The following is a 576,716-nucleotide window of genomic DNA, read 5'->3' as shown; positions in this document are numbered from 1 at the left end:
GACTGTCCTAATTAAAATGTGAAGGGCACTAGAAAAGCAACTTGATATCACAGCCATATTTGCTTTTGCGAGAGCCAACCTCCCTTAGTAACATTTTCCTTAAGTCTTACTTCTGGCATCAGTAACCAGGACAAGAGCTCCTCAGAGCCTCATCCTACTCTGATATTACACTTATTGAGAAACTTTAGCCAGATGGCCTGGCTCTTGAGTTGTGTTTACTGTAGTGTGTAGAGAGATGTGGAGATGATTTGGTCTCACATATCTGTCTTGCTGAGACAAAGGCCCACAATGTCCATGAGGTCAAATGAAGGACCTAGATGGATATGAAAAATTTTGACAAGTTTCCAGCTTACCGGAAAGAAGCCTGAGATTCTAATTCTAAGCCACAGTAGTTGTTCAGAAGCATTCTCTGGTTATAGTCACGCTGTAACTAAGCCACATTGTCATGGAATTGCAAGGGAGCTGGTAAGTCACTGAGGATCACCTCTCCTGTGTGTGCCAGCATTTCCAGTGTAACTCATTCAGCCTCTTGGCTGAATAGGAAGATTCTACTAAAAGCAGACCCAGAAATGGAGTAGTCAAAAATGAACAACAACACCAACAGCAGTAGCAGGAGCAACAACAACAAAAATAGTGTTCAAATAGAAAATTTGAATTTGTAATCATTATGCCAAATGTGACTCCCTTTCACACGTACTTACTCTTTGTGTTGCAAAATCTAACTAGTGAAAGAGTAAACTATTCCATACTCCCCTTCCAGAGTATTTATCATTGAGCAGTTCCATAGAGCCCTCACTGTCTACACTGATACTTCTGGTCCCCGTTCAGGAGGATGTTGGAACTGTTTACAGTACTGTCAGTCATGCACAAAACTAACTCTGGTAATGCATAGTGGAAAGTCTCTTTTCTTGTTTTGTAAACTGATTTTCTGTTATCATCAGCTAAGATGGTTCTCCATGGTTCAGGTTACAGGGTTAACTCATGTTCTAAGTTCATATATTTAAAAAAAAAAGCCTCAGCTTTGAAGACCAGTAGCACTTATTAGATACATATGTACAAGGGTCTCCTTCAAGCCAAACTGGTCTCATCTTTAGAAGTTTGACTGGGCCTTGTAAATAATCATCACAGCTCAGCTTATTGACAATTGCGTTCCGTCAGGAAGGGAGAAGGCAGGGAGGGTTATGAATCCTTCACTAGAGTATCCGACTACCTGTTTAAAGCAGCTAGACTGTCTCAATGCAGTTCTGTCCGGATTCCATGTGGGCTTTGGGTCTCCAGGAGGGGCTAGAGTATATAGTCTAGAAAGCACTTGTGCAGGGGACTCCATCTACCCATCCATAGGAAAGTCACCATCCATGCTGTGTGCAGACCTTCTAATGCCACCCACATTAAAATGTATTGGTTTTCTAGGGTGAACCTTGGTGGACTCGTACTTTGGTTTGTTTTGAGCACCTTAGGAGGAGGAGGAGAAGTTTATGTCTCCCCCACAGAAGTTTTAGCAACAGATACCAAGCATGTTTTGGAAGCAGAAGATACAAAGATGTACAAAGCCTGCTGCCTGATTAAAGGAGCTCAGAATTTTGCATGGGAAGATAAAACCGCATAAGTTATCACAGTCAAAGCACTCTAGGAGTGCATCGAGGAGAGCCTCATTATTTTTGCTTAATTTGCAAGTTAATTTGAAAGAATCTTTGCTACTTAAGTTGAACTGGGAGGTAGAAAGAACAGGTTCACAGTCTGAGAAAAAGAAAGATGAATTCCTGAGAGGAGGCAACTGAATATGTAAACTAACATAGGCAAATATGTATTACAGGCAACCAAGTCTAGAGGCGGAATTAATAAGTCGATTTTCTAGAGAGCGGCCATGTGTATTAGCTAATCATATCTAAGTTCCTTGGGGGGATTTGTGAATGTTCTGTGCAAGGTGCTCTGGTTCCTGAAATAGGCTGCCTCTTGTTAGAATAAATTTCAAATGGACACTTTGAACATCTGCGTAGACATCTTGGCATTCCAAGACAATGATGTATTCACAAAAGGTACTATTTACCTGCAGCAATGGGATTTTATTGCATACAACATTTCAAATAACAGAGGGACGTTGAGAGAGATCTTAGTTCCTTTGACACATTTTGTTTACCCTTCCTCCAGCAACTCAACTGGTCCAACACTTTTGTTCAGGTCTTCCATTGGAAGTAGTTGGAGGGCTGAGAGTGTTATCTTCTGGTCTCCTGAGTTTGTGGAGTAATAGAAGGAATAACCTTTGTGACATTCTCTTTCCTCTGATCATGTGCCATGACAAGGACAAGGACAAGGGCCTCAAGTGAGTCTTTTAAACACAATTTCAAGGAAGGGAGTCCCAAGAACTTCTGGGTAAGCTTCCTTCAGTTGGGAGAGGTAATGGGAACATGGGAGTGAAAACTCCAGCTGCTGGTGGAGAAGGAAGGTCTTCTCACATTTGGGGTTCTCAGTGTGCATGAGAAATGGGTAATCAGAAAAGTTACACTGTGAAGTTTACTCCCATAAGACAGAAGGGAAAGTAAATGATAAAAGCACTGGGGCTGAATGAGTAAACCTAGAGGCAGAATGCTACTTAAGTACCGGAGACAATCTCTCTCTACCCAGATCCCACTGTTAATTTGTCAAGAATTAAGCACAACCACTGTTATCAAATAACAAAGAAACAGTCAAGGAAATGGTGCTGAAATAAAGGCAGTGCAATTTTAAATTATATTGCTGTGTCTTACTCTTTATTGTTCTTATCAAGTTTTTATGTCACCTGTATCCTATCAAGGTGGCAGAAATGTGGCCTTACTGGGTATCTTTGCTCAGCACCTCATTCAGCGATGTGTCATCTGACAGTGGACAAGATAATATTCCCACCATGGAAGTGGAAAACTCTGTATGACAACACATGTTCATTAAATATCTACCATCTTTCTTTAGCGTCTGTCAGGTCTTAGGATAAAAATACTAATATTGGGAAATTAAATGGTTAAATAATTATTGGAGATAAAATGGCTACTATAAGAAATTTCAAACTTGTTTTCAGAGTTTTATTAAGCTGTTTGAGAATTTCATATATATGCACCTATATAATGCTTTTGTTTAAATTGATTACCTGTTCCTTCCCTCCCAATACTTCCCTATCCGCCCACCCCCCACAATCTTTCTTTCCCAACTTCATGGGTTCTTTCATAAAACTTTCAAGATTATCATTTTTAATTTTATGTGTGTGGGTGTTTTGTTTGTGTGCATGTATGTGTACTGCATGTGTCTTCAGTGACTATGGGTACCAGAAAAGGATGCTGGATCCCCTAGCACCGGAATAGCACATAGTTGTGAGCTGCCATCTGAGTGCTGGGAATTGAACTCAGGTCCTTTGGAAGAGCAGCTATTCTTTCCTACCACTGATAAAAAAAAAATAAAATAAATAAATAAATAAAAAATAAAAAAACCTCACTGAGTTGAGTTAGTGCTGCTTGTATGTACATGAGTGTAGGACCTTCTACTGAATCATGGGTAACCTGCGAAGAACCAGGATCTTGAAGAAAGCTGACTGAATGTCCCCAAGTAGTCATCAGTTGCCCGTAGCTTCTGGGCGAGAGGTGGAATCTCATGAATTCCTCCCTGATCCATGCAGGGAATTTGCTGACTTGGTCTTGACCTGGAGTGTGTAAGCAGTCAGGGCTGCCATGAGTTCACATGTGTGATGGAGCTGATGGGACAGGAAAGCCTTGTTCTCATCACAGGTGTCCTCTGGCTCCTGCCTCCTTCCTGATGATGCAGAGACTTGAGAGATAGAGTGTATGATATAGATGTCCCATGCAGAGCCAGGCTTTCCACAGTGTCTTAGTTTCCGCACGTGACCAGCTGTGGGTCTCTGTCATGACTGCCATCTAATTTAAAAAGAAGCTCCTCTGGTAAGGGCAGACTAGTGAATTTTTAAAACTTTCACACAAAGACATTTTTCACATTTCCCAGCTGCTAAAATCCCATTTATGTCATCTACATTACTGCTGGCCATGAAGGGCCCATTCCTGAGCTTGAATGGTTAGTTTAGCTTGCGTTTTTCTTTCATTAAAAGTATCCACACCCTCATGCTGTGCTCTCCGATCGTCTCAGGTGAAAATACGTTTACTTTTGCTTTCCCATTGGGACTTACATGTGTGACAATAGGCTCTTGTATGAATCATTTAGCACTTCAGTTATTCTAGAACACTGAGGTAAGAAGGCTAGAAAGCCTGAGCATGAAGCGAATCTGAGATAGGAAAGCATCTCACAACCTTGAAATCTTGTCTGTATTTAAATGAGTGCTGACCATGTGTGATAACCTTGCTCATCTACCATCCTGAGAAAGCTCTCATTGTAAGCTACTTCTGTGAAGTGGAATAGAATGTCCAGCTGTGGCTGATGAACTTATGAACTGATGCATAGCCATTGCTCTCATTTCTTTTGAAAGGGGTGTTATAGCAAAGAACTGGAAACCCACCATGCAAATAACCTTGAACATGAGCCAAATAAAAATATTCACTTCAAGTAGTAACGCTCTGCATAAACCTTTGATGTGTTTACAGATACGATTGCAATAAATAAAACATTGACCTTTGAAAGTGACTGTGGCACTTTAATGGCTTCCTTAAAATTATCTGTGTGGTGTTTTTATTCATGAGTTAACTAGAATGAAATGATTTTATTTAAAAAAATAAAGGAAATACAAGTAACATTAAATCTATAGTTGCCTTCTACTAACAGGGGTCCCTTTCAAGTGATGGCAACTAACCACACAATCCCACACAATCACTGATAGGAAGGGCTATTGGAACTGACAATGTAGGACTAAGAACCAGACACAAGTATGATAACTACATACTGGGGCTTGTAGGAAGGAAAGCAAAGCCACCCCAGATCCTGGAGATTCCAACTTTAGTTAAGTCTACGATTCTTCCAGGCAGAAGAAGAAATCCCAAGGCTGAGGAGATGAGAAAGAAGAGTCAAATTCTCCTGTCAGTTCTGCCCTCTCTTGCACTAATTTGTTTTCCTCTTTGCCAGTCGCCTGACCCATTAGTGTCAGAAACATGACTTCACTGTAGCGCCAGAATCAGGACCTTCATCCCCGGCTTTCACACTACTCTAAGCAAAAGCTCCTTAGTAAGATAAATGGGGACCCACACATCTCCTCCTGGAGTCTAGGGAAACTTGTGAAATTCAGATCTCTGTTCCTTTGCTGCTCAACCGCACCCGCTGAGCAGTGTTTCACATCTGAGGGATGATTAGTGGATCTGCATTTCGCCGAGTCACTACTCTGAATGCAAACTACAAGTTACTCTGAATGCAAACTGAGTGGACAGCATGTGCAAATTGGTTTATAATGTTTGAGAAGATATGTAAGAGCAAAGTATTATTAATAGAATCATTCTTACCATCATCTTTTTGTTATATTATGAATAATTCACAGAATGGTAAGCAAAATTTAATTTCATCTAAAGTGTATCAATTCATTCAATAGCCACTGCCCCAGAGTCATTGCTCTGAGATGTAATCAAAGGAGATGCAATGTTTTGGGGCAGAAACTGAAACCAGGAACCTAAAGAGAGTCTGATTTGGGTGAAAGGTGTTGCAAGAAGAAGCACACTTCCAGAGAGCCAGAGAAGAAAGGGCCTTCTTAAGAACTCATTCTGGGGTGGCAAAAGAAGAGTCAGTGCCTTGCTAAGTTGATTCTCCTGAGTTGCACTCAGTGTACTGTCTCAGAGTGGCCTACCCTGCTGGATTTTAAGCAAATATTATTTTTCTTTTTTTTTTAGTTTTCAAAGTAAAATATAGTTGCATGATTTCCCACTTCTCTTTCTCCCAGTCAATTCCTCAAGTAGACTTTTTTTTTAAAATTTTGATATTTTCAACAAATAGTGTTGGTATCTAAAGAATATGCTCTTGCTTAAAATTTATAGTCCTAAAACTGGGGGTATGGTTTGGTAAATTAAGATATATTTATAGAAAGTTTTTGTTGGAATGAGTTAAATTAAGGTTATTATAGAAAATCTTAGATTAAGTTAAAATAAACCAATACCATTTTTCTCTCAGTCATTGTTTCTTGGTAACCAAATTATTTTTAAATTTCATGCAATAATTGAGGCAAGGAAGGAAAATGGAGCTGAAATTTCAGTCTATCTCATTGAAAAAACAACATAGTAAGAGGTCAGAGAATGGTTAAGGCTATGACAGATGGGAAGGAAGTAAAACACAGGGCGGAAAAAGGTAGAAACAGACCATGAATGAATGAAAAAGATGATTTTATCCTACATCAGCAGATCAAAGCTCAGCCTCGGCACCATAGTCAAAGTCATCAATGTCTCCAAGAGGAAAAATAATCAAGAGGAGGTACATTCAAGTGTGTATGGTGTTGTCTATGACCGTTGTGAGAATCTTTCCCATGATACTGTGAAAAAAGTGTGTAGAGAAGGATGAAGAAGTTGCTGTTGGCCAAAGCATGAGAAACCCAAGAGGAGAGGACAGACTCAGAGACATGGTTCTTACTTACCAGGATTTAAGTACTGGATCTCTGCACAGAAGGAAAATAAGAGACAATGCCAGAGGCAAAGAATTGTTAATCATGAAAGACGGAATTAGCAGAACACAGACAGGGAACAGGAAGAGCAATGTGAGGAGACAAAAACTGATTAACAATGGGATAGATAAAAGAGAGGCTTTGATGAGGAAAGATATTAGAGCAGCTGGCATCAACACTTAGGAAGAAAAAAAAGTGACAATAAAAGAAGCAGAAGGAATCAAGGAAGCATAATACAGAGGAGGGAGAACCAGAAAGAAAGAGAGAAGCTATGGAAAGCAGGAGAGTTATGGAAGTCCCAGAAGCCTTCATTGTAGGAGAGTGTTGTGAGTCTGTGCTATAACCCAAACACTGTGATGAAGACCCCTTCAAAAAATCTATCCTGCAAGGACCCTCATGTGCTCACATTCACTTGTTGGTTATCTTGAACACAGAGGAAAATGAGTGCTTGGGTCAATGAATTAGGTTGCTTTTAACTTGTGATTCCAGCACAGATTGAGGTCAGGAGATACTCTTGTGAATCCAGGTGGCTGTTCTGTCCAAGACTGCTGGTCTTCAGGAGTCTACCCAGGAGTCCTTTCAGGGTTGAGGAGTCTGCCCTATGATTTCCATCTCATCTTCCTCTCCTCCAGCGGTGCAGGACACAAACTGTGGAGTCACACTACCTGTGCGGTGATTCTGGCTCCAATCCTTGCTACCTACAGACCACAAATCTGCTCTTTTCTTTCTGTCTTGGTCTTTGTTCATCTCTAAGTTGAAGATGGTGTTAGTACTCAGCTTTGATAGCTATTTTAGATGGAATAGACTCAACATCATGGCTCACACAGCTGTACTAAGAATTAAAAACATAACTGTTACCACTTGTCCCTTGTTATGATGATCATGTCAGCCAGGCTTCCATGTCCTTTACCTCTCACCCTCCCATACTTCCAGAGTACCAACGTGTTTGTGTGTGTGTGTGTGTGTGTGTGTGTGTGTGTTCAAAGCCTGGTAAACACCTTAGGATAACAATTCACGAAAAGAATATTATAAAATACTTAGTGTAGTGGGAGCAGCGGGGCTGCGTTCCTGCCACCAGGCTCCTGGTTTCCTGGCTAGCATATTCCCCGAAATAACAACACACAAACTGTATTCATATAAACACTGCCTGGCCCATTATATCTAGCCTCTTCTTGGCTAACTCTCATATCTTGCTTAACCCATTTCTAGTAATCTGTGTAACACCACGAAGTGATGTCTTACCAAGAAAGATTCAGCAGGTCTGACCTGGCGGCTGGCTCCATCGCATCTGCCCTGGAGAGGAGGGGCATGGCATCTGGCTCACTTCCCTTATTCCCAGCATTCAGTTCTGTCTACTCCACCCACCTATGTTCTGACCTATCAGACCAAGCAGTTTCTTTATTAATTAACCAATGTAAGCAACAGATAGACTTATGACCTTCCCACATCAACTTAGTACACAGAAGAACAACATTATTACAATATCAGCTACCAGGAGTGGAAAGCACAAAGACTTTGGCTTTCATTGTCTTTGCATAGACAATCTTGACTTTCTTTGGTCCCATAAAGACTCCTCCTGAGGCAGTGACCTGGTAAGTTGGCAATGGCAGTGGGATTTAGAGACATCACTCCCTTGTACAACTGGTCAACCTGAGTAGTAATTTACATTACATGCTTTTCATTGACTAAAATCAATTTAGTTCTCATGTGTGTGCTACACAAGACTCTGAGAAGTATACAAACATGAGCCACTTCTCTTAGCCTCTAAGTCATATTTCCTTGTACTGCTATCATTTAAGCATTAATTCCTGGAAGATCCTCGTGGGTGGTTGCTTGTCTGAATTCTCCCCGGCATTAGGCATTATCTGGAGATGCTTGAACATGAAAAAAAGGTTAAAAGGAAATATTGACCCTACTAATAGATTCTATCTATCATCTATCTATCTATCTATCTATCTATCTATCTATCTATCTATCTATCTATCTATCTATCTATCTTCTATCATCTATTATATATTATATATATTAAATATTATATTATATATTGAATATATATATATATATATATTGAGCTCTAAATTTTTTTCTGCTCCCCTCCCTGCCTTTCTGCTCCCCTTCAACCCTCTCCCAAGGTTCCCATGCTCCCAATTTTCTTAGGAGATCTTGTCTTTTTCTACTTTGCATGTAGATTAGATCCATGTATGTCTCTCTTAGAGTCCTCATTGTTGTCTAGGTTCTCTGGGATTGTGATTTGTAGGCTAGTTTTCTTTGCTTTATATTTAAAAATCATCTATGAGTGCGTAATAAGATAATTGTCTTTCTGGATCTGGGTCACCTCACTCAGGTCACATAGAAGGCTTTGTCTTGAATTCCTATGAGAAGATGCTCACTTGAAGAAGAAAGGCAGAACATCAGGGACCATTCCAGGGTTAAAGGCCCCAGAAACTTTTGAGTCACAACTTTTCAGCTCAGAGATATTCATACCTCTGGATAGTACCCAGCTCAACTCCATTAATAGAAAAAATAGCACAAGGACCTCAAACAAAAAGTTTGCAATGAAGATAGTACAAGTTGGCCTCAAATGTAAGCACAGCCAGAGGTGGGAAGAGTTGATCAGAAATCAATAGCATCTGAATCTAGAATTAGGTGTTTAGGACTGAACCATAAATAGTAAAAAATAATTTACATCATGAAGAATGGTGAAGCTATATGGCTCCCAGCCATTAAGGAAACGTTGAAGAAGAGGATGTAGAAAGAATCCAAGAGCCAGAGGTTGGGGAGGCCTGCTGTAGAATGCCATCTTCTGACCATGACAAGGCCAATACACTCATGAACTCATGGGAACTGTGCTTGCTGGAACAACAACTGCACAAGGTCAAGCCAGTTAAAATACCAGCTTGGGTAGGGGAGATTCACAAGGCCCCACTCCTAATTCAGAGGCCCTGGTAGTTGATGGCTGTTAGAAGAGGAAGAGTCAGTTTTCTTTGGGCCTCTCTCAGGTTACACCGTTCCATGGATAACCCTCCACTCATCCACATGGAGGCAGTACTAAACAGACTCAGGGAATTATAAGGAAAAATAAAGAGTGCCTGTAGGTAGTTGGGAGATTTTGAAAAGTGTTTGAGGGGTCAGATAGAATCAAGATACAATGTATCCATGCATGTAGTTCTGAAGTAAAGTAATAGAAACAAGAAAATGAAGAACGGAATATATTGCTTCTAGGAAGCTCAGGCAGGTGGATATGAGTGTTGGAGACAAGATGCCTTCAGGAGAACTGAAGAATACACAGAATAGAGTTATGGGACCTTCAGGATTGTGTGCATTTTTTTATTTTTTAGAAGAACGTGCCACCACATCTCTGATGAATAAAACAATACAATTTGCTATTTGATAAACTCTATAACTTAGAAGCTTGATATAGGCCTCCATGGGCTCATATCATTATGTCCTTGTAGGCTCCCGTGCCTTTTCTCCTTCCAAATGTGCATATTCCTTGGTACATGGCTCTGTTCCTTGATAATCAAAGCCGTTGACTTTGTTTACATCTCCAGAGCCCTACTTATTGTTACAACAGTTATATCTCTGAATTCTTCTAATAGGTTTCAGCCATATTCACCCTCTATCCTACAAATCTCCCCAGATCCATCACCTCCTCCATTACTACCTGACTTTGTGTAATTTCCCCCCCTCACACTAATAGCTATTTGTGTTGGTCAAATATTCTTGCAAACGTGGCCTTCCACTGAAGTGTGGCCTGCTTATCAAGAACTATATGATTATAGAAGATTGAGCCTTCTTCCAGCAGCTAAGAAATGTCAATAGCACTGTGCTAACGATGGTGCTTCATGTCTAATTTCCACATCTATGATGGGATTTTGTCTAACTTTGGCTTGTATAGGTCTTATTAATGGTTTCACAACCACTGTGAGTGTATATGTGTAGCTGTCCTATTACATCAGGAGACACTGATTTCTTATATTCCTCCACCACCATACCTGGCTCTTACACTCTTTTCACCTCCTCTTCCTTACTGGTTTCTCAGTCTTCGGATTATGTGTGTGAGTGGAGTATATATGATATTTTAAGGCTGAAGATTCTGCAGTCTCTTGCTCTCTGCATCTTATTCAGTTAGTTTTAAGTCACTGTGTTGATTATCAACATCTACGAACAGAAGCTTCTGTGATAAGAGTTGAGAGATGCCTTAATCTGTGGATGCAATAACAGATGATTAGGTATGTTTTAATACTATGTTCATTTAGCAGAATGATAGTAGTAGGTGCTCTCCTAAGGTATTTGATCTGCCTGGACATAGGCTCTTGGCTTGATAATGGTGCCAGGTGTGGCTTTCATTCTATGGAGCAGGTCTTAAATCAATTATAAAGTATTTGGTTACTCCTTCAGCAATTGTGCCACTATGGCACCAGTGGGCATATCTTGCCAGGCTAGCTGTTATTGTAGCTAACAGAATCCACACCTTGGTAATAGTGATGATTACTTCTCTTCTCTGGTAGTGTTCATATTTCCATGACATTTTTAACTTGTACTAGCAAATTCTATCTCACTACACTGTGCCAGACTATTTAGTCAAATAGTTCTCTGGTGTCCTCTTTTCTTGGATACACAACATTGAATTTTGGGCCCAATATCATTGCAGCTCATCTATGATTTTCTCTAAATGACTCCATTAAACAAACTTGGAGTGATGTGAGCATGATGTGGTAGAGAAGGGGTAGATGAAAATGATGATCCTGTTTGGTAGTTGGAACAAAAGCATTTACTTAATTTCATTCCTTTTGTTGATGAAAAGAGGAAAAGTCTCTGAGTAGTATTTTCTGTCAATAATTTTACATTTATTTAGTCTGTGTATTTGTGTTCACAGGGATATGTGCACATGACACAGTGCACACATAGATCTCAGAGAACAGCTTGCCAGTTCTCTTCTTCCACCACGAGAATCCCAGGTACAAAGCTCAGGTAGTAAGACTTAGCAGAATGGACCTTCAGCTGCCAAGCTACCACTCCTTCCTCTCTCTTCTTTATGTGCTTCAGGAATACTATGCTCATTACATTTGCTAGCTCCCAGAGATCCATGCTCTGACTCATAGTGTTTCTGTGTCTCTGCCTCATCTCCAGTAGTTTCTCAGCACATTGTTGCAGATCTATTCTGGATAGAGGTAGGAGGAGGTTGTCATCCTTCAACTCTGGCACATTAACAGACTAACAAAAGCTAAATAATTCTTGTAAGGCAGAATGGTAGGCAAAGCCCTACAAAGTTAAGGAAGAAGTAGTGGTTTCTAGTTATATGTTGACTATTTCTAACCCTCAATTTCTAGTAGCTCAAAACATCAATGATTATTTTATGTCTCAAAAATGTTTGCATAAAAGGCTCATCAAGAGGAGTCTTCTATACCAAGCACCAAGATGGAAAGTCTTCAGTGTTGGGTGAATACTCTGGGGGATTTGAGATGCTTTCTTTCCATTGTGTGATTCTTCAAGGAGAGGTATGCAAACAAAGTCTAGTGGGGCTGAGACTTCATGACCTCACTTGCCTGGTGAACTCAGGGTCATTGAATGCTTTATATGGTGGCAAATGGTCACCAAATGAAACATTTCATAAAAGGAGGCTAACACTGAGTAACCTTTTTTTGTTCTTTTTGTTGTGTTTTTAAAATAAGTTTTTTCTTTTCTTTTTTAAAAAAGAAAATAAACTATATATTTTTTTCATTATACACACCAATCCCAGTTCCTACTCTCTCCCTTCCTTCCATATTTTCCACCTACCCTCCAATTCCACCCTCAACCCCAATCCACTCCTCAGAGAGGGTAAGGCACATTGCATTGGGGAAGGTTCCAAGGCCCTTCCTACTATATCTAGACTGAGCAAGGTATCCATCCAAAGAGAATAGGTTCCCAAAAAGCCATTACAAGCAGTAGGGATAAATCCTGGTGCCACTGCCTGTGGTCCCTCAGTCTGTCCCAGCCATGCAACTGTCACCCACATTCAGAGGGACTAGTTTGGATCTATGTTGTTTTTTTCCTCATTGAGTAACTTTTAAAAAAAAGCATTTCTGTGTATAAGTGCTTTCATCTGTATATATGCATGTGTATCACATGTATGCTGGTACCCATGTGTGCCAAAAAAGTATCAGATTCTGCAGATTTGAAGTTACAGGTGTTTGTCAGTCACTGTGTGGATTCTGGGAAGTGAGCCCTGGTCCTCTGTAAAAACAAACAAGTGTTCTCAATCACAAACTCACTTCTCCAGACCCACCAACATTGAATAACATATATATATATATATATATATATATATATATATATATATATATATATACTGCCCTAAGATATCAAGGTGTCACTTTTGCCACACCTTACTTGTCAAAACAGTTCAAATCATAGAAGAAAAATACGATCCATTTGCTGTGGTCGAGGATAATGTCAAAACACACATGGCATTTTAAAAAGCAGTTACAATAAGCTAACAACATTTTTTTTTTTGTCTTAATGTACAGGCTACTTTGCTTTCTGATCATGAAGAGAAGAGGCATCACTAAACCATCCCCTTCTTTTTCATTCCCTTTTCTGAGAGGAAGAAGTTATAGCATTCAAAATTCGGGTTATTCTTATCACAGTGCCACCCCCTTCTTAGTCCATGTCCAATGTAGGCAGACATATTGATTGCTTCCTGTGACAATCTATCACCTGAGTCATAGATGTGACTAAAAGCATAGAACAAATAAAATCACTGCTACAATATTTATAAGAGCAAGGAAGTGTAACCAGCTTAGATATCCATCAACTGAAGAATAGATAATGATAATGAGGCAAATACACCCAATAGACTTTTATTTAGTTACCAAAGAAAGTGAAGCTATAATAATTTTAAGAAAATGAATTAGAACTGAAACGTTTATATTAAGCAAAGTAACCACGTCTCAGAAACACAGACATTATATGCTCTCTCTCTTATATGGATCCCAAGAGCCGTAAGACTGGTGATAAAGATGAAACTCGGCAGAAGACCAGCAGATGGCGACACGTGCTGTTGCAGACCTGAAGTAGGGAGAGGAAGGAGCCACTCAGAGTGGGAGTGAATAGTGATGGAAGGGGGTTCAAAGAAGCCAGGAGAAACAACAACAAAATTGTTTTAAAAATGCTCTTTTAGGTTCCATGCAGGTGGTCACATCTGTTGTGTTCATGATTGCAGTAACCATGTCATAACCAGAAAGAAGCACCTAAATGCACCTTTATGCATCTTTAGAGCCTGAGGTTCTCCGAGGTCTTCTTCTGAGATGCTCCCAAGGTCTTGGAGGGGGTGACATTTGTGGTGGCACCCTCGGCCTTCATTTGTCATTGTGAGTTCCTAGTTTGACCATCACCCATTGCCAAAGGAGGCTTCCCTGACTAGGGATGACAGCTGTACTGCTCGACAGTTATAAACATAAATATTCAGAAGGCAGTTTTACTACGTGTCCTCTCAGTAAAATGTCAGTGGTTGATTTCCCACAGGGCCCATGGCTACCTTAGTCATAGGCTTTTGAGCAGATTCACAGTGCCGAGAATATATTCCCTCCCAGGCAGGTAATGTGGCTCAAAACCAATGAAGAAGTGGTTGATTATCAGCTTAATATCCATTCCACTATTGCACTAGTGGGCCTCGTGTCTCATACAGTTCAGTTTATAGCATGCGGGATCTACAGCTGGGTGTTATCATCGGTGAGTTTTTCCTTCCAATTCTTTGCATACCACCTTCTGGTGGGGTGAGAGCTAGCCAGCAGAGAAAACGGTCCAAATCCATTTCAGGTTGATTTCGTTGCATCCCTTTTCAAGAATGTGTGTTCCCTTCAGAAGTGAAGTCTTAATGTCTTTTTGGTGGATAATCAAGAACAATGGCACTTTATGGAATGCTGTGGGAACTCTAGGACTTCAGGCCAATAATTTTTCTTTTCAAAATCAATAACAGTTTTAGACTTTATTAGATATATACCCTTCTTTTTAAAAACAATTTTATTTTACATACCAATCCCAGTTCCCTCTCCTTCCCATCCTCCTGCTCCCCCTACTCCTTTCACCCACCCCATCCCCATCCACTGCTCAGAAAGGGTGAGACCTTCCATGCAAAATCAACAAAGTCTGTCAAATCACTTGAGGTAGGACCACGCCCTCCCCCCACTGTATTTAGGCTGATCAAGGTATCCCTCCACATGGAATGGGCTCTCAAAAGAGCCAGTTCATGCACTAGGGATATTACTGTTTCCACTGCTAGTGATCCCACAAACTGCCCAAGTTGGGCCAATAATTTAAAGACAGTCAAATTATGCCTAGTACTTGGAATTTGATTTGCAAATCTATGACTTCTGGGATCACCTTTAACCATCCATGAAGAGCACTTCCTTTTTTAAACCCTATTTTTAATCTTTAGGATGCCATAACAGTTTTAATAATCATCATGTAAAAGAAAGATGTCATTATAAAACCTAACTATTTTCAGGCTAATAAAAATAAAATTTATAATAATAAAATCCTCATCTCCCCATCTCATATACACACTACAAAGCCTCAGAACCATCTTGCTTTGCCAAGTTTAACCCTTTGTGACTGATCCCAGACTGTTTGCTGAGACATATAAAATGGACATTAATTATGGACTGTTTTTTATGTCCTTGTCACATATATTTCAAAACCACTTAGCCCACCTGGATTTTTTACATGTATTGCAATACATCATTTAAAACGTGAGATGAATTTTTGTTTGTGTATCATCTGATGATGTCTACGCTTTAGAGTCGTTCATTTTCATCTGAAATAGTTCGCCATTTCTATAAGCATCCTCTCATCTGTGAGGATTTTCTAAGCTAACACAAGAGTCATCCCATTTGTATTTGTTTTCTTTCTACAGATATCTTCCACCCTCGTGTGCAGAGCAGCGAGAAAAAATGTTATATTTTCATTAGCGTTCTAATTTGTCAGAATAAGAAAGTGGCAAGAATAAGAGCAAGGCAAATTTATCACGAATGCACTGGACCCCAGTGTTAGCCATGATAAATGTCAACATTCCTTATACCTGACAAGAATCACTTTTAATTGTCAATGCTATTAATAATTAATTGGTTACCATGGTTTATTGTGAATAAAGTTTGCTCCTAAAGACTCAACCTTAACCTTCTCTGTTGCTTTGCCTTACCTCCTTAATGTAAATACCACTTGCACATAACCAGTCAATTGCCCTTCATTTACTCTCCACTATATAAAAGAAGATATTGTGCTAATTATTTGGGAAGATTGTAAAAAACATAGAAAAGGAATTCACATTCTTAGACTTATAGTAATCAAGGAATTGATGTGTGTGTGTGTGTGAGAGAGAGAGACATAGAGACAGAGGGAGAGACAGAGAGAGAGAGACAGAGAGAGAGAGAGAGAGTTGAGATAGGATAACAAGTAGCTCCAGTTGGCAGTGAACTTACAAAGTAACCATAAGTGACTGTGAATTTCTTGTCTTCCTGCTTCCATTTCCCAGATGTTAGGAACTTCCCAACCACACCTGGCTTGAAAATCTCTATATTAGTTTCTTATTGCAGAATATAGTCTCCATAGAGCACAAAAGCTCTATGTTCTAGGTCATCATATATCGAGGACTGAAATCCAAGCTACAATTTTACCAACCCGATAAAACTGCATTTCTTCTATCTCACACTAAGCAATGACCCTAATAGTAGACAGTTTCACTGAAATTACGCAGACTACTTGAAAATTAAACCCAGCATTTCTGGGTTCACTCATATTGTTGGCCTTCCTGAGGGTAATTTCTCAATAGGAATACCACATAAATTTGCTTCATTTAAGCTCAGGGATAGTCAAGTGATTTGCTTGGGTGAGATTGATGTGGCTGGGCACAGTGTAGGCCATTCCTAAGCCGAAGCCTTAGGAGTCAGGATTTGATCCACCATTCTTTTTGTGGATAGAAGAATGTATTAAAATAAAGCTTCTGTTGGTCTGATTTCCCGAGGATAATTGTGAGCAGAGCCTGCTTCCTGGACAATGACACACATGTGGCTTTCATGAGAAATAAACCCAGTTGTTGTAAGCATTATAACCCTTGAGTTGCTTATTTGTTCAGCGTGAGTGCACAGCAGCAAATGCTGTGGTTATTCCACCCAGATCGCCCTGTTCTGCTTTCCCTGTTACGGGTGTTATAGTTTTGCTCTTTGTGTTCAAAGATAAAGACCGCAGAGGTTCAGAGAACAGATGACAGATAAAGTAAAATGAGGATGTGGGGATTGTGACCCCCCAGAGACAGAGTTATAAGAGCAGCAAGTAGATAAGAGAAAAACAAAAGGAAACAATAAACACAGAACGGCTGATAGAAAGCTGGAGCGGTGTCCTAAGCAGACCAGGACAACCAGCTAGGAAGCAGGGGGCAAAAGGAACGGAGAACCCCGAGGCACTAAAGGTTACTGCAGAAAGAAAGGAGGTCAGAACTAATAGAAGTCATCGAGAAATCCTCAAATGGAGTTGATGTTATTAGTGACTGGGGCATGGCCAGAGACAGGACAGAACACTGGCCAAACTACCCGCGAAACTCGGAAAGACTCTCTGGATGCCCCGCTGCTGAGAACCCTGACAGAGGCTCATCTCCAGTTGTCCCTCAGTAGCAAAGCTATTCTGTGTGTGGACCAAGGAGAGCAGTGATATACTGAGATCCAGTGGGGGTGGCCATCTGCTGCATGCTTACAGTGCCTGCCGGTAGGAATGTATGAAGACATCTAGATACAAGCTCCGGGAGCCAGGAAAGACGGGTGGGGTGCTGCTGTTCTACCAATGCTCAGCAGATGTAAAGAGATACGCACAGAAGGCTGGGCAGTTCTCAGTGCGCCAGCGCCCCTCTGCACCTCTTCCCTGACCCTGCTTCCTCTGCTGTGAGAGGGAGCTGACACTACGGATCCCAGACTCCCCGGGTTTCAATCTTGGCACTACTAATTGCTACTTGGCTGATATCACTGCTTTTGGAACCCAAATTTCCTCCGTTGTAAAATAGAAACAATGGCGATATTATGCACTTCAAGCTGGATAACGGCTGCCACAGAGGACGAGTTCACTAATAGGGGTCGTTACTGCTGACAGAGAACATTATCCTTCCCATTCCTTCTAATCTCACTATGCTTTAATGTGAAAGTTATGTGGGTGTCTGTGTGCGATGGTGTTTATGTCCCTATCTGTGCACAGTACCATATTTCTTGCAGGCTGCACGTTTTAATCTAGTTAACTTAATGAGTCTGTAAACAATATACTCGACAATGGAGCACCAAGGAGACACACTTTAGCTATTCCTTTATGACCACGAGGATCTTCCCACAGCTCTGTGTTTTGGAACTGGGTTTGATCTTTGAGCAGTAAAAGCATGAGACTTTTTATTAAACAGCAGGTCTAACTTCAGTGTTCAGCTTTGACTGGATTTAAATTCAATCCTAACACATTCGGCCCTCAAACTGGTCAGTGCAACTTAGGAAACACAGAAAGATGTTTATTGAGGAGTTGGCCCAGGGTTACCCCTGGAGCCTCCTGCTCTGCTACTCGGGTTCTGCCATAAAGACATGGCTGTAAGTGTGGAGCAAAAGGCCCTGGCACTGGGGTGTCAGAAGTGACTTCACAAACTAAAAGTTAGAATGAGTCTCTAATGAGGAAAGAGCACTTCTCTCTGCATCCTGGGGCAGCAGTCTCTATGATGGTATGTAGTTGGAAGACTGGAGTCTGCAGGGAAATCAGAGAACATTCGTCCTGCTGAACTTTGCTTCCTAGAGTGTTCCTGATGTTGCTCATCTTTCTTGTCTCTGTCTTCTGTCCCTGTCTGTTTCTGCCCTGATCCCCAAAATAAACAAACAAAAAATTTTAGTCTTGTTGACTTTTAGAATTTTTAACCTGGTGATAAGATCTAAGTACTCCAGTTTGGTTCTTATTGTGGAAAGTGAGAACCCTTTCTATTTGTGTGATGCTGACGTTATGCTTAACAATGTCATGTACCTCTTCTTTCAGACGGCACCCAGAGGCCAAACATGTCCATCCCATGACTTTAAAAGCACAGTGTCTGTGTGTGTGCACACCTTCATGTGTGCTGTGCATGTGTGTGTGCGTGTGTTTTGACTTTTGACTTGGCTTTGAAATATGCATTTTCACAGTAGATATTCCCTAAGGCTTCATTGACTAGATGCATTCCATATAAAGACTGGGAATTTTATCCCATAAAATATCTCTGATATTATGGGAATTGTAATACTTCCTTTACATTTTAAAAATTAAATGGGAAGTTGTGTGTAAGGTATATGAAATCACATGTCTTCTGGAATATGAAGAACTTAAAAACTGTTAAGGAACTGGGAGGAGCAAGTTAATATTTGTTTAGTAGATGCTTTTTCTAGCCCTTTCCTGCCTTCGCTGGACCTTCGGACCAGACTCAGTGTTATAGACTAAGCAAGAGCATGCAGCTTCAGGACACTCAGCTGTGTGGACACAGGGACTCAGACCCCTTGGCACCACGTCCCATCAAGTCTCCTAAGTGCTAAGATTGTAACAAGCCACGCTAGCTCATAATATTGCAAACTTTGGTTATTTATAAAGGCAATCCATTTTCATTGCTTTGGTGTTTATTGAGTATCTAGTATATGGTAAATGTGATTTATTTAATTTTGTTTAAAATAATTATTTTTAAATATATTAAAAATTTTCTTTGATATTTTTTGCATCTAAACAATGTATTTTGATCATTTCCACTCCCACTGTTCTCTTCCAACTGCCCTCACCCATCCCTTTAACAATATCCAATATTTTAAGAAACATTTTTACAATCTACTGAATACAGTTAGTACTGCCTGTATGTGCATGGGTGTGTAGGCTTTCGCAAGAGCATAACCAACCTTCCAGTGGCAGCAGTCCCAAAAGAAAAGGACTCTTCCCTTTCTCAACAACCATCATCTGTCAATAGTTCCTCAACTATGGGTGGTGTCTCCTGAACCCCTCCTTAACTATGCAGGAATTTTAACCTGATCTTATATGGGTCTTCTATAGGTAACCATGGGTAGCTGTGAGTGCATGAATGCTATGTTCATTATACAACATTCTTTCTCATCTTATACCCCTTATATTCTTTCTGCCCCTTCTTCCATAATATTCCTCAAGCCTTGATGGCAAGGGAGTTATTATAGATGTCACATTGAAGGCTGAGCTCTCAGCCCAGTTATGAATCTCAATATTAACAACTAGCCACCACCAAAAGAAGCTTCTGTGACAAATGTTGACAGCAGCACAGACATATAGGCATAAATATAATATTAAAAAGGCAGTTTGATAACTTGACTATTTAGCAAAAGAACAATAGTATGTTCCTCCTTTAGGTGTATGAACTCCCCAATCATGGGTTTTTGGCCATGTTTATAGTACTGGGCATGAATTTTCTCCTATGAAGCAGGTCATTTATCCAATAGAAATTGGGTGGTTACCCCAGAAATAGCCATGCCACTATTGTACCAGTGGGTACATTTTGCGTTCCAGGATCCAGGACTGAATGGAAATACCTGGTTTACATTATCAGACCAATGCATAAAGAATTTTTCTTCTAAGAAATTTTCTAGGAGGTTTAGCCTTTGGAAGTTAGTTCAGTTGATGCTCTCACAGTGTGGGGCATGAGTCCCTGCTGATAGCATCTCTTTCCAACCTATAGTCAAGAATGTCTGCTTTCACATTAAAATTTGGCTAGTAAATCGTCATAAAACCTAACAAGTTACCAAGTTTATCTTGACTGTCAGATTCACCACGTGAAAGATAACTGTTGAAAGACAACTTTTCCCATTGCTGACATTTTTGGATCTTCATTATTACTATAAGCCATTCCAATCTCTGTAGATCTCTGTAGATAGAGGAGTATTTTTTTTGTTTGTTTTGTTTTTCATCATGGCAACTTTCTAAACAAGGTCTCTCTCTTGCCTTCTCACTCTCTCTCCTTTCCTTCTCTCTGTCCCTGACTTCCTTCCTCCATTATCTTGTCCTAAAAATACGCATAGTACTGTCAGAACATGTAATAAAAAACCACCCAGGATCTATAGCTCATGCTTACAAAAAAAAAATAAATTCCAGATGGTTCAAACAGATTTGGATGTAAAAAGTAGCAAATGAGATATTTTTTAAATTACTTTGGAACATGAATGTAGGCTTTTTCTAATGAAAACACAGCTCCCGGGAGCCTTAAAGACTGTTAAATGAAACCCCATAATGCTGAAATATTTATGCATATGCATAATAACAGAAAAATAAAAGCATCATAAATAAAGGTTTATTTGAAGTTCTTTTGCAAACCAACCCATTCATTAAGGAGTAATATAACTATTTTTAAACATAAGAAATAAATCCTACTCAAAATTGATATTAAAGAAAATTTAACAAGAACATTTTGTTTCTGCTTGGCCTTTTTGAGATGAGGTCTTGCTTTCTCTGTAGCCCAAGAGATATTAGACCATACTCTGTATTTTGAGCCAAACTTTAACCTGGGCTGATTATTTCTGCACCAGACTTCCAAGTGTTAGAACTATGTGTTGAAGGAATAGTTTTTGAATAACAACTGTTTTTTTTTTCATTGTAAGGATGTATCAGTGAACAGAGTAAATATAATACCTTCTTTGATGAAAGATATTTGATAAAGACTGAAGTTATCTAACAAGCATTTTATTACTTGGTAGGTTGAGGCAGAAGAATCACACATTTTAGTTTCATGCTAGAGTGGTCAACATAGTGAGACATTTGCTGAAAAAGAAAAAGAGAAGTAGCAAAAAAGAAAAGAAAAGAAAAGATATATGCATCTGTGCATGCATACATGTGCGTGCACATACGTAGTAATGACGAGTGAGAAGGAAACTACACGGTTGTCTAAGATTTGGAAGTGAGGGAGATTTGTGGGCAAGGTAACGAGGTTGTCTCTAAGGTTTCAATCCACGGGAAGTTCAGAGCTAGAACTTTTCACAGTTCCCCTGAATTGTTATTCATAGCTGAAAGTTAGGATCTGGCTATTTCTTTGTTTGAATCAATGGGGCTATGGGTGCAGGCAGTCTTAGATGAAATACATACTCTTGAGGAGTCTTCTCTCTTTTACATGTTAATTATGAGGAGATTTTTTTTCAGTTGTGGGCTGAAGAAAAGAATATCTTTGTCCTGTGAAGAGTCATAGCAAAGCACTATAGCATTTATCTTAAGAACACTGGAAAACCCGTGCCATGGGCCTCAGGCATGTTTGCAGAGATTATAAGGAACATTTGCGTAAGTGAAGGTTACTCGATACCTGGTGTTACGATGTAAATCTTGGAGGGTGGTCAAAGGAACAAGATGGGCTAAAGCCCTTGAAGGAAGTGGGATCATGTCAGGGATTACAGATGACATTGGGTAGAGCAGGAGAGATGCTGGATTGTGTTGGAGAAAAGCATTTCTGCATATCACACAGGGCTTTATAGAAACTGGGCTTTAACCTGGTGTCAGTGAGAAAGATTTTGTTCAAGAGAACTGATGTCGCCTGTGTTGCAGAGGCTCACTAGAGTGCTGGAAAAATACTCAGTGGGTAAGGCGCTTGCTGCCAAAACGTGAGGAACTGAGATCAGATCTCCAGCCCTCGTATAAAAACTGGCCATGGTGACACAAAATGAGATCCCAGGACAGAGGGGCAGAGACAGGAGGAATCCAAGTCCTTGCTGGCCGGCCATTGTAGCAGAAACTAAATGGTAAGCTCTAGGTGAAAGATCTTGTCTTAAAATAATTAGGCTGAGAGCAACAGAGAAAAGGCATCTTGATGTCAACCTCTGACATGCATAGGTGTGCACACACATAGAATGCACACACACATAGACTCACACACATGCACACACATGACACATACAAAAAGAAGGAAGGAATGAAGGGAGGAAGGAAGGAAGAAATAAGGGAAGAAGGGAAGGAAGGAGAAATGGAGAGGAAGGAAAGAAGGAAGGAGGGAAGAAGGAAGAAAGACAGGGAGGGAGGGAGGGAGGGAGGGAGGGAGGGAGGGAGGGAGGGAGGGAGGGAGGGAGGGAGGGAGGGAGGGAGAGAAGGAAATCCCCCCAACAGCTTTTTTATTCTCACCCCGATTCTCATCAATATTGTCTTCATTTCTCCCCACCTTTACCTCATGTCTCCCCCCATTATTCCACAAAGATAAGATAAATCCTTTGTTATGTTTTTATTTATTTTTTAAATGTTTTCAACTTAGTGTGGGATAAATTATATACACTAAATAATGCTGCTTTCAGTTCAAATGCAATGATTTTTTAATGTATTTCTGCACATGCTTTGTCCACACCACAATCAAGTGGTAGAACACATTGAGCATGCAAAAGCTTCCCTGGTGCCCCTTCTAAGTCTCTTTCCATGCCTGGCTAATCGTTTGCTTTTTGCTACATTAGATTTTATTTTCATTTTTGAGATTGTTGATACTTTCAGTCTTTGGTCTAATATAGCGTTTCAGATACTTGTCATGACTCGTGATAACTCTTCTGTCAATACCCCATTACTCTTAGTTGTCGGATGGCATCCCACTACATGAATACAACACAGCTTATTTGTCTATATACTTATTATTTGAGTCACTGGAGTTACTTATGGATTGAGCTGCTGTCACCATTCCTAAATGTGTTTTTCATGGGACACGTGTTGTCATTTACCTTGGGAAAATATCTAAGAGTAACATAGCAGGTGTGTATTAGGTTTTAAATATGACTATTTTTATCATTGCACATCCCAATAAAGAATATATAAGAATTCTACCTGCCCCTTCCATGTACCAATATTTAGTCTGTGTACAGTCAATTGAAGTGTTTGACTCTGTGTCTCATTTATCAATATATTCTTGCACCTGCATAATTTTGTACCAAAGTAATTTTGCTTTGATTACTGTAGCATTATGTTATTAAACTTATATATCATACACCTCCAGTTTTGTTCTTGATTATTCTAGCTATTATAGGTTTTTCACATATCATATAGTTTTGAAGACAGCTTTTAAATATGATGAAAGCTTTCTAAGGTTCTAACTGAACCTTGCATTTACTTGACATACAACTTTGAAAAGAATAGATATTCTAAAATAATTGAGTCTTCTAATGTATGAAAGTAGAATATTTGACCATCTATTTAGGTCTCATTTGTCTCAGCAGGATTTCATAATGTTAGATATATGTTTTATATGTAGTGTGGTAAGTATATCCCTCAGGTTTCTTCATGCTTTCATATTTAAAATTTTTCATTTATAATAAATTGATAATGTGCTGAGGTATTATACGTTTTTGTACAGCTATATTTTATTCTGTGACTTTGATAATTATTATTTAGTGGCTTTATGGATCTCAAATTGTAAGAATATCTCATTTCTCATTTATAAATTATAATCTCATTTTTATTTTCTAACTGACGGTTTTTATTTAATTTTCTTATGTTACTGAATTGGCTAAAACTTCAAATACATTGTTCAACAGTAGTGTTCAGAATAGATATCTTCAACTCAATTCCCAAATTATAGGGACAGTATTAAGTCTTTCATTAATAAACTTGGAGGTATTTAGTATTAGTGCTTTTTTTATTGGCTTTACTTAACAGTTTAGGGAAGATTTATTCTGTTTATAGTTTGCTCAGAACTCTGGATCTGTGGATGAGCATTTGCTTCTTGTGTTCTTCCTGACCCACAAGAAATGGTCAATAGTTTCCCTCCTTTGATTCTGTTAACACGCTGAATTACGTGATTTATCACTTAGTGTTAAATCAGCTTTGAATATTTAGGATAAGTCACAACACTAACTATGGGTTCTCCTTGCTTTCTGCTGGATTCGGAACTTTTCATGCTCATCTGTGCTCATTACAGTATTGCTAAGGAGACTGATTTCCTGTGATGCCCTTGGTGTAGAGATCGTTCTGACCTAATGAGACTAATTTCAAAGTGTTCCCTTCTCAACTTGCTAGAAGACTAGAAGTGTAGGTTCGCATGATTTTTTTAACTTAAATATTTGATAGGATATATCAGTCAAGCCATATGGATCTGCAGTTCTCTGTGTAGGAAGGTTTTAGCAATGAATTTCATTTGTTTAACATACATAAGGATACTCAGTTCTATTTATTTTTGAATTAGTTTAGGTACTTCTTATTGTTCAAAAGATTTTTCATCTTATCAGTTTCACCAAATGGTTTCTTTACGAGGGTACATTAATTTGTTTTCTAAAATTCATAATTAAAACAAAATTTAATTGTACCTCCACTTTCTAGTGGGTCAGGTACAAAAGGGAATGGATCCAAACTTGTTGGAATGTAATTCTGCACCAGATGAAAGCAATAGTTTTAATTCCTCTACATTTTGACCTAGAAATTCCAATGGTAGAAATTTATTTCTGAAAAATAATTGTGTATGTATTTATAAGTATCCAAGAGCACTAAAAGTATCATTTAAAAACAAAAACAATGGAAAACCACAGAAACTGATAAACAATATGCTTGCCAGTGAAGAATCAAACATGAGTATAACTGAATATTATGTTAACGGAAAGGGTGCAATAATCCATGTTTTTAGGGAACTATGTCTCTTATATGCTGTTAAGGAGAGAGGAAAGGTTGTTCAACAGATTTTCACAGCACTTGTTTTAAAAGAATATGGAGATCCATAGTTAGAAATGCTCTCTAAAATTACATAGTAAGCTGGTTGGGCTTTAGCAATTTAAAAAAAAATCAGGAAAGAAAATTATTCCCAATTTATCCCCTTAGGTGCCAATTGACATTTCAGAATGAATAGGCATACTTAAAATGAGAACCTAAACTCAGACAAATGTTTTATAACGCACACACTTTCTGCTCTCTCCAGCACCAAACAGATTTCTGATTTGCATTTTGTCAGCTCCTCCAGGTTGTGAGCATAGCTGTCTGCAGAGGCTTCCTTCTGCTCTCCCCACTTGGAAGTGGTCCAGCTGGGACTCAGCAACACACCGCAGGAAAAGTGATGGCAAGAATTTTGCTGGAGCACATGCTGACGTACATATATTTAGAAGAGGGAAAATCCAAGACATTCTATAGAGTGTAAGTAGACTTGCTGGTAGAGCTTTTCCACAATATTCTGTAAGGTCACAGTACTGTGCGATCCACTGGAAAAATACATGTGCCAGGGGCTAGCCTGGGCTTGGGTACAGGTTCTCAGGCAGGGAGAGGGTGTTGGCCCCCTTTCTGACCACCAGGTGGATTGCACTCAAGCGGCCCCAAATAGCTTGAGACATCTTCATAATTCAACAGAGTTTTTCTTACCAGGGTTACATTAACAGTTTTATTATTGGCTACTATTTTTGATTTTAAGAAACACATCATATTTAAGGAATACATTGTGATCATTATGAAAAACCCCCATCGCTCCCCTTTATGCTTCCTCAAATACATTTTCCCACGCCCTACATAATCTTAGCTAGACAAAGAGTTCGGCATTTTTGTAGGCGTAACTAAATATCAAGCCAGACACATCCTGTTCTCTCAACACTCATGTCAGCTGGCAGCTACTTGTGGTTTCAAAGTTAAAAAGTAATAGACATGGGTACAGTGCTTGAAGGACAACAATATTCAAACCCAAACTATTCTTTCATCTCTGCAAGATATGCTTTTACACAGTTCCCTTTTCTACAAGAGGGTCCCATGTCTCAATCTCTGGGAAAGGCAGACTTTGATAAGTCACTCTTTCCCCTTCTCACTATACTTTACTTCTTCCACCAAAATAAGCTCATGTGTGTGGTAAAAGATGCATCCATCAGGCCATATTTTACATTACATTTCCCCCATTGGCTCATACTATATCCTATCATTGATTCTGTATGCTCGGTGTCCAAGGAAGTTGATACTATGTGTATTCCCGAGGTCTTTTCCTTATTCTGTGGATGCAGGCCGCACTCCCCTTTCCAGAACTGTGAGACATGGTTAGTGTTCCAAGTGTCGTTTTCTCATATGTACCTAACTGTCTCTATCAAGTCAGAAAAGTTTCCAGGATTAGGAATTGTAATCAGTAATTCCACATAAGAGATTTGAGAAACATTAGGTTGTGTTGAATCTTGGGGGAACATAATTCAAGAAAGAACAGAATTTTTAGAGAAAATTACAGCTGTTGCATGCGGGACTGACAAAGAAAAACTAATTAAACTGCCCAGAGAATCGCCAGTATAATGAGAGAGAAAAGAGCCTACAAGTTGCATGAGTTTTGCAAATTTCGATGCTGTCCTTGCCAAGTGAGATAACTTTCCACAGGTGCCTTGTCCCAAGGAAACCCACTGGACAGGTGATCTGAGACTAGGCTGCACAGTTCCCAGCACAGATGGAGGATTTGAGGCTTTCACTGAGCTTGGGAAATATTAGCATTTATTTTCCAGAAAAACTGCAGTGTGTTTTCAAGGATGGAGCTGATTAGGGCTCTGAAAATTTAGGATCATAGGAGGAGCCTGAGATAATGAACTGAGAAGATGAACTGCTTGAGGCTGAGACACATTCTAGACAACAGATATGGGGTCCTGGTGGGAAGGCAACCTTAGATTAAGAAGTGCCTCATCAACAAGATTTCAGGGTTTGTTCCTAAAAGACTTAGAAAAGTTCTGAAACCTAATTGGCTAAAAACAAGGAAAACTAAAACTTTTTTCCTGTCTCCCCAGATGGATTGTTGAGGGAACTCACTGAGCTTGGGTTAATTAAGAAGATAAATCTCAGTGACTAAGATTCCTTGGGAAGGAGGGAAGTGGGGGGAGGGAAGAGAACAGAAGAACAAATTCTCAAGTCTATCCAGGACTTGTATTGCTAGACTTCTTCCTAAGCTCTTATAGATCACACTGCTCTCCTCACCATGAGTGTAGGTTCCAGCCAGGCAGGAATTTGTTTCTGTTGAGTCCATAGAACATCAGAAGCAACATGAAGCCCCTCTGAAGAGGTCAGTGATTTCTTCAAGTTCTGCCTCTGTGAAGGAGAAGCTAGAGGGATTGGGGTGGGCCATCTGGGACTTGGATATCTTGTAAAAGCAAAAGACAATGGAGGTGTGGATGGGGGAAGGAAGCTGCAGAGTGGACTGGCTCAGCCCAAGTCCTCTACACAGCATGCTCTTTTAGCCCTGTGCAGCTCTAAGACTAATCAGAGAGCTTCTCCTTGCTTTGACTGTTTTCTTCATTTTCTGCTAGTATCCAAAGGCTATGAAAGCACGGCAGATATCGATCCCTTCCAACCATTCTAGCCTTGAAGTCTGAGCCTGTCCATTAGTAAAACAGACACAGAGAAATCGAAAGGGAAATTAAAGGAAGGGCAGGGAGACAGGAGGCAAAGCTAAGGTGTGTAGGACTGAGGGGATATGGTTGTATGAGTCTTGTCCCAGACAAGTATGACTTATATCACCCACCCTTTCACTCATCAGCTGAAAAATCCCACATTGCTTATGGGGGTCAAAAATGCATTATATATATATATATATATATATATATATATACAATTTACAATATATAATTTATATATATATATATTGTATATTTCAGTCTCAGAACACTGGTTTGAAGATGTTGCTTTCATAGAGTTAATATTCTAATGTAATAATTGAAAAATAAATAAAATTAAATCTCCTAGTCATCTTTTCTATATGGTACTATTAGTGACCATATACATAATTATTTATTATGTATTCTACTTTTTGTGCATTTTTAAACATATATATTCTCCTTGAATATAAATTCCACATGGTATGGATTTTCTACTTGTCTGCTTCTTTGTTATGTTGTTTAATATTAAAGGAGAAGAATAAATAGTTACACTCATGATATCACGTAATAAGTACTATGAGGAAAAGTAGAGTTCACTGATGAGCATGCTGTTTTGTTTGGGGAAGGGTTTTTGAAAGGTTTTGAGGGGGTGACAGTTAAGAAGATAAAAGAAATAAGAAACAGAGCTTCTGATATTTTGGCATCTTAACTGTACCAGCTATCATCTTTCATTATTTTTAGGGCTTTTGAGGGAAAACAAGATTAGAAAAAAATGACTCTGCCTTGAGAAAGCATCAACATCCCAGAGTTTTCATGTAGAGATATTGATGTTTTGAAATGTTTTAAAATCTGAGGACAGCAAGAACACTGGCCCTAGATGCCGACCTTTGTCCTGTTGGCCTCTGGATTGCTCTGTTTGATATTGTGGAGAACTGGTATCCAAAGTTCTATGCTTTAACATTTGGAAAGCTGTTGTCTTCTAGTACAGTTAATCCATGAGGAAGAAGGACAATCCCATGACCAGAGGATCTGTTTGGTACATATTTCAAACTTGGAAACAAAAGTTAAAATCTAGTGATGGACAATCTCTCTAGTGCTACTGAACTCTGCCTGCCAGGCTTCCCTGGATCCCAGGAACTATGCCATTTTTTTAAACCATATTCTTCTGCTTCTATTCAGTGACACTGTTGGGAAACATGATCATCATCATGATTGTCTGTGTTGATAAGCATCTACAGTCCCCCATGTATTTCTTTCTTGCCCACCTCTCTCTCCTGGAGATCCTGGTAACAACAACAATTGTTCCCATGATGATTTGGGGACTGCTGCTTTCTGGAACCCAGACAATCTCTCTGACTGAATGTGTTGTCCAACTCTTCCTTTATCTCTCTTTAGGGACTACTGAGTTTGCAATACTAGGAGCGATGGCTGTGGACCGTTATGTGGACACGGGTTTGAGGGAAGTAGTTGTGGAATTTTGCATCATGTTAGAGGAAGGAGTTTATTTACTTGGTGGCACTCAGTAGCTCTTACCATCTCTGAAGTGTGTGTGTGTGTGTGTGTGTGTGTGTGTGTGTGTGTGTGTGCGTGCATGCATGTGTGTGTGTGTATGCTGGGACAGAAACCCAGGCACTCATTTGCTAGGCAAGCGCTAGATCACTGAACCTCATCTCCAGATTGAAGAACTTTAACACTTCCCATGAATTTGGTCTGTCAGCAACCAGTCCTCTTATTTGTCTGGGATTGCCTCTCTTTGCCCTACATTTTGATAAATTATTCTGATGAATAGAGGGTTAATTTTAGTTTTAGCTTTTATTGTGTAATCGGGGTACTAATGGTCATATGAAGGTTCATTATGCTCATTACTGGGCACAAAGACTTGAGCACTGGGAAAGACAGAAGATCAAGCCACAGAAGAAGCAAGTGTAGTAGCTTTATCCAGCTGGCATGAGAGATGCCTACGGCTGGAAGTTTATTAAACAGATGCTTACTTGGATAATTACAGAGCCCCTGGCTCCTCCTCATTTCCCCATTGGTCCCGCTGCTCTCCCTCTAGTTCTCGCACTGCCTTCTGGGAACGAGGAGTCACCTTATCTGGAAGCCTACTTCGCTTTCCTCATCATCTCGGCTCCCCAGGTGGACCTTGTATTTAGCACTTGATCCACTTCCTGCTGGTTGTTTCTAACTAGAAGTTAGTTGTTGATCTTACTGGGCATCCATTACATATGAATTTGGTTGACCAGAATATTGTTTTTTGTCTTTTTTTTTTTTTACCAGGAATTGATGTAATTGTCTTTGTAATTATTTTTCTAAAAATGTATGGACTTCTGTGGATGTGTGAAGTTTTTCTTTTTCTTTTTTTCTCACTTTCTTTTTACTTCTCTCTCTCTTTACTGAGTTTAGTAAATGTTCAATAATCTTCTGTTTCTGTATCCTCCTGTTTTACTGGTACTCTCATTATGTGTATGTTGATATACTGAAGGATGTGTGATAATGTGTGGAAGTTGCTCATTTAATTCAGGTTTTAGTCTTTGTTCTTTGGATGGCATAATTCCTTTTGTGACATCTTCAAATTTATTTTTTTTCTTCCGTCAGTTGAAATATACTGTTGATTTCTTCTAGTAAATATTTCAATTCATATATGGTACTGTTAAATGATGCAATTTCCATTTTGATCTGCATTCCTCAATGCAGAGAAACAGGGTCATCACACTTGAATTTCATAAACACTGTTTCCTTCAGTTCTTTGACTATGCTTAGGTTGAGGTTTAATGTGACATACAGTCTCTCACACATGCATTTCTATAATCTATTTCCTCTTATTCATGGGCCATTTCTTTACTGCTTCTTTACATGTGCTTATTCTTGTTTGAAAGGTAGACATTTTAGATATTAAATTGTTTATTGCAGGTACCTGATCAAGTATTAACAGCTTGGTTGACATTTTCTTGCCAGTTTGCTTAATGTTCTAGACAAACTATTTTGGTGAGGTATGTTTCCCCGATCATATGTCCTCTATAGAATGACTCCCCACAGGATATAGGCTTATCCTATACATACATGCAGTCATCCGGAGGTGGTGGTGACTTTATTGGATCTTTTTAAAATGTCATTCTGATCATTTCCAGTTGCTAGGTTCTGCTAATTGTCAGCGGGTTGTTCATTTGGAATCCTCAGCCTGGTTATTCAGTACAACTCAATTTTAAAGTAGACTTTTTTTGAATTAGATATCAAAGACATCTCTTCTCCCTCAGGTGGGATTTTTGAAAAACTGAAATTTAAGAGCACTAACTGCATCCTTTCCACATCCCCTAAATAAGCAATAATAATCAGGCTTTTCACAGCCTCACTTTTTTTTTCAGTTTGCATTTGACTTTGTTATTTGATGTTTTATAAACTTGATTTTTTGTTTTTATTTTATACTTTATTGTTTTTAATTGAGCTATACATTTTCCCCCACTCGGCTTCCTTCCTCCCCTCTCCCCTTCCACTCTCCCTCTTGCCTCTTCACACTTCCAACTTACTGAGGAGATCTTGTCTTTTTCTCCTTCCTAGGTGGATCCATGCATGTCTCTCTTAGGGTTCTCTATGTTGTCCAGGTTCTCTAGGATTGTGAATGTAGGCTCGCTATTTTTGCTTTATGTCTAAAAGCCACTTATGAGTGAGTACTTATGATATTTGTCTTTCTGGGTCTGGGTTACTTCACTCAATATGTTTTTTCCCCATCCATTTGCTTGCAAATTTCAAGATGTCATTATTTTTTAATGCTGAGTAGGACTCCATTGTATAAATGTACCACATTTTCCTCATCTTTTCTCCAGTTGAGGGCCATTTAGGTTGTTTCCAGATTCTGTTTATAATGGGTAATGTTGCTATGAACATAGTTGAGTAAATGTCTTTCTGGTATGATTGAGCATTCTTTGGGTATATGCCTAAGAGTGGTATTGCTGGGTCCTGAGGTAGATTGATTCCTAATTTTCTGAGAAATTGCCATACTGATTTCCAAAGTGACAGCCTCACATTCTTTGAAGAATTTTCCTTCACTGGGAAGGAGCCATCTCATGATGGAAGCTTATATTTTACTCCCACCCAGTCCAGAACAAGTGACTGACATAAAGACACAGAGTCATTTGATTTATTTCAACAGAAGACCACATCTTTGAAATAATAATTTTCTTTTCTCAGTGTCTCTGTATGATTAATCCCCCTTTTCTCAGTCACTATTTTGAATATTCTAAGGTAGTGTGGTCTTGAACTGGAAGAGTAGCCTTGGTTAGTTTCCTTCCTCTGTCCTGTCCTGCTTCTTACTTTCTTTTCTTTCATATCAAATCACTTTTGTAGGCATCGGTTTGAATTCCTAGGAAATTCTGTCCAAGTTTATTAGCAATGGATCCCAACAGGACAGGGAATCTGGAGGTGGTCCCACAGTCTCTGGTCAGATGTCAATGAACAAGCCTCTTTGGAGGTATTGACAGACCTTATTAGCCCATGAAGTACATAAAGTTAAGATTTTTTTTTCTCTTGGTTGGCCAGCATTTCAGAAATTCAAGGACATGAGAACTGTAAGAACTATGTACCTTGGCAGATATTGCTAAGTGACACTATTGGGGAGAGAAAACAATAGATTCAGTCTATTTCCAGCAATATAGCAGATTTGAGAGTTTATTGGTTCATTTTCTGTCACTTTAGCAAATTACCCAAAGCCAGGTTCTTATAAAGATGAGAAATTCCATTCTCCCTGTCTTGGAGTTCTGAGAGCATGACACAAGCATCTTCTTGGTCCCTGCTGTGGGGATGCTATGGTTGGTGTCATCCAAATGAAAAAAGTGCAAGCAGGAGAGGTCACGTGACTAAACAGGAAGCAGTATGAAAACTGAAGCAACCTAGATAATTTGATTTCTCAAACTCTTATTATTATTATTATTATTATTTAGAGTTAGGTTTTCAAGCATACTGTAATTTAGGATTGCTTGGGACTCACCATGTGGCCCAAAGATAATCTAAAACTCAGCAATCCTCCTGTTTCAGCTTTATCGATTACCTGATTACAAACACTGCATTCTAATGTGAACATTCAAGGTGATGATCCATCCATTTGAGAGTGGAGTGGGTGCATGACCATCCACTAGCCTTTGTATGAAGTTTTCTGTGATGATGCAAATGAGAACTATGAACATCAGTATTCCATTGTGTGTTACTTACCTTTCTGTTGCTGTGATGAGACACTATGACTCAGGCAACTTACAGAAGAAAGATTTTATTTAGGGATTCTGGCCTCAGGGTGTGAACCCTTGACCCTTATGGTGGGGATCATGACAGCCATTAGGCAGGCATGGCATTTGAGCAGTAGCTGAGAGCTTATATCTCAATCCACAAGCATGAGGTGGGGGGGGGGAGCAAGTTAAATGGGAATTATGTGTGTTTTTGAAACCTCAAAGCCCACCTCCAGTGATACACACCCTCCCACAAGGCCACACATCCTGACCTTCAAAAACACTTCATCCAGCTGCAAACCAAGCATTTACATATGTGAGCCTATGTGGGCCCTTGTCATTCAAAACCTTGTACGTGGTCTAAACCAATGACCTGGTCTCCTGTTGGAAGATGCACTCCCTTCTCTCACCTGAGGAATATACAGAACTCATGTGACCTCTTCCCAAGTGATTGCAGGCAATCTGAAGTTGACAATTACAGCTCTCAGAAATGGAATAATTGGGTGTTTATTGGGCTGTAGGACAAAAGCACTATCAGTGAATTCCTTGCTAAGCAAGACACGGGTATCAAGCTGTTAGCAGGGGCTCATCTATACCCATCTCACACATTGCCTTAGAAGTTAGTGCTTGTCTTCCTCATAATCTGATTCTATCTTCTCTTCTTCTAAAAGAATGATAATAGATTTGTCTCTCAACATAAACTTGAGAGTTGAAGCTACCAGTGAATTGGAGACGCTGCAGAAAGTCTGGCCGGGCATGCACCTGAAAAAGTACGACTGGAGGGGAATCAGAGAGTTCGTTTGTCATTAGGGGAGTGCTTGGAATATGAAGCAGGACAAGGGGAAAGTGCAGATTTGGAGGTTTTCCTCCATCAAGGATAATTTAGCCCCTTAACCAATGGTCTATAAATATGAGGCTAATAGAAGCCATTTGTTGACTCGTAAAACTTTTCAAAAATAGTAACCTTCATTAAAGTAATAGCTTTGCCAAATATAGTTGTGGTAAGCTATGGAAGAAGGAACAACATGGCTTAGAGAGTGGCAACGCTGTAATTGATCCACTACGTTAGACAAAGTCCTACCAGCTGATCCTGCTCCTCAGGGACCTGCAGGATACTCTACTAAGCAAGTCATTTTCAAAAGTGCTATTATAGAGGGTATTGCTTGGGATGGCTAGTGAGGAGTCACTGTTTCGGAGCTGGAGTCTCTAGTAGCAGGGCACACAGCTTGCTACAATAGCAAAGGGCAGAGGAATTAGCTGTGAGATGGAAAACATGCTCACCTGTCTGACTAGGCAGAATGGCTGAAACGTCAGAAAGAAGCAATGTGAATGATGTTCTCAAAAGACAGGTACTAGAAATGATGTTCACAGGTAAGACACTCAAAGAGTACTGCTTAGAACATCTAATCGAAAGGCACTGGGTAAATGAGAAGGCTAAATGCAATCACTGTAATGGAAAGTCATGATCCTTCCCACAGGTTCCAGATTTGAGCCAGGTATCAGATCCACTCTCTATCAAATGGGGAGAGGGGGAGGCTGAGATGTCAAATGGAAAGGATTCGGTGACATGAGGAGAAAAGATCTAGTGAAAGTTTCTTCATCTTGCCCCAGGTGGCCACCAGCCATCTCTGGAGGTAGTCACAATTGAAAAAAAGAGTGCTCTAGTTTTACTTTTGATGCTCTAATAAATTATCCTGACCCCCCCCCCAAACAAAACAAATTAGAGGTTAAAGAAGCTTATTTCATCTTACGGCAGATTAGACACCATCCTTGTTGGAAAGTCAAGGCAAGGATTTCACATAGACCGCACATCACACCCACACTCAAATGTAAAGAGCAATGGACACTTGCTTGTTTTTGCTCAACTAGACTTTTCTACTCTTATACAGTCCAGATCCTCCTTTCTAGGTAGTGGTGTGACCCACAGTAATCTGAGTGTTCTTGACTCAATTGACTCCATGAAAACAACATCCCACCCACAAACCAACCCAATGTAGACAGTTTCTCATTGAGGTTCTCTTCCCAGGTGATTTTAGATTTTTTTTCAAGTTGACAGTTAAAGCTAGCTATCACAAAAGGGATGATCTGGTATGTATAGAGCTGTGTCGTAAAAGCCATCAATGGAATCTTTAGAGAAGACACAGACTGTTGGTGGAATATTCCTCCAGAGCTATCTCACACTGGTTCACTGGATCCTCTCCCTTTTCATGTCTTTACCATCTTCTTCTTTTATTCTCTTTTCCTCTTGACTAATACCTCTCTAGTTCCTCTCTCTGTCTCCTTCTTGGGTTTCTCTGTCTCTTTCTCTTACATACATGTGCATGCACACACATGCGCACATACCTGGGGCATGGGGAAACTATCAGGTCTTATGCTAGGTTCTGAGAGTTCAGAGGTAGAATCCAGGTTTCCTTGCTCATTAAAGAGGTTATCCGGGGGAGAGAAAGGAAGTGGTCAGTGAACAGAACATTGTTTTGAGTTCCCAAAGGGTTGTGCATGGAGGAGAACAGAGTGAGTGAACAGGGCAGTCAGTGCAGCTGAGAGCCGGGAGACAAAAGACAGCTTCTGGGATCAGTGACATTTGACCTCATATTTGAAAGGAAAACAAGCTTCATCAGGCGGAAAATGTGGGCACCTGTGCTTCTGCGCTCATTTTCAACTAGGACTTGTTTTCTTCAAGGTTAATCTAGCATGCATTTCTAGTCATGTTAAGCAAACATTTTACGGAAGATTCGACTGGTATTAAACAACCACGAGAACCCTTGGAAAGATATAAACAGGATCTTCCCTCTGAGGAGCCTGTATTCCAAAAGTTAGGAGGCGTCTTCCATATTGTTTTATTGTTCTCTCATTTATGGATAAGTTACCTGCCTGTCGCCCGTTGAACACTCTAATATTTCAGTGGGAAAAACTGTGCTAGGGGAACTGTACATATGGAAAAACGGCTTTCCCAGTGGCCTAATTTTTTTCTCCAAACCTCATTTTGTCTATGGTTAGTGGAAAGCAGGGAATTTACAGCCAGCTTAGGCTCCGACTCTATTCTGCCAGTGAGTCACACACAATGTCTATGAGTCTTTTTCTTCAGAGTTTGAGGAAATGAAAAAATGCAGCACTTAAAGAAGCAGGTACGTGTCATGTCTTTGGTAAATTTCAGATATGGAATCTGAAATCCTACATATAATCTTGTTACATAAATCATCGTCCAAATCCACATAGTTCAACAGGATCCATTTTGGGCCCAATGTATAGGACTTCACTACGGTTCAACCCCCCCAAACAAAAGCAAAACCCAAACAAACAACTTACACCCTCAAACAAAACAAAATAAAAACAAGCAAAACAGTAGACTAGGAAAAGAAACAGTGCATAATAGCAGACAAGTGTATGATGATACAGGAAGTTGGTTAGGATGCTGGGAGGCCCGTCGGAACCCAGATCAGAGCGGGACCTGTTGGATCGTTCCTGGTAGCCCCAGTCACTCGCAATGTTCTGCTTAGAAGCCAGAGGTTTGAGGACCAAGCCACATTAAAAGAGCAGACACTGCTGGCTTCACGTGTGTCGTCAGAATTCCTGTGTTGAAAGTCCATTGATGGGATGTGAAACTCAGGTTCTGAAGAGTCTTGGTGGTCTGTTTCAGGTACCTTGCCCCAGTTAAGAATCACTGGTCAAGACTGTCTCCATGAACAGATCAGATTGGCTATGTGCATGCCTGTGAGGGGTTTCCTTAACTGTGTTAGCTGAGGTGGAAGACTTACCCTGAATGTGTGTTGGACCACGTTGTAAGCTGGGTCCTGGATGCATCATAAGGTTGAAAACCTTTCAGCTTTGGAATTTCGTTCTCTTCCAGACTTCCAGCGTGTGTCCGATGCTCTTTTACACTGCTGGGCAGTGAATAGCTGATACTCTAGCTGTTTCTGCCACCCAGCGTTTTGTTGTTATTGTTTGTTTTGTTTTGTTTTTAATGCTGTAGTTTGTGTTTCTGCATTTCATCATGTCTACCAAACACCCAACTGTTAAGAAAGGGAGTGTGTATAGGACAGTCATCAGTTTACTATAAAGTAAGCCTTGTGTTTCAGATGATATTTCTTACCCAAATGTGTGTGAGTATAGAGTGTGTTCTGAGTACCTTGAAATTTGTCTTAGCTAAGGAGGATGTTCAGTAGATTGATATGTTTGCTGTGCCCACAGAATGTTATGGATGTTGTGTGTGAGTGTGCGTGTGTGAGTGTGCGTGTGTGTGTGTGTGTGTGTTGGGGAATAGTGTCTCAGGAACCATGACCATTGAGACAGAGAAACCTTCACTGAAGGACTTTGATAGGGGTCACATTCTGTCATTCATCACCAACCATGCTCTCTGTCCCACAGTAGCCAAACTGTCCTCCACTTTCCAAGAGCCCTCACAGTGTACATAAATATTGCGGATGTTATGCCCATGTTAATATGCAGGGCACATATGGGCATGGTACAGAATGGTGGAGAGACAAGAGACTCAAGACTGGACTGTTAAGCTAGAATATGCCTGGAGCAAGCCTTCTGTTTCTTTGAATGATACCAAGTACAGTTGCCAGAGGTGGTATGCAAACAAGTTTGCTGGGGGTAATTTCTGATATTACTATACTTACCTTATGTTTACAAGTTAGTTAAATGTAATAAATAATTATTGTTAGTGCCCATCTTCTAACGAGCCAGAATCTCAAGGGCATATTGCCCAACTGAGACCCGTGTCTTCCCAGAGGTGTGTCTCCACCTCCACCTAGTGGCCGCTGTTAGTAATGCAATAGGGATACCTGAATCCCAAGGCCAAGCGCCTGGAAGCTTTTACAGAGACTGTCAGATGGGGGGGGGGGAGGGAGGGCGGGGGATAAAAAAGAGCAGGAAATAAAATGCTAGGGGAGCGAAGGGAAAAAACTAAGAACATTTTGGGCACAAATTTTCAAAATTAAAAATTAGGAGGAATTTCTGAAACAGTTTCAAAATCAAAAACTCACTTCAGAAAGACCCATGAACACAGGTATCTTCCTCTTTTTCTCCTTTAACATATAATTAATTGATTATATGAGATTAACTGATTAATTACTTACAATTAATTGACTGATTACAATTACAATGAATTGGTGTGTGAACATACCACTGCACATGTAGGGAGATCAGAGGTTGGTTTTCTTCTACCATGGGAGTTCCAGGCACCAAGCTCAGGTCTTCAGGCTTGGTGGAGTACACCTTCACCCACTGAACCATCTTTATAGCTACATCTGCCACTTCTTGGGTATAACAACAATTATTTATTTGGACCAGAAAACACGACTAATTTAAAAATGCTGTAGTGGTCTAAAGAAAGACGAGTAGCTGAAGGGGGACATAAGTATTCTCTCTGTAGCGAAGAGCCTGCAGGGCCTTCATCTGATATTCACCAGGACCACCTGAGTTAGCCACCATCGATGCTCCAAAGCCATGCTTTCCAAAGTCACAGGTTCTGCAAGTGTGAATTCCACTGATGCAAAGATCCCTCCCCGACATCGTAGCTGTTCTGAATTTATGAAGACTTTTTTATCACTATGCCATAAGAACTATAGTATAAAAGAAATTTATGTAGCATCTTCTTCATAATATATAAGTTACTTAGAGGTGATATGAAGTACACAGGGAAATAAAGGTGTACGTAGGAAGACATACAGACACAATATGCAAGTACCATGTCATTTATATCAGAGACCATGTTTTTGTGTCTAAGGGGGGATTGAACCAATCTGCCACAGCTCAGCTACATTCTGTCATGTGTCAAGAATAAGGAAAATGGGTTGGACTCAGAGAGGTAAAATTCCACACTGGAGCTCCTATGAATGACAGGGCCAAGATGGAGTTCAAACTCGGGTAGATGGATCCTGATGCCATTCTCTTTGTGATATTTGATTGCTTTTCTTTGAGTCACATGTGTTTGACAATTCATTTCAAAGATGATTTCAAAATGTTTTTGTTAAATTACTAATAAATTCAAACTGTTTCCAAAAGGTTCAAGAGAAAACAGTCATCTACTGTTTCGCATCTCCACGAAGTGCTCCTTCCTTGGGGCTGTATTGGTTGATTCATGAGCCGCATACTTTCCCACAGTATCCCCTTATGGTTATCAACAGGAAATGTCAGCACAGTGTCTCACACTTGCAATTCTAGCCCTTGGGAGGTTGAGGCAGGAGGATGATGCGGGCTGTATCTGGGGGCTCTGGGTAACAAGAATGATTGCATCTCCAATGTTTTAAGAATTATAACATTTTTGGATTTTTTGAAATAAGGTTTCTCTGTGCAACAGCTGTGACTGTGCTGGAAGTTGTTTTGTATGCCAGGCTGGCCTTGAACACACAGAGATCCACCTGTCTCTGCTGCCTGAGTGCTGGGATTAAAGGTGTGCACCACCATTAATGGCTAGGAATTATAATTTTAATTTATGAGAAAGTTACAGTGTGAGGTGAATTAAATTAAGCATCAGAATAAAAACTACTATGCTCACCCTGAAAAAAAAAACTTTAAATTCAATCAAAATGTTCCTTTTTTAAATAGACCATATTAATTCACCATTCCGTCCCTTGAAAGCTTTGGAGTCACCGCTAATGTAAGGCTCTGAAAGGATTGCTTCAATTTTCTCCCCAGCTCATTACATCCCCTCAGCACCATTGCAAAGCTCCAAAATATTCCAAGCCCATCTCCCTTACCTTTCCTTTTTATTAAAGTTGCTTTTCTTATTCCCAGATCTGTTCCTTGGTCATTAGGTTGACTTGTAGCCAATCAAGTTAATTCAGCTAGGGACAACTCATCCCTATGCCATATGCCATTTTGGATGTAATTTCTGGAGAGATTACAGGCAAGATAGATGCCTATATCTTCAGTAAAATGCACTTAAGTTTTAAAAGTATGCCTAAACTCTTTCCCCACATGTCTTGTGTGTCCAGTTTTCACATGCAAACTGAATCAGCTCCATCGAACTCAGTTTTAAGTACATTTTGCAAGAGGTCCCATTTTTAGCCAAGTCACAGCTGAGCTTTCCTGTCAGCTAATTGGTACTTGTTCTTAAATTGGGCAGCTCCAATTCAAGCTAGATGAGATGCAATTTATTTCCTCTCCTCTCTTAAAACCAGCTAAGCTGTAAAATCCATGTTGCTGTTTTTCCCTTTGTCTACCAGAGAGTTGGTTTAGTTCCATCCTGAACAAGTCAGTAGAACTCAATAAATTCTGGTGTTTGGATCTGAACGGTAATAGAGTATTTTCTTTTAAAATATTATCTCTTTAGTTGCCAAGCAACCATGAAGTTATAGTTAATTAATTTTTTAAAAATTCTGATAGCTAACTGTAACTCTTGAATGTCCACAATACTGACCGGTTTAGAATGAACACTGTGGCAATGTGAAATCCCTCCTGAGACTGAAAGTGAAGAGGGAATCTTAAGTCCCTAACTCACTGGATAAAGGGATCCATGGAAGCTATATGATTTGATGCTCACCAAGCTGGAGAAACACCAAGCACTGGGAGACACTTGTCTCTACAGAAGATCAATGCACCCAGCAGTTAGGAGCACTTGTTGCTTATATGGACAACTGAGGTTTTGTTCCCAGCACTCACTTGGTGGTTTACAACCGTACACAACTGCAGTTCCAGGGAATCTGATACCCTTCTCTGTCCTCTGTAAACACTAGGCACACATGTGATGCACAGACATACATACAGGCAAAGAAAACAAAAACAAAAAAAAAACCCTGCACATATTTTTCCAAGCTACAAAATTAAAGATTGACTTGAATAAAGAATGATACATCAGATTTCTTAAAGGACCCATAAATTTCATTAGATAGGTCCATCTTCATTTACATTTTCTTACAGGAACATTTAAAATAAACTAATATAATGATTTTTAGCTAATTCATTTAAGTGAGCTGAACATTAAATAGAGTTGAAAATAGAAGAGTTTCATTTTTTTCTTCAGCCATTGCCCTCAACATACTTCTTCAAATATCACTTCTTTCCCTTTGTATGGTATTTAAGGCAGATTCTGTCAGTCCCGCATCTAATTAAAGAATATAGTCTCCATAGGCCACTAGTGGCCATCAGTGTGGAGGCTGCAGGGACACAGCAGGAACAGTAGAACAGCCTGTTCTTTTATCCCTCCTTTATCGTCCATCTGTGACACCATGTCAGAGAAACGGAGATGATGAGAAAAGAACCTAAGACTTTTCACTTACCTGGAGCTGTTGTAGTCTTAGCTCATGATGTCTTTGTATACTTCATCATAGCACATCTACATTTTACCCTGCTAACTTGTGACCACCATTAACTCCTGCACTATTTGTCCATTTAAAGCTTTTCAACACTGGAATCTCCTTATATTAGTAGGGTAGCCTGCTTTGTGTGTACGTGTGAAGCATCTGTCTTCTGAGTGTTGGGATTAAAAGCATGTGCTACCACATCCAACTTTTTATGTGAGTTTTCAGGGAGGGGATCAAAGTCTGGTCCCCATGTTTTCAAGGCAAGCATTTTTGCTGACTGGTTAAGCATCCCAGTTTCAGTGAGTTGAGTGGCCCTTTTGGATGAAGATTCTTTAAGATGAGTCATGCTTTCCATGGTGATTTCATAATCCCTCTATCTGTATCAGTGGAAAGTTCCCTGCCATCCTCTCTAGGAAGAGAAAGAGAGCCTTTTCCTTTCTCAAGTAGAGGATAGGTGTCCAATATTTCCTGGGACTATCTTCACGCTGCTCTTCTGGGACCACCAGGGTGTGTCTGTAGGTAGGAGAGATTAGAGCTTGTCTGTATAGGAGAGCCACACATCGGAGCCTTGTGGAAGTGCCTTTTCATGCATGAAGGCGTGGAGGCAAAGGAGAGCTGAACCATGCTGGTCAGCCCTTTGGCCTGGATGGGTGGAGAAATGAAGGGCAATGGTCGTCATGTTATCTTGCTTTGTCTCTGGAACTTTTTCTTCAGCATTTATTAGTCCAAACATCTGTTTCCTGAGCTTTTACCTTCGTGCTGTTAGAACATGAAAAAATATTCATTTTCATATCCTACTGTGGTGACCACAAAATTATCGGTATTTCAGCAGCAGAGACCAGTCTGGGAGCAAACCTCAGTGGCCTTTGATGGGCTTAGGTTGAAAGCTCAATGTGAAGTTAAAAGTTCAGAGAAAGCCGAAAGTCCTATTAGGAGAAGAAGGGGAAAGAAGGAGTAACCAGCAGCCTACTGGGGCTGGCCAGCAGAACACCAGAGAATTTGTATGGGACCACAACCAAAGAAGTAAAGCCCTCTGTGCCCACCTTCATTTGTATCCTGAAAATTCACTAAGGCAATTCCACCCCTAGCCAGGAGAGGTTCTCAAAGAAGCAGGCACTAAATAAACTCAAAGTCTAGATTTCCTAGGTAGGAGAAGTGGGAGGGAGCCTAGAGGGAGGAAGGCAGGGAGGGCCCTCAGATCCTGATTCAAGTGTGGGTGTTGTGAAGAGGAAGGGGGAACTTCCGTTCCACGAAAGAGTGTGAGGCTGTAGGGAGATCCTAACGGAATTCGTCAAAGCCATTGAGTTGTTCTTGAGCCTATGTCACCTCTTTCAGCTGCCTCTGTCAGCCACAGTGGACATGGCTTGAGGGACGCAAGGCTCAATGGAAGGAGGTGAAAGAGTTCAGAGCAGGCAGCTGGCCCTGATAGTCATTTTCACTTCTTATCGGTAGGAGTAGGACCGGATATGACAGGTCATTCGAGTCTACGCAGCGAGTGGGTGAATAATTATCCCCCTTTTTTCCTTGCGGAGCTGCTGCCTCATCGTCCAATCTTATCTCTCCTTCCCTGCCAAGTTTCCGGAACTCCAAACGCAGCTACTGTTCTTCATTCGGCACTCTGCCCATTTCCTCACCCAGCAAGAGATTTTCCCCCCTTTTCTCTTTTTTTTTCCCTTTCACACTGCTGCAGCCCCAAAAGGAGGTTACTTCCCAGTGGCCCTATTTCCAAGTACTATGTGTGTTTGGAATTTAGATACAAAGTCAACTGGGGGATCATATTTGTAGATACAGATGTAGAGCCAAAAATCACAGATGGAAGGAAAAGAAGGCTTTGTGTGTTTTATAAAAGAGGGATAAAAAGAGTGAGAGGTAAAAAAAAATCAGTGTGGACATTAAACATAGTTTCTAGGATATCAAAAGATTTTTTTTGTTTTCTGAACCATTTGTTTACTGATTAAAGTCCCTTTATTTTCATATAAAATATGTCCTGATTATGCTCACATTCCACTCTCTGCTGTTCCCTCCTGTCCTGACACCCCACACATCTTCCTACACACCCCTTCCTTATACTCTAGTCTCTTTGTTTTGTTTGCAGTCCACCAACTTTAACCAGGGTCGTCTATGCAGTCATGAGTTTGGAGTCATCCCTTGGAACCAAGTGGACTCATATCTAATACATATTGAAGACAATATCTATCACCCCAGAATCCATCAGTACCCAACAGTTTGTCAGAGAGGTGTGGATATGCAATCCAGGAAGACTCAGGGCTTCTTGGTGTTACGTAAATTCAAAGGATAAAACAGAAAATTTCCAGCTGTTACTTGGCTTCAGATTTGTTTCTAAGAGGTCAACAAAGGCTTTGAAATCAACCTTTACTCTCTCATGAACAGGCAGTGGGTTCAGAAGGGACTTCCGTCTCTTGGAGTTCATGCAAGGCTCTGATGACCCAGACTCCAACACGTTTCTCAGGTTTTCTCCCCAGGGCTCAGCAATTGCTTGTGGTCCCAGAGAGAGGATAGATCAATCTCTAACAAATCATCTCAGGTTATGTGTCTCCTAAAATGAGAGCTCCTCCGTATAAATCTATACACCTTTCCCTTAAGGAAATTATTTTAAATGATGGCATGCGAGACGCGAGAGGACATGATGCAAATGTAAGACACTGGTAAGCAGGAACTAGCACTGTTCTTGGTTTCAAATGCTATGTGTGTCTGGAAAACTCAAGAGAAGAAAGAAAGAAAGAAAGAAAGAAAGAAAGAAAGAAAGAAAGAAAGAAAGAAAGAAAGAAAGAAAGAAAGACCCAGTCAAATAATTTAGTAAAGTAACTGAGCAGCAAATTTACATCTGGGATTAAAAGCTTTTATATACAAATACAGTTAGAAAATAGAACAGCAGAAAAGGATTGTATTTACAAAAGCTTTCATTATTTGTATTATTACAAAGGAATTACAGTAGGGATAGATCGATCAAGGAACACCTCCCAGAAGGATGCTTCAAGGTGTTCTTTAGGTACTCAGAAGACTGAGCCAACGGAAAAGTGAACTACAGAACACAGAGGGACTTCTCTAAAACCTACCCACGAAAGCCATACAATAAATTCAAAATGCCAACAGAGTTTTTTTTGAGACACAAACTGATTAAATTGTAATTTAGAAAAATAAATGAACAGTATACTCCCACCCCCACCCAAAGACGGGGCAGAATGAGGCTTGGTTAGGGAGTACTTGACTCACTTGTACAAATCCCTGGCTTCAGGAGAGCAAAGCAAAGGAAAACAAAGCTCCCAAGCCCAAAGAGACAAATAAAAGTAAAGCAGACCCATGCAATGTTACAATGTGTAGTATGAATAGAAAGGACTCTAACTATATCTGCAAAGCAGATTATATAGCTATAATAAAAAGCACTTGAGTATTATCAGTAGGGAAAATGAATTATTCAATAAATGGTCCAAATAGGTAATCATCTAGAAGGAATATCTTAAAACATCTACTTCATATATTCCACCAGAATGAATTTGAAGCGTGTGAAGCTTTTAAATGTAAAAGTTCATAAATTTAACATGAGATTTAGAAGATCCTACTCAGGGGACGCTGTGGTGGCACTCTGGTGACAGGCTGAGCTCTGCATCTGATTTCCCCAGATTGGTGAGGAAGCATTGAGACGGCACAGGAGACAGCACTCGGAGCAAACGCTGTGATTTCTGGCAGCCGAGTAAAAGCTGTGAAAGAGAAAAAACGGGGGGTGGGTAGGAATAATCGGCCTTAGCTCCAGCCTGAAGTCACATTTGCAAGGTGAGGATGTGTAGGTGCCTGTTATGGCAAATCAAGTCAGTCTCACTTCACAAGAAAAACAGTAGCAGGCTTTTTCATAAATCAGCGCTGCCTGGGAGTTAAAAATATGGCTCAGTCTTTAAAGCAAGTAAAATAATTCGTGGATGAATGGTTAAGCTGTTCCAAAGATAAAATAAAACACAAAAGCAAAGGTTGAAAAATTTAACCTAAGAATGTTTTAAATTATTATGGTTTATACCACCTCAAATGAAACAATATACAAAGGAGCTGGGAAACACAGTTGCAACCTACTGCATCAATTGGTGGACCCACAGTTTAAAGAAGCTCAGCAGGTCAACAAGAAAAAGTACAAACAACCAAATGAAAAGATGGACAAAAGGTTAAAATATAAAAGAAAATCATCTTCATTATAGGCAAAGAGAACAGAGAATTAAAACTGCGCTGAAATGCCTCTTTCAACTTACTCTGTTGCCAATGCCAACAAGTTCCATAATTCTCTGAAGGAAAAATAGTGCAAAGTTCAAGAGACTGCGTGCAGGGTTATTTTACTGTATCTATTAAAGGTGCAAATAGTCATCCTTTGGTAGAGTGATCCTTCTAAGGATTGTAATTCAGACACTCGGGCAATGGAAAATAATTATGTGTTTGATTACTAATTACATTCTGAGCATAGAAGCAACAGACCCAAAGCAAATATTTATCGGTAAGAAGCGGTCACATCAATAAGAGCACACTCTTATGGATTTCTCCATAAGACTATTTCTAGTCTGGAACTATTAAAATATGCAGGGTGTCAGCGTGATGGTGCATGCATGTGATCCTAGCACTCAGGGGTCTGAAGCAGAAGGACTGGAGGCTGGAGGACAGTCTGGGCTGTGAAAGACATGTTTGCACAAGGACAATCTGGGCTATGAAGGACATATTGGCACCACACTATCATTTGTTCAAAAAGGGGAAAAGCCGCATGAAGAGGATTATATATACATAAACTTACCTTTAAAAGTAAGTGTGTTTGACAAAATTTGTAATAGTAGGAAAGAAGTGACCCTTAGCACTAGGCAAAGAAAGGTGATCTATAATTTTCCTTCTCTTTTGGTTTATATTATGTAATGCTTTGATTCTTTAATATTCAAGCTTGGTAATGTCTTCCTTAGATATTCGGGTAGTTTAAACCATTTGTGCTGAAGATAGTATGGTCTTCAATCTATTTCTATCTTAACAGGTACATATATAGACTATCTTTATAGCTGTCATAGATAAGTTATATATATATATATATATATGCATAAATAAAATTCAAGCATAATATTTTTCAAGAACAAAGAGACCAATCATAAAATAACAAAATAAAACTTCAGGAAGAGACAGTAGAAATCCCAAGACCTATGAACCAATTGCAGTCACGTGGCATCGCTGGACTTCCTTTAATCTGTTTGCTTGTATTTTGCAAATTATTATGCTCAATTTTGAGAAAAGAATTCGCTCATAGATATTGACAAGAAAGGCCAGGGCCTTCTTTGTACCCCAAGTGCTATAGCTGGTCACAATTGAGAAGCGAGTTTTGGGGAAAGAAACTCTGCAGGATCTCCCCAGATCTTTAGCCATTTTGTTCCCTTAGAGCAAAGACTGCCACTTCTTTTAGTCATTGCTTTATGCAGGTGACACCTAATGTTGCTCTGGGGGACCAAGAGGACATCCAGGTATGTCCAGTAGCATGTTGAGACTGAAAAGAAAGGAAAAAAAGATGGAAGAAAAAAAAGGGAAGAGGAAGAGAAAGATTGTCTAAAGTCTAAACTCAGGCATTCTGAAAAATGATACATTTCAGATTGTTAGTGATTTAAGTGTCTATTTTATAAATGCTTAACTGAACACCTCACCCAAAATGCCAGGATTTATTTATTTTTTTACATAGGATGAAATATCAATAGAAAGTTTCAACAAATTAAAACACCGAAAATTAGCAGGAGATATTGTTAAAAAAAAACGAACCCCCCCCCCAACCAAATCAAACCTATTTTCTCACAAGAAAGCAATTTCACAATACACAGAGGCTCAGATAGAACTTATAACTTTGCAATGGAATGGTCCTAGAAATCACAATCAGAATGTAAAGAAGGGATAATATCTGCTAGGAAAGAAATGGGAGTAATTCCAGCAGTCATTAATCCTAAATACGTTAGAATCAAAGAGATAGTAGCATAATGATTAACTGCAGTAATGTAATTAAGAACATTGCTGATGTACTCTTTGACCCAGCTATCCATTTGTACGAATTGTTTCCCCAGATACAGTCACACAGGGCAGAGTTATATATACCAAGATATGTCTATACTTGTTGGAAACACACATATCCTTTGCTTTGAAAAATTGAAACTAGAAGCAACTTACATGTATAATAGAATAGAACTAATTAAATAAATTCCATTATAGTCATATATGGAGTACTACCTGAGTTATGTAAGATGGGAAAATATTATGTACATACTGAAATATAAAATTGACTATAACAAAGAAAAGATCAAGTTATAGAACATCATACAAGTAATCATGCATGTTTAAAATTCTCTTTGTGTATTATGATATGGCTAAAAAGAATTAGAAAGCTACAAGCCAAGCAGTCGACTGAGGATTTGAACAAACAGACACTAGATCATACTCTTTTATATTATTTTATACTATACAAAAACATTTGATTTTTGAAATTTATATTTTAATGTTGGAGAATGATATTGTTCACTTTAATTCTCAGTGGCTACTCTTCCACTCAGATGTCATGTGTGTTCTTTCATGTGCCCCCCACTGTCTTCATCACCTTCATTTTCTCCACTGTCATGGTTCCCTTTCTGCTTTCATGACCTGTACTAACACTTTACATATCCATACATATAAATATTTAAAACTAGGGTCCAAATATGAGAGAGCACTGATATTTAACATTCGGAGTCTGAGTAGCCACATTTCATATAATAATTTCTAGGTTCATAGTCTTTCCTAAAATTTCATTTTGGATGCCAATGAACATATATGTGTTATAAGACAGAGTAAGTTTCAAGGAAGTTCTTAAATATAATAAAATATAATTAAGGTACAAAAAAGAATAGTGTTAATCATGAGAAGTTCATCAGTAGGGCAAACCAAAAATTCAAAACTGAGCTATAATTGTTTTAAAATTAAGCATTAAAAATGACAGAACTTGAGATCTTCATATAATATTGTGTCTCAGAGTTAAGAGGAATTCTCGAATAAATGTTGTCAATTGAAACATGCATGTTTAAAAATTCTCTGACTGAGGATTGTTCTGGCCAGGCCATTTCCTCTTGAGAAATACTTCCTTTTTTTGTTAAATATGTCTTCCCTTCTATAAGTATTTGTCTCAGAATACACGCCTAACTATCTTTTAAAGACTGTACTGCTACCTGACCTGACAATAGGCTTACTAGTCCCTAACCTTTTGTTGGCATTTTTAAAACTGGACTTGGAGGAGGGTCTTTTTTTTTCTTTTTATGGTAGGACTCACAGGTGCATCCTTTGAATTTCTACACATATGTAGAGGAAGCAAGATGGGTCATGGTAGCAAGCCAATGTTAGAGGCTGTAATGTGAACAGCGTTTCTACCCCACTGTTCCCTCACTATAGTTATATGAGAAAATGAGTCTCTTTTTTGACTACAGTGGGGCTGGCTGAGTATCTGTCACAACCAGAAACATACTCACATGCGTGCTAGCAGAGAGAGCAAAAAGTATACAGTGTATCTGTTTTTTCTCCCTTCCTTTTAATGGCAATGTAATAAAATCTCAGTCGAACTATAAGCTGATTGTTCATATGATACGATCTGAACTCAATAATGGCAGATTAGAGTGACTACAAATTTTAGATCCCTAACCCAAAATCCTGAAATGAAAAAAATAAATAAAATGAAATTCTGGTATCAATCATTCTTAAAGAAAACCTTTAATCCTAGTACTGAAGAGATCAAGGCAGGGAGATCAGGACAGCGGAGATACACAGTGAGGTACTGCTTCCAAAGCCTGAACAAACTAATAAAACACCCTTTTCTTTTTCGTGCTGACAGAACATTCATTTGGAAAGAAAAGGGGAGAAAGTTTTTCATAAGTCCCTGTGCTAACTTGCTGGCCTCATATCTGATTTCTAAGTAACACTTAAAGGAAATGTGTTAGCAGCTTAGAGTGCTGGAAAACCATCTTGAAAAGATGATGTTGAGAACTCTGGCAGCCAATGGATTGATGACATAATCAACATAATGATGAATTCAGCCCCATATAAGAGACTAGCAAAAAAATGGTAGTTGGTGGATAAGTGCAAAAAATATATTCAATACTGAAAGTATAACATTTAATATGAAGCTCCGTAGCTTCAGTTCTAAATGCCTATTCAAACCATGTAAAACTTCAAGAGTTGTTAAGATTTATTTGCAAATAGTATTAATAATAAAGTTTCTAACATTGAAAAAAAGGAAGAAAACATTAAAGAGAGACACATTCAGACATAAATCAATTAGTATAAGATGTCAGAAGGGAAAATGGAAAATTTATGTTTCCTGTTTAATTATAAACGTAACTAAAACATTTTCATGATTTGCATAGTAGAATTGAATAAAATTATCTTCATCCATTTTTGGAGAACATGTAATGCAATTAAAGAGAACCCCTGTCTTGAAAAAGACAACAAATATATAAATGAATGAATGATAAACAAATGTTTCCATAAGTTGATTTTTGTCTTTGTTTTTGGGACACAGTCTTTAAGCATCCTTGGCTGGACTGGGTGTCACTGTATAGAACCTAACTGGCCTCAAGCTTGTGATCTTCTTATCTCTGCCTCCCAAGTACTGGGTCATAATACTGAGAAAAGTCATTAATATAGAAAATTGGTGCTAGGGTAAGGTATTGCTGTGATAAATCTAACTGTGTAGTTCTTTGGCTTTTGGAACTGAATTGTGGGAGAAATACGGAAGGATGTGGAGCTGCAGACCACAGAAGTTCCAGAAGACTATTGTCTACAACTTTGATCCCTTTCCCCCACAATCTGTTTTTTTCCCTAAACCTTTCTACTCCTCTTTTTGATTGAGCCTTCAAGAGAACATAGGAACTTTGTATCTAGGGAAAATTCTATCCATGGAGAGCTCAAGGGTGTTAAGGTGCAAACTCACCGGAAACTTTCATTTGAAAAAACAGTTCTCACACAGAAAGTGTTCGCCAATGCAGGACAACTTAGGAAAGCATCTTCTAAGGTTCAACCAGGAAGATGCCCAAAAAGCAAGGGCAGATCTTGAGGTGATGGCAGACCTGGGATCACCCATGCAGTTCTGATTTTGTAGGTATCTAAACCCCAAGAGTTACAGAATCATGGAGGCGTATAGCAAGGTTCCAGACAGCCAATGATCTTAGGAAATGCGAAGGGAGGCCCTGACCCTGGAAGGCCATTGTGGGAACCTGTGAAAGTGAAACCTAGATTGAAATAGAGACTCCAGGAGAGTGGAGATGCCAGAAACATGGAACATCATCAACAAAGAAAAACTTTGGACAGGAAGTAGAGCTATGTCAAGTGAGATCATCTATGTTGCGGGTGGCAAAGACGTAGGGTCAGGAATACCCAAGCTTGTTTTAGCCCAAATGATGCTGCCATCATCACCAAATGTCATAGGTTCAAATTTTGGTTGTTTTTTTTTAAAACTCTTAGCCATTCTGCCTACTTCCCATTTCTCCCTTTTAGAATGGGAACATTTAGTCTATGACATTGCATGATAGCAGTCTGTAAATTCATTTTTTTTAAAACAGAGTTCACAGTTAAGAGATTACTAGAGTATCCAATAGACTCTGTGCTTTGGACTTTGTCCAGCAGTGTTGGAACTGTAAGACTAAGGGAATTTTTGCAGTAGAACTGAATGGACTGTGCACTGTGAGAATGTCTTGGGCCTGTGAAGAGTAGAAATGAATACTATACTTTGAATGTGAGATATCACCTGTGAAATCACATGTTTTGGGTCATTGTTGTCAGCTAAAGAACTATTTGGTGGAGGTTATGGAATCTTTAGGATTAACTATATAATTGAAGGATATGGGTCACAGGGCGGTGGGCTTTGGGGACTATAACTAAACTCCACATCTGGCCCTAAGCTGTCTCTGCTTCCAGATTGATTCCACAATGTAACATGATGTGGTGACATGCCCAGCTGCCATGGAGTTGCCTGCTTCCACGCTTTTGCCACATGGTGGATTATATTCCCTCTATCCATGAGCCCCAAATTAACAATTCTTCCCTTAAATTACTTGTTTTTGTCAGGTATTAGGGCAAGCAAGGAGAAAGGTAACTAATACAGCACACACATCAGAATGTCAGTATTTCTCACTTCCTGTATCAGAAGAGAGTCAGAACTAGGCTTAACAACATTATGACTCCATTCCCTAGTGCCAAACTTATATTTCTTTCCTTTTATTTTGGTAGAATTCAACGTTTTGAGGAAATCTCAATCCATGGCAGATGATGAGTGCAGAAAACATGAACACCAGGCAGAACTAGAGAGGAATAGCTGCAGGTGATCCATCTTTTCATCCAGCTGAGTGTCAAGGGATCAGGAAGGAGAATTAGGCTCCCCAGGAAGCAGTGATGGGATAGTGGAGGTGGGGTTTTTCCTTAGGGAAGTGACAGGCAGAAACAGAGGCAGAACCCTGTGGCATTAGACATCATAGCATTTAGGAAGGCTTGGAGACTTTCCCACCCAGTACACACATTAGAAACAACAGATTTTACCACCAACTCCTTCCACCAAAAAGATAAGGTCCTTGCTATCATTCTTCTTGATTTCAATTACCCCTAGAGAATGGCAATTCTAAAGAGTAAGACAGTCAAGGATGAAAAATATTAAGATGATGGAAACTAATCACAAAAATTGCAAAAAATGTAGTCAATTCAACTACTCAAACAAATCTGACAAATTTAAAATTAGCCACAAAAATCTAAATATATCTGTATATAACTGTCACGCAAAGCCTGTCCTAAATAGGTCATAAAATTATTTTTGAAGTATCAGCTACCAACTCCTAGGAGCAGAAATTCTGCCCAACACATGATTTAACCACAGCACATTTAAGGAAGAATAATGAAAATATGAGCAAATTGCTTAATTTCCTGAGATATTAAAATACTTTTTATAAGTAAAAATTGGCTTAGGAAAGAAATTAGGAATGCAATAAAAATCTATTTTAAAGTAATAATAAACACAGCACTGATTATCAAAATGTGATGGGATGTGGCCAAAACAGTGTTTAGAAGAAAATGTACTCTCTTAAAGGTCTTTAATAAGAAGGAAAAAAGAACCTTTAATGAGAAAAGCTAATATACTATAAATTCAGGAACAGAACAAATACTAATCCAAGGAAAAGCTAAATACTGTATGCAAGTGTAAAATGATAACCTGGAAAATAAATGGCATAATCATATAAAAAAAGCTGAGCATATGACAAAAGAAGGAAAATTTATAGATCTGTGATAACAATCTAGTTTATAAAGCTATCTATTAAATGCCCATACCAATTTTTGTCTCCAATTAAAAACCACCAGTATACACTTGTGTATATACACACAAATGCACACACACTTGCATAAACAGGATTCAAATCCTAACACTCTCAAATATATCTCTTTTGCTTCTTTCTCCGTTCTCACTGTCTCTCCATTGTGTTAATGAAGCCCATGTTCTGTCCTTATCTCTAATCCTTTGATTTTAAAGATATTGTATATAAATTAAGGCTTCCAAGTTGTTTGTATCCAGCCTTGATCTTTATTGAGCTCGATAATCTACAGATACTTTATTTAAACACACACACACACACACACACACACACACACACACACACACACACACACGTGTACACCTGTACACACAGACACAATTTATCATAGGTGTTTTTGTATATATTGTCTCATTTATATGGAAATGACAAATGATCTCTTTAAGTATTTAGTGTATAAAATAATGGAATTCCCCTAAGTAGTCATCCCTACACATATACATATGAGCACCACTAAATGGACTCAGTAGTGTGTGTTTGTGTACTAATGTGTGTTTGTGTACTAGTATGTGTTTCTGTCCTGGAGGATCTGGAGGGAGTCAAGGTAGCATTGAAAATGATGGAAATACAGTATTCATGTATGATATTCTCAAATATTTTAACATAAAGGAAAATGGGATTCACTACTATATTTTCACACTTGAATATCATGATACTTTGCTCATATTCTTCATTTTGTAATTTTTTTAGATTCTTACTGGATATTTCTACTTCACTTTATAGTAGTCTCCAATTTATACATCTAAAAACCAAACTCTTCAGAAAAGAATCACTCACAATTCATTCTTCTTTTCTCCAGAAAATGATATGATTATCATTCCAGGCACCAAACCCTGGCAGTGTGCTATCTAGCCGTCCCCCAGTTTCATTTCATCTTGCATGGGACCCATCAACTAGCCTTAATGTCATACTTTGAGTAACATATATATAAAATCATTACATCGATCTATCTCTCTAGCTAGTTACCATCTATCTATTTATCTTTCCATCCACCCATGTTCTGTTTTCTTATATCTCTTTAACTCAGGTCTTTTTTATTTCATATATGAACCCTGTGTTTCTAACAGTCTATAACTTATTTCTTTTTTATTATTATTGGTAGGAATTTATTGCCTTTGAATAATTTTTTTCTTATTTGCATTTAAATATAGAAATTTTGTTATAAAAATTTCCCACAAGAAGTGCTTTTTGTTAAAGCAGTAGAAATATCTTGGCCACTATACTGTTCCAGTGGTTATATCTGTGCAGTGGAAGCATGGGTCATTAATTCTCTAAATATATATTTTAACTTGTCTGCATCCCTGACATCAGATTCTATTGCAGAGCTACAGTAATGGAAACAGCTTGGTATTGGCATAAAAACAGAGACATTGAAACTTATGAACACCTGATTTTTGACAAAGAAGTTAAAATTATACAATGGAAGAAAGAAAGCATCTTTAACAAATGGTGCTGGCATAACTGGATGTCAACCTGTAGAAGAATGAAAATAGATCCATACCTATCACCATGCACAAAGCTCAAGTCCAAATAAATTAAAGACCTCAATATAAATCTGACCACACTGAACCTGATAGAAGAAAAAGAGGAAAGTAGCCTGCAACACATGGCCATAGGAGATCATTTCCTATGTATAACCCCAGTAGCAAAGACAATAAGAGCAACAATGAATAAATGGGACTTGTAAAACTGAGACATTTCAGTAAAACAAAGGACACCATCATTAAGACAAAAAGGCAACCTATTGAATGGGAGAAGATCTTCACCAACCCCACATCAGACAAAGGACTGATTTCCAAAATATATAAAGAACTGAAGAAACTAGACATTATAACTTATTTCTAACCAATTCTAACAGTCTCCCAAGTAGCCTTTCTGCTTCCATATTTGTAGGAGTCCCAACAATCCTTTATAAACTATCCAATGACTTCTCGCCATATGAGGAAGTCTATGAAGTCTTCCCACAAACCATCTCCTGCTGGTTTCTACAACCCTTTTCAAATGCCACACCATCCCATTAAAGAGGGCATCTCACTACCGCACCCTTCCACCCCATTATCTCCCCTGTTTCCTGCCTTATTTTTCATCACAGCAGATAGCATTCCCTGGAATGAGTTATTGATACAGTCATTTGTTGCTTGCCCACCTCTCTCCTAGCCATGCTAGAAAACTATATGTGCTCTTTTCTCTTCTCTATCCTACCAGAGCTTTCTATGTAATCAAAATCATCTAAGCGAGCAGATAGAGAGGAGGCCCCAGAGAAGGCCATTCATTGTCTGAAACTGAGGAAGAACCTCACATATTTAGGTCAGAGAAAAAGACCCCGTATATCTACAGTGAGACCAAAGGTAAGTACAATAAACAAAAAGCATTTAGTGGATGCTGGAGATTATTGTTTTGCATAGAATTGATAATAATTAATAACTCAGACTCTGGCGCTATAGAATGTCTCCTAAATGAGGTTAGGCCCAGAGATGGTACCTGCCATCTATCAACAAATATAAGAATGGACATGGTGAACCTAAAATGCATTCTTTATTTCTCAGGGTGAATCAGAAGATATGAATAAAACTCTTTATTTTGAATTCACCTCTATTCACAGAAAGTGAATCAAAGGATTGGAGTCCTTATATGACTTTTCCATGTTCAGGTGCTCTGTATGAGGAAGTGTTGGGAGAGTGTTGGAAGTTCACTGTGACAGTGTGTGGGTCTTTAGGTTTTATCAGGGGAAGATAGCATTTCTCAGTGAGATTTAGTAGGATTGACCTTAATTGCCTGACCTGGATGACTGTCCTACAGCTTCAGAGAGCCACAGCTGGACAGCATCTAGGTCATGGTATTTTTTGGGGGGTGGGGGCTAATAGAAAATGGTTTAAACCCTCATCGAAAAAAAGGTTAGATATTCTAAGTTCAAGTGACCCAAAATCTTTTAAATATAGTCAACACTTTTAACAACACTTTTACATTTCAGCATAGCCTTGGCATCAAAACTCAGGCTGCTGCACTAAAATCAAGCTACATCCGCCAGTTCTATATTTATGGACCTCAGGCTTTAGAAAATTGAGAGGACAATCTGGAAAGCAAAGTAAGAACATTTCACTTAAAAATAGGATTTGCCAGGGGGGGAAATTTCAAGTCCCCAAAAGACAATTATCTGCAACTAAGTCAGCTACACAAATGTATCTGGAGTAGATTTGTAGGCAATCTAAACATTTGCATATTGTCTAGCTATAAATATGGGCAAACGTTATCTTGCTTAGTAAGTAAAAGTGAAAAAAAAAGCGAAGTCATCTGATACTGCACCTCCGGGAATCTGGTAGAAGGGACATTGAAGTTGGGATCAAGACAGTTTTTCTATTTTAATTGTTCCTGAGAACCCATTCTGGTTTTTGGTTAGATTGCCGGTCGCTCTGGGACCAAAACTGCTTTCTTACTACGCCTGAAGAGTGCTGGTGGAAGAAAGCTATTCTTTTCAACAAAGAGAAATGTTGAACTACTTGAAAACTGAATTTTACACCTGAGCCCTTGATGATGAAAAGGTGGGTGCTGGCCAATGATGGGCTTAGATATAAGTATTATTTTCCGGTTACCATGGCAAAATCAGGTGATCAAGGCAACTTAAAGAAGAAAGAGTTTAATGGGGTTAAGAGCTGGTCCACAGGGACAGCAGCAAGGCTGGTGTGAAAGCAAAAACAGGGTGCTGAAAGTTTATATCCTTTACCACAAGCACAAAGCAAACAGGAAGTACAGCAAGTCTGCAAATACTCAAAGCCTGCACCCAGTAATATCCTCCATCAATGCGTCACAACCTTCCTAAACAATGCCTCCAACTGGGAACCAAATGTCCAATTATGTGAGCCTTGGGGGGGGCATTTTTCATTCATTTGCCACCATATGACTTACTCTTGAGCTAATCATATTGTCTATAGAAATGAAATAACAATGGCTAGCTTAGGTTAAACAGGCCCAACCCAGTAAAGGGTGTAGAATTGACCACATATAAATTGCATGTGTACTTTCCAATGAGGTATGGCTGGAATAGATGACGACATTCGAGACAGTTATTGTTGGGTCCTGTAGCTCAGTTGATTTCTCCTGGCGTGTGTTTGAGATTTTTAAGTTTACTGTAAAAACTTGTTTTATAATAGATAGTACATATAAAAATAGAAATAAAGAGGGTATACATAAATGGAAAAGAAAACTAATTAAGAAATGCTAGGTGCAATTATATATTATTACAATTGGAATGATAAAGTGAAAATGCACGACTTTCTAAGAAAAGTACAGCAGGCATTCGCTGTATAATGAAGAAATAGAGTACCAAGAACTGCAGGAGAAAAATAGGTGAGTTATCAAAGACTCGAACTACTTTCCTCTAACTGCCCTACTCACCAGAATTTGACATTTTTATTTTTTATAGCTTGCATTGCATTTCTTTACTTTCATTTAGTATGTGTTTGTGTGGGGGGTGGGGAGGTGCCATGGTGTGAATGTGGTCAGAGAGTGACTTCCTGGAGTCATTTCTCTCCTTCCATTGATCACCGGGCTCACAGCAAGCCCCTTAACCTGCTGAGCCCTCTCATTGGCTTGACTTGTTCAGTTTAGATTTTCAAGAGCAGTCTTCTTGTTGCAAAGCATGACCTTCAGTCTGTAGCTGACTTTGCTGTGTTTGTGACCATCAAAGACCTTCTCAGTGTCTCCCTGGGTCTGCAGAACTTCTTGTACCTTTTATACCAGTTGTCTAAGAGAGAAAAAAGAGCCTCTTCTCCCAACCCCCCTCAGAGTGTGACAGCCTCTCACCCAGGCTTTTCTCTCGGGTGGACCTAAACCAATCTTCAGTTGCACAGTGAAAATAGAGGAGAAATATTTAGTACGGACCAACTTTCATCAGAAGTATTTCTGCAAGCTGTTCTCCAGCCACTCAGAAGAGAGCTATGGTGTCTGTCCAATGTGTTGCCTAGAACACAGGGAGATCCTAGCCTGTTTTCTGCATAGATTATATCTTCTATACCTGACATTCCCAGATATCATGAACTTCCAAACACTCCTAAATCAGTTTTCTTCCTGACAAAGCTTTCTGAATTATTTTCTGTTTTGTTTTTCTTCAGTAAAGCTCAAGTCAATATGTTATCTAGTTCATTACATAAAAAATTATAATGATCTTGCAACTTGAAAATCATTTTTTCATTAAATTCTAAGTTTTGAAGATTCTCAGGCAGATGTAAGGAATAATACAAAGAGATAAATACTCCCTTCTTTGTTCCCCCAAATGGTATCATCTTGCAGACTAGAGTACAATTTCATAGCCAGGATATTAGCATGGGTCCTATCTAACTAGAGTAACTAAACAGCTCCACCACTACAAGCATTTCCCAATTTGTTCTATTCTAGACAAGCTTACTGTTCTACAACCTGAAACATTTATTCGACTCCTGAGTACCACTAGTTTGTTATCCAATTCTATAGTTGTGCATATAAAGCATGTTATATAAGTTATATGGTATAGCACATCACTTTTGAGACTGGATTTTATCACACTTACATAATCTCCTCATACTAACCCAAACTATAGGTACTCATTGAGTCAACTGCTTTTTGTTGCTGAATAATCCATCATTATGTGGATCCCCATAATATGCTTAACTGTCACTCACTGAAGGAATATGAGCTGGCATGCTTTTTTGAGATTTTTAAGTTTGATGTAAAAACTTGTTTTATAATAATAAATAATAGATGTAAAATTATAAATGAAGAAAGGATACGTAAGTGGAATAAAAAATGATTTTTTTCCTGATTGTGTCTTATGGATAAGTCTGGTACAAATATTTATGAGAAGGGTTTACAAGAATATAAATTTTGTATTTCTGTAAACTGTATCATTGTCACTCCTAATAACAATGTATGAATGACCAATTTTCTTTATTTTTCCTAGCCTTTATTTGTCACCATTTTAAAACATTTGGGTAGGGGATGATGGGGAAACTTATAGGTAATGAAGTCAAAGTAGATTTGATCAAAATACATAATAATCACATATGAAATTCTGAAACAATAAATTGAAAAGGCAAAACCAAAAAGGTAAACCCAATAAAATGAATTTTAGGGATCTTTTGAGAAAAACAGTGTGTGTGTGTTCATGTGTGCATGCTCATGCATATACATTCTCTATGATTATGTATGATACAATTTTCTTAGATACAGATAAGGATGCCATAAAATTCATATGCATAGAAAAATATAGGTAAGATACTTAAAAATCCAAAGCCAGTGGGGAAATCAGTGCTAGCAGATGTTATACAGGTATGAAAAGTTAGGATGCAAAGATCAACAAGATAAGACAAAACACAGAAACAAGGACAGCTGAATTTTGATTAAGTACAAAAGCAATTCAATGGAAGAAAAAAAGGCCATTTAAAATGATAAAAGAACAGCCTGACATTCATAGAGAAATGAATCTTGACCTAAATCCTATATCTTCAGCACTCAAATAGATAATTAACTTAAAACTTAAATATAGAGAAAGCTTACAAAAATAAAGGAAAATCTTTGTTACATACAGCTAACAAACACAGCAAAAGAATTGTTACCAAAAGCAACATCCATGATAAGAAGATTTGATAAATTGGAGTTCATCAAAATTAACATTTTTGTTTTGCAATCAACCATGTTAAGAAGATTAAAAGACAGATGGAAAATTGGGAGGAAATATTTGCAAACTCCATACTGGAGAAAGCACTGTGTCAAGAATATATAAAAGTTAGCATTAGAAGAACAATCTAATTAGTTAAATAGGCAATAGACACAAAGAACAATTTTATCAAAGATATAAAGATGGCAATTAAGCATATTGGAAAGGTATGCTGTTATGTGTTAGGGGAATTAAAATGAAAACCCCAGGGAAGCCTAATGTGGTGGCGCAGGCCTACAACTCCAGCATTTGTGAGACTGAAAAGGGAGCATCTGGGGTTCGAGACCTTCCTAAGCTACACAGTGAGACGCTATCTCAATAAAAAAACAACCAACTGAACTGACAACCAGGGAGCCTGCATGGGACTAACCTAGGCCCTCTGCATATACGTTATAGTTGTGTAGCTTGGCCTTCTTGTGGGACTCCAACAGTGGGAGCAGAGGGTTGTCTCTGACTCTTTCGCTGGATTTTGGGACCTATTCCTCATACTGGGTTGCCTTGTACAGCCTTAAAATGAAGGGAGGTGCCTACTCTTACTGCAACTTGATATTTCGTGTTTGATTGATATCCATGGGAGGTCTGCCATGGGAGGAGGAGGAGCAGAAGGTGGAGAGAGTGGAAGAGAAAAGGAACTAGGAGGAGAGAAGGGAGGGGAAACTGAAGCCAGGATATTAATAATAATAATAAATCATTTTTAAAAAGCTAACAATTAAGTACAATGAGATATCCAGGACAGGCTCCAAAGCTTTATAGAGAAACCCTGTCTCAAAAAACCAAAAAAAAGAGAAATTATTAGCACATTAAAATATAATATTTATTTTTGGTTGTATGTTTGTCTTCTTAATTTTCATGACTTTCTGTGAGTTATGTGAACATTTTTCAAATCCTGTTATCTGTTTTTATTCATTTAAAATTATATTTTTATTATTTGAAATTTTTATACATGTATTTTTAGTGTAGATCCTATTGTTCTTTGATGATTCATCTATTTTTATATCATATTATGACTAATCATAACAATACTGTTACCTTCTTTATCATTTTATCTATTTGTTTATAGTGTATGTGTACAAATATTACATGCACACATGTGTGCACTTACTATGGTACATGTTTGCACACAGAGGATAACTAGTTGGAGTTGATGCTCTCCTTCCATCATTTAGGTCTTAGGGATCAAGGTCATGTCATCAGGCTAGGCAGCAAGTACCACTCCCTGCTGAGTCATCTCTCACTGGCCATAACTTCCTTGTTTTTAATATATTGATCTTTAAAAATTCTCTGTATGTGGAGTCTGAATCAACAGTCAGGGAGCCTACACAGGACCAGCCTAGGCCCTCTGTATATATGTGATAGTTGTGTAGCTTGGTCTGTACCGGCACAAAATAAAGGCAATGCAGATATCAAAGAATATTTACCAGTTTATTGTTAAACTTACTGAACCAAAGTTCCAGCGTAGCACAGGTAGCGAGGAACAAAAGGGACGAGCCGCCTCTCCTCGCACCCTTTTATTGGCATGGATTCGCCTGAGGCAAACCCCGCCCTCTAAAGGGAGCTGATTTAACCCCTTTATTGGTCAATTGTGGGACTCCTGGTATAGGAGCAGGGGCTATCCCTGATGCTTTGGCTGTCTCTTGTGAGTATATTCCTCATGTTGGATTGCCTTGCCCAGCCTGAACACAGGGGGAGGTGCTTGGTCTTACGACAGCTTGACAGGCCATGTTTTGCTAATGTCCAGGGGAGGCCTGCCCCTTTCTGAGTGAATATGGAAGGGGACAGAGGGAAGGGAAGGGTGGTGGGAAAAGTGGGAGGAGAGGAGGAAGGATGGCTACAGTCAGTATGCTTATAGACTCTAATTAGACTTGTATTTTTTGCCATCAAATACCATACTAAAACTCACAATTATCCATGTTGTATGTACTGATATTTTTGCATACTGCATTCTGTCATTTTGTTTTTCCAAGACTTTGTATTTCCTTTCTGTTGAAAGAATTTTCTTTACCAATGTTTTAGGGTTACTCTATTGACAATACATTCTTCTAGTCCTGCTCCATCTGAGATGTCCTGGAGTTTCCTTTATTCCCAACATTTTTTTACAGTATATAGAATTATTGGTTTCAGCACTTGAGAACTATTGTTCGAATTCTTCCTGCCTTGCAGTATTTCTTCTTAGAAATCTATTAAAGTTTGATTTTTCAGTTTTTCTTCCACATGAGGGTTCTCTCTTATTGATTTGAAATTTTTCATTGTTTTAGAATATTTTTGTTTTCATAAGTTAAATATCGGTATTTAAATTCTGTATTTATTTGCATTATGTGAAGGCGTGCTTTGCCTGTGTGTATTCTGTGCACCATGTGTATACCTGGTGCCCATGAAAGTCAGAGGAGGATGTCAGATTCCCTAGTACTGGAGTTACGAGGTTGTGAGCCTCCTGTGGTTGCTGGGACTTGAACCTTTGTCCTCTGGAAGAGGAATCAGTGTTCTTAACCATTGAGCCATCTCTCTAGACTCCTGTGAAATGCTTTATTGTAGATCTTTTTTCAATTTGTCTCTGTGGAATTTTCTAAGCTTCTTAAATGTGTAGGTATACAACTCTTGCAAAATTTGGGGAATTTTCAATTATCATTCATTTTTGGCTCTGTTCCTCTCTGCCTAGTCGATTTTCTCTCTGTTCAGATTGTCTTCTTTGTACTAGCAGTTGTAGGTAGAAGTTCGGATTTCAGAACTCCATTTTGAGGTTCTCCACTGTGGTTGAAAGCTAGTAGGGCGCTACTGATACTTTCTCTTGTGGGAGAGTTAGGAGTGACTCTAAGTGCTTCCTATCTGGCCTCCAATGGCACTATTTCTGGAGAGGAAGTTTACCCCTCCTATCAGTTCCTGACAGTGAATGTCCTTTCTACAGGTCCACTGTGGCAGGAGGGCGTCTCTTAGCCACATAGCAGTGGCAATCCCTATTTGAATTCTCCAATTCCATGTCTATGTATGCATGTCAAGTGGCAGTTTGAGTGCTTATTATATCCTTTCTTCACTTACCTTGGCTGGGATGGTTGGCTGTGCTTTCCAGGATGTGTAGCCATTACTGTAACTTTTAATATCTTATTAGGCTTTACCTTTCCTGGCTTCTTCACGAAAAGAGTAGGGGGTTTTTTGAGGGCTTTTCTTGGCTGTATCTATTGCAGTTATGGGTGTCTGAACTGTTGGAAGACTTACCTGAGTTATAGAACAGCAGAAGTAATAACCAGGGAAGTCACCACATTGCATTCCTAGAGTCCGTTGCCACTGGCTTCTTCTCTCTACCTTTGAGCGTCTTCTGTTTATTTCACACACAGTTCCCAGGGATTTTAGCGGCATGTGTGATTGTATAAAAATGAAAATCACAGGTCTCTTTTTCTTTTTAATAGAAAGTTTCATGAAGCTCAAATGTTGCCCTGTCTCATTGCTGCCTGTGAATAACTGTGCAAAAACTGAACGTTAACTGAGCAAAACCTCGAATTTCCTGTCCTTGCCCTCACCCTGCTTTTCTTTTCTCCATAAGAAGATTCTTGTTACCGACAGAGGTATTTGCAAGAATCTTATCATTGTCACAGCTGCTGTAGGATATCTTGGGAATTTAGCACTGTCTACTCCAATTATGCTGTGTCTCGATGAAAACATGATTGTTAAGAATCTGGGAGCCAGGCGGTGGTGGCGCACGCCTGTAATCCCAGCACTTGGGAGGCAGAGGCAGGCGGATCTCTGTGAGTTCGAGGCCAGCCTAGTCTACAAGACTAGTTCCAGGACAGGCTTCAAAGCCACAAACTCCTTTTTTGAAAAACCAAAGGAAAAAAAAAGAATCTGAGGGGTTATGGACCAGGTAAAGAAGAGCTTTAAAGCTTAGCTTTAAATAACGACTCCTAATGGTCTGGGCTATGAAGCAGTCCTGTGCACATTCAAAGACTTATAGATGAGCTATATACTTTCATTCATAGTATTTCATAATATTCCCTGTGCCTGTCACTTGCCTATCTGTATGTTGATTTCTAACCTTTTTTGTAACAGTCTGTATTATAAAGCACTGTGTTTCATTTGTTAGTCAGACTTCTGTTACTTTAACAAAATACCTGGCACAAGCAACTTAAAAAGAGAAAATGATTATTTGGACTCAATTTCCATTTACTCAGGCAGTTGGTCCCATCGCCTCCAGGATAAGAGCGAGGAATTACATCATTGCAGTAGCACATGACAGAGGAAACTATTCGTGTCATGGCAGCTGAGAAGTGAAGACAGAAGGTTGGGTCAGGGTCCAGATACACCCTCAAGGATACATCTCTATTTAACCTGAAGACATCTAATCAGGCCTTTCCTTATAAAGGTTCCATCACCTCCCAGAAGTTGACATTGTATGACTCCCAAGCCTAGGTCTGCATAGTCTTGCAGTATCTGCTGTTGTTCCCTTAGAATCTATTTGTCCTGGATACTAGTTCAGTTAGCCTGTTGAATGTGATAGGATGTGTTTCAGTAGAAAGTCTTACCGGTCACACACAAGCAAGACTGTCCTGGAATGGCCAGCTCTGGGTCAGCCTGTTCAACCTGTCATATGAAAACATAAACTTCAATGAACAGAACTAATATACTAACTACAGTCAATATAACAATCTGTAGAACAGAAAACCTATATAAGGCAGGTTAGTATCAAAGTCGTAGACTGTTACTGAGGCTGTAGAGATGGTTCAGTAGTTAAGAAACTCTGACTGCTCCTCCAGAAGATGTGGGCCTAAATCTCAGCACCCTCATGAGGACTAACAATTGTCCATTTAACTCCAGTTCCAAGATATCGAAGACCCTCTTCTGATCCCTACAGGTAGGCAAAATACCCAAACACAAAAATATTGATGATTACTTATTATGACCAATAAATAACTAGTGTACTCTCTCCAAGTTTGGTCAGTAGTTCCTGTGGTTTTCCTGTGGTTTTTTTTAAATTTTTTTTTTATTGAAAGAAAAAAAAAAGAAATTCCTGCCTCCTCCCAGCCTCCGATTTCCCTCCCCCTCCTCCCACTCTTCTCCTCCTCCCCCCACTCCCTCCCCCTCCCTCTCCAGTCCAAAGACCAGTCAGGGTTCCCTGCCCTGTGGAAAGTCCAAGGTCCTCCCCCCTCCGTCCATGTCTAAGAAGGTGAACATCCATACAGGCTAGGCTCCCACAAAGCCAGAAAATGAAGTAGGATCAAAACCCAGTGCCATTGTCTTTGGCTTCTCATCAGCCTTCATTGTCCGCCATGTTCAAAGAGTCTGGTTTTATCCCATGCTTTTTCAGTCACAGTCCAGCTGGCCTTGGTGAGCTCCCAATAGATCAGCCCCACTGTCTCAGTGGGTGGGTGCACCCCTTGTGGTCCTGACTTCTTTGCTCATGTTCTCTCTCCTTCTGCTCTTCATTGGGACCTTGGGAGCTCAGTCTGATACTCCAGTGTGGGTCTCTGTCTCTATCTCCATCAATCGCCAGATGAAGGTTCTATGGTGATATGGAAGATATTTATCAGTATGGCTATAGGATAGGGTCATTTCAGGTTCCCTATCCTCAGCTGCCCAAGGAGCTAACTGGGGACATCGCCCTGGGCACCTGGGAGCCCCTCTAGGTTCAAGTCTCTTGCCAACCCTAAGATGGCTCCCTTAATTAAGTTATGTGATTCCCTGCTCCTCTATCCAACCTTCCTTTCTCCCAATCATCACGTTTCCCCAAGTTCCCCCCATCCTCCCCTTCTCACTTTTCTCTCCCCATCTCCCCTTACCCCCATCCCACCCCACCCCAAAGATCCCAATTTTTTGCCCGACAATCTTGTCTACTTCCCATATCCAGGAGGATACTATATGCTTTTCTTTGGGTTCACCTTCTTATTTAGCTTCTTTAGGATCACAGATTATAGACTCAATGACCATTATTTGTGGCTAGAAACCAATTATGAGTGAGTACATCCCATGTTCCTCTTTTTGGGTCTGGGATACCTCACTCAGGATAGTGTTTTCTATTTCCATCCATTTGTATGCAAAATTTGAGAAGTCATTGTTTTTTACCGCTGAGTAGTACTCTAATGTGTATATATTCCACACTTTCTTCAGCCATCCTTCTATTGAAGGACATCTAGGTTGTTTCCAGGTTCTGGCTATTACAAACAATGCTGCTATGAACATAGTTGAACAAATGCTTTTGTCATATGATAGGGTATCTCTTGTGTATATTCCCAAGAGTGGTATTGCTGGGTCCAGGGGTAGGTTGATCCCGAATTTCCTGAGAAACCGCCACACTGATTTCCAAAGTGGTTGCACAAGTTTGCATTCCCACCAGCAATGGATGAGTGTACCCCTTCCTCCACAACCTCTCCAGCAAAGGCTATCATTGGTGTTTTTGATTTTAGCCATTCTGACAGGTGTAAGATGATATTTCAAAGTTGTTTTGATTTACATTTCCCTGATTGCTAAGGAGGTAGAGCATGACCTTAAGTGTCTTTTGGCCATTTGAACTTCTTCTGTTGAGAATTCTCTGTTCAGCTCAGTGCTCCATTTTTTAATTGGGTTAATCAGCATTTTAAAGTCTAGTTTCTTGAGTTCTTTATATATTTTGGAGATCAGACCTTTGTCTGTTGCAGGGTTGGTGAAGATCTTCTCCCAGTCAGTAGGTTGCCTTTTTGTCTTAGTGACAGTGTCCTTTGCTTTACAGAAGCTTCTCAGTTTTAGGAGGTCCCATTTATTCAATGCTTCCCTTAATGTCTGTGCTGCTGGGGTTATATGTAGGAAGCGATCTCCTGATGACTATTAAATTTACCCCTTTGTTTTGTTTTCTAAGTAGAAAATTTATTGTCTTTACTACTGTAAACAACACAGAACATGTACTGAAAATTAAGTAGACCAAGCAGTATTAAATATTTGATACTTGTGCTAATAAGAAAGTTAATTTTTAAATGTTTAAGCAGAGTTCTCTTATTTTCTCTCATGATGAAATAAAGCTAATAAATTCCTCGTCCCTGGTCATGTGGTTAATGAGACTGGTTTGGTAATGGGGCTAGATCCAACAGGGTGCTGGCAGAATTGATTTTATTCTTTCATGCAACTGTTCCTGCAGAACCTGCTCTGTCAGCTTGTCCAGCACTCTGGGTGAAATCTCAAGCAAGTTCAGTAGCTTTTGCAGGTACTTTAAAAGGCAATAGGCTGTCCTCCAGCCATTCACAAGTAATAAAAGGCATTTAAATCTACTACCCAAACACTTGATTGCTAGCACCTTCATACTCACCTCAGGCATGGAGACCATAGTGAGAAAATACAAGTCACACTCAACATCCCTTCCTATATTTATCAGCCTGTTTTCTACCTGGGAGAAGCTGCTTTGGTTCCTTCTAAGTTAGTCCCTGAGAAGGGAGAAGTAAAAGATAGAACAAATTTTATATTTGGTCTCATGTAAGAGCTCTCTGAAAGAGACCAAATATCCACAAGCTGTCTCTGTTTATTGGGATGCTCTTGTGAATTCTTTGGAGTTACTTTCCCCAGGAATCTACAGCTAAAGTGTTCAGAATTGGATCACGTTTTCCCGGCTTGCTGGTAATAATCCTGCCTTGAATTTTTATTTAAGGGTGTATGCCAAGACTATTCCTGCCTCATCTTTCTTTTGTCAGAAAGTTCTCAGCATATATATTTGAATATTGTGCAAATCAACTCGTTCCTAAAGGACATACAGAACACAAAACGTACAAAAATGTGTATCTATGAAAGTGTATCTTATATCTAATTTGGTGCTTGTAAAGTCACATTATGGGGCGGGTATCCAGCACCATCTAAGTGTTTATGGTTTTCAAGTATGAGTCTTGTGATCCTTGCCATTTCAAGCTTTCTGAACCTTCTCATTTGACTTGAAGTGAGATGTAAGGGTAGTTTATTAAGATGAGGAAAAGAAAAGCCATAATATCCTCCAATTCTTTACATGGAAGTACACATTCACTGATCTCTAACGTTAACCGATTCTTATTTAACATCCTACTGAGAAATGAGGCAAATCTAGACTGGACGGGCCAGGTTCTCAAGCTCTCATCCTCTGATACTTTTTTACTTCTCTTGGAGATTCCGATATAACGTGAGCAAGCACATTTGGGGGAACATGTCCATCATTTGTTGTTTGCCTATAAATATGCCAAGCAGTGAACAAAGCACACATTACTCCAATCCTTGTGTCAATCATAGTGAAGAAGGCATGATTATTATTTAACAGATGAGGAAATTAAAAGTGGAAAAAAATGAAGAGAATTTTCCAGAATTTTATGAGCAATAGCACAGGCTGCCTTCATTCAAAATCCCCACTCACAACATTAGATCCACTGAATATGTTTACTGAGACTAAATGTATACCTCCACTCCATATACATTATATGTGCACATTAGTGAAGAATGGGAGAACCAAAACTGATGTAGAAGTCTTGATCGTGGGAAATAGATGGCCAGTAGAGTTTGATCTTCCATAGAGAAAGAAAGGGACAAAGAAAGAATGTCAAGACAGTCTCAAAATAATTCCAGGAAAAAGGGGTTAAAAATTAGACAGTGAGTTAGAAAGTCATAAATCAGGAGGCTCATGCTCTCTCTCTCTCTCTCTCTCTCTCTCTGTCTGTCTGTCTGCCACCCCCAGTGTGTGTGTGTGTGTGTGTGTGTGTGCGTGCGTGTGTGCGTGTGTGTGCGTGTGTATGATCTCAGCACCAGGAAGCTGAAGCAGGAGAATAATGAGCTTAAGGCTAGACTGCCTACATATTTGAGGCCTTTTCTCAAAAATAAAACACCTCTGCCTACCACTCCTCACCTCCCTCCCAAGTGTGGAGAGATCAAAGAAAAGGGAGAGTAAAGGTCATAGCTTCTAAAGTTGGAAATACAATTGTGGTTTTCAGTTTCTTTCAAAACGTCCTTTAAAATTTTTAGCCATAGCTAAATAAACATAACATATGACAAATACATCCACATTTTTTGGGCAACTTACCCCACCTATTTGCAGAAGTTATTCATTTGTTCAAGTCTCAACTTGCCTCTCCTTGGATACTAAATCTCATGCCACTGGAAACCACTGTCTGCTTTTTGTTTGTGTGAATTTGTCTGTTTCAAGTGTGTTGTTTAAATGGAATCATACAGTATTTATACGTCTGTGACTGGATTCAATTACTTATAATAATAAGTAATTAATTAATTTAGTATGTTTTGCTTGGAAATGTTAGAATTTATCAGTTTATTTAACCATTCCTTTGCTACTGGATATTTAAGGACTTACATTTTTAAAAATAATAACCAACACTGGCTCTTCTGACCTTATTCTGAAGTCTAAGAGGCATTCATTGTCACTTCCTTGCCATCAGAAAAACATCTCCTGTTCTATGCCAACACTCTAATAAATACTGCTGGGAAAATAGTCTAACCTCAGAAATAAGACCAGGCACAAGTGTGATTTTTGATTCCCGACAGACCAAACCCAGCTTATAGTCTTCTATACAAGCTCATCACTGTATTAATATTAGATGTCTTTTCTTTAGACTAATTTCTCTATCACCCACATCAATGTTATTGCATTTCTATTTTATTTATTTAGAAGCTTTTTTTTTTAAACAGAGTCTTGTTGTGTGGGCCAGGATGGTCTAGAATTTACCATTTAGTGCAGGCTAACCTCAAACATACAATCCTCCTGCTTCAGCCTCCTAATTGCCGGGGCTTGCTGACATGTACAACCACAATTTGCTTTTTATTCTATTTATTAAAATCAGTATTTCTCACTAATCATTAAATAGCTAATCATAGCTTATATTTTTCAGTTAGTTCAGCCATTTCCCCTAAAGTATCTCCATCCCTTGCAATCTTTATTCTGGGTCCACTTGGAGTGTTACCCACCACCCTCTGGATTAACAAATCCTGTGTATTCACGATCATGTATTAAAGTCAAAACAAAGCCAACAAAAGCAAACATAAGGATAAGTGATGATGGAGCATGCCTTTGATTGCAACACTGGGGAGGCAGAGGCATGAGGTTCTGAGCTCAAGGCCAGCCTGGTCTATAGAGCAAGTTCCAGGACAATTAGGGCTGGACAAATTCCAGGACAAATAGAACCATGCTTCAAAAATCCCCCCCAAAAGCAAAAATAAGCAAATGTTATAATATCACATGAAAACGCTTCTGTCCAGTCAAGAAAATAATCAATAAAGAAATAAACTATAGATAAAGCTAATACATCTGATGCACAATTAAAACACAAAATACATAAGGAACTCTCTTAAGAAGGAAACAGTAACAAACCACATAACCCAATAAAAAAATAGGCAAATAATTAGTAAAGACATTTCTGAAAGTACGGCATATAAATGGCTATAAATTTTCAACTTTCCTAATTGTCAGAAAAATGCAAACTAAAATGAATGACATACTCCCCCTAGCCTACTGGAATGACTGCTATCTGAATGATCGAGGAAGACAGAGTTAGGAATGTTCCTGCTCGGCAAGTAAGCACGAGAAACCAGAGTTGCATTCCCAGAATCCTCAGAAAAACAAACACATAAACAGAAGCAGCAGCAGCAGCAACAACAACAACAAAGCAGCAGATGTGGTGACACATTCTGATCATACCAGCATTGGAGAGGCAGAGACAGGCACATTTCTGTGGCTTCTGAACAGCTGGTCTACATTGTAAAGTGAGATTGGGCCAGTAAGAGATGTTATCTAAAGAGATGTGGAGAGTGGTTACACAAAATCTGGGATAGATGAGGAAGCCACATCAAAATCTACTGCTTTATAAGCTAATTAAAAGTCACAATTAAGAAAGAGTTTGAACAGAAGTATCATACATGAGTGGGTAATGTTAATTCCAAATGTTGTGGGTTATTAAAAATTCCAAGGCCAGATAAAGGATGTGTTCTTAGGAATTGTAGGCCAAGACAGTCCCAGAGGTTCCCTGAACTATGTAAGTTATAAGCATTGTTCTTGTTTTCCCACCAGGAATGGACGATCAAACCTTTTTGTTGATTGGAGAATGCAGATAGCCATGCTGGAGCTGACCAGGCATGTTCTTACCTGCGCCTAGTTTTCCATAGCAATAAAAGTCACTGTGCAAACAGCTTGGGAAGAAAAGCCTGTAGTGGTATTTCCAAGCTTTGAGCATTGCATACTTTGCCCACAAAATCAATAATGGCATGATAGAGTTCTGATTGGACCTGAGTCCTGCTCCACAGGAGGAAGCTCTTGTCCATTACTGGGTCCTGGTCAAGTGGCCATTGCTGCGGAAACCACAAGCACTAAAGGTGAACCTATTGCTTCTGTTTTGCTAAGAGGATATCTTCTCGAATGGCCTCCTAAATATCTTTTTTATCCATAAACTCTTGCTGCCCTCAGCCTAGAACAAAGAAACTTCTCTTTGTAGTGTAAACCAGTTAACATATAGCGTCATGACTAGTTAAGATACTGAGAACCAGTTGAGCATTGAGCCTTAAACAAAGCATCTGTATCACTGCCTCCAAAGCTCAGAAAACATCCTGAAAGAATGCAAGATGCTGACGATAGGAAGGGTTTTTAAAAAACTCTCTTATGGCTATGACAACATTGTGACACTTAGGAACTCACAGAAATTGAAATTGGCTGGCTGTCTTCACAAGGTCTATAATCCTATAAACATTCAGTATTGATGGAGATCAGTTCTTGGGAATTATTGACTCTCTATAGTTGCTTTGGGGAAAATGCACTGACCTCAATGATGCAATGACTGTGAGTCCCTTAGGCTCCAGTTGCTAGTTCCACACCCATGGCCATAGGGATGGCCCTGGTGAAACCCAATCAATCATAAAACAAAAATAAGGCAAAACGACACAAAAATGGGATAGGGACTTTGTTGGAGGAGCAGGAGTTGGTGGAGGTGGGAGAGAGAGTCAAGAGGATGGGCAGCTAACCATGTATATAGAATGTGGTACACACCAGAATAAGATTGACAATGGATACATCGATTTAAAGAAAGGGAGGAACAGAGCCAAATCTTGAAAGATTCCCTAATGAAAAATCTAAGGTATTGGATTTTGAGTAATGACACCTGACATACTTTGGCTTTTGGCATCCATATGCTCCTATAGATGTGAACACACATATTGATTGGTACACACACATGCTTAAACATAGATGCACGAAGCGATGAAAAATGGCAACTGTCAACAAGAACATGCAGAAAGACTTGTGCAATGTTGTTGAAAATGTAAATCAGCACAACCATTATGGAAAATATCTTGCAGTGCTTCTCAACCTTCCTAACGATGTTTCCCTTTAATACAGTTCCTCATGTTGTGGTGACCCCAAACCATAAAAATTATTTTGTTGCTACTTCATTACTGTAATTTTGCTATTTTTATGATCTGATAAGCAGGATATCTCATATGTAACTCCCAAGGGGATTGTTACTCACAGGTTCAAAACCTCTGCTTTAGAGGATCCTCAAAACACCAGAAAACAGAACTTTTTTTATACAACCTTTTGATTGTTTTATTTTTAATTAACATAAAAAATATGGAAAATAATACCCAGCAGAAATACCTTCTTTAGATTTTTTTTGTCTAAAATCTTCATTTACTTAGCATATCTACCACATAGCGTCCACACATAAAAATGATGACTTCACCTTACATTCATTGCAAAATGATTCCTCTTATCTTAGGGATTATAATTTGAATAAATACATCTTCATAATACTAGTTTGAAATTTAATTATAACCTTCAAGTTTTGATAGAAATTGCTAGGATTTAATCAATCACATATTTGGATAGCTTATGATGATGTGCCAAATTATGTGTAATGATTTGGGAGCTGTAAGATAACTCATGAGAAAAAGTAAGTTAGAATAAATTCTGCTTAAGTCCCTTTTCTACATGACATAGAGACTGTTCAGTATAAAGAATATGAATATCTCAATTTATATACCAATTTCTAGCCCTCCAACCATCTCTTCCTGGATTCACACCATTTGCTGGGGGTAATGCCACTCTAGTAGTAAAGAGAGGTCACCTCTAGCATGCTCCAGCCAGTTCTTCTAGAACAAGTTTTGGCCATCTTATGTTTGGCCCTTTGTATATATCCTTACTTGCTATTGATCTGTAAAAAAAAAACAAAATCAAAAACAAAAAACATAAGGACCTATTAAGCAAAAGAACATACTTGGTGAAATAAAGCAACATTCTTAAGTAATATTATGCTGTATTCATAATAAATGAAAAAGATGTATTCATTGAATTCCTTTTATATATAAATTAAAGAAATATTAATCACTAGTTATACACTTTTACCATTAGTACTATTATTTCTTATGATTATAAATTTTGATTTTGTATATAATGGGTATTGATAAAAAGTCAGTTGAGAGTATTATAACATAGAAATTTATACGGAAATATAATTAGAAAACAGAACTTTTAAATGATACAGCAATTTCACAATTGAGTATGCTCACAGGACCTAAACCAGTATGTCAAACAGGTGTCTGCACCTGCATGTTCATTGCAGTACCAATCTCGATAGTCAAGATATCAAATAAATCCCGTACTGTATATGGAAAATGTTATGTTTCTTTCCAAAGAGATACTATCATCCTTAAAAAAAAGGAAGAAGTCCTGTTCTGTGGGAAAATATGGATGAACTTGGAGACTATTGTGCTAAGTAAAATAACTAAGACAGACAATGAGAAAGTGCCTTTTATTGGGAGTCACTAAAGTCACAAAAAGAAGAGAATTCAATGATGACTGCCGGAGAAAAGAATAGGAAATAGGGAACTTGAGAGATAGTTTTCCAAGGCTATAAAATTTTAGTTAGATCAAGGAATAAGTTTGAGAGTGTGTTCTAGTATGTAACATAGTGACTATAGTTCATAACAATGAACTGCAACCTTGAGAATTGCCAGGAGGATAGATTTCAGACATGATGAATGCATGAGGTACTATATATGTTAATTTGCCTCACTTAATTATTTCACAATGTACATATATTTCTAAAAATTTTATTCTCAATAAATTATTACTAATTTTATTAGTTGCCAACTTTCAAACTTCACCAGAGAAGCTCCCCCCCCCCCAGTGGATGGTGATTAACATAGAGACCCAAAACTAGTTAATGTGTAGAGAATGAGAGACTGCAGAGTTATTGCCCTAAACGGAGCATTCTGTATCACATCCCATCCCGCCAGGACACAGGGATCATTGCTGAAGAGGAGGTGAAACACGGTAAGAGTCAGAGGCAGTGGATGAGGACAGGGAAGCAACATTTTCCAGGCAAAATAGAGAAGCTGCACGTAAGAATTCATAGTGGTTGTGACAGCATAGATAAGACCTGTGAATACTCAAGTCAGATAAAATCCCAGCATGGTATGGGGAAGTGAGCGCAAAATCCTCTCCTTAACTGAGGAGCTACGGGCAAATAATTGCTGTTGGAAGAGGAAAATCGATTTTCTTTAAGACTGTGACTCTTGTTAAGACATACAAGTTCCACGGATGTACATATACCTAAATGCATATAGGAAACACTAAAGAAACTCAATGGGCTTAAAAAATGATAACAATGCATTTTTAAACGAGGACACAAAGTTGGGGTGGGCATGGAATTGGGGTGTAGATCTGGAAGGAGAAAGTGGAGGGAGTTTAAAATGTATAAAACTCTCCAAGGGCTAAAATATAAATAAATAAATAAATAAATAAATAAATAAATAAATAAATAAAATTAAGCTGGGAATAATATTCTATCTCTGTAATCTTAGCATTTAAAGGCTCAGGCAGCAAGATTGAGAGCTAAAGACTAGGCTGGGCTTCATAGCAAGATCCTGCGTCAGAAATTAATTAACTAGTTAATTAATTAAGTCTATAAAGAAAAATGAAAGACTTGTGATAATGAAGCTGAGTATAGAATTTTTTCTTAGTCCTCCAAAAGTGAAGGATCTAAGACACAGTGTACAGCAAGGCTCCTGTCTGAAATACGGTGAAGGGTGAAGACCAACACACAAGAATGTCCTGTGATCTCTGCACACGTGCTAAGGCACACACATGCTCACACATGCACAAACACACCGACATGTACATATACATGCATTACTGACACATCATACACAAAAATACAAGCTTAAATTTTTAAAATTAAAAATCTAGAAGAGTCTTAGAACAATTATTTTGCATAAGAGTTAACAGCATTTTTGACCGTGAGTAGGTGAAATATTTTAAAGGTTTAGAGGTGAGGGCTTGTTACTCTTCCACGCATTCCGAGATGTGCTACAGGACTAGACCACATGAAACAGGCTCACCATTCATCAGATAGTGTGTTTTTTCAACATTTCCCTCATAAAAGGACAATCCTGTCTGATTCTTGATATTTTATTTCTTTGTAGATTTGATGGTTTCATATAAGGATCAATTATTATGATGTCAGACATGATTATTAAATTCCCCTATTCTTGCTAGAGAGTTTTTGAGACCTTCAATAAAGTATACGAATGATGGTACAGATTTATTAATTAGATTAATTAATTACCTTGCCCTCTTACTATGAACAAAGTACAATTCTGATCTATTGACTTTGCATTTGGCCAGTGGAGTCTTGGTGAAACCCTAGCTGTAAAAGTTTTACATGCTTTATCTTCAGTCTTTACTATGGTGAGTCTTTACGGGAAGTCATGACTGCTAAATCTCAGCTCTGTATCTCAGAAGCTTAGCCTAGAAAAACACATGCGAGATAAGGCAGTATGAGCTGCCATCCTGAATTTAAACCCCTTTGAATACAAACAGTCGCACGGACGAACACAGCAGGGCTCAGCAGAGTATGAGTTAGCACACAGAACTTTGAACATATAAATGAATGCTGCTTTGTGCCATTGAGCTGGCGTAGTTATTTCAAATCATTATCATGGCGAGGGCTGACTAAGAGAGTGTATGTAGCTAAGTCTTATCCAAACTTTTGTTGAGGAATCGTAAGTTGAATTGACATGTTATTAGAGCTTCCTGTATCCAGAGTACATTCTTAGTTATTGGATTGGAAAAGAATGGTGGCATAGATAACAAATAAAATAGAGCAGGGATCGTCCCTCTTAGATGTGTCTTTGTACATCGGATTTTCCACTTTTGAGCATTACCTTTAATAACATTTGCCATACCAAAGAATAAACTCTCCCCTCACCCACTGTGTGTGTGTGTGTGTGTGTGTGTGTGTGTGCACATAATCTTCAGAAAGTAAAACTGAAAGTTTAGGAATATGCTATGCACTATATATTGATGCATATACATATATCTAAACATATATATGCATATATAAACACATGCTTATAGACATGTATATATATATATATATATATATATATATATATATATATATATATATATCAACATGCACACATATATGTGTATGTGGGGACAGAGACTCATTAGAGTAAATTGGCCATAATCTCAAAATTTTCCTGTCTTCATCACTTGCATGCTGGGATTAAAGGCATGCTAGCAAACCTGGCTTACTGTATTTTAAATTTACTTACTCATTTAATTAAATAGGGATGCTTAAATGTAGTATTTCTCTAATAATACAGCTAGAAAAGAAAAATGCTCATGAAAATTAAAATATTTTTTAAAATATCTATTGATTTAATAGTGAAGTGATTTTTACAAAACAGTTTCTGCTGTTCAGGCATGATAGTTAGAGGACACACACATTAAGATACTCAAGCTATCTTACTGAGTATTCAGCTTTACCTTCTGTAGGCAGTGCCTTTGTTGTTGACTCGTAATTAGCTGTAGTCTATAGTACTTAGGGTTTCAAAATGAAGGACATTTATGTACATGCCATGGCCCTCAGATGTGCACACCAGTGGCGACTCTGAGATCAGCTGATTACACTGACAACAGAGAAGCTGTTCATGAAGGTGCATTAGACCCAATTCTGAATGGACCAGTGTAATTAGTCCTGATGCCTCAAGCAGCGCTGAAGACTTTGGCAAGAAGACAAGGAGACCCAGGTCCCTGTGTACAGGCTTAGGACTTTATAATAACTCCTCCAATGGAGGACATACTTGGGTGTTGAAGGAGCTGCGGGCTGCTTTCCTGCCACCCAGCTCCTGGTCACCTGGCTAGCTTATGCTCCGAAACAACAACACACAAATTGTATTCATTTAAACACTGCCTGGCCCATTTCTATTAATGTGTGTAGCACCGAGGTGAGCTTACTGAGAAGATTCTAGCCTATGTCCATCCTGGGTCGGAGCTTCATTGCATCTGCCCCAGAGAGGAGAGGAAATGGCGTCTACCTGAGATGTCTTACCTCACTTCCTCTTCCTCCCAGCATTCTGTTCTGTTTACTCCGCCTACCTAATTTTCTGTCCTATCAGGGCCAAAGCAGTTTCTTTATTTAACCAATGTCCTTCCTTTATCACTTGAGAAATAGGGATCACACTTGAGATTAAAAAACAAAAGATGAAAAAAACCAAAAGATAAATTTTTGCACTAATATAAAGACCTGAGTTCCAGTCCCTAATACACATTTGAAAAGAAAACAGAGTATGGTGTCAAGGGTTTATAAACTTAGCTCTGGAGAAGCAAAGACAAGAGGCTCTATAGAACTCCATAGCCAGATAGTACTGTAAATTGGTAAGCTCCAGACTGAGTCTCAAAGCTACGGGGGAGGCCAAGACACAAGATATCAGCCTATGTTTGCACACATGGACATATGCACATGTATGAGTATGTACATATACTATACATAAAAATAAATATAAAAACAGAAGAATTTGAAGAATATTGCTGGAAATGTAGACTAGTGTTGGAGAACTTGCCTAACCTACCATATGCCCTGGGTTAGACCATGAGCATGGACAATAAAGTTTTGGAGAATAACAGATCACCATTCCCACTGTGATCAATAAATAACACAAGGATATGAAGGACAGTTTAAAAATGAAAAACAACTAAATTTTGACTTTAAAAGTTCACTAAAAATTGTTTAATGCCAGAGAGGCTGACTTGTTAATGCTTTGGTTCAATTCCCAGCCATGATTAATTGTTGATTTCATAACAATGCATAAGCTTATCACATGTCTATGTACTTCCACTTTCTTCCGAAAAATTGAGTCATCACTAACTCTTATCTCTCCCAAAAAAGTGCTGTGAAGACTGATAGAAAAAAAAGTATAACTGAATTAGTCTACACATCCTTTACCAACAGGATGTGGTCTGTAGATGATAGACGCCACTGCCATCATAATTGCTACTCTCTGCTGATACAACCGCAGGAAAAAGATCTTGCAATTAGAATCAACGGTGGAGAGGAATTAGAGTAGGCGGTCAGCAATGTCTGCAGAGAGAAATATGGCTGCTGCACGAAGCTCTCCCTGTCCTGGTTGCCCAGCTCCATGAGTTGGCCGCTCTGCACATGTGTTGGGCATGGTTGTGGTGCTGATGAGTCATGCAGAGCAGGACACAGCAGATAACGGGGCCTCACTCCTGAGGCAGCTCCAGGAACAGTGGTTATTTTACCACCAGCAGCATCCTGGTAGGGAGGGGTGAAGCCACTTTCTTCCCATCGTCATAGTTACTGTACCATCGCGGTTACTGGCTCAGTTTCCCCAACAAGGAGAGAACCTAAGGACAGAACCACAGGGCTGCTGTCACACGGCACACTCTTCCTCGACTTGCTCTCATGTGTCTGCACCATGCTGCAGCTGAGGGCACGGGCCACAAGCTGACACTCCTCTAATCTGAACTGTCCTTGGGATCATTTTCCTAGAGAATTGCCAACTAAAGAGACGGGCTGGTAGCAAATGAGGGAGGAGTCGAATATAGTGGAAGTATGAGAGCCCATTCCTGAGAAAGGAATACACTTTTGGTGTGTAGTGGAACAGAATAGACCCTTTAGCGTGTGGTGTGTGTGTGTGTGTGTGTAGGTACTCTTGTGTCATAATGCACATGTGGACATCAGAGGACAATTTTTTCAGATTTCTTTACTAACCGTGTGAGTGTGTATGTGTGTGTGCATATGTGCATGTGAGTGCAGGCACCTATGGAGGCTACAAGGGAGTGCCAGATTCCCTAGTGCTGGAGTTACGGGAGTGGTGAGCCATGGGGGTGCTGGAAACTGAAGTCAGGTCCTCTGAAAGTATGTCCTCTTAACCAGTGAGCCACTTCTCCAGCCTGCGGAGGACAGCCTTCGGGAGTCACTGTTCCCTTTCTGTCATGAGTTCTGGGGACTGAGTTCAGTTATCACGCTTGCACACAAGTGATTTTACTCACTGAGCCATCTAGCTGGGACCCGGACTCTGGTCTTTTGATATTCTCAAGTATTTTCCCTTAGTCTGATCCTCATCCCCATCCCTAACCAAAACTCCACTTTAATTTCTGGCATCACCATTCTCCTGGCCATCCAAAGACCACACTGAAGCCTATTTGTTATCTTGTTATAACCCCCTTTCCCTAAAATCAGATTCCATGACATATTCCTGTGCAATCATTCCTGTGCTCCTGTCATTTGCCACCAGCCTGGGCCAGATCTTACTTCATCGTAGCACAATGCCAGCACAGCCACCGTCTTCTGTGGGTTTTCTTCAATCCATCCAAACCTGAAGTACCACGCTGTTCTTTCTCAAATATTACTTCATCTTGTCACACCTCTCCGTGGGCTCATTGTGCCCAATAGCTTGCTTTCTTTTGCTTGAAGTCTGGACCTCTCCTCATGACTTCCTTCGTACTATACTATGGCCCAAGTGACACTCGAGTTTTACTTTTCAAATTGCACAGCCACTCCACTGCCTCCATGTCCCTCCCAGTGAAGTGAAACTGAAAATACAATTAGAAACTTTTGCTCTCGTGCCATTAGGTTGACCATCCTAATTCATCACATTTTGACTATGAAGAGTAAACAGGCAACAGACACATGCTTGCACTGCTAAGACTCCTTATGAGGCCCAGGGTGATGTGGGAAAGTGGCCTTGGGCTTGACATGCCATCCATTCCTACTACACTTTATGAAGCATCTTGAGAAATTATGAAGGGAAAGGAATACCATACCTGCCACAAAATACTTTCAGCCAGTAAGGAGATAAACAAATCGTCATGACAAGAGAGTGCAGAGTAAAGAAGGATGCTCAAAAGGGCCTTGTTCTTTTATGGCAAGCATGCGACCCTGGGGGGCAGGCATTGGAAACTATTACCTTCATTTTCCAGATGACAAAACTTGCTTGCCTTCCTAAGAGTGTAAGAGGCTTGTTTATTGTTACAAAGCTAATAATTAGCAGATTAGGGTCTGCTAGTTGGGTGATCTTTTTAATGTGTGGCTCTGACTACAACCAGCAGGGCCTTGGCTCAATGAAGCATGCTTGGGAACACTGTTGAATGGGCTTGGGGCTGTGAGGCTTCCCTGGCAAGTGGCATTTAACTCAGGAAGGAAAGAATCTGAGAGATTTCAATCACAAAAGAAAGTGGAGAAGGGAAGGATATTCTAGAAATAAAGAGACAGTGTGAGCAAAGTTACAAAGCCAAACAGGAGGAGCAGACCAAGTGCAAGATTGCTTGCTGAGTGAGGATACCTCCCTCCTCCCCGCTGAAAGACTGAGATAAAGGAGGAGGTGAGGCCTGAGTGTTCCCTCTCTGATAAGCAGGCTCCACCCAGAGGCCAACAGAACACATTTGGGGACAGAGGGATAGAGTGGAAGGGGTGCCCCTTCTCCAGGGCCACAAGGACTGGAGTGGGGGCAAAAGAGAGGTCATTTTCAGTGGCTTTAGATACAGCACCTGGAGGAGAACCAGGGAGGATTCTGGGAGCCAGAAAGAAGCCACAGACAGATGGCAAGAGTCCTGAAGAAACCTCCAGCTTCTGGAGCCAGAGCCTAGGGTGAGGGTTAAGGTGGCTAGGTACAAATATCCTATCCCCACAACACACACTGCAAAGCGGGGAATATGGAGCTTCCAGAATAGAAAGGAAAGGAAAGGCAGGTGATGGTGGGAGGTCGGGAAGGTTGAACAACCAGGGAAGAAGGTTTGTTCTATGGCGACTTCCTTGAGATGAAAATGTGGGTAGGGTGAGTGTCACTGTGGCTTGACAAACCTATCTTTTCCTCTCTGAACCAGCTTCTCTCTCCTCTTGCCTCCTCCACTGGCTGCAGGAGGAGAAGGACAAAAGTGGGAAGAGCTCATGGGACAGAGTCAGACCAATAGAATGGGACCTCCGTGGAGCCAGGAGGTAAGTGGCCTCTCCTATGACACTGGAGTCATCTCTCTCCAAAGTCCTACACATCCTGTTTGATCCTTTTTCACAGAATTGCTCTCTCATGGACTAGAGGTCTAAAGAGAGCTGGATCTTAGAACAAATAAGCAGAATTACTCCTTTAGAAAGGGTTGCTGGGAGGGGGGCAGAGAAAAATGTAGAGCTAAATAAAAATCAATAATAAAAAAGGAAAGCCAAGCGGTGGTGGCGCACGCCTTTAATCCCAGCACTCGGGAGGCAGAGACAGGCGGATCTCTGTGAGTTCGAGGCCAGCCTGGTCTACAGAGCTAGTTCCAGGGCAGGCTCCAAAGCTACAGAGAAACCCTGTCTCAAAAAACCAAAACCAAAATAAAAATAGTAATAATAATAATAATAAAGGATGTTAACACTATCTTCTCCCTCTGCTCCCCTTCCCCTCATCTTGCAATCTCTGTCTCTCCCAAATTTGTCTCATTTGTTTTCCTCTTGGTTCTCCCATCACCCACTAGAGTTCTCCAGGTGAGGGCCTTCCCACTGAATGGAGCAGACAGTGGACAAGATCCAGACGAGTGCTGCTAGCTGTCCTGATCTGTGGCCTGCTCCTTGGGTCTTCTGTGCTTTGGGTGTACATCTTCCGGAACTGTGGTCCTCGTAAGGAGATCCTGGAACACCCCTGACCTAGGCGTCCCTCCCTCACATGCCCTGGTTCTGACCCCTGAGGCTCCTGCCACATGACTTCCTTGCCCCTACCCTCGTGGTCCCTGGGGGTCTAGACAGCTTTTTCCCTGAATCTCACCACAGGACACTGTTCAGGCCATTTCCTTCTTAACTCGTCCCTCTTCAGTTCCTCGCTAGACATCCTTTGCCAGCTCCTTGGGAAGGCCCTTATTCGGTTTGCTCTTTTCTAGCTCTGAACTTTTGTTTCACAGGTCCTTGTAAGACGCGTGTGTGTTTGGATCTCCTGGCCCATTACCTGGCCTCTGGAAACAGAAGTGTAGACCCCTGCACTGACTTTTTCAGCTTTGTCTGTGCAAAAGCCAATGGGACCAGTAACTCTGTTCAGACTCTTACAGACAAGAACAAGAGCCAGCTGTGGAAACTACTGGGTGAGGACACAGGTTGGCAGACTCTCTGGGCAAGCAGATAGCTGAGTCTCAAGTGATCTTGATAGCATTAAATTCTGCAGAACTTCCTTCTTGTTCCTCTACTCTGCCCAACATTCTCCTTTATTCCCATCCCATTTATTCTTAGTTTTTTTTGTTTTCTTCTCTTTCTTTTCTTTCTTGTTTCCCTTTCTGCATCTTCTCTATTGTTCTCATCATCTTTTTTGTCTGCACTCTCTCCGTTCTTATCCTGTGGTCAAGCTGAACCACTAAAAACTGGGAGCTCCCCTCATGTATCTACACTTTATCCTCTTCTATATCATTGTGGAGAAGTTTCCTGAATATTCCTATATGTTTCCATCCCCTGTTTGCCCTTATTCCATTATCCACCCATTCAATTTTTTCATGTTTCGTTCCTAGAGACCCCCAGGTCCTGGCACCTAAGATCTGGGGAGGAAAAAGCCTTCCAATTTTATAACTCCTGTATGGACACAGACACCATTGAATCTGCAGGGGCAGGTCCCCTCCAACAAGTTATTGAGGAGGTGAGAAAAACTGGAGTGTCAACATTTCTGAGTAATTCATATGACCAATGCTTGCTTGAGGACTGCCCTAATTTTCTAGAATGCTGGTCTCTTTCTCAGGGACTCCAAGTTCTAGGAGGGAGACAGAAATGAAAATACTCTCTGAAGAATCAAGACTCAGAGTGAGACTAGAGAGAGAAGCAGAGGCTTAGAGGGAGCAATGGGATCAGAAACTTGGAGCCAGTGGCTGTGAGAAGGAGAGATTTACACATCTGGGGCCTGCTCTCATGGGTCCCTATATTCAGTTCTGTCTCTCCTCTTCCTAGCTTGGTGGCTGGAACATCTCTGGCAACTGGACTTCCTTAGACTTTAACCGAACTCTGAGGCTTCTGATGAGTCAGTATGGCCACTTCCCGTTCTTCAGAGCCTACTTGCGACCTCATCTAGCCCCTCCGCACACACCAGTCATCCAGGTGAGGGATAAACTGGCAAAACCACAGCTGCACCTGAGTCTGTCTTGAGGCTATCATTGCTCAGAAAAGAGATTTCAGGCTGGGAGATAAGACATTTGTGAAAAGTAGGGAACAGTCCTATCTTAAGGGAAAATTAGTACTACAAGGATCAGAGCTACTAGGTGTGACTGGGAAAAGGTGTATCAGGGCCAGCTCTGAAGAGCAGAGCACTTTTAACCTTCCTTATTGAAAATATGGATTTCTCCTGGGCCTCTTTAGTAGTCTTGTCATTCTATCTCCAGAATTGCCCTTTTCTTATTTACTCTTTATTTTCCCAAGGCACCTTTCTAAATTTAAGAGCTAAGAGCCTGTCATTTTAATAGATCACCCAGTCATCAAGATACAGGCCCTAAACTTTAGCAAAGCGTTCCAAGTTTGTGATCTAACCCCTACGCTTATCTCCTGTTACATTCCATCTCCCCTTTACACTCTACGCTCTGCTGACTCACACGTAATGCCAAAAATATTCTTCTTCTCTTTGCATATGCCGCTTCCTTGCCTGTAACAATCCTAGAAGACTCCTACATGTTTCAGATGTTAGCTTTGAGAGTCTCTTTCACTATGTCTTTCCTGACACACTAGTTATGATTTGGGTGAGGTCACTCTGTCATCTGTTAAATGCTCTCAGCATCTAATATCTGAAAGACTGTGGACTCAACAAACTAGAGTTCTTCTCAGCAACCGGTGGCCACTACTAGGTGTTTGTAAATAAATAAATAATGGAGCTATCACTGATGTAGTAGTGGAGTGAGGACTGGAGTTGTCTATATTTGTCTCTGAATCTCACAACTTCATAAAGGATGATTATTCAAGAAGACATAATAACCATTATAGGAATTCTAAGATTCTAATTTAACACACAGATTCATGTGCTTAGCTGTTATGGCTTGGTTGGATTAACTAAGACCAGAAATGCTTAAAGGCAGATTTGGAGAGGAGGACATCAATGGAGACTTGTAGCATACCTAGCATGAAGCTATAAGACACCATAAAAGGGTTACAGTGAAATTCTGAGCTAACGGAAGTATTTGGAATGATGGGACTTCTGCTTTCTGCACAAGGTCAGTGAGAAACTAGCCTGGAGGTTGTGAAAGACTGAAAATATGAAACCAGGCCAGAAATTATTGTTGGCCCAGTCAAGAAGAATTGATAACTATTAACTTATGGTAAAAAAGAGGACCTACTGAGTTCTTTCAGAGGCCCCTATGTTATCTGTGTAGAGATCAAGAATAATCAGTTTTGGAGGCAACCTGAAACAGCTGAGGAGTCTAATTTAACAAACCTGAGTTTGCTTCATTAGAGAAAAAAATGGAAACTAAGAACTAAGCTTTAGAACATGGTCAGTTTCAACACATTGTTGATGATCCCAGAGACTTTCCAAGGTTAAAAATTAAAAGAGGAGATGCAGGAAGCAATGAGTCACATTATCAGCTCCAGTCTAAATAGTCTCTTGAGTAAGCTTAGGTAGAGAGAAAAGACTACAGCGGAGCCCATGGGAAACTTAAGCAAGAGGAACAGAAGAGTGCAAGGGATCCTGGAGATAGAAGACGGGCCACCATGGGTGGGATCACAAGGGGAAGGGGAGAAGGTGCAGAAGGAAAGTACAGATTCCAGGCATTCCCTCACATGCAGAGCAGAGAACTGGAAGACACCATTGAAAACCTGCAGCCAGTCACAATGTTTTTCTAAGAATGGACAGAGATTGTAATTGGACTTCAAGGGGACAGTAAAGAAATTGAAACAATGGGCAAAGATGCTTTTTTCTCTCTAAACTTTGGACATAAAATGCAATAAAAGGTCAGTTAAAAGATTATTTCCAAGATGAAATAAAAGTATAGAGGTCAGAGTGGGAGAGGGGATTGAAATTAGGAGAGAAAGGAGAGCATGAACACAAAGATTCTCCAAATCAAAGTCCATTGGGACCTGGGCACTTGACTGGAGTGCCGAGTTCAACACATCCCCTACATACAGTATCAATGTAAATGGTACTTCAACCTGAATACTTTTTAAAAACATATGTTAATACAGCATCTATATGAACAAACTATCAAGTTTTCATTTATTTGTAATTCTAACAATACTTTTTTTCAAAATTGGTCAAAACTATTATGGTTCTTTGAAAAAAATTATAATTTTAAAACAGAATAAAATACACTGTGGAATTTGGTGCTAGGGATTGAATCCAAGGCATCATCTGTGAGGAGCAAGTACTCTGCTGGAGAATCATGCTGCAATCTCCTAACGTAGAACTTATTTTGAAAAATTCATGACAAGCAAAGTTTTGATGTTTTATTCATGATGGATCTTTCTGCATTAATTTTGTTTTAGAAGTATGTATTAAAATGTGCATCTTGTTACTGAGTTTGAGTACTTCTTAATTAGTGCACCTGACATGGGTGTCTCTCATCCTTGTCTCTAGATCTACACTGGCACAAAGAGTAGCTTCCTCTAAACAAATCTGTGTGTTCCTCTGTTGCTGAGAAGGTCAGCGTTTACATGCATAGACTTTCCCCATAGTCCCTGTCTTTCTTTGTAGACTCTTTTCTCTCTCTCATTTCCTTCTTCTCAATTCCCCATCTCGCATGGGCCCTCCCCTACCTTCCCATGCCTACACTCTCCATCCCCTATGCTCCTACTTCTCTCCAGTCTCTCTTGTGTCCAGATAGACCAGCCGGAGTTTGACATTCTTCTCCAGAAAGAGCAGGAACAGAAGATCTATGCCCAGGTAAGATTCCACACAACATGCCCCCTCCACTCCCAGGCGAAAGGCTTTTAGCTTCGGTGACTAAAGTTCCCCTCTCCAGATCCTGCGGGAACAGTTGACTTACCTGAATCGGCTGGGAACTTTACTGGGAGGCAACCCCCAGAAAGTGCAGCAACATGCCGCTTGGTTCATCTACTTTACCTCACGGCTGTTCCAGTTTCTGAGACCACCAGAGCAGCAGGAGGCACAAGACAAGCTCTTCCACGTGGTTACGATTAATGAACTGCAGGTGCCTAGAACTGAGCTCTTGAGGACTTGATGCTTGATGGCCTCTCAAAAACATTCTGTTTTATTTTCATCCTCCTTACACCCTTAATTTCTTTACTTTAAAAAAATGCATGCATTTATTATGTGGGCTGCTGGTGTGTATATGGAAGCCAGAGAACAATTCTCAGGAGTTGAATTTTTGCCTTCCATCATATGGGCTGGGAGTTTGAACTAAGGTGGTCAGGCTTTGTGACAAGTACCTTTAACCACTGAACCATCTTATTGGGCCCTTACTTTTTTTCATTTCTGTTTTGCTGTAACTCTAGTCTTCAATCCTTCCCCTAGCAAGCCCCTCCCTCTTCTTTCCCTCTCTGTCCTGTTCCTTTTGTTGTGCTTCCCTTCTCTCAACTTTGTGTCTTTTCTCAAGGAAATGGCTCCTGCCATCGACTGGCTGTCCTGCTTACAAGCAACCTTCACACCGATGTCCTTGAATCCCAACCAGACCCTCGTGGTCCGTGACCTAGACTACTTGAGAAACATGTCACAGCTGGTAGAAGAAGAGCTGCTGACAAACAGGTTCGCCCAGGTTGAATTGAACAGATATTGGGCATGGCAAGAGAGTGAGGACACAAAGATTTCAAGGACATCTTGAGTGAGAGGTGTCTGCTACATGGGGGGGGCAGAGAAGGGAAGAGTGGGCAGCACAAAAGAAAACATAAAAACCACGAACTATGTAAGGCTTTGGAATGTGAGGACCAAGTGATGCATGAAATGCAGGACACGGGTGAGACAAGATGAAGCGTCTGCCAGGAATGCAACATCAACCTTTAAGGAGCTCCCATTACCTATAGGTAATGCCTGAACGTCCAATTCTGAAAGGCATGAACCCAGCTCTTCTGTATAGTATCTCAGGGGTGACATTGTCTAGACATCCTTTAGAGGGGAGGCAAAGCAGCAAACATGGACCTCTGCCATTTTGTAAGTGTACCTGGAAAGACAGATGCCAGCAGGACCAAGGCAATCCACAACCCAGCTTGGTCGTATGTAGCAATCTGTCTTTAGGTGAGCTGAGGTTTCCCGGTTGTGGAAGTAATGAATCCAGTCCTTCCTCTCCCTGTAACTTCACAAGGCGACATCTTAACTTGATTCCTCTGTCACCCCAAAGTCAAATCAAGAAAGACTGGTCTTGATGTTTGTGCTTATATGGCTGCTGTTCTTTGCAAATATAGAGGACAGGGCTGCTTACAGATAGACTAAGGTGATTTGCTGATTCGGATCTTCATTTGGGCATGTTTAGGTTGACAATTGTGTCTCCACAGGGACATGATACAGAGCTACATGATCTTGGGGCTGGTGGATACCCTCTCTCCAGCCCTGGACAGTAAATTCAGGGAAGCACGCAGAGAACTGAGACAGAAACTAAGAGAACTGAAGGAACGACCACCCCTGGTAAGGAGAGAAGGTGACATCTTTTCTATATTGGGGCATATATTGATTTATTTCCAGAGGGAAAAAAAGGTATAGGAAGAGAACTCCCACCTTGTAGAATTAGGCAGGTTTAGAAGGCAGATTCTATTTAGAACCAAGACACCACCTGGCTACTTCAGTGGCATTTGACTGAACTTTAGCGTTTCAATATTAAAGTGAAATTAAGAAGATCCTTCCCCTGCCATAACTCTTGAACAAGGGCTGTTTTCCTGAACTCTTTGGTTTGAAGACCTGGACCTGAAGCTTAAGATTTATCCTCATGAACGATATTTGCCACACAGTGGCCATCTGGAAGAGTCCATGTTTGGTCTTTAAATGTGCATCACAGAATTCATCTCTGACCCAGTGAGATTTGGGGGCGGGGCTACAAATAGACTTGGTTAGTTAGATCTTCATATATCTGAGGAGAAGGGTGGATATGAAATGTGTAGAACCAACCAACCAGTCAGAGGCATTATCTGAGATACACAGATCTGCCTCAGAGAATTCCCTGACATCCTCTGTCAGATCAATTCAAATGTCAGTGGAGAAGTCTAGAGCACTGGGAACCTGCTCACCTTAGTGAAGACCTCAGTTTATGATCTTGAGGAAAAATACTTTTTTTTTCTTGTAAATTTGTGGGCAATTTCTACACCTTAAGAAAATCTTTAAGAATATTTATTCAGTGCTGGGGAAATGGCTCAGTAGCTAAAATGCTTGCCTCCCAAGGGTAAGGACTTGAGTTTGAAAACCCAGTTTGATGCAAATTGCAGTAGTGGTGCCTCTAACCCCAGAGTATCTGTAGTAAGATGGGATGGAGATAGGAGAACTCCCTGGACATTCAGGACTCGGTAGCTTGGTGTATACAATGGCAAAACAAAACAAAACAAAACAAAAAACCCGGTCTCAAACAAAATGGAAATGGGGGATTAACACCTAACATTGTCTTCTGAACTCTACACATGCAAACATGACAACTAATACACATTCTCCCTTCCTCCCACACCCCCAAATTTATAAAGGGAAAATGTCCTCATAGAGACTGAAGTGTAGCCGTTGTTTATTTATGGTCTATAGAAGCCTAGATAATTTCCTTTATTGGCTTAATCCTCAGTTTTTTTATGAGGTAACACAAATATCGTTATATGTTTTTTTTGCTCACCTTTTGTTTTTTTAAAGACAGAGTCTCACTGTTCAGTTCTGGCTGTCCCGGAACTCACTATGTAGATGATGCTGGCTCAGCTTCACAGAGATCCGCCTGCCTCTGCCTCCTGAGGGCTGGGATTAAAGGAGTGTGGCACTACACCCAGAACTTTTTATGTTTATTTTAGAGATGGAGCAATGAATATATTAATCTGAAGGAAGCTGGCTATGGTATAAATTAGAACAGGGATCTTCTCTGGCTGTCTGGCTTCAAGGTCAGTTTGTTTCTTCATTGTGCCTTAGACCATTCTCCTTTAGGATGATCCCTCAAGTGTGGGACAGATTCACAAGAAGCTACTTAGGCAGCCTATCTCTTGATCAGATGAAGTAGAGCATAACACCGACTGCCAACTTCCTGGCAAAAACAGATTCCTGTAAATGCCAGCACTGTGGCATGAGGTCATGTCTTGGAAGACATAAACATGTCAACACAGAGATTCATGCTTAAAGAATGTGGAAGGCTTACAAATCCTGTAATTACCATCCTTTTCATTGGGGATATATAATTGCAAAATGTGTATCATGTTCTGCCAGCAAATAGTCACATGATGACCTTGGAGAAGCTGCTTTGACATTCAGAACGGTTCAAAAAGTGACAGCATCTGGCTGCAAAGTCATTGCCGGGCAGCAGTGAACACTACTCACTAAATGCTCCGGGGCCTTTAGTTTCCATTTCCAAGATTCGCAAACAGGTGTGAGAATGAGAAATGACTTCCCCAAGACCTCAATACTCTTAAATGAAGAAACTGGTTCCAAAATAAATCTGGTTGGCTCAAGAATCTGTATTTTTAACACACCGGGCAGAATTGAGAAATATATGGGTGCTACAACATTGGGTTAGCAAACTCTTCTTTAAATGGTAAGATAGCTAAGTATATTTGGTTTTACATTCCATATGGTTTATGATGCTAACACTTGACTATTGTAGTGGCCCAAAAGACAGAGCTCGGCTCATAAAGAACACAGTTTAGACAATAGATACCCTTGGTGACTCCTAGAGCAGGGTGATTGGAGAGGGTCTGAGTATCAGGAGGAACCCATAGGAGCAGGAAAAACTGAAGCATTGTTTAGAGAAAAGACATTGCCTGGCCTTATGTCACAAGAGCAAAGCATGAATCAGACTGGCTAAAAACTGCCCTAGTATGTAGGGTCCTCCTCATGACTCTGGTTGAAAAGAAACAGTGGGACTTTGCATGCAAGATTGGACCTACTGCTACTGCTGATGTTTCTCGTGGGTGCTTGAGAACGGAATCAGCAAATGGGAGAAAACTAAGGTGGAAATCAGAGAACAGAGGGTCTGGCAGGTTACTGTAAAGATGCTTGCTTTTCTTTTCATGAAATGGGACGTTTATAAAATTTATATTTATATTTTAAAAGAGCATGTTTCGAAATAAGCAATGGAATTTGCTGGTTTGTGATTTAAGAGGCAACATCGAGTCAGAGGCAATACCAGATTCTGGGATTGATTTTTAGTTCCAGACAATGGTTATTAAATGAAGACCTCTGACCCCTCTGAGAAGTTCTAATGTATGCTCTTAGTTTGAAGTACCAGTAAGTGTCATATCTGACCCTTTTTGTTTGTTGGTTTTGAGTACATGGTCAATGGAGATGTCTATTAAACCAGGTATTTCTTTTATGAAACTTGCGAAGCTGGATTTGAAGCAATGAAAACAAGAGTTCACATTTGTGCCTATGCAATGAGAGCTATTTATATTCAGCCCATCATGCCAATTTATTTAGACATTTTAAAATTGGTTTAACAAGTCACTTCAGTTGTCTTTTTTCTTGGCTCTTGGGTCATCTGCAATTTTTCTCAATGTTTCTTAATCCAGACTACTATTAATATCTTTTTAGGAAAGCATTAAGTCATGCTTTATTTAGCTATAGATTCATCTATTCCACTTATGTGATATTTTTGTTGTTTTTGACTTTCTTGTCTTAGAACTTCTAGTCTTCCTGCCTCAGCCTCTCAACTGTAGGATTACAGATATTTGCCACTAACTATGGCATGGGGGATATGTGACAATATTTGTTGAGTACCAACTATAAAAAGTGTTTCTTTGGATGCCCATTATGTAGCAGTAAATGAAATAGACAAGTATTGCTGCCTTGGGATATTTTTAGTTCAGTAAAAAGAGATAATAAACTATATTGCTGGGTGATATTAGGAAGAAAAGCAAAACATTAAAAAAAGAGAAAGAATGCAAGAGAAAGAGCAGTTATGATTGTCAGTAGGCAGGCCAGAAAAGGCCAAATTATCTGTGAGTCATTCTCATGACATTTAGTTATGGTACAATCAGACAAGAGTCCTCTCACATTGCCCCATCATTCCACAACAATTTCTTCATCTCATTTAGTATGGTGTGATTTGTGATTTGACCAGACTTTTTCCTAATATTAAGATAATGCCACCAAGTGGCAATAGAATTTACAGAGTAGTGCCAGTGTAATTTAGAATAAACAGGGTGCTTTTAAGGAACTATGTCATCCGATCTTCAAATCTGAAAGGAAGGTAGAGCAGACATTGCTCTTGTTTGTACAGTTGGTCTACCTGAAGCACCTAGATTTAAGTTAGTAGTTCACATTAGTAAATTCTGGATACTGTGTTTAAGTACTGTATGGTAGATGTCTTTAAGGACAAATTTAGTTTACCGACAGATTTCATAGATACTTGAAGTAATTTACACTTAAAAATTAGGAGGTGGTGTTCTAATAGATACACATGTGTGCATTTGTGTAAGCAAGCAGTCCTGGACCAACCCTCATTTCTGCTTGGTTCACTCTCCAGTTTAGTGCATCCCCTCTGTGTCCTGTGCTTCTGATATGTGACTCTGTTAATTATTGCAAAGCCCTTATCTGTGTTTTTAGGGAACTCTAATCTGTATGTGTAGCTCCTAGTCTATCTTTCACCACAGTTTAATGAATCCTTTAAATAGATACATTTTTATTATTTTGACATTTTTGGTCCTCGGGGACCCTACCCTGACCTTTGATAGTCACACATTATTTTCCATGCCTTCAAAAAATATTCCTTTAACAATTCATTAGAGAATTTTATCTAGAAGTTCTTGCATACTTTTGGGCTCTTTCTTGTTTTCTATCATTTCTGCATATTGTCATTTATGGTTGGTAGGAGATGTATGCACCCATTTTCACTGCCCTAAAATGAATCCACTGAGGTTGATTATCTTGGGTTTGGAGTATTTCTCTCATCCTTTATATTCCAGAGATCTTTCCCTCCTCTATTCCCACATTCTCTGTAATGCTGAGGTACTTCCCACCCTTCCCTGTCTGGAGAGATGGGTAGGATTCTAGTCTGACCAATGTGCTTGGTACTTAGTATTTTGCTTTCACCTCTTCTAGAAGCAAACAATCGCTTAAAGCCCACATTTACTGCTTTGTAGAATTTTACACGAACACACACACACACACACACACACTTTGAGATTGGGCATAGATTGGGTAGAGAAAGAGAGTTTCTCTTTCAGTTTATAGTTTAAGAAAGGGGTCTTAGAGGAAGGAGGGTGTGGACCATTTTGGTGGTGGGCTCGGGCTCAGGTGGGATACTCCTCCTCACCTTCTCAAGAGTCTTTTGTTTCTCAGAGGAATTCCTCACAGAGGTCTTGCTTTCCTACCAATAGGCAACAAGTATGGGTCCTGAAGGAGAAAGGAAAGCCTTTTCTTTCTGCTGAACAACAGTGGGCATTGCCAGAGAAAAATGACAAATGAAAATGTGTGTTTGTGATTGTTGTTGTCTACATGTATAGTGTATGCATGTATGTATTGGAAATGCTCATATGTGCACAGATAGAGCCTGAGGTTGACACTGGGCATCTTTTATCCATCTCCACCTTTAGTTTTTGAGGCAGTGTGTCTCACGGGACCTAAAACTCATTGATTCAGATATAATGAATGGAAGTCTATTAGTTTCAGGAGTCTGTTTTTTTCTACCCCACCCAAGGGATGAACCTCCATGCCTGACTTTTTATGTGGGTTAATCAAGTCCTTACATTTGTGTGGCAGGCACTCTAATGCCCGAGTCATCTCCCCATTCCTGGGACACAAAAATTTAAAAAAATATCAAAGAGAACATCCTTTGAGATGAAGGTCTATGCAAGATTGGTGTTGGGATGTGATTGAAGCAGACGTCTGGCCAGGTCTCACTCACTCCAGTGTGTTTTTGCAGCCAGCCTACCCACGATGGATGAAGTGTGTGGAAGACACAGGAACCTTCTTTGAGCCTACCTTGGCAGCACTGTTTGTTCGGGAAGCCTTTGGCCCCAGCATCCAAAGTGCTGTATGTGAGAGCCTTTCCCTGTCTACAACCCTCCACCCTTCCCACCCAACACACCTTGCCCTGCTTCTATAGAGTGTGCCCTTGTTTGTGGTGCACAAGGAAGGAACCAGGCAGAAAAGAAATTCAACTAAGAGGGAACCCAGAGACTTACTTACTCAGTCTCTTGGGAAAGTCCACTTTAGCCACAGGACACAAGTAACCACAGTATGAATTAACTCGAACACCTTCCTGGACTTTCCTCGTATTGTGTTTCTTCAACCATAAAAAAAAAATCTAACTCCTTGGCCTTTAAGGTTCCTTCCTGTTTGTATAAGAGTTTTGAACAACACTTGATATACCATGAGATCAGGATTATGTGATTTCACAGAGGGCAAATGAGTAACTTCCGAATAAGTGGCGGACTTGGTGAGAAGGGGACTCGTGAGCATTTTACGTGTAATATTTTTAAACTGACATTATTTTCCTGGTTTAATAGGAGAGGGGAATGAGCCAAGAGTAACTGAACAAGTTACTTAGTGTCATGGAGACACCAAATACCAGTCAGCATTTGAACTCAGTCTGAAGCCAGAGTCATTTCTGATATTGTCACCCAAGTCCTTCCACCAACAAAGAATGTATATAAGACAGTGAGCATTTGAGAAATGAGGCATATTGCTCACACTCTGTGGCTCGGAAGACTCCAATCTGCTGAGAAGCCAAGGAATGTAGGAAAAAGGAAATATGTCTTAAGTGGGAGGGCATGAACACAAAGGCCTTGAAAGCCAAGATGGAAACAGTAGCTTCCCATGCCCTCTGCTGAAGAGTTGTCTGTCCCTCAGGAAAAGTACCCATCAATCTCAGATATCCAGATGACCCCTTCTTGAGGCAGCCAACTCATAACCCTCTCTGTGCTTGGCACTGCCTTTGTAGCCCTGCAGATCTTCATGCCCTGGGCATTTGTGGTACTCTGAGAAATACTCTTTTGTGAGCTCTTTCCCTTTCTCTGGCAGCTTCTGGAGCCTAGTAGGCTCTTTACACACTGCAGCAGGACCAGGGCTCAGACTGATCCTGATACCACTTTCCTTTTCCTGACCTCATCTTCACAGGCCATGGAATTGTTTGCTGAGATCAAGGATGCTGTAATTATACGCCTCAAAAAACTTTCCTGGATAAGTGAGGAGACCCTGAAAGAGGCCCTGAACAAGGTAAGTCCAGGAGAACAAGCCGGTATGGGACTATTTAAGAGACAGTTGATCATTGGATTAAAAGATGGGGATGGAGGAGAGAGAAAGGGGCACATAGTACAAACGTGGGTGACAGAGTTCATGGTTCTTGAGGGTTTCTGAGGGGATTCTGGTTGCTTACAAACTTTTGTTTCTCTTTCCAGCTCACCAAGCTGCAGGTGGAGATGGGGGCCCCCAAACAGGACTTGAAGCCTGAGCTAGCCAAAGAGGAATACAGTGATGTGGGTCTTCGTTCCTTTCAGTGCCTCTTATGTCCTTGACTGCTGACTTCTCTGACCCAACTGCAAAGGAATCCATTTTCTATGGGCAATTTTGAGCCAGCCTCCTCTTTGCCCTGGTGCTGAAGGGATCTTACAGACAAAACAAAATGGAATTTTCTAGGGCTCTTATGTATATATGCATGCATGTACACACATGCATTCTGTGATGTGTCTATGTTTATCTCCATGATGATGCATGTCAACTTTGTCCCAACATAAGGTGATATCACAGGGTGGTTTTTGCTAAATGTGATTGCATGTTTATCAGGGCTTTCATGTTTAGGCTTAAATGTGCCCAGTTCCCTCCTTTTGTATTCATCGTGGTGCATCTAAATGACCTGCTGCCTCTTTCCCAGATACAACTTGGTCCTAACTTCCTTCAGTCTTTCCTGAGCTGTGCACGGTCCCTGCAGGGCAGAAATGTGCGGCACTTCTTGCAGCCTTTTCCCTCCCACAGGTATGAGAATAGACACCCCATCCCAGAGATGGGCTAGGAACAGTGACAACAGTCACGGAGTTCATGACCATGGTTGGGAGAGACTGCATGTGGCCTTGCAAAGACAGTAGATGATGGAGCTGTGCTTGCATTTACTTTCCACACAGATGGACGGGATCTCCTTGGGGAGTCAAGGCCTACTATTCAGTATCTGACCACGTGGTGGTCTTCCCAGCTGGCCTTCTTCAACCTCCGTTCTTCCACCCTGGCTACCCCAGGTATGGACCATTCTCGGAAGGTGAGTCTTTTGGTAGGGGATCTCAAGGGGGATTATTAGGTTGTTAGGATGGGTAAGATGTAAGACTTGGAGATGGAAAATAGCAATAAATATTTTTGAAGGTTTCTCAAAGTAAAAGAAGACTTTATCTCCCTTAGAGCAGTGAACTTTGGCGCTGCTGGCAGCATCATGGCCCATGAGCTCTTGCGTATCTTCTACCAGCTTTGTGAGTAATGATTCATTGGGAGGCAGGACCACAGCAATCACTAGGGAGGATATCAAAGGAAGCCTGAGGGAAGAGGAAGGTTATACAAAGGCTCCACAGGGACCAGTCTGAGGAATGATCCATGTTCCTGGGAGCCAGGTCCATCTGTGGTAGCCCTCATGTTCCACTGATTTTTATAGTTTTTTTTCTCTTGTTCCATTTTCAACAGTACTCCCTGGGGGCTGCCCAGCCTGTGACACCCATGTCCTACAGGAAGCGCTTCTGTGCCTGGAGCGCCAATTTGCTGCCTTCTCCTTACCCAAAATGGCCCCCTTCAATGGTTCTCACACCCTCCTGGAAAATGCTGGAGATGTAGGAGGCCTGGCCATTGCATTCCAGGTGTGCCAAGGTCCCCGTCCTTCTGTCCTCCTTCCACCATCCCTCAGGAAAACATGGTTGCATAGCTTTCTGCCCTTCACATTCCCCCCTCCTACTCTGTAGACCCCCCACCTTCTAGAACAGCTGTAGGTCTTCTGGTAAGTACTCTTTCTTCTTGCCTCAGACCAGTAGAGTAGTATACAGTTAGATAAGGCAGCTTAGGAACGTACTAGGCTATGTAACTGGCATCAGACTTCTAAGTGCCTACAGATCTGAAGCCTGACAGAAATTTCTATCCCATGCCCATATCTAGGCATACAGCAAGAGGATAGCAGAGCACAGCGGGGAGATGACCTTGCCCACCCTGGACCTCAGCCCCTATCAGCTCTTCTTCCAAAGCTATGCCCAGGTGAACAGCTACCATTTCCCTCTACGCTGAATTCATATCAGTTCAGGACCCTGTCACTGATGCAAAAAGGATGCTTGTCCCTTGCTGCACTGCTCCATACTCACAAGCAGGCTGTCGTGGATCCCCACTTGTCCTTGTCTCTCTTTAACATAAACCTGTTGTTCCTTCCTTTCTCATGCTTCAGAAATACAGACCACTTTGAAGGAGCCAATGACAGCCTAGACATATGACCACACTGTTCAGAGACCTCAGTCCTGGGACTAGTTTCCAAACTGGTATCACTCCTTTTAGGACTTTGTGCTCTGCCATCAGCATGGCCCACACTTCTTCAACACACCGATGACTCCCTTACAAAACTCCACTACTAACCCCCACCCACTTCAGTCCCTTATAAATGGTAACATTATACAGCCAAGCTTCTTCTACATGGCTAGTGCCATACTAATGGATTTACAAATAGTAAGTCCTCCATGTAGCTCCTGAGTACCCTTGCCCTTCTTCTTCTTGTTCTGTATACTGATCTCCTAGCCCTTGTATCCAGTCTCTTCCTATAATCCTATGAGACTTTCTTTCCTTACCATTCTTTGACCCTCTTCCTCTTCAGGTGATGTGTGGAGAGTCGAGCTCACAAGACCCTCAGGACATTTACAGCCCTCCCAGTCTTCGAGTCCATGGACCCCTCAGCAACACCCCAGCCTTTGCCAAACATTTCCGTTGCCCACATGGTACCCTTCTGAACCCCTTTGCCCGCTGTAAACTCTGGTAACTTGGCTACCAAAGAAATTGATGCAGATGCACCAGCACCTGACCCCACCTTTGAAGTAAAAAAAAAAAAAACCCAAATGTCTTTTTTTGTTGTTCCAAAATTAAAAGCGTGTATTTAGCTTTAGATCTCTCTGTGTGTGTTTTTCAGTGTTTACGTGTGCACTATGGGAACATGTGAGTTACAGCTCATGTACGGAGGTCAGAGGACAGCACTGCCTATCAGTCCTTGCCTTCTACCTTGTTTTGAGACAGGTGTATACGTCAGTGTTAATACCAGGATGATTGCTCCTCCAGCTTATGGGTACTCCCCTGTCCCTACCTCCCATCTGTGTGTGTCTCACTGTTAACATTACTCATGTGGATGACTGTATCTGGCTTTAAGTGGGTTCTGGGGATCCAAAGCCAGCTCCCTGCACTTCTGCTGCCATCATGTTACCCCCAGAGCCATCTCCCCAGTCCACTCTGTCATCTCTCGATGCCTCTTTCCTGCTCTGCTCCATTCCTAGAAGTCAGGAAGGAGAAGAGGGAAAAGTGCCAAGAAAGGCTTCATGGACACTGCAAAAGCAGCCACAGTTGGTGAGATGCTGGGTCTGAAGGTCAGTACGTGGGCAAAGGCCAGGCAGTTCAACAGACCAGGGAGAGAATCAGAAGTCCGTTTGCAATTGTTTTCAGGATTTTATTGCTATTGCTATTTTATTGTCGCTATCTCCTCCCTCTAATCTGCTGCTTAAGACAAAGCTTAAGCGTTAGAAGGGTGTGGGTCTGGTGTCTTTGGTCCTGGGGTATGAAATTCTGGGTTGGGGTGGCAATCAGGGAGTGGCAATGAGAGAGCTGGGAAAACTCTATGACTGCACCCTAAAGTCAGGTGCTTCTCAGACACGGGGAGTGCTATATGCGTTTTGAGGAGGCATCTTGGAAAAGAGGTCAATAGGCAATCACGAAGCGGAGGTAGGTATCCAAGTCCTCGTGAAGGAGCCAGACTACTGCCTCCACCTCAAAGTCTCTCATAAAAAAATCACAATGCTGGCCAAGTTGAAGCAGAAGGCTAGGTTAAAGAGGTGGTCCTGGATAGTTGCTCCCTGGGCGATCGTGTCTTCTTCCTGCTGGGCCATATCCATCACCTGCCACAGCTCACCCACTGAGGAAGCCACAAAGTGTTCTTCGAACTGCTCTTGGCCCTGGTCTGGAATATGAAAAAGGGGCAGCCCCAGTCTCAGTCCTGGTCTCTACCAGGATGAGGAGTGGGTCGAGGCTGGAGCGACAAGGGAGTGCCAATTTGCCAGCTATAGCGTTGACCTTGACTTGAAAGCGAATGCTCTAACTAGAAAGCTTTTCAGACCTCACTTCAACCACAGCCCCATCCCAAACACATGTGACCTCCAGTCCTCTTACAAGTTCCTCTCTTTACAGTGTTTCACTCTTTGGGGAGTGAGGTACATCCTCAGGCATGAAGGCAAAGCCCCTCTCTCTAAGTAAATGCTTTACTTCCTCAAGAGCTTTGGATAATTGCAGCTAGCCTATGCTGTGGCCTGACTAAGGCTTCCCAATGCTAGACAGTTTGCCTGTCGTTTAATATTTATGGTGATAGAGAACATGAGTTAGCTCCTGAAAACCAAGCCCTTCCCAGCTGAGCCTGACTTAATCAGCTGCTGGAGCCTGAATTCAACACAAGCCTATGTTACCTGGCACCCTCCTCCTCACTCCTCTACCTACCTGCAGAGGACATTTTCTCTTTCTGACTGCCGTCATCATCCAGGCTTGCACTGCCCTTCAGAGTCCTCACCCCCTTCACTTGTAGCAGCAGCAGGACGGCTGTCAGGAAGGTTGCCCTGTGGAGCTGAGAGCATAGGGAAGGGATGGGCCTCCTCTCCCATGCTTTCGCCCTAATCCACAGGTCCCAGAACCACTCTGTGTCTGTCTCAGTCCTTACCCCATGCCAGCATCGCTTTTCCTCCTTCTCTTCCATAGGACCTCTGACTCTATGTGTTCTATGACATCACTGCCATGGGTCTTACTCACATTCTAGAACATTATGCCATTCCATTTCCAGACAGAAGGGTGGGAAATGACAGATGTTTCTAAAATAACCATATGAGTCACCTTGTAGATCACAACCCATGGGGACTCCAGAATTTGACAAGTACCATCGCATCTATTATACCATTGGATCTCCACAGCCTCCTGTCCTCCAAAGCAACAACATTCTCATAGTCAATGACTTAGATGAAAAGAAAGTTTCACTGGGAAAATACATCTCCCATGCAGGGTCACAACCATCAGTGGGCAGAGCAGGATTTCCCATTAGCGTTTCTGAGTCTGCACATGACACCTACTTATAATTCCTCTGTGCAAAGTGGTTGGCACAGATAAGGCCAACGACTTTCTACACATCAGTATCCTTAAGTCCACACATTTGGCTGGTGCGCTGCATGGAATTTGAAGTCTGTTGAAACTATGGCATAGGCGCTGGTGGAGAAAGTACACACAGCCTGTAAGACAGACAGAGAGGCAGAGAGATAGAGATGGAACTCCATGCACAGTGCACAGGGATGCATAGTGATAGAGGCCGAGAGCTAGGCTTGTGGAACAGTCATGCACTTCCAGTTACCCTAGAGGAAAGGAAACAGCAGGAAATCACTAGTTCAAGGCCTCCCTGTTTTACAGAGTGCCTTCGGTCAAGGTTGAGAAATTTAGGGAGGCCCTGACCCATAAAAGTTCACTTTTAAAGGAGCTGAAGATGTAGCTCAGTGGCAAAATGCCCAGCATGGGCAAGCACCTGGGTTCAGTCTCCTGTACTACAAACAAATGAAAACACAACTCAAAACAAAAACAAATATATGCAGAGATCATTATCTTGTCTCTGAGTAGAGGGTATTTTTTTAACTCTTTTCCTTATTTTTCTTAGACTTTATCCTGTTGTTTACATCTAGGCTGAAGTATCTTCTTTTATCTTGTTTCTTCTTGGACTCTGAGTCACAGAGAAGCTGTTTCAAAGGTGTCTGACAGCTCCTTGCTTGGTAGAGGGGTAAGAGTCTATAGAGAGAAGGCAGTGCGGCAAGAGGTCAAAGATCCCAAATAAAGGAATTGAAGAGACCCTGCCCCCATGCCTGTCCTCTCCACTGGTAAGACCTGTTGGCTAGCTGGCAGAGAGGACTCGAGTATGGTAGGTGGGGAATACAGTAGAAGGACCTTGTTAGGAAACATGAAACAGACATGGGCTGTGAGCAGCCAACTGGGCACAGGGACAGGGAAGGTTCATCCATAACACTCTTTCTTGCATCTACACATTTCCTGGAAAACTGCAAGCAAACACAGACGCCAGGGTATGTACACGAAGATACACTTTTCTGCAAGAAAGAACTGGAGAAATGAGACCATAGGAGAGACGAAATTCCTTCCCAGGGAGGTATGCTAGCAGGCACACTCGAGTGGAGCCTGCCAGACTCACTCCAGCTGTTACTTCCTTGAGCTCCAAACCAGGTGACAGGAGACTGGGAAATGATGCAGAAGGGCACTTTATGGCGGTGGCATAAAGGTGTAAAAATGCAGTGACCTCACTCACCTCAGCCTTGTGCCCATTGACCTGCAGATCCAGCGAATGATGAATGAATGGAAAAAATGAAATCACTAATCTCCTCCTGGCTCCTTTGGAGGAGGAGCTTCTTAGGTCTCTGGTATGCAGAGAAACACAGGGCTCTGTAGACATGAATGGGGATGGCAGTAGTGGGACGGCCAGGGTGGAGTGGAAAGAACCCACTGGGCTTGTGGTCAATAACTTCTCCCTCTTTACTAACTCACCTGCCTGACTCCCGGCCACAGAAGTGAGTCAGGCAGAAATCACGATTTCCTTAATTTTTCTGTTCTTGCAAAGTATAAAACACATACAGGTGTAAAGGAACAAAAAGCCCTAACAGTCCCACCATCTAATGACAACTGCTGTTCATGTGCCATCCCGATATAGTGCTTAGATCCTTCTCCTAGATGAGCAGGTGGGAAAATTGCCCTGGATTCCAAAGACGAAGGTCGTAGGCCTGCTGGGGGCACTATAACTGGGGAAGCCGCTCTCTGGAACGGGCTACAGTGGCGCTTGATGCAGAGAGTTGCAGGGGTGCAGAGGAGAAAAAGAAGACAAAAGGACAACAGGACGGTATAGACTATTATCAGAAGGAAGAGAAAAGCCAAAGGAGGAAAGACTCAAAACTCTGTTTCACCTACTAAAAGGGAAGGAGACGAGACAAGGAACAACTTGGTCTCCACCCAAGTCACTTATTCATATGCATCCAACTGAAGAAATTAGTTCAGACAAGAGGGGCAAGAAGAGATTGAAGACCTATGGGTGGTTACTCCCTCTTTTCCTTCAGGGACCTTGGCCCAACGTCCTTGCACCTGCTCTGTATGTCACTGACTGAGCCAGCCTCCTCCACTGCAACTCCTCCCCCTCACCCCCTCAAGGATCAGCTTTATGGGCTTAGGGTTTCCTTGGCAAAGGCACCCTTCATGACCTATTCCCCCTCCACTTATCAGCGCTTCTGCATCTATAACTTTCACCTCAATCTTATCGCTCCCTCCATCTCCTTAGACTAGAAGTCCACAGGCCCCAGAGGCCATTAGCACCCGTACTGCCCCACCCCCCACTGAGGCATAAAAATGTCCCACAAGGTGACCCTCCCCTCTGCCTGGGTAAGAACAGTTTCTCCAGGTCCCAGGCACCTCTTTCCTTTCCATTCTTGCCCTGCTCTAGGGGCTATTTTGCTCTTTGGATCAGAGCTTTCTTGCTTATGTCAAAAGAAGGGGCCAATCCCAATGGTCCAAGGCTCTCTAAGGAAGGGTCTCAGTAGATCCGACTTGAGTCTCTTCTAGCTTTCCCAGGTCTCTCAAAAGTTTACCAAGAAGTAGAACGGCCCAGAGAGCAATGAACTGGCAGCTGAGACCCCCATTTCCAAGAGTGTTCTAGTTTTGTCTCCAGCCCAGGAGCTGAGAGAGCACACTCCTTCTTGGTACAGTGTCATCTCATTCGAAAGCAGCTCTGGCCGTGTTTCTGCTGCTCACAGGTCCATAGAAAGAGTACATTCAATACCACTGGCACGTCTCTTGAAAAGCCATAAGAAGGCCAATGCAAGATGCTGTTTCGTAAAGTGACACCGGCTTATCATCATCCATTCCTTCTCCTATCTCACCCCTAGAAAGTGTCCCAGGATATCTCTACCCTCTAGTCATTCTCGGTACCTGCTCTCCGACGTCAGGAGTCAAGAAAGAGCCTCTAGCGGTTGTCTAAGAGCTGCGCCCCAGGGTACCAGTTTCCCCTTCATGATTATCTAACCTGTTCTCCCTCCAAATTCCTTGTCCCAACCCCTCAGCCTCTCCCAGTCTCAGCTGCCCAGTCCACTGCCAGGAACCAAGAATGCCCCTCCCCTTTCCCCCTCCCTGCTCCAGACTGCTTTGTGCCCCCAGGCACATCTCTGGGAGGGTCTCCTCCCCTTCTCCCAGCAAGGTGGCTAACTAGTTCTTGGGCACACAGGCCACACACTCACACCCCGCAGCCACCCACCACAGGCACAGGAGATATATTTACCTGAGTCTCCACTCAGCAGACTGAGCTGTCATCCCAGACTGACTCCTTCCATCAGCTTTGCACGAGTTGCGAGCACTTGCAAGAAGACATGGGGGCCACAGGGCCGTGGGTCCTACTCCAGAAACTTCTCAGATGGTGGCTCGGCGAACAAGACTGGCGCCAGCACTTGGATCAGCTTCACATGCTGCAGCAGAAGAGGTAGGTTCCGGAGGGTACCCAGCCAGCGCACGGGGTCTCAAGTCCTTGTGTACACAACCGTTCCCCTGAGGCAGCACTCAAACTCTGTGTCAGGCTCTTGCCTATTATTTACCCCTTCCAGTCTCGCTGGTATAAAACTCCAGCTGGCCCATGGTAGCGGCAATAGAAAGTATGGTGTTGTCTATATGGAGACCTTGAATACAGACGCAAAAGTAGAAGACAGGTAAATTGGTGGAGAGGCCAAGGCAGAAAAGGTTGCAGGGGGAGTAGGTTTTGTGGGGAAGAGATCAAATCTTCAAGGTTTTGAAGTAGTCTTTGTTTAGAGGACTTGAGGAAAGCTTGATCAAGGAGTTGTCATCAGAAGAATGAAAGCTGATGACCTGGGAAAGGGGGAGGAGAGGTTTAATTGCATGATGCCTGGAGGTGACCAGCTGAGCAAGGCAGCTCAGGTGAGAACGGAGGGCTGAGTTCAGTTCTCCTTTTTAATGTGTCAGGCTTGCCGGAGATCAGGGAGATAACCAAAGGCCTTTAGTCTCGGGTTGCTGACCCATCTCCAGAAAGATCATTGCAGGGATGAGCTCTGAGGTCCAGAAGTCGGAAAAACTGTCCAGGCAAGGGGCCAGAGAGCCTCCCTCAGGTGAGCTCCGGCTCCAGAATGTTTGTGCGACTGGCTTCCCCTTGAGAGTGGGCTGGCAAACAGAATGAACTGAGAGCCGAATGCCTGCTGCAGAAGATTCTTGTGTTTGGCTCAGTTTCCGGTTTGCCGCATCTTGAACGTATTAATGATTGTGAACACGGAGCCTTGCGTTATTTTCCCTACTGAGTTCTGCGAGCACTCCGTTCTTTCGCTGAGCTCCTCCCCAGGTTACGCAATGGGAACTTCGGTTTCTCCGCATTTTGCGCTAGAGTGCACCTAGGATAGTCTTTGAGTTCATTTGGCTTCAGAAATTTTCCTAAGTAAAGGTGCAGGGGGGGGGGGTCAAGGGTTAGGATGGACAGAGTTTTATATCGTAGCCTCGAGACAGAAGGGTTAAACTCTGGAATCCAGCCCTAGCCACTCTGGGCTGGTCAGGGCCACAAGGCTCAACTAGGACCAAGAACTTAGGTGAGTTAGGGCAGGTTCTGACCTCTGACTCTAAGCTCCTCCTGGGAGCATTATGCTTGATAAAACAGTTCTTTAACTACAAAGTTCCTTCTCCCTGGAGACAATGGAAAAAGAGAATCAGGGACTGAGAGACATGAAGAAAAAGTAGCCATCTGTTTGTCTCCTATGCTTTCCCTATGGCCCCCAAATCCCTAGATCCACATTTGCCTTTGGAGCCTAGACTGTGTTGTTTAGAAAGACTGGCTTCGGCTTCATTTCCTACTCCACATATATCCAGGCAAAGTCAAATTCAAAGATTAACCCAGGGGCATTTGTAAGACCATCTCAAGCATCTGAGAGTCCCAGTGCTCATTTCTCTTTGGTTGAAAACAAAGTATCTGGAGTCTTACATCTAAGGTCTAAGTATGGGAGGAAGGTGTGGCCTATGGGCTCCCTGCACACTCTGTTCATAGCTGAAATATGCATTTGAACAACCGTACAAAGGAGTGGTAAGAACTTGGGAGGGGACAAATGCAAGAATCCATGGCACAGCTTCACAGAATCTGTAAAGTCTAAGGCTAGCCCAAGTCCTTTAGTGGCTGGTCACCAACTCCCCTTGGCTACAGAGAGCAAGTCTAACTGACCTGGAAGCGTGGGGAGGTTACAGAAATGCCTCCTCCTTCTCATCTCCTTTCAGGGTTCTGACTTACTTTTGTGGTTTTGAAGAAGTCCATCAGGCCTAAGGTCCTTTTTTTCCCCCCACAAGGATACCCTGAAACTCACTGCACACCCCAGACTCTTGTTCCTCAGGAATAACCCCTTATATTTCATTATCAATTAAGTTATTCATCATTTTTTATTTAGTATGTTTTCATTAAAATATGATTATATCACTTTTTTCTTTCCTTTCCTCCCTCCCTTCTTTCCCATACCCCCCAAATTGATGGATCTTTTTCTTTAATTATTATTGTTTTACACACACACACACAAGCACACACATAACTTGCTGAGTCCACGTTCATTCATTGTGTGTAAGTGATTTCAGGTTAACCAGGTTGTCTTAGACAAGCATTTATGCAGCTCCTCTCTGAGCAATTGGTAATTGCCTGTAGTTCTTTGTCTAGTGGCCGGACTCTGACATTTTCTCTATTCCAAGTTAACATGTCTATCGATACTGCCACTTATCAGGTCTTGTTTATGCAACCGTTTATCGGGGATGCAATTTCACAGCAGACTTTGTGGCCCTCTCTGGTTCCTAGCAATCTTTTCGCCTTTTCTTCTTCTGTGTTTTCGAGTAGGAGTTGTATTGAAGATGTATTCATTGTGGCTTGTATCCCCATGTTCCATTGATCTGTGCACAGTGTCCAGTTGGGCTTTTCTGTGATGGTCTCTATTTGCTGTAAGGAAAATCTTCTTTAATGAGAGTTGAGAGCTGTACTTACATGTGAGTGTAAGGATAATTATTAGAATATTGTTAAGAATCCCACTGACCTAGCACAGTGGTGGTAGTGGACTCTCTTCTAAGATCTATGACCTCACTGGCCCCATGAAGTTGGTTGGCTATTTCTAGCACCAGACATGATTTCTGTCCTGGTAATTGAACCTTAAGTCCAATTAGACAGCTGTGGGTTAATGCAAAGATAGGCGTGTCACGATGGCACCTTTAGGGATACCTTGCTGTGCTGGTCAGTGTTGTGGTTCATAGACGTCACTGCTGGACAGGACTCTTGATTGCTTTTGTCTGTTGGCAACTTGCACAGTCATTTCTGGTAGACCAGGAGGCTTCCAGGTTAAATCCTGCTTGAATAATCTGAGGCCTGTGTCCTAAGTGCAACGTTTTCAACCATATGAAGAACTGTCCTGTCTCTCTAACCACTTACAGCTAACACTCAGGCCACACACGAGCCTTCACTTTCTGGGAGGAATTACAGTGAGAGGAACCACAAAGGAAGTCAGAGTAGCCTTAAAATGAGATCTTGCCTTAGTGTCTTCTCATCCTTTGAAACCAATGAATAACTCAAGAGCAACAAATTGATTTGTTACTGTGTACTGTGAGAGCCGTGACCACCCTAGAGAATGGCTCTGCTTCCTCTGACCATGGCCTCTCTGTGATGATCCCTAATGAACTTCTACTCATCTTCTGCCAGTATTTGGGAGTCTCCACTGCTCCGAGCAGCCAAGGAAAATGATCTGTGCACACTTAAGAAACTTCAGCATGACCAGAACTGTGACTTCCGACAAAGAGGTGAGATCTGAGATAGATGGATGGAGGTGGCTTTGGAAAGGGCTGCTTGGAGAGGCTCCTGATGTGTTTCTGGAGTCAGGAGCCTCTTCCCTGAGAGACTGGCAAATGTTTGGTATTCTTGCCTTGTTTCATTCCAGCTGCCCTGGGGGAGACAGCGCTGCATGTAGCAGCTCTCTATGACAATCTGGAGGCCGCTACGATGTTGATGGAGGCAGCTCCATACCTGGTCACAGAGCCTACACTGTGTGAGCCATTTGTAGGTGAGGCAGCCTTACAGTAGTTCAAACCTGAACCTGATGTGGGTGGGTAGGCTGGGCTAAAATGCATCTGTGTTGGGTGGGCTCAGGGAAAGGGTGGAAGTGCCTCATGAGTTGAGATAAAGACAAGACTCTAGATCGTGGGTTTTAACTTCCATGGTTCCATTTTAGTTGTTCCATATTTCCATATTTCTCTTTAGGTTTCTCAGGGCCCCTCAGACCATAACTCCATAAGTCTCTCTCTCTGTGTGTGTCTCTCTCTCTGTCTCTCCTTTCCCCCTTTCCTTCCCTCTCTCCCTCTCTTTCTCTCTCTCTCTCATTTTCTCTGCAACCTTAGACTGTTCATATGTATAGCATTCCCTCAATAGATGAAGAATAGAGGCACTGACCCAGGAGCCCTAGGTCCCTGGCTACTCTGCAGTCTACAGCAGAAGTTTGTGTGGGGAACCCTCAGGGAACTTCTGTAAATGGCTACGGGGTGTTGTGCCCCAGACAGAACCGTGACACACAGCTCTCTCTCTGGGTCAGGTCAGACTGCACTACACATCGCAATCATGAACCAGAATGTGAACCTGGTCCGAGCCCTGCTTGCCAGAGGGGCCAGTGTCTCTGCCAGAGTTACAGGCTCCGCCTTCCAACGCAGTCCCCACAACCTCATCTACTATGGTGAGATCCAGGGCCAGGCTCAGAGAAAGGGGAGATGGAGAGCTGGGTTGGACAAAAAGAGGTTACGGAGGATCTTTTCCTTCATTCCCTTTTTGGAGAATCTGGGAGGGTATAGTTCTTCTAGGACTTAGAACCAGAGGCCAATTCCCTCTACAACATTCTGTGCTATATTTCCCTGAGGATCTGCCTGGCAAGTGATCCCAAGCCACAAATTGACTTATGGGAGGAGGAGGCAGTTGTTGGGCTGGAGGGCAAAAGTCCTCTTCTGATCCTGCTGTCTCCTGTCTCCTATCTTTTTGTGTCCACAGGAGAGCACCCTTTGTCCTTTGCTGCCTGTGTGGGCAGCGAGGAGATTGTCAGGCTGCTCATTGAGCATGGAGCTGACATCCGGGCTCAGGACTCCCTGGGTAAGAGCTGGGATGAAGAGAAAGTGCTGGATGCTGGGTGTGAGAGGATGGGGGACAGGGAGTGAGTCATCAGGGGACCTGATGCCAACCTCTGTCTTCCCCAGGAAATACTGTGCTGCACATACTAATCTTGCAGCCCAACAAAACCTTTGCCTGCCAGATGTACAACCTGCTGTTGTCCTATGACGGGGGAGACCGCCTGAAGTCCCTGGAACTTGTGCCCAACAACCAGGGACTCACCCCCTTCAAGCTGGCTGGAGTGGAGGGCAACACTGTGGTAAGACCCATGCCCTAAGTTGTCCTTAATGACTTTTCCCTGTCTACCCCATCACTGGTGTAGGTAATTGACTTGGTCCATAGGTAGTCTCTAGACCATCTTCTAACACACTCACCATTCAAATCTTTGCTTTCTCCGCCAGATGTTTCAACACCTGATGCAGAAACGGAAGCACATCCAGTGGTCATGTGGGTCACTAACATCTTCCCTCTATGACATCACAGAGATTGACTCCTGGGGAGAGGAGTTGTCCTTTCTGGAACTTGTGGTTTCCTCCAAGAAGAAAGAGGTATGGATGTCATAATGGTTCCAGAAACTTCATGTGAGAAACACATCTTGAGATATTGCTTGCTTTTTCATCTACTGAGACACTTTGATCCCAAGATACCTTACAGCCTTACATAGATAGAGACCCTGTCTATAGGAGAAAATAGTTTCCATAGGTACAAATATTATCCAACACTCATCTTCTGAGATCACTTTTCCCCTCTGGGCTCTACTCTCTCTGTTTATTTATCTCTTTTTAACCTTTCAGATTAAGAATCTAACTTGGAATCACTTCCCTCTCTCCCTTCATCCCTCCTTCCCTCCTTCTTTACCTTCCTTCCTTTCATCATTTAGCATGTCAAGTACCTGCTGCATCGTCCCGGACAATACACAAGAAACCAAGGGGACAGATGAGGAAAAAACATATATCTTTCTAGCCAACTTCTTTAAATTTGGGTTGTTCTCATAAACTGCAGTTGAATTTGATCTGTTCCATGATGGGGGTGCACACTGTTCACGGGAGCAGCGAAACAGGTGGGAACAATTCGGGCTGGATGTGATGAAACACATCCACAGCCAGATGCAGAGGAGGGAAGATTATAGATGAGGTGAGGAGGCCCCCAAAAACCTAGGAAGAGGCAGATTCAAAACAAAGCCATAGGCAGAAGTATTTTTTTAACCTTTGAGGGTAGAGGGAGGAAGAGTTTCAAGATGTGTCTGACAACCCAGACAGGAAGTTGAAGGAGTCCTCAGAGAAGAAGTGTATCCTTCCCCTCGGCACTCTAGGGGGAGCTGTGTGTCACTAGGAAGAAGGGAAACAAACAAAAAGCCCCAAACAAACAACAAAACCCTGAGTTTTGCATCAAACTTTCCAGGGATGGAACAGCACAAAGACAGTCAGATATAATAGAGTAAATGGACAGAAAGGAAGAGTCTAGAGTGAAGAAAAGGCCTCCATCTTCAGGAACCTATTGATATGGTTCAAACTGAGTTTCTGTTTCTGCTCTATGACAATTTCCTAAGAACCCTTCTAGAACCACAAATCTTGAAAGATTATTCTAACTAATGAGCAGAAGAAAAATTGAAATCTACTTTGTATGGATCTGGAAAATCCTGGAAGCACCTAAAGTTTGAGCACGTTTTCTTAGACGCCTATGGATAATGTAGGTTCTGCAACCACACCCCATACTCTTTGATGTCAATTATTAGCCACCTGCATTCTCCTCTGGATTTTATGTGTCCTGCAGCAGCTACTTTTCTCTAACACCACCTGTCTGGCTCCCACTTTTATTGCTTGCAGTCGTCCATCTGAAGATCAAGATTTTTCTATTTTCTGGCAAAAATAGATTCTGTGGTTGGGGGCTCCTTCAGCTTCCTGCCTGGATTGTTGAGGGTATCTGGAAACAGTCTTTCTTCCTCCCTCCACTCTCAAGGGAAATTTTTTTATTTCCCCAATCTTTTATGTTTTACTTTGAATTTGCCTCTTCCTGGCTTTTCTGATGTCCTATCCCATCCATGTTGTTCTTTCTCTCCGTTGCATCCTGCTGTTTACCTCTCTCAGAGCCGCCATCCCATCTGGCTTATACTATTACCACATCCTGCCCTCTCCTGTACTGCTCTTTGTCAGTCTAACCGTACCTAGTGCAAACTGAACTATTTTCCTGCTTAGAATTCCCAACTTCTTTCTGTTACATTAGGAAAAAAATCAAACCCCCTCTTGTGATGTCTACAGGGTGTCTGCACAGCGACCGTTGTTATTGCTTATTTCTCTCAGGCCATTTCCATCCATGAGTCTCAACAGATGCTCTCCTAGTCCCAAGCATGTCTTACCTGCAAAGGGGCAGTGGCTTCTCAGATCTTCCTTTCGGAGTGACTGCTGCTATTTGTGGAATAACCTTGCCTAAATGTCCCTTCAGTCACACGGCTACTATGCATCTATTGGAGCCTCAGTGCTGCTGTGTGTGCTGTGTTTAGTACAGTGAGCAAGTACTTCTTCAAAGCACTAGTGCAAAACCTAGCACAGAATGGAAATTCCTAGCCGCCTGTGAAAGAAATGAATGACTGGGCAATGTCCTGTCATCTGGATCGCAACTCTACACTCAACTCTGCATCACCATGTCCTCTTTCTGACAGGCTCGCCAGATTCTAGAACAGACCCCAGTGAAGGAGCTGGTGAGCCTGAAGTGGAGGAAGTACGGACAGCCTTACTTCTGCCTCCTGGGTGCTCTCTACATCCTCTACATGATCTGCTTCAGCACATGCTGTGTCTACCGGCCCCTCAAGTTCCGTGACACCAACCGCACATATTCTCGCGATAATACCATCATGGAACAGAAAACATTACAGGTACATCTTCTGCAAAGGGGTGAAAGGGAATGATGGTGTGGTGTAATGGTGTTGGAGACCATGTTGATGCTCTCCAAAAAAGACACTGGCCACAGGACCAGGAAGTTGCCAGCACCTTGTTACTAATGTAGGAGTTAGACAGGAGCTAGGAGGGCACAGATGGAGCCTCAGCAGGAAAAGTGTCCAAGAAGCTACAAAATTCCCCTCTTCTCTCTCTTACACACACACACACACACACACACACACACACACACACTTTTTTAAAAAGTGTTTGGTGTTTCTAACCTTGCATATTTGAGAAATTCCATTTAATTTACCAAGCAGTTCCTCTCTGTAGTGGGTTGTCTAGATCTCTGTTGGAGACTCTATAGAAAGATCTCAGAAGGGGGCAGCAGTTGAGTATGAATCACCTCGACAGGACCTGCCATTTCATGGTGTCCTGAGGAGTTCTGGGAGCTAAAGATGGAAAAATAAAGGTGCAGAATAGATTAAAAATCATGCCAAATAAAGCAAATTCTTCTCTTCCAACAAAATGCATAGATTCTGAAAAGAAGATTTGGAATATGTGGTCAACCAGTAAGAACACCATCTGAGGGGTTTGTCTATGAAACCCTAAAGTTTTTGTGCTGGTGCCCTAAAATAGTCCCCCCCAAAAATAAGGACAGAAGAGAAAGAAAAGAAAGAGCTGTGTAAGCTAAGGAAGCACTGAATGCTGAGGTCACAGTTACACCAGCGGCTCTCAGTCACATGACCCTTTCACAGGGGTCCTGTGTGTCAGATATTTATACTATGATTCATAATAGTAGCAAAATTATAGTTATCAAGTAGCAATGAAATAATGTTATGGTTGGGGTCACCACAACGTGAGGAACTGTATTAAAGGAGCACAGCATTGGATAGGCTGAGGGCCACTGGTCTGTGCAATGACTAGCCATAGGAAGAGTTCAGCACAGATAAGAAAGGGGGTGATTTTGTCTCAAAGAGAAGATAAATTTCATGTAATCAAAAAGCAAAACCTTAAATTTTGGGCTTAGATAAAAGTAGTACACAAACAGGGAGGAGAACCCCAAACTAGGTGAAGATATTCTACCTTTCTTATTTCTAATTTTTTATATTTTCTCTCCTTTTCTATATCTACTTATCTACATATATACACACATATATGTGTGTATACAGAATATATGTATATAAAATAAATGAGTTGCATTTATGTTTTTACTATGTATATTACATCTCAGATATGAAATAAGATATATGTATAATTAACTTGACTTTAATATGCTATATTATGCAACTGTAAAAGTTATTCTGAGAAAGAAGAGAAGAGAGAAGGAAAGACAGACAGACAGAAAGGAGAGAGAGGGAGAGGAAAAGGGAGATTATTTTATCTCAAAACACAAAGTAAATGATGATACTGCCAGAATATCAGAGCTAGATATAGGTGCTCAGAGGAAAATTTCTCCCCATGGCTCCATTTGCGCATGGAAGCTCTTGCCAAATACAAGCAAAGAGATGTTTAAGAAAAAGAGAGCAACACTAATGATAATTAGGAGGTTCAAGCAAGTGACTAGCAATGGGGAAGAAAACATAGCCATGAGCAAACAGAGAAGATAGTATTTCCCATTATCTCTGCCCCTGTGTCCTCCCATATGTTCCCCCAACCTTTGTCTCACACCAATACAGAGATTACACATTGGCAATAACATATGAGGTTCCACCCTACCTGCACTTTGGTGATGCTGAGTAATTAAGTACAACTAAGTCTTACGTGTCTTTCTCATTGGGGCAGTGTGAATTAAGCATAAACATGTTTCTTTGACCTAGGTAGACTAAATTGTGTTTGAAAGATCTTTTCCCTTTACCTCCAGACTAAAAATAGCATTATTATAGCTAAGTGCCCCAGCCGTCCTTCTTTCATTTCTTTTATTCCTTCTTTCTTCCTCCTTAACATCTTTACTCCTTTCTTTTTTGCTTAAGTCAGTCATTCTGAACAAAATAGAAGATCCTTATTAAATATTATTTCCTTGGAAATAGGTTAAGGAGTAAGAAGGTCAAAGATACAGCAATAAGGGATTTAGATAACAATATAAATAAATGAATGGTCCCTGTTCTTTGGTGTTAAATCTTTAAGCCTTGGATCTGAGTTTCTAGAACATTCTGGTTCTAAGTCAGTTTAGATAGGATGAGAATTTATCACCATAATTTGGAATATTTTACTTTCACATCGCATTACTCCTTGAATAATATGAAATTCTCTCTTTTTTCTATTTGTATATTACTTGAAAGCCTCAGAAATACAAAGGTTTAAAAACATGCTCTCTAGACTTGAATTCAATTGTTGACCAATTAGTTACTTTGGGGAACTTTTGCTTAAATAAATGAATACTTAATAGCCAATGACACAAGTCATGCTGGAGACACGGGGCTCTCAGTAACTCTGGGACTCCCTTTGTAGATCTTTTAGGGTCTGTGGAAAACACTGGGCATGAGGACCTTAAAGAACTATTCTAGTTTCATGTGTGGGAATTTATGTGAACAATCAAGTAGCTGCACGCTGGAAATTTGGAATAAAGGGGGAAAATCCTCTGTTTCTGTGAGACAGCATAAAGTGCATAAAAACTGAGCCATGTAAAGGAGGAGCTAATTTAGCTCCACTCAAATGTTGGTGTGTCAGAGTGACCACAGAGTTTTCAAGTAATTGAGAAGTTCAAGGTTTGAGAGCTAGGCTTCTTGGATTTTAATGTGAACTCTGAAATTAAACAGTAGGGTGACTGCTAGTTAATTGTATCACTTTCTAGATGTGTGTCTTGTAAGTAAGACTACACATTACAGGCTTGGGAAGCTAGGAAAAATACAAGTCCTTGTGCTACAAACCAGACCTAAAATTTTAGAACTTAAGAAGTAGAGACCTGGCTTTGGTCTTTTAAAGAAATTCAAGCAACTGATATTCAGGTAGGATTGAGAGCTACCAGACGCCATCCTGGAGGTTTGTTTCTAGCTTTCCAGTCACAGGGTTACTTTGACTTTTGGTGTACTATTTGTCACGAGAACATTGACTAATGCCCACCATTATCACCGAGCACGGTTATGGTTAGGCATGCCCTTTTTCCAGCATTCAAGTGGTTTGCTTGATTTTATACACAAAGCACCTAATCTAGAGTATAGTCTAACTAGAGCTATACAGTAAGATTATATCTATCTATCTATCTATCTATCTATCTATCTATCTATCTATCCCTTTCATCTCCTAGAAAAATTTCTGTCGAGTTCTCTTTTGTTGTTTTTTTTTCTTTTCTTAGGAATATTTCAATACTTCATGAAATAAATAATGCTAAACACTAGTGTGGATACTAGAAACTCAACAACCATCATCTGAGCAAAATACAATGTAGACAGAATTCTTGTTTAAGAATTTGTAGATTGATGTACATTAACAAAATTAGCATATAAATATGTTTTGTTACAAGTTGCTTAGCACTAAAATTTTACCCAGAGTAAGAAAAAGGACACAGTGTTAAGATGGCATATAGCAGCAGCCTGGTTCCTTTGAGGGACAAACAAAGATTATAAAGAATCTTCTGCCCTGAGCTGAGGCCAAAATGAAAAGAGACTTTTAGGCAAGGAGAATGCATATACACCGAGCCTAAGGCAGGGAAATTCTCTTCAGGGTCTAGGAAAAAAAGACTGATCAAAACACAGAGAACTGAGCAAGTTGCCACCGATGAGGCTGTGAAGGCAGATCTTTCCCAGTTTGTGCGGTGTGTTCCTGTACGTATTTGGCGTTAATCTTCACTGTCAAATTTACAGGATGCTTGGAATTTTAAATATGAAAATAACTCAGTCAAAGTAGCCTGCTACTCTCTACACAGGTTATGTAAGCCTCAAACTCTTGGCCATCCTCCTGTCTCTGCCTTCTGAGTGCTATGATTAGAGTCTTGCCCAACCCAGCTGGATAGAATGATGGGCATTAATAAAAATCCTCGTGCCAAATTGTGTACCAGGATAGGAAACAGACTAGAAATGACTAAGACAGACATTATGGGGATACCAATCAGGTGCCTATTATAGTTTACCATGCAAGAGAGAATGGTCAATTTGCATAATGATCTCAGAGGGAGGTGATGAGGAAGAGTTCACATCAGGAGATTTAATGATGGTAAAATCATCATTTCTTTGTGACGAATGTGAACAGTGAGGGGGAGAACAATTTTAGGAGTTATAAATGGTTTTCTATCTATTTTAAATCATTGATTTGACATAGTCAATATGATTATTCCATATGCCCTTCTCTCTGGAACGTTCCAGACAACCCCGGGCACCATAGCCCTATAAAAACCCACCTGATCTCCAATTCTGTACAATTCCTTGTTCAAGGCTCCCAATCAGCTCCCCGTGGAAGAAGCATCCCAATTAAAGCCGAGGGAAGAAAAGAGAAACAGGGAGCCCGGGAGATAAAAATATCCTCTCCCAAGTACTTACTATATGTACCCTGAACACACTCGTCACGCTTTAGAGACCCTGTTAAGCTCACCTGACGTTTCTGGCAGTAAAGCTGGGGTAGGATCATAATGTTTCATTTTTAATAAGCTACAGGTAAAGATGATGTGGCTTTGTAGATTGCCTTTTATACGTCAAAGCATTTTATCATTTGAAGTTCCTCTTACTCATAAAGAAGATGAGCACCATTGAAACAGTGCTGGCTACAAATCTTTGACAAAGACATTTGGTTGGCAAAGGTGGTGTAGGCACTAGTAGACTTCAAGTGCCTATCATCTTAGAACCATGAATTATAACTACAGAAACGGGCAATTTCCTGCTCCCGAGTCATATTCTATCTCCTAGGGTTTTTTTTTTCTTTGTAGATGCATTGCATGTTCCAGACAACCTCTAGGCTTTGAACTAGCTCAGGTCCACCACCCTCACTTTTTATATAGAAATATTGTAAAAGTGAGCATACCCTAAGTGAGGAAAGAAGATCAGATACGGAATACCTCCCACTCCTAGCTTCTGAGCTACTCTCTGATCTCCAGTTTTCATAATCACCACTATTATTTTTATGTAATTAGCCTATGAGATAGAGAGTAAATCATACTTCTTTGGAAATGGGTAATTGGTCTTAGACCAACTTAGAAATCAGTTTTATTCAGTGTTGGAAAATGAGAGAGGCGTTGATCTCAAAACCTTCTCTGCAGTTGCTCAGGTACAAGATTTTACGAAAATGTGTAGTGTGCGGGGCAAGAAGACTATGTGTTGGGTGACGTCTTTCGTGCTACGTGGAGTCTGCATCATCCGGAGCACCCCTCCTTTACTTATTTTCTGATCAAAGTATTGGAATGGATCTTAACCTTCTGGGGCTAATTTCAGTAGTTCTTTAGACACATAGACAGACTGCTTGTTTACAATTTAAAGTTCTCAGGCAATTCCGCAGTTCCACACACTTGAAATGCAGAGCTAAGGACAAATGAAGATGACTGGGTAATGGGCAAAGGGCGAAGGGAAAGGATGTTGGACAGCACTTGCCAGGGTGAGCCAAGATTGTGAGTTCTGGGTCAGACTGGGTTATATAGTGAGATTCTGTGTCAAATGAAAAAGCTAAGTATATCAGAACAAAGTGAAACAAAACGGTGAAGGTGGGGGCCAAACCTTAGGAGGTAAACTAACAAAGGAGTGGGCGCTGTTACGTAATGACTTCCTAGAAGAGAAAAAATTTCCCAATCAACCTTCCTTAGGCAGGGTCATAAACTGAGAGGATGACATTTCCTGGGGAACAGGGTCATGCTCTCCTGAGGCCAGCAGTCCTTACCACTAGATATGGAATACAGAATACAAACAATGAAAACCTGTAGGTCTTCTTAAAGAAAAACAATGAGGGGACCTAAACTCTCCTGAGATCCTGCTTTGCCTTTGGGTTTTGGTAAACACTTGCCTATAAACATTGATTGTCCTGTTCAGGAAGCTTTCTGTTCAATTCAGAAAATCATAGCAATCCTCCACCAACGGTCAGTGGGGCCCTTTGCAGGTCTGATCTGGGGGGAGGTGGGGAGGAATCCAAAGCTTGAGGTAGGATTTTTTTGTACTCTGGGACAGGCAGTACTGCTCACCTTTCCCCACACAGTGCTCTCACAATGCTTTTACTTCACTGCTGCTTCATGCTCTGCTGTACCCTTGCCTGAGTGTTTTACCCGGGACAGTCACTCATTAGGACAAGCTGGTCAATGAGATGCGAGTGACCAGGGATCTGGTTATGGATAACAATTAAATTCCAGGTTATGACAACTCCTAAAATTCCGGTCTGTTAAGAATTCTTAAAATTCGAAGCCATGTGGCTATGACGAAAATTCTGGTTATTTGTAGGAAATACTTACTTTCAGAGGAGTAGAGTGGAGTGTCTTTTAGGTTTCAGATGACCTTGACCAAGGATGCTGGTAGTCTCAGAAGAACTCAGTCAGGTGCCATCTTTTCAATTGGTTTACTTCCAAATAGATTTCTCCGTCCCCACTTACTGATTTATTTCTCTCTTCAGTCTGCAGCTTTCAGGGAAAGCTGTCTCTCTGATGTTTCTGCAGGCCCCCTTCCTTCTTGGCTTTCTTGCTGAATGAATACTTTACCATACTGCTGTAAACCCTGGATAAAAAAATAAGAGTGAAATGCTAATATCCTCAGGGCGCTCAAAGAGATCTGAGCACACAACACTTCAGTGCTCAAGAAGCAGCCTATGAATCAGGGCGACACCAGCTGCCCACAGGGGGCACATGGGAGCTAGCTGCAGAAGGGCTTTAAAGGAGAACCCAGACAAATGTTGCCCTGACCTGAATCCTGAAGCACGAGGAACGGTGTACTAGACAGATGTGGTGTCAGAGGTTTCTTAAGAAAAAAGTACATCGTGCTTTAAGACCTGGTTATCAGGATCCCATTGGTCTATCATCTTCAGTCCACACTCAGCATAAGAACACAAGACCGAGGATAGAACAGTGAGTTTGTAAACCACGTTAGTTAATCTAGGTTTTATATTTGATTCTTCCCTCACAATGAATTTTGATTAAAAGCACAAATACACACAATTTCAAAAATCAAAGGACAGTGCTGTATGTGATGACACACACCTGAAATTTTAGTGTTCAGTGGGTAGAGGCAGAAGGACCACCGTGAACTTGAGGCTAACCTGGTCTACACAATGTGTTCCAGACCAGCCAAGGGTTACCATAATAAGACCTTGTCTCAGGAAAAACAAAAACCAAAACAAACAAAAAGAATCAAATCAAACAAAACATCAGTTGCCTCTTGGCCTATAGCTCTTGGTCTTTCCCCTTCATGTCTCATCTCAGGGTATCAACCAGGTTTTACCCTTTCTCGGAGGAGCACCTTCTTTTAACTCAGTATGTTAATCCTGTCCAGACACTATGTAGCAACTTTCTACTGGGATAAGTATTTAGGGAACACTCTCTTAGTCCATCTGTGCTTTTATCCTAAAGGCACTGGACAGCTAGGAAAGGCATGAAACAGAAGTCACGTGATAATGTTCACATTTCCAAAAGGTGAATCTTGAAACTTGAAGGGGAGTGGACTAGAGAGATGCAGGGTAAAGAAGATGATAGACAGCGGTGTGTTTGCCTGAAGGCATTAGGTCCCAAAAAATGAAAGAGAAGGAAGCACTGTAAGAATGCAGTGGTGCAATGAACAGGGTTGAGACTGAGTGGCTGTGCTAACTTAAACACGGTTTACTATACACGACCTTGATCCCCGAGCCTTTCCTTGAAGAACAACACATCTAAAGAACTGTGAATTAACTGTTCTATTGAAGCACAATGTCTTGAGAACAATTCCTAAAGAATAAAATTCTAAAGCTTAAAAAGGTAAATTCATTATTTGTTTAGGCTTAGTTCTAGGGAAGCTTAGGATAGTTGATTAAGAGAGGCAGTATCTTCCTGAGACAGCAAGGATGTGTCAATGAAATCCAAGGTCTCTGCATCTTTAAAAAAAAAAATGACCCATTTTCTTAACGCTGTAACAATAACTATTCTAAACAAAAAGAAATTTGTCAGTATGAGACACTACAATCAAGGGCCTGAAACCGTTATTACTATGACATATTTCACACGCACACACACACACACGCACGCACACACACACACACACACACACACACAGAAAATAGGGGTTTTTTTTAAAGACAAAAAACCCCACTTTTTTGTTTACTGGTATTGAAGAACAGAAAGAAGTAAGCTCACAGAAGACCCCATACTCCACAGCCTGATTTAAGGGAGGGGTCATATATAATACCTGCATCAAAATACTCGAGCAAAAGCGTACAGTTTCTGAATGCCTGTCTGACTGGTGGATCTGTGCGGGGTAACGCCTACATGTAAAGGAATCCGCAGAACAGGAAGAGAAGGGCTGATGGAGTTGGGTGGGGAGCCTAGCAAGAGAGATTGGTTATGGTTTGCCTACAAGTTCCCTATTTTTTATCTAAAGCATAGGTGCTGTCCTTGCTTCCCTGGCCTCTAGGGGCACTCTGATTGTCACAGAGTCATAAGTGCTGTCATTGCTTCCCTGGCCTCTAGGGGCACTCTGATCGTCACAGAGTTTTCTAGGCCATCTTCTATCTTCTGCTCCCCTCCTTTCCAAACAAGGTCTACCTTTGTCCAGGTCGGACTCAAATATGTCAGTTACATGTTCAAACAATGGGCTTGAACTCCCGACTCTCTTGAATCCACCTCTCAGTTGCTGGGATTTGGCCTTTAACTCACAATCTTTCTACCTCAAGATCTGGGCTGCTGGGATTACAAACTTTTACTACCAGACTTTGCTCAGTTTCTCTTCTTAACTGAAACAAACAAGAAAAGGTTGATGGCATTGTCTGGAACAGTGGTTCTGAAACTGTGGGTCACAACCCCTTTGAGGGGATCAAATGACCCTTTCTCAGGGATCACATAAGACCTTGGTACATCCTGCAGATCAGATATTTACATTTCAATTCATAGTAGTAGCAAAGTTACAGTTATGAAGTAGCAAAGAAAATAATTTTATGGTTGGGGGTCCTCACAACGTGAGGCACTATATTAAAGGTCATAGCTTTAAAAAGAATGAGAACCTCTGATCTTGAGTCATTCACCAAGATATAAAGTTTTAAAAAGACATTTGACAATTTTGTTCAAAATCAGATTCACTTGTCTAATTTCTGCATTTAAAGTTATTTCTAAAGTTAATGTGTTTACTATTTATTTTTCCACTTACCTACACGGTCTAAAAATGATTTGGCATGCTTTACAGAAAGATAGCTATGATCGAGGAGATCAATAATAAAAGGACACAGTCTGTGAACTGAATTTCAGTGGAGAAGGAAGAGAGCTCATAGAACTGCAAGGACTGAGGATAAAATAAACAAAGAAAACAAATAACCAGCAAGCAATGAACTCTGGAGCAGCCCCAGAGGTGCTCTAATTTGCTGGACTTAGATATATAATTCTATGTTAGATTATATATATAATATATATTACATATATACTATATGTATATATACAATATATACTTTATATATATGAAAGGGCATATATTCTTGTCTATATATGACTTTTTTCCCCAAAAAGCAGTCCAAAAAATTCCTTGTATTCTTGAGTGAGGTCATGACTTCTCAGTAGGTAAGGGTCATGGATGAAGCATTTCATCATCAAATCTGCAGGTCGTTGAAATAGGTTTGCCTTCATCCCACCTTGACCCCAGAAACACCTTGACTTCTCAGGATAATCAGGGCCTTTCCAGAAAACTAAAATCCATATGTAGCCCTATTTCTATTCTATTCTGTATTACCAAATCAGTGAAACTACAATAAATATTTCTAGGGCTTTTTATGGTTTAAAGTGTACTCCAAAGGCACTCCACCTATGTGACCTTCACATTATCTGCAGTAGGTAAAGCAGTAGAGTTTCCATCTTCCGGATGAGAAGCCATGAGTTCAAACATCTTCACTGTTGCAAGGCCTCATTAGATTTACCAAGTTTGGGACCCATAATGGCCCCTGAATTCAGAAATAAGCTTATGATGTCTTAAAAGTGGGTGTGAGCCACAGTGAAGTTGGAGCAATTGGATTCTTTCCACGGCAGAAGCCATCATCCCTATCTTCTATGCTCACTTACTCACTTGGCATGCATTGTTGTTTTGTCTGTTTTAATTTTGTCATTAGACAAGGTTTCTAATGCAGCCCAAGCTGGCCTTGCCTTCGTGTTCTGTTGTTCTATCTCAGTCTCTTGAATGCTGGAACTGCAGGTATTTACTACCATGGCCAGTATTCCACTTGGTCATTTTGGTGATTTGAAAGGTTCTCTTAGCTGCTAGATGCATTATGATTTCCAAATCATAACTCACAACACATATAAAGGAGGAAGCATTGCCATGGAATAAACCTAGTCATTAGCATATAACATTATAAGAAAATCTTGGACATGTAATCTCATGTCCTGGTCACAAAATTAGAGTGGAAGTTACAATAGGGTGGAGGTGATAGTGATAGAAAGAGCTCTTCCTTTTCTTGGTCACATCTTGATAGCTTTAGATAGTAGGCCAAAGGTTACAACTCTTTACATTAGGAAATGTTTCTTGTCCTGATTACCTTCCATAGGAAGCATATGTGACTTACCAAGATAATATACGGCTGGTCGGGGAGCTGGTGACAGTCACTGGGGCTGTGGTTATTCTGCTTCTAGAGGTGAGTATCTGGGGAGTCTGGAATAAAAGCAATCCACCTTGGTCCCATGTTGAATTGCATTCTGTATTTTCTTTTTGCTTTATCATCTTTCCCTAGATCCCAGACATCGTCAGAGTCGGCGCCTCTCGCTACTTTGGACAGACAATTCTCGGGGGGCCATTCCATGTCATCATGTGAGTGTCTTCTTTTTTCAGACCCTGTCTCCACTTACTAGAATTTTCCAGGTCTCCAGTTCACTTGCTGAGGTCTATATATAAGAGATTTCTGCCCAGTGAATTTGCATCTTTGGATTTATGTTTTAGCTGTTAAGACTTAGCTTAATGAATGTGTAGGTGCTAGCTAAGTCACCATCATGTTGCAGTAGATTCAAAATATTCCCAGCTCATACCTCACTTTTTGATTTCTGTTCTTACTGCAGCATTACCTATGCCTCCCTTGTGCTGGTGACCATGGTGATGAGGCTGACCAGTATGAATGGGGAGGCGGTGCCCATATCCATGGCCCTGGTGCTGGGCTGGTGTAGTGTCATGTACTTTGCCCGTGGATTCCAGATGCTGGGCCCCTTCACAATCATGATTCAGAAGGTCAGTGCTTTACCAAACCTTGCTCTGATTAGGATACAGGACCTTCGTTCACAGATGGAAGGGTGGGGAAAGCTGCAAAGAAAAATGCTGCTCAGAGCCTAGCTGGAGGCAGCACCGGGACACTCAGGTCTGCTGGCAACAGCTGCTCAGAGGCATGGAGAAAGAGTCTCTCCAACTTTCTTCTTTGCTTCCTGTAGATGATTTTTGGAGACCTACTGCGCTTCTGCTGGCTGATGGCGATGGTCATCCTAGGATTTGCCTCAGGTAAGAGCACTGCTTCTAGACTGTGAGATGCAGATCTTCTCAGTTCTCACTGTCACTTGGCTTCATTGCCGTTGCTTCCTATTGGAGTGGGTCTAAAAACATAACTTTGTCCATTGAAAGGGACCACCCAGGTTGGTTGGCCTGGAAGGTGGACTCATACATTCTGAGCCATCAAGATTCAAGTCAGCTAACTGAGCCACAAGCCCCTTCAAAGACTATTGGAGGGACATCGGACACTGAAGAGTTGTAGCTATTTTAAATATTATCAGGGAAATATGAGCAATGTCACATTGAACTTTGCTATATTTATAGTGCAGGAGAAGAGATAAAAGTCATGCTATAAAACAGAAAGTTCCCTCCTTCAATATGTAGTCATATAAGAGATGAAGGAAAGGAGTGAAGCTGAGCAGACACACACATGCATTTGTCTCTCTCTCTGCTCTTGACTGGATGTGATGTGAGCAGCTGTTTCGAGTTCCTGCCTTGGCTTACCCACACTGATGGAAGGTAACCTGGGATTCTCAGTCAAATAAAATCTAGCTCCCCTAAAAAAAATATATGAAGAAAAGGAAAAGGTTGTAAAAAGAAAGTACATAATAAGAGTTTGGAGAGCCTGAGACATGGGAGAGAATGGAGACAGAGAAGAGCTGTGACGAGAGGCTGAGAGAATGAGGACATACAGGTTCAGTAGGGAGTACCAACAAGCAGAGGAGGTGCAGAACAGGAAGAAAAGGCCACCAGAGAGAATAGAGGGAGCATTGGCAGGCACAAGAAAGTTCATATTCACAGGAAGAAGGCCCAGGTTTGATTCATGAAAAACTTGCGATTCTGACTCAGTCTTCTGTGTCTCTAACTGGTTACCCATGAGAAGAGGGTGCACAGGAAAAATGATCTCTGAAGAACCATGCCCCCTCATCGCTACAGAACCCTATCACTATCGCTAGAGAATGCTCTGTTCAATGAAGTTTTCCACAAAATGATAGATAAGAGAATGAATAGACATACGCACACACACGCGCGCACACACACACACACACACACACACACACACACACACACACCTAACTTAAGTGTGAAAGGACTTATCTGTATAGAGTATTCTATAGTGTATTATATCCTGTGAGGCCTGGTGTAAGTTTTCTTCCTTGTCTGTACCCCAAATTTCCTTACCCATAGGTAGACTATGATTAAAACAGCAGTTGATTCCTAAGGATGTCCTATACCTCTGTTCCTCCAAATGGTCATTCTGCACTTGTGGTTTTTCTGAAGGAAGCGTATATTTCATACAGACTCTTTTATATGCTCTTGGAATCACCTTGCCACACACCTCTGTATCCCATTCAGAAAAGACGTCATTTAAAGGACCTCAGGGTGTTGTAAGGACCCAGAACTGCCTGCCATGAGGTAGGCTGCACATCAATGAGACAGCTTCTCCATGATGGTCAAAGCTCACCTAGCAAATCTCAGAGAAATGGGTGGCTGTCTGGAAGTCAAAAGAGCCTAAAAAGAGCTCTCCCTTTAGCCTTATCGCATGATCTGTTCTTTGGTATTATTGGAGATTCAATACATTCTTTTAATAACTTACCTTTCAAATATTTGGTTTTCCAAAAGATAATAATCTGCTAGGCAATTTATGCACATATGTACACATACAATTCTTTTTGATGAATGGTTGAATGTTATCATGACCCAGAACAGTGAACTTAGTCAAGAGTCTTAAGTTTAACAGTTCTAAGGTACCTGTATTGTGGATGCATACTGGTATGTACTTGTGTGTAACTGTGTGTAAACTGATGGAGATATATATATATATATATATATATATATATATATATATATATATATATATATATATATATATATATATATATATATCAGAAGCAGAACTAATGGGAACCAAGACCATACTTATTGTGACAATTTCCTTTCCCACCTGCCTCTTCCTGGGCGGAGCAGCCTTCTATATCATTTTCCAGACAGAGGATCCAGACAACCTGGGGGAATTCTCCAACTACCCCACAGCACTCTTAAGCACCTTTGAGCTCTTCCTCACCATCATTGACGGCCCTGCCAATTACAGTGTGGATCTACCCTTCATGTACAGCCTCACCTATTCTGCTTTCGCCATCATTGCCACACTGCTCATGCTCAACTTGTTCATTGCCATGATGGGTGACACCCATTGGCGAGTGGCCCAGGAAAGGGATGAGCTCTGGAGGGCACAGGTGAGTCTACTGCTGTTGGTCTCACAAAGGGGCAGGGACGGGAGTGAAACATTGCAGTAAGCGGTGTTTATTGTGAACCACTCTTAGTGGAGTCCCAGAACAGCCCCAGAAGGCTAACATCTCCATTCCATTTGTATAACCCTGAAGTACCTGTAGAAGGATGGAGGGGACAGAAGAATGATAGAATGGAGGATATAATCATGGAGTTGGTCTATTTATTACAGGTAAAAAGTGGATTCAGGAGTCTTCGAATCCACAGAGAGCAAGAATATTTTGTTTTGTTTTTATATAATGCAGTTCTTAAATTTAGACCTCCTCTTCTATTAGAGTCTATAAATCCCCAAATCCCTATTTTATCTTTTCTTTGTAGCACAATAAGCTAATCAAATACCAGAGTTAGAAGCTATGTGTTCCAAAGATCACTAAGTAATTGAGCTGCTTCTCCACATAATTATATATCAGTGTGAGAATGCAGTCAGTATATTCTTTAGTCTAATCATGACCTTATTATTTTGTATATTTGAGTAAAGTTTCAGAGAATAGGAGTTTTTCATATTGTGAAAAGTTTATTATTAGAAGCATCCACATTGTGGTGAACTAAAACCCTTGTTGCTATTACTCCACTCTTCAACTTCAGACTGTTTCCTCCTATGTATTAGAGAGCACATATCTTTCCACATAAGTACTATATAAATATTTGAATAGAACCAATGTTTACCCTTCACATAATTGCATGGTTGGTATGTAGCAATAGTCCTCAAAAGCCTGTTATATGTAGGGAAGTGTCTAGGAGCTGGCACACACGCACAGACATCACAGACATAATAGGTCCTCCAACTGAAGCGCCAAGCTATGGAACAGACAAACACTAAGTAAATCACTTCACGGGCGGCAGAAAACTCAAAGAAGTAAAATTGCTGCAGAGAAGTACATCAGGCTAAGAAGAGAGGCAACTGAGAAATTGAAGCAGAATGTTAAGAAATGCTTGTATTGGGGAGAAATATTTAAGACTGCCAGTAAAGGTGGGTAGGACTAGCTAGCTGAGGAGAATAGTGGAAAGGGTACAAGTCAGGGCTTATATCAATGAGAGAGCATGACCACAAAGAGAAATAAACCAAACTCAAACAGGATCTTTTTTTAAAGAACTGGAGATGGATGAGCTGATCCTCATAACTGGGAAGTTTAAAATACCAAACTAGATTTGGACATATGTCTAGAATTCAGTTTCTACCTTACACAACCCATCAGTTTTCTGTTCTATCCATTCAGCCTGAATCTCTTTTCTAGGATAAATCACACCATGTTGACAGCTTCTAAGAAGTTGAAGCACCTGAGGGAATGGGGTTGGGTATAAACTTCTTAAAGGTCCCATTCAAATTGCGTCCACTGACTCTTTGACATTGTACAACAATGCAGGCTTTAAAAGAAAGTCTTTGGCTGGAGATGTAGCTGGGTAGTGGCTTTGCTTGCCCAGTGTTTTAGTTAGGGTCTCTATTGCTATGAAGAGACATCATGACCGTGGCAACTCTTATAAAGGAAAAGCATTTCAATGGGGTGACTTATGATTTCAGTGGTTTAGTCCAGTTTCATCAGGGTGTGGCATGGTGGTGTGCAGGCAGACGTGGTGCTGGGAAGGAACAGACAGTCCTTCATCTTGACCTACCGGCAACAGGAAGTGATCTGAATGTCTTACTAAGTGAAGCTTGAGCAAAGGAAACCAAGAAGTCCCACACAATGACACACTTCTTCCAACAAGGCCACATCCACTCCAGCAAGGCCATATCTCCTAATGAAGTCACTCCTTATGAACTTATAGGGGCTGGTTACATTCAAACCATCACATCTAGCATGTCCAAGGCTGGGGGTTGAGTTCTCAACACTTCAAAAGATAAAATGAAAAACATACTTGACCACAGACAATCCATTCTGATTTCCATGGAATTGCAACAAAGATTAGTGAAAGGCTTATTTTTGAACTTAAGACACGGTCTAGTGCTGGATAGTGGAGGCAGTAGTGGAAGGAAGAAGGTGAGGTCCCCTTTTCTCTAGTCTGTTAGGAAGAACCAACTAACTGTGCAGCCCCATCTACTCTGCCTAGTTATCTGAAAGTGGTTAGCTCATACTCTAGATGAACAAGATACACTCTGTTGCAAGAGTAAAAAAAGTCAAGAGAAGGGTAAATAAAGAAGAAGCTCGAGCATTCATTTCAGAGGAAAGAAGAATAGCTACCTAGAGGAGAACAAAATGATTGCCAAGCAGGTGGGAGAGAACCTAGTACAACTCAGGGATCAAGAGAAGGTGATGAAGGAGAGCAGAAAGACATGCCACAGAGAGCTGGCTATTTTAGGGATTGATAGCTCCTCGTATCAATAATCTCCTGTTGCCAACGCTGATAACGCTAGAGCAGTTCTTATTATGGAAGAGACACTATTTACTGTCAATAACTGTAAAATGGAGTCAGTTTCCCAGCTGGTTGTACAATTGGCTACACTGAGTTCACAATCAGCTACAACCCTTGAATTTTTGTTACATGACTGAGTTCAACTACTTCAGTGTAAGGGAAACCCTTGGCATCTTGTTCTGTTAATTTTTTGTGTTGTTGGCTTTAGAATAGCATTCAGGTTTGGTGAAATCATTCTCTATTGCTTTTGTCACTCCACATAGTACACATCCCTCCCAGCTTTGCGTCACAGGCACATTTGATAAGCCTGGTGCCTGTTTCATCTAGCTAGCTAATGAGGGCAGGACAAAGGACAGAGTATGGGACATACTACTAGGAACTTGCTTGCCAAGAACACAGACATTAATCAAACATTTTCCTTCTTATGATATGGATTTTTAATTTGTTAGCAAGTCCCTGAACTGGAGCCTCCTTGTTTCATTTCTGACATCATACAGCTTCTATTTAGTCATTTAAGTCAATGTCCCTGGTCTGTAGTTTTCCTATGAAAGGTGAGAAGGAAATCACATTAGTTTTGAATGACTCACCTTCTCTAAATATGAATAATAGTATTGAACTCATTGTTCTATTTAAAAATATCTTCTGTCCTGGTTTGATGAGACAGCCAGGTTAGCATGGTTCTGAGACAAGCTTAGATATGGATGAACTGTAGCCCTTACCACTGGCCTCCAGGGTCTTCTTTGAGGAAATTGGTTTTTGTTTCTTTTTTTTTTTTTTGGTGGCCTTGCTGCCTCTCTGTCTCTTGTGCCTTTTTCTGAGACATTTTTGCTACCTCATCTCCTTCCAGGTTGTGGCCACCACAGTGATGCTGGAGAGGAAAATGCCTCGCTTCCTGTGGCCTCGATCTGGTATCTGCGGTTGCGAGTATGGGCTTGGAGAACGCTGGTTCCTACGGTGAGTGACAGTGTGTGTGTGTGTGTGTAAAACTTGCAGGTGGATTCTCTGAGATGGAGAGCCACCAGGAAATGTCATAGGATTGCAATAGTCTGTTGTTGGGAGAGAGAGGGGGGGGGTGAAGTGTTGGGTGGGGGGTGAAGGGGTTAGAAAACAAGAGCCAGCTGGTGTTTACTACAGGGCAGTGGTGTGTGAAACGGTGTGCACACAGACAAGTAAATGCTCAGGTGTGGGTATGGGCTGTCCATTTGTTTTGCTTGCGTTTACTCAGTACATCATTTTCCCTTATTTTCAATATACTGTGGCTTTGACTCTAGCTTCTTTCTCCATATACAACCCCTTTTCTCCTGACCTGGGTCTCCTCTCCTCTCACAGGTACCCCTTGACCTGGATACTGTAAACCTCATGACACTCAGATCTCTAAGTTTTTTTCCTCTGTCTTGTTACCACATACAGCACAGCCTGTCTTCCATTACTTTCACCTCATTCCCCTCCGGCCTAGATGTTCTCCTTGCTTCTCTCCTGCTCCTCCTTTTACTTCCTGATATGTCCTCTCTTCCACATTCACCTCTGCTTCTCTCTATGACCCGCCTTCCCCACCGCCCATGAGTCCTTTCTGTTTCCTCGCAGGGTTGAGTCTCACCATGACCAGAATCCTTATCGAGTACTTCGCTATGTGGAAGCTTTCAAATCTTCAGACAAGGAGGACGTGCAGGAGCAGCTATCTGAGAAGCAGCCTTCTGGGACTGAGATTGGTACTTTAGCTAGAGGCTCTGTGGTCCTCCAAACACCTCCTCTTTCCAGGACTACATCCCTGAGCAGCACTAGCCACCGTGGCTGGGAAATTCTCCGTCGGAAATCTCTGGGACATTTGAATCTTGGACTAGACCTTGGTGAGGGGGATGGAGAGGAGATCTACCATTTCTAAAGAGTACCCTGTTACTTTAGATGTAACCCTATGTAGATCAAGGTGTGGAAAGGGAGAAAGGGTTGGGAGGAAGAGGGACAGAAAAAGGGAGATAGCTGTTTCAAGAATCTGACATATATGGTTGTGAATTGTGAGAGGGTATATATAGACTTAAAGAATTAAGGGACAATATATAACCCTTCACATCTCAGCATTTGTAGAGATGGGCAATGGGCATCAATTGTTGCATATACCTTATGGGTTCCTCGAAAGCTCATATCTTGAGAAACTGGCAGCTGAGGACATGAGATGGGGACATTGACATCTTTGATTGACATCTGGACAATCTTTCTTATGCCTTGAACAGAAGACAGAAACCAGTAAGTCATTAGACTTGCTTGTTTCCACAAAACTCAATGTGAAAAGACCATCATGACACCGAAGTCCTTTCTATTTCTTTACCCTCGTTGAGACTTTCCTTCCAACTAACAACCAGATCCAGAGTAGAAAACTACAAGAAAAAAAATTCTTTGTCCTGTTGCCTTTAATTTCTCTATTATGTCAAAAAACCCCATATATCATAAAATTTATCATTTTAGCTATATTCAGTATAAGGTACATTCAGACTATTGTATAAGCATCACTACTATTCATCTACAAATGTTTTTCATCTTCAGACACTGAAATTCCTATCCACGAAACAATACCTCTCCACCATTCCTTCTCTTTAGTCCTCAATAACCATTATTTCACTTCCTGCCTAGGAATTTATTGTAGGTACTTTATCTGAGTGGGATCTTACAAGGCCGGTTCCATTGTGCTTGGCTGGTTTCATTTAATATAATAGTTTCAAGGTTTCTTCTATTCTGCGAAGGTATCAGCGTTTCATTTCTTTTTAAGACTGGATGTACACATACCTCACTTTCTTTTAGTTCATCTGTCTGTCAAAGGGTATTTATGGGTTTTCCTGTCTTCTGGTTATTATGAATTTTGCTTCTATGAAAACAAGAGAGTGCATGTCAATAGAGGCCCCTGTTTTTAATTATTGGGTGTTGGTGGGGTCTATATGCCTAGAAATTGAAGAGATAACGGTAACTCCATGCTCAATTCTTTAGATAAACTACCGTGCAGTTTTTCATAATGGCTTTTGGCATTTTATAAATCCTGGTAGTGGGTGTAAAATGCTCTCTCATTGTAGTTTCAATTTGCTATTCTCTAAAGTCTAAGGATATTGGGTCTCTTTTCGTGTTCTTATTTATGGAATAGTTTTTATCAGTGTGCAGCATTCTTCTTCCCAGAGGCTAAGAGTCTGAGGTGTTTGCTTCTCTTGTATCCTGATGTGTCTATGAGGGGTGAAGCATGTCTTCCTTTGTTTGAATGGCCTAATCAGTTCTTCTGTAGGACCTTCTCTGCCCTGTCCTTTAGATGATCCTCTGCAAGTTATCATCCCTGATCCTATAAACACAGGCTCCTGTTTTGATCTTGAGGATGCCATAATCCACAGTCTTCTCCCTTCTTTTTTACACTGGGCTGTGTAGTGGGCAGCGGTAATGCTGATCTGGCCATTTCTAACTGGAGGGAAACTCTGAGCTGAGCATCCAGAGTTCCCATAACAGAGACTGATGTGCAGCCTCTCTCTTGTCTCCAACCCTTATGTCTCATCTCATCCCTCTCATCCTCTCAGTCCAAAAGCTGGACAAAAGAGCTTTTGGAAATAGTAGAGAGATAAGTAAGACTTGGGAAATTTCAGGCAGGCGCATTCCAATACACATTTTCAAAGCTGTATGGCCAACAGTGAGCTATCACAAAAATGTACACATACCTTTGGTGGTGTGCAACTGAACAGGGCCAAGTCATCATGATTCAGTTTCATTCCCTTTGACAGCGCTGCACCTCCATCTTATGTGCAGTTAAACTCCATCCATGTTCTAAATGGTTCAAGATCCAGTTTCTTCTGCATTATCAGATGTCATCTCTCATTTCCCCTTTGCCAACACCTCTGCCAGAAGGATATTGTGCTATTTAAAATCCACCTTTCAAACCTCCTCTCCTTTGGACAGCTGCCTTATCATCTTTATTCCCTGTTTAAAGTCAAACTTCTTAAGGGTTGATTCCACTGTCTACTGACTTCCACTGATTGCTCAAGCCTTTGTCATCTGGTCGGTCTCCTCCAGGCTACTGATGCTGCTCTTGTTATCTTCCTGAAGGTCAACCCACTCAATCTTCCCAGGTTTTGTTGGACTCTATGGATTAACCCTGAACTATTCAACACTCTTCACGTTCCTACCAGTCTGGGTGCTTTGGTTTTACCACTCCCTGAAACAATTTTGGTTCAGGAGGCTCTTTCTCACCGCATAGGCAGTCCTACTTACTACTGTAGATTACCATATAAAAGCTCATGGCTCTTCAGGGCCCATCTTCGACTCTGACCTGTCTTCTGAGCTCCAGGCATGAACTACTTAGATGTTCAACTATTAGATTTGCTTACTTGGGTATGTTATAGACACTGCAAGTTCAATATGTCCCAAACTGAGCACTTTTTCTTCCTCATCAAACCTTCTACTCTATTAGTTTTCTCAATCAAGTTAAGTGTCAGGATTACAGTCAAGGTTGCCACTCTTGGCTCATCTTTAACATTGTTTCAACCCTCGTACCCAGCACTCTCAAGACCAATGGATAGAAAGTCCATTACTTCTCTTTAAATTAACTAATTCTAATTAAATACAAAAATCAATTTTTTTCTACCACTGCCTCAATCCCTTATATATTTTTCAGTGATATTTACTAATAAAAATTTCTTATGTATACTTCCAAAGATATCTTCAATGTGACTAAGCCTTTGTATGAGCATATTTCTCTTTAAAATATCAAAGAATGGTATATTAGAAAAGCAGTTCTTTCTTTTCCTCTTGAGATGTGTTGTGAAGACCAACTTCATATCATTGTAACACTGGAAGATATCCTTGAAAACCAAGGTGTAATGGTGTACACTCTAAGTCTCAGAACTCAGGAGAGAGTGGCAGACAGGAGACATATACACTCAAAGTTAGCTCAGGCTACATAGTGAGACCCTGTTTCAAAACAAAACCCTTTGCTTTGCCCTCTCCAAACTGTTGCCATTCTTCTAAAACAGACCACCAGCATCTTACCTGCGCATGACAGGCTCATATTTCTGCCTGCTCCATTTGAACATGGGCTTAGTCTTCTCCAGTCCCAAGTCTACACGACATCCGAAATGTGTTTGTCAAATGCAACCCCTGCCGCTCCTCTCTTGAACTCTGACAGCTTCTCAGGGCGTCTCTTACCCTTCTCATATAATTTATTGGATGAATAGTTTTTATTTCCTGAATAGTACTTCTCCCTTTTGATGTGACTTTACAGACTTTCTTACCTTCTCTACCCATTCTCCTTCAACCTTTGTAACTTTATTATTTATCGTGTTATCCTCTGCTTAAAGACCAGACATCTGGTGTGCATGTGTGTCTGTATATATGCGTCTGTGTATGTGTCTAATCCTGATCTAGAGGGAAACTAGAACACACCCATTTTGTTTCTAGATCATTTATATTTTCTTTTATGTATTATTGATTTGCACTTTATTACTCTTACTTAGCATCTCTTTTTCTTCGTAGATGATACATGTCACAAAGGCAAAACAGTGTTCATATTATTCACTATTGTATTCTCAGAATTTGTGCAATTCCTGATATCATGTATTATAAAATAAATACTCATGTATTACAAAATAAATAACTGAATCTAGGAATGATAGACCTCTTTTCAGTTTTATTTGACACACACATGTTTTATTTTTCTTCCTTACCTTTTGCCTTCGAGTGAGGTTGTAGTAAAGATGACCATAAGGAGAATAGAAAACCCTGAAAGGACAAAAAGCAGAGAAATTTTTCTAGTAGTAATTTTTTAGTTTACTTAGCAATACTTCTGTGTTTAAGTATACACATGTGTATGAGAGAGAGAGAGCAGAGGAAGGTAGAGAAAGAGCAGTAGGAACCCAAGATTTAAAGAGAAGAGGAGGAGACATGAGAAAGAAGAGGAGAAAGACTCCCATAGCGGTCTCTGGATGGAACTTTCGGAGCCTACCTGTGTGTGAGCTCCTAGTCTCCTAGCCCTGCAGATGTAGCAAATGCCCCATGCACTGAAGGGTTAAAGCAGGGGGCAGATTATCCATGCTTCCTGCTTCCTGGGCTCCAGAGAAAGTAAAGAAGGGGGTGGGAAAGTAAGAGAAACCCTGCTGTTCTTGCCTACAGAACTGTCCCAATAAGGCTGCAAGTGGCTCTCCTTTCCCTGTCCTGCCCTGCCTCTTTCCTGGTTCCTTCAGAAGAGAATGCAAGAAACGCTTGCTCCTGCATGTCTCATAGGCCAGAGGCAGGGGAGGGATGAAGATGTTTTGTTCCTACAGGTGTCACTGAACTTAAAGATGTTTGCAAAGTATGTTATTGGCTTGACCAGGCTCTGGGTTCTGGTGAGGAAGGTGAGCTGCACCTGAACAATGGCTATCTTCAATGCTGAGCTAAAAGGCCAGAGATCAGTGTGCGCTCAGAGGGGTTGGTGTACATAAAAAAAAAATGCAAGCTAAAACATGAGGGACTAGAACTGAGGGAGGTGGGGAAGAGAGGAGGGAGAAAAAGGGGGAACGGGTGGCTGGTTAGTAAGACCCCAGAGGAGGGTGTGTTTGGCCTAGGCCAGGGAGTAAAGGGAGCTGGAGAGAAGAGCCAGCATTGGTCCTTTAGCCCATGGGGATCACTATGAAAAGCTGAGAGAACACTTTGACGTGGGGGCGTGAATTATTTACCTCTCGTTCCCATACTTGTTCCTTAAAGGTTAATGAAGAACAGGTGAAAACCCTGCAAGGTAAGGAACACATTGACCAGGTGATAAGTAAGAGTCACCCCAGTGGGAGAGGTTCACGCTGTGTGCCCCCTCCCATCTCTGCTTGGCATAACAACCGGGCAGGAGCCACCTGGGGAAGGGCTGGACACACCTTCTCTACTCTGCTTGTAGTCTTCTTTGTCATCCCAGAATGGAGGAGGCGGCAATTAGAGCCAATTGAGCCTGAGGGTGCAGAGGCTTGTGCAAGGCTGGGCAGCAGCTGGAAATAGAATGTTGTGAGTCTGCTGCTCCCCAAGCAGTGACAGGTAGAAGGGTCCTTAGTGACTCCTGAGGACCAACCTTATCCAATAAAGCTACCCCTCATTCCCTGCTTTCTGAGGCCTCACTCCTGACACCTTGCCAGCTATGAGGCTGACACATGTGTTCGTCACAGCAACATGGTTCCTTCTCCTAGTCCCAGGGCCGATTTCTCTGGCGAGTGACCACCTTAGGTCCTAAGCATATGAAAGGCCAATTCAGGAACCCTTATACTCCTTTCCTGTCACTCAATGGAACCCTGTCTAGAGCTAGGTCCTTCAGGGACAATACAGTCAGGAATAGATTCAATTCCAACCCCCAGCTCTGCTAATGGGATTAGCTGAGGGAACTTGGCTAGGAGTCAGTGATCATCTTGATTTCTGACTCGCCTCCCTGGCACAGTTGCGATGACAAAACAGCAGCATGCATGTGAAAGCGGGCAGCATGCATGTAAAAGCGTGCAGGCTGAGATTTTATGGTGCAAGGAGGCACTGCGATATCTTGACCTGCGCCTGGCTCGGTCTGTTCTTATTCTCTCTGTTTTCCTTCAGTGCCCAGTGGCCTCCTAATTCGGGGTTAATAAGTAAAAGGAATAAGAATAAAACACATATCAAAGAAATATCATGAAACTGTCTGTGGCCTCTAGGCCCTTCTTGAGACCTAGGGTTAAAAACTCTAACCACCAGTGGATGATTAACTCCTCTGAAAGACTCCTTAGACTCCAGACCTCTCCTAGGCCTTCAGTTTTCCTCCCTTAGGAGGAAAGATATAAGATCATTTCAGAGGAGGAAGCTGCAAAGGAGGGCTGAGATTAGATGTGCTTCTTTTCCTTTTATGGAACTTTCCTTATTCTTTCTCATTCATGGAGAAAACTGGATCCTTAAACCACTGTGCTAGTTTGCTACACCAAGGTGTAAGTCCTGGTCTCTGGCCTCTATCTTTGGAGGCCCCTCCCTGGAGGAGGGTCAAGACAGCCCGCCAAAATCTTGACCACTCCCCCAGTCTATTTAAACTGCTCCCCAGAAAGTCCCCTGCCCCCCCCCCCCCATGGTTGTGTTCACGGTTTCCCCTCGGGGCCACCCAAGAGTGCAGGGATCCCATTAAACCTGGATGTTTTTTAATTTGGCTTGTTTGTGATTTGGCTTAATTGGATTTTTGTGGGTCTGAGAGCTCACTTTAAGAAAATTCCTAACACAAGGGTCACCTCTTCCCACCAGATTACAGGTACCTAGGAAGAGGTAGCTCATATCAGAAAAGGTGACAGTAGCTTGGGACATTCGTGCCTTTACTACGTGCCTCCCCCCCTCCTTCACCCCATGTGCTGTACCCTGACCACTTCCAAGACAATAAATCTTTTAGGAGCAGATGGCCTGACACTGGGGACTCACTAACACCCCAACTCCCATGGACTCCTCCACCCATTAGTTTTTGCCACATTCTGGACCCTCTCTTCCCCACTGATCTCACTTCACCCTGGAAAGCAAGTATACATACTAATGATTTGTAAATCTCTTGGCACAGTTTGTTGTTCACAAATCATAGTTCAACTCTAGGCCAAGTGCACTAATGGGAATAGAGAAGAATACAGTGTGGTTTGGCCTCTTCCTTGGGGGATCTGAGAGTGGAGGAAATAGTAAAGGAAAGAAGGCTGCTCATGTTGTAGGTCGCCATGCACTCTGAGCAGAAGAGAGGTGGAACACACAATCAGGAAAGAGTCTGGATCGATGGAACTGGCTACGTAATGTGCAGCATTTGGGCTGCCCTTCAGTGAATAAGCTGGGGATAAAGGGTAGACCACTTAAGGCAACCATTCTCAACCTGCAGATAAATATCCCTTTGGAGGGATTGAAAGGCTCGTTCACAGGGGTCCCCTAAGACCATTGGAAAATGTAGACATTTACGTCACGATTCACCAGGGTAGAAAAATTGCAGATATAAAGCAGCTATGAAAATAATTTTATGGTTGGGGTCACCACAACATGGGGAATCGTATTAAAGCATTGCAGAATTAGGAAGGTTAAATCATCTTCTTGAGCTTGGATAGGGCTGATATGAACGAAGAGCCTATCATAGAAAAATCATACCTATTTGAGCCGAGAGTCTCTCCTCCACAAAAGTCAATGGCCTGGTTAAGCGTTCCTCGAAATGGATGAGGTAAGACATGCAATGTGCCGTATAGAAACTTACCTGTGTAGGTGAAACAGCCTAGATTTGGATCTGTTTACCTCCTAAATGGAATGGAGAGCTTGACAATGGGAATTAACCTGGTTTTGAAAAGTGCTCTAGAACAGGAAAAGAGCCTGAGAAAACCAAGGGATTCAAAACAGAGGCTATTACTGTACAGGTAAAGGGGCCAGGTGCCCTGTACACCTGCCTCTAATTCCTACAAGCCCATCAGTTAACTGCTATTCTCATTCACAGACAGGCAATAAATGGCCAGAGAAAGGTAAGTTTCTTGCCCAAGGTGAAGTGACTGTTAATGTGCTCATTTTGTAGACAAGGAAGTTGAGTCTCAGACAGGTGGACTGTTTGCCCAAGATCATCCAAGCAGAAATTAGCCGAATCTGACTTTACACTAAAAGGTGTCTGGCCTCAAAGCCAATGCTTCCATTATAAGATGGCAGCTTGAGACGAGACAGGTCTCCAGTTTCAAATATTCCCACCCAAGCAAAGTGGCTTACATTCCTACCACACTTTATAGTATATAAAATCTTTTCATGTCCATTATCACCTATATTCTAACAACAGCCCTATAAAGTTAACAGGGAAGGATGAATGTTCCAGTTTACAGACAAGGAAGCCGATTCTCAGACTGTCCAGTTGAGGTCATAGGCCGGAGAAGTTCAGAGTAGGAAGATAATGCAGGGCTTATGGGCTCCTGGGAAGACATATCTCCCTCATCTATACGGACAGGTGGATGAATCTAACCCAGGCACGTGGGTCACCACCTTCTCTACAAATTCTGAAACCCAGCGAGACTTTGAAGCTATGTTAGCCCAGGGACACTTATATACCTCTCACAAGCAATATGCTTTAGTAGATTGCCCTCCATGTGGACAGACAACCCTGGTTAAGACTCACGTGCCCGTGATTTGGATGTTAGCGCTCACTGGCAGTCCTGTATTCTGGTGGTGTCCTTGTACACTCTGATCTGTGCACAAGGTCTTATGGACCATCCGGACAGCAAAAATGGTTGCCCAACCTTGCGGCAGCTTGGAGACAGAACAAGGGAAGGAGGGAGAGGAAGGCGAATGGGAGCCATGCAGGAGAATTGTTCCCCATGGACAGCATGTGGCTCTATGATATTGTGATGACTGTGTGACATGGTCCCTATCAAGAGCTCATTGCGTATTCCAGCTGATGGTCACTTAGCTCATGCTCTGTCCCTAGCCCCGACAGCCCTATGCATGCTCTAGTACAACTATGCGAAACAATCCCAGTAGAAGCACCAGTGGCTTCTTCAGTCATCCATATCCTAGTATATATAGGGACCTACACATGGGCCAGTACCTTGCCCTTTGTTCTGGGGCTGTGCCTGATACCAGGGAGGGCATGGGCAGGAGTTGCAGAATAGCTAAGATCCCTCCACCTCCTCCCCTCCCCCACACTGCCTTCTTTCCGTTTCCTGTTATTTTAGTGACTGACCAGGGACCGCACATTCTCTGCCGAGGTAGACCCAGAATTGCCCAACAGTCACCTAGAGAATGTGCTGTTTGGCCTCAGGCCCTGCCTTGTTCTTTGCCAGGTCACCTCTTCTTGGCCCCCTTGGCCACTGCCTCTCCACTTTCCTCTCAGCCTCCCACCACGCCCTACTCAGGTATCTAGCCCAGAACCCCATCCAGCCCCTTGTACCCCAGCTTGGTGGTAACTTGCCATCTGAACCATGCTGGCAGAGGACCTCAGCTTCCTCTTCATCATAGGCTGAACTACAATTCCCCACCTGTGAGAACCAGAGGCTTGCATCTTGATTCCAGGGCTCCGCATCTTTCCCCAGTCTCAGACATACCTCTGCCATCCCACCGTGGACCCTTACACCAGCAGCATCCATCTAGAAGAAGAAGCTGTCCCCTCCCAGTTTTACACGTGTAAACAATCAATTAAACAATCACCCCTACTCTTTTACAAGTCTGTTTTTTTTTTTTTGGCTTGGTTTTATGACGAAGGTGGTAGGGTGTTTCGCTGAGTGCTCGTGTTGAATAAATAGAATTTGAAAGAGTTCTTATCACCGGCTGCCCTTTCACTGAGTTTGTTGGGGTGGGGAGAAAAAAAAGAGAATAATTGCAGGTGGGAACCAATCGGGGAAAGATCAGAGATAAAACGTGCCCCAGCAGAGCTGCTTCTGAAGGGCTGTGGCTAGAATCGAATGCGCACTTTCCAAGGTGGGTTGGGTTTGAGCAGCCATAAAGAAATGCAGGACCATCTCATGAGCCCTAACAATACTGTTTCTTTTAGGTTCAATGGTGCTGTGTCCACCTCCCCAGATCTTTGGCTGAGTGAACAGATGATTCATACAGAGTAGAAACAGATGGTGGGTTTGAACCTGGAACGCGGAGACACTGCCCCGGATAGCAAGCTGGCTCACTCGTGGTTGGCCGGAGAGGATATACACCTTGTTTCCACCTCTGTTTTGATTTTGGGGAATTCTGGAATTTGCCAATGATGGGAATCATCATCCGTCGCCCACCCAGAGCTAGAAGGTGATCCGGAGCTTGTATGCCCAGATTCACCCTGCTGCCTTCTCGTTTTTCTCTCCCTACTTAGTGTAGCGCCTGAGGTGAGCAGAGGGGAGATCCATTTCTGAGAAGCTCCTCCATATGAGAATGCAATGCCTTCTTTCCTTCACACAGAGGTTGGGGTGTGTGACCTGAAAGGACAGATGAATGAGTAAGAAGCAGGGGCCACAAGACACCGAGTCTTTAGTTTTCCAAATCAGGAGCCCTGCTGGTCAATGACTCTCCAAGTCACCCAGTGAGTTCTCACAGCTTTGAAGCTGGAATGCAGCTGCCACAGCGAAAAATCAATGGCTCGCTCTCTCTGCCTTTCTCTTCTAGGAAGCTGACCCACCTTAGCACATTCCCTACTGCTTGGCAAAGCTCATTGGCTTGGAGGGCTGCGCACGTCTGCAGTCTTCCTGCGCTTTGGTTCTGCAGACCAGAGAACAGGTGCAGTGAGCAGGGCTGAGAAGATGGAGGTGCAGTTTTGGAAGGCACACAACCTCACAGTTGGTGAGGAGGAAAGATAAGACGGAAGGAGCAGAACAGAAACAGGCCTGGGGAAAACAAGGCCGCAGGACCAGTGGCTCACCCAGGGGCAGGCTGTGGACTTTGATACCTTCTTTCACACATCCATATCTCCAGGGGGCCCCTGCTGGGCCTAAGTCACGTCTATCCAGATGTTGAGTGAGTGAGGTCAGAGCTGTGGGGTCCCTGGGATTCCCCATCTTCCTCTAAAGTACAAAGTTCTTTTTGTTTTTTCTTTTGTTTTGTTTTTCGAGACAGGGTTTCTCTGTAGCTTTGGAGCCTGTCCTGGAACTCCCTTTGTAGACCAGGCTGGCCTCGAACTCACACAGATCCTCCTGCCTCTGCCTCCCAAGTGCTGGGATTAAAGGCGTGTGCCACCACCGCCCGGCAGTACAAAGTTCTTTCACGGACCCATGGAAGCCATCACCAAGTTCCTCAAAACTAGCACTCATACCTTCCCTGATATCTTCCGGGTGGGAAACTAAGGAACAAGTGCCAGACGCATTGACAGGGTCAGACAGGCGCCACCATCAGCATGAGCATTCTCAAGGTGGGACCAGTCTATATGGTCATTGGACCCAGGACGCACCCTGTCTCATCAAGGTGGAGCCACGCAGTCTTCCACTGGTAACGTGGATAGGAAGGTGACAGGGTCAGATTGAGTAGTCAGTGCCAGCAAGGGGACAAGAGGGGGGTAGATGCCCCCATCAATACATGTATGTATGACCTCTGGATGAATCCTGTAAAGCATGGGGCAAGGTGGAATTTGAAATGCATGGACCATTGGAAGGAAACCAGATAATAGATATATGCACACTTACACAGTATGCCCCCACACCCAAAAAAAGAATCATTGCTCCAGCACACTGATCCATTTTCACATGAAGACTATATCAATTTCTGTCCCCCCAAAATGTACACACATATACATTAGAAAATAGAAGTAGCTCCATGGTACTGTTGTCACAGCCTCTGCCTTCCCAGGGGCCCGCAGCCACCACCTTGGCCTTCAAGCCACTTTCCTTAGCTAGAACTTTCTGAAGAGGCAAAGTGTGAAGAGCCACCATGCTTCTCAAGGCTCAGTGGGGCCAGGGTAGGAGGCAACAGAAAGTGAGGCTGCAGAGCAAGCTAATGGAGCTACTGTGGTTTGACAGGGGGAAGGAAAATGAGCAAAGGTGTGTTTAGGGGAGAGATGTACGGAAGTTCTGCAACGAATTAGACCTCCTGACTTGTGAGACCTGGAGTGTCTCTATGTACACATAAAACCACACCTTCAGATTTCTTCAGAATCACAAGTAGTTTGAGTTGAAAGGGATCTTGAAGGGTTTCAGCACAAATTGTCTTCCAGTCGCAGACAGGGACACAACAAAGCCAGCACTAAAGATCAGCTTGCCATCTCCACGTCAGACATGGCAACCTGTGGGTAGCGCTGGTGTGTGTGTGTGTGATGTGCCTGCCCACCTGCTAACCTCCACTGGCTATATGAGCTGGCACTCAGGGCTACTGAACCCAGTGACGGGAACAAACTCCACTCTCAGCAAGCGCTGTTTCTGCCCTCACTGCCCTACTGCCCTGCCCTAGCTCAATCCCTGAACCCCACCATTTGCAGTTGCCAGCAGGCTAGGCCTTCTGCTGACCAAACTGGACATATGCACCTTCCAGGAGGGCCCAGAGAGTCACTGGAACCAGTGAGAGGAGGGCTGGAGAGGTCTAAGAAGCTAGAAATTCAAAGTTCCACAGACTCCATAGAGCTTTAGCTATTGATGTACAGCCTCATACTACACATGTGTAACCCACACATGCAAACAAACTGTGCTTGTGCACATAACATAATACAACACATATATACTCAACATGCAACACATACACATATAATGCATGTAGGCATACAAGGCACACATAGTAAAACACATATATACGTATATACATGTCCCACAGTACTGAACACATGCATTCATAAGTACATACCACATACAACAAACATATTATGTAACATGTATGCAATACAAACCGCATGTATAAATACACCAACACACTATACATGCAGCACATATACACATTCATGTGCTAAATACGCACATAGCATGTAATACTACACAGCCCACACATACACTCGCTGTACACATAACAAATAATACTACATACCACAAATCAAAACCTCAAGCATATTGTGTACCACCTCTACATATAGTTAGTTCATTCTATGTGTGCACTTCACACATTATGATATATACAACACACACACAGATGTACACATAGCACACTATATACATATCATATATCTACAAAGTAAATTCTGCATACCCACTAGCCAAGTAAGTATACACACATGCACACACATACACATGCGTGCATACACACAAACACACACACTCTTTATTAGCGACTCACAGTAAAAGCCCCATAAAGACGTTGGCAGAAAAGGCTGTTGTCACCTAGTAACTGGAGGTTCACATGCTGCTGAGCGTTAGGAGATACCTGCATCAGGTCCTATAGGCAGACAGTATGCACAGTATCCAGATTCAGCGACAATCCCAAATACAGAAATTGGCATCTCAGACCCATTCTCAAACTTAAGCCCAGGCAAACACACAGAATCTCATTAACATCTCTAGTCCCCCTGCATGTGACCCCTAGAAGTGGCCAGTAATATTTTTATGACCCTCTCCCCAGATTAGAATTGGAGGTGAGGTTAAGCCCAAAGCAAGAAGAACCAGAGAGAACAAACTGTTTCTGCACAGCACTTTGGCCTGTTCTAGACTTCAGGTTGGTCCTCACTGTCTGCTGACCAACAGAGAAGAAGCTACTTACGGAATGGACTGATGATTGGCAGGCGTAGTGTCACAAATCTCAGATTTGTCACCGAAGAAACAGATTTAGAAAGAGTGAGATTACAAGTCTCTCAAGTTGAGGCCAGTCTTTGCAACAGAGTGAGCTCTCTTCCCTCCAACACAGTCTGCAGCATAAAGACACCCCGTGGCTCTGGGCTGCTAAAGGAATTCTCTGGGCTACCAGATGAATTCCTCTCTCTCTCTCTCTCTCTCTCTCTCTCTCTCTCTCTCTCTCTCTCTCTCAAGTGCACAATACTGCCTAGTGGTGGCATGGGGACAAAGTCAAGCCCTCTTCAGAACGCTTTCTATCCCCTCAGAACCAGCAGCCCAAGAGGCATGGTGACCGAACCTCTCAACTACAAGACTGGGAGTGAGGGAGGAAGGTGCTGTGATTAGGCCTTGGTGGAGACATGAGTCCACAGTCTCACCGTGCCCTAAGAGCAGGCTGTGGGGTACAAAGACAGAGAGCTTTGACGTCTACGTTTGTGACCACCAAGCCCATCTGTGTCTCTACTCACTCTGATACTATTGCCAGAGTTCCGCCAGCAGTACCACTCTTAGAACAGCAAAGCCGGGTGCAGGAAGCTGAGGAAGAAGGGGAAAGGGTATTAGAAGGTTACTTTTTCTTTCAAGCTTCCTGTTGTAACACTCCCCAGTAGGGTACAAGCCTTGCTGCATTACCTGCTCTTCCACTAGCCCACTAGCGCCTAAACTGGGGTCTTTTCCTGGAGCTGAAGAGGACAGGGAAGGTGGGGTGGGTCCACATTAGACAAATACTTGGCTTAATGGGCACAAAGGTCCTGGGTTCAAGGTTTGAATTCTAGACTTCCCCCCCCACCCAGCTTGAACTCACTGACCCCTAGGTGGGTGGGGAAGGCAGCTAATCGAAGTGCATTGTTTGCTCAGGGCTGTATGGCCTGGCCTTAGGCCCAAGAGCAGTAACTTGAGTGGTTTCTTTCTGAAGGTGGCCCTTCCATATGCCACCCACAGAGAGACCTCACTTTTGCTCCCCAGAGCCTCCTCCCCACCCATGCTTGAGCATGCTCATACAACTAACCCACACAACACATGTGACATGTCCCACCGAACAAATACATGCTGTGTCATACATACCACACTTAGATACTAGACATTCACAACATACCATTATTATATGCCTATTAAGCACAAACATGCACACGTACTTCACGCACCATGCACATTACATGAAAAGCACACATTATATGTGTATAGTATATATGAAACACACAGCACATACAATACCAACAAACACACAATACATATATTGTATATCCTACATACAAATACACAAGATTCCTTATACATGTCCCATAGTACTGTAGTCACCATGAAGCTTGCACACAGAAAGCACCAAGGACAGATCAAAGGCACCCACAAAATATACATACTAGAAATACCATATGTCAGACACATCATATATACACAACACACAGAGCACAGGCATGCCACATACACATGTACATACCACCTGCACATTAGACACTCACTGTACCACAAACACGTGTCCCTTGTTGAGCCTTCCTGATCTTTGAGGGAGACGTGGGAAAAAACAAGCTTCAGTTGGAAATTGATAGGCAGACACCTATGACTTTAGAAAGCCGGGTGCCATCTCAGCTAACTGGTCCCTGGGTGGCAGCAGAATTTTGAATAAGACAGAGCTTAGCTTCTTCCATATAAAGAAAGTGAGCAGAATAAGCCTCTGGGTGGACCCTGCTGAGGTACAATGCTGTGACCAAGGACGCCTGTGACCATATCTGTGCAAACCTTCTCACCTCTGCAGAAATGATTTTGCCCACTAGAGCAAATTCCCGGGGAAGCATAAACAAGGTGGACTATGGAGTCAGGCATGATTTGGGCTCCAGCAGTCACTTCTGTGACCTTAGGGGCTCACTTCAGCACTTTGAACCTCAGTTTTCTCCATGGGCAAAATATAGATAAAAACTGTCTCATAGGTTCACTCTGAGTTTGTGTGGACACACCCCATCATAGGGCCTAGTGGCAGTGACCCAGTGTCTCTGAGAAAGTTGCCAGAGCATATAAAAAAATTGTATTTATCCCCCCAATCAGATTTAACTAGACATTCTTATACCTTTTATTTCTAGACAAGGCCTCACTGTATAGCACTGGCTGGCCTCTATCTTTCTATTTTCTGCCCCTACCTGCATAGTGCTGGGATGACAGGTAGGTGCCCCCTCACTGGGCCCAACCTGTGTCTTGTCTGGTAGTCCACCACCACCAGACGCACGTTCTTCCATGGCTAAATTTTATACCCTGACTCGTTAGCTTGGGAATGGATTTTACATCTTTATGTAGTGGTAATATAGAAACCCACAGCCAAAGAGTGAAGAGTGTTCATTGGAGACTGTACCAGGCTTACAGCGCCTAAAACACTTACATGTACTGTCTGGTTCTTTAAAGAAAGCAGTTGTCAACTCAGCATGGGTGAGACCTAAGTCTTCGTTATTTATATACCTGTTCTGGGCCAGTCAAGACATTTAACCCCGAGAGCCGAGAGCCGAGAGAACTTAAACCCCTAGGACTTGAGTAGAGACAGGCAGAAGCCCCTCCATCCCACAAAAGGCCTTTCCTTGCTTAGGCTCCTCCTCACAGCCAAGAGTCCCTCAAGAGAGCCTTCCCAGAAAAAGGTCACTGGGTGTCCCAAAGTCCAGGGGCCAGCTCTTTAATCTCTTTGAAGGCCTAGGATCAAGGGGAGAGTTCCAGGGTGGAGAGAGTTGCAGCTGACGCACGACCTGAGCAGGCAGGACTTTGTGGCCTGTCTCTTTAAATCTCAGGTAATTTGGGAGGAGGGAGTGCCCACACAGCTCCTGCTCACTCCCAACAGGAGCTCCAGATCTACAAGCCCGGCAGATCCCCAGCTCTGCCAAGTGGAACAAAGCAGGAGCCCTCTTCAGACTGGGGGCCACCACGGGAAGCCTCACCAGTTCCACAGGAGAAGGAGGAGACCGGAGACAGGAGACGGGACCTCTACAGAGAGAGGGCAGGGCGGCTCTTGGGGGTGCCAATGTGGCCCCAAGACCTAGCCCAGGCGGGGTCTGGCATCAGCCTCAGCCCCCCAAGGAACCAGCCTTCCACCCCATGGGGTGGTCACTGCCCAAGGAGAAGGGGTTAATACTCTGCCTATGGAACAAGTTCTGCAGATGGTTCCACAGACAAGAGTCCTGGGCTCAGAGCCGAGACGAGCAGAACCTGCTGCAGCAGAAGAGGTAAGCTTGCCATCTGCTCCTGCTCCTCTACCTAGCAGCAGAGCCTACGCCCCACCCCCTCCCAGCTTGCTTGAGTCTTCTTGGCACCCCTGGCTGGACAATCTGTGCCCCTGGTCATGGGCTGGCTCCTGGTTATCACTTTTCATCCTGTGGGGCTAGCTGGCCAGGATGTCAGGTGGAAGGCAGCCTGGACACAGATGTTAGTTATCTTTACAGTCCCATTCAATCCTGCAGGCCTCTTGTGAGTACCTCCCCAGTAGCCAGGCACCTCATTGGCCCTTGTGAACCCTCTACCCCCCAAAGGGGATTGTGGCAGGATAATGTCTTATGTTTCTGTACTCCATGTTCCTTTAGCAGTCTATGGCAGAAACACATTTATATATAAGCATACATGGGGGGAATGAATGAGAGAGTGATTGAATGAATAAGGCAATAATAAAATATGGCAAAACATGTGAAATTGCATATAATTCCTGTGGATTTGTCTCAGCCAATGGAGGGATTTAAAGACCCAGCAAAGCTCAGTTGCAACCTGCAGTGTCTTCCTCTCTACTGGTGGGTTCGTATGACCTCCTTGTCAGAATGCCTGAGATGCTCACCCTGTTGCCTTTCAATGTTGGGGGTCAAGGAGAGAACCTGGAGTTTGATCCTTTAGGAAATCTCACATTGTGCTTCCATTCACTGAAAACTTTATTATCCTCACTCGATACTCACTCCTGCCTCAAACACCATCTTAGAGTTGACTTTGGGAGCAGGAGGAATAGGAAACCCATTGGACCTGGGACCCACCCTGTGGCGGTCTGCTTTTGACGTTGTAAATTGGGATCCCCACCCGGCTGCTGACGCTAAAGGGAGTTGTGCTCTGGGGGGCTCCTCCAGGCTTTGCAGAAGCAGGTAGCATGTATTCACAGAGGAGAAGGCTGAGGGTTTTGTCTTTGGCTTTTTTCAATCTCTGAATGCAGGGCTTGTCTTAACCTGGCCTGAGGGCTGCCTGGGATTTCCTAGACTTTGGATTAAGTAGTCCCTGATGGGATGTGCCCCTTCTTAGAGTTGCGGCTTTCCTGTCTCTCACATCAGCCACCCACCTCTCTTCCCCAGGGCTGGGAGAGTGGGGGCCAGGGCACATGTCTGGCTGATGACGTCTTAAGGCAACAGAAGGGCATTGTTGTTAGAGAATAATTCTTCATTGGTTTCACTTCTCCTCTTCCCACTCAGGACCCTGTTGCTGGGGGCATTGGGCACAGACTGCAGAAAGGTCAGGGGTTTTGAAGGGGGTAGGTGAGGTTCCTATATCTCCTATGCGGGAAGAAGTCCTCTAAAGGACCTGGGCCTGAGCAGGCAGCCTGGCTAAGCATATGCTATTTGCATTCATCTAGTCTGCACCCATTTCTTCCCACCATCTGGTGGCCTCCTCTGTGTATTGGGCTAGCAAGATCTAATGTCACCAGTAGTCAGAGGATTCTCTTCTCCATTTTCTGATCTTCAGATCTATTTCTCTAGTTTTTTGACCCTCTGTTTCCCAGACACTTGGTGTCCATGGCAGTGACCTTCTTTGGATGTTCCTTCCCGGAAGGATATGAAATTTTCTAGGAGTTTCTTGGACTGTTAGCTCAGCTATGCACAGGGAAGGCATGCTGGAAGTCAGACAAGTTGGGGGCGAGCACTTAAATAAGAGCTATGAACCGTGAAAGAATCCCCTCCTCTGTAGGCACCATCGTCCATTTTATCTGGTATAAAATCAAACACAGGCTTTGGAGGGAGGGGAATTCTGTCAGCCCATAAGAACGAATCGGACCTGGAGATTAAGAGGGAGTCCCAGAAAGGAATTCTGGGGTAGGACCAGGAAGGATTTCATGGAATAGAAGGTGGTCTCACCAGAAGGCAAAGCTTTCAGAATTCTGCAGGATGAGCAGAGGTGAAGCAACCTTCTGCTGTGTTCACACTTCTCTTGAGTCTTAACCATGCAACTCTCTAATTTAAATCCTTATTCGCTAAATGCTCAACTCTTTCCCATGTCTTCTGTCCTAATATTTCTCATTTCTGTATATCTAATGTATTAAACACTGACTGAGCATAATACATACTCCACGGGGGTTGTGGGAAAAGTACTTGATATGTTCTAGCTTCTTAAAAAGTTCACGTTCTGATGGACAAAATGTACCAAGGTCTATGCTGTCCCTGCATCTCTTCAGATTAAAGCAATCTCAAAGACAACAAAGATATATTGTTGCTTGTGTGTGCTACAAAGTTAGGTTCATGGTAGTTTCATCAATGTTGAACATGCATAGCATTTTTTCCTTCGTTGTCATTTCTAAACAATTACTGCACGATAGCAATTTATATGTAGTTTATATCCCACTAAATATTATAGATCACCTAGAGATAATTTAGAGTACACAGGGGGGAGGTAGGCAGTGGTGCATGCCTACACTCCCAGTCCTGGGAATACTGAAGTACGGGACTGATATGCTCAAGGCTAACTTGGACAACACAGTGAGACTTGTCTCCAAATATTCAACAGTTAATAAGTAAGTTGAACATCGTGGTCTTCACTTGTCACCCCAGCACTTGGGAGGCTGAGGCAGGAGGGCCATTTAATATGTTTAACATGTAATCCAAGTTTAACACGGACTACATGAGTTCCAGCCCAGCCTCGGCCACATAGTAAAGCCATATCTTAAAGTCTACTGGATGGATATATAAATGACATGCAAATATGATATCACTGTCGGGAAGGTACTAGAGCTTGTATGGAATGTTATAGAACCAATGTCCTACAGATTCTGGAAGAATAACCGTACTTAGGTTAAAAGTGAGAGCACAGTGAAGGTCATGAAAAGGTTTAAGGAAATGTTGAGAGAGCAGAGAAGGAAACTGTCCTATCTGTTATCTGATTTCTGCTAGTGTGGGGTGTGCTGGGAGCTTCGCAGAGGCTGCCCAACCTGACTTCCCACCCCTCCTGTGCTGACGTTTTTTACTCCCTGGGAGGACAGGGGAGCCATGCTGGACTTCTGAGTTGGGTTACACAGATACCTGTATAAATGACCTACGTGAGTTGAAGTTTCTGTGCAAACTCAGCTCTGACACGTCCTGTATGTAGACTTCAGTTCTTGCCTTGATAGGCACATACGCACATGGCTGTCGGCTTGCTTGCCAGTTAAGAAACAGTTTGGTTCCAAATCTTGAAATAGCCATATTCTCCAGGTTCTGACTTCCTCATCTCATCGCCAGGAGTCTCAGCTGGAGGGATGTGGCCCATGAGTGCCCAGTGTAGGCCATGTTCCCACACATGACTGCTCTTTCTCATCTGTGGTCATTGCTCTGGGCCTAACCCCCACCCCCACCCCAAGAAAAATCAGGAAGAGCCATAAAAACTAGAAGAACCACCTAATCTAGTGGTAAGCCCTGGGGCTATGCTCTTGGGAAGCAAGTCTGCCTTTAACCCTGTGTGATCTTCTGGCAACAATCTGACCTTACTGCCTCAGTTTCTTTTTATTTAAAAAAAAAAACAGGGAGAATTATTCAGCTGGTGTTGTATGGCTGTGGAAAGCAAAAGCAGATCTAAGTGATGTTACTTGGGGAACTGACAGGCACACGGAATTATGATAAAACATAACATAAAGAAGGCAACTACTGAGGATGACAGGAATCAGTGGGGCTATGAACTTCTGAAATGAATCCAATCAGAATGAAAATGTATGCTCCTGGCACCCACATGGCATTATCCCTCACAGTCTACACCCAGCACCTACAGTCAGCTGAGAGGGTAATTGCAGGGAAGCTCCTGTCTATCCTCCCCACCACACATACTTCTTACCCTGATTAAAACAAAGAACAAGGACAGAGGAATGGCTAATGAGGCACTTGTCTCAGCTCAGACTCTGATCTGGTTGGACAGATCACTTCTGAGTACTCACCCCGAGATTCCATCTGTTATGCGAGCACGTTAGACTCCATTTAAACACAATTTCTACTCTCCTGATTTGAACATTCCTTAAAACTCTTTGGCTCATTCCTTGTTTCCCAGAGTAAAGAACAGATCATGACTCATGTACACGGCACACATAGACTTCCATGTTCGTAAGAGCCAGAAGCAGAGGACTGGAGGAGCAGAAGTTATGGAGGAGGGAAGTCAAAGAGTCTCTCTTGGAGACACAATGTTGACCTTGAACAAGAAAACACTCACTTATTTCCCCAACAACAACAAAAATATAATACATTTTGCATCAAAGAAGCCTATTACTGAGTTTTCCCAAGTCATTGTGGAACTAGACTGTTCAACTTTATACTCAATTGCAAAGTAGAACAAAATGTTGAAGAACCTGGAAATATCTTCTTTTTTTATTTTTATTTATTTATTTTTTTAAATTTATTTATTTATTAAAAATTTCTGCCTCCTCCCCACCACTGCCTCCCATTTCTCTCCCTCTCCCCCAATCAAGTCCCCCCCCCCATCAGCCCGAAGAGCAATCAGGGTTCCCTACCCTGTGGGAAGTCCTGGAAATATCTTCTTATGACTTCTATTTCTTATGCTCCTCTCTTTTTCCTTTCTTTCTTACTTTATTATTAGAAAACATTTTATATGTTTATGGAATTTTAATTTCATGTCATGTGAAGAATTCTTCTCTCTTCATAAGTTATGAATAATTGCACCTGTAAATCAGGGTTTCTCTACCCCGGCATGGTTGAGTGGGATAATTCTTTGTTGGTGTCCTGTAGGAGATGTTCAGCCTCATCTTTTCCCTTTATCTCCTGTTCCTTAGTTGTTCTTCAGCCTTCTGTGATGGGCTGCTATTGGAGGACCTACAAGATTCTTCGGTATTCCTTACACTTCTTTTGGAGACCAAGGATTGAGAGTCAAGTTTGGAGTTCTGTGTCCTTACTGCCAAATCTTGGGAGTTAGGATTTTCTCTACTATCACCTTGTGGCCCTATGTAGTTACTGCAAGTAATAAAGTACTCTGAAAAAAAAAAAAGCTCCCTGACCCTTCCCTTCTTCATTTTCCTGGCTTCTGGAGTTTGCAACAAAAAAGCACATTTCTTACAAACATTATTGAGTTGGGTTATATGCTGTTTCTTTACCAGGGGTGTGGTCTGGCTAAGTTGCCAGATAAGACATGGGATACCTCTTTCAATTTGACTTTTAGTTGAATAATGGGTGAGTTCTTTCTGCGGGCATGAAGCAAAATATTGCATAGGATATATTTATAGAGTTGGAGAGAGAAGTTCTGAATGGATATGATCAAAATACATTGTATAAATGCACGGTATTTTCAAAGGACACTTGAAATAGTGTTGAAATAGTTATGTAACTATAGCTCGGTGTTAACCGAGCATCGTGTAACTGTACTCTATATCCGGCAGTCTTTGGTCTCTCACAGGCCTGCTAGGCCAGCAGCAGACAAAGGCGGAAGGATGACACAGGCGACAGAGCTTGTGGGGGAGCTCTGCCAGCTTCAGCGATCTGTCATGAACAAAAGGAAACTCTGTGACTCCCGAGTATAGAGGAAGGAACATGTTCTATTTACAACACCAAGTGCAAGATGTTATAATAAAAATGAGATCAAATGAAAGAGCAAAACATGTTCTAGGAATAGGGTAGTGGTGGCTGTGTGTGTGTGTGTGTGTGCGCGCACGCGCACATGTGTGTTGGAGGAAGCTTTGTTTCCCCTACAGTCTAGTGCTGACTCTAAAACGTCTATGTAAGAGAGTAATGGCTAGAGTCATCATGGTGGTGGCGAAGAATCTAGAAAACTTGTTTTGCCACCATGTTTTCGAAACAACCACTGTTTTTCACTTAGTTTATGTTCATTTAAGGTTGACTTTGGGGGGTGATAGAGATAATAGGAGAGGCAGTAAAGGCACCTTGGCAACACGACTGAGTCATCCATTCTACAGCTGTCATAGTGAGCAACCACAGCACACTAGGGCATTTTGCTGGGTGCAGAAGTGCAGAATGCACAATGGACAATCACTGGGTTGGGAGAATGCATCCAGGAAGAAGCAGCCTGTGGGCACAGGCCCAAGAAGAACGGTGTGCTCTGTGGGGCTGAGGCGTGCGGTGAGATTAAAATGCCAGGTGTAAGGAGTGAGGGGGAGGATCAGAGAATGGAAAAATGGTTGCACAAAAGACCGTGAAGGACCTTTGTGTTCCTTGTCTTTGGGCATTGAAAGACCCATCGGCCTTCTGTAAGCTGTGACAGCAGCCATTTAGAAAGACTGTCTTGACAGCATTACAAAGGATGGATGAGGATTAAGTAGGGTGTAGGGAAACCAAGAGAATGTCTTGTTGATCCTGGACCAAAGCATAGAGATGTGAATTAATGAACTTTAGTAGCAAAAAGAGAAAGAACTAAATGGAGACCAAATCTTAGATGATTGATTGACCCTGGTTGCTGCCCTTGGGCCTATGAGGGAGCTAGGATTACGATTGTGGGAGATAGAAGTCACTTTCTTCTGCTTATCACTTTCCTAACCCCAGCTTTGCTATATAAGCTTCTTGTCACTGCCAGCACTTCAGGATGGGAACTCCTCTCCAGATCCTTTGTTAGCCGTGTGATTGGCTATGTATAGATAAATACAATAATTTCATTTACTCCCGCAGAAAGACCAAATTGCTCAAACTGAAAGAAAAATTCTATAAAAACATAACCATGTTTCTTAGTCACAGTAAGACTAGAGAGGTGATTTGTAGAGCCAGGGAATAAATTTTTTTCTAAAATGCATAAAAATCAAATAATAAATAGGAAGATACTAGGGACTGGGAGTTGGGGTAAGGACTCTGAATTCAGAATTGGGTGCACTCAAGAAGAAATGGAAAGGAAAAATGAGAACAATCAGATTCACATGAAATTCAACAAATGAATTCTCTAAATTAGATTCTTTACTTTTCCCTCATCTGTCATTGCTGGCCACCATTTATATCTGCACAGGTCCTAGTAGTGGAAATAAAGTAGCACCTAAGGCCCTCTAGACAGGGTATGAGGATGATGGACGACTTCACTTCCTAAGGTTTTGAGTGTGCATTTTAGAAGCGGGGATTCCAAAGCTTGCCTTGGATATGTCACTTTAACAATTTTACATGCATGGACCACACTCCTGGCTTGAGCAATGTTTCCTGAACTTTCATTTGCACAAGAATCCATTGGAACTCTTCCTAAACTGCAGACCTGGACATTTCATGTCAAAGGGTAATCAGTGATTTGAAGTTTCTTATTAATTTGCATAAGATGATGATCATCAACAGGATTCCTGATTTAAGCAGAAGGATTGAAAAAAATAAGATGTGAGGAGAGAGAGGTATGAATGACCACCGCCTGGAGCCAGGCTTTCTCACATGGGCCATGGCTGTTTTTAGACGGAGTCCTGAAGATATTGCCAGAGAGGAGGAAAGTGGAGGAATCAAATGTTCCACACTGAAGGTCAAATAGCAAGGCTTCTTATAATAGGAGAAAACCCACTAGTCTCTGCATGTTGGCTTCCTCCACAAATATGAGGGAGGAACTTCTTATACCTCTAGTATTTAGAAAATCAGGCTTATCATGCAGGGCAATCTCAGGGCACTGCTGAGTCCACAATAGGACCACTCCAGGCATGAACAGGCGTGAGTGTGTGCCTGAACAAAACGCCTCCTTTCTTTGTCCAATATGCACAGGTGTTTTATATGCATGCATACACACACACACACACACACACACACACACACACACACACACACACTACATACCACACACACCCTGGGTCTTCTGGTCCCAGCACCAGGGAATAAAAAACTAGTTAGGGCATCTCTTATGTGGACTAAATGTTCAAAGTCAGTTTAGAAGAACTAAACAATGGGAAGAAGAGGGTTGGTGAACTTTGCACTGTAATGAACCCATCTGCCTGGGTCAGGAACCTTGCTGTCCTTGCTGCTGAGACACACATATCTGAGTGAGGCCTTCATAACTTGTCCCACACCTTGGTATGTTCACTGCTACTACCTTTCTCGTCCCATTTCCCTGTAGGATCTGGGAGTCACCTCTTCTTCTAGCTGCCAAAGAAAATGATGTCCAGGCTCTGAGTAAGCTGCTCAAGTTTGAAGGATGTGAGGTGCACCAGAGAGGTATGGAGCAAAGACCTAGTGATGATCTGTGGGTCAGGCCTGCCCCATCTCACAGACTTCCCCAAGAGATCCCAAGACTCAGAGTCTGTTTTTTCTCCATTGACTGCCCCAAACACATTGTATGCCTTTTTCCTCCCCTCTAAATACCAGGAGCCGTGGGGGAAACTGCATTGCACATAGCAGCCCTCTATGATAACCTGGAGGCTGCCATGGTACTGATGGAGGCTGCTCCAGAGCTGGTCTTTGAGCCCATGACCTCTGAACTATATGAAGGTGAGGCCCTAGGATGGATGGTTAGCTGTGTTTTCCAGCATCTCAGATAAATAATTTGGGGAACCAGACAAGTTATTTAAAGATCCCTAATCTTTATTATTATTATTCCACAAGCTGTCCTTTTTCTAAGTGTTGATAACAAGTTATTACATCTGGTCCCTGATCCTCCAGAGACCCAGAGAAGGGGCAGGGTTGGATGGAAGGAACAATAGGATCTACTGGGAACCTTTAAAACCCCCAGGGTTTTTGCCATCCATCCAAGATGGCCACACAAAAGGAAACTATGGGGAAGCATGAGAGGGATTCCTTCAGGGCTCTGGGAGCATATATGTGACTTACAGCTCTTTCTGGGCCAGGTCAGACTGCACTACACATCGCAATCATGAACCAGAATGTGAACTTGGTCCGAGCCCTGCTTGCCAGAGGAGCCAGTGTCTCTGCCAGAGTTACAGGCTCCGCCTTCCAACGCAGTCCCCACAACCTCATCTACTATGGTGAGATCCAGGGCCAGGCTCAGAGGTGGAAAGTGGGCAATAGCAATAGGGGGGGAGGCTAAGGAGGACCCTTTCTTTGGTTGCATCTTCTGGGAAGCTTGGAAGGCAGAGCCTCTGAGGCTTAGAGCCAAGAGTCAGAAGCCAATTTCCTCTATCACCCTCTGGACTGTGTTTTCCTGAGGTTTCTGCTGGGCAAGTGATCCCAAGATGAGTTATGGGAGGAGGAGGCAGTTGTTGGGCTAGAGGGCAAAAGTTCCTCTCCTCTTCTGATCCTGCTGTCTCCTCTCTCCTATCTTTTTGTGTCCACAGGAGAGCACCCTTTGTCCTTTGCTGCCTGTGTGGGCAGCGAGGAGATTGTCAGGCTGCTCATTGAGCATGGAGCTGACATCCGGGCTCAGGACTCCCTGGGTAAGAGCTGGGATGAGGAGAAAGTGCTGGATGCTGGGTGTGAGAGGACGGGGGACAGGGAGTGAGTCATCAGGGGACCTGATGCCAACCTCTGTCTTCCCCAGGAAATACTGTGCTGCACATACTCATCCTGCAGCCCAACAAAACCTTTGCCTGCCAGATGTACAACCTGCTGTTGTCCTATGATGGGGGAGACCGCCTGAAGTCCCTGGAACTTGTGCCCAACAACCAGGGACTCACCCCCTTCAAGCTGGCTGGAGTGGAGGGCAACACTGTGGTGAGACCCATGCCCTAAGGTGTTTTCAATGACCCTCATTTTACATTGCTAGGGACAAAGAGAACTGAACACACCTAGGAAGTGTAGGTCCCACTCTCGGCTCTAACTAGGGTCTGATTCAACCTATGTCTTTCATGTCTCTGGTCCATTTTTTTCTGATTATCTGTTTACCTTCACTGAAGTCCTGGGAATTCATGTAGCCTAGACCTACATGATTTTCTGCAATGCCTAAGCCCACTTGTCTTTCTCAGAAGAGTGACTTGGCAGTTTCCCCATGTCTCCAGACTCTGGAATGAGTCCCAGGGCAGGATAAATCTAGGATTCTGGGTAACACAAGTTCTTTTGTCTTCCAAAGGCAGTAGTCTTTAAGAGAAGGCCAGCACCTACCTTCTCTGGTCCTTTTCATCCAGGCTGTGACTGCCTTCAACTGTGGATCCTGACCATCTCCACTCTTTTCCAGATGTTCCAGCATCTGATGCAGAAGCGGAAGCACATCCAGTGGTCGTATGGGCCATTGACTTCCACACTTTATGACCTCACTGAGATCGACTCCTCAGGAGACGATCAATCCCTGCTGGAACTTATTGTCACTACCAAGAAACGCGAGGTACAGAGACTTTCCAGTACAGACCCTAGTGAGGGGCAGTGGTGTCTCAGAGATACTGTTCTATTCCATCTGTTTCTGGGGTCTAGGAGATACTGTTCTATTGCTTCTGTTGTTGGGGTCTTGGAGATGCTGTTCTATTGCTTTTGTTGTTGGGGTCTCAGAGATACTGTTCTATTGCTTTTGTTGTTGGGGTCTCAGAGATACTGTTCTATTGCTTCTGTTGTTGGGGTCTTGGAGATACTGTTCTATTGCTTCTGTTGTTGGGGTCTTGGAGATGCTGTTCTAATGCTTCTGTTGTTGGGGTCTTGGAGATACTGTTCTATTGCTTCTGTTGTTGGGGTCTTGGAGATACTGTTCTATTGCTTCTGTTGTTGGGGTCTTGGAGATGCTGTTCTATTGCTTCTGTTGTTGGGGTCTTGGAGATACTGTTCTATTGCTTCTGTTGTTGGGGTCTTGGAGATACTGTTCTAGTCCTTCCACTGTTGGGGTTTTGGAGATACTGTTCTATTGCTTCTGTTGTTGGGGTCTTGGAGATACTGTTCTATTGCTTCTGTTGTTGGGGTCTTGGAGATACTGTTCTATTGCTTCTGTTGTTGGGGTCTTGAAGATACTGTTCTATTGCTTCTGTTGTTGGGGTCTTGGAGATACTGTTCTAGTCCTTCCACTGTTGGGGTCTTGGAGATGCTGTTCTAATGCTTCTGTTGTTGGGGTTTGGAGATACTATTCTAGTCCTTCCACTGTTGGGGTCTTGGAGATGCTGTTCTAATGCTTCTATTGTAGGCCCGCCAGATTCTGGACCAGACACCCGTGAAGGAGCTGGTGAGCCTCAAGTGGAAGAGGTATGGGCGGCCGTACTTCTGCGTGCTGGGGGCCATCTACGTGCTGTACATCATCTGCTTTACCATGTGCTGTGTCTACCGCCCCCTCAAGCCCAGGATCGGTAACCGCACCAATCCCCGGGACAACACCCTCCTGCAGCAGAAGCTCCTTCAGGTGACACCCTGGTAGCAACAGATAGGTCATCGGGAATCTTCTCCTCACAGCATTGTCTCTTTTTCCTGACTCCACACCAGGATTTCACCTCTCACCTAGATGGCTGATAAGTGGGGGCTTAGACTCAACATGCACACAGAAACATGCATACATTCTTACTCCAGGAGCAGAGCGTGAGGCTAGCTTAACCTTGTGGTCTAGAGAGAACTCCAAAGAGCTGGTGGCCTTGGGAACTGTTGTGAGGATGGAGACAGGTTATTGACCCACATCTTTACTTCCCAGGAGGCCTATGTGACCCCCAAGGATGACCTACGGCTGGTGGGGGAGCTGGTGAGCGTCATTGGGGCTGTGATCATCCTGCTGGTGGAGGTAAGGTGTGGATAGGATCCCGCAGGAGACTGTCTGCCCCAGGGACCAGCCCGCATTCTGGTCTGCAAGTGTCTTTACGTCTCCTTGACTTCTTTCCAGATTCCCGACATCTTCAGGTTGGGGGTCACTCGATTCTTTGGGCAGACCATCCTTGGGGGGCCATTCCATGTCATCATGTGAGTGTCTCCTTCATCTCACTCTCATTCTTCATCTCACTAGAGCTTCCATTGCCCTCCTTTGCCTTAGCTCTGAGTTCCCTCTACGATGTGGAACCCCGGGGTACTGTGTATGTTGAAGCAGAATGCGGCAATATGGGGTCTGTTACAACTGTACTTTTGCTGCTAGGTCCCTAGAATGAACCTGAATTTTTTCTCATTATTCCTTCTTTTCTCCCCCCACCCCACTCCCAGTGTCACTTATGCCTTCATGGTGCTGGTGACCATGGTGATGCGGCTCACCAATGCAAATGGAGAGGTGGTGCCTATGTCCTTTGCTCTGGTGTTGGGTTGGTGTAATGTTATGTACTTTGCCAGAGGATTCCAAATGCTGGGTCCCTTCACCATCATGATCCAGAAGGTCAGTACTTCCCCTATGCATCCTAAAATAGAGCCCTAGGCCAACGTTAAACAAACGCTTTTCCAGGGGGATGGTTAGTACATATTTCATGTGTTGTAAACCCACACAATTCTTGTTATATGTTCCTCTTAATTTTTTTTCTTTGAAAAAAATTAAAATACTCTTACAAGCTTAAAAATCATCCTAAGTTTAAGATCCCCACCAAGACATGGCAGGTCGATTTAGCCAGCAGGTTGTAGTTTGCCAGCTAGCCTGTTATATGACTTTTGGGGTTAGATTTGCTGGTGTCCCATGAGTAACAGGCCTGAAAGAGTGGTGTTCTTTGCCTCATTCTCTCCATAGATGATTTTTGGTGACTTGATGCGATTCTGCTGGCTGATGGCTGTGGTGATCCTGGGATTTGCTTCAGGTAAATCACTCATCCAGATGGCAGCTGCAGGAGGAAAGGGCTGAGGTGGGGGAGTTTATGAGTATATAATCCTTCAGGCTGAACTTGGAAGAGGCCATGAAATATCTAAAGATGGGTTGCTGATCAGGAGTGAGGGACCGTAGTGTCAGAGGCAGGAGATTGGGGGCATAAACCCTGCAGAAAACAGTGGAGTGTAATATATAAAATGTATCGTTTGTGAGCTGATCAAGGACAGCAACAATAGACATACTGGGGTGGACAGAGGAAAGGGCAGGGGGCCTCAACCCTGCTCAGAGAACTAAGGAGACAGTCTTCCTCGAGGAAGAAAATACCTCTTTGTTATCCAGCACCAATTGGTAAGCCCTGGAAACATATACAAGTACCATTACGCAGACTGAGCTGATTGTATTTAGGAAATACACACACACACACACACACACACACACAGGAAATAGATAAACAATTAATGAAAAAGAGGCTATGAGTTTGATAGAGAGCAAGAAGGGGTATATGGCAGGGCTCAGAAGGAGGCTCAGAAGGAGAAAAGAGAAGGGGGAGTAATAAAATTTTATTATAATCTCCAAAAATAAAATACATAATTTAAAATGTACTCTTTAGAGATGAGCAATATAAGATGAAGGGAATGGGATGGAAACAGACAATAAATGGCTGGTGGTGGGCTAGTCATGATACAGTTGCCATGGTAACTCTCACCCCTTGGGTGGCGCAGCCTTCTATATCATCTTCCAGACAGAGGACCCGGATGAGCTGGGCCATTTCTTTGACTACCCCATGGCACTGTTCAGCACTTTTGAGCTCTTCCTCACCGTCATTGACGGCCCTGCCAACTATGACGTGGATCTGCCCTTCATGTACAGCATCACCTACGCCGCCTTTGCCATCATTGCCACACTGCTCATGCTCAACCTCCTCATTGCCATGATGGGTGACACCCATTGGAGAGTTGCCCATGAGAGGGATGAGCTCTGGAGGGCACAGGTGAGCCCTCTGGTGGCTAGGAGGGATACTGCATATATCTTCTTCCTGCCCAGGAACTGGCCATGCTCAGATAAAAGCAGCCGATTGTACTCATGTATATTTGGATAAGTTTTTGCACAAGTTATAAAATAATGCAACATTCCAGGGGAATTTAATTAGTAACAAAGAGCACTTCTGGAAACTCTGGATAGAATTCAGTGTATTTTCTCAACAGTTAAACCCGCAGTCTTTTCTAGAAATAAAATGAACAAATGGCTAAAAGTATATTTGGTAAATTGTGCTCCCAAGTAAGAATGAAAGTATTTAGTCTTCTTGAAAACATCAAAGCCTAAAAAATTTGACCCAGAAAAATCGGAAATGTTATAAATAATGAAATTAAAAAAAACAACACTTTCTTTAGCTGCAGAAGCTATCTTCAGTCAGAATATTACGATGGGCATAAAGGACAATGAGATGAATCAAGTCCTCATTTAAAAATATACCTGGGAAAGAATTTAGCCCAACAAAAATAATTTAGGTAAAATAAAAATGGAGCTAGGAAACCCTGGAAAGCATTTAACTGTGATGTGTGGAAAAGGAGTAAAACCTGAGCTGGCTAAGAAGGGTCGGCTGGGAGAAATATTTTGAAGATATCTTGATATTAGGTTTCCAAGCGAGGTGGTTTTTGTTTTTAAATCACATTATGTATGCAGTTTCAAAACATTCTGAGACCTGTGAACTTCTTCTATGTTTTCCACACTCTTGCCTATACCTTTGGAAGGTCTCTCCTGAGGGAAAACTCTTACAGGTCACCTGCACCTCACTTGGCTTTGCCATGGCTTTCAAGTCACAGGATAAAGAATTGTGGGGCTCCAGCCCCGTTCATGCTCTCCCACAGAAGGGGATCCACCAAGTCCACACTGTTTCCATTTCCAGAGAGCCATAACCCAAGAGTTTATTACTAATTCATCCTCCCTTCACCTGGCTTCCCGTCCTCTCCCTACCCTTCTCAGTCTGCACAGGACTTCTCTGACTTCGCTTTCTGACCCTAAATACAGGTTGTAGCTACCACTGTGATGCTGGAGCGGAAGCTGCCTCGCTGCCTGTGGCCTCGCTCTGGGATCTGTGGGCGCGAGTATGGGCTAGGAGACCGCTGGTTCCTGCGGTAAGTGACATAGGCCATTGATGGTATTTTCTAAGCCATCATTTTGCATGGTGTCTTGCTTCCAGAAGCTGTATGGATGTCTGTATGATTCCTGGGTCCCAGGCTTAATTGTCTTAAGTGTAGCTACTGAGAATGGGACTCCATTTTGAGCTTGGACTCCTAAGCATCCCCAGAGCAGAGCCTATAGCTTCCTGGGACCTGGTTTCTGAGGGGCTAGTATTCCGTGTCCCCATGGTGGCTGCATAGAACCTCCAACAACTGTGGGGCCGAATGAGAAGTGTTGATCTTAGGTCTTATTTTCAGCTCCACCCTATCTGAATCCCTCTTCCGACTCCCTCCAGGGTGGAAGATAGGCAAGATCTCAACAGGCAACGTATCCGCCACTATGCCCAGGCCTTCCAGCAACCCGACAACCTCTATTCAGAGGACTTGGAAAAAGACTCTGGAGAGAAACTGGAGATAGCACGTTCCTTTGGTGCCTACCTGTCCTTTCCCACACCTTCAGTGTCTCGAAGCACCTCCCGGAGCAGCTTCAACTGGGAAAGGCTTCGGAAAGGGACTCTAAGGAGGGACCTTCGGGGGATAATCAATAGGGGCCTAGAAGATGGGGAGGGCTGGGAGTACCAGATCTGAAGGTTGGCTTCCATCAAGTGTCATGTCCGAATGAAAAAGAACGGGTCAAAAAGTAGAAGTCGTCCCCCAAATCCAGCAGGGAGGGGGAGGAACATACTGAAGAATGCACACTGGGAATAAATGTCCCAGGTCTCCACAGCTCCTTCAGCTTGGGACAAAGGGAAAGACAACTTTGTGGTCCTTGCCGTAACCAAGCATTCCTTGTGCTCTTACGGAAACTCCACTGCACACCAGAGCACTTTAACGACAGGCTTGCCATCTTGGGCGCCTGTCTCCACCCAGGTCTTGTAAGTAGGAGGGGATGGAACTCTTCCCAGAGTGCTCCAGACAACTGATGGAGAACACGGAGCTTGTGGGAAGGTGTGTGATGGAGAGATGCAGGCACCAGTCTTGGGGTGGAGAAGCTGGGATGAGCCTTGCCACCTTCTAATAAAGTCATTTCCTGATCCCCACCCAGCTCCCTCTATATTTCAGTGAACTTAACCACTGGCCCACCCTGTCATGCAGCGCTGCTCATCCCACAAGGCCTCCCTAGCTCTCTTCCTTGCAGACCGAGGCACAGACACACCTAAACTTGTAAATTCCCTTCTTTTCCTTTAATATGGGGGAGGCTGTTGGAAAGGCGGGATTTGGGGCTGCAGTGTCCAGTGGGCTGGGTTTAATGCGGCAGGCATGAAGGCCAGAATAAAGCCTGACTCAGTCTCACACGTACTTCCTCCGCCCTATGTCCAGGACTGGGTTGGGCATCGGTGGCTCACAGATTCCCGACCAGGCTTTATACCTCCACTGAGCCTGGCTGCCTCAGGTGCTGCTGGAGGAGCTGGATGTTGTGCAAAAGCTTCTTCTGGTGGCCAGCCAGGGTGATGCCCAGACCCGGCAGGTCTCTGGTGAGGAAGGAGTGGATCAGTCTTGGAGTTGGGCCCTCTCCCTCAATATATCGGATCTGCTCCCTGGCCTGGGGATCAAAGTATCTCCCCTCCCACCTCATCAACCCCACTTACTCCAGGCTCAGCTGAGCCACATCACTGAAGGTGGAGAGGCCAAACTTGGAGAAGTTCTCCTTGTAGCATTCGAGACCAATGGCCGAAAGCCAGGCCTGGGGAGAGTCCAGGCAAGGAAAGGCCAAGGCCACAGGGTTCAGAAGAGCCTGGGAAGGCCTAAGGTGGGGGAGGGGGAAAGCAAAACAGGTTTCTTCTTCATCTTACTCTCTCTGCTCAATTTTCTCTTTTGTTTACATCTACCCTCCCTGGCTGTCCCAGGCTCCAGCCCCAAGCTTCAGACCTGTCCCCGGGGCCCCCTTCAGCCTGGAGGGTATCTGGCTTGCGTATCATCTTGTCAAATGCGGCCACGAGCTGGTCAAAGTGAGGCCGACGGGAACGGTCCTTCTGCCAAGTGTCTAACATCAGTAGGTGGAGTCCAGTAGGGCACCCTGGAGGTGGGGGCAGCCGGAACTCTTGCTCTATTGCATTGAGCACCTGCCGGTCAAGAGGAACACGGGATGAGAAGCTATTACTATAGTAAGGGTGTTAGAAACGGGGGGATGGGCTGAATTCAGGTGTAGCAGGAGGCTGAGATGGCAAGGGAACTATTAAATTTGGAATGTTCCAGTCACAAGATCTTAGAATAAGAATGGGTAAGAAAAGGGTGGGTTTAGGATATGAGAGCATAGGTGGGGTCTAGGTCAAGTTCACCTCCTGCTCACTCATGTCCCAGTAGGGCCGTTCTCCGTAGCTCATCACTTCCCACATAAGTATCCCAAAGCTCCAGACATCGCTGGCCGTTGTATACTTCCCGTGTGTAATGACCTCTGGGGCTGCCCAGCGAAGCAAAGAACTTGAACCCTGAAGGGGAGAGGTAAACTAGTAATAACCATAGTAAGAGTCACATTCCCTGGGCAACTTAGATGCTTGAATGTCTTAGGAGTCGCACATCCAGCATCTCGGTCCATCCCTGTGACCATCGTGCAGAATAGATACAAGACGTGGAATCAAGGCTTCATGCCTATGAAACTGCACAAGGCTCTGGGGCTTGAGAGTGGAGCATTTAGGATTTTATACCACTGTGCTGACTCTTCAGCCCGTTATGACACCTGAGCTGATGACAAGTAGGAGCTGGTACTAGTTTTGCGGTTCTCTTGTCTTCCTGTCCTCCCTTACTTTTCCTTGCTTCCTTCAGACTCTCAATTGCTCTAAACCCAGGCTTCCCTCTCCTCACTATGAGATTGAGTCTTTAAACCCAGGCACCATGATATCCCACCAGCGGTTCCCATATTCTGGCTTTCCCTCCAGCATGCTGAAGAGCACTGAGCCGCCAAGGCCCTGACTCACCTGAGGACTGTGGCCAAGTCGGGCCACCTTGCACACCAGGTGGCTGTTGACCAGCACACTTCGGGCAGAGAGTGCTCGATGCACAAAGGCGAAGCTAGACAGGTACTGCATGGCCGCAGCCACACCCCGCTGCATGGCCACCAGCTGCAGGCTACTGAACTGACCCTCCCGCTGCTGAAGAACAGAGGATAGAGGTCATCAATAGGGAAGGCACACTGCAAAACACACATCGGTGCAAGAGGGCAGTTGGGAACAAATTTGGGAATCAAAATGGCCTGGGAATGAAGGATGAAGACCATGATGGAGGATTGGCTGGTAAGGAGCAGAGGCAAGGCTGTCTTCTGGGAAATGTGGTAGTTGTAAGCTTTCCTTCCTCAACCCAAGACTCCCCTCCTTCACCCGAGAAACACTGACCCTAAGGAAGCTGTCCAGGGGACCAAGTTCCATGAGTTCCGTCAGCACCATGATAGGCCGGCTCTTGGTGACTACACCTTCCAGCCTCAGGATATTGGGGTGCTGGAACTGGCCCAGCAGTGCTGCTCGGCCCAGGAAGGTCATCTTCAGGCTCTCAGCACCCCCTGCCCACAGGGCCTGGATAGCCACAGCCTGTTCTCTTCTTCCCCGTGGCTGTAGTCGGCCCCGGCGAACTTCTCCAAAGGAACCTGGAAGAATAGATACCGGTATGGAAAGAAGTCAGGACGTGTTCAGCTGTGCTTACAAGGAATCGCCAGGCCCTCCCAGGCATCCCTTGCCCTTCAAATACCTGCCCCAATGACTTCCTCAATCTTGATATACGTAGGGTCGACTTCTCGAGCAAGCTCTCTGATGGCCTGGCAGGGGTCCTCATATGTGGACGGATCAATGTAATATTTTACTCCAAGCCCTGAAGAGTACAGTGTGTTATGAGCGCGTGCTATAAGCATGGGCACCCAAATACCCAAGGCACACCCCACCCATCTACTTCTGGAAGATGGTGAGGAAGGGGCTCTCCCTCACCGAGCATGTGCCTTGCTCCAAGCCCACAATCCCTGTCACAATCCCTCTCCCCTTCCCAACCTGGGCTGCTGTACTGCTGCAATTGTTCCGTGTAGCCGGTCCCACGCCGCTTCCTGAGGGGCAAACCAAGAGCCTAGAATCACACCTGTTTCTGTCAGCCTGTGTCTGCCCCCCAAACACCCTGACCCAGCAGACAACTTTCCAGCCACGGGTCTGAGGACTGAGGGGGCTTGACCAGGACCCTCCTACCCTCCCTAGCAATGAACTAGCAGAAGGATAGGCGAGGTGCTAAAAGGTTCCTGGGGTGCCCAGGGCTTGAGTGGTACTGGGGCAAGGTGGGTAGGAATAGCAGGGGCTCACCGCTGGAAGATGACAGCTAGAACAGTGATGGCTGCCAGTAGAAGGAAGGCCAAGGCCCCCAGGATGGAACCGATCACCAAGGAAAGCTTCTCTGGTAGCTGGGAGGACACCTCACCTGAAAAATCAGTGGCAGAGTCACAGGGGTGAGCCCGGCTTTCTTTGGGTCTACATGCCTCCGATGCCCCTGGACATCCACGGAGCCATATGCACACACCTCACGCGTACCCTCATCCTTCTGAACATCCTTCCCACCCTACAAGAACTGTCCACATAAGCTTGTATTACACACATTCATACCTGCAAACACACTTGTATTAATTCACTGTTTCCCGTTTTACCCCAACAACCTCTAAAGTCAGGGGTCACCCACAGTATCCTCCGTTCCCAGAGACTCTGGTCTGGAGGATGATAAGTCAAGATTTATGGCTTAGACAGTCTTGGAACCCCAAATACCCACCTAAACTTCTTCTCACCTTGAGGTAGGGTCTGGAAATAGACTTTGCCCCCATAGGGGCCATGGCCAGCTGCAGTCCGTGCCCGCACCTGGAAGCCATAGATGTGGCCAGGGCTCAACCGTGTCACAGTGGCAGTGTTAGTCTCACTGGTCATGGTGAAGGAGTGGGATTCGTCTTCTGCCTAGGGACAACCATCACTCATCACTCTGTCCCTGCTTTTATGCCCTGTTTTCCTCTGCGATCTCCCTGGTATCTTGGCACTTCTTGCCCCGCTCTGTAGCAATGTCCATGCAGGGTTGGGGTTGTGGTGGCTGAGAGCTCTCTGGGCACTGCTGAGCACTGCGGAAGCTCCTGACTCACCTGGTCATAGTAGCGCAGCTGGTAGTCGAGGATGTTTCCGTTTGTCTGCTCAGGCTGTGGCCAGGACACTGTGATGCTGTTGGCTGCCCGGCTCACCTGGTGCATCACGGGCACTGCAGAAGGGACTGAGGTGCAGAGTGGAGAATTACTGTTGGGGGGACTGGAGCCTCTGGGAGCAGCAGCACCCAAGGGTGGAGAGGAAAGACTTGAGAATGTGATGTCTAACACAGGCTGGCTGGAAAGCAGGGATGGGGAGGAGGGGAGCTGAGGAGTTGAAGCAAGCTGTTCTTAAGGAGAAGGAAAAGGGCTCACCTTCATGGCTGGTGCTGACATTGATGGCTGCAGCCTGGGGAGGGTCAGGGCTGAGCTCGGACACCCCATTGACAGCCTGCACCTCCAAGATGTATGGCACATGTGCTCGGAGCCCCCCAACTAACACTCGACTCTCAGTCAGGCCCCTCTGGCGGGGGTCGAAATGCACCTCATCCCTGCAGCGACGACACGTCCCCCCACTGCCGGGCTCCCGGTGGCCTCCACACTCCTTGCACACAACATTGAAGAGCAGGTCCCCTCGGCCACCCAGCTCCTGAGGCAAACGCCAGTGCAGCATGAGTGCTGAGCCTTGCACCTCAAACCAAAGCTCCCTGGGAGCAGATGGAGGGCCTGAAGGGGGTGTAGGGGGTGGGAAAATGAGGTGAAGGTGGTTAAGGGAGGAAGAAGGTTAGAGGGTGTGACCAAGAGGTCAGAAAGTGGGGCCAGAAAGGAGGATGGGAAAAGAGGAAAGTGTAGGGGAGGAAACAAAACAAAACAAACAAACAAACAATACAAAGTCATTTCAAGTGAACTCCAAAGCCCTTTCATCCCCATTGTTAAATCAGGTTCCTCAAATCCTTACCCATTCCCAGATTTACTGCGTTGACCCGAGTTCAGGACTCACCAGTGCAAGGAGCCTCTGGTGGGTCGGAACTGGCCCTGTAGAAGCCCTGGAGACAAGGGCATACTGGGGCTGCAGGGTCAGGGGAGTGACTGCGGGCTGGACATGGTGAGCAGGGGACATTCCCAGGCAGTGCCTTATAGAACCCTTCCGGGCAGGCTAAGGAGGCAAAGGGGAGAAAGTGATGCGTGTCACATTTACTTCAATCACCCAGCCCAGGTTTCTAGCCATGTGCACAGGTTTTTAATCCATCCCCCAGAGTGGGTTCTCAGTCCTGAGACCCAGCCTCCACCTGCTGTTTCCTGGTTCACAGAGCTATTCAGTCAGTCAGGGGACAGAACTCATTTCCACTTATCCATAGCTAGGTATATTGGGGGCTGGGGACAATGTAAGCCCAGAAGCAGGAGTTCCAGGTGAGGATACATTAACTCCATGTAATCATTCTTTTTAGCCCCTCCACTACGGCATCCTACCTGCCTTTAGCTACCATCTCCACAACGAACCCTTCCCTTCCAGATACCTATGGGCAGAGGAACCCACACAAGATAACCCAAGAATGGAGCAACTTCTGCTCTATGTCACTTCTTGGATTCATGGTCCTTACGTTACAAAGCATGGAAATATGGAACACTATATCCATTTCTAGAAATTACAGATGAGTTCAACAAGTAAGTCTGTTGTATACTTTAGAAAGTAAAATTGGGGAAAACGGGTCCTTTCCTCAGGTGGCTTATTTGAGATATTTTAAGGACAAAATCAACTTTGCGGTGTTCAGGAGAGAAACCCAAGGCCAAGGGGGTGTGGGAAAGGCTCTCACCTTGGCAGAGCTTGTCTCCACGCGCAGGCTGGTGTCCAGGCTGGCAGCGGCAGGCTCCCACCGCTACCATCCACCTGCCTTCCCCATTGCAGTGTAGCCGCGGGGGGCTGCCCCCTGCCTGGCCTCCCACTCCATCCTCCTCTGGTTCCGCATGAGCTACACAGGTGCCCACAGCCGCCACCAGGGAGGCCCCTCCAGCTCCACTGGCCTGCGTCTCAGGAAAGGACGCAAAGGCACGCAGAATGGAGGGACAGGTGTAGGAGAAGAGCTTGACGGCCACAAGGGCCAGACAGGCCCCCGTGTCCTGGAAGGCCACATAGAAGCCCCTCTGAGTGAGAGGACCAAAGCTGCGCTCTTTGACGTTCAGCTGTAGCCCCACCCGCTGACCAGTCCTGTGGGGTCCCACAGCCCACGAGGAAGAGGAGGAAGAGGCAGGGAAGCTTTCGTCCGCCGCAATTGTGTCCACTTTGGTCCAGCGTTTGAGGTGCCAGGCTGAAACGCTGTCGGGGCTGTCAGGCTCCTCAGCCTGCCGGTAGTAAAGAGTGAAGGTCTCCCGGCAGGTGCCCCCGCTGACACCCAGGCTGGAACATGCTCGCACAGAGAAGTGAAGGCGGATGTGCGCCCTCTGGGCCCCTCGCCGCTCCACAAAGTGTGTCTGCAGCCAATTGTCCTGCCCAGCACCTGGAGGGACCCCTGCCACATGGCATGCTTCAAAGGTCCGTGTCAGCCGACGCTGGTCATCTAGAACACTCACCTCGTCCCACTGCAAGGGGACCAGGAGAAACAATTAACATGGTCGGGCTGTGTCTGTTCTACTGAGATATACCATTAATGCCAAGCAAAGTAAGAGAAGGTACCCTGAAATTCTGTTCCTCACAATGGATGGGAGTCTTAACTCACAGCTTTTATCCAGGGTTTCCTCCCCCAATTCCACTTTCTAGGGAGCAGCGAGGGCCAGAGGGTGGGTTCAGAGTGAAGAGTGGTACTCACCCCACCTGGTGGGTAGGTGAGCCAGCCAATCTCAGAGGTCTCTCCTGTGGTATCCAGCAGTACCTCTGTTCAGACATAACGGGACACACTGTGAAAAGCCTCCAGCTGGCAAGACTACTCCCACTCCATTCCATGGAAAACCAAATACTGCCCTTCCCGGATCCATTTAATTTGCCAGCAGGAGTTCAGTGGCTGTGAGGCTGTGATCCTGAGTCTCAAATACTCGATGCAAGTACTGTTCACCCTCCCTACAAGCGTCCTTAAGATCGTCACTCTTGTTCTCCATCCCCTCCCACTGGACAACTCTCCTGCCTCCCCTCCTTCCTACCTTCCAGGGCCAGGACTGAGGGCCCCAGAACCAGGACCCACAGACTGCACACTATGCCCGCCACTCTGCTCCCTGGCCCAGCAGTGTCCTCAGTAGCCATGAGGTATCTTCAGCACTCCCACCATCGCCTCGGCTGCCACCCTGCTCTGAGGCGGGGCTGCAGCTTTTGCAAGACCCAGGGGCTGCAGCCAAGCTTGCTTCCTAGGGAAAATGCGGGATAAAAAGAGGCAGAGAGGAAAAGTCGTTTTCAGCCGCGGTATAGGTGCCCAGACTTCATATCACGCCTGCTCTATAGGTCTCAAACTGTCCCCGAACCAACTGTGGGCACGAGGCCAGTAAACACTGACTCAGGTGAGTTTGCTATGCACTTTCCACTCTGCTGTAGAGACACATGTCATGCCCCTCTCCTCCCCTCCCCTCCCTTCCCCTCCCCTCCCCTCCCCTCCCCTCCCCTCCCCTCCTCTCCTCTCCTCTCCTCTCCTCTCCAGGTGACTATCTCAAAGCCCTCATTCGTAGAGAGGAAGGACAGCAGAGTGTTAAGCCAGCCTTACCCTTTTCGTCTGGACGGAGTTATTCCAGTTTGTTCTCTTCATTTACTCTGCACCTTTCCTCCAGCCGCCGACCTGTATGGTAGTTAAAAGTCTCTTCTCATTAAGAGCACTCTCCCCCTATGGACACGTGGGTTCTCACTAGGCCCCAGCTGTTCTGCTCCGACTACTCTAGATTGCTTTACAGAGACAGGGAAGCAAAGGGGACAAAGAGAGAGGGCCGTGGGGTATGAAGGGAGGGGAGGTGGAGGAACAGATGTAAAAAGAACACAGGCGTAAGGGCTCTGAAAGATAAATGAGGCTGGGTTAGAAAAGGACAGAGCTATGTAGGTCTGACACTCAACTCGGAACAAAGGTTCTCTCCCCCGAGGGGCATGTTTTCCCTTGCAGCTTACAAAAAACTGAGCACATAGCGTAAACATATGGAAGGATGCTTCTTCTTTGCTCATTAACTGAAGCAAGGCATGTTGAAACAGCAGTGACAAGCCATTCGTTACAGAGGGATGTTGGTGCCTTTACCATGCATGCATGTTACCATCCTGTTCCCCAGTGTGATGGTTTTAAGAGGTGGGGCCTTTGGGAGGTAGTTACGCAAGGAAGATTTACACCAATGGATTAGTATCCTCAGAAGAGATACTGTAGCCCTCTCTCCGTGTTGTGAAGTCACAATGAACAGAGGACAGTTTGCAATGAAGACAGTGGTCCTCACCACAACCCAGCCATGCTGGTACCCTCATCTCTGAATAGCCTCTGAGTGGTGAGGAACACACTTCTGTTGCTTATTAGCTGTCATTTCTCAACTGGCGGTCGTCTGTTGTCGTAGGCTGAAATGCATAAAATATCACTTTAACCTATGAGATGGACAATACACAGTCTGACAAGCTATGGTAAGGGTCTCTTCTCTAAACTGTTCTGAAGAATGCATATTGTATACAGCATGTGGAGCACAACTAGCAATATCTGCCTAGAATTTGACTTCTGGAAGTATCATGAATTTGCATGTACTTGTTTGAACAAGGGTGGATATTCATGAGCCTGGGGGTGGGACGATGCTGGGGATTGAACCCAACTCCAAGTTTTGTCCTCAGCCACTGTGAACTGTTAGTAAAGGGAAAGCAATGTGAAGTGACTGAACATCAGTAGGAAGAGGGTTGGGAAGTTATGGTACATCCTAAGCGCAAATATGAGCTGTGTATGTAATAACATGAAAACGATTTCAAGTAAAAGCTATATGTGCTGAATGGTAGAGTAGGCTCCCACTTGTTAACTTGAGAATAGGTTCTGGGCTCCATATTTAGCTTAGTGGTAGAGCATTTGCTTAACATGGGAGGTCCTTGGTCCAATCCCATCATTAGAAATAAAAAGCGAATAAATACCTATGCATATGGAAAAATATTAGGGAGTGATACAGGGAAGTGATTAGGGAAAAAAGGAAATGAAAGGGACTGGGGAAATATTTTCATTGTCGTCTAATTTTTATAGTAAAATAATGTTGTATAATTTTTATAGTAAAATAATCTTTCATAAGTATTTATTATGTTTTGAACTTAATGGTGAATTAAGATTTATTTTAAAGACTGTAACTAGTAACTGTTTAGTAAAATGAATCAAGACAGTGTTTATGCCCTCTGAGTGATTTCTATGGTTTACCTAATATCCAGTCCTTTCAGGAAGCTCCTGTAGCCATTGGTAGGTACAGTTCTATACCCAGTAGCCTGCCAAGGCACGGCTGCTTCTATGGTGAAGACCAGCTCCACCACTGGGGGTACTTCTGACTTTCTCTGTAACTTGGTCTCAAATGTTCATGTGGCCTATAAACAAGAATAGCAGGATTCATTCATTTCTGATTAGGAAAAAAATAAAATGCATGTTGCTCACAATACTGAGAGAACATAGAAGGAAGCAAGCAAGCAAAACAAACACCAAAACTCAAGGCCAATTGGAAGGGCAACCTCACCCCGGGTGCACGTGGCCTGGTCATCCAGTGATAGAAAAAAGTCGTATTTGCCAATGCAGCCAAAGTTGAACTGAAGCTGTACTTGACTGCGATATACAGAAACGCTATAATTTAATTCCTGCTCATCTGAGTTACTTTTCTGGCAGAGATGTTATGTGTGTGATAAGATAAAGCCTTTAGCGTCATTTCATGAAGCCATCCTAGAGGGAGACTTTCTGATCACACCTGGGGGCTGATGAGTAGCAATCTAGTAGCCAGTGAATTCTTCCCCTTATCACCACTTATGCCCTACGTGTGAAATAGACAATCCACGGCGTATATAAAGAGGCAGGTACTGAACAGTTCCACGTAGGAAACCAGTTTGAAAGAAGCATAGATTCGCTGAAGGCACTGTTCTGCATGATGCCAGGATCTCTCCCAGATTAAGTGAATGCTCTAGAGAAGAACTTCAGAGCTTATGTAGCTGTCTAAATCTTTGTGATGCTGGCTCCAGCATCAATATCTGTTTTGCGAACACTGCGAAGTAAAACATGTTGGAGATGTAATCTGACAACGTGGCTTGTCAGAAGGGCCCAGGTTCTATCCAGAGCCACGGGTTTTGAGTACTTTGATATCGAGATCAGAAGATGCCAGAGGCAGGCTTTTAAATAGAGAAGGCTACTTTACACTATGCCTAGGAGATATTCCTCAAAATAGTTTCTTTCAGACAGAGCGTGAGTGGGTACAAAGAAAAAACAGTAAAGAATGAGCCTTCTTACACTCACAAGCGCACAATCACGGAGAAAGAATAATTAATATTTTGTTAGCATTGTTGATAGAATATTTTGTTTGAAAGAGAAAAGTGAGACAGAAAAAATAACAGAGAGTATCAGTTGTGCAATACGGAACATTCTAAAAGATGAAGAATGATAAAATAATTGCTTGGATAGGTGTGATAGGGTAGAGCCTTAGCATGCATCTTGATGACAACACAGAGCTGGTCTACCTCTAGATGATTCAGAAAATAGCAAAAGCAATGATGAAATATGTTAAAGCCACAGAACTCTTGTCATCAGGAATCCAAAAGAATAAAATATAGACACGGAATGTAGATTGTTATCCGAGAACTTGCTTTTTTTTTCCTTTTATAATTTTACTAAGAGCAAAGACATTCATGTTTTAAAAAATGCTTGACAATCTTACAGTATTCAGCAGTATATTTTGATGCTGGCAGTGAATCTTCAGATTCAGACCCAGAATATTGAAGACTGAAAACAAGTGCATTCAGGGGGAAAATGGTTGCTGAGTCAGAGTAAAAAGTTAGATCAATTCGTGCTAAACCAACCAACCAAGTCTCCTATCTATACATAAAAAGATTCACAGTGTTTCTCCATTGCCAGAATAAAAATAAAGAAAGAAGAAACCTTGAGATATGGAGTAATTGCTGTCAACTATGTCATACCACTGCAGATCTTCTGAAGCAAGTTCCAAAGGTAGAAAAACAAGAGACAAGACAGGAGTGTTCCTCATGTCTGGAATACTAAAGAGGCAGGGCTTAGCACCTGACTTTCAAAGGTTGCTCTGCAGCTTGTAGCCACAACACCCCCCTTATTTGGTACAGGAGGAATAGCTTGAGCACAGACAAGCATCCTGTAGCTGAAGGGGAAGAGATCAGGCTCAAGTCTCTTTGAGCCCCTCCCTCCTAGACTATCTGTGATTCCTATTTCTGCTGCAGCTCAAGAAAGGAACCGGTCAGGGTTTGGAAATCCTCAGACTTCAGCAAGGGCAATAAACTGATTCCAATCAGAAAAACATTTGTATTTTAGAAGTACATGAGGCCTTAAAAATATAAAATACCCAAAGCAGCAGAAATGTGGATGTAAATGATAATTCAGAAAAAGGCCAACAGGACAGCTTCATGTGACAAAAATCACATTGTATATGACTTTGCATTTTTCTTTTCCTCAGCCCTTTTCTGGGGTCTATCACTTCCTCCTTTTTGATGTGATGGAGACACCAGATCATAAGCCTGATACACTTGCTTTATTTTATAAGAAAATAAAGCAGGGTTTTAGGCATCGAGGCTGGATCTTCTCTTAGAAAATGGCAAAATCTACAGATGTGTAGCATTTATGCGAATTAGATATCGATTGCAAATTCTGGTTTCTCCAAGAATAAAAGGTTGGAGAGTAAATTAAATCAGTAAATCTGTAAGAGCTTTAAAAATTAACTATGCTTACATGAAATGCTAAATGTGGTAGCTTGGTGAACAAATCCAGCTTATTTGATAGTTTATGCACCACACTCTAAATTAAAATTAAAATAACATAAGAGAAGTCAGCTTAAAGCAAGGTATGGCAGAGATATATGGATCATTAAAAGTGGTTACTGTAGGAGGGCACTAGGGATGGAGAACCCAAAGTAGGGCTAACTAACTCTTACACATGCCTGAATTGTTTTGTTCTTATTGTAATAAGCACATCTTACTTTTACAGTTCCAGCCTAAGCAAAGCTGGGATACATGAAAGGATGCTTTTGAAACTAAACACATAGAGCATGTGTTTGTATGTGTAATTAATTTTCCCTTTTATACCTGACAGATTTCAGAAAACAGGAATTTTCAGCTATGAGACACGAGGAACAAAGCTGGGAATGAACAGGAGAGAGAATGTCAGCAACAAAGGCAAAGTAACTTTTATTCCTGGGAGTTCTTTAAGCTTCTCTCTCAAGAAGGTAAAGTTGTCATGCTTCTCCGTCCCATACTGGGCTAAGGACTATGTCTACAAAGGCAAAGAGGGAACTGGGTAAGAGAGACATAGGGAACTGGGTACTTGCAACATGTCAGGAGGGGCTCCCTGGCACCAGAGGGAGGCTTGAGAGATTTTCATGAGGTGTGGTCAGCTGCTGTCCAGCAGGGATAGGGAGCATTCCCAAAGCAAAGGGCCAGTGGCTTTAGGTCTCTTGCGGTTGCTGAGCTGGTTTTCACACCTGTTAGCTGCAGGGTCAGCGTGGGAGGGGTCAGCACCATAGGCTGGTCCTCTGTCCTGTTCTGCAGCTGTTAAACGCCCCGGAAATTCCAATATAATCCTTGCTCATCTTACTGCTGCAGTCTCTACCCTTTAATCTGCGCCCTGGAGATCCTCTGGTGAGTGCTCTCCGTGCTCTGGCCTGGTGCCTTGAAAAGGATCCCAGGAGGCTTCAAGGCAGCCTCCATGACAGACAGGGAGGGGATGGCTGTCCTCTGACTCTTGATCTTTTGATGGCCAGCTCGAAGAAGCCAATTTGTGGACCATCTAGCTGAGGACAGTTCTATGTCCCCGGAGATCTCCAGTCTCCAAGAATGTCCCCCAGAAGCAGCTCGTTCAAGCACTTGTGCCTCCCACTCCCAGTCTTTGCAGACAGGAGAGGCATTTAAGATGCAAGCAATGTCTAGGTCTAGCCAGACAGCCATTGAGAATGAAGCATGCTGGCTGTTCACTGGCTGGGGTGATGATGGCACTGGAAAAGCTTATAATGGAGTGTTTGGGGACAAACACGGATGAGCAAGAGCGATGAGTTCTGAAAGGTAATGAGAGAAAACCCCGAGGTCCATGAGTAGTACCTGGATCAGTGGATGGCTGGTAGAAGGTATAAGGGAACATACATGAGATGGGGGTGGGCAGCAGCAAAGAGCTGGGGAATGAGTGGCAGGAGTCAGAGGAGTTGCTGTCTTTGCTGTGAGCCCTGATCCATCCTCACTGCTCTCCAGGAAGAAGATTCTGTACAAGTGCCTGGGTGAGCGAGCGTGGGGTAGAGAAAGGGGAGCCAAAGCTTCCAGCACCCTCAGATGTTACCATAGTCCTCCCACCTGCAGTGAGGAATGACAGAGTGACAGGAAACCTTATGGCCAGGTTCAGGAGGGGGTGAAGCGCTGGAGAAATGCTATCCCAGAAAAAAACCCTGCCTTTCCCATGCTCAGTCATCCAAGCATGTTATTCCCAGCAAGCTGGCAACTCCATGGTCTTTACCAATCATATGCTTGTGCGATGAGTGGACCAATAGACTCAAAAGGAATCTTCTATATGTCATTAGGTATGTACAGTGGGACATTCATGGCAATCTTCCTTCAGGACAAAAGGCCCATAGCTTTCAAATGTCCATAGCTGCTATGAGCAAGTGTCCCTCAGTGTCCTATTACTGAGTCAGCTTCCAAGGACAGTCCACAGTGCTACCAGTCACTCCCACTGGCCTTTCAGTTGAGAAGCATCATCTCCCCTTCTAGAACCACCTAAGCCAAATTCCCCTGACGGGTGGAGGGCCTGGGTTAACTGATTGGGAACAGGCCGGGCAGCTCTTCTACATGGGGCACTGCCAGGGACATTACAACATCAGCTATGCTGGTCCCCTGCCAGCTCCCCCAGGGATGGGAGGAGAGAGGGTGCCAGACGGCCAAGATCAGTGGGCAGGGGCAGAGGCAGGCTGGGCCAAGCACCCAGATGCATAGAGGGGGTGGAGCTGGGCAGGAGCAGGCAGGAGACTTTGTTTGCAACTGGAGATGGGGTGCTTATGGTTGGGGCTCAAAATCCAAGCCTCTATCTCCAGGTTTAAGGGGTGGGGGATATTGGTGGAGATGTAGATTGGCCCCCTGGCACCTCCCAGCAGCGAAGAGATTGGAGAGATGCCATAGGAGTCAGAGGCACGGGCAAACCTTTTCTGAACGCTCGGAGCCTGACCTTTGCGAGGTTACCACACACACACCCCCACCCCAAGCCAGAGGCAGAGGAGGGTCGCCGGAAATGTGATGAAAGAATTCAAACACCCAGGATACCCAGAATAGCGGGCATCGATGAAGGCTAGGGAAGGGACAGTTCCTCGGGAACCTACTCTTGCCTTGGAGAGGTATACTCAGTACTCCCCCAGAAGACCCCCCCCTCGCTGTGCATAGGCCCAGGCTAGAGCAATCCTCTACTTTGCAAACCTTCATCCCTTAGTCTCCAGACACTGTATCCTTCGACCTCCCAAATCCCTGGCTCACCTTCCCGCCGGCCTCCAGCTTTGCAGGTCTGCGCCCCTGAGGCCCCCGTGTTGGACCTGCAGCTAGCCGCTCTCTCCCAGCGTCGTGCGTGTCCTCTTGGGTCTGAGGAGCTCGCTTCCTTGCAGCCGGCGTCTGCTTGTCGCTTGGAGTCTCTGGGATTCTGGGGAGGACTCAGGCTGCAGGCAGGGGCTGCTCCCAAGACGGGGCCCCGAGGAATCCTGCCGGAGCCGGTGTCACGATCCGAGTCGCCGAGCTCTGGTCTCGGGTTCGGACGCCCGCTGCTTTGGAGCGCCGGCTGGGCAAACGCAGCCGGCCCGCCCCCTCTCGTCCCTCCCAGCCTGGCCCGCCCCTCTCCGGCCCCTTCGGCCGCCCTCTCTCTCCTCTTCCGGGAGCGGAGCCCGCCCTCCGGGCCTAGGACCCAAGTGCACAGCACCCTGTACCCGCTCCCCTGTGTGGCTTGGTGGAGCCGCCAAGCGCGCCCTGGGCCCGCCCGTGTGCTGGGGAGGGTCGGCTTCCTTCTACAGGTCCTGGCCAGGGGAGGAGACGTGGGCCGGAGGATGGCACGCGTTAGGGTCCGAGAGGAGGCAATCAGTGGGTGCTGCTGCGAGGCATGTTTAAAACCCTGGTGCTCGCACTGGAGCATCGGCGGAGCAAAGCGCTACTGGCTGGCGGCTGATGGCCAGGGCCGGGCAGAAGCCCAAGCGCAGCGCCCCTGGCTCCTCCTTCCCTCTTCTTTAACTCTAGGAACTCAACCAGTGGGGCTCCTACTCAGGGGTGAATCGAGGTGGGCGTGAGCAGAGAAAAGAGAAAAAGGAGGAGGTAGACGAAGAAACGAATCTCGGGTCACGGGAGGGCAGGAAATCCAGAGAGAGTGCAGGCGTCTGGAGAGGAAATCGTCCCCGTGCTAGCTTCAAACTTGTATCTCTTTCTGAGCCTGCATCTGGGTCAGCGTTAGGGCCTCTGACTCCAACCTCCCTCCCTCGCTCCATCCTCCTCAAAGACAGGGAAGCCTGGGGCGGAGTCCGGGAAGTCTGATGTCTTTGCCATGGCTCGGACAAGTCCCTGCACCTCTGGGTGCCACCTCCCTGGCGCGCACTCCGCAGAGAGCCTTCCCACAGCGATGAGAGGCGGTGGAAGGTGTACTCAGTCGGTGCCTGGAAGCAGAGGCGGAACAGAGCGGGCGCACTTGTAGGGAGAAACGTTTCTGCCCACCCCTAACCAATTCTAAACTGGAGGACTGGATTGGGGGTCTATTGTTTAGGTCCCGCCGAGCTGGGCTGCAGCCTTCGCACGAAGTGTTGCTACCACCTGCTGGTTCTTTTAGGGAGCACAGGCACCTGGTAAATTCCTCGGGCCCATTTTCTTCTCCCCCTCATCACCCTGTCTCATCTTATCCCCCTCTTTCATTCATTCAAAAGCATACTTATGAAAGCGCTAGCTGCATATGGGCTGATCACAACTGGTACTTAAAGAGCGTTTAGAAACTAATGAAAATTGTGAAATAGACTATGAGCCAACATGCACAAGAAACCAAACAATGAAACTCGTTGAGGCACCGAGAGAGAAACAGGCTTTAATGAATTGGCTGAATGAGTGATAGAAAGATAAAGATAAATAACGAGTCCCCACTTGGGCAGGAGGTTGTTCGCTCATAATATCGAGGGTCAATTAATAAGCCTGATTAAATTTAATGACCTGCGTTTGGACCTCATTAAAACTCCAATTACACTGGTATGTCTATAATGCTTGATACTTCCATTTGTTTTGAAGCTCTCTGATAAAGGGCTGTGGTCAGCTTTTTCCAAAGCTTTCAACGACTGAAAAAAAAAATCTAAATCCTCATCATATGCATTGATAGATAATTCTATCATGTATCTATCATCATATCATCCAGACATCTATGTATTTTCTTTTATCCATCTAGCATGCTGCTTATGTTCTCACTAAACATATACCCTATACCTCAAGCCCCTCCTAGATGTACTAACAATATGCCCGGAAACTTGAAAAAGTAATAAAGTACATAATTAAAGTATGTTTAAATATATTCACAAACCTAAAATGTAGCTATTTCTTTATGAAGCCTAGCAATTCCAGTATAAATTTGTATCACACCACACATTGCTATTAAAATAAAATATTTGTTTTCTTTTTATTTATGATATATTACAGATGCCATTTTTTAATTCAGACTTAGGTGATTAGTTACTTTTTCTTCTTAAGAAAATCTGAGGGCATCTAGTTTTCAAACAAGGTACCACCAGGATGCATAGAAGATTAAATTTATTATTACAATTGGCCTTATCTCCCAATCTACATATTTTCAAACCAAGCTTTTCTATATTTTATTGTGTATGAGTGTTTTGCCTCAATGTATGTATGCACACTGTGAGTATGCTTGGTCCCAGAAGCCAGAAGAGGGCATCAGATTGCCTGGAACTGGAGTTACAAAAGATTCTGAGCCATCATGTGGATGCCAGGAATCAAACCATGGTCCTCGGTAAGAGCAGCGAGTGCTTTTAACCACTGAGCCATCTCTCCAGTCCTGAAGCAGGTGTCAATAGTGGGTAGAAAGTGCAGGCTGCATCTGCTGAATGATGCTGTTGTCTGCAGCCACGGAAAAGCAGAGCGAGTCCCATTTAAAGTTATTATAAATCTTTGCTGTAATTTGCTCAATACCTGGCACAAATTAGGTGTTTAGACGTGTTTTAAAAAGAAGAGCAATACTTAAACTTTTGAAGCTGAAAGGCGGAACTTAATAAAGCATATGTCTCATAGAATTCATTATCTTCGGCACACACGAGCTCTAATGTAAATGTGGAGCCTAAAAGGTCTCCTGAGTAGAAAACTCCAAGCAAGATGGCATGACTTCTTGGCTGGCTCTGCCACTTTTGTGCTGATGTTTTTCTTCCTTCTTATGCTTTTCTTTCTCCAATATCTATCACTCCCCAAAGATGTGCAATTTTCTACTTCCTTATTTCCCCTTAGAACAGCTGATGCAAGTTGATGTTATTATAAACAAACAGCTTTACAAGTAATTTCAGTGATAAGAAATCTAGCAAAAAGCAATAAAAGAACTTCCTAAGCTTCCAGATCTTTTATTTCAAGACAGAAGTTATAGCTCCCAGTGCCTGGCTCTTCAGGGAATGATCTTGAGAGCCCATGGCCCCAAGCTACACTCTTGAAGTTTGTTCCTTCTAAACATTTTGCTAATAAACATGCCAAACGCCCATTTATACAAAGAAAAACTGTTGAGTTTCACAGCATTCTACTAAGGTATTGGTTTGTTTAAAAGGCAAATTTACACTAAAACTGATTTGTAAACCAAAGTTCTCCAATGTTTACCCACCACAGTCTTAAACTTTGATATTGTTTTTCACTAAACAATAGTAACAAGGCTGATGTGTTTGTGCAAAAAGACAAGGGGAATGGTTCTTCTTTAATAACTCAGAGGTTGACTTTAGCTACGCAAATCAACAGTGTAATCAAGTTAGATAGGAATGTCTCAAGAACTTCTCAGGTCAGTAGAACACGTTTAGGGTATAGGTCTCATCATGTTAGCCAGAGCTCTGTTCCCAATGCCCATTAATTCAGAGCAAGGAAAAAGTTAACAGAATTGCAAAGATACACACAATTGTGTCATCACTGCTCCAGCTTGCCAGGGCCCCACTCACTAACTGCTCACACGTCCTCGTCCTGGATTATATTACCTGGCCATTCTTACTGTAAGAAACAGAAAAACCCATGCTGCACCAAGTAAAACTAAAGGTCTGTTAGGGAGAGAGGAAGAGATAAAGAATATTTGTCAAGTAACCAACAACTCTCTCACAAAGAAACACATGTATGTGTTTCCCCACAATTGGCAAACATAGGGACCTTCACGGAGCATCCTTATTGACAATTTCCCCTCAAATAAGCATATGTATATATATAGTGTGTGTGTGTATTATATATCAACATACCATTCAGAGTGGTCCCCTGAAAGTTAGTAAGTAGGGTGAATGGAAGGGCTGGGAGCTCCCTTTTACTAAAATAAGTATATAAGACACCATGTTAGAAAAGAAGCAGAAAATCCTAGGCAATTCCTCATGCACACAATTAGAGTTGAAAGCACCATATCAATTAGCAATATTTTGTGCATGCTCCAAATGCAGATCGGGACTGATGAAGGCTTCACATCACGTTCTGTTCATTGTCTTCAGGTCCATGCAGGCGATAGGACACTAGCTCCGATGCAGCAGGTGGTCAGAAGTCCTGCTCCTCCAGGCAGATGCAGTCTCTTCCTGCAGCTTTGGTAAGTGCCCTCTGAATATGTCCACAATGCATAGTAGGAAGGCGAGCCTGTATTCCTGTGGAATCTACATTCAGGATCTAGATATGGTGGAAATACTTCTTCAGCCTTCTGAGTTCTCCTTCATTCTAAATGGTAAAATATCTCTTGGCATTCACATAGGGGTCCGGGAATCTACTGTATCACTACATTAAGCACCAATAGCTAAGTGGAGTTATTCACTACCAGGAATGAGCAAACAACAGAACTGTCAATCATTAAAGAATCTGTAAGATAAAATGAACAATGAGCAGAGATAAAAAGAGTTAAAAGAAAAGGTCATCCATGGATGGCCCTGGAAAGGGGAAATAGATGAGATCTCCCGGGTAACCAGGGGTGTAGAGGGGAGGAGATGGGGGGATGAGAACATGAAGGAACTGGATGGTCAGGTTGGGGGAGGGACAGAGTGGGAGAGCAATGAGAGAGACAGCTTGATAGAGGGAGCCATTACCGGATTAGGGAGAAAACTGGAACTAAAGAAATTTCAGGAATCCACAAGGATAGCCCCTAAGTCTCCTAGCAATAGTGGAGAGGGTCCCTGAACTAACCTTCTCCTGTAATAAGACTGGTGACTACTTTCTTGTCATCATAGAGCCTTCATCCAGCACCTGATGGAAACAGATGCAGAGATCCACAGTCAAGCACCAGGCAGAGCTCCAGTAGTCCAGTTTCAGAGAAGGAGGAGGAATTATATGACCTGGGGTTGGGGGGAGCATTAAGATCATGACCGGGCAACCCACAGAGACAGCTGACCCAAGATCTTGGGAGCTCAAGGACTCTAGATTGACAGCTGGGGAACATGCACGGAACCGAATTAGGCCCTCTGCATGTGGGTGACAGTTGTGTGGCTTGGTGTGTTTGTGGTACCCTGTCCTGACAGTGGAACTGGATCTGTCCCTGGTGCATGAGCTGGCTTTTTGGAACCTATTCCCTATGGCTGTATGCCTTGCTCGGCCTTGATGCAGGGGGGGAGGGGATTGGTCCTGCCTCAACTTAATATGCCAGGCTTTGTTGACTCCCTATGGGAGACCTTATCCTTTCTGAGGAGTAGACAGAGGTAGGGGTGGAAGTGGGGGAGATGAGGGAGAACGGCAGGAGGAGGAGAAGAAGGGGGAATTGCGACTGGTATGTATAATGAATTTAAAAATAATAGAAAAAGAAAGAAAAGGTCTTTATTTCGTGTTTTTAATGAGTTACAGGCAGATGCGGAAGCTGTTTTCAAATATTCGAACATAAAAAAAGACAAGAAAGAAGAAAGGGAACAGATTAATGAAAATAAACTCTGCCAAGCAGGGGGAAAAGGGATTCAAAATTCCAGGAAAAGCAAGCCACTGAAATATACAATGAGTCTGGAAGATGTTCAGTGTGAGATATTAAAGCAAGTCATGGTGGGTGATACATATCTGCAATCCTAGCATGAGGCAGGCATATCTGAAATTCAGGGCTACAGCTGAGACTAATACAGTGAGACCCCACTCAAAAGGATGTGAAACATGTTCTTTATTAAATAATAGAGACAATAAATGTCTAACATTGTCTAACATTAAGAAGGGGTGGAAGGATTATAGGAGCCAGAGAGGTCAAGGACACTGAATGAACAGAATCCACAGGATCAAATGAGCAGGACTCTCAGAGACTAAGAGGCAATAAGACCTGTGTGGGTCTGATCTAGGTCCTCTGACTATATGCTATGGTTGTGTAGCTTGATGTTCTTGTGGGAGTCTTAATCATGGAAGTGGGGGTGTCTCTGACTCTTTTGCCTGCTCTTCGGACCCTTTTTCTCCTACTAGATTGACTTGTCCAGACCCAATATCATGGTTTGTGCCTAGTCTTATTGTAACCTGTTATGCCATGTTTGTAATTCTGGGAGGTCTACTCTTCTTTTGAAGAAAGATGGAGAAGGAGTGGCTCTAAGGGAAATGGGAGGTTGGGAGGAGGTCCTGGGAGAAGAAAGGAGGGGGAACTGTGATGGGGTTGTAATTTATGAGAGAAGAATAAAAAATAATAATTTAAGTATGAGAAAAAAGGTCAAATACACAAGGGAAGAAAAAAGGAAAATGTAAGAAAATCACTTGTATATTTGAAGTGTATTATTAAATTCTTAACAAATATTTATTAAATACTTGAACTAACTGAAAAGAGACATGAGATTGTACCCATCATCTAAATAAAATGGATAAGTAGATAGAGAATACTTTCTAATCTATATGTTGTAACATTGCACATACACACAGATTTCATTTAGCTGTGACATATTCCTTTTGGGGGACACTGAAGAACGAGAAACGAAGGGGTGATGCCTGCAGAGTCCTCAGCAGAAAAGAGTAATTGACACAATCAAGGAGCTGACAAGCCATTTCCAACTCTCTGGTGGGTAATCCTAATGCTGAAGCTAAAAAGCTAAATAATAGTCCTCTCTAGTCCTCCTTTGATAAAGAGTAGTTATAAGACCTGATTGTGGTCTACGAGAAGAAAACAGAATTCTGCCAGGGGCATTTCTGAGAAAGAATTTAATCTCTGGCAGAAGGCTCCATTGACTGGGCAGATCCTTTCTGGTTTTTATGTAATTACTTGGACATCATATTGGTTCCTGTCAATGTCACAATGAACTTAGCAGCTGAAATACAAATACAAATCTGTTATCCGATGCTTCAGAATGTCAGAAGTCTGGAGCCCTTCTCTCGGCACTGACAGTTAAGGTGTGGGCAGGACCTGTGGTCTGTAGTTTACAAGGAAAACCTGTTTCCTTACCCTTCCCGGTGTGGCTTCCAGAAGGAACATTGCCTCATGGGCCTGTCGTGTATCTTCAAAGCCAGGGATGTGACGACCCTGAGGATGAAGTATCCTGCTGTCCCTCTGACTCTTACCCTTTTCTATTTTTAAGGACCCTTGTGATTATAATGAGCCTACCAGGATAATCCAGGAAAATCTCTGCTCCTCTGGTTTGCTAATTAGCAAGCTTCAATCTTCTTTCTCGAAAACTGGCTTAGCAGGTGCTTGAGAATATGGTCTGAACATCCCTGGGGACCATTATTCTGCCTGTCAGAGACCTGGAGACAGGTGCTGAAGCACCATATTGGTATCTGAGTCAAAACTAGCAACTGCATGCCTGCAGACTTATTCTGTTAAGAGAAAAAACAACAACAACACACACACAATGGGAGGGATGGCCTGCCAGTAATTATAATTTTTGTTCTACAAAACATCGAAGATTACTAATCTATGCAGACTCAAACCGTTTGTCTCCATATACAGGATTATTATTTTTAAAAGGCAATACGGTTATTTTTCAAACTTCAGTATTTAAAAAACTTGCTACTAAAGAACATTTTCCAACAATGTGCACGGTAAGTACACTCGTCTTATAATGGCTTATAAAGAAGTGCTTTAAATCATCTAAACTCACAAGATAAATAAACACAAATAAAAAAATAGGTCAGAAAAATCACTATCCTGTACTTGGAAGAAAATACTTTAACTGAGGGTAATTGTAACAACCCAAAATATAAATGTCACTATAAAATGAAATTGTGTATGTTGTGTGCACTAATGTGTCATGTGTGCTGTCTGGTGTGTGTACATATATGGAGGCCAGAGGAGGATGTGAAATATCTTGTTCTGTCAAGCTTTACCTTGTGCCCTTGAGGCAGGGTTTCTTACTGAACTTTGAGCTCCTTTTGACTAAGCTGGCTGGCCAGCAAGTCCAGCTATTTTCCCAACTCCTCCCTCCACAGCACTAGGGTTACAGGCACACAGGGTCACACACAGCTTTTTTAGTGAGTGCTGGAGACCTGAATTCAAGTCCTCACAGTTGTTCAAGAAATACTTGTACCCACCTAGATGTTTCTATAACCCCAGAAATTCTTGTTTTTAAAGAAAGATCTTAGACACCAGGTTAATATAATGTAAAACATGAAAGCGAAATGGCAAAGATGGAATGTCATAAGTGCTGACTTCCTTGACATCCATCAGAGGAAGCTAGTAGTTACTGTTGGCATAATTAGGTTAAAAGAATTTTAATGCCTTAAGATAATCATGTAAGATTATCTCTAAAATAGGGTGTTAACCTTTCAAGTCAGAGATAAAAGATAAAGACAAGTGGACACAATTCATTCATCTAAAGGCAAAATAGATAAGAGGTAACAAAGAAGCCCCAAAATACAAAGAACATAATTGTGACAGCTGCCAAGCACAGTGCAATGTCTAAGGAGCTTACTATTCTAGAATAATTTCTATGGGAAGTTGGTGGAATCAGTGCATTGTCAAATATCATGTAGCAAGTAACAAAAGCTATTTCTTATTTTATTATATATACCAATGAATTGCTGTTGTCTTACATTTTGGGAAATATTTATAAAAACAAGACAATATTTTCTGGGTAAATGTCCTTTTAATTTCTCAAATAACAATGGAAACTTCAGTAACAAGATAAATGAATTCTTGTTGAAATTAAGTGTATAATTTGAACCAGTTGAGCCTAAGAGTTGGACACATACACACTCATGTAACACGCACACGTTTGGTAAAACAGCAGCTTCCTCTTTTGTATTTTTCCCCCACCTCCTCTCTTCCTCTGCCACCTCTTTTCCTCCCCTCCTTCTCTTCTTTTCTCCATCTCTTTCCGTACATGCATATCTTCAGGAGCTACAGGAGGACAATAGTGAATTGTCTACAGAACTGAGGAGGTGCCTATAAGTAATACATTCAAAGCTTCATCTGAGCCTTTGAGTAGCTACGCTAATGAAAAGGCCCCATCTCTTAGATATTGGCTGATGTTTACTTTATTATAAAGCTGAGAGGATGTAGGAGATAATCTTTTAAATCATGGCTAATACACATTCAAATAAAACACTATATTCTTAGATACTCAAAGTATCTTAACTAAATGAGGTGAAATTGTTTGTTTTCATATCAGAAAACAACACATTACTTAACTAGGTATATTATTCATTTATTCTGTTCAAAACAAATTAATGGGCAAGAGATACTTGACAAAAATATAGAATCATAAATATAATTGGCTTAAATTGTAGAAATTTCTGATATTAACAACTTGTTAAATTCCCACTGATGATATAACCCTCCCTTTATCACCTTAAACATGTAATTACCTGGAGGCAATTTTTCTCACTGTACTTGTCACAGTAGTATAATACTTTTAATGCTGGCAATGTGGCTATCCTAAGACAGCTGAGCCCTTCCTCCTTGCCGTGTTGCTGGATGCTATGTATGAGAACCAACCAGGTTATGAGGGAGATGTGCTTTCCTGAATCCTGATCCCTGCTGGCTCCTACAAAGAAAAAAGAGGCATGCATGTGACACAGTGGTTGTGAGACAAAGAAGAATGGATTAAGTGCCACCCTACCCTGCTGGGGACACCAAAGCAAATCTCTCCCAAGGGACGTACATGCCAGGGTAATTTAGTAGATTATGTATGAGATGCATGGGGGAATGAGACTCATCAGTGTGACCTTCCTCCACACCTAGAAAGGGAAGTCAGGGCTTACTGTTGTGCAAATCAATCTCTCCTCTCTGAAAGCTCTTTCTCTCTTTTGTCCATGACTTAATTCCTGTTCATCCTTAAAATATTAGCAGAGAGCCCAGAAATAACCCTCACATAAGTGGCCAATTGATTTTCAACAAGTGCCAAGTCGCTTTAATGGGGGAAAAAAAGTCTTTTCAACAAATGGTACTTGGATATTGATCTGTTAAAGACTGAAGTTGGGGCCTCACTGTACACTGAATACCAACGTGAGTTCAAAATGGATCAATGATCTAAACCTAAAGCTTAAACTACAAAAACTGTGAGAAGAAAGCATTTGAGAAAGCTTTCATGTATTGGATTAGGGACAATCCAACAGATAAGACACGCTGAAGAAAAAAACTAATACAGTTACATTGGACTTCAAAACTTAAGAACTTCTGTGCATCATCTGAATTTATCAAAGACACAAAATCACAATCTAGAGAATTAGAAAAATATTTTCAAATTAAGTGCCTTCTGAGGGACTGATGTCAAAATGCATAAAGAACTCTAAAACCCAACCATGACAACAAGTGATGAATGACTCACTTCAAACATGGTCAGGACATTTGCATAGATAAATCTCCAAAGCAAATGCTAGGGTTTGTACATGGCAGCATCTCCAAACAATTGGCCCGCAGCTTGTAGGCCTAATCACTGAGAAGCGACTGGAATATGAAGGATATGATCTAACCAGAGAATCAATGCATTAAAATGTTTATAATTTGATGGGGTCAGAGGAAGTACAGGGATTAGAGAGATGGTTTAGCAGTCCAGAGCATTGGCTGCTTCTCCAGAGAACTACTATTTGATCCTGGCACCAGAAAGGTGGTTCACAACTATCCACAACTCCAGTCTCAGAGTATGAGACACCCTTTTCTGGTCTCTGTGAATACTAATCACTCATGTAGTACACAGATAAACATGCAGGCAAAACATCTATACACATAAAATAATGAGAATAACAATAAATGATATTTGTTTTAGAAGAGGAGATACATCACTAAGGACATGCCTTCGAAGAGTGTCTCATCGTTGCCCCTTCCTCCTTTCTCCTAGCTACCCTGAGGTCCATCAAATCTTCTTCACCACCATGTTCTGCCAACTCAACCAAAAGCAACAGTGCGAGTTGGCCATGGTCTGAACGCATGAACCAAAAGAAATATTTCCTGCCTTAAATGGTTTCTCTCCCCTATGCTTTCCACAGCTAAACATAGCAAAATACAAGCATATGAATATCCAATAAATAGATTCAAAGATGTTCAGCCTCATTAATTGTTAGGAAAATGCACACTAATGCTACAGTGAGAGCCTTCCCCTCTCCTAGGACACTGAAAAGCACAAGAGTTGATGGTGCTGTGCAGGACGGAGAGGTCTGAGTCATTCGTGGGGAGAATCTAAAACAATGCTGGCCCCAAAGAGCAGGATGGCTTCTCATAAAAAAACAAACAAAAACACTGACTACTGACTTGACATACAATTTGGTGATTCCGTTTGTAACTATCCTTACCCAAACTGAAAACAAGGTCTATTACAGACAGTTGCATGTGAGTAGTTACATTAATCATAAAAATTGCCATTCAGAACAAATCCATCAGAGTAAACGATTAATAAAATCTGGTACATCTAACACTATACTATTAGCTAACAATAAAGAGGCATGAACAATCGAGACAAGGCTTCACTATGTAACTGTAGCTGACCTGGAACTCTATATGTAAAATAGGCTGGCCTGGAACTCACACAGATCCTCCTGTCTCTGCTTTCTGTGTACTAGAAGTAAACGTGTGTGCTATTAGACCCTTCCACAAGCAACTTCAGTGTATGCTACAACTTGAATGTGCTATGAAATTCTTATATTAATGGCACAATCCAGGGAAAGAGGAGCAAACATCATACATTTCCATGCATGCATACATGATTTTATGGAGTGCTTCAGAGGAAAATGCCATATACTAAAAGCAAGAGAAATAAAATTCTTACAATTCTGGACTCAGGAATTCACCAGCAGATTTGGGGTCTGGCCAGAGTCAGCTTCCTGATTCATGTGTTCGTTGTACACCCACATTGCAGAAAGTGAAGGAGGCTTCTCTTGGGATTCTTTCACAGGGGTAATGATTCCATTTACAATGGTTCTATATTCCAAAGGAGTCATTTCCTGATACCAATATTCTATGTTACAATTGCAAAGTGTGAAAATTTGGGGGAATCCAAACATTTGGATCACGGCCATAAGGTACCATGAATAGGCAAATTAACATAGACAGAAGACCTAATTATGGCTACCAGAGATGCAGGGAGGGAGGTGAAATGTGCTGGTTAGTTTTTTTCTCAACCTGTCACAAATCAGGACGTATATGGAAAGAGGGGATCTCAACTGAAGAATTGCTTCTATCAGACTGGTCTGTGGGGGCACTTTCTTAACTAATGGTTGATATGGGAGGACACTGCCCGCCATGGGTAGCTCCATCTCTGGAGACGTGGTCCTGAGTTGTATGAAAAAGCAGGCTGAGCAAGCCATGGGGAACAAATCAGTAAGCAGCACCACTCATGCCCTTTGCTTTAGTTCAGTCCTTGCCTCCGGGTTTCTGCCTTATGCTTCTACTCGGACTGCCCTTTATGACAGACTATACACTGTAAACTGAGACAAACCCTTTTTTCTCCAAGTTGCTTTTGGTTAAAGTATTATCACAGCAATATAAAGTTAATTAAAATGAGGAGTTTTTATTTAATAATACATTTTTAAAATTAAAGTCATTATGGAAGTTTTGGGTACAGAGAGCGGTAATGACTGTACAATTTGTGGATATATTTAGTGCATGAAACTGTAGTTAAAAATAAAAAAATACTGTCCTTATGTGATGGTTCATGCCTATAACTCCAGTACTCCTGAGACTGAGGAAGGAAAACCTTGAATTTGAGGCTAATCAAGCTAATTAAGCCAAACCTTGTCTCAACTGGGAAAAAAAGGTAAGTATTATTATGTCTATTTTTTTCAGGAATGAAAAAAATATAGGTCATCCCTTAAGTTGTATTAACAGGGGAGCCTGAGATCATCTGCTTAAAAGGGGTGGTGCCTCTGTTCTTGTGATACTTTCCCCTATTGTCAGCATGTGTTTTCTTGGTTACCTTCTTTTTCTTTTCCAACATAATGTGTTTTATTAAATCATTTAATTAATGTTTTCCAGCCAGACCACTGTTTCCCCTTCCTCCCTCCTCTCCTCCCAATCCCCCCCAACGTCCTCTATCTCCACCCCCCCATCCACTCCTTTTGCTTTCTCTTCAGAAAAGGGGAGGCCTCCCTTGTATATCAGCCCGCCAGGTCATATCAAGTTGCAGTAAGACTGGACCCCTCCACTTTCAAGCAAAGTCTTTCTCCTCCCCAGGACTGACCAAACCATTTCTGTGTCATTTGCTTATTTTTCTCCCAGCAGCATCAGCATATTGAAATAATCTAGTATTCATTTTTCAAATGAATTTATTTTTCAGTGTTAAGAAGTAAAATAAAATATTTTGAGTATGCTGTATATTGTGACCATCGAAAGCCTATGTATCTGTGACATTTATTGAGTTGACCAGGTATCATGGGGCATTGTTAAAATGGTCAGTCCTGAAAACATGTACATACAAACAGCAATGTAAAGACTGAACAGGATGTATTTATGTGTTTGGGAGCACACACACACACACACACACGTAACAAGAAATGTAATGATTAAAGAAAAAGAGGCCATTAATTGGACAGAGAGCAAGGCTGGGGGTATGTGGTATATGGGAGGCTTTAAAGGGAAAACTGGAAAGGAGAACTGATGTGATTATACTATAATCTCAAAAAATTAAAAAATGTAATCTAGTAATTGTGGCATGACTAGGCCACACACAAACACAGTTAGAAAAACAAGTCTAATTATTCTATTGTTATATCACATAATTATCTATGATCAAATTATAGATTGTAAAAGGGATAATTATTCCTAATGGTCTCCAAGAGCTATCATTTTCTTTAATTTGAATGTGGTAGGAACTGAGTGAGGTGGCTGATTAAGAAGGGGCTTAGCAATGCATTCCAAATTCGAGTAATTCATTCTGAAGACTAATAATGCTGGGATGTTAAATAACTCTCCTGTGAGAGCCTGCAAACCTTCAAACAAGCTAACAGAATATTATGCACTTTTCTGTCTTATAATTTGGAATAATTTTTTAGATAAATGCTCATAGCTTAAGGCATAAACACCATCAAAAAATAAAGGTGGGATTTGCAAGTTTTTATCTCTTCTTGGTTTAGACTCGAAATGATGAGTCTAGAATGGCTTCTCTGATGAATGCTTTAATTCTAAACAATAAGATGAATATTGACAAATTTGTATTCTGTAAACATTTTTATAAAATAATTCTCCTTCAGTTAAATCCCTTTTATAGTGATGGTGACAGATATAGGGGCTGCAATGCTCTTGAGGATGAGGAATTCTATGATCTAAGTTAATTACACTGAAGTTATTTTATTGTATGTCCAATGCCTATTCCTACTTAGTTCTTTCATTAGTAATGCATTTGTTTCTGAATTGTATAATTTGATCTATTTTTTTGGATAGAAACAATTTTAAGTCTTCTTAAGCAAGTGATTAGAGTCTTCTAAAGGGCTTTTGTTGGGACTCAAAGAAGTTTGTGAATGATTATGATGTATGCCTTTCTCAATGATCTTAGAGTTTTTCAGATGCTAAATGGTGTTAAATACTTTTTTTTTAAACTAAGAAATTGGTTGACAGAAAGACAAGCCAATTTATGAACTATTCAGGCAGTAGAAGCCAGTGGAATGTGATCAAGAATGTGGCTATGTATACCCTACACCCCTGGTTTAAATTGTGAACACCTGGTTTAAAAATTCCCAATGTAGAGCCTCATTTTTGGTCTATGTGATTCTCTTAAATAGCCCTTTAAATACAATGAGTAAGGCAGGTTGGTTGCCATTTGTAAAACTTGTTGTTTTGGGCTAAATGTAACATGCAGATGTACATTTCTATACTGGACCTTAGGCAGAGCTGAATTGCTTCACGCAATAAAGGGGCAAGTATTTAAGGCTTTGTGTTTGTTTTTAAAATAGCAGTTAGATGGAAAGACAAGATACCAAGAGTCATAGAGAAAGGTGTCAAAGGAGGTCACACTCCTGGTTTTCTTTCTCAATAAGACATGTTAATCAAAGGAGACCTGTGCATTAGCCTCCCTAGTTCTGCTCTAGGTTTCCTAGGTGACTCTGCTGGTTCCATGGAGAGGAATACCAGCGAAGAACCTCACAACAACCTTAGAGATGCCCTCTGCACGTTCTCCATCCAGCACAAGAAAGGGAGCTGTGTTGTGGTTGGAAAATTCCATGGCTAGGCACAGGAATCTCATGTATGACTCCTAGGATTTTTGTGGTAAAATCTATTAGTAGTTATATTTATATCATTTAATGTGTATAGGGACAATTTCTTGAAAAAGTAAGCTATTAATGAAGTGAAAGTAAGCAAGCACTCTTACACTGAATATAGCTGGCTCTGACTCAACACCCTTTGGGGTAGGTAGACGTGTATCTATAAGGAGGGGTTCAGCCATAGCACCTCTCTTTCTTTAGATAGTGTTCATTGTTGGTCATAATTAGTCATGTAACTACATGTAATTACATTCTTCTGTTGTCTTATCCAGAGATGTTAAAAAAATCATCAGTTGGTTTTACCTGGAGGACTACTTGGAGATTTCAAATGGGCTCTGAGAAAACAGAAGGAAATGGGAGAAATAGAATAGAAACTGGGAGGAACAGAAGAACTGAGAGGGAGAGAAGGATAGATAGATAGATAGATAGATAGATAGATAGATAGATAGATAGATAGATAGATATTTTCTTACTTCTGGAGTTTGCAGTTAGAGACAGTATCTGAAACCTGTTAAGTGCCCAGTCCAAAAAAGCATAATAGCAAATTTACTTTGTGCTTTATTTTCTGTTTCCGGATGGTACAACTGAGCAGGATTTTGGAAGCTATATTCTTTTAAATTGCAGCTAGGAAAACAGCAATCATATCCAAGTCTTTGACTTTTTCCTCAGGAGGTAATTCCTATGAAGCAAAAGCAACCATTTAGGACTTTCCATGACCAAGAGATAAACACCCACTATAGCTGTGTTGCTTGGGGTCTGCTTGTTACAGCAGTTGACATTGTCTTCAATGTCTTTTTTATGCATATTCATGGCTGAAAAGAGATTGTTTTGTGTGAAGCAGGATCCCAGAATCAGGAGAAGCAAGTGTTTGAGCTGTGTAAAGCAACAGGGAATGAAGAATGGTGAATTGATCATAATCCACCTGAAACCTAGAGCTGTAGTCACTATTCTAGACACCTTACAACATGTATTGGTTATAAGGTAGGGAAAAAATGGATGGGTTAGATAATGCAAAACATGACTGTGTCCATCCGTGCTCAGTCATTTTCACCTTCCAGTTTTCAGAGAACTTGAGCCTTTTGTCATTGAACTTCTAGCCTGTTAATCGATGACATATTATCTATGAATATTGGATGATATTAGAAAAGATCTACTTGCCACCATAATAAAACAGCCACCAACTTTCCCTTAAGTGGCCGTGAGGTTCACAAATGGCCGTGAGAATCCAAGCCTTTGTCCACCTTTGCTGCTTTAGTAGCATGAGCAACCCTAAGTGTCAGAGGTCAGTATCAACTTCTCATTTAGTGAAACAATAACTTTACTCCTTGGTGGAAACAAGTTTCTTATGAATAGAAATGAAACAAGGTGTTGGAAAGAAAGAAAATCCTTCAATTGCTTTGTAAGAAAAAGAAGTGAAGGGCTCACTCCTATCTCTGCTCCTTGATTTCTCAGCCCCCGGTGTTCTGGCAAGAAGAGATAACACATTTCTCCTTAGATGAGACATATGTCACTCACTCTAGTATACTGTTCCAGCCACTCAGACTAGCCATGTGGGAAACTTTCAAGTCAGGGCACTCCATCTTTTCATCAATCTGCTTCTTAGAGGGGGCATGTGATAAAAACAGAACATTCTATGGGTATAAATCATAAAACTATAAAATAAGATATTTTGTCAGAAGTGTCAAGGATATTGATGCTAATAGAAGCAATATAAATAAAGAAAGACAATCCTTCTTTAAAACATATAAATTCTCCTCTGAAATTAGGTTTGGGTTGCTGATGATAAAAGGGGGTCACCAGTAATTAGGTTGCTAGGTAGTCTCTCAAAGCCTGGGGGAATGTTATACAATGAGTGCTAATCCATGGTACCCACAGTTGGCAGTGTTGATGATCTTCAGTCGGTATTAACAACAGAAGCTTGTGTGAATGCGTAACTTCCTTTGGTGCCTTTGCTCATGCCTGGTATACACACAGCTCACTGAGAAAGTCCTGGGGTGGAGTATCAGCCCACATTCTGTCTAAGATTACCTATCTTCTTTAATATTTCAGTTCTTGTAATGTTTAAAAGATATTCATTTTTTTCTTAAGACATTCTCTGCTGTTCACTGAATTTTGAAATTTGTCTCATTACATCATTGTTTCTTATGCTCATTTTTTTTCTTTTTGAAGATTATATTTTGTTGTGGTATCTATTTTAATACTTGTTCAGGAATAATTCGATACCCACATATCTGTAATTGACTTTATGCTATCTTTATGCTTGATGAATATTTTGGTTAGGTATAGAATATGGGGTATAGCAAATTTCCTTTGTAGTCTAATGGAAGGAAGACCTTATTTTATTTATTTCTGCTAATCACACTGTCTCAAAGAATTCAGTCTACACTCTGATTCACAATCCTTTGTAGGTGACTTGTACCTTCTTTATTATTTTCTGTAGTTGGTTTTTAAAGGATATTTTCTTTCTGTTTTATATTTGCATTATTATAGAATTTAATGAAATTATTTACACTTGTTTCCTTATTAGTAGTTAGTTTTTTATCTTAATCTTTTCTATTTATTTCTTTGTTGTTTGTTTGTGCTTTTATAATCTTCAGTTTCTCTCAAAAATTCATCTAAATAAATTTTTATTCTTTAAATGAATTCTCCTTATAGAGTAAGACTTTGTCTCAAAGCATAAGAAAATGTAACACGTGAGACTTAGGAGTCAGTTGAGGTGCTTGCCTTTCAGCCAATCATTTCTGTCTCCTCTGGGTCATCTAGTTGTATACTTCTGGTCTCCATATTTTATGCTACTGCAACAGTAGAGTAAATAATGCCACTGGTTAAAGCAGACTTCCAGTTCCTTAGTCCATGAACCAAATGGAAGTTTGTTTTACTTCTCTTCACACAGACCAGTGTTTATCTTTGCAGGCAGGAGTCCTTCCTGGGCAGAAGCTCTCCATGAGCAGTTACCCGGTTTCTCATGGCTGCCAAAAGCCTTGAGGGAGAAGAGAACACGGTGGAGATTCTGAGTCTGGACCAAGCCCGGAGGTAGTGGATTTCTGCTGAGACCCCACTATCGAGAACTAGTCATCTGACCCTAAATGCGATGTTTATCTTGTATTCCGAAAGGGATAACAGATTTTATAAATCCATAGACTTGTCCTTGCCACAGGTTTTAAAATCAAGTATCTGCTGATGCTCAGTTGTCCACTGTGTTTATGAACAAAAAGGTAGGCTGTTTATCACCATAACTGACGAACATTTCCTCTGGCAGAGCCGTCCTTGCTGCGTGGAAAGGCTGACTGCAAGTTTTCTGGTGGTGGGCGGGGTGTGCGGACTGGCAGTCCCTGCTCAAAGGTAAGCAGCCTCTGCTCTGGAAGTCCGTTCACTCCGTCACATGATAGTCTTTCAGAAACTCACAGTCTTCTTTGCCTTCAATTTCTAACAGCCACTTTATCATTTTTTACAGTATATCTTTTAAACATTGCTTTTAAATAGAATGAGTACAGATAAATTTTTATGTATGTTCTTAACTAAAATCTTCTTTCAGTTAGCAGCATATCAATTATGATGGCTGCAAAGCTCTGTTCTATACCATTAGTAATCGCCTAAACAGGTGTTAGAACATAAAAATATTCCATTTATGCCACAATTTACCTACTAGTCTCCTTTAGGTGGCTATTCATGTCAGGTTGGTATTGTTTTAACAATGGTATTGTTATAAACAATGCTGCAATAGGCATTCTTGCAATTAGGATGTTAGAAATTGAATGAATTGGGGCTGGTGAGATGGCTCAGAGGTTAAGAGCGTTGCCTGCTCTTCCAAAGGTCCTGAGTTCAATTCCCAGCAACCACATGGTGGCTCACAACCATCTGTAATGGGGTCTGGTGCCCTCTTCTGGCCTGCAGGCATACACAGAGACAGAATATTGTATACATAATAAATAAATTTAAAAAAAAAAGAAATTGAATGAATTTTATAGGTCAGATCCCTTGTTGACTCAAATGCTTCTCTTTCTTTTACTCTATAAACATACAGGAGGCTGTTCTTGAGACACACCTTAGTATCTTATAGGTCCAATAGTCATAGGCATTGGTGTCTAATATTCATATCATTTATTTTTATCAGTACCATCAAATAACTGTTTTACGGTACCTTACTTGTGAAGTGTGGTCTAGGCATTGTACTATTACAATGATTAAATATGGTTCTCCCACATTTCCATCATAAACTAAATACATAGTAAGATTAACAATGATAATTTGAAACAAAGGACTAGTCATTTCTCAGGATTATTGTGAACACTAAATGACACAATGCGTACAAAAATAGAAGAAAAAAATTACCCAGGTAGTTTATATGTGTTTATTGCTTTTCTCTCTCATTTTTATCTGGTTCCTTGAATTCATCAATAACTTCAACCCAAGACTCTAGAAAGGACATAGGGAGAGCAAACAAATCGTGTGTGTAACATCTGTGCTCTGGGCAAATAATAAACTTAAGCTCTCACCAATGAAGATAAAAGAGACGGCAAAGGATTGACCTGGGAGGATTTATTTCCTCTTGGTCAAGCTTTCCACACCCCTTTGCTTAGAGATACATCCACACATCTGTCTTATGAACACATTATCCCAAAGACTGAGACCACTTTCCCTTCCATAACTCCTTGCCTAAGCAACTTTCTGTTCCCTCCACATTTACTCCCGCTGTGTCTCTGTGTGTAAAGCATCAAGATTAAAAAACCCACACATTGTGAATACAACAAGGAACACTGAGAAATCGTTTCTGATTTTCCAATGTGGTGGAGGCCTTGATAAGAAACTGAAGGGACAAATTGTGAAAGTAATAGGAAAATAAAACCTTAGATGATAAATGTTGTGAGGGTGAAAGGGATAATCTTGGCTGTGAAAAGGTAGATATCTAATAACAGAGAATCAGGTTCTGAAATTATGAGCTGAAAGAGAAACTGAGTTGAATGGGCAGGCTGGTTTTCTAGGTGCACACCTGCCCTGGCCTTTATTGTGAATTCAGAATGAAACACTGGTAATGAAGAACAATTTACATTTAGAATCTTATCTTCTTTGTGCTCTTTTCTTCTCCTAGTTTTATGTCCTAGAATACACTGCAGCCTGCTAAACGAAGCCATTGTTTTATACTCCTCTTCAGCTCTGAAAATGGTTTGGTTCAGTGTGTCACTAGAACCTTTCAAGTAGTCATTGTGTCCTACTTTGTCTCCTACATCTGTGCTCCCAAATCGCTTTGACCATCCTCCATGCATTTGCTCCTTTGTGAAATAAATGTGCCAGTAAAACTGAACTGATAGGCCCCAGGGTCAGTGAGCCAGCCTGCCTCAAACAAAAGGTGAAGGGTGATTGAGGAAGAAAACCACGGTTGAGCCTTTGTTTCCACTTGTGTATGGGCAACCCCTCACCACCCCAGACACACAACAAAGTAGGAAAACTATTTAAAAAATTTTAATTGGTAATGTCATAATATTATCATTTTAGTGGATTTTTCGGTTTTGAGAATGGATAAGAACTATCAAGACATATCTTGTTTTGTAGTCGAGGCTGTCCCTAACTCACTTCTGCCTTAGTCTCCCACGTAGTGGTATATGGGTATGTATCAGCATGCCTGGATGTGGATAGCTTTGATGCCAAAATTTATACCATAAAGTTTACTTTCAAAAATTTCCATTTGTCAAAGAATGAATAAACAAATGATTAAATAACCTTATCTGCCTCTAAAGGAAAAAAGACTCAATGGCATCTATTCTGAGTTTGTATCTGTGGATTGTTCATTTTTCTTCTGGGAAGAGATATCAAATAGGCACAGCTCACAAAAATCAAAGGAAGAAAGGGAACAAAGTTGCTTGCCCATTTGTTATGATAAGGAAGTAAGTTATGTGGGAGGCATTGGGAAGCTAACAAGCAGGCTGTGTGGAGCTTTGGGCAAGCTAGGTGTTTTCTTTCCAGCTAAAATTCTGAGTGGAAGTAGTCAGGACAAATAGTTCCACTGGTGGGATCTGGGATCTAGAACTCTTTGGTTCCTTAGGAAACAAAAATGAATGTAAGCTATCTGATTTGGATGGTAAGAAGCAGAATAAAGAGGAGAAAGTGGGATTATAGAGTTTCTTTTATGATACCAAGTGAAAGTTGTACACAATGCTTACACCCCATGACCAGAACTGACTTCAAACTGTGTCTGGCTATACAGACACCTTGAAAAGGTGTTTTAGGTTTTTTTTTTTAACCAAATATTCATGGGTCCAACTAAATTTAATGTCAGCTTAGTATCATAGATGCAATAGAAAACAACCATTGATAGGTAACTAGCATTTTTGCTATAAAATGGTATTTTACTTGGTGGGGAACATGAAGTATACATTAGAATATGATAAAGTCTCATGTAGGTTGAATGCTGAATTTTCTTTGTAATGTATGGTTACTCATTTGTGCATTTTAATCACCTTTGAATTTCTGGAATAACAATCATCTTAATTTAAAAAGAATATGATAAAGTCAATTACTTTAAAGAAAACAGTAAAAAGAATAAAAGTTAGCCAAAAGTTTGACCATAGTAATCTGTACTACTTTATATTAAGAAATTAATTATGAATATTTAATACCATAAGAACCGTTTTTAAACTTGTAGAATCAAGTTATAAACAAGATACAAAAGCACTTGATTATACTACAGAATAAATGTGAATATTGTCAGCCTTGACATTATGAAGGTAAAATTTAAGTTGAAATTTTTGTATGAAAAGAAGAAAAAGAAAAGAGAGAGGTCATTGGTGCCAATAGCATCATATTCTCACACGAGGAGACAAGAGAAGCTAAAAGTTTTAAGTATTAAAGAATATTGGTCTATTCTTTATCTGTATGGAGTGTGAACACTTATTTGAGGTACAAAAACAATTTGATGGGAATTTTAAATAAATAGTAAATAGTAAGATTCTCCTCAGAGAATGGAAACTTAATCAGGAGAAAGACCCAATCCCGTGAGTGATCTATACTCCATGCTCTGCTTGGATCTGCCTTCCCAGTGAGGCAGTACCTCCAATTGTTCAGTATAATTGTGGACATGGATGGGACACATCTGTGTACTGAGGAGATAGTTAAGAAATTGCAATTATGATAGGAGTAGACTTTATAAAAGGCATAGAGTAGGCCAGTATGGGGGTACTTGCATATAATCTCAGCACTTGGGAAGGAGTTTAAGGCAAGCCTGGAATATATGAGAACCTGTTTCAAACAAACAACAATGTAGAGTATATGGATATACTATATAGGTAAGTAGATAGATGGATGTAGGAAAATTCCTTCTCAACTGGATGTATCAGGTAAACCTAAATAACAGACTGTTTGAGCCATATTTATCCATGAGTGACTTTTCAGTTATCATTTGAATTCCTGAATACCTTCTCTTCAGAAAAAGCAGACGTGCTGGCTGAGGGGCATGCACTTGGAATCCATAGCAATATCATTTTTCATGATTAAAATTTTAATTTATAAGTTGATGTTTTGCAGTCTTGTTGTTCACATAGCAACCGTTTATTTGAACTTGAGGGGACCATTAGATGGATTGATGGCAAACAAAATTACCAACAAGGAAAACCAAGAATTGTATCAAGGCTTGTGATGAGTTCACTCAAGTGTGTATAGAAAAATCTTTTGATAGCCAGCAAAGTCTCTCTCTCTCCCTCCCTCCCTCCCTCCCTCCCTCCCTCCCTCCCTCCCTCCCTCCCTCCCTCCCTCCCTCCCTCCCTCCCTCTCTTTTATTGTTATTTTGTTTTGTTTTTTTTTGAGTCAGGGTTTCTATTTTCTCACTGTAACAGCTCTGTCTGTCCTGGAGCTCACTGTAGACCGGGCTGGCCTCGAACTCACAGAGATCAGCCTGCCTCTGCCTCCCCGGTGCTGGGATTACAAGGTGTATACCACCACTGCCCCACTTTAAATTATCTTCTCATCTATAGAAATATTCCCAAGGGAGTTAAAGCCTGATTTTGTTTAACTTGCAGTTTTCTTCTTACATCTAACAACAGATCTTCTGTACGTTTTGGACATTTTAATGCTCACCTTGTTATGCTTTGTTTGTGAAATGACACTCCCCTCATTCGCCTCAACACCACCGCCATGCCCTGAGGCCACACACACAGGCTCATGTTTTGAACTTTGTTCCCCAGCTGGCATCACTGTTTGGGGAACCTGCAGGACTTTTAGGAAGTGGGGTGTCATTGAAGGAAGTAGGCCATTAGGCCCAGGTCTTGTTTCCATCCTGCCCACTGATTCTTGGTCTGTGGTGGTGTGAGGAGTGTCTGTCAGGCACTCTCACTGGTTCGAGTTTCCCTTGTGTGGTAGGCGGCTGTGCTCCTCTGAAATTGTGAGCCGAAACCAACCCTTCCTCCATTAAGTTGGTTCTGTCACTGTACTCTGTGGTCACAGGACAAGAATTCTATACACCATTCCCTACTCTTGGTGCCTTAAGCACTTTCCAAAGATAAATGCATTTCTCCAATGTTGTCCCCTCTTTCCCTAGCTCCTCACTTCAGTCTCCAGTTCTGTGTTTCTATTCTTTGAGCACTAGGATTGAAACCATCTTCTATCATGGCTAAGGTATGAGGCTCAGGTGGGAAAACTGCTTATCAGAGTTGGGAGTCATTGTTTTCATCTATAAATACAATGACCCCAAGGACTTCCACAGTGGGAAACACTGGACCTGTAGACTCACACGGGCTAGAAATAATTCTTCTGACAGTAAGTCCCAGCATATTAAGCTGAAGAGACTTTTTGATTGCCTGTAATAATTCAAAGGTTTAAAATGATAACATTATTTTATTTATTTAGGTTAAAAACAATATTGCTTTGTTATAATTTCCTTTGCCAAGAACCGTGTCCTTCCGCTCTCAGGCTCTGTTGATCAGACCTTTAATGAGGACGTTTTTAATCAGCACTCATTCTCCTGTGTCTGTTCTTATGGTCTGCCACGGGACCTCGCTCCCTTTGGCTGGCACTGTTCCTCCAGCACCCCTATGCCTCAAGCTTGGCTCTTTATTCCCCCTGGCTTTTCTCTCTGCTTCCACACCCTAGTTCCCTTCACCCTGGACCCAAGCTCTGCTTTGCTGCCCTCTGGAGATGGGGTTAGTCAGACTGGGAGCAGCTGCTTCCTCTTCTCCCTCCCCTCCCTCTTTTCCCTTACATCTGAACTGTCTAGAGCTCTGTCAGTGTATTCTATTGCACATGTATCTACACGTAGTATTGTGTGAATTCTGCTTGTGTCTCAGAAGCTGCTTGCTTGCACACTAGGCTTTGTTACTCTCCTTATTTGCCATCTTATCAGATGTAACCGGTTCATATGATACAACAGGGAAAGTATCTTTTAATTCCCTCTCCTCAACTCAATGCAGTGGTTTTTCACTGCCCTGATTTTTTCCCCCTGAAGACTCTAGGCAAGTTGCCATATATCAACTTTTCTTCTAAACTTGTCTTTAGATCCTTTTCAGATGTGTGCATTGTTAGGAGGGAATAGGAGAGCTTATCCCCTTGGTTTAGCGTTGGAAATGATTTCAGGCAACCTTGTGCTGATGGAGAACATATTTCTTGTTCATTATCTTTTCTTCTTTCTAAATTACAATGTTCTTAATCCTAGAGCTAACCACCAGGCTAGGGTGCTTTGTTTATTTGTTTGCCTTCCCATAATAGGGTTTTTAAGGTCCAGGAGTCTTTCTATTCTTCTCTCCTGGTGGATCTCCCCCTGACCTCTGTTCATTCTCTCTGTCTCTCTCTCTGTCTCTCTCTCTCTGTCTCTCTCTCTCTGTCTCTGTCTGTCTGTCTGTCTGTCTGTCTGTCTGTCTCTCTCTCTCTCTCTCTCTCTCTCTCTCTCACACACACACACACACACACACACAGAGAGAGAGAGAGAGAGAGAGAGAGAGAGAGAGAGAGAGAGAGAGAGAGAGAGAGAGTTAGTTCTGCATGCTGAGCTGGCCTCAGCTACTTCACCTCAGACATGATGGATGATTGAAAGGATACTCCGACCTGGACCTTGCCACTAACAGCTTGTGATAACCTTTTTTCCTCTATTTTAGTGACTCCCTCCACTTAACCCTGCCCGACTTTCAGACTTCCCTGGAATGGATGGGTGTCACTTCTTCAACCCTTGCCCAGATGTGCAGAGCAACTAAATTGCTCAATTGTTCTTCTTTGACATTTTGTAGCAATGGGTCATTTCTTCATGAGTAGAAAAGTACATTTGATTTAAATGTACTTCACATTTAATGGAAAATTTATAAAATAAGGCCTCACGGGCACCCTTTGATGCAGTGCTCTCCTTTCATTCCCCCACCGTGATCAAATGAAATAACGGCATCATTGGGGAATCTGTAACTTAAGAAGCCGCTCACCCAGGCATTTCTCAACGTGGCCCTCCTTGTGCCCTAATAAATTTTCTCCTGACATCTAGTTCCTTCTTACACTTAAATCAGCTGCTGTACCTTGTACAATGTTCTTAGACCTTGTGGTTTCTCTCCATGGTATAAACATGGTAGTGCCTTATTTCCATGTCAACATAGCATGGGTCTCTCTCTCTCTCTCTCTCTCTCTCTCTCTCTCTCTCTCTCTCTCTCTCTCTCTCATATATTTTTCTTCTTCTCTCTCCTTATATTTTATGCTCACTTATATCAAGTTTTAAGCACTTCTTTTTTCTTTTCTCTTTTTAACTTATTCTTTTTTGACTATGCTCTTAGAAAGCCTATCTTATTTCTAGAGTCCAAAAACTTGACCCTTGCTTATGAAGTGACATTTTTAAATGAATTACATCTGATGAGATCTTATTGGTCTTGGGTTCCAATTTTCTCTCCACTGGTTGATGACCCAGTGCCCTGGAAGAGAATCTTATTGTCCTAATAGAGAAAGAGAAAACAAGAAATTGGCTTGACAAGGGGTGGGGTGCTCTGTGGTGTAGGGGCTGATATTAATTACCCAATAAATGCTTGTCATTATTTTGCACTTCAGTCAAATTTACCTTTTCTAACTTCACATGTTCCCTGACAACTTTACAAACTGTCCTTGAATTATATTGCTCTATGCAGAAGCCTTTAGTTTCAAGAGATGCTTAAGAATCCCGAAATTCTAAATTTCCGCGTCATGCCTGTTATTAGCTTTCCAAATTATTTTCAACTCTAGTGACCCAGAATACATGGTCAAAAATGGGGTCCCGTTTTGTGGTGGTTTTGTCTGCTCAACACTGTTGTGAAGAGGGAAATGAATTAGAATCTCTTGTCTCTGTACCTGGATTTCCTCTTGTTAAAATATTAACAAGGAAGCAACGACAAACATCTACAGAAATAGAGCACATCTCACCTTGCTTGGTTGCTATCTCGACTCATCTATTACCTAAGCTTGGCACTGTGGGCAGAAATATATAACCCACCTGCCTCCTTTGTTTCTTTTCTGTGGGGTGGGGGTGATAAGGAAAGCTCTCACATCACACTGCCCTTCGCAGGATAAGGTTATTAAGAGCAGTGCCTGAGGAGCAGTGAGCTCTAATAGAGATAGAGGAAGGCATTGCCACCACACAGTAGCAACTGACTCCCTACTGCTCTCCCCGTGATGAGAAATAAGACATTGTGCAGATTAAACACTTGAGCCTTGTAGTCAGTTGGTGTTAGATTGGACCCAGATGCTGCCTGTGTGGTGTGACCCTGGGCAAGTAATTCAGGCTCTCCAAGCCTCAATGCCCTCATTTATTATATTTGATGCCTGCCAACTGCCTCCAGCCTTGTGGAGCTTTACTTTAAGGATGGTGAGGCCTGAAAAAAAAACTGATTTAGGGGGACACAGCAAGTAACATTAGAAAAAAAGAAAAGAAACAGTTTATTTCTTTTGTCCCTCATTTAGAAACTTATTTTGGAAAATTCTTTGTACTTTATTTTCAATTTACATATAAAGTTGGTTTCTTTGTTCATAAACACTTCCTTTGGCAACTCTTTGCCATCCTGAAACTTTTCCAAGTTGCTTCTGTCTCCGCTTCCTTTAGTAAGAGATAATTCAATTAGAATCTAGCACAATCTTTGAACAGAGCACAGCGAGAAACTTCAAAGGGAGACGGAAAATGAAACTCTCACATCCTGGCTGCTTGTACTGCTTTGGAGATAAACATACCTGACAGGTCAGGTCATTGTCGTTTTTGTTGTGACTCACTGGGGCCTTGAATTTGAATCTTAGGGAGTGTGCGTGTGAGAGAGAAAGTATGTGTGTGCATGTGCAATACTTGTGTCCACTGGCCTCTTGCCTCCTGAACATGCTTTTCTTGTTTTGACACACCATTGTATTGGGGTAACAACAATCAGACACTCCAGGTTTCACCCCGACTTTCCCCTTGATGGCTCTTTTCCTGGTTGCCTACCCAAGTGTTTTTTATTATCTCAATTAACCACACCCAGTGCTCTTCAATCTGCCCTGTGCCCTATCCACTGTTACCAGCTCTTATTGGCTGTCCTCTGTGGCACACAGAATCAGCCTTACTGTGCAGTTAGCATCTGCTCTTTGCATGCACTGTTCTCTTTTTCTCTCAACGTTTTCTAGATTCCCAGTTTGTGCAATCTAAAACCTGTCTTTCTGTTCTGGCATCACACACTCTACTTTTCCATTCAGAGGTCTCCAAAACGAGTACCATAGGCAGAAGCATGGCAGGTGGTGGGTTGACCTTGTTTTTGGTCATCTTGACTCCCGATTTTCTGCTTGCTATCCTTTGAACTCTTTCCCTTTTATGACGACAGCCTACTTGAAATTGATGGCTTCACATTCTCTGCTGACCCATTTTCACGTCCAAGGATGATTCAGGCCCTGATTCATGTTCTTTTCTCCATTTTCCCCCTCTGGACTTTATTTATGTCGACAGTCTCTCTATTGAGTAACTCCTTGGGTCCTATATTTTAGATAACTCAAAAATACATGCTATAAATGAAATCAAGCCTCTCCTGGCAATAGTTTTACCTGATCTTTTTACACCGAATTACTCACCATTATTATTAGGTGTGCATTTTTCTAGCCTTTCTCTTGATGCATTTTTGTATTTTACACAAAGTAAGTAAAATGGGAATGTAAAGTGATCATCACTATAGACAAAATGAAAGGAAATGCGTATGAACACATGTATGTGTTTATACATAAAAACCAATATATAAACACCTACAACAAATGTATACATATAGACTGGTTTGCATATGCATTCATTAGCATATTTTTACAGAAACCATATTGCTTCATGCATGTTGCTTTGGCAACTTGCCTTTGCAGTTGAATAATATGTCTTGGAAAATTTCCATGTTACCACACATTGCTCTTTCATTCATTTCAATTCCGTGCTGCGTGGCATGGAAAATTATCTGCCCATTTATTTACCAACAGATACACACAAATTCCATATGTCTTGCCATTTACAAATAATGCTATAGCTTAAATCCTATTAATACTCAAATATATATATGCTTTATGGAATTCTTTCATTTTGTTGTAGTATAAATATCATGTACATTTTTAATGAATATTGTTAAGTACCTTCCTTAAAATCAGCAGATGTTTACTTTCCTACTGGGTATGAAAATGTTTTCCACATGCTCACCAAGTTAGATATTATTGATTCTTTTAACATTTAAAATCATTGTATCCAGTTTTTAAATTCACACTGATCATTAGTGAGATAAAGCACCTCTTTGTGTGTTTATTGGTCTTCTTCATTGAAAGTCTATGCGTACATATTTTTTTTCTTTTCATCCCTCTTTAGAGAAAGAAACCCCCTTCTTAGTGAAATCTGTCCTTGGTGATTCTTTTATTTTCTACTGAATTTTCCCTTTGGCATCCTTAGATATTCTATTTTCATAGATTTCTGCCTCTTGGTCTTCAAATATAATCACATTACTAAAAACCTTGGCATAAAAGAGTGCATTCTACTTTAGCACCTCCCTTGTACCCTGCATTCTGCTCTCTGCATCCCTAAGATTGCCCATGAGTGGTCCATATCTGCTATTCTTGGCTCCTTCAGTCAGTGAGATTGATGACAATACTAAGTCCCACTTTCACTGGCCTTGATATGTCTTCTTCACATGTACTGCTCTATGTTTCTTATGTTTCTAATCATAACATTCACTATACCACCCCATTCCACTTGCCTCTGTTTCTCAAACTATTTCTTCTTCTGTATAAAGTGTGGATAGCTGTAGTAGTGAGGAGTGGGGGCCCTTTTGTTCCATCCCACCCAGTTAGCTTATACCCAAAATAACCACAGGAAACTGTATTAATTAAATTACGTTCTGGCCCATTAGCCCTAGCCTCTTATAGGCTAACTCTCAAATATTGATCTAACCCATTTTTAATAATCCGTGTAGCATCATGAAGTCGTGGCTTACCAGGAAAGATTTTAACCTATGTCCGTCTCGGTCCAGAGCTTCACAGCATCTACCACACTTCCCTTCTTCCCAGCATTCTGTTCTGTCACTTAAGGGCTGCCCTATCAAAAGGCCAAGGAAGTTTCTTTATTCAACCAATAAAAACAACACAAATACAAAAGTACCTCCTACATCAGATAGCCAGTAATTCTGCTTTTGGTCATTGGATATGTTTTTTTTCTTCACTTGCTTTTTTAGAGATCTCATCACTACAAACATTCCAACTGATGTTTTCATAAGTTATATGTAGGCAATTCTTGAGCAGCCATTACTAGTCCCAATGTCTCATTAAAAACATACTTTAACTTTGACTTTTTCCCAGTAAATGAAATTCAAGGTCAGGATACAAAGGGATCCATTTCATCACATTTCACCCAGTCAAGTTCTTCTTTTTTTAAAAAAAAATCATTTGTTGTATGTGTCTATAGTAAGATGATAAAAATTTAATTTTCTAAGTAAGAGATTTTTTGCTTCCTGGATAGAAAAGTTAACTGTCCAGAAAACTCTTTTGTGAGTTGCATTGTGAAAGAAAGTGGGTCAGAGGGTAACTCTGGCAAGGGTTAATTAAGCCTGTATAATAAGAGCTGGTCAAGTAGGTCTGATACGTTGTTGTTTCCCTGGAAATACTTTTCAAACTGAATGTCTGGGGCTGTAATGAGGTCAAGAGTAGCTGTGGAAAGACACACACGAAAAGGTAGCTGGCATCCAGAATGGAAATCTGGCAAAAGAACAAGGCTGTGTAACAGGGACGCTGTGCAGCTCTGCCGTGCAGCACACACTGCAAATTGTTTGACTTGTCGCTTTGGAAAGTCTTCAGCATGGAACCAGGTTTCTCATTTATTGCTTATGATTAACTGTGGTGAATTAATTAAAACATTATATTCATTATGAGATTCCCTTGTTCAAGTGTTCACATTTGTTTACTATTGTTTCCATGTTTACATTGATTTTTACACTGGTTTTATGTAAGGTGTATTTGACAAGTTATGCAATATTTAAAATGTATCATATGATATATTTTAACTTATTAAATATCTAGGAAGCCACCAGCCAAACAAAAGGAATGAACTCACATGTCACTCCCAGAAGTTTCCTTGTGTACTTCAATAGTTCCACCATCCCTTCTACTCCATACCTTTGCATTTTCTCGTTATATATTGCCATGCATTTTCTAGAATTTTATAGAATTGACTGATAAAATGTGTACTTCTTTTTATCTCTGATTTCATATTTGATAATTATTTGGGGATTTATCAATGTTGTTGTAACTAAATGACTCATTCTTTTGTTGTGGGCATATATCACAAACTCTTAATTTATTCCTCATCCATTGATAGATAAAAGGTTTTTGACTTAGTTGGGGCTATTTCAGATAAGATTGTGATTAGCTGTGACTACATATATATATATATATATATATATATATATATATATGCATATACATAAACACACATATATACTTTGTATATATACATACACACATATATGTATACATATATACACATGTATTACTTTACACATATTGCAGTCTATTTACTGTTTTCCATTTCTTTAATTTTGTCTTTAAACAACTTTCAAATGTTGTTGAAATAAAATATGTCATTTTTCTTTAATGTTGTATGCTAAAGGACTGAGGGCATGCAGCAGGAGTGTCAGAATGTCTGGCAGTTTCTTCTGTGAAGCAGGAACCCTGAAGAATCACCCTGTTTTTTTGGAAAGTTCAGCAGTCACATTTCTTTGGGTCCTGCATGTCCAGTCCATACACCACACAACCAAACAATTCAGGCAAGAGCAGTTTCTTGCCCAAATGGCTAGCCTTGTCACATTGAAAGCAAAATCCATAATGAGTTTCTTCGATGCCCATTGACCTCTCTGAAGTGATGGGTACTGCCAAAAGTAGGCAAGTATCACTGTTGAGAAAAGTCTAAGTTCTTAAAACATTTTGAATGTCATATTCTGTAGGTATCTGACAGACTATGAATGTGAAATATGTTCTGCAGGACCCAGAAGAAAGCAACTAATGAACTTTCCCAGTAAAAGGCAGAAGAGATCTTCAAATTCCCTGCTTCACTGAAAAGTCTGCCAGATATTAAGAGCCTATAGGCTGAAGATAGATGTCCCAATGTTACAGAAGTTTGGGTGACTGTCCAGGCACTGAGATGATTCTAGACATCTAGAACTTTGGAAGTTGCTTACAATGTACTTCCTGTTTACTTTGGTAATATTGTAACTTCTGGGGTGTTTGATGGAGTTGAAGACGAGATAGTTATAATTATAGTTCAGCTTAGTTATAAAGGATAAATTAAACATGAAACTTTAGACTCACAAAATAAAATAGATGATAGAAAACAGCCTTCCTTATTATGTAGACAGAAAAGGGGAGTTGATGTTGGATTCCCCTCTGTATGTTATGAATATTTTTTTATTACCATTGGTTCATAAAGAAGCTGCTTTGGCCAATTGCTTTGCAGAGTAAAAACAGGTGGGAAATTCAAACATCTATCTATCTATCTATCTATCTATCTATCTATCTATCTATCTATCTATAGAGAGAGTGAATGCAATTACAGTCAAGCAGACACCATGTAGCTGCCAATGAAGCAATATGTGAGATAACAAAGCACAAAACTCGTGTTAAAATATAAAATAATAGAAATGGGTTAATTTAAGATGTAAAAGCTAGCTAGGAATATGCCTGAGCCATTGGCCAAACTGTGTTGTAATTAATATAGTTTCTGTGTGATTATTTGGATCTGGGTGGCTGGGAAACAAAAGCGCAGTGTTCATTTAAAAACATCGATATTTCTCTATATAGTTTTTCCAAGATACTGACAAAGAGAATGTATTTTAAAATTTTGGAAAATGAAATTATAATTAATGATCTACCAAGGCCAACCTTGGATACTATAAGAAAGAAAATTAGCAATCAGTATCTCTGGTGGACATAGATGCAAAAATCTTCAATCAACTACTAGCAAATTGAATCCAATATCACTTAAAAACATCATTCACGGGAGCTGGAAAGATGGCTCAGTGGTTAAGAGCATTGCCTGCTCTTCCAAAGGTCCTGCGTTCAATTCCCAGCAACCACATGGTGGCTCACCATGTCTGGCGCCCTCTTCTGGCCTTCAGGCATACACACAGACAGAATATTGTATACATAATAAATAAATAAATAAATAAATAAATAAATACATCATTCACCATGATCAAATGGAATATATCCTGTGATGCAAGGATGGTTCAATATATGCAAATCAGTAGATGCGTTATACCACAACAACAGAATTAACAACAAACAGCCTGGTCACCTCAACAGATTAAAAACGTATTATAAAATTCAGCATTTTTTTTATCATAAAAGTTCTTAGAAATTAGGTACAGAGAATGTATCTTAGTACAAGCCATGCAGTATAAGTGTAGTTACCTTATTCAATAGTGAAAAATTGAAAGCTTTTCCTTTGTATTCAGAACCAAGGGGCTAGAGAGATGACTCAATATTTAAGAGCATTTGCAGAGCCTGCATAGGTCTGGGCTAGGCCCTCTGCGAAGATGATATGACTGTTAACTTGGCGCTTTTTTGAACTCCTAAAAGAGGGAGTGTGTGTGTGTGGTAGGTGTCTCTGGGGTTTTTTTTACCTCCTTTAGGGACTCTTTTCCTCCTGTTGAGTTACCGCATCCATCCTCTACATGACAGTATGTGTTTAGCCTTATTGTATCTTATCAAGCCATGTTTGGTTGATATACCTGGGAGGGCTGCTCCTTTCTGAAGGGAAATGGAGGAATCTAAGGGATAGGGAAAGCGGAGGGAAACTGGGGGGACTGAAAGGAGGAGAAACTGTGATCAGGATGTATTGTATGAGAGAAGAAATAATAATGATGATGATGATGACAGTGAGCATTGACTGCTCTCCCAGAGGCTCAGATTTGTTTCCTAGCACCTTTATCAGGTGAGTAGCAATGCCCTGTAACTACAGTCCTAGAGACTGTGAATGTAGCCGGGCTCGTGCAGGCACCTACACTTGCATGTTGCACGAAAACTCACATGGGCACACAAACACATAAAAATAAAAATCAAAAAATTGTGGTCCAAACCATATCACCAGATATGTCTGTCTGTCTGTCTGTCTATCTATCTATCTATCTATCTATCTATCTATCTATCTATCTATCCATCCATCCATGATCTTATACTTACTCTTCTCATTCAAGAAGTCACAGCTGTTCGGTGCTCCAATGTGGGTCTCTGTCTCTGTCTTTTTTCATCGCCTGATGAAGGTTAATATTCAGGAGGATGCCTATGGGTTTTTGATCCTACTGCACGTACTGGCTTTGTGGGAGCCTAGGCAGTTTAGATGCTCACCTTACTAGACCTGGATGGAGGTGGGTGGTCCTTGGACTTCCCACAGGGCAGGGAACCCTGATTGCTCTTTGGGCTGATGAGGGAGGGGGACTTTACTGGGGGAGGGGGAGGGAAATGGGAGGCGGAGGGAAATGGGAGGCGGTGGCGGGGAAGAGACAGAAATCTTTAATAAATAAATAAATTTAAAAAAAAAGAAGTCACAGCTGGGCCAATTAAGTTAAACAGAAAAAGAACAACAAAAACCAGAAAACAAAAATCCAGCATGAACAACAACAACAACAAAAACTCAAAAAACAAAAACATCCTGGGACATTCAACTCAAAAAGGGAATTGTCTCTAAAATTGCAATAGTCTTTAATAGAAAATTATAAAGCACTCTATCTTAAATGAAATGTTTAAGCTAGTCAGCAAATTCAGAAGTCTCAGGATACAAATGCTAAGTACAAATTGGGCCCCCAAAGAGTAGTGCTGGTGAAGATGTTCTAAACAGAAGGATTCTGACTGGAAAAACAAAAGGATTGCTATTGGGTAAGCAAAGCCTAAATCCAGCATTTCTCAGGAATCTGTGGGTTTCTGTTTACCAAGAACTTCCTCAATACACCCCAAAGGTCAGCTACCTCAGGCAAGAGCATCTAGTTCCAGGCTAATAGGAACAACCTCACCCTGCTCACTGTTACAAAATCCTCCTGCTTTCTGTTATTTTGTTTCTCTTTGCCCCCCCTTCACCCAGAGATCATCTTGGCAGTTTGGGCCCTAAAAACCTTTCTTTCTACCCCTGGAGTGGTCTAGTTTGGTGGTTTTATTGTACCCTCACAGCAAATCACTGTGAAAAATGCAGCTCCGTTTTCAAATGCTAACCTTGAACTATCAACAGAAAGACAAAGCAGGCCCGTTTACAACTGAAAATGAAAACACGTGAGAACAAATATCACTCAGGAGTTGAATTTGAACCAAATATTTTCTGCACACCAATGGAAATATCAATGAAATGAAAAAGGAACCCTTGAAAAAAGGCAAAATATTTGGTTAATATCTAAAATTATAAAAAATTTATAGAGCTCAAAAGTAGAGATTCAAACCAAACCAAAACAAAATTAAAAATCCAATGCAAAACGGTAAAGTTCTTTTCTCAGAGAATAAACAAACCCTTATTTTTTCAAGCATGTGAAATAAGGTTCAACTTCCTGTCATCGGGACATGCAAAACAACTTGCTGTCATCAGAACATGTAAATCAAAATAGTGATAGGGACTATCCCAAGCCTGCTCCACAGCTATGATAAAAACAACAGCAGGGTTTTTCAGTCTCTTAAATATATAAGGTTTATCTGTGCTGTGTTTTATCAGGAAATTTATCTTCTTGTACTGTTCAAAACATGGTTTTTACTCTGGCTGTTCTTAGTGTTTTCTTCTAAAATTTTTTAAAAAATAAACTTTATTCTATAAAATGTGCAAATAAAAAACATCACATACCGAAATGAACTAGCCTTCTATACTTCATTGTGGCGTGTTTTCGTTACTATAATTGAGCTTTTAGCTTTGCTTTTTGACATAATACGATCTACATTAATCTTATCAAGTGTGTTTTTCTTGTCATGCATTATAGTTTTTAATCTCCATCAGTTTGATTTGGTGCTTTGGGATACCTCCCTGACTGAGTTTAACACAGTCAATCTTTCTGCTTCCCCTTGAACATATGGTACACAGTTATAATTACTGTCTTAATGTCTTTGTCTTTAATTCTGACATCTGTGTCATTTCAGGGCCAGCTCAATTAATTCATTTTTGTCATCTTTATAAATTGTGTTTTTCTACATTTCTTTACATGCCTAGTACATTTTAATTAAATGCTACACATTAATTTTTACTTTTGTTTCTGAAATGTTATATTCTGCTAAATATCCTAGATCTCCATTTTAGAATGTTTTAAATTTTCTTGGGAGAAATCTAATTCTATAGAGTTTGGCCTTAAAGATTGGTGGGTTGGGAGCAGAGTGGTATTGAGCTCAAGGATAATTTTTCTTTGCTCATAAACCAAAATACTTAGGAGTGTGCACTTTCTAATCTATCAGGCTCACTGTCAGATTTATGTGAGGTCTTTGACCCATTCGGATTCAAGTTTTGTGCAGGATGGTAAGAATGGATCTATTTGGACCTTTCTACTGAGAACCATCCAGTTTGACCAGCACCATTTATTGAAGATGCTATCTTTTTTTATTCCCCAGTGTATATTTCTGGCTTCTTTATCAAAAAATCACATTTCTATAGGTGAATAGATTTCTATCTGGGTCTTCAATTCAATTTCATTTATTAAGAAAACAAATACAACTTTTAAAAATTTGGTATAGATCTATACAGAGAATTCCCAAAATGGGAAATTCAAATGACTGATAAACACTTAAATGTTCAACATTTTTAGTCATCAAACATATGTAAATCAAAACTATGTTGAGATTTTATATTACACACAAAAGAATGACTAAGATCAATACAAGTGACAACACCATGCAGGCAAGAATGTGGAGAGGACAAACACTCACCCATTACTGGTGGGACTGCAAACGAATACAGCCAAGATGAAAGTCAATGTGACAGTTTCCTCCAGAAGATGGCAATAGATCTACCTTAAGATTTAGCTATACTACTTGTCTTAGAGTTTTTACTGCTGTTAAGGAATGCCATGACCATGACAACTCTTATAAAGGAAAACATTTATTTGGGTGTGGCTTGTTTATAGTTGTAGAGGTTCAATCCATTATCACCATGTTGGGGAGTGTGGCAGCATGCAGGCGCATGTGCTGGAGCTAAAAGTCCTGTATCTTGTAGGCCACAAGAAGTTCATTGAGATACTGGGTGGTATCCTGAGCACAGGAAACCTCAAAGCCCACCCCCACAGTGACACATTTCCTCCAACAAGGCCATACATACCCATTCCAACAAAGTTACTCCCTGTGAAATTATAGGTTCCAATTACATTCAAACTACCACACTACTCTTGTACATTTACCCAAAAGTCACTTTATCCTACCATAGAGATGCTTGATTAATAATATTCATTGCTGTTCTATTCATAATAACCAGAAACTGGAAATGATATAGATATCCTTCAACAGAAGAATGGTTGAATAAAATGTGTTACTTGTATACAATAGCAAATTACTCAGGCATGGGACTCTTCCTCCTATTGGGTTGCCTTGTCCGGTCTAGATAGGAGGGCTTTTGACTTGTTTTATTGTGCTTGGTAGTTGTTTCTTGGAGGTCTGCTCCTTTCTGAAGGGAAATGGATTTGGGCAAAAGGGGAAGTCGGAGAAAACTGGGAGGGGAAACTGTGATCAGAATGTATTGTATGAGAGAAGAATCTACAGGTAAATGAATCGAAAGAAAAAATTATCCTGAGTGATGCAACCCAGACACAGAAAGAGAAATGTATGTATTTGCTTAAATGTGTGTATTCGCTATTAATCAGTAATAACCAAATTATAATCCATAGAACTACACAGGTTTGGCATGCATTAAGGAACTAAGAAAAGAGATAAATATCCCTACGAAAGGGAAATAAAGAAGTTCTTATGGATGGGTGGGAGGCTCCAACAAGAAGATCAGGTATGGTGGGGGAGGTGAGCAGGAGATGAGGGAGGAAATATCTTAAGAGAAAGCTAAATTTAAAGGCCTTTAGAGGCACAGTATGGAAACCTAATACGGTAGAAGCTTCTTAGAATATATGCATATATGAAGGTGATCTAAATGAAATTGCCAAATAATGGGGAACACAGCTTCAAATGGCCATTACTTGCACCAATTGAAGCTTCTAGTACCAGAATCAGCTTACACCTAATTGAGTTGTTGGCCATGAGAATCCCCAAGCAACCCAGGCTATTGCCAAGATGATTGCTCTCCACTAACTGTCAGCAAGGCCCCGTTGCTGAAGACAGCACCTATAAAACTCAGCGAATATGGAGAAGTTGAGCCAGTATTTGTATAGACCATTCACACCTACATTCTAGTATCTTTGGTAGAAGAAAAAGTACTCTGCATGTTACCAAGAAACATAAACAGCAACACAGCTTCAAATCTTTTGATCTACAATTATACCCTGTCTGCAAGATACTCAAGTGCAATGGTGGCACAAAGCTTGAGGGAGTAAAGAACCAATATCTGATTCCGATAAAAGCCCACTCCATAAGATGAAATACCTACCAGAAACTTCTTGGGGAACCAACCTGAAACTAGATGGCAAGGTGACTTACGGTAAAACCAAATATTGCTGTCCTAAAAAAAAAATGAATAGGATTAACAAAATGACTCCTAATGACATTCTGATATACTCAAAGATCAGCACCTTGCTCAGTCATCATTAAAGAGGAAATAAATACAGAGAGCCACAGCCAGACATTATGTGGACCTTGAAACACTCAGATCTAAATGTAATGTCTCCATCAAATCCACATTAGGGTTCAGGGAATCCTGCAGAAGAGGAAGCAGAAAAGGTGTAAGAGTTCATGTTTACACCAAGGAAACAAGGCCTTCTAAATCAACTTGATCAAAGTTAATATGAACTCACAGAGACTCAAAGCAAGCACACAGCCTTCACGGGTCTGTCTGAGGTTCTTTGCTTATGTATTATGTTTTCCAGTTTAGCGTTTTTATGAGACTCCTGAGTGTTAGAATCAGTGGATCTGTTTCTTACGCCTTCTCCTTAGGTTCTTTTCCTTCTGTTTGGTTTTGTCCTGTTCTGATATGTCAGGTTTGGGTTTGTAGTACTATATTTTATTATTATTCCTTAAAAGACTGTTTGTTTACTAATGAGAGAAAGGAAAGGGGTAGATTTGGATGGGAAGGGATGTGGAGAGAAACTTGGAGAAGTGGAGGGAGGAGGAAATCATGATCAGAATATATTATGTGAGAAAAAAAATCTACTTTCAATAAAAGGAAAAAATACTGGTCTCCCATGTCCTTGAATTTTACGGTTTTCCAGTCTCACTGGGGAGAATTTACACCATTCCCCTTTGAGACTGGATGAGTATTCTCTTCGCACTTTCATGCAGCTACCCCCGCCCCCAGTTTAGGTAGATGTCCACATCTATTCTTTGATCAACACTTTTTGAATGTGGCAACTTCCTGGAACCTTCTCTGTGTTCACCCCCTCTTTCCCATACTCTGCCCCATGCCATGTACCTGCCTTCTTCTTGGATTCACCCAAGTCTCTTGAACTCAGGACATTTGCTCATCTCTCCCTGGGGTTGGGGAGGGGTTGCTTTGTGCTATGGCCTGGAGATGCTTTCAAGAAGAAGCTTAGGCAACCAGAATTCTTTCTCTGGGACCTGTGTTAGTCATGGTTAGACCAGGTGTGGTGTCTAATAACTGGAAAATGGTTGACATATATTTGTCTCATAGTTCATTTTGGTTGAAAATTATTTTTTAAAATTAAAATATAAAGTGAATTCTGTTTTAATACTTAGCTGACATTTGCAATTGCAGTTTCCTCACCGCTATTTTCCTCACCACTCTTAGTAGCCCAGGAGGCCAAATTGTTAAATGTTAAGGAATTTCGTGAACTAGTTGTTAAATAGTTGACAGCTTAAATCTGGCCTGGCTGCAATATTCATGATATTTGCTAAAGCGTTAAGTCTCGTTTTTTTTTCTTCTATTTTAACCTGCCTTTCTACACCCAGAGCCATCTGGAATTTTGTTCTTTATTTCCCCGAAAGATATATTTTAATAGTTCTTGTAGTGAATTCATTCCTCCTGCTGATGATTTTTAGTATTTTAAAATTTGCATGTCCGAGAAAAATTTATAAAATTTTTTGCAAGGTACTTTTATTGGACAAAATTCTAGATTTGTAGATTCCCTCCCTCCTTAAAGTTGTTGCCTTTTGCCTGGACTCTGACACCTTTATCCAACTGCATGCTCTATCTTTTATTCTATAGCTGCTTTTTAAGATTTTCTAACATTTTTCTGGGGGGGGCACTTATGTATAATAGGTGTGTAGGGAGGCCAAAGGTCAATACTGGGTGTCTTCTTCAGTTGCTTTTCATCCCCGTTTGTGACAGAGTTTCTCATTGAATTTGCATCTCATTGTTTTGGCTAGCCTGGCTACCACGCCCCAGGGATCCACCTGTCATGGCCTCAGTGCAGTGCTGGAATTCTAGGCACACACTGCCATACCCTACTTTTTGATATGGATGATGGACTTGAAGACAAGTCTTTATGGAAGTGCTTCATTGACTAAGCCATCTCCCTGTTCCCCTCCAGTCTGTTGTTGGTCAGTTCTTGTTTGGGGTTCAGTTGGCCTGGAACTTGTGAACCCAACCTAGTCTAAGATTTGGGCTCTTCCTGCTTTTGCCTGCACAGTGCTGGAATTACAGATGCATGCCACTGTGCCTTGCTCTTTGATATCTATTGCTTTATTTAATTTTAAAGTTGTCGATACTGATTTCAGGCTCTTATGCATGCTAAGGAGCCACTCTGCCAGTGAGATCCATCTCCAAATACAAGAGCTCTTTCTTCCTTCTTGATTTTAAGCAACGTAGCGGCTAGAAAGTATAAATGAAGAAAGGAAAGGTGCCAGAACCGAGATGGACTCTTTAAATATCCACCACCATGACATGCTACGAATCCCCTCCCCACACACTTCAGAGTCCACTCCTTTAAATATCCTCCACCATGACATGCTACGAATTCCCTCCCCACACACACTTCAGAGTCCACTCCAGGTCTGAATCCATAAGTGGATCAAATCATTGCTTATATCAGAGCCCTCATGTTCTATTCATCCCAGTCACCTACTTATGTGCATTTTACTAATCCAGACACGTCTCAATCTCATCAATTTGACACTCATTGGGACTCTCAATATTAGTTGGCCTGAAGTTGTTCTAAAATTCACAGATGTTCTATTTATTTTTTGTAGTATTTTTCTACCCATTTCCACTCTAGATATTTATGACTTTATCTTTGTGTTCACACTGAGATATATAATTTGCTATTAATGAAATGCTATGTACTTCCAAATCATAGTCATTACACTATTTCATTTAAAGATATTTTATTTCAATATTTACTGTTCATATCTACTAATGTAACATTTTTTACAATGTTGAATGTATAACACATATTAATTTTTAATACCCCTGCCTATTGCTTCTGTCATATGTATTATTCCTCAATCTGTCTAAGTTATTTTTCTCCTTTTTATGAACAATATTTCTTTTCTGCATATTTTATTAGATATCAAATATCTGAGTACTATACTGGTGGAGTACTTGCAGTCCTTTAAAAACCTCTCGATTTTGTTTGGGCATGCAGTAATTATAGGGAAACAGGCTGGCATTGTCAAATCTTGCTTTGAAGGATTATAAGTCATATCTAAAATCACCTTTCATACATGACTAATTGGATCCATGGCTGAAATAACATGCTTGACAGAATTCTATTTAGCATAGGCTGAATGAGATCTCTACATTCTGGCTTGTAGAGATGCCCCACCTATTTCTAGCCCTGAGGAATTTGAGGTAGTCTGCCTGCTCACTCTTCGTGGCTGCCCCTAGCTGTGGGCACTGTCTTCACATGCATTTGTTTCTTAGAACAGGGGAAAATTCTATTCAGGCATAATTAAGATTCTTAGCTTTGGCGCAGAAGACTTTCGGGATGAGCAAGTATAAAGCAGGGACAGTTTATTAAGAATTATGAAGATTGAGAGAGAAAATATAGAGACACCTTCCAAAGCTGAGTGTGAGTTTGTTAGGGAGTCTTACAATGTAGTCTTCACAGTAGCCATAAGAGCTTGAGGCTCTTGGAGAGCTATTTCTAGGGAAACTAAACGGTTCCAGGATGGTTCCAGAGTGGTATGCACAAGATTACCATAGGCTACAGGGATGCATGCAGTGAGGACAGCTTCACCATAAACAAAGTTCAGTCCCTTTTGAGATTCCCAGAAACTATGAGACAGGAATGAGGCCCTACCCAAGTTACATACATTCAGTATGTCAGCCTGGGTCACTGCTATTGTAGCATAGCATATTTATGTCTGAAATGAATGCTTTATGTGTTCCACCTTCACAGCAAATGCTACTTGTCCTGGAGCTCTTGCTTCTTGACCAGTGAGTTGCTTCCCCCTGATTCCCTAGTGAGTGGCTCATTTTCCTTCCGGTGTCTTCCTACACTTCCATCTTCCTAGCCTACTTCACACTGTTTAGTTTGGTTTTCTCTTTATGCTTTGTTGCCTAAGAAAACACCTCAGGGCTTCAGGCTGAGGCTATCAAGATCTCTGTTCACTTCTGTCGGGGATGAATATCTGTACCAAGGCCTAGAAACCAGTTTGGTGGCCACTTTGAGGCCTTCCAAAGCTTCTAGAAGCTACCTGCCATTTTTGGCTCTGACCCATTTCCTCTTCACAAAGCCAGTAGTCTAAGAACTCCTTACCCTCTGTCCTCCGCTGCATTTCTTCTCCTTCTGTTTTCCCTTCCTGTGTTCAAGAACTCTTGCGATTAAATCGAACACATTAGGAAATTCTGGATATGCTCTCTAATTCTCCCTAATGTAAAGTTGTCCAATAACAAACTTTAATTTTGTCTTTGACATTGAGGTAAACAAGAATTTGTGCGGGTTCTTAGTGCTTAGGGTGTGGGCATTGATGGGAGGCCACAATTCAGCCCACCACAGGCATGTCTGCTTTCCAGATTCTAGACATTCTAGCCTATGTCAGGGACATAGGACCTTGTTTCTCTACACAGACAATAATCAAAATTCTCTCTTGATGTCTGGGTTGAGTTTCTAATTTTGCTCTCTCTCTCTCTCTCTCTCTCTCTCTCTCTCTCTCACACACACACACACACACACACACACACACACCCCTTTACCTGATTAGAACTCATATAAGCCAAGGGAAGGAGAATATTGCAGTTAGTTTTATGCTGCTATAATGGAACACCACAATTAGTACTTTATAATGAGCAGAAATTTGTTCATTGTTGCAATGTTCAAGATCAAGGATCTGATTCTAGAAAAAAAACCTTCTTGTAGTGCTATTTCATGATAGAAGCACAAGGAGAAAAGTAGGATGGGAAAAGAATAAAAACAAAGAGAGTAAGATAAGAAACAGGGAAGGAGAGAAGGAGGAGAGAAATAGAGAGAAGAGAGAGAAGAAATGATAGAAGACAGGGAGAAGGAGAGAGAGGGAGAGAGAAGGAAAAAGAAGAAGAAAGAAGAAAGAGAGAGAATATGTCAAACTTACCATTTCAAGGAACTCATTGCCACCATAACACGATTAATTCATTATTAAGAGTCAAGTCTTCATGGTCTAATCACACTTGAAGGTTTCTATCATTGTTGGAGTAGTGATTAAGTTTCCAATACATATGCCTTGGAGTACACGTGCAAGCCACAGCAAGAAACTCAGACATGTGACTTTGACTGGCTCTCTGCCTCTTTCCATAAGCTGTAGTCATTTTTAACTCCTGTAGAGGAACAAAGACATTTCACAAGTGTCTTCCAAGTTTATTATATAGCCATAAAAGTTTATAAATGATAAAGAAGAGTTGACTAATACAACCATTCTCTTCATGTGACTCATAATGTGTGTGGGGGGAAGCCCAAGAATGTAGCAAAAGGATTTGATGGGAGGTTTGTCAGAGAAATGGGCCCATACCTGCAAATGCTTAAAAGGTTAAGGAAAGAGCAGGTCACAGGTCAAGCCAGCCTCTGACTATATTTTCTAGTGAACACCTCTTGGGGAATTAAATGTGGCCAGAACCATCCCTCTTCAAGACCTGCAGCCGTAGAATCCAGAGATCACGTCCCCACCAATAGAGAATGCCTTGAATGACTGAATGAATAAGCAGTGTTGCAGATGGTGGTGGAGAAGGAAGAGAGCTTTTTTTTCTTCCTAAGGCATCAGCCATATGGAAGGAGCTTCAAGCTAGAATTGTGATAATGATCAGGATTTAGGAGCCAGCTGGTTATTCTGCTCTGACTGATATGGCTCCTCACCCTCAATCTGCTATTTCATGCTGAAGGAGGAAGACTGTGTTGTTTCTACACTTGGCAGTGAGAACTGAGCCAGTCTGACCAATGGATTACGTCAGGTCCCATGGGCTAGGATGACAGCTAAATCTGCCAGCCTAATGAAAATATGATGCAGTTCCACTGGAAGCCAGAGTAATTAATTCACTTTCCTTTAGTGCGACTCTCTACCTGCCCTCTTCTCTGTGCTTACTTCTCACTCAAGGGCCCTCTCCCTATCCTGCCCTGCCCCACAGCCAGGCAAGAAATCAATCCAAGAACAAAGAAGAGTGAAATAAATGGACAAAGCAGTCAAAGCCTGTATGTGTGCCTGTTATCTTGGGTCCAGTCCTCCAAATCCTGGCTTGCATATGTTCTATCAAGTGCTATCAACAGATTTATATACACTGAGACTGAGCAATTTTCCAACAGCCTTGGCCTCCTGTGTCGCCTATAGCCATTTTTTCATCTTTCTAAGTGTTTATTGTATGCACAATGTGTGCATCACTTACTTTCTTGGGAAAATAAATATTGTAAGAGGGTTAATTAGACTTAGAAAAGATGAAAAACACCAACCAAACAAAGCACGCCCTTCATAAACATGGTGCGCTCTGATAGAAACAAATGAAAAGCGCTGCCACTGAAGCCATCGGAAGGAAGCACTCCAATATTAATTAACTCATGCTTTTACAGCATCAGCATCAATAACAAATGCATTAGGTCACTAGCCCCGGACGAAGCGGTGAAGCACTTCAAACACCTCATTTGCTTCAGGCTCAAGCTCCCTGGTTGGCCGCCTCTACTCTTTCCTTTGCCAGGTCCTCACTTTAAACCACTCTCTCACATCTAAGATTGAATAATTGTTTTATAAATGAATGCTTCGGAGAACAAAGAACAGCATAAGTGAGGTTTCAAGGGACCAGTTGGCTGTCCTCCAAGAATCTTGGGGTGTTGTGTCTCATCTCAGCGGAATGAAGCTCCACCCGCTGCCTCTTAGGCCTTTCCCTCAGCCCAGTGTCATACTTCTTGCGTCTCTGTCTTCTTCAGCTCCTACCTGCCGGGTCTTCCCTTTGTAGATCTTCCAGTCTTTGCTGCCTGCTTGGGCTTTAAAGGCAGTAACTGTAAGAGTGCTCACTGGGTACCATGCAAAACACATCTTTGAGTCCTTTGTCATTTATTGGTGTTGTAGTCCTTCACATTGGGTATCATTCCTCACATCTAAAACATGGGACAAGTAAGGATCAGAATTAGCAGAGGCTTCCTACACAGCAGGAAGTGTCCCATCAAATTCTGGCCTTCGGAAGTGGTGAGCTCTCTCTGCCTCACGTTATAATTAAAGGGGAAAAATAGATCTAGACAGGCCTTTGGAGGCACATGGAACACAGAGGCCAGCTTTCAACCTGCCAGACCAGGTCTCCTGTCCTACACACTCCTCTCCACCAGCACTCCCCGTGCTCTGCCCACCCCGTTGGCTGTAGCAGCTTCCTTTACTCAGAACTACACTTTTCTCCTTTGAAATCCCAGGAGACCTAAATCCCTTGAGCTGCTCTGTGCTTTTATGTGCCTCCTTTCCAGCCATGCAGATGACATAAGCTAGCACTGACCAAAATTCCCTTTCATTATCCTAGTAGCTTTAGTTGCTCTGATAGTCAAAGACACCCTGAGGTCTCCAGGAGGACCGAGAGAGTAACTCCTTGTTTGCAGGTAAATAATGAATCATTAGCTATATTTGCATACCAGAACATCAGCAGGATTGCAATAATGCTAACAAGTGCAGAGCACAGCTGGTTCCCAGGGAGGGTGGGGATGATTCACCACCTGCTTAAGAAAGCCCAGCCTCATTTCCTCCCCAGCTCCAGGGGATCTAAACTTCCACTCTGGCAGCCTGTCTTGAGGAGGGAGGGGCCTGCACATCTCGGGCCTAGAAGAGGATGTACTGAGCAGACAAGTCCAGTCAAAGACCATCTTGAACTATGCTCCACTTTCTCCTTGCCTTTCTCCTGGGTACTTTTTTGGGTAGGTGCTCTTCCCTCTGGAAAGCCTCCCTTCAAATCTTTGCTCCCATCCCAATACCTTTAACCTAGAGTCTGCCGCTGGCTTGCCTCTCCCAGTTGCTGAGATAAACACTGGCCTTTCACCCCATTAGCAGTAGTGACTCTCAGTTTTCGTATCCTTTAGAATGGACTTGGAACCCCTGGTCCCCCCCCCCCCATTGCCCTGAACGTATTTCATTTCTGGCCCTTCCAGTGTGCTGCTCAGTTGCCTTCCCTGGGGGGCTTCTTCTCTAAAGAACTCTTTAATCTTTTTTACAGGTGTCGGTGCTCAGATTATCCATCAACGGCCAGCTGTCAGTGTGCAGCCTGTGGGCAGTTCACTCTCTCTGGAGTGCACCGTCAAGGGGAAATCAAGCCCCAACCTCTACTGGTACTGGCAGGACAAAGGAGGGACTCTCCAGCAGCTCTTCTACTCTATTAGTGTTGGTGATGTGGTATCAGTGACAGCTCGGAACCTCTCGGCCTCCAGACCCCAAGATGGCCGGTTCATCCTGAGCTCTGAGAAGCTGCTTCTCAGTCACTCCGGCTTCTACTTCTGTGCCTGGAGTATCACACTGACTGGGGTGGGGCAGGCATCTGTGCAAAAACCACACCCTCTCCTCAGTCCTACCACCCTCACTAGGAGCCCTCGCTGGGGACGGGTGGAGGAGGGGTTTGTCACTGAGTTTCTGGTTGGTAGCCAAGTCCAAGTCTGGAAAACAACATGATTCAAGTCAGAACTTTTCAAAGAAATTTATTAAATTCTTTATTCAGTGACTCACGTGTGCAGAACCTGTGAGTTGCCTACACATAGTAAAGTTCCTAGTTTATGGATATCTGGTAGTAGGCTAGCATATGCCAGTTCTCAAAGCATGCTGCTCTCGTCTAATGTCTTATGCTTGTCCAAAATTCTTACTGAGCTACGCTGGGCATAGTCACAGACATTTGGGCCCGAGAGAACTGAGATCTACCGGTAGCTGTACCCGATGTCAAGTAGACTGCTGAGCAGGTAGGGAATGCCAACTCATGTAGCTCAATTAGTTAATTTCTCCTCTAAGAGTCTCCACATCTTTCTGCTGAGGCTGGAAAGTTTGCAGAGGCGTGGACCTGAGACATTAATCAGGGGGAAACAAGACGTCATTAGACAGATATGCAGGATAAGCCTTAATATAGGAAGGTTCTCAGCATGCTTGATAAGGCCAAATGCAAAAGTTCTGTGGTACGTGTTCATTCGGGAGTTAGGACTGTTGTTCTGTTGTTGTTGTTGTTATTTTGCCTTGTTTTGAGACAGATTCTACTGTGTTATCTATGCTTGCCTTAAATTTGAAGCAATGCTCCTGCCTCAGCCTCGCAAGCTCTGCCACTGGGGCCAGTAATGGTCTTGTCATTTGAACTTCCCAGTTCTTCTGCCTCTCATCTCTTCTTCTGTATAAAAACAGAGAGGAGACAGACAGATGGTGGCGTGAGAAACGCAGGAGTCTGAGGATGAAGAGGAGGACTCTGTGTGTGATAGAAAAGGTTTAAAAAAGAATGGGGACTTGGACGGAAATGACGAGGAGGAGAAGACTAATGTGTGTGGTTGAAAAGAGATACACTGGTTACCTTAGCAACTGAGATTCCTTTAACCCTTGGTCCTCACTAGCCGGGATTTCTGAAAGGGAATTTCTCCCCAATGTCTCTTTTCGACCACAAGAGGGCACAAGAAGACGTAAAATTCTCTGTTCCTGGCATCACACATATACATACCCATCTAGGATGATTCTGACCTATGTTTATTTTCAACATCATTTAATGTGCAGAGAAAAAAAATCAAAAGAGAAATACCAAGTGATCAACAGAACACGTGACAATGTCCAAAGGTCCCTACTGCACTTGAATGATGACCTCTGTGCGAAGCAGCTAGGACACAGAGAGCAGTCATGAAGATTAAAACAATAATAAATATGAAAGATGGTACTAGGCAAAGTCACAAGTCACCCATTGAGCTTCAAGTCTAGATTTCCTAGTGGCTAAGACTTAAGGGGAGTTATGCAATCTCTCTAGATCTCATTTTCTTCTCCCGTAAATGTTTCCTCCATGGATTGTTAGATATTAAATGAGACTATGTTTTTGCCAAGTGCTAGTACAAAGTCTAATATTCGGCAGGTGTCTTTTTCCTCTCTTGTTTGCTTACGAAGTGTTTTGATTGCAGCTCCTCCAAATCATCTCATTGTTAAACACTTAGCCAGAAAATATGTAACAAACATTAGAATGCTAAATTCACTTGTGTGGCAAACCCATGGCAATTGTCCCACATGCTGTGTCTACACTAAATTGATCCTAGATCTTTCATGTTGGCACGCTATGCTGCCTCAGGATCTGTCTGCAGAGAGAAACATCGCAGGCATTGCCACTAGTCACGTGGCAGAAGTGGAAAACCTTGGAGGTTTCATTCCTGTGCAGTTCTGCAGATAAATTCTAGAAAACTTACTTTTAAATGAGAAACAATTTAGCTGGATTTAAGACAATTACATTGCAAATGAGTGGGTTGTTTGAATAGAAACACAGAGATCTCAGTGAATTTAAGATGTGGAAAACAGTGAGAGAGAAAAATCCCTGGTGATGATTGAGGGTAACCTAGCACGTACACAGAGCAGAAGAGGCTATTTAGGGAGACCCTCGAAGACCGTGTGTGCACACTAGAACAAGCTAGCATCCTGCAGTTAGTTTTCTGCCCTGGTTCATGCATAATGATCCCGTTATCATAACTGTTTCCATAGCACCCAGAACCCACAACCTCAGTCAGTGTAACTGTTGAAAAAACGGGAAGGCAGTTCAGGATGGCATATCCAATCACAGGTGCCAACTCCTGCCAACATCAATCTCATGTTTCCTGGCTAGATATGGCTCCTTTTCTAGAGATTTGCAGGGACCCCAGTTTTGACTCTGACTTTATAGGTGTGTCAACATAACTATCCCCACATATCTCACATATTTTACACATGTGTTACTGGGGACCACGGAAGTCAGAGAGATGAGCCTCAAGGATCTCAGCCATCATGGGATTGGTGCGGGGATACCCTGGGGCATCTGGACAGCTTTAGGAAGGTAGAGAAAGACCCAGCCTTGGGAAGTTGCTGACCCTAAGACTGGACTACTTCATGTGATTTTCCAAGGCTGTATGATTTTTGTTGAATATGAGATGGGCCGCTAATTGACTTCTGCTGAGTAGGATTGGCTCTTTGTGGATCTTGTAGGATTGGCTCATGGTGGATCTTATGACTGACTTCTCACTCCCACCTTCGAGAGTTTCTGAAGGTCTGGCTTTCCATTCTTTCCTGTACTGTGTGTAGTTCTCATCCTCGTCTGACCCATATAGGACAGGAAATATAAAACACCTGAGCTCTGCAGGCTTCACTCACAGAGGAGACACCTCAGCCAAGCCAGCCAAGGCAACCCAAACAGCTCACATGTCAAGAGACTATCCATTTTGCATTCTGTTTATTATTTAGACTCTGTTCCTGTGACTTATTACATGAATGGACTCTCATTTCTTTACTAGAAGGAAATGAGGGATACATGTAAAGAGAGAGGTTAGAGGGCGTGTGGGGGTGGTGGGAAGAGGGAGTGTCGGAGCAGAGCAGCGTGGGACCAGAGGAACTCCAATGAGGTCAGAGCAGTTATTGCAGCTGTCTCCATGGTGCACACTGCCAGCTTCTACTTCCTGTGTGACCTCCAGCAGGTGTGAGAGGGGTTAGGTGGGGGGCTTGAGCTGAGGTATATGGGTTCCCTTTTAGAGACCCTCCTTGCCCCTCTTGCTCCTCCTCACTGTCATGGTAACAGCCAGAGGCCAAGGTAGAAAGGCCTGCACGAGAAGGGTTTGGGGGCAGGATGTGGCAAGTGTGGTTCTCAAAGTGCTCAGAATGTGGGTGAGGGGAGGAACTTTTCACAGGCACCCAAGATGTAGGACCTGGTAAATGTCAAGCCACATCCTGTTGTGACTCCCTGAGATGGAGCTAGGGCAGGTGGCTGTTCTGACTTGGTTCTGATGGTACTTAGAGATAAAGAGGCTGGCAGCCAGAACTGAGCTCAGATACCTCCATCCCTTCCCCCATTGTCTGCAGTAACCTAAAAGACCCCAACATGCATCCCATCACTTGCTGACGTTTGATGGAAAGCCATTCTTCTTATCACTGTTTTCTTATTTCATTCATGGTCCTCTATATCTTTCTTGGAAGAGATCAAGGAAGCAGGTGTTAGAGACCACAGTGTGCCTAATTAACTGTGGGACTCAAGATCAGCACTGTCCCTTTTCAAGTCATATGTCTTGTGAGACGTGTCACAGATATGTGTGCGTCTGGAGTTGGGAGGAACTGAAATTTCCCCAGTTATCATCTCAATGCTACAAGGCCTGCAGAATTTTGACCCCCCAGACCAATGAGTAGAGCCTGAAGTCTCCTTCCAGAGCAACTTGGTTCACAGGGATTGAGGAGGTCTGGAAGGCTGGAGACGATAAATGCATAGTCTAACACACTGCGGCTGGGGACAGAGGAGGGTGAAGTACTGATTCTCTGAGTCTTAGCAGATCCTGGACTCCAGGCACAGTTCTAAAAAGTGTGCTCCATATGAAGCTGAGGTCTTGCTGTGGTTTGATGAATCACTTGCATAAGAATAAAGCAGGCAAGATGATCCCATTTAAGATAGTGTGAAGATGGAGGGATAAATATAATGAACTACAGAATTAGAATCCTGTAGAAACTAGAAACGTTGGAGAAATACACTAGAGAAATGTGAGAAGAATTACAGGACTTTTTGTTCCCTCCCACACCCTCAAAGATAGAAGACCGACGGTTTGCACTCACAGAGGGGATATATGGCTCAGGAGCAGCGTGTGTGTGAAAAAGAGCTAGAGTTTTGAGTCACAAGGCAGGATGTAGATAAAAACTGAAAAGTTACCCGACACAAATGATACCTAAGACCTTGAAAATAAGGGTTATAACTAAGTCCCTCTTTACCCTATGTAGGTCAGAACCCATCTGGTGTTGGGTCCTTCCTGAACATACTGTGTTATGCCCAGGTCACAGACTCCCCTCAAAACCAACTAGAAGACCGAGTCCTGTATGTAAAAGCAAAGAGCCTTTGTGCTTTTACAAGTTTGCAAACTCAGACTCTCTGTGGGCCCAACATGTTGGAGTGATTGGAGAGCCCGGAGTTCATTTAGGGTTGGGTTTTTACACTAGCAAAGGTAGGGGTGAGGGATTTCTAAGGTTCAGGACCTGTGAGTGACTGACAGTTGTCTAAGAGTGTGCTGGCAGGTGATCCTATCTACAATGGTTGGAATGTTAGGAATTTCCTTTGAATGGTCTGTTCCTGGGTGGGGCCTGAATGGTCTCAGTTTGTGACCTTTTTTGGAACTAGGTTTTGCCTTAGGGTAAACTACAGAGACTCAGGCCTCTACCGAACTTGTGCGTCTTGGCTGGGTCCTACATCTGCCTTCAGAAGGCCAGAAGGATAGAAGTGAGCTGAAATGGTTTAATAAGGTCATGCTCAACTTCCTTAGCGATCAGGGAAATGCAAATCAAGACAACTTTAAGATACCATCTTACACCTGTCAGAATGGCTAAAATAAAAAACACCAATGATAGCCTTTGCTGGAGAGGTTGTGGAGAAAGGGGTACACTCATCCATTGCTGGTGGGAATGCAAACTTGTGCAACCACTCTGGAGGGCAGTGTTTCGGTTTCTCAGGAAATTCGGGATCAACCTACCCTTGGATCCAGCAATACCATTCTTGGGAATATACCCAAGAGAGGCCCTATCATACAACAAAAGTATATGCTCAACTATGTTCATAGCAGCATTGTGTGTAATAGCCAGAACCTGGAAACAACTTAGATGCCCTTCAACGGAAGAATGGATGAAGAAAGTATGGAATATATACATATTAGAGTATTACTCAGCAGTAAAAAACAAGGACTTCTTGAATTCTGCATACAAAGGGATGGAAATAGAAAACACTATCCTGAGTGAGGTAAGCCAGACCCAAAAAGAGGAACATGGGATGTACTCACTCATATTTGGTTTCTAGCCATAAATCAAGGACTTTGAGCTTATAATTCATGTTCCTAGAGAAGCTAAATAAGAAGGTGAATCCACAGACAAACACATAGGCATCCTCCTGAATATTAACCTTCATCAGGCGATGAAAGGAGACAGAGACAGAGACCCACATTGGAGCACCGGACAGAAATCTCAAGGTCCAAATCAGGAGCAGAAGGAGACGAAGCACGAGCAAGGAACTCAGGACCGCGAGGGGTGCACCCACACACTGAGTCAATGGGGATGTTCTATCGGGAACTCACCAAGGCCAGCTGGCCTGGGTCTGAAAAAGCATGGGATAAATTTGGACTAGCTGAACATAGCGGAAAATGAGGAAGAATGGGAACTCAAGAACAATCGCAGTGGGTTTTTGATCCTACTGCACGTACTGGCTTTGGGGGAGCCTAGGCAGTTTGGATGCTCACCTTAAGAGACCTGGATAGAGGTGGGCGGTCCTTGGGCTTCCCACAGGTCAGGGAACCCTGATTGCTCTTCCAGCAGATGAGGGAGGGTGACTTGATCGGGGGAGGGGGAGGGAAATGGGAGGCGGTGGCCGGGAGGAGGCAGAAATCCTAAATAAATAAATAAATAAATAAATAAATAAATAAATAAATAAATAAATAAATAAATAAGAAAGTTACCGAATGCTCAGAACTGTGTGTTTGAGGGGGGGGGGGGGGAATGAGAGAACTGGCAACGCTGAGTATGGGAAACATATTTATTTGAACATAAATTACAGCATTTGATAGTTACCAACTCTGTGCAATGTAGACATTGCATGGACTGAGTAAGTGAGTGTATTGAATCTGTCTAAAACAAGGGGAAGCTGAGTCTTTGGTGGCCACTTGCTTAAAGTCACATTGCTGAGGAAATGCAGGAATAATGCCTGAATCCAATCTTTTTGGCTTTAAAGTTTATGCTTATTACAGTCATCGTTTTTACTCTCACTCATAGATTTCCATAGTCCTCTCCAAGTGTTCCAACTGCTTCTGAAGCCCTCCCAGGGGAACAGAACTATTAGCTGAGGAAAGTAAGACTCATGACATTAAATAAGTAGGAATTCTTTGTAGGATGCCCAGTGATTGAAGGACTTATTCAGACAAGTGGAGATCTCTTTGCACAGGGACAGTTAAAACTACATGGGAAGAGTGGGAGGGTTCACTACTGTGTTGCTGTTCTTTAACATGTAGACTGTCTGTAATATCAAGGTCCAATTCAAACCAATTGATCATATAGTGAATGTGTAGATCTGTAAGTGCTGACGTGTCCTAAAAGTTGGATATGATGTCACTGTTCCCAAATCCATCACTTACAGCAATACATCTGGCTGTAACACAGTGGGTGGCTGTACTTAGGGGATCAAGACACTCTTACACTCATAGATAAGAGCTGGAATCAGTTTTCTAAAAATCTAATGAAACTTTGGAAACAGGCACAATAGTTGGCCCATTTCAATGCCCTTTGCAGACCAACAGCTGGTGTTTTCTCTTCTCTGAAAAGGCTGCTTTTCCCCTCGGGCAGCCTTCTTCAGAAAACATGCACAGGAGATGAAGAGACTATGGATAGAGAGGGAAGATAAACATGCAGCTGCGAATTAGGTGATGGGAATAGTTAACTGAATATATCTTGTCTGTTGGAAGGAAATGTTTCAGGGAAGATCTAACCTGTTAAAGTGAATCTTAAAGAGAAGCAGAGTAGTAGAAAATGAAGGGAGTTTTGATCTGCAAACACGCAGGTTGCAAAAGGCCTTCAGAGGGAGGGGGAATATCTACCCTAACACCATGACATGTTTTGTGTTTGAAGCCAGATTTCCTGAGCAATCTGAAAACGGACTTGTGGGCTCTAATCACCCTCTGTTCCCCAGCACTCTAAACAGAGCTGACTAGGCATGCCCACATTTGCGTTTTAACACAGAACTTCAGCAGAGGATGTGGAGTACCAATCTTCCACTCCCACATCTATCCCTCACGAAGAGCTCTTATGTAAGGCATGTTGGACCATGCGTCACACCATCCTCTCTGGGTCACTACATAGGAAGAATGGAGAAATGGTTCAACATAAGAAATAGAGTTGTTAGTAGGATCTGTTGGAATTACAACCCCTTTTCTAATGTCTTTTTCTTTTTTTCTTTCTCTCCATAATTGCTTTCTTAAGAAAGAACAAACCTTTGTCTCTGAGACGATTGTACAGGCTCCTGAAGCATCTCCATTCCACAAGCTTACATAGCCCAACACTGAGAACTGTAATGGGAAGATCTCCAATACTGGTGCCAATAGAAAATCCCTTGGGGCTAATGGAGTTGACTCCAGTGTCATCCACACAGGAATCCTTTTGCCTTCCAGGAAATTATCATTATCCTGTGACTACCAGATGTCTCCTAACCCTTCATAATTGACAGATCTATATAGGTTATGAGCTAATTCTTCTTTGAGAGTGCTATCTATGAGGAATTCGGGTATGTCAAAACTTGGGGACCTTCAGGAATCTTTTAAGAGAATGGTTTATGTTTGTCTCTTCAGTCAGTAAGCATGTCTTGCCTCAGCACCTTTGACACTTGTGGAGTTTGCTGTGGACCATCTTACATTCTGGGTATCTTACTGACAAACAAGTTATATCAGACCTGAGTCTAGAATGAGTGGACCTATTCAGATAAATGAAGACTCTCTAGTGTTTTCCTTTGCAAAAATAACTCTGGACCCAACTGTTCTTCAGAACCTCCATCCTGAGATGTCCTGTGCTCCAGTCTTATGAGAACAATCATAGTTCACTCTCTATATCCTAGGGTCACACATCTTCAGTAGCCTCTCTGTGCTTACTTGTCTTAGATCCTACAACAAACATTGTAAATACCCTCACCTCACTCATTGCTGCTCAGCTTACCCTCAGAAAGAATGGAAAAGATGCTGGACTGGTACAAAAGGATCCACTTTGATTCTAGAGAAAAGGACAGAGGCAGAAGAGGTGGACTTCTGAGTGCTGCGTGTGTTGTGGTTTGTGTTATTTGGGACAGACAAGGAAACAGTAGTTAAGACTTGGAGAGACATTTGGAGTCTTCCTCAGTCAGGCAAAGCATTGGACAGGGTAGAGTTTGTGATTTCATCTCTGTTATGGCCCCTGGACTGAGAAAGTGAACTCCATCTGGCCTTATATCTTCCAGGGGAAAGACCTGTTGACAAGCTCTGTGGCATCATCCAGTAGCGCCCCCCACAGCCTCCCACCTCTTCCTGTGCCTGTTTTCTGCATCCAAAGGAAAGCAAACACCAGGGCTTCAGACCCAATTATCTCCCACACGGTGTTATCCTCTCCCCACGTCCACTCTTGTCTAGTGCTAAAGGTGCGTCTTCCTTCACTGATCTGTTTATTCATACCTTGCTCTCTAACACCCCTCCTTGCTCTTACCTCTCTGGTCCACAGAACACCCACACTTTCTTCAAAGCCTTTGCTTGCTCTTCTCATGTACTTAACTTCCCACCCCTACAGGAAAATGGAAACACTGCATGTGCTTACTGTCTCCATAGGTCTAGGGGGTGGAAGACATCTTTTTGTGAATGCTGGTATAGAGCTTAAAACATATACCCATTGTTATTATATACTTTAGCCATCATCAAAACAGCTACAGCAAAAATATATACAAGAAACAAAGATTACCACTAGAAAACCACAAAAGTAGTGCAATTGAAGAATCTAGAAAGTTATCATTTATAGGTGTTATGATCTCCTAGGCTGAGCCTGACATGAGGCTCATTCTTTCTGGACTATGAAAACTCCTAATCTGGAGCCCTCCAACTTTTCTTCCTGGACACACAGTATCGTACAAGGAATAGTGTCTCCTTAGAATCATATCCACCCAGACCTTCTGAAGGAGGCTTTGTTTAGAAAAAGGTCCCTGCAGCTGCAATTGATTAAGGGCTCAAAATGGAAATGTTCAGGCTCTAAGGTGAGTTTCAAATCCAATGACTCATGTCTGGAAAGAACGAAGAGGGGTATACATACACAAAAACATGGGAAAGAGTGCCACGTCAAGGCCAAGGCAGAGATGGGAGAGGAGCTGACGCAGGGCAAGGAGTGCTGAGAGCAATGGAAGAAAGAACAAGAAAGAATCACTTGTTGAAACTGCCAGCAAACCCTGACCTGCTGGCAATGCGATGATTTTGGGCTTGGGACCTCCAGAAATGCAAGAGAATTGATTTCCATTGCCCTAAACCACTTGGTGGCATTTTGTTGTATATCTTGTACATGTTGTGTTGAGAACCTTGGAAAACTGATATTCTTTGGAATTTAGGCAGTCTCAGTGTGTTTCTCTCTAGAGGTCCTATCCCAGAGGGTGCTAGCAGCTACTCCAGGGTCACCGTAAACACAGGAGTGAGCACAGTACCGTGATCACTGCTCCAGGGGCACTGTGACTCCATGACTGAGCACAACATCATGGTCGCTACTCCAGGGTCACCGTAAACACATGAGTGAGCACACCTTCATGATTACTGCTCCAGGGGCACTGTGACTCCATGGCTGAGCACACACCATCATGGTCCCTGAGAGGGTGAAGTTTCTAGATCTTTGGAAAGCATACTGCAGTTTCAGATCTGCAAATGACAGTTTCTACAGCTATGAATTAGGGAAATAATTTACTAATAGTATCACTGTAGTTGTAAATGCACAAGTCACTGTCCAGCCTATTGTCAGAGACAACGACAGTCTCTCAAAAAGGGACTTCTTCATTGCCTTCTCCTTTCTTTGCTTTTGGACTTTGCTTCTTCTCCAGACACTAACAACTAACCTTGATAGAGCCCCCTGTCACTGTCTTTCTTCTATGCTATGTATTCTCTAATCTCTGCCAAGCAAACTCTTCTATTATATTGATTAAACCACATTGTTTGCACTTCCAAGGTAAATTGTCTCTGTCTGAGAAGCTGCACCCAACACCCTCAGGCCAAAGTGATCTGGTTTCAATTTGACAGGAGAATTTACATGTTGGAAGGGTTTACACTTCATGTGCAATACTTTAGCCTCTGCAGGGCTCCCACCCAGAATCTGAACCTGTGAGCCATGGTCCTGGAGAGACCAGTGCTCCTAGACTTCACACGTTTTCTACTCTCATTGCCTTTTCTAAGACCCCAGGCTAGACATGGAGAGGTTCACAGATCTTAAGTTAAAACTTTCAAACAAGATAAGCCAGAGGTATTAAGGACAAGCAGAGATAAAACTCAAAGATGTAACAAAAGACACTGGACTCTGTAATCTATAGGTCTGTGTAGCCTCTGCCCTGTGCTGGGCGAGGTTATTGTTAGCGGTAGTTTTTTTTTTCCTCTGTCCTTATCCTGCTGGTGTTCCAGAGTGGACTCGTTGCCTTTCAGAGGAAATGACTCTGAAAGGAGGATTTGGAGTACAATACAGGGTGCTGACGGTGGGGGCTGGTGCGGGAAGAAAAGAAGCATTTTGGTAAGGAAACAGATTTGCCACTCTTTGTCTTTTCATACCCGTTAAAGTGTAACAGCAGGGCCCCCAAAAATACTGTTGAGACACAGCCAGGTCCAGTCAACACTTTTATTGCCTTAGTCTGTTTCAGAGTCAGGAGATCAGTCTTTGGGAAGTGGCTAGGAAGGACAGATATTCATGGAGGGGGAAGCATGCTGCTAAGAAAGAATAACTCCTTAGGAAGAGGGATTGGAGAAGGTGCAGAAGGATCCAGGATCAGGATGGAGAGCAACCCAGCATGCACAGGAGCCAGTCTCAGGAATTCTTTTTCTTAACCTGAGGAGGGAAGGACATTGTTAGAGCTCCAGAAGCCATGGAGGAGGGGGAGGAGGACAGGTCAGTTGGGTCCTGAGTAAGATTTTGAAGAGAGCTCCTCATCCTCCAGGAGGGCATAGGTAACCTTTCCCGCATTTTCTCTTTGGTCTGTATCTCTTAAGGTTCTTTGGAGATGACAGGATATAATGGGTTCTCCTCTGCGATGCCCTTCCATTCCACGTTCAGTAGTCTATACCCTCCCTTCAGCTGCTTGTCCCATCCTGCCATCCTTACCACAGCCATCAGCACCAGGGCACTGACCAACACAGCGTACAAGGCAGCCTTCCCCAGAAGGATCTCATAGAGGATGGTGGCAGACAGGACCCCTTGATGATAGGACACTGTTGACAGGAAAGGAGAATGGGTAGTGACTCTGAGCAGACAGTGCTGGAAACCCTCATCCTTGACATCTAGAGGTTCTTGGCTTCCCAGAGTCCAGACCATGGAAGAATTAGAGAAAGGCTTACTCACCTGAGGTGATGCCACAGTCTGAAAACAGAAGCGGGGGGCGGGGAGGGGGAGAAAATACGGGTTAGAGAATGCCAATGCTCTGGAATATTGTGCCCTAAACAACAAAATGGACTCGAAAACCACAATCACGTGCAGGTCAGATGGTATCAGCACCCCTGCACACTGCTATTCTTATTTGAAAAACAAGTACAAGACACTGCCACTGTGAACTTAAAAATCTAGGACCAATGATGGGGCTAAGACACAGCTGGTAGATGCTGAGTTGCATTGTAGGTGTGAAGAAACCCACCAGCACAGCTCAGAGGCATTAAAGAACTGTGGATTCAAAGGGCCTGAGTGGCCCCATTAAGTTTAAGTACTCTGTGGGAGGAAGTAAATACTAAGGTTTTCTAACACCATGCCCTGATTGACCCTTCCAGCACCTCAGCTTTCTCCTGGCTCTATTCTTTGCTTCTACATGAATCTTGCCATTTTTCTGAGGTACTGGACCCAAGGTCCCACGTACCTGCACTGCCCCAGGCATCTGCACTGATGTTCTGGGTGATAGGCTTGGGCGAGGACTTGGTCCACACGTCTTCATCTGTAAGCCCATAGAACTGGACTTGGCAGCGGAAGTGGTTGCGAGGATTGTGCCAGAAGGTCGCAGAGACCCTCAGGCGGCTGCTCAGGCAGTAGGTGAGGCTATTTTTCTCCATGTAGGGCTGAGGGTCTGTACTGACTCCACTGTGGACCTCCTTGCCATTCACCCACCAGCTCAGTTCCACGTGGTCAGGGTAGAAGCCCCTGGCCAGGCACACAAGGGTGGCCATTTGTTTGTCGACGATCTCTGCTTCTGATGGCTCAAACAAGGTGACCTTGGGCGGACTCACCTTACTCAAATCCTCTGGAAAGTAAAGAGGGATGGGATTGGAATTTTGCTGATCGCTGTCTGGATCTGCTAGAGGCTGTCTGTATCTGAGAAGCAGAACTCGAGGGATAAGAGGGTTTCTAAAAAAGCAAGCATGCTGCAGCGGGACCCATTTGCTTTGCAATCGCTGTTCCATTTCGTTTTTCCTTCACCTGCTATTTGTATTTATCTAGTGGACATCAATGTTCCCTGTCCTTCCATTCTCATAAATGGTCCTGTTCAACACACTACTCAGGGTCCCTTTATTGACATGGTTTTAATTATTTTCCACCAAGAAAAGGTTACTTCTGATCATCATATGCTTGTATACAAGATCACAGGGGCCTGCCACAGAAATTAGAATTGCAGAAACTGAGTCTCAGCAATGACCTTCCATGCCCGTGTGACCTTGGGAGACTCTCTATAATGGCTCTGCACCGTGGTTTGCTTTGTTTTCTGCTGGCAGAGTGGGATGCTGTGCAGCACTGACTTCCAGAACTGAGAGAAGGATTCAGAATATCCTGTCATAGCTGGGCTCTCTGTATCTGAAGCTAAGGGGCAGAAAGAATGGAGGATAATTGAGGATGAGAGAGATATTTGGCATAAGGAAGCTATCCTCAGGCCCTGATCTATAGACGGCCTATTTTCATACTTGGCACGTGAAGCGACCTTGGTCTGCAGTGTGTTCAGGACGGAAGGTTTACTGAATTTTGTGGTGTGTGAAATAAACCTGTCAACTTCTCTGCCTTCAAACACCATCTCAGCTCTTTGTATTTTTCTGACTATTCTTGGTTTCCAAGCAATTTGGTGAAGATGAAGAGATAGATATTTTGTTTCAGCAAACCAAAGTCTTCTGAATAACGGAGAAACGTTATCTGACCCTGTTTTATATTTCTACAGCTATCACCTCATTACAGGGCTCATGACATTGGCATCCCACCTGCACAATTTGCATACAAGATCACAGGCTCATAGTGCTTGGTTTTCAACTCTGCAGCCATCTCTTTTTAGTAGAAGTCTGCACATTTTTCTTTTTTATTTCTTTCCTTCCTTCCTTCCTTCCTTCCTTCCTTCCTTCCTTCCTTCTTTCTTTCTCTTTTTTGACAGGGTCTATGACCCATAACGTGCTTGAACTCACTATGTAGGCAGGGTTGGCCTCACATTCATGCCGTTCCACTTACCTCAGTCTCCCCAGTGTTGGGATTGCAGATGTGAGCCGGCACACGTGGCCACATTTTCCTTTTGGGCTAAGCTTGAAAGCATCCTGGCTACCTCTGCATCTGCTCGGCCTCTTCCCCTGGTGCCCATTTTCTATTTAGCAATGTACTTTATGGGCTGAACCTCCAGGGAAAAATAATATTCTTATTTCTCTCTGTGGTGCTTGGTGCTCTCAGTTCTTCTGCTTAGGGTCTGACTAACCTCCCTGTGTCTCAGAGATCACGTCTTTGAGAGTCGCCCAGCCTTCTGTGGGAACAATGGAATGCACTCCTCTGACCACCTCACTAGCCCCTGCTGTGAAAATCAGAGTCAGGCACGTCGCTCTCTGCCGTATTAGTCTACACCAAAGCCAGGACAAATAGAGGCAGATACGAACTTTACTCTGAGGTATTGCATGCATCACTCCATAGGGAGCCTGGGGTACCTATGTACATCCGTGTGTGTGAGTCCCTGAGGATTCTTGGGAGATGAAGGGGAAGTGTGTTATAGTAAGCTGCTGGTGGTATGTGCTTTGATTTGAATGGCTGAGGGTAAAATTATAAAATTATTCTTCCCCCTTTTCAAACCACCATAACATCTGTATTTACAGGAGAGGTTCACATCTCACCTAAGCTTACCATGTCACCAAAGAGCCAGGATTGAATTCAGCCTCATCTGGTTATGACATCTGGCTCTTTCTCTATCCCACCTGATCACAGGAAACCAGCATATCCTTTAGGCACACTTTAACATGGCTGAGTTCCCTCGGATCCAGCTTAGCGTTCCAACCACAAATGCTGTCCACTGTTGCTATGGTTATCCAATAATGCAGGTCCACACTTCCAGGCTGTGAGTTATTTCTCTTCTACAGCTTTGGTCCCCATTGCCAGGTAATGGTTAATGGTCCATTCTTGTACTGAGATCGTAAGGTTGTTCAAGCATTTTTTCCCTCATCTTCCAGAATAATACTTGAACTTTAAAGTATGTTTGTGAGCAACACACTCCCTTCACATCTGTCTAGCCTAAAATGAATGATGTGCTCACTAAAGATTTTAGGTCAGGATTCAGGGAAATGCTTTGAGGATAAATAGACCCCAGTGAATAAGATCCCCTTCACTTGGGACTGACTACCCATGAGAAGGTGTGGACGCTAGCTAAGATTCCATCCCTGCTTCAAGGGATCTCAAAGTTAAAGGGAAAACAGTGATGGAGTTTAAAAATTAAAGATCTGTTTTTAACTGTTCAGGAAAGAAAAAACAGTCAATAGCACGTCAACACCACCAGGCTTTGGATTCTTCTGTTTCAGTTTATGTTTATCTGCCTGTCCTTAGTTTCTTGCCTGGCACATTCTCCCCCTTTCAAAAGACCCTCATTCGAGTGACTTTTGCTGATGAGACCGGTCTAGAGGTCCGCAGTACCAACTCTGGGACCCCGCTCCCTCTATCTGCCTTTTAGCTCTTTACCCTCCTCTTAGCTTATCAAAAACAAGTTTGTTCCAGAGTCCTAGATAAATCCTTTTCTTCACCGCCAGCCAGTATGGTCAAACCTCAGAGAAAAGAGAACTAAACCGACTCTGTCCTGGCTTGCTAGAGAGCAATGCTTAGCACCTGATAAGCTGCCCCGCAGCCCTCCCAGAAGCGGTGAAGTTGAGAGCTGTATCCTATTGTAGACTCCCCAGAGAGCCCTAACCCCGGTCAACACCAGATTCCCCTAGGGACCCGGGAACAAAGGCTGGGAGCCCGCGCGCGCAGGATGCTTACCTAAGACCGTGAGCCGGGTGCCTGGACCGAAATACTGCTCATACGAGCACAGAGGCGCAGCCCCACACTCAAACCCCTACAGTGCAGTGAGCTAGTACCCAGATTCCGGACTTTCTCCCTGCTACTTGGCCTCCCACAGGGCCTGGGAACCCTGTGCAAAGAAGCCAGCTGCCCCGAGGCTCACTGCTGCAGTTGCCCAATAGCTCACCTAGCACGGTCAACTGGCTGCCAGTTCCGAAAGTCAAGCCAAAGACTGAGAAGCACAACCCGGGGACTCGCAGAGAAAACCCTGCCAAGGCACCCGCGCCCACTGCAACCCCAGCCCGCCGGCACCGCGCGTGGGGCCCCAGCTCACCTAGCACGAGGAGACGCGTGCCTGGCCCAAAGTACTGGGTCTCTCTGTTCACAGCACCAGAGCCCAGCACAAAAACACCCCAACTCACCTAGGACTGACAGTCGGGTGCCTGCACCGAAATACTGGGTGTTTTGGCTCACAGCCCCTTGCTACAGCACAAAAACTAGCCCTGGCTATTGTTACTTGGGAATCCCGGTAAGGAGACATTCCCCATCTTCCCACCCCCATCACTAGCTCCAAACTTACCCAGCACGGTCAGTCTGGTTCCTGGGCCAAAATACTGAGTGTCTGCGCTCACAGCCTCCAGGCTCAGGACAAGAACCCGGTGTTGCCCACTCCTGCTATCCCAACCCTTGCTCAGAGCCCCATCAATCACAAGTGCCCTCTTGATCCCAGCATCTACTCCAGAAATCCTTCCACCTAGACAGGTCAGCTCAGGTGAAAAGGAAGCTGAGCAGCTGTTCTACTCTGTCCATCTTAGCCCCCACAGTCCCTCCCCAGCTGCCCTGCTTACCCAGCACTATCAGCTTGGAGCCTTCTCCAAAGTACTGCTGCCCGGTGTTTGCACAGCTCTGGGGTTACGGGCACAAACCCTGTCCATCCTGATGCAGGGCCTCGGATGGCTCAGTGCCTATTCTGCCACGGCTTTCTGGCTCCAGGGGTCTCTCTGACTCTTTTGCTGCCTTCCCTCCCACCTGTGTGACCGCTACCTTCTTACCTAGCACCGTGAGTCTTGTGCCTGGTCCGAAGTGCTGTTCAGCATAGGAACACAGCAGAAAAGGGCTGCCAAGAATTCTTCCTCTTTCTTCACCTTCCTTAGCACAGACTCAGGGTTACCCACTTTCCCCATTTACCTCCAGAACTGGTAAAGCAATCTGGATGCTGCGTGAGGCAAACTTCAATTTGAAGAGGAGATACAACATTTGGCTTGGGAATTAATATCCATCTAATTCACTCAAGGAATTGACACAGTGAACTTGAAATCTGAAGGCTTTCTGGTGGGGTTGGGTAGCCTCTGACCAGAAAAGACTTGTTACACCTTTCCCACAATGCATTTATTTATTTACTTAATATTTTTAATGAGTTCTTAACTTATTGCTCATGTACAGATAGATACTTTGACAAGGGTAAGCCTTATGAAAGGGGCTAAACAGTGATCCTACTCTCTAGATAGGCGTTCACATTCATGGGAAACTGTCTAGGACAAGGGGATGCATAAATATTGTAAGACCTTGTAAGATCACCCACATAGACCCTTTTCTCACATGACAAATGCATTCCTTGGGCTGAGCGTTGATGTTCTCAAGGGTAGAGCTTTTTGTAAAAGCGCCTCCTCTACTTGAATCATTGTGCCCCCCCCCCCAGTCCCCACAATGTTACACCATGATACAAAAATGTTTCACCGCCACGGATGCCCTCCCCCAGTGCCTTTCCTGCCTCAGGCAGGGGCAGGAAGCCCAGGTGTTAGAGAGGTTAGCCCTACTGAGAGGGGCTGGGAAAGGCTAAAGCTGGGCAAATTTAAAGAGAAAGGAGGAGCTTGGAGAAGATCTTGTTACTAATGGTGGTGCTGTTGATGGGGGCAGGGACCCCCGTTCTGATGGTGCTCTCACTCTGGGAGACCATCTATGTCACTGAGTCTCCCCTCTTTGACTCACAGTGCCCACCTGCTCAGGCTGGCATTTATAGTGAGGTGGGTGGGAGGAGTGAAGCGGAAGGACCCCAACAGGAGAATCTCCAGAGCAGTTGATGCATCTTAGAACCCAGAGACAAGTAGCTCTGAAACTTCCATCAGTCATTGCTATTGCTTAATGGAGGAAGTTCAGCTGCCTCACTCACTTATTCCTCAAATAATTTGCAGGCACATATGTGTTAGGTCCCATGCTGTTTGCCAGGAGATGAGTCCATTCTCAGAGTGGCATGTTCTGGTATGATTTCTCAGCCTTGATTTTGATTATTACTGTCTCTGACTCTTGCATCCAATAAATGGTTAGACTGTGAAACATGCAGCTATATTGTGTGTGATTTTTCTGCTGTCTCCGGTCAGCAGGACCATTCCATAGAGTGCACAGAGTGCGCATTCTCATGCCTTTGTCTGATTATCTATCGGCAGTTTATCAGAGAGTTCACACAGCAACTTCAAAGTAACGGCTTTTATTTATGCTTTTTCTTCATGACTTAGTCCCTTTATGGAGAAATGGATTTCTTGGGGACTGGTTTAGTTAGCTCTACTCCTTGGGTTTTCAAAAGTAACACATTACAGTTATATTTGTTTAGTGAGCGGGTAATGTGAACACACATGTAAATGTATGTGTCTGTATGTAGCTAGACATGCATGTTTGCATAGATTAAACTCTGAAATCATATGCAATAGAGGGGGAAGAATGTGTGGAAGTGTAGATGACTGTTCTGAGAGGGCCCTACTGAGGTGACTGTGTCTAATATAGGATCACTTTTATTATTTCCCTCTTCATTCCCAGGTTTAGTAAAGAATTACTACCAAGTGTCTATCCTGAAACAAAATTCCAGGGTACTATAAAAATAATATACTAGTTATGAAGGAACTACCAGTTACATGGGAGTTGTCAGGTAAGAAACAGTTCCCACTGAGTACGGTAAGAGTCGTGAAGGAGGTCTTTACAAGGTGCCAGACAACAAAATATAGGTTGTAACTTAGGGAGCTAGAAGCAAAGAGTGAGCAACAGATGCTAGGGAAGGCTCCAGGAAGACACTGAAGCCAATGCTTAAAGCCAAATAGGGTTTACTGAGGGAGGAGGGGCACCACAATGTTCCAGGTGGGGTTAGCAGGAGAACATGCAGAATGGAATGGGAGTAGGAGAAGGCTGGGGTATGTACGGTTATGAGGTAAAGTGAATCATCAGTTCTGTATGCCATCTTGAGGATGACAACTACCCCACCATGGAGACATGACTACTGCTCCCGCCATGGGAACAACGAGAACACAGGGAGCTTCTGAATGTTTTCCTTCCTTTTTTTCCCCCCAAAACAGAATTTCTTTGCAGCTTTGGAACCCGTCCTAGAACTAGCTCTTGTAGATTAGGCTGGTCTCGAACTCACAGAGATCCACCTGCCTGCCTCTGCCTCCTGAGTGTTGGGATTAAAGGCATGCGCCACCACCACCCTTGAAGGTTTTCTAGATGAAATAAGGCTCGCTTTTGATAAGAAGCTGCATTATTTGTACTTCTAGGCACAACCATGGGATGTTGTTTAAATCCCTCGATTTCACTAGCTAGAAATTTACCAACAGATTCATATCTTGAACTGAAGACACCTTTCCCACTGAAATATAATTTTCCAAGACAGTGCATGATCATGTGATCAGCTGGGAGCGTGGCTTGGTGAACAAACACTTGTGTTCATTGAGAGGCTGAAAGGAAGATTGGTGACAAAGGGAACCAAGCCTTGTTAGTCACCAGGACATGACCAGTTGTAGAGGGATATATTTGTGTAACCTATGATTTCTCCCCAGAGTGCCCTTTTGACAGTCAGAAATTTCCTGTACTCAGAACTCCTGTCTTTCTCTCTTGAGAATTTCTATTTTCCATCACCTCCCATCAGCCTCTTCTATTACTCTCAGGGTTGGGGCCCTCACTTTTCTTACCTGAACTGGCCACCATTTTTTGTTTTGAATATCTCGTCTTTCATGATTGATCAGGGAGTACAAAGAGAGACAAGAAATAAAAACATCTACACGCACGAGTCAGAGTTGGGTCATTCTAGAACAAGTTTATTGGTTATGTTTTTTGATTGTATATATGCTAGGTGCTCTCCAGGTCCCAGGGATTTCACATGGGTAAGTGCACATGACTAATAAGCAGACGTTGGGACACACAGACAAATGAGGACAACTCTTCAGAAGTACTGGAAAAAGAGAAGCTGTATTAGCAACACAAGGGGTTGGAAGTTCTGGGCTCCGCCTCCTAGTCTGGCCTCAGGAATTCTTTCTTTTGACCTGCAGAAGAGAAGGGTTTTAGATTTACCAAGGGCCCTGCTCAGTGGAGTTTGAGGGGAAGAATGAAGGCCATTCAGAGAAATGATAGGGATCCTCAAGTATCGCTTGGGGTTTTGAGTTCCCACAGATTGTCCTCTGCATGGCTCATTTATTGCAGTTCTTTGAAGTTTCTGCTTGTCTTTTATGACATGGGAACAAAATTCTCTCTATTGCTTATCTCTAGTTCTGCTAGAGCCCCTGAACCCTTGGATCTTAATTTCTTGTGCACCATGTATCACCTCCCCTGTATGGCCCATTTGCCCTTTCCTTACCATGGCCATCAGCACCAGGGTACTGACAAGCACAGCGTACAGGGTGGCCTTCCCCAGCAGGATCTCATAAAGGATGGTGGCAGACAGGACCCCTTGTTGGTAGGATGCTGAGGAGAGTAAAGGAAAACAGGTCAGTACCTTTGGACAGGCAGCTAACTGCAGTCAAGGTCATGAAAGGTGAAGAAGGAGTCAGCTCACCTGAGGTAATGCCACAATCTGGAAGAAAAGAGAGGCAGGAAAATGAATGAGACCTCTTTTTATTAAGCAGACTGAGAATTAAGTCAGTCTCGAGGCTAGCATAGACTGACAGATCAGCCTCCCTGGGTGGCCCCAGAACTCTCGTTCTTCTATTGTGCCAATGCAAACCTATTATTCTTGAAACCCATACATACTTTAGGCACCAATAATAATGATTCAGAGGCTGCACTACACAAGGCCATAGAACGGAAAGGAGACCCTACACGTAAGGCTGCTGGGCTGAGGATCTAGTGTTAGGATTAGCTGTAGCTGCCTAATTGTGTCAAGTTTTAGTGCCCTGCCATTGTTTTTTCTGTCTGGACTTTTTGGCTTCTGCCTGCATCTTTCCATTTCTCTTAGACACTAGCGATGCTCATTCTTCTTACCTGCTGCTCCCCAGGTCTCATGAACGTACGTACCTGCGCTGCCCCAGGCCTCTGCACTGATGTTCTGGGTGATAGGCTTGGGCGAGGACTTGGTCCACACGTCTTCATCTGTAAGCCCATAGAACTGGACTTGGCAGCGGAAGTGGTTGCGAGGATTGTGCCAGAAGGTCGCAGAGACCCTCAGGCGGCTGCTCAGGCAGTAGGTGAGGCTATTTTTCTCCATGTAGGGCTGAGGGTCTGTACTGACTCCACTGTGGACCTCCTTGCCATTCACCCACCAGCTCAGTTCCACGTGGTCAGGGTAGAAGCCCCTGGCCAGGCACACAAGGGTGGCCATTTGTTTGTCGACGATCTCTGCTTCTGATGGCTCAAACAAGGTGACCTTGGGCGGACTCACCTTACTCAAATCCTCTGGAAATGAAGAGAGGAGGGCTGCTTTGAGAGCTGTCTAGGTCTGGCTTAGACTGTGTGAGAGAGGCCTGGAAACGGTTATTCTAAAGCACAACTATGTCATAGTAGGTCCTGCTAGCTGTCTGTCACCATCTAACTCTGTTCTGGATCTCCCTTGATGCTCCCTCTTTCTTCTTTATGGGTTTATTTCTCCCCCATTTTCTTAAGGAGGAGTCATACCCTGATTAGAAAGTTCTGCACACTCTTGTAATGCCTTACGCACTGTGACTTTGTTTGATCACCTGTGAAAAAGAATATATGCAGCTTTGTGTTTCCAAAACTTAATCCATGCAAGGCTATCTGATCTTTTAGATTTGAAATAGTGGAACAGGGAGAGCTTGAATTTTGAGGCAAAAGTTTCATATTAACATCACGGTCCTAAGAGCTAAGGTGATTTTTTTTTCTTTTTTGCTTACTATTTTCCTTTTCGGGGTGAGGTATAAATTTTAATGTGTTTGGGTGATTCTACATACTGTCAACATGTGTTGCCTAAAAGAGACATTTCCCCCCCCTTAACATCCAGAAAAGTCTCCAAGTTTATCAATACCTTGCTCAACTCTTCCCACCCCCACTGTCTTCTGCATGCAGCTTGCTTTGAGGTTTCAGCTTGTCTCTGGCCGGCTGCCTATCTGATGTTCCGCATCCACTCCTACACTGAGGTGTAAGAGGGCTGTGGCGGCTTGCTCAGGAAAGCTGCCATGCTGTGGAAGGTATTATTCATACGATGAACTCTTCTAGTTTTCCAGTGCTCAGCAAACCTCCTTGATGAGTTTCAGAATTCTAGTTCACAGCCTAACTTTGCAGTCCTTAATGGAGTGAAAGACTAATTGCTCCTCTAAACAAATCTTAAAGCACAAAGAAGTGGGTCTCCACTGGAGTGGCCTGGGCCCCACATGCTAGGAAGAGGGGACAGAAAAAAACTTTCTAGGACTATTGAAAAGAACTACTCCCTCTGAAGATGGAGTTTGCACACAACCTCCAAGCATCCTTCCTTTATGTGGAATTTAATGTCCTCCCTCTCTGGCTGGGTTCTGACAGAAAAGCAAGGTTCTCATGCAGAAACATGCCAACAAGATGTCTCTTTCTCTGTCTGAAGTTGAGGGCTTGTGGGGGAAATTGAGACATGGGTTTGGACAAAGACAAACAGTGGCTTTCAGGATAATGAGGTGACCTTTGGATCCTTTAAAGAATTTAGGAGAGAGAAAGGGGTATGGGAGGAAGGGGAGAGGAAGAGGCAGGATAGGAGTGATGTAGAACTTCATATTATCAAGTTCTCAAAATTAAAAAACAAACCAATTAATTTTGACTTAGTCCTTTACGTTAATTTTAAATTGTCCTTCTTATTTCATATGTCTTGGAGAGCCTGGGACAGCTTAGCATTTATTTATTTATTTATTTATTTACTTACTTACTTACTTACTTATTTAAGAAATATCACCCCAGACATCCCCCCAACTTTCTTCCTTTGAACCTCAGGCATTTGAATCCAGTGTTGAGGAGTATCCTTTAGCATCCATAGCATTTGTCCTATCTAGAGAAGAGTATCTAAGCAAGCTTCCAGTCCTGGGAGGATTGAGGAGCCCCATTCTTTCATCTTTTTCTGTCTCTCAGACATTATCACTTCCCTCCTCACTCCCCTAGCCTGTCTGCTTTCCTCCCAAGCACAATATTGGTTATGTTGGGCTTTCATGATAGATACATTAGTTTATTATCCCAAGAAGTCCTGGGGTCTGAGGACCACTTATCTATTTTCTCTTTTTTCGACATAATCTGGTGCTAAAATGTCATTTTTTTCTAGTTGTAAGCTTATTCATATCTATGCCAAAGATACCCACCAAGTACAAATAACTTCAAACTCCCTGCAGACAGTTAAGCTCCCATAATGCTATAACAAAGACTTGTGACTGCTGCTCAGGATCAGCCTAATACCACCAGCCTGGTCCCCTCTGCCGTCTAGCCCTTAAGCCACACTAGGGAGGCAAACACAAGTCTTTAGAGACTGGTAGAGAGAGGGAGAAAGAGGAAGGCAGGATTAGAAGCCTTTGCTAGAGTTCAGGGTGATATTTGAAATCAGAAGACAGAGCTATGCACCAAAGCAGGTCAACAGTGCAGGAGAATGGGATGGACAGGGTGGAGAAGTGGTACTAGAGAGAAAACAAGCAGCGCATCGATCACAATGTACGGACGATCCGAGTCCAAAGAATGATAAAAAGGAGAGCCAGGAAACCCAAACCCCAAAGCAAAGGCATTCTTTGTGTAGAAAGAGAAAGCAAACCCAGGAATGAGCAAGCTACCAGGCTCTGGGGAAGGTTGGAGAGGGCACAGGGTTCCAGATGGGAACAGGTGACTCTGCTTTCCAATCTTATACCTAAGTTCCTTTCCCAGACCATCGTGATCCAACACAGACACCCCTCCAGTCAGGAATAGAGCCCCCATACCTGTCACAGTGAGCCTGGTGCCTGCTGCAAAGTAGAGGGGCGAATTATAGGAACACAGCTGCAGGAGGCCTTGGTAAAACCCACCAGCAGTTCCGAGGCAGAGAGCTAGCCCTAGTTCCCCAAGAGCGAGATGACTGGCACTCTCTGCCTGCAGGCAGGATTCTAGACTACAGTAATTCCGTGAGGCATGTGACACGAGGGGGCAAGAGGAAGGGACTCGGGAGACACACATCCACGCAAACAAAAAGGTAAGATAACCGTGGGAGGTAGAGAGGAGACTGCTCACAGACTGAACCAGTTGCTGGTTCATCTTGCCATGAGGAAGACAGAGAAGTCGCTTAGATCCCAGCAAGTAAAGGGATAACTAAATTCCTCGGCCCCTTCCACCAGTGCTGGGGGTCACAGACACTCTGGCTCCAAGGGACAGTAGCCCCATCTTTTCAGTTCTGTAGCTTACCTAGAACAGAGAGTCGAGTCCCCTCTCCAAAATGCTGGGCCTGATTGTTACACAATACAACATGAGAGTGACAAACCCCTGAGGAACTGCTGGGACCTTCCTATGTCTCCACACAGAATCCCCGGGGCTACGCCACAACACAACGTTCTCCACCCTTTCATCCTCTCTGAGCCACAACCTAGGGTAAGTTTGCTCTCTTTTCCTTCTCCAAGGAGCTCCCCTGCACCCCGAGACTTACCACATACCCTCCGGAGAAAGAAACTTTTTACGTACCCAGGACAGACAGCTTGGTTCCATGACCGAAAAATAATCTTTCGTTGGAACACAACATTAAAGCCTGGTGGTAAAACTGTCTCCTGCTCTCTGTCCGTCCTCCCCATGCCCACCTGCCAGCTAGCTTCCCTCATCCCCGAGGACGGTTTGATCTCTGGGCAGTGGAAGGACAGGCAACTTTGCAGTATTAACTAATAAAATTGCCAATCAGTTTTTGTGGTGGGTCCATGCATCCTCCTCTCTGATGTCTGTCTTCTATTTGTGTGAGAGGACCAGACAGCAGGACTAGGGGCAGTATATGCAGCTGATTCCCAGGGGATCCTGCACTCGGCAGGGTGCCCAGGGTTGACGTAGTCGGCCTGGGAAATACTGAGACTGGACATTCTTCCCTGCTTGTAAGCACGAGCACAGACATTTAGATCTTCCTGTCAGATGAGCACTGTGGCACTGTAGGCACCCCAGATAAAGGCTGCCTCTGGGACACAGCCCTTGGGACCTAACTTACCTACAACAGTGAGCCGGCTTCCTTCTCCAAAATAGAGCGTGTTTCCAGAACACAGCCTCCCAAGTCCACTTCAAAACTCTGCACTCTCTGTGAACCCACCTCCTTTCTCTTTCCTGTCCTCTGTCCCAGGCTCATCTTGACCCAGCCTGGAACCTTCAAAGCACCTTTGTGCAATCAGCCTCCCTAGAATGTCGTCCCAGGTAGTAGCCGGTTTCTCCCTCAAGCAAGACCCATGAGCTAGCTCCTTCTTCTGGTTCCCAGGACACAGTCAACCTTTCCATCCCACACCCAAACACCCTTAGGCCTTACCTAGTACCAAAAGCCTGGTCCCTGAGCCGAAGGTGTAGTCGTAATTTGCACAACAGAATACAGGTACCCGAAAATGGGCATCGAGGACACACCTTGTCCTGGTGATTTACCTGAAAGATATCTTACCTATAACCGTGAGCCTGGTTCCTTTACCAAAGAAAACTTCTGTGTTTGCACAGTGCCGTGGGGCAAGGAGGAAAACCAGCTTAAGGTGCGAAGAGACGATGGTTGTGGCTAGTGTCTGGAAGACCCTAAGAGGAGTAATACCCTTGTGTGCTTTATGATATTGTACACCATAACATTTTGATATTACATTTGTGGGAATGTAGAACATAGCAGATTCCATCCAGTAGGACCTACATCTCTTTTGTGAAGGATGCTCTCTCTATATCGTCTCTCTCTGAGGGTCCATCAAAATGAGGGAGGCCTGCAGAGAACAGGTTCCTAGGACCAGCTTAGAGCTGAGATCTCCATGATTCTTTTTGAGCAATCTGCAGAACTGTTCAACTCTGGTTGACCTTTCCAATGATGGTGGTCTTTTTCCAAAATGGTTGTCTGAACGGTGTCCCCGCAGCCTCTGCCTCTGGGGCTACTAAGTCATTCTTCTTATGTTTGCGTTGTTTTTGAATAGGAGAATTTCGTTGATTAGGCCCTATTCTTTTCCATCATCTTGGTCTGGCAGGTAGCAGAGGTGGAGTGGAAGCATTCTGGATCTGAACACTTCTAGGCCTGGGTCCTAGGAGAAAAGCAGAGGGCTGTGGGCCTTAGGACAGACAGAGAGGTTTTTGTAAAGGTTTCCCATAGAATTGAATCACCGTGCCCCCTGTCCCCACAATGTTACAGCTTTATACAAAAACGACCCACCCATAGGTCCACCCCTTGGAGGCTGGAAGAAACCACCAGAACAGCTGCTCCTTTGAGGGGAGTTGAAGCTAAGGAAGGTGACATTTCCCCCATTGTGCAAGGTGGTGAGAAGAAGAGCACCAACAGGGAGTTTCCTCCTGGCCCCTGGCCTTCTTTTGTTTGTCCTGTGTTCTTAGAGCTGGGCGTCACTGCAATGCTGTTTACTGAAGGGGCTGGATCCCCTCTAGTATCCGCCCTTCTCAGGTTGTCATCATTTAAGGGAACCACTCACTCTATGAGGAAGTGACAGCCCCAGTCTAGCCGGGCTCTGTCTGTGCCCCAAGGTGGTGCTTCACCCAGAGGTGACTGCTGACTCCCAAGAGTAAGACTCCAGTATATAGACTCTCTCTCTTTGTGACGGGCTCAAGCCTTCTCCATCCAGGGTTGACTAGACTCTGGACTTCATAGAACGATGGCGAAGATGCACCGTCCTTCCAGGAATGGGTATGAAATGAGGTGAAGTGACCACAGATGTTATATTTAAACTCATAAGCATAAAGGAGACGGGACAAGGAAGACGGGGACAAGTCTCCATGAAGGCTGCATAGAGACAATTTGGAAATCTTTCTCATATGTTCACAGGCCATGTGATTGTCGCTGCATTGTAGTCTTCTCTGAAGACGTTTCAAAGCATTGGTAGATATTTCAATTTTCCTGGCTCAAGATGAGTCTGGCAGGGAGTGGAAGCCCACACACCGTAGCACTGAGAGACAGAAGCAGGCAGATATATGAGTTTGAGCCCAGTTTGGCCAATTTACAGATAGGTCCTCACTTTGAGACTCCATCTCGACAACAGATGAACTGACTCTGAAATCCAACCTGCCCTTGCATGCCCTGCGTATCCCCTCCACACCCCATGATGTTTCCTTCCATTGCCCGTCAAGTAATGACTTAAAACTCAGGTGAAGAAAAGGTAGACTTGACTATGTAATTTTGTCATTTGTATAAGACATAGAAACAGAATTAAAAGCTAAATGAAAACCTGGGGAAATATTTGCAATTCTCACCACTAGGACTAAAAATCAATGAGGAGATAATTCGACAGCTCAATTCAAAAAACAAAAACAAAGGCAAATAGCAGATGTTTTAGAGAAAAAAAATCAAAATGGTGCTTAAGCAGAGGGAAAAGTTCTCACCGTGGTATTACCAAAATACCAAGAAAACACATTGAAAGAATGCCTTGCAGCGATTTGAAAATTGGGCTATTAGAGACTGTTTTCTTTGTGACTTCGTAGAGAAATAAAGATGTTAGTTTATTTGTTGCTAGCAGAAATACAAAATGATAAAATCAACCCGTATAGAAAATAACTAGAAACAACAAGTGCGTTCTCATTTTTATTTTCACGCAGAAGTCTCACCCCAGGAAACTGACCTTGTAGGTACAATTGCACGCAAATGAAATTTTAGGCAGAAAGATCACTATGAATTTAAAGCCAGTCTGGTCTACAGAGAAAGAGCTCGTCTCTAAAAGTCCAGAAAGCTTAGAAATTAAAACAGTTAAAAGAGTGTGCAATAACTGTGTCATGTCAGTGTGCTCTCCCACACTCACTGTTAACTGTAAAGAACAAACTGGGGAATTGCATCGGTGTAGGTGGCCTTTGGTTGAACTCATGGGGCCGGGCATAAGAATTAACTAAAGATCATCCCAATGGACTTGTTTATATGACTTTTCATAAAGAAATCTGGAAAGAAAGGTGACAGCAATTCATTGATAATTGCTTGCATGATGGAGACCGTGGGTTCGAGTCCCCAGAACTGCAAAATAAAACCAAAAAGAAAAGCGGATAAAAAGACAAAGCAAACTAAGGCCATTACCCCCAACGACAATGTCAGGGAATCTAAGGCCGTCACTCCCAAAAAACGGTGGCACAGAAACAGAGCACAGCCCTTTTCTCAGTGCTAATTCTATGGCAGGATTTCAATTTTGGAGCCATATACTTATAGTACTTGTTTCAAATTTTAAAAAAAAGTATCAAAGGGAATAAAACTAATAAAATGTCATTTTATATTAAAAATATGAAAATCTGCTGAAAAAAGTACTTAGCTTCAAGGTATTACTTTTTCCAAAGATTGGTTTATTAAGAAGCTGTTTTGTGACCATCTTTTAGCTCCTAGAGGCCTGGGCCCCTCAGGAAGCTTGTCAGGGTGCAGATCTCTAGCCAATTCCCTCGAGCTTCTGATTCAAGTCTCTAGGAAGGAGTTTGCTAACACAGTTAAATAAATAACCAGAAGATGTTCTTAGGTATGCCTTTGTCACAGCAGGAGGCCTGCTACTTCCTGGGCCAAACAGGAAGTTGTAAAACTTGGTTAACCCCAGAGTGGTAGCTCCTGGGGCCCTGAACTGATGCAGGGCATAGGGGAGACAGTCTGTGTGACTCATCAATAGGGCAGATCTTACAACTCCACTGTAAGCCTGAGTAAAAAAGTCAGTCACTTTGATCGTTTGGAAGGTGGTAAAATCTACTCCTCATTCTTTTTTCCATTGAGCTACACATTTTATTTTGATCTAGTTTTTCACCTTTTGATTTCTCACAACACTTTCCTAGCAATGATTTATTCATTAAGCAGAGTTTCCTTTTAATCATGTAGCTGGGTATCTCAATATTTCCTGGCCTTGAAGATGATAGGACCATGTGTCTTAGAGCTATGGGTTCTGGTGGCATTTCCCAGGTTTCTCATCTGGGCATTGAGACTAAATTTAATTAAATATTAAAAAATAAAAAAAATCCATCCATTTGTCTATCCATCTATCTATTATCTATCTATCTATCTATCTATCTATCTATCTATCTATCTATCTATCTATCTATCTATCATCTATCTATCTGCCTTTTATTTACTTGCTCACTAGTTCATTCATCAATTGATTTTTTTAACCTGCCAGAAATCAGGTTGTAGTCATTCATATATATGGACAGCAGGGGGCAACCTTTCCTTATTCAATTTCTCTCTCTCTCTCTCTCTCTCTCTCTCTCTTTCTCTCTCTCTCTCTCTCTCTCTCTCTCTCTCTCTCTCTCTCTCTCTCTCTCTCTCTCTTTCTCCTCCTTCTTAAGACAGGGTCTCACTATGTAGCTCTGGCTGTCCTGGAACTCATTTTGTAGATCAAACTGGACTTGAACTCACAGAAATCTGCCTGCCTCTAGGTTCCTAGTGCTTGGAATATAGGTATGCATCCCTAAACAGGCCTTTTACTTTATTGTTTTGTCCTAGGTAATTGCCATTTGGGCTTAGCCAGTAGAGGGAATAAGAAGAGTGTGCAAAACATTGTGGGGGTAGGAAAAGATTCTTTTTAAAGGTGTGTGTTTGAGCTGGTTATGGTGGCACAAGCTGGTAGGATTTGCAGAAGGAGGCAAGGCTGAGACAGGAGGATCATGAGTTTGAGGCTAGCCTGAGTCACACATTTTGAAAAAAACAAAAAGAAAAAGATAGAAAAAGGTGTGCTTGTCGTAAGGGAGCTAGATGGCGAATCACACAAACGCGTTTTACACAAGAACAATTTTGAGAATTTTAGAATATTAATGTGTTTCTCTAAGCCCGTCCTGTCCTGGTGGGTTTCTCAGGAACTAAAACATGAAGAAGTTAAAATGAGTTAGCAAATAGTGAAAAGGTCACACTTGTCAAGACTCCTTATTTGAATTCTGGGGCTGTTGCACCTAGCTGATAGTTTTGTTTCTTGGGAAGTCCAATCTTGGTTCCCGTCTGACTGGACGGTCACCTTTTCTGGCTAGAGGACTTGGACACGTTATTAAGCCTTTTAAGCTATAAATATCATTATATGTAAGGGTAATGATAATAAAAATGTCTATTTTAGGCAGCTGTGGGGACTAAGTGAGATAATTCATGCAAACACAGCAGAGTGTGGTTTATTTTATTTTATTGACAAGTTTTTGGTATTTCACTATTCAGTCCAGGCTGAATACAAGCTTGTATTCTTTTGTACCCACCTTCCTATTGCTGGGATTAGAGTGTGCAGTAATATACTGGGCATCCAGGAGCATTGCTAGCACACTGGTTCTTGGGTCTCATCAAGATGAGAGAGGCCTGGAAGGTTCACTAAAGCACAGGTTACTGAGCCCACCCCAAGATTTCTTACTCAATACTTGCCTAGTGCAGACTAGTGCTTTCTTTGCTAAGTCCTCCTGATTCTGGTGCTGCTCTTCAAGGGATGTTCTTTCAGAACCATTCTGAAAAGTTGTCTTCTATCACATTTGTCTCCATTCTTCTTCAACGCTCTACTCATTTAATCACTGCATACCAGGCTTATTTTAATCACTGTTATTGGGATAATGAAGGTAATATTTCTTGTCAAGACGTTCAGAGTCAGGTTCAGAGGTTAAGAACCGCAAGGGAAGCCCATTATGTGTCAATGGGACTCTCTTTTCTGGTTTAGTCTCTTTGGTGCTCTGAATGCTTCTTGTACCTTGATAGGTGTCTTCTTATTTACACAAGGAAAATTTCCTTCTATGATTTGTTGAAAATATTTTCTCTGTCTTCCTATATTCCTATAATTCTTAAAATTGGTCTTTTCACAGTGTCCTGGATTTCCTGGACATGTTTTGTACCATGTTTTCTTTTGAAAGATCTAACATTTTCTTTGACCATTTATTCTGTCATGTTTTCAATACTTGACATTCTTTCTTCCATCTTTTGTATACTGTTAGCGAGGCTTGCTTCTGAAATTCCTGTTTGAGTTTCTGAGTTTTTATATCTAAATTTTCCTCAGTTTGGTTTTCTTTATTGATTCTATTTCTTCATTCAAGTCTTGAACTCTTTTATTTATTTTCTTCCATTGTTTGAGTTTTTATAGATTTCTTTTTTAAATTTATTTATTTATTTATTAAAGATTTCTGCTTCCTCCCCGCCACCGCCTCCCATTTCCCTCCCCCTCCCCTGATCAAGTCCCCCTCCCTCATCAGCCCTAAGAGCAATCAGGGTTCCCTGACCTGTGGTCATCACAAAACATTCAGGAAATATGGGACACAATAAAAAGACCAAACCTAAGAATAATAGGGATAGAAGAAGGGGAAGAGTCACAGCTCAAAGGCCCAGAAAATATTTTTATAGATTTCTTTAAGGATTTTTTTTCATTCTCCTTTAAAGGACTTCTCTCATATTCACACAGGTATTTTAATGTCTTGCTCTTGCAGTTTAGCTACGCTGAAATACTCTGAACCTACTATAGTAGGGTTGCTGAATTCTATTCAAAGCATGTTGTCCTGGTTGCTATTGACTGTATTTTTGTGCTGGTATTTAGGGTTTGGAAAGATTTTAAATCCAGTTGCTGATATCTAGTCTTGTTTTGTTTGGGTTTAATTCCTTGATTTCTGCTGCCCTGTCTAGTTCTTAGGAGAGTGTGGTATTTGTGCATTGCCCGGTAGGAAATTCCTCTGGCATCCTGATAGGTGTGGCCACTAGTGTTCTAGGCAAAATGTGTTCCTAGGTATTAGAAGATGACAATTAGGAATGTGATAGGCTGTGGGGGCACTGAGGGAGTCTACAGGAGAGAGGAAATCCAGAAGTTCACCAGGATCTGCACTGGGAATGTGGGCAAAGAGTGAGGGGAGTCCATAACAGGTAGTCTGCTACAGAACTGAGGATGCTCCAGAACTGGGAGCTTGGATATGGAGGAGAGGAGGGAGCATGAAGGTCTGAAGCTCACCTGCCTGCTTCATTGATCTACTTGCCTCTCTGGTAGGTATTGTTTGTGGGCTCCCAGAGAAGCTTGCTGGAGTCAGAATCTGGGATAACAGTGGGGAGGAGGTTTGAGGAGATCTGCACTGTTTGTTGGAGAAGGGTGAGGGGAGGACAGGGATGGAACAGGACAGGGAGTAGGGGGAGGTTACAGCATGCGATCTGCTACAGAGGTGGAGGTGAGACTGCCTGCCTCCTGTGGTTTCCCAGGGGAATGTTTGCTGGTGTGGAGACTAAGAGAAAGAGGTGAGTGGAGGGGTAAAAAAGGTTGGAGGAGAAAACCCCTTTCACCAGACACAGGGTCAGGGAGGGAAATGAGGTTGCACCTGGTGGTCTGTTACAGCGCTGGGGATGAGACTGGGGGATTGGACTTGGAGGAGAGCTGTATGTGGCTTGGGTTGCGGAGGAGACTTGAAGATCTGCAGTTAGGTTGTTTGCTTCTGTAGCAGAAGTGGCCTGCAGGGTAGAGGGGGATGTCTGCTAGAGTTTGGGAATGGGATAAAACAATGAGTCTTGGGAAGGAAATTGGGAGGGGAAAAGGGGAAATTCCTCTTGATCCAGTCGGAATTGGGGTTGCCCAGTGAGACCTTATCTAAGGACCCCCACTCTTAGGATGGAGTAGAACTGCATTGGCATGAACACTTTCTTTATGTAGAGTCAGCATCACTAAGATTTACATTGGATACAAAGAGTTTCTGCCATAGTCAAAAAAATCAGTGGTCTTGTGAACCACAACAATCATTACAACTTGAAGCCCCACTGAAGAACTAAGGAAGAAAAATTGTTAGCTCTATTATTCAGATATGACATTTTTTTGAAAAAGTAAAATGAAATAAACTCGCCATTACGATTTCACTAAAATTATTTTTGTGTTTCATATGCTGCTGCTGATTATCTCATGAGGTCCATTTTGCAGTCAAGGATAACTTTTCATGGAGACTCTGTTCTCAGGGTCTCAGATAAGAGCTTTCCTCCCAGAGCTATGATGCTAGAGAGGTCAGGCAGGGGAACCGGCAATGAGAGCAAATGCACTTTATTGACATGTGGGACTGAGGAGGAAGTGTGGATTTTTAGTTGGCAGCAATTGTGTTCTGAATCCAGTCCACATAGTTGCAGACCTTGGTGTAGACACCAGGACTTCCTGCCAGGGCACAGCCATAACCCCAGGAGACAATGCCCTGCAGCTCTCCATTGCAGACCACAGGGCCGCCAGAGTCACCCTGGAATGGAGAAAAAGTGTTTAAAGAAGGGTCATAAAGAAAAAGGATCACCTCTATTCTTACCTTAAGACCTCATTCTAGATACCTTGTGAATCCATTTGTTTTTCATTGAAACACATCCTCTAATCTTACTAATGAGATGAAATTATATCTGGAGTAGATCTCACTTGCCTCTGATCCCACAGTCTCACTTGCCCCTGATCCCTTCTAGTCTCACAACATTAAACTTTCAAATCCCACTTCCAGGAGAACAGGGGCTTCATAAGCAAAGGGAGCCAATCACCTGGCAGGAATCTTTGCCTCCCTCCAGGAAGCCAGCACAGACCATGTTATTGGTGATTTCCCCAGGGTAGGAGGCTTCACAGTCAGCCTGAGACAGCAGTGGGGCATCCAGGCACTGGAGCAGGTCTGGGTTATTCACTTTGGGGAAAAGTAATGATCAAAGAAAGAAGAAATATGCATTAGAACACCCTGAGGAGCAATAGTTTATTTCTGAACACCATTGGTAACCACAAGAGAGATCATTAAGACTATAAATTCTAGCAAAGAATTATAGCTTTCTAAATCTATAAAATGACCATTGTTGATTCTTTTTTCAGTATAATAGCAGCATGTATTTGCCCTCTTTAGCTTACAGGGGTGAACTTCTTGGTATTTTGTATCCATTTGGTACCAGATATAATTCTATTCTAGTTGGCACTTCAAACATATTTGCATCATAAAAGTCAATAAGTTCAAATCCGGAGACATGGCTAGTTTTGGAAAACATGGGAAAGGAGGGATGTAGTAGGTGACTGGTTCTACTTACCACCGAAGCTGAGGGTGTTGCCCCAGCCAGAGATGAGGCACTGAGTGCCAGCAGGTGCACAGGAGGTGGGCAGAGCTACTGGGGCCACTCGGGCATTGAGGGCCACAGGGGATGAGAGCTTGATCAGCATGATGTCGTTGTCCAGGGTTCTTGAACTATAGTTGGGGTGCCTAATGCTCTTGGAGGCAGTGATGAACTGCTCATTGCCTTCCAGGAGGTTAATGTTGTGTTCTCCCAGCCTCACTTGGATGCGGCTGTTGGAAAGAAAAGATATGGCAGAGAGGGTTTTGTATGTTACTCCAAAACCCAAGGTTCCAAAGGTTCATGTTCAGGTTGCCTTAAAGGAAAAGCTCTTCCGTGGTGGACAATTTCTGGTTAGGCGTCCTGGCCTCTTTATCTACAGAGATTGTCGGTACATAGGGTATAAAATAAAGGGGTGCAGCTTGAACTGGTTTTTAATCTGCCATACCACAGCCCCTCATATATCCAGGGATGTGGACCCAAGGTGATATTTAATTCACACCCCACTCTCTGAATATTTGTTAGCCACAATAGGAACTATGAATAATATTTCTCACTTTGTTAAAAAACTAGTATGTGGGCCCTAATCCTGTGACCCCGAGAGAAATTTACATTCTTGCTTCAACTCCAGAACTATTGAGCCAGAATCTCAGCCTGGGTTCAGTGTTTTAAGACACCTCATCGTCTTTGTGATGCACACTCAGGGCTGAGAACATACAGTAGAGACTGCATTGATTTCACCAATATTTAGCTGTATTTCTGAAACCTTGGAGTTCATTACTCTTTTTAGCTTGTAGTCCTTATACAAAGTTCTTGCTTAACTTTCTCACTAGGTTTCTAGGATAGCATGATAAATTCTTCTTGGTTTAATGACCCATGATCCTTGCTATTGTGAGTTTGTTTGAGGAAGTGAGAGGCTTCCTATTCTGGAATCACATTTCACTCTTGCTCATGATAATTAGAGCTTCTGCCAGAAATTGCTTTTTTTCATGACTTTCCCCATTCACCTTACAGCTTCACTACTTGCTCAAGTTCTATGTTCTAAATATGACCCAGGTTGTGGGCTCTGCAGCCAGGTCCATCACTTACGTCTTGTAGCAGTGAGCTGCAGATACTACCCACTCGTTATTGATGAGAGAACCTCCACAAAAGTGGTACCCAGAGTTCAGAGACACCTGGTAGGGAACAGAATTCTCGCTGCAAGTGTATCCTCCGACGATCTTGTCATCATCAACAGGAAAAGCAACTTGAATGGAGATAGGAAATGAAAACAAGCCAATTTATCAGGGTGTTAGAAGGTGAAGCCATTGGCTCTGTGGCAGCTTAAACCCTTAGGATTTCTTACTGAGCCTATTGACTGTAGGAAAACTGGGATCACTCTGTCTCCAATACATAACATAGATTCTAGGGTTTCCCAGTGTTGGGATCTGCAGGACAGATAGGTGGTTCCCACAGTGCTCAGATCTCTTCTGAGCATCTGAGTTGAGACAGTGAGAACTACCTAAGAACACATTTAGTGGGATCCCATTAGAAGCCAGTTTTGCCCATGGCCTCCTTTACTTGTTTGTGCCACATGGATGTTGGCTTTTTTTGCAATATCAGGATGATTTGACCTAGGCCAGCTCCCCGCAGAAATCAGCACTATAGACTGAGGCCAGAACAGAAAGGAATTCCCAGCCACCTTAGACACGGGGAGAGCACAGCAACTGGGCAATGTAACAGCACTTCTTAACTTTCAGTGTGTGACTGGTAAGATTAACCTTATCTCAGGACTTTAGAACCCCAGTAAACAGGCAGGACCCTGGCAGAACTCTAATGGTCAAATCTTGGAGAAAAATATGTTTTCTGTGTCTTCAGGCACGCTTTTCCTTGAGAATATCTATGGGGGAAGTAGCCCGGACTCACTGGGACCAAGCAGTGGGCATGCTGGCTCATTTCACGGAACCTCTGCCAGGCCTACCTTTCAATAGCCCCTGCTTTTGGCACCAATTACAGAGAAGACCGGTGGTGAGAGCAGATTAAAGGGGAAGTGAGAAAGATGAAAATGGGGAGAAGATCTGCGAGGCTGGGGAGACTATCAGAAGATAGAGAGACAGCACTGGGACAGTTCATACATTCTAGTTAGTGGGCTGGAAAGAGCTTGGAGAAAGGCATTGAACTCACCAGCAGCTCCCACAAGGGCCAGAATCAGGAGAGCACTCATGGTGGCAGAAGGTAGTGAGTATGGGGAGAAAGACTGTCTTTATAGCTCCCTAGAGAGAAGAAGGCATAACAGTGAAGGGGTCATTGTCCTGCACAAACACAACTGCACATTTCTGTTTCCCAGAGTCTTGCATCAGCTTTGATGTCCGGTACCCTTGACACTAGGGGACTTACAGGTGACAGGGAAATGTTTTTTCTCAGGCCAGAGAGTGAGAGCAAGCAGAGGAAGTCAAGCCCCCCCCTCCCCCCCCACACACTCGTCTACACAGTGGGATTCCAAAGGCTGAGGGAATGAGTGTTAGGAAGAAAGTGTCTAGGACCCTTAGAAATCCTCTGACTTTGTGGATGTTAATTTAAAAAATTTTGAGGATGTCCTAGTTCTGGTAGCTAGCTAGTGAGGCTGTTGGGAAACAGCCTGGCCTAAGCCTTTCACCTGAGAAGCCAATGCATCCACTGACTAGGAAGAAGAAATTAGAGGGCCCCGAGGCTCTGAGGTCCACAATTAGAGCAGTAAAGATGGAAAAGCAGGAGGTGCAGAGTTCCTTACAAGTCTGAGCTTTCAACTATTTTTTATTCTCTAACTAGGCTCATGGGTTGCAGGGGTCTTGAACAACATGGAGGAAACTTAAGTAGGCTCTTCCTGGATACATTACAGGGATGGAATACTTACACCCGAAATGCGGTTTTCTTTTTCCCTTTGCATTTGTTAACATCGCGTGTCATTTTTAAGAGTCATCAAGGCCCCAGACAACTGCAATAATTATAAATATCCCATATTAGGAAGACGCCTCCTAACCTAAGAGCATGCATGATATTTTAGATATTAGAAAATGTTTGGACAGAGTTTGGACTCTGATCAGAGAATCAGCTATGTATAAATATGGAGGGACTCTGTAATTTTCTATTTTGTTTATAGCAAGAGAACTATGCTAGGCACAGTCCTCAATTGATTAAGGTAAAATCCGGCCAAAGAAGTTTATTGACTGACAATGTGTCAATCTGAATTAATTATACAGTCACTTGGAGGAGCCTTGCATCAATTGTGTATCTTTCACTTTCTCCACTCTGACCAGAGGCTTAGGGAGGTGTGAGTTGGAGCTGAGGTTATATATCAGTTTTCTTCAAGGTATTGGATGTTCTAGAGATGCTAAATAGAGGTGTAAAAGCTTGGTTATAATTGTGGCGATTGTGTTGGAGATGGCAAGATGACTGGAGGATGGAGAAGCTAGAATGAGGTACAGGAAAGGCCAACATGGGTTTCAAAGGCTCTGCTGGGGCCCCACTCCTGCCATTGTTAGGTCAGCATTACAAGGAAGTACCTCTACTAAATGCTCTCATTTCTGTAACCTACACTCAACCTAAAGGCTTTTGAGCTCATACCTACTGAACAGTGACTGACAGATTTAGGAATTCTCACATTTTTACTTTTCACAAATGTTTTAGTATGAGGTATTCAGAAAGGATAGATTCACAAGAGTTCGTTTTTACCCAAGAAATTAATTGGAAACTGTCATGCTTCCCCAAGACTCTAAGAAACCATGGAATTTGTCAGAGTGTGAGATTTGTTGCAGGTGACTGTCAACTAGGAGGTCCTCATGGGACAAATTACACATCCGCTTTCCTTTTGTAAGCACCAGTCTTTCCGGAATGACATGAGCAAGGAATTTGCATTCCACATTGTATTTTGTCTCAGACCTTTACCTGGCCATGAACTCTCATCAGGTGCATGGCAGACACCTTTGCAAACACCTCTGTGTTTATAGACTTAAATGATTTCACTCTGTGTAGTCTAGAATTTTCCACAATGTAGTTAGCATGCTGCTGGCTGGGGTGTGTTTGCAGGACTTCTATTTTAGTGGTGAGATGTTTGCTTTGGTGTCTGCTTATTTCCTTGTGCCCTGGCAGGTGGCCCACAGTGAGGAGATCAGCAATATCTAAGAAATGAGTTTTGGCTACACGGAGTTAAGGATTGGTCCTTGACACTCTGTATAAAAGGAACCATTTGGGGACATAAGCATTTCTGTACCTCAGACTTGAAGGCAGGTATGCACTTGACATATTGCCAGAGTGGAGTCTTTCTGTTGTCTCTTTAGCGTGAAAGTCATCATCCTACAAGGTGGATGGGATGCCATCAATACGCTGATAACTAAAATGATGTAAAATAGACTCCAGGCAGCACTTGAAACCCTCCCTCTAAGAAGCTACACTACTAGAGGGCGCAGCAAGGTCTTACTTCTTTATCTTATTCTGATTTTTCTCCTCTTTTCCTTTTCCTTTAACTGTTTTTTTTGTTATCCTCATATTTAATATTTATTTTATTTAAAGGTATCTTATACTTGGGTTTTTTATTCTTATTTTCATGCTTCATATACATATTTCTCTTATTTTATATTTGAATTTAAATATCTTGTTCTTTTTATCCTCATTTTCTCATTTTCTTGCTTATTCCTTATAATATAAATTACATTTTAAATATGCATATATTTTTTGAAAATTTCATCCATGCATAAAATGTATTTTGTTCATTTCTATCCCTGTTTATAGCACATTATGTTTTCTGAATTTTCTTTTGTGATTGCTAGTGGTATAGTATTTGGATGCAATTATTCTCCTATTATGGATAAACAGAGACATAAATAATTTATTAAAATAGTCTTATAGATCATATACATTTTAATTTTACTGTTCATTATTTTGGAGTGCATAGCACTAAAATTTCTACCCAACCATAATGTATGCATTAAATTTAAAAGTATTGCCAATTGACTAAAAGGACCTTTTGTTTTTATTTGTTTTTCAAGACAGGGTTTCTCTGTGTTTCAGTTTTGGCTATACTGGATTCACCTTTGATCCAGGCTGTTTTGACTCATAGAGATCTGCCTGCTTTTTCCTTCCTTCTGATGGGTTAAAAGCATGTGGCACCACTGCCTGGATGATTGGAAGAGTCTTTTGCTAAAAGCAAAATGAATAAAATGAGATTGAAAAGAAGAAAATGGCCATCTTGATAAACGCAATCTTCAGATTCAATGAGATCCATATCAAAATCCCAACACAATTCTTCACAGACCTTGAAAGAGCAATACTCAACTTTATATAACCCCCCCCCCAAAAAAAAACTCAGAAGAGTTAAAACAGTCCTGAACAATAAAGTAACTTCTAGAGGCATCATCATCCCTGACATCAAACTCTACTATAGAGCTATAGTAATAAAAGGAGCTTGGTATTGGCATAGAAACAGATACATGGATCAGTAGGTTTGAATTGAAGATCCTGATATTAGTCCACACACCTATGATCACATGATTATTTTGACAAAGAAGCCAAAATGGTACAATAAAAAAAAAGAAAGAATCTCCAATGAATAATGCTGGTGTAACTGAATATTGATATTTAGAAGACTGGAAATAAATCCATATCTATTGTGATGCACAAAACTCAAGTCCAAGTGAATTAAAGACCTCAACATAAATCCAGCTACCTGATAGAAGAGAAAGCGGGAAGTTGTCGTGAACACATTGGCACAGGAGACAACTTCTAAAATATAATACCAGTAGCATAGACACTGAGAACAACAAGCAATAAATGGGACCTCCTGAAACTGAAAAGTTTCTCTAAAGCAAAGGACATGGTCAATAAGACAAAATGACAGCCCGCAGTATGGGAAAAAATTTTCACCAATCCCCATACCTGACAGAGGGCTGATCTCTGAAAAAAAAAAACCAAAAAAACAACAACAAAAACTATAAAGAACTCAAGAAACTAGACACCAAAATACAATATAATTGATTTAAGAATGGGGTACAGATCTAAACAGAGAATTCTCAACAGAAGAATTTCAAATGGCCAAAAAACATTTAAGCAATTGCTCAACATCCTTAATCATCAGGGAAATGCAAATAAAAGTGACTCTGAGATACCATCTTACACCTCTCAGAATGGCTAACATCAAAAATATTGAGGACAGCTTATGTTGGAGAGGATGTGTGGTAAGAGGAACTCTCTTTCACTGCTGGTGGAAGTGAAAACTTGTACAGTCACTACTTTGGAAATCGATATGGTGGTTTCACAGAAAATTGGGAATTCATCTACCTCAAGAACCAGTGATACCACTCTTGAGCGTATACCCAATGAATGCTCAATCATACTACAAGGGCTCTTGCTCAGCAGTGTTCATAGCAGCATTATTTGTAACAGCCAGAACCTAGAAACAACTTAGATGCTCCTCAACAGAAGAATGGATAAAGAAAATGTGGTATATTTACACAATGGAATATTATTTGTAAAAAACAACAGCATCATGAAATTTGCAGGCAAATGGATGGGACTGGAGAAAACCATCCTAAGTGAGGTAACCCAGACTTAGAAAGACAGACACAGTATGTACTCACTCATACGTAAATTCTAGATGCTAAGAAAAGGATAACCAGACTACAATGTACAGTTTCAGAGAAGCTAGGTAATAAGCAGGACCCTGCGAGGGATTCATAGATCACCCTGGGAAGGGAATTAGATGAGATTTTCTGGGTAAACTGGGGCAAAGGGGTACAATAAAGAGGAAGGGGTTAGAGATGAGAAATGAGGGATCAGGATAGGAGGGGGTGGAGGGGTAGAGTGGGAAAGCAATGAAAGAGATATTTTGATAGAGAGAGCCATTATGGGGTTAGGAAAAAACCTGGTGCTAGAGAAATTCCCAGAAATCTACAAGGATGAACCCAGCGAAGACGCCTAGCAGTAGTGGAGTGGGGTGGTGATGGTGCTTGAACTGACCTTCTGGTGAGTACTCCAACTGTCATCATAGAGCCTTCATCCAGTAACTCATGGAACCAGATGTAGAAATTCACAACTAAGCACCAGGCCAGGCTCTGGGAATCCAGTTGAAGAGAGAGAGGAGGGAATATATAAGCAAGAAAAGTCAAGATCACAATGGAGAAATCTACAGAGACAGTTGAGCAAAGCTCATGGAAACTCAGGAACTTCAGACGGACAACTGTGGAGTCTCCATGGGACTGAAACAGGCCCTCTGTATGTGGGAGACAGTGGTGAAGCTTGGACTATTTGAGGGGCCCCTGGTAGTAAGACAAGGATCTATCCCTGATGCATGCTTGCTTGTTGGAGCCTGTTCGCTATGGTGGAATGTCATGCTCAAACTTCATACTGGGGGAAGGGGTTTGGTCCTGCCTCAACTTAATGTGCCAGACTTTGTTGACTCCCCATGAAAGCCCTTACCTTTTGGGAAGAGTGGATGGGGGAGATGGGCTTGGGGAAGGTGGAGTGGTGGAGGCAAGAGGAGGAGTTGGAGGGAAAATTGTGATTGGAATGCAAAATGAAATTAAAAAAATAAAAACCATTAAAAAAGAGTTAGTCTAAAAAATAAAAACAAAGCTGAATTTTGAGAAAGCATTGGTATGTTTTTAAAAGAAGACTCCTAGATAATTAGAATTTTCATATCAGACCATAGCCATAAAAGGAAGACATTTAAAATTTAGGTAATAGCAGAAAATATACAAATACAAAATCAGTTGTGATTATTCATAAGGAACACTAAAGAGACAATTTTAATGATCAGGTATATGAGGTATTTCAAGGCTATTTTTGATGCTTTAATATACCACAGTAGCTTATCAAACATTCTAAAGTATAAATAACCGTAAAACATTCACAGATTATGCAGGATTCCAGAGGAAAAATAAAGACTGTCTATAACTATCAAAGTGCTAGACAATGATGAGAGAGTTAGGCTGACTTCAAAGAATGAGAGACGTGGATAAGGAGATATTCTCCTCTCATTGCAAGAGAAATCAATTCAAGCTTCAGAAAAGTCATTTTTACAGAAACAGACTTCTCAAAAGTCTGTCTTCTCACTTAGATCTTGGGACTTCTCACCTGTGTTCTCTGGTCCATTCATCCCACCTGCCTGAATTCATATTTTCTGTGTCGTCTTCCCATTCCAGGGCTCTTTTCATTGGTCCACAAATGTGACTAGGCATGGCCTAGAGAAAGCAAGATTCATTTATTAAGATTATCACGATGTTTGCTGGGAGTCTCCCAGTAACTATTGTTTCTAGTTCTGTGCTTAGAAGGAAAGAAAGGCTATACTTTCTAAAGTCAAGAAGATTGCCTCTCTGAATGCTTCCTGGCATTTACATAGAAAGATTTTCAGTTTTCACACTGGCTTGCAACTATTGTCAATTTCTTTAAAGATTTATTATGTATGCAGTGTTCTGCCTGCATATATGTTTTCAAACCAGAAGAGGGCACCAGCTCTCATTACAGGTGGCTGTGAGCCACCATGCTGTTACTGGGAGTTGAACTTAGGACCTCTAGGAGAACAGCCAGTGATTTTAACATCTGAACCATTTCTCCAGGAGAGCAGCCCTAGAGGGCTCCATCTCCAGCCCCACAACTGGCAACTCTTAGCTACAGTGATGAATTCAGACTTTGAGATGACAATCACAGTATTCTGAGCTGATGAACTTCTAAAATGACCATTAACTCAGAGAGAAGGATACACACTTCCTCAAAAAAGGAGAGGGATAAAACCAAGAAAGCAATGCAATGAAAGTTATCTTGCATAATTCACTAAAATATCGATGACTGTTTTCCTTAAAGAAGGAACTTCAAAATCACTAGTACCACATGGGAGCTTCTGCGAGGCATTCTATGGTGGAAGTAAAAGAAATGTTAGCAGGAGATTCAACATTCTGTAGGAAGTACCCTCACCCAGAAGGATAAGGTTTCTGAAATTCTGTAACATCACATCCTTATGCAAATGCTACTCATCAGGGTCTAAGCAAGTCTCTCAGGAAAAAAACAAAGCCATGATTACATCCTTAGTTGACAACATTTCCCCATAGTATTTATTTTCATTTTATGAACTATATGAGGTATGTCAAAGCTATTTTTGATGCTTTAATATGCCACAGTAGCTAATCAAACATCCTTTACATATGTGTTTCTTCTTAGAAGGATTTTATTCCATGTGGATTTGAGTAGATTTCTAGTATATACTAGACAGTGATTTACTTTCAGGGTTTGAAATATATCATTCTGTACCCCCTTCCTCATATGGATTTCAACTCAGAAGTCTTACGTGATTCTGATGGGTTTATATTTATGAGTTTGCTTTCTTTATAGCCAGTTTTATTATTTCCTGTTTGTGTAGTCTTTCCATCTTAACTATGTCATAGAGACATTCTTTTATGGCTGTGTTTACCCACAATTCTTGAATGTCCATGTCTTTCCCTGGATTTGAGAAATTTCCTGATGTAATTTTATCAAACTGATTATCTGTGACTAGCATTTATTTTCCATTCTTCCTCTAGTTACTGATTTTCAGGAGTGTACTCTTGATCATGATTCCTGAGTTCTTGAGAAAACATGACCTTGCCTACTTGTCAGTTTTGTTGGCTGAATGTAGTATTTTCTCTGTCTTTTCTTTGATTCTTGATATTCCTTATTCTGTTTAGTATAGTCTACGTGTAATGCTTTCCATTATACATTTTTGTTTTAGTTTTTGAATTTTTCATTTCTAACAGCGATGTTTTTGGTATTTTCATTATGTTTTGTTGTGGTTCAATATCTCAGTATCTCAGCTAAAGTTCTCAGTGATGTGCCATTCATGTTCTTGTTTTTCCCTTTCTGAAATAGTTTATTTCCTTTTAAAAATGGACTTCAGCTGGGCATTTGTGGCACATGCCTTTAATCCTAATACTAGGGAGGCAGAGACAGGTGAATCTCCATGAGTTCAAGGCCAGCCTGGTCTACCAAATGAGTTCCAGGACAGGCCCCAAAGCTACAGAGAAACCCAATCTCGAAAGAAGAAACAAAAAATTAGTTATATTTTTTGGCATTTTAACTTATTCACCATCATTGGATTCAGTACTTAACGAGCCATTATCTTTTAGGGGAGCTAGGCTTCCTTGAGTTTCCATCCAGATGCACATTGGTTGGGATGACTATTTCTTCAAGCTTTATTTGAGTCTTCTTTGTGAGTAGCCTCCTCTTAAAGTCTCAGTCCACAAGACCCTTCAGAAAAAAGAAACCAACATAACAACAGTATTTCTTTACTTCATTAGTTACTTATTTTTAAAAATTATTTGTTTTTTTTTTCAGTTAACTTGTTTATTATGTAAACAGTGTTCTGCTTGCATGTTTGCCTAGGGGCCAGGAGAGGGCACCAGATCTCATTACAGAGGGTTGTGGGCCATCATGTAGTTGCTAGTAATTGAATTCAGGACCTCTGGAAGAGCAGCCAGTGTTCTTATAACCTCTAAATCTTCTCTCCAGCCCTAGTTACTTGTTTTATTTACGTGATAAAATACCTGAAATGTATTTAATCAACAAAACATTTGTTTTAGTCACCATTTGATGGTGCAGTCCATTATTGTGAGGGAGTTGTGACAGAAGGAGCCTGAGATAGCTCACCATATCTCAGTGCTACAGGAGGGAGTTAAGACAGAAGGAGCCTGAGATAGCTCACCATATCTCAGTGCTACAGGAGGGAGTTGTGACAGAAGGAGCCTGAGATAGCTCACCATATCTCAGTGCTACAGGAGGGAGTTGTGACAGAAGGAGCCTGAGATAGCTCACCATATCTCAGTGCTACAGGAGGGAGTTAAGACAGAAGGAGCCTGAGATAGCTCACCATATCTCAGTGCTACAGGAGGGAGTTGTGACAGAAGGAGCCTGAGATAGCTCACCATATCTCAGTGCTACAGGAGGGAGTTGTGACAGAAGGAGCCTGAGATAGCTCACCATATCTCAGTGCTACAGGAGGGAGTTGTGACAGAAGGAGCCTGAGATAGCTCACCATATCTCAGTGCTACAGGAGGGAGTTGTGACAGAAGGAGCCTGAGATAGCTCACCATATCTCAGTGCTACAGGAGGGAGTTGTGACAGAAGGAGCCTGAGATAGCTCACCATATCTCAGTGCTACAGGAGGGAGTTGTGACAGAAGGAGCCTGAGATAGCTCACCATATCTCAGTGCTACAGGAGGGAGTTGTGACAGAAGGAGCCTGAGATAGCTCACCATATCTCAGTGCTACAGGAGGGAGTTGTGACAGAAGGAGCCTGAGATAGCTCACCATATCTCAGTGCTGCAGAAGGACTAGGACTGTAGAAGCTGAATGCTCTTTTTGACCCGAGGTTTAGATTTCTCACACTTCATGGTAAAAAAACCACATCAAAGAAGCACATTTATAGATCATGCTGGCTTGTGGCTAATAGTATGGGTTTGTCAGTCTCCACTTATCCAAAGGTGATGGGATTCATCCATGTTATAAATGGTCAGGTCATAAATCATAGAATCCTTCCTAGCCAAGCTGCCTGGCTAATTCATTTCAGTGTGTCCACATTTGTCTGTCCCATTGTTCACAACTGCCTCTTGGTGTCATCTCTCTCTGAGATGCTCTTGTAGAGTATCCCAGATCCATTTACTGTGGTTGTTTCTGTTTTTCATGACTGCAAAGTAGCACGGTCTCAATCAACAGGCTCCCTTCTCAAAATGTTATCTTGATAGAGCCCTCCAGGGTATGAAGAACGGTCATGTATTTATCCTTCATGTTGACCTGTCACACAGAAGGGATCACTGTCACACCAAAACTTTTCACCTGTGTGTAAGGCTTGTGATAACCACGTGCATGTTCTTTGTGTAAGATTGTGTCTCTTTCTAGTACAATACTTGACATGCTTTCTGAATCAAAGTTCTGTTTCTCCTCTTCATATGTGATCCTTGCCTAGAGATAGATATTTTCAACCATATTTCATAGCCTTTCTATTTCTCCATGCTTTTCAGATTGTCTAATCACCTCTCTTGAGATTTCTGGTGTTCTTTCATTCTTTTCGTGCAGTAGTGTGGCTCCCCTATTACCCTGAGTCTTCTCTATCTTTATTACACTACAATTGGCGTCTCAGCTGCCATCCCATTCTAGACGCTCAACATCTCTTTTCCTTAAGACATTTTTCTTTACTAAATAAACATATGCTGAATTAGTAGAAAATTATAGTAACAATGTTATAGAAAAGGAAGTAAAACCTTGCCATCTCATTCTAGACACTCAACATCTCTTTTCCTTAAGACATTTTTCTTTACTAAATAAACATATGCTGAATTAGTAGAAAATTATAGGAATTAAAAACTTTAAGTAACAATGTTATAGAAAAGGAAGTAAAACATTGCTCTCATGACATTAGTTTGTGCATTGTATGGTTCCCTAGACATGCAAGGGATAGAGAAGCAAAGTAGACAACAGACAATGGTAACAATACATTTTATCCCAAAGAATGTGAGGCAGTGTTACTAAAACAGAAGAAAGTGTTAAAAATGCATAAAATACAGGTACAGTGGTTGGGAACATTCAATTTTAGGAGGTATATTTCAGTAAACAAAGTATGATAAGGTGCGCTGAGAGAGACTTCTATTATTCCCTCCTGACTCTATAGCAAAACCAAACTCTCTCTCTCTTTCTCCCCCCATAACATACTTGAACTTTTTCTAATTAAAAATCCATCATCCAGATAGAAACCCTCTTATTAGTTTCAAACTATTAAAGCTCACGACATATAGATGGTCATCAATACAATGGGCTGTTTTTATAAAACACAGTATTTTTGACATGAAACGGTGTTTGCATTTGTATTTGTCATTAGCAGACACACACTAAAGTAATGTATGTGATCCAATCAAATTGCAATCGTGTGTTTCTTTTCTCATATTAATAATCTGAGTATTTTATCCTAACTGTGAATTTCATTTGAGTAAAGTATTAAAAAAGAAAGAAAGATGACTGCGGTAAAGAGTCATTCAAGTTAAGGCAAAATCTAGGTCAGGCAAAGGAACTAGACAGTAGGAAAATGTCAGGCAAGTGCTTGCCCACAGATTCAAAGTCCACAGCCACGTTGTTTTACATTGTGGTAGAATTTTATTATCCAATGTTGTCATCTTTTAGTGGTTGATGTAGGAGAGTCTAGAAAGCTGTGCGTATAGTGAGCACAATGGCGGCTGGGAAAGCAATCGTCAGATCTATCACCAGCTGTGTGGAAGTCTTCTATGAGTCAATACTCACCTTTGCTTCCTACAAGAAAGGTGAAATAACAACCATTTCAAAGGAAAGAATGAACTAAGTGTAAAAATGTCTATACCGCTCTCGAGATGGAGCATACGGAGAGATTGTACATCATGAATGGAAGCAAATGTCTTCAGATTATGATGAACAGAAAAAGAGACAGTCTTTATCTTCTCTGTGGGTTTATGAACAACTGTGTTTGCTCTTAGTACAAAAAGGCATCCAAGTCAGTCAAAGAAGGCATTGTTTTGCCATCCATTGTGGGGATATTTTGTTTGTGATCTAACAAATAAAGCCTGCCTGAAAATCAGAGTGCGGAGCTAAACTACTAGTTAGCCATTGATGCCAGGCAGTGATGGCACACACCTTTAATACCAGCACGAGGGAGACAGAGGCAGATGGATCTCTGAGTTCAAGGCCACTCTGGGCTACATGAGATTGAAAAAGTCTAAAAGAGAAACAGAGCCAAGTGGTGGTGGCTCACACCTTTAACCCCAGCGCTAAGGGAGTGGAGACAGAAAGTGATAGAGCTGAGTGGAGAGAGGAATATGTGTAGAAGGAGACAGAGGCTCAGGATTCAGTCTGAGGTCTGAGATGGCATTCGTTCTGAGGACTTGTAGAGACAGGATAAGAGGTAAGAACTCTAGTGGCGGGCTGCTCTGCTTCTCTGATCTTTCAGCTCTCACCCCTAATATCTGACTCTGGGCTTTTATATAATAAGACTAAATGAAATCATGTTACAATCCATGCCTGTGAACATTATCACCTTCAGAATCCAAGTAAGGAATGTTTTTACATTTTACTTTGTTTTACTAAAATGAATTATTCATTGAAAAAAATCACCGATAAAAATGAAAGACTGTCAAAAATGCTATGTAACATCACTTTTCTATAATGTATTTTCACAAGAAAATATATTTCCCTTCCTTGTTTTGAGTTTTGTCTCTTCAGTGCTACTGAACTCCATGCTGATGTATTTGGAAATTTAGGATGCTCTCCAGAACTCTCAAGGGGAGAAAGGAATGATCTCCAATGTGAGTGTATTTCCTAATATCAAGAAGTTGGAGAGAGGAGGCACAGAAAGGGACAAAACCACTTTACTGGCATAGTGACTAGAAGGGCAGGGCTTTTTAGCTGGCAGCAATGGTGACCTGAATCCAGTCCATGTTACTGCACAACTTGGTGTGTACTCCTACTCTAGGCTTGTGCTCATGTAAGGGGTGAATCCCTGGAGCCCTCCATTGCAGACCCTGGGAGGGAGAAAGACTGTGCAAAGAAGAGGGCCTTTGAAATCCAGTCACTCACTTGAGTTGTCGTGTGGCTCCATGTCTTTGTCATGGTCACCCACCTTATACTTTTACTAAGCGGAGGGCATGCTGGTCTAGAGAAGACTTCTTCACTTTTCTTTAATCTCACTTCTTTTAGCTTTTTTGCCCTTGGCCCTTTGGAAATCAAATTATACTCCTAGGCAAAGAGTGGTCTTTGCATGCAAAGTGTGTCACCAACTAGAAGTAATCCTTGCCTCCCTGGAGGAAGTAAGCACAGAAAATGTTGGTGACCTTCTCAAGTTAGAGGTGCCGCAGTCAGCTTGAGACAGCAGGGGGCATACAGGAACCACAGGATGTCTGGGCTTGTTTACTATGTGGAAATAATCTGAAAGAACAAATATGACTAAGACCAGACTAGGTTGTTGCAACCCAACATTAAACACTGTGGGTAACTATTGGTGTGATTCGCCAAGATATTAAGTGTAGTAAGAGGCCACTTGTTTGTTCCTGGCTGCTCAGCCCCAAAATAACCACATAGAAACCATATTAAATAAATCACTGCTTGGCCCATTAGCTCTAGCTTCTATTTTTTTTGGGGGGGGGGCAGGGTTTCTCTGTAGCTTTGGAAGCTGTCCTGGAACTGGCTCTTGTAGATCAGGCTGGCCTCGAATTCACAAAAATCCATCTGCCTCTGCCTCCCAAGTGCTGGGATTAAAGGTATGCACCACTGTAACATGAGTGGGGCCAGGCCTGCTTGTTTGTGTTTTCTGTACTCCCACCAGGTCCCCTCAACTGTTTAGCTCCAAAGAAAATCACACACAGGTCTCCAAAAATTATAAGCTGATTGGCCCTTTATCTCTAGCCTCTCACTGGCTAACTCTCACATCTTGATTAACCCATTTTTCTGATCTATATTAGCCATGTGGCTCAGTACCCTTTTTCAGTGGGGCAGATCACATTCTGCTGCTTTGGTGATCTGGGTAGGAATGGGAGGAATCAACTTCCTCCTTCCCAGAATTCTCCTGTTCTCATTATATCATTTCTACTTCCTGTCTGGTTTTTCGGCCTATATTTTCTGCCTGGCCAATCAGCATTTATTTATAACGTGATTGACAGAATACAGACAATTCTCCAGCACACCAACACCACCCGACTAGCTCTAGGATAACTCTTATACTCTTACATCTTAATTTAATCCATTTCCATTAATCTATGTATTACCACATGGCTCTGGCTTACTGGTAAGGTTCAGCATCTGTCTCTGGCAGGGGTCTATGTGACTTCTCCTGACTCCTTATTTCCCCTAGCATTCAGTTTAGTTCCCCCCACCTACCTCTATTCTGCCCTGCACAGGCCCAAGACAGTTCTTTAATAACCAATGGTATTCACAGTATACAGAGGGGAATCACATATCAGTTAACTTCTAGCAAAGACCTGTGGCTATGAGATCCTAGAATAGGCACTGTTCCACTCTACTCTGGAGGTAATGATAGCATATTCTGCATCTGTCCCTTTTATAGTCTCTGGATCAGCTTACTGACTATGTAGACATACCTGGAATGATCTACAAAAGACTCTTTATAGTGTGTATGTGAACAGTATCTAAAGGTTAGTGCCCAAAGCTTGACTGCCAGGAACATGTTAGATTCTGAAATGTATACATAGAAATGGAAAGCGGATGAAGGATCCTATTCATCACTAAAGTTCAGAGTGTTTCCTCAGCCAGAGATGAAGCACATGAAACTGTCAGAGATATTGTGTTCAACCGGCACTGAGGGTCAGAGAGGAAGAGAGTATGGTTACCATGCAACCATTGTTTTGTATCTTCCTAATGAAGCCATGGTGGCTAATAGTCACGGAAGCAGTAACAAGCGGATTTTGCTTTCAAGCACACTGATGTTGTGTTCTCCCTGTCTTACCGAGGTCAACACTCTCCAGAAGACTTAATTGGCTAAGGTACAGTCCACACCATCTGAAAGAACAGGTGAAGACCACAGCAGTGAAAAAAGTAGGCCACACCAGTCAGAAGAACAGAGACCCTATGTTACATGAAAGGCCAACCTGACTACCTGAAGACCAGTGCCTAACATGGACAGAGACTTCCTACTAGATCAGGGGCCACTCTGGCCACTAGAAATCTGGGCCACAAAGACTAGAAGACCAAAAAGGAAACAGAAACCAAGAAAAAACAAAACACCATCCAACAAAGACAAACTCGGAAATCAGGCCCTAGACCTATAATCATACCAAAACCGGACACCTAAACACCACTGTAAGGTACAGTCAGCAATCACCAGGGCAATATGGCATCACGAGATACAAGTTACCCTATGACAGCAATACCTGAGTTTTCCAGGGCAGTTGAAACACAAGAAAATTACATTAAAAATGTTTATGGGCCTTAGATGATAGATAATTATGGTCCTTAGAAGATGATAGAGGTCCTTAAAGAGGAAATAAAAAACTCCTTTAAAGAAATTGAGAAAAAAACAACAAAAACATTGGAGAAAATTAATAAATACCTGTCATGGACCATGACGTCAATACAACAGGAAGCACTCAATAATTCAAGTGTCAACCCACCAGATGAGTAACTCTCTGATGGAGGAATCTTGTTAAACAAGGCTTATGGGACCACAGTCTCTCTAACTGGATTCTTCTGTCTATAATTTTTCTCATGTATCACATATTTCTTCCCTAAAAAGTTATGGGTATTTTCCCCACTGCTTGTGTGTTTATCTCATGTATATATTCCATCTAATGGGTACACATATAGCTGTGGGTGGCCAGAAAGATGATTTCTTCTTAAGACACATAATTTTGATGAATAGAAATAATATTAGGATATTTTGCGTAGCCCAGTCTGACAGAAAAATTACAATATTCTCAGTTACAGTGACAGTATTCTACACATTTAGCTAGTTTTAGACCTCAGAACAAATTCAAAATAGACTAGTTGCCCTGCAAAATATACACAGGGTCAAATTCCCAAGTTTCTGTTTGTTGAACCAAAGTCAAGCTGATAACATTAAAATATAACTCCCAACAACAATTGACTTTTTGCACATACTCCTAATCTCAAGGTTCAGCCATCTAACTGTTTATTGTTTAAGTCTTGAATTTTAATGTCACTCTCTATCAGGGAACATTGACCACTTAAACTACGAGCTTACTTATTCACTGTCCGGTCAGTGTGACATCCCTAGCTTAAGAGAAATTGTGATTTTCTCATGCTTTATCAGAGTGGCTTGCACCCTGAATACGCAACTCATATATTGCCCATTGTTTTGCTGTTGAAGGAGATGTGTGTAAGAAGAGATATGTAGAAAAGAGATGTAACTGTGTGTACAGATGTGTGGCTGTGTAGAAGAGAAATGTAACTGTCTGGAGAGATATACAACTATGTGAAGATAGAGATATTTTTTCCAAGATTCAGTAATAAAGAAAGTTACCATCAGAACACATGTGCTTTCTTCTGAATACCCCTCAGATACAAAAGTCTAGCCCTAGCCTCATTCATGGATTTTTTTTTTTTTTTGCATATCACGGGTACAGTCTTCGAGCAGACTCTCCCAAAGGCTGTGGATAAATACCTTAAAGAAAGCCAGGAAAACCAAGAAAAAAAAACATATAGGTGAAACTATTCAAGACCTGAAAATTGAAAAGGAAGCGATAATGAAAACACAAATTGAGAAAATTATGGAAATGGAAAATCTGAGTAAGCAGGCAGGGACTATAGACACAAGCATTAAGAACTGAATTCAAGAGATGGTTGAGAGAACATCAGGTGTTGAAGATTTTACAGAAAAAAAAATAGATTCATTAGTCAAAGAAAATGTTAAATCTAAAAATTTCCTAACACAAAACATCCAGGAAACCTGAAACACTATGAGAAACATCAAAACTAAGAATAATAGGAACAGAAGGAGAATTCCAGCTCAGAATCCCAGCAAGCATATTTAACAAAACCATAGAAGAAAAATTTCTTAACCTAAAGAAGGACGTGCCAATAAAGGTACAAGAAACTTACAGAAAATCAAATAGATTTGATCAGAAAAGAAAATGCCCCCACCACATAATAATCAAAACACTAACCATACAGGACAAAGAAAGGATATTAAAAGCTACAAGAAAAATTTCAAGTAACATATAAAGGTAGACCTACCAGAATCACATCTGATTTCTTCTAACAGCCAGAAGAACTTTGTCTGATGACTTGTAGACTCTAAGAGACCACAGATGCCAACCCAGACAACTAACTATACCAGCCAAACTGTCAATCACTGTAGATGGAGAAAACAAGATAATTCAAGACAAAGTCAAATGTAAAAAATACCTATTCACAAATTCAGCCCTACATAAGAATCTAGAAGGAAAGCTATAACCCAAGGAAGTTAGCTACACCCATGAAAACATAGGTACTAATCTCACATGAGCAAAATTCAAAGAAGGGAAACACACACACACACACACTACCATCAACAACAACAATAAGAAATAAACAAGAATTATTAATCACTGGTAATCATTATCTCCCAATATCACTGGAATCAACTTGCCAATAAGAAGACACAGACTAACAGAATGGGTATGAAAACAGATCCATTCTTCTGTTGCATATAAGAATGGACCCAAGAAACAAGCTGGTATAGTTATTCTAATATCTAACAAAATAGACTTCAAACCAAAATTAAAGGGATGGAGAAAGACATTTCATTTTCATTGAAGACATTGAAGACATTTCATTTTCATTGAAGGAAACAATGTTCATTGAAGGAAGCAATGTTCATTAAACAAGCAAAAAACACTTAAAAAATAAAGCATACAATATAGTATAAGATAAAACAAACAAACAAATTGGGGAAACAGCAAAAAATATTTTTAAAAGAAGAACATAAAGACATAGAGAAATGCACACACAGAAATCTCATGAAAGTCCAAATTTAAAGACCATAATATATAAGCAAAAGACCTGTAGAATTTTATAAAATGCTCAGTCAAAACATTATGAGTCCAAAAAAAAACCTTCCAAAAATATCATTGAGTTCAGTTTTTGTTAGTTATCTATTGTTGTATATAGGTGTTGCCCTTAAGTGTGGCTTTTATATCCAGTGACATGTCTGTTGGAGAAAACTATTTTTCCTTTGCAAGGAGTTGTCAGCTGGAGATAGGTTCTGGATCAGGAATGTGGGCTTGCATTCACATCCTGTCCTGGTGCTGGAACTCCATCTGGCTGAGACACATATAGGTTTCTGTGAATTCATATGTGCATCAGTTCAGTTGTGTCTGGAAGGCTTTGTTTACTTGGCATCCTCTAATTCCACTGACTCTTACAATATTCCTCCCTCTTGTGCAATGTTCTCTGAGCCCTGAGTCGAGGGATTTGATGGAGACATTCCGTTTAGGACTGAGTGCTACAAGTTCTCTCATTCTCTGTGTATTGTCCAGCTTTATTTCTATCTGCTGTAGGAGGAGGCTTCTCTGATGATGACTGAGCAAAACACTGATCTATAAAAATGTTACTAGTCATTTTATTGCTGTATTTCTTTAGTAGAATAGTAGTATTTGTTTTCTCCTTGGTCCCTGGCCTATCTAGTCTCAGGCACCATAGAAGCGTCAGACATGGTTTCCATCTCCTTGAGTCCATTTTAAATCTGATTGTATAATGGAGCACTGCTCCTACCCACTTTGTATATATACCATTGCACCAACATATCATAAAGACAGCTCACCTATGTATATTAAAGAGTTTGCAGAAAGGAAATGCAGTCCAGGGAGCCAACCTCCAGACTGCCTAGGGCTCAAAAGGAATCCACAGCATTTGTATAGCTAAGTCTTTTCTTTCTGAGGAGGTTTAGAAAAAAAATACTCAAACACTCTGCTCCTCCTTCTTTATTCTCTGTACTTCTTTTGCATTCTGTATTCCTTCTCTCATTCTTGATGTTTTTGAACCCTATTTTTATTTTTGATGTTTCCCTTCTAATTCTCTCAGTTTGATGTTTTCATTCTAGTAATTTTAACTCCTTTATTCTCATTTGTTCTCTCTCCCTTCACTGCTTATATATCCCAGCAAAAATCTTTCAGGCAATGCAGAAGTCACAAAAGGGTTACATTCCAATAGCCACATTGACAGTTCTTTCCCCCTATATTCTCCCAGGAAGGGGAAAGGCAATTAAAATTAACTCACAACTATGTAAATATTTGAACTAATACCCTACAATCAAAAGTCATAAATTTTGAATTTGCTTCAGACCCTAAAGATACCTGGAGAGTGCCTAGTCTCAGGACCTAGAAACACACAGAATGTTATAAACCCTCTAGTTCATGCTCAAGTAAATATTTCTGATATACAGTAATTTTTTTAGCATTAGCTTCAGTTGGCACTCCCAAGATACACTGGCACCATGACACTTTAACTCTCATAATGTACCATTTGCTCTGTGTGTGACCACTGACTATGTAAACAGAGGCCGCTCATTCTTTTCCAGTTGCTATAACCCAAATAATCATAAAGAAAATATATTAATTACAACACTGCTGGACCAGAGACTTGAGTGTATTTCTAGCTATCTCTTACATCTTGAATTAACACATTTCTATTCTTCTGTGTACTGCCATGAGGCTGTGGCTTACTGGGTAAGGTTCTGGCTACAGTGTCTCTCTCCTTCACCAGCTACATGGCATCTCTTTGACTTTGCCTATTCTCTCACCTTATCTCTGTTCTCATTTCCCACATGGATTTATTCTGATAATCCATTGGCTCAAATATTCATCAACCAATAAAAAGAAGACATATACAGAAGGACATTCCACATCATCTCCCCTTTTCTGTCTAAATAAAAAGAAGGTTTATCTTTAACATAGTGAAATTATATATAACAAAGCAGGTATCAAGCAAGAATTACAGTTACAATATTTAGTCCATTTACATTTGGCAAATTAAGAAAAAATACTCTATCATCTATCCTATCGTTGAGTCTAAAGTTTTATATTTAATGTATCTTGCATCATACCTGAGAAAAATTATCCCTATAACTTCTGTCTTCAACTCTTTAAAGAACTTTGAAGGATATAATATTACCTAAGTAAACAGGAAGTTCATTGTAAGCAACTTCCAAAGTTCTAGAATTGACAGAGACTGACTGGGCAGTCACCACAAGATCTTCTGTAACATTGAGGCATCCATCTTCAGTCTGCAGGCCCATGGTATCCAGCAGACTTTTCCATTAAGTAGGAAATTTGAAGATCTGTTCTGCCTTGTAATGGCAAACTTCATCTGTTGTTTTCTTCTGTGCCCTGCAGAATGTCTGGCAGTTGCTTGTGTGAAACAGGAACGCTGATGAATCATTCCATCTTTTGGAAAGTTCTGAAGTCACTTTTCTGTGGGTCCTGCAAGTCCAGTTCATACAGCATATCATCAAGCAGTCCAGGCAGGAGCAGTTTCTTGCCCAAATGACTAACCTGGTCACATTGAAGGCAAATTTCATAATGAGTTTCTTCGATGCCCATCAACCTCTCTGCAGTAAGTGGTGCTGCCAGATGCAGGCATGTCTCACTATCAAGAAAAGTCTAAGTTCTTAAAATATTTGAAATGCCATATCCCATAGTTCTTTGAAGTGTTTGACGATCATCTATCCAAGTGAAACATATCTCTGCATATCTAAAAAACCTAACCAACATGGCCTAAGGTTTTGATTATTATTGATGACTGTCTATTAAAAGAATCAAAATCCAAGAATTAGTAGGTCCCAGAAAGGAGGTAAGACAATAATGAAGATGACTTCTCACAAATCCTATTTGTGAAGTTAAGGTAGAAAGTTTCTCAAACCCATGTAGCCTAATTGTAAATACATCCAAGACAAGAAGCCTTAAAATTCTTTAATTTAAAAATGAGTAAGCAACTTGATGTGCTATGCTTTGTTGATACCCATGGGTGTCCTGTCTCTCTCTGAACAGAAATAAAGGATGATTTGAATGAGGGCAGCGTCAAAGGGGATGCAGTCAGGAGGGAATAGGAGGATATGAGTAAGAAGAAACTGTGGTTGGGATGTAAAATAAGTAAATTAATTAAAGAAAAATGAGTAAAAAAAGAATCTATATGGGATACATTATAGATCAAATGCTAAATAATTAAAGAAACATTAAAACCTGTGAGGAAAAACATCAACTCATAAGAGTCAACCATCATAATCATATCAGTCCACCAAGAAGAAATTCAAAACAAGAGAAAATATGGAAATAATAATTTACAAGGATTAAAAGTTAATAGCTATTAGCAATGATAACTATACAATATTATTGTCCATTGAAATCAATGTAGATATTAAAAGCTTCCAAGATTAATATTAACAAGAAAGTTATAACTAACAAATAGCGTTATTGAAGAAAGTTAATAGAATCCTACCACAGAGGAGGAAGAGAGTCCCAACGATGATAGCAAAGAAATAAATAAATTTGGTAACTGGCAAAGATGAAGCAATAATAAATAGGATGGAGGGTTGCAGAGATAGCTCAGTTGTTAAGAGCACTGGTTGCTGCTCTTCCAGAGGACCCAGGTTCAATTCTCAGCACCTTCATGGCAGCTCACTGTAATTCCAGTTCCAGGAAATGTAACACCCTCCCACAGATGTAGTAATACGAGCGGCGGGGCTGTGTCCCCAACAACCCAGCTGCCTGGCTAGCTTATGCCCGAAATAACAACACACAAACTGTATTCATTTAATCACTGCTTGGCCCTTACTGGCTAATTCTGATATTCTGATCAACCCACCTCTAACAAACTGTGAGCACCGGTCTTACCGGGAAAGATTCAGCATGTCTGACCTGGCGGCTTGCTTCATCGTGTGCCTCTGCCCAGGAGCTGGGAGCATGGCCTCTCTCTGAGGCGTCTGCTCCCGAGAGGAGAGCTGTGGAGTCTGACCTCACTTCCTCTTCCTCCCGGCATTCTGTTCTGTTTTACTCCACCCACAGGGCCAAGCAGTTTCTTTATTGCTTAACCAATGAAATCAACAGATTGATATATGACACTCCCACATCACACAGAGAAATGAGCACATGAAAAAAAAATTAAAGAGAGAGAGAAGGATAGAGAGAGAGAGAGAGAGAGAGAGAAGATGTAACAAATTAAATCTAATTCCATAAATGAGAAAGCCGCTAAGATCCATAGACAAGACTGAAGGAACAAACAATTTATGAGCCAACAAGAAAAACAGCCAACAAAATTAGAGCAAATACCTCTAAGTTGAAACTTACTGTAAATGTTTTTAATTCTTCAATTAAAAGATTTAATGTGGCTGATTGAATTATGGGTGTGAAGGGGCAGGGAGAGAATCTGGAGGGACTTGGGGGGAGTTATATGATTTAAATATATTTAAATTTAAAAATTGTTTTAAATAATAAAAACATAGAAAAAGGCAAACTTATCAAATGACTACAACCCAAAAACTAAAAATATGTTATGGAATTTAATATGGTATTAGAGAATAATAATATGTTACTTACATGAAAAATGGATGGAAGTTGAGATTTTCGTGTGACTGAAAGAAGCAAGTCTGAAAACCTCAAATATTCCACTGCTTATTAGTAAGATGAAGGTATATGTGAAAGTAGATTGGAGATAATTGGGACGGAGAAGGTGCCAAGGGATAACTGTGAGAAGACAAAGGATAGGGAGCATCAATATGAGATGTAGACAATAATATACACTCTTGAAGATGCCACAGTTAGAGCCACAATATGGTTCACTAAATATAAAATTTTAGGGGCAAAATGGAAAACAAATTTGGTAAGGTCATAAAAATTAGGTGTCTGCAGAACATCAGTGTCTCTCTGGGCTTAAACCAAAGCAGTAACAGAATAGCTAAGCCCTCAGTGAAGCACAGCAGGGAGGCATCTTAGCATCACCACAGCATAGCAGGGAGCATCCCAGCATCACCACAGCACAGCAGGGAGCATCTCAACATCACCACAGCACAGCAGGGAGCATCCCAACAGCACCACAGCACAGCAGGGAGTATCCCAGCATCACCACAGCACAGCAGGGAGGCATCCAAGCATCACCACAGCACAGCAGGGAGCATCCCAGCATCACCACAGCACAGCAGGGAGCATCTCAACATCACCACAGCACAGCAGGGAGGCATCCCAGCATCACCACAGCACAGCAGGGAGCATCCCAGCATCACCACAGCACAGCAGGGAACATCGCAGCGTCACCACAGCACAGCAGGGAGGACCACAGCATAGCAGGGAACATCGCAGCCACCACAGCACAGCAGGGAACATCCCAGCATCACCACAGCACAGCAGGGAGCATCCCAGCATCACCACAGCACAGCAGGGAACATCGCAGCGTCACCACAGCACAGCAGGGAGACATCCCAACATCACATTTGCTCGAACTCCTACTCAGATGTCCTGGACATTAGAGTCATGAATGATTTTGGTCTTCATGACCATCTAATTTAAGAATTTCTCAGTGTTGTTTTCAGCATCTGGTTTCGTTTCCTCACCTGGTCTACTCTGCTACCTGATGCTTTTACTGTCTTTCGTGTAGTTCAGCCAGTGAGGTAGTACCAAGTTTGATTTTTTTTTCATAATTTCTAACCCTTTGTGAAATTTCTTACTCTAGTCTTGAATTGTCTTTACGTCATTCAGTTCTTAACTTAATCTATTTTATGATTACTAATATTTTAAAAAGATTTATTTATTTATTTACTTATTTATTTATTATGTATTCAGTGTTTTGTCTGCAAACCAGAAAAGGGCACTGTATCTCATTATAGTTGGTTTTGAACCCCCATGTGGTTGCTGGGAATTGAATTCAAGATCCCTGGAACAGCAACCAGTGCCCTTTGCCTCTGAGTTATCTCTTCAGCCCCAGCTGGATCACTAATAATTTTTAAATGAATAATTTTTTTTCATTTTATTTTGATCACGTTTTTCTCTAACATACCATTCCTACCTTCTCACCCAACCATCTTCAAAAACATAAAACAGAAAGATGAAAACTAGAACAAAGAAACTAAAATGAGAAAATTGCTAGGAAAAAACACATAAGAAAAACTACAAGAAAGCATGGAGTCCTTTTTGTGTGATCTTCTGTTCTTAAGCAAGTGGCCTGCCCTGAAATGTGGTTGGTACACTCAATGACATTTCACTAAAGAAATTGAATTTTCTCTTTCCCAGCAGGCATCACTTGTAAATAGCTTCCTGGGTAGAGGTGAGATGCTGTGTTCCCTTTCCACTGTCTGTACTGGGACCTTGTTTGTTTTGGTCAAGTTGTAGTAAACACACACACACATACACACACATACACACACGGACACGCATAATACACATATTGGAATTAAGTATCAAAAGCAACACATTTTTGTGAATAGGTGTTGGTGTTTTGTGTATAATTGTTGATATGTTACTTCCTAAGTCATCTTATTACTCCAGGTTGCATGTTAGTAATCCTTGATGTACTAGTATATTAGTCAAGGTTCTGTAATGGATCAGACCCGATAGAATGAATATATTCATATCAAAGGGGGATTTATTAGAATGGGATACAGGCTATGATCCACATATTCCAGTCATGGCTGTTTCAAGTCAGAAAGGCTAAGAATCCTGTAGGGGTTTATTTCAAGAGAACTGATGTCTCAGCACCTCCAATGTACAATTGATTCTAAAGGGTTACTTAGATGGATACTGGTTTTGAATTTATATTGTACTCTTGGCTTAGTTACAGTTTCTATTGCTGCAATAAAGTATTATAATCAAAATATAAGTTGGAGAGGAAAGAAATTTTTTAGCTTATACTTAAATTTAACAGTTCATCCTAGAAGGAATTCAGGGCAAGAGATCAAACAGGGTGTTTGTTGGAGCACATAGAAGTGGTCCCACTCCATCTTGACATAGGTCAGAGAGTTTGAGCTTTTTTTTTTATTGTCCCTACAAGGACAAACAACAGTATGTGGCCTAAGATGAAGTTGTTGTACTTGCTAATAGAATGTTTTGTCTAAGGTGTAATTACTGGATGTTTTTATTCAAATAAAAGGATGTTTTACTTAGGGCATAGTTATTAGATGTTTTGCATGTTAAGGAACTAATCACTCTTGTTTGTTCCTTGTATCATGATAAAAATGACCTTTTGCCCTCTGCTTTGCCTTGGGGTATAAAAGGACTATGAAAAATAAACTTGGGGTGAATTTGGTATTCACTGGAATGCTTTCCTAACTCTATCTTCAGTCTCTTTTATTTTTTCCCTTAATCCATACTCAAGAATATAGACAGGTAGCTGTACCGAGACAGGTATTCATCTGAAGCAAGAGCTGATGCAGAGGCTGTGGAGAGGTGCTTGTTACCAGCTTGCTCCTCATGACTAGCTCAACCTGCTTTCCTATAGCACCCAGGACCACCAGCAGTGGGATAATATCACTCACAACGGACTGGGTCCTCTTCCATCAATCACTAGTTAAGAAAATGCCTTACAGGCTTGCCTACAACCTTATCTTATGGAGGCATTCCCTCTAAGATGACTTTAGCTTGTGTCAAGCTGACATAAAACTATGCAGCACAGCTCTCAAGAAGTGGGTTATAATAGCAGTGAAGCAGGGATTCAGATATTATAGGACATGAAAATGTGTCAGTGAGTATGAGAGCAAGCAGGAAAAAAGCATAAACTTCCTTCTTCTATATCTTTTCGGCTATAAAGTTTGAGCCAGACCTAAAGTGGGTTTTTCCAGCTCTCCAATAAATAAAATTTCTCATTGCTCTACACAAATGCATGGGTATGGTTTTATCAACAACACATGAAGTCAAATTGACAACCATGATTAGCCAACAGTACCCATATGTTCGTGTAAGTTTAGTTTCCTCGTCTGTCAAAATGAGACAAGTCTTTCTTTTATGTATCAGTATTAGGCCTGTAGACTATTTTGTTTCCTCTCTGTGTTACCTCTTTTTGAGTTATTATTATTATTATTATTCAGTCGTGTAACATGTTCCTGCATTGCTCCTCTCCTTCAAGTTCTGGAATGCAGTTTTACCATCTGACCTAGGAATTCCAAGTAATTCTAGATACTTTAAATCCTAGAGAGTTCTCATTTAGCTTTACATGTTGACAAAATCACTTGAATAAATAAAATCCCCAAATGATGTGGACATTCCATTCAGTTTCCTCCTCTATTCCAAATGTCACAATTGTCACTAAACTTCTCCCACATCACTCTGTATGTTCAGTACCATCAGTAGTTTCTAAAGAACTTAAATCATGATCTCACCTCCAACATATATTTGCTGTATCAGCAGTCAGTGGGGAGAAAAGCATCTGATAGGAAGGATCCTCCAATTGAATCTCATAAATAGGCACGAGCTGACACACCATCAGATACTGCCCTTATATGACTGCTTTATATCATAGTAAAATTAAAACTGAGTCTTAGGCATGATTAATATAAAAAATAAGAGTCATCATTGACTAAGCACAACATTGTAATCTTGTTACACATATAATATCATTTTCTATAAACCTCCCATTTTTACCTGTATTTCATCCTTGTTAAGAAATCATGTTGACCATTGTCAAAAGCTATTCTATTCTTCAAAATGAGTGTAGACGTCTAGCAAAAGTGGTTTATTGTAGAATATGGGTTAGTTTTGTTTAATATAGATATCCAGGGCAGTATTGATGATCCTTAGTATCTTTATGGTCTATTTTTACATTATGATTTGTATACTCTCTATTGTCCTTGGAGGCCTTAATATGACATGACTATGAGAGGCAAATATGTTCAAATTGAGATCAAAGTGGAGCACTGTACTCATGTAATTGTCTACTCCACTAATAAAATAAGACATTTGCTCCTCAGATCTCACCTCTTCCCTTCCACTGTGTCTAAAATCTAGGAGCCAGGTTAAAAAGCAGGTATCTAAAACCCACACTTGTTAAGAACTCCACCTCTTTTATTAACCACATTGATGTTCCAGTGCCAGTCTAAGGGCTCTTAAGTTTTCATTTCCTATTAAATAGATTGAGGACAAGTTAAAGAAATTTAGAGACCATTAATAGACTCTTCAGGTGTAGGGGTTTTCATAGACACCCACTACCTAACTCAACTAGACTTTCCTGAAAATTACTAAAATAAACTGATTTTAGCAAAGTATTTCTAAGCCATTCATAGAATCTTTCTTTTCTAACATCCATGAATTTCGTATGGTACAGCAAAGCTGCATAACAAATTGACTACCACTGTTCCTTCCATTACAGCATTCTTTTTTTTTAAAGATTTATTTATTTATTATATATACAACATTCCTTCCGTGTATGCTTGCATGCCAGAAGAGGGCACCAGATCTCATTATAGATGGCTGTGAGCCACCATGTGGTTGCTGAGAATTGAACTCAGGACCTCTGGAAGAGCAGTCAGTGCTCTTAACCTCTGAGCCATCTCTCCAGCCCTACAGCATTCTTTTTATCAATGAGCTATTTCCTCTTCTATTCCCCGAGAATATGATTTTTCTTCACACCTGTGGGTCTCCTGTTGCCAAGAAGGCCTAAGAACACAGGTAATGGATGTAAGAATGTAGGAAGAGGGAATGTTTGTATTTTCTCAGTAAGAAGTAATTAGTCCAAACCCTACTTCAACAAGCAGCCTTCTTGTTTATAAGAGGTTTATAAGAGTAGGACCCCTTCAGTGCTTATGACTTTGGCCATGATGGTATTGTGGTAGCTTCTGGCCCTGGGTATTGTGGGAGCTGCTAATGGGTTCCATGCAAATCTAGCCCTATCATTTCAATTAAGTGGAATATATGAACTCTATTTTCCATCACACTCAGCTCACTTCCCTTCTCTCCAGCAGTCAGATTTACCTTTGGTATTCTACTTCCAGCAGCTATAATCTCTCTGGCTTTTGTTTTGCCATGAGTCCACACTCTCCAAAATTCTTTGTCAGATCCATGGCTAGAAAGCTGCTCAAGGAGAGGTTCCACAAAATGAACTGGCGAGCACATTCCTCCACTGAAGCAGCTCTGGAAATCCTTCATCATAGATTCTATTAAGGGAAATGTGCCTGAAGTCATATGGAACTAATTCACCATAAGTCTCACCCTTAGTAATTCTGATGAAAGTGTCTCATGTGTCTTATATAAAGGGGTCAAAGTTCGCAGATGACTTTAATATTACCAGGATCCTGTCAAAGTTAATAACTACTGTTATACTGGCAAGCTTCTGGGCCCTTATTTCTTTGGACTAAATTTGCTTCCTAACACCTCTCCTTTCTGGCCTCATTGTACACATTTTCAGTGATGTAAAAGCTAGGGACACCACTGTCTATGTCTCCTTGACATTTTCTTAGTTAGCCATACATAAATGATTTCATGAATGGTCCATTATTTCTGTAGCATAAACAACTGATGAAATGTGAGGTGAGGCAAGCAGTGGATTAGAAAACTGCATGTGATTGTATCCCACATAAATCCCCAAAGTATGTATTTAGGTCATTTCTTCTGAATTTTCCTTGAGCCCCCCAAAAGTCTGAGCCCTCCAAGATTTAGCTGCTTATCCTGTAGTTTCTTCAACAGTGGAATCTTAAATCCTACGTTGTTTATGAGGGACAGTGTGTTCCTTAGTTTCTCTTAGTCGTTCTGCTTAGAGAAGAATACTAAAGCATTAGGAGGGTGACAATATCTGAGGATCCACCCTCCAACATCCTCATGAATTTGCCTTTCCTTTTATCTCCTTTTATCTAACGGCTTTTCTAATAATGATTGTGGAGGCCTAAAAATGCAGGCCCATTCCACCTTGTCTGAAGGTCAGAGAATTTGGAGATTGACAGGAATAATTATACCTCTTAATTGAGGAGGTGATTACCTGGCATCTTTGAAGTTAAGATATCTCAATGCCATCCTGATGGGTGGTCAGGGTATGCAAATGTGTTTCTGCTCCTTCTGTGGTAACTATGAGGTCACTTAGGGAAGGGTGGTCTTCAGCCTCGGTGACTTAGAGCATGCTCTAAGATGACAGAAAGTTAAGGATTTAATGTCTCAGAGTGATAAGGCTATTGACTGCGTGAGTTATCCTTTGTGTCCTGTTAATATCTTTTGTTACCTTCTCCCCCAGTTTATATTGGGTATAAAAGCTGTGGAAAAATAAACATGGGTCATTTAAGAATTTCAACAGTCACTGAAATGCTCTCTCTATACTTTCTATGTTTTATTATTTTTATGTGTCTTCCTTTCCTTTGTTTACAGTTTTTTTTCAATTTCCATGCCCCTACCCTGATACGAAGTATTTTTGTCAAGGCCGATCCTCAACAAATGATGATGACAATATCACAGGAGGATCCATCTGTCCAGAGAACTTGGTCTCTTACCAGGTGTCCTTGAACTCTGGCCACCACTTACATGGAGGCTTCATCATCCATGACCAGTGAGTGAGTGGTGTCTGTGGCTCACGGCTACAAGTCATAGTGATGGTTTCCAGACTGCAGTGCCCAGGAGTGGGGCATCTTTACAACAAGCATCAGTATGGGCAATTAACAAAACTGTAGGAGAGAAAGGAAAGAGAAGTTGCTGGCAGCAGTTGATACTTACGGTGCTTGGGTGAACATATGCCCATAGAAGGATGGTTCAAGCACTGTTAAAGAAACATAAAATAGGAAGAAGAATGTATCATTAAAAAAGAGAGTTACTGGTCATTGTCTGTTGCAAAGAGATTTTCCCTTTTTTGAGGGGTGAAAACTAAACTTACCTGTGGGTATAAGGAGAAAATTTATTCTTAAGCTGTTTACTCCACTACAGGGTCATCAGAAACAATCCACTATGTAGTGAAAGAATAAAGGAAAACTAATCTCAGTTTTCAGAGGAATGCTTCAAGTATCATCTATGAAGAAGTCACTTCTCTTCTGAAAAAGAGATAACGATATCTGTTATCTGCCTTTCATGAGATGAGGGCAAATATGGTACAAGAGTGAGGCAACCGTAATGGTCTCGTCAGAATATTCCAATCTAGAGTATGACATCCATGTTCAAATTTTACAATAGTTGATGCATGAACTTAAAAACCTTAACCTCACTCTGTAAAGACCACTTAATCATCTATGAAACACAGAATAGTACGTCCATAGATGACTATAATCTACAGCATGAAATACACATATGGAAAAAGAAACATACTGTTTCCAAAATGGAAATGCAATTATTTGAATTGGGACTATGAGAATGTTTTAGAGAAATATACAAAGCAATTTTATATATGAACTAATAGCAAAGGAATAGCACAGACTTTCAAATAGAGTGTAAACAGTTGGTTTAGCAAATATACCTACCAATTTATCTCAGTCTAGAATATGATGTGATGGTTATGATCAGCTGTAGTCTTCTTAACCTATGATTCCTGATATCCTGAAGAAATCTGATCTCAGTTGATAAATAGGAGCACAAAATATTAAGTGGTTAAACATCACACTTTATCTATAGGGCACAGTTTTGTTGTGCCCTTCAATATTTCTTTACAGCTAACATTATAGTGAGAACAATCAACCTGAACATCCCTGTAGCTAAAAAGATTTTCCAAATACTATTGAGGAAAATACCTTTGTGAGCCACCTGGCCAGTATATGGTGGAATGTGTATTAGAACAAATACCTGACTTTCCTTCAAACTGTTGTTTTATGAATATTTCACCGCATGAAAATGAGACAACAGCATGCTAACTACATTACAGATATTTTTCTTACTTTTAATGGCTTGGCAGGGTGAGCTTCACACATGCAGAGCCATTCAGAGTAGTCATCTCTGCACCTCCTCTCATTCATTTGCTCCTGGGCTCATACCTACATGGAAGGACTGGTATGTTGTCATGTCTGTCAGGTTGTTCCAACTATTTACATACTTTCACTTTTCACAAACAAGATAGTGGGAGGAGTTTAGAAAAGATTGATTTGGAGGGGTTCTTTTTCACCTGAGAAGTTGAAAAAACTGGCATGCTGCTCCAAGGCCATAGGAAAACATGGAAATTGTTAGGGCATGTGAGACTGGCTGCAAGTGGCAGCTAAATGTTCTGCTGACAATCAAATCAGAGGTCCTAATGGGACAAAATACACACTCATTTTTCTTGGAACATTTGTATTTTTGGAAGAACACAGACTCAGAATTTATAGTTTCCCTAATAGTGCCTGTTTCTTGCCACACTGTGTAAAGGGCAACATCCAAATACAGGAGAGTTTCTGGACGTGGAGTGTGAAGTCCAGATTGCTCCTGGCATGTTCCTCTAAAGTGGACGTCCTTTGGAATTTTTGTTGAGGAAATGTGGTTGTTTACAGATTGCACATGTTTATTTTCATATTTAGACTACTCTCCAATTTTCTCAGACCACCTGAGTCACAATTCCTTTTTTCTTCTTTTATTCTACTATACTCTCACTTTCTAATTACAGAACATGTTCCGCTTTAATCTCAACTCTGTTATCCATTATTTTCCTTAGCCTACTAGTTATTTCATGTCATACTTTTATTTTATCTAATGAGATTTCCTTCTTGAATGTGCTACTTAATATTCCTCTATTCTGTATAGTGTAGAATCCTTTTTTGTTTTTCTCTCCCAATAGTGACATATTAGTAAATATCTTTGATCATAAGGTGGTTCATTGGTAGTCACATAATTTTAGATATATTCTTTCTATACAACTTGAAGTGTCTGACCTTGAAAGTAGAGGGTTGGTTTTGAACTGCATAGAAACTGTGCAAGGGAGACTTGAGGTAGCATTCTTGCTGATAGGCTTTGCAAACCAAGTTGGGAGGAGGCAAACTTCTCCCATCAGTAGAGTGTGCCTTGAGAACAAAGATGTGCACTGCAGTTCAAAGGCTCTGATTAGGTTGTGGTTTGTCTTCTGATGAGGTGTTTTTACATATTATATTACAACAAGAATTATTCCCATAACACCGAGCTTTTTGTTTAGATTAGGTAGGGCACGAAGCCCTTGAAATTAGTTGCAACCAAGTGACTAGTCTATGAAACTATTTTCATGTATTATGGAAACCTAGTTTGAATTGTGATTTGAGTATTATAAAAAGAACACTGGCTTTGCAATAAGGTATGCAGTTGTACCTCCTACTCTGCATCCCCTGTGTCCTGATTTCTGTGGCACTACCCAGGGTCATCTATAACCGAGGAGGTTGGGGAAGGGTCCCCAACACTTGAAAATATGCATGACATAGCAATTTTCATGTTCTAGGTCATTCAGGGTTTTATCTATTTAAATGTTTTATTCAACATATAGTGCTAAATGAGAACTCTGAAGGTTTTAAAATATCAAGAATAATTTGGGATTCCCAGGAGAGATGCTGATAATGGTGAATCCTCTTTGGCACAAGTAAAAAACATCAGCCAGGTTAACAAATGACTGTCTACATTCTATACCTTGAAGAAGCAAAACAATGCAGAAACACGTGACAAGGCTGTTAAAGTATACAAAGACACAAACAGGTATCACAGAGAATAAACAAAAGAGTCTACAGGCCTTGATGGAGGAGTCTTTAAAAGAATACAGTGTCCGTGTAATTATTTGGGGCATAAGCTAACCGGGCAGGGCAGGCGGCTGGGGTTTTGGGGACACAGCCCAGCCGCGCCCTTATTACTACAAATGACGCCCAGACGTGTGGCTAACTAAACCCACTTAAAAAACCTGAGAAGGCTTAAAAATAAGGGAGAGAGCATTTAACACAGATTTTTGCTGTTTGTTGGTGGCGTGCTGTAGAGAGATTTCCTGATTCAGCAACAGCAACAGAAAAAAAGCTGCGTTATTTTAAAGCGTGGCTTCCTGGGGCTGTGCCGCCAGTGCAAACTCTGGCTTTATGTTGTGTTCCCACTTGGGATCGGAAGGAGAGTGCTCTGAGACCGTGCTGATGGCACTCAGAGCTCCCCGCCTGCTCCTGGGAAGAAGGCAGAATCAGGCATAGGCAGGCGGAAGGGCATGACGGATTCCTGTTGCCATACAGGGACGTGTTTTCAGACTGCGCAGTGCTCTGCGTGTCAGATTTGGATGTTACTTGGATGAAAAGAATTTCTGTGCTGCACGCTCAGTCTCAGAATTAAAGTGCTGAGTGCCGCTCCTACCTGGTAGCCCCAAGAGGCTTCCTGACTCAGCTTTAGCTGCAAAACCCTGCGGCTCATTAAGAGGTCCTGCCACAAAACACTTAAACAGTGTTGATGAAAAGCTGAACACATGCTTTTCGGTTTTCAGCCGTAGCAGGAAAAAAGCTGTGCCATTTAAAAATGCCGGCTTTCTGGGCCATCCTGCCAGGGCAAACTCTGACTGTTTGAGGCAGGAGGGCCGGCTACCGAGAGAGGACTTGAGTGTTGTCTGTTGTAGCTTGCTGGCTGGCAGGGACCTTGAATGCCATAGAGGTGTGGCTATAAACATGGCTGCAGCCTGTATATCCGCCATGAGGCTGGAAAGCTAAGGAATGGACTGGATCTAGCTGGCAAAGCCACGCCTTTAGTCCGACTGATATTGCTTGGCAAATTAAAGGCTCTTGTGGTCAGAAAAAGAGATATACAGTAAAGAGAGATTCAAAGACAGAGAAAATTTCTGAATGGTTTAAAGTGTGTTAAAAATATATGCAAGCTGAAAGTTGAAGTTCTTAAAGCAAAAAACAAAAAAAAGGAAGAGAGTTGTTGTGTGTCTTAGTACACACCTTTAATCCCAACACTTGGGAGGCAGAGGGAGATAGACCTCTGTGACTTCAAGGTGTGGTAGCACATGCCTTTAATCCCAGTGCCTAGAAGGCAGAGACGAACAGATCTCTGTGAGTTCAAGGTGTAGTAGCAAACACCTTTAATCCCAATGCCTGGGAGGCAGAGACAGGCGGATCTCTGAGAGTTCAAAGACAGCCTGGTCTACAGATATATGCTCAAAAAGCAAAAAGTTAACCTAGGAATGTCGCAGCTTAGATTCTTAAGCGCCTAGTGATTTAAAGGCGCAAATCAAAAGTGCTCCTGGATAGTAAAAAATTGCAGATTCACAATAGGACAGATTCAGACCACTAAACGAGTCACACTGTTGGATGAATGTACGTAGGCTTGGGAGAGAGAAGAAAAAGAATATAGAGAATAAAGTTAATGTTAAAAAAAAAAAGGTAAAGTCTTTAAAGAGACAGAATAAAGTAAAGTGATAGAGTAAAAATAAGCCGCGTAAAGATGAAAAATTCACAGAGAGTCTGGATTCTTTGTATTATTGTGTTTTCTTTAAAATTTTTGACTGTGAAGGAGCTAAGTACAGAGAGACATTTCATTACATGGGCTGCCAAGCTAAACCAGAATGGATATAAGGGTATTACGATTTCAGAATTTGGGTCTAAGGATATGATGCTTTGGAGAGAGTCTTCTTTTGTTTTCACAGAGGATGAGACTCCAAGGATTTCTTCTATTCCGATTTGGTATGATGGACCACGTCCTCCTGAAGGGTTGCTGTGAACATCTTCAGAAAATTGCTTTGCTCAACTGCCAACTGAGATGACCCTGGCACACAGGTTATACCATGAAAGACCTAATTAACGACGCCCCCATTCAGCAGGAAGCAGTTTGGAGAGAAAAAACTGCGCCCATGTTCCCAAATATGGTTTATAAATGTTCTTTTACGTTTAAAGGGGGATATGAGATAGGTATGAATAATTTGCATTAGTATAGATTTTGCTTTATTGATAGAGATTTACGGTCAATTTTTTTATATGTATAAATATTTCTGATGTAACTTTTACTTGATAACTGTTTTGTTATATGTAATTTTGCTATGTTAAAGTTAAAGCCTTTTTTTTGTTTAAACCGAAAAAGGGGAAATGATGGAGGAAGGTCATTGGTTAAATTAAAAGAAACTGCTTTGGCCCATCTCATTGGTTAGGAGATAGGTGGGAGGAGTAAACAGAACAGAACGCTGGGAGGAAGAGGAAGTGAGGTCAGACTCCACAGCTCTTCTCTCCGGAGCAGACGCAGGAGAGACGCCATGCTACCTGCTCCAGGGAAGACGCACGCTATGAAGCTCCGACCCAGGATGGACTTAGGCTAGAATCTTCCCGGTAAGCGCACCTAGGGGCGCTACACAGATGATTAGAAATGGGCCAGAGCAGTCTTTAAAAGAATACAGTGTCCGTGTAATTATTTGGGGCATAAGCTAACCGGGCAGGGCAGGCGGCTTGGGGTGTTGGGGACGCAGCCCCGCCGTCGCCCCTATTACTACAAGGCCTGACACTATTCAATGCAGCAGAGACTTGTCTCAGTTGAGAGATGAGGAAACTAACTAAACATCAGTGGCTGGATCTTCAGGATCAGGTGGGTGCTAATGGCTAATCATGGATGTCAACTTGACTTTATGTGTTGTCAACTACTATCATATCCATGAAACTTTTTAATGTGAATGAGAAAATTTTTTTATTGTATAATTGGAAAGACCCACTTTAGGTCTGGGTCACACCTTGTAGTGGCAGCCCACTTAAGGGACAAGGAATAAACAGGCATATACTTATTTTCCTTTTTTTTTTTTGCTACATTCACTGGCAAGTTGACTTATTCTATAATATCCCAAGGCATTGCTTCACTTGTATTAAAACCTACTTCTCAAGATCTGTTCTGGGTAGGTAAAGCTGTAAAAACATTTTCTTAATTAGAGATTGATGGAGGAAAAGCCAGTCCATTGTCAGTGAAGTAAGCACTGTGCTTCTGGTCCCAAGTTCTATAGGAAATCAGACTGAAAAAGTCATGAGGAACAAGCCAATAACAAGCACCACTTCATGGCCTCTGCATCAGCTCATACTCCAACATTTTTCCTTGCTTGATCTCCTGCTCTGATTTCTTTCCTTCGAGGATGAATAGTAAAATAGAAGTATAAAGCAAATAATTTCTTTCCTCTCCAACTTGCTTTATGATCATAGTGCTTTATTATACCAATAAAAATTGTAGCTATGTTGGGATTCCAACATAGCATCAAAACCAGTAGCTATGGAAGAGCCCTCTTGGCTCAATTGCAGGTACTGAGATATCAGTTCTCATGGAGTGACTCACTATAGAATTCTTGCCCTCTCTCACTTGAACAATCATGATAGGATTACCTGGACCATAGGATTGGATTATCTTTTGGGGGGTGACTTCTGCTGGTTTCCTAACCCAGTTTGTACATTCTAGCATAGGAGCATGAAAATTGAAATTATTAGGTTATAGGAACATAAATATAGGAGAAACAAGAGATAGAACCATAGAATAGCATCAGGAGGTACATCTAAAGAATACTGAGCCAGGTGATGGTAGCGCATGCCTTTTTTTTTTTGGTTTTTCGAGAATCCCAGCACTCGGGAGGCAGAGGCAGGTGGATCTCTGTGAGTTCGAGACCAGCCTGGTCTACAGAGCTAGTTCCAGGACAGGCTCCAAAGGTACAGAGAAACCCTGTCTCGAAAAACAAAACAAAACAAAACAAAAAACAAAAAAAAAAGAATACTGAAAGCTGCCCACATTTAATTTCCATTTGAAAAATTACTCCTACCCCAAAAGGTAGGAGTAAGATAAAAACTACATTAACATGATACAAGGAAATGAACAGACCTGTCGAGAGATTATGTGCTACATTCTTAGTTAAACATTCTGTTGCTAGAACAAGTAAAACTCATACTCTAGACCAAAATATTCTGTAGGCAAACCACTCCCTGAATGGAACCCACTGTTATTTACCTAAGGGAAATAGGAACTTAGTTGATTTCTTAATTTTTTTTTAAAGGTAGACGGAGATCGGCTTCTTAATACTCGAAATACGAGGTCTGGATATTAGCCATACCTGTTGACAATAACCTTGGGTGCTTTGGGAATTCCTCCAATCAATAGCCTTTATGATACCAGCCTGCTTGGGCATGATCTCTTGTATTATAAATGCTGATGTAAAGCTTGAGCAGTCTCCCTCTCTCAGCTGCTTGGTTTGTTTCCTATTTCTTGCTTGTGCAGAGGATTGTGATCTGTGAGTCGACCCCTATATATAAAGAACCCTTTATTATACTCAATTCTGAGCTAGTGTGAGACACATTATAGAGCCCATCTACATCTAGCATCCCACATGAATACCAAGCCCACGCCTATCACTACCATCCAAAAGGCCCAGAAGGTCTCCCTCTTCCTACCACTTGGCTTGATTTCACTTACTAAGTGTTTTATTTTTGGTTTTTGTTTTTTCTGGCCAAAACACTGCCACATCAGGGCTACCTTTGGAGAGCCTACCCCATGGTTATTTGGCAATTTCCAGCCATTTCCCTGCTTGCAGTGACTTGCAGAGCTATTTGTGTTCCCTGTTCACAAGCTCTGGGTTTCTTGATATTCTAGCCATCAAATCTCTCTCCCTGTATGGAGTTGATTTAATTGTTCTTAATTTTTCAAACAAAGCATATTTGCTAGTATTTAAGCAGGCATAATGTGGAGCCAAGTGGGACTGTTCAAACCACCATTGGTGGCAGCATCTCTCCACCAGGTGGCTGCAACCGTGATTATTACACCTACTACAATTTAATGAACTCTCATAATGAAGGGAAGTTTAACTGATTAAAAAATAAATGAATAGCAGTCCATCGCCTTAACCACTTGGCCACTAATCCCAGCACTTGGGAGGCAGAGGTAGGCGGATCTCTGTGAGTTCGAGACCAGCCTGGTCTACAAGAGCTAGTTCCAGGACAGGCTCCAAAACCACAGAGAGACCCTGTCTCAAAAAACCAAAAAAAAAAAAAGAATAAATTTTGGAAGTTTATAATTTCAGACAATGTCATCACCATCCAGTAATTTAATAACCTTTTTGCTTATACTATGGATGGTATTCTGCAAGGCTTATATGGTTTTTCTGATACATCCACTTATTGGATATTGTGACTTAGCTTTGCTTTTCACATTATATCCTTAAGAAAATGGTTTGATAACAGATCCAAGAATGAGGCACTTCTACAAATGATACGTACAGTCTTTATAGACTAATAATAAACAGCTAGCTGTCAAGATTAATACCATTAAAAGTCAAAAGTTAGCTGAAAAATTAATATCATTAAAAAGCATAAAACAATTTGACAGAAAAATAAAAATTCAATCCATGTCAAAGGCAGTCAAGAACTTAGATAAAAGAATTCATATTGTTGAATTTGACAATCAAAATCTGTCAAAAATTATGATAAGTTAGCAGATAAAGTATCTCCCCAGGAAGACAATCTGCACACCATCCAAACAATACCTAACATTGAGAACTTATACTTAATGGAAATATTTCATACCTTGGAGTCATATATACAGAATGAGGATCAGAGGTGATGTGAGTCAATGAAATTATTTAAAATATTCACAGGTCAAGAGATTGAGGCTTTATAAAACACAATGGTAAAAAGATTTGAAATGATTGAGGAAATTATCAGAACTAATGAATAGGGAGAGGAGGTACAAAGAAAGGATTTAACATTGTCAGTACTTGTCAGAGTCAGAGATGACTAGCCAAGAGTTTTAGCTACTTAACCCATAATCACCTCTAACAAATCATCAAATACTCAATACCCAAAAGGGTCCAAAGAATGTAGATGAAAACCTATATGTAGGAACAATCTAAAAGAAATTAAGCAAACAATAATATGGTTTTTTAGGGAGATGGTAAAAACAATGGCTTCCAGCAATTAGGCTATCCCACATAATTGGCTTCAATTAGCTTCAGTGGTCCAGGAAGATGGGCCACAACTACTGTGAAAATGGTACAAGCGAGAAGAGGCAAAAATTTTAGAACAACAGGGAAGAGCAAAAGAATTTGAGTCTTGCCAAGATCAAATTCTTGGTGAGAGCACTTATGCTGACCCACAGGATCAAGCTCTTTATGATAAGCACATCTAGTCCCTATGCCACACAGCAGCCTTGAATGCTTGGGACAGGATTCAAGAAATAAGGAAAAATTTGAATCATATACTAGGGTTAAACCAATGCCAATGAAAACCCTTTAGTGACTTCTTACAAAGATTAACTAATGCTGTACGAATAGAGTAGCAGACCCAGAAGCTAGATGAATCCTCATTGAATCTATAACTTTTGAAAATGCCAAATTACAAAGCAAAAAGGTACTTGTTCCTTTAAAGGTCAGATTAACACCAGTGACTGAATGGTTCCTGCATCAATGAACATTGAGACATTTGACTATAATACTGAGGCTTGGGTAGGAGAAGCAATTTCCAAAGGTATGAAGAAACATCAAAATGCCATATGTTTTAATTGTGGTAGAATAGGAAATCTGAGAAAGGGTTGTAGACAAGTAATTCCTAGGAATAATGTCTTCTCTGGTAATGACAAAAATAGAAAGTCTAAATCTTCAGGATTATGTAGAAGATGTGGCAAAGGCTGACACTGGACAAATGAATGGAGATCAACAAAAGACAAACAAGGCAACCCAATAACATCAGGAAACTCCTTGGAGAGCCTCTCACAGGCCCCCAGGTCGAATGTTGTCTATTCATCACCATTCACTGTGGAGGACATATATCACCACGAAAATTAAAAAAAATCTGGCGCCTGTTCTAAAAAACCATACTACTCTGGATGAGGAATTAATCAGAAATTCCAATAGAAAATAGGAAATGTATATTTTGGCAGACTTTTACAAATGATCAAAGGCTAAAGCTAAGAATGTGTATAAATAACATTGTAAGGGATTACTAGACATAGGTACTGATGTGAATATCATAACTCCAGTATCTTGGCATCTGAATTGGCCTCTTCAAAAGGCAGATGTTCAATTCCTAGGAATTGGAACCCTATCTCAAGTGAAATAAAGCATGAGATGAGTTGAATGCATTGGGCCACAAGGACAGAGATGAAGACTGAAGCATTATGTTGCTAATATTACATAAATTTATGGGATCCTGACTTGCTGCATCAGTGAAATACTAGAATTAACATTCCTGAAGTCCCATAAACTCATGTTTCTGAGAAGTATATTATAAGGCAATATAAATAAGGTCATCAGTCATTCAGGCTGTACAAGAACACAAAACAACGAACAAACCTTCAGAGGTACCAATGGCCCTACCTTTAAAATGGTTAACTGAGAAACCAATATGAGTTAAACAACGGCCTTTAATAGAAGAGAAACTGTAGGCTTTAGGACAGCTGGTACAGAAGCAACTAGATGCTCACCACATTGAAGAATCAGCCAGTTCCTGGTATTCTCCTATATTTGTACTTGAAAAGAAATCTGGAAAAAAGAGAATGGTGACAGATCTAAGAGTTGTCAACAATTTAATTCAACTTATGGGCACTCTACAATCTGGAATTCCTTTGCATTCCCTATTCCCTAAAGGATGGCCTGTTATAGTTATTGATTTAAAAGACTGTTTCTTCATTATACCTTCACAAGAACAGAACAGAGAGAAATGTGCCTTTACTGTGCCTACTTGTAATAATTCTCAGCCTACTAGGAGATATCAATGGACCATCCTCCCACAGAAAATGAGCAATAACCCCACCCTATGCCAACACTTTTTATGTTAGTCATTGGAAATAGTATGTAAACAATTTCCTAAATCTATAATTTACCATTACGTGAATGATATTTTGCTATCTAATTCAAATACAGATACTTTAGAAAGAATGTTTGTGTATTTTGGAGATTGGTCCTCTGCTTGCTGTGGGGGTTGGTGAAGACCTTTGCCCATTCTGTAAGCTGCTGTTTTGTCTTGTTGACTGTGTCTTTGCTTTACAGAAGCTTTTCAGTTTCAGGAGGTCCCATTTATTAATTGTTTCTCTCAGTGTCTGTGCTACTGGGGTTATATTTAGGAAGCAGTCTCCTGTGCCAATGCATTCAAGTGTACTTCCCATTTTCTCTTCTATGAAGTTCAGTGTATTTAGCTTTATATTGAGGTCTTTGATCCATTTGGACTTGAGTTTTGTGCATGACAATAGATATAGATCTATTTTCATTTTTCTACATATTGATATCAGTTATGCCAGCATCATTTGTTAAATATTCTTCCTTTCTTTCCATGTACCCGCACAAAATAAAGGCAATGCAGATATCAAAGAATATTTACCAGTTTATTGTTAAACTTACTGAACCAAAGTTCCAGCTTAGCACAGGTAGCGAGGAACAAAAGGGGCGAGCTGCCTCTCCGCGCACCCTTTATTGGCAGGCATTCACCTGAGGCAAACCCCGCCCTCTAAAGGGAGCTGACTTAACCCCTTCATCTCCCCCTTTTGTCTAAATAAGACACAACTAAACCAAATATAACTATAACAATAATAACAAATGATAAATATAACAAACAATATTGAGAGCAAAAGTTTTGCTAAAGAGTAACTACAATTAAATAATCTTCAACTCCATCAAAGATCTGAGAAGGGAGTAAATATTACTTAACAAAAGAGAGATATCCAAAATGTGCAACAAATGACAGAGACAACTGACTGCCTGGGCAATCACCCAAAATCTCGTTTGCAATGTTGAGTCAACCAACTTTGGCTAAGGCCTAACATAACTGACATACCATTCTCAAATGCAAGGAACTTTCTTAGGATTATTCTACCCTGTCTTGGCAAGATAAGACAATCCTGTTTTATATCTTAGTCAGTAGTTGAGGTATGGGTTTTTCTTAACCCAAAGGCCAGTTTTGCCAAGAAGACAAGCTCCCAGTGGAGTGTCTTTGGTGCTCAACGTTCTCTCGGGAGTAGAGTGGTGTTGCCAGGAGTAAATTGTGTCTCGATGGCACAGAATTTGAGGTTAGATTAAAGGCCATTTTCTACAGCTCTTCAAAGAGGCTGAAGATTATACTATCTATACTGAAAATAATCTCTATGTATCTAAAAGACCTGATTAACCTAAAAATAATATGACAAACATGTAATTCTCAATACCTATCTAATTTGAAAACTAAGGGAATAAACAATTGTGCAATGTATGAAGACAATGATCTTCACCTGTAAACAATGTCATTACTTATCAAATGTAAACAATGTTATTACATAAATAGTACCAGAGGTAGAAATGTACATTGTGATATGATAGATGTATCCATACAATATAAGCATACTCTTATACCAAAATAGAGGTAGGAACACTCACATTCAATATTCAATATATCAATATACAAGAAACAGTACCAACATAATTTTCTAAAAACAGTAAGTCACAAATACCAATCATCCCATCAACCCAGTTAATCCCCCTCTTTTTTTTTAATCCCTAATTACATACAATATCTCCCCATCCCCTCACTCCTAAACCAACCACTAAAAGATGTCCCTAACCCTGTGGGCAAACTCTGTTGGGAGAGGGGACGTCGTCCTCTTAGATTGCTTCTAGCTGACATGGGGGCGACGTTCTTCTTAGGGGCCCCTGTGAAAGCAAACGATGGTAAAATTTCCAAATTAACCTTTGACTTAAGAAAATTATAACTAGTCTCTGTGTGTTTAGAGAAGGTCCGGCCAGAGCGTTGTCAAAAATGTGCATCATATGAAATTGTCTCTTGCAGTTGGTACCAAAAAACAGGTCTAAAATTAGTGCTTAAAAAAAAAAATTCATGACGTCATAAAAACCAGATTGAGTTGATGTTGTGGGGCCCCATCTTCATCCTGGAAACTTCAAAGATTACTGTAGGAAAATATGTTGCTTGTTATGGGAAATTTAAACATTAACAACAAGAACTTATATTGACATATAAAGAAAGACACAGATGTGAGGGAAGGCAAAGAAAGTTTATCAAGTATAAAATTATTTTTATTCTGTCCCATTTCATGGCTCCTGACCTGAGACAGAAACTTTGAAATATCTCTTATCAACAGGCTTGGAATTGAAGAAGGACTGAGCCATAGTCCAACTCCAAAACCAGCTCTACACATTTATAAAGAAGTGTTTAATAAAACATATAAATATACATATATATATATATATATAAAACCAATACTTACGATATGTATAGAATTTTATTGTTTATGTTTAATGGGTCGTATCCATTTTCCATCCATTAGTAATTAAATATTTAGGGTCACTCAAATTTTTTGGAGATGAATATTTTTCTGTGGAGATAAGAAAAGAACCCTGCCCCCATCCTATTAGTAATCCTTACCATCTGTATGTCGGTCATCCTTGTGAATGAATTGTTATTTATCTTTTTCAAGTGACTTTTCTTCCTCAAACCGAACCTTTATTAATTTTGACGGTATCCATAATTTTTTCTCACCTGTGGAGATAAGAGCAAAACCCCTTCCCCAACGCAGCACATCTCCTGGCTTCCATTGTGAGGTCAGTACATCCTTGAAATAAACTGGTTGATTTAGTTTAGCAGACTTTTTCATTATCCAATGTCTTTTTGCAGCCGTCGTTCTCTTCTCGTTAGCGTTGAGAAAATTTAAGGTTAACAAAGCATTATGTAACCTATTTTTAGGGGTGTTTTCCACCCCTTTTTGTTTGTTTAACATATCCTTTATAGTTTGATTTGATCTTTCTATGACTGCTTGACCTGTAGGATTGTATGGTATACCTGTAACATGCTTGATATTGTAATGATCAAAAAACCGTTTCATCTTCCTAGAGACATAAGCAGGACCATTATCTGTCTTTATTTGTGTAGGTATACCCATGATAGCCATGACTTTTAATAAATGAGTGATTACTGAATCAGCTTTTTCTGAACTTAAAGCAGTTGCCCACTGAAAGCCTGAATAAGTGTCGATGGTGTGATGAACATACTTTAATTTGCCAAATTCTGTAAAGTGGAACACATCCATCTGCCAGATTTCATTTCTATGAGTGCCCTTTGGATTAACTCCTGCTGGCAGTGGCGTTTGGTTATAGAAAGAGCAGGTAGGGCATTTCTTCACAATCTCCTTAGCTTGTTGCCATGTAATAGAAAACTCTTTTTTTAAACCTTTGCTATTAACATGATGTTTTTTATGAAATTCAGAGGCTTGAAGCACACTACCAATCAATAATTGATCAATTTTTGTATTACCTTGTGCTAGAGGACCTGGCAGACCCGTATGGGATCGGATGTGTGTTATGTACATAGGGCAAAGCCTGTTCCTGATCAAATCTTGAACCTGGATAAACAATGAGGTTAGTTCTGTATCATCAGGTATAAATTTAGCAGTTTCAATATGTAAAATAACTCTTTCTGTATATTGTGAATCAGTAACTATATTAATAGGTTTTTTAAAATTTTTTAGTACCATAAGAATGGCATATAATTCTGCCTTCTGGACAGAATCATAAGGACTTTGTTCCACCTTACCCAAGTCTTCTGATTTGTAACCTGCCTTCCCTGATTTATTGGCATCAGTATAGAATGTACGGGCTCCAGTTATTGGAGCATCACGGACTATTTGAGGAAGGATCCAAGAAGTTCTCTTTATGAAGTTGAGCCGCTTGCTTTTTGGATAGTTGTTATTAATGTCTCCCAAAAAATTAGCACAAGCTCTTTGCCATGGTTCATTATCTTTTCATAATTTCTTTAGTTCATCAGCAGTGAAAGGCACTATAATTTCTGCTGGGTCTATGCCTGCTAGTTGACGAAGTCTCAGCTTGCCTTTTATAATTAACTCAGAGACTTTTTTTACATAAGTTTTCAGTTTCTTACTTGGTTTATGTGGTAAAAAGATCCATTCCAAGATAATATCATCTCTCTGCATTAAAATTCCTGTAGGAGAAATTTTTGATGGTAATATGACGAGAATACAATCGAGCTCTGGATTTACTCTGTCCACATGTGCCTGTTGTAATTTCTCCTCAATCATTGTCAGTTCCTTTTTTGCTTCAGCTGTTAATTCTCTGGGACTGTTTAAATCTTTATCACCATCCAAGGTCTTGTTCAAATGAATTATTAGATCAGGTGTTATCCCAATAGTTGGTCGTAAACTGGAAATGTCTCCTAACAGTCTTTGAAAGTCATTAAGAGTCCGTAGGCGATCTCTCCGAATTTGTGCCTTCTGTGTCTTAATTTTTTGCAAACCTATTCTATAACCTAAATAATTAACAGAATCTCCCTTCTGAATCTTTTTAGGAGCAATTTGCAATCCCCATTTAGGTAACAGTATCTGTATTTCTTCAAACAGTCTGTTCAAGGTATCTATGTTTGAATCAGATAACAATATGTCGTCCATGTAATGGTATACAATAGATTTGGGAAATTTCTTGCGTATTATTTGCAATGGTTGGTTCACAAAATATTGGCACAGGGAGGGGCTATTTAACATACCCTGGGGGAGGACGGTCCAGTGGTACCTCCTCGAAGGTTGAGAATTGTTATAAGTAGGCACTGTGAAGGCAAATTTTTCTCTATCTTCTTTTTGCAAAGGTATAGTGAAAAAACAATCCTTTAAATCAATAACTATGAGAGGCCATCCTTTTGGTAATAAAGAGGGCAACGGAATTCCAGATTGCAGAGGACCCATAGGTTGAATAACCTTGTTGATGGCCCTGAGATCTGTCACCATTCTCCATTTACCTGATTTTTTCTTAACCACAAATACAGGAGAATTCCAAGGGCTGGTAGATTCTTCTATATGTCCAGCATCTAGTTGCTCTTGTACCAGCTGTTCTAAAGCCTGTAGCTTTTCCTCAGCTAAAGGCCATTGCTTTGTCCATATTGGTTTCTCAGTCAACCATTTTAGAGGCAAGGCTGTTGGTATTTCTGAAGGGACATCAATTGCTTGTTCCTGCACAGCCCTAATGGCCGGTTTTGTCCTTTTGTAATAACTTTTAATATTCTTTTCAGAAATATGGGCTCTAGAAGTAGCAGGAATGTTAATTTGAGTATTCCATTGTTGTAATAGGTCACGACCCCATAAATTCATTGCAATATTGGCTACATAAGGCCTTAATTTTCCTATTTGTCCCTCAGGCCCTATACATTTAACCCATCTCGCGCTCTGCCTTACTCGAGATAGGGTTCCAATTCCCAGGAGCTGAACATTTACATTCTGAAGAGGCCAATATGGATGCCAAGATTCTGGGGTAATGATACTTACATCAGCACCTGTGTCCAGTAGGCCAGTAATAAAAATGCCATTTACACACACTCTCAGCTTAGGTCTTTGATCATTTATAGAAGTTTGCCAAAACACACGTAACTCATCTTTTTGATTACTATTGCTTGTAACAGTAGGCATGTGGCTTTCTAATTGTCCTGACGAGGCATGTTCTCTGCAGAAACTGGGAATGTCTGAACCATGTTTGCCATGGGGGCCTGAGAGGCCCCCCCCTCACGTTTCCCGTCTGTATCAGGTTGCCTTGTCTATCTCTTGTAGACCTGCATTCATTCGTCCAGTGTCTGCCCTTCCCACATCTTTTACATAAACCTGAAGGCTGATTCCTTCTATTCCTGTTATTTTTAGAAGACGCATTATTATTATTTCTGAAAACCCGTTGTTTACAATTCCTTTTCATATGACCCATTTTGCCACAATTAAAACATTTGGTATTCTGGTGTCTCCTTTTACCATTGGAAATTGCTTCTTCTACCCATGCTTCAGTGCCATAGTCAAATGTGTCAACATCTAGTGTATGCAAGACCCATTCTTCCAAGGACGCTGATCTGAACATTAAAGGCCTCAAGATCCTTTTGCATTCCACATTAGCATTTTCGTAAGCCAAAGACTCAATTATTATATGTCTTGCTTCTGGGTCAGGTATCCCTATTTGTACAGCCTTAGTTAATCTTTGTAAAAAATCACTAAAGGGTTCTCTCTGACCCTGTTTAACTGTGACAAATGATTCCATTCTCTGTCCTGGGTCTTGTACTCTGTCCCAAGCCCTTAAGGCTGCTGTAGTACACATGGAGAGTATGTTTTCATCCAAATTAGCTTGTTCCTGAGGGTCTGAAAAGAGCCCTTCACCTAGAATTTTATCTAGGGAAATGTCAATTCCCTTCGCCTTTTCCTGCTGTTCTAAAAGTCTAGCCTCTTGCCTGAATAAGCATTTCCATTTTAATTGCGGTCCACTCTCAAGGACCGCGGAGCTCAGCTGGAGCCAGTCCAAGGGGGTTGCTTTGCTTGTTGTGGCCCAAGATTTTAGCATCTCTTTAACAAAAGAGGAGTGCATCCCAAAAGACATGATGGCCTGTTTAATTTCTTTGAGATCATTCATACAGACAGGCTCCCATGTATCTTCCTTGATGACCCTAGGGTTTCTGGAACCAACCACCTTTTCTGTTGTTATTACAGGAAAGGCATGTAGGGCTGTAGGTAGAGCTTTGTGAAAATTGTCCCGGAGGGATTTATCCACAGATGTAGTTAAAATTTGCCTTTCTACCCTTTGCTCTTCTTCATCAGAATTTAGAAATTCCTCAATCTTTTCAATTCTATTCACCATTGCTTTTTGTAATGTCTGAATCTCCTGCCCAGAATTATGTTCTAAAGCCTTCATTGAGGATTCTAGAGTATGAAATTTGTCCAGTAGAGATAACTTGTCATCTTTGGACATAATTTTTATGGCATAAACCGTGCCTTCTTGTATTGACAATCTTTCCGCCAATCTGTCATAAGCTTTAGACAAAATTTGATTGTCACATTTAGCAGTTTTGATTCTCTCAGTTAATGTTTCAGTTCCTACAGAAAGGGCCTGCTGAAACTTACGATCTAATTCAGCTGTTCCTTCTTCCATAGTAATGAATTTCTCCTTAACATCAGCCTGTACCTTTTCTAGATTTTGCTCAGTTAACCGAGTCATGTTAAACAAAGATTTGTTTTCTTCCTGGAGAACTTCAAACTGATTCTTGAGAAGATTGTTGTCGCTCTCAATAGTTTTTAAACGTTCAACCTCTGCCTTAAGAGATTTGATCATTTTCCTATTATCAAACCAAATAGTGCTAAGGAAAATTAAGAATCCCAGGAATATCCATATATGTGGTGTGGTAGACACCTCTTGTAAGATCTCCCAAATGGTGCACTCAAAAAAACTATTGAAATAGGCTGTGGTCACGTTCTCAGACATTATTTAGAAAAGAAAAAGTTCTCTTACCTGTAATAACTGGTTCCTGCCAGTGGTGGCGAAAGAGTCCAGTTGAATCCACGTGTCCTAAATCTGAAATAAAACGACTCAAAAACAAAATTGAAACAGACACCAGGCTGATAAGTATTTTTTGCAGGGGCTCTCAGGCCGCTGTCACGTGACCTGAGCGCTGGCGGCGGTGGGAGGGGGAGCAGACACAGGCAGCGTGCGCACCGGCGGGCGGGCACGGGAAATCTGGCTGGGGCGGCTCGGAACAGAGGCTTAGGCGCTGTTAAAAAGGCTCTGTCGATATCAAACTCACTGCTTGATACTCTAACAAGCAGCAGGGAAAATCGAGCCGCTCAGAATCTCAGCTGTTTCAGCGCGCGCCCAGAGAGACTGCTCAGAATCTCAACTTCTTCCGCGCGCGCCCAGAGAGACCGCCGCAGCGACCCGGGGTGCAAGAGACTCCAATTCGGGGCCGGTTCTCGGCAAAGCCCCACGGGGCAGGCGCCAAATGTACCCGCACAAAATAAAGGCAATGCAGATATCAAAAAATATTTACCAGTTTATTGTTAAACTTACTGAACCAAAGTTCCAGCATAGCACAGGTAGCGAGGAACAAAAGGGGCGAGCCGCCTCTCCGTGCACCCTTTATTGGCAGGCATTCGCCTGAGGCAAACCCCGCCCTCTAAAGGGAGCTGACTTAACCCCTTCATTTCCATTTTATATTTTTTGGCTCTTTGTCAAAAATAAGGTGTTCATAGGTGGGTGGATTAATAATTTGATCTTTGATTCGGTTCCATTGGTCCTCCTGTCTGTTTTTATGCCAATACCAGGCTGTTTTCAGTACTGTAGCTCTGTAGTATGTACTAACTCATAAGTGGCTTTTATACATAAAGTAAAGAAAACCAGTCTACATTTCACAATCCCAGAGAACCTAGACAGCAATGAGAACCCTAAGTGAGACATACATAGATCTAATCTACATGGAAAGTAGAAAAAGACAAGATCTTCTGAGTAAATTGGGAGCATGAAGACCATGGTAGAGGGTTGAAGAAGAGGGGAGAATAAGGAAGTGGAGTAGAGAAAAAAATGTATAGCTCAATAAAATCAATTTAAAAAAGAATGTTTGAAGACACAAAGAAAGTGTTGCCCATTGGGGATTATTAATTGTTCCTGATAAAATACAAAGATGAGATTCTATCAATTACCTTGGTTATAAAATAGGTTTACAGAAAATTAGAATACAAAAGTTCAAATTAGAAGAGACTGATTCCATACTTTCTTTCTTTTTTTTTTTAATTTTCGAGACAGGGTTTCTCTGTAGCTTTTGGTTCCTGTCCTGGAACTAGCTCTTCTAGTCCAGGCTGGCCTCACACTCACAGAGATTCGCCTGCCTCTTCCTCCCGAGTGCTGGGATTAAAGGTGTGCACCACCACCGCCTGGATTCTGATTCCATACTTTCAATGATTGATAGGAGACTTTTCCAATCTACAACCTGCTGTTGGCATAACACTGTCCTAATAATTCATTTAAACAAAACCTTAGATGGTAACAAAGACTTAAATAGTCCCAGGAAATTAACAACTAAAGCTGAGAATGAATTACCTTTGAAGAGAAATTAGAGAAGGCATATGTGGATTGGTTGGATCCAAATCTTAACTGCATTCTAGTTATATTGCCCTCCATAATTTCTCCAACAAGAATTTTAATGTAGAAAGAAGATATTATTTTAGTATGGATCTTTTTTTTTTGCCACAAAAGCTGAGTATAAATTTAAAAACTCATGTGGAAAAGGTCTCTGAATTAATTATAAAAGGAAATGTGAGACTTCAACAACTAGTAGGATTTGATCCAGCAGAAATTATAGCACCTTTTACTACTGATAAAATAAAAAAAATATGGGAAGACAATGAACAATGGCAAAGAGCTTGTGTTAACTTTTTAGAAAATATTAATAGTAATTAACCCAAAGTGATAGAATTAGCCTATAAAGAGAACTATTTGCATTCTATCCTGCATTATACATGACACACCAATAACTGGAACCTGCATATATTATACTGATGCAAATAAATCAGGAAAAGCAGGTTACAAATCAGAAGATTTAAATAAGGTGTAATAAAGTTCATATAATTCTGTTATATGATATGGAAAGTATCTGCTACATTGTCTGGAGAGAATACAACCATTTTAGATAGTCAAATATGAGACTCTGAGGAAAATGGATTGATTGAACAGCAGGAATCTCAGGCTATGGGAGATTATTTGATTTCTGATCCTGTCTTCTAACTCAAGGAGTAATATTTTTATATGTGAAGTACTGGAGACAGTAGGACCTCTAAGGTCCATGGATTTCTGTGTTCCCATAGATGCTTTGCTGGGAAGCATCTAGAGTTCTGGACTTATGTCGTTTAGGTCACTCATTTCCATAGAATCTCCATCCATTGTGTTATTACTGCTGAATAGCATTTGAGTGCACCCAAACTGGGTAGTAGAATCTCAGTACCTTTATCTTTCTCCTTTCAGAGCAGACCTCAATGCTTTGGTCATCTTCTCTACTCTCATGTACTCTCAACACACCACTTATCTCAGGATGTGTTCTATTATTCTGTACAAACAAGGATGCCTCTAATAACAATAAGAATAATACCAGCTGACAAAGAGCAAAGGTCACCTGTTCCATGAGTTAATCCATGTAGGCAAATAAGGACAGTTCTAAAACAAATGCAGACCTGATATTGACATATAAACTTTACCTGGAAGCCAACATTTTACCAAAAGCTCTAACAACTGAGCTGGTAACTGAGAGAAAGTATAGTAGCAACGTCACATGACATGCAACACTCTCTTTCCAATAAAGTGGTTTATAATGTTAGGACACCCATCAGGAAACAAAAATGTCTTTATTTCCCTTTTTTTCTTTGTCTTCTTCTTCATCTAAAACTTTTCTTTTCATTACTATTTTGTAGATTTATTTTATCTTCAGATATTTTATATTTGTATTTATGTTTTTACTGGTATCTAATTTCACACATAAATACTCTTATTTTACATTTGAATTTTTATATCCTTTCTCTTTTAATTATATGCTTTTCCTGACATTCTTTTCCTCATTCTCTTGTCTTATTTATCTTCATCAGTTTCTTTTTCCTTTGTCTTACTCCACCTCATTAATTTCATTATTTTGTTAGTATTACTTGCATCTTCACCAAAAGACAAATATTGGATAGGTTTAATTCCATGTAAGGGTTGGTGCTTAAGCTTATAATATGTGTACTGCAGTATTAATAACCACAGAGGTTATGCAATGTTTAAGGTCAGGGAGCAGGAAGGGTTCTCATGGAATGTTGTAGTGTAGTGTTACAAAGAAGAAAGGGAGAAGCTAGAATAGGATGATTACATAAAGATGAGGATTGGAAGTCAAGTTAAAGCACAGAATGTAAAAATGGACAATTAACACTAAAATCCTCTTTAATAAATATGTAAATCTCCTACTATAAAACTTCCTAAAATAGTTTTATGAAAAGAATTTCACTGAAGTCACCATATAATATGAGATATGTCTGAAGTAAAAGTGTTACACCACCAAGTATAATCCTCAGTTCTAGGAATGTGTTGCATCTTGTTGAGTCATTGACTAAAAGTATCTCATAGACCAACCCCAAACACAAAAACTATCATGTGTGTTCTTAGTTACATTCTATAACCTGCTAAAGAGACCATTTACTTGTCATTAAACATGGAAAAATTAAGCTACTGCCAAAATAGAGCCTCATCCCTATTTACTAGCTTTCACAATGCTGGAAGTTCCTTTGAACAATATCAGAGAAGAGACATTATTCTCAATATCACCAAGTCCTGTTTTCTGCAACCAACAAAAGTCCTGTGCCTGCAAGAAATATTGGGACAAGACACAAATAGTATGGATAAAACCAGCCACAATCTGATTAGATTTAATGTCAATTTCATGAGTTTGAAGTCATATCTGACACTACTAATCTAACCAAGAACTCTATACTAGATAGTTCAATGACCCAATAAAACTTTCTCCCTATTAAGTTTCTATACCCATGGAGCAGACCAACACTCAACACTCTTCAGAAAAACTTCTTCCTGCATTAATTGACACTGGTACAACAACTGGGCAATATGTAGAGAGTGAGAAACTTTTTAGGAAGCAAGCCCTAAATGGGATGTCTTCATCAGCCTTTCCTCTCAAGGTTTAGAGATCTATGCAGAAGAAAAGCAAGAAGGATCTTAGGGGTCAGAAGTGGTAGATTTCTCTAAGAAAAGAGCATCTTCGAGATGCACCCACGCTCACGCACATTTGAACTCTCAGAAACTAAGATAGTATCCAGTAGTCCTGCGAAATTCCAAAGCAAGCAATGTCCTAGTATAGAAAGTGGGAAGGGAACACAGCATCTGAGGCCTACCCAAGTAGCTGTTTGCAAGTGATTCCTGCTGGCAAAGGGGAAATTCAGTTTCCTCCAGTGAAGTGTCATTGAGTATACCAACCACACTCTAGGGCAGAATATTTCTCATTGGCATACACAGCTTCATGGGTATTGATTCATGGGTTGAAAAGCATGAAGTTAAGGTATCATCTGGATTAACCATCAGCACCCATCTGTTCATGGAGATTCAGTGTCTGAAGTTAAGGTTGCTTATCTGTCAAAATGATTCAAGTTTCTGCTGCATGGAGTAGTGTTAGTCTATAGATGATTTCATTTATTCCCCGAGTTACCTATTTGTGTTTTTATGCCTTTTAGCAATACTGACTATGTCGTCCTGCTTAACTTCTCCTCTTCACAGTTTGGAATACAGACATTCATTTGTTAAACTGATGATTTTTATTTGTACCATGGAGGAATTGCCAGTTTTATCAGCTGACGTAGGAGTCCTAAATAATCCTTCATACCTCTAAATCTAAATAATCCTCATTTAGCCTTAGATGTTGAAAAAGAACATTTGAATAAATAAAATTCACAAATGACTAGAAACACAAAACTTGCATGTAAGGCACAAATTAAAAGTGAGGAGTCATATGTAGGGAAAAAAAGAATTTATTTGAAATTATGTGATTACCAATGAACTCTTTTGGAATCAGAGATATTATCAAAGATTTCACTATTGGAGAAGACACAAATGATTTCTTCACAATATAGGGTAGAGGAATATTGGGTGTCATATTCAGGAAGCAAATTTCATTGTATAAATGAAAGTATGATGTGAAAAAATAGTAAGATAGGAAAAATTATGGAAGATAATAGTTGAGATCATAAGGGGAATATGGCCTTGAAATACAAAGTGGGTGTAGTAAAATATACAAGAAATAAGAAAGGGTAACTAAGGTGATCTGAGAAAATCGAAGAATAGGTTAAATATGAAAACAATCATGTGGCATTTATAAATGTCCACCTTTCCTCTACAGATATTCCAAAGAACCTTTACCCCAGAGGAACATGCCAGGAGCAATCTGGACTCCAACTCCATGTACAGAAACTCTCCAGTCTTTGCATGTTACCCTTTACACAGTGTGGCAAGAAACAGTGCACTGTTAGAGAAAATGAAAATTCTGTGTTTGCATTGTTCCTGGAAGACAAATGCCAGAAGGAAAATAAGTGTGTAATTTGTTCCACTGGGACCTCTGATTTGACTGACAGCAGACCATTTGGCTGCCACCTGCCAATGATTCAACAATTTTCCTACCTTTCCTTAGCCTTGGAGCAGCATGCCAGGTTTAGATAATTTCTCAGGTGAAAAGGCTTCCATCCAAATGAATCCTTTCTGAATGCATTCCTACAACACAATGGTGAAAAATTAAAGTATGTGAATAGTCTGAAACCTTGTCAGACATGGCAATATGTCATTTCTTCCACTCAGGAATGACCAAGAGGAAATAAATGAAAAACAAGATACAAGTATGATCACTCTGTGTGACTATGTGGGAGTGTGAAGCTCACCCATCCTGACCCCGGCTATTGTGGGAGCTGCTGATGGGGTCCATGCTAATCTGGCCCTGTCATTCCAATTGACTGGAATACATGGCTCCTAGCTTCCAGCACAGCCAGCTCACCTACCTTCTCTGCAGTAGTCAAATTTACACTTTGGTATTCTACTTCCAACAGTTGTATTCTCTCTGGCTTTTAGTTTCTCACTGTTCCATGAGGCCACACTCTCCAAAATTCTTAGCCAAATCTATGGTTATGATTACTAAAGCTAGAACACTGATCAAAAAGGGTTTCCTCAGAATGAACTGGCAAGCACATTCCTCCACTGAAGCAGCTTGGGAAGTCCTTCACCATAGATTCTGTTAAGAGAAATGGGCCTGGAGTCATCCACCAATGCCTCAACTTTAGTAATTATGATGAGAGTGTCTGGTCTATCATAGACATAGGGGTTAAACATCTGACATGGCTTTAATATTAGCAGGTTTCAGTCAAAGTTAATAAGTACTGTTATACTGGCAAGCTTCTGGGCCCTCATTTCTTCTGCCTGATTTTTCTTGGGAGCCCCCCTCTCTTCTGGCCTCACTATACACATTTCAGTGCTGTACAAACCAGGAACAACATTGTCTATGCAGCATTGGCATTTTCTTAGGTAGCCATATCTGAAAAAGAGATGACAATATCTGATATCTACCTTTCATGAAGTGAGGGCATCTAAGATAAGAGAGTGAGGCAGCCATAATGGTTCTATCAGAACATGCCACTCTAGAGTATGACTACCATGCTCAAATTTTACACTATCTGTGGATAGGGAACCTGAAATGACCCTATCCTATAGCAATACTGAGGAATATCTTGCATATCACCATAGAACCTTCATCTGGTGATGGATAGAGATAGAGACAGAGACCCACACTGGAGCACTGGACTGAGCTCCCAAGGTCCCAATGAGGAGCAGAAGGAGGGAGAACATGAGCAAAGAAGTCGGGACCGCGAGGGGTGCACCCACCCACTGAGACAGTGGGGCTGATCTATTGGGAGTTCACCAAGGCCAGCTGGACTATGACTGAAAAAGCATGGGATAAAACCGGACTATCTGAACATGGCGAACAATGAGGGCTGATGAGAAGCCAAGGACAATGGCACGGGGTTTTGATCCTACTTAATGTTCTGGCTTTGTGGGAGCCTAGCCAGTTTGGATGTTCACCTTCCTAGATATGGACGGAAGGGGGAGGACATAGGACTTACCACAGGGTAGGGAACCCTGACTGCTCTTTGGACTGGAGAGGGAAGGGGAGAGGAGTGGGAGGAGGGGAAGAAGAGTGGGAGGAGGGGGAGGGAAATGGGAGGCTGGGAGGAGGCAGAAACTTGTTTTTTTTCCTTTTCTCAATAAAAAAAAAGCGAAGAAAAAAAAAACCTAACCTCACTCTGTAAAGATCACTTAATTTTCTATAAAATGCAGGTTAGAATAAATACAAGGCTCCTAGAAGACTATAATCTACAACATAAAGTACACACACAAGGAAAATAAACACTGTTTTCAAAATCAAAATCCAATTATTTGACATAGAAATTGTTGAATTGAAATTAGGAGATTTTTTTAAGAAAACTATACAAAGCAATTTTATATTGGGATAAATAGCAAAGAAATAGTACAGAGTGTCAAATGGAGTGTAAACAACTCTTTTGATAAACCAACTTACTCAACTCAGTCTAGAATATGAGGTGATGGTTATGATCTACAGTACTCTTTTTAACCAAGGATTCTTGCTATCTTAGGGAAAGGTTATCTCAGGAGATGAGTAGGAGCAAAATTATTAAATGGTTAAATTTCACACTTTATCTACAGGACACAGTTGTGCCTTCAATGTTTCTTTACAGCTAGCATCATAGTCCAAGCAATCAACCAGAGCATCACTCTGGCTAAAAGATTTTCCAAATACTCTTGAAGAAAATACCATTGTGGGCCACCTGGGCAGTGTATACTTGAATGTGGAAATACTAGAACAAATACATAACTTTTTCCTTCAAACATAGTTTTATAAATATTTCAAAGAGTGAAAGTAAGACAACAGCGTGCTAACTACATTACAGAAAATTTTCTTACTATACAAGCTAACCGTAGTGAGATCCTCACACTCTGTCATTTGGCTATGAACACCAGGCAAGATCACCAGTACCATGTTCTGTCTTGGATCCCTGGAGGAAAGGATTCCTGTGAGATATGTGTTCTACCACTTCTCCAAAAATTACTCTCTCTCTCTTTCTCTCTCTGGCTTTCTCTTTCTCTCTCCCCCTTTAGTGAATTTCTACTTGGCTGAGAAGTCTGCACATATTTCTGGAAGGTTTACCAGAGATGAGAAAAGAACCAGTTTGAGATGGTATAGTTCTAATAGATTGTGAGTGACTATGAATCCTCTACAATCAGTAGAGCCTGTCTCTACATTTCTTTAAACTGCTCAATAGAAAATGGAAATGTAAGAGTTCTGTGGACCAGCACTGGATCATCAATGATGCTAAGAAAGGAGGTAGAGTTTCAAACAAGTATTGGCTTTTAGATACTCTGCTTTTTAACCACTGAAAGCAACTGTGTAGGATTGTATATACAAAGATAATTGATGTGGAAATGGTCACCCTGAACATTGGTGACACCATTCAGAGTGCTGTGGTACAAACAGCATTGTTAAGTACCTGCTGGCCATGTAGGATTGTGTGGTTTATGTTTAATATGCTTTATGTTGTAATATGTCAAAAATATGTTTCATTTTACTACAGACCTATGCTGGTGTATTGTCAGTCTTAATTTGTACAGGTATCCCCATGATAGACATAACTACTAATAAATGTATAACTACAGAATCAGCCTCAGTATGTGGTGACTCTTCTTGTATTGAATCTATTTTTTTAACTTAAATCTTCCACAAGACTCATTATTCCTATATATCATGGCACAAGCTATTCAGAGAAGGGACGTGTGTGTTAGCTGTGCTTACTAATGTGATCCAACTGGAAAATCCTTCCTGTCAGATGCTTTGTTGTCCATGGGCCCCAGACTTCAAGAAATGATTATTGGAGGCGAGAGATCATGGTTGACTTCTCTGAAAAGTAGTAATGGTTCTAAACTTAAACACCAATGGGGAAGAAAGGCTTAGCTAAAATCTTGGCAATTGGGTTTGTGGGGTAAGCTAACTGGAAGGTGAAGGATTAGAACTCAGAAGAAACTACAGGAAAAGCCATCACAGGATTCATAGCATTTGTTGTGATCCTATAACTGGCTTGGCTGGGTGAGCTTCACACATGGAGCCGTTCAGAGTTGTCATTTCTGCATCCTGCTCTCATTCACTTGCTCCAGGGCTCATACCTAAGTGGAAGGATTGTCAGGTTGCCATGTCTGTCAGGTAGTTCCAACTATTCACATACTTTTACTTTTCACAAACACAATAGTGGGAGGAGCTTAGAAAGAATTAATTTGGAGGGGTGACTTTTCACCTGAGAAGTTACCTAAGCTTGCATGCTGCTCCAAGGCCATAGGAAGATATGAAAATTGTTTGGGCATGTGAGACTGGCTGCAGGTGGCAGATAAATGTTCTGCTGACAATCATATCAGTGATCCCATGGGACAAACTTCACATTCATTTTTCTTCTGGCATTTGTCTTTTTGCAAGAACATGAACACAGAATTTATATTTCCCTAATAGTGCGCTGTTGTCACACAGTGTAAAGGGCAACATCCCCAAACAAGAGAGCTTATGTATGTTCAGTATGAAGTCCAGAATTGCTCCTGGAATGGTCCTTTAGCATGGAGGTTCCTTGGAATGTCTGAAGAAGAAAGGTGGAAGTTTATAGATTCCAATGGTTATTTTCACGTTTAAATTACTCTCCAATTTTCTCAGGTAACCTTAGGCACCATTTCTTATTTTTTGTATCTTTTACTTCTCTATACTCCCAATCTGTAATTCCAGGACATGTTCTCCTTTAATCTCAACTCTTTTCTTTTATTATTTTCCCTAGCCTTACTATTTCTTTCTTATGACACTTTAATTTCATCCAATAAGATTTGCTTCCTTAATATGACACTCAATATTCCTCTACTCTATATCGTGAAGAAATCCTTTTTGTCTCCCTCTCCAAGAGTGAAATATTAGTTAATATCTCTGATCCCAAAGGGGTTCATTTGTTATCACATAATTTCAAATATATTCTTTCTATATCACTTGAGGCTTCTGACCTTGAAAGTGTACATGACATGCAATTTTCATCTCCTACGTCACTCAAGGAATTTATTTATTTAAATGTTTTATTCAACGTCTAGAGCTAAATGAGAACTCTATGTTTTAAAATATAAAGAATTTCTAGGTCGGATTCCCAGGGATTGAATCATAAGTCTGATGCCAAAAATGGTGATTCCTCTATGGCACAAATAAAAAACATCGTCTTGGTTAACAAAATTCTGTTTTCTTTGAAGGAAAGAATCAATGCAAGAACATATGACTGGGATATTAAGAATACAAAGACACAAGCAGGTAACACAGAGAATTTAAAAAAGCGTCTAAAGCCCTAACACTATTACATGCAAAAGGGACTTGTCTCATTTGAGAGATGAGGAATCTAAACCACAGGGGCTGCATCTTCAGGATCAGATGGGTGTTAATGGCCAATTATGGATGTCAACTTGTCTTTATGTGTTTTCAACTAAAACCATATCAGTGCAGATTTGAATGTGAATGAGAAATTTTCCTTATTGGATAATTGGAAAACCCCACTTTATTCTGGGTCACACCTTGTAGTGCCAGCCTACTTAAGGGACAAGGAAGAATCAACCACACACTTATTTTCCTTCTTTTTGTCACACTCACTGGCAAGTTTGATTATCCTATAATATCCCATGGCCTTGCTTCACTGGAATTAAAACCTGCTTCTTCAGAGTTGTGCTTGATAGTTTTATGTGAGCTTGACACAAAATACCTCCATGAAATTAGGTTGTAGGCCAACTTGTAAAGCATTTTCTTAGTTAGAGATTGATTGGGGAGAAGTCAGTCCATGGTCAGTGAAGTCTTCCCTGAGCTTCTGTTCCTGGGTTCTGTAGGAAACCAGTAGAAGCCATGAGGAGCAAGCTAGTAACGAGCATTAGCTCATGGCCTCTGCATCAGCTCATGCTCCACTGTTTTTCCTTCCCTGTTTTTCGCCTGCCCTGATTTCCTTCGAGGATAAACAGTAAAATGCAAGTATAAAGCAAATAATTTCTTTCCTCTCCAACTTGCTTTTTGATCATAGTGCTTTATTATACCAGTGTAACTATTCTGGGATTCCAATACAGAATCAAAACCAGTAGCTATGTAAGAGTCCTTTTGGATCAATTCAACTTTGGAGGTGTTAAGATACAGTTATCATAGGATTCTTGCTCTACCAGACTCGAGAAACCATGAATGGATTACCTGGACCTTAGCCTGTATCCTATTCTAATTGTTATATACATTGTTATGTATATATTCATTGTTATGTATATATATTCATTGTTATGTATATATTCAATATATCAGGTCTTCAGTAAAGAAGCTTGATTATTATACTAGGACATCAAAAATTACTAACAGGTATCCTGAAATAAACAGATGGCTTTGACAGCAAAATACCAATAGTTATAGTTAAACACAGAGACCTGTGTTGTTTTCAGTACTTAAATTCAGTGAGGTGTGTGTGTGTATATGTGTGTTTGTGTGTGCATCTCTGTTTATTAGTATGTGCTTGTGTGTGATTAATATATCAGGGTTGGTTTTGGGTTTTGTTCTAAATACGATTTTTGCATTACTAATCAGGAATGGGTAAGATATCATTTTTACTGCTGCCTTATCATAAAGAACTATAAGTAGGCACTTCTTGAGAAGATACCTTTTTGTTTTTTATTTGCTTGTTTGTTTGTTTTGGGACAGTGTTACTCTGGGTAACAGTTGTAGTTTTCCTGGATCACATTTTCTAGGCTAGGCTGGCCTTGAACTCATAGTGGTCCACCTGCCTCTTCCTCCAAACTGTTTATTTCTTGAATGAGATTTTCAGAGGATTTTCAATTAAGAGGAAAATCCTAGATTTGGAAATGAGAAACAGTTTGCTGCATTGTCTGGATAGAAGACAAGCGTATTAGTCATATCTTGGGCTCTCAGGGAAACAGACTGAACAGCTGGGAACCTGAGGAAAGTGATGCAATTTGTAGTTATGTCCTCTAATGCGAAGACTGTAAGATCTCCAATATCCATATATTTCTGTGTTCCCATGTAAGCTTTGCCAGGAAGCACTGAGAGTTCTGGGTATGTAGCCTTCAGTTCCCTCATTCCCATAGAGTCCTCCATCCACTGTGTGATCACTACTGAGCAGTACCTAAGTGCACCAAAACTTTTTCCTCAGCTTTCCCCTTCCAGAGCAGACCTCAGTGCGTTGGTCATTTTCTCTAGTCTCATGTATTCTCAACACACCACGTGCTTGGATTTTTCTACTGTTTTATGCAAATTAGGATGCCTATAAAAAAATAAGGAAGTTCCTAGCTGACAAAGACCATAAATAGACTCATGTATGTAAAGGCAGTCGTAAAATAAATGCCGACATGAGTTTGATAATACAAACATTTCTGGAAATACAGCATTCAACCCAAAGCACTACCAATTGAGTTGGCAACTGAGAGGAGATGTGGTAGCAACATCTGATGACATTCAACACTTTCCTCCCAACTAATGTGGTCTAAAATATTAGAACATCTGCCAGGAAACATAGAAGAGGCTTTGTTTTCCTTTTATTTTTTGTCTTTTTCCTCTAAAATTTTTTATTTCAGTATTATTTTGTAGTACTAATTTATCTTAAAATATCTTATATTTGTTTTCCTTATTTCTACTGTTATTTAATTTTACTCACATATGCCTTTATTTTATATTTGAATTTTATATCCCTTCTTTTTTATCACATATGTTTCATGTTATTCTTTCCCTAATTTTCTAGACTTATTCATCCTCATCAGTTTCTTTTCCCTTTTTCTTGATCTACCTTTTTAATTTAATTGTTTTATATACTAGTAAAGAGTAAAAATAAAATCCTTAAGATTTATAAAAAAAAGGAGCAAAAATACATTAACCAATCATGAATTTTCCAATACATTTAGAGGAATCAGCATATTCCTCTCCTTAACAACTAACTGTGAATGTTTTTAACTCTAATTAAAAGATTCAATTCTTTTAAAATTTTAAATTTTGAATTCTAACAACTGATGAGTAAGTATCAGGGAGTTTAATGCAATGATAGACAATAATGTTATGCTGTTTCCCAGAAAAATAGGTAAAATTTGGAATTTTCATATGAAGTGAAAGACACAGGTCTCAAAACCATAAGTATTGCATTGTTGACTCATAAGAAGAACATATACATGAGAGTAGAATGGTGGCAATAGGGAAGATGGAGGGCCAAGGGATAAAGGGTCAAAGACTACTGGGAAGGGACAATGTAAGAAGTAAACAACGACATACATGCCTGAAAATGTCACAGTAACTCCACAATAGTGTACACTAATTGTAAAATTTTAGAGGAAAAAAGGCTGCAGTCCTTATTTGGTAAGATGATGATAATGACAGTTGAGAAGTATGCAGGCTTCTTCAGTGTCTCTCTGAGCTATAACAGAAGTAGCAGCCAAATAACAAACCCCTCAGCGAAGAGAGGTCAGGGAGGAATCATACACTTATTTGTTTGAACTCCTATGGAGACCTCCTGGATATTTTAGTGTCATGAATGGTTTTTCCATCATTACTCTTCATGTATAATACCATCTCAACATTGTCCAAACATTTAAAGTTCTTTCTTTCATTTTTACTGTCTACTCCAGTAATAATGACTGTATTTTTTTTATTTATTCAGTCTTGTAGTACCAAAATGGATTCTTTTTCATAATATGTAACTCATGGTTGAATTTCTTGTTCTAGTCTAGCCTTGTATTTAACTCATTCAATTCTTTATTTTAATTCCCTTTTAAAAAATTGATATTTTTTTTACAAATGTTCTTGTAATATTTATTTATCATAATATTTCTCTTCACATATTATCACTATATCTCTACACAACTAACATCATGTTCCTTCTTTCTCTCTTAAAAATATAAAATCCAAAGTGAAAATCAACAAGCATACCAAAAAGATAAAGTCAGTAAGACAAGAAACCCAACTAAACAAAAAGTATGTAAAAACCATGGGGACTATTTTCTATTGATCAACTCACACGGGTATATGACTTTACCAATATGTAGATGATATACCCAGTGACACTACATTGGAGAAAATGGATTTTCTCTTTCAAAAATATCAATTGCAAATAGCTTCTTGCATAGGATTGAGACTCTGAGTCCAGAACCCTGTCAGTCTTAAAGTTTTACAGGTATTGTGATGCTACCATAGGCTCTCTGTGCTCCTATAAGCATTATTCCTGTTGCATCTATAGTTTAATATTACATTGGTGCCATCTGCACCAAATGTAATATTAAAGATTCAAAATTGTTTGAATCTCCTTATGCATAGTCCCAAGAACTTCATGAGATTTTTTTTAAAAACAACAACTGAGAGATCTAAAAGCTTCCCATACTCTGCACATTGTCCAGCTGTATGCTGCCAGATATTATCTACTATAAGAAAAGTGTTCTCTGATGAAAGTTTATGAGTCTATCTCTAAGGGTCTAGCAACCTGCCATAGGGAATCATTTTTTTACTATGTTACTTTAGTGAATGGTAACATTAGGCTTTTCCCCTTCTATATCAACTATCTAGTCTCTGGTTCTTGGAAACTTTAACTTTGTCAGGTGTGGGTTCCATCTCATGGAAGGTACTAATCACGGTCTCTATGGAACCGAACTGATAGAATACATAAATACGTAAATTAAAAGGGGACTTTAGAGTCTCTTACAGGTTGTGTCCCAAGTAGTTCAACGATGGCTATCTCAAGACAAATGGACCAAGAATTCTGGGTTGTTCATTTTATGAGGGTGACTGTTATTGCATTCCAAATGTGGTATTGATTCTAGAGAATTCTGAGAAAGCTGCTGGTTTCATTCTATGTTGGATTCCCAAGAAGCTGATTCTATTACCAGTGAATCAATGACTCAGAATAGTTTAAAATTTAGGATATACAAACGTGTCAGGGAGTGTGGGAGCAATCAGACAAAAATCAAAATCACACTTATTGGTTATCCTTTGAGGTGTGGTGGGAGCACAAGACATGGTCCAGATCACAGGTTGGTTGGTTGTCTAAACTCTCAAATCAAGAAATCACTGAGTGACAGATCGAGCCAATGAAGAGATTAAATTTCACTTTCTGACATAGGAACCCAAAATGATTCTTGGTACTTTAAAACCCAGAGTGTTCTCACTTACCTTAGAATTAGAATAAAACCAAAGAATAAATAAAATGTCCAAATAGAAGCACAAAGTGCAGGATAATTGCATGATATGCACACATTCAGAGTGAAGAACAGCAAGTGGAATAGGAAAAGAAGATCTAGACAAGTTAGTAGATTACCTATTCTCATCCTTGAGTTCAGAGACTATGAATAAGTTCTCAGTTTCTAAGAAGAAAATAGAGAGAATTTTCTTCACTACACAAAGAAGAATATTGGATGCAATAACCAAAAAGCAGAAAGGACATTTTATTGGATAACATGGATGTGTGACAGGAAATAAACAGTATATTATGGAAAATTAATGGGATAAAATAGTGAAAATTAAAAAAAACATGTCCTCACATTGCAAAGTCAGGGTATAGAATAGTTATAGATACAAGAAATAAGAAAGGAATGGCTATGAGGTGAACTGATTAAACTTGAGATAATTTTAAATATGATAAATCTTTTGGAATATATAAACTTCCATCTTTCCTCCAGCAGACATCCCAGAGAAATTGAAACATACTGGGGTTAATGCAGACTCCAAACTCCAAGTACAAAAACACACCTGTCTTTGGATAGTACTTTACAGATTGTGGAAAAACAGTGCTTTATTAGGGAAACTGAAAAGTGTGTGTTCATGTTCTTCCAGGACGACAAATGCCAGAGGGAAAAAGGGGTATATAGTTTATTCCATTGCATCAGGACATTTGCTTTGATTGTCAGATGAATATTTAGCTGCCATCTGCATCCAGTCTCACATGCTGCAACACTTTCCTTATCTTCCTATGGCCTTGGATAATTTAGGTAATTTTTAAAAGATAATTTCTCAGGTGAAAAGTATTCATCTAAATCATCTATTTCTGAAAATGTCACCACCGCACTAACATATTGTAAAAAGTGACAGTATGTGAATAGTCTGAGAACTCTTACAGACACGGCAGCATGACATTCCTTCCATCAGGAATGACCCAGGTTTGAAAATGAGAAGCAATGCAGAAATGGCATTCACATGTTTAGGCGTTTGAAGCTCACCCAGCCATGCCAGTCATAGGGCCACAACATATGCTATAAAACCCATGGTGACATTTCGTGCGTTTTATTCTGAGTTCCAGTTCTTCCACCTGCCAGTCAGTTTCCCCTCTAACCCAATTGTCACAATTGTAGCTAAGCTTCTCACTCTCAAAGTCCAGAACCCTCACTAGTTTTCAGAAACTCAGTCATGATCTCACCTCCAACAAATATTTTCTATATCTGGCATCAGTTTAGAGAAAAGCATCTGATCGGAAGGACCCTCCAATTGGGTCTTATAAATTGGCACAAGCCAACCCACCATTAGGTATTGCTCTTCTATGGCTAGTTTATACCATAGGAAGATTACAACTGCATCTTAGGGATGAGTAAAAATAACAAAAATACCTGGATTCCAGAAGAGTCCTCACTGACTGAACACAGCCTGATACTCTCATTATAAAAATATAATAGAAATATCCATAATCCTCCCATTCCTTCCTATACCTAATTTTTGTTCAGAAATCAAGTATAATATTTTGGAAAGCTATTCTGTTATTCAAAATTAGTATAGACTTCCAGCATAGGCAGTTGGACCTTGAAAACAGGGTAGTTATTTTTGGTAGTTATCTAGACCAACATCGGTAATTCATAGGATAACCATGGAATACCCATCGTATTGATTATACACATTACTATGTATACAAACTCAAGGGAACTGGGTGGCTTTAAGACGACATGAGAATGAAAGGAAAATATCTTGAAACTGTTGAGAACTGGACCATTGTATTTATATAGTTCTCCACTCCCCCACAAAGTAAGTCATTTCCTAATCAGCCCTCATAATTCTCATCCAGTATGTCCAAAATCCCTGATACTGGGTTGAAAGTGTATTCTCTAAAAGCCCATCTTATTAGAAACTCTGGACCTCCTTTCTTCACGTCATTGATATTCTCATGCTGATCTGTATGGATCCTTTAGTTATTATTATTAAGAAGATTAACCAAGATCAGAGCAAACCAATTTAAGAACCACTTTTGTAATAGTGCTGTTTGAAGAGTCCCACATCTTCCAGAACCAGGGCTTCTTCAATGTTGCTAAAGCATCCTACATTCATCAAGGTATTTCATTTTTGATTACTTATCTTTTTATTTGTTCATTTACTTTTTTTATTTTACCACCCTGCCATTGTTTCCCATCCTTCCCCTTAACTTAGTCCCACCCATCTCTTCTGTGCTCTTCACCCCCACCAAATTCTTCTCAGTTACTTTTCAGATGAGGGCAGGCCTCCCTTGGAAACCAACAAAATAAGGTATATAAAGTTGATGGTTCAATGCAGCAGCCCAGTATTAGCATAAGTGTCCCAAAAGCTGACACTAGTTAGAGACAGTCCCTGCTCCAACTGTTAAAACTCCCAAAAGAAGACCAAGCTAAGCAACTATAACATATATGCTGAGGGCCTAGGTCAGTCACATGCAGGCTCCCTGGTTGTTGGCTGGGTCGGCTTCTGTGAGCCTCTAAGAGCCCAGGTTAGTTGGTTCTGTGGGTTTTCTTGTTGTGTCCATCTAGGGATTTCTAGCACCCCATGGAGTCTTTTTTCCCCATCATCCATGAACTTAGTGAGTAAAGCACAGCTGTGTAGACAGATGCTTGACTGACACTGTTTCCCACTATAGCATTGTTTCAAAAACAGATGTTTATCTCCTCCTATCCTGAGAATAAAGTTTTCTTGTCACATGAAGGTCTCCTACTGCCAATAAATCCAAAAGTAGTTGACATTAGAATCCAAGAAGAGGAAAAAACAGGTGTGTTTGCTCAGTAAGAACCAATGACATCACGTCTCCACTTCAACCAGCAGAGTTCTCCTCCTTGGCCATATAAATGCATGCTCTCCTTCAGGGCTCACTACCTTTGGCCACCATGAGTGCCCTCCTGGTCCTAGCCCTTCTGGGAGCTGCTGGTGAATTTCACGCCCTGTCTGGTCCTACTTTTCTAATTACTTAGAAAACACGAAATCCTATTACACTGCTACATTTACTACAATTTTCTGCTGTTCATCTTCCTTCTCCAGCAATCTCTATTTTCAACTTTTGTAATCTCTCAAACTTCAATTTAATCTATCTATCTCCCTCAGTGCAGTCTCTACAACATCCTTTATTAGATTCAGGCCCTTGCCTATGGAGGAATGAATGGAAGGCCAAATTGAGGGTGACTAAAGTGATCTGGGAGACATTTTTGGCAAGAGCAACTGAACTGATAATTCAGAAACATAGTTATTAATTAATTCCACAGGGAATAAAGCTAGGGGTTAGGTAAATGACATATAGTCAGATCCCATGAATGTGTTCATTCACTCAATTATTCTATTCTTTTACTGAAACACTTGGGAAGTTCTGAGCCCACAAGGATCCACTCACCTGCCCTGCATTTCTTCCCCCTGGCGGATATCGAACACTAGTGCAGCTGCTGCAGCTGTGTTTTCCCTGCTCCCCCTGAGTCATTCTCAGAAAGTAATATAAAAAGGAGAAAACCCGATATGATACTGAACAATCCACCCTCCAAGCATGAGGAATTTTATTTTTCTTTCCATCTCCACCCTGGTTGTTTTCTCTTCTGAGATTAAAAAGCCAACATTCTGGTGGCACAAGCAAGTAAGAGATGAAAAAGTAAAGCAGGCCATGAGTAAAACTGGCTTCTAACGGGATCCCACTTAGTGTGTTCTTGTCAGTTGTTCCTGTCCCAACCCTGATGCTGAGAAGTGATTGAGCCCTGTTGGTATTACCTCTCTGGCCATAGATCCCTAAAATTTATGTTACCCATTGGAAACAGAGTGATTCCAGTTTTCCTACAGTCATTGTGCTCAGGAAGAAATCCTAAGGGTGTAAGCTACCATAGAACCAATGGATTCACTCGCAATTGCCCTGATGAAATATTATTTCTTATTTCCTATCTCCATCAAGTTGCATTTCCTGTTGATGATGATGACAAAATTGTTGGAGGTTACACCTGCCAGAAGAATTCCATTCCATACCAGGTGTCTCTAAACTCTGGCTACCACTTCTGTGGAGGCTCTCTCATCAATGACCAATGGGTGGTGACTGCAGCTCATTGTTACACGTCGTAAGTGATGATTTCCAGACTGCATTGCTCCAAGAGTGGGGTATCTTTACACCAGGCATCTGTATGAGCAGGTGATGAGTGCTGTAGGAAAATGTGAAATGTGAATGTGATATGGCAAGAAAGGAAGTGCTGACAGCATCTGATGATCATAGTCTTTGATGAACACTGACATATAATAGGATGATCAACACCACATACATACCTGCACACACACACACACACACACACACACACACACACACACACACACACACACACAAACACACAAAGATAAAATTGGAAGAATCTTGAAAGGAAGAGGCTTATTTTCCCATCTTACAAACCCATGAAGAAGTTGACAATGTTTTTTCACAAATACTCCCTGGGTCCTCTATCATGAAATGGTAATAAGGGTTTTCAAAAGCACAGCTGAAATTGGCTTTATTTTTAATTTTCTTCTCCTGTTGATTTTTATACACTATTAGGCCATGAGGGACACTGTTCACACTGTTTTCAATATTGAGTGTGAGTAAGAAGGATAAAGAGGAGTTATTATAACACAGTCTATACAACCTCATAATGTACACTGTGACTCATTAGCTTTGAAACTGGGATCTAACAAGGCCTCAAAATCATACTGTGAACCTTCACATACCACATCATGACGTGTCTTGGTCAAATGCAGTAGGACAACAGTTCTATCAAAAGGGGATGATGATTCAAAGTTCCAGGCTGCACGCACCTTTAATCCCAGCACTTAGCAGGGAGAGACAGTTGGATCTCTGTGAGTTCAAGGCCATCTTGGTCTACAAGAGCCAGTTCTAGGACAGGCTGCACAGAAAAACCCTGTCTCAAAAAAAAAAAATAAAATAAAAAGAAAGAAGGAAAAAAGGTTCCTGCATGTAGTTAACAAGGACACAGTGAATGAAGAAGGTTTCAAATAACTCCTTACCTCTTTAGCCTTGGATATTTTGGGTATATGAGAATGACAGGCAGTCTACACCTTCAGTCCTTCACCTCTGCCCCATACACCATAGCTCTCTGAAAATGAATGGGAGAGGAAGAAAAACAACATCTTACCCACCATCCAGGTTCTGTTCCTATGATAATATAGCAAGAGTTTTCAGATTCAGAGCCAGACAAGAGTGAGGAGCTTAAAAACTTGTAATATCTAGAGTCATAGAGGAGAAGAGTCTAGTGTGCCTCTCTTCCAACAGCCGCATCCAAGTGAGGCTGGGAGAGCACAACATCAATGTTCTTGAGGGCAATGAGCAGTTCATCACTGCTGCCAAGATCATCAAGCACCCCGACTTTGTGAGGAAGACCCTGAACAATGACATCATGCTGATCAAGCTCTCTTCCTCGGTGACCCTCAATGCCTGAGTGGCCACTGTATCTCTGCTCACCTCCTGTGCACCTGCTGGCACTCAGTGTCTCATATCTGGATGGGGTGACACCCTCAGCTTCCCTAGTGAGTAGAACAAGTCACCTACTATTTTTCTTTTGTTTTCTTCACTCTGCAATCTCCCACATCTCTGGAATTATCCCAGTCACTTCTAGACTGCAAATTTATTGCAGGTACACAGTACGTACAGGTTCTGGAACAGATTCTAAAGAAATTTTTATAAGGTTTCCAGAATGCTGTCCACGAACATGCGGAAAGTGATCTTAATCTTTTAAAAAGGTATAAGCCATGAATATTGTGGAATTGATAAACCACAGTTTCCATATGAATCATAATATCATAGGGCATACTGCATTGCTTTCCCATGGTTTTATGCCTGGATTGGTGTCTAGATACAGTGGTCTTCATTGTTTTCCTTTCCTCACAGACAATGAACCAGACCTGCTCCAGTGCCTAGATGCCCCTCTGCTGACTCAGGTTGATTGTGACGCCTCCTATCCTGGAAAGATCACTGATAACATGGTCTGTGCTGGATTCCTTGAGGGAGGCAAGGATTCCTGCCAGGTGAGTGGCACTCTTCACTTCTTCAGACCTCTCATCTCCTGGGAGTGGTGCTTCAAAGCAGAATGGTTGTAGGCAGCAAGTTTCTTGTGATAGACTATGGGGAATGAGGAGGTCCACTCTGAATGTCAACACAGTAGTGAAGGTAGCAAATAGGTTACAGAGAAAAAGAAATGAACCAAGTGAGAAGAAATAGGCAATGATCAAGTTCAGAAAAAACACAGCTTTCTTTCCCATGTACTTTCCCATGTACTGTGTTGCTTCCTTCTAAGGTGACTCTGGTGGTCCTCTGGTCTGCAATGGAAAGCTCCAAGTCATCGTCTCCTGGGGTTATGGCTGTGCCTTGCCAGATAATCCTGGTGTGTATACCAAGGTCTGCAACTATGTGGACTGGATTCAAGAGACTATTGCTGCCAACTAGAGATCCCCGAATCATCTGCAGTTACTATGCCAATAAATTTTTCCTCACTGCCTATGTTTCTGCCTGATCTCTTTATACCATTGTAATTGAAGCTTGAGGTCACTCCTTTCTTAACTTGAGTGTTCTAAAGAGCATCCTGTATCCCAAAGTAGATTGTATGTAACAGCAGTATGTGAAGAGGCAAAACTCCAGACAAATTTTACAACAAGCTATATGCCACCTTTGTTGTAGCATGTGTTGCAGGCACAACACCATTTCAGATTAAAGAATTTGAGGATGGTTTGGTGTTTATATTTCTCTTTTGGTTGGTAGCATTTAGAATGCCTTCCTCTAACAAAGAGGCCAGCACTCAGGGGCAAAGGTCCTATGCAGGCAACAACTCAATTTCTCCATGTTTAATACATTGTGTGTAATTGCTGCATTCAACAATGGGACCTTGCTGTCAGTGTGTTTAGAGCAATGCCCTAATCTTGGACACAATCTGGTTTCTTTGGGAATTATATCATTTGTTTTTTAAGGAGGGAGAAATATAATACAAATCGGTGTGTTTAAGTGTTGTAATAGGAGCGGTGGGCTACGTTCCTGGCACCTGGCCGCCTGCACACCTTTATTCTTTGACTGAAACAACACAGTTTTTGATGAATTTCAGAGGGAATCAAACAATTGGATACACAACTGACATGTAATAAGATCCCATGAATTGTGTTCTTGGATCATTTCTTCTATTCTTTTCCTGGAACTCTAAAGAGTTCTGAGCCCACTAGGATATAATTAATTGTTCTGCAGTCATTTCCCTGAGAAGGTATTTAATCTTACTTCTAACTACTTTCTCTTAGTTGTTCCACTTACAAAGTAATATTAAAACAGTGGGAAGGTGATATGGTACTGAGCAATCCACCTTCAAAAACCCTGCTAAATTTGGTTCTTCTTTCCATCTCCTCTCTAGTTGCTTTTGCTGCTGATGCTCTAAAAATCCAATATTCAGGTGGCACAAACATATAATGGATGGACAAATAAAGCAGGTCATGGTCAAACTGACTGTAAAGGGATACCAGTAAGTGTGTTCTTAGGTAGTTCTTGCTGTCCCAATCCTGATACACAAAATAGATCTGAGCCCTATGGGAATTACCTATCTTTCCCACAAAGCCCCAAACCTGGAAGCTCTACAATCTATGTTACCTATTGGAGATAGCTATTCATACTCATTTTGCTAAGTAAGAAATCCTAAGGTTTAGGCTGCCATAGAGCTAATCACTACATCCTCCAACACTCTGACTAACTGGCTTGTTATCATTTTCTACCTCCTGCTCAAGTTGCTTTTTCTTGTGATGACAATGACAAGATCATTGGAGGCTACAACTGCCAGGAGAATTCTATGCCCTAGTAGGTGTCTCTGAACTCTGGCTACCACTTCTGTGGAGTCTCCTTCATCAATGTGTCTGTAGCTCATTGTTACAACTAGAAAGTGATGGTTTCCTGACTGCAGTGCTCAAAAATTGGGGCATCTTTACACCAGGCAACTATATGGGCAAGCGGTGAAGTTCTAGGAGAAAGGGAAAGATGGGGGAAAAAACGGAGGCTCTGACAACGTCTGATGTTCATGGGTTTTGAAAAAACACTGACATACAATAGGATGTTTCAACACCACACACAGACACACACACACACAGACACACACACAAACCATAAAATAGGCAAAATAGTGATTCTTAAAGAAAGGAATGCTTGTTTTCTCCTCTTACAAACCCATGAAGAAGCTGGTAAAGATTTTTTCACAACTGCTATTTCTAATTTTCACTATTAGGAATAGAACATCAATGAACATGGTTGAACAAATGAATCTGTAGTAGGATGAACCATCCGTTTAATATCTATTCAAGAATCGTGTAGCTGTAGCTTAGTGGAGATCAATTCCCACCTGCCAGAGGAAGAACAGTGCTGATTTCCATAGTAGCTCTCCAAGTTTGCACTCCCTCTGGCAATTGATGAGTGTATGTTGTTATGTCCAGATCACGGAGTGTCCCCCCAAACCAACTCAGAGACCGAGTCCTATATATAAAAGCAAGGCTCTTTGCTTTTATTCTTACACAAGTTTGCAAACTCAGTCTCACGTGGTCCCAATGTATTGGAGCTATCAGAGGGACTCAAGCTTAGGTGGGGTTGGGTTTTTATAGTATTAAAGGTAGGGGTTTCTAAGGTCCAAGACCCCTACAGGCTGACATTTGTCTAGGGGTGTTCTGGTGAAAAGCTATGGGTGTGCACTGGCTGGTTATCCTACCTACAATAATTGGAATGTTAGGAATTGCCTATGGATGCTCTGTTCCTGGGTGGTGCCAGTTTATGGCCTTTCCTAGAACCCAATGCTGCCTGCTAGGGTAGCTGTGCAGCTAGGTCCCCGTGTGTGGCCAGGATATCCTGGGCCCCGCATATGCTTCATCACACTTTCTTGCAGTTTACCCCACCTTTACCCCAATTGTCGTTTGTTTTACTGATTTGGCCATTTCGTCTGATATAGGGCTGTATCTCAAAGTAGTTTTGACATGTACTTTTTTAATTACTAAGGATGTAGAACATTTCTGTGGGTGCCTCTCTGCCATTTGGGCTTCTTATTTTTGGAATTCTGTGTATCTTTGTACCATATGATTTAATTGAGGTGCTTGTTTTCTTAATGCACAGTTTATTGTGTTTTTTATATACTTTTGACATTAGGCCTCTATCAGATGTGTAGTTGCTAAAAATCTTTAATCATTGTGCAGTCTGCCTCTTTGAATGTTGGTGTCATTTGCCTTACAGAAGCTTTTCCTTTTCATAAGTTCCCATTTGTTAATTTTTTCTTAATTATTATTACAAATTTTCACTTCCTCCCATTTTCCTCTCCCTCCCCCCATTCCCCCTTCCTCTCCTTCTCCAGTCCAAAGAGAAGTCAAGGTTCCCTGCCCTGTGGGAAATCCAAGGTCCTTCGCCATCCATCCAGGTCTAGGAAGGTGAGCATCCAAACAGACTAGGTTCCCACAAGGCCAGTACATGGAGTAGAATCAAAACCCAGTGCCATTGTTCATGGCTTCTCAGTCAGCCCTCCATGTCAGCCATGTTCAGAGAGTCCGGTTTGATCACATGCTCCATCAGTCCCAGTCCAGCTGGCCTTGGTGAGTTCCCATTAGATAGGCCCCACAGTCACAGTGGGTGGGCGCAAACCTAGCAGCTCTGACTTCCTTGCCTATGTTCTCTCTCCTTCTGCTCCCATTTGGACCTTGGGAGCTCAGTCCAGTGCTCCAATGTGGGTCTCTGTCTCTATCTCCATCCATTGCCATTTGAAGGTTCTACGGTGATATGCAAGATATTCATCAGAGTGGCTATAGTATAGGGCCAGTTCAGGAACCCTCTCCTCAGCTGCTCAAGGAACAAGCTGGGGACATCTCCTTGGACACCAAATGGCTCCCTTAATTAAGATATATACTTCCCTGCTCCCATATCCACTCCTCCTCCATCCCAACTGTCCCATTCCCCCAAATTCTCTCCATCCTCCCCTTCTAACTTCTCTCTCCCCATCTTCCCTTACCCCTGTCCCACTCCCCTCCCCAAGCTCTCAATTTTTGTCTAGAAATTTTGTCTATTTCCAATATCCAGGAGGATAACTACATGTTTTTTTGGGGAGGGGTCACATTGATATTTAGCTTTTCTAGGCTAATTTTTTATCTTATTGCCTATGCAAGAAAGTTAGGAGTTGAGATTTGTGTAGAGTGATAAGGATGGATCTATTTTATTTATTCTTACCTGCAGCATCAGTTTGACCAGTACTGTTTGTTGATGCTGTTCTTTTTCCAGAATTTATTCCTGACTTCTTCATGATATACCAGGTGGCTTTTCTATGTCCACTTTGGCATAGGTATTGTTGCTATTCTTCTCAGCCTATGTGTAGACAATCACATTTTTGAGACTATATGGGCTTAGCATCTGACATAACTAGGAAACAACCTCACAGCAAAACCGCTTAACCTCTTTCTTTGAAAAGCTTCCTACTTCCTCTTCACAGAGGCTTAGGTACAAGAATTACTTTGTTGATGTATCTATTGGGACTGAGCTCCACAACTACAAATTTTTATTGGTCATGGTTTTCTTTAGTGTTCTCTATCTGTTGCAAAGCAAAGAAAACAAGTCCACAAATCAAAATCCTAGATAATTTAGACAACAATGAGGATCCTAAGAGAGACAGACGACATAGAATCTAATCTACAGGGGAAGTAGAACAATACAAGATCTCCAGAGTAAATTGGGAACATGGGGACCTTGGGGAAAGTTGAAGAGGAAGGGAGAGGTGGGGAGGGTAGCAGAGGAAAATGTAGAACTCAATAAAAATCAATAAAAAATAAATTAAAATAAAAAGATGACATTATCTTAATGGAGAGTGAGGACTATGTATATCTGTAGGCATAAAGACAAATATTTAGAATGTAGTTAGGGATTTACTGGTTTAGGAAAGTAATGGTTGTAGCTTTTTTTTAAGGATTTGTGACTGAGCTAGCCTTGTATATTTTGTTCTTTCTCAATACCAGTCATACATTCCCACCTGTTTAGCAGGTTTTATAGCCCAATTAGGGAGCTGTTGTTTACAGCCAGGTTTGATATCAGAGGTAGAAATTGTAAACAGCCTAAATATCCTTCAAACAGATGAGTAAATATGAAAGTATGGTACATATACACTATGGAATACTATTTCCCTGTAAAGAAAACTGAAATCATGGACTTCGCAGGTAGATGAATGGAAAATAAAAGATTATATTGAGTGAAGTGACCCAAACTCCAAATGACACATATTCTTTCTTATTGGAGGCTCCAAGCTTCAAATATTGAGATGTGAGTATATATCCTGGAATAAAAAGGAAAAGTTAAAAACTACAAAAGTAAGAAGAGGCCATGGTCAGAGCAGGAACATGGGAGAGCAATGATAAAGGAAATGCAGAATATAAGAGATCTTATTGAACAACAACAACAAAAAAATGACAGGTGAGAGAGTGGCAAAAAAGATAAACACAGAAGAAAGAGGTCAGAGACTAAAATAAAAGCAGTGGTACCTGAAAATACAGTAAAGAATTGTAACAACAAACTTTATAAAAGACAGTCTATAATACATATAAACATATGTACGTTTGTGTGTGTGTTTGTGTGTGTGTGTGTGTGTGTGTGAGCATATATATTTTCTTATCTAGGCTAAGAATTCTTCCTCTAAGAGCCAAACCTCTAAACAGACCCAATATCCTACATTTGGAAAGTCCCCTGTTGAGTTGTTCATTAGGGTTGTCCAAGAGGCTCCTGAAAACTTACAGGCTATTGCATTTTTTGAACGCAGAGATGATAGATAGGTCCCTTGTGTTGAATACACCTGCATTTAAAAGACAGGGCCCAGAGGCTTCTGAGCTGAACAGACCCGAGTTTCTTCTATGGGACTAGGTTTCATGGTACCAGAAGTTGTTAGCAAGACTGCAGATGTCAGAAGCTCAAACAGTCCTAAACAGTCATGAAGCCAAGGATCACCTCATCTTTATGAGAAACTGTTATTTAAAAAAATCTATTTATGCATATAAAACACACATAAACACATGTACACACTCACACACAAAGGCATACAAACAATTATAATAAACAATCACTCTATAGGGAGTGTAACCTAAGGGTGAGAATGTCTATTTAGATCTCAGACTGCTGCATACATATTCTCTTATCATGGATAAGTAGAGGGAAATGTTAAATATATATATATATATATATATATATATATATATATATATTATATATATATATATGAAAAGAGATAATGGGAAGCTATTCATATGGGTACATGAAAAAGCCCTATATGTGTTTTCTCTGAGAAAAAAAAATGTTTCCACAATAATCAATGTGTGTAAGAATCTTAGGGTCTATGATGATAAATGAGTACATTAACACTTTCAAGAACCACTGCAATCAAATAGAAAAACTCCTTTTTAAAATACTTATTCCTAACTAAGAATGAGTTCATGAAAGTGTTCATTTAAAAATCACACAAAAATGTAAAAGAAAATGTTGACTTTTTAATGACTACATTCTGATATATGATTTTCTAGAAGAAAACCAAAACCACTGCTTTTCCTACCATTTAATGTTGTTTTTTTTTCAACTGCTGTTGACATACTATTCCATGTAACATGTTTGGAGGTGTAGGATGCTCTTCATATTTCAAGGATAGATAAAGATAACCTCAAATGGATGTGTATTTTTTACAGAAAAGAGTATAAAGAGATCAACCCAAGACACAGAAAGTAAGGAATTCAGTTTATTGACATAGTGATTTCAGGGAGATGAAGGATTCTTAGTTGGCAGCAATGGTGTTCTTAATCCAGGTAACATAGTTGCAGACCTTGGTGTACACACCAGGGAGATTCTTCTGGGCACAGCCATAGCCCCAGGAGACAATGCCCTGGAGTTGTCCATTGCAGACCACAGGGCCACCAGAGTCACCCTAGGAGAGAGGAAAAAAGTGTTTAAAGAAGGGGCATATAAAATAGACTACATTCACCCTGACCTGAAGCTACAATTCTAGCCTCCTTGGATCTCCATTTTTTATTCAATCCCTTATTCTTTCTAATGTGTTGAAATGACACCTGAAATAGACCTCTTCCTTTTTTCATGGAACCACAAGAGGAAACTTCCTGACCCACACATTAGGCCAATCCACTCCCACTCCTGGGAAACCAAGATGTTTATATGAGAAGGGAGCTAATTACCTGGCAGGAATCTTTGCCTCCCTCCAGGTAGCCAACACAAATCATGTTACTGGTTATCTGTCCAGGGTAGGCTGATTGACAGGCAGACTGAGACAGTATTGGGGCATTCAGGCACTGGAGCAGGTCTGGGTTGTTCACTTTGAGGAAAAGAGAAAAAGGAATGTGAGAGAGACCAGGCTAGGGATCAATATTTCAGTGTTGTCCGGTATGTGACCCCTGAAGCTGCCATTGAAGAGGCACTAGAGTCTCCCTTGGATAGACTGGTACAGAAGATTACTGTGTTTTCTTCAAGATATTAAGAATAGTCATTGACATCTTTCTTGGAACTAATGATAGTACATTCTGCAATTTTCCTGTTTACATTCTGGAATAAGATCATTCTGTAGGTCGATGCCTCTTGTAACCATCTTAGAACCTTGTGTTTACTGGGTACTTCAATGCATTTATGGTCTAGAAGCCAATCATTTATGTGTAGAATCTGGCTTAGTTCTCAAAAGATGTGGATGAAGTACTCACCACCAGAGGCCAAGGTGTTGCCCCAGCCAGAGATGAGGCACTGAGTGCCAGCAGCTGCGCAGGAGGTGGGCAGAGCTACAGTGGCCACTTGGGCATTGAGGGTCACAGGGGAAGCAAGCTTGATCAGCATGATGTCATTGTTCAGGGTTGATGAACTAAAGCTGGGGTGCTTGATGATCTTGGAGGCAGTGACGTACTGCTCAGTGCCTTCCGCGACATTGATGTTGTGCTCTCCCAGTCTCACTTGGATGCGGCTGTTGGAAAGAAAAGACATGGCAGAAAATTCCTGTCCATTACCTCAGATACTCCAGGTTATGTAAGCCTTTTAGCTGGGTAGTCTAAAGATGGGAGAGGCCTGGTTTAATGTCACAAAAGTAGCCGATGTGTGATGTCGAAGTACCAGCTTGAAACCCAAATTTTTCTCTAATTCTACAAGTCATATGAGCAGATGAAGACTGCTCACCAACCAACAGTTCCCCAATGGATGCACACCATCCAATAAAATGGTCTAATGGTCGGCATCAGATACACACACATGCCTTTAGTCCCTCACTCAGGGACAGAGGCAGGAAGATCTCTGAGACCAAGGCCAGCCTGGACTACAGAGTGAGTTCTAGGACAGTCAGAGCTACACAGAGAAACCCTATTGCAATAAAACTAAACAAACAAAAAATAATAGCTTGAACCATGCAACTATGGTACCTCAGAACTTGCTTTGAATTTTAGCAATCTGGGTTTATTTCTGGACTTTCTGAATTAGATTCTGGATGACCCAGATTCATGATCAGATGAGAAAACCTCTTGTAATGAAACTGACTCTGGGTTTTCTCTGTATAATGAAATGAATTGAAATAGACAGTTTGAGCTCATGGCCTGTTTCTTCTTCACTGTGTCTTCTCAGTATGCCCTAGGTGTGAGGAGGCCAACGGGACAAGTATGACATTAGAATTCCAGATGTTACTTTGCTATTTCTACAGATGGCACCTCTTCCCAACTCTACTATCCCCAATCATAGCTTCATTCTCTCCGATTTATAAAATGCAGATATTGTCCTATGGATTTACAAACCTCCAATCACCCTTTTACAATCCTGGGACTTAAAATCAATACTGTATTGCTGTGGGACAATGGTCTTGTACTCTGTAAAGGTTTGTCACTTTTACTGGTTTAATAAAATGTTGACTGTCCAGTAGCCAGGCAGGAAGTATAGGTGGGGTGACCAAAACAGGAGAATTCTGGGAAAAGGAAAGTCTCAGTCTACAGTTGTAACCCAGACACAGAGGAAGCAAGATGAGAATGTCTCACTGATAAAAGGTACCAAGCCACATGGCTAACACAGACAAGAATTATGAGTTAATATGAGGTGTAAGAGTTAGTTAATAAGAAAACCTGAGCTACTAGCCCAAGCCATTTATAATTAAATTAATGTAGACATCTTTATGTTTCTTTGAGACTGAACAGCTGTGGGGACTGGGCATGATAGAAACCTCTTTCAATACTACATGTTGCTGAGCAACATGATTTATAGAAATTCTGAAATTATAGGGACTACATATAAAATATTTAAGGACCAAAATAGTAGAAGTATCACAGAAATGCAGTTGATTTTGACAACTAGTTGGATTTTATAGCTAAAATAATAATTTTTATGTTCTCCCAAGGAACTTCTGTCCATGTCTCAAATGATAATGAATATATTAAATAGTCTTTAAATTCCAGAAAAGGCTTACAGATACTCTAGAAAATTCTATTTATCTCCCTGCTGCTATGTACTTATCTCCCAGTGTAACGATGTGAAAGCCTTTTTGTGATTTCATGTTGGTTCTTAAATACCTCAGTTGGTACCTGATCTCATCCTATTCCCTTTGAAATGTCATATGTGTTCTGTAAAGACAGAGCCCATCACGTACCTCTTGTAACAATGAGCGGCAGACACCACCCATTGGTTATTGATGAGGGAGCCTCCACAGAAGTGGTAGCCAGAGTTCAGAGACACCTGGTAGGGGACAGAGTTCTTCTGGCAGGTGTAACCTCCAACGATCTTATCATCATCGTCGACAGGGAAAGCAACTTTAGTAGGAAAGAAGAGAGAAGACAATTCATCAAGATACTGGAAATTGCAGTCCTCCGTCCTGTGTCAACCTTAAGCTAATTAGGGATCCTTATTTATTACAGACACTAAAGGCAAACAGGCAACATTAGGCCTATGGTGTCTTATGAGAGTTTATAATACAGAGCACTGTTCATAATACAATAGAAAGATTCTCTGTAAATATCAGTGTTCTGATGGGTTACAAGGCAAAGGGAAAGGTATGACCTCAGAATGCAGGAATGGGGCACAGGTATTGTGGTCTGATCCACTACTTGCTTTGACCTCATTTTCATAATTCATTGATACTCCTTTGTCTAACAAAGGTTAAGGAAATTAAGATATTTGAAACTATTTTGAAAATTATCCTGGGTATGTAGACGTCAATATGCCAAAGGGGTTTTATAGCTCAGTCTATGTATTAAGGACTATGTAGGATACAGGGATAAAATAGTATTGACCAAAATCATTCATTTTTAACCTTGATTGCATGTTTATAAATCTTAATAAAATTTCAGCATTTAATAGGTATTAATAAATAACAATATATAATAGGAATTATAATGTATATTAAATTCCAAAGTTTTAAACCTAGTACAACAATATATATATTTTCATCATATTACAAAGTGACTGCTCCAGACAAAAAGGTCATAACTTTAAGATATTGATCCCCAATAAAATGAAGTTTTCAACTTTCAAATTTAGAATATTTATCTGTAAAGATATTTGTGGCTGAGTTATCTCCAAACTGTTCATACGGTTCACTTCATGGAACCTCCACATGCTTTCCATTTCTAGATTTTGGCATCACATAATAAACAATAGTACAGGGGGTAAGAAAGATGAAGCTTACAGAGAAATCAGAAAATACAGATGTAGAGCTGCTGTAGGAAAACAGGGGTCATTGGAATATGATAGAAGAAAACAGCATCTGTATTAGTGGAGTTCGTGGCCTCTAGGATAGAGAAGAGTAAAACCTGGGTTAAGGCATGGAACTCACCAGCAGCTCCCACAAGGGCCAGGAAAAGGAGTGCACTCATCTTGGCAGAAGGTAGTGAGTACTTGGGGAGAGCCTGCATTTATACTGTGCTGGAGGGAGAAGGAGGTACAGAGGGGAGGTGCCCCACTGACCTTTCCCAAGCACACCTGTGGATTTCCTCTTCCTAGGTCATGCATTATCTCTGCTTTATTTGTCCATTCTGTGGGTAGGTGAGGAACATGAGATAAGGAAACTTTTCTTCTTGGTGAAGTGAACAGCTGATTCTTGAAAGGAAGCCAGGATGCAAATACAGTAGAACTATAGACTATCTATGTAGCTGGGTCTTCCTAGGCTCATATAAAGACATTAGATGGTAGAGCACAATCATGGTCTTTAGACATACCCAAATATCAAAGAAACTTAATTTCAGGAAGACCTACTAAAGGTAGTTAAGTGGGTACACAGAGGTCAGAACCCTCTGAGAAGAATTACATTGTTTCTGTATCTAATAAATATAAGCTGAAGTTTCTTATCTCTAGAATAATATATCATATAGAAAGGTCATTTTCCAGGGCTTTTGTAATCAGAATTAGAGAATGAATTCATGACAAATGGATGAATGGACTTGCTCAAAACTACTGGCTTTCACCTGCCTATCCTCTGTAACAAGGCCCATAACTAGCAAGTGATTTGAAGTATAAAGGATAAAGTCTGTGTAGGAGCTTCCTCAGTGTATCCCAAAGATAGACCAATAAATTTTCCTTTCCTCTGTGTCATGACCTTTGACTCTCACTGGTTATGCTTTTATGGATACAGTTTGAGCTTTTTCATGATTATATTAATTTATATCTGCATAAAAATTAATACTTCCCTGTCATCTAGAATTAGGCAGTTTGAAACAGAAATGCATTCTCCAAATGAGGTAAGAGAAAGGCCTTAAACAATAGTTACTCTGACTTCTGTTCAAAATAAAGTATCATCTAGAAGATCAGTGAGTTCTAAAAAAAACCCACTAAGTCCCAGTCTTGAAATTTATTGAGAACTAACCTGCCCGAAAAAGTGCATTGAAAAATGGTGTGAGATTATATCTAATTTATCATACAACTTGAGGAACCCTGTTGTACGATCTATTTACTTTTTAATTAGTCTGATGCCAGTGTTGTGGAGGGACAAGAACAAGCAAATTTCATGAATGAATACTCTAAGTTGTAGAAAGAAAACATTCTAGAGGTGCTTATAAGAGTGGAAAAATCTGAGTTCAGCATCTTGTGATTGGTTTTGATATACTAGGTATGCAGAATGTTGAAAGAAAAGGATACCAGCATGTACTGGAGAAAACAACCTGGAGAGGCCTGTTAAATATCTCTGTACGCACTCCTGGCATGACTGGCTCGGCTGCACAACAGAATTAGTACTTTGAGCTCTCACCTCTATACTCTAAATGTTATAAAATGGCCCATGGGGTCATGCCTGAGTGGAGTACTATTTTTTTTCTAAAATACCTTATAGATTTTCAAGACGTTTTACAGAAGAGACATGCATTACATTTCCTATGTATGGAACCTCATTTCTTTTTAAAAACTCTTTTATGGTGAAGTATGAAGAAAGCATTATTTCTAATTAATAAGGATGGATAGTACATTGACTCAGATGGATTCACTTTTGTTTTTGCAAGAAAATATCTAAAATTGGCATAAGGTTTCAAGATATAGAAACTCATGTGAAGTATCAAACTTGTCACAGGTGGCATGCAAACAGGTACTGCCAAAAAGCCCATGGGCCTCAGGAAACAAGGTGAACATCTGGCTCCTCTTGTCATTTTTTCCCTTGGCACTATGTGAACACCAAATTTATATTTTCCTGGCACCGTGTCTTAGAACCTTACTTTATCATGACCCACCTGTGCCATGTATAACACAGGGACACATATTTTGGACCTCATGTCCAGATGATAGAATGTGATAGTATCATTATTTTTAGCTTGAATAGTAAGAAAATTTTCTGCAATATTGGTAAGTTCAGTTGTAAAATTGGTGTTTTACTTTCTTGCCTGAAGTATCTTAAGGCTACTGGTTTGGAGGAAAATGTCAGATATTTCCTCTAGTATCTCCATATTCCACTATATACTAACCAGGTGGCCACAACAGGATTATCCCTAATGATTATGGAAAATCATCTTCGTCAGAGGAATGGTCACATCCCTTGATCTCACTATAACCCTATCTGTAAAGCAATATTGAAGGGTATGGCACACCAGGGTTCTATTGCTAGAGCTTGAATTTTAGTCATTTAATATTTGTGCTACTATTTATGAACTGAGGTCAGCTTTCTCCAGGCTATCAGGGATTATAGTTTAGAAGACTACTGTGGATCATAACTATTTTTTATGCTCTATACTGAGGCAATTAGTGTAGATTCACAAAAAACAGCTGTTTACACTCCAATTGAAAGTCTGTGCTATTCCTGATTCTATTCATCCTAAATTTAAATTCCTTTGTCTCTTTCTCTAAAACATTCTCTTAGTCCCCAGTCAATTTTTGTCAGGTCAATGACTGTATTTCCACTTTGGAAACAGTGGTTCATTTCTCTCTGTGCATTTCACAATCAATTATAATCTTTATGAACATAATATATATCCTACCCTCCTGCATTTCTGGACAATCAGGTGGGCATTGCAGTTTGGAATTAAGGTCTTTAAGTTTATGCTACAACTAGTGTAAAATAGAGCACTGGAATTATATTCTATACTGGTGAACTCGGACAAGAGCTATCTGTTTGCCTTGCCCTTGACTATATTTGCTTCCATGTCATGAAAGAGGCAGATAACAGACAGTGTTATCTCATTTTCAGATCTGAAGAATCTACATCTCTGAACAGAACTGACTTCTTCATAAATGACAGCCGCACCTCCTTCCTCTGAAAATTGAGTTTTTTTCCCCATTATGTTGCTTCAGAATGGAGTGTTTCTGAATTTTCTGTTGTTGAGTAAAGGGATTAAAATATGTATTTTCTCTATATGCTCACAGGTAAGTAAAAACTTCACCCCCATCAAGAAAAATTCTCTTTGTAACAGATAGTTATCACTACAGAAAATCATAACCAATCAAAATGCAGAATTATGAAGCCTGGTCACAGTGGATATCTGAGAACAGACTAAACACCTAAGGCTCTGAGAATATTGCAGAAGAGGAGGAGGAAAAACTCTGAACCCAGAAGAAGAGGATACTTGTGTAAATTGTTTTCTATAGTAATGTCAGTGGCTATGCCCACAATTCCTCACTAACATTACTTCTCAAATAAGACATGAACAAGTACTAGACTATTTGGCATGCCAAAGTAGATAGGAAAGAAATGATGACTCAAACCTACACAAAGAACCATAAGCACTCAAGCAAAGCTAGAAATGGGAGAAGTGGTCTTCCCTAGGGAATAACATACTAATTGGTTGTCCAGTGCTAAATGAAAAGCCCTGAAAACATACATACAAGGACTATTTACAAACTGATAAGGTTATCATCAGGAATATAATATGCATGTATATAGACACATATAAAAATGAAAGGAGACCATGAGTTAAAAGGAGAAAGAGAAAGGATAAGTGTTATAATAATATTATAATCTCAAAATTTTTTTTAAATTATTTTATTTCCATCCATTTGCATGCAAAATTCAAGATGTCATTGTTATTTAATGCTGAGTAGTACTCTAATATGTACATATTCCACACTTTCTTCATCCATTCTTCCATTGAAGGACATCTAGGTTGTTTCCAGGTTCTAGCTATTACAAATAATGCTGCTATGAACGTAGCTGAACAATGCTTTTGTAATATGATAGGGCATCTCTTGGGTATATTCCCAGGAGAGGTATTGCTGGGTCCTGGGGTAGGTTGATCCCGAATTTCCTGAGAAACCACCACACTGATTTCCAAAGTGGTTGCACAAGTTTGCATTCCCACCAGCAATGGATGAGTATACCCTTTACTCCACAACCTCTCCTGCAAAGGCTATTGTTGGTGTTTTTGATTTTAGCCATTCTGACAGGTGTAAGATGATATCTCAAAGTTGTTTTGATTTGCATTTCCCTGGTTGCTAAGGAGGTTGAGCATGACCTTAAGTGTCTTTTGACCATTTGAACTTTGTCTGTTGAGAATTCTCTGTTCAGTTCAGTGCCCCATTTTTTAATTGGCTTAATTAGCATTTTAAAGTCTAGTTTCTTGAGTTCTTTATATATTTTGGAGATCATACCTTTGTCTGTTGCAGCGTTGGTGAAGATCTTCTCCCAGTGAGTGGGTTGCCTTTTTGTCTTAGTGACAGTGTCCTTTGCTTTAGAGAAGCTTCTCAGTTTCAGGAGGTCCCATTTATTCAATGTTGCCCTTAATGTCTGTTGGTTTCTAGCCATAAATAAAGGACATTGAGCCTATAATTTGTGGTCCTAGAGAAGTTGAATAAGAAGGTGAACCCAAAGATAAACATATAGTTATCCTCCTGGATATTGGAAGTAGACAAGATTGCCAGGCAAAAATTGGGAACCTGGGGGTGGGGTGGGATGGGGGTAAGAGGAAATGGGGAGAGAAAAATGAGAAGGGGAGGATGAGGGGAGCTTGGGAGAATGGGATGGTTGGAATAAAGGAAGGGTAGATATGGGAGCAGAGAAGTATATATCCTAATTAAGGGAGCTATCTTAGGGTTGGAAAGAGACTTAACTCTAGAGGGCCTCCCAGGTGTCCAGGGAGATTTTCCCAGTTAGTTCCTTGGGCAGCTGAAGAGAGAGAACCTGAAATGGCCCTATCTTATAGCAATACTGATGAATATCTTGCATATCACCATAGAACCTCCATCTGGCGAATGATGGAGATAGAGGCAGAGACCCACATTGGAGCACTGGACTGAGCTCCCCAGGTCCAAGTGAGGAGCAGAAGGAGGGAGAACATGAGCAGAGAAGTCGGGACCACGAGGGGTGCACCCACCCACTGAGACAGTGGGGCTGATCTATTGGGAGCTCACCAAGGCCAGCTGGACTGGAACTGAAAAAGCATGGGATAAAACCGGACTCTCTGAACATGGCAGACAATGAGGGCTGATGAGAAGCCAAGGACAATGGCACTGGGTTTTGATCCTACTGCATGAACTGGCTTTGTGGGAGCCTAGCCTGTTTGGATGCTCACCTTTCTAGACCTGGATGGAGGGGGGAGGACCTTGGATTTCCCACATGGCAGGGAACCCTGACTGCTCTTTGTACTGGAGAGGGAGGGGGAAAGGAGTTGGGGGAGGGTGAGAAGAGTGGGGGAGGAGGAGGGAAAAAGGAGGCAGGGAGGAGGCAGAATTTTTTTCAATAAAAAAAAGAGAAAAAATAAATAATTTTCCTTGTTCTTGAGAATTTTATATATTTATTCAATGAAATATGATCATATTTAACCACATTTCTCCTTTATTACACTATATTCCCACAACCTGTCTCTCTCCCAATTTTATATCTTCTTTTTTGATAACTCCCTAAGTTCAGCTAGTGCTATCCATATGCTCAATAAATAGAAATAGCAAAGTATGGAGTGAAATTATTGTGTTTTGCAAGCTGATATGATCCTATACCTAATAAAACTAAAAGACTTCAACAGAAATTTCATGTACATGATAAAAACCACTGAGTAGCATGATAAAATCAGTATACAAATCCCAGTAGCCAATATATAGAACAATAATAAATTTTGTAAGAAGGAAATCAGAATAAAACCCTCATATACAATATCAATAAAAGCTAGTAATACTACCTTGAGGGTAAAAGATATTTTAATAAAAATGACAGAACATTAAATAAAGTAATTTTAAAACTTACATTACCAAATTTGATAGTCACTGTTAATTTAATCTCTATCACAATTCTAATGTTATTCTTTAAAGATCTAGATGAAATATAACTAAAATTTATACCAACTTGAAAAGTCAAAGTAATCCTAAGTAGAAAGAAAAAAGCAGGCTACATTACACTACAGATCCAAGTTATGATATATAGTCATTGTAAGAAAAAACAACCTAGTACCAACAAAACCCAGATATGTACATTAATTTAATAGACTCGGTGACTTATTTTAAAATCCACATAGCTATAGTTACCTGATCATTACAAAGGTACCCAAAACACACTCTTTAAAAAGATAACTTTCTCCACAAATAATTCTGGGGAATGTATACCTTAAAAGAACAGAAAATTCCAAAGCTATGACATCTACTACTAGGTGATGTCATCTAGACATGACGTGGAAAATGAACCCTTATAATATTAAATATATTGTTGTCTGGGGAAAAACATTATGAACTGACATGTTAACATAGATGAGTGAAATTCTATGTGATCCAATGTCTGGATGAAGAACTATAAGTAGTCAATGGCTTAGGAAAGAAGCACAAATTGTTTCCTACATAGAGAAGCTACTCCTTAATTTTTCTAGCTCGAAATGGTCAGTCAAAGATACATGTACATATGAATTATGTTAAATTAACTTGATAGGTTGTTTATAAATGTTTTCATACATACAAACACAGCAAGTGCACATGCACACACACACAGAGACAGACAGAGAGAGAGAGAGAGAGAGAGAGAGAGAGAGAGAGAGAGAGAGAGAGAGAAATATTATTGAAAAGGAGACCATGAATTTGGAAGTGATAGTGGAGTTGGAGGGGAGGAGGGAGTGATGTAGAAGGAGTGTTCACATGTGAAGTTCTCAAAAAGAAAAGGAAGAGAACATACATAAAGAAAAGAATAAATGTAGATATTCATCTCTCACCCTTGACAAAAAAGCCCAAAACGATTCAAAGACATTATCTTAAGACTTTGAAACATCTGGATCAAAACATAGGGAAAGTGCTTTGGTATATAGGCATACACAAGGGCTATCTACAGTATTTTGATATTTTGATTATAGTGATTATCAGATTTAATATTGAAGGAATTAATAGCAAGAACTGCTAAATGGAACAGCATAAATTATTATTTCTGGATAATAAAGTCAATGTTTGAAAAAGCTCGCCTTCAGTATGAGAGAAAAAATAACATATCTTAGAAAAGATTAACATGTAAAATTGATGAAAGAAATCTAAAAAAACTATTCATTACTTCCTAAATCACCAAATTAAGTATGGGCATTGAAAAGAATTTCTTAAAAGATAGATGTAGAAATGGCCAATAAATACTTAGAAAACCTCAAAAACCTTAGCCGTAAATAAAAGTTAAATAAAAGATTCATTGGAATTCTGTGTTGCCTCAATAAGATTGGTTGTCATTAACAAATAAAAAATTCTAACTCTAGTGACATTTATAGGGGCTATCATTAAGTAAAGGGTCTGGAAAAATATAAATTAGTACAGCCACTATGACAATCAACACAGACATTTCCAAAAAATTATAAATAGATCTACCATTCAAACTTGTGATATTACTAATAGGTATATGTTTTGTGATATTTTGTTTATGTTCTGACATAACATGACAAAATACAGCTTACTTGGAGTCAGATAGCAGAGTTAGATTACTTTTTAATGACAATTAGACATGTCTGATTCTGATAATACAATCTACTTCAGAGAAGATGATGGATATAAAAGAAACTCCCTATGGAGTGTATTTTCTTTGCAACAAGAGTTAGTTGCTGGACAAGAAAACGTTCTTGCCTCAACTGCTGACAGTATACTGTTCAAATTGGACAAGAAGGACACAAAAGAAAGCAACCACAAAATTTGCCAAGACAAGGCAGGAAAGCCCTTCAAAATTTCCTACTTCTGAGAAAAGTCTACCTGATATTCTGGGCTGGAAGGCTGAAGATGGATGCCCCAATATCACAGAGGAAACTTGGATGACTTTGCAGGCAGTCAAATGTTTCTGTCATTGTTTAATTTTGGAAATTGTTGGCTCTAAACTTCATATTTACTGAAGTAATATTATTTCCTTTTTAGATTTCTGATGGAGTTGATGACTAGATAGTTATAGTTATAGCCATAGTTTTTCTTCTTAACAAAACCAGAAAAGAAACTCACAAAGAGGTTACTAAGTGTTTAAGTTTGAAAGACATAAAAAGATAATTTGGGGATGGTAATACATGTTATGATAGAAGGTGAATTAGGTACAGCATTTTTGACTCACTGTGATATGACAGATAATGGAGTATTTAATCTGATTTTTGTCAATGCACTGGACACTGTGAATGTAATTCTTGCCTGTATATATTTATATGTAGTTATTTTACTTATTTTATATAGTTTTCCTATGTTAGTTAAAACCTTTGTTTTTTATTTAGACAAAAAGAAGGAAATTCTTTGTGATATTATTTGTGTTCTTACAAATAAAACTTGTGTGTAATTACAGAGCAGAGTCTAGAGAGATAGGAAATGATAAAGTGGGTGGAAAGAGGCTTTGGGTATTTTTAGATGAAGGAACAGAGAAAGTTAAGAAGCAACTGGCACCCTTTCCCCGTTCTCTTATCTTCCAGTTTTTTAACCAAATATATGATTCCAGGTTTTTATTTATTATGATTAATTATACTAACACTTCAGGTATATGACTGATTAAATAATAGCAGATACTTGAAGTACTGGAAAACTTAATGTTTACTGTGATAGCATTAATAATAGCCAAGGCTATATATATATATATATATATATATATATATATATATATATATATATATATATTCATAGAGAAGAATGAAATTTTAAATTTTATAGGAAAATAAATCAAATTGAAAATTATCATATTAAAAAATTAGGTCAGTCTCACAAAGACAAACACTCCATTTTTTCTCTTATTTAGAGTCTACATATGTACAAAATTACAGAAAAATTACAATAGGGTGTATTCTGAAGAAGGGTTAACAACATCAGGGATAAAGAGCAAAACTGGAAAAAAGACCCCACAGTGTATACATGTGTAGAAATATCATCATGGAAACCATTATTTGTAACAGTTAATATATAGTGAAAAGAAGAAGAAAGGAAATACTCATGATAAAATTTGAGATACTGATATAACAAGAAATTTATATACTATTTATTAACAATATTTTTAAATTATTTATTGTTTTATTTATATGTGTTTTTGTTTGCATATATGTCTGTGCACAATATGCTTCCCTGGGACTAGAATTACAGATAGTTTCTTGCTGTCATGTGAGTGTTATGAGTGGAAACTGGGTCTTCTAGAAGAACAGTCCATGTTCTTAATTGGTGAGCTATGTCTCGAGTCTCCACCCAAAAGAGTATGTAGTTTGTATGTATCTCAACTCTACCACATCAAGGTCACACCTGAACATTGCAAATACCTCTGCTAAAAGGACATTGCTGAGACAAGAAAAAAGCAAGCAGTGAAATAACTCCAAATATGTACATCCCAATTCAGTAATATAATGAAAAGGAACAGCATAACTTATCAAAACATAACTAATTCTACAGTAGTGACATCGAGTAAATAAGTAAATTAGATGAAATTCCAGACAGAGAAATCAGAAGAATGATCTTAAGTTCAAAGAAGATAAGAGAGAAAAGAAACCTCTGAATGAATATACAAACAGCTGAACACAGAGAGGGAAAGGATGTAAAACAAGAAAGAATTTTTAAATTAAAGCAGAATATTTTTTTATAAAAAGATAGAAATATTGAAGAAAATCCAACTAAAGTTCTGGAAGGGGATAAAGCATAATGAAATGCAAAGCTCCATAGAAAGTCTCATTAGGGGAATCAATCAAGGAGAGGTTAGAATATCTGGGCTTGAAGACAAAGTAGAGAAATTAGAAAAATCCAAAATGGACAAAAGTAAGTAAAGGTGGAATATGAACTCTCACATAATTTTCTATGAAAGGACAAAATATAGAGGTTACTGGTCATAGAAAAAGAATATCCATCTAAAGTCACAGCAAACATTTTCAAAAGATTCACGACAATATTTCCTAGGGTTGACCAAATATTACAGATACAGGATGTATTTAGTTCAGCAAACAGATAAGACTAGGAAAGAGTCCCACCTCATTTTATTATATCCAAAACACTGGATAATACAGAAAACATGTATTTTGTTGAACGTAGAAATCTAGAAACACCAAATCACCTAGAAAATTGGGCCCATCAGATGAACAGTAGAATTATTACTTAAAAACTTCAAAGACAGAAAGAATCTATTTTAAGTCTTGAAAGACAAAATCTACGTTATCCCAGACTATTTTAAACCCAGATGATATATTAAAATTGATTATAGGAATCCCTAATTAATGGTTTTCAACATTGTTAATGCTGTGACCCTTTAACACAATTCTCCAACCATAAAATTATTTTTATTGCTACTTCATAACTGTTATGAATTGTTACATAAATAGCTTTGAAGATAGAGGTTGGCCAAGGGGGTGTCGCCCTACAGGTTGAAAACCACTGCCCTAGAAGATGTAGATGTAAGAAATAGAAATATAGCTCCATAATATAACCACTGAGAGCTTGAAAAGTTCCCATAAATCATTAGAGACACTAAGGGAATGAATTACACATAGCCACTTTGAAAAACAGTTGGAAAGTTTATTGCAGAATTTTTATTTTGGTTTTAGAATAAGGGTTGTGTGAAAAAGAGACCCTCAAGGGGAAAGTAAGACTTACCCAAACTTAGGTATAAACTTCCCAGGTAGCTTGACATCTAAACTGGAAAATCCTAGTATATTATGGGATTTTTTCTAGGTTCCACCCTAAAATAGGCTATAAGTATTATTTAATATTTTTGATAATTTAGATGATTAGAAGGATGAAGACTGTCAGGTTTCTCAGAATGTATCTTTAGTTCTGACAGAATTTGAATTTTAGATTAATTTTCTATTTATTTTAAAAATCTTTAAACCAGCTACTTCTAGAGCTTTACTAGTTTTTTGTTTGTTTAAATTTTTTTAAATTTGTAAAAAGAACAATATTTTTCCATACATACCATTCCAATTTCCCACTATCTCCTTCTTCCTATTCCCTTCAAATACACCCCACTACCACCCCTATCCACTCTTCAGAAAGTGTAAGGCATATTGATTTGGGGGAAGGTACGAGGCCCTCTCTACTACATCTAGGCTGAGCAAAGTATACATCCAAAGAGAATAAGCTCCCAAAAAGCCAGCACAAGCAGTAGGGATAAATTATGGTGCCACTGACATTGGCCCCACAGTCTGTCCCGACCATTCAATTGTTACCCACATTCAGAGGAACTAGTTTGGACCTATGCTGATTCCTTCCCTCTCTGAGTGGAGTTGGTAAGCTTCCATTATTGTAGGAGGGAGGGCTGCTTTTTGGTTCCTGGTCACCTGGCTAGGTTAGACATGAAATAATCACACAGAAACTGTATTAATTAAATGACTGCTTGGCACATTCGCCCTAACTTTATATTGGCTAACTCTTACATCTTAAGTCAACCAATTTTAATTAGCCTTTAAATCACCTACCAACAAAGTTTCAGCACATCTATTTCCAACAGCTCCATGGCAACTCTCCAATTCTGCCTTCCTTCTCCCATACTGTAGGCCAAGCCAGGTCTTTATTCATTAAACAATAAAAACAACATAGACATAAGGACCTCCCACATTATTTCCACTTTTCTGTTAAAACAAAAATGGAAGGTTTAATCTTTAACATAGAAAAATTACATATAACAAAATAGTTACCAAACAAGAATTACAATTACAATATTTATTATCTTCTTTATCTTTTATCATAACTAAGAAAAACTATGATAATAACTATTTATTCTTCAGCACCATCAAAGACTCAAGAAAGATATATTATTACCTAAATAAACAGGAAGTGCGTTGTAAGCAACTTCCAAAGCTCTAGAAATGATAGGACATCATGCTGCCTGGAAAGCAACCCAAAGTTATTCTGTACTGTTGGGGCATCCATCTTCAGCCAACAGACCCATAGTGTTCAGACTTTTTCATGAAGCAGGATATTTCAAAGACATGTCTACCTATATTGGCAGTTTGTTAGTAATTTTTTCTGTGTCCTGCAGAATGTCTGGCAGTCTCTTTCATGAAGCAGGAAACCTGAAGGACCATGTTACCTTTTTAGGCAAGTTCATCAGTCATTAATCTGTGGGTCCTGCATGTCCAGTTTATACAATAGTCCAGGCAAGAGCATTTTCATGCCCCAAAGGCTAACCAACTCCATAAGGAGCCTCTTTGATGCCCATCTTCCTCTTGAAGTTGCTAGTGCTGCCAGTAGCAGATATGTCTCATTGTCAAGAAAAGTTCTAAGTTATTATAACATATTGAATGCCAAATTCTGAAGTTCTTTGAAAGATTTGAAGAAAACCTAACTGAAATATATGTCTACACATCTAGAAAACCTTACTAACATGACTACAAGCTTGGCTATGATAAATGATTATCTATTAACCTGTATTTCTTAATTATACATTACCTTTCTAAATGAACTGCACAAACACAATGCCTTAATCAAGAGCAGAAATACATATACATGTAACAAAATTGACCTTAAATTTGTATCAAAAACCAAGATCCATACCAATGCAAATTATTCATATGTATATCATATCCCCATTTAAATATAAAAAACATTTAAAAATAATATTTGGAAATATTGGCTTAATTCTGTCCAAACTTCTTCCTCTTTATTGGGAGAAGTAATTTTTTGAAGGGTCTTCCACGCAACCTTTTAGGAGGTTTTGTTACATCAAACCATACCAGTCTGGAAGCAATCCACAGGTTCTCATCCTCTGTGGAAACAAGAGAAGAACCTTTTTTGCACAGCAAGATGTCATAGAACCAAATTTTGAAGTCATGATTCCTTTATAATACACATTCTGTTTATTTTAGCAGCCCATACAATGAAATGTTTCTCTGTACTTAGCTCATTTACAGTCAAAAAATTCAAATAGAACACAATAATATATATAATCCATACTCTATGTATATAGTCCATCTTTACATGGCTTATTTTTCTTTACTCCTTTAAATCTATGACTATCTGTACTCTGTCCCTTTAAAGACCTTACCTCTCTTTTTAAAAGCATTAACCTTAATTTATGACCATCTATACTCTTTTTTCTACTGTTCCAGGCCTACATATACTTATCCAACACTATGACTCACCTGAATAGTCTTTATTGAATATTTATAATTGTTTCCTGTCCAGGAACACTTTTTAAAATGTTAAGCACTTCTTTTTTTGTTTGTTTGTTTATTTTAATTTTTTTTAGTTGTTGCAAAAAAAATTTCTGCCTCCTCCCCGTTTCCCATTTCCCTCCCCCTCCTCGCACATATCACCCCCTCCCCCCACTTCCCTACTCCTCTCCCCCTCCCCCCACTCCCCTGCCCCTCTCCCCTCCCCCCTATTCCATTCCTCCTCCCTCTCAAGAATGAAGAGCAGTCCAGATTCCCTGCCCTGCGGGAAGTCCAAGGTCCTCCCACTTCTATCCAGGACCAGGAAGGTGAGCATCCAAAGGGGCTAGACTCCCACAAAGCCAGTTCATGTATTAGGATCGAAACCTAGTGCAATTGTCCTTGGCTTCTCATCAGCCCCATTGTCCACCACGTTCAGAAAGTCCGGTTTCATCCCATGCTTATTCTGTCCCAGTCCCACTGGCCTTGGTGAGCTCCCAATAGATCAGTTCCACTGTCACAGTGGGTGGGTGCACCCCTCGTGGTCCTGACTTCCTTGCTCATGTTCTCCCTCTTTCTGTTCCTCATTTGGATCTTAAGAGCTCAGTCCGGTGCTCCAATTTGGGTCTCTGTCTCTATCTCCATCCATCGCCAGATGAAGGTTCTAAGGTGATATGCAAGATATTCATCAATATGGCTATAGGATAGGGTCATTTCAGGTTCCTTCTCCTCAGTTGCTCAAGGTACTAGCTGGGGACATCTCCCTGGACACCTGCGAGCCCCTCTAGAGACAAGTCTCTTGCCAACCCTAAGATAGCTCCCTTAATTAGGATATATATTTCTCTGATCCCATGTCCACCCTTCTTTATCCCAACCATCCCATTCCCTCAAGCTCCCCCCATTCTCCCCTTCTCAAGTTTCTCACCCCATTTCCCCTTAGCCCCATGCCACCTCACCCCCAAGTTCCCAGTTTTTGTCTGGCAATCTTGTCTACTTCCCATATCCCGGCGGATGACTATATGTTTTTCTTTGGGTTCACCTTCTTATTTAACTTCTCTAGGATCACAAATTATATGCTCAATGTCCTTTATTTATGGCTAGAAACCAATTATGAGTGAGTACATCCCATGTTCATCTTTTTGGGTCTGGGATACCTCACTCGGGATAGTATTTTCTATTTCCATCCATTGGCATGCAAAATTCATGATGTCATTGTTTTTACCGCTGAGTAGTACTCTAATATGTACATATTCCTCACTTTCTTCATCCATTCTTCCATTGAAGGGCATCTAGGTTGTTTCCAGGTTCTGGCTATTACAAATAATACTGCTGTGAACATAGTTGAACAAATGCTTTTGTCATATGATAGGGCATCTCTTGGGTATATTCCCAAGAGTGGTATTGCTGGGTCTTGGGGTAGGTTGATCCCGAATTTCCTGAGAAATCGCCACACTGATTTCCAAAGTGGTTGCAAAAGTTTGCATTCCCACCAGCAATGAATGAGTGTACCCCTTACTCCACAACCTCTCCAGCAAAGGCTATCATTGGTGTTTTTGATTTTAGCCATTCTGACAGGTGTAAGATGGTATCTCAAAGTTGTTTTAATTTGCATTTCCCTGATCACCAAGGAGGATGAGCATGACCTTAAGTATCTTTTGACCATTTGAACTTTGTCTGTTGAGAATTCTCTGTTCAGTTCAGTGCCCCATTTTTTAATTGGGTTAATTAGCATTTTAAAGTCTAGTTTTTTGAGATCTTTATATATTTTGGAGATCAGACCTTTGTCTGTTGCAGCGTTGGTGAAGATCTTCTCCCAGTCAGGTGCATCATTACTAGGGTATGTATGATACTGTTTCACAATCCAGCATGACAGAGCCACTCGTACCTCTGAGCCTCTCACACCACCCCAGTTCCAGGCACACAACCAGTCCATGTTGCCATCAAGCAAACTGCAGAACACTGCTCACAAATGCCACCCCAATGCTCAGTTTCCTGAAAGAGTCAGAATTCATGGCTCACCTCTGGGAAGCTGCCATTTTGAAACCATGCAGCTGCTAGTGATGAATCAATAAGACCTCTCTTAAAGAAGCAGTTTACCTCAAGCAAACCCATTTGGCAAAACAATGCAGCTAAACTTTGTTTTTTGTGTCTATAATTTCTTTTCAAGCCCTCTGAGGTTTTAAGTGGATTTTAGATAGCCACATGGGTGCCAAACTCTTGTATGGAGGCTGCTTTTTTATCCTGGCCACTCATAACCAAAATAATCATACAGAAACTTATTAATTAAAACACTGCTTGGCCCATTAGCTCTACCTTCTTATTGGATAACACATCTTAATTTAACCTATTTCTATTAATCTGTATGAGGTCATGGCTTATCAGCAAAGTTTCAGCATGTCTATCTCCGATGGCTCCATGGTGTTTCTCCAACTCTGATTTTCTCCTCCCATGCTATAGGCCAAGCCAGTTCTTTATTCATTATGCAATAAAAGTAACACATAGACAAAAGGACCTCCCACACCACATTTTCTCAGGCAAACTGTTTCAGTGGGTAACCTTATCATGGTGTTGAATTCTTTGCTCATATTCTCACTCCTTCCACTCTAACTGGACATTGGAAGCTCAGTCCAGTGAGTCTGTTTCCATCAGTTGCTGGATAAAAGTTCTATGGTAATATTTAAGATATTCATCAGTCTGACTTAAGTATAAGGCCAATTCAGACACTCTCTCCTCTATTGCTTAGGGTTTTAGGTAGGGTCATCTTTGTGGATTTGTGGAAATTTTTCTAGAGCCAGGTTTCTTCCTAAACCCACAATGGCTCTTCAATCAAGATATTACTTTCCTTGCTCTCATTTCTGTCCTTCCTTCATCTCAGTTATACTGATCCCTCAAGTTCCCTTTGCCACTCCACGTCTCCCCTCCTCTACTCATTTTTATCCACCCTTCTCTCTAGACCCATATATTCCCAATTTATTAGGTGATCTGGTCTATTTTAACTTTCCAGGTGGATCTATATATGTTTTTCTTAGAGATAACCTTGTAACTTAACTTCTCTAGGATCATGATCTAGCAGCTCAATATCTTGTGTTTATGCCTAGTGTTCACTTAAAAGTGAGTACATACCATATTTATCTATTTGGATCTGGGTTACCTCACTCAGGATGTTTTTTTTTTTAATTTACATCTATTTGTATGCAAACTTCAAGGTGTATTTTTTTTTTTTTTACCACTGAGTAGTACTCTAAAGTATAAATGTGCTACATTTTCTTTATCGATTTTTCAGTTAAGAGGCATCAAGGTTGTAATGTTGTTTCCAGGTTCTGGATATTACAAACAATGCTTCTAAGAACATAGTTGAACAAATGTCTTTGTAGTGTTGTTGAGTATTGTTTAGATTTATGCCCAAGACTGGTACTGCTGGATCCTGAAATAGATTGATACCTAATTCTCTGAGAAACTATCATACTGATTTCCAAGTGGTTGTACAAGTTTGCATTCCCACCAGGATGAATGAGTGTTCCCTTTACTCCATATCCTCTCCAGCATAAAATACCATTGATTTTTTTTATCTTAGTCATTCTGACAGGTGTAAGATGGTATCTAAGAGTTGTCCTAATTTTCATTCGCATGATCACTAAGGATATTGGACATTTCCTTAACTGTCTTTTGGCCATTTGAGATTCTTCTGTTGAGAATTCTCTGTTTAGTTCTGTATCCCATTTTTTAATTGGGTTATTTAGAATTTTGATGTCTAATTTCTTGAGTTCTTTATATATTGTGGAAATCATACCTTTGTATGATTTTGGTGAAGATCTTTTCCCATTTAGTAAGCTGCCTTTTTGTCTTATTGACTGTGTACTTTGCTTTACAGAACCTTCTCAGTATCAGGAGGTCACATCTATTTATTGTTGCTCTGAGTGTTTGTGCTACTGGGGTTATATTTAGGCAGTGTTTTCCTGTACACATGCTTTGGAGGCTATTTCCTAATTTCTTTTCTATCATTTTCTGTGTAATCAGATATATATTGATTGAGGTCTTTAATTTACTTGAACTTGACTTTTATTCATGGGGATAGGTATGGATCTATTTTCATTCTTCTATATGTTGACAACCAGTTCTTTTTTTAAATTTGAATTTTATTATCAAATGGATTTTCTACAGCAAAGTACAATATGTAAACTTCACACAAAGGAAATTGGCAAAGAAATTAATTAAAAACTAAATTACAATCACTACACATCAGCAATGGAGAGCTGGGAAGAGAAAAATCACTTAGCATAAGAATTAAAGTACAAAAAAATTATGTTAACTGCCAATTTAAAATGGGACACTGGTTTGTAAACTGGTAAGAAAGAAGCAATAAATTGGTGGATCTTTTCAGAATTTTTTGTTTTTAGTTTAAATAACATTCTTGCCGAAAAAAAAAATAGGGGCGAGAGGGTTGGTGATTAAGAACACTTAATGCTCTTGTAGAGCCTGGTTTTGAATCCCAGCACACACATGAGGCAGCTGATAACCTGTAATCCCAGTCCCAAGAGGTCCTCATTTGGCCTCTGCAGCACATGGGGCACACATACAAAGGAAGGAAGGGAAGATGGGAAAGAAAAAGCGAAATTTGACATAGAGTTTTCCTGTCTACTAGCTTGATACACACCTAAGAACCAAACACAAGCTAACAAACTGGGTTATCCCTAAAACTCCTCCACATTCACAACCCAGCTCCTGTCAATCACTCGTGCAGTTATAATCATGAATACCCATGTTTCTCCAAAAAACAGTTTTCTGCTTTAGTGAGACATTTCAAAAATGGATCCAAAAAAAAAAAAAAAGAATTAAACAGTCGTCCCTAAAGACTCAGGTTATCTCAGTCATGAGGCACAGCCTCATGCTTCTGCAAGTGACAACCAGTTCTGCCAGCACCATTTGTTGAAGATGCTTTATTTTTTTCCATTGTATAATTTTAGCTTCTTTGAAAAAACAAACAAAACAAAACAAAAACCTCAGGTGTTAATAGGTATGTGGATTTAATCCAGGTCTTTGATTTGATTCCTTGGTCAACCTCTCTGTTTTTATGCCAATACCAAGCTGTTTTCATTGCTGTATCTCTGTAATAGAGTTTGATGTCAGAAACGGTGATGTCTCCAGAAGTTTCTTTATTGTACAGGATTATTTTGTCTATCCTGTGTTTTTTGTGTTTTCATATGAAGTTGATTATTGTTCTTTCAAGGTCAGTAAAAATTGTGTTGGGATTTTGATTTGAGTGCTTTTGGTAGAATTGCCATTTTTATTATGTTGCTCCTACCTATATAACAGCATGAGAGATCTTTCCATTTTCTGGTATCTTGTTCAAATTCTTTTTTCAAAGACTTAAAGGTCTTTCACTTCTTTGGTTAGTGTTACACTAAGATATTTTATGTTATCTGTGGCTATTGTGAAAGGTGATGTTTCTCTGATTTCTTTCTCAGCTTCTTTATCATTTGTATATAGGAGGGCTACTGGTGTTTTTTTTTTTAATTTGATCTTGCGTCCTGCTACATTACTTAATATATTTATTAGCTGGAGGATTTTCCTGGAAGAGTTTTTGGGGTCGCTTATATATACTACTATATCATCTGCAAATAATAAAAGTTTGACTTCTTTCTTACCAATTTGAATCCCCTTGATCTCCCTTGTTGTCTTATTACTATAGCCAGAACGTCAAGAACTATGTTGAAGAGATATGGAGAGAGATGACAGCCTTGTTTTGTCCCTGATTTTAGTGAATTGCATTGAGTTTCTCTCCATTTAATTTGATGTTGGCTGTCAGCTTGCAATATAATGCTTTTATTATGTTTCGATATGTTCCTTGTATCCCTGATCTCTCCAAGATCTTTATCATGAGGGATTGTTGGATTTTGATGAATGCTTTTTCAGTAACTAATGAAATAACCATATGGATTTTTTTGTGTCAGTTTTTTTTATGGCTCAATGAGCTTTTATTCTGGTATAGATAGAATGACCATTCAGGATAAACGCTGTAGATATTCACATTGTATTTTACACTTTGACTATCAAAAATATTTTTATACACTTCTCCACCATAAAAAAATGAAAAATCCATGAGAGAGTTAGAACTTCAATTATCTTTATATCCTCTTTCATAACTCATCGTTATTACCTGCGAATACTCCTCTGAGAGAAGAGAGAGAGAGAGAGAGAGAGAGAGAGAGAGAGAGAGAGAGAGAGAGAGAAAGAGAGAGAGAGAGAGAGAGAACTACTCAGTGCTAAAGAAAGAATGGAATAACATTTTTTGGAAAATGTATGGATTTAGAATGTATAATATTATACAAGACTACATAAGAAAAAAGCATGCTCTTGCTCATATGCTGTATCTAGCCAGTAATATATTTGTGTCATTTTTTATATGTTGATATACATTGATAGATTTTAGTATGTTGAACCATCTCTGCATCTCTGTGATGAAGCCAACTTGATGGTGGATGAGTTTTCTGATGTGTTCTTAGATTCCGTTTGCCAGTATTTCATTGAGCATTTTATTATCCATGTTCATGAGGGATATTGGTCTGTAATTCTCTTTCTTGATTTAGTCTGTGTGGTTTTGGTATCAGGGTAACTGCAGCCTCATAAAAAGTGTTTGGTGATGTTCCTTCTGTTTCCATTATGTGGAAAACTTTGAGGAGTATATGTATTAGCTCTTTTTGGGATTTCTGGTATAAACCTGCCCTGGCCATTTTTTTGGCTGGGAGGTTTTTGATGACAGCTTTCCTTGCAGTTTAAAGATCTATTTAAATTATTCACCTGGTCTTGATTTAATTTTGGTATATGACATCTATCTAGAAATTGCTCATTTCTTATATATTTTCTGATTTTGTACAGTACAGGGTTCTGAAGTATGACCTAATAATTCTCTAAATTCCCTTAGTGTACTGTTACAGGGTGATGACCTGTTTGTTCACTTGTTCATCCCATCCACTCAGCTATCTTAGCCCCAAAATAACCACATAAAATTTGTATTAATTAAATCACTGCTTGGTCCATTAGTTTTAGCCTCTTATTGACTGACTCTTACATCTTGATTTAACTCACTTTTATTAATCTGTGTATCACCATGTGGCAGTGGCTTACTAAGAAAGATTTAGCATGTCTTTCTCTGGCTGCTCCATGGTGTTCCTATGTATCTGTTTTCTTCCCCCCCAGAATTTAGTTCTTTCTTCTCTGCTTTCTTAAGTTCTGCCCCTCTCAGGCCAAGGCAGTTCCTTTATTTATTATCCAATATAAGCAAAATGGAAAGAAGAACCCCCTACACCAGTGTCTCTTGCTATGTAACCCTTTTAACTTATGATTTTTTAATTGGATGTTCTCTCTCTGCCTTTTGATTAGTTTGAATAAGTGACTGATAATCTTGTTAATTTTCTCAAAGACCTGCTTTTTGTTTCATTGATTCTTCATATTGTTTTCTTTGTTTCTATTTTATTGATTTCTGTCATCAATTGATTATTTCCTGTCTTCTACTTCTAGGTCTGCTTCATTTTGTTCTAGAGCTTTTGGGTGGGCTGTTAAGTTACTGAAGTGAGCTATCTCCATTTTCTTTATGTGGACATTTGGTGCTATGAACTTTCCTCTTAGCACTGCTTTTATAGTATCCCATAGGTTTGGCTATGTTGCACCATAATTTTCATTGAATTCTGGGAAGTCTTTAATTAATTTCTTTATTTCTTCCTTGACCCAGGCATGGTTCAATAGTTTACTGTTCAATTTCCATGAGTTTTTAGGCTTTCTGAAAGTAGTGTGGTTGTTAAGTTCAAACTTTAAACCATGGTGATCCAATAAGATACAGGGGGTTACTACAACTTTTTTGTTTCTGTTTAGGTTTGCTTTTTTTTTTTACCAAGTATGTGATCAATTTTAGGAAAGGTTCCATGAGGTGCTGAGAAAAAGGTATATTCATGTTTGGGTGGAATGTTCTATGGTTGTCTGTTAAGGCCATTTGAATCATGACATCAATTAGGTCTTTCAGTTCTCTGTTAAGTTTCTGTCTGGTTGACCAGCCTAGTGGTAAGAGTAATGTGTTTAAGGTCTCCTACTGTTAACATCTGAGGTTTGATGTGCAATTTAAGCTTTAGTAATGTTCCCATTGCATATGTGGGTTCTCTTGTATTAGGGGCATAGATGTTTAGGATTGAAACTACAACTTGATGGCTTGTTCCCGTTATGGATATAAAGTGTTCTCCATCTCTTCTCATTGATTTTAATTTGAAATCTATTTTGTTAGAGATTAGGATAGCCAAACCCACTTGTTTCTTAGGTCCATTTGATTGGAAAACCATTCCCAACACTTTACTCAGAGGTAATGTCTGTCTTTGAGGTTGAGGTGTGTTTCTTGTATCCTGTTTTTGAATCCATTCTCTTAGCCTGGGTCTTTTTATAGGTGAATTGAGTCCATTGATATTAAAATATATTCATGAACAGTAGTTGTTAGTTTCTGTTATGTTTTGTTAGTAGTGTTTGAGTGTTTCCATTCTTTGGGTTTTCTGGTGGGAGGTTTTCTATTGCCTTTGTTTTTGTGGGTGCAGTTAGCTTTCATGTATTGGGGTTTTCTTCCAATACTTTTTGTAGGCCTGGGTTTGTGGATACGTATGTTCTAAATCTCTTTTTGTCATGGAATATCTTGTTTTCTCCATTGATTGTGATTGAAAGTTTTGCTGGGTATAGTAGTCTGGGTTTGCGTTTTTGATCTCTTATTGTCTGCAGCACATCTGCCCAGGACCTTCTGGGTTTCATGGTTTACACTGAGAAGTCAGGTGTAATTCTAGTAGGTATACCGTTACATGTTACTTGACCGTTTTCCTTTGCATCTCTTAATATGCTTTCTTTATTCTGTATGTTTTTATTTTGATTATTATATGGTGAGGGATTTTTTTTTTATCCAATCTATTTGGTGTTCTGTAAGTTCTTGTACCTTCATAGGGTTATCCTACTTTAGGCTGGGAAAGCTTTCTTGTATGATTTTGTTGAATATATTTTTCTGTGCCTTTGAGCTGGAGTTTTTCTCCTCCTATCCCTATAATTCTTACATTTGGTCTTTCATGGTGTCCCAGATTTTCTGTGTGTTTTATGTTAAGAATTTGTTGGATTTACTGTTTTCTTTGACCAATGAATCTATTTCCTATATAGTATCTTCAACACCTGACATTCTTTCTCCTATCTTTTGTATTCTGTTGGTTATCCTTACCTCTGCAGTTCCTTCCCATTTACTCAGATTTTCCATATCCAGAATTCCCTTGGTTTGTGTTTTCCTTATTGCCTCTATTTCAGTCTTCAAGTCTTGAACTGTTTATTTTACCTGTTTGATTGTTTTTTTCTTGGTTTTGTTGGTTTTCCTTTAGGGATTTATTAATTTCTACTAATTTTTTGTCTTTTTCTCCATTTTTGAAAGGGAGTTTTTGTTTTCCATTATCTTCATAAAGTTACATTTAAAGTCATTTTCTTCTGTGTCTTCTGGGTTAGGATGATCAAGTCTTTCTCTTTTGTGATTACTGGGTTCTGATATTATCATGTTGCTTTTTAGGTTGTTGTATGAATTCTTGCATTGATGCCTACCCATCTCTTCCTTCAAATGAGGCCAGCAGTGACTGTGTGTGTCCAATCCTTGCAGTGGATGTCTGAGCCTTTATGAATTGTTCTTGGTCTGCTCTGTACTGTCAATGTCTGTGTCTCAGGGAACCACTGAGGTTTCTCTAAGCCTGTTCTCTTGGTCTCTGCTCCTGATTACATCTTGGTACACTCAGTGTTATAGCAAGCTCTTGGTCTCCTCAGTATTGTAGCAAGCTGTGTTTCAGAGTTCCACTGTGGTTGCAGGAGGATAGACGAGTTTGGGGGCAGGATATAGCTAATAGCTTGCAGGGTCTAGTGGATGCGGTTGGGTATTGTGGCCAGCTACCTGCAGGAAACTCTCCTGTAGGCTGGCTAGAGAAGCCAAGGCGGTTGGGGAAGGGCCCCAGAGCTTTTTACCACTATGAAGATCCTAGAGAATGGAGTGTCACACCACATGTCTGGTCACTCACTTCTTAGTCCCCTCTATGTTTCAGAGTTCCACCAAGGTGGCAGGAGGTTAGGCAAGATTGAGGGTAAGAAAGGGCTAGCAGCTTGCAGGATCTCAAATTTTATTATTTTATTTCTGTGAGAAAACTAATCTTTATTAGACTCAGACATATTGGTTCACACTGACAGCTCAAGGGTCACCCGAGAATCAAAGAACTATGTTGTCTCAAAAATAAAAAAAATATGTATGATGCAATTTTATGTTGTAATGTAGCATCTAGAGAAATATTTGAGCTTTCTCAAGGTTAAATCTAGTGATAAAGGCACAAAAGCAAGTGATAATTTGGGTGTGTTTTGCCTGTGTTGAGATTATTTGCCATGATGCTTCACAGCACATAGGCGGACAATGTGTATGCTGTACAAAGTCCTCGTGGTTAGCAGAGTTGCTACAGGAGTGAATGCAAAGCAGGGCAGTCAGCACAAGGAAGAGGAGGCAATCCCCAGGTTCATCATCTGCTTGGAGAAGGATGCTGTACGACAATGCCCTCTGTGCATTTGTTGTCTAGCTTTGCCATTCCAATAACAATAACTCTACAGGGAGAGCAACCTAAGTGTGGGAATATCTATGTAGAGCTAAGAATGCTGCATAGATAGCCTCTTATTATGGATAAATAGAAGGAAATGTTGTAGGATTATGAGGAATGTAGATAGAGGAAAGCTATTCCTATGGACACATGCACAAGTCCTACATGTTTTCTGTGAGGAAAAAAAATCTTTCCACAATAATCAACATATGTAAGAATCTTAGCGTCAGTGATGATAAATGAGAATATTAACACCTTCAGGACTCATTGCAAACCAAATAGGAAAAATCCTGTTAATAATACATGATATTTATTGCTAACAATGAAATGAATGTGTTCAGGAAAGTGATCATTCATAACCCACACATAAGTGTAAAAGAAAATTAAGACTTTTTATCACCTATATTCTGATATATGACTTTTTAAAGAAAACCAAAACCTGTTTTCTACCATGTAATTTTAGATTTTTTTCAACTGCGGTTGACTTAAAATTCCATGTAACATTTTTGGAGGTGAAGGATTTTATCTCCATCTCAAAGATAGAAAAAGATAGCCTCAAATGGATGTGTATTTCTCACGAACAAGAGTATGAAGAGATAACCCAAAACACAGAAAGTAAGGAATTCAGTTTATTGTCATAGTAATTTCAGGGAGATGAAGGATTCTTAGTTGGCAGCAATGGTGTTCTTAATCCAGGTAACATAGTTGCAGACCTTGGTGTACACACCAGGGAGATTCTTCTGGGCACAGCCATAGCCCCAGGAGACAATGCCCTGGAGTTGTCCATTGCAGACCACAGGGCCACCAGAGTCACCCTAGGATAGAGGAATAAAGTGTTTAATGAAGGGGCATGTGAAAAAAGACTACATTCACTCTGACCTGAAGATAAAATTCTAGCCTCCCTGGATCTCCATATTTTTATCGAATCCCCTATTCTTGCTAATGTATTGAAATGACATCCGGAATAGACCTCCTCCCTTTCCCATGGAACCACAAGAGGAAACTTCCTGATCCACTCACTAGGTCAATGCACTCCCACTCCTGGGAAAACAAGATATTTATATGAGAAGGGAGCTAATTACCTGGCAGGAATCTTTGCCTCCCTCCAGGTAGCCAACACAAATCATGTTACTGGTTATCTGTCCAGGGTAGGCGGATTGACAGGCAGACTGAGACAGTATTGGGGCATTCAGGCACTGGAGCAGGTCTGGGTTGTTCACTTTGAGGAAAGGAGAAGAAGGAAATGTGATAGAGACCAGGTTAGAGAACAACATTTCAGTGTTGTTCAGTATGTGACCATTGAAGCTGCCATTGAAGAGGCACTAGAGTCTCCCTTGGGTAGACTAGTATAGAGGATTACTGTGTTTTCTTCAAGATATTAAGAATAGTCAAGTCAAGAACAATGGCACTGGGTTTTGATCCTACTGCACGTACTGGCTTTGAGGGAGTCTAGGCTGTTTGGATGTTCACCTTACTAGTCCTGGAAGGAGGTGGGAGGTCCTTGAACTCCCCACAGGACTGGGAACCTGGTCTGCTCTTTGGGCTGATGAGAGAGAGGGAGTTGATTGGGGAGGGGAGAAATATGGGAGGCGGGAGCGGGGAAGAGACAGAAACCTTGAATAAATAAATAAAAGAAAATAAAAAAAATTAGTCATTATTGATGTCTTTCTTGGAACTAATGATAGTACATTCTGTAATTCTTCTGTTCACATTCTGGGACCAGATCATTCTGTAGGTCAATGCCTCTTGTGACCATCGTAGAACCTTGTGTTTTGGTTGTACTGACATGTATTTATGGCCTAGAAGCCAATCATTTATGTGTAGAATCTGGCTTAGTTCTCAAAAGATGTGAATGAAGTACTCACCACCAGAGGCCAAGGTGTTGCCCCAGCCAGAGATGAGGCACTGAGTGCCAGCAGCTGCGCAGGAGGTGGGCAGAGCTACAGTGGCCACTTGGGCATTGAGGGTCACAGGGGAAGCAAGCTTGATCAGCATGATGTCATTGTTCAGGGTTGATGAACTAAAGCTGGGGTGCTTGATGATCTTGGAGGCAGTGACATACTGCTCAGTGCCTTCCGCGACATTGATGTTGTGCTCTCCCAGTCTCACTTGGATGCGGCTGTTGGAAAGAAAAGACATGGCAGAAAATTCCTATCCATTACCTCAGATAGTCCGGGTCAGGTAACCCTTTTAGCTGGGTAGTCTAAAGATGGGAGGGGCCTGCTTTAACCTCAACAAAGTAGCAAAGGTGTGATGTGGAAGTACCAACTTGAGACCCAAATTTCTTTCTACTTTAAAGAGAAGTAATATGAGCAGATGAAAACTGCTCACCAACCTACTGTTCCCCAAAGGATGCAAACCACCCAATAAAATGGTCTAATTCTCAGCAGCAGATGCACATGCCTTTATTCCCTCACTCAGGGACAAAGGCAAAAAGATCTCTGAGTTCAAGGCAAGCCTGGACTACAGTGCGAGTTCTAGGAAAGTCAGAGCTACACAGAGAAACCCTATCTCAATAAAAAACAAACAAATAGAAAAGAATAGCTTGAAACGTGAAACTATGGCAGCTCAGAACTTGCTTTGAATTTTGTCCATCTGGGTTTACTTTTCAACTTTCTGAATTCGAATCTTAATGACTCAGATGCATTTTCTGGTAAGAAACGCTCTTTTAATGAATATGATATCTGGTTATTTCTATATAATGAGATGAGTTTTAATAGACAGTTTAAGTACATGGCTTGAGCTGTCACTGTGTCTTCTCAACATGCCCTAGGATCATGGATGACAAGGAGACAAGTATGACATTTGAATTCCAGCTGTCACTTCTCTATTCCTTCAGGTGCCCCCTCTGCCCATGTCCACTATCCCCAATCATGGCTTCAGTCTCTCCCATTTATAAAATGAAGATATTGCCGCATGATTGTAAAAACCTCCAACACCGATTTAGAAATCTTGTGCTTAAAAACCAAACAAAATATTGCTGAGCAATATAATTTATAGAAGCTATGTCATCATAGAGACTATTTATGAAAACAACTAACTTCAAAACTGTAGTAGAATCACAGAAATGCAGTTGATGTTGACATCCATGTAGATGTTATAGTTAAAATATGAATAATTGTTGTGTATTAAGAAAGTTCTGTCCACTTCCAGAATGAAAATGGATGTATTAAATCTCCTTTATAATTCAAAAAAAGCTTGCTGATACTCCAAACTCAAAAAACTCGGTTTATCTCCCTGCTACAGGACCCAGTGTAACTATGTGAAGTCTGTGAGTGACTTCATGAGAGTTCTATTATCCCTAATATTAATTTTTCTTTCTTTTGTTATTTTTTATCCCTGGCTGACTTTGGATGGTTCAGGGTTGTAATGGTCCTAATATTCTTTGTCCTTATTCTCTACAAATTCAGGAAAAGCGTTGAGGTCAATAATCTCTCTTCACTGACTCTTCCATTCATCTAAACACCTCAGTTGATACCTGATTTCATCCCATTCCCTTGCAAACGTCATATGTGTTCTGTAAAGACAGAGCCCATCACTTACCTCTTGTAGCAATGAGCTGCAGACACCACCCATTGGTTATTGATGAGAGAGCCTCCACAGAAGTGGTAGCCAGAGTTCAGAGACACCTGGTAGGGGACAGAGTTCTTCTGGCAGGTGTATCCTCCAACGATCTTATCATCATCGTCGACAGGGAAAGCAACTTTAGTAGAAAAGAAGAGAGAAGACAATTCTTCAAGATACTGGAAATTGCAGTCCTCCGTCGTGTTTCAACCTTAAGCTAATTAGGAATCCTTATTTATTACAGTAACTTAAGGATACAGTAGGGCTATGGTATCTTCTAATAGTTCATCATACAGAGCACTGTCCATAATACAATAGAAAGATTCTCTGTAAGTAACAGTGTTCTGATGGATTACAGGAAACAGGGCAAAGGATCTCATCAGACTGCAGGATTAAGCACAAGGATTGTTGTCTGATTCACTCCTTGCTTTGATCTCTTATTCATAATTCCTTGATACCCTGTGTCTAACAGAGCTTAAGGGGATTAGGATAGTTGAAACTATCTTGGAAAATATCTTGGGTATGTAGACCTCAATATATCTAAGTGTTTTTACAACTTAGTATATATATATTAAGGTCTCATGTAGGATATAAAGATAGAATGCTATTGACCAAGATCACTGGTTTTTAACCCTGATTGCATTTTTATGAGTTTTAATATAATTTTTCCATTTATTATTTATTAACAAATAATAATACATAATAAAATTATAATATATATTAAGTTCATTTTTACATATATTTCAGAAATCCCCTTCTTACTACAAATTTACTGCTCCTGCCAGAGAAGGGAAGAATTTTAATACATTACTCCTCAGTGTAATTAGGTTTTCAACTTTCAAATACGAATATTATCTGCAAAGATATTCGTGGCTGAGTTATCCCCAAATTGTTGGACCCAAACCAGAGTTCTTATGGTTCATTTCATAGAACCTCCATATGCCTTCCATTTGTAGCCATTGGGATCCCATAGTAAACAACAGTAGAGGGGATAAGAAAGATGAAACTTACAAAGAAACAAGTAAATACAGATGCAGAGCTACGTTAGAAAGACAGGGGACACTGGAGTACAGAAACTACAAGAAGCATCGTTAGTTACTGCTTGATGGTCTCCAGGAGAAGAAAGGGAAGGACCTTGGTTAAGGCATGGAACTCACCAGCAGCTCCTACAAGGGCCAGGAACAGGAGTGCACTCATCGTGGCAGAAGGTAGTGAGTTCTTGGGGAGAGCCTGCATTTATACTGTGCTGGAGGGAGAAGGAGGTACAGAGGGGAGGTGCCCCACTGCCCTTTCCCAAGCACACCTGTGGGTTTCCTCTTCCTATGTCATGCTTTATCTCTGCTTTATTTGTCCATTCTGTGGGTAGGTCGGCAACATGTGATAAGGAAATTTTTTTTTTTTTTTTGGTGAGGTGAACAGCTGATTCTTGAAAGGAAGCCAGGATGCGAAAACAGTAGAACTATAGACTATCTATGTAGCTGGGTCTTCCTAGGCTTATATATAGACATTAGAGGGTAGAGCACAATCATGGTCCTTAGACATACCCAGAAATCAAAAAAACTCAATTTCAGGAAGACCTGGTACTGGTAATTAAATGGGTAGTTAGAGATCTAGAACCGTATGAGAAGCATTACTTTGTTTTTGTATCTTATATATATGAGTTGAAGATTCTTATCTATAGAGTAATCTCTCATATAGAAAGGTCATATTCAAGGGCTTGGTGATCAGAATTAGAGAATAAATTCATGACAAATGGACGAATGGACTTGCTCAAAACTGCTGCCTTTCACCTGCCTATCCTCTGTAACAAGGCTCATGCTAACAAGTGATTTGAAGTATGAGGGATAAAGTGTGAGTAGGAGCTTCCTCAGTGTGTCCCAAATATCGACAAATACCACATTCTCTTTCTTCTGTGTCGTGACCTGTGGCTCTCACTGTTTATGCTTTTATGGATCCAGTTTCTGCTTCTTCATCCTTGTATTAACAATCAGGATAAAAGTTAATACTTCCCTGTCATCTATAAGTAGGTAGCTTGAGATAGACATCCATTCTCCAAATGAGAATTGAGAAAGGCCTTGAAAACACGGTCAGTCTGACTTCTGTTCAGAATAAATATTCCTCTAGAAGATCCATGCAAAGTTCTAAAAAGAATCACTAAATCTAAATCTTGAAGTTTATTGAGAACTAACCTGCCAGAAAAAAATGTGCTGAAAAATGCTATGTCAGTTTATATCTAATTTATCACACAACTTGAGGAATCCTGTTGTAAGATCTATTCACTTTCTAATTAGTCTGATGTCTGTGTTGTTGAGAGACAACTACAAGCAAATTTCATGACTGAATTCTCTAAATTGTAGGGGAAACAAGTCCTTGATGTGCTTATAAGAGTGGAAAATCTGAGTTCAGAGTCTTGTGGTTCGTTTTGGTATACTGGGCATACAGGATGTTGAAAGAAATGGTTACCAGCATGTACTGGAGAAACCAACCTTGAAAGACCTGTTAAATATCTCTGTACCCATATTTTTTTTTGCCTGACTTGCTCAGTTACACAACAGAATTAGTACTTTGAGCTCTCACCTCTATACTCTAAATGTTATAAAATGGTGGTCATGCCTGAGTTGAGTACTATTTCATTCCTAAAATAACTCATAGATTTTGAAGATGTTTCACACAAGAGTTATGCACTACATTTTCTATGTATGGTGCCTCATTTCATTAAAAAAACACCTCTTTTAAAGTGAAATATGAAGAAGGAATTATTTCTAATTAACAAGGAAGGTGTATTGACTCAGATGGTTTCAGTTTTTTGAAAGAAACGATCTTAAATTGGCATAAGGTTTCAAGGCTCCAAAAAGATAAGAAAACTCTTGTGAAGTATGAAAATTGTCACAGCTGGCATTTAAAGGCTACTGCCAAAAACCAAGAGTTCCTGGGGGACAAGGTAAACATCGGGCTCCTCTTGCCATTTTTTCCCTTGACACAGTATGAACACCAAATTTATACTTTCCTGGCATTGTGCTCGGAACCTTTCTTTATCACGGCCCACCTATTCTATTTATAACACTAGACACACATTTTTGTCCTCATGTCCAGATGATAGAGTGTGATGATATCATTAGAGTTAGCTTGGATACTAAGAAATACTTCTGTAATATTGGTAAATCCAATTGTAAAATTGGTGTTTTACTTTCTTGTCAGAATTATTTAGAGCCCACTGGTTTTGAGGAAAGACTGATATATTTCTTCTAGTATTTCCACATTCCACTATATTCTAGATAGGTGGGCCACAATGGGATTATCCCCAATGAATATGGAAAATTATTTTAGCCAGGTGGATGTTGACATCCATTAATTGCAATATGACCCTATGTGTACAACAATATTGAACGGTATGGCACAGCAGTGTCCTATAATTATAGCTTAAAATTTAGTCATTTAATATTTTGTGCTCCTATTTATGACCTGATGTCAGCTTACTCCAGGCTATCAGGAATCATAGTTTAAAAGACCACTTTGGATCATAAGTAGTTTCTCATGCTCTAGACTGAATTAAGTAGGGAAGATTCACAAAAACAGCTGTTTACACTCCATTTGAAAGTCTGTGCTGTTCCTGATATTATTCATCCTAATAGGAATACTTTGTGTCTTTCTCTAAAACATTCTCTTAGTCCCCATTCAATGCTTTGGCATATCAGTGACTGCATTTTACTTTTTAAAATAAGGGTTAGTTTCTCAGTGTGTATTTTATACTTGATTATAGTATTTTATGAACATCATATTTTTCTTAACATTCTGCATTTCTAGATGAGCATATGTGCTTTATCCTGTGGAATTAAGGTTTTTCAGTTCCTGTAACAACCAGTGTAAAATAAAACATTGTGATCCTATTCCAGACTGCTATACCCAGACAAGAGCTATCTGATCTTGGCTGTATTTGTTGCCATCTCATGAAAAAGGTAGATAACAAATATTATTTCAATTTCAGATTAAAGACTCTATATCTATGAAGAAAACAGAGTACATAGATCATACCTGAAACTCCTCTTCCTCTGAAAATCAACATCCCCAAGATTTTGCTATAGAATGGAGTGTTTCTTGTTTTCCTGCAGTTGAGTAAACAAAGTCAGAATAAATTTCCTCTAATGCCCACAGCTAAGAATAGTCTTCACCGCCAACAAGGAAAATCCTCTTTGCTACAGATAATGATAATTACAGAAAACTATAATCATTCAAAATGCAGAAATATGAAACCCAATCACAGTGGATATATCTTTGTAACTGTCTTATACCCAAGGCTCCGAGAACGTTGCAGAACATGGGGAGGAAAGACTATAAAGCCTGAAGATGAGGGAATTTGTTCTGTAAAATTTTTTTATAGCGATCTCTTGGCGCCAGGAGACCTAGCCTTGGGTTGAGTTTCTGGCCCGCGGCGCCAGCCTGGGAAGGGGAGCTCAGAGGTTCCTTGGCCCCCTATCCTTCTTGGGCTCTCTGCAGGGCCTCTACTCCCTGGATACTGCCTCTTTCTTCCTAGCCCACCCAGCTTTCATCAGAGAACCCTCCCGACTTCGGCCCCACCGCCCTCTTTTCGGCACATATCATCACCCAGCCCAGCCTGTCTGGGCACTGGGTCCCAATCCTCGGGGCACCCAAGCGGGCTGGAGTTCCTTTGTTTCTATGGCCTGCCTGCAACAAGCAGGGTAGGCGCTTTGTTTGCGAGCTGCCAAATCAGCAAGGAGGCCTGATCGCTCGGCACCAGGAGAGCCAACATTGGTGAAAGCCAGCGTTGGGTAGGCAAGGAGACCTGATCCGGTAAAAGAAGATCCATAAAGCAGCATTTGGAAGAAGAGATGGGCAGACGCCAAGGCAAGAATTCGCCCAACAAGCTGAAAAGCAACATGAAGCCACCAGAAACCAGAGACTCACAATGGGAGGACATGAACACCTTAATCAAGAAGAAGTAGAAAAGATTGACTTCATGAAAGTGATTGACGCCCTTAAACAGCATGTAAAAAACGCCCTTATAGAAATGGATGAGAAATATAACAGAAAGTTTGAAGAATTGAATAAATCAGTGAATGATACCCTAGAAAACCAAGGAAAAACAATCAAACAGATAATGGAAACAGTTCAAGACTTGAAAACTGAAATGGAGGCAAAGAAGAAAACACAAACAGAGGGCCGGCTGGACATGGAAAATTTAAGTAAACAAACAGAGTCTACAGAAACAAGCATAATCAACAGAATACAAGAGTTAGAAGAAAGAATCTCAGATTCTGAAGATACCATAGAGAAAATAAACACACTGATCAAAGAAAACAGCAAGTCCAACAAACTCTCATCACAAAACATTCAGAAAATATGGGACACAATAAAAAGACAAAACCTAAGAATAATAGGAGTAGAAGAAGGAGAAGAAGTGCAGCTCAATGGCCCAGAAAATATATTTAAAAAAATTATAGAAGAAAACTTTCCCAACCTAAAGAAAGATATACCTATGAAGGTTCAAGAAGCATACAGAACACCAAATAGGCTGGATCAGAAAAAACATCCCCTCGCCATGTAATTATCAAAACACAAATCATACAGAATAAGGGAAGAATATTAAGAGCTGCAAAGGAAATAGGCCAAATTACTTATAAAGGTAAACCTATCAGACTTACACCTGACTTCTCCATGGAAACCATGAAAGCCAGAAGGTCCTGGATAGATGTACTGCCGAAACTGAGAGACCATGGATGCCAGCCCAGATTACTATACCCAGCCAAGCTTTCGTTCACTATAAATGGAGAAAAAAAAATTTCCAGGATAAAAACAAATTTAAACAATACGCAGCCACAAATCCAGCCTTACAGAAAGTAATAGAAGGAAAATCACTAACCAAGGAGTCCAACAATGACCACAATAACTCACACATCTAGAGACCCTTCACCAGCACAAATCAAAGAAGGGAAACACACAAACTCTATGACTAAAAAAAAATGACCAGAGTTAACAACCACTGGTCATTAATATCACTTAATGTCAATGGACTCAACTCACCTATAAAAAGGCACAGGCTAAGAGATTGGATAAGAAAACAGGATCCAACATTCTCCTGTTTGCAAGAAACACACCTCAACCACAGAGACAGGCACCTATTCAGAGTAAAGGGATGGGAAAAGGCCTATCAAGCAAATGGACCTAAGAAATAAGCAGGTGTGGCCATACTAATTTCTAACAAAGTTGACTTCAAACTTGAATCAATCAGAAGAGATGTAGAGGGACATTTTATATTCATAACAGGAACAGTTCATCAGGATGAAGTCTCAATCCTGAACATCTTTGCCCCTAATATAAAAGCACCCTCGTACATAAAAGAAACATTGCTAAAATTCAAGGCAGCCATCAAACTGCACACACTAATAGTAGGAGACTTCAACACTCCTCTCTCACCAATGGACAGGTCAATCAGACAGAAACCTAACAGAGAAATAAGAGAATTAATGGAGGTAATGAATCAAATGGACTTAACAGACATCTATAGAACATTCCACCCAAAGAGGAAAGAATATACCTTCTTCTCTGCAGCTCATGGAACCTTCTCGAAAATTGACCACATACACGGTAACAAAGCAAACATCCACAGTTACAAAAAAATATTAGTAACCACCTGAGTCTTATCAGATCACCATGGATTAAAGTTAGAATTCAACAACAATGCTACCCCCAGAAAGCCTACAAACTCATGGAAACTGAACAGCCAACTACTGAACCATACCTGGATTAAAGAAGAAATAAAGAAAGAAATTAAAGTTTTCCTGGAATTCAATGAAAATAAAGAAACAACATACTCAAACTTATGGGACACTATGAAACAGTCCTAAGAGGGAAGTTCATAGCACTATGTGGCCACTTAAAGAAAACAGAGAAAGCTCACATTGGAGACTTAACAGCCCACCTGAAAGCTCTAGAAAAAAAAGAAGCAGACTCACCTAGGAGGAGTAGAAGACTGGAAATAATCAAATTGAGGGCTGAAATCAACAAAATAGAAACACAGAAAACAATCCAAAGAATCAATGAAACAAAAAGCTGGTTCCTGGAGAAAATCAACAAGATTGACAAACCACTATCCAAACTAATCAAACTGCAGAGAGCGAATTTGCAAATTAATAAGATCAGAAATGAAAAGGGGGACATAACCACAGACACAGAAGAAATTCAGAGAATCATTAGATCTTACTACAAAAGCCTATATGTCACAAAACTGGAAAATGTAAAGGAAATGGATGCTTTTTTAGATAAATATCATATACCAAAGTTAAATCAGGACCAGGTGAACAATCTAAATAGACCTGTTAGTCGCGAAGTATTAGAAGCTGTCATCAAAAACCGCCCTACCAAAAAAAAGCCCAGGACCAGATGGTTTCAATGCGGAATTCTACCAGAACTTCCAAGAAGAACTAATACCTATACTCCTTAATGTATTTCACTATATAGAAACAGAAGAGTCATTGCCAAATTCCTTTTATGAAGCTACAGTTACTCTGATACCAAAACCGCACAAAGACTCAAACAAGAAAGAGAATTATATACCAATCTCACTCATGAACATCGACGCAAAAATCCTCAACAAAATACTGGCAAACCGAATCCAAGAACACATTAGAAAAATTATCCATTATGATCAAGTAGGCTTCATCCCAGGGGTGCAGGGCTGGTTCAACATATGAAAATCTATCAATGTAATCCATCATATAAATAAACTGAAGGAAAAAAAACCATATGATCATTTCATTAGATGCTGAAAAAGCATTTGACAAAATTCAACATCACTTTATGATAAAAATATTGGAGAGATTAGGGATACAAGGGTCATACCTAAATATAATAAAAGCTATATACAGCAAGCCGACACCTAACATCAAATTAAATGGAGAGAAACTCAAAGCCATCCCACTAAACTCAGGAACACGACAAGGCTGTCCACTCTCGCCATACCTCTTCAATATAGTGCTTGAAGTTCTAGCAATAGCAATAAGACAACATAAGGGGATCAAGGGGATTCGAATTGGAAAGGAAGAAGTGAAACTTTCGTTATTTGCAGATGATATGATAGTGTACACAAGCGACCCCCAAAACTCCACCAAAGACCTTTATAGCTGATAAACACCTTTAGTAATGTGGCAGGATACAAGATCAACTCCAAAAAATCAGTTGCCCTCTTATACCCAAAGGATATGGAAGCAGAGAGGGAAATCAGAGAAGCTTCACCTTTCACGATAGCCACAAACAGCATAAAATATCTTGGGGGTAACTCTAACCAAGGAAGTGAAAGATCTATTTGACAAGAATTTAAGGCATTGAAGAAAGAAACTGAGGAGTATACCAGAAAATGGAAGGACCTCCCTTGCTCTTGGATTGGGAGTATCAACATAGTAAAAATGGCAATTCTACCAAAGGCAATTTATAGATTCAATGCAATCCCCATCAAGGTCCCATTAAATTTCTTCACAGATCTTGAGAGGACAATAATCAACTTCATATGGAAAAACAAAAAACTTAGGATAGCCAAAACAATCCTATACAATAAAGGATCTTCTGGAGGCATTACCATCCCTGACTTCAAACTCTATTACAGAGCTACAGTGATGAAAACAGTGTGGTACTGGCATAAAAACAGAGAAGTCGACCAATGGAATCGTATAGAAGACCCGAATTATAACCCACAAACCTATGAACACCTCATTTTTGATAAAGGAGCCAAAAGTATACAATGGAAGAAAGAAAGCATCTTCAACAAATGGTGCTGGTATAACTGGATGTCAACCTGTAGAAGAATGAAAATAGACCCACATCTATCACCATGCACAAAACTCAAGTCAAAATGGATTAAAGACCTCACTATCAGTCAGAACACATTGAACCTAATAGAAGAGAAAGTGGGAAGTACCCTACAACACATGGGCACAGGAGATCACTTCCTATGTGTAACCCCAACAGCATAGACATTAATGGCAACATTGAATAAATGGGACCTACTAAAACTGAGAAGCTTCTGTAATGCAAAGGACACTGTCACCAAGACAAAAAGGCAACCTACTGACTGGGAGAAGATCTTCACCAACCCCGCAACAGACAAAGGTATGATTTTCAAAATATATAGAGAACTCAGGAAACTAGACTTTCACATGCTAATTAACCCAATTTAAAAATGGGGCACTGAACTGAACAGAGAATTCTCAGCAGAGGAAGTTCAAATGGCCAAAAGACACTTAAGGTCATGCTCAACCTCCTTAGTAATCAGGGAAATGCAAATCAAAACAACTTTGAGATATCATCTTAAACCTGTCAGAATGGCTAAAATAAAAAACTCCAATGATAGCCTTTGCTGGAGAGGCTGTGGAGGAAGGGGTACCCTCATCCATTGCTGGTGGGAATGCAATCTTGTGCAACCACTTTGGAAATCAGTGTTTTGGTTTCTCAGGAAATTCGGGATCAACCTACCCTTGGACCCAGCAATACCACTCCTGGGAATATACCCAAGAGATGCCCTATCATATGACAAGAGCATTTGTTCAACTATGTTCATAGCAGTATTATTTGTAATAGCCAGAACCTGGAAACAACCTAGATGCCCTTCAATGGAAGAATGGATGAAGAAAGTGTGGAATATCTACACATTAGAGTACTACACAGCGATATAAAACAATGACTTCTCGAATTTTGCATGCAAATAGAAAACACTATCCTGAGTGAGGTAACCCAGACCTAAAAAGATGAATATGGGATGTACTCATAATTGGTTTCTAGCCATAAATAAGGGACACGGAGTCTACAATTGGTGATCCTAAAGAAGCTAAGTAAGAAGGTGAACCAAAGGAAAAACATATAGCTATCCTCTTGGCTATGGGAAGTAGACAAAGTTGCCGGGGAGAAAATTGAGATCTTGGGGGTGGGGTGGGATGTGGGTAAGGGGAGATGGGGAGAGAAAAGGGAGAAGGGGAAGATGGGGGGAACTTGGGGAAAAAGGAGGATTGGGATAAAAAAAGGTTGGATAGGGGAGCTCGGAAGCACAATTCTTAGTTAAGGGAGCCACCTTAAGGTTGGCAAGAGACTTGAACCTAGAGTGGCTCCCAGGTGCCCAAGCCGAGGTCTCCAGTTAGCTCCTTGGGCAGCTGAGGATAGGGAACCTGAAATGACCCTATCCTATAGCAATACTGACGAATATCTTGCATATCATCATCGAACCTTCAGCTGGTGATGGATGGAGATAGAGACAGAGACCCACACTGGAGCACTGGACTGAGCTCCCAAGGTCCCAATGAGGAGCAGAAGGAGGCAGAACATGAGCAAAGAAGTCGGGACCGCGAGGGGTGCTCCCACCCACTGAGACAGTGGAGCTGATCTATTGGGACCTTACCAAGGCCAGCTGGACTGGGACTGAAAAAGCATGGGATAAAACTGGACTCTCTGAATATGGCGAACAATGAGGGCCCGATGAGACATAAAGGACAATGGCACGGGGTTTTGATCCTACTTCATGTTTTGACTTTGTGGAAGCCTAGCCAGTTTGGATGTTCACCTTCCTAGATATTGACGGAGGGGGGAGGACTTAGGACTTACCACTGGGCAGGGAACCCTGACTGCTCTTTGTACTAGAGAGGGAGGGGAAAAGGAGTGGGGGGAGGGGTAGAAGAGTGGAAGGAGGGGGAGAAGGGTGGGAGGAAGGGAAGGGAAATGGGAGGCTTGGAGGAGGTGGAAACTTGTTTTTTTTTCTTTCTCCTTTTCTCAATAAAAAAAAAGGAAAAAAAATTTTTATAGCTAGTAGCTAAGCCTGTAATTTCTCACCAAGATTACTGCCCAAATGAGAATTGAACAAATACTAGATTTGTTGTCATGCCAAAGTAGATAGGAAAAAAAAAAAACATGAGGACTCAAAATACGTAACGAACTGTAAAATCCACATAGCTATAACTACCTGATCATTACAAAGGTACCCAAAACTCACTCTTTAGAAAAGAAAACTTTTTTTGTTAAATAGTTTTGGGAGAAGTACCCAAGGAACGCTGGAAATGGGAGAAGTGGTCTTCACCAGGGAAGAACACATTAATGGTATTTCCTGCACCAAATGGAAAGCCCTGAAAACATACATATGTAAAAGTATTATTATACACACTGATCAGATTATACTAAGGAATATATATATTTCAGTGTATATAGAGACCAAAAAATTAAAGGAGAAAGGTAAAGGAGAAATTTTATAATAATATTATGATCTCAAATAAATAAAAGCAAAAATATTTTCTTTTTTCTTGATAATTTCATATATTTATATAATAAAATATGATTACATTTAGCCACATTTTCCCCTTATAATACTCTGTTCTCCACAACCTGTCTCTGTCCCAATTTTATACCTTCTTTTGTGATATCTCACTAAGTTCAATTAGTGCAATGCATGTGCTAAATGAATAGAAATCACAAAGTAAAGAGCAAAATTATTGCATTTTTCAAGGTGATATGATCCTATACCTAATAAAAACTAAAGGACTTTTGCAGAAATTTTATGGACATGATAAACACTACCAGGTCGCATGCTAAAGTCAATAATCAAATCCCAGTAGCCTTTTCATAGAACAATAATAAACTTGATAAAAAAGAAATGAGGAGGAAAGCCTCATATAGAATATCATCAACAAAAACTAGTGATGCCTACCCATGAGGGTAAAAGACATTTGACATTAAATAAAGTAATTAAAAGAAGATTATTTTACAAAATTTGATTGCCACAGTCAACTCATTCTCCATCACAATTCTAATGTTCCTCTTTAAAGAACTAGGTGAAACAAAACTAAAATCTTTTCCTACCTCAAAGTTCAAAATAATCTTGAGTTGAAAAAAAAGCAGGCTAAACTACAGTACCCATCTAAGGCATTATACATAGTAATTTTAACACACACAAAAAAACCACTCTAATACCAACAAAACCCAGCTATGTAGATTCATTTAATATACTAGAGAAGTTATTAAAAAATCCACATAGCTCTAACTACCTGATCATTACAAAGGTATCCAAAACTCACTCTTTAGAAAAGAAAACTGTTTTCTTAAATAGTTTTGGGGAAAGTATAATTAAAAAGAACAGAAAAACCAGAAAAGACCAAGGCTCAGACTTCTGCCGGTAGGTGATGTCCTCTAGACATGACATGGAAAAATAAACCCATGCAATATCAACTGTATGTTTTCCTGAGAAAAATAAGAATTATGACAACATGCGTTGACATGCTAACATACACTGGTGAAATTCCATGTTCTTCAGTATCTGAATAGTCAACAGCTATGGAGAGAAGCATAAGTTGTTTTCTACATTAATAATCTACCCCCTAATTATTCTAACTCCAAATGACCAGCCAAGGATACATGTTTACATACTAAATTAACTTGATAGATTGTTTATGCAAGTTTAAATGTATATACCAACACAGTACATGTACATAAACACACACATATAATTTAAAATGAGATCATAAAATTTGAAGTGTTAATGGAGTTGGAGGAAGAAAAGTGGGAATGATGTGTTCCCATATGAAGTTCTTAATAAGAAAACAAGAGAATATACATAAAGAAAAAAATAAATTTTGATATGCTTCTCTCATGCTTAACAAAAAATACAAAAGGTTTAAAATACATTAGCTTACAACTGAAACTTCTGAATTAAAACATAGAAAAAGCACTATGGTACATAGTTCTACAAAAGGACTCTTTACAATATTTTGGTATTTACATTACAGTGATTATCAGATTCAATAACCAGGAAGTCAATGCCAAGGAAAACTAAATATAACTGTATGAAATTAAAAGTTTATGAATGAGAAAGTAAATTTTTGAAAAAAAAACCTCTAGGATGAGAGAAAAACTACATATCTTAGAGATGATTAACATGTAAAATTGATTAAATAAATCTAAAAATAATTTATTACAATCCAAGTCATGAAATTAAATATGGGCATCGAAAAAAAAAATCTTGAAGGATAGAACTAAAATGCCAATAAGTACTTGTAAAACCTAAGCATTCTTAGTTTTAAATAAAAGGCAAATAAAAGATTCATTAAAATCCTGTGTTACCTCAGTCAGATTGGTTGTCATTAACCAATAAAAAGTTCTAACACTACTAAGAATTATAGGGGTTATTATTAAGTACTGTTATTGAGAGTGTATAAATTAGTACAACCACTATGGGAATCAAAACAGATATTTCTCAAAACTTAAAAACGTATCTATCATAGAATCCTGCAGTACAAATCTAATTCAGAAAAGATGATGAACATCAGTAAAACTCTATATGAGGTTTACTTTCTTTGCAGAAAAAGGTAACCACTGAACAATAAATTTATTTTGCCTCAACTGCTGACAGTGTGTTGTCCTAATTGGCAAAGCAGGACACAGAAGAATGCAACTACCAAACTTTGCCAAGACAACTAGGACAGTCCTTCAAAATTTCCTTATTTTGATCAAAGTCTGCCTGATATTTTAGGCCTTCAGTCTGAAGATGGATGCACCACTGTCACTAAGGAACCTTGAAGACTTTCGAGGAAGCCAACTGCTCTATAATTTCTTAATTTTGGAAGTTGTTTGCTCTAAATTTATTTATTCAGCAATATTTTTTCAGGTCTCTGATGGATTGATGACCAGATAGCTAGAGTTACAGTTTTCTTTGCTATCAAAGTCAGAAAAGAGATATACAAAGGAGGTATAAAGTGTATAAGTTAGAAAGACATAAAAATATAATTTCGGATTGGTCATACATGTTAGGATATATAGTGAAATAGGTACAGTACTTTGGATTCACCAAGATAGGATAGATAGTGGAGCATCTTCTCTGAATTTGTCAATGGGCTGGACTATATTAATGTAATTCTTGCCTGTATTTATGTGTATATAGTTATCTTACTTATTTTATACATTTTTCTATATTAGTTAAAACTTTTGATTCTTATTCATACAAAAAGGAGAAAATATTGAGTAATATTTTGTTCGTGTTCTGACAAATAAAGCTTGTTTGGAGTCAGAGAGCAGAGCTAGTCACTCATTAACCATGGAAGTCTGGAGGACTATACAGAGAGACAGGACGTGATAAGGTGGGGTGGAAAGAATAATTGTGCCCTTTGGGATGGTGGAATAGAGAAAGTTGAGGAGGCAACTGCCACATTATCCCAATTCTCTTATATACCAGGTTTTTACCCTGATATCTGACTCCTGGTTTTTATTGATTAAGATTAATTAGATTAACACTTCAGTTATATGCCTGATTAAAACATATTCAGCTTGCAATTGAGTTAATTGAATACGTATTGCTTACTGTTGCAGCATTAATAATAACCAAGACTATCATCAATAGGTTAGTAAAAATATGTGATGTATATACACAACAATGTGTTACTCATTCATAGAAAAGAATGAAATTATATCATTTTTAGGAAAATTAGTCAAACTGGAAATCATCATATTACAAAATAGGCCAGACTCAGGTTGACAAATACTCCAATTTTCTCTCTTATTCAGACCCTAGATATTTACAAAATGACAGAAAAATACAATAGGGTCTATTCTGAGGAAAGATTAACAATAGAGAGGGGAACAGGAAAAACAGGAAAAGCCCACTATATGTGTATAAATATCATCATGGAAACCATTATTTGTAACAGTTAATATCTGGTGAGAAGAGAATGAAATGCTCATGATAAAAAGGGAGATATTGGTACAGCAAGAAACTTATCTTTGGGACCCATTGCAACCAAATAGGAAAAATCCTGTTTATAATACATGATATTTATTGCTAACAATGAAATGAATGTGTTCATGAAAGTGGTCATTCATAACCCACACATAAGTGTAAAAGAAAATTAAGACTTTTTATCACCTATATTCTGATATATGACTTTTTAAAGAAAACCAAAACCTGTTTTCTACCATGTAATTTTAGATTTTTTTCAACTGCGGTTGACTTAAAATTCCATGTAACATTTTTGGAGGTGAAGGATTTTATCTCCATCTCAAAGATAGAAAAAGATAGCCTCAAATGGATGTGTATTTCTCACGAACAAGAGTATGAAGAGATAACCCAAAACACAGAAAGTAAGGAATTCAGTTTATTGTCATAGTAATTTCAGGGAGATGAAGGATTCTTAGTTGGCAGCAATGGTGTTCTTAATCCAGGTAACATAGTTGCAGACCTTGGTGTACACACCAGGGAGATTCTTCTGGGCACAGCCATAGCCCCAGGAGACAATGCCCTGGAGTTGTCCATTGCAGACCACAGGGCCACCAGAGTCACCCTAGGATAGAGGAATAAAGTGTTTAATGAAGGGGCATGTGAAAAAAGACTACATTCACTCTGACCTGAAGATAAAATTCTAGCCTCCCTGGATCTCCATATTTTTATCGAATCCCCTATTCTTGCTAATGTATTGAAATGACATCCGGAATAGACCTCCTCCCTTTCCCATGGAACCACAAGAGGAAACTTCCTGATCCACTCACTAGGTCAATGCACTCCCACTCCTGGGAAAACAAGATATTTATATGAGAAGGGAGCTAATTACCTGACAGGAATCTTTGCCTCCCTCCAGGTAGCCAACACAAATCATGTTACTGGTTATCTGTCCAGGGTAGGCGGATTGACAGGCAGACTGAGACAGTATTGGGGCATTCAGGCACTGGAGCAGGTCTGGGTTGTTCACTTTGAGGAAAGGAGAAGAAGGAAATGTGATAGAGACCAGGTTAGAGAACAACATTTCAGTGTTGTTCAGTATGTGACCATTGAAGCTGCCATTGAAGAGGCACTAGAGTCTCCCTTGGGTAGACTAGTATAGAGGATTACTGTGTTTTCTTCAAGATATTAAGAATAGTCAAGTCAAGAACTGGGTTTTGATCCTACTGCACGTACTGGCTATGTGGGAGTCTAGGCTGTTTGAATGTTCACCTTACTAGACCTGGAAGGAGGTAGGAGGTCCTTGAACTCCCCACAGGGCAGGGAACCCGTTCTGCTTTTCGGGCTGGTAAGAGAGGGTGAGTTGATAGGGGGAGGGGAAGCAATATGGGAGGTGGTGGCGGGGAAGAGACAGAAATCTTTAATAAATAAATAAAAATAAAAAATAGTCATTATTGATGTCTTTCTTGGAACTAATGATAGTACATTCTGTAATTTTTCTCTTCACATCATTCTGTAGGTCAATGCCTCTTGTGACCATCTTAGTACCTTGTGTTTTGGGGGTTCTTCAATGCATTTATGGCCTAGAAGCCAATCATTTATGTGTAGAATCTGGCTTAGTTCTCAAAAGATGTGGATGAAGTACTCACCACCAGAGGCCAAGGTGTTGCCCCAGCCAGAGATGAGGCACTGAGTGCCAGCAGCTGCGCAGGAGGTGGGCAGAGCTACAGTGGCCACTTGGGCATTGAGAGTCACAGGGGAAGCAAGCTTGATCAGCATGATGTCATTGTTCAGGGTTGAGGAACTAAAGCTGGGGTGCTTGATGATCTTGGAGGCAGTGACATATTGCTCAGTGCCTTCCGCAACATTGATGTTGTGCTCTCCCAGTCTCACTTGGATGCGGCTGTTGGAAAGAAAAGACATGGCAGAAAATTCCTGTCCATTACCTCAGATACTCCAGGTCAGGTAACTCTTTTAGCTGGGTAGTCTAAAGATGGGAGAGGCCTGCTGTAACCTCAACAAAGTAGCAAAGGTGTGATGTGGAAGTACCAACTTGAGACCCAAATTTCTTTCTACTTTAAAGAGAAGTAATATGAGCAGAGGAAGACTGCTCACCAACCTACTGTTCCCCAATGGATGCAAACCACCCAATAATATGGTCTAATTATCAGCAACAGATACACATGCCTTTATTCCCTCACTCAGGGACAAAGAAATCAAGATCTCTGAGACCAAGCCCAGCCTGGACTACCGTGTGAGTTCTAGCACAGTCTGAGCTATACAGAGAAACCCTATCTCAATAAAAACAAGCAAATAGAAAAGAATAGCTTGAAACGTGAAACTATGGCAGCTCAGAACTTGCTTTGAATTTTGTCCATCTGGGTTTACTGCTCAACTTTCTGAATTAGAATCTTAATGACTCAGATGCATTTTCTGGTAAGAAACGCTCTTTTAATGAATATGATATCTGGTTATTTCTATATAATGAGATGAGTTTTAATAGACAGTTTAAGTACATGGCTTGAGCTGTCACTGTGTCTTCTCAACATGCCCTAGGATCATGGATGACAAGGAGACAAGTATGACATTTGAATTCCAGCTGTCACTTCTCTATTCCTTCAGGTGCCCCCTCTGCCCATGCCCACTATCCCCAATCATGGCTTCAGTCTCTCCCATTTATAAAATGAAGATATTGCCACATGATTGTAAAAACCTCCAACACCCATTTAGAAATCTTGTGCTTAAAAACCAAACAAAATATTGCTGAGCAACATAATTTATAGAAGCTATGTCATCATAGATACTATTTATGGAAACAACTAACGGCAAAACTGTAGTAGCATCACAGAAATGCAGTTCATGTTGACATCCACTTAGATGTTACAGTTAAAATATGAATAATTGTTGTCTATTAAGAAAGTTCTGTCCACTTCCAGAATGACAATGGATAAATTATATCTCCTTTATAATTCAAAAAAAGCTTGCTGATACTCCAAACTCAGAAAACTCGGTTTATCTCCCTGCTACAGGACCCAGTGTAACTATGTGAAGTCTGTGAGTGACTTCATGAGAGTTCTATTATCCCTAATATTAATTTTTTTCTTTTGTTATTTTTTATCCCTGGCTGACTTTGGACGGTTCAGGGTTGTAATGGGCTTAATATTCTTTGTCCTTATTCTCTACAAATTCAGGAAAAGCATTGAGGTCAATAATCTCTCTACACTGACTCTTCCATTCATCTAAACACTTCAGTTGATACCTGATCTCATCCCATTCCCTTGCAAATGTCATATGTGTTCTGTAAAGACAGAGCCCATCACTTACCTCTTGTAGCAATGAGCTGCAGACACCACCCATTGGTTATTGATGAGGGAGCCTCCACAGAAGTGGTAGCCAGAGTTCAGAGACACCTGGTAGGGGACAGAGTTCTTCTGGCAGGTGTAACCTCCAACGATCTTATCATCATCGTCGACAGGGAAAGCAACTTTAGTAGGAAAGAAGAGAGAAGACAATTCTTCAAGATACTGGAAATTGTAGTCCTCAGTCGTGTTTCAACCTTAAGCTAATTAGGAATCCTTATTTATTACAGTAACTTAAGGATACAGTAGGCCTATGGTATCTTCTAATAGTTCATCATACAGAGCAGTGTCCATAATACAATAGAAAGATTCTCTGTAAGTAACAGTGTTCTGATGGATTACAGGAAACAGGGCAAAGGATCTCATCAGACTGCAGGATTAAGCACAAGGATTGTTGTCTGATTCACTCCTTGCTTTGATCTCTTATTCATAATTTCTTGATACCCTGGTCTAACAGAGCTTAAGGGGATTAGGATAGTTGAAACTATCTTGGAAAATATCTTGGGTATGTAGACCTCAATATATCTAAGTGTTTTTACAGCTCAGTATATATATTAAGGTCTCATGTAGGATATAAAGATAGAATGCTATTGACCAAGATCACTGGTTTTTAACCCTGATTGCATTTTTATGAGTTTTAATATAATTTTTGCATTTCGTATTTATTAATAAATAATACATAATAAAATTATAATATACATTAAGTTCATATATGCATATATTTCAGAAATCCCCTTCTTACTACAAATTTACTGCTCCTGCCAGAGAAGGGCAGAATTTTAATACATTACTCCTCAGTGTAATTAGGTTTTCAACTTTCAAATACGAATATTATCTGCAAAGATATTCGTGGCTGAGTTATCCCCAAATTGTTGGACCCAAACCAGAGTTCTTATGGTTCATTTCATAGAACCTCCATATGCCTTCCATTTGTAGCCATTGGGATCCCATAGTAAACAACAGTAGAGGGGATAAGAAAGATGAAACTTACAAAGAAACAAGTAAATACAGATGCAGAGCTACGTTAGGAAGACAGGGGACACTGGAGTACAGAAACTACAAGAAGCATCGTTAGTTACTGCTTGATGGTCTCCAGGAGAAGAAAGGGAAGGACCTGGTTTAAGGCATGGAACTCACCAGCAGCTCCCACAAGGGCCAGGAACAGGAGTGCACTCATCGTGGCAGAAGGTAGTGAGTACTTGGGGAGAGCCTGCATTTATACTGTGCTGGAGGGAGAAGGAGGAACAGAGGGGAGGTGCCCCACTGCCCTTTCCCAAGCACACCTGTGGGTTTCCCCTTCCTTGGTCATGCATTATCTCTGCTTTATTTGTCCATTCTGTGGGTACTTCAGCAACATTTGAAAAGGAAATTTTTTTTTTTGGTGAGGTGAACAGCTGATTCTTGAAAGGAAGCCAGGATGCAAAAACAGTAGAACTATAGACTATCTATGTAGCTGGGTCTTTCTAGGCTCATATAAAGACATTAGATGGTAGAGCACAATCATGGTCCTTAGACATACCCAGAAATCAAAAAATTTAATTTCAGGAGGACCTGGTACTGGTAATTAAGTGGGTGTTTAGAGATCTAGAACCGTATGAGAAGAATTACATTGTTTCTGTATCTTATATATATGAGGTGAAGATTCTTATCTCTAGAATAATCTCTCATATAGAAAGGTCATATTCAAGGGCTTGGTGATCAGAATTAGAGAATGAATTCATGACAAATGGACGAATGGACTTGCTCAAAACTGCTGCCTTTCACCTGCCTATCCTCTGTAACAAGGCTCATGCTAACAAGTGATTTGAAGTATGAGAGATAAAGTGTGAGTAGGAGCTTCCTCAGTGTGTCCCAAATATCGACAAATACCACATTCCCCTTTCCTCTGTGTCATGAACTTTGACTCTCACTTTTTATGCTTTTATGGACCCAGTTTCTGCTTTTTCATTTTTGTATTAACAATCAGTCTGAAAGTTAATACTTCCCTGTTATCTATAAGTAGGTAGCTTGAGATAACATCCATTCTCTAAATGAGAATTGAGAAAGGCCTTGAAAACATGGTCAGTCTGAATTCTGTTCAGAATAAACATTCCTCTAGAAGATAAATGAAAAGTTCTAAAAAGAATCACTAAATCTAAATCTTGAAGTTTATTGAGAACTAACCTGCCAGGAAAAAAAATGTGCTGAAAAATGCTATGTCAGTTTATATATAATTTATCATACAACTTGAGGAATCCTGTTGTACGATCTATTCACTTTCTAATTAGTCTGATGTCAGTGTTGCTGAGAGACAATTACAAGCAAATTTCATGACTGAATTCTCTAAATTGTAGGGGAAAATATTCCTCAATGTGCTTAGAAGAGTGGAAAATCTGAGGTCAGAGTGTTGTGGTTCGTTTTGATATACTGGGCATACAGGATGTTGAAAGAAATGGTTACCAGCATGTACTGGAGAAAACAACCTTGAAAGACCTGTTAAATATCTCTGTACCCATACTTTTTTGCCTGACTTGCTCAGTTACACAACAGAATTAGTACTTTGAGCTCTCACCTCTATACTCTAAATGTTATAAAATGGCCCATGGGGGTCATTCCTGAGTTGAGTAGTATTTTAATCCTAAAATACCTCATAGATTTTTCAAGATGTTTCACACAAGAGTTATGCACTACATTTTCTATGTAAGGAGCTTCATTTCATTTACAAAAAAACACCTCTTTTACGGTGAAATATGAAGAAGGAATTATTTCTAATTAACAAGGAAGGTGTATTGACTCAGATGGTTTCAGTTTTTTGCAAGAAACGATCTTAAATTGGCACAAGGTTTCAAGGCTTCAAAAAGATAAGAAAACTCTTGTGAAGTATCAAACTTGTCACAGGTGGCATTTAAAGGCTACTGCCAAAAACCAAGTGTTCCTAGGGGACAAGGTAAACATCGGGCTCCTCTTGCCATTTTTTTCCCTTGACACAGTATGAACACCAAATTTATATTTTCCTGGCATTGTGTCTCGGAACCTTTCTTTATCACGGCCCACCTATTCTATTTATAACACTAGACACACATTTTTGTCCTCATGTCCAGATGATAGAGTGTGATGATATCATTAGAGTTAGCTTGGATACTAAGAAATACTTCTGTAATATTGGTAAATCCAATTGTAAAATTGGTGTTTTACTTTCTTGTCAGAATTATTTAGAGCCCACTGGTTTTGAGGAAAGACTGATATATTTCTTCTAGTATTTCCACATTCCACTATATTCTAGATAGGTGGGCCACAATGGGATTATCCCCAATGAATATGGAAAATTATTTTAGCCAGGTGGATGTTGACATCCATTAATTTCAATATGACCCTATGTGTACAACAATATTGAATGGTATGGCACAGCAGTGTCCTATAGTTATAGCTTAAAATTTAGTCACTTAATATTTTGTGCTCCTATTTATGACCTGATGTCAGCTTACTCCAGGCTATCAGGAATTATAGTTTAAAAGACCACTTTGGATCATAAGTAGTTTCTCATGCTCTAGACTGAATTAAGTAGGGAAGATTCACAAAAACAGCTGCTTACACTCCATTTGAAAGTCTGTGCTGTTCCTGATATTTTTCATCCTATTAGGAATACTTTGTGTCTTTCTCTAAAACATTCGCTTAGTCCCCATTCAATGTTTTGGCATATCAGTGACTGCATTTTACTTTTTAAAATAAGAGTTAGATTCTCAGTGTGTATTTTATACTTGATTATAGTATTTTATGAACATCATATTTTTCTTAACATTCTGCATTTCTAGATGAGCATATGTGCTTTATCCTGTGGAATTAAGGTTTTTCAGTTCCTGTAACAACCAGTGTAAAATAAAACATTGTGATCCTATTCCAGACTGCTATACTCAGACAAGAGCTCTCTGATCTTGGCTGTATTTGTTGCCATCTCATGAAAAAGGTAGATAACAAATATTATTTCAATTTCAGATTAAAGACTCTATATCTATGAAGAAAACAGAGTACATAGATCATACCTGAAACTCCTCTTCCTCTGAAAATCAACATCCCCAAGATTTTGCTATAGAATGGAGTGTTTCTTGTTTTCCTGCAGTTGAGTAAACAAAGTCAGAATAAATTTCCTCTAATGCCCACAGCTAAGAATAGTCTTCACCGCCAACAAGGAAAATCCTCTTTGCTACAGATAATGATAATTACAGAAAACTATAATCATTCAAAATGCAGAAATATGAAACCCAATCACAGTGGATATATCTTTGTAACTGTCTTATACCCAAGGCTCCGAGAACGTTGCAGAACATGGGGAGGAAAGACTATAAAGCCTGAAGATGAGGGAATTTGTTCTGTAAAATTTTTTTATAGCGATCTCTTGGCGCCAGGAGACCTAGCCTTGGGTTGAGTTTCTGGCCCGCGGCGCCAGCCTGGGAAGGGGAGCTCAGAGGTTCCTTGGCCCCCTATCCTTCTTGGGCTCTCTGCAGGGCCTCTACTCCCTGGATACTGCCTCTTTCTTCCTAGCCCACCCAGCTTTCATCAGAGAACCCTTCGACTTCGGCCCCACCGCCCTCTTTTCGGCACATATCATCACCCAGCCCAGCCTGTCTGGGCACTGGGTCCCAATCCTCGGGGCACCCAAGCGGGCTGGAGTTCCTTTGTTTCTATGGCCTGCCTGCAACAAGCAGGGTAGGCGCTTTGTTTGCGAGCTGCCCAATCAGCACGGAGGCCTGATCTCTCGGCGCCAGGAGAGCCAACATTGGTGAGAGATAGCGTTGGGTAGGCAAGGAGACCTGATCCGGTAAAAGATGATCCATAAAGCAGCATTTGGAAGAAGAGATGGGCAGACGCCAGGCAAGAATTCGCCCAACAAGCTGAAAAGCAACATGAAGCCACCAGAAACCAGAGACTCACAATGGGAGGACATGAACACCTTAATCAAGAAGAAGTAGAAAAGATTGACTTCATGAAAGTGATTGACGCCCTTAAACAGCATGTAAAAAACGCCCTTATAGAAATGGATGAGAAATATAACAGAAAGTTTGAAGAATTGAATAAATCAGTGAATGATACCCTAGAAAACCAAGGAAAAACAATCAAACAGATAATGGAAACAGTTCAAGACTTGAAAACTGAAATGGAGGCAAAGAAGAAAACACAAACAGAGGGCCGGCTGGACATGGAAAATTTAAGTAAACAAACAGAGTCTACAGAAACAAGCATAATCAACAGAATACAAGAGTTAGAAGAAAGAATCTCAGATTCTGAAGATACCATAGAGAAAATAAACACACTGATCAAAGAAAACAGCAAGTCCAACAAACTCTCATCACAAAACATTCAGAAAATATGGGACACAATAAAAAGACAAAACCTAAGAATAATAGGAGTAGAAGAAGGAGAAGAAGTGCAGCTCAATGGCCCAGAAAATATATTTAAAAAAATTATAGAAGAAAACTTTCCCAACCTAAAGAAAGATATACCTATGAAGGTTCAAGAAGCATACAGAACACCAAATAGGCTGGATCAGAAAAAACATCCCCTCGCCATGTAATTATCAAAACACAAATCATACAGAATAAGGGAAGAATATTAAGAGCTGCAAAGGAAATAGGCCAAATTACTTATAAAGGTAAACCTATCAGACTTACACCTGACTTCTCCATGGAAACCATGAAAGCCAGAAGGTCCTGGATAGATGTACTGCCGAAACTGAGAGACCATGGATGCCAGCCCAGATTACTATACCCAGCCAAGCTTTTGTTCACTATAAATGGAGAAAAAAAATTTCCAGGATAAAAACAAATTTAAACAATACGCAGCCACAAATCCAGCCTTACAGAAAGTAATAGAAGGAAAATCACTAACCAAGGAGTCCAACAATGACCACAATAACTCACACATCTAGAGACCCTTCACCAGCACAAATCAAAGAAGGGAAACACACAAACTCTATGACTAAAAAAAAATGACCAGAGTTAACAACCATTGGTCATTAATATCACTTAATGTCAATGGACTCAACTCACCTATAAAAAGGCACAGGCTAAGAGATTGGATAAGAAAACAGGATCCAACATTCTCCTGTTTGCAAGAAACACACCTCAACCACAGAGACAGGCACCTATTCAGAGTAAAGGGCTGGGAAAAGGTTTATCAAGCAAATGGACCTAAGAAATAAGCAGGTGTGGCCATACTAATCTCTAACAAAGTTGACTTCAAACTTGAATCAATCAGAAGAGATGTAGAGGGACATTTTATACTCATAACAGGAACAGTTCATCAGGATGAAGTCTCAATCCTGAACATCTATGCCCCTAATATAAAAGCACCCTCGTACATAAAAGAAACATTGCTAAAATTCAAGGCAGCCATCAAACTGCACACACTAATAGTAGGAGACTTCAACACTCCTCTCTCACCAATGGACAGGTCAATCAGACAGAAACCTAACAGAGAAATAAGAGAATTAATGGAGGTAATGAATCAAATGGACTTAACAGACATCTATAGAACATTCCACCCAAAGAGGAAAGAATATACCTTCTTCTCTGCAGCTCATGGAACCTTCTCGAAAATTGACCACATACACGGTAACAAAGCAAACATCCACAGTTACAAAAAAATATTAGTAACCACCTGAGTCTTATCAGATCACCATGGATTAAAGTTAGAATTCAACAACAATGCTACCCCCAGAAAGCCTACAAACTCATGGAAACTGAACAGTCAACTACTGAACCATACCTGTATTAAAGAAGAAATAAAGAAAGAAATTAAAGTTTTCCTGGAATTCAATGAAAATAAAGAAACAACATACTCAAACTTATGGGACACTATGAAACAGTCCTACGAGGGAAGTTCATAGCACTAAGTGCCCACCTAAAGAAAACAGAGAAAGCTCACATTGGAGACTTAACAGCCCACCTGAAAGCTCTAGAAAAAAAAGAAGCAGACTCACCTAGGAGGAGTAGAAGACTGGAAATAATCAAATTGAGGGCTGAAATCAACAAAATAGAAACAAAGAAAACAATCCAAAGAATCAATGAAACAAAAAGCTGGTTCCTGGAGAAAATCAACAAGATTGACAAACCACTATCCAAACTAATCAAACTGCAGAGAGCGAATTTGCAAATTAATAAGATCAGAAATGAAAAGGGGGACATAACCACAGACACAGAGGAAATTCAGAGAATCATTAGATCTTACTACAAAAGCCTATATGTCACAAAACTGGAAAATGTAAAGGAAATGGATGCTTTTTTAGATAAATATCATATATTAAAGTTAAATCAGGACCAGGTGAACAATCTAAATAGACCTGTTAGTCGCGAAGTATTAGAAGCTGTCATCAAAAACCGCCCTACCAAAAAAAGCCCAGGACCAGATGGTTTCAATGCGGAATTCTACCAGAACTTCCAAGAAGACCTAATACCTATACTCCTTAATGTATTTCACTATATAGAAACAGAAGAGTCATTGCCAAATTCCTTTTATGAAGTTACATATACTCTGATACCAAAACCGCACAAAGACTCAAACAAGAAAGAGAATTATAGACCAATCTCACTCATGAACATCGACGCAAAAATCCTCAACAAAATACTGGCAAACCGAATCCAAGAACACATTAGAAAAATTATCCATTATGATCAAGTAGGCTTTATCCCAGGGATGCAGGGCTGGTTCAACATATGAAAATCTATCAATGTAATCCATCATATAAATAAACTGAAGGAAAAAAAACCATATGATCATTTCATTAGATGCTGAAAAAGCATTTGACAAAATTCAACATCACTTTATGATAAAAATATTGGAGAGATTAGGGATACAAGGGTCATACCTAAATATAATAAAAGCTATATACAGCAAGCCGACACCTAACATCAAATTAAATGGAGAGAAACTCAAAGCCATCCCACTAAACTCAGGAACACGACAAGGCTGTCCACTCTCGCCATACCTCTTCAATATAGTGCTTGAAGTTCTAGCAATAGCAATAAGACAACATAAGGGGATCAAGGGGATTCGAATTGGAAAGGAAGAAGTGAAACTTTCGTTATTTGCAGATGATATGATAGTGTACACAAGCGACCCCCAAAACTCCACCAAAGACCTTTATAGCTGATAAACACCTTTAGTAATGTGGCAGGATACAAGATCAACTCCAAAAAATCAGTTGCCCTCTTATACCCAAAGGATATGGAAGCAGAGAGGGAAATCAGAGAAGCTTCACCTTTCACGATAGCCACAAACAGCATAAAATATCTTGGGGGTAACTCTAACCAAGGAAGTGAAAGATCTATTTGACAAGAATTTAAGGCATTGAAGAAAGAAACTGAGGAGTATACCAGAAAATGGAAGGACCTCCCTTGCTCTTGGATTGGGAGTATCAACATAGTAAAAATGGCAATTCTACCAAAGGCAATTTATAGATTCAATGCAATCCCCATCAAGGTCCCATTAAATTTCTTCACAGATCTTGAGAGGACAATAATCAACTTCATATGGAAAAACAAAAAACTTAGGATAGCCAAAACAATCCTATACAATAAAGGATCTTCTGGAGGCATTACCATCCCTGACTTCAAACTCTATTACAGAGCTACAGTGATGAAAACAGTGTGGTACTGGCATAAAAACAGAGAAGTCGACCAATGGAATCGTATAGAAGACCCGAATTATAACCCACAAACCTATGAACACCTCATTTTTGATAAAGGAGCCAAAAGTATACAATGGAAGAAAGAAAGCATCTTCAACAAATGGTGCTGGTATAACTGGATGTCAACCTGTAGAAGAATGAAAATAGACCCACATCTATCACCATGCACAAAACTCAAGTCAAAATGGATTAAAGACCTCACTATCAGTCAGAACACATTGAACCTAATAGAAGAGAAAGTGGGAAGTACCCTACAACACATGGACACAGGAGATCACTTCCTATGTGTAACCCCAACAGCATAGACATTAATGGCAACATTGAATAAATGGGACCTACTAAAACTGAGAAGCTTCTGTAATGCAAAGGACACTGTCACCAAGACAAAAAGGCAACCTACTGACTGGGAGAAGATCTTCACCAACCCCGCAACAGACAAAGGTATGATTTTCAAAATATATAGAGAACTCAGGAAACTAGACTTTCACATGCTAATTAACCCAATTTAAAAATGGGGCACTGAACTGAACAGAGAATTCTCAGCAGAGGAAGTTCAAATGGCCAAAAGACACTTAAGGTCATGCTCAACCTCCTTAGTAATCAGGGAAATGCAAATCAAAACAACTTTGAGATATCATCTTAAACCTGTCAGAATGGCTAAATAAAAAACTCCAATGATAGCCTTTGCTGGAGAGGCTGTGGAGGAAGGGGTACCCTCATCCATTGCTGGTGGGAATGCAATCTTGTGCAACCACTTTGGAAATCAGTGTTTTGGTTTCTCAGGAAATTCGGGATCAACCTACCCTTGGACCCAGCAATACCACTCCTGGGAATATACCCAAGAGATGCCCTATCATATGACAAGAGCATTTGTTCAACTATGTTCATAGCAGTATTATTTGTAATAGCCAGAACCTGGAAACAACCTAGATGCCCTTCAATGGAAGAATGGATGAAGAAAGTGTGGAATATCTACACATTAGAGTACTACACAGCGATATAAAACAATGACTTCTCGAATTTTGCATGCAAATAGAAAACACTATCCTGAGTGAGGTAACCCAGACCTAAAAAGATGAATATGGGATGTACTCATAATTGGTTTCTAGCCATAAATAAGGGACACGGAGTCTACAATTGGTGATCCTAAAGAAGCTAAGTAAGAAGGTGAACCAAAGGAAAAACATATAGCTATCCTCTTGGCTATGGGAAGTAGACAAAGTTGCCGGGGAGAAAATTGAGATCTTGGGGGTGGGGTGGGATGTGGGTAAGGGGAGATGGGGAGAGAAAAGGGAGAAGGGGAAGATGGGGGGAACTTGGGGAAAAAGGAGGATTGGGATAAAAAAAGGTTGGATAGGGGAGCTCGGAAGCACAATTCTTAGTTAAGGGAGCCACCTTAAGGTTGGCAAGAGACTTGAACCTAGAGTGGCTCCCAGGTGCCCAAGCCGAGGTCTCCAGTTAGCTCCTTGGGCAGCTGAGGATAGGGAACCTGAAATGACCCTATCCTATAGCAATACTGACGAATATCTTGCATATCATCATCGAACCTTCATCTGGTGATGGATGGAGATAGAGACAGAGACCCACACTGGAGCACTGGACTGAGCTCCCAATGTCCCAATGGGGAGCAGAAGGAGGGAGAAGATAAGCAAAGAAGTCAGGACCACAAGGGGTGCTCCCACCCACTGAGACAGTGGAGCTGATCTATTGGGACCTCACCAAGGCCAGCTGGACTGGGACTGAAAAAGCATGGGATAAAACTGGACTCTCTGAATATGGCGAACAATGAGGGCCCGATGAGACGTAAAGGACAATGACACGGGGTTTTGATCCTACTTCATGTTTTGACTTTGTGGAAGCCTAGCCAGTTTGGATGTTCACCTTCCTAGATATGGACGGAGGGGGGGAGGACTTAGGACTTACCACTGGGCAGGGAACCCTGACTGCTCTTTGTACTGGAGAGGGAGGTGGAAAGGAGTGGGGGGAGGGGTAGAAGAGTGGAAGGAGGGGGAGAAGGGTGGGAGGAAGGGAAGGGAAATGGGAGGCTGGGAGGAGGTGGAAACTTGTTTTTTTTTCTTTCTACTTTTCTCAATAAAAAAAAGAAAAAAATTTTTTTTATAGCTAGTAGCTAAGCCTGTAATTTCTCACCAAGATTACTGCCCAAATGAGAATTGAACAAATACTAGATTTGTTGTCATGCCAAAGTAGATAGGAAAAAAAAACATGAGGACTCAAAATACGTAACGAACTGTAAAATCCACATAGCTATAACTACCTGATCATTACAAAGGTACCCAAAACTCACTCTTTAGAAAAGAAAACTTTTTTTGTTAAATAGTTTTGGGAGAAGTACCCAAGGAACGCTGGAAATGGGAGAAGTGGTCTTCACCAGGGAAGAACACATTAACGGTATTTCCTGCACCAAATGGAAAGCCCTGAAAACATACATATGTAAAAGTATTATTATACACACTGATCAGATTATACTAAGGAATATATATATTTCAGTGTATATAGAGACCAAAAAATTAAAGGAGAAAGGTAAAGGAGAAATTTTATAATAATATTATGATCTCAAATAAATAAAAGCAAAAATATTTTCTTTTTTCTTGATAATTTCATATATTTATATAATAAAATATGATTACATTTAGCCACATTTTTCCCTTATAATACTCTGTTCTCCACAACCTGTCTCTGTCCCAATTTTATACCTTCTTTTGTGATATCTCACTAAGTTCAATTAGTGCAATGCATGTGCTAAATGAATAGAAATCACAAAGTAAAGAGCAAAATTATTGCATTTTTCAAGGTGATATGATCCTATACCTAATAAAAACTAAAGGACTTTTGCAGAAATTTTATGGACATGATAAACACTACCAGGTCGCATGCTAAAGTCAATAATCAAATCCCAGTAGCCTTTTCATAGAACAATAATAAACTTGATAAAAAAGAAATGAGGAGGAAAGCCTCATATAGAATATCATCAACAAAAACTAATGATGCCTACCCATGAGGGTAAAAGACATTTGACATTAAATAAAGTAATTAAAAGAAGATTATTTTACAAAATTTGATTGCCACAGTCAACTCATTCTCCATCACAATTCTAATGTTCCTCTTTAAAGAACTAGGTGAAACAAAACTAAAATCTTTTCCTACCTCAAAGTTCAAAATAATCTTGAGTTGAAAAAAAAGCAGGCTAAACTACAGTACCCATCTAAGGCATTATACACAGTAATATTAACACACACAAAAAAACCACTCTAATACCAACAAAACCCAGCTATGTAGATTCATTTAATATACTAGAGAAGTTATTAAAAAATCCACATAGCTCTAACTACCTGATCATTACAAAGGTATCCAAAACTCACTCTTTAGAAAAGAAAACTGTTTTCTTAAATAGTTTTGGGGAAAGTATAATTAAAAAGAACAGAAAAACCAGAAAAGACCAAGGCTCAGACTTCTGCCGGTAGGTGATGTCCTCTAGACATGACATGGAAAAATAAACCCATGCAATATCAACTATGTGTTTTCCTGAGAAAAATATGAATTATGACAACATGCGTTGACATGCTAACATACACTGGTGAAATTCCATGTTCTTCAGTATCTGAATAGTCAACAGCTATGGAGAGAAGCATAAGTTGTTTTCTACATTAACAATCTACCCCCTAATTCTTCTATCTCCAAATGACCAGCCAAGGATACATATTTACATACTAAATTAACTTGATAGATTGTTTATGCAAGTTTAAATGTATATACCAACACAGTACATGTACATAAACACACACATATAATTTAAAATGAGATCATAAAATTTGAAGTGTTAATGGAGTTGGAGAAAGAAAAGTAGGAAAGATGTGTTCCCATATGTAGTTCTTAATAAGAAAACAAGAGAATATACATAAAGAAAAAAATAAATTATGATATGCTACTCTCATGCTTAACAAAAAATACAAAAGGTTTAAAATACATTTGCTTACAACTGAAACTTCTGAATAAAAACATAGAAAAAGCACTATGGTCCAAATTTCTATAAAAGGACTATTTACAATTTTTTGGTATTTAGATTACAGTGATTATCAGATTCAAAAAATGGCAAGAAAAACTAAATATAACTGTATGAAATTAAAAGTTTATGAATGAGAAAGTAAATGTTTGAAAAAAACAACCTCTAGGATGAGAGAAAAACTACATATGTTAGAGATGAATAAAATGTAAAATTGATTAAATAAATCTAAAAATAATTTATTACAATCCAAGTCATGAAATTACATATGGGCATTGAAAAAAATTCTTGAAGGATAGAATTAAAATGCCAATAAGTACTTGTAAAACCTAAGCATTCTTAGTTTTAAATAAAAGGCAAATAAAAGATTCATTAAAATCCTGTGTTACCTCAGTCAGATTGGTTGTCATTAACCAATAAAAAGTTCTAACATTACTAAGAATTATAGGGGTTATTATTAAGTACTGTTATTGAGAGTGTATAAATTAGTACAACCACTATGGGAATCAAAACAGATATTTCTCAAAACTTAAAAACGTATCTATCATAGAATCCTGCAGTACAAATCTAATTCAGAAAAGATGATGAACATCAGTAAAACTCTATATGAGGTTTACTTTCTTTGCAGAAAAAGGTAACCACTGAACAATAAATTTATTTTGCCTCAACTGCTGACAGTGTGTTGTCCTAATTGGCAAAGCAGGACACAGAAGAATGCAACTACCAAACTTTGCCAAGACAAACTATAGGACAGTCCTTCAAAATTTCCTTATTTTGATCAAAGTCTGCCTGATATTTTAGGCCTTCAGTCTGAAGATAGATGCACCACTGTCACTAAGGAACCTTGAAGACTTTCGAGGAAGCCAACTGCTCTATAATTTCTTAATTTTGGAAGTTGTTTGCTCTAAATTTATTTATTCAGCAATATTTTTTTCAGGTCTCTGCTGAAGTTGATGACTAGATAGCTAGAGTTACAGTTTTCTTTGCTATCAAAGTCAGAAAAGAGATATACAAAGGAGGTATAAAGTGTATAAGTTAGAAAGACATAAAAATATAATTTCGGATTGGTCATACATGTTAGGATATATAGTGAAATAGGTACAGTACTTTGGATTCACCAAGATAGGATAGATAGTGGAGCATCTTCTCTGAATTTGTCAATGGGCTGGACTATATTAATGTAATTCTTGCCTGTATTTATGTGTATATAGTTATCTTACTTATTTTATACATTTTTCTATATAAGTTAAAACCTTTGATTCTTATTCATACGAAAAGGAGGAAATATTGAGTAATATTTTGTTCGTGTTCTGACAAATAAAGCTTGTTTGGAGTCAGAGAGCAGAGCTAGTCACTCATTAACCATGGAAGTCTGGAGGACTATACAGAGAGACAGGACGTGATAAGGTGGGGTGGAAAGAATAATTGTGCCCTTTGGGATGGTGGAATAGAGAAAGTTGAGGAGGCAACTGCCACATTATCCCAATTCTCTTATATACCAGGTTTTTACCCTGATATCTGACTCCTGGTTTTTATTGATTAAGATTAATTAGATTAACACTTCAGTTATATGCCTGATTAAAACATATTCAGCTTGCAATTGAGTTAATTGAATACGTATTGCTTACTGTTGTAGCATTAATAATAACCAAGACTATCATCAATAGGTTAGTAAAAATATGTGATGTATATACACAACAATGTGTTACTCATTCATAGAAAAGAATGAAATTATATCATTTTTAGGAAAATTAGTCAAACTGGAAATCATCATATTACAAAATAGGCCAGACTCAGGTTGACAAATACTCCAATTTTCTCTCTTATTCAGACTCTAGATATTTACAAAATGACAGAAAAATACAATAGGGTCTATTCTGAGGAAAGATTAAAAATAGAGAGGGGAAGAGGAAAAACAGGAAAAGCCCACTATATATGCATGTGTATAAATGTCATCATGGAAACCATTATTTGTAACAGTTAATATATGATGAGAAGAGAATGAAATGCTCATAATAAAAAGGGAGATATTGGTACAGCAAGAAACTTATCTTCGGGACCCATTGCAACAAAATAGGAAAAATCCTGTTTATACTACATGATATTTATTGCTAACAATGAAATGAATGTGTTCATGAAAGTGGTCATTCATAACCCACACATAAGTGTAAAAGAAAATTAATACTTTTTATCACCTATATTCTGATATATGACTTTTTAAAGTAAACCAAAACCTGTTTTTCTACCATGTAATTTTAGATTTTTCAACTGCGGTTGACTTAAAATTCCATGTAACATTTTTGGAAGTGAAGGATTCTATCCCCATCTCAAAGATAGAAAAAGATAGCCTCAAATGGATGTGTGTTTCTCACACACAAGAGTATGAAGGGATCAACCCAAAACACAGAAAGTAAGGAATTCAGTTTATTGACATAGTAATTTCAGGGAGATGAAGGATTCTTAGTTGGCAGCAATGGTGTTCTTAATCCAGGTAACATAGTTGCAGACCTTGGTGTACACACCAGGGAGATTCTTCTGGGCACAGCCATAGCCCCAGGAGACAATGCCCTGGAGCTGCCCATTGCAGACCACAGGGCCACCAGAGTCACCCTAGGATAGAGGAATAAAGTGTTTAATGAATGGGCATGTGAAAAAAGACTACATTCACTCTGACCTGAAGATACAATTCTAGCCTCCCTGGATCTCCATTTTTTTTATCCAATCCCCTATTCTTGCTAATGTGTTGAAATGACATCCGGAAAAGACCTCCTCCCTTTCCCATGGAACCACAAGAGGAAACTTCCTGATCCACTCACTAGGTCAATGCACTCCCACTCCTGGGAAAACAAGATATTTATATGAGAAGGGAGCTAATTACCTGGCAGGAATCTTTGCCTCCCTCCAGGTAGCCAACACAAATCATGTTACTGGTTATCTGTCCAGGGTAGGCGGATTGACAGGCAGACTGAGACAGTATTGGGGCATTCAGGCACTGGAGCAGGTCTGGGTTGTTCACTTTGAGGAAAGGAGAAGAAGGAAATGTGATAGAGACCAGGTTAGAGAACGACTTTTCAGTGTTGTTCAGTATGTGACCATTGAAGCTGCCATTGAAGAGGCACTAGAGTCTCCCTTGGGTAGACTAGTATAGAGGATTACTGTGTTTTCTTCAAGATATTAAGAATAATCAAGTCAAGAACTGGGTTTTGATCCTACTGCACGTACTGGCTCTGTGGGAGTCTAGGCTGTTTGGATGTTCACCTTACTAGACCTGGAAGGAGGTAGGAGGTCCTTGAACTCCCCACAGGGCAGGGAACCCGTTCTGCTTTTCGGGCTGATAAGAGAGGGGGAGTTGATTGGGGGAGGTGGAGGAATATGGGAGGTGTTGGCGGGGAAGAGACAGAAATCTTTAATAAATAAATAAAAATAAAAAATAGTCATTATTGATGTCTTTCTTGGAACTAATGATAGTACATTCTGTAATTTTTCTCTTCACATCATTCTGTAGGTCAATGCCTCTTGTGACCATCTTAGTACCTTGTGTTTTGGGGGTTCTTCAATGCATTTATGGCCTAGAAGCCAATCATTTATGTGTAGAATCTGGCTTAGTTCTCAAAAGATGTGGATGAAGTACTCACCACCAGAGGCCAAGGTGTTGCCCCAGCCAGAGATGAGGCACTGAGTGCCAGCAGCTGCGCAGGAGGTGGGCAGAGCTACAGTGGCCACTTGGGCATTGAGAGTCACAGGGGAAGCAAGCTTGATCAGCATGATGTCATTGTTCAGGGTTGAGGAACTAAAGCTGGGGTGCTTGATGATCTTGGAGGCAGTGACATATTGCTCAGTGCCTTCCGCAACATTGATGTTGTGCTCTCCCAGTCTCACTTGGATGCGGCTGTTGGAAAGAAAAGACATGGCAGAAAATTCCTGTCCATTACCTCAGATACTCCAGGTCAGGTAACTCTTTTAGCTGGGTAGTCTAAAGATGGGAGAGGCCTGCTGTAACCTCAACAAAGTAGCAAAGGTGTGATGTGGAAGTACCAACTTGAGACCCAAATTTCTTTCTACTTTAAAGAGAAGTAATATGAGCAGAGGAAGACTGCTCACCAACCTACTGTTCCCCAATGGATGCAAACAACCCAATAAAATGGTCTAATTCTCAGCAGCAGATACACATGCCTTTATTCCCTCACTCAGGGACAAAGAAATCAAGATCTCTGAGACCAAGCCCAGCCTGGACTACCGTGTGAGTTCTAGCACAGTCTGAGCTATACAGAGAAACCCTATCTCAATAAAAACAAGCAAATAGAAAAGAATAGCTTGAAACATGAAACTATGGCAGCTCAGAACTTGCTTTGAATTTTGTCCATCTGGGTTTACTGCTCAACTTTCTGAATTCGAATCTTAATGACTCAGATGCATTTTCTGGTAAGAAACGCTCTTTTAATTAATATGATACCTGGTTATTTCTATATAATGAGATGAGTTTTAATAGGCAGTTTAAGCACATGGCTTGAGCTGTCACAGTGTCTTCTCAACATGCCCTAGGATCATGAATGACAAGGAGACAAGTATGACATTTGAATTCCAGCTGTCACTTCTCTATTCTTTCAGGTGCCCCCTCTGCCCATGTCCACTATCCCCAATCATGGCTTCAGTCTCTCCCATATATAAAATGAAGATATTGCCACATGCTTTTAAAAACTTCCAACACACATTTAGAAATCTTGTGCTTAAAAACCAAACAAAATATTGCTGAGCAATATAATTTATAGAAGCTATGTCATCATAGATACTATTTATGAAAACAACTAACTTCAAAACTGTAGTAGCATCACAGAAATGCAGTTGATCTTGACATCCACTTAGATGTTATAGTTAAAATATGAATAATTGTTGTCTATTAAGAAAGTTCTGTCCACTTCCATAATGAGAATGGATATATTAAATCTCCTTCATAATTCAAAAAAAAGCTTGCTGATACTCCAAACTCAGAAAACTCGGTTTATCTCCCTGCTACAGGACCCAGTGTAACTATGTGAAGTCTGTGAGTAACTTCATGAGAGTTCTATTATCCCTATAATTAATTTTTCTTACCTTTTTTTATTTTTTACCACTGGCTAAATTTGGATGGTTCAGGGTTGTAATGGTCCTAATATTCTTTGTCCTTATTCTCTACAAATTCATGAAAAGCATTGAGGTCAATAATCTCTCTACACTGACTCTTCCATTCATCTAAACACTTCAGTTGATACCTGATCTCATCCCATTCCCTTGCAAATGTCATATGTGTTCTGTAAAGACAGAGCCCATCACTTACCTCTTGTAACAATGAGCTGCAGACACCACCCATTGGTTATTGATGAGGGAGCCTCCACAGAAGTGGTAGCCAGAGTTCAGAGACACCTGGTAGGGGACAGAGTTCTTCTGGCAGGTGTATCCTCCAACGATCTTATCATCATCGTCGACAGGGAAAGCAACTTTAGTAGAAAAGAAGAGAGAAGACAATTCTTCAAGATACTGGAAATTGTAGTCCTCAGTCGTGTTTCAACCTTAAGCTAATTAGGAATCCTTATTTATTACAGTAACTTAAGGATACAGTAGGCCTATGGTATCTTCTAATAGTTCATCATACAGAGCAGTGTCCATAATACAATAGAAAGATTCTCTGTAAGTAACAGTGTTCTGATGGATTACAGGAAACAGGGCAAAGGATCTCATCAGACTGCAGGATTAAGCACAAGGATTGTTGTCTGATTCACTCCTTGCTTTGATCTCTTATTCATAATTTCTTGATACCCTGGTCTAACAGAGCTTAAGGGGATTAGGATAGTTGAAACTATCTTGGAAAATATCTTGGGTATGTAGACCTCAATATATCTAAGTGTTTTTACAGCTCAGTATATATATTAAGGTCTCATGTAGGATATAAAGATAGAATGCTATTGACCAAGATCACTGGTTTTTAACCCTGATTGCATTTTTATGAGTTTTAATATAATTTTTGCATTTCGTATTTATTAATAAATAATACATAATAAAATTATAATATATATTAAGTTCATATATACATATATTTCAGAAATCCCCTTCTTACTACAAATTTACTGCTCCTGCCAGAGAAGGGCAGAATTTTAATACATTACTCCTCAGTGTAATTAGGTTTTCAACTTTCAAATACGAATATTATCTGCAAAGATATTCGTGGCTGAGTTATCCCCAAATTGTTGGACCCAAACCAGAGTTCTTATGGTTCATTTCATAGAACCTCCATATGCCTTCCATTTGTAGCCATTGGGATCCCATAGTAAACAACAGTAGAGGGGATAAGAAAGATGAAACTTACAAAGAAACAAGTAAATACAGATGCAGAGCTACGTTAGGAAGACAGGGGACACTGGAGTACAGAAAGTACAAGAAGCATCGTTAGTTACTGCTTGATGGTCTCCAGGAGAAGAAAGGGAAGGACCTGGTTTAAGGCATGGAACTCACCAGCAGCTCCCACAAGGGCCAGGAACAGGAGTGCACTCATCGTGGCAGAAGGTAGTGAGTACTTGGGGAGAGCCTGCATTTATACTGTGCTGGAGGGAGAGGGAGGAACAGAGGGGAGGTGCCCCACTGCCCTTTCCCAAGCACACCTGTGGGTTTCCTCTTCCTAGGTCATGCTTTATCTCTGCTTTATTTGTCCATTCTGTGGGTAGGTCAGCAACATGTGATAAGGAATTTTTTTTTTGGTGAGGTGAACAGCTGATTCTTGAAAGGAAGCCAGGATGCAAAAACAGTAGAACTATAAACTATCTATGTAGCTGGGTCTTCCTAGGCTTATATATAGACATTAGATGGTAGAGCACAATCATGGTCCTTAGACATACCCAGAAATCAAAAAACTTAATTTCAGGAAGACCTGGTACTGGTAATTAAGTGGGTATTTAGAGATCTAGAACGGTATGAGAAGAATTACATTTTTTCTGTATCTTATATATATGAGTTAAAGATTCTTATCTCTAGAATAATCTCTCATATAGAAAGGTCATATTCAAGGGCTTGGTGATCAGAATTAGAGAATGAATTCATGACAAATGGACAAATGGACTTGCTCAAAATTGCTGCCTTTCACCTGCCTATCCTCTGTAACAAGGCTCATGCTAACAAGTGATTTGAAGTATGAGGGATAAAGTGTGAGTAGGAGCTTCCTCAGTGTGTCCCAAATATCAACAAATACCACATTCCCCTTTCCTCTGTGTCATGACCTTTGACTCTCACTGTTTATGCTTTTATGGATCTAGTTTCTGCTTCTTCATCCTTGTATTAACAATTAGGCTAAAAGTTAATACTTCCTTGTCATCTATAAGTAGGTAGCTTGAGATAGACATCCATTCTTCAAATGAGAATTGAGAAAGGCCTTGAAAACATGGTCAGTCTGACTTCTGTTCAGAATAAACATTCCTCTAGAAGATAAATGAAAAGTTCTAAAAAGAATCACTAAATCTAAATCTTGAAGTTTATTGAGAACTAACCTGCCAGAAAAAAATGTGCTGAAAAATGCTTTGTCAGTTTATATCTAATTTATCATACAACTTGAGGAATCCTGTTGTAAGATCTATTTACTTTCTAATTAGTCTGATGTCAGTGTTGTTGAGAAACAATTACAAGCAAATTTCATGACTGAATTCTCTAAATTGTAGTGGAAAAAAGTCCTCGATGTGCTTATAAGAGCGGAAAACCTGAGTTCAGAGTCTTGTGGTTCGTTTTGATATACCTGGCATACAGGATGTTGAAAGAAATGGTTACCAGCATGTACTGGAGAAACCAACCCTGAAATACCTGTTAAATATCTCTGTACCCATATTTTTTTTGCCTGACTTGCTCTGTTACACAACAGAATTAGTACTTTGAGCTCTCACCTCTATACTCTAAATGTTATAAAATGGCCCATGATGGTCATGCCTGAGTTGAGTACTATTTCATTCCTAAAATACCTCATAGATTTTCAAGATGTTTCACACAAGAGTTATGCACTACATTTTCTATGTATAGAGCCTCATTTTATTAAAAAAATAACCTCTTTTAAGGTAAAAAATTAAGAAGGAATTATTTATTTATTTATTTATTAAAGATTTCTGCCTCTTTCCTGCCACCGCCTCCCATTTCCCTCCCCCTCCCCTTAAAAAGTCCCCTCCCTCATCAGCCCAAAGTGCAATCAGGGTTCCCTGCCCTGTGGGAAAAACATATAGGCATAACCTTCATCAGGTGGTGAAAGGAGACAGAGATAGAGACCCACATTGGAGCACTTGACTGAAATCTCAAGGTCCAAATCAGGAGCAGATGGAAAGAGAGCACGAGCAAGGTACTCAGGACTGCGGGGGTGCACCCCCACACACTGAGACAATGGGGATGTTCTATCGAGAAGGAATTATTTCTAATTAACAACGAAGGTGTATTGAGTCAGATGGTTTCAGTTTTTTGCAAGAAACGATCTTAAATTGGCATGAGGTTTCAAGGCTTCAAAACGATAAGAAAACTCTTGTGAAGTATCAAACTTGTCACAGGTGGCATTTAAAGGCTACTGCCAAAAACCATGGGTTCCTAGGGGACAAGGTAAACATCTGGCTCCTCTTGCCATTTTTTCCCTTTACACAGTATGAACACCAAATTTATACTTTCCTGGCATTGTGTCTCAGAACCTTTCTTTATCACGGCCCACCTATTCTATTTATAACACTAGACACACATTTTGGTCCTCATGTCCAGATGACAGAGTGTGATGATATCATTAGGGTTAGGTTGGATACTAAGAAATACTTCTGTAATATTGGTAAATACAATTGTAAAATTTGTGTTTTACTTTCTTTTCAGGATTATTTAGAGGCCTACTGGTTTTGAGGAAAGACTGATATATTTCTTCTAGTATTTCCACATTCCACTATATTCTAGATAGGTGGGCCACAATGAAATTATTCCCAGTGAATATGGAAAATTATTTTAGCCAGAGGGATGTTGACATCCATTGATTTCACCATGACCCTATCTGTAAACAATATTGAAAGGTATGGCACAACAGTGTTCTATAGCTATAACTAAAATTTAGCCATTTAATATTTTATGCTCCTATTTATGACCTGAGGTCAGCTTTCTTCAGGTTATCAGGAATATAGTTTAGAAGACTACTTTGGATGATAACTATTTTCTTATGCTCTAGACTGAATTAAGTAGAGTCACAAAAATGACTCTTTACACTCCATTTGAAAGTCTGTGCTGTTCCTGATATTATTCATCCTAATAGGAATACTTTGTGTCTTTCTCTAAAACATTCTCTTAGTCCCCATTTAATGCTTGGTGTATCAGTGACTGCATTTTACTTTTTAAAATAAGGGTTAGGACCAGCAAGTCTCCTGCAGCTCCTCCCTTTCTGTTTGAATTTCCTTGTCCTGAGTCTTGAAGACTTTTCACACCATCCTCCCTCTTGTGAAGATTATAACGTTGAGACAGGCAAGTCTTGGGTGTGAGGACTTTAATTTACCTACCTCATTTATTTTTATTTTTGTAACCAAAAAGTCTGTTTTTCTATTTGGTGACTGCAAAGTATTCCCAGGTCTTAAACCTAAGAGTTAATGTGGTGAGAAGTGCCAGATGTTCAGGATGTCCCCTTGGTTGGTTCTGTGCCCTTTTCTTTTCAAAAATTACACTATTTTGTGCTTATAATTTTGAGCAGCTGTTGTAACAGTGTTCTGATGGTTTAATGGGGGAGGAGGGACTTTTCACAAGCTCCTGGGTAGATTTCTTCCTGCCCTGTGGAATACCATTGCCAAAATGAGGATGGAGGTTTGTCCACCAGTTTCCTTTCCTCTGTTCTTGCACCTTATTTTAGGATCCAAATCTTTTTTTTTTTTTTTGCCAAGTTGTGCCTTTTCTTCTGGGATTGTACGTGAAGCCTGTGATAAAAATGTTCACTGGTTCTCCTGTTCAGCTGTTTACACTGTGAAGTGGATATTGTTACAGAGAACACACCAGCCGTGGCTTTCTCACACTCTGTGAATGAATGTGTGAGCTACCCTGTAGTTTTACCTGCTGAAGCTGTCTGTCTGAAAATAAATTTTGAATGTTTTTATTCCTCTCCCCCCCCCAAAAAAAATAAGGGTTAGTTTCTCAGTGTGTATTTTATACTTGATTACAGTATTTTATGAACATCATATTTTTGTTAACATTCTGCATTTCTAGATGATCAAGTGCGCTTTATAGTGTGGAACAAAGGTTTTTAAGTTCATGCAACAACCAGTGTAAAATGAAACTTGGTGATCGCTTTTTTTTTTGTTTTTTTTTTTGTCCCCGGATCATTGGGCTAACAGGCGGCCCTGTTTAGGTGCTGAGGAGTTCAATTTGGACGGGCTACCCACCCAGAGCGGTGAATGCCTGCCTACTGGGCAGGCCTCAAGGACCCCGGAAAGGGAGCACGCGCACCTTCAGCATGTGCAGCAGGGTGTACTGTGTTCTACTCATCCCGCCCTGCCCCCCAAGTTCTCCTTTTTGTCCTCAGGTCATTGGACTACCAGGCGTCCATGTTTTGGTGCTGAGGAGTTCCATCTGGAGGGGACGGTTCCTGCTTCTACACTGAAGAGACACACCCAGAGCGTCAGTCACACTGAAGAGACACACCCAGAGAGTCAGTCACAGCAAGGACTGGACCAAGACACCAGGCCTCTCCTGGCTCCATTTGAAGGAAGAGATGGGAAGGCGCCAATGCAAGAATTCCTCCAACAACCTGAAAGGCAACATGACATCACCAGAATACAGGGATCCCGAAATAAGAAGAATTGTACACCCTATTACAGAAGAATTAGAAGAAAGCGACTCAAAAGTGAATTATATGAAAATAATAGAAGACCTAAAACAGGAGGTGAAAAACTGCCATAAACAATTAGAGATTACAAACAAAAAGGTATAGGAAATGAATAAATCACTCAAAGATACCCAAGAAAACCAAGAGAAACAAGAAAATGCAATCGAACAGGTAAGGAAAGCTGTTCAACTTGAAGAATGAAATGGAAGTAATGAAGAAAACACAAACCGAGGGAAGGATGGAGATGGAAAATCTGGGTAAACGAACAGGTCCTACAGAGACAGGAACTACCAACAGATTACAAGAGATAGAAGGAAGAATTTCAGACACTGAAGATACCATAGAGAAAATAAACACACTGATCAAAGAAAACAGCAAAACCAACTCATCATAAAACATTCAGGAAATCTGGGACACAATAAAAAGACCAAACCTAAGAATAACTGGGATAAGAAGGAGAAGAAGTACAGCTCAACGGTCCAGAAAATATATTTAATAAAATTATAGAAGAAAACTTTCCCTACCTAAAGAAGGATATTCCTTTGAAGGTTCAAAGCATACAGAACACCGAATAGACTGTACCAAAAAAAAAAACAAACCATCTCCTTGCCATATAATAATCAAAACACAAAACATACAGAATAAAGAAAGAACATTAAGAGCTGCAAAGGAAAATGGCCAAGTTACTAATAAAGGTAAACCTATCAGACTTACACCTGATTTCTCGATGGAAACAATGAAAGCCAGAAGGTCCTGGGTAGATGTACTGCAGAAACTAAGAGACCATGGATGCAAGCCCAGACTACTATACCCAACCAAGCTTTTGTTCACTACAAATGGAAAAAACAAAATTTTCTAGGATAAAAACAAATTTAAACAATACGTAGCCACAAATCCAGCCTAACAGAAAGTAATAGAAAGAAAACCACAAACCAAGGAGTCCAACAATGACCACAATAACTCACACATCTAGAGACCCTTCACCAGCACAAATCAAAGAAGGGAAACACACAAACTCTACTACTAAGAAAGTGACCAGAGTTAACAACCACTGGTCATTAATATCACTTAATGTCAATGGACTCAACTCACCTATAAAAAGGCACAGGCTAAGAGATTGGATAAGAAAACAGGATCCAACATTCTGCTGTTTACATGAAACACACCTTAACCACAAAGACAGGCACCTACTCAGAGTAAAGGGATGGGAAAAGGTTTATCAAGCAAAGGGACCTAAGACACAAGCAGTTGTGGCCATACTAATTTCTAACAAAGTTGACTTCAGACTTAAATCAATCAGAAGAGATGGAGAGGGACATTTTATACTCATAACAGGAACAATTCATCAGGATGAAGTCTCAATCCTGAATATCTATGCCCCTAATATTAAAGCACCCACGTACGTAAAAGAAACATTACTAAAACTCAAGGCAGCCATCAAACCGCACACACTAATAGTAGGAGACTTCAACACTCCTCTCTCACTAATGGACGGGTCAATCAGACAGAAACCTAACAGAGAAATAAGAGAATTAATGGAGGTAGTGAATCAAATGGACTTAACAGACATCTATAAAACATTCCACCCAAAGAGGAAAGAATATACCTTCTTCTCTGCAGCTCATGGAACCTTCTCGAAAATTGACCACATACTCGGTAACAAAGCAAACTTCCACAGCTACAAAAAAATATTCGTAACCTCCTGTGTCTTATCAGATCACCATGGATTAAAGTTAGAATTCAACAACAATATTACCCCCAGAAAGCCTACAAACTCATGGAAACTGAACAGTCAACTACTGAACCACACCTGGATCAAGGAAGAAATTAAAGTCTTCCTGGAATTCAATGAAAATAAAGAAACAACATACTCAAACTTATGGGACACTATGAAAGCAGCCCTAAGAGGAAAGTTCATAGCACTAAGTGCCCACCTAAAGAAAACAGAGAAAGCACACATTGGAGACTTAATAGCCCACCTGAAAGCTCTAGAAAAAAAAGAAGCAGACTCACCTAGGAGGAGTAGAAGACTGGAAATAATCAAATTGAGGGCTGAAATCAACAAAATAGAAACACAGAAAACAATCCAAAGAATCAATGAAACAAAAAGCTGGTTCCTGGAGAAAATCAACAAGATTGATAAACCACTATCCAAACTAATCAAAAGGCAGAGAGAGAATACGCAAATTAATAAGATCAGAAATGAAAAGGGGGACATAACCACAGACACAGAGGAAATTCAGAGAATCATTAGATCTTACTACAAAAGCCTGTATGCCACAAAATGGGAAAATGCAAAAGAAATGAACACTTTTTTAGATAAATACCATATACCAAAGTTAAACCAGGATCAGGTGAACAATCTAAATAGACCTGTTAGTCGCGAAGTATTAGAATCTGTTATCAAAAACCTCCCTACCAATAAAAGCCCAGGACCAGATGGTTTCAATGCGGAATTCTACCAGAACTTCCAAGAAGAACTAATACCTATACTCCTTAATGTATTTCACAATATAGAAACAGAAGAGTCATTGCCAAATTCCTTTTATGAAGCTACAGTTACTCTGATACCAAAACCGCACAAAGACTCAACCAAGAAAGAGAATTATAGACCAATCTCACTCATGAATACCGACGCAAAAATCCTCAACAAAATACTGGCAAACCGTATCCAAGAACACATTAGAAAAATTATCCATTATGATCAAGTAGGCTTCATCCCAGAGATTCAGGGCTGGTTCAGCATATGAAAATCTAACAATGTAATCCATCATATAAATAAACTGAAAGAAAAACCATATGATCATTTCATTAGATGCTGAAAAAAGCTTTTGACAAAATTCAACATCCCTTTACGATAAAAGTCTTGGAGAGATTAGGGATACAAGGGTCATACCTAAATATAATAAAAGCTATTTACAACAAACCGACAGCTAACATCAAACTAAACGGAGAGAAACTCAAGGCCATCCCACTAAACTCAGGAACACGACAAGGCTGTCCACTCTCGCCATACCTCTTCAATATAGTGCTTGAAGTTCTAGCAATAGCAATAAGACAACATAATGGGATCAAGGGGATTCGAACTGGAAAGGAAGAAGTGAAACTTTCGTTATTTGCAGATGATATGATAGTGTACATAAGCGACCCCAAAAACTCCACCAAAGAACTCCTACAGCTGATAAACACCTTTAGTAATGTGGCAGGATACAAGATCAACTCCAAAAAAATCAGTTGCCCTCGTATACCCAAAGGATATGGAAGCAGAGAGGGAAATCAGAGAAGCTTCACCTTTCACGATAGCCACAAACAGCATAAAATATCTTGGGGTAAATCTAACCAAGGAAGTGAAAGATCTATTTGACAAGAACTTTAAGGCATTCCAACCAGCAATAGATAAGAGTTCCCCTAACTCCACCTCCTCTCCAACAGAAGCTATCATTGGTGTTTTTTATCTTAGCCATTCTGACAGGTGTAAGATGGTATCTGAGAGATGTTTTAGTTTGCATTTACCTGATGGTTCATGGTATTGCACATTTCCTTAACTATCTTTTGGCCATTTGAGATTCTTCTGCTTAGAATTCTCTATTTAGTTCTGTACCCCATATTTTAATTGAGGTATTTAGAATTTTGATGTCTAATTTCTAGAGTTCTATATATATTTTGGAGATCAGCCCTTTGTATGATTTGGGGTTGGTGAAGATCTTTTCCCATTAAATAGGCTGCCTTTTTGTCTTATAGACTGTGTCCTTTGCTTTACAGAAGCTTCTCAGTTTTAGGAGGTCACATTTATTAGTTGTTGCTCTCAGTTTTTTTGCTACTGAGGTTATATTTAGGCAATGGTTCCCTGTGTCCATGCATTGAAGACTATTTTTTTTTCACTTTCTCTTTGATCAGTTTCAGGGTTGTCAGATTTATATTGAGGTCCTAAATCCATTTGAACTTGACTTTTGTGCATGGGGATTGATATGGATTTATTTTCATTCTTGTACATGTTGACACCCAGTTTATGCCAGCAACATTTGTTGAAGATGCTTTCTTTTTTCCAGTGTATAATTTTAGCTTCTTTGTAAAAAAAATCAGGTGTTCATAGTTATGTGGATATATATTTGGGTCTTTAATTTGATTCCATTGGTCAACCTTTCTGTTTTTATGCTGATACCAAGCTGATTTCATTGCTGTTGTTCTGTAACAGAGTTTGAAGTCAGAAATGGTGATGTCTCTGAAAGCTCCTTTATTGTAAAGAATTGTTTTGGCTATCCTTGAATTTTTATTTTTGCATATGAAGATGCTCTTTCAAGATTTGTGAAGAATTGTATTTGGATTTTGATTTGACTGCTTTTGGTAGAATTGACATTTTTATTATGTTGATCCTACCTATACAAGAGCATGGGAGAGTTTTACATTTTTCTGATATCTTCTTCAATTTCTTTCTTCAAAGACTTAAAGTTCTTGTCATACAGGTCTTTCACTTCTTTGGTTAGTGTTACCACAAGATATTTTGTTATTTGTGGCTATTGTGAAAGGTGATGTTTCTCTGATTTCTTTCTCAGCTTTTTTATTACTTGTATATAGGGGGGCTACTGATTTTTTTTGTAGTTGATCTTGTATCCTGCTACATTACTTAAGGTATTTATTAATTGGAGAATTTCCTTTGAGAGATTTTGGGGTTGCTTTTATATACTATCATATCATCCTCAAAGAATGAAAGTATGACTTCTTCCATTCCAACTTGTATATCCCCTTGATCTGCTACAGCTAGAACTCCAAGAACTATGTTGAAGAGATACGGAGAGAGTTGACAGCCTTATCTTGTTTCTGATTTTAGTGGAATCGAATTGAGTTTCTCTTCATTCAATTTGATGTTGGCCGTCAACTTGCTGTATATCGCTTTTATTATGTTTGGACATATTCCTTGTGTCCCTGATCTCTCCAAGATCTTTATCATGAGTGTCGCATTTTTCAGCATATGGATTTTTCTGTCAGTTTATTTATATGATGGGTTATTTTGATAGATTTTAATATGTCGAAGCATCTCTGCATCTCTGTGATGAAGCCAAGCTGATGATAGTGGATGATTTTTTTGTGTGTTCTTGGATTTTGTTTGTGAGTATTTTATTGAATATTTTTGCATCCATGTTCATGATGGAGATTGCTCTGTAATTCTCTTTCTTGATTAAGACATTGTGTGGTTTTGGTATCAGGGTAAGTGTTGCCTCATAAAAAATATTTGGCAATGTTCCTTCTATTTCCATTATGTGGAACATTTTGAGGAGTATATGTATTAGCTCTTCTTGGAAGTTCTGGTAGAATTCTGCACTAAAACCATCAGGACCTGAGTTTTTGTTTGTTTTTTGGCTGGCAGGTTTTTGATGACAAAGTATATTTCCTTGCAGCTTATAGGTCTATTTATATTGTTCACCTGGTCTTGATTTAATGTTGGTATATGATATCTACCTAGAAAATTGTTCACTTCTTTTAGATTTTCTGATTTTGGTCAGTACAGGTTTCTGTAATATGACTTAATGATTCTCTGAATTTCCTCAGTGTCTGTCATTATATGCCCCTTTTAAATTCTAATTTTGTTAATTTGGATGTTCTTTCTCCACCTTTTGATTAGTTTGGATAAGCGTTTGTCTATCTTGTTGATTTTCTCAAAGGCCAGCTCTTTGTCTCATTGATTCTTTGTATTTTCTCTTTCTTTCTACTTTGTTGATTTCTGCCCTCAATTTAATTATTTCCTTTCTTCTACATCTGAGTGAATAGGCTTCTTTTTGTTCTAGAATTTTTAGGTGTGCTGTTAAGTCACTGATGTGAGCTTTCTTCAGTTTTCTTTTCGTGGGCATGTAGTACTATGAACTTTCCCTTCAGCACTGCTTTCATAATGCCCCATAGGTTTGGGTATGTTGTACCTTTATTTTCATTGAATTCTAGGAAGTATTTAATTTATTTCTTTACTTCTTCCTTGACCCAGGGGTGGCTATATGGTTCACTGTTCAATTTCTATTAGTTTGTAGGCTTTCTGAGAATAATGTTGTTGCTGAATTCTAACTTTAAATCATGGTAATCCAATAAGATACAGGGGGTTACTCCAATTTTTTTATATCTGTTGAAGTTTGCTTTGTGTCCAAGTATGTAGACAATTTTGGGGATGGTTTCCATGAGGTGCTGAAAGAAAGGTATATTCTTTTGTGTTTGGGTGGAATGTTCCATAGATGTCTGTTAAGGCCAATAGATTGATGACATCAGATAATTCTTTTATTTCTCTGTTAAGTTTCTTTCTGGTTGACCTTTGCAATGGCTAGCATAGAGTGCTGAAGTCTCCTACTATTAATATTGGAGGTTTGAGGTGCAATTTAAACTTTAGTAATGTCTCTTTTACATACGTGCGTTCTCTTGAATTAAGGGCATAGATGTTCAGGATTGAGACTACATCTTGATGGCTTGTTCCTGTTATGAGTATAAAGTGTCCTTCTCCATATCTTCTGATTGTTTTTAATTTGAAATCTATTTAATTAGATGTTAGGATAGATATACCCGTTTGCATCTTAGGTCCACTTGATTGAAAAATATTTTCCCAACACTTTACTCTGAGGTAATGTCTGTCTTTGAGGTTGAGGTGTGTTTCTTCTATACAGCAGAAGGATGTTTCCATATCCATTCTCTTAACCTGTGTCTTTTTTATAGGTGAATCTAGTCCATTGATATTAAAATATATTAATGAACAGTGGTTGTTAACTCCTGTTATTTTTTGTTAGTAGTGTTTGTGTGTTTCCCTTCTTTAGGTTTTCTGGTGGGAGGTTATCTGTTGCCTGTGTTTTTGTGGGTGCAGTTAGCTTTCATGTGTTGGGGTTTTCTTTCAATACTTTTTGTAGGGCTGGGTTTGTGGATACTTATGTTTTAAATCTGTTTTTGTCATAGAATATCATGTTTTCTCCATCGATTGTGATTGAAAGCTTTGCTGGGTATAATAGTCTGGGCTTGCATTTGTGATCTCTTATTGTCTGCAGCACATCTGCCCAGGACCTTCTGGCTTTCATGGTTTCCACTGAGAAATTGGGTGAAAACATTTATATGTCACTTGGCCATTTTCCTTTGCAGCTCTTACTATGCTTTCTTTGTATGTTCTACCTTTTGATTATTATATGGTGAGGGTGTTTTTTTTAATCCAACCTATTTGTTGTTCTGTAAGTTCTTGTTCCTTCACAGGGATATCCTTCTTTAGGTTGGGAAGTTTTTTTGTATGAATTTGTTGAATATATGTTCTGTGCATTTGAGCTGGAGTTCTTCTCCTTCTTCTATCCCTATTAGTCTTTGTTTTTTCAAGACAGGGTTTTTCTGTGGCTTTGGAGCCTGTCCTGGAACTAGCTCTTGTAGACCAGGCTGGTCTCGAACTCACAGAGATCCGCCTGCCTCTGCCTCCCGAGTGCTGGGATTAAAGGCGTGCGCCACCATCGCTATTAGTCTTAAGTTTAATCTTTTTATGATATCCCAGATTTTATGGATTTTTTGGTTAAGAATTTGTTGGATTTAATGTTTCCTTTGACCGATGAATCTATTTCCTCTATAGTATATTAGACACCTGACATTCTTTCTTCTATCTCCTGTATTCTGTTGTTTATACTTACCTCTGTACTTCCTGTCTGTCTACCCAGATTTTCCAAATCCAGAATTTCTTTGGTTTGTGTTTTCTTTATTGACTCTATTTCAGTCTTCAAGTGTTGAACTGTTTACTTCACCTATTTATCTCTTCTTGGTTTTGCTTGTTTTTTTTTTTTTTTGAGTGATTTATTATTTTTTTTCTAATTTTTTGTTTGTCTTTTTTTCCATTTCTTTAAGGGAGATTTCATTCTCTCTTTAAAGGTTTCCATTGTCTTCATAAAGCTACATTTAAATTGTTTTCTTCTGCTTCATCAGGTTTAGGATGATCAAGTCTTTCTCTTGTGTGACCAGTGGTTTCTGATATTACCATATTGCTTTTTAGGTTGTTGTATGAATTCTTGTATTGGTGCCTACCAATCTCTTCCTCCAAATGAGGCCAGCAGTGACTATGTGTCTTGGTCCAGTCCTTGCAGTGAATGTCTGGGTCTTTAGGAATTGTTCTTGGTCTGTTCTGTACTATCAATGTCTGTGTCTCAAGGAACCACTGAGGTTTCTCTAAGCCTGTTTTCTTGGTCTCTGCTCCTGATTACACTTTGGTACACTCAGTGTTATAGCAAGCTCTTGGTCCCCTCAGTATTGTAGGAAGCTGTGTTTCAGAGTTCCACCAAGGTTGCAGGAAAATAGGCGAGTCTGGGGGCAGCACAGGGCTAGTAGCTTACAGGGTCCGATGGATGGGGTTGGGTAATGGGGCAGGCTACCTGCAGGAAACTCTCCTGTAGGCTGGCTAGAAAAGCCAAGGCAGTTGGGGAAGGGGCCCAGAGTTTTGACTCTTATGGATATCCTAGAGAGTGGGGTGTCACACTACATGGCTGGTCACTCACATCTTATTCTCCTCAGTATTATAATGAGCTACATTTCAGAGTTCCACTGAGGTTGTAGGAGGATTGGCAAGATTCAAAATTGGGGGGATATGGCCTATTAGCTTGCAGGGTCTGGTGGATAGGGGTGGGTATTAGGCATTCTTACTAATTTGTAAGTTGTATATTTTATAAGTTATTCTTGAGTTGTAATTAGATTCCAACTGAGCAAATCTCCCCCTGTATATTTATATCTTGTCCATATGATTTTATATTTATTCTCTTGCCTAGGATGTCCAGACAAGTGTACAAAATAAACAAATTATAAAATAATAAATGTTCCATATTGAAAGAGATATGAAGCCATATTATCTTTGCTTGTATTTTCAAATTAAAGAAAATACTTACATGTGGAACCATATACTTACCTAAATAAAACTATCTATAGTTCCAAATGTTGGTTTTTCTAAATATTTCATCCATCCTTAATTAAATAGTGGAGGATATGTAGGTTCCCTGGGAAGGAGAAATAGATGAGATTTCCTGAGGAAATGTGAATGGGAGGGTGGAAGGGGAAGAGTAGTGAGCAAGTAGAGGCTGCCCGGCTAGCTCAGCCCCAAAATAATCACACAGAAACTGTATTAATTAAATTCTGGGCCCATTAGCTCTAGCACCTTATTGGCTAACTCCCACATCTTTATTTACCCCATTTCTATCTCTCTGTATATCACCATGAGGTCATGGCCCACCAGAAAATTTTCAGCAAATCTATCTCAGGCCGCAGATCCATGGCATCCATCTGGCTCTGTTTTCTTCTTCCAGGAATTCAGTTCTGTCTTCTAAGCCTAAGTTCTGCCCTATCAGGCCAAGGCAGTTTATTAATTCATTCATCAATATAAGCAACACAAAGAGGGGACTCCTACATTAGAGAAAAGGAGGAGGGAAAGAAGAACTTGAGGGAAAGGGATGGTTGAGATGGGGGAAGGACAGAGATGGAGAGCAAAGAAAGAGATACCTTGATTGAGGGAGGCATTATGAGGCTAGGAAGAAAACTGACACTAGAGAATTAATTCTTAATCAAAATAGTTTTAGTTCTCTTATTGCTTTTGTATTTCCATATGAACTATGTATTTTCAAGATCCATGTAACTAGAAAACTAAGAAACACTATTTTGTACACTAAGCAGTCCCATAAACTATATTAAATTAAAAGCCATAATATATAGAGGATCCAGTGAAGTCCCATGTTATTCCTGTGCTTACTTCTTTGAACTCCATGAGTTCAAATGAGCTTTGCTCAGCTCAATTAGAGGGCCTAGTTATCCTTTTGTCTTGCATCCCCTCAGTTTTTATATTCTTTCCATCTTCTCTTCTGTGTGGTATCCTGAATACAGAGTGGAAGGATTCGATGGAGACATTCCATTTAGAGCTATTTGTTCAAAGGTCTCTGTGTTTTTCTGTCTCTGTCTCTGTCTCTCTCTCTCTGTATGCATATGTGTGTGTGTGTGTGTGTGTGTGTGTGTGTGTGTGTGTGTGATTGAGTGCATGTGTGTGATGTGTGACTGTGGGACTTTGTATTTGCTCTGATGTTCTTATTTACTGCATTAGATAGTTTATCTGACAATGTTTAAATAAAACACTGATATATGAATATAGAAGAATATCATTAAAAGTTATTTTATTGTTACTTTTTTAAAAAATTAGTATTTGATTTGATTTTTTGTCTGGATCTGTAGGCACTCTGATTTCTGGTACTCATTCACCAGAGCAATGTGTGGTATGGGTTCAAATTAGAGGAATAGGCCATAAGTCTAATCATACATTGGGTGGTTACCCAAGTTTTATAAAACCATTGCCTAGCATATTCTGCACATAGAACAGCAGTGTAGATCAAATGTTTTATGGCTTGGCTTTTTTTGATTGTTTTTGGAAGCTTGTAGGGTACCCTCCCTTCCAAGACACTAGAAGATAGGGGTAAAAATAGTATGTAGGCATCATGTTCAATCGGATGCATGGGATGTTTCAGCAATCAGATTTTGTTGTCCATTTGTAGAGAGAAACTTATCATATTGGCAATCTCTTGTGTTGTTAGGAGATTTCCAAGGACCCCTTGGGCCAAGGACTTCAATGAATATAACCCAGTCCTGGTAATAGAAGCCTCTTTTGGTGAAAATACATGGTTACTTGGTACTCTGTCTCCCTTATTATTTGGAAACCTCATTAACATTATCTATATATCCCAGTTATGACATTTCTTCTGTAGTAGTTTCCAGACCAACCCTCAACTGTCCCTCAATTCTTGGTATCTCTCCACACACTTCTGCGGTGGAATATTCCTTTACACTGTGTGAATATATGATGCAGTGATTGGTTTAATAAAGAAGCTGACTGGCCAATAGCTAGAAAGAAAGAGAATGGGCAGGAAACACTGACTTGGAGAATGCTGGTAAGAGGAAGGGCAGAGGTAAGGAGTTGCCAGCCAGTCAGAGAAAGAGGTGGATACACAAATTGAAGTAGAGTTATAAGTCACAAGCCTTGGGGAAGCACATTGATTAACAGAAATGGTTTATGTTGTAAGAGCTAGTGAGTAACAAGCCTTGATGTGGGAAGGACGTATGTCTGTTGATTTCATTGGTTAATAAAGGAACTGCCTTGGCCCATTTGATAGGCCAGCCCTTAGGTGGGTGGAATAGACAGAACAGAATGCTGGGAAGAAGGGAAGTGAGTCAGACGCAATGAAGCTCCAGTCCAAGATGGACATAGGCTAGAATCTTCCCTGTAAGCCAAACCTCGTGGTGTTACACAGATTACTAGGTATAGGTTAAAGCAAGATATGAGAATTAGCCAGTAAGAGGCTAGAGCTAATGGGCCAGGAAGTGTTTAAAAGAATACAATTTGTGTGTTATTATTTCGGGTGTAAAGCTAACCATGTGAGAGCTGGGCGGGATGAAAAGCAGTCCTGCCTGCAGCTCCTTCCACAAAGCCTGAGCCCTTGACTGAGTATTTATAACTAATATAAGCCTCAGTGTGTTTTTGAAAGAGACTGCCTGAAATGAAAACTCCCTACTCATTTCCTCCCTCAACCCTAATTCTACATGTCCCCCACTTGATCATTGCATTCCCATCCCTACATTCAAAATAGATTCATAAAACATAATCTATTTTCTTTTCTAATGAGATCCATATGACTCCCCCACTGCTAATCACTTCCTTTATAGAAGAGCTCTATCCATTTCCTATATTATATCTTCAAAACCTGAGGTTCTCATTTTCATTTCTTATGTTCTATAAGTGTAGCATCTATCTGTAGATTATATTCAAAATCCTAAATTTTTCATTTACATAATTCCCTCAGTTTGGGTTTTCTTTATCCTTCTTTTTCCACCTTCAGGGCTTAAACAGATTCATTACTTTCTTCCCACTCTTTGTGTTTTCCAAGACTGCTTTAAGGGATTTATTAATTTCTTATTTAAGCACCTCTATCATGCTATTACACACTCCAGCCATGTTGGAATACTCAGGACCTGCTGTGGTCAGGTCACTGGGCTTTAGTGAAGACATATTGCCCTGGCTGTTATTATTTTGTTTTCATGCTGGCATCCAGGTTTTAGGATAATATTGATGATAGTTTTAAGGGCTGTATCTGCTTTTGATTTTGGTGGCAGATGTTTTGTTCTAAAGTTTCAGTTTCCTCTCTAGATTTTAGGAGAGCCTGATGACTCTGTGTTGTCTGGTAGGTTTCGCCATTGGGGTTTCTAGGTAGAATGGGTTTTGAGTATTGAGAGGGGACACATAGGAATAGAGATAGGCTAGGTATATGAAGAGCTTTACATGAAGGAGCAGAGCAGAGAGTCTAAGAAGCAGAGGATCTTCTTCTTTAGTTTCCTTGCAATAGAGATAGACAATGAAGAGAGGTCACTACCAGAGGTCAGATATAGTGCTTGGGATGAGACTTGAAGTTTGGATCAGTGTCCTTGGCTTTTTCATATTTGCCTTTGGAATGAATACATTGGATTATGGGATTATTTGAAAGTGTGAATTTTGAAAGAGAAGATTTTTGTGGTCCCTTGGGGATAGGGACAGAGGGGAAATTGATATCTTTCCATATTCTGATATGTTCATTTTTTCTTCAGTGTTTTTAAGTGTTTATATATAGGCCTTAACTTGCTTGGTTAGAGTTACCCAAATACATATGTTTGAGACTATTTTGAAAAGTATTGTTTCCATCATGAGTTGCTTGTCATTTGTATATGTGAAGGCCACAGATTTACTTTTATATCCTCTTTCTTTATCCAAAGTGTTCTTCAGGTGTTGTAATTTTTAGTAGTTAAATTGGGTCATTGTTGAATACTATCATATCTTCTGTGAATAAATAAACTTAGACTTCTTCCTTCCAATTATCATCCCTTTGGTCTCCTTTCATTGTCTTATGGTTCTAGGCAAAACTTTATGTACAATAATGAATAAGTATAATGTGGATAACCATATCTTGTTCCTGATTTTGTTGGTAATATTTCGAGTTTCTTTCCATCAAGTTTGATGTATGTTATGGGCTTGCTGTGTATATCACTTCTATCATTACTAGAGATCCCTTGTATCTTTAATCTTTCTTGGAATTTGATCGTGAAGGGATGTTGGACTTTGGTAAAGGGTATTTTTATCTTCTAATAAGATGATCATGTGGGCTTTTCTCTTCAGTCTGTGCATGTGGTGGATTTTACTTAGTGAGTTACTCATGTTTAATCATCCATGCATCCCTTAGTTGAAACACAGAAGCATGCTTAGTCATAGTGGATGATTTTTTTCAATGTATTTTGCATTTGGTTTGTGAGTGCTTTATTGAGAAGATTTCCAGCTTTGCTGATGGGGTAGCTGGACTGCAATTCTCTTTTATTTTTGGGTTTTTTGGGTAGTTTAAGTTTCACTGTAATAGTCTCTCATTAAATTAATTGGGCAAAGTTTCTTTTGTTTTTAATATGTAGAATAATTAGAGGAGTATTGGCCTTAACTCTCCTTTGAAAATCTCCCTCTTTCTGACACTCTTTCTTCTCCTCAAGCCTTTTAGAGAATTCTTTCACTTCCATTTCTATTTAATTTTGTGAGTTTTTCCCTTGCTAACATTTATGTTTGGTGATTTTGCTTTGTTACAAAATATCAATATCATAGCTAAATTTCCCTTTAATCTTGGTGATTTTCTCACCCAGACTCTCAGTTCATATTCTCATGTTTTTCATGTGCTTATTTGTAACCTTTTTGAAGTTATTCATTATTTCACAAGTAAACATTCATTTTCTTGATACTTTGACAAATGTAATGTCTTTGAATTCAGTATTTGTGGAGCTAGTCCTTTGTTGTGTTGTTTTATATATGCTTTTGTATCACAATTAGCATATTTATGGATTGGCTATTTCAGTTTTGAAAGAAACATTGTCTTAAGAAGTAGTCTTTTTTTGGACTATAAGTGCCTATTACCTTCCTGATAAAGAAATAAATAACACCAACGGCAAGAACAAAAGGAATGAAAACCTCTATCATAGTAGCTAAACTTTATTATTTACTCATTTTGTTGCGCCTTTTAAATATATTTAACAAGATAATTTAACTGTTAAAAAGTTCATTTGTATTCATAATTTTAGGAAAATTTATCATGCTAGGAAAGATAAAAACATGGGTACTTGAATTTGGTTTGGCTGGTTGTATAATGTGGACAGTTAGATGGCAGAGAATGATAAACATTTTTACTTAGATTGCTGTTTAAGTTTTTATTATATTATTTCAAATACAGTTTCCTCTCCATCTTCTCCTACAATTCCCTGCCCCACTTCCCATTTACCCCTTCCATCCAAGCCTTCTCTGTTCAGAAAGAGGCAAGTATCTCATGGGACTCAACAAAGCATTTTATATCATGTTGAGGGTGAACCAAGCTTCTTCACTGCATCAAAGTCAATAATTATTTACAAAATGCACATAATAACTACAAAAGAAAAAGAAAGATTTGATGTAAGAAATGATTAAATAAAAAAGAGGCAAAATGTGAACAATAAAGAAAACAGTGTAAGATTTTCCTCCATGGAAAAAAATCTATTTTAAAATAAAGAGATATAAGAAATGTATGCAGAATCTGGCTATTACAAATAATACTCCTATGAACATAGTTGAAGAAATGCTTTTGTCATATGATCGGGCATCTCTTGGGTATATTCCCTAGAGTGGTATGGCTGGGTCCAGGAGTAGGTTGATCCCGAATTTCCTGAGAAACCAAAACACTGATTTTCAAAGTGGTTGCACAAGATTGCATTCCCACCAGCCATGGATGAGTGTGCCCCTTACTCCACAACCTCTCCAGCAAAGGCTATCATTGGTGTTTTTGATTTTAGCCATTCTGACAGGTGTAAGATGGTATCTCAAAGTTGTTTTGATTGCTAAGGAGGTTGAGCATGACCTTAAGTGTCTTTTGGCCATTTGAACTTCTTCTGTTGAGAATTCTCTGTTCAGTTCAGTGCCCCATTTTTTAATTGGGTTAATTAGCATTTTAAAGTCTAGTTTCTTGAGTTCTCTATATATTTTGGAGATCAGACCTTTGTCTGTTGCGGGATTGGTGAAGATCTTCTCCCAGTCAGTAGGTTGCCTTTTTGTCTTAGTGACAGTGTCCTTTGCTTTACAGAAGCTTCTCAGTTTCAGTAGGTCCCATTTATTCAATGTTGCCCTTAATGTCTGTGCTGCTGGGGTTATACCTAGGAAGCGATCTCCTGTGTCCATCTGTTGTAGGGTACTTCCCACTTTCTCTTCTATCAGGTTCAGTGTGTTCGGACTGATATTGAGGTCTTTGATCCATTTGGACTTGAGTTTTGTGCATGGTGATAGATATGGGTCTATTTTCATTCTACAGATTGACATCCACAACCTAGATGTCCTTCAATGGAAGAGTGGATGAAGAAAGTGTGAAATATATACACAGTAGAGTACTACGCTGCGGTAAAAAAACAATGATATCGAATTTTGCATGCAAATGGATGGAAATAGAAAACACTATCCTGAGTGAGGTAACCCCGACTCAAAAAGATGAACATGGGATGTACTCACACATAATTGGTTTCTAGCCATAAATAAGGGTCACGGAGTCTACAATTGGTGAACCTAAAGAAGCTAAATAAAAAGGTGAACCCAAGGAAAAACATATAGTTATCCTCTTGCCTATGGGAAGTAGACAAAATTGCCGGGGAGGAAAGTGGGATCCGGGGGGTGGGGTGGGTTGGGGGTAAGGGGAGATGGGGAGAGAAAAGTGAGAAGGGGAGAATTGGGGGAACTTGGGGAAACAGGATGATTGGGATAAAGGAAGGCTGGATAGGGGAGCACGGAAACACAATTTTTAGTTAAGGGAGCCACCTTAGGGCTGGCAAGAGACTTGAACCTAGAGTTGCTCCCAGGAGCCCAAGGCGATGTCCCCAGTTAGTTCCTTGGGCAGATGAGGATAGGGAACCTGAAATGACCCTATCCTATAGCAATACTGACGAATATCTTGCATATCACCATAGAACCTTCATCTGGTGATGGATGGAGATAGAGACAGCGACCCACACTGGAGCACTGGACTGAGCTCCCAAGGTCCCAATGAGGAGCAGAAGGAGGAAGAACATAAGCAAGGAAGTCAAAACCACGAGGGGTGCACCCACCCACTGAGACAGTGGGGCTGATCTATTGGGAGCTCACCAAGGCCAGCTGGACTGGGACTGAAAAAACATGGGATAAACCTGGACTCTCTAAACATGGCGAACAATGAGGGATGATGAGAAGCCAAGGACAATGGCATGGGGTTTTGATCCTACTTCATGTTCTGGCTTTGTGGGAGCCTAGCCAGTTTGGATGTTCGCCTTTCTAGACATGGACGGAGAGGGGAGGACCTTGTACTTTCCACAGGGCAGGGAACCCTGACTGCTCTTTGGACTGGAGAGGGAGGGGGAGAGGAGTGGGGGTAGGGGGAGAAGGCTGGGAGGAGGGGGAAACTTTTTTTTTCCTTTTCTCAATAAAAAAAAAGAAAAAAAAAAGAAAACTGCACCCACCAGAGGCACTAGACTGTGGACACCAAATAAAGCTATCACAGCCCCCCCCCCCAAAAAAAAAAGAAATGTATGCAGAGAGAAATTAAAAAATAGGTTGGGATACTTAGTTATTATGGTGGAAAAGAAAAAAAAGTAAAAGAAATGAAACATAAAAATCAGTCATTACAGAAAAGCCAAGATATAGATCAGCTTCTCTTTAGTTTGCATAGAATTGATGTTTTCCTTGTGAAGATTCATTAATTGGTAGGAGAATCTCCTGTAATTATTTTCATTTAGATAGGTGCTGAATCAAGACTAATCAAGGGCAAATTGTCTTCTAAAATTGTTTTCATTGCTGGGCGGTGATGGCGCACGCCTTTATTCCCAGCACTTGGGAGGCAGAGGCAGGTGGATCTCTGTGAGTTTGAGGCCAGCCTGGTCTAAAAGAGCTAGTTCCAGGACAGGAACTAAAAGCTATGGAGAAATCCTATCTCAAAAAATTAAAAAAAAAAAGTTTTCATTGTAGAAGTTTCCTTTCTTGTGACCAGGAACCCATGATGGTCTTTCTAAGCTTTGTCTTCTATGTTCAGTGCAACTTCTAACTCACTCTATATACTTCCCAGTTGCCGTAACTTATGTGACTAATATCAAAACGCTGAGATGCCCTGAAAATGAGTTGAATATAGGAGGCAACAAACAGAATACTTACACAGGAGTAGAGGATCAGTCTTATGCTTTCAAACCTATCCAGAACTCTCTATACATACTCTACAAAAGAGAGGGAGTTGCAGTAATTGAGTCATGTGTTGGTTTAGTTTTAACTGTCAACTCCGCACAATTGATAATCACCTGAGAAAAGAGGCACAATGCAATGGTCTTGATCCATCATCACAACGACGCTTCTCCACTTTGTTATATGACAACTGATATCTTTTCATAGGCTATCTTGTCTTAGAAGTGCAACATTTTTCCTCAAACTGTATATATTTACTCAAGAAATATTTATAAAATTCTGTGGCTATTACAAGTGTTCTAGAGTTGAATCAAAGTGTAATGTAGAAAATAGTGCCATGCTTTGTTTTCTGTGCCCTTTAACTATTCATTGTGTGATTCCACACTCATGTGATAAACAGATATTAGAAGTAGAAAATATGTGCCTACAACTTTCTCTAAATTTGTCTCTGGCGATGAGACAAGCTGCTAAAATAGTGCTGGGTGCTGGGTGCTGGTATGCTATGAGGTACAGGTCCACTGGACAGAAACTCTACAGAGATGCTAATATGGTGACTATCTTAGTAGGGAAGAAGTATGAGAAGGTGAGATAAAGAATAATTCCATTATTATTATTTCAGTAAAAATAGAAACAGATACATAAAAGTCTTCCTTTAAATTAATACTGATTCATTTAACTTGCAGTTTGCTTTTTTTTCTTTTTTTTAATTGAAAAAATTTCTGCCTCCCCCCGCCTCCGATTTCCCTCCCCCAACTCCTCTCCCCCTCCCCCACTTTTTTCCCTCCACTCCTTTCTCCCTCACTCTCCAGTCCAAAGGGCAGTCAGGGTTCCCTGCCCTGTGGAAGACCAAGGTCCTCCCCCCTCCATCCAGGAATAGGAAGGTGAGCATCCAAACAGGCTAGGCTCCCACAAAGCCAGTACATGCAGTAGGATCAAAACCCCGTGCCATTGTCCTTGGTTTCTCATCAGCCCTCATTGTCCGCTGTGTTCAAAGAATCCGGTTTTATCCCATGCTTTTTCAGTCGCAGTCCACTTGGCTTTGGTGAGCTCCCAATAGATCAGCCCCACTGTCTCAGTGGGTGGGTGCACCCCTCGCAGTCTTGACTTCCGTGCTCATGTTCGTCCTCCTTCTGCTCCTCATTTGGACCTTGGGAGCTCAGTCCAGTGCTCCAATGTGGGTCTCTGTCTCTATCTCCATCCATCACCAGATGAAGGTTCTATGGTGATATGCAAGATATTCATCAGTATGACTGTAGGATAGGACCATTTCAAGTTCCCTCTCTTCAGCTGCCCAAGGAACTCACTGCGGACATGTCCCTGGACACCTGAGAGCCCCTCTAGAGTCAAGTCTCTTGCCAACCCTAAGATGGCTCCCTTAATTAGGATATATACTTCCCTGTTCCCATACCTGCCCTTCCTTTATCCCAACCATCCCATTCCCCCAAGTTCCCCCAACCCTCCCCTTCTCAATTTTCTCTCCCCATTTCCCCTTACCCACATCCCACCCCACCCCCAAGTTCCCAATTTTTGCCCGGCAATCTTGTCTACTTCCAACATCCAGGAGGATGACTATATGTTTTTCTTTGAGTTCACCTTCTTATTTAGCTTCTCTAGGATCACAAATTATAGGCTCAATGTCCCTTATTTATGGCTAGAAACCAATTATGAGTGAGTACATCCCATGTTCATCTTTTTGGGTCTGGGATACTTCACTCAGGATAGTGTTTTCTATTTCCATCCATTTGCATGCAAAATTCAAGATGTCATTGTTTTTTAACGCTGAGCAGTTTGCTTTGTTTATAAAAGTTGATGACATGAAAGATGGACACCGATACCTGAAGTATACATGTAAATTTTGATGTATGGCTTTTAAAGGGAATAGTTTTCTTTAAGCATTACTAATAGAACAAATAGTAAGACTATATTGGTGATCTAGATACATTAATGCTGACTGCCTCTGCTTTGCAAGCATTAATAATCTGAATAATTCATAATGATCATGTATACTATATTAGTGAAATAACAAAAAGAAAGAAAAGAGCACCACGAACAATTAATGAAATTTCCAAAAATGCAAACTCAAAGTTACAGAAAGAAATAGGCCTGCAGACAATGTCAGCATAATATTGAGAATCAAACCTAGGTACTAAAATCAATAGATATCTGTTCATAGACTTGAGAGATTGCTACCTTGTTAAAACCTTAATATTTTATGTCTATAAGGAATATGTAATGTGTTATATATAATTTCTGCTCAATTGCTTATTATTTCTTTTTTTCTTTGAGACTATATTACATTATTTTTCCCTTCCCTTACTTCTGAACTCTCTTCCCTATACATTTATTTGCTATCTTTTAAATTCATAAATTTGTTTAATTTGTTACTATATGTTTATATATACACATATATACATACACATATAAATATATTCCTAAATATGTTCTGCTTTGCCTGTATTATGTTACTTATATGTATGTCTTGGTGTTGACCATTTAAATTGGATGTACACATGATGCTTTCTTCCTGGTGATGACTATTTCTCCCTATCCCAGCCTGCTTTAATTACCTACAGTTCATTGTGTAATTTTTTGACATTGTTGGCTTTTCTATGTCCACTATGGCATATGTATTGCTCTCGTTCTTCTCAGCCTTCTCAGGCAATTATATTGTTGAGGATTAATGGGCTTAGCATCTGACATAACTAGGAGAAACATATCCACAGCAAAACCGCTGAACCTCCGTCTCTGAAAGTCTTCCCATCTCTTAATTCTCAGAGACTTGGGTACAGGAATTATTTTCTTTCTTTCTTTCTTTCTTTCTTTCTTTCTTTCTTTCTTTCTTTCTTTCTTTCTTTTTTCTTTTTCTTTCTTTTTTTTTGAGACAGGGATTCTCCTTGGCTTTGGAGCCTGTCCTGGCACTAGCTCCTGTAGACCAGGCTAGCATTGAACTCACAGAGATCCACCTGTCTCTGTCTCCCAAGTGCTGGGATTAAAGGCATGCACCACTACTGCCCGGCCAGTAATTATTTTGTTAACGTGTCTATTGGGACTGAGCTCCACAACTACCAATTTTATTGGTTTGGTTTTCTTTAGTGTTCTCCATTTGTTGCAAAAATAAGTTCCTTAATGCAGAGTGAGGACTATGTATATCTCTAGGCGTAAAGACAAATATTCAGAATGTAATTAGGGATTGTACTTGTTTATTAAAGTAATGGTTGTAGCTTTTTCTTAAGGATCTGTGACTGAGCTAGTCCTGTGTATTTTATTCTTTTTAAACACCACACATAATTCTCTCATGCTTAGCAAGTTTTATAGTCTAATTAGGGAACTGTTGGTTCCTGCCAGGTTTGACATCATAGGAAGAAATTGTAAACAACCTACATATCCTTCAACTAGATAAGTAGATATGAAAGTGTGGTACATATACACTATGGAATACTATTTACCTGTAAAGAAAATTGAAATCATGAACTTTGCAGGTAAATGACTGGACCACAATAAACGATCATATTGAGTGAAATAACCCAGAATCCAAATGACATATTCTTTCTCATTGGAAGCTGCTAGCTTCAAATACTGAGATGTGTGTACATATTCTAAAAAAAGTAGGAAAAGTTAAAAACTAGGAAGATAAAAAAAGGCAATTGCCAGAGTAAGGGAATGGGAGAAAAATGGTGAAAGAAAGACAGAATATAAGAGAGATGATTGGGAAAATGAAAAATGACAAGTGAGAGAGTGGCCAAGAAGATAAACACAGGAGGCAGGAGGGTAAAATATAAGCAATGATACCTGAAAATATGGTAAAGAATTATGACAATAAATTTTTAAAAAACCTATAATACCTGGAAAAATGTGCGTGTGTGTGTGTGTGTGTGTGTGTGTGTGTGTGTGTGTGTGTGTGTGACACACATAGATAATTTCTTATCTGGGCTAAGAATCTTTCCTCCAGGAGCCAAACATCTAAACAGACCCAATATCCAACATTTGGAAAGACTGCTTTTGAGTTGTTCATTAGGGTTGTCCAAGAGACTCCTGAAAACTTACAGGCTATTGCTATTGCACTTGTTGTTTGCACCCAGAGATGATAGGTAAATGTCTTGAGTTGAATATATCTGCATTTCAGACACAGGGCCCAGAGTCTTCTGAGCTGAAAAGACCTGAGTGCCTTCTGTAGGACTAGGTTTCATGGTACCAGAAGTTGTCAGCAAGACCACAGATGTCAGAAGCACCAATAGTCCTAAACACTCATGAAGCCTAGGATCACCTTACTTTTATGAGAAACTGTCATTTAAAAATCTATTTGTGCATACAAAATTTACAAGCACACACAAACACATGTGCACCCTCACATACACAAAGGCATACAAACATTTGAAATAAATATAATCAAAGAAAAAGAGGCTGTAAATTTTAGAATAGAGGGCCAGGGAAGAGGCCTGAAGGAGGGTATTTGGGAGAGGCTGGAGGAGAAAAAGGAGACAGAAGTAATGGAAGTCTTTTCAAATTAAAACACTTTTGAAAAGAAGTGGATGTGCAAAAAAGTTTCTAAAGGGAAAAAAGAGAGAAAATACTAATCAGTAACCAGTGACATACAGAGAGACAACTAAGCCTTGTAGTTCACACTGATATTTCAAGGGCCACCTGAGAAGGAAAGTGATAGTTGTCTCAGAAAGAATAAAATATAATGCAATTTTAGGTTGTAATGTAGCATGTAGAGAAATGATTGAGCTTGCTCAAGGTTACATCTAGTGACAAAGAAACAAAAGCAAGTGATAATTTGAGTGTGTTTTGCTTGATTTGAGATTCTTTGCCATGATGTTTCAAAGCACCTAGACAGACAATGTGCCTGCTGCACAAAGTCCTCATGTTTAGCAGAGTTGCTACAGGAGCAAATGCAAAGGAGGCCAGTGAGCACAAAGGAGAAGAGGCAATCCCCAGGTTCATCATCTGCTTGGAGAAGGATACTGTAAGAAAAAACCCTCTGTGCATTTATTTTCTTTCATTGTCACTCCAATAACAATCAATCCATAGGGAGAGTAACCTAAGTGTGGGAATGTCTATGTAGCTCTCAGACTACTGCATACATATTCTCTTATCATGGATAAGTGGAAGGAAATGTTATAGGCATATGAGGAATAGAGATGGGGGAACCTATTCTTGTGGGCACATGAAAAAATCCTATATGTTTACTCTGAGGAAAAAATATGTTTCCACAATAATCAATATGTGTAGGAATCTTAGCGTCTATGATGATAAATGAATACGTTAATACGTTCAGGACCCACTGCAAGAAAGTAGAGAAACTCCTGTTCAAAATATATGATATTTATTGCTAATGATGAATGTGTTCATGGAAGTGTTCTGTTCATTCAAAAACCACACAAATGTAAAAGAATATTAAGAATTTTTATCACCTATATTCTGATATATAATTTTTTTTAAAAAAACCCTCTGTTTCTTCTACAATTTAGTGTTAGCTTTTTGTCAACTACTGCTGACTTACAATTCCATGCAACATTTTTGGAGGAGTAGGATGCTCTCCGTATCTCAAGGATAGATAAAGATAACCTCGAATGGGTATAAATTTCTCACAGACAAGAGCATAAAGTGATAAGACCAAGACACAGAAAGTAAGGAATTCAGTTTATTGATATAGTGATTTCAGAGGGATGAAAGATTCTTAGTTAGCAGCAATGACGTTCTTAATCCAGGTAACATAGTTGCAGACCTTGGTGTACAGATAACAGAGATTCTTCTGGGCACATCCATAGCCCAGGGTGATGATACCCTGAAGCTGTCCATTGCAGACCACAGGGCCACCAGAGTCACCCTAAGATAGAGGAATAAAGTGTTTATTGTAGGGGCATGTGAAAAAAAAAGACCACACTCACTATTACCTAAAGATACAATTCTAGCCTCCCTAAATCTCTATTTTTTTAATCTAATCCCCTATTCTCATTAATGTGTTAAAATGACATCCGGAAGATATGTCTCATGGAACCACGAGAGAAAACGTCCTGACCACATACTTGGCCAATCCACTCACACTCCTGGAAAAAAAGGTATTTATGTGAAAAGGGAGCCAATTACCTGGCAGGGACCTTTGCCTCCCTCCATGGAGTCAAAACAAATCATGTTACTGGTTATCTGTCCGGGATAGGTGGATTGAATTGTGGCATTCAGGCACTGGAGCAGGTCGGGCTTGTTCACTTTAAATAAAAGAGAATAAAGAAATGTGATTGAGAACAGGCTTGGGATCAATATTTTAGTATTGTCCAGTATGTGATGCCTGAAGCTGTCATTGAAGACCACGTGAGGCACTAGAGTCACCCTGGGATAAATTGGTATAGAGGATTACTGTGTTTTCTGCAAGATATTAAGAATAGCCCTTATTGATGTCTTTTGGTACTAATGATAATACATTCTGCAACACTCCTGTTTACATCTGTAGCAGATCATTCTGTTTAGGTCAATGCCTCTTGTGACCATCTTAGAACCTTGTGTTTACTGGGTACTGCAATGCATTTATGGCCTAGAAGCCAATCATTTATGTGTAGAATCTGGCTTAGTTCTCAAAAGATGTGGATGAAGTACTCACCACCAGAGCTCAAGGTGTTGCCCCAGCCAGAGATGAGGCACTGAGTGCCCACAACTGCGCAGGAGGTTGGCAGAGCTACAGTGGCCACTTGGGCATTGAGGGTCACAGGGGAAACGAGCTTGATCAGCATGATGTCATTGTTCAGGATTGATGAACTAAAGCTGGGGTGCTTGATGATCTTGGAGGCATTGACATACTGCTCAGTGCCTTCCGCGACATTGATGTTGTGCTCTCCCAGTCTCACTTGGATGCGGCTGTTGGAAAGAAAAGACATGGCAGTATGTTCCTCTCCATTACATATGATAGTTCATAGTCATTTATTCTTTTTTCTGGATAAATCTCGAGATGGAATGAGGCAGGTTTAGTGTCACAAAAGTAGCAGAGGTGTGATGTGGAAGTACCATCTTGAGACCCAAAATCCTCTCTACATCAAAGACAGGTAATATGAGTAGCTGGAGACTGCATACTACCTTACTGTTCTCTAATGGATGCAAACCATCCAGTAAATTGATCTAATGCTTGGCAGAAGATACACATGACTTTAGTCCCTCACTCAGTGGCAGAGGCATGAAGATCTTTGAAACCAAGGCCAGCCTGGACTACAAAGTGAGTTCTCAGTCAGTCAGAGCTACACAGAGAAACCCTATCTCAATAAACACACACACACACAAACCAAAAGGAATAGCTTGAACAGTGCAAGTTTGGCACCTCAGAACTTGCTTTGAATTTTAGCTATCTTGGTTCATTTCTCAACTTGCTGAATTAGAATCTTGATGATCCAGATGCATGCTCTGGTAAGAAACCCTCTTTTAATGAAGCTGATACCTGTTTATCTCTGTATAATAAAATGAGTTTGAAAAGGCAGTTTGAGCTCATGGCCTGAGCCATCATTGTATCTTCTCAACATGCCCTAGGTTAGTGGACATCAATTGGACAAGTATGACATTAGAATGCCAGTTGTCACTTTGCTATTTCTTTAGGTGGCCCCTTCTGTCCATGTCCACTATCCCTAATCATGGTTTAAGTTTCCCCCATTTATAAAATGAAGATATTGCCTTATGATTGTACAAAGCTCCAATCATCCATTTAGAAACCTTGTGCTTAAAAACCATAACTACATGTTACTGAGCAATATAATTTATAGAAACTATGCCATCATATAGACTACATATGGAAACATTTAAGTACCAAAACTGTAGTAGCATCACAAAAATGCAGTTGATGTTGACATCCAGTTAGATGTTATAGTTAAAATATGAATTTTAATGATCTATCAAGAAAATTCTGTCCACTTCCAGAATGAGAATGGATATATTAAATCTCCTTTATAATTCAAAAAAGTTTACTGATTGTCCACACTCAGAAAATACTATTTATCTCCCTGCTACACGACCCGGTATAACTATGTGAAGTCTTTGAGTGACTTCATGTTAGTTCTATTATCGCTAATATTCATTTTTCTTTCTGTTGTTATTTTTTCCCGGGTCAACTTTGGATATTTCAGGGTTGTAAAAGGCTGAATATTCATTGACCTTATTCTCTACAAACTCATGAAAGAATAAGAGTCAACAATCTCTCTTCACTGACTCTTCCATTCATCTAAATACCTCAGTTGATGGCTGATCTAATTCCATTCCCTTGGAAATGTCACATATGCTCTGTAAAGACAGAGCCCATCACTTACCTCTTGGAGCAATGAGCTGCAGACACCACCCATTGGTTAGCGATGAGGGCACCTCCACAGAAGTGGTAGCCAGAGTTCAGAGACACCTGGTAGGGGACTGAATTCTTCGGGCAGGTGTAACCTCCAACAATCCTATCATCGTCTCCAGGGAAAGCGACTTTAGTAGAAAAGAAGAGAGAAGACAATTCATCAAGATACGTTCAGCGTTCAGACATGTGTCAACCTTAAACTAATAGGAATTCTATTTTATTACAGTAACTAAAGGCTAAAGGCAACAGTAGGACTACGGTGTCTTCTAATAGTTCATAATACAGAGCACTGTCCATAATACAATAGAAAGATTCTCTGTAAGTGACAATGTTCTGATGTGTTACAGGGGACAGGGCAAGGAATGCCCTCAGACTGCAGGATTAAGCACAGGGATTGTTGTCTGATCCACTACTTGCTTTGATCTAGTTTATGATTCCTTAAAACCCCGTGTATTACAGAGCTTAAGGGTATTAGGATAGTTGAAACTATCTTGGAAAATATCTTGGGTATATAGATCTCAATATATCTAAGTGATTTCACTGCTCAATCTACATATTAAGGTCTTATGTAGGCTATAGTGATAGAATACTATTGACCATATCATTGATTTTTTTAAAACTTGATTGTATGTTTATGAGTCTTAATATCATTTCTGCATTTAATATTAATAGTAATTAATAAGAAATAAGAAAATTATAATATATATTAAATTCATATATATATATATATATATATATATACACACACACACATACATATATCAGAAATGTCCTTCCTATTAAAAAGTTACTGCTTCAGACAAATATGGTCAGAACTTTAAGACATTAATCCCCAATAGAATGAGGTTTTCAACTTCCAATATGAGTATTTATCTGTAAATATATTCATGGCTGAGCTATCCCCAAAATGTTGGACCCAAACCAGAGTTCTTAAGATTCATTTCACAGAACCTTTACATGCCTTCCATTTCTAACTTTAGGGATCCCATAGTAAACAGCAGTTGAGGGGTAAGAAAGATGAAGCTTACAAAGAAACAAAAAAATACAGATACAAAGCTACTGTAGGAAGACAGGGGACACTTCAGTACAGAAAGTACAAGAAGCATCTTTAGTGGTAAGGTTCATGCCTTTAGGAGAAGGAAGAGTAGTACCTGGGTTAAGGCATGGAACTCACCAGCAGCTCCCACAAGGGCCAGGAACAGGAGTGCACTCATCTTGGCAAAAGGTAGTGAGTGCTTGGGGAGAGCCTGCATTTATACTCTGCTGGAGGGAGAAGGAAGTAGAGAGGAAAGGTACCCCACTGTCCCTTCCCAAGCACACCTGTGGGTTTTACCTTCCTAGGTCATGAATTATCTCTGCTTTATTTGTCCATTCTGTGGGTAGGTGAGATACATGTGAAATGGAAATTTTTCTTCTTGGCGAGAACAGCTAATTCTTGAAAGGAAGCCAGGATGCAAAACAGTAGAATTTTAGACTAGCTATGTAGTTGGGTCTTCCTGGGCTTATATAAAGACATTAGCTGGTAGAGCACAATCATGGTCCTTTCATATACCCAGACTTCAAAGAAATTTAATTTCAGGAAGACCTGGTATTGGTAATTTAGTGGGTATTCAGAGACATGAACCCTATGAGAAAAGTTACATTGTTTCTGTATCTTATAAATATGAGCTGAAGAGTCTTATCTCCAGAATAATCTATCATATAGAAAGGGACAGTGATCATAATTAGAAAATACATTCGTGACAAATTGATGAAAGGACTTGCTCAAATCTGTTGGCTTTCTGCTGAATAACCTCTGTAACAAGGCTCATACCTAGCAAGTGATTTGAAACATGGGGATAAAGTGAGAGTAGGAGCTTCCTCAGTGAGTCCCAAAGATAGAATAATACCACATTCTCCTTTCCTTTGTGTCAAGACCTTTGACTCTCACTGGTTATGTTTTTATGGATCTAGTTTGAGCTTTTTCATTGTTGTATTAAAAATCTGCATAAAATTTAACACTTCCCTGTCATCTAGAAGTAGGCAGTTTGAAATAGAAATCACTCTTCAAACATGGTATGAGAAAGGCCTTGAACAATGGTCAGTCTGACTTCTGTTCAAAATAAATTTTCATCTAGAAGATCCATGAATGAGTTTGAAAAAAAATAAACCACTAAATACCAGCTTTGGAATTTATTCAGAACTAACCCTCCAGAAAAAGCGCATTTAAAAATTGTATGTGAGATTATATCTAATTTATCCTGTTGTAGGATCTCTTTACTTTCTAATTAGTCTGATGTCAGTGTTGTTGAGACAAGAACAAGCAAATTTCATAACTGAATTATCTAACTTGTAGAGGAAAATATTTTAGAAGTGCTTATAAAAGTGAACAATCTAAGTTCAGAGCCCTGTGATTGGTTTTGATGTACTGAGCATGCAGGATGTTGAAAGAAATGGATACCAGCATGTACTGGAGAAAACAACCTTGAGAGGCCTGTTAAATCCCATCAAAATTCTTTACAGATCTGGAGAGGACAATAATCAACTTTATATGGAAAAACAAAAAACCCAGGATAGCCAAAACAATCCTATACAATAAAGGATCTTCTGGAGGCATTACCATCCCTGACTTCAAACTCTATTACAGAGCTACAGTAATGAAAACAGGGTGGTACTGGCATAAAAACAGAGAAGTCGACCAATGGAATCGTATAGAAGACCCGGATTTTACCCCACAAACCTATGAACACCTCATTTTCGATAAAGGAGCTAAAAGTATACAATGGAAGAAAGAAAGCATCTTCAACAAATGGTGCTGGCACAACTGGATGTCAACCTGTAGAAGAATGAAAATAGACCCATATCTATCACCGTGCACAAAACTCAAGTCCAAATGGATTAAAGACCTCATTATCAGCCCAAAAACACTGAACCTGATAGAAGAGAAAGTGGGAAATACCCTACAACAGATGGGCACAGGTGATCGCTTCTTAGGTATAACCCCAGAAGCACAGGCATTAAGGGCAACATTGAATAAATGGGACCTACTAAAACTGAGAAGCTTCTGTAAAGCAAAGGACACTGTCACTAAGACACAAAGGCAACCTACTGACTGGGAGAAGATCTTCACCAACCCCGCAACAGACAAAGGTCTGATTTCCAAAATATATAGAGAACTCAAGAAACTAGACTTTAAAATGCTAATTAACCCAATTAAAAAATGGGGCACTGAACTGAACAGAGAATTCTCAACAGAAGAACTTCAAATGGCCAAAAGATACTTAAGGTCATGCTCAATTTCCTTAGCAATCAGGGAAATGCAAATCAAAACAACTTTGAGATACCATCTTACACCTGTCAGAATGGCTAAAGTCAAAAACAACAAGGATAGCCTTTGCTGGAGAGGCTGTGGAGGAAGGGGTACCCTCATCCATTGCTGGTGGGAATGCAATCTTGTGCAACCACTGTGGAAGTCAGTGTTTCGGTTTCTCAGGAAATTCGGGATCAACCTACCCCTGGACCCAGCAATACCACTCTTGGGAATTTACCCAAGAGATGCTCTATCACATGTCAAAAGCATTTGTTCAACTATGTTCATAGCAGTATTATTTGTAATAGCCAGAACCTGGAAACAACCTAGATGCCCTTCAATGGAAGAATGGATGAAGAAAGTATGGAATATATACACACTAGAGTACTACGCTGCGGTAAAAAACAATGACTTCTCGAATTTTGCATGCAAATGGATGGAAATAGAAAACACTATCCTGAGTGAGGTATCCCAGACCCAAAAAGAAGAACATGGGATGTACTCACTCATAATTGGTTTCTAGCCATAAATAAGGGTCACAGAATCTACAATTGGCGAACCTAAAGAAGCTAAGTAAGAAGGTGAACACAAGGAAAAACATATCGTTATCCTCTTGGATAAGGGAAGTAGACAAAATTGCCGGGGAGAAAAGTGGGATCTTGGGGGTGGGGTGGGAAGGGGGTAAGGGGAGATGGGGAGAGAAAAGGTAGAAGGGAAGGAGGGGGGACTTGGGGAAATAGGAGGATCGGGATAAAGGAAGGTTGGATAGGGGAGCACGGAACCACAATCCTTAGTTAAGGGACCCACTTTAGGGTGGACAGGAGAATTGACCCTAGAGGGGCTCCCAGGAGCCCAAGCTGAGGTCCCCAGTTAGTTCCTTGGGCAGCTGAGGATAGGGAACCTGAGATGACCCCATCCTAGCGCAATACTGACGAATATCTTGCATATCATCTTAGAACTTTCATCTGGCGAGGGATGGAGATAGAGACAGAGACCCACACTGGAGCACTGGACTGAGCTCCCAAGGTCCCAATGAGGAGCAGAAGGAGGGAGAACATGAGCAAAGATGTCGGGACCACGAGGAGTGCACCCACCCACTGAGACTGTGGAGCTGATCTACTGGGAGCTCACCAAGGCCAGCTGGACTATTACCAAAAAAAGCATGGGATAAAACTGAACTCTCTGATCATGACGAACAATGAGGGCTGATGAGACGCCAAGGACAATGGCACGCAGTTTTGATCCTACGCAATCTGCTGGCTTGGTGGGAGCCTAGCCAGTCTGGATGTTCACCTTCCTAGATATGGACGGAGGGGGGAGGACCTAGGACTTACCACAGGGCAGGGAACCCTGACTGCTCTTTGGACTGGAGAGAGAGGGGGAGAGGAGTGGGGGGAAGGGGAGAGGGGTGGGAGGAGGGGGAGAAGAGTGGGAGGAGAGGGAGAAGAGTGGGAGGAGGGGGAGGGAAAGGGGAGGCTGGGAGGAGGTGGAAATTTGTTTTTTTAATAAGAAATAAAAAATATCTATAAAAAAAAATATCTTTGTACCCACTCTTGGCATGACTGGTTCAGCTGCACAACAGAATTAGGACTTTGAGCTCTCACCTCTATACTCTAAACGTTATAAAATGGCCCATGGGGGTCATGCCTGAGTGGAGTACTATTTTATTTCTAAAATACCTTATAGATTTTCAAGACATTTCATACAAGAGTCATGCACTACATTTCCTATGTATAGAACCCTCATTTTCTCTTGCAAAACCCTGTCTCAAAAAACAAAATAAAAAGCTTTTTATGGTGAAGTATGAAGAAAGGAATTATTTCGAATTAATAAGTAAGGTACATTGACTCAGATGAATTCAATTTTTTGCATGAATCTAACTTAAACTGTCATAAGTACTCAAGGCTTCAAAAAGATAAGAAAACTCTTGTGAAGTATCAAATTTGTTGCAGGTGGTATGTGAAAGGCTACTGCCAAAAAGCCAATGGTCCCTAGGAGACAAGTAAGACGTCTGGCTCCTCTTGCCATTTTTTCCCTTGAAACAGTATAAACACCAAATTTATATTTTCCTGGCCTTGTGTTTCAGAACCTTACTTTATCATGGCCCAGTTACTCCATTTATAACACTGGGCATTTTGGTCCTCATGTCCAGATGACAGAGTTTGATGATATTATTATGGTTATCTTGGATACTAAGAAATACTTTTGCCATATTGGTAAATCTAATTGTAAAATTGGTGTTTTACTTTCTTATCAGAATTATTTAGAGGCCTAGTGGTTTGGAGGAAAAAGTGAGATATTTCTTCTAGTATTTTCATATTCCACTATATTCAAGCCAGGTGGACCACAATGGGATTATCCGCAATGAATAGGGGAAATTATTTTATACAGATGGATGTTGACATCCATTGATTTCACCATGACCCTACTTGTAAAGCAATATTGAAAGGTATGGCACAGCAGTGTTCTATAGCTAGAACTTAAAATTTAGTCATTTAATATTTTGTACTCCTATTTATGACCTGAGGTCAGTTTTCTCCAGGCTATCAGGAATCATAGTTTAGTAGACTACTGTGGATCATAACTATTTTCTCATGCTCCAGACTGAGGTAAGTAGGGTAGATTCACAAAAACAGTTGTTTACATACCATTTGATAGTTTGTGCTGTTCCTGATATTATTCATCCTAATATTCAAATTCATTAGTGTCTTTCTCTAAAACATTCTCTTAGTCCCCATTCAATGCTTGGCTTATCGGTGATTGCATTTCAATTTTGGAAATAGTGGTTAGTTAGTTTCTCAGTGTATATTTTACACTTGATTGTAGTATTTTATGAACCTCATATTTTTCTTAACATTTGGCATTTCTAGATGATCAACTGTGCTTTACAGTGTGGATTTAAGTTTCTTAAGTTCATGCAACAGCTACTGTAAAATAGAGCATGGTAATCATATTCTAGACTGCTACACTCAGATAAGAGCTATCTGTTCTTGGCTGTATTTGCTGCCATCTCATGAAAGAGGTAGATAACAAATATTGTTATATCAATGTTAGATATAAAGACTCCATATCTTTGAAGAGAACTGACTTCTTAGATGATACCTGAATCACCTCTTCTGAAAATCAAGTCCCCCCCCCCCACTATTTTGCTACAGAATGGAATGTTTCTAGTTTTCCTGTAGATGAATAAACAGAAAAAAAAGAATACATTTTCTCCTTATGCCTACAGGTAATTATAGTCTTCACGTCCAACAAGGAAAATCCTCTGCAACAGATAGTGATCATTACAGAAATCTATAATCAATCAAAATTCAGTAAATTGTGAAATGCAGTCATAGTGGATATATCTACAAAACATTCTTATACATAAGGTTCTGAGAACATTGCAGAAGAGGGGGAGGAAAGAGTCTAAAGCTTGAAGATGAGGGAATTTGGCATGTAAAATTTTCTTATTGTAATGTCAGTAGCCATGCGCATAATTCCTAATCAACATTACTGCCCAAATGAGAGCTGATCAAATACTAAAATTTTGGCATGACAATGCAGATAGGAAATAAACATGAGGACTCAAACCTACATAACACACTATAAGTACCCAAGGAAAGCCAGAAATAGGAGAAGTGGTCTTTCCCAGGGAAGAACACACTAATTGTTTATCCTATGCCAAATGGTAAGCCCCGAAAACATACATAAAATTAGCATTATATAGACTGATCATATATATATGTATATATATACATATATATGTAGCCACATGTAGTAATAAAAGGAGAGACCATGAATTTTAAGGAGAAAGTGAAATGAGATATGTTATAATAATATTATAATCTCAAATAAAATTAAAAAACCTATTTTCTTTCTTGAGAATTTCATACATTTATTGAATAAAATAGGGTCATATTTAACCACATTTTTCCCTTATAATATTCTATCCTTACTGCCTTTTTCTCTCCCAATTTAGTTCCTTCTTTTTTTGATATCTCATTAAGTTTAATTAGTGCTGTTCATATGCTCAATTAATACAAATAGCAAATTAAAAAGTAAAATTATTGTGTTTTGCAAGGTGATATGATCATATACCTAATAAAAGTTAAAGGACTTCAGCAGAAATTTCATGGACATGATAAACACCACCAGGTAGTAGCATGATGAAATCAATATACAAATCCCAGTAGTCTTGTTATAGAGCAATAATAAACTTCATAAATAAGAAATCAGAATGAAACCCTCATATACAATATCATCAACAAAAACCTGTGATGCCTATCCATGAGGGTAAAAGATGTTTATAATGAAAATGATAGACATTAAATAAAGTAATTAAAGGAAAATTATTGTACCAAATATTATTGTCACAGTTAATTTAATCTCCATCACAATTCTAATGCTATCCTTTAAAGAACTAGGTGAAACAAAACTAAAATCTATACCTACCTGAAAGATCAAAGTAATCTTGAGTAGAAATAAAAAAAGAGGCTAAAGTTAATAATATCCAGGAGGATGACTATATGTTTTTCTTTGGTTCACCTTCAACAGGCAATGAAAGGAGACAGAGACAGAGTCCCACACTGGAGCACCTGACTACAACCCCAAGGTCCAAATCAGGAGCAGAAGGAGACGGAGCACGAGCAAGGAACTCAGGACCGCGAGGGGTGCACCCACACACTGAGACAATGGGGATGTTCTATTGGGAACTCACCAAGGCCAGCTGGCCTGGGTCTGAAAAAGCATGGGATAAAACCGGACTCGCTGAACATAGCCGACAATGAGGACTGCTGAGAAGTCAAGAACAGTAGCATTGGGTTTTGATCCTACTGCTCGTATTGGCTTTGTGGGAGCCTAGGCTGTTTGGATGTTCACCTTACTAGACCTGGAAGGAGGTGGGAGCTCCGTGGACTCCTCACAGGGCAGGGAACCCGGTCTGCTCTTGGGGCTGATGAGAGAGGGGGAGTTGATTGGGAGAGGGGAGGGATGTGGGAGGCGGTGGCAGGGAAGAGACAGAAATCTTTAATAAATAAATAAATAATAATAATAAAGGAGGCTAAATTATAGTACACATCCAAGTCATGATACACGGTAATTGTAACAAAAAACACTCTAGTATCAACAATGCCCAGATATGTAGATTAATTTAATAGACTAGAGAACTTTTAAGACACACCGACATAGCTACATCTACCTGATCACAGCAAAGGTGCATAATACACATTCTTTAGAAACAATAACTTCTTCCACAAATAGTGCTATAGAAAGTATGTATACCTAAAAAGAACATAAACACCAGAAAATCCTACAGCTCAGACATCTGCTGCTAGGTGATGTCCCCTAGACATGACATGGAAAAATGAGCCCATATAATGTCAACTGTATGGTTGTCTGAGAAAAATAGGCATTATGACAACATGAGTTGACATGCTAACATAGATTGTTGAAATTCCGTGTGATTCCGTGCCATGTAAGTGTTATGAATGGGATCTGGGTATTCTGGAAAAACAGGGCATGCTCTTAATTGGTGAGCTATGTCTCCAGTCCACCAAAAATAGTATGTTCTTTGTATGTATCTCAACTCTACCACATCTAGGTCACACTTGAACATTGCAAATGCCGCTGTTAAAAAAAATGCTGCAAAATGAATAAAGCAAGCAATTAAATCACTCTAGATGTGTACAACCCAAATCAGTAATATAGGAAAAGAAACAGTCTAACATCAAAAAATACCTAATTCTACAGTAATGGCATCCAGTAAGGAAATAAGTTAGGTGAAATCCCAGACAGAGAACTCAGAAGAATGATCTCAATGATTATTATTTTAAAGACGATCAGGAAGAAAAAAAAACTTCTGAATAAATATACAAACAGCTGAATAGAGAGAGGAAAAGGATGTAAGAAAATAAAGGCATAACTTTAAAATTAAAGCAGAATTTTTTAAAAAGAAAAAATACTAAAGAAAATCCAACCTGGCGCACTCTGCTCAGTCCTGACTTCCTTGCTCATGTTCTCCCTCCTTCAGCTCCTCATTTGGGCCTTGAGAAATACACATCTTCCTGGACCTGGATGGAAGTGGGAGGACCTTAGACTTCCCACAGGGCAGGGAACCCTGACTGCTCTTTGGACTGGAGAGGGAGGGAGAGGCGGTTGAGGGGAGGGAGAGGGAAATGGGAGGTGGGGAGGAGGTGGAAATTTTTAATAATAATAATAAAAAAGTACAACGTGAAATTCTGGAAAGGAATCAAGCATAATCAAATGCAAAGCTCCATGGAAAGTCTCATTGGGGAATTGATCAAGGAGAGATCAGGATATCTGGACTTGAAGACAAAGTAGAGGAATTAGAAAAATCCAAAATGGACAAAAGTAAATAAAGGTGGAATGTGTACTCTCAGATGATTTTCTATGAAATGATAAAATATAGAGGTTACTGGTAATAGAAAAATAATATCTATCTAAAGGCATAGAAAATATTTTCAAAAGATTCATTAAATATTTTCTAGATTCAAGCAAATATTACAGATACAGGATTAAATTTATTTCATCAAACAGATAAAGGAATCTTGCCTCATTATATTATATCCAAAGCACTAGATAATACAGAAAATATAAATTACCTTGAAGGGAGCAATCTAGAAACACAAAATCATCTAGACAGCTGGGCCCATCAGACTAACAAGAGAATTATCACTTAAAACTTCTGTTTCATCACAGACTATTAAATCCAGATGTTATATTATAATTGATACTAGGAGACCCTAATGGTTTTCAACATTGCCAATGCTGTGAATTTTTAACAAAATCCCCAACCATAAAATATTTTTATTGCTAATTTGTAACTGTTATGAACTGTAAAGTAAATGGCTTTGAATATATAGGTTGGCCAAGGAGACTCACCTTACAGTTTGAGAAACACTGCCCTAAAAGATGTAGGTATAAGAAATAAAATATAGCTCCATAGTATAACCATCAAGAGCTTGAAGAGTTTCCATAAATCTTTAGAGACAGAGGGAATGAATTACACATAGCCACTATGAAAAACAGTTGGAGTATTTAATATAAATATTTTAATTTAGGTTTAAGAATAAGAGTTGGGAGAAAGAGACACACTCAAGGAAAAAGCAAACTTACCCAACATAGGTATGGACTTCCCAGGTAGCCTGAAATCTAAAGTAAAACAATATATTTTTATTACACATGCCAATCCAAGTTTCCACTACCTCCCCTCTTCCCATTCCGATCACATATCCCCCTATCCTACCCCTATTCACTCTTCAAAGAGAGTAAGGCACATTGATTTGGGGAGGGTCCAAGGCCCTCTCTACTATATCTAGGCTGAGCAAAGTATATATCCCAAGAGAATAAGCTCCCCAAAAGTCAGTACAGGCAGTAGGGATAAATCATGTTGTCACTACCAGTGGCCCCACAGTCTTCCCCAGCTATTCAACTGTTATCCACATTCAGAGGGACTAGTTTGGACCTAGGGTGTTTACTACTCTGTCTGCTTGTTGTTGATAAGCTTCCATTACTGTAGGAGGGAGGGCTGCTTGTTGGTTTTGGCCACCTGGCAAGGTTAGACATGAAATAATCACACAGAAACTGTATTAATTAAATTGCTGGTTGGTCCCTTTGCTCTACATTCATATTGGCTAACACTTAAATCTTAATTTAACATTTTCTATTATTCTGTCAATAACCATGAGGTCGTGGCCTACCAGCAAAGTTTCAACACGTCTATTTCTGGTGGCTCCATGGCAACTCTCCAATTTGCCTTTCTCCTCCCATGCTATAGGCCAAGCCAGTTCTTTATTCATTAACCAATAAAAACAAAACATAGACAAAAGGATTTCCAACATCATTTCCTCTTTTCTGTTTAAAAAAGGAAGGTTTTAACTTTAACATAGTAAAATTACATATAACAAAACAGTTACCAAGCAAGAATTACAATTACAGTATTTATATCTATCTTTTATCATAACCAAGAAAAACTATAACTATCTATTTTTCAAATCCAACAAAAACTCCAGAAAAATATAATATTATCTAAATAAACAGGAAGCACATTGTAAGCAACTTCCCAAAACTTTAGAAATAATAGAGATATCTTGCACCCTGGAAAGTCACCCAAAGGTTTTCTGTACCATTTGAGCATCCATCTTCAGCCTACAGGCCCATAGTATCCAGCGGACATTTCCATGAAGCAGGAGATTTCAAAGACATGGCTGCCTATATTGGCAGTTTGTCAGTCATTTTTTTTCAGTGTCCAGCAAAATGTCTAGCAGTCTCTTTCATGAAGCAGGAACCCTGAAGCGCAATGTCACCTTTAGACAAGTTCACCAGTCATTACTCTGTGGATCCTGCATGTCCAATTTATGCAACAGTTCATGCATGAGCATTTTCATGCCCCAATTGCTAACCAACTCCAAAAGGAACCTCTTTGATGCCCATCTTCCTCTTGAAGTAGCACTTGCTGCCAGAAGCAGATAGGTATGATTGTCATGAAAAGTCCTAAGGTATTATAACATTATAAATGCCATATTCTGAAGGTCTCTGACAGATTTGAAGAAAACCTAACTGAAATATATCTCTATAAATCTATAAAATGTTACTAACATGACTAAAAGCTTGACTGTGATAGATTATTATCTGTTAACCAGTATTTATTAAGTATACATTATATTTCTAAGTGAACTGCACAAACACAGTACCATAATCAAGAGAAGTACATATACATATAACAAAATTGACCTTAAAAATGTATCAATAAACCAAGATCCATAACAATGCAAATTATTCATATGTATGTCATATCCCCATTTAAATATAAAGAAACATTTTAAAACACTATTTGGAAATATGGGCATAGTTCTGTCCAGCATTCTCTCTGCTGTTTGTGGGGTGAAGTAATTTTTGAGGGGTGTTCCAGACAACCTCTTAGGGGATATTGTTACATCAAACCACACCAGTCTGGGAGCAATTCACAGGTTCTTATTCTCTGTGGAAACAAGAGAAGAACCTCTTTTACAAAGTAACATACCCTTAGATACAAATTTGGAAGTTATGATACCTTTATAATATACATTCGGGTTTAACTTAGCAGCCCATACAATGAAATATCTTTATGTGCTTATCTCATTTGCAATCAAAATATTCAAATATAACACAATAATATACATAATACAGACTCTCTGTATATAGTCCTTCTTTACATGGCTTACTTTTCTTTACTCCATTAGATCTGACTATCTATACTCTGTCTCTATAAACACTTTACCCTCCATTTTTAAAAGAATTAACTTTATTTTATGACTCTCTATACACTTTTTCTTCTCTCTTCAAAGCTTACATACATTTGTCCAACACTATGACTCATGCAGATTTGTCTTTATTGAATATCTATAATTGTTTACTGTCCAGGATTGCTTTTTAAAATTTTAAGCACTTTTTAAAACTTAAGCTCTGTCATTACTAGGGTATATATGGTACTGTTGCACAATCCAGTGGATTGTGCAGCCACTTGTGCCTCTGAGCCTTGCACACCACCCCAGTTTCAGGCACACAACCCGCCCATGTTATCATCAAGAGAACTGCATAACACTGCTCACAAACCGCATACAAATGTTCAGTTTTCTGAAAAAGTCAGGGTTCATTCTAGCAGAATGGCCCACCTCTGGGAAGCTGCCATTTTAAAACCATCCAGCACCTAGTGCTGAATCAGTAAGACCTCTCTTAAAGGAGGTCGTGGCCTGCAACCTCAAGCAAACCCCTTTGGAAAAAAGAGGCAGCTAAACTTTGTTTTTTAGTGTCTAGAATTTCTTTTTAAGCTCTCTCAGGATTTAAGTAAGTTTTAACTGGCCACATGTGTGCCAATCTGCTATAAGGAGGCTGCTTATTTGTCCCAGCTGCCCAGAACCAATGTAACCACACATAACTATATTAATTAAAACACTGCTTTCCCCATTAGCTCTAGTTTCTTATTGGCTATATCTTACACCTGAATTTAACCCATTTCTATTAATCTGTATATCACCACAAGGTTATGGCCTACCAGCAAAGTTTTAGCATGTCTATCTCTGATGCCTCCATAGTGTCTCTCCAACTCTGTCTTCCTCTTCCCATGCTATAGGCCAATAAGTTATTTATTCATTAACCAATAAAAGCAACACATAGACAGAAGGACCTTCTACAACACATTACTTCAGGCAAACTGTTTCAGTGGGTATCCTTATCATGGTGTTGATCTTTTTGCTTATAATCTCACTCCTTCCACTCTAACTGGATATTGGAAGCTCAGTCCAGTGCTCCTGTGTCTGTTTCCATCAGTTGCGAGATGAATGTATTATGGTAATATTTAAGTTTCATTAGTCTGACTACAGGACAAGACAGTTAATACACCCTCTCGACTACTTAGGGTCTTAGGTGGAGTCACATTGTAGATTAATGGAAATTTTTCTAGAGCCACGTTTCTTTGTAATCTTATAATTGCTCTCTCAGTCAAGCTATAGCTTTCCTTACTCTCATCTCTGTCCTTCCTCCATCTCAAGTATGCTGTTCCCTCAATTCTCCTTGCCCCTCCTTTTCTCCCCTTCTCTTCCCCTTTCATCCGTCCTTCTCCCCCCACTCCTATATTTTCAGTTTTCTCAGGTGACCTTCTCTATTTCAACTCTCCAGGTGAATCTATACATGTTATTTTTAGGGATAACCTTGTAATTTAACTTCTATAGGATCATGAACTATAGGCTCAATATCCTGTGTTTATGGCCAGTGTCCATTTATAAGTGAGTACAAACAATTTTTTGGGGGATCAAGGTTACCTCACTCAGGATGGTGTTTTCTAGTTACATCCATTTGCATGCAAATTTCAAGATGTCATTTTATTTACCATTGAGTAGTAAATAAGTGTAAATTTGCCAAAGTTTCTTTGTCCGTTTTTCAGTTGAGACTCATCTAGTTGTTTTGAGGTTCTGGCTATTACAAACAATGCTTCTATGAACATAGTTGAACAAATGTCATTGTAGTATTGTTGAGCATCATTTAGATTTATGCCTAGGAGTGGTATTGCTGTATCCTGAAATAGATTGATTTCCAGTTCTCTGAGCATATACTTTTGTTGTATGATAAGGCCTCTCTTGGGTATATTCCCAAGAGTGGTATTGCTGGGTCCAGGGGTAAGTTGATCCCGAATTTCCTGAGAAACCGCCATACTGCTTTCCAAAGTGGTTGCACAAGTTTGCATTCCCACCAGCAATGGATGAGTGTACCCCTTTCTCCACAACCTCTCCAACAAAGGCTATCATTGGTGTTTTTTATTTTAGCCATTCTGACAGGTGTAAGATGGTATCTTAAAGTTGTCTTGATTTGCATTTCCCTGATCGCTAAGGAGGTTGAGCATGACCTTAAGTGTCTTTTGGCCATTTGAAGTTCTTCTGTTGAGAATTCTCTGTTCAGCTCAATGCCCCATTTTATAATTGGGTTGATTAGCCTTTTACGGTCTAGTTTCTTGAGATCTTTATATATTTTGGAGATCAGACCTTTGTCTGTTGTGGGGTTGGTGAAGATCTTCTCCCAGTCAGTGGGTTGCCTTTTTGTCTTAGTGACAGTGTCCTTTGCTTTAAAGAAGCTTCTCAGTTTCAATATGTCCCATTTATTCAATGTTGCCCTTAATGTCTGTGCTGCTGGGATTATACGTATGAAGTGGTCTCCTGTGCCCATGTGTTGTAGAGTACTTCCCACTTTCTCTTCTATCAGGTTCAGTGTGTTTGGACTGATATTGAGGTCTTTAATCCATTTGGACTTGAGTTTTGTGCATGGTGATAGATATGGATCTATTTTCATTCTTCTACAGGTTGACATCCAGTTTTGTCAGCACAATTTGTTGAAGATGCTCTCTTTTTTCCATTGTATACTTTTAGCTCCTTTATCGAAAATCAGGTGTTCATAGGTTTGTGGGTTAATGTCAGGGTCTTCTATTCGATTCCATTGGTCGACTTCTCTGTTTTTATGCCAATACCAAGCTGTTTTCAATACTGTAGCTCTGTAGTAGAGTTTGAAGTCAGGGATGGTAATGCCTCCAGATGCTCCTTTGTTGTATAAGATTGTTTTGGCTATCCTGGGTTTTTTGTTTTTCCATATAAAGTTGATTATTGTCTTCTCCAGATCTGTGAAGAATTTTGATGGGATTTTGATGGGGATTGCATTGAATCTATAGATTGCTTTTGGTAGAATTGCCCTTTTTACTATGTAGATCCTCCCAATCCAGGAGCAAGGAAGATCTTTCCATTTTCTGGTGTCCTCTTCAATTTCTTTCTTCAAAGACTTAAAGTTCTTGTCAGATAGATCTTTCACATCCTTGGTCAGAGTTACTATCATTGATATTTCTGATCTTAGCCATTTTGCCCCATGTAACAAGATATCTCAGAGTTGTCTTTATTTGCATTTCCCTGATGTCTAAGGATATTAGATTTTTCCTTAACTGTCTTTTGGCCATTTGAGAATCTTCTTTGGAGAATTCTGTTTAGTTCTATACCCCATTTTTTAATTGAGTTATTTAGAATTTTGATGTCTAATTTCTGGAGTTCTTTATATATTTTGGAGATTAGTTGTTTGTATGTTGTTTTATTTACTGCGTCCTTTGCTTTACAGTATCTTCTAAGTTTCAGGAGGTCATATTTATTTATTGGTTTCTCACTGTTTGTGCCAATGGGGTTATATTTAGGCAGTGTTTTCCTGTGTACATGTATTAAAGGCTATTTTACAATTTCTCTTCTATCATATTCAGTGTTGTCAGATTTATATAGAGGTCATTAATCCACTTGAACTTGACTTTTGTACATAGGGGTTGATATAGAATTGTTTTCATTCTTCTACATGTTGACATCCAATTATGCCAGCACCATTTGTTGAAGATGCTTTCTTTTTTCCATTGTATAATTTTAGCTTCTTTGTAAAAAAAAATTCAGGTGTTCATAGATATGTGGATTTATATACATGTCTTTTATTTGACTCCATTGTTGTTGATTATTGTTCTTTCAAGGTCTGTGAACAGTTGTATTGGGATTTTGATTTGATTGCTTTTGGTAGAATTGCCATTTTTATTATGTTGATCCTACTCATATAAGTGCATGAGAGATCTTTTCATTTTATGGTATCTTCTTCAATTTCTTTATTCAAAGCCTTAAAGTTCCTACCACACAGGTCTTTAACTTCATTGGTTAATGTAACACCAAAATATTTTAAATTATTTGTGGCTATTATGAAAGGTGATGTTTCTCTGGTTTTTATTCTCAGTTTCTTTATCATTTGTATATAGGAGGGCTACTGAATTTTTTAAGCAGATCTTGTATCCTGCCTATTTATCAGCTGGAGGATTTCACTGGTAGAGTTTATGGGGTCACTTATATATATTTATTATATCATCTGCAAATAATGAAAGTTTTATTTCTTCTTTCCAATATGAATCCCCTTGATCTCCTTTGTTGTCTTATTACTACAGCCAGAACTTCAAGAGCTATATTGAAGAGATATGGAGAGTGTTGACAACCTTATTTTATTCCTGATTTTAGTGGAATTGCATTGAGTTTCTCTCCATTTAATTTGATATTGGCTGTCAGATTGCAGTATATTGCTTTTATTATGTTTGGATATGTTCCTCTTAACCCTGATCTCTCTAACATCTTTATTATGAAGGAGTGTTGGATTTTGATGAATGCATTTGCAGCAACTAATGAGATGATCTTATGGATTCTTTTGAGTCAGTTTATTTATATGATGGATTACATTGATAGATTTTAGTATGATTTTAGTATGATCCCTGCATCTCTGTGATGAAGCTGAATTGAGGATAGTGGATGATTTTTTGATGTGTTCTTGAATTTGGCTGTCAGTATTTTCTTAATTTAGTCTGTGTGGTTTTGGTATCAGGGTAACTGCAGCCTCATAAAGTTTTTGGCAATGTTCCTTCTCTTTCCATTATGTGGAACATTTTGAGGAGATTTTGTATTAGCTCTTCTTGGGAGTTCTGGGAGAATTCTGCACTAAAGCCATCCATCCCTGGCCTTCTTTTGGCTGGGAGGTTTTTGATGGCAGCTTATATTTCCTTGCAGTTTAAAAATTATTTAAATTGTTCATCTGGTCTTGATTTAATTTTGGTATATGATATCAGCCTAGGAAATTGTCTATTTCACTTATATTTTCAAATTATGTGCAGTACAGTTTTCGGTAGTATGACCCAATGGTTTTTCTAAATTTCCTCAATGCACTGTTCCAGGGTGAAGGTCTGCTTGTTTGTTTGTTTATTCCAGGCACGCAGCTAGCTCGCACCATAATAACCACACAAAATTGTATTAATTAAATCACTGATTGGTCTATTAGTTTTAGCCTCTTATTTGCAAACTCTTACATCTTGATTTAACCCATTTTTTATTAATCTGTGAATTGTCACACAGCAGTGGTTTATGGGGAAAGATTTAGCATGTCTGTGTCTGTTGGCTCCCTGTCATTTCTCGGACTCTGTTTTCTTCTTCCCAGAATTCATTTCCGTCTTCTCTACACCTATCAAAGTTCTGCCCCTATCAAGTCAAGGCATTTTCTTTATTCATTAACCAATATAAGCAAAACGTAGAAAAGAAGAACCTCCTACACTAGTGCCTCTTGCTATGTCCCCCTTTTAACTTCTGATTTCATAAATTGGATGTTCTCTCTCTGCCTTTTGATTAGTTTGAATAAGGGTTTGTCTACCTTGTTGATTTTCTCAAAGATCAGCTTTTTGTCTCATTGATTTTTAGTATTGTTTTCTTTGTTTCTATTTTGTTGATTTCTGCCCTCAATTTGATTATTTCCTGTCTTCTAATCCTGATTGAGTCTGCATCATTTTGTTCTAGAGCTTTCAGGTGTGCTGTTAAGTCACTGAGGTGAACTTTCTTCAGTTTCTTTATGTGGGCACTTGGTACTATGAACTTTCCTCTTAACACTACTTTCATAGTGTCCCATAGGTTTGGGTATGTTGTACCTTAATTTTCATTGAATTCTAGGAAGTGTTTAATTTATCTCTTTATTTCTTCCTTGACCAAGGGGTGGCTCAATAGTTTATTGTTCAATTTCCATGAGTTTTTAGGCTTTCTGAAAATACTGTTGTTGTTAATTTCTAACTTTAAACCATGGTTATTCAATAAGAATCTGGGGGTTACTCCAACATTTTTGTATCTGTTGAGATTTATTTTTTTTACCAAGTATGTGATCAATTTTAGAGAGGGTTCCATGGCTCAGCCGTTAAAGGCTAGGCTCACAAACAAAAATATTAGAGAAGGTTCCATGACGTGCTGAGAAAAAGGTATATTCTTTTGTGTTTGGGTGGAATGCTCTATAGATGTCTGTTCAAGCCATTAGATCGATGACATTAGTTCTTTTATTTCTCTGTTAAGTTTCTGTCTGTTTGACATGTCCAATGGTGAGAGTAGAGTGTTGAAGTCTCCTACTGTTAATTTCTGGGGTTTGACGTGCAATTTAAGCTTTAGTAATATTACTAGTGCATATGTGGGTTCTCTTGTATGAGGGGCATAGATGTTTAGGATTGAAACTACATCTTGATGGCTTGTTCCTGTTATGAGTATAATGTGCCCTTCTCCATCTCTTCTGATTGATTTTAATTTGAAATATATTTTGTTAGATAGGAAGGTAGCTATACTCACTTGTTTCTTAGGCCCTTTTATTTAAAAAAATCATTTCCCAACTCTTTTATCTGAGGTAATGTCTGTTTGAGGTCGATGTGTGTTTCTTGTATACAGAAGAAGGCAGGATCCTGTTTTACAACATGATGATAGTCAATGATTTTTTTTTTAATGTTGGGGAAGAGGCCCAGGGTTTTGTCCCACTATGGATATCCTAGAGAGTAGGGTGTCTCACTACATGGCTGATCACTCATATCTTACTGCCCTCATTTTTTATAGCAAGCTATATTTCAGAGTTCCAATGAGGTTGTTGGATGACAGGCAAAATTAGGGACAGTATGGGGCTAGTAGCTTCTAGAGTCTGGTGGAATGGGGTGAGTATTGGGCATTACTAATTTGTAAGTTGCCTATTTTACCATGTATTCTTCAGTTGTTATTAGATTCCAACTGAGCCAATTTACCCATATATACCCATATGTTGTCCATATGATTTTATATTTATTCTCTTGCCTAGGATATCCAGATAAGAGTACGAAATAAACAAATTACAAAATAATAAATGTCCCACATTAAAAGAGATATGAAGCCAAATTATCTTTGCTTTTATTTTTAAATTAAAGAAAATACTTCCATGTTGAACCATATACTTACCTAAATACATATATCTATACATCCGAATATTGGTTTTTCTAAATATTTCATCCATCCTTAATTAAATATTTGAGGTTATATAGATTCCCTTGGAAGGAGAAATAGACAAGATCTACTGAGAAAATGTGAATGGGAGGGTGGAAGAGGAGGAGTAGTGTTGCAAAGGGAGGCTGCTTGTTCATTCCACCTGCCTGGCTAGCTCAGCCCCAAAATAATCACACAGAAACTGTATTAATTAAATCAATGCTGGACCCATTAGCTCTAAATTCTTATTGGCTAACTCCTACCTCTTTATTTACCCCATTTCTATCAATCTGTATACCACCATGAGGTCGTGGCCTACAAGAAAAATTTCAGCACATCTACTTCAGGCCACAGATCCATGGCATCCCTCTGACTCTGCTTTCTTCCTCCAAGAATTCAATTCTGTGTTCTCTGCCTAACTAAGTTCTGCCCTATCAGGCCAAGGAAGTTGCTTTATTCATTCATCAATAGAAGCAACACACATATGGGACTCCTACATCAGGGGAGATGAGAAGAAAAAGAAGAACTTGAGGGAAAGAGATGTTTGAGATGTGGGAAGGACAGAGATGGAGATCAAGGAAAGAGATATCTTGATTGAGGGAGGCATTATCAGGCTAGGAAATAAACTGACACTAGAGAGTTAATTCTTATTTTTAGCATTTTAAAATCTTTATTAATCAAAACTGAAGAACACAATAAATCCTAATTGAATGAAAATGAAAAGATAAGAGAAACAAAGACAGAATCTTATAGAACAATATTTTCTTTTTTATGTTTCTTTTTTATTGAGAAAAGGAAAAAAACAAGTTTCCGCCTTCTCCCAGCCTCCCATTTCCCTCCCCCTCCTCCTACCCTTTTCCCCCTCCCCCTACTCCTCTCCCCCTCCCTCTCCAGTCCAAAGAGCAGTCAGGGTTGCTGCCCTGTGGAAAGTCCAAGGTCCTCCCCCCTCTATCCATATCTAGGAAGGTGAACATCCGGAAATAGAAAACACTATACTGAATGAGGTAACCCAGACCCAAAAAGATGAGCATGGGATGTACTCACTCATAATTGGTTTCTAGCCATAAATAAGGGTCACGGAGTCTACAATTGGTGAACCTAAAGAAGCTAAATAAGAAGGTGAACCCAAGGAAAAACATATAGTTATCCTCTTGGCTATGGGAAGTAGACAAAATTGCCGGGGAGAAAATTGGGACCTTGGGGGTGGGGTGGGACAGGGATAAGTGAAGATGGGGAGAGAAAAGGGAGAAGGGGAGGATGGGGGGAACTTGGGGAAAAAGGATGATTGGGATAAAGGAAGGTTGGATAGGGGAGCGCGGAAGCACAATTCTTATTTAAGGGAGCCACCGTAGGGTTGGCTAGAGAGTTAATTCTTAATCAAAATAGTTTTAGTTCTATTATTTTTGTGTTTCCATATAATTTTGTCTTTTCAAGATCCATGTAACTAGAAAACTAAGAAACACTAGTTCATACACTAAAAAGTCCCATAATATATGTTAAATTAAAAGCCATAATATACATACAGAGGATATAGTGAAGACTCATGTTAGCCCTATGTTTACTTCTTTGAACTCCATGAGTTCATCTGAGCTTTGCTCAGATGAATCAGAGCTCCAAGTTCTCCTTTTGTCTTCCATCCCCTCAGTTCTTATACTTTCCATCTTCTCTTCTATGTGAGTACATGAAACTGAATGGAAAAATTTGATATAGATATTCCTGGTGTAGGAGGTTGGTATTTGTGTTGCTTTCATTGGTTAATAAAGAAACTGCTTTGGGACTGGTGATAGGGCAGAACATAGGTAGGCAGGGAGACAGAACCGAATTCTGGGAGAAAGAAAGCAGAGATCAAGAGAACTGCCATAGAGCTGCCAGAATCAGACATGTTGAATCTTTCCCAGTAAGCCACAACCTCAGGGTGAACACACATTTAATAAAAATGGGTTAAATCAAGATGTGAGAGTTAGCCAATAGGAGGCTAAGCTGTTGGCCAAACCATGTTTTAATAAATACAGTTTCTGTGTGATTATTTCAGGTATAAGCTAACCCGGCAGCTGGGACAAAAAGCAAGCCCGCTCCTCTTGTTACAGATTGGTGCCCAACCACTTCAAAGTGGTTGACTAACTCGATGTAAAACCTAAGAGGGTTTGAAAAGGATTCTAGACACACAGAAAACAACAGAGTTTAACACAGCTTTTTGCTGTTTGCTGGTGAACTGCTGCAGAGAGATTTTCCTGATTCAGCAATAGCAGCAGGAAAAAAAAAGCTGTGCCCTTTTAAAATGCAACTTCCCTGGGCTGTGCTGCCAGGGCAAACTAGGGCTATGGAGCATTTGTGGGTCCTGGTGTTTGCGTGCCCACTCGTGGTTGGTAATGAAGTAACTTAGACCATGCTTGTGAATCAGCTACCTGGGCAGATGGTGGAATCAGGTCTACTAGATTTGGCCAGGCAGGAGAGCATGGTGGATTCCTGCCACCATACACAGATATGTTTCCAGGCTACACAGTGGTGTATGTGGCAGATTTGTCTGTAACTCAGATAAAAAGAGTTTGTGTGCTGCATAGTCATTCTCAGAGTTAAAGTGCTGAGTATGGCTCCTACCTGGCAGCCCCAGAGCTAGCAGAAATGTTATATCCACTATTTTGAAAGTGGAGAGAGGTGGGGCCAACATCCAGAACAGCTGCAAGGAAGTTGCTTAGCATTTTAAAAGCTCTTTGAGACAGTAGAGAATGAAAGACAATGCAATGGGACAGATTCAGACATAAAAGACCTCTAAATGGGTCAGAGTGTTAGATAAATGAACGTAGGCTTGGGAGAGAGAAGGAAAAGAGTGTAGATAGTCATAATATAAAGTTAATCCTTAAAAAAGTATAAAGTCTTTAAAGAGACAGAGTACAATAATAAAGTAAAAATAAGCAATGTAAAAATGGAAAATTCACAGAGAGTCTGGATTCTGTATATTATTGTGTTTTCTTTAAATTTTTTGACTGTGAAGGTGCTAACTTCAGAGAGACATTTAATTGTGTACTGCTAAGCTAATCCAACACCTATATTATAAAGGTATTTTGACTTCAGAATTTGGGTCTAAGGATATGATGCTTTGTGAAGGAGGTTCTTCTTTTGTTTTCACAAAAGATAATACCCTATAGATTTCTTCTAGATCAATATGGTTTGATAGATCATGCCCTCCTGAAAGGTTGCCATAAACACCCTCAAGAACTTACTTTGCTTAACTGCCAACTGAGATGAACCTAGCATTCAGGATACATCATGAAAGACCTGATTAACAGTGCCCCCATACAGCATGAAGTAGTTTGGAGAGGAAAAAACTGTGCCCATATTCTCAAATATTGTTTATAAATATTCTTTTACATGTAAAGGGGGAGATGATATACATATGAATAATTTGCATTAGTATAAATCTTGATTTATTGATATAAATTTAAGGTCAATCTTCTTATAAATATTTCTTCTCTTGATTAAGGTATTATGATTGTATAGTTCCCTTAAAAATGTAATGTATAATTAGAAAATATAGGTTTATAATGGATAATCATCAATAATAGTCAAGCTTGTAGTCATGTCAGATTTTCTAGATATGTAGAGGTATATTTCAGTTACATAGACATTCTTCATGTCTTTCAAAGACTACCAACTATGGATTTAAAATGTTTTAATAACTTAGGGCTTTTCATGACAATGAGACATGTCTGCTCCTGGCAGCACCAATCTACTTCGAGTAGATGGGCCTCAAAAAGGCTCCTTATGGAGTTGGTTAGCCATTTGGGCAAGAAACTGCTCTTGCCTGGACTGTTGCATAAACTGGACACAAAGAACCCGCAGAGAAAGGACTGCTGAACTTGCCTAAAGGTGAGATGATTCTTCAGGGTTTCTCATTCATGAAAGAGTCGGCAAGACATTCTGCAGGATACAGAAGAAAGTTGTTAAACTATCTTTGAAATTTCCTGCTTCATGGAAAAGTCTGCTGGATACTATGGGCCTGTAGGCTGAAGATGAATGCCCCAAAGGTACAGAAAAACTTTGGGTGATGGTCCAGGCAGTGAGATGTTTCTGTTAATTCTAGAGTTTTGGAAGTTGCTTATTTCTTGTTTACTTAGGTAGTATCATATCCTTCTGGAGTCTTTGATGGAGTTGAAGAATAGATAGTTATAGTTTTCCTTTGTTATGATTAAAGATAAAATAGATATAAATATTGTAATTGTAATTCTTGCTTGATAACTGTTTTGTTATATGTAATTTTACTATGTTAAAGTTAAAGGCTTCCTTTCCTTTTTAAACAGAAAAGGGGAAATAGTATAAAAGGTCCTTGTATATTTGTGTTGCTTTCATTGGTTAATAAAAAAACTGCTTTGGGCCTGGTGATAGGGCAGAACTTATGTAGGCAGAGAGACAGAACTTAATTCTGGGAGGAAGAAAGCAACATATCGAGCCAAGCGGTCATGAAGCTGCCAGGTCAAACATGCTGAATCTTTCCTGGTAAGCCATGACCTCATGGTGACATACACATTATTAGAAATTGGTTGAATCAAGATGTGAGAGTTAGCCAATAAGAGGCTAGAACTTATGGGCCAAGCAATAATTTAATTAATATAATTTCTGTGTGGTTATTTTGAGGATTAAGCTAGCCAGGTGGCAGGACATTTCCCACTCCTCCTTACTACACAAAGACATGGCCCTGTTATCAGCTTTTCCCCACTCAACTCCACCTCACATAACTGGACCATGAACTGAAGATACAGTTCAACTCATGAAGCCATGGGCTATATTTCATAGTATAGCCCACATTAACACAGGTTGTTTCTCTTTGTCTTGGTGGATTCAAGACTTTAAACTTGCTCGCTATTCATTACATGGTGTTGGTATTTCTATTTTTTATTTATTCTCCCATATATTGCATTCATAATGCAGTCTGTCTGTCTTCCTCTTATTCCAGTCCCTCCTGCAACTAAGTACCCTTCCACTAGTTCCACTCCTCCTCCTTTGCCCTCAAAAATAGGCAGGTACCCAAGGGATATCAAACAAATATGGTATCTCAAGTTACTATAAAACTAGGCATATATCCTTAAGGTTGGTCAAAACAATCAAGTAGGAGAAAAAGAGTCCCCCCCACCCAGTGCAGGCAAAGTAGTCAGAGACAGCCCCTTCTTCAACTATTAGGAGTCTCAGAGCAAAATCTAGCTATACAACCATAACATTATGCAGAGGATAAAGGTCACACCCATATAGATTTCTTGATTGTAGGTTGAGTCTCTGTGAGGTCTTATGAGCTCTGCACTGTATTTTTTGTAGCATCTTGACCCCTCTATCTCCTACAAGCCTTCCTCATTGTTTTCTATATTGTGATATACTCCTTTACGCTGTGTGAAGATGTATCACTGTAATTGGTCTAATAAAGAGCTGATTTTCTCAAAGACCCAACTCTTTGTGTCATTGATTCTTTATATTGTTCTCTTTGCTTCTATTTGACTGATGCATAAACTGAACATAAAAAACCCACAGAGAGGTGACTGCTAAACTTGCCTAAATATAAGATGATCCTTTAGGTTTCCTGTTTCATGAGAGAGTCTGCAAGACATTCTACAGGACATAGAAAAGAGTGACTGAACTGTTTTTAAATTTTCCTGCTTCATAGACATGTCATCTGGATACTATGGGCCTTCAGGTAGAGGATAGATGCTCCAATGGTACAGAAAAACTTTGGGTGACTCGCCAAACAGTGAGATGTCTCTGTCATTTCTAGAGTTTTGGAAGTTGCTTATTTCCTGTTTACTTAGGTAATATTATATCCCACTGGAGCCTTGGATGGATTTAAAGAATAGATAGATAGTTAGAGTTTTCCTTTGTTATAATAAAAGATAAAATAGATATAAATAGTGTAACTGTAATTCTTGCTTGATAACAGTTTTGTTATATATGATTTAACTATGTTAAAGGTTTTCCTGTTTTTTGTTTAAACAGGAAAGGGGAAATGGTGTAGGGGGTCATTCTGTATTTGTGTTGCTTTCATTGGTTAAAAAAGAAACTGTTTTGGGCCTCGTGAAAGGGCAGAACTTGGGTAGGCAGGGAGAAAGAACTGAATTCTGGAAGGAAGAAAGCAGAGACAGAAAACTGCCATGGAGCTGCCAGAATCAGACATGCTAAATCTTTCCCAGTAAGCCACGACCTCATGGTGAACACAGATTTAATAGAATTGGGTTAAAATAAGATGTGTGAGTTGGCCAATAGGAGGCTAGAGCTAATGGCCCATCAGTGTTTTAATTAATACAGTTTCTGTATAATTATTTTGGGTGTAAGCTAGCAGAGATCCTGGGATGACAAGCTGCTTGCTCATTCCTGTTACACAGTCCATTTAGAGCTATTTGTTCAAAGGTCTCTGTGTTTTTCTGTCTCCGTCTCTCTCTGTGTGTGCATGTGCATATGTGTGCGAGTGACTGTGTGCATGTGTTTGTGTGTATTATGTGATGTCTGATTGTGGGACATTGTATTTGTTTTGATGTTCTTATCTACTAAACGAGAACGTTTCTCTGACAATGTCTTAAATAAAGCACTGATATATGAATATAAAAGAATATCATTAGGAGTTATTTTAGTGTTACTTTTTTTTAAAGTAGTATTTTATTTTACCCTGGATCTGTAGGCACTCTGATTTTTGGTACTCATTCACCACAGCAATGTGTAGTATGGGTTCAAATTAGAGAAATATGCCATAAGTCTAAACAGAATTTTGTTGGTTACTTACACAAGTTTTGTGAAACCATTGGCCTAGCATATTCTGCGGGTAGAACATCAGTGTAGATCAAAGGTATTATGGCTAGGTTGGTGTTTGTTTTTGTTTTTTGGTAGCTTGTAGGGTACCCTCCCTTCCAAGACACTAGAAGATGGGGGTAAAAGTAGTTAGTAGTATGTAGGTATCATGTTCAATGACATGCATGGGATGTTGTTTTCAGCAATCAGATTTTGTTGTCCATTTGCCAAGAGTAACATTATATTGGCAATCTCCAGTGTTGTTTAGATTTCCAAGGACTCTTTGGGACAAGGACTTCATTGAATATAACCCAGTTCTGGTAATAGAAGCCTCATTGGTGAAAATAAATGATTAGTTGGTACTCTGTCTCCCTTATTATATGGAAGACTCATTAATATTATCGATTTATATAAATTATGAGATTTCTAGTGTACGATTTTCCACACACATCCTCACTGTCCCTCAATCCTAGCTGACTCTCCACACGTTTCTGCCGTGGAATATTCCTTTACACTGTGTGAATGTATAATGCTATGATCAGTTTAATAAAGAAGCGGACTGGCTAATAGCTAGAAAGAGAGTGAATGGGCAGGAAACTGACTTGGAGAATGCTGGTAAGAGGAAGGGCAGAGGCAAGGAGTTATCAGCCACTCAGAGAAAGAGGTGGATATACAAATTGGGGTAGAGTTATAAGTCACAAGCCTTGGGGAAGCACATTGATTAACAGAAATGGTTTATGTTGTAAGAGCTAGCTATTAATAAGCCTGAGCTCTTGACTGAGTATTTATAATTAATATAAGCCTCAGTGTGTGTTTTAGAGAGAGACTGCCTGAAAAGGAAATTGCCTACTCATTTCTTCCTCAACCTTATATTTCTGACATATCCCCCACTTGATCCTTGCATTACCATCCTCACATTTCAAATAGAATCATAAAATATAATCTATTTTTTTTCTAATAAGATCCATATGACTCCCTCACTGCTAATCACTTCCTCTATACAAGAGCTCTATCCATTTCCTATATTATATCTTCAACACCTGAGGTTCTTATTTCCATTTCTTATGTTCTATAAGTGTAGCATCTATCTGTAGATTATATTCAAAATCCTAAATTTTTAATTTACATAATTCCCTCAGTTTGGGTTTTATTTATTCCTTCTTTTTCCACCTTAAGGTCTGGAACAGATTCATTACTTTCTTCCCACTCTTTGTGTTTTCCAGGATTGCTTTATGGGATTCATTAGTTTCTTATTTAAGCACCTCTATCATGCTATTACAGGCTCTTTTAAGGTCCTGTGCTTCAGCTGTGTTGGAATACTCAGGACCTGCTGTGGTCAGGTCACTGGGTTTTAGTGAAGACATAGTGCCCTGGCTGTTATTGATTTTGTTTTCATGCTGGCATCCAGACATTTAGGATAATACTGATTATAGTTTTAGGGCTGTATCTGCTTTTGATTTTGGAGGGAGATGTATTGTTCTATAGTTTCCGTTTCCTCTCTAGATTTTAGGAGGGCCTGATGACTGTGTGTTGTCTGTTAGAAAATTTTCTGTGAACCTACCTGGTAGGTTTGGTGATTGGGTAGAATGTGTTTTTGAGTATTGAGAGGTGACACATAGGAATGGGGATAGGCTAAGTATCTGAAAAACTTCAAAAGAAGGAGAAGAGCAGAGAGTTCTTTAAAAGAAACAACAAAATGAGTGAATAACGAAGTTTGGCTATTTTGATAGAGGTTTTCATCATTTTTATTCTTGCTGTTGGTGTTATTTGTTTCTTTGTAAGAAAGGTAATAGACACTTTACCTTCAACAAGGATCTGCTTCTTTAGTCTCCTTGCTATGCAGGTAGACAGTGAAGAGAGTCACTCCCAGAAGTCAGCTATAGTGCTTGGGATGGGACTTGAAGGTTGAATGCGTGTACCTGGCTTCTCCATATTTGCCTTTGGAGTGAATACATACTGGTATTGAATTACGGGATGAGTTGAAAGTATGAATTTTGGAGAAGAAGATCTTTGTGGTCCCTTGGGGACAGGGAGAGAGGAGAAATGGAGATCTTTCCATAGTCTGATATATTGTTCCTTTTTTCTTCATTGTCTTTAAGTGTTGATTATATGTGTCTTATACTTGCTTGGTTAGAGTTAACCAAATACATATATTTGAAGCTATTTTGACAAGTATTGTTTCCATCATCAGTCTGCTTGTCATTTGTATATGGGAAGGCCACAGATTTCCTTGTATTAATTTTATATCCTGCTTCTTTACCCAAAGTGTTCTTCAGGTGTTGTAGTTCTTAGTGGTCATTATTGAACACTATCATATCTTCTGCGATTAAATAGACTTCTTTCTCCCAATTTTCATACCCTTGATCTCCTTTAGTTGTCTTATTGTTCTAGGGATGACTTTAAGTACTATATAGAATAGGTATATTGTGAATAACCATGTCTTGTTCCTGATTTTATTGGTAATAATTGGAGTTAGTTTCCATCAAGTTTGATGTTGGCTGTGGGCTTACTGTCTATATCACCACTATCATTTCCAGAAATGTCCCTTGTATCTTTAGCCTTTCCAGGAATTTGATCATGAAGGGATTTGAATTTTAGTAAAGGCTATTTTTTTCTTCTAATTAAATGATCATGTGGGCTTTTATCTTCAGTCTGTGCATGTGGTGGATTTTACTTAGTGAGTTACTCATGTTTAATCATCCATGCATCCCTTAGTTGAAACATAGAAGCATGCTTAATCAGTGTGTTTTTGCATTTGGTTTGTACGTTCTTTATTAAAAAGCTATCTATCTTTGTTGATGGGGTAGCTGGACTGCAATTCTCTTTTATTTCTAGGTCTTTATGTAGTTTAAGTATCAGTGAAATTGTCTCTCATAAAATGAATTAGGCAATGTTCCTTCTGTTTTTAATATGCAGAATAATTAGAGGAGTATTGGCATTAAGTCTTCTTTGAAAGTCTCCCTCTCCCTGACATTCTTTCTTCTCCTCAAGCGTTTTAGAGAATTCTTTCACTGCCATTTCTATTTCATTTTGTGAGTTTTTCCCTTACTAACACTTATGTTTGGTGATTTTTCTTTGTTTTAAAATTTCAATATCATAGCTAAATTTCCCCTTCATCATGGTTAATTTCTCACCCAGACTTTCAATTCATTTTCTCATGTTTTTCATGTGCTTATTTGTAACATTTTTGAAGTTATTCATTTATTCATCTTTTCACAAGTAGACATTCATTTTTTTGGTACTTTGACAAATGTAATGTCTTTGAATTCAGTATTTGTGGAGCTAGTCCTTTGTAAAATATATGTTGTCATATATGTATACACACACATTTGTGTCACAATTAGCACATTTATGTATTGCTTATTTCAGTTTTGGGGGAATATTTTCTTAAGACATAGTATAAGTAGTCTTCTTTTGAAGTATAAGTGCCTATTACCTTCTTTACAAAGAAAAGAATAATACCAACAGCAAGAACAAAAATGACAAAACCTCTGTCACAGTAGACAAACTTTGTTATTTACACATTTTCTTGTTACTTTTAAAATATCTTACAAGGTAATTTAACTGTGAAAAGGTTTATTTGTATTCACAGTTTTGAGGCAATTTATCATGCTAGGAAAGGTAAAAATATGGGTACTTGAATTTGGCATGGTTTGGTTGTATTATGTGGACATTCAGGTTGCAGAGAATGATAAAATTAGTACTCAAATTGCTGTTTAAGTTTTTAATATTTTATTTCAATTATAGTTTCCTCTCCATCTTGTCTTCCAATTCCCTGCCTCACCTACCATTTACCTCTTCCATCCAATCCTTCTTTATTCAGAAAGGGGCAAACATTTCTCGTGACTTAACAAAGAATATCATATCACATTGAAGCTGAACCAAGCTTCCCCATGGCATCAAAATCAATAATTATTTACAATATAATAAAAATTGTAAATTAACATCAAATAGTAGTGCGCATTATAACCACAAAAGAAAAGAAAGATTTAATATAAAAATTGATGTTTTTCACAGCCTGGAGAGATTGTTAGCTAGTTAAACCTTAATTGTTTTATGTCTATGAGGAACGTATAATGTGTTTTATATACATCATTTCTGCTCAATTTTTTATGATTCTTTTTTGGACTAAAATATAATTACATTATTTTCACCTCTCTTACTTCTGAACTCTTTCCTATACACTGATTTGCTGTCTTTTAAACTCATAGATTCTTTAAATTTGTTACTGTATGCATATATACACATATATACATACACACAAATATGTTTTGCTTTGCCTGTATTATGTTACTTATATGGTTGTCTTGGTACAAACCATTTTATATTGGGTGTCCACATGATTCACTCTGCCTGGTGATGACTATTTCTTCCTATCCAGCATGCCTTAGTTCATTGTGTAAGGCTGGGACATCACTGGCTTTTCTATGTACACTTTGGCATATGTATGGTTGTTGCTCTTCTCAGCCTATGCTTAGGCAATCACATTGTTGAGACTTTATGTGCTTAGCATCTGAGTAACAATCTCACAGAAAAAATGCTGGTTCTCTGTCTCTGAAAATAGATTATCCTCCTCTTTCATAGAGATTTGGGTATGGTAATTATTTTGTTGATGCATCTATTGGACTGAGCTCCACAACTACCAATTTTTATTGGTTATGGTTTCCTTTAGTGTTCTCCTGCTGTTGCAAAGAGAAGTTTCCTCAATGCAGAGTGAGGACTGTGTATATCTGTAGGCATAAAGACAAATATTTAGAATGTAATTAGGGATTGTACTGGTTTGATAAAGTAATAGTTATACGTTTTTCTTAAGGATTTGTGACTAAGCTAGCCCTGGGTATTTTGTTCTTTTTCAATACCAGAAATACATTCCATCCATCACAAACTTTGCAGGTATATGAATGGAACACATTAAAAGAGCATATTGAGTGAAATAACCCAGAATCCAAATGACACATATACTTTCTCATTTGAGTCACCTAGCCTAAAATATTAAGATGTGTGTACATATCCTTGAATAAATTGGAAAAGTAAAAATCTAGGAAGGTAAAAAGAGGCCATTTCCAGGGTAGGGAAATGGGAGAGCAATGGTGAAAGAAAGAGAGAATATAAAAGAGATGATTGGGAAAAGGAAAAATGACAGGTGAGAGAATGGCAAGGAAGATAAACAGAGAAAGAGGCAGGAGCGTAAAATAAAAGCAATGGTACCTGAAAATATTGAAAGAATTATAACAATAAGCTTTTAAAAACCTATAATACCTGTAAATATGTGTGTGTGTGTGTGTGTGTGTGACACACACATAGATAATTTATAATCTGGGCTAAAAAATACTTCCTCCAGGAGCGAAATATCTAAACAGATCCAAAATCCTACGTTTGTTAAAGCCCCCTTTGGAAAGCCCTCTTTTGAGTTGTTCATTAAAGTTGTCCAAGTGGATCCTGAAATCTTACAGGCTATTGGTGTTGCATTTATTTGCATACAGAGATGATAGGTAAGTTCCTTCTGTTGAATACACCATGCATTTCAGACACAGGACCCAGAGGCTTCTGAGCTGAGCAAAACTGAATGCCTTCTATGGGACTAGGTTTCCTGGTGCTGAGAGTTGTTAGCAAGACTGCAGATGTCAGAAGCACCAATAGACCTAAAGACTCATGAATGCTAGGGTTATCTCACTTTTATTAGAAATCATCATTGAAAAATTGATTTGTGCATTCAAAACTCACATACACATGCACACCCTGACACACAAAGGCATTCAAACATTTGAAATAAACATAATCAAAAAAAGAGACTGAATATTTTAGAATAGTGAGCCATGGGAGAGGCCTAAGGGAGGGTTTTTGGGAGAGGATGGAGGAGAAAAGGGACACCAAAGTGATGAATGTCTTTTTAAATTAAAAACACTTTTGAAAAAAATGTAAATGTGCAATGGAGGCTGAAAGGGGGAAAAAAAGAAAATAGTAATCGGTAGCATAGAGAGACAACTCAGAAGAAGGATCCGTGCCTCCTTATTGATCTCAAATTTTATTTTATTTTTTATTTCTGTGAGAAAAAGACTCTTTATTAGACTCAGACATAGTGGTTCACATTGACAGTTCAAAGGTCACCTGAGAATTGGAGTAATATGTTGTCTCAAAAGGAAAAGAAATGATGAAATTTTAGGTTGTAGATAGCATGTAGAGAAATGATTGAGCTTGCTCAAGGTTATACCTACTGATAAAGACTCAAAAGCAAGTGGGAATTTGGGTGTGTTTTGCCTGAGTTGAGATTCTTTGCCATGATGTTTCACAGCAGCTAGGCAGACAATGTGCATGATGTTCAAAATCCTCATGGTTAGCAGAGTTGCTACAAAGCAAATGCAATGCAGGGCAGTGAGCACAAGGGTGAAGAGGCAATCCCGAGGTTCATCATCTGCTTGGAGAAGGGTGCTGTACGACAATGCCATCTGTGCATTTGTGTCTAGATTTGCCACTCCAATAACAATCACTCTATAGAGAGAACAACCTAAATGTTGGAATGTGTATGTAGATCTCTTACTGCTGCATACATATTCTCTTATCATAGATAAGTAGAAGGAAATGTTATAGGCATATGAAGAATAGAGATGGGAGAAGCTATTCCTGTGGGAACATACACAAGTCCTACATGTTTTTTGTGAGGAAAAAAATGTTTCCACACTAATCAATGTGTGTAAGAATCTTAGTACCTATGATGATAAATGAGTATGCTAACACCTTCAGGACCTATTGCAACCAAATATGAAAACTCTTGTTTAAAGTACATGATATTTGGTGGTAACGATGAATGTATTCGTGAAAGTGTTCACTAAAAACCACACACAAACGTAAAATAATTAGGACATTTTATCATCTATATTCTGATATATGACTTTCTAAAAGAAAACCAAAACCTCTGTGCCTTCTACCATTTAATATTAGGTTTTTTTCAACTGCTGCTGACCTACAATTTCATGTAACATTTTTGGAGGTGTAGGATGCTCTCCGTATCTCAAGGATAGATAAAGATATCCTCAAATGGGTGTGTATTTCTCAAAGACAAGAGTATAAAGTGATCAGACCAAGACACAGAACGTAAGGAATTCAGTTTATTGCCATAGTGATTTCAGAGGGATGAAGGATTCTTAGTTGGCAGCAATGGTGTTCTTAATCCAGGTAACATAGTTGCAGACCTTGGTGTACACACCAGGGAGATTCTTTTGGGCACAGCCATAGCCCCAGGAGACAATGCCCTGGAGTTGTCCATTGCAGACCACAGGGCCACCAGAGTCACCCTAGGATAGAGAAACAAAGTGTTTAAAGAAGGAACATATAGAATAGACTGCATTCACTCTGACATGAAGATAAAATTCTAGCCTCCCTGGATCTCCATTTTTTATCCAATCCCCTATTCTTGCTAATGTGTTGAAATGATATCCTGAAAAGACCTCCTCCCTTTTCCATGGAACCATAAGAGGAAACTTCCTAACCCACTCACTAGGCCAATCCACTCCCACTCCCAGGAAAACAAGATATTTATATGAGAAGGGAGCCAATTACCTGGCAGGAATCTTTGCCTCCCTCCAGGTAGCCAACACAAATCATGTTACTGGTTATCTGTCCAGGGTAGGCGGATTGACAGGCAGACTGAGACAGTATTGGGGCATTCAGGCACTGGAGCAGGTCTGGGTTGTTCACTTTAAATAAAAGAGAAGGAAGAAATGTGATCCAATCAGGTATGGGTTGTTCACTTTGAGGAAAGGAGAATGAAATTTAATAGAGACCAGGCTAGGGATCAATATTTCGTTTTTGTCCAGTATGTGAACACTGAAGCTGCCATTGAAGACATACTAGAGTCACCCTGGGATAGACTGGCATAGAGGATTACTGTGTTTTCTTCAAGATATTAAAAGTAGGCATTATTGATGTCTTTCTTGGAACTAATGATCATTCATTCTGCAATTCTCCTGTTTATATTCTGGAACCAGATCAAACTGTAGGTCAATGCCTGTTGTTACCATCTAAGAACCTCGTGTTTTGGGGATAGTGCAGTGCACTTATGGCCTAGGAACCAATCCTTTATGTGTAGAATCTGGCTTAGTTCTCAAAAGATGTGGATGAAGTACTCACCACCAGAGGCCAAGGTGTTGCCCCAGCCAGAGATGAGGCACTGAGTGCCAGCAGCTGCGCAGGAGGTGGGCAGAGCTACAGTGGCCACTTGGGCGTTGAGAGTCACAGGGGAAGCAAGCTTGATCAGCATGATGTCATTGTTCAGGGTTGATGAACTAAAGCTGGGGTGCTTGATGATCTTGGAGGCAGTGACATATTGCTCAGTGCCTTCCGCGACATTGATGTTGTGCTCTCCCAGTCTCACTTGGATGCGGCTGTTGGAAAGAAAAGACATGGCAGAAAATTCCTATCCATTACCTCTGATAGTCCAGGTCAAGTAGCTCTTTTAGCTGGATAGTCTAAAGATGGGATGAGGCCTGCTTTAACCTCAACAAAGTAGCAAAGGTGTGATGTGGAAGTACCAACTTGAGACCCAAATTTCTTTCTACTTTAAAGAGAAGTAATATGAGCATTTGAAGACTGTTCACCAACCTACTGTTCCCCAATGGATGCAAACCATCCAATAAAATTGTCTAATTATCAGCAACAGATACACATGCCTTTATTCCCTCACTCAGGGACAAAGAAGCGAAGATCTCTGAGACCAAGGCTAGCCTGGACTACAGTGTGATTTCTAGGACAGTCAGCTCCACAGAGAAATCCTATCTCAATAAAAACAAACAAACAACAAACAAAAAAAAAAACCAATAGCTTGAACCTTGCAACTATGGCACGTCAATACTTGCTTTGAATTTTAGCCATCTGGATGTATTTCTCAACTTTCTGAATTTGAATCTTGATGATCCAGATGCATGTTCTGGTAAGAAACCCTCTTTTAATGAATCTAATTCTCAGTTATCTCTACATAATTAAGTGAGTTTAAATAGGCAGTTTGAGCTCATGGACTGGGCTGTCACTGTGCCTTCTCAATATGCCCTAGGTTTGTAAACAACAAGGAGCCAAGTATGACATTAAAATTTCAGCTGTCACTTTGCTATTTCTTCAGGTGCCCCCTCTGTCCATGTCCAATACCCCCAATCACAGCTTCAGTCTCAACAATTTATAAAATGAAGACATTGCCCCATGATTGTACAAACCTCCAATCACCCATTTAGAAACCTATACTTAAAATCCAGAACTACATGTTGCTAAGCAAAATATTTTATTGAAACTGTGCCATCATAGAGACTACAAATGAAAACATTTAAAGCCAATACCGTAGTAGCATCAGAGAAATGTAGTTGATGTTGACATCCAGTTAGATATTATAGTTAAAAGATGAATTTTTATGATCCATCAAGAAAGTTCTTTCCACTTCCATAAAGAGAATGGATATATTAGATCGCCTTTATAATTAAAAAAAAGCTTCTGATTGTCCAAACTCAGAAAACTCTCTTTATATCCCTGCTACAGGACACAGTGTAATTATGTGAAGACTTTGAGTGACTTCATGTTAGGTCTATTATCCCTAATATTCATTTTCTTTTCTTTTGTTATTTGTATCCCTGATTGACTTTGGATGGTTCCGGGTTGTAAAGGGCTTAATATTCGTTAAGACCTAATTCTCTACACACTCATGAAAGAATAAGAGTCAATAATCTCTCTTCTCTGACTCTTCCATTCATCTAAACACCTCAGTTGATACCTGATCTCATCCCATTCCCTTGCAAATGTCATGTGTTCTGTATAGACAGAGCCCATCACTTACCTCTTGTAGCAATGAGCTGCGGACACCACCCATTGGTTATTGATGAGGGAGCCTCCACAGAAGTGGTAGCCAGAGTTCAGAGACACCTGGTAGGGGACAGAATTCTTCTGGCAGGTGTATCCTCCAACGATCTTATCATCATCGTCGACAGGGAAAGCAACTTTAGTAGGAAAGAAGAGAGAAGACAATTCATCAAGATACTGGAAATTGCAGTCCTCAGTCCTGTGTCAACCTTAAGCTAATTAGGGATCCTTATTTATTACAGTAACTACAGGCAAAAAGGCAACAGCAGGCCTATGGTGTCTTATGACAATTCATAATACAGAGCAGTGTCCATAATATATTAGAAAGATTCTCTGTAAGTAACAGTGTTCTGATTGGTTACAGGGGCAGAGTAATGGATGTCCTCAGACTGCAGGATTGAGCACAGGTATTGTTGTCTGATCCACTACTTGCTGTTATCTCTTGTTCATAATTTTTTGATACCCCGTTTCTAACAGATCTTAAGGAGATTAAGATAGTTGAAACTATCTTGGAAAATATCTTCGGTATGTAGACCTCAATATATCTAAGTTTTTTTACTGCTCAGTCTATATATTTAGGTCTTATGTAGGATATAGGGATAGAATGATAATGACCAAGATCATTGATTTTAAACCTTGATTACATGTTTATGAATCTTAATATCATTTCTACATTATATATATTAATAAAACATAATACATAATAAAATTATGATATATATTAAATATATATATATATACATATATATATATATCAGAAATGTACTTCCTATTACAAAGTTGCTGCTCCAGACTTTAAGACATTAATCCCCAATAGAATGAAGTTTTCAACTTCTGAATGGAGTATTTATTTGGAAATATATTCGTGGCTAAGCTATCCCCAAACTGTTGGACCCAAACCAGAGTTCTTATGGTCCATTTCATACAACCCCCTCATGCGTTCCATTTCTAGCCATTGGGATACCATAGTAAACAACAGTAGAGAGGGGAATAAAGATGAAGCTTGCAAAGTAACAAGAAAATTCAGATGCACAGCTATGGTAGGAAGACAGAAGACATTGGAATACAGAAAGTACATGAAGCATCTTTAGTGGTAGGGTACATGTCCTCTAGGAGAAGGAAGATTAGGACCTGAGTAAAGGCATGGCACTCACCAGCAGCTCCCACAAGGGCCAGGAACAGGAGTGCACTCATCTTGGCAGAAGGTAGTGAGTGCCTGGGGAGAACTGGCATTTATACTGTGCTGGAGGGAGAAGGAGGTACAGAGAGGAGGTGCCCCACTGCCCTTTCCCAAGCACACCTGTGGGTTTCTCCTTCCTAGGTCATGCATTATCTCTCCCTTACTTGCCTATTCTGTGGGTAGGTGAGGAACATGTGATAAGGAAACTTTTCTTCTTGGTGAGGAGAACAGCTGATTCTTGAAAGGAAGCCAGGATGCAAAAACAGTGGAACTATAAACTATCTATGTAGCTAGGTCTTCTTAGGCTTATATAAAGACATTAGATGGTAGAGCACAATCATGATCCTTAGACATACCCAGAATTCAAAGAAACTTAATTTCAGGAAGACCTGATATTGGTAGTTACGTGGGTATTTAGAGATCTAGTGTCCTGTGAGAAGAATTACTTTGTTTCTGTATCTTATAAGTATGAGCTATATATTGAAATGTCAGGTGATCAGAGTTAGAGGATGAATTTATAACAAATGGATGAAGGGACTTGCTCAAAACTGTTGGCTTCCACCTGACTAACCATTGTAACAAGGGCCAGACCGAGCAATTGATTTGAAGTATGAGGGATAAAGTGTGAGTACGAGCTTCCTCAGTGTGTCCCAAAGATAGACCAACACCACATTCTCCTTTCCTCTGTGTCATGACCTTTGACTCTCGCTGTTTATGCTTTTATTGATCCAGTTCAAGCTTTTTCATGGTTGTATTAGCAATCTGCAAAAAAATAATACTTCCATGTCATCTAGAACTAGGCAGTTTGAAATAGAAATCATTCTCCCAATGAGGTATGAGAAAAGCCTTGTACGATGGTCAGTCTGACTTCTGTTCAAAATAAATTTTTATCTAGAAGATCCTTGAACGAGTTCTTAAAAAAACCACCAAATACCAGCCTTGAAATTTATTGAGAACTAACTTGCCATAAAAAGTGCAATTAAAAAATTGCTATGTCAGATTATATCTAATTTATCATACAACTTGTGGAACACTGTTGTAGGATCTGTTTATTTTCTAATTAGTCCAATGTCAGTGTTGAGGGACAAGAACAAACAAATTTCATGACTAAATTCTCTAAATTATAGAGTAAATATGTTTTAGAAGTTCTTAAATGAGTGAAAAGGTCTGAGTTCAGAGTCCTGTTTTTGGTTTTGATGTACTGGGATTGCAGGGTGTTGAAAGAAATGGTTACCAGCATGTACTGGAGAAAACAACCTTGAAAGGCCAGTTAAATATCACTGTATCCACTTCTGGCATGGCTAGCTCAGCTGCACAACAGAATTAGTACTTTGAGCTCTCACATCCATATGCTAAATGTTATATATTGGGCCATGGGGTCATGCCTGAGTGGTGTACTAGTTTATTTCTATAATATCTTATAGAATTTCAAGACATTTCTTTCACAAAAGAGTCGTGCACTACATTTCCTGTGTATGGAGCCTCATTTTATTTAAGAAACGCTTTTACATTTCTTATGAATGGAACCTTATTTTCTTTTGGCAAACCTTATCTCAAAAAACCCCTCTGTTATGGTTAAGTATGAAGAAAGGAATTATTTCTAATTAATAAGTAAGGTACATTGACTCAGATGGATTTAATTTTTTGCAGAAATCTATCCTAAGCTGTCATAAGGTCTCAAGGCTTCAAAAAGATAAGGAAAACTCTTGGGAAGTATCAAACCTGTCACAGGTGGCATGTGAAAGGCTACTGCTAAAAGCCAAGGGTTCCTAGGGGACAAGGAACATTGCCATTTTTCCCTTGACACAATGTGAACACCAAATTAATATTTTCCTGGCCTTGTGTCTCAGAACCTTACTTTATCATGGCCCAGCTATTCCATGTGTAACACTAGACACACATTTTGGGCCTCATGTCCAGATTACACAATATCTTGATATCATTATGTTTAGTTTGGATTCTCATAAACATTTCTGTCATATTGGTAAATCCAATTGTAAAATTTGTGTTTTGCTTTCTTGTCACAATTATTTAGAAGCCTACTGGTTTGGAGGAAAAAGTGAGATATTTCTTCTAGTATTTCCACATCCAGTATATTCTAGCCAGGTGCCCACAATGGGATATCCCCAATGAATATGGAAAACCATTTTAGCCAGAGGGATGTTGACGTCCATTGATCTCACTATGACCCTATCTGTAAATCAGTATTGAAGGATATGGCACAGTAGTGTTCTATAGATAGAGCTTGGATTTCAGTCATTTCATATTTGTGCTCCTATTTATGGCCTGAGGACAGCTTTCTCCAGGCTATCAGGGATCATAGTTTAAAAGACTATTGTGTATCGTAACTATTTTTTCATGTTCTATACTGAGATAAGTAGGGTAGATACTCAAAAACAGCTGTTTACACTCCATTTGAAAGTCTGCGCTGTTCCTGGTGTTATTCATTCTAATATACGAATTCCTTTGTATCTTTCTCTAAAACATTCTCTTAGTCCCCATTCAATATTTGGCATATCATTGATTGCATTTTAATTTTGGAAATACGGGTTATTTCCTCAGTGTGTATTTTATACTTGATTATATTCTTTGATGAACCTCATATTTATTTTAACATTCTGCATTTCTAGATGATCAGGTGGGCTTTACAGTGTGGAATTGAGGTTTTTAAGTTCATGAAACAACTAGTGTAAAATAAAGTATGATAATCATATTCTAGATTGGTACACTCAGATAAGAGCTATCTGGTTGCCTTGCCTTGAGTGTACTTGGTGCCATCTCATGAAAGAGGCTGATAACAGATATTGTTATCTCAATATCAGATATAAAGACTCTATATCTTTGAAGAGAACTGACTTCATAGATGGTACCTGAACCACCTCTTCTTCTGAAAATTAAGTCGTCACCCCCCCCCCCCCCCACTGACTATTTTGCTACAGAATGGAGTGTTTCTTGTTTTCCTGTAGTTGAGTAAACAGATTAAGAATACATTTTCTCCTTATGCCTATAGGTAAGTATAGTCTTCACCCCAATCAAGGAAAATCCTCTGCAACAAACAGTGATCATTACAGAAAGCTATAATTAATCAAAACGTAGTACTTTGAAATCCAGTCACAGCGGATATATGTACAAAACAGTCTTATACATAAGGTTCTGAGAACATTGCATAAGATAGGAAGGGAAGACTCTAAAGCCTGAAGGTGAGGGAATTTGTTGTGTAAAATTTTCCTATAGAATTGTCAGTAGCTATGCCCTTAATTTCTCACCAATATTACTGCGCAAATGAGAGCTGAGCAAATACTAGACATGTTGGCATGCTGAAGTAGATAGGAAAAAACATGAGGACTTGAAACTATATAACAAGCTATAAGTACCCAAGGAAAGCAGGAAATGGGAGAAGTGGTCTTCCCCAGGGAAGAACACACTAATTGTTTGACTGTGCCAAATGGTTAGCCCAGACAACCTACATAAAAGTAACATTATGATCAGATTATAGTCAGGAATATACATGCATATATGTATATAGCCACATATAGCAATGAAAGGAGAGACCATGAATTTTAAGGAGAAAGGGAAATGAGAAATGTTATAATAATATTATAATCTCAAATAATTAAAAGCAAAATTATTTTTCTTCTTTAGAATTTAATATATTTATTCAATGAAATATGATCACATTTAACCACATTTCTCCCTTACAGTACTCTACTCCCCATAACCTACCTCTCTCCCAATTTTATATTTTCTCTTTTGCTATCTGATTAAGTTCAATTAGTCATATGCATATGCTCAATGAATAGAAATAGCGAAGTAAAGAATAAATTATTGTGTTTTGCAAGGTGATATGATCTTATTCCTAATAAAAACTAAAGGACTTCTACAGAAATTTCATGGACATGATCATCACCACCAAGTAGTATGGTAAAATCAGTATACAAATCTCAGTAGCCTTTTCATAGAGCAATAATAAACTTGATTAAAAAAACAGAATGAAACCCTCATATGCAATATTATCAACAAAAGATATTAATGCCTACCTATGAGGGTAAAAGACAATCATAGAACATTAAATAAAGAATTAAAGGAAAATTATTTTATCAAATTTTATTGGCACAGTTAATTTAATCTCCATCACAATTCTAATGATATCCTTTAAAGAATTAGGTGAAATAAAACTAAAATCTATACTTACCTGAAAGGTCAAAGTAATCTTGAGTAGAAAAAAGATGCAGTCTAAATTACACTACACATCCAAGTCATATTACATATTACATTTGGCAAAAAAAAAAAACACTCTAGTATCAACAAAACCCAGATATGTAGATTAATTTAATAAACTAATTAACTTATAAAAAATCCCACATAGATACAGCTACCTGATCATTGCAAAGGTGCCCAAAACACACTTTATAAAAGACTACTTTCTCCACAAATAGTGTCAGGAAAAGTTTGCCTAAAAAGAACAGAAAAACCCAAAGCTTAGACATCTCTTGCTAGGTGATGTCCTCTAGACATGACATGGAAATGAGCCCATGTAATGTCAACTGTATGGTTGTCTGAGAAAAATAAGCATTATGACAACATGAGTTGACATGTTAACATAGATGGGTGAAATTCCATGTGATCCAATATCTGAATGAAGAATTACGGTAGTCAATGGCTTTGGAAAGAAGAATAAGTTGTTTCCTACAAGGACAAGCTACTGCCTAATTTTTCTAGCTTTAAATGGCCAGCCAAGGATACATGTACATATGCTAAATTTACTTGATAGGTTGCTTATACATGTTTTTATATACACCAACACAGCACATGTCCACATGTACATACACACATATATAATTTAAAATAAGATCATGAATTTTGAAGTATTAGTAGAGTTGGAGGGAGGAAGGCAGGAGTAATGTGTTCACATATGAATTTCTCAAAAAGAAAACAAAATAATATATATATAAAGAAAAAATAAATGTAAATATGCACCTCTCCCCCTTTACAAAAAAAATTTAAAATGTTTAAAATACATTAGCTTAAGACCAAAACTTCTGAATAAAAACATAAGAAAAGCACTATGGTACATAGGTCTACACAAGGAATATCTAGAGTATTTTGATATTTTGATTACATTGATTATCAGATTCAATAACCAAGGAGTCAATAGCAAGAAAAATGAAATGGGACTGCATGAAATTAAAAGTTTCTGTCCAAGAAAAATAAATGTTTGAAAAAGCTAACCTTCAGAAAGAGAAAAAGTACATATCTTAGAGACACTTAACATGTAAAATTGATTAAATAAACTTAAAAATAATGCATTACAACTCAAGTCATCAAATTAAGTATGGGCACTGAAAGGAATTCTTAAAAGATAAAAGTACAAATGACAAATAAATATTTGCAAATCCTCACCATTATTAGTTTTAAATAAAAAGCAAATAAAAGATTCATTAAAATCTGTGTCACATCAGTCATATTGGTTGTCATCAACAATAAAAAATTCTAACAACAGTAAGAATCATAGGGGCTATTGTTAAGTACTGGTGCTGAGAGAGTATAAATTTGTACAACCACTATGGGAATCAAGACAGATATTTCTTAAAAAATTAAAAACAGAACTACTATACAATCCTGTGATATTGCTAATAGGTTGTGTGATATTTTAGTTTTTTTTTTTCTGACAAATAAAGCTTGCTTGGGGTCAGAGGGCAGAGCTATTATATTTTTAATGACAGTGAGACATGTCTGTTCCTAGCAGTACCAGTCTACTTCAGAAAAGATGATGGGCCTCAGTGAAACTCCATATGGAGTTTTCTTTCTTTGGAGCAAAAGGTAGCCACTGGACAGGAAACTGCTCTTGCCTCGACTGCTGACAGTATGCTGTCCAAATTGGAAAAGCAGGACACAAAAGAAAGCAACTACCAATTTTTGTCAGGACAAGATAGGACAGTCCTTCAATATTTTCAGTGCCCAATATTCTAGGCCTGCAGTCTGAAGATGGATGCCCCTATGTCACAGAGGAAACTTGATGATTTTCTGGGAAGCCAACTGTTTCAGTAATTTCATAATTTTGGAAGTTGTTTGCTCTAAACTTCTTATTTATTCAGGCAATATTTCTTTTTCATGTCTCTAATGGAGTTAAAGCCTAGATAGCTATAGTTATAGTTTTATTTGTTACCAAAGTCAAAAAAAGAAATTTACAAAGGAGGTAAAGTGTAGAAGTGGTGTTGGTCATACATGTTAGGATAGGGAGTGAAATAGGTACAGCACTTTGGACTCACCAAGACATGATAGGTAACGGAGCAATTTCTCTGAGTTTGACAATGTGCTGGACATTGTTAATGTAATTTGTGCCTGTAATTATTTGTATATAGTTGTCTTACTTATTGTATATATTTTTTCTAAATTAGTTAAAACCTTTGCTTTTTATTTATACAAAAAGGGGGAAATGTTGGTTGATATTTTGTGTTCTGACAAATAAAGCTTGTTTGGAGTCAGAGAGCAGAGCTAGTCACTCATTAACCATGGAGGTCTGGAGGACTATACAGAGAGACAGGAGTGATAAGGTGGGATGGAAAGAATAATTGTGCCCTTTTGGATGGAGGAACAGAGAAAGTAAGGAAGCAATTGCCACCTTCTCCCAGTTCTCTTATTTACCTGGTTTTTACCCTGATATCTGACCTCTGGTTTTTATTGATTAAGATTAATTAGATTAAAACTTCAGGTATATGCCTGATTAAAGCATAGTCAGACCACAGGGGTACGACCACCCATGGAGACTGTGGAACTGATCTAGTGGGAGCTCACCAAGGCCAGCTGGACTGGATCTGAACGAGCATGTGATCAAACCAGACTCTCTGAATGTAGCTGACAACGAGGGCGGACTGAGAAGCCAATGATAATGACACTGGGTTTTGATTCTACTGCATGTACTGGCTTTTTGGGAGCCAGTCTGTTTGGATGCACACCTTCCTAGGATGGAAGGGAGGGTCTTGGACTTCCCACAAGGCAGGGCACCCTGACTTCTCTTAGGACTGGAGAGCAGGGTGATGGGAGTGGAGGAGGGGAAGGGAAATGGGAGGATGGGAGGAGGAGGAAATTTTAAATAAATAAATAAATATAACTGGCTAAAAAAAGCATAGTCAGCAGGCAATTGAAGTACTTAAATACTTATTGCTTACTGTGGTAGCATTAATAATAACCAAGGCTATCATTAATAGACTAATAAAGGAAATGAGTATGTATACACAACAATGTGTTACTCATTCATAGAAAAGAATAAAATTGTATCATTTGCAGGAAAATTAGTCAAACTGAAAATCATCATATTACAAAAATAGGCCAGACTCACGAAGACAAATACTCCAACTTTCTCTCTTATTCAGATACTAGATATTTAAAAAATGACAGAAAATTACAGTAGGGTCTATTCTGAGGAAGGGTTAACAACAGATATGGGAAGAGGAAAAACTGGAAAAAAAGACCCCACAATGTATACATGTGTATAAATATCATCATGGAAACCATTATTTGTAACAGTTAGTTAATATATGGTGGGAAGAAAAAAGGAAATGCTTGTAATAAAATTGGAGATATTGCTACAGCAAGGAATTTATATGCTAATTATCAACAATATTTTAAAATATGTATTATTTTATTTATATGGGCTTTTGTTTGCATATATGCATGTATGTCTGTGCACAATATGCTTCCCTGGGACTAGAGTTACAGATAGTTTAAGTTGTCATGTGAGTGTTATGAATGGAATCTGTGTCTTTTGGAAGAACAGTTCATGCCCTTTATTGGTGAGCTACATCTCCAGTTGCCACCCAAAATAGTATGTACTTTGTATCTCAACTCTACCACATCTAGGTCACACTTTAACATTTTAAATACCTCTGGTAAAGGAACAATGCTGCTAAAAGAATAAAGCAAGCAATTAAACAACTCCAGATGTGTACATCCCTATTCTGTAATATAAGAAAAAGAAAAGGCATGATTAATTCAAAATTAAACTAATTCTATAGTAATAACATCCAAAGTAAGTAAATTAGATGAAATCCCAGACAGAGAACTCAGAAGAACAATTTCTATGATTAGAAGTAAGTTTAAGGAAGACAAGGAAGAAAATAATACCCTAAATGAGTATACAACCAACTGAACAGAGACAGGAAAAGGATGTAAGATAATAAAGGCAGGATTTAAAAAGTGATAAAAATACTGAAGAAAATACAATCTAAAAATCTGGAAAGGAAAAAGCATAATCAATTGCAAAGCTACATGGAAAGCCTCATTAGTGGAATCGATCTAGGAGTGGACAGAATATCTGGGCTCGAAGACAAAGTAGATGAATTAGAAAATTCCAACAGGGAAAAAGGTAAAAGGAGGAGCAATGTGAACTCTCACATGATTCTCAATGAAAAGATAAAATATAGAGGTTTCTGGGCAAAGAAAAAGAATATCTATCTAAAAGCATTGAAAATATTTTCAAAAGATTCATAATATTTCCCAGGGATGACTAAATATTACAGAAACAGGATGTATTCAGTTCAGCAAAAAGATAAGACTTGGAAAGAATCTCACCTCATTATAGTGTACCCAAAACACTAGATAATATAAAAAGCAGAAAGTAGCGATCTAGAAAAACCAAATCACATAGAAAGGTGGGCCCATCAGACCAACAGTAGAATTATCACTTAAAACTTTCAAAGACAGAAAGGATCTATTTTAAGTCTTGAAAGATAAAATCTGACACCCCAGACTACTAAACCCAGGTGACTTATTATAACTGATTCTAGGAGTCCCTAGTGGTTCTCAATCTTCCTAATGCTGTGACCCTTTAGTACAGTTCCCTAACCATAACATTATTTTGGTTGATAATCCATAACTGTAATTTTGTGTTTGTTATGAACTGTAATGTAAGTATTTTTGGGGATAGTGGTGGACCAAGGGGGTCTCGACCCACAAGTTGAGAACCATTGCCATAGCTGATATAGATGTAAGGGATAGAGATATTGCTTCATAATGTAACTATCAGCAGCTTGAGGGGTTCCTATAATCATTTATAGACCTCAATGGAATTAATTGCACTTAGTCAGTTTGAAACAGAGGTGTAGAATTTATTACAGATATTTTAATATAGGTTTAAGAATAAGGGTTGAGATAAATAGAGACACTCAAGGAGAAAGTATGACAAACACAAATGTGGGTATGGACATCCCAGGCAGCCCTATAAGCTACAGATGCCATGAATACAGAATGTTAGACTTATATTAACAGAGAGGTCATGTGAGCTGCAACGAGAAAGAATGGGATGCTAAGGCCCAAATGGAACTAGATTTACTATATGGCTTTCTATATCTTGTCCTTGCTTTATTACATCCCTTTCCCATTATCTTCCTAAAATGAGAATGTATATTATGTGTTTTTATGTGTGAGTAATATATAGTTTTAGTTTTGTACTGCATTAGGTCTCATAGAAAAAATATCTTGAGTCTCAGAGGATATACTTGTCTTGGGACTTTGAAACATTGTAACAATTAGGATACTTTGAGATTCATTGGATTCCCTGGAATAATAAGACACGCATTAGTCACTGAAGGCCAGGAATTGAAACATTATGGTTTGACTATGAAATATCTCACAAAAACTTATTGTGGAAGATATTGTATACTCCTGGTGATGTTATTTAGGAGTGATCCAGAAAAAGTAGAATATGGGACCTTTCTGTAGAAGATACTACATCACTGTCTTGTCCTGTCTTGCCTAGGTCCCGTCTCCCACTGGGTCTGTGCTTTCTCTTCATAGTAAAAAATTGAGGTTCAGCCTTACCATAGGCACAGAAGCAGCAGAGCCAGAGACTGTGAAATGGAAACCCTGAATCTGTGATCCAAATTAAATAAATCCCTCTTTTAAGAAACTCATATTAGGTGTTCAGTCACAGTGATAAATGTGACTAATACACACCCTCATACCTCTTGCCCTTATTTCCTGTCCCCGTTTTCCATCTTGAACTCAAGACCAATACAAATGTTGCATATTGATGGCGTGCTATTTGCATTTTGAACTTCTTACTCATCACCATTCATCATGGAGAGTCAAAGATGAAGGATTAACAGTTACAGTGCTCTGACTATTAAAGATTTTCCACCTGGCAAAATGTAGTTGTGAGTGTTCATTTTTATACAACAGTCACTTTTTCTATTCACTTTCTGGGCTTACTGGAACTGCTTAGATGAATTGAGACTAATGAAGAGTAAGCTGGGAAAATCCAGTGGAGGATCCAGAAGCTGTCATTAGGTGGACTATTATTATGGAAGCATCTGTGACTTCCACAAAATGCAAAGTTTAATGCATTAAGTTTATATCATAATATGTCATATTAGATTCAGATTATATCACTTGTCAGCAGCTCCCTTCCCTTGACTTTGTTCATAAACTGTATGAATTGTGCCATACATTTGGAGGACCGAGAGATGGTAAATTCATCTCATCTAGGTGGACAAGACTAGAAAAATCCTGTAAAGATTTCCAAGCCACATAGAACTGTTCATCTGCCCAGGCACTAGTACAATGCCAGCAAGAAAACCTTGGATATTAAAATCATTGTGCTGGAGCTGGTTTCGGCATTGCCTGGCCAAAGTCATCACATCTGCTCTCTTTCACAATCTTGGGAAGGCCAGCAGAGGGGAAGTGAGTACATACACATTGCTAGCCTTAATCAAATATGTAGCTTTGTTCAAATAAATATCTTTTAGAACTTCCCTCTTAGAACAACCCTGCTAATTTTTTATTTATTTGGAAACAGAGTCTTTAAGCGTCCCTGGTATACTCATAGTCACAATTATCCTACCTCAGCTCTTGGGTACTAATGCTGGGTTTAGCTATGTGCCCATGCCTGTCTAATCTTTTATTGTCTTAGATTATCTAACCTCAGGTGAACATGTACAGTTCTTTTTGTGTGAAGAAATCTACCACTGCTTGACAAATTTTCCTTTTACATAGGAGATATTTACTTAACAAATATTTACTGAATTCCTGGTTTATTTCCATACTTCTATGATTAAAGTGAACACAGATGAAGGAGAAAAATAGGGCCTTGTTTTAATTGAACTTATATATGTACATGTGATTAAAGTCAGAAAATAAATAAGTATAATTAATTCTATTTATCTATCTATCTATCTATCTATCTATCTATCTATCTATCTATCTATCTATCTATCTAAATGTACATACTTTGTTTAAAAAATAGTTGCCAAGTGTTCTTAAAGCAGAGTAAAACATCAACATCATATAGTTTTTCAGGTTGAATAGACAGGGAAGTTATCTTTGGGAAGATGATAGTAAATAAACTCTTATATAAGAAGTAACTACGAAGAAGAAGAATAAAGAAGGCTTCCTTATTCTACCTCGAGTTTTAACAACTAACCAACACATACACTCAGATTGCTTTAAAATAAAATAATTCTGTCATCCAGCATGTAAATCATTACCCTTCCATTGGTTTTGCTTATAAAAATATGAAGATATGAACTAAGGTGCTCAACACAGTAAAACACATTCATAAATGTAAAAGTAACATTTGAATGCAATAATTTTATGAAATGTTATTAGGTTAATAGAACAAATTGTCATGTGATCTGATTTTATTGCAACTGGGTGATTTCACAATATCTCATTTTAATAATCTGGAATGCATGTAATTAAAATAACCAATGAAAGAGAAGCAACTTTATAATAAATCAACTTCATCAATAAAGTTTAGTTTTTAATGTTGAAATGAACTGGTCGTATCAACCTGTGATTTACCAAACTGATGTTTAAGGTCAGAGATCTGTATACCACAAAGTAGACAGGTGGCAGTGATCATGCATTGGCAGTGCACAGGTTGCTCATGTATATAGGGGTATGGCCTTAGGAGATGACATGCAGTAACACTTCTCAGCTGGAGAGTGGCTAGGACAATAGGTTTTAAAAATCTAAATCCCCAAATTTCACCCATCTTCTCTTTATAATCATGGGAACATCTTGAGAATCAGTATGAGCACTGGAAACTGATGGATACATGACCTCTAATTAACAGAAGCATCATATCTTCTTGTGTGGAAGGTGCCAGCAGGCCCATGAGATAAGCTAAGGGTAACACACCAGTGGAACTAAATCTTGAACTAGCTTGAGAGATGAAGGCTCATCCTTGTGTTAATACAAGTTGGGAGGGAAGTGCTAAAGCAGAGAACTGTGAGTCCGGGCCTTATAAGCATCAATCAAAGATTCATACTACACAACAATTCAGCTTGAATACGTTGAACATTCTCAGAGTAGCACAGAGATCAACAAAAACAACTTATGTCCAAAAATTTCTCACACAAAACATACATAGAATACTTTGGTGGGAGAAGAGGATGCTGTAGTGGAAGGAGACATTAAAACATGTGTACATTATTAAGGAGGCTTGGTGGGAGCAATTTGTGCGTGACTCCTCCACATGCATTCATTCTGGCTGGGAAGAGATGAGACTCAGCCTTCAATCCTTTCTGGTTTAGTTTATTTGGATGTTATGGATATAAATGTATAAAGGCTTTGCCTCACTCTACCTCCTGACAAGGGAAGCTTGAGAAGATAGATACATCCTGATTCCTATAAGAAAGATATATTTCATTTTATGCTTTTTTTCTCTGTACATTTTATACTCTCCCTCAGTATTACTTCTTCATATTTTTTTGATTTTGTTTATGTGTATATATTTGTGCCTGAATGAATTATGTGGTAATTCAGGAAAGCAATTGTCCACAAAAACAGATAGGGCAATAGATTCCCTGAAGCTGTAATTCCAGGAAGTTGTGAGCTGCCAATGTGGGTGCTGGAAACTGAACACGGGTCCTCTGTAAGAACATCTAGCACACTTAACTAATGAGCCATCTTTCCAACACAGTGTCACTTCCTACAGGTTTATCCCATAAATTTTTCTACTCTTTGTTTTCTTCTATATGTTTCCTTTTTCAAGGCAATCTACTTTTTTATTACTTAATTATGAAGAATTTCAGTCTAAGTATGTATATATTTTTTGATTTTAAATAACTGTCATAGTTACTTTGTTTTCAAACACTGATCATGGATTTGATATCTCCAGTGGAGTGTCATGAAACAAAAACTCTGGCTGTTGATGATTGTTTTTGTTACTAGCGGTGGCTTTCTTTTCTAAGAGTAATAGTTGTGATCTAAACATTCAGAAGAGTATTTCTCTGAGAAATAACACCAGAAAAATCACAACAAGATATACAACATAGCACATGAATAAATAACAATGTAAAACCCAAAATTATATGAAGAAGGTAAGAATTTAATACTTCTAAAAGTTTTCAACTCCTCAATGAATAAATTCTCTTCCGACAAAATGATTCAAATATTGATGGGGCCTTCAACTATTTCATTTATAAAATTAGCTGTGATCACAGAGAAAACTGAAAAAGAAAGAAAAAAGGTGAGGTAAGACCTTTGCTTCATGAGCTTAAGCAACAGATTTAGCAAGATTATGATCCAAAATGTGGCTAAGATATTTTGGAATGGGACAGATCAAAAAATTTAATAGAAGTACTATGAAAAGAAAGGCTGATAGAATGGGTGAATCTAGAAATAAACAATCAAAAATCAATAAGGTCTTGAACACAAAGATGAGGGAAATTTATATTCAGAGAGAAATGAAAGACAAGAAAACAGAACATGAACACAAACTTTAGGAATTTGGGGAATGATCAAAAGATAAAAAAATCTAAGAATCCACAGGGGTACCTTAGATTTTGAGATACCAATCAAAGTAAAAGATAACCTACTTTGTGGAATTATTACCAAAAATTTTCCAAATCTAGAAACTACATGGATATTCAACTATGAAAGGCATTACAAAGGAAAATGCTCTATTTTAAACTATAGTTAAAATTACTAAGACTACAGATAAAAGAAAGAATATTTGACATAGTAATAAGAGTTTGCCAAAATACATAAACATAATTATCCCCGAACTCTCAGCAGAAACCCTAAAGTCTATAACAAAGTTAATAGTAGCTGCTTACCACTGTAAATGCACTCCTGTTCAGAAAATTATTACAGATATGCAACAAGGACAAATTCGGATGGATAAGACCTCTAAATGGATCAGAGTATTGGATAAATGTGTTTAAGATTGGGGGGGGGGAGCATAGATCGTTATAAAAAGAAGCAAATTGTTTTTAAACATAAAACAAAATCTTCAAAGAGACAGAGTACAGATAGTCACAAAGTAAGAAAAATAAGCCACATAAATGTGGAATATATACGGGATGTCTGGATTATGTATATTATTGTTTTTTTTTTTAATTTTTTGACTGTGAATAAGCTAAGTACAAAGAGACATTTCACTGTATGGGCTGCAAAGCAAAACCAACATATATATTTTAAAGGTATCTTGACTTAAAATTTGGGTCTAAGGATATACTGCTTTGAAAAAGAAGTTCTACTTTTGTTTCCACAGATGATGAGAATCTAAGGATTCCTTCCAGACTAATGTGGTTTGATCAAAAAAAAACTCCCTAAAATGATGATCCAGATGGTCTAACATCCATGACAGCTTCAGGACTGCTGGCTGAGATGGACACAGGATACCCCATGACAGACCTGATTAATAGAATTTCCAATCAGCAGGAAGTAGTCTAGTAAACTATGCACAAATTCCCTAAATGGTTGTTTTAAAATGTTTGTTTACATTTAAGGGGGGGATATGTTATAGATATGAATACTTTGCATTGGTATGAATCTTGCTCTATTGATAAAAATTTTAGGTCACAGAATGTGGCATTTAAAATGTTTTAAAAACTTATTTAGGACTTTTGTCTGCAATGAGACACATCTGTTCCTGGCAGCACTAATCTATTTCAAGAGGATAATAGACATCAAAGAGGTTTCTTATGAACTTGGTTAGCCATTTGGGCAAGAAGCTGCTCTTGCTTGGACTGTTTGATGTTATGCTGTATGAATTGGACATGCAGGACCCACAGAAAAATGACTGCTGAACTTGCCTAAAGGTGAGACAAACCTTCAAGATTCTTGCTTCATGAAGGAGTCTGCAAGACATTCTACAGGACACAGAAGAAAGTGACTGACAAACTGCCAATATAGGTGGAATTATCTTTGAAATTTACTGCTTCATGGGAAAGTCTGCTGGATACTATTGCCCTGGGTGACTATACAGGAAGTGAGATGCCTCTTTCAATTCTAGAGTTTTGGAAGTTGCATACAATGGACTTTTTCTTAACTTAGGTAATATTACATCCTTCTGGGATCTTAAATAGAGTTGAAGAATAGTTAGTTATACAGTTTTACTTAGTTATGATAAAAGATAAAGTAGATATAAATATTGTAACTGTAATTCTTGTTTTATGCCTGTTATGTTATGTGTAATTTTACTATGTTAAAGTTAAAACCTTCCTTTTCATGTAAACAAAAAAAGGGGAAATGATGTGAAAAGTCCATCTGTATATGAGTTGATTTTATTGGTTAATGAATAAAGCTGGTTTTGGCAAGTGGTTTAACAGAACATAGCAGGGCTGGGAAAGATGTAGAGAGAGAATAGGTGAATTGAAAAGAAGCCATGTAGCTGCCACAGAAGACAGATGCCTCCACCAGAGCCTGCTGAAACTTTGTAACTTGGTCAAGACCTCGTGGTGATGCACAGATTAATAGAGATGGGTTTATTTAAGATAAAAGAGCTAGTGAGAAATACTCAAGCTATTGACCAAGAAATTAATACAATTTCTGTGTGGTTATTTTAAGTCTGGGCAGCCGGGAATGAACTAATAGCTTCAGACAACAGATCATAGGGTAAATGGTCTTAACTGTCCACTCAAAGAGATAGAATGGTAATTTGTATTTGTACTAAAGAAACACACCGAATTGGCAAAGACAAACAGAAACTAGAAGTGAAAGGATGAGAAAGCATGTATCAAGGAATGTATACCAGAAACAAGCAGAAGCAGTTACACAAATATCTTTCAAAGTAGATTATCAATGAAAATTTTATAAGAACAGATAAATTACATCACTACATAGTAATAAAATATACAATACAAACCAAATATAAAACAACTGTAAATATAAAGACACTTATCATTTGTGAGTTCAATTTCATAAAAGTATCTATCTATTTGGTATAAAAGAAAAACGCAAGCCAATGCAGTGATAGTGAGTGGCTACAATATTCCATTTCTTAGTGCCTATGCCATTCAAGTAGAAATTTCACACACTTCAAAGTTCACATGCTACACAGACTAAGTAGATGTTAACTGGCCACGTTTCTCATCAATGCCTGAAGCTTTCTCCAAAACACATCACATCTTGTACTATAACACTAATCTTCACAAATAAAAAGTTTTCTGTATTCTTTTCTTTTTTAGTTTTCTGTATTCTTTGAGAACAAAACAAAATTAAAAACAATGAAAAAGATATACAATATAACTACATAGAAATTTAATGAAAAATGTTTGAATGACCACCTGTTCATAGAGGAAATAATGGAGGTAATTGAAATATTCCTAGGAGGAAACTTTAAAATGAAATTTACCTGAATGATTTCTTTAGTAAACCAAACACAGTTCTTAAAAGAAAGCTTATAGCTGTGTGAGCCAAAATTTAAAAATTAAATTAAAATTATGTGTAGAAGCTAACTTGATTCGTGATATAACAAGGCTAGCTTAAGGGATAAACAAGTATATTTTATTTATTATAAGGAGAACTTCACATCATAGGAACAGAAAGTACAGGCTCTGCTCAGTCGCGGCAGAACCACACAGAAAGAGGGCACCTGGTCTGTGCACACGTTTTTCTCTCTGGGTCCCAGAAAGCCAAGCCTTAACTTGAATCTACCTCTTAAAGACAATTGACTAACAAGGTTTCCCCATCATCTCCCCCTTTTTTCTAACCATGGATGTTTCATCTATATGCATATATGAGCATTACATGTGTGTATGCAGTACCTGCAGAAGTTAGAAGCAGAAATCAGAGCCTTTGGAACTAGAATTGCAGACAGTTGTGAGCTGCCATGTAGGTTCTGCAAATTTGTCTTATTTTCTGTGTCTGTACTTGTTCACTCTGGTAACATCTTAGGTGGAAAAATATGATAATTGGAGATCAAACAGAGTGAACAGTCAGAACCCTCTGAATATGGAAATGAATTCTATAGAATAATAGAACATCAACATAGGAAGAGATGTTTCTCTCTAAAATCATAATCTCCTTCAGCACTGAAGCCTGGCATGGAATTTGTATAAAACACGGAGATGGATATCTTCTAGGCTCCCTCAGTTTGGTACAAGTGAAGTATGTGCAGGTAAGGTCCCTTGCATCCTAGGTATCATACCTGAGATGTAAATCTCAGTCCTCTACTATCCATAACTGCCTATCTATAAACAATATAACTCAATATAACATGTCCTTATGAGTGTTCTATATCAGAGAAGGCAAGCAAGTCATAAAACACAGCCTATGTCTCAGACCTAAAGTAACCACCAGAACACAGTGAATTTTCTTCCTAGTTTCCTTTTATAAAATTTATCTGATAGAGGGGTCTAGACAAGACTCTTTATTTACTTCAGGCCCTTTTAATTTTTTTGTCCTTGTGCCTTTTTCATTTTTGAGACTGGACTGTGTAGTCTAGATTGGACTTGAAATCTACATCCTCCCATACTCCCAAGCTTCTTGGGTTTTGGACTACAGGCTATACAACCACATTTGTCTAATAATAGATTCTTTTTTATTTTCTTTTAGATGTGGCCTTACAATGTATGCTTGGCTGGGCTGGAACTATGTACAGCAGGCCGGTCTCAAACTGAGGGATCAACCTGTCTCTGGCAATAGATGCTTAAGAAGATCGGGGTCAGGTTGGCCTATGCCCTAGCAGCAGGAAGCTTTCATCACAGGTTTATTCACTATTTCACCTTGCAAGCACCATCTTAGATTTGCACGTTATGTCACAAACAGAGAAGAATAGTACTGCCAAGTGGAGCACATCCAAAGGAAGGACTGAGCACTGTGCCTCGTCCTTTGTGGTGGTAATAACACACTGACAATTATTAAAGGAGAAAGGCCAATGTGAAGCAGACCTCTTGGGATACTCCAGAGCTCACCATGGAGCAGGCTCCTGAAATTTTGCAAATTCTGCACTGATCTAACATTCATGTATCACATTGGGACAACTTTATGATCCTATTTAACAACATCAGTCAACAAACATTAATACAAAATGCTATACCCAATCATGTGAGATAAAATACAGAAGAAATAAACAAACATATTAATGAGATAAACAGTTAAGAAGTGATTTTTGACTTTGTTACTTCAGACAGATTGTATTTGTGTTAGCAGAGTATTTGTAAGTATATTTCTGGGTGAAAATTTGCTCTGAGTCTCTTATGAACTCTTCAGTAAGTCCTAAAGGTTCTCTCTCCTTCCTCACCTTCCGTTCCCATCCATGGTGCCCACAGACAACTGTCACTCAGAAGCTGTGGTTTTCATGCTGAGTACATTGGCAGGGTCCTTAGGCTCATCTCAGTAGAGCTGGGTGGAAGGAGATGGGGTTCTTGCTGAGATCTCTCACTTGTAACCAGCACTGTGTCTCCAGCACTGCAGAAATAGAAGCTGCTGTCTTCAGGCCTCGCATTGCTCACTGTCAATGTAGAGAATGTTAGGTTTGCGCGGCTGATAGGAAACTTGTCCTTGTTGAATTCTTTCTCATATGTGGCATCTGAGCCTTCATTTGCAGCTGCCATGAATACCAAGCTCTGTCCTGGGATCTGTCTGTACCAGAACATCCCAGCAACTTGACTGTCAAGCACACACTGGATTTTCAGCGAGGTTCCACTTTGACAGATGATCCTTTGGGGCTTTTGGTAGACGAGGACACTGAACACAGAGCCTAGATTTAGAGAGACAGAAATCCGTGAAGGCAAACAAGTTTTGAGTCAGACTCATCTGGACAAAGATTTCTGCTATATCTACTCTGGTATCACCCTACTCCCCAAACCATGTAGCATGCCCCTCCCTTTTACCAACACTCTCTGACAGAGTTTCCAGATGTAGGGAATCTTTATCCTCTGGTTTATATAGTCTGCTTTAGTGCAGAAAAGTACCCTTATATCTCAGTTCAACATTAACATTGACTCAAGGCTTTAGGACAAAGTTCTTACCTTGGCCCAGGAAAAGTAGTAGGAGAGTCCACATCCTTAAGCAATGGTCTTTTTTTCTGAGAAAAGGCACTAAAACCTCAAGGTCACACTCATCTTTCCTCCCCACTGCACAACTGCTTCCTTACTCATTTTGTTAATTTCTTTTTGTAGGAAGGTGACTTTTTGCTAAACATATAAAAATAAAAAAATGCATTGCCCCCTAGAGGAGCTATGTGGTTGTTCACTGAGGCTGGGTCATTCATTCGAAAGGCATCCCACAATGCAGTTTCCACCTGTACGACATTCATTTATCCATCATTACTGTGCTGCTTTCTGAGTACACAAACACAGGTGAGATGCAACATTGACTTTAATCAGTTGAAACTGTCTGTTGTCTTCATCGTTGTTCAAGTCCCTACTTGAACTTAGGGTTCCTCTCAAATATGCATGCAGTACTAAACTAACACCTATTTCTGAATTTCAATCCTTCCATTAAGTGGCACTTCATTGTTTGGTTCTTTAGGTTAATAAAGTAATTAAGGCACTATTTCTCACCTGCCTTATTTATTAAATCAAAAGTTAGATGAAGAAATATGTCTCATCAATCTTCCTTTAGTTCAATATCAATATATTAAATAGTCCTTGGAAATTTGTAATAATATTTATTTTTTTATATTTTAGTTCAGTGTAGACTACAGATCAGGTCATTCCTCTCTATTGTTTGACCACAGTGCTATTATTTGTCATTATGTTGTAATAAATTCATTATATCATTCAATTAATTATGCATATTACTTATGGGAAAAAGTAGAGCTAAGTTTCTTTTTATTTGTGAACTGAGTTATTTTTTATTGTAATTATTTATTTTATTTTATGTATAAGAATGTTCTGGAGCCCTTGAAGGTCAGAAGAGATCCTCTTGATTGGAGTTGCAGATAGTTGTGAACCATAATGCGGGTGCTAGGAACCAAACCTGGGTCCTCTCGACAGCAGCAAATGCTTTGAACTTGTGAGTCATCTCTCCAGCCCCAGCCGCTGTTATTTAGGCGTGATTGTCACTGTGTTTTACCAATTGGAAATTTTTGCACATAAGACCTACAGAGCATAATTTATACAAATTTCAAGAGGAGGTGACAAAAAATATGGCTCAAATTGATGTCTTTGTAATCCCAGAGCCATGGATTAGCATCAGAGCTACCAAAGATTGCCCCACTTTTACAGTTTACTGTGTTTTTCTAACTGGCAACTGAGAATGGCAAGCCTGACTTTCTAAAGTAAATATGGGATCCAGGAAGACAGTCTTGCAAAACTAACCTGTTTTATTCCCCTGATTCCAAGATTCTGTTATAGACTTATTCTCTCACTTTCTCTTACACTTTCTCACCATTTATATTCAAATGTATGTGTATATGCATGTGTGTGAACAACAAACATGTTATCCTGCATGTTTAATAAACATAGGACAAATGAATCAGAGGTTTATCTTCACAGAATTTCCAAATCCTGAGAATTAAAAATATTCAGTGCAAGAAAACTTATGTACTGAAACTATAAATTAAAAATAAAAACAAGATGCTTTGCTGACACCAATGAGACACAAAGGTTGTACAAAAGAAAAGAAAGTTAAAAGAAGCTAGTCAGTGTTGGCACATACCTTTACTGCCAGCCCTTGGGAGGCAGAGGCATGTGGATCTCACTGAGTTTAATCATCATGGTCTACAGAGCAAGTTCAAGGACAGCACAGCCAGGACTGTTACAAAGAGAAACCCCGTCTTAAAAAAACAAACCAAAAACAAACAGACAAAAACATAAAAGAGGTTTTAAAAAGTCAAATGGTGAAACACCTATTAATAGAAGCATGTTAATTTAAGTTACAAGAGCTAGTGAGATAAGCATAAGCTAAGGCTGAGCTTTCATAGTGATTAAGTCTCCATGTCGTTTTTTGGAGCTGGAGACTGGACAGGAAAGGATGGGTTCAGAGGTTTCTGGGATATAAGGCCCACCACTGTTAGCTGTAAATAGCATGTTAAATGACACAGATTCATCCCAAGAACTACTGAGGACGTTGAGCATTTCCTTAAGTGTCTTTCAGTCATTTTATATTTCTCTGTTGAGAGTCCTCTGTTTAGGTCTGTACTACAATTTTTATTGGATTATTTTTTCCTTTTCTTCTCACAAATTTACACCTGCCTCTGCCCCCTGAGTATTGGGATTAAATACTATATTTATTTTTATGTTTTTGTGGGTTTTGATGCATGAAAATACATATACCATGTGTGTGGTTGATGCCCTGGGAGATCAAAAGGGTGTGTGATCCTTTGGAACTGCAGTTACGGGTGGTTGTATGACATCATTTGGGTTCTGGGAACTGAAACTGTGCCCTCTGCAAGAGCAATTAGTGCTGTTAACAACTGAGCCATTTCTCTAACCATTTACACTTGTTGCTCTTGCAAAGAACCCAGAATTATGAGGCATGCTGGTAATTTTTGCAATTCTCCAAGAGATCAGTATAAACCACTCTTGGCGGCAGGCCACAGTTGAGGCTAGAGTCAGAGCCGTACATCTCAGACATTGCAGTTTTCACTAAGACAAAATAATCCTGCTGGGATGCTGGCTAGTTTTGTGTCACCTTGACATAAACTATAGTCATTTGAGAGGAGAAAACCTCGACTGAGAAAATGCTTCCATAAGATCCAGCTGTGGGCCAGCCAATTAGCATTTTCTTAATTAGTGATTGATGGGGAACAGCCCAGTCCATTGTGAGTGGTACTACCTCTGAACTGGTGGTCGTGGGTTCTATAATAAAGCAGGTTAAGCAAGCTAAAAAGCAGCACCTCTCCATCACCTCAGCTCCTGCCTCCTGGTTCCTGCCCTCACTCTTTTTGTTGGGTGGTTGGTTTTGGAGACAGGGTCTTTCTGTGTAATTTTAGTCTTGGATGTCCTGGAACTCGCTCTGTGGAACAGCTGACCTCAAACTCATAGAGATCTGCCTGCTTCTGCTGGCCGAGCACTGGGATTAAAGGAGTGTGCCAGTGATGTCTGGTACCTTTAATGCTTTTGATAATGAACTATATGGGACAATGAGTGAAATAAACCCTTTCCTCCCCCTCCTTAAAACAACTGAAATGGGAAATACCATTAGACTATTTTGCTGATTGGAAAGCCATACATGCATACAATGCATTTGGATCAAGTCCACTCTCTTCATTCCTGCCTCCATAATTCCTCCCACACCACCACCACCACTTTTACTTCTCAATTCCATATGCTCTGCATTTTATAAACCCACCGAGTCCAATCAGTGCTGTCTGTATGTATGTGAGTATAGGTTCATCTACTGGGATACAGCTAGCCTCTTCAGTCCCACATCCCTAAGGAAAACTGACTCTTCCTCCTGTAGCAGTCATCGATTTCTTGGTAGCAATGATTTATAAAATGTCATGGAAAAGTCTATAACATTCAGATAGGATGTAATTTTCAACACAGATTTCCCTACTAATGCAAGATTTGAAAAATATAAAAAAGGCATTTTCATTTATGCTAAGTACAAAACTTTTACTTTTATTTCATTTTTCTTAGGACATTACTAGATAATGTTTTCCTAGCAGATCGATACAGTGAACCAAAGGAAAAAGAATCTAATTCAGACTAACAAATGAAAGTCTCAGGGTGACAACAGGACAATAAAACAGTGATCCTGTTAAAAGAATAAAGTCTTCGGAAGCATCGAGTGTAAAAAGGAACCAGAAAGTCTAGTGGCTACTGAGCAGGTATCAAAAAGACTAAACCAAGTCGAGTGTTGCATGATGACTCTTCTAAGAGCCAACAAATCACAAATAGAATTGGAGAACAAACAATTTAAAGCATATTGACCAGGTTCATGAGCTGTGTGGCCATGAGCAAGTTATTTTAATCCAGTTTATCATTAATTGTAAGGAAACATTCTGTATGTGCCAGGAACATTGTGTTACGTTGCCGGGAACACCTCTAGAAAAGTGACTTCCTGCTTTCACTGTTCTTGTTCCCTGCAGGGAAAGCTCTGCCTCACTGTGTCCCAGAAAAGAATGCTATGGAAGTGTCCACATTTAAACATCTTTTCTCTCTTATTTTAGAGTCATCTTTCTGCCTCCTCCTTTGCATAGCTCCCTGAGCCCTGAGGGGAGGGGTTTGGTGAAGACATCTCAGTTAGGACTGAGTCTTCAAAAATCTCTCACTTTCTGGGAAAGCTCCAATTTTAAAATGATGCATAAGTGTTGGAATAGTATGTAGTATTTTCAGAGGATTAGTGAGGCTTTATTTGCCTTTATGAAGTTATATTTCGAGCACTCATTACTTTTCTGTTTATGCCCAAACTCAAACATCCTCCATATTTCACCAATCTTTTAGTCCCATGAGCGCTATTTCATCGCTGCATACTGTCATTTTATTCTAGTTTCTCTCCTTTCTGCTGAGGTTGCAATACATGGACACGGTAGAGGAAACAAGTGACAACTACGGCCGGACCTGAGAGTCACGTGACAAACTTTGAACCAAGGTCTCGACTTTGGTGGCATGATGACAATTCCTGGTGGCAACAGGAATGCAATCACCACTTAGACCTGTTCCTCTATCTTTCATTGGATCTGAGGTCAGCAATGCTTACTGTGGGAAATAGTGGATTTGTGGGTAATGTGAGGTTTACACACACACCAAAGATCCCTGTATGTAGTCCTGCTAAGTAATTATATTCTGTCAGGATCCTTTGTCTCTGTTCTGGACATTAATTTCAGTCAGGAGACTTTTCATTCCTGTAGTCTTTTCCTTCACTTCAGGGGTATTGTACACAAAACAGAACACTTTTTCATTTTTGTAGTTCTTGTATTCTTGCCTTCCATTAATTCCATATCAGCTAGTCTCCAATTTCTCATGTAAACGTAGTCCTAAACTTTATAATACGTATTTACTTTCATCCCTGTCTTCCTGTACATACACCGAAATAGTACATTGTCATACAACAAAACTACACATCTTAGTGGGTAAAGGCACCAGAAGCCAAACCTGTCAACCTGAGTTTAATCCCGGCAAGTTGTTCTCTGATATATGTGGGAATGGATATGCCCATGAAAGGCAAATAAAGCCTCACTAATCCTCTGAAAATACTGCATACTATTTCAACACATAACACAGATGCATCATTTTAAAATTGAAGCTTTCCCAGAAAGTGAGAGATTTTCAAACACTCAGTCCTGAGATGTCTTTCATGTGTGCACATGTACACACACACACAACAAATTGCAAAAATAGATAAATAAAAATTAAAATATATTTCAGGTTTGTTTAGTTTTATTAGTTGTTTAATAAATATCTCACAATTTGGGACCCAGCTAATATTTTCTGTGTTTCACTCTCTAGAACGAACATACCATCCAGGTGGTTGTGAGAATGCTTACAGCCTGATCACCTGCACCCTGGTTTACTCTTGCCTTCATTAGAGACTGTCCAGTGAAAAATAATGGATAAGAAAATCTGAAGTTATGTTTTTGATCAGTCAGACTGGTTTGGTTTTCAAGGAAGTAAATAAAAAATGGGATAAATAAAATTCAAGCTCTATAAGCCTTTTGAGACAGACAATCTAGAGAGGAGAGATGTGTTAGTGCCCTCTGGCGAAATGCTACAAAGAACAAAGCAAACCAAGTCCATTATTGAGAGAGATTGGAGCCTATAATGGAACGATGAAATTATTTAAAATGTTAAGCACTGCTCTTGTGCAAATATGGAAGATGACATCTTTAGGGTGTCAGTCTCATGAATTTAGTTTAGGGACTATTCATATTTTGGGTCAGGTTATGTTCACATTGTCTTCTGAATTATTAAGGAGTGAGAATATCTTGTGGCCTTTTTTTCTAATTTAAGAATGTGTAGAGGTTCCCCTTTAGTGGCCACCTCTTTCTAACTGGTACTATGTGATATGAAAGGCAGCATCAACCTGGAGGCAGAGCCACCTCCTTCCCGTAGGTGCTTTTTGTGTGGGGAGGTTGTGGCTCTCCAGAGCTGTGGATAAACTGCTGGCACAGAAGTACACAGATGTCTGGCTGGTTTTCGCAGACTCCAGAATCAGTGAGAAACGCTCCCGCTTCTTGCGAGAGACCCTGTATCCTTCAGGGATGTCTCCTTTGCTGTTACTGTCAACATCATATGAAAAATGAATCAACCGTAGCCCTAGACCTGGGTCTTGTCGATACCAGAACATTCTTTCATGGCCCATATCCTGTACACAGTCCAGCAAAACTTCCTCTCCCGTTCTTTTGACCAGATATCTTGGTGTCTGGATTACGTCCATGTCCACAAGGCCTGTTAGTGAAGAAGAAGTGAAAGCAAGGTTACCTAGTATCAGACTACCTAGCCTGATACTAGAAAAGTCTGATATCACAACCTAGAAGCAACAGTATGCGGTTTGCCCTCAATGCCCAGGACATACCAGTCTCCAGGACTCACCTAGTCCTAGGAAACAAAGCACCACAGTAGAGATGAGTCTAATACTCATGGCCATTTTGAAGAATGTGTGGGTCTTCTTGCCACTTTACACTGACAGTCTATGATGTCATTGTTCTTGACCACACTCATGAGCTTGTCTCCTTCATCTAGACTAAAACATCTGGAGATCTCAGAGAGGAAAGAGGGTATCACAGAAGTCTCTCTCTCTCTCTCTCTCTCTCTCTCTCTCTCTCTCTCTCTCTCTCTCTCTCTCTCTCTGTCTGTCTTTCTCTCCACTTTTATGCACATGCTTCTGGAATGGCATTGTGCAAGTCTGGAAGTACACTAATTTAATCTGCTGAAAGTACTTATTTTTAGATACTTATTATTATTGTATCCATGGATAGAGGCAACTGTAGTTGATGTTTTCCATATGCAATAGATTAGTTCCCCTCACGAAGCATCTTTTTTTCTTCAAGTTTCACTGGTGGTAGTGACAGCAGTGGTGTAAATATTATTTAGAGGTTTAGCAAGAGAAGAGAGCTGGAAGAGCCAGTGGTCCAACAAGAGTGGGTTTATGGCCGAGCAATCAAGTGTGAAGTATAGGCAAATAAGCTGGAAAATGAACTTTAAATTTTTCTGTTTTTGTCATATGTCAGAAATTCCTAGGAATGTTGGTGGTAGATGACTCCATTCAATGTCTGTGCAAATGTTAACAGAGTCGGTAAATGCACAACGTAGTATGATGTGCTTAAGTGAGAAGAGTTACAGTAATATTTAAATGCTCCCTAACACACAGAGATAAATGCAAGGAAAGCTTTTGTGAGTCTCAGAGTCTGCAGATCTTCCCTGGAGGTGAGGTGAAACATACTGGATGGTTACAGGGTCTGGACTGAAGAGTCCCCATTAAAAGAGCCAATAAAAAGTAGTGGGAAAAAGAACACTGACAATTCCAGTGGTTCTCAACCTATGGGTCACATCCCCCACAGGGGTCACATATTAGTTATTCTGCATATTTTACATTACAGTTGCAAAACTGCAGTTATGAAGTAGAATGAAATATTTTTATGTTTGGGGGTTACCGCAACCTGAAGAACTTACATTAAAGGGTCACAGCAGGAGAAATGTTGAGAACCACTCAGATTGTAAGCCAAAGTGGTCTGTTGTGACTCCTACCACCAGGGCACCTGGGACTTCAGAAGTGTTCCTGTGGGGGGAGATGGAGAATGCTTCTGTGTGCTTCTTTTCTGTGGGAACAGTATTTCCCCCATGGTAAGGGGAGGGCTCAGGAAGCAAGGGTCACCTCCTCCTTTTATGACAACCATTTTTCTGCATGGAGGATGTGACTTTCAGTGTTGTGGTCTAACTGATGGCAGAGGGCAGAGAGTCTACATATATTGAGCGTGGGAAAAATGCTTAGGCTTATTTTAAAAAACACCCTATCTTTTTAAACAATTGCATTTACTTAGCACTCCAGGAACCAAGTGACTAATAGGTTAAAAACTGTCCTATGTCAAGATCCACACATGGAGGCCAAGGTACATATTCTAGTTACATTGCTGACTTAATTTCTGTACTGATGATGATATCTAACAGGTGTCTCGGTGAAATTGTGACCCAGGGATATTATGTACACAATACAGATAATTTAGGGAAGGTAATAATGTATCTCCATCATACTTATGCCTCTGACTTAACTTTTTTAAGAAGACAAAGGACCACAAAACAGAATTCCATGGCCATGGTAGATAAGCTGCGGATGGGGTCAGGGAATTTCTGCTAGCTCTGCTCAGGCTGTGACAAGAGCATGTGTCAAAGAACTCCTCACGTTGTTAACTCAACCAATTAAGAAGCCCAGAGGAATCTAATCAATACTTGAATAGGTGATCTGGTAGAGGAGCATCACAGATGAAGAATGAGGACTGAGTTATCACAGGGCACACTTTGAGAAACTTCTACATGAGAATTTGGGCAGTCAGAGTAGATAAAGGAAAAGTAGAGCTTTATAACAGAAAGGTGGACCAGTATTCAACTATATAAAAATATGGGATCTTACAAGTACACAAAACAATAGACACCAGATAGTTAACTAAAGAAACTTAAAGTTTTTCATCTCATCTGTGGGAAGGAACAGCTGGCAAGCGGGCAGTCAGGGTGGCTGGTTGGAGGATGGTAACTGGATTCCAGGTGAAAGATTACACAATAATGGTGGGGTGGAGAATACTAGTATAAATTGCAAGGAACTTAATACTTAGAGGTGTGATAAACACGGGTATGGATTTGGTGTAGAAGGACATCAGAGGGTCAGGGAAGATCACTCCTGCGTTGTGAGCTTGCATATTGGTTAATGGCAAAGTTAAATTTGGTAAACAATTCAGAATATGGTATTTCTACCCACACACAAAAACAATGGTCAAAAATATCAATAACAAAGCCAGTAATATGAGAAAACTCAAACTTGCCTTGGGGCAGCAGCTCCATTGCATCTGAAGATTTAAGACCCATGGGGAGAAAGGAACACGGTGGTGGCCTGGCACTTTAGACCTAATACAAGGATCTTGCTCTGTCTGGGTTTTGAAAGTTGTGGTATAACAAGTTGAGACCGGAGCATGGGAGTCACACACTAAGTGAGGTGCCCTGCTGAGAGGCCCTGAGGCCAGAGAGTTATAGAGAGCTCCTATGGCTGTTGCCAGTGGGAAAAGATGTTACATTCTCTTGGCCGGTGTGGGGCCTCCTGAGAGTGGAGGCTTCTCGCCCATGTGGCTGTCCTTTTTGTGCAGAGAGCAGCGGGCTGTGCAGAGCTGTGATAACTGCTGGCACAGAGGTACAAGGAGGTCTGGCTGATTTGGGTAGATTCCAGTGTCAGAAGAAAGGCTTCTTTTCCTTTTCTAGAGACATTATACCCATCAGAGACTTCTCCCTTATCAATATGATCGGCATTAATTGAGTAATAGATCAGCTTTAGACCCAGACCTGAGTCTTGTTTATACCAAAACATATAATCATGATTCATATTCTGGGAGCAAGTTATTATCAACTTCTTCCCAGTCTCTGTGATGACGTGTCTTGGAGCCTGGGAGACTTGAGCCTCCGTGGAGCCTATGAATGAAGAACATAGAGGTTGAGATAGCCAGTTTGGTGAAAAGAGATAATTCTTTACCCTTTCAGGAAAAGATCTGAGCCCTGGTCTACATACTCACCTGTCCCTAGGAAATAAAGGACCACACAGTTTAGGAGAATGGTGACCATGGTGATATCATAGTGAAACTCCTGCTTCAGTTAGTTCTCTGCAAGCCTTGAGGCTACCACTAACTTATGTGATGTTTCTCTCCCTATCATGGGTGCCAGGAACATTTGAGGGAGGAAAGCTCCTCCCCCTTTCTGCAGCAGTTTGGTGTGTACAAGGGCACCAAAGCAGCCTTATGAGCTGTGCCATTTCTTCAGTTTCTTTGAGGCCACGTGTCTGTATGCATGTGGCGTGTTGTATTAGCACACTCTTGTAAAAATTGTCAAATATTTATGTATTTTAGATCCTCACGATCTGAACTGGAATAACGTGTGACTATCACCTAGAAATGTGAGAACAGAAAGCTTACTCTACTATCAAAACTGCACTTTATTTTTAGAAGATATTTCTACTCTGCAGGAAAGATTCCAAGTGTCTTCTCTAGCATACTCTCTGCTGTGTTTTTTTAGACACTGTCTTTTACAGGATGCAAAGGTGTAAAAAACTCAGTCAAATTTTTCACACCACAAATGATTTTGCCCTCATGTATCCCACCCACAACCTTAGACCCACCTAGCCTTTGCTCTTTAGCAGGTAAGACAGGCTTGCTGCTGCCAGAGCCAGCACAAGCTTGACTGACATTTATCATATTATGTTTCATGCCTTTTTTCTTCCCTTTCCTTCTCCAGGAGAGGCTGGTGAGAAGCATAGCATGTCGGAGAATTGCTTTTCTGGCTAATTTTTGAAAATTAAAGTATAAGAGCTGGAAAGATGGCTCAGTGGTCAAGAGTACACTCGATCTTCCAGAAGACTTGGGTTTGATTCTCACCACCCACGTGATAACTCACAGCTCTGTATAGTCCCTGGTCTAGAGGATTGATGCCCTCTTCTATCCTCCACTGGCACTATGCACACGTGTGTTGTGCAGACATACATGCACAAAAACACACCAGATATAATAATACTAAATTATATTAATTTATAATTTATTTATAATAGTATAAATAATACTAAAAATTCAAGTATATCTAATGGGTAAGGCTTTATGTAGGTTATGGGTGGAATATGATCTGTATCTGCTATCTTCTTCATCCTTCGGGGCACTACTCTAGGACTTGTCTCTCATCTGCTTACCCTGGCAAAAAAGTATCTTCACAAAACCCTATGCTTGTATCTCATCCGCAATGGGGTACCATTTATTAAAGCCTTGTTTGAGAACACATGCTTTACACTTCAGCTACACAGCCGTCTTTTCTTTTATATGACTTTGAGGTCAGATGTGGACTAACAGAATTATCGTCATAATTCTAGTCCCATGTCTCTTTATGCTCAGGTTATTTCAATTCTGAAAAGTGTTCTCTACCTTATATCATTCTGTTATCTACTACAAGCCCTTGAGAATCCAATTTTTTTTAAAATGTGTGTTTTTTAAATTATGCATACACATTCAACTTCATTACACCCTCACAGTACTATTTGAAATGTGATGTCTGCATTACAGAATATGTTAGTGCCCTCTAGTGGAATATCACAGTGACTATCACTTGAACCAAGTTAAAGCCTAGACTCTGTAATCTATTAATATACTCTACAACACATGGGCACAGGAGACCACTTCTTACGTATAACCCCAGCAGCACAGACATTAAGGACCTCATTGAATAAATGGGACCTCCTGAGACTGAGAAGCTTCTGTAAAGCAAAGGACACTGTCACTAAAACACCAACTGGGAGAAGATCTTCACCAACCCCGCAACTGACAAAGGTCTGATCTCCAAAGTATATAAAGAACTCAAGAAACTACACCGTAAAAGGCTAATCAACCCAATTATAAAATGGGGCACTGAGCTGAACAGAGAATTCTCAACAGAAGAAGTTCAAATGGCCAAAAGACACTTAAGGTCATGCTCAACTTCCTTAGCGATCAAGGAAATGCAAATCAAGACAACTTTAAGATACCATCTTACACCTGTCAGAATGGCTAAAATCAAAAATACCAATGATAGCCTTTGTTGGAGAGGTTGTGGAGAAAGGGGTACACTCATCCATTGCTGGTGGGAATGCAAACTTGTGCAACCACTTTGGAAGGCAGTATGGCGGTTTCTCAGGAAATTCGGGATCAACTTACCCTTGGACCCAGCAATACCACTCTTGGGAATATACCCAAGAGAGGCCTTATCATACAACAAAAGTATATGCTCTACAATGTTCATAGCAGCATTGTTTGTGATAGCCAGAACCTGGAAACAACCTAGATGCCCTTCAATGGAAGAATGGATGAAGAAAGTATGGAATTTATACATATTAGAGTACTACTCAGCAATAAAAAACAAGGACTTCATGAATTTTGCATACAAATGGATGGAAATAGAAAACACTATCCTGAGTGAGGTAAGCCAGACCCAAAAAGAGGAACATGGGATGTACTCACTCATATTTGGTTTCTAGCCATAAACCAAGGACATTGAGCTTATAATTAGTGATCCTAGAGAAGCTAAATAAGGAGAACCCAAAGAAAAACATATAGGCATCCTCCTGAATATTAACCTTCAGCAAGCGATGAAAGGAGACAGAGACAGAGACCCAAATTGGAGCACAGGACTGAAATCTCAAGGTCCAAATCAGGAGCAGAAGGAGAGAGAGCACGAGCATGGAACTCAGGACCGCGAGGGGTGCACCCACACACTGAAACAATGGGGATGTTCTATTGGGAACTCACCAAGGCCAGCTTGCCTGGGTCTGGAAAAGCCTGGGATAAAACCGGACTCTCTGGACATAGCGGACAATGAGGACTACTGAGAACTCAAGAACAATGGCAATGGGTTTCTGATCCTACTGCACGCACTGGCTTTGTGGGAGCCTAGGCAGGTTGGATGCTCAACTTACTAGACCTGGATGGAGGTGGGGGTTCCTTGGACTTCCCACAGGACAGGGAACCCTGATTGCTTTTCGGGCTGGGGGGAGACTTAATTGGGGGAGGGGGAGGGAAATGGGAGGCGGTGGCGGGGAAGAGACAGAAATCTTTAATAAATAAATAAATTTTAAAAAAATATACTTAATTAAATAGGCAAAGGGAATTTAAGGTTGCAAAAGTCACTGAAGCTATTGATCAGCAGATCTTGGGATAGGGAGAATATTCCTTTAATTCAGGTTGTCAGACTCTGATCACATCAGTTCTTAAAATATAGAACCTTCCTTAGTTATGCTTCAAGGAAAGTATGGTTATACAGAAGAGAGTCAAATAGACGGAATGCAGCTAGCTTTGAAGATGGCAGAAAGAAAGAAACAACCAGGCAAAGGGAGTCTTCCCTCAATCCTTCATAAAGGAACGCAGCTCTCCTACTTACTCAGTTTCTGTCAGGTGGGACTAGGTTGGTTTAAGACCCATGCTCTATATTAATTTGTATTATATCAATAAAAATTGGTACGATCATAAAAGTAAGTAAACATGGAATAGAACATGGTTAGGAAGTGAAGTACAAAGAGAAGGAGAGTAATTAAGGACAAGAAAGGTCCTTGTATGTGGGTGGCTTCTGTGAGCTGGACAATGGGTCTTGTGCACCTTGGGTTTGTAGGGTATTTTGTACAGAGAAGACACAGCTGCACTGACATATCTAAGTGACTTATTAATGTTGAAAGATTAAAAAATCTGGGCTAATTATTCTCTTTATTTGTTATTGTCGTGGTAGTGGTCATGCTAGAGACTGAACCCAGGGCCTCGCTCATGCTATGTAAGTCCTTTATCAGTGACTTAGTCTCCAAGACCTCACTGTTTTGTGAGAAATTTATTAGTGGTCGTTTGAAAGAAAATGGTTCCCAAAGGGGTGGCCCTATTAGGAGATGTGGCTTTCTTGGAGTAGGTATGTTCTCATTAGAGGAAGTCTTTCATTGTGGAGGCAGGCTTCGAGGTCTCATATATGCTCAGGTCACATCCAGTGTTTCAGACCACTTCCTGTTGCCTGTGAATCAAGATGTGAGATCTCTCAGCTCCTTCTCCAGCACCATGCCTGCCTGCATGCTGCCTTGCTTTCTGCCATGATGATAATGTATTAAGCCTCTGAACTGTAAGCAAACCACCACAATTAAATGATTTCCTTTATAGGAGTCGCCACAGACATTGTATCTTTTCATAGTACTAAGACAATTTTCATCCAGAGCATCATTTTCAAAGATGTTAATGTCAGAGAAATAATGAATTAACTTTATTCCTCACTTGGATCTACTGATCTGGACATCCAGTCTGATTTGATAGTCTGAGACTATCTCAGTAAAGTATTCTTGCTGCTTCTCTGACCTAGGTTCTCAAAGCCCATGTTTCATTGATTTCCATGAGGCCTGTGTTAGAAAGGAATAGAAACCAAATGGAGAGCTCCCTGAAAAACCTATGTGAAGGCAGCAATCAAGAGCTGGAGACCCTGACACTCTGAGTTAACCACCCCTGTCCCCCAAGGCCCCACAGACCAGTGTCCCCAATGCTTTCTTTACAACCAGTTCTCCTGACAGAACTTCAACAAGGTCAGTTCAATTCAGGGAAAAGCATTTCCCTTTCCACATTTCTCTTCTTGCCTGTGCATCTTTCTCACACATCTTTGTTTGCCAAGCCATGTATTCTTTAAGATGAGCGTGACTCTTACTATGGGGAGGGAGGCAGATTTTTACATGTTTAAGCTTGAATCCCATTCTTTGGGCAATTTACTTACGCAATCTGTGGTTAAGTTGCTTGTGACTGGGTATTACCAGTTTACTAGCATTACCATGACAAAATACTACAGTTGGCTTTAAGTGGTAGGAATTACATTTTCCACTGTGTTGGAGGCTGAGATCAAGGTGTGAGCTGAGTCAGTCTCCTCAGAGGCTTCTCTTCTGGACTTTTAAATGGACATACTTGTCCTGTGTCTTCTCAAGGTCTTTCCTTTCTGTATCTCTGTCTGGATCATTTTGCATATAGGCTAGGGTGTCACCCATATGACTTCACTTTATTAATTACAACTTTGAAGATACTATCTCCAACCAAGTCATAATCTGAAGAATTAGCTTGAGACTTCATTTTATAAATGCAGCAGACAGGTACAAGTCATCCTGTAGCCATGTGAATACAAATATTACCAACTTCAGAGGACTGTTACGGTGATGATGAAATGATCAAAGTGGAATAAAGAGGGTAAGGTTTTGCCAATCATACAGCTCTCAACTGCCATCTCGCTGCTGCTTCTATGGCAGTATTTTGAAGTGTTATTTCAGTGAGGATTCAGTGTTAAATTATTCACATATTGTTTCTTAGAAATTTCTTCTCAGTTCTGAGATGCACATGCTAGCTTCTTTATTTTATAGATGTGAAACTGAAGTCTTAGAGGGGAAATTGCATTCCTAAAGCTATGAGCTGGCCAGCTTTGCCTGACTGTGGATCCTGCATTCAACCACAACTTTTGAATATTTCAGTATCTCTATGGACATATTTAGGTTAGGTGAACAATAAATCCTCTGATTTGAAAGCAATTTGGCCTTTCTATTTCTCCCTGTAGGAACTGCTCCCGCTTGACTCAATTTTCGACACCTAAAGCATACCTAATATACCTCCTTTGATAATTTATTCCTCATCATATTTCATCCCTATGTGTGCTATATTGTCTTTATCTGGCTCCCTCTAAGCCATGGATGAGGCAACTGGGTCTCTCCAGCCATGCTAGCTCTGCTGGCCGGCTAAGTGGGATGTGGTATTACCAGAAGCAGCAGCTTTGAAATGAATCCCCACTGTCTTTCTATTTGCTAGTCTTTTTCTGTTTTGTTTTTTAAAATGATATTATAGCAGGGTTTTTGTTTTGTTCTGTCCTGATAACCTAATATATTTTGAGATAGATTGACACCCTGAATTGAAATAAATAGCAGTTTTTATTTACTGACCCTCCATCCTCATCTTCTACTTTAACATTTATTTTGCTTAATGTTTCCTATAAAAACATCATGGCTCCCTTCTGAGAAGCGGTGTGCTACTCTCTCATGCAAGGTGCCTTTCTGGTTTTGTCAGAGGTACAGTGGAAGGGGGTGAGGCTTTATTTTTCTGAGACTCATAGTTTCAAGAACCAATCACATCCTAATCAATTTGCTCCTCTCCTCTGTCACAACATTCTTGCTTCAGCAGCAGCTACATAGCAAGGCCAATGCATTTTCTGCTGGCCACTGCCAAACAAAATGGAGGAATGAACTCTTTCTACAAGAACCATCCCTCTCTGAGGTAAAGATGATTGGAAAGATGCTTGATGGGACATTCTGAGCATAAATTGTAATGAGATGTTTTCATAAACAGAGCAGGCTAAAGGCAGAAATCAGTGAAATTTGTTCTTAGAAGTGGAAACCCTCTCTGGCCCTTTTGCCACTTTTTGGTCTACATCCCACAACACCTTTGCCTACTTTTGGTTGCTTGTAAATGGGGCCCTGAAATGGTTTTCTGTGGCTGGTACAGTAAATCCCTGCAAAACTCATATTATAAAGCATTAAACCTACCATGGGGCATACTCCAGATTAGAAATTAAGCATATTCCTCACTGGATTTATGTCAAGATGCAGGATGGATTGTGTTCCTCTTTGAGTCCCCATGGGGGAATCTGTCTCTTCACTATTACAGTCCCTAGAGACCACCTTCATGCCTTGGTCCTTATGATTTATCTTCAAAACCAGTGACACTGTGGCACTGCACTGACAATAGTCACTTTTAAAGATGTGTGTTTAGACCAAGCCCAGCGACATAATCTAAAACAGTTTCTTCGGATATGATTAGATTAGTACATAACTACACCTAAAAACTTCATTCTCTCTATAAAGTAATGTAGCCATAGTTTTTGAGAAAGAAGAGGTAAATATTTTTTGAAGTCATTATTTTGGCTAACAGAAGGAAGATAAGACTAAGAAATGGTTAAATTTAAGAGCATTTTACAAAAACTTCTGTTAGTATGTTTAAAAGATTTGATATATACTTCCAGTCAGACTGGGCAAATATATCTAGAAAGCTCATTTCTTCACAGACTTACACATAAAAGTTCACAACTGCATTATTCATAAAAACTGAAAGGATCAGATGTACATTTGACAAGTGGATAGATGAACAAATGGTGACATGTCCATGGGTTGCAAAAATTTCAGCACTAAAACATGGAACAAATTATTGAAATACTTTGGAATATAGACTGTCTGGCCAGTAAGGGCCGGTGATCTTTTTGTTTCTAATACTGCTCCTCATAACAATGGAGTTATAGGTATGCTTAGCCATAACTAACTTAGTATAAAGGTTCCAGGGATCTGAATTCTGTTCATCGTGTTGTGCAGTGAGAGGTATTGTCACTAAGGAATCTCCCCCAGCCAGCATATCACCTTTGAAAAGCAAGACCAGACAATTAAGGCCAAGAGTCACATAAGGAGGATTCTTCAACCTAACAAGTATCTTGCAAGGATGGCTAAGAAGGACATCAGTTTATGTCATTCGGTTGTTCAAAGTGCAAAGTCATACATAAGAGCTGAATCTGGGGTAATAAGGATTAGGGATGGGAAGAGACAGGAGTGTGGAGCGCTGTGTGTGAAGGGATTAATTTAATATGAGGAAGAATCCATGAACAAGGCTGTTGGAAAAATAAAAAGAATCATATACTGCTTCTTACAACAGCCATAAGAGACAAAGAGTGAGTCCATCAATGGAACTGACAGTTAGAAACAAAGAAGCTGAGCACTGGCTGTGGAGCGAGACATTTCTCCCCTTGTCCAATGAGCCATGGGCCACTCCTAATATACATCATTGCTCAGCATTCTTTACCATGTGCATGAGAAGGCTGGGAAGATTTCCAGTGGTTTCTTCATTTAAGATGAGGATTCTGAATGCAGCTCTCCTTTTCATGCAATGTGTATGTGCTCAGGTGGCACAGTGTCCTCCCTGCCGGCACAGAGGACCAGGACCTGTTCAAGGGTCTGGCAGACTACAGTGTGAGAGGAGAATGTACTTTTCTTGTTCTGGAGACTGTATTCAAAAGAAAACTCTAATTTCTCTGTATTATTATTGCCATATGAGCAATGAATCAGCTCTAGTTCCATTCCTGGATCTTCCGCTATTAGTAGATTTTGTCATAGTCCATGGTTTGAGACTATCCCAGAGTAATGTTCTTTCCTATCCCTATAATGCAGTATTTTAGGATCCGGGAGATACCAGCACCCAACAGGCCTACAGAATGAGAGCATTTGGAAGCAGAGTCCAGGGTGGGATTTGAAGATAAGGCAAGAATAAAACTCACACAGAGAAATTTCCCTTCCTGAGTTTGGAAATTCTGCATCTTACCTACACCTAAATGATTAAGGCCAGAGAGCTGAAGAAGCTTGCATCTGTGGAGCAGGCTAGGCTAAAGCAGGAGTTTCCAGACCCAGGGCTGTAGGATGGGTTCTTCTGGAAGATAATGAATCGTGGCATAACCTTGTCAACTGCTCTGGGCTCCACACCAAGCCTATTCAACAGTTTCATCTGCATTACTTTTTATATCAAAGAAAAGGTACTTTTGTTTGTTTTCTCATCCTTAGTAGGCTTGGCCACCTGTATGGATATTTCTCCTCAGTCTCTCCTAGTCTTAGGAAACTTCCATTACAACTCTTTCACAAGTTTTGGAGATCAATATTCTGCAGAACGTTCGAAGACTGTAACAATAGGGTTTGACCTAATTTTGAAAGCTGGAAAGGAAGCAATAGAGTGTGAGTTCTGAAGGTTAAGCAGGAATGGACTCTGCAAGGCTGAAAGGGAGGCTTATTCAACAGAAAGTTCCATCAACAGAGCCACTGCATCAGACCAAATAGCGGGAGAATGTTAAACAGTAAATCATCTATTTATATATCAGAAGGATCTGGAGCAACAACTGGCAATCATAGATTTTTCAGAAAATATAGAGTGATTATGTGGTTATCATTCAACCATCTCAGCTCCATTTCCACGGACTTGTTAGGCCTTCATTAACTTTTCTTATGATGATTTTAGGCTTGTCGTTCCTTAGCAAGAATTCCAAATACTGAGAGATCAGTAAATCCCAATTTGCACTTATCCCTAGCACATAATTTGGTAACATTGGCTGAAATTATATCATGATGAATATCTATGTGCGCACGCACACACACACACACACACACACACACACACACACGAATCTTTCCTTCCATAGCTTCTTTTCAGAACCCAGAGTCCACTAAGGAAAACAGTTTCTTTTCCCCCGACACCATTCTTACATATTTTTTTTCTTCCTGGTACTCAGTTAATCATATGTCACCATCAGATATAATTGGGAGAAATACCATGTATATACATGCATATTTTTGATCCAGTGAAACATCCTTCCATTTTTAAACTTCTCTGAACCAGTATGCTTAGAACCAAACATATCTTCTTTTCAAGGGGACTTAGATGTGAGAGGTGTGGAAAATTTAAATAGACATGAACCAGAAGTCAGAAAATATGTTCTTGGATGAGAATCTTGAAGATCTAACTGCATGAAGACATGTTTGAGCCTACTTTTGTTCCCTCCTCGCTTCTTCCTTCCTCTTGACAAGCGATCTTCCAGGAATTATACTCAGTAGCAGGCGTGTGAAGTTAGCAGGATATCACCCCTAATCGAAAGAATCTTGTGAAGAGCCAGGATTGAAAAAAAAATCATAAAAAACGCAGCCACAATGCTTAGCAATCATTTCACAGAAGAGAAGAACTGGTTCTTTTTTTCTATAAGGGCTAGAAAAACTTTTGTAGATAGCTCTTCTCTGGCTAAAGGATGCGAGAATGTGTAAGAGGTAAAGAAGTAGACTTAGGAGAAGGCGTTTGTAAAGGTACAGCTGTCCCAATTCAACATGGTCTATTCAGAGAATTATAAAATGTTCAACTAAGCGGAAATCCAAACTACTGGAAAGAATTTAGAACATTTGATTTGATTTTTCATGCATGAAAACACTTATGAAAGGCTTTATGTGCTGCATAAACAGCCATCTATGAGATCTAGTGCCCCCTTCTGGCTTGCAGGCACACATGGAAGGAATGCTGTACACATAATAAATATTTAAAAAAAAATATTAAACCAGGGCATACTGGTGGCAGTGTGAACCACAGCCAGTAGATGAGCTTCGAGTCCGGGAGACCAGTAATGAAAGTTTTATGTTATTTTCTAGGCAGTGGATAGTGAAAGTCTACACTAGATCAGAAAGAGTGAGGGAAGAATGAAATCAAATCTGATGAACACCTTTTCTCTGGGAATTACGGCATTAGCTATCAACTTGGTAAGATGTTTTAGTTAAAGAAGTCTGCCCCCTAACGTGTCTTAGTGCAGCCATATCCAGTGATTGTATGTATGTTAAAAGTGGGTATGAATTCTGCCTTCTTCACATTAGAATTATTCCAGATGCTATCCAGCTTCAGAGTTCCTTGAAGAGCCAGAAATGTCCTGTGCTGAAGCAAGTACAGCTCCTTTTCTGTTCAAACATATATCTTTGTCATTTACCCATGTTGATTGCCATGATATTTCCAGCAACTAGTGACCTTCCTCTAAGAATTTAACTTATGACATTGTGGGACAGAGAACTAATAGATTTGGGTGCCCAGAATAATTGTAACAATCATTGAGATGGAAATGCAGGATGGGGTTGGTGTAAATGAGAAGGCAACAAATCCAGGAATTAAACCCTTGAGTGGCCTGTGAGGAAGCCAGCATGCATTATTCACTGGAGAGCTGATTTTGTCACCCAGAAGTGTAAAAAGATGTGATGACAAATGATGAAAAAACTTGAAGGGAACATGTAACAGTCAGAAAATAATTAAATGGAATGGTTAGTAGCTTCTGAGAGAATCTCAGTTATATATGAAACTACTGTTGAAGCTTGCTTAGAAAGCAAGAACAAAATCCATGAGAATGTTCTTTTATAAAGAGATCAGTTCAATCATTCAGAGCATACAGGGGAGACTGGAGAAAAGAGTGGCATTCTTTTCAGATGAAAACAGGTAGAAAACACAACCAGTTGGGACCTCCCTCTCTGAACAAAATCCAGTCAATTCTTTTGCTGGAGTGATTGAAGCTTGTGGAGAAAGTCGACAAAGGACTTGCTAGAGCTTTTGACTTGATTCTGAGGCACACTTCCACTTTATTCTCTCGAAGTCCTTGATCAAATACTGTTGTACATGAGCCTCAGTTGGCTTGCAGAAGAAACCCTGCTGCAGGGGAACCATGGGGCTAATCAAGTGACAATACTGAAAGGGGCATCTCTATGTTCCTATTTATTCCCATAATAGGCAGATGTATGATATTTTTAATTCAGAAAATGCAGATAACAACAAAAATATAACTTCTCTTATAAACTAAAATTGTTCTTCTTGCAGCTCAAAGTGTGGGGCCCTACATGAATAATTGTTTTTGTAGAGCAAACTCTCGAATGTCTAACTTCTGAGCCAGGTACAGTGATAATTAAACTGATTTATAGGTAAAATCTAAAAATAAAGACAGTTTGTTCTTAATATACAAACAGGCATGGAGCATAAGTGTGGGGTTGAGCTTAGAGGAACTGAGATGAAGAAATGGAACACTGGACATGGAGGCTGTTAGTGAGAACAGTGCAGTGGGGAGTGTTGCAATGCATATGGCAACAGTAGGAAAAGCTATGAAAAATCACAATATATTTGAGCTGATTAAGAAAAATCATTAAAGTACTCAGGTCAGGAAAGCAGAACAGTGCCTTTCTCGTCATTGGAGAAACTTCTTCCTAAAGTAAATGGGTGTAACTACAGGAGCCCACAGCAGACCTTGTGTGCAAAGTGAAAGACCTTGGAACACTCATCCCAAAATGGGATGTCTCCATCAAATCCCTCCCCAAAGGGCTTAGGGAACTCTATGAAAGAGAAGACAGACAGAGAGTAAGAGCAGAGGGGATGGAGGACAAGAAGAAGAAAAGGCTGTTTAAATCGGCATAGTCAAAACACATATGAACTCACAGACCGAGGCAACATGCACAGGACTGGCATGGTTCTGCACAAGGTCCTTTATTTATTAATTACAGTTTCCAGTTTATTGTTTTCAAATTTGGTCTGAAATCAGGGGATTCCAGAGTTAGTCTGTTTCATGTGTTTCTGTTGGGCTCTTTCCCTTCTGTTTGCTTGTCTTGTTCAATTCCAATGTGTTGTTTTTTTAAAAAGATATTGTATTTTATTTTATTATTTGAAAAATTATTAAATATTGTTAAATATTTGAGTTCACTATTCTGAAAGACTGTTGCTAGATCACCCTTCTTTTTCCTGGAATCTCACTATGGAATTACCTTCTTACAGAAAGGAAACAATGCGGTTTCAGAATCACAACGTTGTCTGCGGACACCCAAAGTCACACTTAAATGTGACTCTTTAGGCAGGATGAAGGTGTTTCCAGCTCTAAATCTCTGGGGAGTTAGGACATGAAAACAGGAAAGGGAAAATGTTAACACTCAAGGTAGATCCCTCCTCTATACTGAGCCTGAGAGGCGCTTGCAGATACAACCGTATATCAGAAAACTTTTACACCTATATTTAACTCAAGAAGAAGACCTTTTGGCTTGCATTTTACAAATGCTCTTGGTGGTCACAGAGGCTTATTTCCTTCATTTTTTCTCTTTCTTTTTCATCAATAGTTAGCAGAGAGTTGTTTTTTTTCCATCTTCCCATTGTCTGTTTCTTTACTCATGACAACCACCCTCTTGACATTCAGAATGTACAGAATCCTTTACCATTAGAGAAAATTGATTCTCTTTCTCTCAACATCATTCAGATTCCAAAGCTTCTCTGCTAGCAATGGGGCTTCTTGCCCACATCCCCCTTCCATGTTGACTTTGATTGGCTTGACCTTGTGTATACTGTCACAATTCTTGTGAGTTCCTACAAGCTTTTACCCTCTTGTTTCCTTGAAGTGTCTACCACCTGTGGCTCTTACATTTTTTCTGATCTACATTCTAAGAAGATCCCTGAACCCTGAAAGAAGGGGTACAACATTCTCAATTAAATAATAAAAATATCACTTTAAAAAGTCATCATGGCTCAACTATGTTCATAGCAGCATTGTTTGTTGTAGCCAGAACCTAGAAACAACCTAAATGCTCCTCAACCAAACAATGGATAAGGAAAATATGGTACATTTACACAATGGTGTACTACACAGCAGAAAAAAATAATGATATCTTGAATTTTGCAAGAAAATGAATAGAGTTAGAAAATATCACTTTGAGTGAGGTCACCCAGAACCAGAAGGACAATTATCACATGTACTCACTCATAAGTGGTTTTAAAACATAAAGCAAAGAAAACCAGTCTACAAATCACAATACCAGAGAACCTAGACAACAATGAGGACCCTAAGAGAGGCATGCATGGATCTAATCTACATGGGAAGTAGAAAAAGCCAAGATCTCCTGAGTAAATTGGGAGCATGGAAACTATGGGAGGGAGTTGAAGGGGAAGGCAGAAGCAGGGAGAGGAACAGAGAAAAAATATATAGCTCAATAAAGTCAATAAAAAATAAAAAGTCATCATGACAAAATGTCTATTTATAGTATATAAATAACTGAGGTATTTAGGTGTATCCATAGTAAAGTCTCTGTGGACCTAGGCTAGAAGAATACCTTCAAATTTCACTGTCATGTTATGAAAATGTAACTTTTCTCTCCGTTTTTCAAAATCAAATCTAACTCATGTTTAGGTGAATTCTGTAAATGGAATCTGTTCCCTAAAATTCGAGGCTTTCATCTGTGAAAATTCAGTGACTGAATTACATACTGACTGTTCCCAAATTTCTCATTTCTTCATGACTCCTGCAGCTTTAGTCAATATTTTCTAGGTGGAGATAAGTACTAGAAATATAGGTTCATTGCAAGAAATGATTTTGTATTTCTAAGAAATGCTGAATATGTTCACTCATATTTTCAGGTAGAAAATAATCTACTAATAGATAATTTTTATCACAGCAAATTATTCCTAACTTTTGAGAGAAAATATTTAACAACTCAGTACAAGTATCTCAGAGTTAGAGAGTTATTGTGTGAAACCTGGTCAGCTAGAAAAATCAATTGGCTCCTTGCTTCTTCAGGTCCTATGCTTCTTTCATCTTTGCCATATCCACTAATATGCCCTTATTTATATTAGTCAACCTTATTGCACATTGAATTGGGAGCATTCCTTTATTTTTTGTTTATTTTTTTAAAATTTTGAAAGAAATGAATTACATTTGACTAATAATCTTCATCTATATTTATGAAGTTCCAGGTAATATCCTGATTCACAGAAACATTGGGTAATGATCAACTCAGGACCATTACCATATCCATCTCCCTAAACTTTATCATTTGCTAATGTTGAGTATGTACAAATCTTTTGACTACAATCATCTTGCTGTACCACAGCACACAAGACTATATTCTTCCTATCTATTTTTAATAAGGTGCATGTTAACCAATGTCTTCTCACCACCATGTTCTTTTAAAATATTTTTATTGTTTGACAGCTATGACATTTATAAGTGGGTTCCGGTTGTTTACACCCTTCATTTCCCTCCCTTTCCTCCCTCCTTCCATTGAAATCTTCCTTTCCACCAAGTTTTGCTCCTACTCCCGTGACTTCTTTGTGTATATGAACCACTGGATTTAATTAGGGTTTCTTGCTTAAGTATGTGAGAAATTACTTACTAGAACAAGAACAGATTATCAGTAACTACACTACTAAAGATTGTACCCCCATTCCTAATGATTGTTAATTGTCCATAGCCCCAAGGACGAGTGCTGCTCCCTCTATGATGAAAGGTGAATGCCCAATCACAGGCAGGTCTTGTGAAGATGAACACAACTTCAGTGGGTTTGTGAGTCTGAGGCTCTGTCACACTCTGATCAGATATTTTTACTACATATCTTCCCATCCTTTGGCTCTTCCATTTCTCCTGCTTCCTCTTCCACAATGTTTCACAAGCCTTGGGGTAATATAATTGTCCCATTCAGAGTCGAGCATTCTAATGTCATTTATTGTTATCACTTTGGTCAACTATAGATTTCTGCATTGATCAAACTGAAGTAAAATGATCTTCTGATGAAGGCTGAACATAGCTATGGTATATAGAGGATTATGGGTATAAACTATCTCAGTCTTCTTGATGTTTACTTTCATACCACAGTTTTTATAAGCAAAGATACTTACTTCCACCACTCTGCTTATCCTGACCTGCAACTCATTTGGACTTTCAGTAATTAGTGCTTTATCATGGGTGAAATATAAGTTATTGATTAACACAACACCTATCTTCATACATATCTCCTCTCCTCCAGGGTGTTGCTGCTATTAATTCCACACATGGGAGGGGTGCAAAAGGATTTTAGCATTGTAATAAAGAATCCAAACCTCAATCAAGCAGTCAATTTGTCTATCTGATAGGAAACCACAGTTCAAAGAAGGGAACTACTTCAGACATGAAGAGGTAGATAGGGAGAGCGAGGTCTGCATTCCAGGCACTAGAAAAGGTCTGATCAACAAGAAACATAATGACAACAACAAAGTTGCAAGTACATGAGACATTTGTCTTGATCTGCCTTCCTTACAATTCCAAAACCTAGACAATGAAATGCTCCTCAGAACAGTGGCTGAATGTATTTGAGATGGAATGTTTCAGGAGGATTCTAGGAGTCTCATGAAGAGATAGGCTGTGCAATGATGCCATTAAGGAACATTTCCATCTACAGAAGGAAGTAAATTATGGGATACAGCAATGATGCTTGAGATACTTCAGCAGTGTTTATGAGAATGAATGATGGCAGACACCGAGGATAGCACCCCTTGGAGGAGTGTATGAAATAAGGTGAAGGGGAAGACCCCCCCCCAAAAAAAACCCCACTGTATCAACAGCATAAAGGAAGCCTTTGGAACCTTGGCTATAGCAATAACACAACTGCCATAAATGGGCTGCCCGTGTATGCTTAAGCTTTTCTGGGACATATATGATATTGTTGATGATGGGTATAAACCGTGGGCATAAATATGAGTACCTAGAAGACAGTATAAGGACATGGCCATTCGAAAACAGCCTATCAAGTTCTCTGTGGAGCCATTGACTCCCACAACCACAGGCTTCTGAACAAGTTTATAGAACCAGGCGAGTTCTTTTCTGTGGATCAGGTCTCAAATCCAATCAGAAAACAACTGGTTGAACCAATAACAGCCATGTCATAATTGCACTAGTCACTGTTTATTCTAGCCACTATTACAATTCACAGGATTCAAAGCTGGGTAAGAATTCTATGACTAACCCTCCCCAGGACCCTTCACAGAAACCTTTGGAAAAAGAAAGTCTGAAAGAGGTCACAGATCAGTTTTAGCTTTAATTATCTTGTCCTGTGACCACTGTGCGTGGTGTCTTCAACAATAGGGTATCACCAACAAGTTCTGGTGGGAAACAAAGAGAAACTACAATGTTGCTTTTGGGGGATCGGGGAGTCTCTGGAGCCTCTGATCATAAACTCATAGGGCAGAGGGTTTTCCACAAGTGGCAGTGGAATTTTCATGGCCCAGGGCATCTAGGAAGTGAATTATTTATCCATGAAAGCCGCATCTGGTATATTTTTGGTTTTAGATTATAGTTTCAATAAAATTACAAACTAGTAGGTTTCCATATGGCTTTTTAAATGTATTATTAGAAATGGCTACATCTCTGTCTTCTACCCTCCTCTTTCTTATCCTCCTCCCCATTTCTTTTTAACCTATCCACTCAGAGTATTTCCATATCTTCATTTTTATTAATTTCAAAATTTCCAACTTATTGAAAGTGGCCAAATTACTCAAGCTTTGTAATTACCAACTCTTGGACTGTCTGCTGTATCTATCCTTGATACAATTTTATTTCTTCTGTACTATTTTGATTAGTTTCTTCTTTATTCACGAGCACCCAAGCACATTTTACTGAATATATATATATATATATATATATATATATATATATATATATATTAAGTTATTTAAGTATTCCCCTTCTTCTGAATTTCATTAAAATGCTCTATTTATAGCACAAGAAGAAATATAGATTATTCCAGTGAATTGCTTTCTGGGTACTTGATTAATTAAAGCTGTTTTTAGAGTTTGTTCTTAGTATTAATAAAATAAGAGCATTTCTCTGATGTGAAAATTTGAAGTAGATTTGCTGACCTGCTGACCCTGCTGTAGAGTCAACTAGCTAGAAGTGAGATTGGGATGAATATAAATTATCTTGGGATGTCACACCAGTGGAGAGCACAATACCATGATTATGAGATCACTGCTTAGCTATGCTTGACAGAAACTTTTAGATGTGTGGTGAGGAGAAATAAAGCATAAATCATTTCAGGAGAAGAATCTATAGCGCAGGACAAGTGAGAAAATATCGGAGAAATGAATGGCTAAGACATCTAAAAGGCAATCCAATTCCTGGTCAACTAGTAGTGTTCTATATGGTGTAGGCCTATATTTTTCTACTCCTGAATGGCACACCTAGCCTTTAAACCATATTTATGGTCCACTTTCCATCTGAGTGGGCCTCTACAACAGCCATAGTGTATAACACTCAGGTTAACTCACATACCACACTCCTCAGTTGCTTGCAGATGCCTGACTTCTGAGGAATTGATGAACACTCTTTCTTCAGTTGGGAATTATTTCTCTGTATAACACACAACTTTTGATAAATGGCATGCTGAAGCAGAAAATTGTGCCCACTCTTCACTTACAGAAGTGTTTTCCTCTGCTTTCTTCTAGAACTTTGAGCTGAGCTTTTTGCAATTAGGTCTGTATTACACCTCATTTATTTTCATTAGGGTGTCAGTGACAGTACAGGTTCAGTTTTTGTGTCTGGTTGTTTCAGTATCATTTGTTAAGAACTAACCATCTTAACGTACTATAACTTGCTGTCTACAGCATGATATAGGTTTCTCTTCTTAATGTCCTCCCTAATTTTCCTTAGCAGTGTATTATAGATCTTATCCAAATTTTTTGCTGAATTCCTTTGTAAGTCATTTGTCACTGATATTATTCTAAATATTGCTATTTTCTGAAGTCCATTTTCCACATCTTTAAAAATAGTAAATTTAACATTTGATTTATCAATGTTGATCTAATATCATGTGATCTTACTAAATTTACTAATTGCTTCTACTTAATGATTCCACAGGGCCTTTCAACTTAAAGAACTTTGTAGTCTACAAAATTTTGTTTTTGTTTTTGTCTCATTTTTGTTGCCTTGTCATTTTTGTTAAAATTTGATTAATGATAGCAAGAAAATTTGATGTTTTGTTCCTTGTTATAAGAAGAAAATTTTCAATAACTATTAAATATGATATTAGCTACAAATTTTTGTAGCTTCCATCAGATTGAGAAAGTTTGCATGTGTGACTGGTTTTCTTAGAGCATTTACCTTGCACAAATGCCTCCCATCTTTCCCAGATCTGTTCCCCTCTCTTTTGTCTTCACATCTCATTGTGTCCAACTCGTGTGTGTGTGTGTGTGTGTGTGTGTGTGTGTAGGACCATCCACTGGCTCATGAGACACATACTAGTGACTAAATGCCCAAAGAAAAATTGCTTACTGTGTTCCAGCCACCCTTGACTGCCGATAGCTCCTCAGCTAGAGATCTCACCAGCCCCTCCCTCCCCAATCCATGCTGGAATTGTAGCTTGGTTGACTTTACTTGATCTTGTGCAAATAACCACAACTATTGTTGTTATGGGGTTGACCAAGAAAGAAATCTGGATTTGTAGTTTTCTTTTAAAAGATTCCTTTTTGATACACAGTTCTTCACAGATGTCAATGTGAGTCTATCTCTAAGCTCTGTTTCTCCAGTAATGAAGATTCACATAGAATTGATAGGCACATACTTGTTGTGATTCCCGATCATCATTTTAATATCTGTTGCAGTGATAAAGAAATTTCATTTTGCCTCATTGGCTTAGTAGTTTTCATCTTTGATCCTTTGTCTTTATTCCTAGGATCAATAAACCAATTAATCAAATTACGAGAATATCATCCTCTATCATCCTCTAACTCCTGTTCATTGACTGAAATTTCCAACTTCTGTGCTATTTAATGGTTTATTTCCATTGATTTTTTGGTTCCTATGTATGGTTATATTTTCCTATTTCTTACCATATTTAATACTTTTCTTGGAGTCAAAATTATTCAAGTTTAGAACTAGGCATATTCCCTTAAAATATGGAAGCAGATATGTGACAGACCACAGAGGCTATTCTTGTCTGACTGCATTGGACTCTGTACAGCATGATCTCAGCATGTCTTGCTGATGGATCTCTTCACCAGTAGTATCTTGAAAAATGTGAAGGGCTTTATATATCTCACCCAGACTGCATCATGTATTCAGTGAGAGATTAATCTTAAAAATTATCTTTTCCAAAAAAAATTATCTTTTCCCCTCTTTCTATCTCATCTTTATTAAGACCTTCAAAGGAATTTAGGTACTGGCTTTCATTTTTGTGTGCATGTTTTCTCTCATAAACTTCTTCAGGTTTCAGAGTCTATGAAAGTACAATTTGATATAGTCAGTTAGAGCTAGGCAACTCAAACCTCAACAGTACGTGCCCAGGGCTAAGAAGATGCTCCAAATGAATGGACAAAAATGTTTATTTCTGTAATTTTCAGGAGTATTCTATACCACACTTCTCCAAGAACAGGTGTTTTGATGTTTTTCCTACATCTGCACAGCATTTCAGATTTCAGACTATGCTAATACCCACAGCAATAGCCTAATGTAGCTGTTTTGGGGTGGCAAACTTTGAAAACACAACCCCAGTAATTTGCACTGCTGTCTGAAATATGTTTGAATCCATGAGGTGGGTACCTAGGTTACTCAAACGTACACACACTCATGAATCATAGTTTGTGCCAATTTGAGAAACAGACAAAACATCCTACTATATTTTAAGAATTCCCGTAGAAAATGCATCTTGTTTGTATTTTCATGTGGTCACTACAATTGTGCTCTGACTCTAAAGCGACTGGAACACCAGTGAAATTCTCTTGTCTTCTAAATGTATTGCTGTCAGGAATAATGTCAGTTTGGATGCAGGAATCTCTTTGATATGAAATGTATACTGAAAAATAATCTGTATACTTGAACCAATTTTACTAGATAATGGAAATACACACACACACACACACACAGAGCACACCTTTACCTAACCTGTAATGTGCCCTTCTAGAAAGGTGTAACTTCTACTCTGTGGCAATCTGTCAATCTTTGAGGCTGAATAACATAATTACATAATTTTCTACAAATACTTGCCAAGGAAACCACAATCTATCACTGATTTATGCTAATTAATTAAATATTCTGTCTTAGAACAAGGCTCAGTTCAAACAAAGCCTGCATCTACAAGCTGTACGCATGCTGCACATATGTACAAGGCGTGGCTGTGAATTCTGTCACAAACCCATCACTGTGAATCTGATGTGAACCTTGCCATCTGATCTGGTAAAGACACTGAGAGGCAGGAAATGCTCTTATTCATTTCAGAATTAGAATTGTGGATGATGCAGTGTTAACGGTTTTTAGAATTTTGGCCTCGGGGCACTGTTTTATTTTATCTAGTGATAAATCTCTCTTACAGAGAATGTGACAGATTTTCATTTAAAATTTATACTTTTGTCATCATCACATATTTGAAGTACATTATTCATGGTTCTTCTTGCTAGCCTCCTTTGCTTACATAGACTGATATTCTGTGTAGTACAACTAGAGATTCTCCAGTCTTTTCTAGTGCAGTGAGAGCTACTCTGAAAGGATAAATTGACCTTGAGCTGTCACTCAAGAAATTAATGAGATTGGTGATGTCAGAGGATAGGAGTGGACTACAGAAGCGACAATGTGCAGACAAAAGCTCAATCATTTTTCCTTTTCTTATTGATTTTTATTGAGCTATACATTTTTGTCTTCTCCCCTCCCTGTCTCTTCCCTCCCTTCAACCCTTTCCCAAGGGCCCCATGCTCCCAATCTACTCAGGAGATCTTGTCTTTTTCTACTTCCCATGTAGATTAGATCCATGCATATCTCTCTTAGGGTCTTCGTTGTTGTCTAAATTCTCTGGGATTGTGAATGGTAGACTTGTTTGCTTTATGTTTAAAAACCACTTATGAGTGAGTACATGTGATAATTGCCTTTATGAAAATTATGTTTTCTAGCTCCATCTATTTGCTTGCAAAATTCAAGATGTCATTTTTTTCTGCTGTGTAGTACTTCATTGTGTAAATGTAAAAAAATGAATCTTTAAAAAAAATTGTGTGAGATCTTGATGCTCCCTTGCTATAGGACAGCATGATAGAATTGGGGGAAAGACTAGGAAAATAATTTCAATGAACTTTACCAAAAACCGCACTGTTTATTTAGTTCTATTCATTTGCCTTCAGATTTCCTGGTATTCCTCTTTTTAACCGCTGAGTAATATTTCATTGTGCAAATAATCATATTTTCTTTATCTATTTCTCAGTTGGGGGACATCAAAGTTGTTTCCAGGTTCTGACTATTACAAGTAAAGCTTCTATGTACATAGTTGAGCAAGTGTCCTTGTGGCATGATTGTTACAATTAAGTATTCTTTGGGTATATGTTTAAGGATGGTATAACTGAATCTTGTGGTAGGTTGTTTTCAAGTTTTCTCAGAAACCACCAAAATGATTTTCAAAGTGCTTGTACAAGTTTGCACTCTCACCAGCATTGGAGGAGTGTAGTCGGAAACTATTCATTCATTTCCCAGCCACCCAGACTCAGACAATCACACAGAAACCATATTAATTACAACATTGTTTGGCCTATTAGCTCAGGCCTCTTATTAACTAACTCTTCCATCTTATATTAACTTGTAGTAATAGGAGCGGCGGCGGGGCTGCGTCCCCAACACCCCAGCCTCCTGCTCGGCTAGCTTTTGCCCCGAAATAACAACACACAAACTGTATTCATTTAAACACTGCTTGGCTCATTTCTACCTAGCCTCTTCTAGGCTAACTCTCGCACCTGGACTAGCCCATTTCTTATCATCTGTATAGCACCGGTCTTACCGGGAAGATTCTAGCCTAAGTCCATCCTGGGTCGGAGCTTCATAGCGTGCATCTTCCCTGGAGCGGGGAGCATGGCGTCTCTCTGAGGCGTCTGCTCCGGAGAGGAGAGCTGTCGAGTCTGAGCTCACTTCCTCTTCCTCCCGGCATTCTGTTCTGTTTACTCGACCTACCTATGTCCTAACCAATAAAATGGGCCAAGGCAGTTCCTTTATTAGCCAATGACCTTCCTCCATCATTAACTCATGTCTATTAATCTATCTATTGCCATGAGGCTGTGGCATACTGATAAGGTTCCAGTAAGAAAGACAAACAGGTTATCTACTCACTCACAAGTGGATTTTTAGCTGTAAAATAAAGGACAACCATGCTACAATCCATAGATCCAGAGAGGCTAGACAACTAGGAGGGTTCGTGGAGGGATATACAGATCTCCCTGGAAAGGGGAAGTAGAAGAGCTTTCATGAATGGACTGAGGGTGAGTCTGAATGCAAACATGAACGATCAGGTTGTGGGGATAGAGAGGGAGAATACTGAAAGAGAGTACTGAAAAAAGGGGGCATTGCAAGGCAGGTAAAAAACTCATGCACGGGAATCTCCCAGAAATCTGAAAGGATGCCACCAGGTTAGACCCCCTAGCAATAGCAGATACATAGCCTGATCTGACCATCTCCTCTGACCAGATTGGTGCCTAAGTCAATTGTCATCAGAGAGGCTTCACCCAGCAACTGATGGAAACAGATTCAGACCCACAGCCAAAACATTAGGCAACGCTCGGGAAATCTTGTAGAAGAAAGAGAGAAAGGATTGTAGGAGTCAGAGGAGTCAAGGACACCACAAGAAAACTCACAGAATCAACGAAACTGGGCTCATAGGTGTTTAGAGAGATGGGACAGACAACTAGGGAGACTGCATGGGACTAACATAGGCCCTCTGCATATATTATAGTTGTTGACCTTATTCCTCTGGTGGGAATCCTAGCAGTGTGAACAGGGGCTGTCTCTGACTCTTTTGCAGGCCTTTGGGACTCTTCTCCTCATACTGGATCACCCTAATACATGGGGAGGTGCTTAGTTTGACTGTAATTTGAAATGTCATGTTTTGTTGATATTCATGAGAGACCTGCCCTTTCGTAAACAGAAAAAGTGGTATAGAACAATTCTATACTTTGTCAATTGTGTTTTAAATAAATTCTGTTTGGCCATTAGCCAAGCAGGATGTATAGGTGGAACAACCAGACAGGAAGTAGAAGCGTGGAAAGGGGAATAGGAGAATGCTGGGAAGAAGGAAGCCCATTCCTCCCCAGTCCTGCCCAGACCATGGAAGAAGCAGGATGTGACCTGCCCCACTGAAAAAGGTACTGAGCCATGTCGCTAACATAGATAAGAATAATGGGTTAATATAAGTTTAAGAGCTAATAAGAAGCCTGGGCTAATGGGCCAATCCATTTATAACTTATGTACACCTCTGTGTAATTCCTTTGAGGGCTTACTGGCTGCGGGAACTGGGCAGGACAGAAACCCCGACAAGCAGGCCCCTAATGTTACAGAAGAGGAGGAGTGGATTGAGGTATGGGAATTGAACGGGTTGGGGGGAAGGATGGTGAAGAGAGGAGGGAGGGGAAACTGTAGTTGGGATGTAAAATAAATTGTTCATTTGCTTGTTTGTTTTTAAAATGCACAGAATTTTTGAGTGGAAGGCAATTGTTTATGGATTAGGATATTTTGCGGTGAAGTAATGGACAGAACTTTTCTGTTCCTCAAATATGTAAGTGATAATGAAAGACAGTGAGTGGCATGGCTGTTCCGGGACACAGGAGAGACTTGTCCTAAGCAGATAATGGAGATGAGATACACACTCAAGGAGGAGACCACCTGTGCCCTCCACACATATAGGTTCTTAGACAGCTTGGACTAGCCTTATTTTGGAAGGTGGTATATTGACAATACATTATTAGATTGCATAGATCCGTAAAGTGATTATATGGCATTAGCACTTTCAATGCTGGCAAGAAACTGGTTGAAAAATGGGTGTCTTTTCTAGAAGGGTACGGTGTGGAGTCCTGTGAAACATTTAGAAGTGAATGGAAAGAGCAGAGACACATGGAGTGTTTCATTTACCTTGAGTTCAGAGGGATTACTCTATGAGGCAGTACTGCATCTGTAATAAAATAGTATCCTTAAGACTACACACATAATGACCGGGTATGGTGTCCCCCAAGACATGGCTGGATCATCACTGCTCCACCCTTTGTTTGAGCGGTTTACACAGGTACAAAAAGGGCCAGGCTTGCCTTTTCTCCCTTTGTAGTTCAAAAAACAAAAATACAAAGTAGTGAGTTTTCAGTGAGTTCGGTTTTATCCCATGCTTTTTCAGACCCAGTCCAGCTGGCCTTGGTGAGTTCCCGAAAGAACATCCCCATTGTCTCAGTGTGTGAGTGCACCCCTCGCGGTCCTGAGTTCCTTGCTCGTGCTCTCTCTCCTTTTGCTCCTGATTTGGACCTTGAGATTTCTGTCTGGTGCTCCAATGTGGGTCTCTGTCTCTGTCTCCTTTCATCGCCTATGATCCTACTGCACATACTGGCTTTGGGGGAGGCTAGGCAGTTTGGATGCTCACCTTACTAGACCTGGATGGAGGTGGGTGGTCCTTGGACTTCCCACAGGGCAGGGAACCCTGATTGCTCTTCGGGCTGATGAGGGAGGGGGACTTAATTGGGGGAGGGGGAGGGAAATGGGAGGCGGTGGCGGGGAGGAGGCAGAAATCCTTAATAAATAAATAAATATTTTATTTTTTTTTAAAAAAACAAAGTAGTGGGTTTTTAATATGGCATTTTTATTTTGGGGTATTTTTATTATACCTTGAGAAGAGAGAGGGGAAAGGAATCAAGAACAGCGATGGGAGTCTAGGAGTCATAGAAACTGGTTCTCTTCTTCCAGTCTGTGGATCTTGGGGAACAAACTCAGGATGTTAGGATTGGTGGAAAGTGCCTTTACCCAGTGAGACCTCTCATTGGACAGACATTCTCATTTTCTGTATACACATATTTAAGTTTTGTTCTTATATGCCTCCCTGGCTATACCCAATTCCTCCCCTTTGGAAAGTCTCTCTGCTTTCACGACATGTAGACCTACTACCTCCTCTTATTCTCTCCCTCCCATAAATACCTTTATAATTTCAAGTAATAATATGTATGTGTTCACGTATGTATAAATTTAAATCTAGATCTGTATATGAAGGAAGATAGAATATTTGTCTTTATGAATCTGGAATATTTCACTTAATAAGTAAGTCTATGGAATAGCAACTTCAAAGATTTTAGTTACAACACAAAGAATGGTATATATAGTTGTGTGATATTGTATTTTGAATTTCTGAAGTTTCCAGGGCCTGCTTAACTTTGCATTCCTATCAACTCTGAATAATGTTTCCTCTTTTTCTACATCCTCACCAGCATTTTTCTTCTTTATAACAACCATTTTTATTCCTATGGGATGGAATTTCAATTTAATTTTAATTTGGATTTATTTGAAGGATGTTTAACACTTTTTCAAATATTGTAAGCTACTTCTGTTTATTCCTTTGATAGTTGTCTATTCAATAATTTTTTATTTATTGTGTGGATGACCTTAAAGTGTTACCAATATTTCCCACTAAATCTTCCAGGTGTCAGGTTTTATATTAAAATATTTTTCTCTTTAAAATTTAGTTTTGAGAAGAGATATGGATATCATTTTACTCTATGTGTGGATTTTCCAACATCATTTAGAAATATGTTAATGTATTATTTGATACACTCATGCATAAACAAACAGAAATACACTGTAGTTGCATAATATTTACCTCCTCATCACTCCTCCAACTAACTCCCTTCCATGTTGCTTTCCCAGCTTCGTGTCCTATCTTTTTTTTTTTGTCTTTCCTTTATATGTTGTTTATAACCTACTGAATAACCTACTAATAAGTGCTGCTCATATACTCATGGATGTGGAACCACCCCCAGGAGCATCATTCAACCAGGGTACACATCCCTAAAGAAAAACAACTTTCTCACCCTGTCCTGGCCCAGAAACCAACTACAGGTAGTTATTCAGTAAAGGGAAAAGATTAATGATCCCCTCCTTTGTCTGTGCTAGAATGCTGAATGTCATAACCTTGTATAGGTCTTCTGCAGGTAACCACAGTTTCCATGAGTTTATGAACAGAAGAACCCAGTCATATCCTGAAGACACTGTTTAACCCCAGTCCTTTCCAAACTCTTCTTACAATCATCCTGCCCCCCTTCTGAAACATCCCTGAGTGTTGGCTAGGAAGAGAGGTGACACAGATGTTCTATTTATGGCTGAGCACTATGTAGACACTTACTCTCCACACACTGACCAGTTGTGAGTCTCGGTATTAACCATGCCCATTATACAAAGACACTTCTCTTAGGAAGCCCAAGAGCTGCACTAATCTATGTATATAGATATCATGTTTTAGAAGGCACTTTGATACTATACCCGTTAAGCAAAACAAAACTAGTTTCTCCTTCAGAGGCTAGCCATGACTCCTGGCCAGATTTGCAGTAACATGCATGAACTTTCTTTTGTAGAATGGACTTTGAGACTGTTCAGAAAATGGTAAATTGTTTCTCCCAATATCCTTTGTTGAAGAGGTTGTCTTTTTTCAAAAGTGTGTTTTCGAAGCATTTTTAAAAGATTGGTGGCTATAGCTGTGTGACTTTATTTCTGAGTTCTCAATTCTATTACACAAGACTATTGTGTTTTTGCTAGCATACTGTTCATTACTAAAATGGTGGAATGGTGCCTACAGAAAGTGTGATATTTGGTGACGTTATTATTGTTGCCATGAATACTGGATGAAAGTAGAAAGACTCTGCAGGATGAGAAAAGCACAAAGCGGACAAAAGAGAAGAAAAATGAGAGCTAGAAAGGCGGTCAGCCTCATCTCACCCAAAAAGAGCTATTTTAGAATTGTCAGCCTATCACTCCTAGACTGTGAAATGCCTACTTATATGAAATCTCCTGTGATTGACACTGGTTGCAGTTAATTTCTGCTGCTTCCTTCCCACCCAGAGGAGCACCTGCTTCCTGAGTTGGCTCCAGAGAGGGTTTGTGCGCTGAGGGGAAGGCACATTTCAGGGCTGTGGACAGACTGCTGGCACAGAGGTACAGTGCTGAGTCTCCTGCCTCAGAGGATGGGATTTCCAGGCTGCAAGGTGAGTTCGAAGGACACTCAGCTGAGAATCGATTTTTGACCATGTCTATTTGTTGAAGAACTTCTTGATTCTGAAAGCTAATCAAGAATGTAAACTCACTGTTGTTATTCTGTTTATACCAGAACACAACAGGATGCCCCTTTTCAGGGCTACAGCTCATCTTTGCTTTCTGTTCTTTCCCTTTGACCAGATATCTTGGAGTCTGGATGACTTTGGCATTCAAAAGGCCTAAAAGAGAAGGAAACAAAAGATGTGAACACAGCCCAGAAAAAACCTTGACAAGGAAAACTACTTGTATCTGGGTTGACAATTACAAGACAAGGTTTGTTCTTTTGTGCTCATAACTCACCTGCTCCCAGGAGACAAAGGGCTGTGTAGCAGAGGAGCCTTGTAGCCATGGTGGCTTAGAGGGAGGAAAGGGGTGAGGTTTTCTCATTCTTCAGCAGCAGCCTTCCTGTGACGTGACCCCTGTAGGCTCATAATTGTCATGTTCCTAATTCACGTTACTTCCCAATGTCGTTCATGGTACTTGAGGAAATCTTTTACCTTAAGACTGCCAAAAAACTGGGTGATATTTTTTATGTTTAAATTTATTTTCTAGGTCTAAGGCTGTATTACTTTAGTGGGAAAGAGCTTGCCTTGAATGTATAACTCAACACTGCCAGTAGACTACACAGTAATTTTAAATAGACATCTAGTGTTAAATGGAGAAATATATAAGACAAAAAATAAGAAATAATATAAGACATGGCAGTATACCATGCCTCAATAGCCCCAATTCTGGGAATATAATAATATAGAGTGATTATAAAAGTAGGTATAAAATTTTTGGTATTATATATTTATATTGTTGTCTGAAGATTGACAGAAAATTGGCTTTATTTCTGGAAGAAGTGGCTATGGAAAGCCAGGTAACAGGACACAGATGCATGCACAGATACATGAAGTGCTCTTCTCACTGTGAATCTAAGGGGAAAATAAAAGTGAAGGGGTTGCATCCAAAATAAAATCCCTTCCATGTGGCTTTAAACACATACATGTGACCAGAGTTGGGTATTCCCCGAGAAGTCCCCCGTGAGATCATCACAACTTGATTCTGCCTTTAGAAATTTAAAATCCAGGCTGAGAAAGACTAAGGCTGATCTTTATCAGGCTGGTGAAATGATACCTGAAAAATCTGTAATATTTAGCCAGCATCTTATCCCCGCTGTGAGTACTGCAGGAAAGGAGAGAGATGCTGGGCACTATCCCTGCTGTGAGTACTGCAGGAAAGGAGAGAGATGCTGGGCACGGCACAAAGAGAAGAACACATTGCAGACCAAAGAAGAAAAGGAAATAACCTTCCCACATCTGGCTGGGGCTGTTTCAAAGCTACCAGTTTGCCGGCCCTTGACTTCTGAACACACTCTGGCTCTTTGAGAGCAGGCTGTAGCTCACACTGGCTCCTGCTAATTTCTGTTACTCATTGCTATCTCACATCATCACCTGATTCCTGGGTTAGGTCTGTGACTGGTTTGTGTGATAAATAAAATGCACACTTTAGCGCTGTAGAGAGACTGCCGCCTCAGGCCTACAGGACCAACTCTCCTGAGCCTGAGGACTGGATCTCCAGTCTGCAGGGTGAGTTTGAGGGACATTCTGTGGAGAATCACTCCTTGAAAAGTCTGTTTGATTCTGAAACGGAACAACAATTTTAATTGTTTTCTTTCTGTTGATACCAATGAACAAATCGTGTTCTTTTCTAGGGTTGCACCTCATCTTTTTTTCTGTCCTGTCCCTTTGGCCAGATGGCTTGAAGTCTGAGTAATGTCAGCATCAAATGAACCCGGAAAGCAGGAAACAGAAGTGGCCAACACAAGAGGGATGCTGACAAAAAGGGATTGGTTCTAGGATTGCAATCTCAAGACAAGGATGGACCTTCTGTGTTCAGGACCTACCTACCTGCTTCAAGGAGATGAACTGCTACATAGTAAAGGAGTCTAAAATCCATGGCAACTTATAGTTAGGGAAACTGTGAGGTGCTTTCTCTCTTCATCAGCAGCCTTCCTGCAACATGGTCCCCTTGCAAACTCGTGATTGTCTCGTTATTTGTTGAACTCCCTCATGCTGTCAATAGAATAGCTTTTACATGAAGTCATCATATTGACTGGGTGATAGTTTATACATTTAAACATATTTTATATTAACCTCATAAAATCCAGACAATCTATAAAATATTATAAAACACATAACAAAATAAACACTTTGTAACAGTACCATCAGCAGTGACTTGGTCATAGTCCCCCTCCTCTTTCATCTCTCTCTCCTCTCTCTCTCTCTCTAGATGTATATGTGTAAGATTTTTTATTTAGCCCAAGTTAGGCTCAAACTCCTCATCTTCTATCCTTATTTAGCATTCTAACTCTTTCAAGTTATTTTTAAAAGTATATATTTGATTTTACTTACTATTACTTAAGCTCCCATCTGTGTTTTATAATCAAATGATGTCTTTAGAAAAAGTGAGAGTCTGAAATGTCACGGTGTCCTAACACTGCTAGACTGTCTCTACGAAGATTACAGGAGAATTTCGTGAGATAGAAAGGAAAACGGGGAAGTCTAACACAAGTGAAATTTTAGAATTTTAGAAGAGCCCTCCAGAGATTAGGTCAATAACAAAAATAACATAAATACACCTCTCCATTTCTTAAAAACCGTGATTCTGAGTTGAGGGAACGCACATTTCAGCACTGTGGGCAGACCGCTGCAGAAGTACAGTGCTGAATCTTCTGCCTCTGAGGTTTTGATTTCCAGGGTGAAGGATGAGTTTAAGGGACGCTCAGCTCAGAATCTTCCTTTGACCAAGTCTAACTGCTCAAAACTGTGTTGATTCGCATAGTAAATCAAAAAATTTAACTCTTCATTCTGCCTTTGTTAGTATAATAAACAGCAGGGGGTTTTGTTTTTTGTTTTTGTTTTTGTTTTTTTGTTTTTGCAGGACTGCATCTCATCTTTGACTTTTGTCCTTTCCCTTGGATCAGATGTGTTGGAGTCTAAACAATACTGACATCTAAAGAGCCTGGAAGAGAAAAATGGGAGATGGGAATATAGCCTGGTACAGATGTTGACAAAGAGAGTTGAATCTGGGACTGAAAACTTCAGTACCAGCAAGTTTCTTTAAGTTTAGGTATTACCTGTCCCCAGGAGACAAAAAGATACACAGCAAAGGGATCATACACCCATGGCCATACTGGAGCAGTGAAGGAATTAAATACATTCAGTTTTGTCACCAACCTTAATGACATGTTTCCTTGGCAGACTCAACAGTTATGTTACTGTTTTATGTTATCTTCAAAATGTTCATGGTAACAGAAAATGAAAGTTCCCTACACAGTGACTATAATTTGTTGATGGTTAATTCATAGGAAAGTATTTTATAATTGTTTTCCTAACATAAACAGTATAGCCATATTTTGAGACATCCCAGAAGCAACAAATATTCGTTTTAAAAATGCTATATAATTGTTATTATAATTTCTTGTAATTTCTACTTACCCATTTGGGTTTGTTGTTGTTGTTGTTCTAATAGGGTTTCTCTGCAGCATTGGAGCCTTTCCTGGAATTAGCTTTTGTAGACCTGGCTGGACTCGAACTGACAGAAATCTGCCTGCCTCTGCCTCTCAAGTGCTGGGATTAAAGGCATGTACTGCCACTGCCAGTTTGTTTTTTTTTTCTTTTTAAAGAATATTTTAAATTTATACTTTGAAAGATTCATGCTTGAGTACAATGTGTTTTCCCCTTTCACTTTCAACACCCTCCCAGGAACTACCAGCACATATTCCTCCCAATTTCATCAATTAATTGATTATGATCCCCTGAGATCAGTTAGTGAGATCCCTACATTAGTGGACATGAATTCATCTAACAGGGAATGAATATCCTTTTAATGGCCACCTACCAAAGGAAATGGCTTTCCCTCCCCCAGGAAGTCACAAAGTCACAACTCTGTCTCTCTCTCTCTGTCTCTCTCTGTCTCTCTTTCTCTGTCTCTCTGTCTCTCTCTTGCTCTCGCTCTCTCTCTTTCTTCCTCTTCCCCACTAACATATCTCTAATCTTTAACTATCTCTCCTTCTTACATCATTTTCTTTATTTCTTTTTTTTTCTTTATTTAACATACCAATCCCAGTTACCCCTTTCTCCCCTCTTGCTCCCCACACCTTCTCCTCTTCCCACCCCTCCATTTGTTCCTCAGAGAGTGTAAGGCCTCCCATGGGGCATCAAGGAATTCTGTCACATCATTGAGGCAAGACCAAAGCCCTCCTCCTTGTGTCTAGGCTGAGCAAGGTTTCTCTTCAAAAAAAATGGACTCCAAAAAGGCAGATCATTCATTAGGGATTTCTCCTGGTCCCACTACTGGTGGCCGCACAATTCATCATTGTTCCATGTTTCTTTTTGTTCAATATGTTTCCTTATCATAATACTGGTGACATCTTGGGACAGAGCATAGCATTGTGGAATATATAGAACCTACTGTCACGGCTAGACTGGCTTAATCCAGACAGTGGAGAGTGTCAGGCATGGGGAATAGCTTGTGTACCTTTATGTGGAACTGCAGATAATGGGTGATTTTTATAGAGTATTTTGTAAATATTCAGTTATGTAAAGTGAAACACACATGTTGCGATAGCTCATGTCTCTACCTTATGCTTCCATCCATACTACGTCATTAAGAGATTATAACATTCCATTGTTATATATATGTATATATATATATATGTGTGTGTGTGTGTGTGTGTGTGTGTTTATATATATTTCATTGTTCTATTCAAGAATTTCTGTGCTGACAGGAGATTAAAGTAAAATTGGTTTATTTCCTGGAATAAGCAGATATGGAGGGAATACTATGTGTGATTTAAAAGAAAGAGACAGAATAAGCAAACAAAAACATGAGGTGTTTCACTTACTTGAGCTCAGAGGGAAATGCTGAGAAGCAGAATTTCATTCATGGTAGAGTAACGTTGATGTGATTTTAAGCACATGTTCACATGACTTAGATTTGGAGATCACTGAGAAAGTTATGGCTGGATTATAATGTAGCATTTGTGTTCTTAGGATATTAAGCCAAACTTAGAAAGAGTCAAGCTTACTTTAGAAATAAAAGAAAATTAACATGCAAATCAATGTTTTAGTATGACTTTTTCATTTTCATATATGCCTTAATCATTAAACGCATTTGAAAAGTACCCTGGCATTTTATTTCCTTCATTTTCTCACTCTCTCTCCCTCCCAAAGACCCCCACTCATTTTCCTGTTGCACACACTCCAGTACCTTCCCATTCTTTCTTCTACACTTTAGGTTCTTTCCTCCACTCTCACAGCCTTTAGTGCTTTCCTGCCATATAGATACTTTAATCCTAGATTCACATATGAGAGAATACGTATTTTTCTCCTTTTAAGTTAAAACATGGCATTTGGCATTATCATTCTGAACCTGGATAATTTTTCTTTTTATACTGATTTCTTCTTTGCATTTTCCATTCTTCTTTCCACAATAATAAAATTCTACTGTACGTATCATATATATATATATATATATATATATATATATATATATATATTCTCTCCGCTTATCTGAGCTTTGGCCATATTCTATACTATGCCATTGTGAATAGTGAAGTAAAAAATAAGGGCGCACAAACATCTCTCTGGTATGCTGGTGTAAATCCAGGGCGTTTTCCCACATAGTATATGATCAAAATGGTTCAAGATGCTTTTGTTTTCAATTTTGGGGTTTCTTCATACCAATTGTTCTATGGCTGTATCAATTTGCACTCCCATAAGTAACATGAAATGATTCTTCTTGCATGTTCTAACCAACAGTTGTCTGTTGCCATCTGTCTTCTTCACCATAGCCTCTGATAACATCTCAATGTGTTTTTTAATTTGCATTTCCCTGTTTGCTAAGAGTGTTGAATGCTTATATTTACATTAACCATTTGTATCTATTTTTTGGAGAATGTATATTTAATTTTTTATTTATTTGTTGACCGGACAATTTAGGTGAGGCAAAGTTTAACCTTTGAAACTTTTCATAGACTATAGATAAAAATCTCCTTCAGATACACAGAAGAGAGGATTTTCTTCATTTACATAGGCTATCTCTTTACTCTAGAGATTATTTGCTTTTCTGTGAGAAAATTTAAATTAAATAATCATGGGATTACTTCCTGTGCTGTTAGAATCCTTTTCAGAAAGGCCGTCCCTGTGTTTGTATCTTGAAGTATTTTACTTCTTTTTTCCTCTAGTATTTTAAGGGTTCCAGATCTTACATTGAGATCTTAAATTAATTTTGAATTAATTTTTAGCAGAGATATGTAACTTGTTGCATTCTTCTATACGTGGTATTCAGTTTTCTAAGCATTATTTATTTAAAAGGTTATCTCTTTTTCTGTTTTAATTATCATGTCTTTTTCAAAGATTAAGAAGTTTTAAATGGATGAATTTATTTCTGGATGCTCTATTCAATTCATTAGTCTCCATGACTCTTTTTGCAGCCAACCTGATATTTATCAGCATGGCAGAGCAATATGTGGCTTATTTGCAATCTTGATGACCATTCTATCATCAATATCAGTAGTGGATTGTTGGACAATTGCCTGTATTCTCTAAATTTTGTTTTCAATAAACACTGTTTGGTCAGTAGCCAGGCAGGAAGTATAGGTGAGACAACTAGAAAGGAAGTAGAGGTGGGTCAAGGAGAACAGGAGAATTCTGGGAGGAAGGAAGTTCCTCCCAAAGTCCTAGCCCAGCCACAGAAAAAGCAAGATGTGACTGCCTCACTGAAAAAGGTACTGAGCCATGTGGCTAACACAGATAAGAATGATAGGCTAATATACATTTTAAGAGCTAATGAGAAGCATGAACTAATGGGTTAATCAGTTTATAGTTAATGTAGACCTCTGTGTGATTTCTTTGGGCCTTAACAACCGTGGGAACTGTAGGGCAGAAACCCTGACAATAGTGGATTAAGGGAAAATGTTTATAGATCAAAAGATAAAATGGTAAGGGACACAGGAGGAGAAAATTGTGATATGAAAACAACTATCTTAGACCAGATTCTGGGCATGGGAGAACTTTTTCAGAATTCTCAGCCTATCAGTTCTTGACTTCTAAGACGTGTGAGAGACAAAGTTCTCAGCTGCTTGCATTTACTCCACTTAATTTCTGTTATTCCTTCCAATCATGAGTCTCACCTGCTTCCTGAGTGGGCTCCACACAGGGTTTGTGTGCTAAGGAGAATGCACATTTCATCTGTCTGGACTGGATGCTGGCACAGAATACAGTGTTGAGTCTCTTGCTTCTGAGGACTGTGTTTGCAAGCTGCAGGGTGAGTTTGGGGAACATTGAGCTAACAATCACTCACTGAACATGTCTATTTGTTGAAGAACTCCTTGATTCTGTAAGTACACCAAAAACTGAAATTCTTTGTTCTAGTCCTACTGATATCAGAAAACACTAATATGTCCTTTTTCATCTTCTCTCTCTGTTATTTCCTCCTGACCAAATGACTTGGAATTTGTATAACTTTGACATCAAAGCAACCTGGAAAAGAAGAAAACAGTAGATGAAATGCAGACCAAAAAGAATATGAGCAAAAATAGTCTTGAATGTGTAGTTAGCAATCTCAGAACAAGAACTGTCCTTTTATCCTGATGACTCACCTGCTCCTAGAAGACAGTGGACTGTGCAACAGTGGAGCCTTGAAGTGAGGATGCCTTTGAACTAAGGAAAGGATGAGGGTCTCACACCTCATCTGCAGCTTTCCTGTGATGTGCACCCCATTATCAAATATGGCTGCATACCATATACTTCACAAAAGATTTTAAGTTGACTTCTAAAATGTACAATAATCCATATTTTTATTTATATTAAGAATTTTTTAATTCAATCTTTTCTCATTTTACATAGCTATCCCTGTTCCCCACTCCCCCCTCTCCTGTTTCCTCCACCTTTGCCCCCACATCACTTCCCCCATTCACTCCTCAGAAAGGGTGAGGCTTCCCATGGCGAGTCAACAAAGTCTGCCAATCACTTTGAGGCAAGACCAAGGCTTTCTCCCCTGTATCTAGGCTGAGCAAGTTATCCCTCCAAAAAAAAAATGTGCTTCTAGATGCTAGTTCAAGCAGTAGAGATAAACCCTGATTGCACTGTCAATGCCTGCACAGACTGTCCACATCCCCAAACTGTCCCCTCATTCAGTGGGTTTAATTTGGTCCTATGCAGGTTCACCTGCTGTCAAAATAAAGCACTCTACTGCTAGCAATGTCATCTTTAGAAATACTGTTTTCTCCCCCTCCCCTGCCATGCCAGACTTTAAATTGGGATGCTCTGTCCTCCACATGCCCATTGCAGGGATTACAGCCAGTGGACACCACACTTCATGCTTTTTCTTTAATTTGTGTCTTTTTTTCTATTAAAAATGTTATTTATTGCTTCCTAAGTTGCCATCTGCATTTTATGATAAAATCAATGATGTCTTCGAAAAGGGCAAAAGGCTGCTGTATCTTAATATAGAGGCACTGCAAACTGCCTTGATCTAGATAATAAGATAACTTCATGAGGGGATAGGAGGCTAAAGGGGGACTCTGGTGTATTCTAAAATGAGATTTTAGATTATACAGTAATTTTCAAGCACTCTCTGGTGCCATGTCAATAAATAAAACAAAATAAAATAAAGTTTCCTCCAAGTATCAAAAAATCATGATTCTGGGAATATAATAATATGATTATTAAGGCACATGATAACCACGTATAAAATGCTCTATATGAGTGCTTTCAGTGCTGGCAGAAGACTGGGGGAAACTTGCTTTTTTTTCCATAAGAGGACGCAGACTGTTGTGATCATTAGAAGAGGGAGACTGCACACTCACAGAAACAGGGCTTTGCTTACTTGACACTTAGCAGCGAAATGGAGTGCCGGAACTGCATACGTAATACACTAACATTTGCATGACTTGCGTACAGACAGATGTGCTAGAGCAGAGTTCTTCTCAAGAAGACGGTGACTGCACCATCAATACATGTTTCTTTCTCTTGAGATTTAAACCCAAATTCAGGAGCTAGAGAGATGTAGAACAGCTAAGGGCATCTGGCTCCAGGAGAGGCCAAGAATTTAGAACCCAGCATTCATATCAGATGACTCATATCTATAGCTCAAGCTCCGGAAGTAATGATCATGTCTTCTGGGTTCCATGGGCATCTGCACTCAAATATGTATACATATGTATTTGTGCATACATGCACATATATACACACAAATATTTTTAAGCTAAACCTCAAATAAAAATTCAAAAACATAATACAAAGCAAAATCAATAGGATCGAAGGATGCCAAGAGTAGTTCTGATCTACAGTGACTATCTAGTTCCAGCCATGGGCATGATGTGAAGGGGAAGTGATGACAGGTAGGGTCAGACAAGCATGAGACCGGAAAGGGAGGCGAGAATGTGATAGGAAGGACAGGTATCTAAGACCTGGTCTAAGGGTCTATTTCAGAGATGTCATAGCTTATTGCTCCTGTTCCTCTAAACACCCTCCAATCTTGTGTGAAATCTGCTGTGGCTGATGCCATGTCTGATAAACTTCTGCTACTTTCTTCCAGAGTCTGGCATCACCTGCTTCCTGAGGTCTGTCCACAATGGGGTTTGTGCACTGAGGGGAACGCACATTGCAGTGCTGTGTACTGACTGCTGGCACAGAAGTACAACCCCGAGTCTCCTGCCTCAGAGGACTGGATTTCCAGGCTGCAGGGTGATTTTGAGGGACACTTAGCGGAGAATCGCTTCTTGGCCATGTCTGTTTGTTCAATAATTTCTTCATTCCGGAAGTTAATCAAAAGTTTAGATTCTTTTTGGCTCTGATGATACCAGTAAAAGGCAGTATGCCCTTTTTCAGGGAAACAATCCATATTTGCTTTCTGTCCTTTCTCTTTGACCAGATGTCTAGGAATCTGTATTACTTTAGCTTCAAAAGAGCCTGGAAGAGGAGGAGACAGAAAATGAGACCAGCTTGACCCTGGCAAGGTAAAAGATTCACATCTGTAATCTGGAGTGTGAAGACAAGACCTGTTTTTCCTCAGTACTCACCTGCCCCAAGGAGACAAAGTGCTAGACAGCAGAGCAGCCTTGCACCCATGGCCACACCAGGGCAAGCAGAGCGTGCATGCACTGTTTTCATGTTCCGCCCACAGCCTTCCTGTGACGTGATCCTCTGCAGACTCCAATGTGCTTCTGCCTCATGCTACCACTGAGGACGTTCTCAGTATCAGAAGAAAAAGATTTTCCTCACCTTCGTAAATATAACTCATTGACTAATCATGCAGAACAGTTTATGTGTATTTTACTAACATAAACACTGCATTCCCAGTTAGTGAAGTCATGAAATTATAGGAATATTGGAATTGAAATATACTACAGCTAGATAATGCTTACACTATGTTTGTGTTTTATTCTTTCACAATATCATTACATATATAATCATTACATGTATATATGTATTTTTATGTATGTGTGAATATATATATATATATATGTATTGCTTTAATCATATTCTTACCATTGTCTCCACTTGCCTTCCCTTCCCAATGAACCACTTTTTCTTCCCAAGTCTCCCTTCTATTTTCTTAATTCATAAGTGATTCTCTCTCTCAGCCACCCCATTATTGTGATTACAGGCTCAAACCACCAGAACAGTTCCTTCCTGTTCTCATCTCTACATATATTAATGTACTAAAATCTCTTCCAGTAGTTTTTTTCCTATTAAACTATTGACGTTATTTATTTTTTCTTAAGTCTCCGTTTGCATCTTTATCATAAAATTGATGATGTCTTGAGATAGAGCAAGAGGGATAGTGAAACTACCATCACTGCTAGAAGGGGCTTGTTCTGGTCACTAGATAAAGCCAGTGTGAGAGATATGAGAGAAAGACTTATGTGCTTCATTATGGGATTAAAACATATATCAATTGCAAATATTCTTGAGGTTCCCAACACTCGTATGCCAGGACGTGTAATACTATAAAGTTATTATAATTGTCTATGATTTACATAACATATAAGAGTTTCAATCCTGGAAGGAAGGTATGAGTGTTTTATTTCGTTTCTGGGAAAAAAAGTAGATTTTGAGTATTTTCTTTCATTTAGAAGGGGCAGAGTAGATGAGTGTAAAGAAACATGAAGTGTTTTATTCAAGTTGAGCTCAAAGTAAATACAAGCAGTAACATTGTATTATTTGATCTTAAGATACTCCATGTATGGGCAGAGTTCAATGCTCAGTAAGAAAACCATGACTATTTTCATTACAAAGCCATTTTCTCTTAAAATTTTAAATATGGGCTCAGAAGTAACTAGACTTATCAGTGAGGCAAAATGATGCTAGCCAACCTTATCCTCTTGGTAATCTCTTGGTAATCACCCAAGACTCCCCATGAAGACCACATGAAGGGAAAAGTGTGGTGTGCAGGGTCAGAACAGCAAAACAGACAAAGCGAGGAGAGAAACACATGAAGAGTAGACATCCCTGGTTTTGAACTGTGGCTTCTAAACGTTCTTCATTCTTTATGAAGTCTGCTGTGGTTACACTGGCTCCAGCTCATTTCTCTCACTTCCTTTCAACCCAGAACATCACCTGCTTCTTAAGTTGGCTCCATTGTGGGTTTGTGAACTGAGGGGAATGCATATTTCAGTGCTGTGGACAGACTGCTGGCACAGAGGTACAGGGCAGAGTCTCGTGACTCTGAACTTTTGATTTCCAGGCTGCACTCTGAATCTGAGCCAAACTCAACCGAGAATCGCTCTTTGACCATGTCTATTTGATCAAGAGGCTGTTTATTCTGAAAGTAAATCAGGAACTTTAACTCTTTGTCTTGTTTCTGTTGGTACCAGTAAACAGCAGTGTGTCCCTTTTCAGGGCTACACTTCATCGTTGCTTTCTGTCCTTTCATTTTGATCAGATGTCTTGGAGTCTGAGTAACGGCTGCATCACCAAAGCCTAGAAGAAAATAAAACAGAAAATATGAACATTGGCCAGGACCAATTCTGAGAAGGAAAATTATTTGGGTTTATTGCTGGTGAAATGTAAACAAGAGTTTATCCTATGAGCTTAGCGCTCACCTGCCTGAAGGAGGCCCAGTGCTGCACAGCAGATGAGCCATGCACCCATGGCCACACTGGAGCAGCAAAGAATGTGGTGTTTGCATGCTTCATCCCTAACCTTCCTGTGACGTCAGTCATTGGTAGACCCAGTCATTATGTTACTGTTTTGTGTTACCACCAAAACAGTTCATGTTCTCAGAAGAGCATTTTTGTAATGAGGAAATATAATTCCTTAAAGTTTCATTCATTAAAAAATAATTTATATCCATTTTGTTGTCATAATAGCACATCTGTATTTTAAGAAGATATAAAATAAACTATCAAATGTAAAATACTATGTTACTGTTAGATAATGCTTAAAACCCTTAACCTATTAATGATATGCTTTATACCACGATGGTGTTGTAGTGTTCTCTCTCTCTCTCTCAAGTATTTTGTGTCAGGACATTATGAAACTTACACTATAGTCTATAACTTGCTTACACTTGAATTTCTCCCATATCTTGCTTGCTTGATCCCAGGCGCTAGCTATCACAGTACCATCAGCTTCTCCTTCTCTTCTTTTTGCACACGCTCTTTTCTCCTGAAGTACTGACTTTATGTTTCTGAAATCATCCTCTTCAACTTTATGATAAAACTGATGATGTCTTGAGAGAGAGAAAGAGATTGTGAAATCTCTCTTTGGTACTGTTTGACTGGTCATTCTAGGGCGGTGGGAAACATTATAGGGAGATAAGAGGTTTGGAAGAAATGCTTTGAACTTCTACATTAAAACTAGAGCCAACAATGAGTCTCACGAGTCCTCTCATATTCTGCAGATATTTAAAATATATACTTCATTTCTCAATAATCACATAATTGGTTATATATTTTTTTCTTTTGATATCTTTACACCCAGCTATGAAAGAGCCAGGTTGATCTTTATTAGTAATAATGTAATGTTGAAAGTGATTTCAGATCTTCGGTGACCCCCTTATTTTCACAGGAGTACCACACGAAGAGATAGAGAACGAACACAAACAGAAACTGACAAAGCTGAGACAAGAGGAGAAGAGCACCATGTGTAGATCATTCTTTCCAGTTCTGGCCCCATGGTCTTTCAGCACGGCCAGGTTGTCACTTCTCTGCCAGAAACCCAGCCACTTGGGAATCCTGCCGTGACTGACACTGGCTCCAGTTAATTTCTGCTGCTTCCTTCTCACCCAGAGCAGCACCTGCTTCCTGAGTTGGCTCCAGGGAGGGTTTGTGCGCTGAGGGGAAGGCACATTCAGGGCTGTGGACAGGCTGCTGGCACAGAGGTACAGTGCTGAGTCTCCTGCCTCAGAGGATGGGATTTCCAGGCTGCAGAGTGAGTTTATGGGACACTCAGCTACAAATCGCTCCTTGACAAAGTATTCTTTCACGAACTTCTTGACGTTGAAAATAAATTAAAAACTTCAACTCTTTGTTCTGCTTCTGTCGGTACCAATAAACAAAAGTATGTCCGTTTTCAGGGCTACAGCTCATCTTTGCTTTTTGTCCTTTCCCTCTGAATAGATGTTTTGGAGTCTGGATAACTTGTCCATCCAAAGATCCTAAAATATAAGAAAACAGAAGGTATGAAACAGCCCAAGAGGTCCAGGAGGAGTCTTGACAAGGAGTAAATGTTTGAGCTACTGTGAGCAATCCTAAAACCAGGACCCACCTGCTCCCAGGAGACAAAGGGCTACACAACAGAGAAACCTCATGTTCATGGTCGCACTGAAGAGCAAATGGAGGCGTCAGACCTTGTCAGCAACCTTCCTGTGACATCATCCCTCTTCAGATTCATAGTCATCATGATACAGACACATGTTGATGACACATTTCACAGTATAGAAGGAAAATGCCTACATTTATTTTTTACTAATATGAACAACACAAACATATTTTAGACAGCTAAAAATAAGTCACAGCACAAAGCATCTATGACTACTAGACAATGACCACACTGTCCACACACTGGTGATAATCTCTGATATTCTCTGTCTCAGTCCCTCTTTCCATAGTATGTATATGTATGTGTATGTGTGTGTGTAAGCATGCTTATTTTCACATGTACATATATGTACTGAGACACATAATTTTGCTAAATTATTTTAATTGCTCTCATAACCTCCTTTTAGCTAATTGTCATCCTTCCCTGTCAGTGTATATTCATTTTATACATCATTTAGTTTGTGTTCAGTGTTTTTCAGTTGGCTCCTAAGTATCCTTTTACATAAACTTGTGCATGGGTTTCTTTCTCACAGATGGACAGTATCTTTGGCTATTTATCACCTATTTAACTTTGTGTAACTGATCTCTATTATCACTTCTGTTTTATAATTTTTTTACCAACCACTGCTTGGAAGACACTTATTCCTGTGGTTATTTTCTACTGTCTTTCAGCTTGTTCATTTACCAGTGTTTGTTTTTAGTTCGTCTCGCTTTTTCTTGCCCCTGTTTCCAGCAAGTGTTTATTTTAAGTTGTACAATCTTTTTGTGACTTTTCTGTCTTGATTTTTTTTCTCCCCCTCTTCCTATCTTCTTTCTAGGCAAATAGGTCAACAGCCCGACATTTGCATTTCCATGAATTTTTCCTTACTCATTCAGTTGAAGGTTCCTCCACCTTCTAAATTGATATTGAATATATTCATTAAACTTTGATAATATGCTAACAAAGTAAACATGTAGTTAATTTGAGTTAAGAAATAGTTACCATGCATTTGAAAGCTCTTGTTTCTTTTCCTGCATCCATGCTCTCTGTTTTCTAATAACGCTGAAGTTTTTGTGCAGAGAACCACCCTTTCTCAATTTTGGTAGTATGAGATAGTATCACATGTAGCTCAGACTGGCCTCAAGCTCAAACTCAGTATGGAGCTGAGGATGGATGACCTTGGTTCTCTTGACTCTTGACCTTATCTTCCAAGCACTAGGAAAGCAGGCATGTGCTACTGTGCCTACCTATGTGGATGACTCTTTTATGCCTCTTTTACAATTTCTGGAGAAAGGAGAAATGGATAGAGGAAGGAAAAGGGGAGGCCTCCCACGTATATCCATTAGCTATGGTATATCAAGTTACAGTAAGACTAAGCACCTTTTCTCCTACTAAGACTGGAGAAGGTAACCCAGAAGGGAAAGGGTTCCAAAAGCAGGCAATAGAGTTAGATACAACCCATGCTTTCAATGGAGAACTTTTTGATTATTTTTTTCTGAGGTCATGTAAATATTTTTAATATTCTTTGACTTGCTTTTCTGAAAGTATTGCTGATTTAAATATGTTCAACTTTGAAATATCTGAAATATGTATACCTGAGTCCCAAAAGTGATTGGTTAGGAAAGACGTCACGTGTCTAATCACATCCTCTTCCCATGCTTTTCAGCATGCCCATCTCAGCAAGACCTATGTCCAGTCAGCCTATGGATGGTGATTCATGTTCATCCATTGATCTTTACAGTGTGTGAGCATGTGTGTGTGTATGTGTGCATGTGCATGTGTGTGTGCACATATGTGTGTATGATCTATAGCCTGTGTCTTTCTGAAAATAGCCTAAAGAAACGTCAACTAACATACAACATACAACACTTCATACACTTTCACCTGCTTACAGAACATACCTTTGGTGAATTCTGGGACCTTTCTGCTTCTTCTTACTTTCCTAGAAATATCAAACATTAGTCCTTATTCCTCTGCATTTGTGTTTTACAATATGATTGCTCCCAGCTCTTAGATTGCTTTAATTATCCGAAATTATTAGAAAGCTATAGTTTTTCTTTCCAATTATTTTTTCCCTGTCTAGATTTATTTTTTGTGGAATTTCTGGACTTATAGCTTGATCCTTTATACACTGACTTCTGTATAATATAAATTATATTCCAGCTATACTGTATCTTCATTCCACATTGAGATACCAAACAGTCTACTAATATTTGCACCCAGTGTTCCACAAACCATTGAGAATCTTATACCCTAAATGAGCATTACTATTGTTGACAAGATCCTATTTCATTTTAAATGTTTGTCTTTGCACAGAACCAATAACATAGACAGAAAATCTAAAATGATTGTATTGATGGCCTGTCTCTTTTGAGCAAAATGTTCAGGGAAATCACACTCATATTCACAGACCCAGAAACTCAATTGAAAGAAAACATATCCATATTCAGTTTACATTCTTAAACTTATCCTATTGGGCATAGCATGTCAGCTTCTTTGATACTTGCTCCTCAAATGTTGCTTTCTTTAATAGGCTTTTGTGGAAATTATTCCTCTTGTCCATCATATTCTGTTCAAGACCAGGTTAACCCAGCAAAATTCAAAAAAGCCTTTCAGTTTCTTCTGATCTCACCAGAAGGAAATGGGCATGTACCCTGACCACCCTAGCAAGTACTATTCAGTCATGTTAAATTCCATAACAATTGTGTACTCACTGGATTATTATTTAGCACTGTGGAAAAATCTGATTTCTATTCTGCTAACACTCAGTGTTTGAAAAACTAACATGACAGAGTAAAATCTCAAGAATATAAGTGGATCTTGTGGAACTGTTCTTATGATCTCTCAGTGAGAATTAAGCAGGGAGAACAGGGAATAACAGCTAGTAGAAGAAATAAAATAAACGAGGATATGTTTTGAGAGAAGGACTAAAGAATTTGATGCACAAAGGGGATTGGCATGTGCTACTGTGGAGTACTACCAGAATGGAGGTACAAAGCCATTTGGTTGGTGTGGGTCAACTTCATGAAAGAAAAAAGAGTCCTTTCACTTTGAGAAAGACACTAAAGGCTTTCCTCACATCTCCTCTCTGGGCATCCTTTTCAGTGATTGAGTAATAAGTCATTTACAGTCCTTTCTCTAGGTCCTGCTCTTACCAGTACATGGCACTGTATACCAGTTCTGCTGATATCACGGAGTCAATCCTGTCAAACTGCAATAAATAGTAATAGTCTCTGAAAGGCTGTAACATCCACAGATCTTGTGGGCAAAAGAGACAAGGACTGAATACTGTATTCAGTAGCATGATGCTACTGATAGAAGTTGTGAGGCAGAGATCTGGCAAGCCTAGGAAGGGAATTTGTATGTGTTGAACTCAGACTCACCTTCTCTCAAGTGACATTTAAAAAAAATGTTTTTTTGTTTGTTTGTTTTTTGGTTTTTTGTTTTGTTTTGTTTTTCGAGACAGGGTTTCTCTGTAGCTTTGGAGCCTGTCCTGGAACTCCCTTTGTAGACCAGGCTGGCCTCGAACTCACAGAGATCCTCCTGCCTCTGCCTCCTGGGATTAAAGGTGTACGCCACCACCACCCGGCAAGAAAATGTTTTTATTGAGCTATATGTTTTTCTTCACGTTTCCTCCTTCCTTTCCACTCCTCTTCTCCCATGCTCCAAATTTGCTCTGGAGATCTTGCCTTTTTCTACTTCCCATGTAGATTTGATCCATGTATGGCTCTCTTAGGGTCTTCTTTGTTGTCTAGGTTCTCTGAGATTATAAATTGTAGGCTGATTTTTCTTTGTTTTGTGTCTAAAATTCACTTATAAGTGAATAATATGATATTTGTCTTTCTGGGTCTGGATAACCTCACTCAATATGATGTTTTCCAGATCCATCCATTTGTCCGCAAATTTCAAGATGCGTTATTTTTTTCTGCTGTATAGTACTCCATTGTGTAAATGTACCACATTTTCCTTATCCATTTTCAGTTGAGGGGCATTTAGGTTGTTTCCAAGTTTTGGCTATAAAAAAATAATGCTGCTATGAAAATAGTTGAGCATTTGTCCTTGTATGATTGAATATCTTTTGGATATACCCGAAAGTGGTATTACTGGGTCTTGAGGTAGGTTGTTTCATAATTTTCTGAGAAATCGCCATACTGATGTCCAAAGTGACTGTGCTAGCTTGCATTTCTATAAGCAGTGGAGGAGTGTTCCCCATATCCCACGTCCTCTCCAGCATTAATTGTCATCAGTGCTTTTATTCTTGGCCATTCTTACAGGTGTTAGATGGAATCTCAGAGTTGTTTTGATTTGCATTTTGCTGATGGATAAGGATGTTGAGCATTTCCTTACATGTCTTTCAGTCATTTTAGATTCATCTGTTGATGTCGCCACCGCCTCGACCAGCAAGGAAGACGCAACACCGGACTCTTCTTTCAGCAGTTTATTCAGGAACCTTGAACATGCTTCGAATACCGGGGAAAGCCAACAGCTAAAGTAGCCCCTGGTCAGCCAGCCCCAGCAAGCTACGTGGGAAAAGCGGATAGGTCTAGGTACACGAGAGCAAGCCACATTCTCAGTTTAGGCCATATATGGAATGGTACGTGACTTAGAGTACATTCTCATGAGGGGGTGATGGGAGGAAGCCAGCGCCACCCTCATGGCGCTGCACAATGCAGCTCTCTACATGTTGAGAGTTCTCTGTTTAGGTCTTTACTCATTTTTTTCTTTACTCATTTTTTTTTTTTGGATTATTTGCTCTTTTGATGGCCAATTTCTTGGTTTCATTGTATATTTTGGAGATCAACCCTCTCTCCAATGTGGGGTTGGTAAAGATCTTTTCCCATTCTGTAGGTTGTCATTATATCTTCTTGGCCATGTCCTTTGCTTTACAAGAAGCTTCTCAGTTTCAGGAGGTCCCGTTTATTAATTATTTCTCTCGATGTCTGTGCTACTGGGGTTATATTTAGGAAATGGTCTCTTGTGCCAATGCATTCAAGTGTACTTCCCACTTTTTTTTCTATGAGGTTCAGTGTGGTTGGTTTTATGTTGAGGTCTTTGATCCATTTGGACTTGAGTTTTGTGCACGGCGATAGATATGGGTCTATTTTCATTCTTCTACATGTCAATATGCAGTTGTGCCAGCACCATTTGTTGAATATGCTTTCTTTTTTATATTTTATATTTTTCCTTCTTTGTCAAAAATCATGTGTTCGTAAGTGTGTGAATAGATATCTGGATCTTCAATTTGATTCCATTGGTCCTCCTGTCTGTTTTTATGTCAAAACCAGACTGTTTTCAGTAGAGTTTGTAGTCGGGAATTGTGATGCTTCCAGAAGTCCCTTTATTGTACAGGATTTATTGACTGTCCTGGGTTTTTTGCCTTTTTATATGGAGTTGAATATTGTTCTGTTGGTGTCTGTAAAGTATTTTGTTGAGATTTTGATGGGTATTGTATTGACTCTGTATATTGCTTTTGATAAAATTGCCATTTTTATTATGTTAATTCTACCTACCCAAGAGCATGAGAGATCTTTCCATTTTCTGCTGTCTTTTTCAACTTCTTTCTTCAAAAATTTAAAGTTCTTATCATACAGGTCTTCCACTTGTTTGGTTAGAGTTACTCCAAAATATTTTGTGTTATTTGTGGCTATTGTGAACAGTGATGTTTCTCTGATTTCTTTCTCAGCCCATTTATTATCTGTGTAAAGGAGGGCTACAAATATTTTTGAGTTAATCTTGTATCCTATTACATTACGTTACTAAAGCGTTTATGATTTGTAGAAGTTCCTTGGTAGAAATTTGGGGGTCACTTATGTAACCTAAAATATCATTAGCAAATAGTGAGAGTTTGACTTCTTCTTTTCTGATTTTTAACGCCTTGATCTCCTTTTGTTTTCTTATTGCTCTAGATAGAATCTCAAGTACTATATTGAATAGATATGGAGAGAGTGGACAACCTTAACTTGCTCCTGATTTCAGTAGGATCATTTTGAGTTTCTCTCCATTTAGTTTGATGCTGGCTGTTGGCTTGCTACATATTGCCTTTATTATGTTTAGGTATGTTCCTTGTAACTGTGCTCTCTCCAAGAGTTTTATCATGAAGGGATGTTGTATTTTGTTAAAAAAAAAAAGAAAGAAAAAGAAGAACCAAGAGTTCATGAACCATCAATGTAAACTCAGATCCAGCTCTATAGAAAGACATGCACTGTTCCCATTGAATTTGAGAGCTGTTAACATGTTGACATTCACAAGTAAATAAGAGAAAGTTATTATTTTTTTAAAAAAGAGACAGAAAATCACAAGGCAAGCAATGAAATTGCCACTTTCGATGACAAACATCTCTCTGAAACACCATCATATAGGCTGTCATAAATAAAAAGGCAGGTGTCCCCCACTGTACTGTGTATAGAACCCATCACTGGTACATAACAACTGTCACGGCTACTTTTCCTGATAGTGAGACAAGAGTGAGAAACATCAGACTCTCGTAGTTTTTCTTCTGTTTCTGGAAGCTGTGTATATTCTTTCTAAATATAAAAATGGCAAATGGGACAAGCCAGTATCCATTATTTCCTGTCCAAAGGTGCATCCAGAATGTCACGTGTGGCGACTATGATTAGAGTTGGGAAGGTTATTACATACACCTCTCAGATTTGACTCCTCTCATTCCCACTAATATTGCTGAAATGAAGAAACCCACACATAACAGGCATTTCAAATGCTCTGGTTTTTCTTTTTAAGGCTGTTTTTATCCATTGCCTGTGTTTGTCATAAGCAATTAACATGGTAATGTAGTGAGACCATTTCTGGAAGCTTAGCAGCTGCAGAAGCTCCCCTCAATAGATTAGAGCCTAGCACTGGGAGATAGAGGAGGCCCAAATCCCAGCACTGCCATTTGTCAGCCAAGCATCCTTTGACCTCTCCCTGATTTAATGTTATCTTCTGTAATATGCAATAATGAGCATCCATGTCAAAATAATATACAGAATTAGAATAGCTCTTACTCCATAACAACTAACACATATTTCTTATTATTAATTTTAAGATCTGGCATTCTAATCAAAAAAGCATTAAGAATTTAATACCATGTCAAGAGGAATCAGACATTTATTGACATGGGATTTTACCTGCTAATTAAAATATTTCCCAGCACCGAATTTGAATTAGAATTTGTATAAGTGTAAATTTATTGTACAAAATTGGTTCTTCTCAAGAGTCTGAGGTAAACAAAGGAATGGTAATCACTGCTTAACAAATGCTGTTAATCTGCTGAACAAATGCCGATTTGTATTTCATCCAAGGTCATCTGTAATATCAGGTATAATGGTTTCATATAAACCTTCTGGTTGGAACACAATGGTTTGGCAGCTGTTGGTGACACCTGCTGGATGAGAGGGTGCAGTCAGAGACACCATGACTTTACATTACAAGGGAAAGGTCAGGAGTTGAATGTGTGGGTAGGGGAAAAGGAGAGAAGGAATGGGAATGAGTAACACTCACTAAAGAAGCACTATGTCACTTGCAGTGCCTGGCTTTCGATCACACCAGAGGTGGGGGCCTCATCCCTTATGAGGGTCTCTTCATTTTTGTAAGTCTGGCAAACCCCAAGGATCCATTTTAAGAATAGCATCTAAAGGTATGAAGTGAGATTTATAATATTACAAATGCAGATATCTTTTCAAGTGCAGATATCAAAATATTACTTAAAATTTTATGATGTATTAATGTATAGACAACTTCAAATCAAATGAATAAAATATATACTGATTAATCTGAAAACTATGATAATTTCAAAACAGTGATGAAGGCAAATGATGTTTGCTCTATGTAGTGCAATATAAAAAACAAAATTGACTGCAGCTGCATGCAATGTGTATAATATATATGCAAATAAAAATTAATGTGATTTACATTATAGTCTGTCACAGATGTAGCCAAAGCTGTTATTTTTTATTCACCTTTTTTTATGTTTTTATTTTTATTGAGCTCTACATTTTTCTCTGCTCCCCACCTCCCCCTATTTTTATTGTGGAGGGAAACGATGTGTTTCAGTTACGACATGAGTGAAAATAAAGATGTATTTTTCTATTCAAACCCATGCATTCTCTAAATTTTACCTGTGGCCCTTAGAGGCCAGTGATTGTGGAGCCCCAAAGATGTGAGCCTATTTCCATGTTCACCAAAGGTCAGAGAGTAGGAACTTACCTCTATTCCTTCTAGGTCCCGCCGAGATTTAGATCAGAGTTCTGTTCTCTCAAGGTTATTGTCAACAGGTGTGACTAATATCCAGACCTTTTATTTCAGGAATAGAGAAGTAGTACTTCAAAAATGTCTTAGGATCCAACTATGGTTTCAGTTTCGCTAAGGAGATAACTTTGGATTCCACCAGGAGAATGGCTTGCATACAGCATATTTTGGTCTAGGGTGTAAGTGTGACTTGTTTTGTTGTAGTAACAGAATGTTTAACCATAGAAGTAGCCCTTGACCTTCAATTGGTCTGTTCCTTTCATTATATCATCTTAATGCAGTTTTTTTTTTTGTTTGCTTGTTTGTTTTCTTACTCCTGACTTATGGGGTTAGGAATATTTTAAGCAATTGGAAATTAAACACAGGCAATTTCAGTATTCACTGGGACTCCCTCCCAATACTATTCTATTTTTTTCTGTCTAATTATTTTCAAGTCTTTGTATTCTTTACTAATATTTTCAAATCTTCATGCCCTACCCTGGCGAGTGGTATTTTTGTCGAGGCTGGTTCCTGATGTGCTATTATGGGTAAAACATTTCTACCTTAAGAAAAAGCATGCTTCACACTTAAATCCATGCATATGAAATAATGAGAAGCTTGAATATCCTCCAAATGCACTGTGTAGATGTATAATTCTCAACATTGGCCAAGGGTAACCAGAACTATTTCTTCCTACTGACTTTTAGATTTAAAATATAATAAGCATTTAACCAAACTTGTACTCTGATGTTGGGAACATGAAGAAACTTTCCACAATCAGTCCTTCTACAAGGCCAGCTGGACTGGGTCTGAAAAAGCATGGGATAAAACCAGACTCGCTAAACATAGCGGACAATGAGGACACTGAGAACTCAAGAACAATGGCAATGGGTTTTTGATCCTACTGCAGTACTGGCTTTGTGGGAGCCTAAGCAGTTTGGATGCTCACCTTACTAGACCTGGATGGAGGTGGGTGGTCCTTGGACTTCCCACAGGGCAGGGAACCCTGATTGCTCTTTGGGCTGCTGGGGGAGGGAGACTTGATTGGGGGAGGGGGAGGGAAATGGGAGGTGGTGGCGGGGAGGAGGCAGAAATCTTAAATAAATAAATAAATAAATGGATATAAAAAAATAAAAGTGTGTGGTTTAAGATTGCAGAAGACAGGAGCTGCTGAAAGTCTCAGTCAAGTTTCTATGGAAAAGGAGTGGTTTTGAGAAGTTGCAAATCCCTGTGAGTCTGCACCAGGGTCCATGAAAAAGCCAAGCTGATGTGTTTGTCTCTTACTCTGCAGCGTGCAGCCTTACCAGAGGTATAATTATGTTTGACAGAAATTCATCAATTAACCAAGGTTAATCTTTCCTAAGATCCAGCCCACCGCTGGACTGGGCCTCTCTACCGTCTCCTTGCCCTTCCCTGTACTATTGTCCCATCACCTTTTTATTGTTTTGTCTGTTTATTTGATTTTTTTAGTTCACCTAGATCCATTATCTACAGATTCTCCTCTGGCTCCTACTCTTTCACACTGTGTCTCTGTTAGCTCTCCACAAGCTAGTGTGGCACGTATTTCCTGAGCAGGGTCCATAGTGAGTTTGTGTTCTAAGAAAAGCCAGCAGTCAGCACTGTGGATTGACTGCTGGCACAGAAGTACACAGCTGAGTCTGTGAGCTGGCTGGACTGGATCTCTATGGTACATGGCAAGTCAGTGAGGCATTTGGCTGAAATGTTTTTACCAATCGTATCTATTTTGTCTATGATGTCGGCATTCTGAAAGTAAGCCAGAAACTTGAGTTCTTCTCCCAGCTTCTTGTAGTACCAATAAACATAACTATGCCCTTTTATGCGGGTGCAATCCATTTTGGCTTTCTGTTCTTTTCCTTTGACCAGATATCTGGGATTCTGGATGACCTCTGTGCCCATGGAGCCTGTGAAGAAAGGAAATAGAAACTGAAGATAAGTCCAGAACAAGTCTATTGTCACAGATGTCAGAGAACCTGCTGAAACTGGAATACAACTCGCTCAAAACAGGGACTTACCTGTAGTCCAGAATAAAAGGGCCACACAGTGGAGAAGTCTGAAGTGCATGGTTGACTCAGAGACTCTTGTTCAGCTGCCTTCTCTGAAGGCTTCCTCGTTGCCTTAGGCACTCATGACGTAATCTCTCCCTGTGGACTACACAACTGTTAGATCTATGAGGGAGAAACGTTGTACAGGATGTGGGAGGGGAGGCTGAAGCCGGCTTAGATGAGATGAGTTTCAGCCTGATTTTGTTTTTCTTCTCCTGTACCTTACTGTTTTGCTTCTTTTCAATAAAACTGTTTATATGTTATTCATTTATGTGATTATTTTAAACTTAGTTGCTTTCTCTATTTCTTTGTGGGAAGTGAACTTGGGTATTTCCTGATGAGCTCCACAGCTTTTGCCACAGCCACAACACCACAGAGCAGCTCCTTTAGAGATTCAAATAGTGAAATTTACACGACTATTTAGACAAATGCGCAATGCAGTTAGAGAATAGAACAAACAGCCTTGCCTTAACCAGAGCTGAAGAGATAGAAGGCGACTGAGAAGGTTTCATCTGTACTGTTCTTAGGTTTCGCCACACTCCGTTAATGTTCAGAGAGCTGAACCGCTGATGTTTACACTTGCCATAGTCTGATAGCATATGGGGCAAAGATAACAGCTTACGTTTTCATTACTATATACATATGCGTATACATATATATAGAATGATGTCATGCAATCTTGTATGTCATTTAAATGTATCTAAGAGAAGTTATCCTGTTTATGTTTTCTAGTATGCTATTTTCCATTTGTATTCATTTTGTTATGAACAACTGTAGACAGTTTATTCCCACTCATACTGAGCATTCCATTCTGCTCGCTCACTGGTACTTTTGCCTCAGCAGGTTTCATACAGATACAAACCATACTCTACATGTCTTGTACACATGTTTGATTTATACATATAGAATTTCTCTGACCTTGCGCAAATCCAAACGTCTACATCAACTTTACATGATATGGCAAAATCCTTTCTGAAATGAAAAAGCCAAATAATTCTGATAATAGTTTATAAGTATTTTCAATAAACCACATTCAGGGCTATAACTAATGTTCAGTAGTTCTCTGATTTTGTTAATTAAGCTATAATCGTACTTCATGGTAAAATATAACTTTGATTTAAATTCACATGTAATAAGGAGACCGAATACGTTTTACATTCACAAATGACCTGAATATCCCGGACATGGTACGTTGCCCACATTAGTTTTTAGCTGATTAGTTATTATTTACCCATGAGTTGCTTGTATCTCCAGGATACTAATCCTTTCTTGGCTGTCTGTCTTGCTTATCTTCCTTTTTATGATTTATATATACACCTTCTTTGCAAAGATTTTTGTTACATTTCTAAATGTAGTAGAATTACTATTCTTTGGAGTATATGCATGCTTGTATTATTTATAAGAAATTCTCCAAAATCAACCTCACGAATATCTACTAGATTATCTACCAAGGCACTTAGCATTTTGAGTTTAATCAATTTGTAATTTATTTTGTTTTATGCCCATGAAGAGGGTTTAAATGCATCATTCTTTATCGGGCAAGCCACTTATTCTAGAATAATTCATATATGCTTCACCGCCCCCTTCTAGATCTGCAGGGGCATTTCTCTCGTATATTAAGTTCATCTATGAATGCCTATTTGTTATTGCACTATTATTTCCATTCATCATATATTTTTTTACTGTCAATTGTGGTAAAATAATTTGATAGCCATAAGGCAAACTACTTTGCTTCTAGTTATCCAATATTATTTCACCTTCCTATACATTTCCCTTTTCTACTTAAATTTTAGACCTTTCCAAATTTTACAGAAAAGTTCCACTAATTTTGAAATTAGTGTTGTTCTGGATACTTAAATAATACTGTTAGGACTGGGTAGTCTCACTATTGGGCTTATATATTCCTGACCATAGTGTAGATTTTTACTTATTTCAGACTTCTGAAATGTATTCCTCTGTAATCTAAATAATTGCTTGTATTAAAATCTTGCTTATGTTTTAATGTATTTGTTCCTGACTATTTAAATTTCATGTCATTTCATGTTTTCCTATTATTTTAAATACATCTTTTATTTTCTATATTACAATATAGTTATAATTATTTCCTCACACTTTTTTTCCCTCCAAATTTTGCTATTTACCCCTCCCTGCCTCTTTTTCTGATTAATTATTGTATATCTCCAAGGTGCCTCTATTTGTAAATGTTTTAGAAATTTTCTTCCTTTAAATTTTTTGTTATTGTGTGATAAGACTTCTGTATGTATAATGAAAACTGACCTTTTATGTCTGCACTATACCCAACAAACCTGCTGGATTTAGCTGATAGCCGTGTGATGCAACTATGGTTTTTCTCCGTCTCTCTAAACTTCATCTCCCACTGGCTACTTTTCTCATCCCTGTTTCTCATAGCCACATTTCTTCTTGTTCCACTGACTGCAAAATCGGTGCAATGTTTAATCAAAGAGATGAGTGGTGTTAATCACTTATTTATCGGTCATGTATAACTAGAACAATTGATTTCAGGTTCCACATCCAGGGTAGATATTCTGGGGATGGAAAGATTTAATATTAAACCTCGATAATTTTTTATTCAAATAGCTTCTCAGATATCGCAAGTCAGTCTTTTAATCCCTCTCATCGCGAGCATTTTAGTCATGTAAAAATCTTTCCAAATGCCAATGTGTGCACAGGTATTTTACAGAAAATCCCACATCTCCCCCTAGTGTTCAAATGGGCAAATTCATCTACGTTTGTTCATTTTATTGACCCTGTGTGAGGGGACAGAAGGCATATTAAGGTTCGTGTATTGCTACTCATACCTAAGCAATTGCCAAGTTCTATTGCTTCATTGTTCCCCTCTCTCAATACATTAATTATGACTTTTCTTTCCTGAACAAAACATTTTCATTGGCTCTTCCATCTTTCTTAAATGATCGTTTAACTTTCATTATCCCCACTTCCATTGCTATACATGATTCATCTTATTACAAAACATTCAATAACAGTATTTGCAGTTTTCCTCATAATTTTTCTTAAAAAGAAAATAAGACATAAGTATAATATCAGGTAATTCACATTCTGTAGGGGTTTGGGTCAACGTTTACCTGCAGTAAGTTAATCATATCAATTTTTGTTTTAAAAACATCTTAACTGAATTTTAAAATTGACCCAGAGAGTATATTACTGATAAAAAAGACATTAAATATTCATGGATATTTGGAATTGATATTTGTCTATAAAAAACTTTCCATATTCCAGTGGGGGGAAGCTGGCATCTACAGTTAGAAGTTAAGAAATAGCTATCAAATGAAGACACTCAGAGACCTGAAGTCTGAGACCTGTAGGACCGGGTGAAAACTCCATAACCTACTGCCAGGGAATGTTGTTCTCGTGTAGTAGTGAACTGCAGTGCCACTTAACTTCGTTTGCAACAGCTAGGCAATTGTGTAAGAAAACAGAGTAAGGGTGTGCTCTTCCTGTCCAAGGGAATTGTGGTTAATTTTTATGAGCTCGACATAAGTAAGTTACCTGAGAAGAAGAAACATCACTGAGGAATTCTTCCATAACATTAGCCTGTGAATGTGGACATTTATATAGGATGTTTTGAAACTGATTTTGGAGGGTGCAATTCATGGGCAGGTGGTCCTGGATTGTTTAAGAAAAGAAACTGAGCAAACTAGTCAACAGTGCCCCTCCATAGTCTCTGTTTAAGTTTCTGCCTTCAGGTTCCTTCATGAGCTCCTGTCCTGACTTCCTGCAAAGATGGACTCTCTCTCTGTAAGTGTTAGCCAAGTAAATTCTACCCCACACCCTTGGTTGATTTTGGTTAGTACTTTATCACAGCAACAGAAAATAAATTGGGCAGAAACAAAGACCTTAAATGGCACCTCCTTTCATAGCACAGTCCAGTGTTTCAGTGTTCCAGTGTGTGTGTGTGTGTGTGTGTGTGTGTGTGTGTGTGTGTGTGTGTACATGTATAGATGTGTATACATATCTCTATGTTTGTGTTTTCTAGAGGGTAGTTAAGAGTATATCTCAAAGGTGAACTTTGTTTTAATGAAATATAACCCAAAACATGGAATAAAAGTATGGAAAGTACGCACTTAAAAAAGAGTCTCTTTGTTTATACCATCAGATGTTTAGGGAGCATGTTATTAAGACTTTATTTCCATGACCCTCCTTTAGAAAAGATGTGAGCACTGTGTTGTGTTCAATGCTATTGTCATACTCCCTAAAAGCAGCACACATGAGCAGCTAACTGTGTCCCTGAGGCAGCTGGGGTGGGGTCTGAACACAGAAGCTGTCTGTGAAGAAGGCCTTAGATATCCTTCAGCTCATTGTGTGGAGGGGAATAAATGACTCCAGGCAATAGCCGTGTTACTAGGTTCTCACATAGATCAGATTTAAATTTTCTTACCATCCATGTCATTGGTGATGTCTGTATTGATGATATTGAAGTATTGAGAAGTATTTCACTAGTTCTCTTCTCTAGACTGAAGCCATTGGTTTAGTGGAAGGCTGCAGCTCTGAGTTCTTTGTTCCAGCATTAACAGGCACAGTCTGAAATGACTGCATCCCAGTGGGTCATCTGAACAGCAGCAGCAGCAGTGGCAAAACAGAGCCAGGGTGTGAACGTAAGTGACTCCATACTCGTTTCAGAATTGGTCTGTTCACAATGATGACTTTGAGAAAACATTAAATATTGGTGGCTTGAACAACTCTAATTTCTTAGGGAAATGAATCCACACTCGAACCAGCATGAAGTATGATTAATATGAAGTATGATTAATAAAAACTCAGAGATAGAAGTTGGGGTTCAACCCAAAGAGCAGAAAAACAAAGCAGTCAGCCACCTGCTCTCACCTCGACCTCAGTCCAAAAATGCTGATCTTGCAGCATAGGTGAGAAGTTACTTACAGGATCAGAAATGACTCAGAGATAGCTGCATCACCAAATCCCACCCCAGTATGGATGACAACTCACAGAGCTGAGAAACCTGGAGCACCCTGCACAGTCTGCAGGCAGCTCAACAGAATAGAGAGTGTCCTATACAAATGACTGGTCTAAACCTCTTCCTGCCTCCACAAATATCAGAATGAGCCTGAGCCTGAGAGCTGTCTCCTGCCATTTCATAATCCTCTCTAGTTCTGGAATTGAAGGCGTGCACCACTACCACCTGGTTTCTATGGTAGCAATGAAAATAATTTAGTGGTTGGGGGTCACTACAACATGAGGAACTCTATTAAAACGTCAAAGCATTAGGAAGGTTGAGAAAACCACTGCTTTTGAGGACTGTCTAGATCAGGTTGACCTGCTGGCATGCCTGTAATTTTTCCTTACTGAGGTGAGAATCCACACCCTGAATATAGAGGGCATCATTTCAAAGGTTCTCTCTCCTCTTCCCTTCCTTCCCCATTTCTTCACACACACACACACACACACACACACACACACACACACACACACACAGAGTGATATCTCAACCAGATGAGCTGTGGTTTTTACTCTCTAACACCTCTTGCAGTTTCTGAGTACTGGGGAAGGAAAACTGCTGCAAAGGTTCTTGCTGTGGTGTCATGGTCCTGCCCAGCACTGTGTCCCTAGCACCACAGATGTAGAGGCCCCCATCTTCAGGATATGCATTTGAAACAGTCAGAGATGAAAAGGTTAAGTTCGGATGACTGATGGGAAACTTGTCCTTGGGAAAATTTTGTTCATACTTGACTGTAGAGCTCACAGTAGAAATTGCCATCAGTTCAAAGGCCCTTTGAGGGGATTGGCGATACCAAGCCACAGTAGTCGCCTGAACACCCACAGAGTGACACTCAATCTTCATGGAAGTTCCACTCCTACAGATGCTCCTTCTGGGATATTGATCGACAAGAGCACCAAGTCCACAGCCTGCCAAAACAGAGGTCAAGGTGATGAAAAACATCAGAAGCCCCAGAATCTGATAGAACCTGAGTCAGATATACCCCCAGAAAACTCTGGCTCATTCCATTGTCTTTCTTTAAGCTCCTAGAAAGTCTTCCTTTGGACTTAGACAAGCGTCTTCTGAGATAACTGAGACACAATCCCCCACTTTCCTTGGATGGTGACTCATATACTATAGGTACCCTAGATGTATTTCCTTATGTGATCAGCACAAACAATTCATAAAAACTTTTCAGTAGTTCACTCAGGTTAATACATACACATGCACACATGCATGAGTACACACACACACACACACACACACACACACACACACACACAAGCTCCAAGATACAACAAAGCTCATACCAGGCCCCAGGAGTAACATAAGCAGCAGCATCTTCAGTGTTAGCCTCACACACAAGCTCCAGGATGATGGATGCTTGATCACTTAATTCTGGGAACACTAGAGTCTGCCCCCTGGTGGTAGTCCTAGTCAGTGATACAGACTATCTCAATCTGATGATCAAACATATATGCCTAAAGAAGCTTCAGAAACATCCTGATTTACTTCTAAACACAGAAGACACACTGGTATTTATAACAGTGAAATTATTCAGTGTGTTTCTTAAATGGAAATGGATGTGTATTTGGTTGATAAACAGCATTAGAATCCACCCTTTCCTTCCATGGCATAACCTCAAAGTTCTCACACCAAGACTTTTGGATTGTTGCTAACCACTAGAACTGCAGGTTGGAACTGTCCTATGTGTCCACAAGGGCCAGGCAGAGCCTAGGCTGCAAGTTCAGTGTTTCTTCACAATGGTACTAAAGACTTCCTATCTTCTAAACATAACATGATTATAACATGAAGACATAACATAATGTTCTCTTAATATCAGTAGACTTAATTTTAACAATACTTATTTGTGATCTATGTCTTTACACTAGCATGATATTTATAATTATTTATAGTAATTTTACTGCAGTGACAGTCATACTAGCTACTGACCAATCACCAGTTTATGGTGATTAGGAAACTGTTTTGCGCATGCTGGGTTCATCTTTTTAAAGGATAAGTATTGAAAGTGCACGGGAATTACCACGAGCTGCATGGTTTCCTGTTTTGTTGTTTTTCCTAAAGCACTCTGCTTTCACTTCCACCTTCTCACGATGCTTTCGTTCGATTTGTACATTTGGGTCTCTGTGGCTGAGTCATTAGAAAGGTGAAGTAGAAATGGACCCATAGATGCTGTTTGTGTGGACTGAAGCAGCTCTTATTAGAAATATCGTTAGAGCCACGTTTACATTCATGCAGCTGCTGAAGGGCAGTTGTCTGATCCTGGGCTGCACTTCTGTTCCTGGCTGATTTGGGTCTGATTAGTGTGGGGCTATCTCAGGGAAACTGCTCTTTTTCTGCAATGAACAAGGACATCTTAGGGAAGATACATCTGGAATCATAACAAACCCTTCCTCCTTTCTTGGAATGACACTTGCCATCAGTGTGTTCCTGCCATGAAGTTCTATTTTGATTCAATTCTGGATTGGAGCTGTTCACAGAGTGGAAAAAAGCAAGGGAAAGTGGCTGTCATCATTTTACTGAATGTCACAACTGGTCTGAACCATTGCAGACAAGATTCAAAGTGCTAGGCTGTGTTTACAACTCAGTTGTAGGACATTGGTCAACTTCACTGTCCAACACTGAAGGAGAGAAGAGTTGGCCATGAGGTACTAACTACTCAGGTTTCCCCCTATTTGATATCCAGTTTTCCATGCCAACGGTCTTACATGCTGATCCACAGGCACCTGCACCGACCTCACTGACCCATAGGAATTTGAAGCCCACTTCACTGATCAACAGGGGCCTGTAACCACCTTGGTCATCCATAGTTACCTGCAGGCCACCTCCAGATGCATGCCTAAGAACATAAAGGACAATCAGGACTCGGAGTCAGCAACCTTACATATCCCTTCACCTCCCCATAAGTAGGTAGAAGAATTTTCAACTCATTTTTTAAAATCTGACTTATTCTCTACTTGTATGAGGCCTGATTTCAATAAAATATCTATTTGTTCCTGAATAGTGGCAGTGTTTCTCCTCCAGTTGTATGCTAGTTAAGACTATCATAATATTTGTGTCATCATTGATGCTGTCTTACAGTTATGGATTAACCATGGCCTAGTCGTGTGTTTTGTCAATAGTCAACACATGCTGCATTTCCTTATTTCTTCTAGAATAGCTCAGTGTCATTTTCTTTATCAATTAGTATCTTAATATCTGTGAGAATCACTGATAAAGAAGCCAGAGTCAAAGTCCAGAGGTCACTGGACTCTAGAACAAACAACAACAGCAAACCCTTGGTACTGGAGCCTGAGAGCTGAATGGGGCTGTACAGCTTTACTGTAGGATATGTATGTCATCAGTAATTAAAGGCAAGTAACAAAGTACTATGTTGAAAGAGGAAAAGTTAGAACTTGGTGAACTCTTTACTCTGAGATAGTTTATACAGAAAAATCTATAAAACAAAAATACTAACTATAGTGATTAAAACATCACAAATGCATGCATGTGTTGATACACCATGTAGAATCCCATCAAGATGTATAACTTTGCATTTACACATATATTAAAACAAATTTCACTTAACAATTGCAAGACAATAAAGCTAAATGTAGTAAATATATACTAAATAAATGCTGTATTTAAAGAAAAAAGTATTAATAGAAACTCACAAAGTAATTACAGAAGGTTCAGGTAGCTATGACATCTAGCCTTTAAGGGTGCCTTGTCACGTGACCAATGTCACCTTCCAGCACTCACATTCATGTCAAGAGCTCTCCCTTTTTGAAGTCACAGTTTAATTAATTCTTTGAGAATGGGCATTCATACATTCATACAGTATATTTTGATCATAGCCACTCCTTATTGTTTCCCCTAGTTCTTCTAGGTCCACCTCAGATTTACCTTCTATTCTTCACCACTCCCAATTTTATGGCCTCTTTTTAAATTTCATTCCTTTTTTTTAAAATAACACAGTGAATTTAATTTGCACTAAACACTTATGTATGGTACGAAGTCATTAACTATAGCATGGTGAAGCCATGAGGAAGCTCACGAATCCCTTTCTACTCCAAGATGGAATGTTGATTGATTTGCTCTTGTAAAACCCTTGCCTAGGCAGCCATGGCTGCTGTGAATTCATGAGTGCCATGGTTCAGTCATGCCCAGAAGACAATACATCTCTTTGGTCCTCCACAGCCTCTGCTCTTACAAGCTTTCTGCCCCATTTTCCAAGATTTCCACATGAGGCAAAGAACATATATCATCAACCATAGAGTTCTTAAGTGATAAACCAAACTCATCCAAATCAGTGTATTCATGTAGCCATACCTATACCAAGGTATAACACAGTTTTAGAGTTCCAAAACTTCTTATCTGCTCTAAAACAAATAAATGCTATAGCCAGGGTTCTGACCTCCACTGAAGCATTTGTCTGTCTGTATACTTTCCTTCAGCATCATCCATCTTGTTTCAAGCCATACCCAATCTTTTTAAAAAATGAATTTTATCATGTCACCAAGTATAACTCTTTTGACTGACTAATTCCATTGTTGATGGCCACAGGGCTATTTTCCAAGTTTGAGGTCATTATGAAGAAAAAGGTACTACTTTATCATGGTAGATTACCAAATTCCATTGTATTGCAGGTTCCTGCTCTGGTCTGGCCTTACTTACTTTTCTCCATTAGTGGGAGTATTTATTCTGTGCCATTGCAAAGTAGATGTGTGTAACCTGGTTTGTTTTGGCTTGAGAAAGGGGTCACAGGCAAACCAAAGCCTTGGATTTCAGAAGAAGACTACACAGATTGCTGAAGGTGCATCTAATAGATTTTGCATTACAAGAAAAGCAGCTAATTGAGGTCAAGAGTGGCATTTTAAAGTTTAAATGTGAAATTACCCTACAGTAGGCTCATGTGCTTAAACCCTTGGTTGTCTGGTGGTAGTTCTGTTTGCGGAGATGGTGGAATCTTGGGGAGTGTGGCCTAGCTAGTAGAAGTCAAGTTGCTGGGGCAAGCATCAGTGTTTCTAGTTCTTGCCTCAGCTCTCTGCTTCCTGTTTGGTGCCATTAAAAAAAAACTGATGTATGTAGAGCTCAATAAAAATCAATAAAAAAAGAAAAAACAAACAAACAAATAAAAAAGCTGATGATATTACCTCCCGCCCCCATTATAGACCAACATTTTTCATCTGTCTGGCCTTCTCCACCTTAACAGAAACATTTGAAACACTAAGCTGTAAATACTTCTCTTCCTTCAATTGCTCCTGGCTGGCATGCTATTGGAGCAACAAGAAAAACAACATACCAGATCTTTGGAATTTTTGGTCTTTGTGTGACTGTCTGAGTTAAACTTCCACAGTTGTGAGGAAAACTCAAAGCTAAACCCAGTATCGAAGTAGAAATTCAAAGATAATGTTTAGAGTCAAGGCTGTGTACTCTACAAAGGTACTCCAGGAACCCCAGGTTAATTCAGTTAATCCATAGGTTTAAACACACACACACACACAAACACACACACAACAGAAAAACTAAAGTTCTTTGACAACTTTTAAAACCCATTTCAATAAATGATCCCAGTTTTATGCTGTGGAGACTTACATATTTTGAGGAAGAGAGCTATGTGATCATATAAGTATTTACAAACAAACATAGTCCTAAGAATTAACACTACGTTTCTTATTCAATCGAAGACGATAGCATATAGAGAAGAACACTTACAGACACCATCAAGGTCATTTGCATAGTTTTATCTACCACCTGTCTGCTCAGCAGTGACTCAGAAACTCCTCTCCAGTTCCAATCTCTTTTATAACCACCAGACATAGATTTACATATGCCTCCTACACAGAAACTCAATAAAGGCCACTTATATGTTTTTCAATAGTTTTATTATTCCAAGTCCTCTTTCTTATCACATCTAGAGTAGAAAGGACCTGCCGGCCGGCTCTGCCGATCTCTTCTCATCTCTCTTCCTTCACAGGTCCTTATGACTGTTTCACTCTTGTCCCATTTGTTCCTCAGTTTTGCTGTTGTTGTTGTTGTTGTTTATTGTGATGGTTGTCGTGTGTGTGTGTTTTAATCACAGAAGTTACTCCTTCTGAATCCCTTCTCGATGTTACCAGGCTGAACTGGCTGCAGCAGCCCCTGCAGTCCAACACCTTTGACTGAAGCACAAACATAACACTATCACTGTAAGGTTTATTTCCACATCTTTTCCTCTTCCACCGCACTTTTAATGTTTTTCAAGGGAAGGAACAATTTTCTCTTTCTAATGCTCAGTAAAATTATCTTAAAGCTCTATGTGATAAAAATCAACCTCTCTCTTCTCCTTTCTCCATGTCTTTCTGACTTCTTCTCTCATGTATATGTAATAGATGCATATTTATGTATTATGAATATGTGTACAATTTTAGAAGCCAATTTAATGAATGGGTTGGATTTTACACCATTCCACATTAAGTACAGAAGTACTTTGTTTCAATTGTCTAGCTAAAGTAAAAGGGCAGGGGCTGGGGGAGGACCCGAGAGCCACCTGGTAGGGGGAGCAGGAGTTGGGCACATTTATGCATAGAGAGGAGGTGGCTGTGTTCTACTGTGTAATGCTGCTGGCACAGAGGTAGACAGCCATCTGGTTCTTCTGGGCAGATGTCACAGTAAGAGGGAAAAATGGCTTTTTCTCACGAGAGACGCTATAGCCTTCAGATAGTTCCCCTTTCTGGATATCTGTTTCAGTTAATGAATAGTAGATCAGTCTCAACCCTTTCCCTGGATCCTGCCGGTACCAGTACATGGTATCATGATTAAAATCCTGTTGGCATTCCACCGTCAGTCTCTGCCCTTGCAGTCCGATCAGGAATTTGGGTGTCTGAGTGATGGCACTGTGTGTGGGTCCTGGGGGAAGTAAAAGAATGAGTCAGGAAATAGGCATGGAGGGACTTGATGCTGCTGTCCAGAGCAGGGGCTTTAAGAGGTGCAGCTGGGGATGGGAACTTACCGCAGAGCACAGGACTCACCTGCTGCAAGGAGACAAAGAGCTACCCAGCAGAGCACCTGCTTGCTCATAGTGGGGAAGGAGTTTTCTTTGACTCTGAGCTTTAGTTGGAAGAGAAACAAGTAAATCTCCTTGGCTAGCGGATCCACCTGGGTAAATACAGAGACTAGAGTAGAAGGAAGAGTCTTAAGATGTTCAAAGTGGGCTAGAAGGAGAGCAAGAATAGAGAGCAAGGTACTGGTTCCAGGCATCTGCACCAGTTCTGGGAGGAGGGGTTGTTCTTACTCAGACCAGCCCTCTGGTTTTTATCTTTGGGGTTATGTTGTTTTGACTACCTTGGGAGAATTGTAGACCTTTGCTTATCATAGTTGTAGGGTTTGTTTTCAATGCCTTCAGTTTTCTCTGAGTCTGTACAATGTCTGTGGTGGAAGTTAGGGGTAGTGTGGCTCAGGGACTAGACACATCTAACACCAGTGATGTTCTGAACCCATTTCATCTCCATGCTCACTTTTGGCATTTCCTCACCCTCATCCGGTTGTTTCTACCTCTTTAAGACCTTATCATTCCCACATGTGTTTTTCTGCCTTTTTTTAAATGCTCCTTAATAAATTTTCATTTGCGATAGTTCTTTTCTTCCACATGTTTTTGTAAAATCTATTTTGATGATTTTTCTTTCATATCTTTCTTGAGTTCAGTCAATTTCTTCTTTTGTTTCTTTTGGTTTTGCTGCTTTTCTTTTTACTTTTATTGACAGACCTCTTTTTTGCCTACTTGTGTTTCGGGGACACTCTTTAAAAATGTTCTTTGTGGTTGTACCTGATTTCCTTGGTTGGAGTTTTCCTTCTAGTATTTTGTGTAGTGCTGGATTTGTGGCTAAGTATTGTTTAAACCTGGTTCTATCATGGAATATATTGTTTTGTCCATCTATGGTAATTAAAAGTTTTCCTAGGTATAGTAGTCTGGGCTGGCATCTGTGGTCTCTTAATGCTTACATAAGGCTTGACCAGGTCCTTCTGGCTTTCATTGTTTCCATTGAGAAGTTAGGTGTAAATCTAATAGGTGTGTATTTAAATGTTACTTGGCCTTTTACCTTTGCAGCTCTTAATATTCTTTGTTTATTCTGTATGTTCAGTGTTTTAATTATTATGTGGCAAGGGAACATTTTTTGGTGCAGTCTAATTGGTGCCCCACAAGCTTCTTGTACCTTCATAGGCATATCCTTCATTGGGTTGGAAAAGTTTTATTCTATTCTACAGATTGGAAAAAGTTTTTCACCAACCCCACATCAGACCGAGGTCTGATCTCCAGAATATACAAAGAATTCAAGAAAATTGACATAAAAAATAATCCAATAAAAAATGGGGTATAGACCTAAGCAGAGAACTCTCAACAGATGAATCTCAAATGACTGAAAGACACTTACGGAAATGCTCAACATCACTAGGAATCAGAGAAAAGCAAGTCAAAAAGGTCTGAGATTCCAAGATCAAAAGCACTGATTACAGATTATGCTGGAGTAGATGTGAAGTAGGGGAACACTCCTCCATTGCTGGTGGGAGTACAAAACAGGAACAGCTGCTTTGGATATCAGCATCCAGCAATACCACTCTTGGGCATATACCCAAAAGATGCTCAATCATACTATAAGACATTTGTTCTAATGTGTTCATAGCAGCCTAATTGGTAATAGCCAGAACCTGGAAACAGCACAGATGTCCTTCAACTGAAGAATGTATACATTTACATAATGGATCCCTACACAGCGGTAAAAAAAAATGGCATCTTGAAATTTGCAGCCAAATAAATGAATCTAAAAAAAAAACATATTGAGTGAGGTAACCCAGATCCAGAGAGACAAATATAGTATGTAGTCACTCATGAGTGGCTTTTAGACATAAAGCAAAGAAAAACCAACCTATAATCCACAACCTCAGAAAACCTAGACAACAAAGAGGACCCTAAGAGCAACATGCATAGATATGCATAGGAAGATGAAAAAGAAAAAAATCTCCTGAGTAGATTGGGGATGTGGGGATCACAGGAGATGAAGGGAATGGAGTGGAGAAAATGTATAGCTCAATAAAAACAATAAAAAAGAAAAGAAAGTGTTCTTTACTATTATCCTAGCTAAATCTTCCTAAGTTTTGTGTATGGAATCTTTTGTTTGTTGGTTATGAGTCCCCTTTATGTTTCTCTTCCATTTTGTAGAGTTCTGATTTTTCCCCATTTTCCTCTTCTCTTCCTTAAATGTTGTCTTAGAACTCTCCACCTTCCTGGGTCATTTGTTATTATTGTTATTAATATTTATTATTGTTATAACCAACAGCAGCATAATTTCTTTGGTCTCCCTTAGAAGTAATACTTTTAGAAAACTCCCCTTATAAGTCACAAGCCATGGGTGGGCAAAATGACTCAACTGGTTAAAGTGTTATCTGACTCCCTGATTTCAATCCCCAGATCATAGGAATGAACTCCCACAAGTGTCTTTTGACCCATATGTGCACAAACATTCATACACATACATCAATCGTGCAAATACACAATAGTGATAATAAATAAAATAAAAATATAGGATAAATAAACCATGTGCCTTGTTCTGTGAATAGATGGACTTTCACTTTCTCTTTCACCGCATCTATTCTTCTTGGGTAATCAAGGGTTTCTTTTCTTTCTAAAACTGTCTCCTGCCAGCGGAGAATTTTTCTGTTTTGTTATTTGTTTTCTTTATTTCTTTCTCATGTAGGTGAGGCAAAACAGAACCACCTGAAATAATTTGAGGAAATCAAGATGTATAAAACATGCAGAGCAGTGCTACGGTTTTCTCTCTCCACCTGGTGATGCTGGACTTGTCACATGTTTGGTCTTCTCCAATGAACATGCACTTGTCTGCCTTTTGAGATTCAAAAATTATTTTATACAAGTATATAGAAATAACATCCCAGTGTCCAATACTTGTCAAATAAAGAGACTAAACAAACACACATTCATTGAGGTAGCAAAAAGTGTAGGTGACACAGTTCAATAAGCAAGGCCTGTGGGCTAGAGCATCCTCTTGTGTTCCAGTATTTATTCAGTTCCATGTATAACATCTGTCAGATACTCTACTTTTGTGATTTGTTTTATTTTTGTAACAGGGTCTCATGTAGCCCAGATTGCTATTAAATTAATTATGTGACTAAGGATGACCTTGAACTTTTGATACTCCTGTTTCTACCTCTCAAGTGTTGAGAACATAGGCCGTGATTACTGGCATGAGAAACCTTACCAGGTTTACTGAACTGGGAATGTAACCCAGGACTCCATATATGCTAACCAAGCCCTGTTCCCACTAAGCTACCTATCCAGCCCATCTTGTCAACAATTTTATCTTGTGGCAGAAGTTATGTATCCTGGCATCTAGTCAAGCCTGTACAGGAACTACTTAAAGAACAAAGCAAGAATTATGCAATAAATACCAGACAGTATTGTGTGATATAAGAGCACACAGCTTTGATTCAAAGCATGCTTGTATTTGAATCCTGTCCTAGTAACTTATTAATCTTTGCTTTTCTTCCTTTCATTTATTTTTTTTTCATTTTTAGAATTAATAACTAACTGGTAGAAGCAAATTTCCTTGTGATAAAATTAATAAAAGGCTTTCATTTCCTAAATCTCCTATGGATCACATAAAATTATGCATGAAACAAGATATGTGACTTCATATGCAGTCTGGAGAAAGAGGAGAGCTGTGTTGATCAACACATGCTTAACTTAACAATTATGATCATTTTAATCCTTAATGCTTTTTAAGTGAAATTTTACTTCCTGGGCATAGCGGGATGAGATGTTCCATGTCCTGTAATATTCCCCTACCTTCATCAACAACCTGCAAAGTGTGTTGTCGTCGGTATGTTCATAACCCAGATGTGTCTCCCTCAGCCATGCTGCTTCCAGAAGGAGTCAGGTAGATATTTCTGCCCTGCAAACACTTGAGTTTGTGTTGATGCGGGTAATGAGGTGGCCAGAATTGCAGCACCGGATCTTCCAGCTCTGTTGGCTCCATATTTATGACACTGGAATTCTCTTTGGGAAATTTATCAGAGAAAACCATTTCTCCAGCATTACTAAACTGCCTATGACACATTCTGGACATAAGTCACATGATATCTCCTCTAGGAGCTGTAGATACCTTATAACATGACTATGTCCTTTCATTGGTATGCAACAAAGGGTTGCATACTGTCTTCTCTTCCTCACCATGTACCTGGGTTCAGGGTGACATCAACATTCATGATACACTGGAAAAGAAGAGAGTTCATGAGACAGAGCTGTACTATGTGCCTTAATGGAGTAGACCACTGTGATGTTAAGTGACTTTGCAGTCCCTTATAGTCCCATGAAAATTCACATGAACTTTCTGTTATACTCCACAATGCAATTACTTATTTTCATAGGTGTTGGTATCTTCCAGAAAATCTGCGGGAGGCATATAGGTCCAGGATACACTTTTGAGACAGAGACAGAGATAGACAGAGCCACAGACCCAGTGGTGCCGGTTTATTGGCTCAGCTTTCACCTATTCCAAGGAGTCAAATAGGCAACATAGGAGAGAAGTTAAGTGCCCACTGTAGACACAGGCATGAAGTGAACTGTAAACAGACCAAGGGTGGGTTTTTTCAGCCTCAGGTCAGGAAGCTAGTACTCACAGCTACTTCTTCTAAGGTGGGTTTCCTTTGAGGTCTCCATTACCCAGTGGATAGTGTTCTAGAACTAATCCTGTATTTCAGTTGAAATGGTGAATACTTTAGTCTTAACTATACATAATATGGCTCAGAATGTTTTTGGAGTAGAGAGAGTTGAGGACAAAGAGTTTCATTTTTACTTCGTTATTATGAGCCTTTGAAATGCTCAAGCATGCTTTTTATTCCATTATCTTTGTTTCACCGCCTCTAAGCATATTTCCGTTTTTTTTTTTTCTGGCTGCAGCTAAATAGAGGTATTTCCCAAAGGTCATCTAGATACACACATTAAGAGACAGAGAAGTGAAAATGAACATCACCGGGGGTGAAAAAGGTTCCACCTTTCTCCTTTTTCACTTTCCTTCCCTGCACTCATCTCGGCTCAGCAAGGCTTCAATAATATTGGAATAAATTTATTTTACAGGTTGTTATGCATATTTCTCTTTCTATGTCATTCCATTTTAATTTTATGTAAATAACTTAAACACAAACATTTAATAAATATGAATTCTTCCCATGGCCCATGTCCCCTGAATCTATACATCTACTTTTGATTATTCTCTGTAACTATGGATACATGCCTAGGTTTAAGGGATCTTTCTTTCTTTTATTTTTGAAACCTTTAATAAAATTTATGTCAATATTTACTCTCTTTTCCAACTACTAAAAAGGGGGATTTTTTTTTTAAAAAAAGTTATTCTCACATCAAGCTAGACTCTCTTGGCTGTAAAGGTACTAATACAATGGACATCACTATCTTTGCTCTTGGAATTTGCCTGGTCCAATCTTCAAACTCAGATCCTCCAGCTCTGATGGAAAGCAAAGTCCCCCTCTCTATCCTGATATTCCACCAGGAATGAGATTTTTTTCTTCTGGTGGCAAAATTCTCAATGAATATAGATAACCCTTACCAATGGGTAGCTAAGGTACTTCAGATGACTCACCATCAGAGTCAAACCTGTTATGAGAGATTACTTCATACTCATCAGGAAAGCTATTGTCAAAAGACAAGATATGACAAGTGTCTTACTGAAGTGTAAGCAAGGAGCACCTCCTCTTCTGTCTGTGGAATATAGATTAATGTAGTCAATACCAGAAACATTATGAATGTTCCCAAAGAAATTAAACATAGGACTACCAGAAGACCCAACAGATACTCAACTGGATAAATGCATGAAGGAAATAAGCTGAGCATCTCATAAAATGCTTGAGCTCTCCAACTCATCAGGGAATTCATCACAAAAGACAGGAGAGTAAATAACCCAGTGTCTATGGATGTGCAAATAGATGAAGAACTGTGGAACTGTAGTAATGAAATACAACACAAAGTTATTTAACCTTAAAAAGACATCTTGAAATTTTCCACAGAATAATTTAATATGAATGAGATTATACCAAGGGAAATTAGCCAGACACATGAAGAATAGTGCATGATCTTACTTATATTTGACTTTATGTCAGTGCTACTGAGCAGTGGGGAAATGTACTTCAAAGCATATAAATTACAGGCTTCTAGGATGCATGAGCCTAGAGTCTGTAGCACTGTAGTTAATATCACATCACATTGAAGATTCTTATTTAATCATTTTCTCACTGCCATGGTCACAAAAATAAAATAGTTATGTAAGATGACAGGTAAATGTTTGTGCCTAATCAACCATTTCACTACCTAGGTGCATCCTCTTATTAAGTATATGGAATAAAATTTATTTAAATGTTTAAATAGATGACTTTGTGAATCTAATACTGCCATCTGCTGGAAGAGATGGGAGTGAGGGTAGAAAGAAGGCTAAGGTGAGTCTTTATATTGATGTGTGTGTATAAATGTACACATCTGTGTGCATGTGGATGCATGTGTGCACATGTCCTGGCATGCGATGCAGCAATCGGTGAAGACCCAGTCTTCATGAAAAGGGAAACCTGGTTTTCCTTTGATCTTTAGTATAGATATGCCTTATATATAGCTGAGTTTGAATACATAGCTCTCATTTCTTAAATATTCTTATTTGCAGACTGTAGTTTGTTGGTTGTACTGCTATTCTTGGAATCTTAGGACCATTTCAATTTTTCTAACCTTTGCTACTTCCAACATTAAATAAGTATTAAAAGTCTGTCAATCTATACCTGCAAAACAAAACAAAAACGTTTCTCTCTTTCAAATTTTCTTCAACGACTCTTAGAGATTTCCCTGAGTTGAGATGAATTTACCAGATGAGATCAGATGCGTTCAGTGTGGATGTGACAGCTGTGAGCTTGGTTTCTCATGGGACTCCTAACTTCAGGAGCAGGGGCTGTCTCTGACTCTTTTTTTGGCTCTTGCAACCATATTCCTCAAACTCATCTGCCTTGTCTGGCCTTAATACAAAGGGAGGTTGCTTATCCTTATTGTAACAGGATATTCCATGTCTCATCAGTGTACATGGGAAGACCTTCATTTTCTAAATAGAAACAGAGGAGGGGTGGGTGGGTCAGAGGGAGAGGGCAGAGTGAGGAGGGGGAGGGACTGGGAAGGTAGGCCTTGAGGGGAAACTACAGCCAGGATGTAAAATAAAGAAGTACATAAAGAAATAAAGTCAATTCATAAAACCATGCAAATGAAAGATGAAAATAGTCAATGAAATGAAATAGAAATATGATAAAGCAAAATTCGTTTTTAAAAAACCTGAATTTGTCTTCATTGATAAACCTGAACAATTTACTCTGAGGAAGTCTAAATCATTAATTTTTCTTTTGGCCTTGTCATTCTCCTTCACTGGGAATCACTGGTTTGCTTATAGTATCATGAGTTACTGAGTTTTGTTAGGTCTGGGCTCACTGATCTTCTCTAAGATCCAGAGACCGACATCTACTTGTTCAGCTGTGTAACTGGATGCGAAGACAGCCTCCCACTCAAGCAGCCTTTATCTCCCTCTGCTTCCTGGTGGTGGATGCAACATGACCAGACGCTTCAAATTCCTGTCACCGGTATTTCCCAACCATGAAGATCTTGGATTGTGAGCCAAACAAACCCTTTGTTTCTTAAGCTGCTTTTCTCGGTTTTTCTTTCTTTTTCTTTTCTATGTTTCTTTTTTTTTTATCACAGCAGTGGGAAAAGATAAGGGAGGATAGATTTATAGTGAGAAAGATTGAATACAAATCCTTGGGGGTGACTGCTGCAAGAACAAACAAGCATGCTATTCCTCCATCCCCTCGACACGGAAGTGCGTGCTAGACTACAAGATAGCCCGCAGCCTCTTCCCTGGCCTGTCCAAATGTGTGCATCTCACCGGATATAATCACCTCTGATGGCTAAAGGGCAAAGAGGCAGAACCTGGAAAATGAGCAGAAGAGAGAGTTTACTAATGAAACTAGAGCCAGGGACCTGGAGGGAAACATGTCGATCAGTCTATGGCCTGGACAATGGAAATGGAGCAAGGAGAGTCTCGTTCTCTCCGGATATCTCAGAACTACAATGCTGGGCATGAGCACGCACATTTATCCCTCTGCTGCTCCCCTGCTCAAACTCCTCTGGACTGCTCTGGAGCACCTAGGAATTTGCTGACTCAGCTCTTAGGTCAATAGATTCTACACCTTTCACAGAAGCTGAGGCAGAGGCTGGAATAATCATCGCAGCGGCCTGTGAACTCGAGCACTGCCCACCTCATATCTACCATGGAAATTCAGCACTGGAATTTGCTGTTATCTCCATTTATTTAAAACAAAACATTATTTGGTGATTTCATTTAGATCGCCTTCATATATGTGCATATTATAGGAAGCTATATTAGTTTCCATATGACACCTCAAATGGCCTTAGTTTTTAGCTGCTCTCACTCCCCTCTATCTGCCTCCATGTTTGACCCTTCTACTTAAGTTGGTTAACCCCCTTCCAGCCACAACTATCTATTCTATTTCTCCTTTCTAGAAAAATCCAGTTCCCACCCTTGGTCCATTACTATCTACCTAACCTAGCCTGCTTATCAATGACTTAGCAGCTAACATCCACATATAAGCTAATAATTCCGTGTTTATCTTTCAATGGAGAGGAACAAATACACACAGCCAGGAAACTGGTAGAGAGTGGAACAGCCAGCCTTAAAAGGGATATCTCTATCAAATGCCTCCTCTCAGAGCTCAGGGAACTCTGAAAAAGAGGAAGCTGAAAGAGTGTAAAAGCCTCAGAGGATGAAAGGTACCAGGAAAAGGAGGTCTTCTACACAAAACAGGGCTGGCGGTTAAGAACAGTTAAGAACTCAGAGAACGTGGCAGCATATACAGGGCCTGACCTGTCTGTACCAGACTGGGCCCTAGAACTGAAAAAGGAAGTGGATATACACCCCCTTCCTTACCACAGGAGCTATCTCCAATTGATAACAGCTTGCAAAAGAAAAATTAGTTTCCTCTAAGGGAGTCTCACTGGGGAAATCACTCTTAAGGGCAGGCCCTGCACACGTTAGTAGATGGCTAACATAAAACTAATTCAGTGGCATCTTTGGAGGTTCTCATCAAATAACAAATAACAGTAAGCCCAGCTTTGCTGATGGGTTCTTGTTTTTTTTTCTCCTTTTTCTTTTCTTTTATTTTCTTTTTGTTGTTGTTTTCAACCTTGCAAGTTCTTTGCATAAATATTATATCTTCCAGTTTGGGATTTTATGATATTCTGGTGTGCAAATTCTAGGTCTCTGCATCTATATGTATTATGAACTTTTTGTGCTTTTTCTTTGATTTTTCTGGATTGGTTGTTTTGTGACATTTGATTTGTTTGTTTTATATATTTTTTATTATTTTTATTATTTTTCAATGCCTGTTTCTTTTCTAAAGAGAGGCAGAAAGAGTATGGTTCCAGGTGGGAGGAGAAGTAGGGAGAAACTGAGAGGCATGGGGAAATGGGAAGCTGTGATGAGAATATATTATATGAAAAAGCTCCATTTTCAATGAAAAGATTTTTTAAAGCCCAATAAAAAAATAAAACAAAAAAGAAAAAAACTGTAGCCATAATGTTGTATTGACAGCCACTCAATGGTCAAAATTCCTACTTTTCTCAAGCAATGTGCATTAGTTGCTTCTGCTAACTGTGACCAACTTATCTGTCATAAAGAGTGTAATGGAGGAAGTATTTATTTAGCTCACAGTTAGGAAAGAACCAGCCCAGGAAAAGTGCAGCTTAAATCTCAACATCCAAGAAACAGACAGAGGGGGTACTCCATCCTGATGGACAGGAATCAGATGGGAGTCAGTCATATGAGAGAGGCCACCGTCAGACACACCTCCTTTAACCCAGTCCCTCCCAGCAGACCTGTCACTCCCAGCTCACCACTACACACATTCGGTTCAGGATTTGAATCCATCCCTGGCTTAACCCAGTCACTGACTGAGTCAGAGCCCGTAGAGCCACACCGCAGTCACACCCAGGTATTTCTTAATCACCCAGCTATTTCTAATTCACCTAGATATTTCCTGATCCAGTCAAGTTGACAATGAAGAAAATGATACCAGAGTTTTCTAAAACTGTTCACAAGTTCTGTAGTCACAGGACAGGAAGAACCATCAGAGCTCAGACCTGTGCCCCACACTGGGAAATACACTCAGCCTTATCTTTCTCCAGAGAAATTGCTGCTTTTTATTTTCCTGGTATCATCTGCACCATCTGACTTTCTGCTTTTCTACGTCTAATAGCCAGCCCTTAGCTGTCGGCACCCTTGAGTTTTCTTTATCTGCTTGTCTAACTCCTTTGTCACTTTTAATTAAACATGATAATAACAGTGAATTGAATCCAATGAAAACATTATTTCAAATGTCAGACTAGTGATCAACTTATTGTACATCATACTGACTCTCTTTGAACTTCAGTTAATAAGAGAAGACATTTCAGATTGATCTTCTCCTTCCCCCTCCTCCTCTTCCTTCTTCTTCTTTTTGGATGCAGGAGAAAACCAAGGAGAATACTGTGCCTGAAGCATAAAACATACTTCCTATATTCTAGTGCCCTTCTTACATAAAATCCTTGGCCCTTATATTGTATCTTGTATTCCTATAGGACATAGATTTTTTCTTTAGTTATGAGTTGCAAGCCCACATGAGATAATAGAATGTGAGAAATCATACGAAAAAATGGAAACAGTGAAACATTTCTGGACTTTTAATGAACAAAAGGCAATTTTAAATCAAGCACAGAGGTGACCACGGAGTGGATGTTTTATGATTAGCCTATTACTTTATAGTTTCTATTTTTCTTCAGAACACTGTTATCACCAATGATGTTAATTATAATATAATATAAAATATGTGTTTATATGCAACTGTTTATAAGGTTACAATATTTACTGTTTGGATCTTGTTTAGCTTGAACAAGTGATTAAGGATCTCTCATCTGCAGTTGTCCTTACTCTGTAATATTCCTTGGGAACTGTTTCCTGAGCTTTTATCTTTTTTGGTGGCATGATCATCTACTTATATACAGATGACTGTAAGGGGTTTAGCCACAAACACATTCTTCTCTCGGTATAATTTCTTAACCTACTAATGGTTTCCATTTAGTCATGTCAACAGCACCTCTTATCCAAGTATGAACAGATCAATATATGGATATTTTCCTCTGAGATGATGTTTTTTTCTGAGAGATTTTCATCATGAGGAACTGTTAATTTCCCTTTCCCATTAGACAAGTAGTTGTTTGGTGACTGGACTGAAAATTGTATGAATTCTTATAGAATACAAAATATAATAAAATTTCTCTAAATGTCTGTTTATAGCATTAGCTCTTTATCATCCCTCATATAGCAGGATCATGCTAAGAATCCAAATTATATTTAAAGAAAATAGTTGGGCAATTTTCTATTTATCCATTGAAGAAGAAAGAAATGGAGATCATAGGAAAATATCACAAACTGAATATTGGGCACATGTAACCACTATTCCACTCTTGACATAACTGCCAATGGTTTTGTTGGTTTATAGTCAACTACTGTCTGTGGATGAGAAATGACAGCCATAAACCCACTTCCTACTGTTGTAAGAAGGGAGGGGTTGTTCTAAATGAAAGGCCTGGGTCTGGGAAAGAGAAAGGTTTATGCACGGAGGGTTGGTGATATTGTAGCCCTGTGTCTCTGCTGCTAGCACAGAGGTACATGGAAGAATCCCCTAGGCCTGCAGAGCGGATGCCAAGAGAGCAAAAAGAAGTGTTGGGCCGGTTGGAATAGAAGTTTTCAGAAGTGTCCGCCTCCTTGTTCAGTGTCGTATCATAGTAGTAGAGCAGAAGCTTTGGTGCTTGGTTTGGTTTCTGTTGGTACCAGTACATGACATCATGATTCAGACTCTGAGAGCAGCTCAGATTCACTGGTTTTCCAACCATGGCAACCTTGTATCTTGGGTTCTGCATGACCATGGCATCCACACAAACTGCAGAGAAGAAAAGTAAAGCCTTAAGTGAGTTAAGGTGGACACCAATTAGACATCATGAAATGCAGGGCTCAGAACTGAGTACACGACAGTCTTATTCAATGATTTCCTTCCTGCTCAGGACTCACCTGCTCCAAGAAGACAGAAGATCACACGGTGAAGGAGTCTAAGACCCATGGAAGAGCCAGAACAGGAAGAAGAACAGGAAGAAGGCATTTCTCTGTTCAAAGTTTTAAGCCTACCTCTGCTCCTTGAGAGGTTGGAGTTCTGAGAGTCCCTGGTCCCTTATAGGAAGACCTGCCTGTGACTCGTGAGAGCAGGATCACTGCACATTGCAATAGCGTGTGTGCTCAGCTTCCTGCTGGTAGGGAAGTCTGTCTCAGATATACCAGGTGTGAAGCAGAAATTTACCCCCTGTATCATTTACTGCTTCTCTGGGTGATTTCACAGTTGTCTTTCTTGTGTTTATCCGGGACTTTCCATCTTGCTTTCTAGTTTCTCGCATGGTACCTCGGAGCTCATTAGTCATTACGTTCTGTATTCCTGGTTGTAGGCACTTACAGCCATATATGAATAAACTGTATTATTCACAGGTGAATCATTCTTAAATCTTTTCTAGATGTGGCAGTGAGTGGTGGTATTTTCTAGGAGATACCTTCATAGTTGACATAGGTTTTAAAGATGTGTTTCACATTATAGTTATTTTGAGGAGGGAAATTTATTAATTAGAAGCAATTTACAAAGTCCAATGTCAGCATGAGAAAATAAGGCACTTGTCCCTCATCCTCTTCATCCCCCAAAGGACCCTGTGGTTCTTCTAGCCTTCAGTACACAGCTACTTTCCATTTCCAGAGTTACATTTTCTCCAGATTGACATAGAATTTCCTCTGCCATGTTAGACATATAAATCCTAGACATCTTGGGTCAGAAAAGGTGAGCTATTTAAAGGAGTAGTCGTCTTTGATTTATTCATATTGGATTCAAATTGTAGCTTTCATGTATTATGGGGAATGAAAAGACCTGAAAACTCTCATTGCTACTTTTTTCACGAAGCTGCCTTTTGTCATAGCCCTCCCTATCATTTAACCATATAATAATACCTATTATTTGGAACACTGAGACATATTTTAGACTTAATCAAAAGAGAAAATGGTGATTGGAGTGTGCTTGAAAGCTCTGGAAACCTGTTGTATAACATGGTGACCGTGATGAATCATATGATACTGCATGCGTGAAAATTGGTAAGAACACTGGTCTTAAAAACTGTTATCACTCAAAAAAAATGAAAGGAAGAAAAGTGGAACTAAATGATGGATATGTTATTTAGTTTTAAGTGGTAACGTAAATGCGCATACATCAAAGCATTCCCTGAAAAGATCAAACATGTATCATTTTAATCTGTCAATCATATCTCCTAATGCTTAGACAACTGAATAAATGAAAGAAGAAAAATAAGATGTCCAAGGTAGCAAGACTATAAAAGGAACAGTGTTATGTGGTAGGAGGTAATACCGAGTGTTCATATTCTCAAATGTCAAAGTACTTAATTAAACTCTCACTGACTGTGCTTTGGAGTCAAACAATTCACACATCGAGAGCCTGGTTTGCTAAGTAGCTGCTATTTTCAGTTGTTATTGCAAGATTAAAAAGTGGAAGAATAAATGGACAACTTGCTACACATTATGGTCAGGACTTACACAGTATAACAAAAGAAAGAACACTCTGCATGTGTCCTCTACCTGCAATTTTAAGTGAAAACTTATGCTCAAAATGTATTTGAGAAATCAATTTCACATTGTGCTTATTATTCTAAAGAAGGTAATGGCAAGTTATAGGTAAGAAATGTATTCATGGTTTTGTAAGAAAAATTAAATATCCCACTTATACAAACAAAAAGAATAATAGAGTGCAGATGGTGTAAAATTTCAAATCTTCACAATTGGAATAGGAAAATGAGATTTGAAAAGTTTGGAAAAATTGGAAGTTGAGGTCACTATACTTTTTCCGTTTTACCAAAAAAAAAAAAAGTAGGAAATGAATTGGATGATAATTTGAAGTACTAAATCTGATGAAGCTAGGGAAAATAAAAATTACTTTAATGAATTTCGGGGTAATTTTCAAAACATGGACAACAGAAGGGAGGGAATTTCTGAGTCTAAACATTTACAAATAATTATTGGATCCAGGCTAATGTCTTTTTACTCATTAGCCACACAGTTAATTTCATAGCTATATTTCTACAACTGAGGTTGCTCTAAAAATGCTCTGGATTGGCTGAAATGCACCTGGAGATACTGTTAGCCAGGCTTCAAATTTATTTTCTTTCTTTCTTTCTTTCTTTCTTTCTTTCTTTCTTTCTTTCTTTCTTTCTTTCTTTCTTTTTTTTTCGAGATAGGGTTTCTCCATAGCTTTTGGTTTCTGTCCTAGAACTAGCTCTTGTAGACCAGGCTGGCCTCGAACTCACAGAGATCTGCCTGCCTCTGCCTCCCGAGTGCTGGGATTAAAGGCATGTGCCACCACTGCCCGGCCAGGCTTCAAATTTAAAAATTTATACCTGTTCTAGGTAGGAAGGTTAGCCTTAATCTCTGAGAAAGAATCTGGTTAATATAGTCAACCATGGGAATTACTAAGATATCTCGAAATTTACACAAGCTATACAAATGTAACCTGAAGTACCTGTTGACCCCGTTTCTGTCCTCATCACTGAGAACCCTATGAACCAACAGTGAATAGTTTACAATTCACTGTTTTTACTTCCATCATGAAGTATCCCCAATGTGATTATGAGAAGGGATTTAAAGATGTAGGCTGACACTCAGTGTCATAAACCTTTCCTTTCAGTCCACCAGGGTACCATAAACTCAAAAACAAAATAAAATATCAGAAATGCAAATTTTGTCTCTGACGTTAGGAAACTGAGGAGTCTCTCAAAACCTAAATGTGATAATCCACATTTTCTTTGGTACTTATGCATTTCAAGAATGAAGTCAAGAGATTTCCAACTTCTTAGTGAAGACAGCGTTGAGACAGTGTTCTGTGAATGCTTGTGGAGTTGGAAGGACAGAGGGATGTTGCCTACATTTGAAGAACATGAATAGTTACAGTGTTTTAGCATCAAACAAAGAAATAAGCGGCAGTGTCCTCCAAGTCCGGCAGGCCTTCAGTGTGGACACATCTCCCAGGCTCTCATCCAAGAGCTGAGTGTCTCCACTTTTACCTCTGGCTTCAATTCTCTTCCCCCTGATCTCTGCAAGTCTCTTGGTGTCTAAGTACTGCAGTTTCAAAGGCCACTTCATTGCTGAGTTCTTCTCTGAACAACTAATTTAGAGTTTCAAGACTCTCTTCTGGCAACTCCAATCCCACCCTTTTGTCTGCAGTAGGTGGCATATTTGAACATACTATTTACTTCATTTATTCATTCCTGCTAACTTTTGTTCTTCCCCGCCAATATAATATTCACATCAAGAAGACATGATTTGTCTTCTTTTTCAT

The 576,716-nt window shown here is 40.0% G+C and overlaps 13 protein-coding genes, 1 long non-coding RNA gene, 1 pseudogene and 3 gene segments (V, D, J or C); 4 read left to right on the top strand and 14 right to left on the bottom strand.

Annotated features, from left to right (window-relative positions):
• The first annotated feature begins 80,034 nt into the window (after positions 1-80,034).
• On the top strand, positions 80,035-96,725 carry Kel (Kell metallo-endopeptidase (Kell blood group)). Of its 2 annotated transcripts, none has more exons than XM_075953708.1 (19): positions 80,035-80,238; positions 80,475-80,586; positions 81,099-81,240; positions 81,519-81,695; positions 82,113-82,237; positions 82,543-82,689; positions 85,391-85,453; positions 85,533-85,721; positions 86,127-86,275; positions 87,019-87,148; positions 92,556-92,666; positions 93,752-93,850; positions 94,033-94,110; positions 94,506-94,606; positions 94,753-94,863; positions 95,021-95,088; positions 95,297-95,466; positions 95,759-95,854; positions 96,459-96,725. In XM_075953708.1, exons 2-19 carry the CDS (start codon positions 80,539-80,541, stop codon positions 96,618-96,620), a joined length of 2,166 nt encoding a protein of 721 aa, XP_075809823.1. In that variant the 5' UTR covers positions 80,035-80,238; positions 80,475-80,538; the 3' UTR covers positions 96,621-96,725. The 2 variants fall into 2 exon arrangements, with proteins under 2 accessions (XP_075809823.1, XP_075809822.1); XM_075953707.1 differs by having other exon boundaries at positions 94,985-95,088.
• Positions 96,726-97,555: 830 nt separating this feature from the next.
• Llcfc1 (LLLL and CFNLAS motif containing 1) lies at positions 97,556-98,585 on the bottom strand. The gene is made up of 3 exons (XM_075953822.1): positions 98,550-98,585; positions 98,333-98,456; positions 97,556-97,802 (listed from the first exon to the last, which is right to left on the bottom strand). The coding sequence occupies exons 1-3, from the start codon at positions 98,583-98,585 to the stop codon at positions 97,624-97,626; spliced, it is 339 nt and encodes a 112-aa protein (XP_075809937.1). The 3' UTR covers positions 97,556-97,623.
• Positions 98,586-102,279: 3,694 nt separating this feature from the next.
• Positions 102,280-127,996, top strand: Trpv5 (transient receptor potential cation channel subfamily V member 5). Its single transcript, XM_075953479.1, has 15 exons — positions 102,280-102,389; positions 105,621-105,718; positions 105,856-105,978; positions 106,504-106,641; positions 106,950-107,048; positions 107,153-107,325; positions 107,468-107,614; positions 109,726-109,938; positions 120,554-120,640; positions 120,737-120,813; positions 121,059-121,224; positions 121,422-121,488; positions 123,445-123,713; positions 126,962-127,068; positions 127,699-127,996. Exons 1-15 carry the CDS (start codon positions 102,280-102,282, stop codon positions 127,994-127,996), a joined length of 2,172 nt encoding a protein of 723 aa, XP_075809594.1.
• Positions 110,315-128,317, bottom strand: LOC142838150 (uncharacterized). Its single transcript, XR_012908516.1, has 3 exons — positions 128,230-128,317; positions 116,304-116,562; positions 110,315-110,394 (listed from the first exon to the last, which is right to left on the bottom strand). It is a non-coding gene; the product is annotated as an uncharacterized LOC142838150 (long non-coding RNA).
• A 15,703-nt stretch (positions 128,318-144,020) lies between these two features.
• Positions 144,021-160,311, top strand: Trpv6 (transient receptor potential cation channel subfamily V member 6). 2 transcript variants are annotated; one of them, XM_075953953.1, is made up of 15 exons: positions 144,021-144,439; positions 152,442-152,539; positions 152,690-152,812; positions 153,169-153,306; positions 153,616-153,714; positions 153,819-153,991; positions 154,452-154,598; positions 155,379-155,591; positions 155,874-155,960; positions 156,060-156,136; positions 156,371-156,536; positions 156,879-156,945; positions 157,676-157,944; positions 158,982-159,088; positions 159,430-160,311. In XM_075953953.1, the coding sequence occupies exons 1-15, from the start codon at positions 144,312-144,314 to the stop codon at positions 159,719-159,721; spliced, it is 2,184 nt and encodes a 727-aa protein (XP_075810068.1). In that variant the 5' UTR covers positions 144,021-144,311; the 3' UTR covers positions 159,722-160,311. The 2 variants fall into 2 exon arrangements, with proteins under 2 accessions (XP_075810068.1, XP_075810066.1); XM_075953951.1 differs by lacking the exons at positions 156,060-156,136; positions 156,371-156,536.
• Positions 160,296-176,012, bottom strand: Ephb6 (EPH receptor B6). 2 transcript variants are annotated; one of them, XM_075953950.1, is made up of 19 exons: positions 174,787-175,087; positions 169,487-169,647; positions 167,840-167,911; positions 167,289-167,489; positions 166,961-167,025; positions 165,971-166,733; positions 165,157-165,312; positions 164,532-164,882; positions 164,220-164,344; positions 163,878-164,040; positions 163,405-163,519; positions 163,105-163,157; positions 162,812-162,931; positions 162,463-162,710; positions 162,049-162,222; positions 161,413-161,562; positions 161,003-161,196; positions 160,723-160,878; positions 160,296-160,605 (listed from the first exon to the last, which is right to left on the bottom strand). In XM_075953950.1, the coding sequence occupies exons 4-19, from the start codon at positions 167,386-167,388 to the stop codon at positions 160,497-160,499; spliced, it is 3,042 nt and encodes a 1,013-aa protein (XP_075810065.1). In that variant the 5' UTR covers positions 167,389-167,489; positions 167,840-167,911; positions 169,487-169,647; positions 174,787-175,087; the 3' UTR covers positions 160,296-160,496. The 2 variants fall into 2 exon arrangements, with proteins under 2 accessions (XP_075810065.1, XP_075810064.1); XM_075953949.1 differs by lacking the exon at positions 169,487-169,647 and having other exon boundaries at positions 174,787-176,012.
• A 56,474-nt stretch (positions 176,013-232,486) lies between these two features.
• On the bottom strand, positions 232,487-238,338 carry LOC142838264 (T-cell receptor beta-2 chain C region-like). The segment is given in 6 exon segments: positions 232,487-232,707; positions 232,981-233,087; positions 233,218-233,235; positions 233,723-234,100; positions 237,662-237,878; positions 238,270-238,338. Coding segments are annotated over 6 exon segments (810 nt in total).
• Positions 238,339-241,133: 2,795 nt separating this feature from the next.
• LOC142838452 (M1-specific T cell receptor beta chain-like) lies at positions 241,134-561,395 on the bottom strand. The gene is made up of 7 exons (XM_075953931.1): positions 561,152-561,395; positions 560,732-561,029; positions 246,443-246,498; positions 242,353-242,730; positions 241,895-241,912; positions 241,697-241,803; positions 241,134-241,385 (listed from the first exon to the last, which is right to left on the bottom strand). Exons 1-7 carry the CDS (start codon positions 561,378-561,380, stop codon positions 241,365-241,367), a joined length of 1,107 nt encoding a protein of 368 aa, XP_075810046.1. The 5' UTR covers positions 561,381-561,395; the 3' UTR covers positions 241,134-241,364.
• Prss2 (serine protease 2) lies at positions 254,363-257,627 on the bottom strand. The gene is made up of 5 exons (XM_075953423.1): positions 257,558-257,627; positions 256,484-256,640; positions 255,374-255,627; positions 254,849-254,985; positions 254,363-254,565 (listed from the first exon to the last, which is right to left on the bottom strand). The coding sequence occupies exons 1-5, from the start codon at positions 257,595-257,597 to the stop codon at positions 254,416-254,418; spliced, it is 738 nt and encodes a 245-aa protein (XP_075809538.1). The 5' UTR covers positions 257,598-257,627; the 3' UTR covers positions 254,363-254,415.
• Positions 323,159-326,724, top strand: LOC142838454 (anionic trypsin-2-like; annotated as a pseudogene).
• Positions 333,021-337,193, bottom strand: LOC142838105 (trypsin-4-like). Its single transcript, XM_075953422.1, has 5 exons — positions 337,094-337,193; positions 335,912-336,071; positions 334,002-334,255; positions 333,486-333,622; positions 333,021-333,220 (listed from the first exon to the last, which is right to left on the bottom strand). The coding sequence occupies exons 1-5, from the start codon at positions 337,170-337,172 to the stop codon at positions 333,071-333,073; spliced, it is 780 nt and encodes a 259-aa protein (XP_075809537.1). The 5' UTR covers positions 337,173-337,193; the 3' UTR covers positions 333,021-333,070.
• LOC142838099 (trypsin-4-like) lies at positions 361,432-365,636 on the bottom strand. The gene is made up of 5 exons (XM_075953408.1): positions 365,542-365,636; positions 364,364-364,523; positions 362,686-362,939; positions 361,903-362,039; positions 361,432-361,635 (listed from the first exon to the last, which is right to left on the bottom strand). Exons 1-5 carry the CDS (start codon positions 365,618-365,620, stop codon positions 361,486-361,488), a joined length of 780 nt encoding a protein of 259 aa, XP_075809523.1. The 5' UTR covers positions 365,621-365,636; the 3' UTR covers positions 361,432-361,485.
• On the bottom strand, positions 379,495-383,672 carry LOC142838349 (trypsin-4-like). Its single transcript, XM_075953715.1, has 5 exons — positions 383,570-383,672; positions 382,398-382,557; positions 380,723-380,976; positions 379,966-380,102; positions 379,495-379,698 (listed from the first exon to the last, which is right to left on the bottom strand). The coding sequence occupies exons 1-5, from the start codon at positions 383,646-383,648 to the stop codon at positions 379,549-379,551; spliced, it is 780 nt and encodes a 259-aa protein (XP_075809830.1). The 5' UTR covers positions 383,649-383,672; the 3' UTR covers positions 379,495-379,548.
• LOC142838309 (trypsin-4-like) lies at positions 397,526-432,706 on the bottom strand. Of its 2 annotated transcripts, none has more exons than XM_075953673.1 (5): positions 432,662-432,706; positions 400,430-400,589; positions 398,751-399,004; positions 397,994-398,130; positions 397,526-397,725 (listed from the first exon to the last, which is right to left on the bottom strand). In XM_075953673.1, the coding sequence occupies exons 1-5, from the start codon at positions 432,699-432,701 to the stop codon at positions 397,576-397,578; spliced, it is 741 nt and encodes a 246-aa protein (XP_075809788.1). In that variant the 5' UTR covers positions 432,702-432,706; the 3' UTR covers positions 397,526-397,575. The 2 variants fall into 2 exon arrangements, with proteins under 2 accessions (XP_075809788.1, XP_075809787.1); XM_075953672.1 differs by lacking the exon at positions 432,662-432,706 and adding an exon at positions 401,602-401,707.
• Positions 428,824-430,031, bottom strand: LOC142838310 (trypsin-4-like). The gene is made up of 3 exons (XM_075953675.1): positions 429,775-430,031; positions 429,267-429,385; positions 428,824-429,006 (listed from the first exon to the last, which is right to left on the bottom strand). Exons 1-3 carry the CDS (start codon positions 429,902-429,904, stop codon positions 428,857-428,859), a joined length of 399 nt encoding a protein of 132 aa, XP_075809790.1. The 5' UTR covers positions 429,905-430,031; the 3' UTR covers positions 428,824-428,856.
• LOC142838453 (trypsin-4-like) lies at positions 464,957-468,958 on the bottom strand. Its single transcript, XM_075953932.1, has 5 exons — positions 468,855-468,958; positions 467,678-467,837; positions 465,991-466,244; positions 465,421-465,557; positions 464,957-465,155 (listed from the first exon to the last, which is right to left on the bottom strand). The coding sequence occupies exons 1-5, from the start codon at positions 468,931-468,933 to the stop codon at positions 465,006-465,008; spliced, it is 780 nt and encodes a 259-aa protein (XP_075810047.1). The 5' UTR covers positions 468,934-468,958; the 3' UTR covers positions 464,957-465,005.
• On the bottom strand, positions 493,793-494,672 carry LOC142838457 (T cell receptor beta variable 28-like). The segment is given in 2 exon segments: positions 493,793-494,391; positions 494,536-494,672. Coding segments are annotated over 2 exon segments (447 nt in total).
• An 11,434-nt stretch (positions 561,396-572,829) lies between the features above and the next one.
• Positions 572,830-573,625, bottom strand: LOC142838263 (T cell receptor beta variable 28-like). The segment is given in 2 exon segments: positions 572,830-573,224; positions 573,353-573,625. Coding segments are annotated over 2 exon segments (483 nt in total).
• Between the last annotated feature and the right edge of the window lie 3,091 nt (positions 573,626-576,716).

Source organism: Microtus pennsylvanicus, chromosome 19 (genome assembly GCF_037038515.1).
Source record: "Microtus pennsylvanicus isolate mMicPen1 chromosome 19, mMicPen1.hap1, whole genome shotgun sequence".
Lineage (NCBI taxonomy): Eukaryota > Metazoa > Chordata > Mammalia > Rodentia > Cricetidae > Microtus > Microtus pennsylvanicus.
Note: the sequence above shows the minus strand (reverse complement) of the source record. Positions and strands in the feature narration are given on the sequence as shown.

Coding starts and splice junctions, on each gene's coding strand:
- LOC142838309 (XM_075953672.1), bottom strand. CDS start 401,680: ATGCAGGCTCTCCCCAAGTACTCACTACCTTCTGCCACGATGAGTGCA. Junction 399,005..400,429: donor GCAGCTCATTGTTACAAGAG/GTAAGTGATGGG, acceptor TCTTTCCAACAG/CCGCATCCAAGTGAGACTGG. Junction 398,131..398,750: donor CAACACCTTGGCCTCTGGTG/GTGAGTACTTCA, acceptor CTTTCCTCAAAG/TGAACAACCCAGACCTGCTC.
- LOC142838452 (XM_075953931.1), bottom strand. CDS start 561,380: ATGCCTGGAACCAGTACCTTGCTCTCTATTCTTGCTCTCCTTCTAGCC. Junction 561,030..561,151: donor TCTTTGTCTCCTTGCAGCAG/GTGAGTCCTGTG, acceptor TACTTCCCCCAG/GACCCACACACAGTGCCATC. Junction 246,499..560,731: donor TGTGCCAGCAGCATTACACA/GTAGAACACAGC, acceptor TGGACTTGGGAG/GCTGTGTTCTGGAAACACGC.
- LOC142838310 (XM_075953675.1), bottom strand. CDS start 429,904: ATGCTGATCAAGCTCGTTTCCCCTGTGACCCTCAATGCCCAAGTGGCC. Junction 429,386..429,774: donor CAACACCTTGAGCTCTGGTG/GTGAGTACTTCA, acceptor TTTTATTTAAAG/TGAACAAGCCCGACCTGCTC. Junction 429,007..429,266: donor GAGGCAAAGGTCCCTGCCAG/GTAATTGGCTCC, acceptor CCTCTATCTTAG/GGTGACTCTGGTGGCCCTGT.
- Prss2 (XM_075953423.1), bottom strand. CDS start 257,597: ATGAGTGCTCTCCTGATTCTGGCCCTTGTGGGAGCTGCTG. Junction 254,986..255,373: donor CAACACCCTCAGCTTCGGTG/GTAAGTAGAACC, acceptor TTTTCCCCAAAG/TGAATAACCCAGACCTGCTC. Junction 254,566..254,848: donor GAGGCAAAGATTCCTGCCAG/GTGATTGGCTCC, acceptor TCTCCATTCCAG/GGTGACTCTGGCGGCCCTGT.
- Ephb6 (XM_075953949.1), bottom strand. CDS start 167,388: ATGGCTACTGAGGACACTGCTGGGCCAGGGAGCAGAGTGGCGGGCATA. Junction 163,158..163,404: donor CTAGCTGTCATCTTCCAGCG/GTGAGCCCCTGC, acceptor TTTGCCCCTCAG/GAAGCGGCGTGGGACCGGCT. Junction 161,563..162,048: donor GACTTGGCCACAGTCCTCAG/GTGAGTCAGGGC, acceptor TCTCCCCTTCAG/GGTTCAAGTTCTTTGCTTCG.
- LOC142838105 (XM_075953422.1), bottom strand. CDS start 337,172: ATGCAGGCTCTCCCCAAGTACTCACTACCTTCTGCCAAGATGAGTGCA. Junction 334,256..335,911: donor GCCGCTCATTGTTACAAGAG/GTACGTGATGGG, acceptor TCTTTCCAACAG/CCGCATCCAAGTGAGACTGG. Junction 333,221..333,485: donor GAGGCAAAGATTCCTGCCAG/GTAATTAGCTCC, acceptor CCTCTCTCCTAG/GGTGACTCTGGTGGCCCTGT.
- LOC142838453 (XM_075953932.1), bottom strand. CDS start 468,933: ATGCCAGTTCTCCCCAGGCACTCACTACCTTCTGCCAAGATGAGTGCA. Junction 467,838..468,854: donor GGCCCTTGTGGGAGCTGCTG/GTGAGTGCCATG, acceptor TTCCTACTAAAG/TTGCTTTCCCTGTCGACGAT. Junction 466,245..467,677: donor GCAGCTCATTGCTACAAGAG/GTAAGTGATGGG, acceptor TCTTTCCAACAG/CCGCATCCAAGTGAGACTGG.
- Trpv6 (XM_075953953.1), top strand. CDS start 144,312: ATGGGGTGGTCACTGCCCAAGGAGAAGGGGTTAATACTCTGCCTATGG. Junction 155,961..156,059: donor TGATCATCCTGCTGGTGGAG/GTAAGGTGTGGA, acceptor ACTTCTTTCCAG/ATTCCCGACATCTTCAGGTT. Junction 156,137..156,370: donor GGGCCATTCCATGTCATCAT/GTGAGTGTCTCC, acceptor CCCCACTCCCAG/TGTCACTTATGCCTTCATGG.
- LOC142838349 (XM_075953715.1), bottom strand. CDS start 383,648: ATGCAGGCTCTCCCCAAGTACTCACTACCTTCTGCCACGATGAGTGCA. Junction 380,977..382,397: donor GCAGCTCATTGCTACAAGAG/GTAAGTGATGGG, acceptor TCTTTCCAACAG/CCGCATCCAAGTGAGACTGG. Junction 379,699..379,965: donor GAGGCAAAGATTCCTGTCAG/GTAATTAGCTCC, acceptor CCTCTATCCTAG/GGTGACTCTGGTGGCCCTGT.
- Kel (XM_075953707.1), top strand. CDS start 80,539: ATGGGACAGAGTCAGACCAATAGAATGGGACCTCCGTGGAGCCAGGAG. Junction 80,587..81,098: donor GACCTCCGTGGAGCCAGGAG/GTAAGTGGCCTC, acceptor ATCACCCACTAG/AGTTCTCCAGGTGAGGGCCT. Junction 85,722..86,126: donor TTACGATTAATGAACTGCAG/GTGCCTAGAACT, acceptor TCTTTTCTCAAG/GAAATGGCTCCTGCCATCGA.
- Llcfc1 (XM_075953822.1), bottom strand. CDS start 98,585: ATGGAAGAGAAGGAGGAAAAGCGATGCTGGCATGGG. Junction 98,457..98,549: donor AAAAGCGATGCTGGCATGGG/GTAAGGACTGAG, acceptor CTATGCTCTCAG/CTCCACAGGGCAACCTTCCT. Junction 97,803..98,332: donor AGAGAAAATGTCCTCTGCAG/GTAGGTAGAGGA, acceptor TTCATATTCCAG/ACCAGGGCCAAGAGCAGTTC.
- Trpv5 (XM_075953479.1), top strand. CDS start 102,280: ATGGGGGCCACAGGGCCGTGGGTCCTACTCCAGAAACTTCTCAGATGG. Junction 102,390..105,620: donor CACATGCTGCAGCAGAAGAG/GTAGGTTCCGGA, acceptor ATCTTCTGCCAG/TATTTGGGAGTCTCCACTGC. Junction 120,641..120,736: donor TGGTTATTCTGCTTCTAGAG/GTGAGTATCTGG, acceptor ATCTTTCCCTAG/ATCCCAGACATCGTCAGAGT.
- LOC142838099 (XM_075953408.1), bottom strand. CDS start 365,620: ATGCAGGCTCTCCCCAAGAACTCACTACCTTCTGCCACGATGAGTGCA. Junction 362,940..364,363: donor GCAGCTCATTGCTACAAGAG/GTAAGTGATGGG, acceptor TCTTTCCAACAG/CCGCATCCAAGTGAGACTGG. Junction 362,040..362,685: donor CAACACCTTGGCCTCTGGTG/GTGAGTACTTCA, acceptor CTTTCCTCAAAG/TGAACAACCCAGACCTGCTC.